Here is a 512,549-nt window from a genome sequence, read left to right on the forward strand (position 1 = left end):
GTGTGTGCAAGGCTATCCTTATCTATATTAACACGCTGTACCTGCGTGTCTGGATCAAGGCCAACACCAAGAATATTTAAAGACGTTAGCCAATGCATTGCACATCTTCAGCATGAGTATACTGAATTGAGCATATTAAAATGAGTATACATAGAATGAATACAGTAAGTATTATTTCCAATAAATATCATTATATCGTGTTTTACTGGTTCAGTTGAATAAAGGCACTCAGAATTTGTTTGGTTAGTATTATTCTTCCATCCACATCCCAGATATGATTTTAATCTATCATCTGGACACGTAATTACAGTTATCCCCATATTACATCCCGCTAAGCTTTCAACTTCTAGTTTTTGTATCCCATTTAGTAGTATCATGCTGTGTCCTCTGTGAATTTCATATAGTATGGAATGGTTCAGAACCTTGAAGTAGCTCCCCCACAAGCCTGTTTGCATACTGACACATTGACACTTAAACTTTATTGGTGAGTAAAAAAGTTACCAGGCCACTTTTGACCTACACCCCCTAACCCGAACCAAGTGTGTCATGACGATGAAAACAAACCAGTTGCTACCCTGTGAAAACTACTAGATTAGGAGCCAGTTTCAAAAAGTGCCTTCACTTTTTAGTTAGTTTCAGCCGTTGTCACTTAGATCAGGGGTTCCCAAACTTTTTTTTCATCTGAGGCCCACCTGTTCAGCATTAGGCACTGTGACCCACTATGGCCCACTATTAGCACTTCTTAAGAAAACTGACAAATAAAAAACATTTTTAACACTGTAAATAAACTTAATCTAAATGTTTTTTTTTCATTTTAATCTTATTTTTTTCTTCATTAGTACTGTATTGTTGCTTTTTGTTATTATATATATATATAAATGTGTATATATAGAGAGCTGACGTTAAGGCAAAAGTGGGGGAGGGGCGTTGACTCAAGAAAGGGGCAAAATAACAAGCAATATTACTATAATATTTTTAACATTATGACGATTACATTTTAAACAACATCAATATTAAAATGAAAGACAAACTATCGGATATAACTCAAATACAAGTTTTATTCAAGTACATCATATCAGATATCATAAATGTCGTATTTAAATGAACAATTAAACATAAAAGGGTTAAAGCACTACTTCAAAAAATGAAAAACTATAATAAAATAAACATTTCAAAAGAAACTACTGTGTCAACAGGTATATGTACATACAAAACTGTAAAAATGAAAGATGTTTTTAATTTAAAACGAAAGTAACATGTTTTCTCTTGCATACGTCACTCAGTGCAGCACAGAATCCAGGTTGAGCTGCTGCAGCCTGCTGCTTTGCAGTTTTTTGATCAAAATGTTTTTGCTGAAGCGCTGTGGCTAGCTTCAAGATGACATCTCTCCTACTGATATTTTCCCGAGTGCATTCCTTGTACAAAACGAAAGAATTGATGGCTGCCAGGTCCAGTAAAGATAACAACAGGCTTGTATATACAAATAAAATATAATAATGTAGGTTATATTCAAAATAAAAACATGTATTGTAAAAGGCAGTCAAAATTACTACTCTGGTGGTTCTAGGTAGAGGGGATTATAACTTTTTTCTTATTTTTGCGGTCCTTCCTTTCCATCAGGGTATTTAATATATGTATTTAGGAAAAGTCAAGAACAGACAACCGTGTATCTTTCACACACGCAGAGTAATTTAAATTTTAAAAATGAAAACTGTCCAAATGACTGCCGTGGCAGTTCTAGTTCAATTAAGGCACTACAACTACATTTCTGAGTTATTTTCATGCTTTGACCGCAATTGATGTGTTTAAGGCTATCCCATCATCGGATGTTTTGTTCTCCGAAATCCCTTCACTTGCAATTGTTCCTCACCCTGCCAATATCCAGTGCTACAGCTGAGGGAAGCTTCTCATGATGCTTCTTGATGAATTGAACATGACTAACATCGCTAAGGAGATTATTTCAGTTAACGACAGGCGCAGTCAGTATTTTGGTACAGTTAAGTGAATCTGTGAAAAACTTCATTTAAGCAATAGACGCGAAAGAAGTGGAAAAGTGATCCTCACTTCAGAAACCTATAAAAGAATAAAAGTACCTGTAACTTTTTATTTTTTTTAATTAGGAGTTGAGCGCACGTTCGTGTATTTGTGTAAATTTAAGTTACCATTAGGTGCTAAAATTTATTAACGAAAGTAAAAAAAAAAAGTAGTAAAAAAAGATCTGCTCGACTACATATTAGTGCTATTTGTTCAGTAAATTGTTCACATGTGCTCATAAAGTTTATTCAAAGTAATCAGTCTGCATCCAGTTGTTTGATTTCTACAACTTATCATTCAAGCTGGAGACTAATTGCTAATCCTGTGTTGATTACTGTATTGCCACTGGCATTGACAGACAACATTCAGAGTGTGTATAGAACAGAGTTGGGGGGGTGAAAACATATCTCCGTGAGCGCCCCCCTGCCCCCACGGTTCTGCCGCCTATGAGGCATAGTGGAGTTATCTCTGCCATTGGGCTGGGTTAATCTCAATTGGTATTCTAATGATCCTACTGTGAAGTTAATCATTTCCTCTGAGCAGTGTTTAATAGTCCACTAAAAAGGTGGTCTAAACATATCACCATCATTATAAAATGCAATGGATTATTGTTTAACTTTGATGCACAAATATAATTAATTAAATCCTTTAATTAGAGAAAGAACCTACATGACGATCCATGTCAACAATTATATGTCAGATTCAAAACAATATTTTATTAAACATTTTTTAATGAAATAGAACTAATCCAAATCTAAAAAATCGACTTTTTAATGTTTTTTTAATTGTGTTCATTCTGACCTAAATATAGCAGATCATAAAAAAATACAAAATAAATAAACACAATTTTTACAATTCAAATATACATCACTTTTATAAGATAGCATCTCAAATTTTATTGTCTAGCATTTTGTGCCTTTGTAAAAAAATATATAAATAATAATACTACTTCTTGCAAAAATGTAATCTGGAAGTGTTGTGGACTTTGACATCTGATTTCTTTTGCCACACAACTCCCCTGGTTCCCTTTCAAAACCCATCACCGCTTTGTCACTAACTTATTAAATTGCAGGTAACTATAGAACACCAGACAGCAGGGTTGGTTCCCTTCTGCTTTGTATGATACAATATGTTTTTCAAAATGATTGTATTAGTTATTTATAATGTTTACAAGGTCATATATAATCATTAACCAGGGACTGGCTTGTTTACTTGTTGAATATGTCACACACTATAAAATTAGATGTTTACACCATTGCTATTGGTACAATTTTCTTATTAAATTGTGATTGCCATTCACATACTGCATGCGTTACGCAGTTCTTAATTTAGAATTTGCATAACATGATTTTGGAAGAAATATATACAGGGAGTGTTATGGAAAACATTCTTGTAAAAAAGGTATGTGTTCATTGCTGTTAGGTGAATGTGCATTGTGTAATGCTTCTGCATGTGCTTCTGACATAATTCCAACAAGTCTTCCTCCAACAGTCTGCATGACTTAATTGCTTGAAACATGAATCTTGAATCCTTTATATATCTTATAACATGTTATTTATGACATTTAACAATGTCTTTGTAATGTAAGACTAAAACTAAATATTGTCATCTATATCTGCATGTATGTCTTACTGAATGCTTGAAGTGGACATGGAATACTAGATGATGTGCTCTGGTAACTTCATTCCACTGAACTGCCTGGATAATGGTTACACCAAGCTTAAAGAAATTAACAGAGAACAGATTTCTACGTAAACAATCACTATAGGTCACCTAGTGGAATTATTGGTCTGATTGAGATGTCATTCCTAATTTGTAACACTTATAATTATAATTTGCCCATTATACTTCATACAATTTTCAGCAGTGTTATATAGTGCCTTATGAGTGAACCAGATAACCTCAGTTTTCAGCTTCATTTATGTTCACGGAAGTATCATTTTAAAAAGGGCAGTTTCAATTTCAAGAGTATTTATAAAAGCTGACAATTTTAATTGAAAGATTCTAATTATATAAGCATAATTAAACCACATCTCAATTTCAGCATTTAGTTATCTGAATAATCACAGACTGAAATTTGTTCAAACATTACAATTAATTGCTTTGACACTGCACATTCCAAACAAGCCATAGATTTTCTGTGAATGCATTTGCCATTTTATATGTACATACGTGCGACAGGAAGATCTCTTATGGTTGTATGAGTGTTGTCTCATGCATTTTGCTTGTTACTCAACCTCTGATGGGGAGCAAAGTGGAGATGAATACTGTCTGCATTTAGAAAGTTTTTTTTTTTATATAAATACTGTGCAAAAGGTGCTTTGAACCACAATTGTTTTCAATGGAATCGGATTTATAATAAAAAATGTAATGTATTTTTCCATGTATCGCCTTAGTGTTAAGATGCCTCAAGTTTTCAGGATGCTATATAATACCAGGGGTTCAATTTATGAATCCTAACTTGTCCATAAGGTCTAAAAGTAAAAGCTGCTGAGCTCTGATTTGATGCAATTTCCTGTATTAACCCCCAGGTAGCACACTCAGACACTGCCAGTCAGCGTTAACATAGGGGTTATTAAGGTCTAGTCCAGGTTTACTTCTGTATTAACCCAGTCAAGCTGATCAGAGGAAAAAGTTGGTGTCACTGTATGCAAATTAATTGGGTCTACATACAATTTTATTTGAATTAGATTTAAATTAACTTTGTTGTGAAAGTGAAAGATGGAGCCCACTGAGTTGTTTTTTTTTTTAAAGAAATGTGTGAACACTTGTAAACACGAGTTTCTCATGAAAATGTTAATTAGCTCGTTCAAGTCCTTTCCTAAAGCCGCTATAAAGTCACATGGGAATACGTAAGTTGCCATGGTCCAAAGATGGCAGCAGGGAAATTAATGTTTTGTTTGCAGTATTTCCTTCATCAGATTGATGTTGCAGATAACCCACTTTTTTCTCTGTCTTCCCTAGAACTTTGCATAATGCTAATCATACACGGATCTAAATGTGTTTGTAAAGTATCATACAGATTGTATTTACCAAGTTTCTGTTTAAAACTATTACTAAAAATGTTTGATAAACTGCATCGTGGGCTTGTGAATTCAGGTGGTTACAGCTACTGTATAGTACTTCAGAATACACTTGCAAATAGCTTTCCAAACAACTGTCAAAACGTCTGTATTGTAAAGTACTACTACTATGTTTAAATGTGTATAACTATACTCCAATGCAATTTCTCCTAGTTACTTATGTCTGAGCAAAACCCGTGTCCATCCTCCACTTACGTCCGTTGGAGCGATGAAGAGGCTTGGGTGTTAATATCCATAAGGGAAGAGGATATGATGAGGCAGCTTGATACAATGCACAACACGATTATTGTTTAACCCACTCTCAAAATAAAATGTGGTGTGGAATTTTTGCGACTTATTTCTTGGGAATCAACAATACTACTCATTATTCCAATTACTTATTAAGCAGAAGCAGTCATACAAGTACAGCGCAAATGAGGATGTTATATTTGGTATAAATAGATACAGAACAAACTAATGAAACAAAGATGTGATACAAAATAAAAGTACGCTGTCGGGTTACAAAAATAAAGATAGCCGTGCATCTCTAATAGTAGGACCCTCTTCATATTGCTGTGTGGCAAAGTGATTAACAGTGTGCAGGTGCAGGTGATCAATAAACAGACAGACAATTATAATCCAGGTGCAATGTTGTTTAATGGTTGTATTTTGTAACCCAAATGCCTGATGACTAACAACAGTAAATAATAACAATGTCAATGAGAAGCAATACAGGGGCGTGTATTGCTTATCTGTAATCCGCGGGATGGCACTGAAATAATAACAGTACCATTTTAATACACCCACATGTAACACATACACAAACACAAACACCAGTCCACAGTGCGTGCTCGTGGTGAAAATACAGTACTTTAGTGCAAACAAAGTGAAGTGTTGCTCCTGGGTCGTGTTTAGCCATCTAAATAATTACAAACAGTATTATTCCGACACGACAATAAGCAAACAAAACACTCACGATTTTCTCCACCCAAAAGGTCCTTCCAGGTTGTTCTCTAACCAAAACGAAGAAACAGATTACGTTGCTTCGTCCCCTTTTTGTACTGTCATACATGACCCCTTGGTAAACAACTGTAGCTGCTCCTCCAGTCCGCGGCTGCCACATAGTTTCCCTTCCAGGTCGATGCATTAGGGCACGAAGCTCCGCCCCCTTTCTAATGACTGACTTCCTTTTAACCCGGGGAATAAATTGTCAGGCCAAACAGTCCAGGGTACTCTGTCCCCGTTACTTTACACCCTCACAGGTCGGGAGGGAGATTTACCACCAAGAACCATTGTCTTTCTGTCACACGCTGTTTTACAATTCTTGCTGGAGGCTGTGGTAGCTGTTCCTCTGCTTGCCTGAGCACCTCCTTACAGTCCTGGCACAGATTGTGCAGGATACAGCAGGCTGTAGTGATTTGGGGAACAAGCTCATGGTTCACTTCAGTACGCTTCAGTAGTATCCGCCCCCTCCCTTGCAATAGCCCAAACGCCTGTTCAATGACCACTCAGATTTGGCCCAGTTTATTATTAATAAAGATATAACAACCCCCATCAGCAAATCAGATCTTTAATAACCATTTACATCAAACACGATGACACATGGATTCTTTCTCGTGAAACTTTTCTCTTGTCATGTAAACAGCATGAGAATCTAAGTGGGCCGTCAGCATGGCTAATTTAAATCTGACCCTCACCCTTCCCCTCTCCTTCATTTGCATAGCGTTCGGGGAAAAGTAGGCGTTCCAAAGGGAAATAAGAGGCTTTACATGTAAACACAAAAAGGCACCGTGTCCACGTTTATTTCATGAGAAACAGATGTCTCACGAAAAGCACACTTTACACACTGCAATTAAAAGATACATTCATTTTATTATGTTTGTACTATCAGCGACATGCATCTGAACAAGACCCACGGAAATGCCTTTAGAAGGTGTTCTTTGGGATTATGGTCTGGACTTCTTGTTGGTCAGTCCATAACTTCTGTAGTCTCCCGCTCAAGATAATCCATGACAATCCTGGCAGTATGACAACAGGCATTACCTTGCATCAGAATAAACACAGGACCAATTGCACAAACAGATGTAGTTGGTCTTTTTGACCTCAAACCAGACAATTTGTTTCTCAGTTTGTTTGCTTATGGTGATTCCTACTGCCATATTGTATAAATATTGGCCATTTATTGGTGCATTTGACCTCCAGGCTTTTTATGGTTTGTTTACTTGTAGCATAACTTGGGAAGAAAACAACACATTTTTAAGCTTTAACATTCTAGTTCATATTTCATGTTTAATATCAGAGAATACAAGCTTTACAGCTGTAGAAGGAATAGAACATTCTGAAGGCACAGGGGGTCTATCTAATTCTTTCCCCTTACTGGAATATATGTTAACAGTTTTCAGACATAAATACACTAAAGAAACTCTCATGCACTATAAAATGTTCGATGGTACACAAGGGATGTATTTCCTTGGTAAGTGGGTTTATGTTAAAGTAAGTTGACTTTACCACATTTATAAGTCTTTTCATTTCATTGCTATAATCCGATCACATAGCTTTATTAACAAGATGGTTACACAATTATTTACAAAACTTGTAACGTGGGTCATCACTGAATAATAGACACAGATCATTGGATGGTGACACGCCGCACAGGCGTACAGATTTAATAACAACACAGGCCCTGACGCTAGGGCACCAACAATGGAACCTACTACTCTACGCAAACCCTCTCTATACTGTTTGAGATCAACATCCCCTAAACTAACCTACTTCTGGGCTCCTGGAGTTCCGGCATCCTCACGGCGATTCCGGCCTCTTCAAACGGCCTTTTAAACAGCCTCAGCTGGGCAATGCCTTTATGAGCACCATCTTGGAATGGAAGGGTTTTGTGTAGTACTCTCCATGGAATGGACGCTCTCCCTCTTGATGTCAACACAGCAAGCTTTTGCTCAGCGCCCATCTGTATGGCTATGGCCATGTAGTAACCTTGAACTGTGCCACACACACTTTTCGAGCTGCGCTCAGGATCCCTGGGCATGCCCCCCAGTCAATCAGGACCTCCCCATCAACTCAGCACCAGACGAGCCTACCGGCTCAATTAGTTGCCTAGCAATGCGTCTCCTGTTGCGTGTCCCTGCTGCTTCCATAAAGACACACATGTCACAGGGCTCTTTAACATAATTAAGTGAAGTAAATTTGCACCAATTGACGGTGTATAGTTACAGAGCCTATATAAAGGCAATGAAAACATGAGCTATATAGTACACCATCGCTATTACGAACCTGCTGGGGTCCAAGCCTTTTGGTACAGACCGGGATGTTGCAAGTGTGTGTTTATATTATCTTTTTTTTGTTTTATTTATTTGGGATCCAGGGGCCAGGTTCATTATAATGAAGGGTGATAAAGAGAGGGTGTACTGTACTAGCTTTTTATTTTTTGTTATTATTGACATTTCTTTTAAAAATAGCCTACCCAGGACACTTACCGCTTTCAAAGAAGTAGATTTTATTCCAGTAATTTAAAAAGATGATTTTAAGATAGGCTTCAACAGATCATTTGTGCGTTTTGAACCCTGAATGGAAGTTATGAATGAAAATCTCTACATTCTAAAATATTCATCATTCAGTCTGATTAGTCAGCATTCTTTCCCAAGTCAGTAAAGATAAAAGCTTTGATACTGTAATTTCTGTAGCTTCATTTTCTTGAATGGGGGACACTGCTGCTATACCCTTGAGCAAGGTCATTTACCTAGATTGCTCCAGTAAAAACACAACTGTATAAATGGGTTATTGTATGTAAAAATAATGTGATATCTTGTAACAATTGTAAGTCGCCCTGGATAAGGGCGTCTGCCAATAAATAAATAAATAAATAAATAAATAAATAAATAAATAAATAATATTCTTGTCATAACAGCAATTTTCAGTGCAGCAGCATCTCTGCCAAATGTAATCTCTATTTTTTCTGCCTAAATCATTTACTGGGCATGACACCTTTAATATATTGTGGTAGAGTACTAAAAAACTAGACATGTTTTTTAATGAAATCTGCATATGCAGCAGTGTGGAGTAGAGGTTAGGGCAGCAGTATGGAGTAGTGGTTAGGGCTCTGGACTCTTGACCGGAGGGTCGTGGGTTCAATCCCAAGTGGGAGACACTGCAGTTGTACCCTTGAGCAAGGTACTTTACCTAGATTGCTCCAGTAAAAACCCAACTGTATAAATGGGTAATTGTATGTAAAAATAATGTGATATCTTGTAACATTTGTAAGTCGCCCTGGATAAGGGAGTCTGCTAATAAATAATATGCAGTATAATACCAGAATGTTTAATAAATACATTATTAACATTGGTCTTTTCATTTTTCTGTAATACTTTAAAGTACTGTATGAGGGGTAGGGATAGAACTGCCTTGCTGCTCCCTTTAATGTGTCACAGTAAAATCTATCCTGCAGCAGAGCATACAATCTGTGATACAGTAGTTTTCTGTTTTTTGTTTAATAACAATTAATTCTTGTCACTAACAATGTAGCCTTTTCAAAATGTCCACAGAAGACAAAATAAATGGTATAATCTTCAGGCATTATGAATGGGTGTAGTATTTATTTATTTATTTATGTATGTATGTATTTATTTATTTATTAGACTGTTTTTAATTGTTCAATTTTTACAAACAGGATTTTTATCTTAGGTTGTTCTAATTTTACAATTAAACTGCATTTTCTTTATTCCAATTGTATTACATTTTTGTATTCGACTTTTTTTTAATTTTAATTGTTTTTAGGGATAAAGACTGGGATGCACTGAAACAGGTACAGAAATTTAGGAGGAGTGTTCATCTTTACAGAGTTAATGCAGCCAGCAAGTAAAAGGGGCAGGGCTGACCAACAGGTGTAATCCTGTTTTTTGTGTTCTATTAAGGGAGTGAAGTTAGACTATTTGGAAGGGGAGGTTGGTAAAGGGGTGGTGTTGACCTGAATTAATAGGGAAAAGTTCACTTTTGTAAAGATTCTGTTTATATCCTGAGAATTTACCAAACTACTCTAAGGTATTAAGGACATGAGGGAGGGAAGATATAGGATCTGTAATGAAGAAAAGGAAGTATTTTGCCTATACTGAGACCCTTTGCTCATGCCCTCCCTGTGTCACACCCTGTATGCCCTGGTTAGTGCACAGGGAAATAGAAAGGGCAAAATGAACGGGAAAGAGGGCAGCCCTGTCTAGTACCACGGTGTAGTGAAAAATATTTGGATTGTATATTATTGGTAAAGATGGGATCCAGTGGTGAAGAATATAGTAATTTAATCCATGAGATAAAATTGGGGCCAAAACCAAATTTATGAAGCACAGGGGAGAGGTAATCAGACTCAACACGATTAAAAGCTTTTTCTGCATCAAGCGAAATAAGGACCTCAGGGAGCAATGAAGTTGCTGGAGAGTATATAACATTATACAGACGTCGAAGATTGAAAAATGACTTCCTACCCTGAATGAACCCCAGCTGGTCTAAAGAGATAATAGAGGGAAGAATGGACTCAAGGCAGCGTACAAGGGCTTTTGCTAGAATCATGACGTCTGCATTGAGGAGGGAAATAGGTTGATATGAACCACAGTCAAGAGGATTCTTCTTTTTTCTTTTAATAAAAGAGATATAGATGCCTGGCAGAGGGTCAGAGGCAGAGAAAGTCTAAGAACACGGATCCCAACAGTGGGGAAAGTTGAGGTGAACATTTCTTAAAAAACTCTGTGAGGAATCCATCCGGGCCTGGGCAGTTGCTGCTCTGTATTAAGCTAATGGCGCGTGTGATTTCAGGTTGTGTTAGGGGCTCTTCCAAAGACGTTTTAGACTGGGGGTCAATTGTATAGATGGGAAGCTTTTCAAAAAAGGAGTTAAATAAGGAGTGGTCTTTAAGAGATTCAGATTTATAAAGCAACAAATAGAAGTTTTGGAATTCAATATTGTTCTCCCTCTGGTCAGGGGTTGTTGAACCTGATTTTGTGCGGACTCCAGTAATCAAGCGTGCTGCAGGACTGCCGGAGCTGATGGGGCAAGATGTTGGTTGCTTTGTAACCAAGGTCATATACAACAGGGCAGGACTTAGTCAAGAGATTTTTTCTGCATGATGAGTAGCTAGGAGGTCAAATTTTGTCTGTAAGTTAAGCTGTTTTTTGTAAAGATCAGGATTAGGCGATTTAGCATATTGTTGAACTACTTATAGAATAAGGATAGTCAGCTCCAAGAGGTGTCCAGCACACTGTTGATTTATTTTTGCTGTGTATGAAATGATTTGTCCACATAGATAAGCTTTAAGAGTCTCCCATAGGAGAGTAGAGGAAACTTCTTTGGTAGTATTGGTGACCAGAAAGAGGTCAATTTGAGAGGTGATGAATTCAATTCTTTATCAGAAAGCAACAGAGGGTTAAAACATCAGGAAGTGCATGCTCCAGTAACAAGGCTGCATGGTCAGATATAACGATGCTGTGATAAGAACAGGTTTGAACAGAGGACAGTAATTTGTTGTCGAAGAAGTAGTCAATACGAGGTAAAGAGTGATGTACAAGAGAGAAGAATGAGTACTGTGTAGCAGCAGGGAAGAGGAAACGCCAGGGGTCAGAGACCCCATACGAGTTAGCAGAACTAGATGGTGAAAGAGATTTTGGGGAAGAACAATCCAAACCTAGGTTCAGGACACAGTTGAAGTCCCCCCCTAGAATGAGATGGTGAGAGTGTAAGTCAGTTAAAGAGGACAGAAAATTATTAATAAAGCTGCTATTGTCCCAAATAGGTGCATATACATTTGCCAGAATTAAAGGGGTGTTGTAGAGTTTACCTGTTACTATAAGATATCGGCCATTTGGATCTACTGTAGTTTTTGGGAAGAAAATTGCTACAGCAATGGCCTTCCGTGGAGGTTTGAATGGAAGAGCTGCCCCACCCACCTCCTTCGCAGGCAAAAGTGGTCAGAAGTGTGAAAGGAAAGCTTTTCCCACTCCGAGCTGTTGGAGGAACCACTTCAGTGCCCTTAGGGCGTTCCTGGCACGTCCAACTCTTCAAGGTGCCCTAAAAAGCTAGTCTTTATTTTTCACCATTTAAAAAAGCTTGCCATGATTAGGACCCTTTCCTGCAACAAATGAACCATGGGATGAGGGCTGGAACATTTTCAAAATGCATGATGAAAAAGGCGTGACTAGAGCGCTCTGTTGTTGTAGTTTCTGTGGTGAGATGAGGATGAGTGGTTAAGACTGCTGTTCGTTGCTTAAGTTTAAAAAAGTCTATATATATTCATCAATACGGTATATCATTTTTTCTGCAATATGTATGATATATTCCCTGTATTTTATACTTTTGCGAGATTTGTCCTCAGAGTTTGTTTCTTTTTTCTTTCCTTTACATACAGTATCTGGATAAACCACACATTGAACTCATTCTTCTTTTTATTTATTTATTTATTTTACTCTTACCAAGTTTATTGCGCCTCATATTTGGCTGAACACATCAAGATACAAATTTTGATAATACGTAAAGCTATTTTAGAGAAATCATTTTGGGAAGCTTTTTTGAGTTGTTGTGAGGGAATTTATTGTGTGTTGGTACTTTTTTGCCAGTGTTTTACCTCAGTTTTTTTTTTTTTTTTTTTCGTTCTTGCTTATATATTTTGCTTTTGATGACCAGGTTTTATTGCACCTCACATTTAGCTGAACACATCGAGATTCAAGTAATACGTATAGCCTAGCTATATTTCTGAAATAATTTTGGGAAGCTCTTTTTGAAGTTACAGAAAAATAAATTGTTAACCTACAAACTTTATACATCTTTTATATTTATTATATCTTCCATACCTTTGTAATTTATATTTAGCTGTGAGTTGTTATACAGTAAAGTAGTGTATTTTGTACTAGAGTTAAAAAAAATGGCAAGGAGTTACAGGGCAGAGGAAGTCCTAGATTTACTGGACAGTGGAGATTCACAGCCTCAGATTTCTGCATGGGACAGCTCTGAATCTGAGTTTCAGCCCTCTGACATCCCAAATGAGACCAGCAGCAGTGAAAGTGGTGAGCCTGAGTCTGGATCCAGTTTGCAGTTGCCTGAGCAGCACCCTAAATTTGAACATGTACCATGTTACCACTGGTCCAGTCAAAAGCAGTACACACCCATCATTCCCCCTGTTACTGCAAACCCAGGACCCCAGGTAAATACAAGCAGCTTCAACACTATTGATTTTTTCCAGTTGTTTATCAGTTTATTTGAGCACATGGTCACTCAGACAAATCTTTACGCTGATCAGTTTTTAACACACTGGGCCCCCACTGATCTGTGTGAAATTAATAAATTCTGGGGGTCTTACTCTGACAATGGGTATAGTGAAAAAAACAACCATTAGTTCATAATGGTCCACTCACCCAGTGTATGCAACTCCCCTCTTTCCTGCAGTGATGAGTAGGAACCGTTATCACCTATTGCTCCGGTTTCTGTATTATGCTGATAATGAACCGGCTCTGCCAAGGGATCATCCACAACACGATCGCCTTCTCAAAATAAAGCCCCTAATTGAGCACCTCTCAAATACATTCTGAATATATCTGTGGATGAGTCCCTCTTATTATACAAGGTGAGGATTGTATTCAAGCAATATATTCCCCTGAAGCACGCCCGGTATGGGAGAGTTCCACTGGGTACACACAGTTCTTTACAATTTATGAAGGGAAAGACAGCAAACTTCATCCGCTTCCGGTTACTGCAGTTGGAAACCTTTTTTTTATTAGTAACCATTTATAATCTAATAGAAATCTTCCTTACCTATGTCATTTATTTGTAATTATCTGGAGGTAGTTAGGAGATTTATTGTATTTTAGTGTATCTTTTTTTTGTGACCTACTCTTGTTCGTGTGTATGTATTTTTACCCTTTTTTTAGCTTTCGGTTTGTTCGTTGTATATTGTGGTTACAGATGTCTTTTTTGTAAATTAGAAACCTATTGAAGCATGTTGAAATTCAACAATATATAGCTTTCAACATTGCCTTATGAAAAAAACAGGCACAATCTGGAACAAAACCGAGATGATAATGTATGAATTTCCCCCTTTTTTTCTACACTTATGGCTCAATATTTTGATCATCTTACCAAATATCCAATCAGGGTTTGCACATAGTTCAATGTGTGCGGAACAAAACGATATATAGGCTTGCTTGGATACACTAAAAGGCGGATATAGTAATCATGATAAAAGGAATATATTGCAAAATGTAGAATTCCTGTGGCCAGGGAGGTGGCAACTAGCCTTGGCAGCAAAGAGGTTAAAATACGCCCCTGTGTGTATTTTGTGTTATATGTGGTGTGTTATTGTTTATATGTATGTATGTATGTAGTGGTACACAGAGTGTGGATTATGTAGCACAGGTGATTTAAAATGCATATTTGTATTTGTGCAATCCCCGTGCCTAATCACTTCACGTGCAGAATAAAGTGTGTATTTGTATGAGGGCACAGGGATTGCACAAATTAGTTCACGTACAGATTGTGCCAGGATTCAAGTGAATGATTAATTAGCAAGCGAGCCCCGGCACAGCTGTAGATAAAAGGAGCATGAATCACTCCCTCAAGGTTGGCGTGTTCAGGGAGAAAGAACGGGAGACAGTCGGGAGAGAATGAAACAAAAAATAATAACAATTGCTACTCGTGCTGGAGGACCACCACGATACTTGTTGTGGGGTTAGTTCAGTGTTTTTTGTTTGTTTATTTATTTTGGCCCTCGTGCCGTTTTGTTTGTTCTCTGTTTTGTTTTGTGTTTAAATCTTTTATTTATTGATGTAACTTAAAAAAGAGGATGGTGAGTAAGTAGATTCAAGAAACTGCACAGAGTCCTTTTCTTCAGTCAGTTGTTAGGTTTATTGAAATATGCAGGGAGTCTGGTCCCAGGTACAGGACACAGAATACTCGTTCTTACAATTGTTGCATGACATTAAATACCCTTCTGCATAGGTGTCTCTCTCCTCCTCTTTCTCTGACACTTAACCAATAGAAAAGGTACAACTCATTATCCTGTTAACATATATTTCATTTAGTGTGAGTGTGTGTGTGTGTGTGTGTGTGTAGTCCAGTGTGACGACCTCTGAACTCAGTGCATTCCTCAAACCCCTGGTGCCCCAAAAAGGTCCATACATCTGGTTTTTGTCATCTTCCTTGTAACTATCTCTCCGTTTTGCCTTAGACCCTTTGAGTCCAGTGGCATTATCTCTTACTCTCCCTGTGAACCTTTGGGTCCAACGGCAGTCCCTGGGAGCCTTTTAGCCCCTTTATGCTTTGTATTCCTAAAAGTCTTAGAGCCTGGCCCCTCCCAGTCCATAGCACTGTTATCTTGTAAGCTTGCAGTCAATGTTGGACAAGAAGCTTGTAGAAACAAGGTCTCTTATCAATTGTTAGCAGTACATGCAATTTAAACCAAACAGTCTGCTATCTGCAATATTAGTTTCTTTTCAGAAAAGAACACCAGTATAGCTCTGCCAGTCCACATGCGTAGCAAACTGCTAATCAATTCTTGATCCATGTTTTCCAACATTTATAATAAATCTGCACAGCAGCACTTCACTCACCATACTGTGCCCTGTCTACTTCCGGGTCTGTGACGTCGCCACGTAAGCTATCCGTGACAGGCACCCTCCATTACAGTAAAAGGGAAAAAAACATATGTAGAGATATACAATCGGGATAGCCCATTGAATTTTGTAAAACCAGCCAACACAATAACTGGGTCAGACCTCGTCTGTGTACATAGCAGCCAGATACACCTAAAGAAAAAAGAAAAAGTGACCAAAGAAGACGAAGACCAGAGTGAAAGACAGAAAGGAAGTGTGAGTGCACAAAAATAAATGCATTCTTATTTCGGCCCTATAAGTTGCAGGCAGGAAAACAATCTTAATCATTCCTTTAGCCCTTAAAGAACACAGTTTAATAAAGAACAGGCTACATTTTTTTTCTTTTTTTAAAAGAACAGAATAAAAAAAAAATGTAAACAAAAAAGGAGAAAAAGGGGGTCTTACAAAGTCGTGCTTATGTTATATGGGAGACTGTGACAGAGATTGAATGATTCTTCGTGTTAGATCTCCCTCCCGACCTGTGAGGGCGCTGTGTAAAGGGAACAGAGTACCCTGGACTAAATGGCATGACAATTTATTCCTTGGGTTAGGTGGAAGTTGGCCCTCTAGAAAAGAGACGGAGCTACGGTACCTGAACTCAATGAACCGGACGGGAAACGACATGGCATCCGCGGATTGGATGAGCGGATGCACTTGTTAACCTAGCGGTCATGGGGGAGGGTATAAAGGGGTCGTAGTGTAAGTAATCTGTTCCTTTGTAAATGGTTAGATAGACCTAAAAGGAGACCCCTTTGATTACAGAAACCTTGAGTGTTTTGTTTGTCTGTGTTAGTAATTTGTTTGTCTGTTATTGTAGACTCCAACTAACACGCTCCGGAGCTGTAGTGTAAGCCGGCACGAACCCGGACATCAGCACTTTCACCCTTCGTTCACGGAGGACCGTCTTGCACCACTAGCACTAATTTTACTCACTAAAAACTGTGTTTGTATTTTGTGTTTAGTGTGGGTGTGTTAAAAGACTGGGGATTTACAAATACCGAGTGATACACGCCGCTGTATCACTTCATCATTTATCATTTACAGGTGTTCGCCATAAGGCTCTGGACATTGTAATCACCAATAAACACCCTTGCACCGGGATATCGTTGTCTGTCTATTTATTCCGCACTGCATTGCATTCACTTGTGTTCACTCACCACTCTGTCACAGAGACATTCCTCATTTAAAGGGCAGCAGTGTGGAGTAGTGGTTAGGGCTCTGGACTCTTGACCAGAGGGTCATGGGTTCAATCCCCAGTGGGGGACACTGCTGCTGTACCCTTGAGCAAGGTACTTTACCTAGATTGCTCCCAACTGTATAAATGGGTAATTGTATGTAAAATTAATGTGATATATTGTAACAATTGTAAGTCGCCCTGGATAAGGGTGTCTGCTAAAAAATAATAAAAAGATAAATTAATAAATAGATAAATCATAATAAATAGACACACATACCATGACACACAGGTCAAACCATGTCTCCCAATCCCAGCCCAGACGAACCACCAACAGCCCACGCCCCCGTTTCTTCCCAGTTCTTAAATTATGTAAAATGAATAAAATGATAATAACTTAAAGAAGCAAAAAGGCTGAGAACCCCTGCTGTAGACTATCATATTAAATAAAAAAATAATACAATTTTTTTTTTTAAGAAGTGTAGGAAAGGGAAATCTAGTTCCAGGGGACCATTAACCCAAAGTTCTCAGAAACAGGAGCCAATTAAATAATAATAAGAATAACAAACAAATGAATACACATAAATACATGCATTCATACACTTACATATACTCAGGGGCACCTAACTTTGTTTAATAGTGGGGGGGCAAAGGTAAAGAAGAACTGCCGAGCGAAGCGAGGGGAATTTATTTTTTTTGCTCTGGTAAACCTCATTTTTACTGTTCAATCTTTTTCAAGTTGCGGTTTTTGTAATAGTAAACCCACAAAATTGGACAGGTGTTTCAACATAAAATATAAAATATTTACTAACTGAGCATTTATTAAGTACAAACACAAGTAGCACCAAATGGCAGAACCAGTTCCAGTGGCATATCTGCACAATGTACCTATAATTCCAACATGCAGCTTATTAAAGGGAAGTGCTAAACAAACAAACAATAACATGTACAAAATGTTACAATATGGCTTGTTTATTGATAGGTATAGTCACATATGTATGTTAACAGTTAAACATTCCTTGCTCTGCTTTGTTTTAAATGTAGTGCTGGATGTTAGAGAATGTTTTTCACGTTTTGTCATCAGACAATGCTGAGCTCAATTATCACAGAGAAACCAGCTGCTACGAGACTTTCAGAAAGTAAACACTCTATTGCAGGACAATGCTTGGTGCTGATAGGTTGATACAATAAGCACCCGCCTTCACATTGCAATGCTTAGTGCTAACTGATTGAAACACCAAACACCAGCCCTCACACAGCCGATTCATGACACTATTACAGGCAGTACAGATCAACCATGCACTGCTCATATGTTAACAAGAGTACAGTTGTGTTCGGCCACACCGACAGCACTTCCACTTCCCGCATCCTAAGGCACCAAAATAAATAAATAAATAAAATTGATGCGAAAAGTATGTGAAATTGACCTGCCCCAGACCAATGGAGTCGATGATATACTGAAATCTAAGAGATTTTAGTAGGCCTATATCATGAGCACTGGCGTAGCCAGAACATTTTTGCCACTGGGCAAAAAAACAAATATCTCTAGAAACTTTCCATTTTTGCCAAGCGTTCCTGTTCTGATTCCGTTTTAAGTACAGCAATGGCAAAAGTTTTGCAGCACCTAGAATTTTAGAATTCAATCAATCAATCAATCAATCAATCAATCTTTATTTTATAGAGTGCCTTTCATAGTGGACCACCATCACAAAGCGCTTTACAAGATGCAGTAACAACAAGAAAATCCATACTACTTTAAATACAGAGAAATGCATAATACATGATATACAGTTTTAAAAAAAAATACAATGCATAATACATTAAATACAGTGGAAAGTGCATAATACATGATAGTAGCATAATACATGAAACAGCAACTCAGCAGCTAATAGCAGATTTCAGGCTTAAAAAATATGCAAAGCAAGAGAGAACAGGTGGGTCTTGAGAGTTGATTTAAAGCGAGCGACGGTGGGAGCATCAAGCACCAAAGCTGGGAGAGAGTTCCAGAGAGTCAGAGCAATGAAGCTAAACAAGTGTTCTCCAAGTGAAGTGCACATTTGCTTGGGGAGAACTAGCAGGCCAGAGTCAGAGGACCTCAGCTTGTGGGCAGGGACATAGCGGGTCAGCAGGTTGAGGAGGTACTCGTGTGATGAAGGGCATTGTAGGTGAGCAGGAGAGTTTTGAAAATAATCCAGAAATTTACAGGTAGCCAGTGCAGCTGGGCAAGATGGGGGGTTATGTGTTCACGTTTTTTACATCGGGTAAGGATCATGGTAGCGGCTTTCTGAACTAGCTGCAGTCGGTTTATGGTGCGTGCCGGGAGATCACCATATAAAGAGTTGCAGTAGTCGAGTTGAGAGGAGACAGATGCATGACAAAATATCCCCGCATCTGGGAGGGAAAGGTAGGGACGGACTTTGGAGATGTTTCGAAGATGGTAGAAGGAAGATTTGACTACGGAGGAGATGTGGGCATCAAAGGAGAGGTTGCTGTCAAGAAGTACACCAAGGCTTCGTACTGTGGGGGAAGGCAGCAGCAGACAGCTTCCAAGGTTCAGGGCAGCTTTATTGAGATTCTTAAGTTTTAGATCCTATCAGAAGGAGTTCAGACTTGCTAGTGTTCAGCTGAAGAAAATTGGCAGACATCCAGGCCTTGATGTCTTGAATACAAGCCGAGAGACGCACCATGGCAGAGGGGCTACCAGGGTCGAGTTTTAAGTAGAGCTGGGTGTCGTCAGCATAGGAGTGAAACATTAGGCTGTGTTGGCGGATGAGGTGACCCAAGGGAAGCATGTAGATATTGAAGAGAAGGGGCCCAAAAACAGATCCTTGGGGGAGACCACAAGTGACTGGGTTTGCGATACCACTGCATCCAGCATAGAAAACAAACTGCATGTGTCCGGATAGGTAAGACGACATCCAGGAGAGACAGGTTCCAGAGATCCCAGCATACTTCTGAAGACGGTCAAGAAGAATGCCATGATCTATGGTGTCAAAAGCAGCTGTTAGGTCAAGGAGGACAAGCACAGAGGGAGCACCAGCATCAGCACTGAACAAGAGATCATTCACAATCCGGAGCAGAGCAGTTTTAGTACTGTGGGTTACAGTCCCAAATAATAAATACATGTATCTCTCCCACAATGTACAAAACATGGTCACCAGTCCTGGGTGCGTGCTGTAGTGCTCGTGGAGGGTGATACAGTTTATTTCGTGACAGTAGTGAAGTGCTGTTCCGGGTTTGTGCTGGCCCAAGGCGACAGCTCTGGATACGTGTTAGCCGTCTAGTGATTCACAAACAAAAGACAATTACTAACAACGATAAACAAACAAAAACACTCACAAATGCTTTTTCTTTTAAGGTTTCTCCTGGTCCTTCCTGTTTCTCTCTTTTTTAAACCAAGCTTAAGGAGTAGATTGTGATTCTCCGTCCTGCACGACCCCTTTGTAAACGAGTGCAGCTGTCTCTACTATCTGCAGCTGCTATGTCATTTCCCTTCCGGGTCAATATTTTCCTGCAACGGAGTCTCGCCTTCTCCCAGACTGACCGACTTCCCGGCCCGGGAAAATAACTGTCAGGCCAGCCCGTACAAAGAACTCTACTTTCGCTGCTTAGCGCCCTCACAGGTCGGGAGGGAGATTTACAACCAAAATTCATTGTATTTCTGTCACAAGACAGTAGTGATTGAAAAAAACTGCATCTTGTCCCATCCTGCCCTGTTATTTCCAAAATGTACAATTTTTTAAAAACTATTAACTATTTTGAAAGCACACAATAAACAATACATTCAGTTCTATTACAGCGGCAGGCAAACATATAGTCACTGGGTAACAAGAAGCTAACATGGCATTTAGTCTTTAATTATAATTATTTTTTTTTTTTGTCAATGATGATCTAAAAATATGAAGCCCTAAAGACATGAAAAAGAAGACCACGATATCAAGCATCCAGTAAACAGCACTGCTGGCAAAGCAACACTGATAACGGGACCAGTTTGTCTTTCCTTGCGATGAACAGTAATTCTGAGTTATCTTAAAATAAGTTATAGGAACTCTAAAAAAAAATTCTAACCATGCATATTTAACCTCATCTATACTGTACTTTGTGTAAAAAAAATGTTTAAACTGTGTGGAGTCGGTGTTGAAAATAAATCCCACGTATATCCAGCCAATCTGATTAGCAGTCACTTACTAGGCAAGTGGGTGGAACTATTTTTAAGGAACTGTATTTTACAGTGTATGGTTTCCCTGGCTGAGACTATCCAGCCAATGGATACCAATTTCAGGAAATAAATACCAAAAGGACATAGTTTGCCTTTAACAGTTCTCCAAAATATGCAGCTATAGAGCTTGTAAATATTGTGGCAGTGTTTCTATGCAACGTATAGTATAATATATATCCCCTCTGAAAGGTACTTTATACACAACTTCTTTAAGGCTCTTTGGGGACTGTGTACCTTTATTTAATGTAGTCAGTGAATGCTGGAGCCCTGGCTGACACACTTTCAACCACCCTGGAAATCCGAAAGGATTTATACAGAACTCAGCACAAACGTGGCAAATTAACTTTAATGTCAACATATGTAAAGTGCTACATGCCAGTCACAAAAATGTAGGACCCAAATACCTAATGGTGGTATAGAACTAGAATAGGCCTACCAAGAGAAATACCTTGTTGTAGCAATGGAAGCAATGAAAAACATGAATGCTTAGGTATATAATCAATAGTGTGGAGTAGAAATCAAAAGAGGTTATGTTGCGGTTGTTCAGGGCACTGGCAAAATGCATAATTTTAAATTAAGTTTACAAATTATACACAAAATAGATATTCCCATTATTTTTTATTTCCATTGGCTGCTGCTCGCTGGTGGGAGAGCCGTCTCCCTGTACGCTAGTAGTTTCCATAACAGCGAACGTGTATTTTGATTAACAAGTTCCCTTATCTAGTCGTTGAGACAGGAAGTGATGTACGTAACCTGTGACAATTAATCTTTTGAACGAGAAATGCGTTCATTAACAACCTCATTGACTCAATTGCAAAGCATTAATGGATTGATTTAATTAACAGATTTTGTTTGAAAATCACTTGCTACTAATGCTCTCATTACTATTATTATTATTATTATTATTATTATTATTATTATTATTATTTATTTCTTAGCCGACACCCTTATCCAGGGCGACTTACAATTGTTACAAGATATCACATTATTTTTACATACAATTACCCATTTATACAGTGGGGTTTTTACTGGAGCAATCTAGGTAAAGTACCTTGCTCAAGGGTACAGCAGCAGTGTCCCCACTGGGGATTGAACCCACGACCCTCCGGTCAAGAGTCCAGAGCCCGAACCACTACTCCACACTGCTGCCCATAAGGGGTATGTACCCCTTTAAATGGCAAAGAAGTGAGGAATCATTGAGACACTGTCTGTAGCTGCATGCAGCCAAAAGGTGTCTGCATATCTAAGAATACATAATAACAAAGAGATCTTGTGATCTCAGGTGGATGTTTTTGCATTGTTTCCACTTAAAAAACAGATTTTTGAGCATAGGCTCTAACCACAATTAACCCAACTGAAACTGGTTGTAACCAAACTTCGGCTAAAGGTGTCATGGGGCGCCGGCTGGTGTGCCTCCAAGAAAGGGGGGCTAACTGGTGAAAATAGGAGATTGCCATTACCTGTGGGATGTAACCTGCCCTATTAGCCTGGACCACACCAAAAACAACAGTCTTGCACCCTCACGCCAGCACATTCACACAGCAGCTTTTCTCACTTTACTAGAGCAGCCCTTTTTGGAGTCAAACCTCTTTGCTTTTTTTCGTCTTTTAGCTATCCACACAATGTAGATTCTGCAACATTTATATCTTGTGAAACAGCTGCTTTAGTTTCACCTTTTCTTACTCTGTCCACTGCATTGAGTTTAATTTTAACAGAGAAATATTTTCATTTTTTGCTGTCTGCCATGCTTCGTACAGTATATCTGGAACGTTCACCCAAAGTTTGTGAATCAAATTGCATTATGGAATAGAGGTTGATTTGCAATTTGTGATTAGTTCCAGGGAGTGTGGTTATTTTTAATTTGAATAGAGGTTGATTTGCAATTGGATTGGTCTCCACACAGCCTCCTGTAGTGGTGTGATCCCTTTGAAGTATGTGAAAGTATTGTTTTTTTTTTTTTACTGTCTCTAGAGCAGTTAGCAGCTGTTGCCAGTTCCCTTGCAAACTGAGGTTGGAACCTATTTAAGAGTGAATCTACAGGTAACCGGGGTCTGAGGCAGATAGGTAAGTTTCTGCTTCAAGTAATTTTAAATTAACTACATTCAGTAACATTGTAAGGTGGTGTTTGAATTAGGTGAGGCAGTGTGTGATTAGTACCAGGTGAGTGTGGTTAAATTGAATAGAAGTTGATTTGCTATTTGATTGGTTTCCACACAGTTTAGTTTTTTCTTTTCCCACCCAGTTGTTATATTAATCAGGCAGGCTATTTCTGCGCCAGCACGAAGCGCCAGTCAACCAAAGAGCCTCACAACAAAAGAGCCGGGAGTCTAGCTGTGGGAGTCCAGCGAGGGGAGGCCTGCGCCGAGACGCTGTTGGAATAGATCCGAACCTAACAGCACTCTGGAAGATGCTATCTACTAGTCAGGTCTGTACCCTCCACCCCACCGCTCCCACTGTGCATATTTGTCTCGCTTGTCCTGCTATGACTGTCTCTCACATCCCTGTTCTATCCTCTCGCCCTCGCCCTCCGCTGCTGCTCCTCCAACCCCTCTAACCTCATTCCTCTGCCTCTCCCCCCCTCCCGCACAGTCTCTGGTGCACTCTGGAACTGTCACTCTTCTGCTAACAAAGCTGATTTCATCTCTGCCTTTGCCTTCCACCTCTCTCTCGATTTCCTTGCTCTCACTGAAACCTGGCTGTCCCCTGATAACACTGTAACTCCTGCTGCCCTGTCCTCTCTCTACGTCCTGTCCCATACCCTGCGTCTCACTGGACGGGGAGGTGGGACTGGTCTTCTCCTCTCTCCCTCCTTACTCTTTTCTGTCCCCTCTGACCTCTCCTCACTCTCTGTTAACACTTTTGAGTTTCATGCTGTCCAACTAACCTCTCCCTGTCAACTCCTGTTAATTCTACTGTACCGCCCCCCTGGACCCCTCGCTCACTTTGTCGATGAACTCGACTATCTACTCTCCTCCCTCCCTCCCCTCTCTGTCTACCCCAACTGTCCTGTTAGGTGACTTCAATATCCATCTCTCCAACCCCAGCCACTCTGCCGGATTCCTCCCTCTCCTTCACTCCTTTGACTTCTGTCTCTCTCCATCCCCCCCTACCCACAAAGCTGGCCGTCAAATGGACCTCACCTTCTCCAGGGCCTGCTGCCCCTCCACCCTCTCTGTCACCCCCCTGGACCGCTCTGATCACTATTTCATCTCTTTTTCTCTGTTTCTCCCCTCTCCCTGCTCCTCCTACCCCCACTGTCAACTCTCGCCGTAACCTCCGCTCTCTCTCCCCCTCTGTCCTTGCCTCCACTGCTCTCTCTCACCTCCCTCCTATCGACGCCTCACAAATCTCTGTAGACTCTGCTACCTCCACCCTCTTCTCCTCCCGCACCTCCTCCCTTGACTCCCTCTGTCCCCTCACCTCCCGACCTGCTCACCCCTCCCCTCCCCAACCCTGGCTCTCCTCTGCGCTCTGCTCAGCAAGAATCACACTGCGATCTGCTGAAAAGAAATGCAAGAGAACCAAACTCCCTGCTGCCCTAGACCTCTACTGCACTCTACTCTCTCCTCTGCTAAATGTACTGATTTCCAATCTGTAATCCAAGCCTCCACTAACAACCCACATAAACTATTCTCTACCTTCTCCTCCCTCCTAAACCCTCCCCCTCCTCCTCCCTCCTCTATCTCCTCTGATGACTTTGCTTCTTCTCTTCTAAAATCTCAGATATCCGCAAACTCTTTTATGCCTCTCCCTCCCCCGCACCTCCTCCTGCTCCAACCTCTACACCCACTGCATCCCCTAATAACTCACCCTCCGTCTCCACCTTCTCTCCCCTCTCAGACTCTGACCTCTCCTCCCTGCTCCAGAGTCACAAACCCACCACGTGTGCCCTGGACCCCCTCCCCACTCACCTCTTTCAAGCTGCTGCTCCTGCTCTACTTCCTTTATCTCCTCCCTTCTCAACACCTCTCTCCTTTCTGGTCTCTTTCCCTCTACCTTCAAACAAGCCTCTATCACTCCCCTCCTCAAAAAACCTACCCTCGACCCCACCTCCTTCCAGAGCTACCATCCTGTCTCCCTCCTACCCTTCCTCTCCAAAACCCACGAGCGGGCTGTACACCGCCAGCTCTCTGCTTTCCAACCACTCTCTGTTCGACCCTCTCCAATCTGGCTTCCGCTCTGCTCACTCCACTGAAACCGTCCTCCTGTCTGTCACCAACTCACTAAATTCTGCCCGAGCTGCCTCTCTCTCCTCTGTCCTAATTCTCCTCGACCTCTCTGCTGCCTTTGACAATGTCGATCACTCTATTCAACTATCCTCTCTCGCTGACCTGGGAATCTCTGGCACTGCTCTGCCTGGTTTTCCTCCTACCTCTCCAACCGCACTTACTAGGTAACCTGGTGTGGAGCAACCTCCACACCTCGCCCTCTCTCAACAGGAGTCCCCCAAGGGTCAGTCTTGGGTCCTTCCTGTTCTCTCTCTACACCCGCTCCCTGGGCCCCCTCATCGCATCCTATGGTTTCTCATACCATTTCTATGCTGATGATGCTCAGGTTTTCCTCTCCTTCCCCACCTCTGACTCCACCATCCCCTCCCATATCTCTACCTGTCTGTCTGCTATCTCCTCCTGGATGCACTCGCATCACCTCAAACTCAACCTCTCTGTTCATTCCATCCTCCCCCTCCTCTGATCTCTCTATCTCCGTTCCTCTGGAATCTACCACACTCTCTCCCTCCTCCTCAGCTAAGAACCTCGGAGTCACCCTGGACCCCTGCCTTTCTTATTCCCAGCACATCTCCACTCTGGCACGCACTTGCCGATTCTTCCTGAGCAACATCCGAAGAATCCGACCCTTCCTCACCAACTACGCCACCCAGCTCCTGGTCCAGGCCCTGGTACTCTCCCACCTAGACTACTGCAACTCCCTCCTGGCTGGCCTCTCTGCGTCCGCCACCCATCCGCTCCAGCTCATCCAGAACTCCGCTGCTCGCCTGGTGTTCTCTCTGCCTTGCTTCTCCCACGCAACTCCACTGCTCCGCTCACTCCACTGGCTCCCGATCACCGCTCGCATCCAGTTCAAGACTCTTGTACTAGCCTACAGATGCCTTGACCAGACTGCACCCAGCTACCTCCAGACCCTCATCTCTCCCTACACCCCCACTCGACCTCTCCGCTCCTCCTGCACTAGAAGACTGGCTCTACCTCCTCTACGCTCCCCTGCCTCCAGAGCCCGCTCCTTCTCCACCCTCGCCCCGCAGTGGTGGAATGACCTTCCTACAGATGTCAGGACTGCCCAGTCCTTGACCACCTTCCGGCGCCTCCTCAAGGCTCACCTCTTCAGACAGCACCTGTAGAACTCCTCTTTTTTCCCTCTGGACACTTATCACCCCTATTTTAGTGCATTCAATCCTGTACTTTAGAGTACTGTAATCTGTCAAGTGTTATTTAATCTGTAGTATTTTGTATTTAATTATATCCTGATGTAACTATCACTGACACTGTTATCTGCTCCGTAATTGAATCGTATTTTGTCATACTTGTACTTGCTAGAACCAAAGTCATTGTATTTATCTTGCTCTTAATTGTATTATTACTTGTACTGTGATTCTTGAAATGTATTTTTGTTTACGACTGTAAGTCGCCCTGGATAAGGGCGTCTGCTAAAAAAATAAATAATAATAATAATAATAATAAATGGGAGCCATGACCTTACCATGTTATAACCGATTCCACACTATAACAGGTTGCGTTATAACAGGGTAGCACTGTATATATGAAATAAGTCTAACATAAAGTTGGACAGGAAGACATTGTTTATCTTTATATTCACAGATTCCAAAATTCTTAATTAGTTGTGCTAATGTCCTGCTAATTTGTGCTAATTATGTGTGTAAGAATTTCCTTTTCAACTTTTATCAAAACTGTGTAAGTGGTTCTCTAGAAATATGTAAAAATGTAAGTGTGATACAGGCAGACTGCATTCATACTGTATACCCCCAGATTATTATTCACCCAATACCTAAGAAAGTTTCCACAAAATTGTAGTAGGGGTTCTCTGGTGCCTTGTGGAAATGCTAAAGTGAGTTCACTGGTAATAATACTGATAGAAATATAAAAACGCTGCTATCGAGTCTGTTTTTTCTTTGTAATTCTAAAAATGAAATGCAGCAAGGGACTTCACCTAAGGCCCTTGTTCTGCCAAGCTGCCAGTTTAATAATGTTAAAGTATTCAGGCATGATGCACTCTTTCACTCAACATTTTCTCTGTTTTCAAGCTGAGAAATGGTAATGTAGTCCTTTAGTAACCTAAAACATTCTGTACATACTGATACATATCAATTTAATAATCATCAAAAAAGCTTCTAGAATACTGTGGCAATGTGCCCCGCCCCTGTGTGCAATTGTGTGTTATGTGTTGTGTGTATGTTGCGTGTGTTAATGTTGGTGTATAGATTGGTACACGGGATATAAACGGGTCTGTGTTTCACGTGTATTTAAAAAGTGTAGATTTGTATTTAGGCACGAGGAGGGCACAAATCACTTCACGTGCTGGTTAAATGTAATATGTGAGCACGGGGTTGCACAGAATTAATTCACGTGCTGGGATTCAAGTGAATAATTAATTAGTAATTGAATCCCAGCACAAACAGTATATATAGACACATTTTCTGTCACTCGTGGTTGGGTGTTCGGAAGAGGAGAACGGGTGAGAGAGAGAGGAGTAATTAAGATCGTAAAAGTAAAGAGAAGTGTTTTGTTTGTACTCACCGTGTTTGTTTGTCTCCGTGCACCGTTTGTTTAGTGTTAGTCCGTTTTGTCTGTCTCTTTATTTTGGCTATAGTGCCGTGTCCCGTGTTTTTGTGCTGTTTAAACCTTTTATTTTGTTAATAAACGCTGAGTGCAGCCATTGCACTCAGCTCATCACCACCGTCTCTGTCTGTGTTTGAGTTCCTTTCTGGTCTGACGCAACCCACTCTGGCCGTCTTTGTGACACGTGGTGTCATCGTGGGATAGCCGCGCCTCCAAGCATCAGACCAGGAGGGGTTTTGTTTAAAAAAAAAAAAAAAAAAAAAAAAAAAAAAATATATAATGGCAGAAGACGCCATCAAACTGCGGGGCTGGTTCCTGGAGAATGCTGGGCTGGAGGCCCAGGCTCTACCCATAGTCGTCCGGGCCCTGTGGATGATGGACTGTGAGAGATGGGAGGCCTATCAGCAGGAACACACCCCAAACACCTTGCAGGAAGGTGTGGAGTTTGTCCTCAGCTACCTGGAGGCAACCATAAACGGAACAGCAGCCCAGGTAGCAGGACCACCAGCAGAGGAGTACCTGCTGTCCCCATCTCCACCAGCAGAGGGTGAGTACCTGCTGTCCCCATCTCCACCAGCAGAGGGTGAATGCCTGCTGGTTTTGCCTTCACAGCCCAAGCGGGAGGCAGAGACGGATAAAGAGGTGAAGGACAGGGAGGAGGAGTGCCGCCTAAGGGCCAGGCATCCACGGCGATGTAACAAGCCATCGCCGGGGTGCCTCCTCTGCGACCAGGATCACCTGTTCGCCCACTGTCCCTTCCGCAGTTATGGGGAGGAGCCTGAGCGTCCACAGCCCAAGCGGGAGGAGCCTGAGCGTCCACAGCCCAAGCGGGAGGAGCCTGAGCGTCCACAGCCCAAGCGGGAGGAGCCTGAGCGTCCACAGCCCAAATGGGAGGAGCCTGAGCGTCCACAGCCCAAATGGGAGGAGCCTGAGCGTCCACAGCCCAAATGGGAGGAGCCTGAGCGTCCACAGCCCAAATGGGAGGAGCCTGAGCGTCCACAGCCCAAATGGGAGGAGCCTGAGCGTCCTATGCCTGAGTGGAAGGAGCCCGAACATCCTACGCCTGAGTGGGAGGAGCCCGAACGTCCTACGCCTGAGTGGGGGGAGCCCGAACGTCCTACGCCTGAGTGGGAGGAGCCCGAACGTCCTACGCCTGAGTGGGGGGAGCCCGAACGTCCACAGCCCAAGAGGGGGGAGTCGGTGCGTCCACAGCCCAAAAGAGAGGAGTCGGTGCGTCCACAGCCCAAAAGGGAGGAGTCGGTGCGTCCACAGCCCAAAAGGGAGGAGTCGGTGCGTCCACAGCCCAAAGGGAGGCAAGTCGGGGCTTCCACAGCTCTGGGACCCAAGCCACCAGCAGAGGGAAAATGCCTGCTGGTTCAGCCCCAAGAGCCGGAAGGGGAGGAGTTACAGGCTCAACCCCCTGAAAATTTTTTGGGGGGAGAGGGGCAGGAGGCTGGTGTCCCCCAGCAGCCTCTATTCATGCTGCTGAAGGCAGCACGGGGCGCACCAGCCCAGCCGCCACAGCGGAGGGAGCCAGCGCCGCCAGGAGCAGAGGAGCTGCCTCTGCCTCCGCCACCTCCACCGGCAGGAACAGAGCAGCAGGAGCTGCCTCTGTCTCCGCCACCTCCACCGGCAGGAGCAGAGGAGCAGGAGCTGCCTCTGCCTCCGCCACCTCCACCGCTTCCTCCACTAGGAGCAGAGGAGCAGGAGCTGCCTCTGCCTCCACCACCGGAAGGAGCAGAGGAGCAGGAGCTGCCTCTGCCTCCACCACCGCCAGGAGCAGAGGAGCTGGAGCTGCCTCTGCCTCCACCACCGCCAGGAGCAGAGGAGCTGGAGCTGCCTCTGCCTCCACCACCGCCAGGAGCAGAGGAGCTGGAGCTGCCTCTGCTTCCGCCACCGCCCGGAGCAGAGGAGCAGGAGCTGCCTCTGCTGCCCGTACCTCCACAGGGAGTACGGTGGCCGGAGCCCCAGAAAGGGGAGCTGCCGGCCACGAAGAAGGGGGACGAGGTCTGGAGACCACTTTCCCCAGCTGCAGTTTCGCTGCAGGAGTTCTTGTGGCCGGAGCCCCACAGGAGGGAGCTGCCGGCTACGAAGAAGGGGGAGGTCGGGGGACCACCTGCCCCCGCAGCTTTTTCGCTGCAGGACGGGACCAGCAGGCTGTCAGCCGTGCCACTACCGGCAGGGGTGCTGACAGCATTGCCAGCCATGGGCCCACTGAAGCCTCCCTTCCCAGCCCGAGACTTTGTCCTGGACTGCTGGGTTTTTAAGGGGGGAGGTGGCCGTTGAGGCCATGTGTGCTTTGCACAGGGGGGGGTATATGTGGCAATGTGCCCCGCCCCTGTGTGCAATTGTGTGTTATGTGTTGTGTGTATGTTGCGTGTGTTAATGTTGGTGTATAGATTGGTACACGGGATATAAACGGGTCTGTGTTTCACGTGTATTTAAAAAGTGTAGATTTGTATTTAGGCACGAGGAGGGCACAAATCACTTCACGTGCTGGTTAAATGTAATATGTGAGCACGGGGTTGCACAGAATTAATTCACGTGCTGGGATTCAAGTGAATAATTAATTAGTAATTGAATCCCAGCACAAACAGTATATATAGACACATTTTCTGTCACTCGTGGTTGGGTGTTCGGAAGAGGAGAACGGGTGAGAGAGAGAGGAGTAATTAAGATCGTAAAAGTAAAGAGAAGTGTTTTGTTTGTACTCACCGTGTTTGTTTGTCTCCGTGCACCGTTTGTTTAGTGTTAGTCCGTTTTGTATGTCTGTTTATTTTGGCGCAAGTGCCGTGTCCTGTTTTGTATTCCGTTATTTAAACCTTTTATTTGTTAATAAACGCTGAGTGCAGCCATTGCGCTCAGCTCATCATCACTACCGTCTGTGTTTGAGTTCCTTTCTGGTCTGACGCAACCCACTCTGGCCGTCTTTGTGACAAATACATATAGTGAGTGTGATAAGATCATTTAAACTTACAAAACAAGGAAACAATGGGCTATTTCATATAGTGTCTGCTACAAAATAATGTTTCAAGAGAAAGCAAAGACTGTAATATATGAACACTGGGATAAATCTTGAATTCAAATGTCATCTAATCATAGTAGTGTCCATGTTGTCCCAAATAGTGTAATAAAGAAATGCATATGACCATTGGCTTTGCTAGTGTAGATTGATAATTGGGGAAAAAAAAGGTTTTGTAAATGTAGCCATAAAACTTAACCAAGTCAGTATTTTGAGTTTTTCTTTTGTATTTTTGTGTGTGTATTTTAATGTAGATTAACCTTTTTAAAACTTTTGGTAACAAGTTACCGTATTCCTTCGAATTTAAAATGCCTTCAGATTTAAGGTGCCATTTACAAAGATACAACCTCAATTACACTGTTGTATTGTTCAAAACTGACACGATGCTGATGTAGATTGACCACAGAGCTTGTTTTTTGTGCTGCATACTATAGTACTTAAAATGGCGTCTCTGTCGTACACACACCACTACTCACTTACGACATCACGCTTCCCGGCAACAACAAGCACGGCACAACACTCCACTACAGCAGACAACATGTAACCCAGTGTGATGGGGTGCCAGCTCGCCCCTATAATTTGTGTTTTGTTATTGTTGTTATTTTTACTGTTTTCATTATGTTTTTGTGATTCTTGGTTTGTTTTGGATTGACAGGGAGGGGGTTAAATTCCTCCCTGTAAAAATGCATGTGAGAATGTGGCTGGAGCCTTAAGTGTTTAATTGTTAATTATTAGTTAATTGGGCTCCAGCCACAGACTATAAAAGACAGCTGAAACCCTTTGTTAGGGAGAGGAGTTTTTGGGTGAGTTTTGTTTGTTGGTGTGCTGTTTAGTTTAGTAGTTTGAGAAAGAAACTGTAGTGAAGGCTAATGCCCAGCCTACATTTCTGTATTTTGTTTAAACCTTTTGTTTGGGCCCTTGTGCCTATTTATTTGATTATTTTTGTTTAATAAAGATCATTATTTTGCCCCTTCCACTGTCTCTGAGCCTCAAACCTCTGTCATCCTGCCACACCCAGCAACAGCACTGATCGCATTGCAAACACAACAGTCAGAACGGTATGCACAATACCAACAGAACATAACATATGCATGTGGAGATTACTTACATCTGTTTTTCTCCCAGTTTGTGAACTGTGGTATTGCTTAGCATGTCAAAAAATATGGGGGTCTTATCAACATTTCCGAACTGTCCAAGCTGGTACTGTTTTTTAGAAATGCTGAAATTGCAAAAGCTTCTTTGAATTCCTCAGGAAGCTAATGACGCTTCTTTGAAAATGGCTGCCTCTGTGTCATGGATGATTCGAAATCAGGCAGTAACGTTTTGGTTCATCTTTTCTCAGCAGTAAGTCACGTTGCTGTTTGTGTACTCGGGTAGTCACATCTTTTTAATACACGCATCACTATACTTTACTCGAATTTAAGATGCAGGCTATTTTTAGAGAGGGGGAGCCGCTGCCGTCGCCCAGAGAGGGGGAGCCGCTGCCGTCGCCCAGAGAGGGGGAGCCCGAACGTCCGCAGCCCGAGAGGGAGGAGCCCGAACGTCCGCAGCCCGAGAGGGAGGAGCCCGAACGTCCACAGCCTGAGGGGGAGGAGCCCGAACGTCCGCAGCCCGAGAGGGGGGAGCCCGAACGTCCGCAGCCCGAGAGGGAGGAGCCCGAACGTCCGCAGCCCGAGAGGGAGGAGCCCGAACGTCCGCAGCCCGAGAGGGAGGAGCCCGAACGTCCACAGCCCGAGAGGGAGGAGCCCGAACGTCCACAGCCCGAGCGGGAGGAGCCCGAGCGGGAGGAGTCGGTGCGTCCACGGCCCGAGCGGGAGGAGTCGGTGCGTCCACGGCCCGAGCGGGAGGAGTCGGTGCGTCCACGGCCCGAGCGGGAGGAGTCGGTGCGTCCACGGCCCGAGCGGGAGGAGCCGGAGCTGTCTCTCCCTCCACCGCCAGCAGAGGGGGAACATCCGGAGCTGTCTCTCCCTCCACCGCCAGCAGAGGGGGAACAGCCGGAGCTGTCTCTCCCTCCACCGCCAGCAGAGGGGGAACATCCGGAGCTGTCTCTCCCTCCACCGCCAGCAGAGGGGGAACAGCGGGCGCTGTCTCTCCCTCCACCGCCAGCAGAGGGGGAACAGCGGGCGCTGTCTCTCCCTCCACCGCCAGCAGAGGGGGAACAGCGGGCGCTGTCTCTCCCTCCACCGTCAGCAGAAGATGCTGGAGGTCCCTCCCAGCCTCTATACCGGCTGCTGAAAGGAGCGCGGGGACAAACTGCCCGGCGGCTAAGAGGCACAGCACCGCCCAAGGATGCCAGCCTGTCCGCATCGCCTGGGGTTGCCTGCCTGTTCGCATCGCCTGGGGTTGCCTCCCTGCCCGCATCGTCTAGAGAAACTCTCAGTGTGCTTTCTCCTAGGGATGCTGGTCTGCCGTCGCCTGGGGTGGAGCTACTGTCCCGAGTGCCAGAGGGGCCAGAGGGTCCCACGCCGCCAGGGGGTCCAGAGGGTCCCGCGCCGCCAGAGGGGCCAGGGGGTCCCGCGTCGCCAGAGGGTCCAGCGTCGCCGGAAGGACCAGCGTCACCGTTCCCGCCTCCGCCACCAGAGGGAGACAAGCTGCTGTTCCCGCCTCCGCCATCAGAGGGAGACGAGCTGCTGTTCCCGCGTCCGCCACCAGAGGAGCTGGAGTGGGCTCTACCTCCTGCTGCCAACAGAGAAGAGGAACTCTGGCCACTGCCACCCTGGCCGGAGGTTCCTGCAATGTTGGCCACGCCCAAGGATGCCTGCCTTTCATCGCCTGGGGTTGCCTGCTGCTCTGCTTTTGTTCCTCCTAGGGTCGCCGAAGGTCCTGCTTCGCCTGGGGTCGCCGAGGGTCCTGCTTCGCCTGGAGTCGCTGCCAGTCCTGAATGGCAGCAGGAAGTACTGTGGCCGGAGCCTCACAAAGGGGAGCTGCCGGCCACGAAGAAGGGGGGGGAGGTGAGGAGACCACCTCCACCACAGCCCCGACCACCACCCCTGTGCCACAGCCCGGCGCCTGGGGGTTGGATCCCTCGGCCTGGGCTCCCGGACACCCAGGCTCCATGTCTGGACCTTTGGTCGCTGGGCCTGACTCCCAGGTCGCAGCACCACCAGGCACAGGAGGTCGCCTGGTCTCCTGCTCCGCTCCCCCTGGTTGCCCAGACGTCGCTGCACTGTCGCCTGGGCTCGCACCTCTGCCTGGGGCTGCAGCTGGCTGGTCGCCTGCCTGTGCTCCCGACGCCCCATCCAATGCACCTGGGTCCCCTTTCGCCAGGTCTCGGTCCCGTCAAGAGGGCGCCGTGCTATGGACTGACCCATCCTCAGCAATGGGAGAAGGAAGACCTCCCACCATGGCCGCCCCCATGGGCCACTTGCTTCCCCTCGTCCGGGACTTTGGGACAAAGGGGGGAGGTGGCCGTTGGGGCCAAGTGTGCTGCGCACAAGGGGGGGGAAATGTGATGGGGTGCCAGCTCGCCCCTATAATTTGTGTTTTGTTATTGTTGTTATTTTCACTGTTTTCATTATGTTTTTGTGATTCTTGGTTTGTTTTGGATTGACAGGGAGGGGGTTAAATTCCTCCCTGTAAAAATGCATGTGAGAATGTGGCTGGAGCCTTAAGTGTTTAATTGTTAATTATTAGTTAATTGGGCTCCAGCCACAGACTATAAAAGACAGCTGAAACCCTTTGTTAGGGAGAGGAGTTTTTGGGTGAGTTTTGTTTGTTGGTGTGCTGTTTAGTTTAGTAGTTTGAGAAAGAAACTGTAGTGAAGGCTAATGCCCAGCCTACATTTCTGTATTTTGTTTAAACCTTTTGTTTGGGCCCTTGTGCCTATTTATTTGATTATTTTTGTTTAATAAAGATCATTATTTTGCCCCTTCCACTGTCTCTGAGCCTCAAACCTCTGTCATCCTGCCACACCCAGCAACAGCACTGATCGCATTGCAAACACAACAGTCAGAACGGTATGCACAATACCAACAGAACATAACATATGCATGTGGAGATTACTTACATCTGTTTTTCTCCCAGTTTGTGAACTGTGGTATTGCTTAGCATGTCAAAAAATATGGGGGTCTTATCAACATTTCCGAACTGTCCAAGCTGGTACTGTTTTTTAGAAATGCTGAAATTGCAAAAGCTTCTTTGAATTCCTCAGGAAGCTAATGACGCTTCTTTGAAAATGGCTGCCTCTGTGTCATGGATGATTCGAAATCAGGCAGTAACGTTTTGGTTCATCTTTTCTCAGCAGTAAGTCACGTTGCTGTTTGTGTACTCGGGTAGTCACATCTTTTTAATACACGCATCACTATACTTTACTCGAATTTAAGATGCAGGCTATTTTTAGAGAGGGGGAGCCGCTGCCGTCGCCCAGAGAGGGGGAGCCGCTGCCGTCGCCCAGAGAGGGGGAGCCCGAACGTCCGCAGCCCGAGAGGGAGGAGCCCGAACGTCCGCAGCCCGAGAGGGAGGAGCCCGAACGTCCACAGCCTGAGGGGGAGGAGCCCGAACGTCCGCAGCCCGAGAGGGGGGAGCCCGAACGTCCGCAGCCCGAGAGGGAGGAGCCCGAACGTCCGCAGCCCGAGAGGGAGGAGCCCGAACGTCCGCAGCCCGAGAGGGAGGAGCCCGAACGTCCACAGCCCGAGAGGGAGGAGCCCGAACGTCCACAGCCCGAGCGGGAGGAGCCCGAGCGGGAGGAGTCGGTGCGTCCACGGCCCGAGCGGGAGGAGTCGGTGCGTCCACGGCCCGAGCGGGAGGAGTCGGTGCGTCCACGGCCCGAGCGGGAGGAGTCGGTGCGTCCACGGCCCGAGCGGGAGGAGTCGGTGCGTCCACGGCCCGAGCGGGAGGAGCCGGAGCTGTCTCTCCCTCCACCGCCAGCAGAGGGGGAACATCCGGAGCTGTCTCTCCCTCCACCGCCAGCAGAGGGGGAACAGCCGGAGCTGTCTCTCCCTCCACCGCCAGCAGAGGGGGAACATCCGGAGCTGTCTCTCCCTCCACCGCCAGCAGAGGGGGAACAGCGGGCGCTGTCTCTCCCTCCACCGCCAGCAGAGGGGGAACAGCGGGCGCTGTCTCTCCCTCCACCGCCAGCAGAGGGGGAACAGCGGGCGCTGTCTCTCCCTCCACCGTCAGCAGAAGATGCTGGAGGTCCCTCCCAGCCTCTATACCGGCTGCTGAAAGGAGCGCGGGGACAAACTGCCCGGCGGCTAAGAGGCACAGCACCGCCCAAGGATGCCAGCCTGTCCGCATCGCCTGGGGTTGCCTGCCTGTTCGCATCGCCTGGGGTTGCCTCCCTGCCCGCATCGTCTAGAGAAACTCTCAGTGTGCTTTCTCCTAGGGATGCTGGTCTGCCGTCGCCTGGGGTGGAGCTACTGTCCCGAGTGCCAGAGGGGCCAGAGGGTCCCACGCCGCCAGGGGGTCCAGAGGGTCCCGCGCCGCCAGAGGGGCCAGGGGGTCCCGCGTCGCCAGAGGGTCCAGCGTCGCCGGAAGGACCAGCGTCACCGTTCCCGCCTCCGCCATCAGAGGGAGACGAGCTGCTGTTCCCGCGTCCGCCACCAGAGGAGCTGGAGTGGGCTCTACCTCCTGCTGCCAACAGAGAAGAGGAACTCTGGCCACTGCCACCCTGGCCGGAGGTTCCTGCAATGTTGGCCACGCCCAAGGATGCCTGCCTTTCATCGCCTGGGGTTGCCTGCTGCTCTGCTTTTGTTCCTCCTAGGGTCGCCGAAGGTCCTGCTTCGCCTGGGGTCGCCGAGGGTCCTGCTTCGCCTGGAGTCGCTGCCAGTCCTGAATGGCAGCAGGAAGTACTGTGGCCGGAGCCTCACAAAGGGGAGCTGCCGGCCACGAAGAAGGGGGGGGGAGGTGAGGAGACCACCTCCACCACAGCCCCGACCACCACCCCTGTGCCACAGCCCGGCGCCTGGGGGTTGGATCCCTCGGCCTGGGCTCCCGGACACCCAGGCTCCATGTCTGGACCTTTGGTCGCTGGGCCTGACTCCCAGGTCGCAGCACCACCAGGCACAGGAGGTCGCCTGGTCTCCTGCTCCGCTCCCCCTGGTTGCCCAGACGTCGCTGCACTGTCGCCTGGGCTCGCACCTCTGCCTGGGGCTGCAGCTGGCTGGTCGCCTGCCTGTGCTCCCGACGCCCCATCCAATGCACCTGGGTCCCCTTTCGCCAGGTCTCGGTCCCGTCAAGAGGGCGCCGTGCTATGGACTGACCCATCCTCAGCAATGGGAGAAGGAAGACCTCCCACCATGGCCGCCCCCATGGGCCACTTGCTTCCCCTCGTCCGGGACTTTGGGACAAAGGGGGGAGGTGGCCGTTGGGGCCAAGTGTGCTGCGCACAAGGGGGGGGAAATGTGATGGGGTGCCAGCTCGCCCCTATAATTTGTGTTTTGTTATTGTTGTTATTTTTACTGTTTTCATTATGTTTTTGTGATTCTTGGTTTGTTTTGGATTGACAGGGAGGGGGTTAAATTCCTCCCTGTAAAAATGCATGTGAGAATGTGGCTGGAGCCTTAAGTGTTTAATTGTTAATTATTAGTTAATTGGGCTCCAGCCACAGACTATAAAAGACAGCTGAAACCCTTTGTTAGGGAGAGGAGTTTTTGGGTGAGTTTTGTTTGTTGGTGTGCTGTTTAGTTTAGTAGTTTGAGAAAGAAACTGTAGTGAAGGCTAATGCCCAGCCTACATTTCTGTATTTTGTTTAAACCTTTTGTTTGGGCCCTTGTGCCTATTTATTTGATTATTTTTGTTTAATAAAGATCATTATTTTGCCCCTTCCACTGTCTCTGAGCCTCAAACCTCTGTCATCCTGCCACACCCAGCAACAGCACTGATCGCATTGCAAACACAACAGTCAGAACGGTATGCACAATACCAACAGAACATAACATATGCATGTGGAGATTACTTACATCTGTTTTTCTCCCAGTTTGTGAACTGTGGTATTGCTTAGCATGTCAAAAAATATGGGAGTCTTATCAACATTTCCGATCTGTCCAAGCTGGTACTGTTTTTTAGAAATGCTGAAATTGCAAAAGCTTCTTTGAATTCCTCAGGAAGCTAATGACGCTTCTTTGAAAATGGCTGCCTCTGTGTCATGGATGATTCGAAATCAGGCAGTAACATTTTGGTTCATCTTTTCTCAGCAGTAAGTCACGTTGCTGTTTGTGTACTCGGGTAGTCACATCTTTTTAATACACGCATCACTATACTTTACTCGAATTTAAGATGCAGGCTATTTTTAAGAAGCAAAAGATTGCAATTAAATTCGAAGGAATACTAAGCGTCTCTTACTGTGCTGTAATTAAACTGTAATTGTATGTGTAGTGCCATAGTCATAACATTGCAAAAAACCTAACCACATGTGTGAATGTAATGTGATTACCTACATGTTGCTATATTGTAACTACACAACAGCTTGATTTTCAGAAGGGCCAATGTGAAAAACAGGTCGCAAAAAACGTTTGCGACACCAGATACATGGCAAACTGTATTTTCAAAAGCCCTGTAAGTCAGTTGCACAATGGCATTTCAGGGTGTGTGCTTTATGAAAATGCACTCGCATTACAGCTTGTTAAGCAATTAAAGTCCTGTGATGGGGTACACCCTGCCTCTGTGTTTATTTGTATTTTGTGTTGTAGTATTATTATTTAAATGTATTGTTTGGTATTTAAATCAGTAAAAAAAAAAAAAAAAAAACTTTGTAGACTGACTGGTGCATTTACAGTATTTCACAGTAAATAAAGTTGGAACACAAAAGCGAGCCCAGGCATACCTATATATTTACAGTTTACAGGCATTAAATTACAAACAAAAATGCGCTTGCTAAATGTTTCAGATACTGCAAAGCATGGTCTATAGCAGGGGTCCCCAGCCTTTTTGAATGGAGGGCCATATTAAAAAACTGACTAAATAAGTGCGAGCAAACAGGGTGACATTTGGATATTCACAGTATTTGTCTTTGTGTTTTGTCTCATGGTACCTCCTAACATTGTTCGCTTTAAAAATGGCACTGCTCTCTTTCCAAATCAAACATAGGATCTTATTTACGAAAGGGCGCTAAACTTTATGTTGCGCGATAATTGCAATTACTGTGCATGTTCATGATTTCCATATTTACTATTGCAATTGTATTCATTATCGCATGAAATAGTGGGCATATTATGGCGCACACTAATATTATTGTCACACTATGGTAATCAGAATGAATATATGATTTGTATGGTAATACATGATGATGTATTTAAATGAGGCACCCCTAATGAGATTAGCTTCATTCACACCGTATTTACTAAAGGTCGATAATTGTAGTGTGCACATTAAAGTGAGCTATAGATAATTAGGCCGAGGTGTATTTGAATTAAATTGCACATTCTGACATTCCTTTAGCAATACTATGTTGGGATACGATGGCCTGTATTCACAGAGCGTTTTCCACAAATTCGCCATCACTTTTTCTAAAATGCATTTATAAAGTACCGTCAGTATGAATTTAATTCAAATACACTTCGGCCTAATTATATTTTCTGTCATTTTAGATTATTTTTTCTGAAGGCTATAAACGTCCACGTAAAATCTATGAAATAACTATCTCATACACAGTATCTATAAAAATAAACCATATCTACTGTGTTTATAACCTTCAGAAAAAAATTGTGGGAAGCACTTTGTGAATATAGGCCGACGTTCCAAAGCAGTTAACTTTATTTTTGGGAACAATGTGGAATCGCAAGAACAAAACTTATTGAAAAAAATCCTACTCTGAGATAAAAAAAAATACTGCTAGATCCGTCCTCATGTATCCCATCCTTCTCCTGGAGGTGAAAGGCTCATCACTTTGGAAACAAGGTTAAGCAAAACTAATGGAAACAAACGACATTGGGCAATTGCAATGTTCATGAAACGTGAATGACACAAGTATAACTGTTTAGCGACTACGCCTACTACGACTACTAATAATAAGGCCACCACGCCTTCTGTTGATCAAATACAATTTTTTCATGTTCCTCATCACTGTCCCTCATCTTGCTGGAAATAAAAGTAAGCATGTACTAAAAAGTTGATTGACAGTTGATGTACAATATATCAGAGACATTTTTCGTTCTGGTCTGACCGCTCCATAAACGATTTAAGCGATAATGCCTGTCAATGATGGCTCTACCGTGTGATAGTTGACTACGATGGGAGTTATGCATCACCAGCCGAAGGCGAGGGCGCTAACGAAAGTCAAGGTCAACTATCACATGGTAGAGCCATCATCGAGAGGGCACTATCGCCATTAGAAAATTATTTTTAGCATTGTTTTCTTTAAAAAAATACCTTAAAACCTAGATTTACCTTGAACTTGTACTGATTCGTCGGGAACCCTTCCGCTGAGTAAAGACGTTCTAAGAAAATAGTCCTGAACATTTTTTAAATAAAGAACAAGGATGATAGACATATAAAGAGAAAAACAATTCATTTTTATTTAGTAAATCAATTTTTATTAGGGTTTTAAACCCCTTTTATAATCAGGACATTGCCTTAGGAATGAACGGAGCAATTACTGAACAGTCCGTGTATGATGGAGTCTGAACTACCAATACAATCTCTCATTAAATACCACTCTAAAATGCCTCCTAACTCACCATGTTTCTACCTTCAGCCAAAGCCTTTCTCTCCTGAATCTACATATGAATGGATCAATATTACTGAACTGTCCTCGTCTCACATTGTTGTTGTTGAAAGATGCTGTGTCTGTGTTCCAGTCGAGCTGACTGTCGGTGATTGGCTCTCAGCAGTTGCAGGTACAGGATTGGTTGCTTTCGTCGATACAAAGTATTGATTGGCTGGTTTTGGTGGATAATAAAATTAATTTAGACCAATTGTGTCTTTGTTTAGTATTTACTGTCCAATAGATGTGAACTGCGCTTATAAATACAGCAAGTCAAAAAGAAAAAGCCAGCACTTGCACGGACTGATTTTAAATTTGATTCACAGTTGGTGCTGAGAAATTCCAGCGGGTATCTACCATCTATTAGAGCCCGCTAGAGCTGGAAGATGATTGGCTGACTGTACTGAATCATTTTCTAATTATGGTTATCATTATCATTATCATTCCAGGTGTGACCGGGGCTTAACGGTTTTGGTCAGCCTCCACTATGTTTTAGCTACTGATTTTAAATTTTACACAAAGTAAAATAAATAGTTTAAACAAGCCTTCGCTTCCATATCCTAATCAAAATTATGCTGTGCTGTTACACATGTGCATGAGGAAACAGATCCTGTGTGCTATTTGATTGACTATTTTACTACCTATGTGAGCTGTGATTGGCTTAATGTATATTTTCAAATATTAAGTGTAAACAAGCCTTGCGTCTCGGGTTTGTTTCGCTCTTTTAAATTACAGGGGGCTTGTCCTGGGCGACTGCAACGCAGGCCAGTGACCGGGAACAAGGAGCGACAGACACCAGTGGGTATCTCCGGACTGGCGTAGCGATGTCTGGGACCTCGGGGAACACAGTGGAAGGAAGGGGTAGCATACATCTGACGCCCACGGCGTGACGTCTCAGGTTCCAGGGGGAGCGGAGCAAGGGACTGTGTGCAGAATTGTGCCTGGCAGTGCTGCAGCCTGGGAGCAAGGTCAAGTGGAGGGAGGTCCGGGCATTCCGGCAAGGTGTTCATGATGCTGGGACTAGGGGCCACACTCTGCAGCGTCGGACTGGCTTGCAGGGGTGGTGGTCGGGGCCTCACCAACTCTTCTTCAGTCTCCGCCGATGGCTCTCCCTGCTTCCCCTCAGGCAACGGCTCCTTCCCCAGACACAGCTCTTGTTCTGTCACCAGCGGCGGCCCATCCTGCTCCTCAGCAGGCGACGGCTCCACCTGCTCTGACACTGTGGACAGCGAGACCTTTATGGGCTTCCAGTTCTGGAGCAGCAGGTCTAATTCGGTGGGCAGTGGTTTCGGAAGCTCCATCTCCTGCCTCCATCTCCTGGAGTCTTCCCAGTGCCATGCAGCATTCTTCTCCAGTCTTTTTATTAGTTCCTGTACGCTTTCCATTTATTTATTTATTTATTTTAACTTTGCGCTGGGTTTGTAGGGCTAGTACTGCTGCCACCATATGTAAACAAGCCTCTACAGCTCGGGTTTGTTTTGCCCTTTTACAGTATAGACCCAGACACAGAGATGGAGGTTTTGAAAGAGCTTACATTTTACAATTTTTAATAATACAAAATAAACAAAACAGAAAACAAAAACCTAGCTCTATACGAGCATTAACTACCACAGATAGAAACATACACTGATACGCCAGACAACTAAGCTGTTTACTGGACTAAACAAAGCAAAACAAAAACACAGTTTCACACAAAACACTCAAAAATGTTTTCACTACCTTTTCTGTCATGGCTGTACACAAGCGCACAGATGGGCTTCTATACACACCTCAGTCGCCCTGCACAAACTGGCTGCACGCTTTGTACATCCTGCACCTGGCACTAATTTACAAAAGTTACCAGGTGAGGGTGATAATTAACAAAAAAAACCTATAAATACACATTTACCCGTGTTTTTGGCAGGGAGGATTTTAACTCCCTCCCTGCCTGGTTACATAAGTCTTATTTGCTTACATTTTTATTATTTTGAGTGTCACTTTATTTATTTGTGCATGTATTGTTTCTTAACTTACCTTAGTTATCACTAATGAGTTTAATAGCACGTTTGGTTTGTTTATTAGATGAAGCTGTGTCATTTCCTCACCATTCTAAATTGTAATGGGAATTAAATGAATGACAGCTGTCCCTCATTGTGTTTTTCCTCTCTCCTCATTTCAGATTCAAGTGACACCCACATATAAGCTCACGCCTCCTCACCCACAGTGAGCAGAGAGAATCACAGTTCAGCACAAGGGAACACGGTGGCGATTACGTACTTTCTATTTTATCTCTGAGTTGGAGTCTATGCAACACTGTTGTGCATACTGTGTTTTGGAGGTATGAGTATCAAATTAGAGGATTGGTACTATACCAAAGTGGATTTTAAATCGCTGCATGCTGACGTTTCTTTGTGCTGTCTGTTTTTATTGTAAATCCTCTTGCTGCCATTGTGTGCCATTTTGAACTGCCTGGCCACTTTATTGTGTACATTTCTACCTTGTTAGATTTGGTGGGGTTGAGGCCTTTATTGGGCATATTCCCTTACATAACCCCCTTATTGACTAAATATCTTGACATCGTTAGATAGAGCAAAATATTTAAATTATATATTAATTATTATTAATAGGAAACATTTAAATCACAAGGCCATCTTATAAGGGCATATGTACCCCAAAATTTTCAAAAAAATTTCAAAGAATGTAGACGGATAAGGGGACTTAAATGCCATTAAATCCTATTCCCCTAGTCCAAGAAAATACTTGTGAAATACTGATTAATTAATTTATATTTAATAATAATTTAGTATAAAGCATTTTTTAAGAGTGTCATTACTGTAACAGTTCTGTCATCACTGAAACAAAATAAGTTATTACGGTAATGACAATTTTAAGCATTTTTATGAATTGATAAAAATCTGAGGCCTACACATTCTGACCTTACCTAACTTTGAACATATAAATCATGAACTAATTATAATCTATAATAATTTGTTTAGTAAAACATTTAATCATAGAATATAGTCACAACCAAGCCATCCGATCCACAGAAATGATGCAACCTCTTTTCATTATCACATGATCAAAGGTGTGGTCTACGGCATATTTTCCCTAGGGGGAAATACACTGTGTGTTACGGTAATGAAGACGTTACACACTATTGTTATGCTTATGTGTTTATAATGTGGATCTGCATCGGCCACGCGAAACTCACCTGTCTACAGATTAAAAGCGACAATTTGTTTTTATTGAAAGCACTTTGGAGATTATACACACAGCACAACCTAACTGTGTGATTTAAAAGTTTAACCAGCTTTCAATTGAAATGTGTCAGTTCAGTGAGACCTTAAAGGAAAATTATTCGGAACCGCTGTATTCATTCCATTCCTAATATATACATATATATACAGACGTGCTCAAATTTGTTGGTACCCCTCCACAAAAAATGAAGAATGCACAATTTTCTCTGAAATAACTTGAAACTGACAAAAGTAATTGGCATCCACCATTGTTTATTCCATATTTAATAGAAATCAGACTTTGCTTTTGATGTTTTATTCAACATAATATTGTAAATAATAAAACAAATGAAAATGGCATGGACAAAAATGATGGGACCGCTAACCTAATATTTTGTTGCACAACCTTTAGAGGCAATCACTGCAATCAAACGTTTTCTGTAGCTCTCAATGAGACTTCTGCACCTGTTAACAGGTAGTTTGGCCCACTCTTCCTGAGCAAACTGCTCCAGCTGTCTCAGGTTTGATGGGTGCCTTCTCCAGACTGCAAGTTTCAGCTCTTTCCATAGATGTTCGATAGGATTCAGATCAGGACTCATAGAAGGCCACTTCAGAATAGTCCAATGTTTTGTTCTTATCCATTCTTGGGTGCTTTTAGCTGTGTGTTTTGGGTCATTATCCTGTTGGAGGACCCATGACCTGCGACTGAGACAGAGCTTTATGACACTGGGCAGTACGTTTCGCTCCAGAATGCCTTGATAGTCTTGAGATTTCATTGTGCCCTGCACAGATTCAAGGCACCCTGTGCCAGGCGCAGCAAAGCAGCCCCAAAACATAACCAAGCCTCCTCCATGTTTCACTGTAGGTATGGTGTTCTTTTCTTTGAAAGCTTCATTTTTTCGTCTGTGAACATAGAGCTGATGTGACTTGCAAAAAAGCTCCAGTTTTGACTCATCTGTCCAAAGGACATTCTCCCAGAAGGATTGTGGCTTGTCAATATGCATTTTAGCAAATTCCAATCTGGCTTTTTTATGTTGGAGTCCTCCTGGGTCTTCTTCCATGGAGCCCACTTTCGCTCAAAAAAGCGACGGATGGTGCGATCAGAAACTGACGTACCTTCACCTTGGAGTTCAGCTTGTATCTCTTTGGCAGTTATCCTTGGTTCTTTTTCTACCATTCACACTATCCTTCTGTTCAATCTGGGGTCGATTTTCCTCTTGCGGCCGCGCCCAGGGAGGTTGGCTACAGTTCCATGGACCTTAAACTTCTTAATAATATTTGCAACTGTTGTCACAGGAACATCAAGCTGCTTGGAGATGGTCTTGTAGCCTTTACCTTTACCATACTTGTCTATTATTTTCTTTCTGATCTCCTCAGACAACTCTCTCCTTTGCTTTCTCTGGTCCATGTTCAGTGTGGTGCACACAATGATACCAAACAGCAGAGTGACTACTTTTCTCCATTTAAATAGGCTGAATGACTGATTACAAGATTGGTGACATGTGTGGTACTAATTAAAGAAACTAATTAGTTTGAAATATCACTATAATCCAATTATTTATTATCTTTTCTAAGGGTTACCAACAAATGTGTCCAGGCCATTTTAGAATATCTTTGTAGAATAAGCAATAATTCATCTCTTTTCGCAGCTTCTTTGCTTTATTCTATGACATACCAAAGGCATGCAAGTATACATGATAAAATAGCTTTTAATGTCATCACTTTTCAGAAGGAATGAAGCATTATTTCAATGAGCTGTAAGGGTACCAACAAATTTGAGCACGTCTGTATATATATATATATATATATATATATATATATAGAGAGAGAGAGAGAGAGAGAGAGAGAGAGAGAGAGAGAGAGCGAGAGAGATACCTCGTAGGGTGGATTTCAGCTTGTATTGTTCAGTACCACATCATTCTTACAACACCAATGGATTTCACAACTATAACTCATTTTTCAGTTGGAATGAGAAAATGTCACTGAAACTCAAGTTAACTGAAGCTAATGCTATGTCCATTACAAAATGTGTACGTTTACTTCTCTGCTTCTTAGTTGTTGGCTGACATTGCAAGATAGTGTCTTGGCTCAGAGCCATCTTTCACCTTGCAGAAATGCTGAGGTAGTTAGTGAATTTCAGCCTCAGTGATTCAGCAGCCAAAGTCCATCAGCCACATCCAATTTTCACAGAAAGATGGATGTGTTATGAGATGTGGTTCTGGTTCTCTGGCCACTATGTCTTCATATGTGATGTTTGATGCTTGCATTTAGCGTTAATGATTCTATAGAGAATGTGTGTCTAGTAGTTTATTAGTGAGACAAAATGGTGTGGTGTGCCTCCTTCAATAGTAGGGAAGGCTTCTTTCACTCTTAAACTCTAAAAAAAGAAAATGTGGCTGTAGTCAAGAAGAGTAACCACACTGTGCCCCAGGCTGCCTTTCAGCATTACATAAGCCATAACCGTTTTACCAGTGGTGGAATAGCCAACTGTGGCAAAGTGGTTTGCAGTGTGCAGGTGTGCAACCGTGTCTCCTCCAATCCGCGGTTGCCACATCGCTTCCCTTCTGAGGTGATGACTTGGTGTACCGTGGCACTGCCCCCTTTCTAGATGGCTGACTTCCACCTTTCCCTGGAATGAATTGTCAGACCATCCAGTCCGGGGGACTCTGTTCCCTTTACACAGCGCCCTCACAGGTCGAGAAATTTATAACCAAGATACATTCTTTCTCTGTCACACCATTAAATACAAATTGTCATCAAACCTGCCATAAGCACAGCTACCATAGGATGGCACGTGGTATTTAACCTGTTAAAATACAAACACACAATACAACACGGCACATTTACACAGAAAGATGCAACAGTGTTCAATATCTTGCATCCCCTTACAAGTTACCTTGTAATCCTACTGAGTCAGAACCTCAGAAAAATTCCAGGTCAAACAAGTTGGTTTTACAGGATCAGTGTTTCTAATCTGCTCTGGTTTACTTTTACCCACACTGGGATTTTTGCAGCAAAAGGTCAGTACAACAAAAGATTTAAAGAGGGAATTAGGAACCTCAAGGAAAGCTCATAAATAGGGAGTAATTCAAGACATATGGGAAAATTAAGTCAGTAAGATAAAACCATGTACTGATATATGAGCTAAAAGTACCAATCAATTAAAAAAAAAACTGTATTAGTGGACCTGAGGCCAGTGGCATGTTCTTAGAACTGGAAGAATGTCTTTCAAAAGATTAATGTATCACTTAAGGACATCTAAAGTCCACATGAGACAGCAGCAGTGGCAGGTGGTTTGAATTAAGGTGCAAAGAATTGCTGTATTAGATATGAGACATTGCTATCATTATCCACCTTATGGTGACTGACCTACACATGGTTATACAGCCTGCATGTATCAAATACATCCCCCTGCTGCATATACTGCGCTGTTATATCCCCTCAAGTGTAATACTATTCCATTAAATGAGTGGAACAAAGCTAAGAACAAAGTTTGTAAAGACTCGCTCATAGCCATGTCCAGTGCCTAACAATATGAATATAGTGCTTGGAAACCAGGCAGTCTGTGTTTAATCTGTCACACTATAGCTTATAGATCTATTAATAAGCATCTAAAACTAGATTGCTATTCAATCCTGATTACATCTTGTAGTACAAACAATAATTAATACTAAAACGAAATACATGGAATTGCAAACTCTTAGAAAAACTGAAAAAATGTAGTTTATTTCTCAGTGATTCACATTATAGATGTGTATTGTGTGCAATAAGGCAAATGCACAAGTATATTAAGCATTGGTCACTCTCAATCCATGTACAACTTCCATACTTTCTTGTAGTGCCTCCCAGTCACCAACAGATGGCAACACACAGTTCATAATAAAATGAAACGAAAAACACTGCATACCACACCCCCTGGAAATAACTGTAATCTCCAAAAGTTCAATCTTGGTATTTTGTTTATATAATCAAGTCAATTATAATAAATGATCTCAGTGGATGACCGCAATTACCCTACCAGTTCAACTACCAGGAAAAATACATATTTCTCTTGTAGTGACCATCCCACTACAAATAATAAGTTACTACCTTTTGAAACAGTATATAAGCAAATATATATATATATATATATATATATATATATATATATATATATATATATATATATATATATATATATATATATATACAAAATTAATAATCTTTTGGCAGCCAGTAACATGGATACTTCATTATTTATGCCTATTGAATTTGAATTTGAGAGCACAGTTTGCAGCATGGACTTCATTTTTATATGTTTTCTTCCATTGTTTTAATTTTTTTTTCCTAAGAAAGCTTGTGATTTGTGACTTGAAACAACTAGCTGAACTGATTTGCTAACGTGTATAGATGTTCATTGTGGCAGAGTAGTGGGAAGAGGAAAATGTAGTCCAGGAGTTAGTAAAAGACTACATCCCCCAGAATGCCACAGGGCTGGAGTTGAGCCAGAAGTGGAATCACTTGGCTCTAATTTAATAAGGGACACCGGCATGTGATTAAGCAGGCAGGTATAAAAGCAGGCCACAGATGTTTGTTAGGCTGTCTGTGTGATCAAACATAAAGAAAAAGGTACTGTGTGTAACAACTGGGTTTTGTTACCGGTAAACGGCTTAGCTGTTAGCTATAATAAAGGCCAACAAGATGCTTGGATATATTGTGAGAAGTGTTGAATTTAAATCAAGGGAAGTAATGTTAAAACTTTACAATGCATTAGTAAGACCTCACCTAGAATATTGTGTGCAGTTCTGGTCACCTTGCTACAAAAAGGATATTGCTGCTCTAGAAAGAGTGCAAAGAAGAGCAACCAGAATTATCCCGGGTTTAAAAGGCATGTCGTATGCAGATAGGCTAAAAGAATTGAATCTATTCAGTCTTGAACAAAGAAGACTACACGGTGATCTGATTCAAGCATTCAAAATCCTAAAAGGTATAGACAATGTCGACCCAGGGGACTTTTTTGACCTGAAAAAAGAAAAAAGGACCAGGGGTCACAAATGGAGATTAGATAAAGGGGCATTCAGAACAGAAAATAGGAGACACTTTTTTATACAGATAATTGTGAGGGTCTGGAACCAACTCCCCCATAATGTTGTTGAAACTGACACCCTGGGATCCTTCAAGAAGCTGCTTGATGAAATTCTGGGATTAATAAGCTACTAACAACCAAACGAGCAAGATGGGCTGAATGGCCTCCTCTTGTTTGTAAACTTTCTTATGTTCTTATGTTCTTATGTCTGGTTCTTTGAGTTTAGAACTTACAAAGTTTAGTTAGCACTCCTATGTGGAGTTAGGATTTTGTTTTTGTAAGTGTCTTGTTTAAACCTTTTGTTTATTGTAAAGAATAAAAGTGCACAAAAGTGCTAAACTTGCATTACTGTCTCTGGGTGAGTGTTATTTCTGCTATTCCCACTGGTTATTAACATATCTATGAGCATAATAGCTTGATTTGCCATGTTAGGCTAACACCCTTCAATAGAAGACTGACAGCGTATGCTAAATATTTTTCAATAATAATCACATCACTAAGAATTTAACAAATCTGTATGAGACAAAGCAAAGCTTTGATGGCATATTGCTGTTAGTAGCAACAAAAGTACCAGGATTGGCCTGTGGAAAAGTCAAATTGTGTGAAGCACAAAGGCTCAAAACTGAACCTCTTTCCTGATTTGTATCTTTCATTTTACAGCTTTAGAGTAGCTTTTGGGGCTGATTTATTACTGATACATTTATTATGAGCTTGTGTTGTATTTGAATTTTCCTCAAAATGTTGTGCAGGTTTAATTTAATCTGCGTCACAGAAGAATTCTTCTGTGTGAGTGCAGTATGTGACATCATTCATTTAGAGAGCTTTGTGTCTTAGGTAGGCAGGAGTTCTTTGACTGTAAATGGATTTCTCAGTGGTCATTTTTTAACTACCCTAGTCAGTTTTACTTATAGACATATATTAAAATGGATTATCTGTATTTTAAAAATGTAATTAATTGTATTCAAATCTACATTTGTTATGTGGCTGTAGAGGCATGAGTAGATATATTTTTTTTATCTGGATTTACGGTTCCAGCCACTTAAAAAAAAAAAAGAAAAAAAAGAAAAAGGAGATTAATTCTGCAGCCGTGTGTTTTGTATCAGGGTTGGGCCTGAACGTATGGTCTGGATGGATTCATGTATACAAGTTTACAGGTTTTATTTTATATTTCGTCAGACAGAATAATTTGCTGATGTAAGGATACGTGCAAAGTGATTTGCGGCTTCAAAATCTGCATTTTGCATGCTGTAACTGTGTTTAGCGGCTGTAAAGTGGGACTTTAGCGGCCACTAAAAATGCAGAGTATGTAAATAATAGTTTTCACCTGCCGTTCTGCGCCCGCTATGAAATTAGCACTTTGCAATCATTAATTCATTTAAATGATATTGAAATGTATTCAAATGAAGAAAAGAGCATGGAATTGGGCGGGGATCTGGAATACTAAGCAGACACAAACATTATATGTTATTGCACTTGGGCAATTGCTGACCCTCAAAAAACTTAGCACCTCCTCTTACAAGGTGCAAACCATTGTAGAAGCGAGTAATTACAAGCTGCTTAAAACAACACACCTGCAGAGACCTGTCACTGGCCTCAGGATGGCTGCTGTGGTAGACTTCTTGATGCACCGACGTTTGACTCTGTTGAGGACAAGCAGGAAAACCTTCAGAGAAGGGCAAGACGGAGAAGACCCCGCATATTCAAACCCAGGGTCACTTTGTTTGGAATGCCAGAGAATGCGGTGGTAAGGCGTTATTGTCTCACTCTGCACGTCATCCTAAACCTATTAGCTGAATTTCACCTTTTTATCACCTGGTTGACAGTCCTCCTGGTAACACCAACAGCATTGATTTTCTCCACTACAGAAAACCACATGGCCTCTTGGGTAGCATAACATATTGGCTGAGGCTTTTCCAAATAACTCAATGTCATGCGGAGTGACTTAAGCCTTAAGGACTCACCTCCTCAGAAAACTTTTATTTTCTCTTCTGTGCACCAAGAGGACTTTCTGCCCTCTGACATATTATTTTGGTTGGTTTGATTTTCGTGCTCCACATCTCATACAGCGCCTACTGCTCTCTGTACTCCTAACTCACCTCACCTCTGGGCTGTAAGTGTGGTCGCTAAATAGCCCGATGCACAAGCTGTGCTCATTGTGACCCTCATCATGTTTGCAGCTCATTATTTGTGCGTGTTGAATAATTTGCATTGCTCTTAAGATTACATAGGCCGCAGAGCAAAATAATTGACTGGCTGCAATGCAATTTGAGTTTTGCTGCCGCAATTGTTTGCACTACGCCTATCCTTACATCAGCCCCTAAGACTCTACCATTAGTAACACATTATTTTTATAGTAGGTCCCGGTAATGTTTGTTGCAGCGGTACACACCTTCATGCAGGGGCGCGGGAACTAGGGGTGCTGTGCACCTACTATTTCAATGATAAAGTCTGCTAGTTAGTGTACTGTGTCTTTTTTACATTGCTTTTGAACACAAACGATAATAGACCAATCAGTGCTGACTGTCACAACAGGGGCGGGATATTTTATAAATCGCACAGCTGCAATCTCACGAAAGTCGGTAAAAGTAGTTGGAATGCTTGTATACAATAGAACATCAGATTTTTTTGTAAATTCTGAGCAGCACCACATGCTCAAATCAGCTTGTCACAAATGCTGCTAACTGCTGCTGCTTTCTGGAGCAAAAACACAACAGTGACATTCTGGACGCGCTCGATGTCCATTCCCTTATGAACAAAATCATCAGCATGGCACCGGAGGGCAAGTTGACCTTTGGAGCCTTCTGACTGTCCTTGTCAGTGACTACAGTAAATAAAATAAAACTGTTCAACCTGTTTCTACAAGTAAACAAGACATTTCTAAATTGCAGTATTTAAGTGGATCATAACAGTATATGCTCCTTTTCGATTTGTTCGCTCTAAACGTTTTATGGTAAGCATGTTTTAAACATTATAGCAAGGACTGTGGTTAAATATTTTTTACTTGAATAAGATAAACAGGTGTTGGTGCTGCTTCGTTTATTAACATGTTCAACATAATAGCAACTGAATGCATGGCTTACAGGGGTTACAGTTTTGTTTAATGGCTCTCCACCCCCCTACAAATTGTTCCCGTGCCACTGCCTTCGTGATGCATCGTGTTTGTTCATCAGAAATCAAATTGTAGCCAAGGGAATTAAAGCTTTCCTCAGAAGAACCAACAAAAGAAAAAAGTTAGTCCTGGAGCTAAGAAGATTGGGTATACTTAGCTTATAGCCGTAGAGCTTACAAACAAAAAACTGAACTGTTAAGGCAAAGTGTGTTGCTTATCTAGAGAAACTTTATGTTTAGAATAGCTTATTTTAAAATATTTTGTGACGTTTTGTCAGGTTTTTATGAAGCACGACTCAGGGAGACCGTGTTGAATTCTCGGATTCACAGTTTGAGGTACTAAGCAGAGAATTCCTGCTCGTGGATAGAATTCATGCCCGACTCTCTCTGGTCTCTCTCCTCCCACAGACTCATGCACCTCCTTATATACCGTCTCCTCATTTCTAACTGCTGTCTGGCTCAACCAATCAAGCCCATGCTCTACAGCCCCCTTTTCCCGCCGCTAACTGGGAGAGATAAATCATGGGCTTAGCCAGTGCATCCACGGACAGCAGCCGCACGCATTCACTCACTCATTCACTCCCCCATCCCATGCTAACTAATGGCTTGACCCGTTCCCCTTACAATAAATGTAACATAAGACAGACAAGACAAACAAACTGGACAGACAACCAGTCCTGCAACGATGCAATTGTCCAGGTCGTTATAATATAAACAAGGGGACAAAGGTATAAATAGACCAGATAATTGCATGTTGCTATGACAACATCATACTTTATAAACTCAGGCGTTTCAGAATGAAAGGATGCAATATTCCTGGCTACCACTGGAGATGGATTGATCACCATCGTTATCAATGGAGCAAATCCAAGCACAGTGTCCCTGAACATCAAAAGTGCCTTCCAACAGTCCGAAATTCACTATCTCCGTCTATTTTAACCCGGCTGTTATCCCGAATGTTGTTCCCATCATAAAATGAAACACTTTTCTGCTGTTTTCCGACAGGTAGAATGGGTGCAATTTACATAAGTGGCTGAATAACTATTAAGTATTTAAATGAGAAACCTATATGTTAATGATGCAACGTCATTTCAGGGTTTTGACAGGTGGGAATGAAAGGCAGAGAAAAACAAAACAGGCGTGTGTTTCAGGAGATATGGAGAAAGAAGAGAAGATACATTTAACAGAACACAATAAGGGCTCCCAGGTGGCGGATCCAGTGGTGGATTGCAGGTTTGAATCCAGGCTATGTCATTGTCGACCGTGACTGGGGATTCCTAGGGTGTGGCGCACAATTGGCCGAGTGCCGCCTGGGTAGGGAGGGCTTAGGTCAGCAGGGCAATCTATGGTTCACTGCACACCAGCGACCCCTGTGGCTGAAAGGGAGCCTGAGGGTCTGTAGTGGAGCCATTCAGATCTGTGTTGTCCTCCAGCACTATAGGTCTGGTGGCTTCGCTGTGGATCCGCAGAGACACGTTTCGGAGGACGTGTGTTCCCGCCTCCGTTTCCCAGAGTCGCCGGGGGGTTGCAGCAGTGAACCGGGATAAAAATAATAATTGGACAATTTATGTATTTCTATATTTGTTTGTTTATTCATTTATGTATTTGTTTATTTATTTATTTTTCATTTTGGCATAGCAGCTACATTATCTGCTTATCTGCCTTTCATTCTCTAAAACTGCAGCAATCTCTAGCAGCACATTGGGCTCCACCGCCAATGTAGTCAGTCACTGCACCCAAATCAGACCCTTTTTTAGACGAAGCTCCCATCTCTATTAGGACTTTTTGAAACAGGTGGAACCACTTTTTGCACTGGGGTTATGTTAATTAGGTACCCACTTAATTTGCAGAAAATTCTTTTGGAATTGGGGTTATGTCACTGTTCTCATCCTGGCTTTTTCTGAGTTTTGCTCAGAACACAAAAAACAGTTTGAAAGTTAAAATTCCTCCACAAAGCCTTCTGGGAATGGTTTAGGAGAGATCAAGCCTCATTGTAAAATCTGAGAGAGAAAGGTCCCCTTAATTGTTATTAAAATAATGACGAATCACTTCAAACTAACAATTGACAGAGTTAATGATGTTCAAATGAGAGAAAACTTGTATTTTTTAGCAATTCTGAGTTCTGAAAACCTTCAGTATTTCTTCCTAAAAGACATGATAATGTAGTCGAAAAAGGGGAAGAAGTGTTTGTGTCATAAACATTTAGAAAACAGCTGTAAAATGTCCCATCATAAGAAATGTTGGGACCAACACATTGATGAATAGAGCCCACCATGAACTAATTCACCGTAAATCTGTGTGGGTATTGTCTAAACTAGTTTCAATTTCCTTACAGTCCTCACATTAATTGTACTAATACAGTAGTTCCATAACATTTCAGCCATGCACATCCTCTCATTATAGTCTTAAATGTGCAGTTTTGAAAGAAACACACTCATCTGGCTTACTGTGAATAACCAATCAGCTGCTTATCCTATTGATTGACATGCTTTCAGCCAGCAACATGTAAGATTTTTTTTTTTTTAAATATAGTAATGTAAATGCTGTATAAATATATGTGCTATGCTAGTAAACCAATGTTTGTACTGTATCTGTTCTTCTGGTCACAATACAATTGTAATGTGCTATACATTGATTCGGGCATGTTTTGTGCTTTCCTATTCATTTCATATTCATCATGTGCCATTGACCTGCATACATATATTTATGTACTTAATACAATTTTGAAATAACAATGAATTTCAAGGTAAGAAGACTCTGAGTAATGACAATCACACACTGGATCCCTTATGAAACCACTAGATAAAACACTATCTTAAGAATGACCCCTTCACCTATATGTCGGATGCCAGCCGGTATTGCTTGTCAGTGCATGAAGTATAGTATGTAGGATACATTTTAAACATGATGATTTTTGAATTGACATTGTGCCAGAGGTACATGCACCTCCAAAAGACACTAGCGCTTTTCTAGAAATGGCTATACAAATAAAAGCTGCTATTAACGCGATTATGTTCTATCTGCAATCTAGTCTTTTGAAACGGGTGTCAATAGCATTATTGTCTTTTATCACATTGGTGTCTAGAATGTCTGCCTGCTGACAACAACGGTGTCAATAGCATCTTCCATCTATAAAACCACCACATTTCACGAGCAATTAATACCTTTTCATTCATTGCCGTTTTTTTTGCGTTACAAAAAAAGCAGATATTATTCAATTAGCACATATAATATAATAATTCCTCTAAACAGTGTCGGTGTGATTGTTATGCACATATCTCAGTTTTAAAAACAAATACAGGGCAATTTCAAGGGGGAAAAACATCCTTGGTTTAGCGATTTGGTCTGCAATGATTGGTCAAAACAGCATCAGACTTAAATGTGTGTGTGTGTGTGTTTTGTATGTATATAGAACATAACAAATGCTGAGTGCATCTTGGGAATGTTACTCAAATTACCCGAACCGGTGGCAGCGGTGTCTACTACAGTCTTCCAGGAGCAAGAATCTGTGTCGGGTCTTGGTTGCATCTTATTTTGTTCTGTGTTTTTTCATATTTGAAGTCAGATTTAATGCTGCAGCATCACTGACTTTCAGGTGCAGGCAGTAGAGACTGCAATCGGTGCTCTCTCCTCGATAACAAGTCTTTTCCCCACATTGTAAATAGAGCAAGTCCAGGCATTAGAAAGCTGAGCTGAATAGGACTCGACCGGATCACTTTTTTTCAGGATTAACTGTGAATCCGTGCTGTTCGTATGCTGTTTTGGGTTACCAGATTGGCTTCTTGAGGTAAAACCACTTGTGTTATTAATCTTATTTGATTGTTCAGTTTTTCTTCAATGGTTGGATTTTGATTTTGTTTTGTTTGACCCTGGACCACGATAGTCAGACTGATGTACAGCGGTTTATGAATTGCTTTAGCTGGTTGTGTAGCCAAATTGTGTGCAACGAGATCCAGTGGTATGCTTTACTGTAAACTGTATTTCAACGTTACACTTGGCGTGGTGAATTAATGTTAGATATTATATGGTACACAAGCGGGAACAAATTACGCTGATACCAATATAATAAAGTATTTGTGAGTGGCTTTTCTTTCCCATTGCAATCATATGTCTAACTTGTGCCGTGCAGTGCGTTGAATTAAGAACAATGCAACGAACGCACTGTGCGAGACATAGAAATTGTGCTAATGGTTCTAGAATGAACAACGACCGATGTAACACTCCAGTACATATACTGAATGTCCCATGCAGTTTTAAATTTGTGTTTTACTTTGACTGCAATATCCTAATACAGTATACAAATACAAGTAACATAAATAACATTTAAAAAAAAAACAAAAAAAAAACGCAAAACGCGAACTATCTTTAATATATTCTAAATGTACAGGCATTACTTGTGTTAAATAAGTAGATTACGAAACTCTGTAACGTACAAATGATTTAATTTGAGTTGAAGCTGCAATTTAATCAACATGGCAGCTTTTTTTGCACAGTATTTTGGTTAACAGGAAATGCATGCGACCTTCCATCAAAAAGCTGTTTTTGTTTGTTTGTTTGTTTGTTTTTAAGGAATAAAGCTCAACCGCTCTTATCAAGAGAACGTGTCGAGACTGAGGCTGGAAATGGGACCTGTATTGATAGATTGATTTCAATTAATTTCTGTCTGCCTGCCTGATATTGAAATGAGCATGGAGTGATACAAGCGTTTTGTATGCAGAGCATAGAACAGGTGTGTGTATGTATGTGTTTTATGTATCTGCTTCCCACCTCCCCATCTCCGCTATTTAAATACCATAATATTTTCAGGGTGCAGTGTCCGAATGTAGATAGTGCATTCAGTTGCTTACAGGGCAGTTCTTTAAGCGAGAGGCTGATAGATGTTTGTGCACGTGTCCATTACGAACACGGGCTCATCTATCTAAAGCTTTATATATCAAGCCATTTTACTGCTTTGATTGTTATGCTACACAGATGCATACTTGTTTGTTTTTTCTTTGCAGATGTCACACTCAAAGTAATTTGGACCGTTTATTCAATGCGGTTTTTTTTTTCAATTATACAGCAGACGTCAAATCAAAGTTTACAGTTTGTCTTGGCGTCTAAATTAAAATACATTCTACTGTAGTTTGTACCTGATATTTCTGTTTTGTAGCTTGTAGGCTGTTGTTGCACGACTTATAACTAGAAATGTGTAGAGATAAATGGAGACTTACAGACCACATTTACTTTATGCGGATACTGAACGTCGAGAGGCATTTGCTTAAGAAGCTTACACAGTAAGTAAATGTGTTTATCAACAGAAATGCGACTACTGTTTTTACTCGTTATTTAAAGATAGCTCTAAACTAACAGGTGTTGCAAGATGCGCCGGTTAAATGTTTAAAAATATCCAAGTTTTTTTTTTTTTTAAATTCATTGCAAGCATTAAAATTGTGACAGTTACCGGAGTTACATTTAAAAAATCTGAGCTTTTGTGCAACGCATACCAAGCTGTACATTGGGGCTGAATAAGAGGTCTTGTATTGAAACAAAATAGCAGTTCTGAGTGCTGGTGTATTTGTTGCAGATTCTCGCTGTGATAAAAGTATGGTCTTGGTGTATCAGATAATCGGAAATTACCGAATTGAAAAATTAAACGTTCAATATTGGTTACAGCTAGGAATTATGTACGATATACACACTACACCTGACTATTGGGTAACACGTTATTTTTAAGTATAACGTATTAGGCATGTATTAGTAATTTATTTGACAACTTGCACTTAACAGATCATGGATAGCCACCGTATGGCTTTGTAAGGTACTTATTATGCTTATTTCCAAACATGCCTTATTAACAGGTCATTTTTCATTATTGAGGATTTGCATCATCTATACTAAAGTGAAGAGCATTGTTGTCCAAATAGGGGCTTACTGGCTGGTTTTTAATAATTAGTTAATTATAAATACCTTGGTAATAAAGCAGCAAAACAAAGTGGACCATGTATGTGTCACTTTTTTAGGCGTATATTTACTATGACTAACTGCATTTCCAAATTAAAGGACTTATTAGAAGGTTTTAGGTCTTTAATACAGTAAAGGGTAATAACAAGCTTATAAGAAGGTTGTAGCTCACTAATAAAGAGGTTTGCAGACCCTATTCTGAAGTGGACTACAAACACCCCGTAAAGATCTGACCTGTGTTAAGTAACTTAACAAAAAACGATGTTAGCCCCTGAAGTATAAAGAAATCAAGGCAGAAATCTTTTTAATGAACATGCTTTTATTTAGTTTTCTCGAACACTATTGCTACATATATTAAGCATTTTTCTGTTCAAAAATATAAGACAACTTCTCTTTAAATGTTTGATTTAAAAATTAAAAATGCTCCTGGAACGAAACTTATTAGTTAAAATAAATAAATAAATAAATAAATAAACGTTAACAGTATAATTGGTATGTCAAAGATCAATCATGGTCAGAAATGTTGGTCAGAAATGTATGTCTAATACATATTAAGAAACGGAACCTTAAAGTAAAATAAAAGCAATCCTAATTTGTTATCAAGTAACATACATGTCAACCCCTAAGTGTTCATACCAGTGAGACCCATGCTGAAAAACCTTGGGATTGATGAAAAACCTTGACCTAGACCACTATGTGTTTTTTTGGGGGGGGGTTGCTGGTGATGGATCAAGATTTTTACACATGGTTGGCAGCTATGCCACTGACCTAGACTTAAGGGCTATGCACCCCGGGCGCGAAGCAAACGACACGAATACAGCACGGGTATATCTGCTTTTGCTCCTTTTGTGGAGACGAAATAAAATAAATAAAACAAAGAAATAGTCTGGGTACACCACACACTAAAAAAATGACATTTAAGTTAACAGTGGTCTGGTTTAACATGTAAATCATTAAAGAATACATCTACACATTTCTTTGTAAATACTGAATTTTTCAGTTTTAATAACATCTTCAGTTAGTGTGTGAATGTGATTTAATATTATTGGTCAACATTATTAAAACAAATAAGCGTCATTTTACAGAAATACGAAACCAGTGTGTGGCACTCCCTGTCACTTTGACTAAAATTAAGATGAAATAAAGAGATAGACATACCATCAATTTCCAATTGTTTTGTTATTTCTTACCATATGGCGTCTTTCTTTGTATTGTCTTTATAACCATTGACACTGGCATCATAAAGAACATTATATGTTTTGAATTTAATAATTAAATTCTCATTGATGTCCAGTTCTCTTTTATTTCTGTGGTAATTTCTGCGTGAACGAGACGGTGACAGTCTGACAGCCTCTCTTTGATTCTGTCCAAGTAATGACGTATTGTGTACAGAAACTCGCGCAGACAAACCGTCAGTTTGAGACAACAAGGCAATGCTATCTTTGGAGTGAGGGCGGAGTTTGCGAAGCAGCTACAGCAGGGGTGTCAAACTCCAGTCCTCGAGGGCCGCAGGGTCTTCTGGTTTTCATTGCAACTTGAGCTCTCAATTAACATAATCGATCTAATTATTTGTTGAATTTGACATATTTAATATTTTTCAAGGTGTTTTATGGCTGATGCTTTTAAAAATGCACTTGATTCAAGGTACACTACTTATGAAACATTTTGAGGCCTGGAGAGAAGTGTTAAATGTGTCCAATTAATCAAATAATTAGACAGCTCGGGTGGAACGAAAGCCATAAGACACTGTGGCCCTCCAGGAACTGAGATTGACATCCCTAAGCTACAGGAATATAGACTGGTAATCTACACCTCTTCATGGTTACCCCCCCCCCCCCCCCCCAAAAAAAAAAAAAGAAATACGCTAGGACAGTTGTATTGGATTTACTGCTGTATCGTGTATAAAGGGTTTCGCAACCTCGCAAACAATAACAAACTTATGCACAAACGTGAGAATCCATTGCACGGCCGTGAGACTCTCAAAATTGTGAAAAAACACGAGTTTCACGGGTAAACCTTGGGACTTGACATCTATGAAGTAATAATGAGCAGAGCAAAACATTTTTGGTTGGGATGCTCAAAAATAGTTCATTTTTATTATGCAGTGGCAGCAAAAGGGTTCATTTTGTTGATTTTCTTTTGCTTGCTCATCAATGACACCCGAGCATCTTTTTGCAAATGCCAGAAATGTTCAGAAGAATTTAATTACATAGTTTTGTACTTGTGAAGCTGCCAATGCGAGCTTCACAATAGGGGCTGTGGCTGCAATGGTGTTTACCCTGGAAGGTTCTTAACACCTTTTTATGTCTTTCAACAACTTCCTCAGAGGCTTTGGCTGTGAAGAAATAGATGCATTGTTTAGTTTGATAACAGCATGGCCTATCATTTTAAAGAGAGTTTATTTGCTGTTAATAGTTATTATAGTCAGGGGTTCACATAACTGGTACACAGTTACGCTTGTGAACTAATAAAATAAAAAATGCAGACTTCCATATGTATTTTAAGACACAAAGGCACACCATCAGTACATTAACAGGAAAGCATTTTTCATAAAGGGTGGTCACGCTTGCAAGGTGACCCATACCTGCCTAACCTCTGGATTTTCTATTCAGTCTCATGGTCTCTGGGATCTTTCAATGATCTCTGGGTAACTGAGCTGATCAAATACCAGGCCCCATATTTCACTTAAGACCAGAGGGTTCCAATTTAACTACCGTCCATCCCTGCTAGCGCTATCATTGGCTGCTTCAAGTCTTTATTTAAAAATTGAGTGATAGGTGGAACCACTCTGGTTCATAACATCAATACCATTCTTTTAATGGTAACTTGAAGCAACCAATGATGACAGGGATCTCTAAGCCGTCCATTCAGAGAAGAGGGATGCATTTACATGGAGTGGCATTGTGGAAGCTCACGCTGACGCTTCGGTTCCCAAACTGAGCACAGATGAGAGTAGCGATGTTTCAATTCCAAAATTTTGGGGGTTGATTCCAGAATCAATTATTAATTTGAGAATCGACACAATCGATTCCAAAATCACGTACTCTCGATTCCGATTCTGAAAAATCTTTTTTTTTTTGTGATCAAATGTTTTTATTGGAAAAGAATACAACAATATACAAAGACAAGAAAACAAGAACCCCCATTCAAATTCCCAGAACCCTCCGTCCCCAGACCCCCACCCCTCCATGCCTCCCTCCCACCCCACATCCTCCCACACACCCCTCACCCCCCTCATTCCTCCCATCCTCCCCAAGTCCTCCAGTGGCTACCCCCCTCAATCCAAATACCCCCTACAAGAACCTCAGTAAGATTCTGAAAAATCTTTAAAAAAACAAACACAAAAAAAAGGTACAGATGACCTGTTACTTGTTATGGTACAGGAACATTGCCATGTTACGTTATGGTATAGGAACATTGCCATGTTACGTTATGGTATAGGAACATTGCCATGTTACGTTATGGTCCAAGACTAGACCGTTTTTTAGAAATTAGCTGGCCAGACTTTGAAAAAAACTCTCTTGCTGGGTACTGAAGTGGCAAGAGTACAGAGATATTTCTTGGCCATTTTCATGAAATGGCAGAACTTTGCCCCTAGTGACTTCCAAAAGTCCAGAGAGCATGTCTTCCGTGGGGAATTCGGCAGCCCCAGATTCATCTTGACTCCTGTTGTAATGTCAGAAGATGGATTTTGCTGTGTCGCCTGTAAAACAGGAAAAGGGACAGTGTGGATCTGAAGTTATGACAAACTGAACATTCTTCTTTTCAACCACTAATAATCTTTGTGTGCACCGTACCATACATTTCAGACCTAAGAACACCATTTTGTCAAGCCAACTAGTAAGTAAACAATGATTAAACATATAGAAAAGTTTTGTTTATGTGTAATGTACTTTTATTTTATGGTAACCTATAAAGCCTTTTAGATTATGGTCAACAACCAAGGGATGAGTGCTTTATCAGGAAATCTGATAATGAACTCATTAAACTAAACAGCATCACCAAAAAGCCATACCTCCGACGTGGAAACAAGGCCAAGCGACTCAACTATGCACGAAAACACAGGAACTGGGGTGCAGAAAAATGGCAGCAGGTATTCTGGACTGATGAGTCAAAATTTGAAATATTTGGCTGTAGCAGAAGGCAGTTTGTTCGCCGAAGGGCTGGAGAGCGGTACACAAATGAGTGTCTGCAGGCAACAGTGAAGCATGGTGGAGGTTCCTTGCAAGTTTGGGGCTGCATTTCTGCAAATGGAGTTGGGGATTTGGTCAGAATTAATGGTCTCCTCAATGCTGAGAAGTACAGGCAGATACTTATCCATCATGCAATACCATCAGGGAAGCATCTGATTGGCCCCAAATTTATTCTGCAGCATGACAACGACCCCAAACATACAGCGAAAGTCATTAAGAACTATCTTCAGCGTAAAGAAGAACAAGGAGTCCTGGAAGTGATGGTATGGCCCCCACAGAGCCCTGATCTCAACATCATCGAGTCTGTCTGGGATTATTGCTGCGGTCATCTGATTTGTTTACCCTGGAACGCTACAATATTGTCACTTCTTGGTGCGTTGTTGTCAAGTAAAAAAATTTTAAAAATCATTTTCTTAAAGAAAGACTTTAAATAACTATAAAAACTTTGCTATATGTGTTTCAATTCATTTTTCTGACTTTACATAACTTATCAAAACAAAACTTGCTTAGTTGTGTATCTGTGAAGTGCTGCCTTCCTGCATATTCTGCTTAAAGTCAGGTCCACATCTCAGCGATCAGTTGCGCAACCCAATTGAAATAAACAAAAGAAGAAAAAAAAGATTTTAAAACACCTGTACATCAGAAGTTGAATTCAGCTTCTAAAGTAAGCGTGGAAAAAACAGGCAGAAGCTATTTGTATATTTGAATAGCTCCCAATTATTGCTTATTATAGTTGTACTCTTAGTATGTTACTTAAAATGTACTAGAAAATGTGTTACAAACAGCACTGAAAGAAACATTTCTTTACAGCATGATATCAATTTGCTGAGGTGAGGTCGGGTCACAGGGAACCTTTTGTGTATCTTGAAGAATTTAGTGAACCTGTCAAGCTACAAGGCTAGATCCGCCCCTGTTAATCATTAATTGATTGATTGTGATCACTGTTAAATTAAACCAAAATCCTACAAGTTATATTCTGCTTTTTTTGTGTGTGTTTTCTGCGACGGGAGGGGGGAAATATTTTTAAATAGGACAAGTAGATTTTTAAGAAGGACAAGTTCATTTTTCTAGCATTTTGTTCCTTGTTCTACTCTTATTGAATAGGGCTTTTCAGAAAAAAATACTAGGAGCACTCTACTCACTTCTGGCAAATTGCCAGATAAGGGGTAACTGACGAGTTTTATTAGAATTTCAGCCTAACCCTTTAACCTGTAGGGGATGTGGGTCCTAAAATGTAAATATTGCTGTAAGAACCTTAGGAACCAGTCTTCCAAATTCTGTGAAATTTTTGGTTTCAAGTCCCACCACCCATTGAAATTTGAATTTTTGCTATTTGTACAAAGTTTAGGCCGTAATTGCGTTGGGGGGGGGGGGGGGACTCAAAAAATCAACCAAAGATATGTTTGGATAGATGTTGATGAGATCTACAAGCATCAAGCAAAATATGTTGGTATCCGGGGATTTGGGATTTTTGGCAGATTTTTGGAGTTGCATTTGTCATGCATTCGAGCATTGCTTTTGGCCACTTTGGTGAGGTTAAAGTACCACATAGTTCTATCCAAACTGGCTATTTCTTCAATTGTGCATTCTCTGAGGATTGATCTAGCTTGGAGCTGAGGGGTTATGAACTAGCATATGGGACTTGGGACTTTGTTGTTACGATGACACATTTGAAACTACCAAAACCTTACAAAATAATGGTTATCATTTCTGAACTCAGCATGTCAAAAAACCCCCAGATGAATTTTTGTAGGAAAATTTGAGACGGACAGGCAACGAAATGCCCCTTTTCTGGTTGAGTTGGCGTGGAATGATCCGAATGCAAGTGTTTTGAAGAAGTGGTCCAGAAGCATGGACACAGCAAGGAATATTCAAAGAGATTTAGAATTAGTATGAAGACTTATGAATAGAATCAATTTACTTAGCATATTACATACAGTGGTTTGCAGAAGTATTTACCCCCTACCAATGTCACATTTTATTGAATTACAAATAATGTATGCAGTTTTTCAAATTAACTTTGTTTTATTCAAAGCTGTAGTGGTTAAACTGAACACTGTTATATGAGGAGGTTAAATGTCAGCATAACTTGCAAAGAAAATGTACAAAATGAAATTTACTGGTCGCATAAGTATTCAGCCCCTTGTCAGCACTTGGTAGAAGCACCTTTTGCAGGAATTACTGCTATGAGTCTTTTTGGAAAGGTCTCTACTAGCTTTGAACAGTAGTTATGGTGACATTTTTGCCCATTCTTCATGGGAAAATTGCTCCAGTTCTGATAAGTTTGTTGATTGCAGTCAATGGACTGCAATCTTCAAGTCTCGCCATACATTTTCGATTGGATTCCAGTCAGGACTTTGACTGGGCCACTGAAGAACATTCATTCTCCTCTTGTTCAACCATTCTAGTGTGGCTTTTGGCTTTGTGCTTCAGGTCATTGTCCTGTTGAAATGTGAATTTCCTCCCCAGTTTCAGAGTCTTGGCTGACTCAAACAGGTTTTCCTCAAGGATTCGCCTGTACTTTGCACCATCCATTCTCCCCTCTATCCTGACAAGCTTCCCAGTCCCTGCTGAAGAGAAGCATCCCCATAACATGATGCTGCCACCACCATGCTTGACAGTTGGGATGGAGTTGACTGGGTGATGTGCAGTGTTGGGCTTGCGCCAGGCGTAACGCTCTGAATTTAGGCTGATAAGTTTAATTTTTGTCTCGTCTGACCACAAAAACTTTTTCCATGTCTGCAGTATCATCTACATGCTTTTTTGCAAACTCCATAAATGCTTTAAGATGAGGCTTTTTGAATAATGGTTTCTTTCTTGCCACCCGTCCATACAGGCCAGCTTTGTGTAGGGACCGGCTTATTGTTGATGTGTGAACAGTGACTCCCATCTCAGACACAGAACTTTGCAGATCTCTCAAGGTCATTGTTGGCTTCAGAGTGACATCCTGAACCAGTTTCCTGCTTGCCTGGCTGCTCAGTTTGGGAAGGTGACCTGATCTGGGTAGTGTCTGGTGTGGCAATGTGCCCCGCCCCTGTGTGCAATTGTGTGTTATGTGTTGTATGTTGCGTGTGTAAATGTTGGTGTATAGTCATTGTTACACGGGATATAAACGGGTCTGTGTTTCACGTGTATTTAAAAAGTGTAGATTTGTATTTAGGCACGAGGAGAGCACAAATCACTTCACGTGCTGGTTAAATGTAATATGTGAGCACGGGGTTGCACGTAATTAATTCACGTGCTGGGATTCAAGTGAATAATTAATTAGTAATTGAATCCCAGCACAATAGTATATATAGACGCACATTTCTTGCAGTCGGGGGTTAGGTGTTCGGTGAGTGGAGAACGGGAGAGAGAGGAGAAACTAAAAAGTGAAAGAAAGAAAGAACGTAAATATTGCTTTACTCACCGTGTTTGTTCGTCCCTGTTTGTTAGTGTGTGTTCGTTTTTGTTTGTCTCTTTATTTTGGCGCAAGTGCCGTGTCCAGTGTTTTTGTCTGTTCAAACCTTTTATTTTCTGTTTAATTATTAAATGCTGAGCGCAATCACGCGCTCAGCTTTACCAAAACCCCAAATCTCTGTCTGTTTACTCCCTGCTTCTGGTCTGACGCCACCCACTCCGGCCGTCTTTGTGACACGTGGTGTCCTGCGTGGGATCGACAGCGCCTCCAGGACTCAGGCCAGAGCAGGAACCGCAGTTTGGATTTAAAAAAGAAAAAAAAAAAAAAATGGCAGAAAACGCCATCAAAATGCGGGACTGGATGCTGGAAAATGCTGGGCTGGAGGCCCAGTCTATCCCAGTAGTCGTCCAGTTCCTGGAGTTTATGGATAGGGAACGATGGGAGGCTTATGCAAGGGAACAGACCGTAAGCACCTGGGAGGAAGGTGTGGGGTTGGTCCTCAGCTACCTGGAAGCAGTTATAAGTGGAATAGCAGCCCAGGTAGCAGGTCCACCAGCAGAGGAAGAATGCCTGCTGTCCCCGTCTCCACCAGCAGAGGAAGAATGCCTGCTGGTTTTGCCTCCACAGCCCAAGCGGGAGGAGCCTGAGCGTCCACAGCCCAAGCGGGAGGAGCCCGAACGTCCTACGCCTGAGTGGGAGGAGCCCGAACGTCCTACGCCTGAGTGGGAGGAGCCCGAACGTCCTACGCCTGAGTGGGAGGAGCCCGAACGTCCTACGCCTGAGTGGGGGGAGCCCGAACGTCCACAGCCCAACAGGGAGGAGTCGGTGCGTCCACAGCCCAACAGGGAGGAGTCGGTGCGTCCACAGCCCAACAGGGAGGAGTCGGTGCGTCCACAGCCCAACAGGGAGGAGTCGGGGCGTCCACAGCCCAAAAGGGAGGAGTCGGTGCGTCCACAGCCCGAAGAGAGGGAAGTCGGGGCTTCCACAGCCCTAGGACCCAAGCTGCCAGCAGAGGGTGAATACCTGCTGGTCCCACCTCCACCAGCAGAGGGTGAATGCCTGCTGGTTCCACCTCCACCGCAGTGGGAGGACTGCTTGCCCCTCCCACCTCCACCAGCAGAGGGTGAATACCTGCTGGTTCCACCTCCACCGCAGTGGGAGGACTGCTGGCCCCTCCCACCTCCACCAGCAGAGGGTGAATACCTGCTAGTTCCACCACCGCCAGGAGCAGAGGAGCTGGAGCTGCCTCTGCCTCCACCACCGCCAGGAGCAGAGGAGCTGGAGCTGCCTCTGCCTCCACCACCGCCAGGAGCAGAGGAGCTGGAGCTACCTCTGCCTCCACCACCGCCAGGAGCAGAGGAGCTGGAGCTACCTCTGCCTCCACCACCGCCAGGAGCAGAGGAGCTGGAGCTGCCTCTGCCTCCGCCACCGCCCTGAGCAGAGGAGCAGGAGCTGCCTCTGCTGCCCGTACCTCCGCAGGGAGTACGGTGGCCGGAGCCCCAGAAAGGGGAGCTGCCGGCCACGAAGAAGGGGGAGGAGGTCTGGAGACCACCAACCCCAGCAGCAGTTTCGCTGCCGGAGATCGTGGGGGAGGTCAGGAGACCTGCTCCCACTGCAGCAGTTTCGCTGCCGGAGATCGTGGGGGAGGTCCGGAGACCTGCTCCCACTGCAGCTTCTTCGCTGCCGGCAGTACTGTGGTCGGAGCCCCACCAAAGGGAGCTACCGGCTACAAAGAAGGGGGACGAGGTCTGGAGACCACTTTCCCCAGCAGCAGTTTCGCTGCAGGAGTTCTTGTGGCCGGAGCCCCACAGGAGGGAGCTGCCGGCTACGAAGAAGGGGGAGGTCGGGGGACCACCTGCCCCCGCAGCTTTTTCGCTGCAGGACGGGACCAACAGGCTGTCAGCCGTGCCACTACCGGCAGGGGTGCTGACAGCATGGCCAGCCATGGGCCCACTGAAGCCTCCCTTCCCAGCCCGAGACTTTGTCCTGGACTGCTGGGTTTTTAAGGGGGGAGGTGGCCGTTGAGGCCATGTGTGCTGCGCACAAGGGGGGGTATATGTGGCAATGTGCCCCGCCCCTGTGTGCAATTGTGTGTTATGTGTTGTATGTTGCGTGTGTAAATGTTGGTGTATAGTCATTGGTACACGGGATATAAACGGGTCTGTGTTTCACGTGTATTTAAAAAGTGTAGATTTGTATTTAGGCACGAGGAGAACACAAATCACTTCACGTGCTGGTTAAATGTAATATGTGAGCACGGGGTTGCACGTAATTAATTCACGTGCTGGGATTCAAGTGAATAATTAATTAGTAATTGAATCCCAGCACAATAGTATATATAGACGCACATTTCTTGCAGTCGGGGGTTAGGTGTTCGGTGAGTGGAGAACGGGAGAGAGAGGAGAAACTAAAAAGTGAAAGAAAGAAAGAACGTAAATATTGCTTTACTCACCGTGTTTGTTCGTCCCTGTTTGTTAGTGTGTGTTCGTTTTTGTTTGTCTCTTTATTTTGGCGCAAGTGCCGTGTCCAGTGTTTTTGTCTGTTCAAACCTTTTATTTTCTGTTTAATTATTAAATGCTGAGCGCAATCACGCGCTCAGCTTTACCAAAACCCCAAATCTCTGTCTGTTTACTCCCTGCTTCTGGTCTGACGCCACCCACTCCGGCCGTCTTTGTGACACTGGGTGGTATGATGCATCTCCCACTTCTTAATGATGGACTTCACTTTGCTGAGAGGGATAATCAGCGCCTTTTGAAATTTTCTTGTACCCTTCTCCTGCTCTGTGCCTCTCTACCACTTTATCTCTGGCTTGTTTCGAAAGCTCCTTGGTCTTCATGGTTGCTTTGTTGGATCACTATGTGAGTGGCAGCTTGAAAGTCTTTATATACCTGAGGGAAATTATCTACAAGTTAAACCACTTTGAGTACACACAGGCTGAAACCATTTCACTAATTGTGACCTTTCAAACAAATCATTTGCACCTGAGCTGATTTAGGGCTGCAGTAGCAAAGGGGTTGAATACTTATGCAACTGAGATTAATCTGTTTTTCTCTTTATATCTTATTTATATTCTATATGCATTTTTTAACTTTATCAATGTGGAGTAGTTTGCGTAGATTCTACATGTAATGTCTAATTTGAAAGCTTCGTGGAGTACGCTCAGGTGCCAACAAAATGTGAAAACTTTGCAGAGGGGTGAATACTTCTGCAAACCACTATTTTCTGCAGAATACAACAGTTCAATTTTCAAGTGTTTTTCTGCAACAGTATTGCTTATGAAAGCTGCTACTTCTACTTTGGGAACTGAAATAGCCACACATACAGTTTGAATCTATTGAAATGCAGTAAGAAATAACACACCTATACACAGATTTATATATTTACTGATTTTATTTACTTGGTTAATGTTCTTTCACACAGAAAATAATGAACTGCAAAATATGTAAAATAAACAAAATAGTGTTAATGTTTCTAAGTATTTTAACTGCCAACCATGTCAATAAACTGCTTAATCTTATTTCTTTATCAGTTGATGGATTATTCTGTTATCAAAACATTATCTTAATGTAATTGAGATATAATGAGGGAGAATGTACTCACCGTGTGCTTTCATAGGTCCCACATTGCTTATTAATTATTAATTATTTATTTCTTAGCAGACGCCCTTATCCAGGGCGACTTACAAGATATCACATTATTTTTACATACAATTACCCATTTATACAGTTGGGTTTTTACTGGAGCAATCTAGGTAAAGTACCTTGCTCAAGGGTACAGCAGCAGTGTCCCCACCGGGGATTGAACCCATGACCCTCCGGTCAAGAGTCCAGAGCCCTAACCACTACACCACACTGCTGCACTTGTTTAGCAAATCTGTTAAATCGTGGCTGATAGCTCCTTGCTGATACTGTTGAGCTATTGTAGCTTTGTGCCTGCAGATTTCTCACCAAAATTATCACTTTGGAAGCAGTGATATTTTTATCTGCTGACATTTCTTCTGTGACCGTGAAAAACGGCTTCAGAATCTGCATATAAAGTGTATAATCATCATTAAAATATATTGTAAATTAAGTTGCCTATGTTTATTATTGGTAACATATTATTTTAATATACCCCCCAGTTTGATGCTTTTGATGGCATCTGATATTTTGTCTTCTTTGTTCCAATCCATGTTAAATGCAAGATATGCAAAACCTAAACATGAAACTGCAAGTCTTATTGAAAGGCATTTACCTTAATTGCATCTTCTATTGCTGTCCAGTCTTGGGGAAATATGGGTGGAAGAGCTGCATCTAGAGTGGCCAGTGCTGCTGAGAGAGGTTCCTTCACTTTCACAAAATGCTCAAGCATGAGATATGTGTGTTTCCTTGATGAGCTTCAGCTCTTGTTGCTTCAGATCACGTTGCAAGTTTGTAAGCTTTTCTTTGGCAACTGTGCTTGAATGGGGAAAAAAACAACAATTCTTCTCACTTTATCCCTGATTTCTGTTAGCTCAGCCACTGCAGCTAAGCTACCTTTCACAATTAAATTTAATGTGTGAGCAAAACATGGCATGTGTCGTAAGTTGAGTTTTCTGAGAGCTGCCACCATGTTTGCTCTATGGTCAGTAACCACACACTGGATTTTACCATTTAACCCCCACTGTTGAATTCTGCTGTCCAGCAGATAGTATCAGCAGTGTGACGTTCGATAAATCTGAAAAGAGAGATCATTTTCTAATCATTTCATTCATTATCTTCACAATCATAAATTTTATCAGTTTTCCCAACAGTGTCATGCTTATTACCTTGCAAGTATTATTAGTAGGGGTCACCGCGAAATTCACCTCTTAGGGGCCAATGCATACAAACAAGTACAGAGAGGAATAAAAAAGAAACCTCGTTTAAATGAACTACTGCACAACACAAGCGACGCAAACTACATATCTTCATTCTGTAGATGGCCCTTTTTTATTCTTTCACCGCCCCTTGTACATTGTACTTACGAAAAAAACAAACAAACAAACGTCCACAAATAACATTTACAAAAACAAATTATCCAAAGCGGTTAACGTTCTTGTTTACTATTCAAATGACAACGTTTTAATCAGCCTATCAGTGCGTCTTTACTGCTTTTATGTGATCTGTACTGTGCAGGAGGGGGTGGGACAAAGTTGGTGCTGCATTGTTTTGATTTAGGTTGCTAAAATCTAGTTATCAGCATTGGAAGTAAAATAGTAGACATGGACGACAAAAAAAGCAAAGTATATTTCGGCTGATGATCGTTTCAAGATATTTCCCAAAGAAACTGTACATGCAGACTGAGGTAATTGTTTTGCATATATTAATGTGTCTTTGGAGAAGATCGCTATTTAGCTTCAGAATCACACATTAAACAAAAGGCTACTACAGAGGCTGCTGAACAGAACGTAAAATAAACAGCTTTCAGAAACCAAACTGGAAAGTCAGCCCAGACAATCAGTACTAAAACGATTCAGTACAGCCACCTCGTTTCAGCCTGCTACTTACTTTTTTCGCAGTTGGAATTTTAGACCCAAATAACCACGTTCTCTATGTTTTGACTGGGTACTAATAAAATAAATTATTGGATGGGACAAATAATATGACAACGAACGTGCTGCATACATTGCCTTTATTAAAGTAAATCAGTTTTTGGGCTGTTTCTAATCGATTTCCACATTTGTATAACTTGGCAAAGCTTTGCCTTAACTTCCAACCAATTCAGTGGATGCAGAACGTGCAGTCTCAATGTATGGGCAAGTCAACTGCAGGGGGATGCTGCATGCTTGCCTTTAACAAATGACAGCACTCTGTTTTAGTAAGGAAGCAAGTACCACTATTTTTAGGCTTTATTGTGTTCTGAAATGCTGTCTACTTCTGTTTATTTAATTTTTAAACAGGTCCGCGAAATGTCCGCGAAATACTAATTTTATTCTGCAACATACGTAAATTTACCGTGATTTATGTAGATCCCTAATTATTAGTAATTGAAAAACAGCTTTGAATCAACTTTAGCTACTTCAAATTTTGCTTGGTATCCCTGTAAGTACTGTGTGTTATGATTGTTGTAGTTGTCTAATGCCTTTATCAAGCCAATTTAATTTAATCAGTCAATCAATCAATCTTTATTTTATATATCGCCTTTCATAGTGGACCACATCACAAAGCGCTTTACAAGATGCAGTAACTACAAGAAAATCCATAATACTTAAAATACAGAGAAATGCATAATACATGATATACAGTAAAAAAAAAAAAAACCAAAAAACAATGCATAAAGCAATACAGTGAAAAATGCATAATACATTAAGTACAGTGGAAAGTGCATAATACATGATAGTAACATAATACATGGAATAGTAGCAGCAACACATCAGCTAATAGCGGATATCAGGCTTAAAGAGCATGGAAAGCAAGAGAGAACAGGTGGGTCTTGAGAGTTGATTTAAAGCGAGCGACGCTGGGAGCGTCAAGCACCAAAGCTGGAAGAGAGTTCCAGAGAGTCGGAGCCATGAAGCTAAATGAGTGTTCTACAATTGAGGTGCACTTTTGCTTGGGGATAACAAGCAGGCCAGAGTCGGAGGACATAGCGGGTCAACAGGTTGAGGAGGTACTCGCTACCTGTGTGATGAAGGGCATTGTAGGTGAACAGGAGAGTTTTGAAAATAATCCTGAACTTTACAGGTAGCCAGTGCAGCTGGGCAAGACGGGGAGTGATATCATGTTTTTTACATCTGGTAAGGATCCTGGCAGCGGCATTCTAGACCACTCCCTCAGTTATATCCTTATATAAATATTGTTGTGTCGTCAAGTTAATGTGTTCAACAACAAGTCACAAAGTGTTTGGGTTTTTGCTTTTGAATCCCCATAGCGGCAATATGGTGGTAGGATATTGAAATAAATAGAGAATGCGTGATGGTTTGTTAAACATTGTAATAACCAGCAATCCGGACTCCTACTTAAACATTCAGAAACTATTGTTGTGGTGTTTGACACGGCCATCCCACTTGTTTGAACTGTCGGAGGAGGAGGTGGAGCTAGACATTGACCTGGATGATGACCCCTAATTTTGGTGCATACCAAACCATTTCTTCTGGTACTCGTATGAGAATCTAATGAGGAAAGTAGTGTGAACCCCTGATTATAGTGATATAATGGTAAGGTAACATGCACATGTAAGCAAATCTGGGAATGTGGATTGTGAAGTGTAATGTTTTATAGGATTGTTGAAAATAATTAAATAATAAAAGTTATTTAAAATCTATATCTATCTATTGTATTTCTTAACACATTAGTCCCTTTTTGTGAAGCACCTACTTGGTCTTACTCCAATCCTTGAGGGCCCATAGTCTTCTGTTTTTCTTGTCAGCTCTTTTCTCAATTACTTCACTGAACGAATTACTACTTGCTTAATTAGTCATCATTTTCTGTAGGTTTAAAGCAATTGATAATTTAAATATACCTATAAATGTTTCAGAATTGCAGCGGGATCACATACCTTGAAGTTGCTCAACCCCAAAACTGTCTAAGAGAACACTACCTGAAAATATAGCTGACATATTCAACAACTTATCTACAGATTCTACATCTCTCTCTCTCTCTCTCTCTGTTTCTGTCTCTGTCTCTGTCTCTCTGTCTCTGTATGGTTTCATTGAAAATCAAGTGATGACCACAAAAATGATTTGGGGTTGTTGTAAGTAAACCTATCCATCATTTTAACCCAATTCCAAATACTGGTATTTGTCAGAACTCTGTATAGATTTTTCAAAGGGGCTATATTTAGCAAGGTTAGACCAGTGGAATTTGCAGTTATTTTTTGTGAAAGTGAAATCAAACTGTTATATTTAGTATATTTGATTTAGTCATAAAAATAGCATGAAATGTTTTCAAAATGTCACTTTATTTGAATCTTTGAATGTATATAGTTTCACTCATAGTCAGGATTCAGGCAATCACTGAAAATAAATAACCATTTTGCGATCTGAGCATTTACAAATTATCAAAGAGCGAAATGAAATGTTGTTTTGGTCTTTGAGCAAATTATTTTGATCAAATTGCGAAATGGAAAATGTCAAACAAGCAAAGAACGAAGCACAAAAGAAGACAGCTTCTTCGGTCTTTGAGTAAAGCGATATAATCAAATTGCGAAATGTGCTTTGAGCAAATGCACAGTTCCCGAACAGATTTTCTCCCGAATCTCAATCTGCGATTATCAAGTGAAATACAAACTTTAATACAATATTTTTTTTTATTGAATTAACATAAAATCAGTAAATTATATTTATAAGATACAAGTCATTGATTCATGATTTATGTATTTATATTTTATGCAGGGAGTTAACTAATTGAGATCGTGGCCTCATTTGCAAGGGGGTTGTGATCGCAAACATTAAACTTCAAGAGAGTTTGAAATAACTTTTGTAATGTTCTTGTCTTGTTATTTAGAAAATAGTTTTAGAGGAAAAAACCAACACAATTAAATATGTATTGTGTTATTTTATTATAAGACTGCTACATACACAGCATTTAAATGGGAAAATCAAATGTCAGTCAACGTTTGTCTGATCGTTGTTTTTTAAGCGAAAGAAAAGTTGCTTCTTAAATGTTTAATATTCTCATAAATCATAGAAAGAGGTGAATTACCACTTTTTAGAAAACAGGTTTTGCAGACACGATCAGCACCAGACAGTGGCGTGCCTGTGGAATAAAGACGGAGACTGCTTTTTGACATAAAGAAACCCCTCTTAAAGGTTTTTTTATTTGAGATGAAAACATTTTCAAAATAAACCATATTGAGAGCTCCACTGGGCTACTGAGTCTAATTTTAAAACACTGTTTTGATTGTTTAGATAATAAGTCAGGTAAAATTAAAGTAGTTCAATCAAATAAGATAAATATAAAGAAACCATAATGAGAGCTCATTTAAAAAAAAAAAAAATCACAATTTAGATTTAGAAACATACAAATCACTGTGTTTGTTTTTGCAAGGCTTGCTGCTGTGGCATTTAGAATTGCACTGAACTCCCTTACGCACACAAGTGCTTCTTTGTTTCACAAAAATGAAGCCCCAGAATCAGCTGCTGCTGCTGTATGAAGAGAGTTTGTTTTCTTTGGGTACTTCATCCAAATTAGGAATAAACTATCGGACAATTGAAATTCAATTAGACTGTAAAGGCACTACAGAGATCCTCCATCAGACCGAAGACTCAAGAAGCTGTCTCTTCTTTTGTGCTTCGTTCTCTGCTTGTTTGGTATTTTACATTTCACAATCTGATTATATCGCTTTACTCAAAGACCGAAGAATCTGTCTCTTTGTGTTTCGTTCTTTGCTTGTTTGTATTTTTTTACATTACATGTTTCAAGTACAGTTAATACTACAATTGCTGATGGATTATTATTTGGAGTTTTTTCACAGACTACATTTTAGGCCCTGTCCACACTATTCCTTTTAAGCCGTATTAGCTGCCTTTAAACCAGCTTAAAAATGCTAAATACGGTTAGCGTCTACACTACACAGCGTTTTAATACCGTACTCCAGAACCGTACTCGAAACCACCTCAGGAGGTAGTCTCGAGTCCATTTCTAAGTAGATTGCATCAGGTAGTGTGGTTTATCGGAAGTGTGGACGCTGGAATACCAAACTATATTTTTTGTGTATCCTCCAATATCCCAGAATGCTTTGTGATATGTTTGGCGAAATACGCAGAACAGTCCTGAAGGACTTGTTATCAGTGTACACTCTGCAATGAGTATTAATTTTTATGCTTAAAAATAAAATCTGTGAGGACATCTTTGTTGAACTAGTGGGGAAAATAACAAAAGCGCCTAATTTAAAATGTTAAATTAGGTGACTGCAAAAATAAAATGTGATTGTTTTGTAATTAACAGCTTTCTTAATTATGAACCAGAATCAGCTCTATTTGTTTAAAGTCACCTGATTTTTAAAAAAAAACAAAAACAAAAAAAAAACTGTTTGTAAGCTTGTCTACCGTGGTGTAATTGCTTCTCAGTTGTCTGCATCATTATCTGCTTTTTTTTTTTTTTTCTTCCTCAATCTGTAGTTTCAAAAAATCTTAATATAAGCAAGTTGTTTCCATGCTCCTCTTTGTAATCACAACATCAGATGCTTGAAAGGAGGAGGATTTGATGACACCCGAAGGGGCAGAACTTTCCAGAGGAAACGGCAAATGTTGTTTGTAGGCACTGCTTGTATACAAACAAATAAGCTGATTAGAAGAGTGTACAGCTTTAGAATTGTTTAAACCTTTTTTTTTTATGGCATCCTACGATAGTGTGCCTGGCTGCATGTCATTCTGTTCAGAAGAATGTTCTTAATGAATTCCATGTCTTGTTTTATTGTTTTGGCTCTATTGGCTTCTCCATAATTGTTTTTAACATAAATAACGGTAATGTTTTTCATATCTCAATAGTGGGTTTGTTCAACCCATTATTACAGGTATGTGAATTTTTGTGGTAATTATCGACTGTATTCATCTGCCGTTTGGGGCGATAATATTTTCTTTAAAGCCGATTTCTGGCACCATGCACGGTCAGGATGTCACCAAAATAACTTTTAAATACTTAATCTTTTAGGCAACTAGGATCATAAACTAGTTTACAATCAGTCTTGTAAATATGAAAATTTATGGGAACCAAATGAATTTAATTCAACAATACTTGTTGCTGGCCATTCTGTCATATCTGTTGAGACAGAGCCCAGGGCATTCGGACAGGTGAATCGGATTATCCCTTCCTGTAGTCACAAGCCGTCTTCACCTATTCCAAGGTTCCTGTCTGGCTGTCAGGCAAGGGAGGGTTTGGTATATCTGGAATGCAATAGTCTCTGCTTAATTGGATTCCTCGTGGCTCCTCATTAAAGTGCAAAATTGGTTTAAATAAAATAGGCTGTACACTTTAAGTAACTGGCTTTTGTCTATCACTTTTTGTGCCAAAGCCAGTGGCATATACTTGAGATGCTGCAGCTGTCAAAGGGATTTCAGCTCATCAAGCACTTTAAGAGGCAGAATATTACTTGTGGTTTCTGAAAGCAAAACAGAGGGTTAAGACAAGGTTTCTGTCTTGAAATACATTTCTGTAACAGACATTAGAGGAGCCATTTTGAGGGGGACTTCTGACTTATTTCTGTTGTTCCTGTGCTGAACCCTGTCTTCAGAAGCTTCGGTGTACTGTTGAAAAGAATAACTGTATTACCCATGGAAACATAGAAGACCTATTCAGATGAAAATGATAGGATTGCATGAAAGACTCCTGAAACTGAACCATTATGGTGTATTTAGTCTTTATTAAAGTAATTTTATTAAAAGTAGTGCCCTTCATGCCATGGCATCCCAGAGTACTGTACAAAACAAGGGAGCTCATATGTACAATACACTCCAAATACAACCAATTATATGAAAGCACATTCAGAAAAGTGTGTTTTTAATTTAGACCTAAAAGAATCTTACTGCTGGGATACTACCAGCCAAACGAGCAAGATGGGCCGAATGGCCTCCTCTCGTTTGTAAACTTTCTTATGTTCTTAATTGGTGATTAACAGGGGTGGATCTAGCCTTATAGGTTGATGGGTTCACTAAATTCTTCATATACACAAAAGGTTCCCTGTGACCCCACCACACCTCAACAAATTTATAACATACTTTAAGGAAATGTTCCTTTTCAATGCAGTTTGGAAAAATAAAAACATTAATTAATTAATACATAAACACATTGCCATTTAAATAATAATAATAATAAATATTGTACAGATAATCTCATTTATAAGCATTTCATTTCTATCATTATAAACATATTTCTCAATCTTCATGTTTTAATAGTTTCACAAATCGATGGATTGTGCATGTCCAATAAATAACTAATATCCCTTCTGATCAAATCTAGTTAAAAAAAAAAAAAAAAAATGTATTTTTTATATAGCGTTTATTCTAAAAAAAAACAAAACTGTGTAAATATGGTAAATACCAAACTAGGTTAGCAACACTAAAATCAAAATTAAAAAATCATTAAATTTTTTGCTGGGGAAAGTTGGTCTTGAAATGCTTCTAAACAGTAAACTTTTAGGTTGTTTTTTTTTAAACATCCCAACAAGTACATTGCCCACGAAGTGTTATAACTTATAAATTACAAAACGCGGTTTTTTCTAATCCGCTAATATCTTAGCAACTATGGTGATACGAATTGCACACCCCTGAATGTTACTTAGATTATCGCAAGGCACAACATGCGACAAGACAAAAGGCTGCAAAACAGAGCAATCTTCTTCTTTTTTTAATTTTCTTCCAATTTTGGATATTGTGACATATTTATCAGATTACCTGTTAGGCATCAGTCCTCTTGGTAGCAATAATCAGCATGCATCCTCCAGAAACAAAAATCTGTATTATCTGTAGGATCTGTGTATCCTAAGGCTTCTGATTGGAATAATGTTATGTGTTGGTAAGATTTGCTGTCTGTTGTATCCTCCGGGCTGTCAAGTGGCCTAATTTGCTTGGAGGAGCACTCTTCTCTCTTGGTGCCGTTATTCAGTCTTAGTTTAGGATGGGGAGCTATAAAATCCTGGTTTCATTTCCCAGTGCCGCAGCAGCAGAATTATTGTGTAGATGTTTTGGTGGGACCCTGGGGAGTTAATCTCAATTTATTTTTACCTCAGTATGCTGGGTTAAAGCAGGGCCCTCAGTCACTAAGGGTGAAATCTTACACCCCAGGTGACCTGTCTTGGCTAGATAGGACATTAAGGATAATAAGGACCTCAACTGGGGCAAAACCAATCTTTTGGTCGGGGGTCTGAGGGCCACCTAGGCCCCCCAGAAGAGCTGGGATTGTACATGCTCTCATATGTATTCTGAGCCATTTTGGACCACTTTCAGAGCAAATTTTAACTTGACTTTGTAGAAAAAGAAATTAAGAAATTACTTCACTTACAACTTTACCAGCTAGATCAACCTGATAAATCACACATCAGGCTAGTTAACAAACATAGTTTTTGAAAGGTTACTGATCAAACCTTTTACATGTGTGCCCAATTCACATACTATTAATTGTTTATTTTTTTATACCATTAAAATGGTCTTATTCCTCTAAGAAATTGTGTCTTTGCCTTTGTGCTTTCTTCTAGAACTGAAGTCATTGTATTTTATCTTGCTCTTAATTGTATTAATACTTGTACTGTGATTCTTGAAATGTATTTGTTTACGACTGTAAGTCACCCTGGATAAGGGCGTCTGCTAAAAAATAAATAATAATAATAATAATGAAAAATAATAATAATAATAATAATAATAATAATAATAATAATAATAATAATAATAAATATGGTTCTCAATGAACCATATTTATTATTATTATTATTATTATTATTATTATTATTATTATTATTATTATTTTTCATTATTATTATTATTATTTATTTTTTAGCAGACGCCCTTATCCAGGGTGACTTACAGTCGTAAACAAATACATTTCAAGAATCACAGTACAAGTATTAATACAATTAAGAGCAAGATAAAATACAATGACTTCAGTTCTAGAAGAAAGCACAAAGGCAAAGACACAATTTCTTAGAGGAATTTCTTTGGAGGGCAAAGTTTGCCCATAATAAAATAACTTCAAACAATAATGTAACTGCTGCTAGTCATTTCTTGCTAGTTTTAAAATATATAATTTTATATTTGTTACTTTAAATAGGGCAAGTTTTGCACTTGCTTCGGATCGGGTACAATATTTTATATCTTTAGAAGGGCTGACAGTGTGCAGAACGACGGGGAGAGTAATCTAAGCAAAAATATTTTGATTACCTTATGATTTCAGGTGCCTTTAAAGTAAGATGACACTGGCTGCAAAAGAAGGACTGTGACTCTATTGTGTTTTTTTACATTTTTTTATTTCGTCATCGCCAATTGTTTTTACCCCGGTTTTCTCACCAATTTGGAATGCCCAATTATTATTTTTATCCCAGTTCACCGCTGCAACCCACCGGCAACTCTAGGAACGGAGGCTGAAACACGCGTCCTCCAAAACGTGTTCCTGCAAATCCATCATTTTTTGCACTGCAGGTCCACAGCAAAGCCACCAGACCTATAGTGCCGGAGGACAACACAGATCTGAATGACTGCAGACTGCAGACACCCTATCAGCCACAGGAGTCGCTGGTGCGCGGTGAACTGTGGATTGCCCTGCCGACCTAAACCCTCCTTACCTGGGCGGCGCTCGGCTAATTGTGCGCCGCCCCTAGGAACCCCCGGTCACGGTCGGCAGTGACATAGCCTGGATTCGAACCTGCAATCTCCAGGGTATAGCGCGCATCCTGCACTCCACTAAAAGAATTTAATCTATTCAGTCTTGAACAAAGAAGTAGATCTGATTCAAATATTCAAAATACTAAAAGGTATAGACAATGTCGACCCAGGGGACATTTTTGACCTGAAAAAAGAAACAAGGACCAGGGGTCACAAATGGAGATTAGATAAAGGGGCATTCAGAACAGAAAATAGGAGACACTTTTTTACACAGAGAATTGTGAGGGTCTGTAACCAACTCCCCAGTAATGTTGTTGAAGCTGACACCCTGGGATCCTTCAAGAAGCTGCTTGATGAGATTCTGGGATCAATAAGCTACTAACTATCAAACGAGCAAGATGGGCTGAATGGCCACCTCTCGTTTGTAAACTTTCTTATGTGGAGCGCCTTTACTGGATGTGCCACTCAGGAGCTCTCTATTGTCGTTTTTTATACACAAATAAGCTTACTTGACTTGAAAAATGTCTTAAATAGTTTAAGCAAATTCCTGCTTGCTTTGATTGAATGAGTAGTGCACAACACGATTCAATATGAAAGCTGAAAATTAATTTAAATAAAGAACGACAAGTTTTTCATAATAAAAAAATCATTCTAGCATACTTGACTCAAGTAAAGGGGACTTCTGTTATTCTGAAATATCACTGCTTCAGATTATTACTAGTGCTTAATAACAGTAACAACATTTCCATAAACATGTTCATGGGCTCCGTAGCAACACAAACCTACTAACTTCCTTATTTAAAATAAATACATAAATAAATAACTGTCTGGTTCTCTATTACCTATTTGTCAGTGAATACAATTTAATAGATAATAAAAAGAAACTAAACTAACAACTACCTAGCCTATATTTAATTGATCATTTTTTGTAGTCTCCAAACTGCCCAGCATCTTCTGTCAGTCACACCGCTGCAATGTTGGCTGTGTAAATAGTGCAGTGCGGACTATGGGTCAAACCAATGTTTGTGTAGGGTGCATTTTTATTGTATATTTTTCCCCCCTCTTTTATCAGTGACTTCTGGCATCTTCTGAATGACTTTCCGTTTTTTTTATTTATTACATTTTAAACCATTTAAAGGCAAAACCATAACAAAACAAAATAGTCTTCCCTGTGCCCTAAGGGTTAGGCGCCTATGGTCTCAATCAAGTTACAGTTCAACAAGAGAAAAAATAAAAACTATAAAAGGTCACAAAAATCAAGTTTGTGCTGAAGTTACTTCTTGCATCTATCGAGACTGCTTGCTTCAGTATGATTACTGGCACTGAACTTTACCTGTATTTTACCCTCCAGAGTAAAATACTAATCTAGGCAGCTACCAATTAATGGAGCCCCCTGTATTTGCCCACAGCAGAATGGTGTATTGGCGGCCTCTTACTTCTACTTATTACAGCAAACAAGCACTGATGTTTTAGAAATAGATGTGGAGATGTCCTGCCACTGATTCAGCATACTGTTTTTTTTTTTTTTTTTTTTTCATTTGTGTTGAAATGGCCCCACTTGACAAATGCAGAACTGAAGAGGGCTTTTAATCAGATTCATTAATGCTGTGGATTTCCAGTGTTTCAAGAGAAAGGGAAAACATAGGAACGTACTGTTTTTAGATTGGAACAAAAAGCTATAAATAAATGTGCTTGCTATGCTATCCAATGTACCCTTTTTTGTTATAACATGATGAAGCCAGAAGGTGAAGTAATATCTCGGGCACTCCTTTTATACTGTTCTGTTCTTCGTAGAATACCTATGATCGAACATTGGTGTCTATCGAGCTACATTGGCACTTGTGTTATTTGTTTTTATGTTGTGAGATTTAAACATTTCTTAACACAAGCTTTTCAAAGCAATTACAGAATACCAGGAAGCGTATTTTGTCTCAGTAAGATGATTTTTTTTTATGTGTCCCTGTAACCCGACGTATTTTGAAGAATAGTACACGCATATCCAAAATCTAGAAACTATCTTTTGAGTTATTGGCCATATCAACGATACAGACCAAAGACTTTGACATAATGGTCTGGGTTTTCCATTCCCCTTATGACCTTGTGTTTAAAATGTCCCGTCATCTAAGTTAAATAACCCAGTCTAAAGGACATGTAATATGAAAATATATGCAATTTAAGAGTAAAATGGAAATCTGAAGCTGGTGTAATTACGAAATGTGTGCTAATAATGTGTGATTTGACCTTACTAATCTAGTCATTACAACACACAGGAAAATAGGGCCAGGGCCAGGCTCTCTCCCAACCACAGGGGGCCATAGTGGACCTGAGAAACCCTGATAAATTAATGTTTTACAAAACAAAAATAAGAATGTTTGTTTTATTTCCACAGAAACTGCATTACGGTATTGTTTTCATATTCTGGTTGCCAAGAAACACACTGAGCGGTTTCTATTTAATTGATTTCCAATTGCTTTCAAGTTTTTCTGACTTTTTTTTTTCAAATGATGTAATTAATATTAAAATATAGGATGGTATATTTAAATATCTCTATCAGTGTTGCAATTTGGCCTTGCATGACTATTTTATTAATATCGTGCAGCTTTCCTAAACTGGGTTTACAAGAAGTTGTTAGGTTGTGTTGAAGAACCGCAAGTGCTGTCTGCCTCATTTGGCCACCAAAAGATATAATAACCCCCCCCCCTGCCAGACATAACATTACAGAAATACAATTTGTCCTTGGCAGGTAACCATGATTAAATGCTACTTAAGGCAAGTGTACAATGAATTGCGTCTTATTGCTAAGGGACAGAAATGTCTAAGCTTAAAGCAACCAGCTACCTGCTTTGGCTTTAGTTACAGTAGAAAGTTGTGCAGATTACGTCACAAATGGGATCTTCACTGCTGAAGTCTCGTAAACCTATGGTATAGGTTTCTTGTTTGTGCAGCTTTTTATTTATTTATTTATTTATTTATTCATACTTTAACCAGGAAAAAAAAAAAAAAACACAAGCCCGAAGCCTTTTTTACAAGAGTGACCTGGCAAGATGACCAGAAACAGACAGCAGTAATTTCACATCCAAAAAACATCACTCTAAAAGACAATCTCACATACATTCAATCTGGGATCAAAAACATTTACACTTCGATAATTTCATATAGGGCAGCAGTGTGGAGTAATGGTTAGGGCTCTGGACTCTTGACCGGAGGGTTGTGGGTTCAATCCCCAGTGGGGGACACTGCTGCTGTACCCTTGAGCAAGGTACTTTACCTAGATTGCTCCAGTAAAAACCCAACTGTATAAATGGGTAATTGTATGTAAAAATAATGTGATATCTGTATAATGTGATATCTTGTAACAATTGTAAGTCGCCCTGGATAAGGGTGTCTGCTAAGAAATAAATAATAATATAAATAATGACTGTATACTATACAAAAAATATGTATTAAAATAAAAAGTCTTCTCCCAGTTATATTTAAAAATGTAAAACAAAAACACATATTAACTAAATTAAACTAACATTCACATGCACACACTGCTACTATGACAGCCATCTTGATTGTATAAGAAGGACAAAGAAAAATAAGGCTATGCAGAGAAATGGCAGATGAAAAACATTTAAAATACACAACTAACTAATAAAATAACACAACACCTAACACAGAAACATCCCATAACAGCCAGTGTCTGTTCCCAACATTCTTACATGATTGCCGCTCACACCGGCAGAGAAGATTAATCCATAGCAATCCTTAATTGAAGGCAGTAGAAACTGAGAAGGCGATTTACCCCCCTTTTTTAGTCGTACCCTGTTTTGGCCCCGCACTTGCTGTAATGTGAGGAATGTACGTGATATGTGCGTGCTACACCCCATTCTCACAGCAATGGAGAGAGACAATAATTGAACACAGTCTCTCCAGTGCATTGCACAACCTTATCATAACCATCTTTTGAGTTGTACTCTGCACTTTTTACTATATACCCAAGCATAACATATAACCCTAGTTGGTCGGTATATAAAACTTCAATACAGTGGCCACATTGTCCATGTTACACTAAGGATTTAACTCTGGGGTTTAAGAGTCTCCTGACTCCAGATACTACTGGACATTCTGTGGGTCTCACGTACACTATTTACACATTGATCTTAAAAGGATTACAATCATAGTACACGGAATACACTCACTCACTTTCGAGTGATGTGCATCTTTTGACTACAGCAAAATAGACAGTTTCTGTTTTATAAAACCTAAACACACACATCAGTATTGGATAAAAGACGTATTACTAATTCATCAAAGGAATTGAAAGATGGATAATTATCCTCCAAATAATTATTTTAAAAAAAAGTTGCAGATCACTGCCCTCGAGCATTTGAAAATATTAGCAAAACAGCACTGCATTGCAAGTGACTTCTGTTCATCTTCTCTACAATACCCAGCTAATCAGATTTAATTCCTTCATACTTGGCATCCCTGTTGTGCTGGTTAATGTATGTACAGTATATGATAAATGATTCAGATATGGTTCCATTCCCTGATCTTTTTTCTTATTTATAATTTACCAAGAACGTTCTTTTTGTGTACAAATCTAGTATACAGGTGCACCTTTAACTGTATTATGATGTAAACGAGTGGGTTTCTATTTCCCACTGTGTTAATACGCAAAATTAAAGGAGCAACATTTCATACTTAATTGAACCAAAACACTATTAACAACTAGAATAAAATATAAGTATTTCAAGGGAGCACTCTACACAGATTAACATATTAATTCAACGTATTGTCTGAACGAGACCCATGGAAATAAAAATGCCTGTAGACTTGGTGACTGGTGATCAGTTATTCATACAGTTTGAAAAAGGCCCATATGAATGTCTCGGCGCTGATGCAATCTCTAAATCGACAGGGCATGCTCTCTGCTGTCACATGGAGAGTTAACACTGATGAGTGCGATATCAATGGGCCCCAAAGGTGTTCTATTGGATTAAGGTCTGTACTTCTTGTGGGCTGGTCTAGAAGCTTTGTAGTCTCCTGCTCAGTATTCATCAATGAACAAAACAGGTGTCCAGTGACAAAGCTGCCAGTTCTCATGATCAAGGCAATAAGGGGTCTCTCCTATTTTGTGAGGTCAATTGAGAAGATGTAGTTGGTCGTCTTGACCTCAAACCAGACTCGTTTAATATGTTTCTCACAGTCACTTATGGCGACTCCAGTTTCTGTCCTGAAGTGGACATTGAGCCCATGTGCAATGGACTGGCGATTCCTCAGTGCTGTTTTGTGTAGAGGTCAGCCTCTGCGTGGTGTGGTTGACCTCCCACGACCTTGTCCAGGGCGTCTAGTTTACAAACCTGTGGTTTGATAATCTGTCCACAGTCTGGAAACAACAGAATGGGTCACACTGAATTGACCAGCTACACATCTTTGTGTATCCCCAGATTCACTGCCCCCATCTCAGAAATATAGTGTTGGGCCATGTGTCAGAGTTACCTTCCTGAATATGATTACGTTTTTGTCGGAACATATTTCCCAAAAGAGAGCAAATACAATTCATTAAGCTGTTAGATAAGAACAACCAGAATCCAAATCCTCTGTTAGATATTTCTTCACGTTTTATGTCTGTTAAAAACCTTAGATGTTGGAGTTGGTATACATGAAAACTGCCCGCCTACAGCAAAGCTCATATATTTAAATTTAGCCTTATTATGCTGTGTTTTTTGTTCATCCAACATTCATCAACCCATGCAATCAGTGACTAACAATAATGTGGCGAGCTATTAAGACTGCAGCAAATAAATATATTTAATTGCATGATACTGTGTGATACCAACAATGATGTCTTTTGAGAAGAGGAATTTATAATGATTTCTTCTTGGGTGAATCGGAGCATGAGGGATTGTAATGTCACTTCATATTATACAAGTTATGTTGTACTTCAGTTTTAGATTTCATCAAATCTATCCCCTTCAGGCCCTAGAGCCATAAATGTGGTTTCACTGCATGCAAAAAAAAAAAAAAACAGGCTTCAAGGGGCATTTTCTGTATCTATGCTGTTGCAGCACACAGTCGTAACATGCCCCGCAAAACACTATCAACCATCCGTGAATGTTCATATTTTTATATTATTTCAAGATAAACTATTTAAATATTATATGCCTACCATGTTAAGTGATGATGACTTGCAAGCCTGTAGCTCACAAGAAGCTTTTAATTCCCGTTTAAAATGTGTTATCGCCGTCATCATCACATTGATGTGGAGTAGTGGTTAGGGCACTGGACTCTTGACCGGAGGGTCGTGGGTTCAATCCCCGGTGGGGAACACTACTGCTGTACCCTTGAGCAAGGTACTTTACCTAGATTACTCCAGTAAAAACCCAACTGTATAAATGGGTAATTGTATGTAAAAATAATGTGATATCTTGTAACAATTGTAAGTCGCCCTGGATAAGGGTGTCTGCTAAGAAATAAATAATAATTGAAAATAGTACCAGACCAGCCTTTCTTGCTGTAGCCAGTAAATTGTTATACTGACTGCTGATGCTCGTCCTTGTCATCAAATTTCTTTTTCCCCTTTATTTTTCTTTCATTCCTTGTTATCTGACGTGCCCCTTCCCCGATCCATTTTTCCCACATACCTTTGCATTGAACTAAATAGGTCAAAAGGTAATCCTACAAACCGTCAGTGCCCAGCAACATCATCTTCATCCTCCTATAGTGGAGCAATATCGAACACCTCTGAAGAATTTACTGTAAGTACTGTACTATTCAAATTTGTAACTTTAATCTTTGTTTCACTTTTTAGGTGCTTAAAGTAAAATATCTTTATCAAAACTTATTCAGATTCTGCCCTGCTGCTATAAATAGTGTGTGAGTGTGTGTGTGTGTGTGTGTGTGTGTGTGTGTGTGGAAATGTAAGGTTGGCAGGGATGGGGTTAAATCTGTCCCTGCCAGCAATCACAGATGTGGCCACTCCCCAATTAGGTAATTGATAATAATTGGGGAGTTGCCACATGTATAAAAAGATCCAGAAATCCTTTGTTAGGTGGAGGAGCTTGGGAGCTTGGGAGCTTGGGAGCTTGGGAGCTTGGGAGCTTGGGAGCTTGGGAGCTTGGGAGCTTGGGAGCTTGGGAGCTTGGGAGCGATTTTTGTATTGTTTATCAATGTGTTAGTATGTGTATGGTGCCGTTTATTTAGCAAAATAACACAAAACACAGGAACCAAATAAACGCGGCACAAGGGCCAAAATAAAACGTTTAAACAAAAGAATAACTGTAGGCTGGTCATTAGCCTTCACTACCACATTGATAAACACTCACCCCCAAACTCCTCCATCAAACAAAGGATTTTTGGATCTTTTTATACATGTGGCCACTCCCCAATTAGCATGAATTACTTAACTGGGGAATGGCCACACCTGTGATTACTGGCAGGGGCAGATTTAAAAGATGGCAAGAGTGAAACGTAATAGTGGCTTAATGTTCAATTTACAACAATGTAATGCCCATACTGTTTTCTTATTGACCCTGTAACTCAATCCTAAGGATCTGCCATTACTGTAGAGAGGCACTTCCTAAATAATCTATATCATCCTTTGATCTGTCCATCTGTTTTCAAGGAGAATGTCAGAGAGTACCCATTATCTATAACCGCACACTAGGATTGGTGCGCTTTATGCTCAGTGAGTTGATGTTTTATCTTGAGCTTCATTTAACTACCTTTCTTCCTCTGACAGATGCCCATTGATATCTTATTTCATGCCATGCATATTCAGGGACTGCTGTTGTCTTAATTATACTGGGGAGCTGCAACAATTAATCCTACATTTTAGTAGTTGCTGAGAGAGAGTAGAAAACTGAAGATAGCTGGGTCTTAAAAATAGACTGGCTAGATGTTAACCAGTGTCAGCTTTGAATTTTACATTTCTTACAAAGTTCAAGCTAGAAAGAAAAGATAAATGTGAAACCATTTTTTTCTTGATGTGACAAAGAATGAATCTTGGTTATAAATCTCCCTCCCGACCTGTGAGAGTGAGGAGTAAAGGGAACAGGGTGCCTCGGACTGGATGGTCGGACAGTTCATTTCATGGGTTAGGTGGAAGTTGGCCATCTAGAAAGGGGGCGGGGCTACGGTACACCAAGTCATCGCCACCAAACCCGACCAACACTGCACAACTGTTCACAAATACATTGTATTTCACCACTTGTCAAGTGACTTGGGATTACAATTAAAACCATCATTCACCAGTAACTTTGTTGTTTGTCATTCTCTTGAATACTGCATCACCTCTACACCTGCGCACTACAAACCACTTTGCTACACTTTCCCATTAATTAGCCTCTTTCCGATTACCTTGCTGAGCTTTCACCACTAATTTAGTGGAATACTACCTGGAAGGTCAAAACTGCTGGAAAGGGGAACTAAACTATTCCAGTAGAAATAATTTAAAATATATTTCTTCTCTTGTTATCTGTCAGCCATAATTTAAAATGTCTTCTTACTACAAGAACTTAAATTAGCTCAACTGAAGTAGATGTGGGAGGACTACTGCATGTGAAAGCTAATGAAGCTTAAGCAGGCTGGTTATATGAATGAATTGTTTAATTTGTAGTACCACTGGATCTGTTTTATTTGTAGAAATATTTTTATTGTATTTCAAGGCTAGTTGCCAATATCTGCAGAACATTCAATTGAAGGTGTTGCCTAAATTACAACCGAGTATCCCAATCAAGTAACATTAATTCCTTAAGAAAAGCCTTAACCCTTCCCATCCCATATTTGTGTCAACCATCAATCGGTTGGTAGCTACCAATAATATTTAAAGACAAGTCAAGTCAAACCTACTGGTAAAAGCAATGAGTACCTCGAAAGTGATGCCAAAAGTCAAAACAAAGCAAGTCTGAAAGCCGTGCTACATGCTAATGTAAATATCTATTAGCTCCTTTGCTCTAGGTTCTTTGCAGAGTTGAAACTGTAAAAAAGCTTTTATTTCTAAATGCTGAGCTTCTTTCTGTTACAGCAGTTTGAAAGCAATGACTAATGCAGGGTGCGACTTGTCAGATTTCCAGTCCTGCACATGTAAATGGTGTTGGGTTGTGTAAAGAAATTTATATATTTTAAATTTGTTTGGCAGGGATGAGATTTTAACCCCATCCGTGCCAAATCCATGTGTGGAATGCAGCCAGGTGATTGATTAATTGCTTGTCAATTAACCATGGCCACATGGTGTATGATGAATTTGTGGAGAATCCTCACGGCTGCGTGTGTGAACCAGGATGAGCAAGGAGTTATAACTGTGTAGAGCGGGATCCTCAGCTAATGCATTATCCTTGCACTATTGCACTACTATTATGTCATTGTAGTCCAAAGTTGCTGCATCCTAGTTCATATTGTATTAGTAGTATTATTTGCACTTACTGTAAACTATACTGTGTTGTATATTAAGCTTGCATTGTAACACCTGTAAGTCACCTTGGATAAAGGTGTCTGTCAAATAAATAAATAAATAGTTATTATTATTATTATTATTATTAACTAGATCTGCCAGGCAGTTTTACAGCTGCCAAGTTCATTATCTCACGATGCTTTATAACTTTAAACACCACAGTAACAATGACCCTATCTACACGCTGTAAGGAGTTATAAGCTAACTTTAGATTTAACCTTAAGGAGAGGTCAAAGGTCACGATCAAGGTAATTTTTGAATAGCGCATATATTGGTTACTAAATGTGTTGTATAGTAACCATAACCCTATGTGCACTGTAAGGAGTTATAAGCTAGTTTTACATTTGACCTTAGAGAGGTCAAAGGTCACAGGCAAGGTCATTTTTGGATAGAGCACATATGGTTTCCTATATGTGTTCCATAGTAACCAATGGCTTATCTGCACTTTGGAAGGAGTATTATAAGCTAGTTTTACATTTGACTGAAGATTTTGAAAGGTGTTTAAAGAAATGCATCTGGTGGCCATATTGGTTTACGTACAAACACCATTTTTGAAAAAGTAAATTGTATTGACACAGGGATGATGCTTGTCAACTTTGGAGTTAATCAGCTAAACTGTGTTCAACTGAAGCGATTTTAAATTTAAGAATGAAACTTGGGTCTGGCCGCCATCTTGTTTTACAAAAGAACACCATTTTGCTATATTTGAATTCCACTGTCCCCAGGATGACGCCTACCAAGTTAGGAGTTAGTTGGTTAACCCCACTGCATGCGCTTGATTATTACGAGTACAACTTACAAACAAGATAAGCTATATGTTTTTATGTATGTAATGAACACTGACGAAATACAGACAAATCATTGTTACTGTAATTAATAAAACAAATAAATATGTTTTATTTTGTCATAGGGAAAGGTTTTGACTAAAAAATAACAGGTAGACAATAAACAACGCGGTGGAACAACCACAACAACATGTCCTAACAAAAAAAAAAAAAAAAAAGGCTGAACTAGAGGCAGAGAGCGAGCGAGAAAGAGACACGAATAAATCATATCCGGGTAAACAGATTGTGGGGGGCAGAGGAAGTGAGAGTGTCTTATGCTTCTGCGTATGATACTCCTTGAAGCATGGAGCAACGCACAAAGCTTGGCGCCACCCCTTTGCTGTCGCTTGATGTTGATGGTAAATATTGTTCACTTACATCTTCACTGACATCTGATTCAGTGGAAGAATTGTATGTATTTGAATTTAAATCAGAGTCTGAATTCAGTATTATCGCAATTTTCGCCAGTTTACAAACATTGCTATCATTTTTGTGATGGTTTATTGTATGTAATTCAGTCAATATCTAGCAGAGGGCGCAGGAGACCAATAAAAGGTGTTATAGTAACGTAGTGTTACAATATCTTGTTATCAGAAGTTTTGTAAGCTCAGTAATTCAAGTTTAAAGTTGCAGAACGTACCGGTACGTTTGTACTCCCTGGGGACCAGAGAGCAGTGAACGTACCGGTGCGTTCGTATTACTCAAAGGGTTAAACGGTTTGCAAACAGAAGCAGTTTGATATTTTGATGTGTTTTGGTGAATGCGATGGCAGCCATTTTGATAGTAAATTTAATCGCAGCAACTTCTGCTTTATATACTTTCGCTTCACAACCTGACAGTACTACAAAAGTGGAATAAACCCAGCGGCTCTACCCTGCCTTCCTGTTTGTGTTTAGTTTGTTGTTGTTGTTTACCCAGCTTCTTTCTTTTTTGTTCCATTTTTAATATAAAACTGTTCTATAACTGTTCTAGGGCAGCAGTGTGGAGTAGTGGTTAGGGCTGTGGACTCTTGACCGGAGGGTTGTGGGTTCAATCCCCAGTGGGGGACACTGCTGTTGTACCCTTGAGCAAGGTACTTTACCAAAATTGCTCCAGTAAAATCCCAACTGTATAAATGGGTAATTGTATGTAAAAATAATGTGATATCTGTATAATGTGAAATAATGTGATATCTTGTAACAATTGTAATTCGCCCTGGATAAGGGCGTCTGCTAAGAAATAAATAATAATAATAATATCCCAAGAGGGGTTTACTCTGACTCAAATGCGCCTCGTGCCCAGAAACGCCATATGTCGTGAGACTTATTAACCAAATGCCTGGACTCGGCCATATTTGTTGCATACTCAGCTCCATCACTCATGCACCTCCAACAATGTGCATTTTGCGATACTACAAAAAATAGCATTTATTTGGGTCTAACTGCATAGCAGCCCCTGCTGTATATTACTCAGTTCTGAATGTTGTAAAGTTGTTGAAACCAGTGGTGTGCGGCAAATGACAGGGCTGATTTAATCGTAAAGCTGCACCTTAGCACAGAGGGCTAATTAAAAGAAAAAGGCCATCAGAAACCATAAATGGTGTCCTGTTTATGGACAATTGCACTGTTTACTAGGACATTTTGAGCATGTACAGTAATGTATCCAGTTGCAGGAGAGTGGCGTTGCATTAAAGGGCAGTGCAGCCTATTTTCAGTACAGTACCAAAAGTTTCTTCTCTGTCCTGCTTTGCCTGTTCTGACACTCCTTTCAGAGCTTTCTGCTGGCTGTGATTTCCCCCAGCTTATGCACCGTGTTAAGTGCAGACAGTTATTAAATCCACTGGGAGTTTTACCACCTAAAACGGGTCAGACAGTCATTTAGGGTAATTGGACTGAGAGGAAGTTAGTACAACTAGAAAACTTGTGTGAAAGTAGCTTGCTATTTTAAGAAAACAGTGCTTTTACAGGGTAGGTCATAAAATAGAGGAAACATTAAGGATTATATTTATTGTCCTATTTAAGTTAATAAAGAAATTTAATTGAGCATCACAGTAAGAGATTACATGAGTTTGCAAACTCGATGCCGCACCTACCACTGTTAACATCTCTTGAACGATATACTGTAAGCAGGCAGCAACAGAGGGTCCCATGCTTGTCAAAGGCTGCACCTGATGAGTAGGGAGCCATGAAGTTGACTCATATTAACATCGCAGAGTAGAGAAATCTTGCTGTGCGAGACTGTCATCCAGAAACTTTTCAGCATTGTCTCCTTGCTGAGTTTATATCCCAGTCTAACTTTCCATGCTGGGTTTGAAAATCCCCCTCTTTGCAACATGGGCACATATTGGCTATGACATTGGTTGTGCACTAGAATAAAATCAGATTTTCCTTTTCCCCTGCAGAATTCAGAGCTGAGAGCAACTGCAGGCTGCTTTGATGGAATAAAGGGACAGCGGACAACACTTCTATAACATTTGTCAGATTTGAAAAATAACAACATTTATGTAGTATTCATACTCAAAAAAAAAAAAATATACCAATTTAAGGAGTGGCTATGCTAACATTTCAGATGTCAGGCATCGTAACTTGAATTGAATTAAACATGCATTACATTAAAAAGGGTGTTTACAATGAATTATATTTTACAATATTACAGAAACGTTCTGATTGTACTTACCTAATTGTGGCTCACTGGGGTTTCCAACAGATGTAACTGGATCATTCATCTTATCGTCCTTGCTTTTTTATATATCTCAGAGGATAGTTAAATGTAATTCTAGTACTTAACACAAGATTTACAACAGGATTACAGAATGTAAATTGTTTTGTAAACATTTGTTTATTTTAAAAACAAGTTCTTTAGGCGCACAAATCCAACAAACCAAGAGATAACAATACATGAATTACATTTTTGTCTCTGTAAGATGATGATTCTACATATTTTCCAGGATTTTGACACTTTTTGACCCGTAGATCTATGTTAATTGAACCAGCTTGGCATTGGCTTTCCCCCTCAAGTAGACCCCGGAGCCGCCACCACAGTCAGTCGTATTTGGTAAACGCCAAGCAAAGTCTTAAAGTATTGGAACCGCTGCAAGACTTTAAATATCCAACAGCTGTCAGACTTTTTAACTCCACAAACATTTTAACTGACCCTGACTGAATGCTGCTTCTTGAGACCGCCTCTTCGCAGCTTCTGCTAACATTGTATTGGTTAGCCTTTTGTTGTGCGTAGCTGTACCTCCACTTTGCTCCAGAAGACGATTTCCATGACAAAAACCATGGCTAGTCAGCAAAAAAATAATATATTTACTAGCATTTCCACTTTTACTGGGGAAGACTGTGCACTAATAGCAAGCATTTTTGTGGCACAGGACCTATCACACCACCATATATATTACATTTACTTTCTAGGTAAAAGATTTACTTTTTTGTTATTCAAAATGCATCTAGTTCACTAATTAATAGTGATTTATGATAGTATACGTGTTACGGTAAAAGTTGAAATGTGGTAAATCTTAAGTTTACCCGTAGCTCAACATTTACCAAGTAAGATGGTAAATATCTGGAATTATGAAGAAATATATTGCTTTTTGGGTCATTTAAAGGTTAATGATTTACTGAAGTTTATTGGTAAATGCAGGTTTTCCATCAAATAATTGATTTATCCCTGCATATAAATTGTCAGTTCACGGCACGGGAGCCAGGCTATCTGTAGTGATGTCACCTGACTTCTCGGAGTTAGGACCAAGCCCTCGGCAGGACGATGCCACAGATTGAGAGGGCTGCGTCGTGATGTGGCTAACTCCAAGGCTGGGCACCCGGCACCCTCAGAGACATAGAGTTAGTAAAGACTGAAAACATATAAGAGAGGGCCCCGCCATTGTGAGCCCCAACATATAGAAGGAGGGTCCCTGCCATTTGGGGGACTCGACACACAGGAGAGGTCCCCGCTGTTTGGGAAATCCGACATACGAAAGAGGGGTTTCCCTCGTTTGGGGTGCCCTGCACATAAATAGAGGCTTGAGAACCTGGGAGGAAGAAAGAAAGTGGATCTCTGGCTCGTTGAGAGCTGCTCTCGATGAGGTGAATTATAGACTTCCAAAGCTGGGGCAGAGATGCAACCCCAGAGAACCTGAAACAAGAAGATTGCCTTGTGTTACGAAGGAAGAGCTCCTTCTGCAAGGTTAGCTAGAATAAGCTTAGATCCTCGGATTGAGTGGGGAGCGATAGCGCATGAGATGCTAAAAGGTTGGGTTTGGCCTGGGGTCCCCTCTGACTCATGGAGAACCTCCCTCGGTAGGTAAAGGAAGCATAGCTTGCACAAAGGTTGGGGAAGTGCGACTCACTAACATAAGAACATAAGAAAGTTTACAAACGAGAGGAGGCCATCCGGCCCATCTTGCTCGTTTGGTTGTTAGTAGGTTATTGATCCCAGAATCTCATCAAGCAGCTTCTTGAAGGATCCCAGGGTGTCAGCTTCAACAACATTACTGGGGAGTTGGTTCCAGACCCTCACAATTCTCTGTGTAAAAAAGTGCCTCCTATTTTTTGTTCCGAATGCCCCTTTATCTAATCTCCATTTGTGACCCCTGGTCCTTGTTTCTTTTTTCAGGTCGAAAAAGTCCCCTGGGTCGACATTGTCGATACCTTTTAGAATGTTGAATGCTTGAATCAGATCACCGCGTAGTCTTCTTTGTTCAAGACTGAATAGATTCAATTCTTTTAGCCTGTCTGCATACGACATGCCTTTTAAACCCGGGATAATTCTGGTCGCTGTTCTTTGCACTCTTTCTAGAGCAGCAATATCTAGAACTGAACACAATATTCTAGATGAGGTCTTACTAATGCATTGTAAAGTTTTAACATTACTTCCCTTGATTTTAAATTCAACACTTTTCACAATATATCCTAGCATCTTGTTAGCCTTTTTTATAGCTTCCCCACATTGTCTAGATGAAGACATTTCTAAGTCAACATAAACTCCTAGGTCTTTTTCATAGATTCCTTCTTCAATTTCAGTATCTCCCATATGATATTTATAATGCACATTTTTATTGCCTGCATGCAGTACCTTACACTTTTCTCTACTAAATGTAATTTGCCATGTGTCTGCCCAATTTTGAATGCGGTCTAGATCATTTTGAATGACCTTTGCTAATGCATCAGTGTTTGCCACTCCTCCTATTTTTGTCGTCTGCAAATTTAACAAGTTTGCTTACTATACCAGAATCTAAATCATTAATGTAGATTAGGAATAGCAGAAGACCTAATACTGATCCCTGTGGTACTCCACTGGTTACCTCGCTCCATTTTGAGGTTTCTCCTCTAATCAGTACTTTCTGTTTTCTACATGTTAACTACTCCCTAATCCATGTGCATGCATTTCCTTGAATCCCTTGAGAATTAATCTTTTATGTGGGACTTTGTCAAAAGCTTTCTGGAAATCTAAATAAAACATTTTGAATGCTTTGCAATTATCCATTGTCGATGTTACATCATCAAAAAAATCAAGCAGGTTAGTTAGACATGATCCGCCTTTCCTAAAACCATGCTGACAGTCTTCCAGGATACTGTTACCATATAGGTAATTTTCAGTATTACAATCAATATAACAAGTAACTGTATTTGAATTAATAAAGATGAGTCGCTTCAGCATCTAAATGAAAAAGTAAGACTTACGATTTAAAAGCCCATTTAGTGGTTTCACAGAAGAAAAACAACGTAAATTAAACCAATTGTACTATTAATGCGTTTCTCAGTTGAGATACACAAATGAATTAACAGGTATGAATTGCATTGAAGGAGACATATAGTTTCTATTGTTAGGTCATCAAATGTAGAGAAGCAGGCTGGACAGTGGATTGCAATCAAATTGCCCAGAATAGAGATAGGCAGACAAGGAGAAGCGGTCGGAGCTCATAAGAGATTCCGCGCAGGAGGAAACTGACAACTGGTATTGATAGGAGAGTTGGGGAGGTAATGGACATCAATCCTGACAGATAACATTTGATTGTAGCTGGTGCAAGATGTAAAGAGCCATAATCCAGTCCTGGTTGAATGGGGTTGGATTAATCCTGCTTTGGGAGCAGAAAGTCAAATAGGTGGTCCATCTGGTGGAATAAGAGGATTTGGTGCTTGCGCTGCATTGTAGTCCACTGATAGTTGGGTTCAGTTGAAAATTAGCTGGTTGAACTGGGGTGTCACTGATGGAGTTGGCAGAGATGTAAGAACCAGACTGTGAAATCTGTAAATGAGAAAGAACATCAGCTGCATTATTATAAATGCCCGTTAGATGGAGGGCTTGGATTAGAACATTTTTTGAAACTGAAATCCATATTAACCGCCGCTGTAATTGCATAAAAGAGGTGAACTGGAACGGCCTTTATTGATAATATGAACTTTAGATTTGTTATTGCAAAAGAATAGTATTGATTTCTTTGACCAAAGATGACCCCATTGATGTTCTGCCATGACTATTGGGTACATTTCAAGAAGAGCTGTGGATTTTAGATGCGGTGATAGGTTTTCGATTTCTAGTGGCCATGCACTAGTGAACCACTGATTGTTTAAAAGACTGAATCCTGTAAATGAAGCGTCCGTAAATAAAGCCAGGTTGTGAGGTGCTGAAATGAACATGGACAGGCTGTTTCCGTACTGTATGAGAGCAGACCACATTTAATTTCTTTCCTAGCTTCTGATGAAATATTGATGTAGGAGTCCAAGTTTTTTGCTGTCGATGAAAGAGCAAATAATTGAGATGTAAATGCCCGTCCCTTGGGGATAATGCGAATTGCAAAATTGAAATGGCCCAGCAAAGAGAACAGTGCGTGTTTCCTGATCTGAAAGAACGAATATGGTCAAGTTTAGATACGGGAAGGCTGACATTTTCCTGACATTTTCCAAAAATGGAACATGATATGAATTGAGATGTATCCAGCATAAAGCTTTTGAAAGAGTATCATATACTTTTGGGTTGCTGCAGCAGCCAAAAGTTAACTGTGTAGAAATTTTTTTTTTTTCTTCCCAGCATATCCCAAACAGGTGATGAAGAGAAGGATGGATTGGCATTACTTTAAATGCGTCTGATATATCTGCTTTTGCTAACCAGGAACCACAACCTGCTCATTTAATTGAATGAATTGCGTCTGAGATGGTAATGCATTGTAGAGAAAATTCATCGTGAGGAATGAGCGAGTTGATGCTACTGGTGCTTGATCCCCCTGGTGTCTATGATGAGATGCTTTTTTCCTGACATTTTCCAATGCTGATAGGCTTAAACCTGTAGATTGGAAACAGGGGAGCTGAAAATGGGCCGACTATAAATCCTTTTTAAATCTCTTTTTGGATAAGAGACTGTGCTGTCTTGGGTTCTTGAAGAGCAGAATGGAGGTTTTTGCTTTGGAAGGAGGAGGGAGGGATTGGACTGAGTCCAGTTGAAAAAAACGTTCTCTGGTCCATCAATTAAGTAGTTGACAAAGACCTTGTCTGGATGATTCAGAAGTTTTTGTTTTAAAATGGAAATATTTATTGGAGTGGAGACTAAGTGTTGGAGAAAGTTACTTTGGAGCTACTGGGCACATGGCTTTAGAATGGGCGTCCCTGCAGAAATTGCACATATGGATGTTTTTTTGCACTGCCTGAATGAGCATATACCGGAGTTGAAATTATTGCAGATTTGCCTTCCTCCTGCATATCTGATTCTCCACAATTTGTCTTCCCTTGTGGATTGCTCCGGTGGGGCTGAAGAGTGGATGGAGTTGGAGATCGAGATTCTGTTGGAGAAACGGGGAGGAGTGATGCAGACTGCTGATCTGGAGGAGGTTGATGCTATGGCAGTTTCGGGCAGAGAGATGTTGAATGGCCGGTGGAACCTCAGACCCCCCGCATGCGTTAGCTCTGAGACCACCCGAAAATCATGTTGAACAGATCTGAATCAGGTTGTGACCAGTCGATGATACGGTTATCTGATGCCAAAATAGCTGCTGTTTTTGCTGAAAAGGATTTATGGTAGTCGAAAAACATGGTCCCTCCATACCTGACAGACAGCTCCACGATGTAGAATCCATAAGAATCCAGTTCTTGCCTGTGGTTCGGGTATACAGAACATAGCACATCTCTGTATATATAGCAAAGGCTAGGATGAATTCCCCAAGGGTTAGATTCTTCAGTAATCTGGGGTCTCTGGATTTCAGCGTGACTGGTAGATCTCCACAATCCACTACTCTGTTGTCCAGAAACTCAGATGTAGGCATTAACAGTTAAACTGGGTTAACGTCTTTACCTTCGATTATGCTTCACTGAATCTGAAGGGATATTGATTGACAACGAGCAGTGGTTGAGGTGGCGGAATCATATGCTGTGGCAGTTGCAAGGTTGTAGATTGAAGGCTTGACCGTAGGGACCGGGGTTGGTATAAAACTAGAATTGACGCTAGCGGCTGCGGTAGCTGAGTCTTGATGTCATGTACTGTGTTATGTATGTATGTATGTATGTGTGTGTGTGTGTGTGTGTGTGTGTGTGTGTGTGTCTATATATATATATATATATATATATATATATATATATATATATATATATATCCTACTTAATGTCTGACACTACTTTTATCTTTAATGTAGTTTATTTAACATCCTTTAAACCAACCTTTAAACCAATCAGATAAAAACACAAATCTCTTTATCACTTGGTTAATTGTCCATTGTCCTAACCCTAGCTTCCATGCATCTGGTTCAATCCAGTTTCTCTTTGAAGTAGCTAGTTTTTATAACCCTCCAGTCTGTAAATATGTTTAACAATGTGTTGGTACCTCTAACACAAAAACAATGATCCACCCTAAATGGCAAATGCCTTCCTTGTTAGAACTGGACATCAAAGGAGAAGCCAACACCTATTTCAGATTGTCTTGGAGCCTTGTCCTAGCACGGACAAAAGTGACCAGAAAGATCTTTATCAACTTACTGTCTAACTAGGAATTTAACCCGACCAAAAATTAATTTATATCTAAATAAAATGTTCCAACACTTAACAAAACAATTTACTTGTCAAGTGCTAATCCACACTCAAAAATAAGTAAAACAGTGGAGCACAATTTCTGCTAAAGTCTTATATGTAGCAAGTTACTTTACACTCAATTTATCTGACAAAAAGATATGTATGGCCCTTTGAGCCAATGAGAGTGCATTTTAAGAATGAATGTCTGGTGCAGCAGTCTTTAACTACTAGATCATTAACTGCTGCATTGATTTCCCAAGCTAAAGGCCATTTTTAAACCCTATGTACATGTGGTATAGTGACCACTCTTCTCATAATCGGATTGGCTAAAAAATCTGTAATCTGCTACCTTCAGCTAAAAAACAGTACTGAGTGACAGATTCTTGGATAAGATTATAACCCTTTTCTGAGAGATATAACCATTAGCTTAGTGTTTAGGATTGAACTAAATATGTGAAAAGGAAAATTGCACAGGTAACCGATTTTATCTTTTTCTGGTTACAGCTTGAGTTTACCAGTTTTTTTTTAACCCCTCCTTATTATTCTGTGATTTTTTTGTGATGGTGAGACGTTGATCAATAGATTTGATTGTCAGCATTGAACTGAGATGAAAGGCCATATGCTTTTTATGTCAAGTACCCCACCGAGATGACAGAATCCTTCCAGATAAAGGGCACATGTCAGCATTATTTTGTGAGCCCTTACAGTAATTACAACAAAACGATTCCATAAATATTATACATTTTGCACTTTCACATGGGTGAAAGTTTTCTGTCAGTGCAAACAAAATTGCCTCTCCCAGGTCCACTCATACGATTCGTACAGAAATGCAAAAAAAAAATGGTGGGGGGTTCTGGTATCCGACTCACAGCATGTGCAAAGTGCCGACATGAATCCTCCTACATTCGAAGCTCCATCCATCACTGATCTAAAAAACAACTATATTTTTAGATCAGCGAGCTCCATCTATCAAAATGCAGCCGGTTTACGACACAGGAGCGCTGCGATTTACCAGATCCCAGCCGCACTGTGAGGGAGAACAGGAGAGTAAGAGATCGAGTGACAGAGCGAGACAATGAGAGAAATGCGTACTGTATTTGTTTAGTTTGAAGTGTATACTTACCATTAAAGTGCAGTTCAGAAAGGAGACATCCACGAAAGATTTAAAATTAACAGTTCTTTATTGCATTTGACAAATGACCATGCCCATAATGAAATGTAATATAATTTGGCCCATGGCCTTGTCCATTGGAGCTCGATAGCCCCCCCTATATGCTGGCCTAACTATGATGTAAATTTTTATTGATTGAATGATAACTAATGCCAGCAGGTAGGACAAGTGGCACGATGTCACAGATTTCAAGGAAATTGTGTATTTGACTGCCTACCGTGAAATGCATTTTCTTTTCCTTACAGTATTTTACATTACTGTGCTTTTCACCTACCCTGTTAATTTCTATTTTTCAAGTAGAAGCAGCGCTACAGTAGCTGTGTACGGTCCGGCTCAATACCATACATTTGGTTACTATGGCAACGGGGTCAAACAAATACCGGCTTCATGATTTGGTGAATCCTGTATACTGTACAATGACATTTCTACATACTACTAATGTACAGTGTATATAAAGAAAAACACAAAAGCTTCGGTTTTGTCATTTCAGGTTTTGCAGTTAATGTTTCTCCCATGTTTAATACTTGTTTTGGGATTAGTGGCAGCAAAACAGGCTATGGGAATTACACGACCAATTTAATTGATGTCAACATAAGTTTTAAGGTTTACAAAACTCAATGTTGGTGAATTTGTCATTCAAGGTTGTTTTTAAAAAATCTATTTTGTCTGCTTGTTACTTTTTTTTATTTTTGCAGCCAACACAGACCATTTTAAACAACTTGTTTCCAGCAGAAGTTTGTTGCACTTTTAAAGATTATTTCAATAGCGAATCGAGTTACAATGTACATTTTAAAGAGTTGACTCAGTAGCTAGGCTAAACGTTAAACTGTTCCAGCCTTGGTTTTTGGGTGATGTTCTTGATGAACTATCAACTATAACACATTTTAGGCAACTTACATCAGTAGAACATAACATGTTTTTTTTTAGTAAAATGCCAGTTTTGTGACACTCTGTGAAATGCTTTGTTTTTTTATTGTCATTCGTAAATTTGTTTTAAAATACTGCTGCCATAATACTCTTTCCTATCGGCTGCTTTCTGACTTTTTCTTTGCGTCCAAATAAGATCAATTTGAAATCGGTCTTATTTGTGGACCCTTTTTAGGGCCAGCGCAACTGTTCTGCTGCTTCATAAATCTAATTTTAATATCACAGACTTCATTTACAAATGAGCCCCACTTACAATTCGCCCATGCATATAATTAAGGCTTTACACACCTTGAAATTCATGGCTAATGAGCGGCACAGCGGAGCGCATTTTGGCGGTGCTAACAAGGCCTTAACTTGCCAAAAGTGTCATGATACGGGGCAATTTTAAGGCCGGCGTAAACTCGGCGCTATGGCCTTATTGCTGTTGCAAACGTTTGATACATATCCCCCCTCTGTTTGTCAACTAGCTTCATGTGTGATTTGTCAGGTTGGTCCATCTGGTAAAATGACAAGTTGTAAGTGAAGCAATTTCTGAATTTCTTTTTCTACAAAGTAATGTACAACCCCAGAGCTCAGGAATCTTAGATTCTCTGTGCATTATCACCTCTGGTTCAGTATTTGGAGGTAATTATCAAGCAACAGTTATGAATATTCCAGAGAAAAATAAAATTAAAAGAAAAGGCCCCAGACCTCCAGCCAAAAGATTAGTTTTGCCTCAGAAGTGTCAGTCAAAATGATTATTGGCCACTTTAACCCATGCTTCCAATAGCTACGTAGGTCTGAGTTGTGCAGTTTTGAAAGAAAAACATGTTATAGCACACATGTGTTTACATTTTAAAACATGATATCTGGTACTACGTTAGGTTAAAGGAAGCTCTCACCTTCTGTGCCTTATTCTTGGGTTATCTGTTTTCACTTACAAAATAACTGTTTGCAATAACATGAGTTCCTTTCAAGGCTGCACATTTGAGACCTATATAATGAATGGACGTGTCTGGTGGAATAATTTTGCTAGCTACAATGACTTTAAGAGGTTGTTGGAGAATACCAATGGAACCTATGTTGGCTAACATTTTCTAATGTTGATTTTCTAATCTTCACCCCTAGATATACGACCATCCAGTCAAAAAAGTTGTTAAGCCATTCACAAGACAGACCTTTTACGTGTTATTCAATAAATTGTGACAGCGTTTGAGATACATTTTCCACCAGCTGCTCCCCCTTTAACGAAGGCACCCCCATTTAGACTTCAGATTTGATTATTAGTGAAGTGGCTGCTTAGGTGATAACATTGTTGGCAGGTGAAGATTTCCTTCATTGGGCACCTGTTTTGTTTACTGATGAATCAATATTTCATCTGGCCACTGAAGATCAACTGATTTTTAAAGATCAATTTCCTTATTTCAGTTTTGTTGAATATGACTGTTTTGGAGAGGACTAACTTATGGTGTGGGAAGCATCAGATTTGGAGGTCAAAATATGTAACAGAGGTTTATAAATGCAAGACATAAAGGTAAAGCTATTGAAGTGATTTTGTATGGCATTTGAGGGCAAGTGAGTAGCATCACATAGTGATTGACCATAAAACGCATATTCCCTGTAAATGTGACTTACAAGGCTTGCCTTCAATTGATTTTCTAGTTTGATCTTATAAATAACAAAGCAAGAGGGACGTGTGGCTGATGATGACGTAGCATATGTACCAGAATTTATAGATAGCCCTGCTGTAAATGACACAAGGCCCTAAAATTCTACCAGATTTAATTTCGTGCTCTGCAGAGCGCAGCTAGCGAGATGGAGGCACAAGTGACATTTACAGAGCTCCTGCTGCCAGCCACACCAAGCCTGTGGCAGTAGCTAAATCTGGAATAAAGAAGACAGCGAATGGCCAAAATAATGCGACGTGTAATTCTTTTTACAAGGGCTGAGCAAGATTAAGGTAACTCCTATTTGGTTGAAAGTAAAATCATTGAAAAACCATTTTCAAGATGGTAAGTAATTGCTGCTTTTATCTCAACATTGCTGCCTTAAATACCATGGTTCTTGGTTCCCAAAAGAAGTATGATTTGGCAGGGAATAGGCTGTACATCTGCATTTCAGCAAGCCCCTTATTTGCAGCTTCTAAAGATGAGCATATGCAGCTCCCAAATGAGTACTCAGAATATTAACCCTGTGTTTCTCCACTGTTTTATTGTGATATCCAGATCTGTGTGTAACTGCTGTTACTATGATAGAAACAACAGATTAAGCTTAATTTCCTTAAATGATGTCTAGCCAATAGCATGTTATATTTTATGCAGGTCCTTTAGGTATTACTGTTCAGGTGTGCTCAGGAATCTTAGATTCTCTGTGCGTAATCACCTCTGGTTCAGTATTTGGAGGTAATTATCAAGCAACAGTGTTTAGTGTCTCCTGTCGACACACATGCTCATTCACGTAGTGGGAAGAGCCTTGAAGTCATAAAAGTATTGATAACACAAGTTATCAATGGGAGTGTGAGGATCTCCATATTAACATGTGAACATGTCTGAGGTCTGCCCTGGTGGAACAACCCTCTTAGATGAGGGGAAAATTTAGACTTGATGCACATCTAATTATTGGCCTCCCTTTTTGCCTGCAAAGATACCCATTGCCAACCTGATTCAAGTCAAGGTCTTCAGAAAATTTTGTTCTGCAAATTGTATTTTCACAGAATGTGTGGTACTAATTAACATAAGTAAAACCTGTTAATTAAGCATCCCCTAATGCTAATAAATAATAAACTGTTTAAGAAGAGAGCTGCAAATGTTTAGTGTTGTAGAAACTCTGTGGGCAAACTTTAACCACACCTCGACCTGTGACCTGAGTAAGATGGCTATGATATCAGGGTCATGTGATTTATTTTTTAATTTTTATTGTTTGCGGATGAAAGATCTAACACTTGCCTTCATATTCTTCAATCTGTGATTATCTAGGTCAAGTCAATCGTGGTTGTCGTACGAGAAAAATGAACACTTTCCTAACACTTTTATTGCAAAGCCAGAGAAAGACAGAAAAAACAAACCCATGTAACTGAAACGCCATGTTTTTTTGTTCTGGGGGTGATCTTCCCAAATCTGACTTCCCAATCTTCTGACAAGTTATGAATGCGAGTAGATGTGCAGAACTAAATATAAATGTTCCTTGTTTTACAGCACATTTGATTTAATTGATTAAAGAGTAAGTAGTGGGGTCCCGAAAAATATAGTGTTACATGTCCCCACGTGTTGCTACAACTGTTTAAATAACAATGAAAAGAAAATGTACAGGTATGTTAACATCCTGACCACTTTTTACACTGACTTTAAAGTCTGTTTCAAAGCTCTTTTCAGAATGGCCACTCTCGTGCACTGATAGTGTAAGGAGTATTGCCCACATTGTCAAACAGGTAACACAGCAATAACGATCTATGATGTGGTACGGAAAAGAAAAGCCAGAGCTCTTGTTATGTTTTTTTTCAATCGCTCTTCCTGCAGTGATTTAGAGGACAGATCTCAAACCCTATGCACTACAGCAGACATTTTGAAAGAAGCTTTGAAACAGACTTTTAAAGTTATAAGTGTAAAAAGTTGTCAGGAAGTTAACAATGAAAATAAATTATAGGCACATTATTTAAACAGTTGTAGCAACACGTGGGGACGTGTAACACTATTTTTCAGAACCCCGCTACTTACTTTTTAAAGCCTAGAACAGCAGTATAAACTCACACATTGGTAGTGCATTCTCATAAATTGTGTCCTTCTAAAGTGGCTATAATACTAGTAATTGAAATTGAAGAAGGATTCTATGAAAAAAAAACCTAGGAGTTTATGTTGACTCAGAAATGTCTTCATCTGCTAAAACTTTACAATGCATTAGTAAGACCTCATCTAGAATATTGTGTTCAGTTCTGGTCACTTCGTTATAAAAAGGATATTACTGCTGTAGAAAGAGTGCAAAGAAGAGCAACCATAATTATCCCGGGTTTAAAAGGCATGTCGTATGCAGGCAGGCTAAAAGAATTTAATCTATTCAGTCTTGAACAAAGAAGACTACATGGTGATCTGATTCAAGCATTCAAAATTCTAAAAGGTATTGACAATGTCGACCCAGGGGACTTTTTTGACCTGAAAAAAGAAACAAGGACCAGGGGTCAGAAATGGAGATTAGATAAGGAGCATTCAGAACAGAAAATAGGAGGCACTTTTTTACACAGAGAATTGTGAGGGTCTGGAACCAACTCCCCAGTAATGTTGTTGAAGCTGACACCCTGGGATGAGATTCTGGAATCAATAAGTTACTAACAACCAAACGAGCAAGATGGGCCGGATGGCCTCCTCTCATTTGTAAACTTTCTTATGTTCTAGTACACATGCTGTACAAGTCCCTACATTGCTGCATAGGTGTTTTTCTTCAAAATAAAATCCTAACTAAATTGTTTGGGAGCATTTATGTGTTTTTACATATTAAATAAAAAGTAAATTGGGCCTGATGATTCTGCAAGGCAGGTTTCATTAAATGATAAAAACTGAATGCATGCTGGAGTAGAGATTTGTTGAAAATAGACGACTTCTATTTCCATTCGTCCATTCTATTGTGTGATGTATTTTGTAAACAACACAATCATTACATTTTATAGAGAAACTCCTTGGAGGACTCTTCAGAAGAGAGGTATGCCTCATTTCATTACATCACCCGGCTTCTTGACAAAACCAAAAGTCCAGCATGCTAACTGGAGTGGAGACGCTGGTAAATTGAAGCGTGTTTCTTTAAAAAGTACTTGTTTATTAACAGCAATGCTACATAACTGTACAGAAGGACGTTTTATTTTTGTTTACCTCCATTCTACAAATTTTGTAAATAAAAAAAATAAAAAAACTATGAGTACAACTAGCTGTCTATAGACAGTATCGAACAGTCGGAGTCCATGCAACATCTCATATTAATCTTGCATTTATATATTCAGGTCCCTGCCACTGACTTCGTCTGCACAACCTCACATTCAGCCTTCTTGCTCCAGAATGCTAGCAGGACCAGGTGTTCTGTCTTTGTCAGATGTCTGATACAGATCAAGACTGATGAGGGAAGTTAATTAAGTGCATTTGGAGATAAAAGGTTTGTGCCTATGGCATGTACTTCTGTGCCTGAAAAGCAACCAAGCCATTATCTGCGAGGTGTTTTTATTTGCTAGCTTTTTATCCTAACTTTTTAAATCCAACAAACAATAACATGTTTTGAAGGTTAGATTTGAGTTTGAATTGTTGATTGGGTATTTGTGTGGTAATGTGGACATTAATTTAAGATCAAGGAGCAATATTTAGCTAAGTAACTTGTGGCTAGATAATTAAAGCATCTTAATCTTAAAGTTGGTTAATGGATTGTAACAAACATTAAATTTGATTACGTTACCTACCCTGCACATACAGTGGAATTATTATATAAACTTTCTTAAATGATCTTAATGACCTGCCAGGTAGACTTGGACACTTTCAATGGTTTCTGAATGCCAACTTGGCATGGTTCTGTGCTGTCTGTCTGGGCTCCAACAGCTCTTTCCTGGCTGTCAATTCCTTCTATGCTTCTGCATCCTTTCAAAGGTCACAGCTGCATTGATAAAGAGGGTTAACAATGATATCAGTACCCCACTTAATCAGGAGCAGCTACAAAATATTAAAAGGGAGTTTTATGACATTGCTGGATTTCCCAGTAAGTACCATGCATATACATACATATGTGAACAGGAAGGGGTTCCATTCACTAAACATGCAGGTGATTTTTGATGCATCCTATAACATCTGGAACATATGTTTAAATGTTCCTGGCTCCTGTCGTGTTTAATCATTTTCAGAGACCCAATACACCAGATGGCATATTAGTAGGTAAGTATTATAAGACTACCTAGAAAAGTCAACATTTGTAGTTATGAAAATATTTTCTTTTCTATATGTGGTTATGAATTTGATTTATTCACTTGTTTGAACAATTTGTAAACTTACGGAACGTTTGTTGTATTGCTAAAATGATATACCGTTATTTGCACCCAGTGTAATATTACTGCCAAGAAATTATCAATGCAGCTGTAGCCTGGTCATCTGAACTATGGATATGTGCATTACATGACAACTGACATGAAAGGAAATATTTCAGTAAGATCTGTAATTTAATTCACATTGATTCAGCACAAATTCACCAAACAACAATAAAGATCACATGCCATCCATTTTTACAATCCCATTGAATTTGTTAATTGATGTTGAATCCATAATCAAATGGAAATCATTTTTCAATAAGACTTATTTGTACTTTTAGAGTTTTGGTGCAGGAAGACAAAAAGCCGTTGTAGCTAAACACCACCCCTCTTTAACTCCTTATTAATCCTGCTAATGGTTTTCCAGTAGGTGAGGTGTATTGACTCCCTTATTAACACCAATAAATTGAATACAAAATTCATTTGAATGATGCTGACAAAAGAGGTTTATAAATAGTATGATGTATGATCTGCTGCTGTGTAAATCATTTAAATACTGTACATTGCTGTCAACTACCACATGATACTGAAAAACAGCTACTATTAGCCAAGAATCTAGTTTAACAGCCAGTTTCACAGATCCTGATAAGCAGTAGGAGATTTTTATTTATAATAAAAAACATTTAAAAAATATCCTATAATAGGACAGCTTTTAAAGGATAGAAGTGTTAAATATAAATATGAAATATTGCACGAAGTACTTCCATGTTCAAAAATCACTGATCTTGCCATTGAACTGGAAGAGCTGTTCCTTTCTGAACAGGATTTACTAATAGAATGGATTTACTAATACAATATGACTACCCTGCTTGCCCTGTGGTTTTAATTATTCAGTGAAAATGAAAAGGGGGACAACTTAATCTTGTCATAGATTCAGTGTAAAGCAAACATATCACATACACGTTTTATAATGTACATATTTTCAGAGCAAAGAAAAAAAATAAAGGTGTTTCTTACTTGCTAAGTATTCCTCAGAGAACTTCCCCTGCATATCTTGACTTGTGTACATGTTTCAGCAGACCACTATTTATTATATTTAATTATGAAATGTTTATAAAAAATGAATGCATTACAGAGAGAGAAAAAAACAACAACATTTGAGCTGTTGCAATATAAGGTAGCAACATATTTGGTTGTAATCAGTCAGCAGGGGAGCTCATTAGCTTTGGCTGTGTCTATGGTGAGTGACACATGATTGAATACCTAATCAACTGACAGCTGGTACATCCACACCTCATGTATGCCGGCAGCACAAATCTGTGGTGGCATCCTGTGCAAGTCATTGATTTCCAGCTGTTAGTTGCATGAAATTGAATATCAGTGTCTGAAAATGATAATGTATTCATTTTACCAACTAATTGTTCTATCAAAATCATTCTAAACTTTATAGTAGTATTCGTTACACACGCGATTTTATGAATGTGTGAAGCATTGCATCTCACTATACAAAACTGCTGAGCTGAGCAAGTTTGCATGGTCATGGTGAGCTCAGTCATAAATAAATACTGAACAAAAACAGGCTTCATCAGTTAGACTTGAGGTTCACAACTCAGATATTAAACAGGTTATCTGCAACACAAGTCAAACATGTCATTCATGTGTATTAGTTACGTACTAAAGTGGAATATCAAAGAGAAGCTAATAACAAATAAGTCAACCAGCAAAATCTCACTTAGGTCTATATATTGCAAAACTTTACGTACAGTAGCAGTAACATTGTGGCCTTCTGTTTGGGAGGACAATCCCTTTCTGTCCATAGTTTTAATGTGGCAAATATTTTTGAAACAATTCCTTTGTTATTTTATTGATGTTTCTGTCTCCCAGTCGCACGAAGCGCCCATTTACAGTAACAATGCTTTTATACAGAGTTTTCTTTTATATTGGGATTTCTTCTTTGCATAATCACTTACATTATTATATTAATGTGGCTTTCCGGTCTCCCAGTAACTAACAAAAACACAGTTTAGTTATGGATGAGAGCAGCAAAAATCATGTCTCATTCTACATGTGATTTTTGGGTGAATAGGGTCGGATTTTTGGGTGCATAGGTTGTGCACAGAGCAGCTTTTTCAGCAGCACCCAGTTGTCTCAGCACCCAGCAAAACAGCTATTACTGAAACACAAATTAAACACTGCATAGAATAATACAACGAGGTGTACTGTATCTGAACACAATTTATAAATCAAAATCAAAAATGTATTTCAAGATGTATAAACATTGGGTCCTGCTTTAGAGATTAACAGCGTGTTGTATATGATACTATAAAACACTTCACTTAAAAAAAATATATATATTAGGAAGTACACTGTATGTAATACATTACATTATTGCTATTAGAAACAGTTTCATAAACAGCAAAACTGAGGATTTAAAATTATAACAAATGCATTACTAATAATAATTAAAAATGTCTACTCATTCATTTTGTTTATTTTTTGGAATCGATTTTTTTTTTCTGTATGACAGCAAGCAAATATTTGTATTAAAAAAAAAAAAAACACTCTGCAGTCTTTATAAGTGAAAATACATTTTAAAATCGTAATTCCCCCATTTAAACATAAAAATACTATTTTGTTTATACATTTGCCAGCTTTGCTTCTATTGTTAAAAAGCGAAAGATAATTACGCCGGTACTGCAGCAATACCCTGTTGGGATGACGGCTTTAAAATAAAAAGAGAATGCCAGCCTCCAGGGCACTTCACATGAGTTTAAAACTCAGAAGAACAGCTTGCTGTAGCTAATTTCATTGCTCAATGAACTTCCACATTTTTGAGACAGTAATCAACATTCCAGGGCAAGTTCTGAAGACTCCTGTTATGATTGTTTCGTTGCTTCTATTAAGTACTCTTTTACTGACTGCATTTACAATATTAATCCCAGCATACATTTCACCAAAGAAAGCTAATCATACATTGTCCCTGTATGGTACAATGCACTGAGCCCACACATATTCCCAAATCTCAGTTCATAAGTTGATTTTTAGTTTCCACTTTATTCAAACCTGAAGAGCTGCAGTGACATTGCAAGTGTAGTCCCACAGGGAAGTTGAACAGCTGGTAGGTTAATGTTGCCCATTAGAGCAAAAGCTTTGGGGAAAAGTCCCAGTTTTACAGAAGCAGCTGTAGACATTTTGTGGAATTGTAAGTAATTAAAAGTGCTGCATTAGAGGTTGAAAAGTCCTGTTTTCACTACAATGTTAATCCCCCAGTCTGTCCTACATCATTTAAATTATAAAAAACTGCATTAATAATCATTTTGCAGAGCTGGATTAAGCCAAATGACGACATGTCTGTTAATACAAGATTAGTCCATAAGCAATGTGGACTAATATGCCTTTTCCTCATGTTTTATAGCCAGATTTTTTTTTGTACATTATCACATCTGATAACTGAGGATGGCTGAATAATTATGCTGATAAAAACACTTAATTAGATGCATTTGGTCTACTTTACTGGGTTGTTCAAAGTTTTGATAAAATACCAACATTTCCTTAATGATAAATAACAAATACCTATAACAACCTACAGTGAAACTGATACAACGTACTGCCTTGGGACCGTAAAAACAGTATGTTATAACCAAGGTATGTAATAACCAGATACATGCACATACTCACGTAATTCTGTGTTGCCTTGGATAAAGATGGTCAGCTAACTGAATTATAAAAAATAACAAAACACATGTAATTAATGTATTGAATAATACTGTACTGTAATTAGTAAAATAAACAAATTAATACAAAAAATAGTCCTGTAATAAATTATAGAAATAATAAAACTGATAATAATAATTCAAATAACATACAAGTCAATAAACATCACCATACAAACTGTCAGTTCAGGTACAGTAATCATTGCCTGTACTCTATTTTAAGAAGTCTTTTAGGCACTGGCCACATTAGCGTTTTAGAACCGAGTTAAGGGTTCAAAACCTGTTTAACAGTGCTTACATCGATTTGCATCCACACTAAACACGGTTCATAACTGAGTTCAACAACCGAGATAACTGGGTTAGATAAACTGGTTTAACTGTAATCTGGACATGAACCGTGTTCGAGTCTGGTTACACAGTATCCTCAGATATCCCCTAGTGCTTTGCGGTAGTACGTTGCCATAATCCCCCTGGTTACATGAGACAAGAATAAAGAAAAGACGAGCCCAAATTAAAATACAGGAGGATTTATTCTTGTCATATTCCATTTGTACAGTCAGTCACAGTTATAAAATGAATGTTGAATAATATGTCTGTGTTATAAAGTGCCAGCGTTCAGTTCAGATACTGTTGCAAAAGGGAAAGATAGAAACAGAAGTTAGACACAGAAGTTGTTTACAGTTTGAACAACACCGGTACTGTATTTACTGTAGAAATATTGCATGAATCACTAATATAGGGATTTGGGGGACATGCTGTAGGTGCGTTATATCCGAGGCCCGTTATAACCGAGAGCCTTATAGCGAGGGAGCTATATATATATATATATATATATATATATATATATATATATATACACATATACAGTACTGTGCTAAAGTTTTAGGCAGGTGTGAAAAAATGCTGTAAAGTAAGAATGCTTTCAAAAATAGACATGTTAATAGATTATATTTATCAATTAACTAAATGCAAAGTGAGTGAACAGAAGAAAAATCTAAATCAAATCCATATTTGGTGTGACCACCCTTTGCCTTCAAAACAGCATCAATTCTTCTAGGTACACTTGCACAAAGTCAGGGATTTTGTAGGCATATAGTCAGGTGTATGATTAAACAATTATACCAAACAGGTGCTAATGATCATCAATTCAATATGTAGGTTGAAACACAATCATTAACTGAAACAGAAACAGCTGTGTAGGAGGAATAAAACTGGGTGAGGAACAGCCAAACTCAGCTAACAAGGTGAGGTTGCTGAAGACAGTTTACTGTCAAAAGTCATACACCATGGCAAGACTGAGCACAGCAACAAGACACAAGGTAGTTATACTGCATCAGCAAGGTCTCTCCCAGGCAGAAATTTCAAGGCAGACAGGGGTTTCCAGATGTGCTGTCCAAGCTCTTTTGAAGAAGCACAAAGAAACGGGCAACGTTGAGGACCGTAGACGCAGTGGTCGGCCAAGGAAACTTACTGCAGCAGATGAAAGACACATCGTGCTTACTTCCCTTCGCAATCGGAAGATGTCCAGCAGTGCCATCAGCTCAGAATTGGCAGAAAACAGTGGGACCCTGGTACACCCATCTACTGTCCGGAGAAGTCTGGTCAGAAGTGGCCTTCGTGGAAGACTTGCGGCCAAAAAGCCATACCTCCGACGTGGAAACAAGGCCAAGCGACTCAACTATGCACGAAACACAGGAACTGGGGTGCAGAAAAATGGCAGCAGGTGCTCTGGACTGATGAGTCAAAATTTGAAATATTTGGCTGTAGCAGAAGACAGTTTGTTCGACGAAGGGCTGGAGAGCGGTACACGAATGAGTGTCTGCAGGCAACAGTGAAGCATGGTGGAGGTTCCTTGCAAGTTTGGGGCTGCATTTCTGCAAATGGAGTTGGGGATTTGGTCAGAATTAATGGTCTCCTCAATGCTGAGAAGTACAGGCAGATACTTATCCATCATGCAATACCATCAGGGAGGCATCTGATTGGCCCCAAATTTATTCTGCAGCATGACAACGACCCCAAACATACAGCGAAAGTCATTAAGAACTATCTTCAGCGTAAAGAAGAACAAGGGGTCCTGGAAGTGATGGTATGGCCCCCACGGAGCCCTGATCTCAACATCGAGTCTGTCTGGGAGAGAGAGAAGCAACTGAGGCTGCCTAAATCCACAGAACTGTGGTTAGTTCTCCAAGATGTTTGGGCCAACCTACCTGCCGAGTTCCTTCAAAAACTGTGTGCAAGTGTACCTAGAAGAATTGATGCTGTTTTGAAGGCAAAGGGTGGTCACACCAAATATTGATTTGATGTAGATTTTTCTTCTGTTCACTCACTTTGCATTTTAATTGATAAATATAATCTATTGACATGTCTATTTTTGAAAGCATTCTTACTTTACAGCATTTTTTCACACCTGCCTAAAACTTTTGCACAATACTCTGTGTGTGTATGTATATATATATATATATATATATATATATATATATATATATATATATATATATTGTAACCGGTTGGTATTAGTTACGTATTATTCGTAGGATAGCCAGAAGGTGTATAACAGGGTGAACAGATGGACGCCACACAGGAAATGCAAAACTACAGTGATTTTTATTGTGCTGCTGCTCTTCCTGCGTTATCCACAACACAAACACAGAGTGTCCCTGTAGTTTTGAGGGAGTAAATCATACAAACGTTTTTGAGTCTGACCTTCAGTCAAGTTCTCAACAAGTACTATAGTTCAGGATTGGTCTCAGGGCCGTCGCTCACCATCCACTTAGACCTCCTGGCGTGGAACTGCAAGGCGAGTATGTTCAGCTTTCTAATGGGCACTCCCAACCCTTATAATCCACAGTTACTTTAATCCTGCTTTGCGTAGTCTTCCTCAAGTCCCCTCTAGAGGCAGTGTACAGACAGGCCACCCCCCCTCCAGTGAGTAAGTTAGTTTAGCTCTGCCTCTCCTGGTACTTGGTGGAAGTGTCCTTCATATGCTACAGGACTTAAAGTTAAAAAGTATACCGTCCAGGGATCAATCCTAGCAACTAATGAAACAGTACTTAAATAAAGCACACAGTGTTTTCCTTTCACTGTTCACCGTGTGCGCCAATATCTCTGCTCCTCTCAGCCTTTGTTCCCCGTAGCTCAGAGATTTAACACTCACTGACTTATATGCATTGTAAATCCACTCCGTTGAGTTAAAACTATTAAACATGCTGTTACTTTAAGTCCCACAGTCTGTATAGGAACAGACGCGCACTTTCTGCGTGCACAAACAGTGTGGTATTTTCCACCAGCGTCCTCACTGTTATTAGTGCACCGAAGGAAACTTAACAGTCAGTCCCACATAGAATGCAAGTTCCCTCTACCACATTAACACAGACCGACTGTTTGGTAACAGCGAATCAATAACAATGCAAACCTGGTTTACATACCCTTCCTTCAAGCAACTGTACTTCGTCCAGCTTGAAAGACGTTTCAATTGCTGGTTGTTTTTATAAATCCGACTTGCCTCTTCAGGTTAATAAAAGAAGGCTTACAGCTTTCCTTCTTCATAAACTGAACTGTGCTTCGTTGTTCAATTTAAATTTTCCACCGTACGCCGTCTCCAACTACTTCACTCCAATTTTAATACTGTAGACTTTCGCCGTCTCTACAATCAACACGAAACTCTCCACCGTTCCTACGACCCCCCCTCTCATTAGCTTCGCCAGTCAATTTAAACCTGCGTTCATTACCCAGTATGCATTGACTGGTCACGCTAATGATTATGGGTTCTGTAGTTCACTCTATTGCTTACTTCTCTACAACGGGATTTTTAAAGACAACCAGCAACACATTCATCTCAATACATCCATGTATTCAGCGCTTTCGTTTTGGTACAACCGTTCTTTTTACTTAATTTACTTTATTGTACCCTCTGTGTACCTCATTCCTTCTACAATATATATATATATATATAGTAGTGCAACAATTATTCGATGCATCGAGTATTGATCATCTGTCCTTACGTTTGTTTCGATTACATACTGACAAATCGATGCATCAAATTAGAACCCAGTTTGAAGTCTCCTTTTGCCGGTTTGCATTACAACATTGAGTGCGCTTCTTTTAGTGCTATTACGGTAGATAAACAACGTCTGTGTATTGCTAGGATAAACACTTTAAGCCTCTACATTTGCATTGGATATACCCCTTGTAAAATGAGTTGAGTTGCGTCACTGGTCAGTATGCAATTTTTTGCACTAAAAAAGTTACAAGAACACAGCATATACCTTTTATGTTATGTGTTCTTGTAACTTTTTAGTGCAGAAAAATGTATAGACTCACCAGTGAATATATTATATAAAAAGAATTTGAATTTAGTACGGTAGTTAAATTAGTCAGGATTTGTGAGATTAATTAAAATGTTTTGCTTTGCTTTGGACATAAAATGTTAACAGTAATGAACAACCATAGTAGATAGAAATGACTTCTGTTAAAATATAGTATTTGTATTATTACTACAACGTTAAAGGGACATCTGATGTGGATGCACGCATATTCTTTTCAGTTATTAAAAACTCAAGTCCTTTGTATTTCGTTTTTTACAATTGGAAGTGTTCTAATTTTAATGTAAGGTGTGATTTTTGTTTAACTATTATGCACAAGTGTTTTTAGTTATTGGATCTTCTGTTTAAAAAAAAATGTGTATTGAAAAATAAAACGTCAATTATCAATTATCGATTATCATTGATACTGTAAATGCCTATACAGTAATCGAATAAGAAATTAGGTCAATATGGGAAAAAAGTAAAGCACTATCTGAAGAACTTAGGCAGAAACTTATATATTGTCATAAAGCTAGAGATGGATACAATAATATTTTCAAGCATTTGAGTATCCCAATTTCATCTATTGTTTTTATTATCAAGAACTACATGACTCAAGGTACTGTCACAATGCTCCCTTGGTCTGGAAGAAAGAAGGTTCTTTCACCAAGAACAAGTAAAATTGTGAGCATGGTTAATAACAATCCGAGATTGACTGTCAAATATATTCAAAGTGGGTTACATGACATAACAGCGAGTCCAAAACCGCACCGATATCACGGCGACGAACATTACAGCGACTGCCCATAACAGTGCTATGACATCACCGCGCCGAACTACAATTCCCAGAAGACTCTGCAAAGTTCACAAAAGCGTCACTTACCAGGAACTCGGATACACGACGCAGTCAGATTTTCTGATTGCAGAAGACTAGTTTTTTTTTTTCTTCACTTTTCTCATACAGCTCCATCATAACTAGACTGGTAAATACGATAAGCAAAACCTCCATGCAAAAAAAAAGTGTTTCTACGAGCACTGTTTATGTATTTGGGCTGTATATCGATTTTTTTGTTTTTCTCTTGTTGCAGAATGATATTAAGCACATGTTTTGATATATATTGTAGCTCTAGTTAACCTATATCGCTTCAATATATTTGTAATATGATTACTCCTCCACAGGACATCTGGGATTGGGGACCGATACAAGGACATGACGTGTTTGGATTTTTTTTTTTTTAATGTATATTTTGTACAGATTTTTTTTAAATAAAGAGTTTAACTTTATATGGTTGTCCTTGCTTCTCTGCCCTGTCGTATCCGTACTGAACCCACTGTTTTATTTGTAGCATGACGTTTTTATCCAGAGTGAGTTTGCTTTTGTTGTTTGAAATGAAAATGTTGTCAGATAAGATAATTCCCCTTCATGTACTTGCTTGGCACATAGTTTTTATTATTATTATTATTTCTAGTACTACTGCTAATCGGTGTCTGTACACTATTTCTAATAAAAGGGTATATTAAAAGACCCTTACAAATACATCACAGAGGTATTTAGATCCACTAATATTTCTGAATTGTCAAAGGCGCAAGGTTGATCCAATTCTTCCAATGACAGGGTGAGACTTGCAGCTCTTCCACGTTCCCCTGTATCTGAGTTCCGAGCAGAAGCTTTTGTTGTTATTATTATTATTATTATTATTATTATTATTATTATTATTATTATTATATTTAATTGTGCATGCATATCTTTATTTGAGTGGGTCTTCCACCCTCAAGGGCTCCGCATATATTGCAATTGGCCAATATCTACAGTTGTTTGTCAAAGGTATCCCATTGTATGATTCTGTTGCACATATTAAATGGTGATTTTTTTAATTGTAGGGTGTTACACTTCCATAAATTAGGGTTTGTAATCTTTGGACGACCACTGCACACGCACACACACAGTATAAATCTATTCTCCAGCAGTTTACATTTTTAGGTGCCCTGCCAAACAGGCAAACGAACGTTTATACATATTGTGGAGGCGGGCGGACAAAAGAAACACACCAAAGGCAGTTTTGTGGCCAAAATAGCGGTAACAACAACCACTGTTTATTTCTTCCTTGAAAAATGGACGCTTTGAGAAATGGGATGGGGGGCTGGTAGTAAACAAAGAGAAAACATACGTACATCCAAAGTCTTTAAAGGTGCAACGTAGAAAGATTTTAAAGTTAAACAAACATAGTACCCGCACACTTATATAACATGCTCCAAAGTGTTTATATTTTTTATTATACCCAAGATCAACGTTTCAATCTGCAAGGGGAGTTCCTGGTAAGTCACGCATTTGTGAACTTTGCAGAGTCTTCTGGGAATTGAATTGTAGTTCGGCCTTGGTGATGTCGTAGCGCTGATGGGCAGTCGCTGTAATGGTCAGTGCTGTAATGTCCATCGCAGTAATGTCGTAGCGCTGATGGGCAGTCGCTGTAATGGTCAGTGCTGTAATGTCCATCGCAGTAATGTTGTAGCGCTGTTATGAGCAGTCACTGTAATGGTCAGTGCAGTAATGGCCCGCGCGGTCTTGGACTCACGGTGATGTTGTGATACGGTCAAAGTGAATTGGCTACAAGTGGGACTGGGGTTTTCATTTCAACCATAGGTCGAGTATTGCATGGTGAAGGTCTCAATGGTCACAGGCTAAGGAAAAAGCCACTCTTAGGAAAACGTCACAAGGACAATCGCTTAAAATTTGCAAAACGGCATTTGAATGATGGATATGAGTTCTGGTCAAAGGTTTTCTGGCGTGATAAAACAAAAATCGAACCATTTGGTTACGCTGATAGTAGTTATGTTTGGAAAGTCTGGTGAGATGTACAAAGAAAAGAACATCATACCTACTGTCAAGCTTGGAGGTGGTAATATCCTTCTATGGGGCTGTTTTTCATCTAATGGCACAGGAAATTTAGTTCCAATACATGGTAAAATTGATTCATTAGCTTACCAAAAGATATTGGGCAATCATCTGAAACCCTCCGTTACACAACTTGGTTTAAAGCAAAACTGGACGTTCCAATACGACAACGAACCAAAACACACATGAAAATCTGCTTCAGAATGGTTAACCCTCTGGCGCCGAGCCTTTCTGATTTCGATGACGCGCTCTCTCTTCCGAGATAAACATAAGCCGTGGGGGAAACAAATCAGTGTTTCTGAGCCTTGGCATTGAATAAGGCTAGGTACTATGAAAACAACTGTATTCTTAAGTGCAAATTTAGATGATACACGTCAACAAAGTGACGCACAGGAAATGCATCTACCACCGCATATTTTGAAGTTTTTATTGAGTCACACAACTCAGAATGTTCCAGAACTGTCAGCGGCCACAACAGAATAGACGCCTGATCTGTGGCTCTTTTTGAAGGCAATTGTCTCTGAAATTATAATTCAATACACATTTATATTCAATATCTAAAATAAGAACTTGAATAATATTTCAGTTTTTGTTTTCTTTTTCTTCAGACACTTGAAAAGGACGAGAAGAGGCTTGTGCTGTTGACGGTACGCACACATCTTTATTTATTTATTTGTTTGCTTGGTAAAAGCTGTTGCCACATTCATTGCATTGTTTACGTTTACTGCTTTATCACCATCTTGTTTGTTTTTCTATAGACTTTTTTTTCTGCTGCTGTTGACTTGTTGACTTCTTGTTTTGTACATAAATATTACATATGATTTCTCTTGCGTGTGTGTCACTTGTAGCACAGAATCCAGGTTGAGCTTCTGCAGCCTGCAGCCTTGCAGTTTTCTGATCGAAATGTTTCTGCTGAAGCGCTGTGGCTAGCTTCAAGGTGAAATCTCTCCTGCTGATATTTTCCCCGGTGCATTCCTTGTACAAAACAAAGGAATTGATGGCTGCCAGGTCCAGTAGAGATAACAACAGGCTTGTATATAAAAAAAATTGAATAATGTAGGTTATATTTAGTCTGCGTTTTCGTTTTTTATCTTTCTCAAAATTTTACATATATTAAAATAGGGTTAAAATCAGTAAAACATTGTTTTTAATTGAAACATCGGTAAAAATCGGGGGGAAAAAATCTCAGCATACACACTTTACATGTGGAATATGATGTGTAGCAGTTCTGGTTTCTGATTAGGTTTAATGTCCCTGGCATTTCTGATAAAAGCACAATCTGTGCAAGTCGAAGCCACATTTCCCAAGTTAACTGGTACTTTGCAAACATTTGGGCAAGTTTATTCGCCTTGAAATCATAAAAATAAAAGAAAATTGACATAACTGGGTAGTGCAAACCATTGGAAGACGTGTCAAAAATCATACTGGACATTTCCATCAATGCGTTCCATGTAAGTTTACCAACTAAAGCATCACCATTTTCTGTCAAATATTTACCATTAAGATTGTCGGCGTTAGACAGTGTTTTAGCTGATGGACAGACAGTACTGTTGCACAAAGTCACCGATACATACCTCTGCAATAAACAGTGTCTGTCCAGCATAGCACAGCACTCTGACAAACTCATTAACACAGTCATTCTGGGCTCTCTTTTATTAAAGCGTGTGTAAAAGCCACATAAATGGATTGCTTGTCTCTCAGTTCACTTTCTTGTTTTAGTTTTAATGTGCTGCTTATTTTTCAGTATGCTCTTTTACTGTCAGCGCGAACATGTACCTCAATGCAGCAGTATTTGCAGCGCTATGTATCCTCTGCCTCATCTGACCCACTTCTGCTATTTTTGCTTTTTGTACACTTAGAAACATTCATTTTCTTTTGAATATTCATAAACTGATTCCTCATCCACTAAAAATATATTTGAGTAAGTATTTCAATTTAGTTTTTGATAAAGCTAGTAGTTACTATGCCCAGCAATTACCACAATAATCAGACTTTGACTGGCCAACATAATCAGGTGATAGTGTGTTTGTGAAGTGACAGAGAACCACAGTTGAACGTTATCTGATCCTTTGATGTCTAAACATCTGCTGTATCCTAGGATACAGTGTAGGGCTGCTTATTGCAATATCGGAGTCAAAATAAAACTGCATTTTAATCAAATTATTGTGTATTTCCTAGGAAATAGTAGGGATAATATTGGATAATAGACAAAAATCGGGTTTAACCCTTTCCGGTCCAATGTCGGACCTTGTCTGACATCATCAAAAAGACACAGGTCTCTAGTAATTTTTTCTCTGGAAAAAGCAGAGAAAACCATTCAATGGCCGATTGAGACCGAGACGAGCCGAGAGAAGCTGAAAAAAAGGGGCGTATCTGAGCAATACACATAGCCCCAGCACCACAGAGATAACACGGACATAAACAAACAAGATGGCTGCTTCTGAATCCAGCACTCAAAGAATATTACAGACATTTGCAGAGCTTTTTGAGATGTTATAGTAATAAAATAATGACTTGGATCGCATTATTGAGGAGTTTGGTGATAAAACTAGTGATCAGGAGATGATTTATCGGTATGCACGACTATGAAGAGGTATGTGAAAAATACAGCGAACAGGGGGTGGGGCGGGGCTGGAGATGCAGTGCTGAGTGTCCTGTAGATATACAGTGCCTTTTAAACCTGTTTTACTGTGAAAAAAATACTTAAACAGTGTGTCTAAAATAAACTGCGCATGTGAAAATAAATTCGACCTGACGTGCCTGAGATGCGCTGAATAAATGGCCTGCAAAGGGTTAAATCAGTAAAAACCTGTAATTTTTCGGTAAAATTCGGAATAAACCAGAAACGCGGAACACCAGTTATATTCAAAATAAAAACATGTATTGTAAAAAGCGGTTCTAGTGTTAATGAAATGTAACTTTTAGATGTTCCACACACACACACACACACATTCTAAGTAGTATAACTACTTAGTAGAAATTATATTTTATATAATTGTGTGCATGTGTTGGAAAGGTAACAAGACAAATAAGTATCTAATGCGCAACGTAATTCAGAATGTGCTCGACAACACATGAATTAATTTCTCTTGTTAAATGTTTTTATCTTCATGGCAACGCATGAAGCTCTCCTCACGATATTCAGTCGTTCTTTTCTTACTTAGTAAGCAGACACGGACATTTTAAATATCCTCTCCCCTAAATGACTATGAATTGAGTAATCTGCATTGGTACGGCTGATTTTTTTTCCCTAAATCAGAACTGCATAGCAACGCATTTCCTGATAAGTACGACAAACACGTTGTGAGGAAAACTGTCATGACTTGTGCATGTAAATACCACCCATGATACCAAATTACTGAAAATCTGGTAATATACAGTGTGTGTATATATATATATATATATATATATATATATATATATATATATATATATATATATATATTTCTATATTTATTTATGTAAAAAATTTAGTTAGTGTCCTCATTTCATTTTTTTTTTTTTGCTTCTTTTGACTTGCTATACATGGTTGAATTCTATAACTCTTGTATAAAATATTATTTTCTCCATGATACCCAATTATTAATTTTTTAAAAAAAAACTACTTTTAATAACAACTTAATTTTCTCTTTTTTTTCTTCATACATTACCATGATAAAAAAAGGTTTTACATAAGATTTGGCAATGTACTTCGTGATATTTTGCTTAGTGTGGACTACTTTCATAAAAAAGCTGACAGCTGAAAATAGGGCAGTTTTTCGAGGGCTCAGAACCAGAGGGGTGGAAGTGATATTTCCATGATTTTACAGGAAAACAAAAATAAGATTTGTTTTGATAGATGGTGTTTATTTACTTTTCAGCATTGCATTCACAGTACCAATATTTTCTAATACAAAATCAATTTTACATTTTAATCATCATAAACTACAAACAACACCTAAAATTTAGCTTAAATGTCGCATTCGTCTTTTTGGCACTAACAGGAACTGCCACCAACATATGCATTTTTTGTAATGAGAGGCGTATGTGAATAACATGAACATGTTGTTTTCATATTTTAATCAGTACAAGCATTCACTTGCAGAAAATAACCACAAACTTATTCCAACTCACTATTTTTGTTATAATTGTAATTTTAATTTACAGTGCCTTGCGAAAGTATTCGGCCCCCTTGAACTTTGCGACCTTTTGCCACATTTCAGGCTTCAAACATAAAGATATGAAACTGTAATTTTTTGTGAAGAATCAACAACAAGTGGGACACAATCATGAAGTGGAACGAATTTTATTGGATATTTCAAACTTTTTTAACAAATAAAAAACTGAAAAATTGGGCGTGCAAAATTATTCAGCCCCCTTAAGTTAATACTTTGTAGCGCCACCTTTTGCTGCGATTACAGCTGTAAGTCGCTTGGGGTATGTCTCTATCAGTTTTGCACATCGAGAGACTGAAATTTTTGCCCATTCCTCCTTGCAAAACAGCTCGAGCTCAGTGAGGTTGGATGGAGAGCATTTGTGAACAGCAGTTTTCAGTTCTTTCCACAGATTCTCGATTGGATTCAGGTCTGGACTTTGACTTGGCCATTCTAACACCTGGATATGTTTATTTGTGAACCATTCCATTGTAGATTTTGCTTTATGTTTTGGATCATTGTCTTGTTGGAAGACAAATCTCCGTCCCAGTCTCAGGTCTTTTGCAGACTCCATCAGGTTTTCTTCCAGAATGGTCTTGTATTTGGCTCCATCCATCTTCCCATCAATTTTAACCATCTTCCCTGTCCCTGCTGAAGAAAAGCAGGCCCAAACCATGATGCTGCCACCACCATGTTTGACAGTGGGGATGGTGTGTTCAGGGTGATGAGCTGTGTTGCTTTTACGCCAAACATAACGTTTTGCATTGTTGCCAAAAAGTTCGATTTTGGTTTCATCTGACCAGAGCACCTTCTTCCACATGTTTGGTGTGTCTCCCAGGTGGCTTGTGGCAAACTGTAAACGACACTTTTTATGGATATCTTTAAGAAATGGCTTTCTTCTTGCCACTCTTCCATAAAGGCCAGATTTGTGCAGTATACAACTGATTGTTGTCCTATGGACAGAGTCTCCCACCTCAGCTGTAGATCTCTGCAGTTCATCCAGAGTGATCATGGGCCTCTTGGCTGCATCTCTGATCAGTCTTCTCCTTGTATGAGCTGAAAGTTTAGAGGGACGGCCAGGTCTTGGTAGATTTGCAGTGGTCTGATACTCCTTCCATTTCAATATTATCGCTTGCACAGTGCTCCTTGGGATGTTTAAAGCTTGGGAAATCTTTTTGTATCCAAATCCGGCTTTAAACTTCTCCACAACAGTATCTCGGACCTGCCTGGTGTGTTCCTTGTTCTTCATGATGCTCTCTGCGCTTTAAACGGACCTCTGAGACTATCACAGTGCAGGTGCATTTATACGGAGACTTGATTACACACAGGTGGATTCTATTTATCATCATTAGTCATTTAGGTCAACATTGGATCATTCAGAGATCCTCACTGAACTTCTGGAGAGAGTTTGCTGCACTGAAAGTAAAGGGGCTGAATAATTTTGCACGCCCAATTTTTCAGTTTTTTATTTGTTAAAAAAGTTTGAAATATCCAATAAATTTCGTTCCACTTCATGATTGTGTCCCACTTGTTGTTGATTCTTCACAAAAAATTACAGTTTCATATCTTTATGTTTGAAGCCTGAAATGTGGCAAAAGGTCGCAAAGTTCAAGGGGGCCGAATACTTTCGCAAGGCACTGTAATTTTGATTTAATTTTCAAGCGTCATTTTAGAAGCCAAACTTTCACCGTGGGAAATAAACACAGGCAAATCATCAGTGCTTTACTTGTCTCAAATCCATTCACACATCTACAGCTTCAGTGCAATTTAAAGACCTATAAAATTCATGGTAGGCTGGTGGTACACTTCCCAATGAGCAAAGTGTAAGCAAGTCCTTTTTCTTGAGTTGGGAAATTCCAGGAGAATTCTGGTACAGTTTAGCAATCAAACTAGTGTCTGTGGAAATGCAGGGTCATCTAAACTGTACTTGAAAAGAATTGTATCAGTGTGGCAATGTGCCCCGCCCCTGTGTGCAATTGTGTGTTATGTGTTGTATGTTGCGTGTGTAAATGTTGGTGTATAGTCATTGGTACACGGGATATAAACGGGTCTGTGTTTCACGTGTATTTAAAAAGTGTATATTTGTATTTAGGCACGGGATTGCACATCACGCACGTGCATTTAAAATATAATGTGTGGCACGGGGTTGCATGTAATGAATTCACGTGCTGGGATTCAAGTGAATAATTAATTAGTAATTGAATCCCAGCACAAACAGTATAAATAGACACACGTTTCTTGCAGTCGGGGTTAGGTGTTCGGTGAGTGGAGAACGAGTGTGGAGAAGGAGGTAAAAAGAATAATAATAATAATAATAATAATAATAATAATAATAAGGAAAGAACTGTCTCACTCACCGTGTTTCGTTTGTCTGTCTGTCTGTTTACTGTCTAGTCCGTTTTGTCTACCTGTTTATTTTGGCGTGTAGTGCCGTGTCCCGTGTTTTTGTGTTTAAAACCTTTTATTTTCTGTTTATTAAATGCTGAGCGCGATCACGCGCTCAGCGTAACCAAAACCCCAAATCTCTGTGTGTTACTTCCTGATTCTGGTCTGACGCCACCCACTCCGGCCGTCTTTGTGACACGTGGTGTCCTGCGTGGGATCGACAGCGCCTCCAGGACTCAGGCCAGAGCAGGAACCGCAGTTTTGGATTTAAAAAAAAATATATAAAATAAAAAAAAAAAATGGCAGAAGACGCCATCAAAGTGCGGGACTGGATGCTGGAAAATGCTGGGCTGGAGGCCCAGTCTATACCAGTAGTCGTCCAGTTCCTGCAGTTTATGGATAGGGAACGATGGGAGGCTTATGCAAGGGAGCAGACCGTAAGCACCTGGGAGGAAGGTGTGGGTTTGGTCCTCAGCTACCTGGAGGCAATTATAAGTGGAACAGCAGCCCAGGTAGCAGTCCCACCAGCAGAGGAAGAATGCCTGCTGTCCCGGTCTCCACCAGCAGAGGAAGAATGCCTGCTGGTTTTGCCTCCACAGCCCAAGCGGGAGGAGCCTGAGCGTCCACAGCCCAAGCGGGAGGAGCCTGAACGTCCTACGCCTGAGTGGGAGGAGCCCGAACGTCCTACGCCTGAGTGGGAGGAGCCCGAACGTCCTACGCCTGAGTGGGAGGAGCCCGAACGTCCTACGCCTGAGTGGGAGGAGCCCGAACGTCCTACGCCTGAGTGGGGGGAGCCCGAACGTCCACAGCCCAAAAGGGAGGAGTCGGTGCGTCCACAGCCCAACAGGGAGGAGTCGGTGCGTCCACAGCCCAACAGGGAGGAGTCGGTGCGTCCACAGCCCAACAGGGAGGAGTCGGGGCGTCCACAGCCCAAAAGGGAGGAGTCGGTGCGTCCACAGCCCGAAGAGAGGGAAGTCGGGGCTTCCACAGCCCTAGGACCCAAGCTGCCAGCCGAGGGTGAATACCTGCTGGTCCCACCTCCACCAGCAGAGGGTGAATGCCTGCTGGTTCCACCTCCACCGCAGTGGGAGGACTGCTTGCCCCTCCCACCTCCACCAGCAGAGGGTGAATACCTGCTGGTTCCACCTTCACCGCAGTGGGAGGACTGCTGGCCCCTCCCACCTCCACCAGCAGAGGGTGAATACCTGCTGGTTCCACCACCGCCAGGAGCAGAGGAGCTGGAGCTGCCTCTGCCTCCACCACCGCCAGGAGCAGAGGAGCTGGAGCTGCCTCTGCCTCCACCACCGCCAGGAGCAGAGGAGCTGGAGCTACCTCTGCCTCCACCACCGCCAGGAACAGAGGAGCTGGAGCTGCCTCTGCCTCCGCCACCGCCCGGAGCAGAGGAGCAGGAGCTGCCTCTGCTGCCCGTACCTCCGCAGGGAGTACGGTGGCCGGAGCCCCAGAAAGGGGAGCTGCCGGCCACGAAGAAGGGGGAGGAGGTCTGGAGACCACGAACCCCAGCAGCAGTTTCGCTGCCGGAGATCGTGGGGGAGGTCAGGAGACCTGCTCCCACTGCAGCAGTTTCGCTGCCGGAGATCGTGGGGGAGGTCCGGAGACCTGCTCCCACTGCAGCTTCTTCGCTGCCGGCAGTACTGTGGTCGGAGCCCCACCAAAGGGAGCTACCGGCTACAAAGAAGGGGGACGAGGTCTGGAGACCACTTTCCCCAGCAGCAGTTTCGCTGCAGGAGTTCTTGTGGCCGGAGCCCCACAGGAGGGAGCTGCCGGCTACGAAGAAGGGGGAGGTCGGGGGACCACCTGCCCCCGTAGCTTTTTCGCTGCAGGACGGGACCAACAGGCTGTCAGCCGTGCCACTACCGGCAGGGGTGCTAACAGCATGGCCAGCCATGGGCCCACTGAAGCCTCCCTTCCCAGCCCGAGACTTTGTCCTGGACTGCTGGGTTTTTAAGGGGGGAGGTGGCCGTTGAGGCCATGTGTGCTGCGCACAAGGGAGGGTATATGTGGCAATGTGCCCCGCCCCTGTGTGCAATTGTGTGTTATGTGTTGTATGTTGCGTGTGTAAATGTTGGTGTATAGTCATTGGTACACGGGATATAAACGGGTCTGTGTTTCACGTGTATTTAAAAAGTGTATATTTGTATTTAGGCACGGGATTGCACATCACGCACGTGCATTTAAAATATAATGTGTGGCACGGGGTTGCACGTAATGAATTCACGTGCTGGGATTCAAGTGAATAATTAATTAGTAATTGAATCCCAGCACAAACAGTATAAATAGACGCACGTTTCTTGCAGTCGGGGTTAGGTGTTCGGTGAGTGGAGAACGAGTGTGGAGAAGGAGGTAAAAAGAATAATAATAATAATAATAATAATAATAATAATAATAAGGAAAGAACTGTCTCACTCACCGTGTTTCGTTTGTCTGTCTGTCTGTTTACTGTCTAGTCCGTTTTGTCTACCTGTTTATTTTGGCGTGTAGTGCCGTGTCCCGTGTTTTTGTGTTTAAAACCTTTTATTTTCTGTTTATTAAATGCTGAGCGCGATCACGCGCTCAGCGTAACCAAAACCCCAAATCTCTGTGTGTTACTTCCTGATTCTGGTCTGACGCCACCCACTCCGGCCGTCTTTGTGACACGTGGTGTCCTGCGTGGGATCGACAGCGCCTCCAGGACTCAGGCCAGAGCAGGAACCGCAGTTTTGGATTTAAAAAAAAATATATAAAATAAAAAAAAAAAATGGCAGAAGACGCCATCAAAGTGCGGGACTGGATGCTGGAAAATGCTGGGCTGGAGGCCCAGTCTATACCAGTAGTCGTCCAGTTCCTGCAGTTTATGGATAGGGAACGATGGGAGGCTTATGCAAGGGAGCAGACCGTAAGCACCTGGGAGGAAGGTGTGGGTTTGGTCCTCAGCTACCTGGAGGCAATTATAAGTGGAACAGCAGCCCAGGTAGCAGTCCCACCAGCAGAGGAAGAATGCCTGCTGTCCCGGTCTCCACCAGCAGAGGAAGAATGCCTGCTGGTTTTGCCTCCACAGCCCAAGCGGGAGGAGCCTGAGCGTCCACAGCCCAAGCGGGAGGAGCCTGAACGTCCTACGCCTGAGTGGGAGGAGCCCGAACGTCCTACGCCTGAGTGGGAGGAGCCCGAACGTCCTACGCCTGAGTGGGAGGAGCCCGAACGTCCTACGCCTGAGTGGGAGGAGCCCGAACGTCCTACGCCTGAGTGGGGGGAGCCCGAACGTCCACAGCCCAAAAGGGAGGAGTCGGTGCGTCCACAGCCCAACAGGGAGGAGTCGGTGCGTCCACAGCCCAACAGGGAGGAGTCGGTGCGTCCACAGCCCAACAGGGAGGAGTCGGGGCGTCCACAGCCCAAAAGGGAGGAGTCGGTGCGTCCACAGCCCGAAGAGAGGGAAGTCGGGGCTTCCACAGCCCTAGGACCCAAGCTGCCAGCCGAGGGTGAATACCTGCTGGTCCCACCTCCACCAGCAGAGGGTGAATGCCTGCTGGTTCCACCTCCACCGCAGTGGGAGGACTGCTTGCCCCTCCCACCTCCACCAGCAGAGGGTGAATACCTGCTGGTTCCACCTTCACCGCAGTGGGAGGACTGCTGGCCCCTCCCACCTCCACCAGCAGAGGGTGAATACCTGCTGGTTCCACCACCGCCAGGAGCAGAGGAGCTGGAGCTGCCTCTGCCTCCACCACCGCCAGGAGCAGAGGAGCTGGAGCTGCCTCTGCCTCCACCACCGCCAGGAGCAGAGGAGCTGGAGCTACCTCTGCCTCCACCACCGCCAGGAACAGAGGAGCTGGAGCTGCCTCTGCCTCCGCCACCGCCCGGAGCAGAGGAGCAGGAGCTGCCTCTGCTGCCCGTACCTCCGCAGGGAGTACGGTGGCCGGAGCCCCAGAAAGGGGAGCTGCCGGCCACGAAGAAGGGGGAGGAGGTCTGGAGACCACGAACCCCAGCAGCAGTTTCGCTGCCGGAGATCGTGGGGGAGGTCAGGAGACCTGCTCCCACTGCAGCAGTTTCGCTGCCGGAGATCGTGGGGGAGGTCCGGAGACCTGCTCCCACTGCAGCTTCTTCGCTGCCGGCAGTACTGTGGTCGGAGCCCCACCAAAGGGAGCTACCGGCTACAAAGAAGGGGGACGAGGTCTGGAGACCACTTTCCCCAGCAGCAGTTTCGCTGCAGGAGTTCTTGTGGCCGGAGCCCCACAGGAGGGAGCTGCCGGCTACGAAGAAGGGGGAGGTCGGGGGACCACCTGCCCCCGTAGCTTTTTCGCTGCAGGACGGGACCAACAGGCTGTCAGCCGTGCCACTACCGGCAGGGGTGCTAACAGCATGGCCAGCCATGGGCCCACTGAAGCCTCCCTTCCCAGCCCGAGACTTTGTCCTGGACTGCTGGGTTTTTAAGGGGGGAGGTGGCCGTTGAGGCCATGTGTGCTGCGCACAAGGGAGGGTATATGTGGCAATGTGCCCCGCCCCTGTGTGCAATTGTGTGTTATGTGTTGTATGTTGCGTGTGTAAATGTTGGTGTATAGTCATTGGTACACGGGATATAAACGGGTCTGTGTTTCACGTGTATTTAAAAAGTGTATATTTGTATTTAGGCACGGGATTGCACATCACGCACGTGCATTTAAAATATAATGTGTGGCACGGGGTTGCACGTAATGAATTCACGTGCTGGGATTCAAGTGAATAATTAATTAGTAATTGAATCCCAGCACAAACAGTATAAATAGACGCACGTTTCTTGCAGTCGGGGTTAGGTGTTCGGTGAGTGGAGAACGAGTGTGGAGAAGGAGGTAAAAAGAATAATAATAATAAGAATAATAATAATAATAATAAGGAAAGAACTGTCTCACTCACCGTGTTTCGTTTGTCTGTCTGTCTGTGTACTGTCTAGTCCGTTTTGTCTACCTGTTTATTTTGGCGTGTAGTGCCGTGTCCCGTGTTTTTGTGTTTAAAACCTTTTATTTTCTGTTTATTAAATGCTGAGCGCGATCACGCACTCAGCGTAACCAAAACCCCAAATCTCTGTGTGTTACTTCCTGATTCTGGTCTGACGCCACCCACTCCGGCCGTCTTTGTGACAATCAGGTTCTTTTTTCTTATAACAAAGCCATTTCATTTTCTGCCATCTGACTGCCTGCCCATATTTATCCTTGTTTCTATTTTTTATCGTGCTGTTTGCTGAAGATTTAAAGTCTAAATAATCTGTGTGACCAAGCTCATGTACATGGTATGGATTATGTCTTCTAGGCACTCTCACAAGGGTATAGTATCCATCAGGAGAGTAAATGGGAGCTTTCTTCCTGGCTGTCTCCACAGTTGCATGGACACTATCACATTCCAGCTGACTATGACCAGATTCCATAAACTTATGGTCAATTACAGAAAGTTGCAGTTGCTGTGTTGCATTTAAACACATTGTACTAAAAGCAACATTCCTGTTTTGGCCACCACAAGTGTCAGAATAAAGAATAATATGCTTTACGTCTGAATTTAATGCAGACAAGTAGTTGAAAACGCAGGCGCTAATTTCAGAAGATCCACGCCCCCCTTCTGCTTCATGCCACATGAAACAATGAGCCTCTTTATTTGCTACTTCATAAACTGTTCGGTTGTAAGTGCTGAGCTTGCGAGAATAATAAAAACTGTTCTTCCATTCCTTTCACATTTTTCATTGTAAAGGTCATACATTCTTTTAACATTTGTTGTTGTTTCAAGGAACTGCCTGCTAGGATCTTTTCTACTGTAGTATGATTCCATTTTGGGAAATGAATTGATGTGTTCTCATATTTTGTTCTTTCTCTCTGTTTTGTTCCATGGAGAATGTTTACCTTGTGCATTGTGATTATTAATTCCTGTACGACTTGTACTGGTAAAAGCACACCTCGCAAACCTTTTAGAGATGTCAAAGGTCTTAAGAAAAAAGTCCTTGCAAACTCTAACCTTCTTACCCTACAGAGTGAGACAGTACTCTAGTGTGTTTTGCCTTTTGGAGTTTGCTTTCGTTGTGCATTTTTTTTCACTTTTGAAGACGTGGTTTAGCATGAAATCTTTTTGCCTACTTTTGTCAGCCATACCCCAAAAACGTTCAAAAATGATTTGCCTGTCTGCCCCCGAAAATTCAAATTGCACTTATATCTGCAGGTTGCGCAGTCTTTCTTTTTTACTTTTCTGGCTGGTACCCTGATATCCCTAGTATTTACATAGCTCTGGCTTGTACTTCGTATCTTTTTGCAACGATTCGTTTTCCAGTTTTCTGGGTTTCTCTGTCTCTTTCTTCCTCAAAGCTGATCTAATGGAATGGTACTATTTCCATGTGAGATGTCATCTCTATTATCCATACTACTTTCATGTGCCTCCTCCAAGGGATCCTGGTCTAAAGGTTCTTGCAAAGCAATCAACTCACAACTGCCTAATTGCTCACTTTCAGTTTCTTGGAGTCTCTGTACAATTGGCTGATCTTTTGCTGTTGTAGACTGGCCTGTCTGGTTTGGTGAATCTGTCTCAACTGATGTATACTCTGCTCTTGACCTCTCTTCACATAAAGACTGTTTCTCTAGGCTGAATCAGTGTTCAACAAACTCTGAAAAGACATCATTGATAAATAAGCATAGTTTAATTAAAAAAAATGTTTTAAACTAAATTAATCATCGAATAGCATTGATTCATGTGAATTATTTTGACTACAACTGTATATTTACTGTATTACTGTATCACAGTAACCTATACATTATAAAAATGGCTTAATTTAGCAAATCAATTTCTTATACATAAATAAATGTATTTTTAATTTCTATTCAGAATCAAATATATTAATACTAACTGTAATTCATATTTTGTATTATTATTTTATGACACTTAACTTTAAATTCATCATTAAAGTGCACAGGAAGATAGGTCCCAGTAGGAAGACAGGCCCCATGCAGCAATATGGTAATGAATTATACTTGGCATAATACTATGAAAAATACTAATGCATTACTTTTTCCTTTATTTCCAATGTCTGGTTCTGATTCTTCACTCGATAAAACTTCTGAATCCTCCATTAAACTAAGTAAGATATCCTCTGCTGTTGCATATTTTTTTTTACAGTGCATTTTCTTGTTTATCTTTTCAGCCATATTGTCTTATATGCTGGCAGGTGACTTAACCCACAATGCAGTGCTCTGTGACAAAAGGGCGCATGTGCACTTAGGTCTTTCTGGCACCAAAAAGTGATGTCCGGGCTGATGCTGGCTTTTGCTACAGCTCTGGATCGTGTTCTGTTTAGTCTAGTTTAAGAAAAACAGACATTTACCACAAACACTAACACACACAAGACAAAACTCACGTTTTTCAGCAAATAAACACAGGCTCCTTGTAGGTTGCATCTAACCATTTACCAAGGAACAGATCACTTACACTACGACCCCTTATATACCCTCCTCCAATCCGCGGATGCCACGCCGTTTTCTGTCCGGGTCATTGAGTTTGGGTACTGTAGCTCCGCCCCTTTTCTAAATTGTCATGCCATTTAGTTAAGGGTACTCTTTTCTTTTTACACAGCGCCCTCACAGATCGGGAGGAAGATCTAACACCAAGAATCATTCAATCTCTGTCGCACCTCGTTTTGGGAATTTTGGCATACAGGCCATGGCTCAGACAAAATCGTGTAGCTCCTCAATAGTAGAAGATATTTGAAATCTGATTTTTTTATTTGAAATCCTCATAAAAATTTTGCATCAGTCATATGCTGATAATGGTTGTATATCTAACTTGGAAAGGGGTTGAAATTGGCAGTTTTGAAAAATATTATTTATTATACATTTTCAATAATTTTTTGAGCGGTGCAGTTTATATAAAAAACATATAATACATTTCACAATAAAATACATTATATCATTGGAAAAAGCTACTAAAGGCCTTTCTGTAGATATATTGTGTTTTAATTGCTGATGTAAGGTTGCCAAACTACAAGCGCTAAACACAAAGTGGTCATATTCAAGCCCAAATATGGTCATTCTACCTAGGTGTCAAAGGTTTAAAGAAGACTAAAATCAAGGTTCTGGAATGGCCTAGTTAAAATCCGATTTGAGAATCTTTGGTATGAGTTGAAGAAGGCTGTGCACAAGAGAAGTCCTTTGAATTTGAATGAACTGGAATAATTTTGCGTTGAAGAATGTTCAAAAATCACGAAAGAATCATGCCAAAAGCTCATTGACAAATATCCTTATCTTTTAAAAGAGGTTTTCATTGCTGAAGGTGCCTCAACTAGCTATTAATTTCATTTTCCTTGTCAGGGTATGAATATTTTTGAATTAGCATTTTTGGAGTTTTGCAAAAAAATTGCTGAAATAAATAACTGTAGACATCTATTTCTTGTAACTTTTCCTCATCCACAAAAGCAAAACTTTCTAGAAATGATCAAGCCCTGGTAATGTGATGTATAGCCCTTTGCGGTCCTATGTCGGACGTGGTCCGACATCGCAATTTTCCCCTTCTGGTCCAATGTCGGACCCTGTCCGACATCATCAAAAAAACGCAAAAAACAGGTCTCTAGTCATTTTTTCTTCGGAAAAAGCTGAGAAAACCATTCAATGGCCGAGTTAGACTGATAGGAGCCGAGAGAAGCCGAAAAAAAGGGGCGTATCTCATGAATACTGATAGACCTGACACCACATAGATAACACAGATATAAACAAACAAGATAGCTGCTTCCACATCCAGCGCTCATAGAATATCACAGACATTTGCAGAGCTTTTTTAGATGTTATAGTAATAAAATAACAACTTGGATCGCATTATTTAGGAGTTTGGTGATAAAACGAGTGATCAAGAGATGATTTATCGGTATGTACTATTATTAAGAGTTATTTGAAAAATATAGTGAACGAGGGGTGAGGCGGTGCTGGAGATGCAGTACTGAGTGTCCTGTTGATATGCAGTGCCATTTAAATCTGTTTTACTGTGAAAAAAAAATACTTTTAAGCAGCGTGTCTAAAATAAACCGCGTGTGAAAATAAATTGGACCTGACGCGCCTGAGACACGCTGAATAAATGGACCACTAAGGGATAGACTACCCTGTCAGCAGTTTTGGCACCTATTACATTTTTAATTTTCTTTTTAACACTGCAATGTTTTATTTTTGTAAATGCTATCAAAGCAGGATGGCCATCATAGTATAATTGCCTTCTATTTCCTACTGAGTGCTTACTGCTGCCCCTCGTTACCGTAGATCTTGACAAAAAATTCAACTAGATGTTTACTTGAAGCCTGTGTACATGCACACGCTACCACTAATCAAATCAAAAGTAATCAATTCAAAAGTATGTTCTTGCTGCTAATAGTTTTAACATTATTTATGTGTCTATGCATTATGCATTTTATTAGGGATATAAACATATCCACTTGTCATTATGTGATTATTTATTTCATATGTTTTCATGCTGTACATGTAGAAAGCCCAATGGATTGACTTGTAATATGTAATGACTAGCTTAAATTTAGCTTAATTCCCATGTTCAAATTTTGTTTTATTTTAAGTGTAGGCGCATTATTATATTTAGTTCATATACTGATGCACAATGAAAATGCAACAGTCTTAAGTTTTACATCAATAGCTCATTGGGCACATACATAATGTTATTTACATTTCAAATAGTGAGCAGATAGGTTTACTGATTGTTTGAGTAGTATTGTTCCTTGGGATAACAAAATACTGAGCATGTGATTTCATAAAAACGCCAGGTGCTCAGTGTTTGGTATTTGCATTGAGTTAAAATTGCCCAAATGAGTTGATTAAGAACCTGTATAAATAGCCATTCGAAAAGACATGATTTTAATTAACGCAAGAACAGCAAAAGATACGACCATGCCCCGCTTGAGTAATGAAGATCGCTATCAGCATGATTGAAGGCTGCCTGTCTGTGAGAAGTTGCCCGGAGAATGAGATGTTCTGCTTTAACAATCAGCAGACTAGTCTAGAGAAACCAGGAAACCGGCTCTGTGAGGGACAGGCCACATCCTGGAAGGCAGAAGGTCACCACACCGTCACATCTGACTGATCCATCTGTGTTATCGTTTTCAGACTGCAGTGGCTACAGCACGAGAAATTCCTGGAAGAAATAACCTGCGCATCAGCAGTATGACTGTAGCTCGCCATCTGTATGAAAATGATTTGTATGCTCAGAGGCCATTCAGGGGTAACATGTTGATAGCTGAGAGAGGAAATCGACGTCTTCTGTGGACCAAAAAAATCTGAGGTGGCGGCAGAGAGTTGTGGTGTGTTTTATTCACCGATGAATGCTGTTTTGCCCTTGACAGACCTGATGGAAGACAACGTGTGTGGAGATGTCATGGTGAGCGTTATGCTGACTGTTGCATTGTTCAAGCCAACCAGTGGGGCAGTGGAAGTGTGATGCTATGGGGAGGAATCTCCTTTAACACAAGAACACCTTTGGTGCAGATTGGGGGCAATCTTACTGCTCAGCGATACATTGACGAAGTCCTTGAGGCAACAGTTTTTCCGTTCCTGCAAGCCAGTCCGGAAGTGTCGATTTTCCAGCAGGACAATGCAAGCCCACACAGTGCTAGGATTACTATTGGACGACTAAAAGAAAACAATGTCGAGGTCTTGCCGTGGCCAGCCTTATCTCCTGAGTCCAATAGAACATCTGTGTGACCCAATCGCCAGTGCCATCCACAGGAGACAACCACGACCACTGGTTGCAGCTGCACAGGAAGAGTGGCGGAACATCCCACAGCAGTCTATCCAGAGGCTGATCAGGTCTATGCGTCAATGCTGCCAGGATTGTGTTAATGCTCAGGGAGGTCATAACTGTTACTAACTTTTGTAATGTTTTCATTTTCACAGTGTGTCACGTTTCATACTGAAAATGTATCATGATTCTTTGATCTGTATTTTTGTTCACATTTTCTGTGATTTTGTTTGATATCTATGTTTAAAATATTGAATTAAACCCATTAGACCTGAGTGTTGTGTTTCTTTTGTGCATCAGTTTATTTGTTTTATAAATAAGCCGATGGTATGGGTCTATTCACAGATCTACAAATATTTTTGATTTGCATAATCAATTCACGGGGTGTCCGTTGGGGCTGTAAGGATAGAGCAGAGGAAGCAGAAACAAGCTGTTAGTAAGACAGTATTGACCGGAGGACGCTCGGACAAGGATAGAGTGATGAGCCCGAAGCTCGGAAATAGGTGCGGGCTTAGAGAGGTCCGGACTTGAAATTAGGATAGCAAAGAGATCCCGACCGATGAGCTCTCCTATTGCCGAGGACAGAGCTTGGTCGAAGGTCACATTCCTGAGGATCAGAAGACATATAAAAGGGCTTTGCTCGGCAGAGGTGCCTCTTGAGGCGATAGAAATAGTCCAACAGCTTAGGACTGAAAGGAGCGCTAGTAAAGGGCTCTGCGGAATCTGGTGATTCATGAAACCCCTGAATCCAAGAAATGAGGCGTCTGTGAAAAGGAAAGAGTCATTGGGGGCTAAGATGTAGTCTTTGTAGAATAGTGAAAGCCAGTTTTGAATTAATAATGCACAGATTTGTCCTTCCTGGACAACAACTCCGCCATTTCTTTTAGTACTGTTCTCTTTCAGAAAAATAAATTAAAATGAGCTGGAAAATAGCTTTGAGAATCTAGTCCTTAATGTAGCAAAAGTATTGAAAGTAGAAGCCATATGTGGTTGCTGGATTTGATTTCTAACTACAGGCGCGTACTATGGACCACTGAGGGAGCTGATGCCAGGTTGTAGGTGGGAACGTCAGTTGTTGGGACCGAGACGGTGGCATTGACTGGAGTGGCGAATACTGGGCCTGATTAGAGATTGCTGCAGCGTTGTAAGCGACCTGTTTGTCCATATTGTTGAGCTGTGTATTAATTGAAGCAATTGAGACGGTGAGGTGGTGAATGAGGGACTTCATTTCCTCGAAAATGTTGTTTATGAAGCTGAAGGGTGGGATTTGTTTCAGCTGCGTCTCCTGGTTACTGTGCTGGGACGAGACGAGTGACCATGACTAGAGAGGAGGGCGGTGTTGCCGCCTGTCCTGAAGCTCTGGGCGAGCGAGTTTGCGGAAGTACACTTGAGAAGCAGGCAGCATGGTGTAGCAGATATAAAAGGTACCATAAATATTGAACAACGCCATACTGTCGCTTTCAGCTGGGATGTTGATATTGTTATCGTGCAGGGTTTTTAAAAGTTAGGCGAGTGTCCAATCCTTATAAAATAGCTGCTCCAGAGGCTGAGTCTGCTGGCGGGGGCATTTTCATCTCCGACTTCCCATCAGAGAAATGAATGAGATATTGTCGAGGAGAATACGGCAGGGAGGTTTCCTGATCTGAATTAGTTGCTTCATGCTGAAAATTAATTTTAAATTAGTTTTAAATTTTGCGCAGAGAATAGGTCGCAGCGTATGCAAGAAAGCAAAACACTAGACAGAGAAGGAGTGTGAGATTGGGGTTTAAATAGGAGGTTAATGATGATCGGCGTTAATTAATTAAGCTGCCCAGCTACCACCCCCTGAATTTCGTACTCAGGCTAACATTAGTTTTAAAAAATGAAGATTTTCATTGAGTATTTCTGGTGGAAATTAAATTACCACTGGATGTATTGTAAATGGTTTAGTCTTAGTGATGCCCCCAGTACACAAACACCAAGGCTCACCGGGTAAGCCCAAATGAAAGCATTGAACATGTATCTCTGCTTAGTGATGTCAATTAAAAAATCCCTCAGTATGTGGGGCACAGAGAAGAAAAAGGCAGATGCAGCTGTGACTTTGGGGAGTACAGTCACCATCATAATAAATGGCTCAGTGGGAAGGATGGGAAAAATGTGGCTCTGAACAGCAACACATTAGCAGCAGTTTTGAGTGGAAACACCAAACAGCGATGATTCATTCAGCCGACAGTGAAATTCTCTGCGTCCTACAAAAAAGATTAGTTCTGAGCAAATGTTTTATCCAGCTGAGAATGGGCACATTATGAAGCCATTAATCTGATCAGTCACCCTCAGAATAGATGTAACTGCTCAATGTTGAATATATATATATATATATATATATATATATATATATATATATATATATATATATATATAAAACTTAAAATAAGACCATGCGGGACTGTGTGGTCTTCCACTGAGTAGCAAACAGTTTTTTTTTTTGTTTTTTTTTTTGTTTTTTTTTTACAAGTTCATAATTGCGGGGAGAACATTCCAAGATTTGCCTAATATTCTGCAATTACTTTTGCAAGGTAAGGTGATGGTATATGCACAATAAATGGATGACAAATAGATTGTTGTTAATACCTTTTCAGTAGGTGAGAACTGTAAACAACTGATTTTTGTATCCAATTGGCTGCTTTCACAGCCCCCAATTAGCACATGCTGGTAATGTTAGGCAGCCCAGGGTTAGTGCTAATCCGTGGTCATGGAACCAGAAGTGGATACGAACAGTATTCTTTAGGAGAATGTACTGTATTTTAAACTTAAACACGACATGAATTTCTAACATCATTGTTCAAATCAAAACTGACCTTTCCAAAAATAATGAGCAACCATAGTGTTCAGGTTCACTGAAATGAATTTGTGTAGCAAATTAGACTGTACAAGATAATTACAGTACACTCTGTAATGTATTGTTTGGTGGTACTGTGTTCATTCAGCAGGCGTCTATTTAATATAAATGGAAGTTGTAATGCATTGTTTATCAGTTGCAGTTATTTTTTGTAGATTAGCTTGCTTTCTGCATCCCAACCGTATTTTTTTTTTTTACTTGCCCCATAAGTTGGATCAGAAAACAATGTTTGGGGTAAATTATAATATACGTTTTATAAAACAAAAACTGTTTGTTGTCATATTGGGTTGGAGGGGTTTTAGCTAATAGAAAGCTTATAGCTTATTCAAAATAATTCCATAAATCTTACCTGTCACACACTTCCATTCATAGGTGCCCAGGTTATTGTATAAACAATAACTCAGATAGAGTCATTTTTAAAGTAAATAATAAGGTACACAGTAATGAAACTCAATTACCGTAAATAAAACATAAGATTGAATAAAATGAATAAATAACGCAAATATGCATATGACATTATAATGATTGACACTATACACAGCTGAAGTAAGACTTTCAGTCATGTTTTGTAACATGGAATATAAATCAAATTGCTTCCCACACTATAGCTATTTGAAAAAACATTTTATAAACACCATCATTTCATACCCTATTGTCATTGTGTATTTCGTATGGACAGCATACAACTGAACTTCTACACCAAAATAATTAAGCCAGCAAACCAGGAGAAAATGAAAAAAAAGTGGTGCATAATCAAGCATTTATACTAGTCAACTTAATTATGCATTCAAGTTTATAAAACATTTTGACGCTGTTCAGTTTGCAAAATGAAGACATTAGGAGATTTTCTTTACATTTTGACCACTTTTTTAAACTTTTAAATTGCATGCACTGCCTCAAGATGGCTTCCCATGTACCCGCATGGTCCTCTCAGAACTACATTTCCCATCATCCTCTTGCTCACTGGTAAATCTATCTCAGTTACATATGTGAGCAGGAGGATGATGGGAAATCTAGTTCTGCAGCAATTCCCTTTACGATTTACATAGAAGTGCCTATTCTGTGTTGGTTTGTGTACTTTAGTGCTACAGGCAAACAGTGTGCTCTCCGCATGTCTCCTTCCAGGTCAGCCTGAAGCAGTTGGCAGATGTCAGTGATTGTTTGTCTGTTGAGGCAAAATTGCTGCATACATTGTGTGTCAGACAGGCTCAGATTAACCGGACAAAACTATCAATGCGAGCGAAGTGATTTGGGGGGGGGGGGGGTCGTGGTTGTGTATCCTAGCAACACGCTAATCTACCATAATAGCTCTAAAAGAAGTGCACTGGGTTCTAATTTCATGCATCGATTCACCAATATGTAATCGAAGCTCTAGAAATTTAAGGACAGATGATCAATAATCGATTAATTGTTGCAACCCTAGTGCATGGGCTATATAACCTGGCACCTATGCTTCTTTCTATTTGCGGTTTAGATCTCATATGTTCATTTTTTAATAAAGAAAGTAATATAATGTATGTCATAATCAGGGCTTTATCACTGTTTATGGAATCATTTAATTTTGCTTTTACAGTTTTAAATAAATATACATAAATATAAGTATACTTTTTGTACCATTTTGCCAGAATCTGGAATTAAGAATGTTATTCACAGCCCACCCATAGCCCTCTACTCATAATATAGGGATTCATCCTTTGTGAAGTGCACAGGGAGCAATCTCAGCATGTGCTCAAAAGGCTTCCATTTCTTAAAGGTCACAGTAAGATTCAGTTTCCTTTTGTCCCTGGCACTGTTGGATCCTGTTAAGGTAGCATTCATTGTTGCTTTTAGCTTTACCTTTAATACTGTTATGCTGAACTCTTTAGGCTTAATTAAAAAAAAAAAAACAGTAGTTGTGGACAAAAAACAACTATATTTGTCACCTTTAGCATGCAGGTTAAAAAGGCGGGGGAGAGTATTTTACAAAGAGCCTAATTCACACAGCGAGGTATCTGAATTGTCATATGTGGCTCTGAACAATACTTAATTTGCTTAATTATACCAAAATCAGCCAAATGACACCACAGAGCCATTTATAAAACATCCTTGTTGGATCTTTTTTAGGTTATAAAGAGCCACAGTATTTTACAGAAATGTTTATTATTATTTTAATAAGTTACAGTAAAAGTTAGATATGTACAGGAATGTTACTTTTTCACATACAGTACTTTGTAAAATGATCCAATAATTTTGAACTTTTATTTGTGTTCTGTGCATTGTGTGGCATTTGCTAAATTTCATTAAGTGGATCATGGAAATGACGGCTTATTGAAATGGACATTTTCAGCCCCTTTTGGATACTAATTTGGTAGATGGTGTATGGGCATGTTTGCAGTGCAATTTCCAATTATTATTTATTTTCTTAGCAGACGCCCTTATCCAGTTGCCTTCTGTGTGTAACAAGGACAACAATCAAGGAGATACTTGAAATCTATTACAGTTCAGTTTATAATTGCCATTGTTTTAGTATGGCCAGTCATGATCTGAAGATTAGTATGCATTAGCATGTACTGTATTTCTTTTAACTGAAGCAGTAACTCAGAGGCAAGGGAGTGGGACCCAGAGTGTCCTTGGTAGTTCTGTCTAGCAGTGATTTATGTGCAAAGTCATCATCAGGCTTGCAGACAGATGGAACAACTGTGTCAGGCAGCAGGGGCAATATTAAAAAAGGCCAGTAGCAAATGATACAAAATATAAACTACAGTAGTATGGGATTCAAAATAATACCCCTGGCTACTAATAACAGTTCAGCCTTAATAGATGTATTTTATAAACCAAACAACATATTTTCTTTTAAAAAATGATTTGGTAATAATAGCAGTTTTATTAGTAATTTGTTTTTGTACGGAAACAAATAGTTTTAGTGATGCGGAGAAGGGAAAGTGATTTTGCTGCCATTACTAATATAAATGAATACTTACTATCAGTACTTCCAGTAATGCTTATCAGTTGTGGGAGACTACCTCAATGTCCTGGAGGCTGTTAGACATCACAATCCAAAACTACTGTGCCCATAGCAAACGTTAAAGACATACATTATGGCAAATAAAACGTATGACCTATGAACTGTCAGAGAGACCAAAGGATTAAGAGCAGAATACATGAGAGCACTCCCAAAGTTAGACTGCCATATTTAGGGTTAAAAAACATGAGTCAAAGAGAACACTGGCCATATTATTGTGTTTTCCATCAGAAACATATAGTACCCCATTACTCTCTCCTTTTAAAGATAGCAAGGTTCCTGTGTGCACACCAAAATGTGAAATCCAAGAGGGAAAAAAGAAAGGAGTGGCTGCTGAGAAATGCCAGTCAAATCAGAGAAGGTAGCAGCAGCAGCACTCCACAGTGTTACGTTCTTTTATGTGTCATAAAAAGGCTTTTAAGTCATTAATCAATGTTACATAACCTGGAACCTTAACAAATCAAAAGGTGCAAAGTGTGAAAAGTAATATTAACGACCAAGCTATATAGCTTGTGGTTTATTTTCATAATTTTGTTGGCGTAGTCTTTCTCTTGGGAAACCTGGAATCCTTTTACTCAGTCTTAATATAACAGAAAGAATTGCTGAGTGAAAAGGGTTTTTAAATTAAGAGGTACTGTCTGCGTCAAGGACTGGCGACAACATCCACTCAATACATAGGAACTTGCAACTGGCACTTCTCTCTAATAAATAATTGATCAATGAAAGAAGAGGTTTCACTGCTTCTTCACGTGTCTCCACAGAACAGTAGAAGAAGAGAAACAATATTACCTAACCTTATTGCCCCAAGGACCTGTAATTTATAAACTAGATTGGTACTTGTAGCGTTTTTTTTTTTTTAACTCAATCGAAAATAGTGTTAATCAGCGGCTATAGCAACTACTCTATGGTTTTATTCACAAGTTGTAAAACAAATGGATGCAGACTGACATTCAATAACTTTATTTAAACGGATCACCAGCAAGACAGACATGGTACCTGTTCTTTGACAGCACTTTGAATAAACTTTATTACCAATAACACATAAAGTAGCCTAACAGTAAATACTGATATTTAGCTGCTGCACAAATATGCACTCAAATCCTATTAAAAAAAAAAAAAAAATTCGATAACAAACACTTCACAAAACAGGGTACGAACAGCTGCGCTGCATGTAAGTAGAATATTTGAATTAAATACGGTACTGTATTAAATTGTTATTTACGCCGCAACTGGAAGTAGCCTACAGGGTCCACCGCTTTAAACCAAAGAGCCTGAACAGACTATGGATGTTTTTTGAGAAAACCGCATTACTCATCGAATACTGAGGTAAACGCTTAGCAACAAAAACTAGTTCTTCATAAATCAGTATAAAACTATTAGAAAAACATAATTTATTTAGTTTAACGTAAATGTAAATGCGTCCAAGAATCGGGTGACTAGACACTGTCCCTGTCACATCACATATCCATATGTGAAACAGCAATAATATTTTAAAAGATGAGAAGATTTGAACAGGGTCATTTGATACTCAAACATCCAAAAAGAGCAGAATACACACAAAGCTGCCTTATTGTATACACAAACTGGGGTCTATCAAAAAAATGTGGTGCTGCATATTTCATACAGGTGTAACTAATTAATACATACGAGAGCCGTAATGTTGCAGGAACAACATGTGAATATGGTCATGTGAGAGAGAGCGCCTTTGAAGATATATAATTCACTATGATCACATTCTGACAGGAAATTATTCTGTGATATGTGTTACCGTTTAATCTTTTAATAGTAAGTATGGTAGTTGGTCATTAGTTTTTCCATTAGCCATCAATTCTTTTAAGTATGAACAGTGTCATCATCAGAATGGTGCCATCGTGACTAGCATGATAACCAAAGCACCAGCCACTCTTAGCTGTATGCTGACTGAACATAAAGAGAAAGTATATTTTAATTACTGTTTACACTGGGGAGCTCCTTTTTTGAATTTCCCTAAAAGATTTACACGGTATATATCCTCTGGTTTACACTCTGCTGGTAGAAGAAAACATATCAAGTTGGATGCATTCACACAAGCACAAAATAAAATACTTTAAATGAAAATGTTGCTCTTAATGAAGAAAGAAATTTCATTAAGACAGACTTACTGAGATTAAAATGTCACAGAACATTGCATATTTTATAATAAACTAATTGATTTGTTTTCTTCCTTCTGTTTTTTTTTTTATTATTATTTATTAAAATATGTATCCACAATACACAACTGCACTTTCCCTATAGTGACAAAGCAATTCTTTATCAAATTATATATTTGCCTTGGTGAAATACAATACAATTTCATGTTTGTTTCTGGTGAACCTAAGAGCCTTTAATTTACATACTTCTAAGTATTTCAAACTATGGGCCAGTTTCATCAAAGTTTTTTTTATAACATACAATATTTAGATAAGCATGTAAGTATCACATTTGATCTTAAAGAATAAGTAGTGGGGTTCCTATAAATATAGCATTATACGCCCCCACATGTTGCTACAACTGTTTAAATAACGTACCTGTATTTTTTTCATTAACATCATGACAACTTTTTACACTTATATCTTTAAAGTCTGTTTCAAAGCTGTTTTCAAAATGTTCGCTCTAGTGCACTGGGGTTTGAGATCTATCCTCTAAATCACTGCAGGAAGAGCGATTAAAAGCGATTAAAAGCCCTGGCTTTTCTGTTCCATACCACATCATGGATCGTTATTGCTGTATTACCTGTTTGACAGTGTGAGCAATAATCCTCAGTGCACTAGAGCAGACATTTTGAAAAGAGCTTTGAAACAGACTTGAAAGTTATAAGTGTAAAAAGTTGCCAAGATGTTAACAATATAAAGGAAAATGACAGGTACGTTATTTAAACAGTTGTAGCAACACGTGGGGACGTGTAATGCTATATTTTAGTCTTTAAGAATGCATCTTCACCAGTATAAAATTACATGTTTCCTTTTTCTCCAAGCGTTTTCCTTGAGTACACTGACAGTTACACGACATACAGTGTAACTGTCAGTGTACGCAAGGAAAACGCTTGGAGAAAAAGGAAACATGTAATTTTAGTGCCCACCTATTATGTTTGCTGTGTCCTTTAAATGATTCATATTCTGATTTCGTTTTCTGAAACTTTCTTGAACTCATGTAACTGCACTGAGAGATAAAACTGCACAACAAAGCATTCTGTGAATACTGCACAATGTTCTGCAAAGCTTTTGCCAGAAGCAGCTAAACATTTCCAGACCTTTCAAACTGGCAAATCCATTTCAACTAGGGATGCAATTGATCTGATCTGTTTTCCTATTTTCAACTGACAACTCTGTGTGAGCGGGACGGACAATACGCACATTGTATGCACCTGAAAATGCTTTTGTAAGCACAAAATAATGCTTTCAACAAAGCTTTGACAAAAGGGATTACATAGAAAGTGTGTTACTGTGCTTCTGCAAACAGTGAGACAAGATCACATTGGCACAGGGGCAAGTAACATCCATGATGTCTGTAAAGAAAAGCAAAAATGAATGTGACTGCTTGAAAGATGTAGGTCACTATTTTAAAACTGACAGGCTGTAGTCTTTTAAGCTATTAAAATCGAGCCAGATTATTTTATTACATTACAACATATTCTGTTTTCCAGAAGTAGGTGACCTACAGTAGTTACTGGTTTTCTGCTGATTACCAATAAAAAACCAAACATCAAAATATTATGTAGATAATATTCTTATTTTATGAACCAGCAAGTTGCCTCATGAAATCAGCTGGAAACCAATAAAACTAGCACTGACTGACTAAAAATAAGTACTGTAAAATGCAAGAATTTGTAAGAGGGTTAACTGTAATGAAATATGGTGCTAATTAAATAGAATTTAATTGAATGGAATTACACAATCACTCCAGATTAGTCTGTAGCTGATTATTCACATTAGGGTTATGATTCCCTATGAATAATAAGTGTGGGATGGCATACCATGAATTGAGTACTCTTGAGTAATAGAGTGAAGATAAATCGTATCTGAGTTCATATTGTATGTAAGGTTGTTGATCATCACCTAAAAATTAGCACAGTAGTTATGATTATCATAAACCATGTTTTAACACACATTAATTGTGATGCTTCACTAACGATAAAAAAATGGGATGCAGTAATTAATGAAGAACAAACAAAATTGGGCCCTATTTAGCAACGTTCGCAAACCCTGAAGGCAATCGCAAAAAACAGACTTTGCCCACCTCTGTGATTTAGCAACTGTGTTTTAGTGCCCACCTGGCAAGTCAGCGTTAGTGCTGGACATGGGCTGAACTTTAGGGGACTGTCCTCATTTACATACAAATGTAGCGATTTAGCAAACCATCAACAGTGTTAGCGTTTGTGTTTCAGTTGACATGTGAAAACCAGGTCTAAACTGTGTGCAATACATGGTCGACTGTAAATACTGCTGAAACTACCAGGGAAGCAGGTAAAGAAAAGACAGAGATAAAAAAAGAGAAATAAAAGATTTCTACGTGACCAGACAGAGAGAGAAAAGGAGGAGACGTCCTCAAATATTTAGAAGTCATCTGTCTTTTCTGAGCCTGTCTGACACACAATGTATGCAGCAATTTTGCCTCAACAGACAAACAATCACTGACATCTGCCAACTGCTTCAGGCTGACCTGGAAGGAGACATGCGGAGAGCACACTGTGCCTGTAGCACTAAGGGTACCCGCTGCACTAACATTTTATGCCACTGGCTTGTTCCAACATATTGTGGGTTACTGTAAATCCATAAATATTTGCGACCAAAATATTTGCAACCAAAATATTTGGCGAATCACACTCATAAAACCTATTGTTGGCTACCTGTTACAATATACGAAGTATGTATTGTTAGTGGAATTTGATTTTGTGCCAGAAATGTTTGCGTTTTTTTCATACGCGAAAAATGCATAATAAGAGGCTCGCAAATATTCATGGCTTTACAGTATACTACAGACATGAGCCAGTCAGCTGTGTATTGCGAGATGTACCTGCAGCTTTAGTAAAGCGGGCAGGAGAATTCATCCATTTCCCTGTCTCTCACGAGCTGCAACAAAATATAAAGCAGCGTTTTGGGAGGTATGGGTTTCCTGGTGTCCTGAGAGTTATCGATTGCACATGTGCAGCTACGCGCACCAACACAGAATAGGCACCTCTACATAAATTGTAAGGGGACCTATTCTGTCAACGTGCAAGAAGTTGTGATGCCAACAACTACATCACATGTGTATGCATTTCAGTGGGATGAAGTCTAAGAGGCTGGTTGATAGGGGACAATGGGTATCCACTGAAGCAGTGGCTACTGACTGCTGCTCATCCCCACGACCCCTGTCGAACAGAGGTATAACCGTACCTTTAAAAGTGCTTGTACTGTAATTGAGCGAACATTTGGAATCCTCATAATGCAATTCCAATGTTTGGATGTCTCTGGGGGAACACTACAGTACACTCCTCAAAAGGTTAGCAATATCTTCTTAGCTTGTTGTGTTTTACATAAGTAGCTCTCCATAATGGATGTTGAACTTACAGAGGACAGATTACAGGGTTTGAGGGAAGCAGATGTTGAACTTGAAGCCTCAGTGGCAGAGGTTGCAGATGCTGCAAGTGCCAGGCATGTCAGACAAAGCCTATAGAAAGTCTACACCCCCTTTCAAAATGTTCACCTTTTGTTGCCTTATAGCCTGAAATTAAAATGCAATAAAATATTTATTTTTTTTCATTTATCTACACATCCTATCCCACAACTTCCAAGTGAAAAAAAATATTCTAGAAATTTGTAGAAAATTAATTAAAAATAACAACTGAAATAGCTTGGTTGGATAAGTGTCCACCCCCCTTGTAATAGCAATCCTAAATGAGCTCAAGTGTAACCAATCACCTTCAAAATCACACACCAAGTTAAGTGGCCTCCACCTGTATTAAATTGTAGTGATTCACATGATTTCAGGATAAATTCAGCAGTCCCTGTAGGTTCCCTCTGCTGGGTAGTGCATTTCAAAGCAAAGACTCAACCATGAGCACCAAGGCGCTTTCAAAAGAACTCTGGGACAAAGTTACAAGGCACAGATCAGGGGATGGGTATAAAAAAATATCAAAGATCTTGAATATCCCTTGGAGCATGGTCAAGACTATTATTAAGAAGTGGAAGGTGTATGGCACCACCAAGACCCTGTCTAAATCAGGCCGTCCCTCCAAACTGGATGACTGAGCAAGAAGGAGACTGATCTGAGAGGCTACCAAGAGGCCAATGGCAACTTTGCAAGAGCTACAGGCTTTTATGGCCAAGACTGGTCAAAGTGTGCATGTGACAACAATATCCCAAGCACTCCACAAATCTGGCCTGTATGGTAGGGTGGCAAGAAGGAAGCCATTACTCAAGAAAGCCCACCTTGAATCCCGTTTTGAAGTATGCAAAAAAACACGCAGGAGATTCTGTAGCCATGTGGCAAAATGTTTTGTGGTCTGACGAAACTAAAATGGAACTTTTTGGCCTAAATGCAAAGCGTTATGTTTGGCGCAAACCCAACACACATCACCCAAAGAACACCATCCCTACTGTGAAGCATGGTGGTGGCAGCATCATGTCATGGGGATGTTTCTTAACGGCAGGGACTGGGGCACTTGTCAGGATAGAAGGGAAAATGAATGGAGCAAAGTACAGAGAAGTCCTTGAGGAAAACCTGCTGCCCTCTGCAAGAAAGCTGAAACTGGGACGGAAGTTCAACTTTCAGCATGACAACGACCCAAAGCACACAGCCAAAACTACACTGGAGTGGCTAAGGAACAAAAAGGTAAATGTCCTTGAGTTGCCCAGTCAGATCCCCGACCTAAATCCAGTTGAAAATTTGTGGCATGACTTGAAGATTGCTGTCCATCAACGCTCCCCAAGGAACTTGACAGAGCTCGAACAGTTTTGTAAAGAAGAATGGTAAATTGCCAAATCTTGGTGTGCAAAGTTGGTGGAGATCTATCCCAACAGACTCACAGCTGTAATTGCTGCCAAAGGTGCTTCCACCAAGTATTAACTCAGGGGGGTGGAGAATTATCCAATTATGATCTTTCCGTTTTGTATTTTTAATATAGAATTTTTTTCTCAATAAAAACTTTTTCCCCTTAACAGTGTGGAGTGTGGTGTATAGATAAGTAGAAAAAAATGCATGAAACTCTGAGGCACTGACACAACAAAATGTGAAAAAAGTTCAAGGGGGTGTAGACTTTCTATAGGCACTGTATATTACCTTTTTATTTTCAAGTATTCACTCTCCACCTCTATGCTGTGTGAGATGGCAGGGAGGGGGTTAAAACCTCTCTACAGGAAAAACATGTGCGGAAGGCACACTTTTGTTTTGTTTAATTGTTTAATTGTTTTTGTTTAATTGTTTTATTGTTTAATCAGTACCTGCACCTGGCTATTATTGAAAATTAGAGCCAGGTGCAGGGTTTAAAAGGAGAGCAGTCAGTCTGCTCTGGGCGGCTGCTGAAGAGGGCAGAAGCCCGACTGTGCTGGTGTGTGGGTACAGCCGTAATTTAAAAAGAAAAAGGTAGAGTGAAGCCTTTTTTGTTTTATGTGTGCTGTTTTGTTTGTTTTTTGTACAGGTAAACAGCTTAGCTGTCCTGTTTTCAGTTTAGGTTCCTGTTTTGTTTTAGTTATTGCTCAAGGAAGAGCTAGGTGTTTGTTTTGTTTATTTTTGTTTCTGTGTTTCATTAAAAATAGCGCAACCGCGCTTTAAAAATCCATTTCTGTGTGTTGGGTCAGTGTTTCTTTTACATATGGTGGCAGCGAGTGTGGGCGCCCCTGGAGACCCAAAAATGGATTTTAAAGATTTGATTGAGAGGTTTAATAATAACACCGCTGCTCAGGAGGAGCAGACAAGGAAGATGGAGAGGCAGAGACAGGAGCTGGGCGTGGCCCCGTTGATAATACCAGAGCGGGAGCCAACCGAACTGGAGCTGCTATTACAAAGGTGGGAGCTGCCGTCCCGAGAGCCAGAGGGGGTGGAGCTGCCGTCCCGAGAGCCAGAGGGGGTGGAGCTGCCGTCCCGAGAGCCAGAGGGGGTGGAGCTGCCGTCCCGAGAGCCAGAGGGGGTGGAGCTGCTCTTACCAGAGCCCAGAGAGGAGGAGTCGCCTCTTCCAGAACCATCATCCATGCAAGGGAGTCCGGCGTTGCCGAGGGAGGTCCCCAGTCCCGTCATCGTGGACACCTGGCCGGAATGCCCAGACCTCCCTGCGCTGGACCTTGCTCCCAGGTCGCAGCACTGCCAGGCACAGTCGCTTACCTGGTCCCTTACTCCACTCCCCCTGGAATCCCAGACGTCGCTGCACAAGAGGCAGACGTCGCTACGCAAGGGGCAGTGGTCACTAGCGTTCCCCCTGCTGATTGCTCCGCTCCCCTTGCATCGTGCTGCGCTCCACCTGGAATTCCAGAGGTCGCTGCGCAGGTCCACAGGCGCACGCCTCTGCCTGTCAGTCCTGGCTCCCGGTCACCGGTCCGCGCTATGGTCGCCCTGGACAAGCCGTCTGGGTCCCTCCTCGCCGGTCCTGGGTCCCTCCCTGGAAACACCGGAGGGACCAACCCACCCTCAAGCCCGCCCGTGGAAGAGGGCGAAAATTGACATTTGTGGACTTGAGGGTGGGTGGTCTTTTAAGGGTGGAGGGAGGTGGCCGTTGTATGGCCGGTGTCTTGAAAAGACATGGGGGGGGGGGGATGTGTGAGATGGCAGGGAGGGGGTTAAAACCTCTCTACATGAAAAACATGTGCGGAAGGCACACTTTTGTTTTGTTTAATTGTTTACTTGTTTTTGTTTAATTGTTTTATTGTTTAATCAGTACCTGCACCTGGCTATTATTGAAAATTAGAGCCAGGTGCAGGGTTTAAAAGGAGAGCAGTCAGTCTGCTCTGGGCGGCTGCTGAAGAGGGCAGAGGCCCGACTGTGCTGGTGTGTGGGTACAGCCGTAATTAAAAGAAAAGGTAGAGTGAAGCCTTTGTTTTTGTGTGTGTTGTTTTGTTTTTTGTACAGGTAAACAGCTTAGCTGTCCTGTGTTTAGTTTAGGTTCCTGTTTTGTTTTAGTTAGTGCTCAAAGAGAGCTAGGTGTTTGTTTTGTTTATTTTTGTTTTTGTGTTTCATTAAAAATAGCGCAACCGCGCATTCAAAAATCCATTTGCGTGTGTTGGGTCAGTGCTTTTAAAGGGGCAACGAACGTGAGAGGTGTGAGTCTATCACAGCTGCTAAAAACAAAATCATAGCCTTGCTTGAGGGGCTTGGTGATCTTCCTTCACTTGGGCTGCTGGACATTTTACGTTTTTTTGCGCTTGTGTCTCCTTTCTTCTTTTGTTGGGTTACAAAATGCCATCCGTTCACTATCGCAGACGCACAGGTGCTCTTAAAGGGAAAGTTGAATCCTTATTGGTTGTAGCCTTACTCTCCCTCTGTGCTTTGATTGGCTGGGCGCATGATTCGCTATTTGATATGCGTTAGCCCACGCATGAGACCCGACTTATAAATCACGCTTTCGTGCACTATCAAGGTGGTTCGCTAATGCTGTCATTTTTGCCGTAGCGAAAACGGCTGCGCACATATTTGCTAAGTAGGGCCCATTGTCTTTTATAGCACGCTAATCGATTATTGTTTCATACCTAATTGTAAGGGTATTTCTACCACTTAACATGTAACATTGTTTAGAGGTTAACAGAACAGAGTAATCCTATCAAGAAATTATTATCAAGAACACTCATAAATCTGTTACAAGAGTTTGGTCAAAACTGGCATATGGGACTGCCTGTCTGTATTTGAATAATAAGTCAGGATGGTACTGATTCAATGACTGTAGAGTATATAAATTGTTCTGGAAGCATATGTGATGATTCTTCAATGAATACCAGCTCTTATTTCTTCAGGAAGTCCAGGGGGGAATCTGCAGCAAGGTGTGTTCCATGAGTTGTGTAGTGAATTAGGTAAATTTATTTAAATATAAATTAGTCTCTAGGCGCCCTGTTTAAGAACATCCAAATGTTAATAACTGAGACATACCATAATAGCTTGGTGGGATCATGTAGAACTCGGATTACTTTGACAATCACCGACATTCACACAACGTGTCAGAAATATATATTTAATATTAGTTATGTTGAATCAATTTCCATATAACGAAGTCAATCTGTGTTGATGAACACTGCAGCTCTTTGGATCTGAAGTCCCAATGAAAGATGGTACTTTGCTTGAAGTACACATTGTTGCGTAGGCTTGCAATAAACAAATAATTATTTTCAAATGGAGATCAGCTTGTTGCAGCATTATCATTGTCGTTGGCAGTTTTCCAACTGAACTGAAATAGTTCCGTTGATCAGATGTAACTCAGTTCAGATAATGCCTTGCAATTGGAAAGTTATGTAGTTCATAGAAGTGTTCTCGTTGCAATTCTTCTGTACGACTAGTACGTGACTTTAGGTCCAGCTGCTGACTATGCTTCCGTTTACTGTTTCAGTCTCTTGTAGGGCAAAGAGCTATGGCTCTCTTCAAAGCTGATTTTAGCCTTTCTTCAGAACATTGGTTCTTCCTTGCCTTCCATGAATTCGAGCACTTATGCTCCCATGATTTAGAAACTTTCTTCAGAGCAGTTTAGCTTCCATTTCGTTCCTCCGAACTCCAAGCCACTTCTAGCGGGTGGAGCTCACTTCTTTCTCTTGCCTGGAGCGCTGTTCCTTCTGTGGGGCACACTTATAGTGTTGGGAGCTCATGGGAAGCTCTCTCATGGGGCAAACTCCAGCATGGGCAAACTCTAGCTCTCTCATGGGCAAACTCCTTCATGGGCAAACTCAAGCTCTCTCATGGGCAAACTCCTTCATGGGCAAACTCAAGCTCTCTCATGGGCAAATTCCTTCATGGGCAAACTCAAGCTCTCTCAAGGGCAAACTCCTTCATGGACAAACTCCAGCTCTCTCATGGGCAAACTCCTTCACGGGAAAACTCCAGCCTTTCTGAAAGTCTTGCGGCTCGTTTTGTTGTCCTGACTTCCACCCTGTGATTGGTTAGTTTGGTTATTTTGGGCTGTGCCCGAGTCTACGTGGGGTGTTTCTCATTGGTTGTTCTCGTTCAGAGACAGCCCATTGTTCTCAATTGGTCCGTATCTTCACCCCGTCGGCTGTATTTACGAGGGGTACTGCTTTTTGTCAGAGGTGTCAATGAATACTCAAAACTATCTGGCGTGCCTTCTGCAAGATACTGCTGGTGCCTAAATGATTCATTCAATGAGAGTAAAAGAGAACACTTGCCCAGCAGTTAGTTTATGACTCTTTCTAAGAGCATTCTTTGTCAGTGGGGGAGTTTGTGACCAGAAACCAAGAAGACACAGAGAATGACTTAAGATTCCCCTCTGTATATTTTAATTCTACTTTCATACACAGAATGATATTATGACCCCGTCTGACGCTACAGTTGCTTATGTTGTCGAGAGAGCTGCTGTGATCCTCTCAATGGATAAGACAAGTAAACAGACCGCACGGTTCCGCTGTGTGAAAATGACTGAAAATAATTTTCTTCAGAGCACAGGGTTACAGCTTGGAAGAGTATTAAGTCACATTTACTACATGCACACACACTACAATACAATATTCTCCATCATAGTTTACTAATACAAAGTGTCAAAAGCGTATCAGACAATCTTACAAAACATTTTTTTTTTTGTTATATAGAAACATCACAATTTTGGATAGAAGACAATGGGGGGGAATTCATACAGCCATAGCTAGGTCAGTTCAGATGGGACCATGAGGATGGTTTGATTAGACTTCCATATGTCCTCTCAGTTTCTCAACTTCCATTCAATACACTAACTTGTTTTAAGTATTTTATAAACTGCATTAAATCTCACTTTTTCACTGCTTTTTTTAAATTTTACTTTATTCTTTTAACATCCTAATAGTTAATAGTTCAGAACATTTTGTACTGGGATAGATTACTGGTTGTTGCTCCTTGATTAAGGTTTTATCTGTCTATCTCTCAAAGAAATATATGTGGTACTATATGAAAATACTAAACAGTAATATTCATCCTAGACTGGTCATCCATGACTGTAACATTCTAACAGTTAGATAATGAAATGTTAAAAAGAAACCAAAACGAAATATTTAAATAGGAAGTTATTATCAAGGTCTTGATCTATTGTTCATTGTAGGTATTACTAGTTTATAGGAAACTGTGCACAGTAAAATCCTTGAATTTTCTAAATGAACTGCTTCTTCAGCACCATCAGTTTTAATTTGTGATGAAGTAAAGGCGTGAGACTTCCTGGGTTTTAATGTAAACCGCTTTTTGTGCGCAGTTCTTTTCGACTTTTGGATTTGGTTTATGCAACTCAATTTTCAAATGCATGCGCTCTGTTTTTAAATCCCTGTCCATTGTTGCCCTAGGTTGTCTAAAGCATCTTTAGATTCCTAGCAGGTGTATTTTCCCCTTTTTTCAGTATACTGTCTGATTAGTAGTTGTAGCATTAAGTCAAGTTTAATTGCTAACAATTACATTAAAATAAGCTTTACAGGGTTGGTGACAAGGATGAAGTTGTTTCAACATGACAGTGCATAATGGAAATACCAAAAAATGAACAGCCTTGTATTACATTTCACCTTGACAGTATGTCAACACAGGATTTACATTTGCACTAGAACTGTCACAGAACATAATTGTCCTGGAATAGATTATTTTTCAAGCCCATCATACATTTTTAACACAGATAAATTTTTGTTATTTTCCATTTGTTTGATCTATTTGCTGTTAGCAGGAACATAGGGCTGTATCTGATCATAATATTTCAGTTTTTAAGGACTAACTGCGGGTCTTGCTTTTTTTAATCATTGCCATTTATGTGGTAGTCTGAAGTAGTACTTGCGCTTATCCAGTTGCGATAAAAGTTGATTAGGACGTTATTATTTAGCAAGTTATTGAGATTATCAGAATCTGAGGATATAACAAGATGTTTGTCCTTCTGTCTTACCATTCGTATGCAGGTCGCTTCATATTGGACAAGGCTGTGATGCTGCAGCATTATCAGACACTGTGGTCATTACCTTACATGTTCACTGCAATATTCCAAAACATATGTTTAAAGTTTAGAAGAAATTTAGAACTAGTGGTGTGCAGAGATTCCATTACTCGTACTAGAAATTGTATTCGTAAACCTGTACTCGTACAAATACTCCTTTTTCCATCCAGCCTTGTGACTTATAACGCACCTGGGGCGTGTGGATATTAGAGTATATCCCACACCCTGTCGTGCCTTATTGCTTACGAATGCCATAGCGTTATAGTGACTGAACTAAGTCTGACCTTCTTCATTGTTCATACAAAATCCAGTTAAAGCAGGTTTTAAGACAACCTCTGCTTTTTGCCAATTTTAAGGTTGATTAATATGAAACACTATCATAAGCATTTTCCTATACTCATTTTTTCAAACCAATATCTAACTTAACGTATTAACACATCCTACGCTTTCCATTCCCATCTCTTCCTGTCAGGTTATAATTAATTTATGTTATAGATAGAAAATTATTATTGTAAGATAAACTCCTATCTTCTGTTATCCGAAAGGTATTTTGTTTGTTAATATTAATGAGATCGCTCATTATAGAGAGGATCTTGGCTTTTAAATCGCTGACCATCAAAAAATCCCAGCTAGATTGGCCAACACCAATGACTCATCTTCAACACAGCTTTTACTACAGGCAGGTAAGGACGAGGTTACAAATCGGGTCACTGTATATGTAAAGTTACAGTTTATACTTTAAATTATTTTGTAACATGTAGTTCGAATTCAGATGTGTCAATATAGCAATCTCTTATAAACTGCAATTCTATTTTACTTCATTGATATACACAGAAGGCAAGAGGCTATTTTTTAATTAGGCATCTGCTTAGCAGCAAATGCAACCTTGAATATTAAAACTTAGGACTGCTCATACATTTACTTAATGTTATTATATTAGGTTTCTTATTTATTTAAATACTTTAGTTTTTTCTTACGATAATCAAACCTAATTCACTGTGCTCCATAGATTCTACCATTCTGCTCTCGCTGGATCAGAATGTTTTGCAACTGAGTCTAATTAAAAAATATGCTTTTGCCTGATAAGGGAGGTTTGGCACTTTCAGCAGGCCAGTCTGACCTTCAGTGCAATGAACTCCTTCTCACAGGCCTTGCACAGATCTGCTAATAATATTTTCTAATGTTTGTATAGTCTTTAAAACACATTACAGTCATTACAATATTTGTTGCAGTTTCACAAATGTTCAGTTTGTTTCCCAAAGATCAGCCTGCTTTCAGTAGCTGTGACAGTCTTGGGTCAGTTTCTGCTCTCAGTGAGTCAGTTTCTGCTCACAGGTGTGCGTGACAGTCTTTAAAAGCCTGATACCTGCAAAAACTTAAATCTTCTTAGCTGGGCTCCCATCTCTACATTCTCATTCCCATCATCAGTGGCAAACACACTTTAACTGAATATGGGTCCTTCAAAGAACCGCACACCTTTGCAACCAAGGCCTTCCATGCAAAAGGATCTAATCTAATCACACAATGGATTGGTAGGAGGGGGGAGTGTGGTGAAGAGAGTGGTAGGCAAGAACAAGGGTCTTGAATTGAATGCAAGCAGAAATAGGTAGCCAATAGAGGGTGCGAAGCAGAGGGGTAGTGAGGTTGGAAGAATACAAGACGAACAGCAGAACTTTGAATGAGTTAAAGAAGGGAAGATAGCAGAGTCAGGGAGACCAGGAAGAAGAGAGTTACAAGTAGTCCTTGTCTGGAGAGTACAAGAGCTTGGTGGAAATGGCAGTGATTGGGTAGATGTTGCTAAGAAAGAAGCGGCAAGTGCTTGTCATGGAAGAGATGTGTTGAGAGAAGGAGAGGGAGGGGTCAAGAATAACACCTAGGTTTTTAGCAGAAGGAGATGGAGAGAGTGTGGTAGACTCAAGAAATCTTAATTTCACAGGTTTGTTTTCTATTGAGCTTTGGGATTTAAAATAAATAAATATTTTACTGATATGTTTCCTTTAAAATATAATTTCTGCGATTTTGTATTAACTGCACCTTTGATTAGTATGCATTTTAAGCCAAGAGTAGAAACATTTATTTTAACACCAGTTACTACGACCTTATTCAAATACATTGTTATGTATGTATTTTCAGTAAGTCTGTTTAGACTGTTGTTAATTGTATTTGGAAGCATATATGACAAAAATCTAGCTGCTATCCCTTTCAGGTACTGTGTGATTGAGGACGCTCTGAAAATACCTGCACCGGTTTTAAATGTTTTGATAATTATGTTAAGAGTGCCATGCTTTAAATGTGAAAACTGTATTAGTAAAAATTTGCTTTGTTTTTCATTTCTGAGGAGCAACAGTTGTGATTATAAAACAAGGCATTGCCATGGCACCTACACAAAATTAATATTCCTTTGATTTAAGTAATATTCATTGCCTCAGGTTGCAATGTGGCATCAAAGCCATTGACGTTTATCATTAGATCTAATCTTTGATGACAATCTCAACAAAGCCAAACTTTCTTCCGATTACTGTTGAAAAAAAGTATACGACAGGAATGGTTCATCTATAAAAAATGAAATTATTCACACACAAAAAATGAGGTTGCTTAAGTTTTAATACAATTTTGAAAAAAAATATTTGAACCAAACCTGTACTAGCTTCACTAGGCATTGTTTTTAAAATGAGTATTTTCTCCCAAAGCAAGGCTTTAAAAAACATTATTGCTGTGAAGCAACACCTGCAGGGGGCTGAGGAAACCGAAGCAGCTGTGTTCACACAGCACTCACTGCTGTTAATGCTTGCCGCTGGATTTCTTAAATTGCGATTTTCAGAACTTCAGGGCACAGTGCAGTTAAGAATCTAACAAAAGTAGAATCAGGACTGTAGGTTCTGTGACTGGGTGAAAAAAGAAGGTCACTACCCTTTCACAAGAGCTAGCTTTGAGCCCTGCCTGGGTCACAAGTGTAGCCATCAGTGCAAATAACAAAAAAGACAGAGTTGCAGTTTCTGAGGTAATGTGATTGTAGCACAAGTTAATCAGCTAGACTTCATAAATCCTGCACTACTTGGAGGGATTTGATGCCAAACTGCAAGATTACATTGTAGTGTATTAGGACTGATGGTTTCAATTGACAGGTTTGGTGTTTTCAGTAGACAATATTTATGATAATTAATATCATAAAACCACTGCATTATTTAGTACAGTACCACTGACACCGGGGTTCAAAGACTGAATGGACAAGGAGACTGAACAACTCCTTATAGGGCAAGCTTGAGGAATGTATTCTAGACCATGTGGGGAAGCTGATGGTGATGCTCTCCTGTCATGAGCACCAAGTCAGGCTAATCGGAGGCCTCAATGATGTGTTCCATTGTATGTCTTTTTTTTCTGTCATCAAATAGTGTGTAATGATTTGGCATTTCAGCCCATTGTATTGAATAGAAAGGCTGGGGCCTGGACGCAAATCGCAAACCACGAGGTTCAAAGACGAAGCATGTGTCTTATTATGATGTCAATTGTATTAAGTTATCAGTCACTAGAAATATTTCCATTACAAGTGCATATGGAGCGCTGCAACGGAAGCATAAACCTGAAACCTCATAACACTTGCATTCCAAGTGCCATAAATGGGATTAATACAATTTACATAACGGTAGAAGCTTTCAAAGAAATGTGATATGATTTGTATTGCTCCCTTATAGAATCATTCAGCACATTTAAATGTATTGACGTAATAAAAAAATAAAAGCTAATATCACTGTGTGGTTGGGTGCCCCGCCCCTTTGTATATATTTGTGTGCACTGATTATTATTATTATTATTACTGTGTTGTATTTGTAGATGTATGACTGGTGAAAAGCCACATTGCTATTGTCTGCAGGGCGAGCATAATGCCATCCGCCCTGATTTATTATTGTGTTGCATGTGTGTGTGTGTGCTCTTGTGAGAATGCATGACTGTCGGCTGGTGAATTATTAAATTGGCAGACAGTCACACAATCTAATTTAAACTCGTGTGGAATGTGGCTAGGGGTTGATCATTTAATTGTATTATTAACTCCTAGCCACAGGACATATAAAGTCGAGATCTACCCATGTCAGCAGAGCGTAGGTGAGAGCCTGAGAGTTGGAGTTACTTTGGCCCTTGCACCGTTTTATTTTTTTACTGTGGAAAGTCTGTTTATAGTTTTGTCACTTTATTAAATAAACGCAGTAGCGCCGTTTTGCCCCCACCTACCTTTGTGTTGACTACTGCTTCCTGAGCCTGATGTCACCCACACACCACAACCCGAGCCATCTTTGTGACATATGGTGTCAACATGGGATACAGCTCCTCCGGCGGAATCAGGTCAGGAGCAGTAGTGTGGGAAAACGTGTTTTTTGTATTCTTGTGGAAGAGTGTGGTTTTCTAAATTAAAAAAAAAAATAAATAAATAATAAAATAAAATAGGAAATTCCCTGCGTCCCAGGGAATTCGGGGCAAAGACCTGGATGTGTTTTTGGAGGCTTGTGCGAGCCAGGGGGATGGTGCCCCCTGTGCAAACGCTATGGACACGGAGTGGCTGACTGCCCTCTCCCAGATACAGAAGAAGTGCAGTTTCCACGCCAGCTTCCGGAGCCAGAGTGTCCAGTGCCCGGGGGGGGGGGGCTCATGGGAAACAGGAGATTTGCCGGCCCGAGTGAAAGAGAGGGAGGAGTTGCTGGATCGAGAAGGAAGAATTTCCGAACTGTGGGATCAAGAGGGAGGACTTGTCGACCCAAAAGGAAGAGGGGGAGGAACTGCCGTCCCATATAGAAGGTGAGGAACTGCCGTCCGAAATGGAAGAAGGGAATTAACTGCTGTCACCAGCTCAAGCACCAGTTCCCAGCGACCGAGGGAGAACCGCACCAGTTCCCAGTGACAGAGGAAGAACCACAACTGTCTCTAGAATTAGAGGGGAGACAATCTACTGCTCCCGCCTCCACCACTAGGGGAATATTCGCTGCTTCTGCCTTCATTGCCAGGAGACTATCCGCTGCTCCCGCCTTCGCCGCCAGGAGACTACCTGCTGCTCCCGCCTTCGCCGCCAGGAAACTACCTGCTGCTCCCACCTGCGCCAGCAGGAGACTGCCTGCCGCTCTCACCTCCACCACCAGAGTGGCCAACCCCAGCATCACGACTGGTCATCACTTGGGGGAGAAGTGGAGCTCCCACTGCTGCCTTCTTGGCCCCTTCTGCCATCACCTCCATAGGGTCCACTGCTGCTGTCGCCTCCTGAGGGTCCGCACTTGCTCGTGTCCTGTGCTGCACCGCCTGGGGCTGCCGAGCCTGCACCACCTGGGGCTGCCGAGGAGTTGTGTTATAAAACAAGGCATTGCCATCGCCTGGGGATGCCAGTTCGCCATCGGCTGGGGATGCTGATGCCACGTCTCTTCCGCTCAGGGCTGCCTGCTGCCCTGCATCACCTAGGGTTGCTGCCTGCTGCCCTGCCTCGCCTGCAGTTGCTGCCTATTGTCCTGTCTCACCTGGAGCTGCTGTCTTGGGTAGCCTGCTCGCCGTCGCCCAGGATTGTCCATTCGCCTCCGCACCCGGGAGGCCAAGTGTCACTGTCCAGGTTGCCATTTGTGAGCCACTGGAAGCCTCCGTTCACACCCCAGAATGTGGACCTGAACTTTTGGAACGCCTGCTGCACACAAGGAGGGGGGGGGGGGGGCATATGTGGCAGGGTGCCCCGCCACTTTGTATATATTTTGTGAACCTTTTACTTGGCCATTGCGCCATTTTATTTTCTGTTTGTTATTTTGAAAAGTCTGTTTATATTTTTGTTACTTTATTAAATAAATATTGCCCGCACCTACCTTAGAGTTGACTACTGCTTCCTGAACCTGACGTCACCCACACACACCACCCGAGCCATGTTTGTGACACACTGTCATCATCATTGTTCTGTTTATTGTTTATGTTTGTTTTGCAGTGGAGTTTTGTGGTAATGCCATCTGAAAAACGTGTCTGCAGCTTTTTTGTCTTCCTGCCTAGTTTCCGTCAATACTTTGTTCATATGTACACTGTACAGCTTGCAGCCGTCTGAAACAGCAGCCATCCCCCCACAGGCAAATTACACAGTTCAGGAAAATGAGCCAGAATCATGGTGTTAGACGCATCCTGTAACCTGTCTTGATAAATGAGTGGCCTCTTCCCAGCAAGTAAAAAAGCGTATGGATACAGCTTTAATTGAATGTGCCCTCGAAGGTTTTGTCAACCAGATAGAAGGCTGATTCATGCCAAATACAATTAATATACTCCATTAAAAATAATAAATTATATATTTTTTGCTATTCCTTTTTATCCTCTGGCCCGATTAATTATACAGACCACATTTGACACGGGAGGCTGGATGTATAAAGGTTGTTTGTGTAACAGTCTTTGGTGATGAAATTGTAACCCTTTTATTTCATATGTAACTTACTACTGATGTATACACCTGTCAGGTGTCATCTGTTGTCATAATGAGTTGCATAAGAAATTAAGAATTATGGTACAACAGGTTGTTGTGATGTGCTGAAATATCACAAATGCTGTGGGCGTTATGAGGCACAACATCATAGATGGAGTGCCACTGACCCAACACTGTTGTGACATTTTACCACATCATAACATCCTGGAGCACCATAATTTGATTATAAAACAGCTTTAATCATAGTTACTTACTAACATACTAATTAGGCACTTGAAGAGTAAGTAGTTCTGAAAAATATAGGGTTATACATCCCCCGTGTTGATACAACTGTTTCAATAATGTACATGGAATTTCTTTTATTTTCATTGTAAACACCCTGACAACTTTTTACACTTATAACTTTAAACTATGTTTCAACGCTATTTTCAAAATGGCCACTGTAGTGCACTGGGGTTTGAGATCTGTCCCTAAATCAGTGGTTCTCAATCAGATGATCCGTGTGAAAAGGTTACATAATTCCAGAAAGAAAGTGGCAGCATAGTTTATTGAACCCATTGCAAACCCAAAATTTGACACCTTAAAAACTCAGCTACAAAAGCAGGAAGAAAATGCATACATGGAGAATATCTTCAAGTTAAAGAAAGGTCTAAACTCTCCGTCCATATATAGTTTTGGAGTGTCTAAAATGTATTCTTTACTGGAGTTTTGGTGTATTGCGCTCACGTGCACTCAACACAGCAGCTTGTAAAGTAAGGGATAACACAAGACAAGGCATACATTGTGTTTCATTAACATACTGCTGTAGTTGGGTTGGAGGCATGAAGCGAAGCAACGCACAAGCCCCGGAGTGTTATCCCACTTATAAAAAGGATACAATAAAAAATAACAAATAAAAAGTGTTTTTGTTATTATATATCCTTCCGCTTTGGAAACAAAATAGTCAAACATCAAACAAGGTTGTATATGTTATAAACATTAAACTGAAGGTTTTCAACATTTCCATTTATTGTAATTAATTAAAATGAATAAATCCTCCGCGCTGACATAGCCTGCAATGTTTGCCTTGTTAGTGACCAAGCATTTAAAAATGCCAATCATGTATTTTTGTTGATAATGAAAAGATACAGAAAAGGAGGCAAAGACAAAGTTCACTATCCACGTATTACAAAAATACATTATTGGCATTTTAAATGCTTACACTAACAGGCTACCATTGTGGTTTATGTGAGCACTGTTTATGGAGTGATTGAGACCAGCACTGAGGCGAACATAACACAAGGGTACTCTTGATCAGCCAAATTACGCACTGAAACAAACATTATCGTAACAGACCGTTTTGATTTTCAAGACAAATACTTTTTAAGTCAATTGCCATTTCTTTATATTTCATCAGCTCAATAAAAACAACAGCTGCCCAAGAAATTTTGTTTTTTTCGATTTCATTAAATTGTTGACTTGTTAAATCTTTGTGTCTCTTGCTTTTTATTTTTTCTTGTAATTCTAGCCACTTGTCGACTGTCATGCCTCTGAAAAGATCCAATGCGACGAAAGGAATGTCACTCATTTTTAAAAACTTTAAAAGACCCCTCACAACAATGTGGATATTTATTGTGAGTTTAATATGTCGTGTATTCATAATTTATTAATTGAACTGTGCTTCGTCAAAAATAAGTTCCGTCGTGCATTATACAGTAATAACTGCACGGTAAAAAAAAAAAAAATCCGCAACCGCCAATCAGCGTGCAGCATCCAAACATTCCGTATAAATAAAGATTATAGCTGGAGATTCGTAGCTCCGACTGTGCTGGGACCTCATGTGTGTATTGTAACGTTTTTCCCCTCCTCTGTAAATTTGTATTAATGAAAAGTAAACTAGAGCCATTCTTTAAAATAACTTTGCTCACAGAAACAGGCACACCCATCGCATTAAAACAAAGAAAGGTAATACGTCTACGGTTATTATTATAGTGATTTTTCTTTTAATATGCTTATTTTTCAGTCAGCTATACTGTTTATTGTGTGGTCTGCTAAGATAAAAAAAAAAAAAAATCAGGTGGTCCGCAAACAAAAAAGTTTGAGAACCACTGCTTTAAATCACTGCAGGAAGAGCAATAATAATAATAATAATAATAATAATAATAATAATAATAATAATAATAATAAACCATAACAACAAGTGCTCTGGCTTTGCTTTTCTATACCACATATCATGGCTCATTATTGCTGTGTTACCTGTTTGACAATGTGGGCAATAATCCTTACACTAGTCCTTGGACTAGTAGCTTTGGTGAGAATATGAACAGCAGTAGATTGTATTGAGTGGTTTGCTCAGCTTCAATGTCATTAATAGAGTCAATGTAATTTAAACCCATTTGCTCCAGGTCGGTTTTCAATATTGTATTTTTGTAGTGAAAGCGCAGGTTAGATTGGATTAATAAAGTCCTCATACATCAATCTACAATTTCTTGTTTGTTTGTTTCAGTGTGGGAGTTGTGTTTTTTTTTTGTTCGTTGAATGTTAGGTATTGCATATATTCTCCCTGGCCCAACTGTTTTTTATTGAAAATGCTTTAATATAAGGGAAGGGTTCATGGAGTCCCCATTTTCTTCAATTTCCTGATATGTTCTATTCCAGGATTCTCTCATTAATGTTCCATTCCAGGGGTTGTTCAGTGAACATTATCAATTTCAGTGCCAGGTTATTTTAACCTTCTTAATCATACAGACGATTTACTTTCAGGCAGTGTCCTAACAAGCTGTATTTCCCAACTAGGCAGTGCAATACCAGTATGAGTGTTGCAATTTATAGAGATTTGTATTCAAATAAAAGGAGGGTGTGAAGGTTTTCATAATGAGCTACGTTCCCTCTAAGACTTTCATTTAGTTAGCCACTGTGGCTAAAGAAACTTAACATAAACTTAAAGGGTACATGAGGACCTTTTTATTTTATTGTGTTACATGTTCCCATGTGTTGCTACAACTGTTTATGTAAGGTGTGTGTATTGTTTTAATTTTAATTTTTTTTTTAACATTTTGACTACTTTTTAATTGCATTCCCTGCCTCAAGATGGCTTCCGATGTACCCGCATGGACTGCTCAGAACTACATTTCCCATCATCCTCCTGCGCACTGGTAAATTCATCTCTGTTACATAGTTACCTTATGTACCCTTTAAGCCACTTAACAATATTGTAAATAAGTTAAACATACTGTTTCACAAGGCAAAAGACTTGTATTTTATTTGAAAATACATAGATATTTAAATGCCTGACCCTATTACAATACACAAACAGTATATTTAAAGTGCACTATAACTCTGATTCCCATTTAATAAATGTCAAACGTAGTCCTACATGAAAAAACGTCACTACAGATTTCCTAAATTCTGAATAGGTTTGCAGAGATATTCCTGTACTGCATAATCCTTTACATTATTTTGACTGTGACGCATTTTCTTTCCACTGCAGGACAGTGCTATTAGGGTATATTAATATTAATGCCTACCTGACCAACCGCAGCTCTAGTTACACAATGTAAGTACTAATGTGATCAATGATATCAGTAGGATTGTACAGCCATGACTGTGTTTTATTTTATTATTTTTTTTTTTAACCGTGTTCTTTCACCTGGGACTACTGACAGTAATATTGCACCGATTCGACATTAAAACTCAGTATATCACAGTGAGACGAATACTTCTTTTTAAAATAATAAATGTGTTTATTTTTTTATTAAATTGTTCATCTTTCAAATCCACTCTGTTACTATTTCCAAAATATATTTCAACGCATTTTAAAGAGATGGCAAACTATGAAAAAAAAAAACAACTTAGCTGTGATCTTTTGAAGCTGCGTGTTTCTGGCTTGCCGTCTATGAAAATGTTCTTTTGGGACCAGAGGGTTTGAAACCATGACTGTTTCACCTCCCTGTGACTATCAAGTCATATTTTAGTTGTGTGTACATGGTTGATATTCACATCTTTCTGAACATGATTCTGATAATTTTTTCTGTACAATTTTTTTTTAAAAAACATGTCAAGAATTTTTCCATTTGGATGCCATGTTTTTTTTTAAAAAAAAAAGTTTTACAAGCAGCGCCGTCTGCTGACTTTCTAATTAGAACCTCTGTCCTCCCGCCAAACACAACGTTTGTGGCATACATTTTACGTGAATAAGCTAAAGGGCTTTCATTGACCGAAATGAAATCAAACTAAACAGTCTGTATTGATTCATCTACCAGCACACTCTGAAAGTAATCGTGCTGGCAGTCTTAAACAAGTACATTTTTCAAAACCTTCGCCACCGTGGCGAACTTGGTGAAAAATAGTTGAGCCACAAGGGAAAACGTTTCACTTGTGGTCACGTGGCGAGCGGCTAACGGGAATGTAGAATGAGCTATTTTCACCTGGATACATACCATACAAGAGACACTCTCTGCTTTGCTACAGTATGAGTCACAGTTTTATGTAAGTGGCTGTGTAAAGCTACAAATTATAATTATGTTGCTTTAGTGTTGAAAGACTAAAAACTTCAGCTGTGGCCTTATAGCATGCTGCCCTTAGGCACCATCAGCTGCTCTTTACATAGACAGCAAATTAGTCTGTTTGTAACTACTATGATGGTAAATGTGGTGGCTCTGCAATGCTAAGTGCTTTGTTCCTGAAATTGTATCTATAAATGTTGTCACTCTTATGTAGTTTACTCATTAAGCTTAAAAGCACTTTGAAATGCATATACAGTACTGCTTGAGTGCAAAATAAGTTTAGTGAAATGATTATATTAGAATTTCAGATAGAGATTTTAATTGCCTTTAAATTACTTTAACGGACAATAATTTTAGTGCAGTGCTTATTTATATAGGTTATGGACATTTTATTTTTCTTTCTGCTGTACATGAGCCTGTGTAAATTATACAGCAATGTTTTTTTAGCTGTGGTATACAGTAGTGCGCTTATTGATGATTCCTTAACACAAAACCTAACCTCAATGACAATAACCTAGATTGGTTTTACTTCTTCCTCTTCTACCTAACCATTGACAATTTACTTTGTCAGCTATGCATTTAAGTTTAGGAAACAGGTGGGGTTTTTTTTTTAACTCAACCTTGTATTTTTCTATTTCTCTCTTTACCTTCATACCCTTACTATTCTTCTCATACAAATGTGGTTTCCTACACCGAATGAGTTCATTCATCTACAATCTTTCCTTTATTGTGTTAGTGAATGGATTTATGCATCGTCAGTGTTTTAAAGCGGGAAACCTCTTGGTAACCATGGGTGAGTGTTTTTCCTTTTGAAGGTGCTTGTGTCCAATACTCGTCATAATAACTCAAGCGATGGCATCATCTTACCCGTGCACCATGACTCAACTCCACCTGATCCAGCCTCACACCAAGCTGATGCACTACCTTACCTCTTCAGACTCCTCAGTGCAAATGGACAATCACCGCCCTTCCATTGCCAGCTCTAAATACAGCCCAAATCACAGCCCACAACTCCAAGTAAACACACACTCCCCCGCTACTTCTACTTCCCACGAAATAGTCCGCTCCTGTTCAGTAGAGGCCCATCACCACACGCCTCCATTTACCTCCTGGTGCAGCTCAAGGCTCGTCTTGCAAAAGCAACCAAAAAGGTTGTACTTATGCAATTCCTTGTCAATGTATTTTGTTTATCCTGAAGTTCTACAAAAATGCAACCATATCTGTCATCTAAGTATTTGATATGCCATCAGTACCGTTAACCAAGTTATGTTTCATCGGTGCAAATGAAGTGGTACGAAATTATGTCTTCCGTTGTTGACTGAGATTTCGGTAACTAACAAATCATACACACCTATAAAGACGATTTAAAAAAAAAAAGAAAGTAACGTGTGCCACAATATCGTTGAATCCTGCATTGTATGACCTTATAAATATAAGGTGACAACTACAACTGAGCTGTTTTGAAAATGAAAGCTAATTCCAGCATGGTACCCCTACATTTAAAAGATTCAATGCAACATGCTATACTAACTGGTTTGTTCATAAATATGTATGCTTGCACCCTGCCTTTTCACTACATTTATAAATGCTGTACAATTTTGAAGAAATTAACTAAGAAGTAATAACAGAATAAGGGATATCAACCAAGGTTTAAAAAAAGAAAATACGCTGGGTTTGTTTTATTAAACAGTGACATTAGTTAGCCATGTGTGTATATATACATATATAACATTGTGTGTTAAAGCACACGTTTCACTAGTTAAACAGGAGAAGTACGCAAGGTAGTGATATTTAATTATAAAAATTTAACAGATAGATAAATTAATGCACCTCAAGATTGTATTTCTCCAAATTCTAAATAGGAAAAACCTGCTCCAAAATAGCCGTTTTATCTTTATTTGGCCCTCAGGCTAATACCCTAAGGCCAAGCTTTCATATCAATCTCTCCAGTTGTGTTAGAAAACTGCACCATTGCCTAAACATATCCAGCTAAGCATGTGCAGACTTTAGAATGTGGATCCTATTCCACAAAAATTGGAATGGCAATTACATGTAACTTCTTGTTCAAAGCAGCTCACATTCCAGGGATTGAAAACACGATTTCTGACTCTCTCCCATTTTCAGTTTCAGCAATTCCACTAAATATTTGCATCAGCCAACCCTCAGAATCTCCCAGTTCCTTCATTTAGGAAAAACCTTCATGATTCACCTTCAGACAGAAAAAGGGAAGGTACAGGGATAGGTATCAAAATGCCAGGTATCAAAATGCAGGAATATATTGCGTTGCTTCATGTTAAAATTGAGATCAGTGCGATATGCAGTTTAGTTAACCTGTCCTGCATCTTCTGCACGCTAGAGGACGATATCTGACTGAAAACAGAGTTGTCACAGATTATTGCTGAAATATAATGTTTCACCAGCAGGTGTCACATGCAAAAGATCAGGTCACTATAAAAGGCCACTATGTGTTATAATTTGATCATACTTGAAATGAAGCTAAATACAACAAAATACAGTACAGTAAATGTGGACCCATGCACAGAAAGTTCTGTGTCAATATACTGATACAACGTACTGCCTTGGGACCGTAAAAACAGCATGTTATAACCGAGGTATGTAATAACCAGATACATGCACATACCTGCCTAATCAGCACAAAAATCAAAACCTAGTACAGTACTAATTGATTCATGTACAAATACAATGTATGTAGTATAAAGGTGTATTACAGAAGAAACAATATCAAACAATGTAACAAGTAGCTAGTACTGTACATTACTATGCAGAGTGTAAAATTCTGTATTTTAATTATTTAATACAGGAATTCTATGTTGCCTTGGATAAAGATGGTCAGCTAAATGAATTATAAAAAATAACAAAAAAACATGTAATTAAGATAGCGTACAGGCAATGTATGTTATTTGTAGTATTATTATTATTATTATTATTATTATTATTATTATTATTATTATTATTATTATTATTATTATCAGTTTTATTATGTCTATTATTACTGTACTGTATTTATTTGTTTATTTTACTAATTACAGTATAGTATTATTCAGTACATTAAGAAGTATTTTAGGTCCTGGCTACATTAGCGTTTTAGAACCAAGTTAAGGGTTCAAAACCTGTTTAACAGTGCTTAAATCGATTTGCATCCACACTAAACACGGTTCATAACTGAGTTCAACAACCGAGTTTGAATCCTACTCAGGAGGTCGTCTCGAACTCGATTGCCGGCATAACTGGGTTAGATAAACTGGTTTATCTGTAATCTGGACGGGAACTGTGTTCGAGTCTGGTTACACAGTATCCTCCGATATCCCCTAGTGCTTTGCGGTAGTACATTGCCATAATCCCCTTGGTTACATGAGACAAGAATATAGAAAAGACAAGCCCGAATTAAAATACAGGAGGATTTATTCTTGTTATATTCCATTTGTACAGTCAGATATGCTAATGTACTGTAGTACACAAAACTTAAAATGTGTCCAAAACACTTTTTAAATTATCTTAGATCACATCACATATTAGCAAGTTAAGGGTTTTTATTTTGACTTTTAATTGAATTAAAGAACATCTTATCCGCCCCAGATTTTCCCTTTGTGCAAATGCACATCTAATTTGTCTACTATGATATGGGCATTTTTTCCCTCATATGAATTCTTCCCTTTTGATTACTTAGGCACTTTCTCATAGCTCCTCCGTTCTGCTCCCGTGTTGAATAATGAATAATGTGTATAGATTACAGTGGTTTCTGGGATACAGTCATCCAGTGAAATGTTTTTCAACAACAGCTGGGTTAAACTAACCCGGTTTCATTACGGCAATCTGGATGCTCTAACACTGTTGGTCTAGGGTTCAGGTAAATCGGTTTTGAACTCGGTTGTCGATTTTTTTGCTCTGATGTTGTGGACAAGGCCTCAGCGAAATTGATGATCGTTTAGCGCTGGCCATGACAATACTGCATAAATTACAGTAATATAGAGCAAGGTCAAATTCAAACAGCAGTAGGCCTACGAGTATGCAATATGTGCAGCACAGACCACTGCGTGCCATCGCAGTGTGTGCATAATAACAGGAAGTATGCAAAGGAGAACAGTATTTAATACGATTTTGTTTGGTTTCGTGATACTGGTTCTTTATATCAGTGTGTACATTATATCCCAGGTATGTTTTAAATGGGTTTGACTAATATATATATTGCGAAAGTATTCGGCCCCCTTGAACTTTGCGACCTTTTGCCACATTTCAGGCTTCAAACATAAAGATATGAAACTGTAATTTTTTGTGAAGAATCAACAACAAGTGGGACACAATCATGAAGTGGAACGAAATTTATTGGATATTTCAAACTTTTTTAACAAATAAAAAACTGAAAAATTGGGCGTGCAAAATTATTCAGCCCCCTTAAGTTAATACTTTGTAGCACCACCTTTTGCTGCGATTACAGCTGTAAGTCGCTTGGGGTATGTCTCTATCAGTTTTGCACATCGAGAGACTGAAATTTTTGCCCATTCCTCCTTGCAAAACAGCTCGAGCTCAGTGAGGTTGGATGGAGAGCATTTGTTAACAGCAGTTTTCAGTTCTTTCCACAGATTCTCGATTGGATTCAGGTCTGGACTTTGACTTGGCCATTCTAACACCTGGATATGTTTATTTGTGAACCATTCCATTGTAGATTTTGCTTTATGTTTTGGATCATTGTCTTGTTGGAAGACAAATCTCCGTCCCAGTCTCAGGTCTTTTGCAGACTCCATCAGGTTTTCTTCCAGAATGGTCCTGTATTTGGCTCCATCCATCTTCCCATCAATTTTAACCATCTTCCCTGTCCCTGCTGAAGAAAAGCAGGCCCAAACCATGATGCTGCCACCACCATGTTTGACAGTGGGGATGGTGTGTTCAGGATGATGAGCTGTGTTGCTTTTACGCCAAACATAACGTTTTGCATTGTTGCCAAAAAGTTCGATTTTGGTTTCATCTGACCAGAGCACCTTCTTCCACATGTTTGGTGTGTCTCCCAGGTGGCTTGTGGCGAACTGTAAATGACACTTTTTATGGATATCTTTAAGAAATGGCTTTCTTCTTGCCACTCTTCCATAAAGGCCAGATTTGTGCAGTATACGACTGATTGTTGTCCTATGGACAGAGTCTCCCACCTCAGCTGTAGATCTCTGCAGTTCATCCAGAGTGATCATGGGCCTCTTGGCTGCATCTCTGATCAGTCTTCTCCTTGTATGAGCTGAAAGTTTAGAGGGACGGCCAGGTCTTGGTAGATTTGCAGTGGTCTGATACTCCTTCCATTTCAATATTATCGCTTGCACAGTGCTCCTTGGGATGTTTAAAGCTTGGGAAATCTTTTTATATCCAAATCCGGCTTTAAACTTCTCCACAACAGTATCTCGGACCTGCCTGGTGTGTTCCTTGTTCTTCATGATGCTCTCTGCGCTTTAAACGGACCTCTGAGACTATCACAGTGCAGGTGCATTTATACGGAGACTTGATTACACACAGGTGGATTCTATTTATCATCATTAGTCATTTAGGTCAACATTGGATCATTCAGAGATCCTCACTGAACTTCTGGAGAGAGTTTGCTGCACTGAAAGTAAAGGGGCTGAATAATTTTGCACGCCCAATTTTTCAGTTTTTTATTTGTTAAAAAAGTTTGAAATATCCAATAAATTTCGTTCCACTTCATGATTGTGTCCCACTTGTTGTTGATTCTTCACAAAAAATTACAGTTTCATATCTTTATGTTTGAAGCCTGAAATGTGGCAAAAGGTCGCAAAGTTCAAGGGGGCCGAATACTTTCGCAAGGCACTGTATATGCACTTCTGTTGCATTGTAATACATGGGGATGGGACTATTTGCTAAAACTGTATTTGTAGGTCTTTATTATTTAATTTGTATTATTATTGTTAGTAGTAGTATTAGTATTATTAATATTATTACTAAATGTAGGCTAAGATACATTTTACAGTGAGCCCTTAAAGGCATTTCAGTCCAGATGCCATGAACAGTTTCAAATACTGTTTGTTTGATATACATTTGTTTTTTAAAAAGTTTACAAACTGACTTTCTGACAGATAAGGGTCAATTGCAGTGTACCAAATGTACTCCACTTGATGCGGCCAACGGGGATTAAGTGAGTTTGATACATTTGCTTCGACTAACGTATACCGCTCAAATGCTCTACAAATACAAGACAGCCTTTTTCAAGCAGGCTAGTACAAATGATTACATGTACTCAGATACCACATATGCTTTGTGTAGATCGATGGACTCCTTATCTTTTATAAGAAGAAGAAGAAATCCTGTGGATGTTCAAAATGAACACAGGGAAAAACTATGCGACATTGTCAATAATCACTATAAACTGGGGGGAAATAATGTGGTCTAATTATATTTGCACTGCAACGCACAGAAAATGTTTCTAAATTGTGGTTTGTAGTTTCTATTTACTGGTCTATGTGTTAGTTACAATGATCAGTCTAACTTGGTCAACTTGATCAGATCAACTAAAGTAGTTAACTGGATCTTCTCATTGGTATGTTGTAATTGGCACATTTGTTTCGAGTCCTGAGGATTGTCTAGTCCCAAAGTTAAAATAAATGAACAGAGAACAAACAAATAAATAAATGTGTTTGGAAATTGTGTCTAGGTTTGATAATTACAGGTAATGCATTATATATATATAGAGAAGCTTTGCCTAATGCGTGCATCTGTTTTTAAAACAGTCAGGATGAAAGGTTGTTCATCACTTAGTTTAAAGGTATTAAAGACAGAAATTCCAACCTTTGCTACGTTTTAGTGTTATCGAATTACAACAGTCTCACAACAGATGAATAGCTGACCATGGCTGCCACTGTAATTACATCTAGCTACATAAAACCAACTTACCCTTAGGGCCAGCGACTGCCATCTCAAAATACATCTCAGTGCAACAACCTTCCCTCAGAATTGGAGCAGGGACAGACAGTGTCAGAGTTTCACCTTAACTGAGGGCAGTCCCGTCAGGAAAGAAGGTGAGATTCTCGACCACATAAATTGTACCCACTTTTACCTTAGAATAGAAGCTTAATTCTGCAGCAACTCTTTGCGGTACGAAATACAAAAAGTCAAAACTGCATAAATCACTCCCCCAGTCCAAACTGTCAAACATTCACACATTCAGTCCACAATACCTATGTGAGTGTTGCTTTGCCTTTCAGTCTTTTGATAAATATATAATGTGTATACTGCTAAAAGGGCGTGGCCAGAAATTAGACACAAAGATAAAAACTTTTTCATGACCCCATACCAATTTGTGGGATGTAAAGTAGGCTTTATAAGTTAATCTGTGTAATATATAAATGGTCTTTCTATCAAAGGAAACCATTAGGCTTAGTAATATTCTGCAGTTGATCATTACAAGTAATAGATGATGATACTGTTACGCTAAACCTTTTTTTGTATAAACGAATTTAGGACACTTGAAAGTCAAGCATTTGTAAATGCTTGTGGACTGTTGTTTTCGTGTATTGTTTGATCATGTGAGCTAATTAAAATAAATCTTTCATTGTTTTGTATAATACATTCCAACCAAGTGTGAAATTACAATTTCTCCCTACAGCAGTTGGGATTAGTTTGGCACTTTTGTATTTAATCATAAACCGACATTCTGTACTATACCCCTGCTGATGTTTCAGACATGCAGAAACTATAGGTTATAACGTTCCTACAGCTGGACTTTTGAAATGTGCTTAATACAATATGTGTAATTCTTTAATATTTACAAAGCAAAAATAAATATACTGGGCTGTGGTTGTGTCATTAATTCCAAACATATAAGTGTCTCTCATCTCAGTGTATTTGTTTGTCCTGCTGTTAGCTTTGTTTTAATATCAACATCGTCTGCAGGCAGGGGGCAACTTGATGTACAGTAATATATGCACAAAAATGTAAAATAATTTTTATAATTAAGAAGGTGGCAGATATGTCAATTCAGATGTACTGTATATACACAGTTACAGAGCTAAAGATCTGTGGATAAATAATTAAAATTGGAGCATGTGTGCAATTTTAATTATTTATCTAGCTAGTGTATTTCTGTTTAATAAACACATGAGGGCCCTATTTTAATGATTTAAATGAAGGTGGTGTTTAGATCTGCCACCATTTAAATCTATTGACTAGAACCAAGTATAATTTAGTTTTTGTGTTTAAACATTATTTCATCTGTATTGGGGACTCCTTTATAATAGTTTCTTTGAAAAACAAAAACCTGCCTGCTGTTATATTGCACCGTAGCACAGAGACAGACATTTTAAAACAAACCCTTCCTACATTCTGACTATGAGTCCACTGTGAGTCATTGCAGTTGTTCAAATGGATATTTCTTTAAGCGTACTGTAACAGAGATGGATGATGTGGTGACATCAGGCCAGATGCAGGAACAAAAACAAACACAATACTGCAGTGCAAAAGCCGCTGCGGCGCAGTTTATTGTTAAACACAAAAATAAATAAAATATTTTAACAAAAACACTGCTCACAGAGCAAAATAAATATTCAAACAAAAACAAATCTCGAACAAATAAAACACAACAAAACTCAGGTCAGGCTGGGCAATCGCTTTCACTGATCCTGTATTTTTAAACACACTCTGCTTGCTCTCGTTCTCTCCTCTGAACACCCACACCGAGTGCAGAGAGCTGCAGGCTATTATGCATGTGACCATCTCCCGATTAGCAACAAATGAATCCCTTAATCAGTTCGGGAGATGGCCACCTTCTACACAAGGTTTTTAAATACTACTGGCAGAGGACGAGCTTCCAACCTCGCCACTGCCAGAACACATTTAAATGAAACTAACAAAAACATACGGCTTTGCCGTCACATTCATGAATAAATAAATAATAATAATAATAATAATAATAATAATAATAATAATAATAATAATAATAATAATAATAATAATACAAAACAAATATAAAATAATAAATTGCACAGGGGCGGAGGGGTACCCTGTTCTAAAATAAATAAACAATCATGTACAGGGCTCCTCGCCCTGTTATAGGGACTCACGACTGTCTATGCTTGAAAGTATATTATTGTACCCCTTTGTCATATAAAATAAATAGTATGTAGGTCAATGTATCAGTACAAGCTTTTTAGAATTAAAGTTCTTAAAAGGTTTATACCCATGACTATGCTAAATTATTCATGAGTAAATGCATCCCTCAAGCATACGTTTCAGCCTAATTTCAAATGTCCAATGCTATTTTAATATATCCCCACTTTCTGTGAGTTTGGTTGCGCTAATATTGAGATTATTCTCTATTGCTGGCTTGCGTGCTGGCTGGCCTGTGTTGGTTTGCTTCCTGTTTTTTCATGTAATATTGTGGTCTTTCAACTATGTTGACTCCACCTGTTTCTATACCATACCTTATCTATTATTTTTCTTTTCTTTTGTTATTTTCAGATCACCATTCCTGGGGAAAAGAACTACTCAGAGGGATTTGACTGCCCTGGACCAAATATGCTTACATTAGAAAACTAAAGTGGGTGAGTAAAAGAGAATAGTTCAGTCAATTGTTTAAGTAAACTCTGAACCATGTCAGGAAAATAATGCTATTTCCTTTTACCAGTCCAAGCCATATAAAAGGTGCAGCAGTTTTTAAACATTAAGGTTTGACATCCTCAGGCCCCCATAGTCTTTTATAAAAATGGACTATATACCAATTAGGTTTAAGCCATACCCTGCAGTGAAAACACTAGAGTGGAGCTGTTCATTTCAAGGCTTTTGAGCAATATATGTCTTGTTGAGCTCCACAATAGGCCTCTTTTGAAGTATCACATTTAACTGTTTTAGTTTGAAAAGGCTTAAAGGGAAATCTATAGTCTTAGGTAGATGCAAGTACAGTCAAAATTCAGCATATTGAGGTTGTGTTTAAACATGGAACTTGTTTAATGCGGAAAAAACTACTGAAGCGTTGTCTTACTTGAGGGGCGTCCAAAATGATCAGCATTTTCTGAAAACGTACGAAGCGGGAGTCGTGGGCAGTGAATGTTTTTTTAATCTAAAATGATGACACTTTCATAGAGTCTGAAATATTCACATGCCTTCCAGAAATAGTACTACAGCCACCAGAGAGATCACACCATAATATGTTACTTTTGTTTGAGAAAAAAGATCCTGTTAGCAGACGTTTCATTCACACAGGGCACTGGGGAGTAAAGCATTTAAAAGGCAATGAAAAGTCAACAAGCTCCGATTTATTTTTCTCAGTGTATCTGTTTCAAACTTTTCTTGGGCCTATCAAGTTCCTTTCTGATGAAATGTGTCTATCAGTAAAACATAATAGTGTATATCATGTGTGATCATTTGAATGGCAAATGGTATTCAGTAAACCATTAAATGGAAATACGAATTATTGTTCAATGGCGGAAAATGGTGTTTTTATTTATTATACTGTATTCCTCCTGTATGCAAATACATGCACAATTCATTCAAATAAATACAATAATAATACAGTATGTCTAAAAATCTGTCTGAGATACTGTACAAATATCAGTGGAACCTTTTAAGTCAACTAAGTTCAGTTAGTAAAGAAAGGCGTTAACACTGGAATGTTGTTGAAGCTGACACCCTGGGATCCTTCAAGAAGCTGCTTGATGAGATTCTGGGATCAATAAGCTACTACCAGCCAAATGAGCAAGATGGACCGAATGGCCTCCTCTTGTTTGTAAACTTTCTTATGTTCTTATGTGTAACAAATTATTATTAGGTTATGAGATTATTATTATTATTATTTTTTATTATGAATTTGGGAATTTATTTAGTCGTGTTCTCATCTCCGACAGAAGAGCTAGAGCATCTAAAGAAAAAAATAAAAGACCAATAAAAGTGTTAAAGTGGAAATAATGAGTATTGAAAATATGTTCCATTATAATTTCATTAGTATCAGTATTACCCATACCGTTTCTGCAAGTATATTCTTGGCTACAGAAGACAAGCATAACTCTTCCCCTGGCAGTCGTGCTACGATTATATGTGATGCTAGAAGTGTTATACATTCATAAAGTTGATAGATGTAGTTCTGTTCTCTGGGGAGATGCTGAGTCAGCCCTGTCTGCTTGTGGAACTCCTGTATGTAATTTTATTCTGTGCCAGTAGCAACAGTGTTATATGGTTCAAAACATTTTATAATATTTTGCCTATAACAGATGTTGTGCTCTTGATTTGTTGAGTTACTAAGGAAATGTTCATCTGCAGGTAATACTAAACTTTAACCAGCATCAGCAAAACCACTTACTGCACTCTGAAAATAAATGGTTAGATGTTAAGGCTGTAGACAACATGTCCTCCTAGTTGTGTTTCCTCCAGTCATGAGCATGTGCCAAAGCATTAAAAGACCATTTTGAAAGCAAGCTGATGTCCTTCATAACGAAAACAACTAAACAATGATGTGTACTAAAGCATTTCCTTTAGAAGAAATATAATATGTATGTATATGGAAGAAGCTCATCAATGGTTCTTTAGATACCTGGCTCTAACAAAACCTGATTGATCCAGAAAAACAATGGCTAGGCCATATTGTCTGTCAATAAAATCACCATCAGTTTCTAAGGACACAGTTAATTACACACATTATTGTAGTATGGAGGTATCTAACAGTGCCAAGAAATTTAATTTAGATTGGGTGTCTTATTTCAGTGGCAGGCCATGTTTTCTCTACATCGATCAATAAAGCAATTTTTGTTTTGCCCATTTCTCATGAGGGTTGCAATTTGGACCGCTCAAGGAGCTTATTAATCAGTATATGACCTCAGTATGATACACAGCATCCTGGAAAAAGTGTTGGACCACCGCTGTTGTTTTGTGGTGCTTGGGGGTTGGACATTTGTTGCCCATTTTACCCTGCTTGCTTATTCTATCTTGGTATTCCTGCTAATCATCCCATCCTGAAAAACAGGCAAAAGTTTTTAATAAGAAAAATGCAGTGGCACCTGTAAAGGGTGCTATTTGTTTTAATTTAGTCGTTGCCAATGTTTTTTTACCCCGGTTTTCCCCCCAATTTGGAATGCCCAATTATTATTTGTATCCCGGTTCACCGCTGCAACCCCCTGGCCACTCTGGAAACGGAGGCTGGAACACGTGTCCTCCGAAATGTGTTCCTGCCAATCCGTCATTTTTCGCACTTGAGATCCACAGCGAGGCCACCAGACCTATAGTGCTGGAGGACAACACAGATCTGATGGCTCCACTGCAGAACCGCAGGCACCCTGTCGGCCACAGGGGTTGCTGGTGCACGGTGAACTGTGGATTCCCCTGCCGACCTAAGCCCTCCCTGCCCGAGCGCCAATTGTGTGCCGCTCCCTAGGAACCCCCGGTCATGGTCGGCAGTGACATAGCCTGGATTAGAACCTGCAATCTCCAGGCTATGGGGCGCATCCCTTAAGGGTGCTTTTTAATCATCTCATAAGTCATATTAAGGCTTGAGATGAAGAATGCAAACTGATGGCAGTAGAAACTTAGGATGAAGTAATATAGGTAAGTAATACAAAACATCAATTTTAAATCCGTTCAGACTTTACAATATGAATCATACATTACAGCTAAGAGGATAAAATCATCCCATAATCATGTTGATATAGTGACTCAACAGCAAAACTGTACGTAGGTAAGTCATTAAGAAATCATAGGATGATAGCTTGAATATGTGGGTATCTCTGGCAGCGGTGATTTCAAAATGCAAAGTAATGCCTTGAATCCTACATGATATCATAGGCATAAATGTTGTTTGAGTGTTGATTGAATAATGATTCCCTACAGTAATTTAAATGGATTATCCATGCACATTTTTAAGAGTATCATTTACAAGTGAGACTAATTACAAGAGGTCAGAGTGAAATATGCAGACAGAGTTATACATATCTGAAATCACAATCCTTGGGAATTCTCGAAAGCTGTAAACTATTCAGTCTATGAGTCAGGATTGTAGGAATACTAATACATCTTAGAGATCAAGTTAGATTAGGAGGCTAACCATATCCTAGAAGACAAACCTTCATAACATAAACAGAGCATTTGAAGAATAGGATTTAGAAGATAAACAGAAACATAACAGACACCATTTGGCAGTAAAACTAGTTCTGGAGATTCAAAAGCAGGAGGGATTAGCAGTTTCTACAGATCAGGACTGCAAACAATTGAAAACTATAGCAAGCAGGATTTCCAATACGAAAACTCATGCATAAAATAAAACTGGCAATGCTGAACAAATTGCAGATCTGATAAAAACAGATAAAGTGTGTGGTGTCTGGGAAGTGGGCAATGTAGCAAATCCTCGAAATTGAAACTAAACTGAAGATTGAGGGCTGAAGGAAGTGAGACACATTTTAGGGCCCAAGTTGCAAAGCTTCAACTCATGAGTTATTTAAAGTTTTTCAAAGTCTATGGTCCTCATTTTGAAGAACATTGGGTGTGGCTTTGGATTTAAAGGCACTAGTTTCTGGTGCCTAGTTTGATTCTAGTGCATAAAAGAGAGGTTTAGTTGCTGTTTTGGCAAAATGTGTGTATTTTCTCAGCTTGTTCAGAAGAGATTGTTTATTCCTGCAAACACACTAAATAATAGTAAACAGCAAGTACTCAATGAAAAGACTAGAGAAGGGACTTGTAAGTCCTTTTAAGAAGAGTAATTGGTTTGATGTGGCAGAAAGAAGTTGCAGTGCTGCTGTGGTTCGTGCTATACATAAAATTATATATGTCTTCCTTCATCAACCCTTGTAGAAACAACACCAAGCATCCTAATAATGTGACATCTTTGACACTTGTTCAAGGATTGAGTGTGGATTTTGTGATTAAAATGCATGGGATGATGCTAGCACTGGCCACATAGATGGCACAAGGAGAATAGTAAGTACAGTGCATTATATATAGACTCCAAAGCAGTGTGAGTAATTGTAATGTGGAAGCAAGAGCTGTGGAAATGAATGGGATGAACATGAAGCTTGTTGTAATTTTTGGCAGGTTGTGGCAAGGGGATTTCTTATGAGGGGGAGATATAACTGCCATATATCAGGTCAAAAATGTAATAGTATACTACAATAGGGTGTGTTTTTGCTATTACTGTAGAATACTTTAGAGTTTTTAAGCATCCCTAAGAGTGCATCCTGTATGTTTTGCCAACAGGCTGCAGCTGCCACTAATTCAACTGCTATTATCTCATAAACTGTTTCATATGCTGGCTTTGCTTATTCAGTGTTATGAAAACTCTTCTGGGGAAATCTACCTGTACTCTTCACTTTTCCTGTTCGAATGCTGCCATAGTCCATTCATGTTTTAGTTTCTGGATGACAGAGACCTAACGCTTCAAGATACTGGCTTCATACTCAGGACACAACTTTTTCTTTGTTTCTCTAGGTCAACATTATTATTATTATTATTATTATTATTATTATTATTATTATTATTATTATTATTATTATTTTGTTTATTTAGCAGACACCTTTATCCAAGGCGACTTACAGAGACTAGGGTGTGTGAACTATGCATCAGCTGCAGAGTCACTTACATTTACATCTCACCCGAAAGACGGAGCACAAGGAGGTTAAGTGACTTGCTCAGGGTCACACAATGAGTCAGTGGCTGAGGTGGGATTTGAACCGGGGACCTTCTGGTTACAAGCCCCTTTCTTTAACTACTGGACCACAACATTGGCCAAGTGCTGGCATATTGAGGTCATGTAACAGCTTTATATAACAGTAGAGTTTCAGTTTTTATCTTAATATTTGGCACCCAGCTGTATTCTATGATTTTCTCAGTTAAGTTCTATTACTACTGAGAATTCACTTTTCCATAGCCACATTGTTTTGTCTTTAAACATAACATATATTGTGTGATATTTGATAACATTTACTGTGGGGTCCACACAAAAAGTTACCACTGCCTGATGTACTGGCTGAGTGGTAAAACTATTGTGTAATATACAGTAGTGTGTATAGGTTAAAGACATGATATATTATATGTCGTTCTAAAGACTAGGAGGTGGGATGAAGAGAGATGTTTCTCTTGCTAAGTAGATAAAATGGCAGATTATTGGAATGCAGGGGTAATAATAGCTTGAAGTCTTAGAAGCAGGAAAAAAGATAAACAGCATTGCTTTATAATTGAATCTTTGAGATTCTGTGCAGCAGAGTGATACAAGCAGTTCCTGCAGATCCTATTATCAGAGTACTTCAGTCCTCAGCAGATGCAGAGTTGTCGACAGCTTTGGGGATTCAGATACCGGAGTTGAAAGTATTGTTAATGATTATGATGCAGGGATCACAAAGCAGAGATTGATTTGAAAAAAAAAAAACAGGGACCCAGGATTCAAGCTTACTATCTATTGGATTCCTTCTGCAGAGTGAAGTCAGATTTGGGATTAGAAATATGATATAGATGTCAAAGCATAAGAGGCAAAAAGGACAGAGGATGAATGCAGAGCTGTGGGGTCTGCTCTACATCTCTGATCATGCAAGGACAAAAGCATCTCTGTAGTAAAGAGACATTGCTGTAAGGAGATAGAATCCTTCCCTCGCCACCTGTAGGCAGAGGATGACGTGAAACTGTAGAGATCAGGGTACTGAGTTAGAATTCAATTTCAGCAGGATTGAATAAAAAAAGCTAGAGAAATAAGGATAACATTGAGAGGGAAGCTGAGACGTCTGCAGGGAGTGATAAAACCTACTGCAATTTAATCAAATAATGGTATTGACAAATGATGCTTACACTGTCTGCTCACAGGTAAGATATTAGATCACAGTTACAATTAGAGGGAAGATGAGGGAGAATGTAATAATAAGAGTGACCTGGAAATCATGCAACAGCAAAGGCTTATGATAAACAAGCATAATATATACAGTTACACGTAGGGTTGAAATTATTACCAAGATATGATTAGGGATATTTTTTAAAGAAACTTTGGTGTTAAAAATAGAGTAAAAAATATATTGTACAGGTCAGGCCAAATGTCAGTGAGATATTTTTAATTGGAATATATGCAGTCTTCATTATAGAAATATAGATGCCTGAGCTATATTCAAAGTCACAGTAGGGCACCAATTTATTGTCATATTATAAAATTCAAGTATTACAGAATTTACATTTTTTGACTGTGTGATGCCTGGTTATATACAGTACAAATTAATGGTTATATCCTGGGTACCACTACAGTAGTACTAGCTGGTTACATGAGAAGCAGCTCCCTTTATAGTTCTGACCCTACATTTCTCCTTTGTTAGTTAAAAGGATGAGGTGGGATACAACTGAGCTGTATTAAATTTATACAACCCACACTAGACACTTCACCTCATTTGAACCAATCGATGTAGTGTATTTGCAGTGTGAAACCAATCAATAATCGTAGTTTTTTGTGGGACAGGAAATACTGTCCCACAATATCAAATAAAAAAGTGAACAAATCAGAAACAAAATTGCATCATGAAATAAGGAATAATGCCAGACTAGATAGGAGCACATAAATACAGTAACACAGCGTATATAAAGTACTGTAATCAAAACACAAGGAAACATTTAACACCCTGTATCTCGAACAATGAAATATTCCTTGCATGAATATAGACCTTTCTACCATATTTCCCCTAACCTGTCATTCTTGCTACCCCAGAATATAACACATAAAAATAAACAGATGGCAAAACTATATTAAAGTTTATTAAACTTTTTACAATATTTTAATGAAAAAAACGAAACCAATCTCTTCAGAACACTTTGTTCCTCCACCATAATAAAATACCGTATACATTCGCTGTCTACCTAAGAAAATAAATAATTGCTTAATATAGTGTATCAACAATATATTAAGGTACATTATATCATTACATAGTGCAATTGTCAATTTTATTAAGGATAGTTCTGTGATTCTGCGAGCAAACCTTACTGAACCAAATACTTCAAAGGGTTCAGACTGAGGTTCAAAAGGCTTCACTTTTCACGTTACTAGTTTTCAGACATCATTTCAGAGAATAATGGCACTGTCTTCGTGTTAAAATGTGCTGTACGAATGTAGGACGAGCAAGCGTACTAAGTTAGTCCACCTGAAGAGGATCATCTCAGATCCGATTTGGAACGCTGCAATCAGGATCTTGTTTAGTCTGATTTAGCAGATGATCCACCTGTGGTGATTATCTTCTGGTACGCTGCAACCGGGATTAACAAGTGTACTAACTTTAGTCTAAGCAAGTGGACTAAACCTGCTTAATCCGCTAGTTAGACGCATCAAGTGGACTAACTTTGGTATGCTGCAATCGACCCTTAGTGTATTAGTAAATGTGAATATACAGAACATATTTACAGAATTATAACAGTCAGACCCCCATCTGTATGTAAACTTCCTGTTGACAATTTCTACAATAAGTTATTCCACATACTTCACTATGACCAGTTTTTTTTTAGGTATCAGTATTGTGAAAAGGTAGGTCGCCTCAAAAAGATCATCCAGTAATTGTATGGTAAGCTATTCCCTGATAGTTATGTAACACCTCAAGGGTACAGATGAAAAATGATAGTTTGTATAAAAACCTCGGGAATATGTCTTTAAATATCTTTGAAAACAGCTCCTACAAAAATAATAAAAAAAACAGGATTCAAAGCCCACGCTATTTGCAGGGTATGTTGAATCATACATGCATGTGGGCAGTGACACACAGAGTCTCTGTAACATTCTTCAATCCTGGCAAGAAAAAATTAGCTTACAGCCCTCCAGTAGCATTTATAACCTGCATTTTGTTTTGTTTTTTAATTCATTTAAATAAATGTGTGAATTGGTATGAATTCAGGCAGTAGGTAATCTAAAGGTTTTAGCAAAATGTATAACACTGATGATATGCAGAAACACAATGCATACATATAGTGTTATCCATACATAAAAATAGAGGGCAATTCCCATAATTTAATAAAGGGACAATGGCATTGCTGTTGTGTGTTACAAGGTAATAATGAAAGTCCCAAGTTTACATAGAGATTTGCCCACTTCCTAAGTGAAACAGTGACTTAGAACAAGTCATAGAGGACGCTTAACAATTTAATGTAAAATGGATAGAAAATAGAAAATAGAAAGCAAAGACCGAAACAATGCAAAAACGTATGTCATCGATAGCATATCACGTTCAATTGCTTTTCAGATTGTAATGGTAAAGTGATTTCATAGGTCTAAAGTGCATTGTATTACTTGGGCAACTGCATGTTTAACTAACTGCAACCTGCAAAGAGACCTGTTAGGGAGGCTAGCAAAATGGGATTTATAGTGGTCACTCGGGTTATGAGAAAAGCGTGAATTAATACCGCAAGGTCCAACCATGTGTACATTTACCAGAATTGTTTTGTATTTTAATAGGGGTACTGCATAATTATTAAGCTGGTTTTGGAGCAATGGTATTGTCTTAGATATTGTTCTAAATGTGGTGACATGAATTTAATATTTTTACCACAAAATAAGCCTCTGACGTTGCATAAAAAGTTTCAGGCTTTTAAAGGATATTCTCCAGTGCCATATTATATAATCTGTGGTCTCACAGATGTGTATTCCAGTGTGACAACCAAACACAGGCTAAAGCAATACTTTTTTTGAATAACCAACAAAACCTGTGAAGTTTAGCTACTTGTGGCCTCTGTATCCTTCCTAAACACCCCAGTGAGCACCTCAAAAACAGTTTTCCTCAATGTATTGCAGAGGGACATCCTCACAGAGCAAAAGCCTCTTTCATTCTTTCCCTAAGTGACTGCACGTAGGAGGCTTCATAAACCTCAAGTACCAAGGAAATTGCCATTTATCAAATTGACAGTACTTTAACACCTGTGCTGTAAATAAATTCACATTAAGATTGTTTGATTAAATGTATTCATTTTTGAATGTTAATTTAGCTCTCCCATTGTTTTGCGTTACTCAGTAATGCAACTGCAAATTATTTATTTGTTTATTTACAATTGTATTCACTGAAAAAGCTATATGAGCTACAATAAGCTTATTACAGTCACGTGCAAGCATATACTTATTAACGGGTAGAACCGTTACTAACAGAGATGAATAGTTGAGATAAAAATATTCTAACAGTTTGACTTTTCACCACTTTAAAAAATATATTAATAAATCATTTGGTAATTTTTGTTTGTGCACCATATTTTAAAAGTGCTTGGAACTATTTGAGTGTAGTAAAATATAATGTTTATGTTGATGGATTGCAACCGGAACTATGCTTCTGTCCATCTGAAACCACATGCTTCACAATTATTAACCTCAGAAACTTCCAATTAATGACACCTGTTGCCATGGACCCTCAATTCGTAGTCTTTCAGTAAACTACAATGAATAATTCAGCCAAAACAAAGGTAAATAAATCAATTATACCTTAAGTCATATTAAACAAATATGTGGATGACCATTAATGAGGTATGAGGTTTATATTCAGAGCTATAATTGATATACAGTCATTGAGGTGCTTTAATATCTCAGATTGACTGCTTAGCCTTGTCAGTGTGACTTTAGTGTAAGTCATATTTGCACTTGAGGAAAGATGCTCTCAGTGACCAGAAGACAAGAAAATAGTTCAGGCTCCAAGTTAATCCAAAGGATAGAAACTTCCATCAAATATGGGCATTCATTGTCTTCTGCAATGCTGACATGTGTCCACTAAGAACTGGAGCTAACAGCAGGGGCTGCTATTTCTTACATGGTATCCTGTAGGGATGCGTGGAGATAAGAATACAAATACAAAGTAATCTAATATATTATGCTTTTGTTCAGTGGTGTATGATTTCACAACATGCATAGAATCCTAAACAGTGGTGTGACTTCAAGAAATGCCACTGAATACAAATATATAGATACAACACCAACAATGGTTTTTATACATTCCATGATGGTTTTGGGCTTAGATGATTTGGGTGAATCATGTTTTTCTTAGCTACTTGCTAATCAAATATAATTTAATCTTATATTCACTGCACATATTTATAAGGGTTTGTATTTCTTTACACAGGTATGCATGCCTCTGCTGATCAGAAATCAGTGGAATCAGATAAGGTACATATCTCCCTACAACCCATTTGTTTTTTAATTTATTGCTTTCACTCACCTTAACTTGAAAGCTACTTGTTAGAACTTACTCTCCTGAGCCTTTCTGAAGTCAAAATACAGTTGCGCTGTACTGATGAGCCCCAAAAAGGGCGAAACATGTATGCAGCTACTGTATTTTGACTTTTAAAACGCTGTGAATGTAGAAGCCATTAGGCAACTTTCACGAGATTTGTAATGCTTAACTCGAAAGCTACTATATATATATATATATATATATATATATATATATATATATATATATATATATATATATATATATATATATATATATATATTGTGATGGAGTATACATTCAAAACACAAAGTTGGAGACATTAGGACCCTGGGGTTGAGGAATCTATACTCCATCTTGGTGAAGGAGCTGGTGGAACTGGCAGCCATATTGCTAAAGGCCTTACAAAATTGGTTAATTGCTTAATTGTTTGGGTAATGAAGGGCACCTGTGATACATAGATAAAACAAGCACATGGGAGAACCATAGGGGTGGGGAGAACAAAGGAAAGAGACCAAATGCTGAGGTAACAAAGCTGAATGGATAGTTTGTTTTAGGGTAAGCAGAATTAGCCTGCCTCTATTTAGTTTGGAGGAAAAAAAGTGTTTAGTTTAGGACCCAAGAAAAGGTTAGGCTTTGTTTGTTTATTTGATTTTGTTTTCAAAAATAAATACAACCCACAGAGGGTAACTATACTACTGTTGTCAGTGTTTGTTATTTAAACATACCTGGTAGTGGGTGGAAGACTATACAATACAGTCATAGAGTGCAACCAGAAGCAAGAATTCATCACAATATATATACACATGTATTAAATACCATCAGCTCTGTGCCCATCATGACTGGGGATTATTGGACATCAAACATATGAAGTAGAATGTGGAGGCTGAGTCATGAAATCACTATATCAATATAGGCTAGCCACCTTTTAAACGATGTGGAATTCTTAACAGTGCCGTGCTTTTACTGAAGGTTTTTTTAGACACTGAACTGAACCTGTAAAAATACAATGTTGTAAAAGATGAATATAAAGCTGTATGAGGTTTTTTGAGGCAGGAAATCTACAGTATCATTAATGTAGTTCCTAGTACACAGTGCATTTATTCATTGGTCTACAAGCCAGTTACCAGCAAGTTCCCATCAACCTGTTAGGCAGGGTTAGAAACTCAAGCTCGCCTGTTCGCCCGAGGAAAATTAAATCTGATGTGGACTAGTTGATGTCTGTGTCTCAGTAGTCCTCTGGGCAAGTACTTAAAACAAAAGTACACGTATACCCTCATGTTCAGTCTTGCATTAAAATAAAATGCAGGGAAGTCAATTTTCTGAAAGGGTGTAGCAATGGTGAATAAGCATTCACAAATAATGCTTAGAAAACTGTCACTCGGAACTGAAACCTCCCTTCATCTCCCCTGCAATGCCAACCCCACTTAATGTGGTTTTACGTTTGTGTTCTCTCTTTATCATTTGAATTTACTGAAACGTGTTGCATCTTTTGAAGTAAGTGTAAAGTCATTTTACAAAAATGTGTTGATTTATACTTGGTTACGACCCTGACTGAAGATGTCATTAGCAAAGGGGGCCAGTTGTACTAACGAGGTCAAACAATAGGTCACGTTTTACTAAACATTTAAAAACTAATAAACAAACAATTACCATAATGAACATTATCATAGCATGTTGCTTAAAACATAATAACACAATATATTCATACTAAGTTGAGTTCTTATCTATAAACAGTAACATGTTTAAAGCTTGGGACTCGCTGTCTGTAGATTGGTGTTGTTTACATTATCATCAGCATATTTTAAGTGATTGGAAGCTGAAATTACTTTTTTTAAACACACTTGTCTTATACCAATACAGTACTGGTGAGCGGTAATCAGTTTGTTTGAAAACCAGGCTTTAATCACTGAGGTGCACAGGCAGTGAATCCGTGAGTGATCCAGGGCTCAGGCACCAATGGGGGAAAATAAGGTCCTGCATAGTGCAAATAAATCACCTGTTCTGTCAATATATAGTGTGGATGCTTGTGACAGGATTGAAAGGAGTCCCTGTCGTAATTCGCCCTCCCGACCACCGGCAGCGCTGTGTAGGGTTGACTATGATTGGGTCAGGAGGCTGAACTCTGACCATACAGGAAGTTCCGGGTCAGGCGGCCATCTTGGCCCAAGGTGGAACCATGCGGCCGTCAGGTCCCATCATTGCAATCAGGACTTGGCAGAATTTAAGCAATATGGTTTTGCCATTTGGCTTCCTGTCCTGAACTGAAAACACGTGTTGTGCTTTGTTTTTTTTTTATCAAACTGCTGTAATTCACAGAAACTTGAAACTGTGATGGATTACCGCAGTGAGGAAAACCCAGGACAAGCCAGTAATCCATGGAAGGGAGCCAAGAGGTGGTGAGAGGAAACCCACTGCAGTAGCACGGAGAAACCCAGTGCTTCCTTTGTTGTTGTTTTTGTAACCAAGACGTTTTTGTTCACTCTTTTTTTATTTGAAACCTGAGTTTACCATTGCTGGTATTCCAGGTGGTTTTCTTGTATATTTTCTGCAATGCTGGACTGTTCTATTTTTTGTTTGTTAAAATAAAATCCTGCCCGTTACCATTGATGGTACAGGGCTCCAAGGACTAAATGTCACTTCTGGCTCCTGTGTGCTGTCATTTCTGGTCCTTCCCTAAAGCTCCACCCACTACCCTTTCACAATGCTTCACAAGCAGAACTGTTATTGCAGCATTTAAAAATATAAAATCCATTTATACAAAGTCTCCCAGCTTTCTAGAAAAGATCTGCGTTTCCTTCATTTTTCTTTTGTATTTGTTATGCTCTCATTAGTATCTATGGTAGATTCAGCATCCGTCACTCAGTTCTGACAGATTCTACTGTACTTGCTGAAGTGTTTTTCTCCCACTGCTAATTAAAAAAAAAAAGCGGATACTTTGCCAAACCCCTGCACTAGTGTCACCAGATTTCGACAGGGAATTCATCCTCCAGACAGACGCCTCGGATGTCGGTCTGGGGACAGTCTTGTCCCAGGAGATCGATGGGGTACAACACCCCGTGCTATACATTAGCAGGAAAATGGCTCAGAGGGAGCGCAACTACTCAGATATTGAGAAGGAGTGCATGGCCATTAAATGGGCCACGAACTCTCTTCGATATTATCTCCTGGGGGGGTCCTTCACTCTTGTCACAGATCACGCTCCTCTTAAGTGGCTAAACACGATGAGGGACAACAATTTCATCCTGAGGGCTACAGTGAAATGTACTGTCTTTAAATTGGGACTTTAGTGAAGACTGCATGTGTGCGTGAGTACATTAATTATTGTAGATAGTAATTCATAGCCAGCCAGCATTTTTGTAAATAGCAACACATGTAATGTTCAATAAAATAAACATTGTATTTGTGTCATTGGTGTCAATTTCAGGCAGAGCTTCATGGTCAGCAAGGTGACACAGCTGAGAGAATTTTTTTGTATTGTAATAAAGGTGGTTATTTAACACAAGATTGTCCTGACTGAAATATATGATAATGCAGAACCTAATTCTAGAAAAGTCTAGAAAATGTTGGATTGTAGGTGAGCAGTCTTAGAGAGTATGAAAGGGTTAGTCATAGGATGATTGCTGTCATTACCAATAAGTCAATATGGGAAAAAGTAAAGAGCTATCTGAAGACCTTAGGCAGAAAAGTATGTATTGTCATAAAGCTGGAGAAGGATACAAGAAGATTTCCAAGCATTTGAGTATCCCAATTTCAACTATTGTTTCTATTATCAAGAAGTACAAGACTCATGGTACTGTCACAATGCTCCCTCGGTCTGGAAGAAAGAAGGTTCTTTCACCAAGAACAGGTAGAAGAATTGTGAGGAAGGTTAATAACTATCCGAGATTGACTGCCAAAGGTATTCAAAGTGAATTGGCTGCAAGTGGGACTGGGGTTTCCATTTCAACCTTAGGTCGAATATTCCATGGTGAAGGTCTCAATGGTCACAGGTCAAAGAAAAAGCCACTGTTAAGAAAATGTCATAAGGACAGTCACTTAAAGTTTGCAAAACGGCATTTGAATTGTGGATATGAGTTCTCGTCAAAGGTTTTGTGGAGTGATGAAACAAAAATCGAGCTATTTGGTCACGCTGATAGTCGTTACATTTGGAGAAAGTCTGGTGAGGTGTACAAACCATACCTACTGTCAAGCGTAATATCCTTCTATGGGGCTGTTTTTCCTCTAATGGCACAGGAAATTTAAGTACCAATACATGGTAAAATGGATTCCATAGCATACCAAAAGATATTGACCAATCATCTGAAACCCTCCGCTATAAAACTTGGTTTAAAGCGCAACTGGACGTTCCAACACAACAACGATCCAAAGCACACATCAAAATCTACTTCAGAATGGTTAAAGAAGAATAAAATCAAGGTTCTGGAATGGCCTAGTCAAAGTCCCGATCTAAATCCGATTGAGAATCTTTGGTATGAGTTGAAGAAGGCTGTGCACAAGAGAAGTCCTCGGAATTTGAATGAACTGGAACAATTTTGCGTTGAAGAATGGTCAAAAATAACTAAAGAATCATGCCAAAAGCTCATTGACATATCCTAACTGTTTAAAAGAGGTTATTATTGCTAAAGGTGCCTCAACTAGCTATTAATTTCATTTTCCTTGTCAGGGTATGGATACTTTTGAATTGGCATTTTTGGAGTTTTGCAAAAAAAATTGCTGAAATAAATAAATGTAGATATCTATTTCTTGTAACTTCTTTTCTTCATCCACAAAAGCAAAACTTTTGCTACAAAAGATTTTTCCTATAATTTATTTTCGAGAAATTTCTAGAAATTCTAAATTTCCATTGGGGTATGTCAACTTTTGACTACAACTGTATGTGTATGTATATATGTATATATGTATGTATGTATGTATATATGTATGTGTGTATATGTGTATATATATATATATATATATATATATATATATATATATATATATATATTGGTGGCAAAGTGGTTAACAGTGTGCAAGTGCAGGTGATCAATAATCAGACAGACAACGATAATCCCGGTGCAATGACAATTTAATGTTTATATCCAATGGCCTGATGGCAAACAACAGTAAATAATAACACTGTTAATGAAGCAATACAGCCAGCATGTATTGCTTATTTGTAATCCGCGGCTTGGCCCCGAAATAATAACAGTCCTGTTTCAGTTCACCCACACGTAACACATACACAAACACCAGTCCACAGTGCATGCTGTAGTGCTCATAGTGAATACAGTTCTTTAGTGCAAACAAAGTGCTGTGATGTTGATCCGGGTTTAGTGCTGGCCTTTGGCGACAACTCTGGATCGTGTTAGCTGTCTCAATAACAACAAACAGTATTATTAATAACGACAGACAAACAAACGAGCGCACCCGCTCCTCCAATCCGCAGATGCCACACCGTTAACCTTCTGGGTCAATGATTTAGTGTACCGTAGCTCAGTGCCCTTTCTAGATAGCCAACTTCCGCCTAGCCCTGGTAATGAACTGTCGGGCCATCTAGTCCACGGTAGTCTGTTCCCTTTACTCAGCACCCTCGCAGGTCGGGAAGGAGATCTAACACAAGAATCATTCGATATATATATTGTTTTTCTACTTTACAGTTTAAAATGTATATGGTTTGATATTATTACTGTATATGGTATTGTAACGGGGGGGATCTGTGCTGCCTGTCTGGTGCATGCGTGGTTCTGCAGGAAGAGGGCAGCAGCCTCGTAAGATCCGTCTGTCAGTCATGGCGATGACAAGGAGAGGTAGGGAAGAGGGTGTGTTGGTTTTCCCTCTCTCTGAGTGGCTGAGAGGCGGGCCTTGGGGGATTGCTCGGCCCATAAGTACTGCGCTTGGTTATGCATTCAGGTGGCCGTGATTGGGAATACACAGAGATGCTGGCTGAGAAGGCCAGTGTAAACAAAGATCAGGCAGGAACGCCAGTGGTTGGAGAGAGCGACCAAAATAGGCAAGCACTGCTGAGGAAGACAGCCAGCCTAGAGAAAGAAAATAATACAGAAAATAAATTGTTATGTATCCGAGGGAACACGTATGAATAGAAGTGTATAGTGCATAACAGCGTAGGACGGCGACCCGAGCTAACCAGCTTAGCGGCAGTGGGGGCACTGCATAAGCAGCACCTTTATTTTGTAGTTTTATTACTGTGTTTTATTTTCCTTTTCCTTTCGCCTTTTGTTATTTATTATTTCAGAGCACCTGTGAGTGTGCCAGTATTAACTGTTTATCAGTATTGGTATTTCTGTGGTCCTGTCTACGGTTGTCGGTATTCAGGCCACGGACAACAGCGCCCTCTGCGGGCTAAAAGAATATATATGTAATAAGAAAACTGGGCACCAGTGCAGTGTTTTCAAGTAAACCTTCTGTCTCCCGTGTGTGTCAGTGAATTGCCCACCACCCTTCCACACATGGTGTGAGAAGTGGGATTCACTGGCACTGCCCAACCAAAGCAGTGCAAGAGCAGAGTGAGGCAGAATGGATCCGCAGCAATTCGCCGCTATGATGGACCTACTGCACCAAACCCTAACAGAGGTGGTGCAGGGGGGTGGCCGACCTGCGGGACTGGACCCAGGATTACTACGGTCGATGAAAATGACGGCAGAGGTTAGACCCGAAGCCTATCTTGAGATCTTCGAGGCTATGGCGATCTCTGCTGGGTGGGCCCAGGCACAGTGGGCTAGCTACATCCTAACCCAGCTGTGACTCCGGAGGGCTACCACCGCAAATTCCGGGAGGAGAGCTTCTCTGTGGAGGAACACCCCAGGGCCATCGCGCACCGCTTGCAGGATTATGCCCGGGGATGGTTGAACCCGGGAACAACTACCACTGCCAGGCTGGTGGAGGTAGTCATAGTCGAGCGGTTCCTGCAGTGCTTGACTCCGGGGCCCCGCTTGTGGGTGCAACGGCAGGCACCCACCACCCTGGATTGGGCGATCCAACTGGCAGAGCAGTACCAGGCAGTAGAATCAATGCCCGCTAATCTGTCTGGAAACAGTGCTACTCCAGCATAATCCCCTCTTACTGGCCCCAGGGAGGGCGAAGGGACTGGGATGGAGGGGTAGCCAGGTCTTTGGATGGAGTGGGGTCACCCACGGGCTGCTGCGGTGTTGGACCGGGGTCTCGCCCACCCTACCGTCGAGCCCCTTTGATGGCTCCTGTGTCTCAAACTCCTGCTGAAGCTTCCTGGCGAGAAACCAGTTCACTGATGTGTGGAACAAGCTGGGAGGCGAGCAACATTGACCGGGATTCCCCCGCTATGGGGTGTGACCTCATCAGACCAGGTATGACTGTTCCATTCCATCAGTCACTCCAGTAGATGGGTTTTGTGATTCCTGTGTCAGTGGATGATACACAAACCCAGGCTCTCTTAGATTCAGGTTGTAGTCAGTCCCTAATACAAGAGAGCTTAATCTCACTGGGGCATAAGCAAATAACGGGACAGGTGAATGTTAAATGTATTATGGGGATGTGCGCACTTATCCCAAAATGTACAGTATGTGAATTTGAAAATTGGCCAGCAGGCGACGCAAGTACAATTGGGTTTGTGTCCTCGATTGCCAGTGCCTGTAGCTCTGGGACGGGGGACGGGACTGTAAGCAGTTTAAAGATTGTTTGGCTGCTGTTACGGGCCTGTCCTCCCTTTTGGATAAGAAAGAGGAAGTAATTGGAGAGATCTTCCCCTTTCGTGACCTGGCATGGTACTGCCATAGATTTAGACCCAGCAAAACTAAACGGGAACAACGGGCCGCTAAGAATGAGGGCTGGCAATGGAGGGAGTCCGAGAAGTTTCAGGTGGAGGTGATTGGTGAAGAGTCTGGGGGGGGAGGCCGCAGAGCCACGGGGGTCTGGCTCGGCTGCCTCTGCTCAGGACCGACCTGATCCCGAGCTAGAAGCCATGGGAGCGGACGCCGACCCGAGCTGATCGGCTTAGCGGCAGTGGGGACACTTCATAAGCAGCACCTTTATTTTGTAGTTTTATTACTATGTTTTATTTTCCTTTTCCTTTCGCCCCTTTGTTATTTATTATTTCAGAGCACCTGTGAGTGCGCCAGTATTAACTGTTTACCAGTATTGGTATTTCTGTGGTCCTGTTTACTGTGCTGTGTTTTCAAGTAAACCTTCTGTCTCCCGTGTGTGTCAGTGAATTGCCCACCACCCTTCCACACATGGTGTGAGAAGTGGGATTCACTGGCACTGCCCAACCAAAGTAGTGCAAGAGCAGAGGGAGGCAGAATGGATCTGCAGCAATTCGCAGCTATGATGGACCTACTGCACCAAACCCTAACGGAGCTAGTGCAGGGGGTGGCCGACCTGCGGGACCGGACCCAGGATTACAACGGTCGATGAAAATGACGGCAGAGGATCGACCCGAAGCCTATCTTGAGATCTTCGAGGCTATGGCGATCTCTGCTGGGTGGGCCCAGGCACAGTGGGCTAGCTACCTCCTGACCCAGCTGATGGGGGAGGCGTAGGCGGCAGCAATTATTTTCAGGATGTTTCGGGCAAAAGCCCTTCTTCAGCTGTTTAAAAAGAAGAAAAAAGTGTTCACTGTGTTTACTTTTCATTTTAAAAAATGTCCTGAAAATAAAATATTTTTTAATCTTTTAAACCTTTTGTGTACATTTTTTTAAAAACCTTTTCTTATATATATATATATATATATATATATATATATATATATATATATGTGTGTGTGTGTGTGTGTGTGTGTGTGTGTGACAGAGAACGAATGAATCTTGGTTATAAATCTCCCTCCCAACTTGTGAGAGCACTGTGTAAAGGGAACAGTGTGCCCCAGACTGGATGGTTCGACAGTTCATTCCAAGGTCAGTCGGAAGTCGGCCATCCAGGAAGGGGGCGGAAAGCGATGTGACAATTGCAGATTGGAGGAAAAAACAATTGCACTCGCTAACCAAGGGGTCGTGGCTGAAGGTACTAAAGGGGAAGTAGCCAAGCAAACTACTCCTTTTGTTATGGTTACGGACGAACCGCTGAAGTACTGTGATATATCGTGTTTAGTGTTTGTTTGTTTTGTCGTACTAATTGTAAATGTTTGATATTGTTAGGCGGCTAACACATACCAAGTGACTTTGGATTATAAATAAATTGCACCGTGAACGTTGTTGTTTGTCATTACTCGAGCACCGCATCACCTCTACACCAGTGCACTGCAACCCACTTTGCCACAATATATCAATGGCGGGCAGTGGGTTTCCCAGTAGGTCATGCAGCTAGACTATATGAATGTAACATTAGATAGTGGTCGGCACTGGTACCCCTAAACTAGGTACCCATCGGGTTTTAAGTTACCCGACACTATCCGGGTCCAATTTTACTACCCAGGTATCGATTTATTAATTTGAGAAAATATGCCATTGATTATTTATTTATTTTTCTTAGTAATGTATTCATATACCACAAGCTAGCACTTTGGGTGGTACTAGGACCCAGTGAAAAGGCTAGCCTGCCTGCCTTGGTTGGTGTGCAATGCATCATGGGACGCTCTAAAGGTGCAAACAAAATTAAATCAGTATGAGCTAACGACAGTGCGCAGTCGCAGACTCATGCTACTTGAATACAGCATCACTACGCGCATGTGGCTGCGACATCATTCAGAGAGCCTGGTACTGTTTTAAGTGCCAGACTGGTCATGCAGAGCTAACGCAGCGTGACTCGAACATAGCACAAGGAATGGAGCGGTCCACGCAATGAACACGCAGAAAAAAAAGATTATATAAAGACAGAAAGACACATTTTATATTCTAGTATTATCGCAACATTCTTAGTTTTCCGATTGGTCATGCAGTGCATGACTGAGAAAAGTAAGATAAAAAACAAAACACTATAAATACAGTTTCTTGCTGCAGGGTTTTATCACGCTCTGTTAGGCTGCTTGACAATGATGTTCTCAGACAAGCCAGCGAGGAAAAGCAAAGCAAAAAAAGCAAAGAGGCCTAGTTAAGTGGATTTAAAAATAATAACATATATATATATATATATATATATATATATATATATATATATATATATAGAATAAGTGTCTCAGCACACTTTTTTTTATTTAAATATTTTTAAATGTAATTATTGACAAATAATCCCAGATGTTTCCTTAATGGAACAGCTTACCTTCTTCCTTCCTTTAAAAATTCACCCTTTTTGCTCTCACACTGCCTGGAAGCTACAGTTGGAAAATGTACAGTGGGAAGCATACAGTAAATAATGAACATTTATATTTAATTTGCTGTAACATTTTCAGAAACACCTGCACTTTTTACTTACTCAGCACTACCCCTGTTTTAAACTTAGAGAATGGAACATGTTCCACTTAACACTATACCACTGGCTACCAAATGTATACATATTTAAGTGTAGAGAATTCATGGTTGGTATGTTCATATTGCTAGATCCTATTAAACAAACATGGGCTCACTGCACTTTGGAAAAATAGTAGTACAGTAGTTCGTATACTGTATTGCAATATACAGGGTGTGTCAACTTTATATTTGGAAAAAAATATGCTTTTAAGATCTAGCTTCACAATGGGTGCCTACGGTTCATTCCAGTTTATTGCATTGTGCATTTAAACATTTCATTTATTGCAAGCCCTGTGTTACGCTCCATATAATAAATAACATTGTTCAAAGAGACAACAGAAAAGGTATATATGATCAAACTTTTAGTCAAATTGGAACAGAAGTTGAAAATAGAATTACGGATTAAGGATTGACAATTGGTTTGGTTACATGGTGCAAGTTTTAATCTGTCCTACACTTACCTACGCAGTTTTGTTCCAATAGTCTACACACCTTAATTAAGGTACTGGTGGAAATTCAAACTGACTGTAGATTAAAGGAATACAATATCTTGGCATGTGGATAAAAAAGAGAACCGTTGTATAAACCACCTGTTTCCATGGTGATAGTGATATCCCTCTAGTAGAGCACTTACAAATAATTATACAGTATATGTGGCGTATTCTTACCTTCTCCTCCCACACAAAATGTACTTGACTTTATGAGGCTTCCCATGTCCTGCATTGTTTGCAGACAAGGCTTATATGAAACTATTTATTTTCATATGATTACACTGAAAGCTTACATCTATTAATATGAGCCATTTAATGTAAGATAGGATGGCCTTAGCTTTGCTACCCTAACAGTGACATGTCTGTGGGAGGGGTGTAGGCTATATGCGCATGTATACAGATTTCCTGTTGGTGCATTCTGGTTGTTACTGAGACACACTGGCAAAAGCAATTACTGCAGCAACACAAAGACATGTGCATCTGGCAAAAAAAAAACCTGCATTCTTTTAATAGCTTTCACTGGATCAAAGCCATCCGTATTTCATCATCTTATTTCATGGGCTGATGAGAGCTTCACTACATTAATAAGCATAAAAATTGATTTGGAATGTACTGATGTGAGAAGAAAGGGAATGGACTAAAGAGAAATCTTCTTTTGGTGCATAGTCTTCCATAATTTGATGAAAGAACACATTTTGGTTAAATTGTCAGTAATAGTGACAAAGTGACCTCCCTTTTTTTTTTTATACTGAAATTGGACATCTTGTCACAGCCTGTGAGGTAAGAGACAAATACTGGAGACAAAATACAGTTGAATTGGTAAATCTGATCAATTTAGGAACATGTGCAACATTTCTGATCAGTCTAGTGTATTTGTTGACCTCAGTGTGGTAAAGGCAACCGTTCCTGACCAAGTGCAAAACTCAGATAGGAGCCTTTGATGGAGTATACATCCGTAACTATACAAGACAGGCATTAGGACCATGGTAGACTTGGAGTAGTCTGCTGCTCACACGTAAAATTGTGTTTTTGGCATAATTGTTGAGGGCAGAGGGCTTGATTATTATTATATATTTCTTAGCAGACGCCCTTATGGCTTGGAATGTTTCCTTAACAAGCTTGTTAAGCACAGCCAAACATAGCCTTTCTGTCCTCAACAGGTTGTATATAAGCATGTTGATTAGCTTCAACCAGCAGGCAAGCAAGGACTCCATGGGTCAATTGCAATGAACATTCAGAGATAGTACGCATCAAGCATACTACACTGCGGACTAGCTAGTATGGTACTTTCCTGAGGATCATCCCCAGCTGCAGATTAAGTTAGTCCCAATTGCAACGAAGTTGGGAAGCATTTTTTTCTGCAAAAAATAAATAAATAACAATAAAAAACATATATATGTAAAAGATAATACATTTTAATCAGCCTAATACAGGGGTTCTCAAACTGGGGGTTGTGGGGATGTCTGAAGGGGGTTGCAAAGGATTTGATAGATTAAACTTGTTTTGAGTTATTGCATGAGATAGTTTCTTTCATTTATTACAGTTGGTGGTTATGTTTAATTTCCGATATAGAAATACTGCACTCACATGTTACTATGAAAAGTGGTGATTTATTAAACTCCTTCGAAATGCCTGTCCTTCCCTTTCTTCTGGTCGAGATCCAATCATAATGGTGTCAGTTATCAGGGTTTGATTGGTATCTCCCTGGGTAAGGCATGGAGGGTCATCCCAGTCGATTGACACATTGTGAAGTACAATAACCACACATGCAACGATTATTTGGCTTGCTCTGCTGGGCGTGGTATGCAAACCAACAAAACACAAGCAAAACGATGTTTTAATATTCCAAGTGTTCTCTCAATACACGCTCTTGCCTTCTTATGACTCCTACTGTATTTCAGCTCGGCAGGCGATGTGAGATTTGGCACTGGTGTGAGAAAATACCTCCTTGAAGGACAGCCTTTGTCATCCAAGAGGGTACCATGATAAAAGCCTTCTTGGAGTTGTAGTTTTAATCAGCTGTTCTCAAAAATCTGTGCATCGTGTGTGCTGCTTGCCCATCGTGCTACCACGTTGCATATTCGGAGATGATGGTCACACACCATCTGGTAATTGATTGAAGTGTAGCTATGCCTGTTGATGAAGCTCGGATCCTTATATTGCCTGTGAAAACGAATACGGATGTGTGTGCAGTCTATGGCCCCAATAACTCCAGGTATTCCAGATGTAGAGTAAAATGCGGTGCAGCTATCTTGTTGCTCCTCTTCATTGGGCATGACAACGTAGCGTTCGTAAAGTTCCACTATGAGCTTCGAGATCCTGTGAACAACACGGCAAGTGGTGCTTTCATGGATGTTAATCAGATCCCCCCCAACACGCAAGAAGGATCCCGTGGCATAAAACCGCAGAGGTATTAAAACCTGAAGTACAGGGTCAATAGGATGCCCTCTTCTTCCTCTAGTTTGCAGCCGTGGTTCCAGCAACCCTACCAGTCTACTGACTGCCACCTTGGATAAACTGTATCGCTTTTTAAACTCCTGTTCATTGTATGTAGCAAATGGATCTTGTAAACAGCGATAATATCTGGATGTCATTTGGCCAAACCATACTTCGAGCATACAAAACGTAACCGCAGTAGCCTTTGTCTTTGCACCTATTGAATTACAGGAACAATTGACACATAGGCTAAAGACAATATCTACTGCCATGATTTCAATTTAGCGACCTTGGAGTGAATAAAAGCGTATCATTATCGGATTTTATTTAATTATATTTCATGCCTTATTAAAAATTAAAAGCACTGCTAAGAAAAATTATTCTGTAGTCTAGGCCTATATATTTGATATCGGTTTTATTAATGGTTTCATTTCAGAAAACGTGGCTTTAATGAGGTTTCTCATTTTAACGAGTTAGTATGGTAACTCTTCTACTTAGTCTAAAGAGTTTGATGGTTTAATTTAGTACCGTATATCAGGAACATTTAGGGGGCAGCAGTCATCACCTGGAGTTCGTTGCAATTGGGAACATTTTTAATACACACCTGGGGGCTATCTGGAAGTTCTTGGTTCGTTGCAATTGGTGCTAACTAGAGTACTAGTTTAGTGTAGTCCTGAAGTACTAACCACGGGATCATCCGCAGCATTTTGTTTGTTGCAATTGACCCCATGTGTGGTGAGAGCACTGTTTGCATTGTATAAATATTGCATTTAGGTTTTATTTTGTTTATTTTCTAAAAGGGCCAGTGGCCTATCTTTGTGAATGCTAATAAAAGTGAGCCACACTTGTTTTTCAGCCCTACAAAAAGACTTTGGACTCCATTATTTTTACCAGCACTGCTGTTGACCCAGAACTTCTGGTGTGCTGTGCCTGTGCAGCAGGGAGTGCTACATAAGAGCCATAGTAGTAATAATAATATGTTTTTATTTTTAATTTTTTTATTTAAATATTATTATGGCTTGTACTTATTGCTCTGCTGCAGTTCAGTGCAGGTTAGATTCTGATTAATTGTAATTTCTCATGCTTCTTTAAACGTGTTCATAAATCAAGCAGTGTACAGTATAAAGATGTTTTAAGTGTTATTGAAAATCTATGCATGGTCGGTCCATGAATTTGAATCATTAATTTAAATGAACTAAGCGCCAATATTTTTAGAACTTGTTAAATTATGTATCATTATTTGCTTTCAGATCGCATTAGAGTTGTACTTGATGATTAAATGAATATGACCAGAACAATTCAAATGACTTGTTTTATTATTTTAAGCAAGTGAAGATTTATGGTTTGCACAATTTCAGTATTACCCTATGTTTGAATAGGTTTGAATTGGTACGGAAAGCTTAGCACATACCACAGTTAACAGACAGGGCGTCTGTTTTTTGACCATTTTAATAGTTTGGTTATGGTTTTTAAGTTTAGTTAAATATGAGCAATATTATTCTTATTATTATGAACTGCAGTTTAACAGTCTTGTTTTCTTTCACTAGATTCCTCATTGATAATAAGATTCCACCTGCCCTCTGAAGTTAATAAGGCTGCACACTTTTTGTTGTTGGACATCAGCTTCTTAAAAAAATTTCAGCTACACAACAAAGGAATGTTGTCTTTAATGTCACAGTAAACAACACAGAAAAATAACAAATAAAACAAACTAAATCTTGCATGCTCATGATTTATAGGTCACCAGATACCCTCGGCCTTATTATGTATAAATGTTAACTTGTGAAAATTCGGGGGGCGTGAACCAGGGCTTCGCTATTTCCTAATTTCACCTGCCTATCATCATTGACTAATTTCACCTGTCTGTCATTACTGACTCCCTATTTAATCACAGTCACAGCTCAGCTCTTTCTCTTGCGTTTTGCTTTTTTTGCATACGCTGCGACCCGTTCTCCCTCCCTGCCGGATCTCCTCAAAATATTGCATTAATCTCATCATTTCTCCGATGGAAGCTCAGTACCATCTACTTCTAATGCAGACCTCTACCCAGCAACCAGACCTGCTGCCCCGACATTACGGAGATTAAAGCGCCCCTGCCAGCAGGCTCAAACTCCGGAGCAGCTATTTTATAAGGATTGGTCACTCGCCAAACTCTTAAAAACCCTGCACGACAACAATATCAACATCCCAGCTAGAAGCGAGCATACGTTGCTTCCGCAAACAAACTCGCTCGCCAGAGTCCCTCCTCTCCAGTCAGGTCGTCCCCTTCTCCCCTGCGCAGTGTAGCCGTACAGATCCCATCCTTAAACTTCATAACAACATTTTCGAGGACATGAAGTGAAGTCCCTCATTCACCCCATCGTTGTCTCAATTCCTTCAATTAATACACGGTTCAATGATATCTCTATTACTTAAAGCCAGTATTCGCCACTTCAATCATGGCCGCCTTTGGGTTCAGCACTTCCGGTCCCCACAGCTGATGCCCCACGTACAGCCGGACATCAGCCGCCCTCAATGGTCCACAGCAAGAGCCGGTAGTAAGAAATCAAGTCCAGCGAACACATATGGTTTCTTCTTTTGATATTTGTGCAACATTAAAGGGTTATTTTCCAAGCTCATTTCATTTTATTTTTTCTGAAAAGGAACATTTTCAAGTACAATTCTGATTTAGACTGCTTGCAAGTACTAAGAAATGGCTGAGTTGTTGTTTCTGTCAAGTCTAATTTTGGAAACAGGCTTCACATTGCTATTATACTGGACTTTCCCATCCTGTACACTTCCAGTTTTCACTGCTACTGAACTAAAGATATTTTCATACTTTCAATTTGTCAGCAATAAACACTCGTTTAGATGGCTTTGACAATTGCTCCAGCACCACTGCAGCCTCTCGTGCCAATCTCCGCCCCCTCCTTCATTTCATCTTCTGCTGCAGCGGCTCCATTGCTCACCCCAGCCCAGGCAGTTCCTGCACCACCCCCATCTATCAGCATTCCAGAGTACAACCTGGTTACAGCATCTGCTTCAGGCTCAGCAGCCGCTATCTGACGTCATGCCTCTCCCTGTTAATCCATAGGCAAGTAAAAGAAGATAGCCAAGAAAATCTGTCTTGATTATGAGTTAAGGAGTTCCACTATTAGGATAATGACTGGAGTTGTGAAACCCAAATCTCTGAATGTGAGTTCACCTTTTCTATTCCAAGCAGACTTGATAGCTGCAAACCGCTGATCAATCCTGTATTAAGTAACACTTAGGATGGTCAGCATCTCATCTCTCTAGACATCAGAATGTGATACACCTTGCTGCAACACTGGAACAATCAACAAATGAAGTTCCAGCAGCTCATATTTAACTGTTTGGATAGCAGTTTCCCACAATTTCATCATCCAAGCTAACATCTTCCAAGCATCTACAATAATGTAGTTATCCCAGCATAAACCCAACCCTCTCCAACCTTCATCTGTTAGCAAGAACCTATATGTTAGCAGCCCTCTCTCCATCCACCCGCTCCTCTTATGCAACAGACTGGGCAACCTTCTTTACTTTCTGCGCTCAGAACAAGATATCCCCCACACCCTTTAACAAAAACTGGATCGTAGCTTTCATCGTTCACGCTCAAGACCATCACATTTATCTCCAACCTCTATAAAAACCTACATTTCAGGAATTCAATTCCACTTCCGCAGCATGTTCATCCCCTCACTGACCCTTCTCTCCATCCCAGCAGTATGCCTGACACTCCGAGGAATCACAGAGAGCCTCCCTCCTGCATCTCCTTCCAGACTTCCAATAACCACTGATATCTTCAATGCCCTGACATCAATTCTCAGATCAGGATGTTTCAGTCCATTCAACGACATTGTCATGGAAGCAATGTGCCTAACCGCTGCCTTTAGATTTTTGAGAAGTTCAGAATTCACAGTCACCTCATCATCTAGTTTCCCAGCCATAGGCATCCGCTACTGTGACCTCTCTCTAGTTCCAGATCTATATTACATCCTGTTCCTGAGATTATCCGAGACAGACCAATTCCACCAAACTCAATTCATATAAATATCATAGATATATTCCACTCTCTGTCCTTTCTCCTCTATTACTGTTCATATCTATTAAAATACCTTTCAGTTCCTTAGACCCCCTCTTCATTAATAGCTCCAAAAGCATCATTACCAGACACTGGTTGTTTTCCCACCTCTCTGCTCACATCACCAGAGCAGATCTTTCTCCCCTATTCTACACCACACACTCCTTCAGGATTGGCACAGCCTCTTCAGCAGCCAGAGCCCGCGTTGGTTCTCTTCAGCAGTCAATTCCTACATCAGATCACTGCCATCCGATATTACTGCAGCCCACCAGTCTATAGTTAGTATGCCCGGAGTAGGGGCGACCTCTCTGCCAGGACTACCAGAGATTTTCCCCTAATAGAAGGTTTTTTTTCCTCTCCGCCGAGCGGATGGCCGACACATAGCTTGTTCCACTAACCATCTATTTTAGTTATTTTGTTTGTCTTTGTTTGTCTATTTTTATGTTATACATTGGCATGTAGTCTTTGTTTGTCTTCACAGGTGCGGGTTCAGCGGGGAGCCGGTGGTCCATCTTTTGGGGGGATAGTGAGTCTCACTTCCCCGACCTGGAGTTCTAGTAACTCTGCAGGTTCTTCGTGTGGTCAGAGGGGACCACCGGCCACACTATTCTTTCGCAGCTCATGCGCTATATCTTGACTCACGAAAGAAGGCTCTGTCTTACTTCCTCCTTTACTCTCCTGGGACATGGCCCTTTTACTCTTAGTGCTTGAGTCCCATAACTAACAATTATTTGTGTTCTTTTAGATTCTTTCTTCCTTACGTCAAGGCTTCGTATGCTGAGGGTCAACCCTGGTCGCTAACTGGGATCCAGTCGCGAGGCCGAGCCTATAACGTCTCTGAGAAGTCAGAGGACGCTGTCTTTTCAGGGGCCCGGAGGCCATTAGGGCAAATCTCGACTCCATAGGGAAGGCTCTCTCGGTTGGAGTCCGCCCCGTCCTTCTCTCTCTCTCTCCCCTGCTCTAGAGGCTGAGCCTCGAATCCCAAGTTGCAAAACACTCCCTTCCTCTCGTAGCCCTGGTTCCCGCCCCGTGAATTAGGTGTATAATTTTCCTTATAAATCCGCTGGTATAATGTCCTTCCAATGCAATGTTCCGAGGCACCCCGCTCTGAATATTGAGATGAGCTTCATTCACACCATATTTATGAAAGGGCGATAGTTGTAGTGTGTACATTAAAGTGAGCGATAATTAGTTAGTTTGGAAACCAGGCTTTATAATTAGTTAGTTTGGAAACCAGGCTTTAACCACTGATAGGCGTGCTATTTAAACCTCTTTTTCTGGCCTGAAAACTAGTGATGTGCAGTTTGATTCTATTTACTGACTTGATGCGTTTGATTCATTTAGCTTAGTGAATCAATTCAACAGATTTGTGTGCTTGATTCACTAATGCAAAATAAATACATCTTGCTGAATTACTTGGTTATGAAAATTAGTTTGAACAGAAAAAGTCTAGAAATGATAATTGGTTGTCTAAGTCAGGGGTGTCAAACTCAACTGGCAGGAAGGGCCATTTAAATTAAAACTGTTCACTAGGTGGGCCGCACTGTAAAAAAAAAAAAAAAAAAAAAAAAAAAGTGCATCGTAATGTACCTGAAAATGTCTATAGAAATTGTATGTAGGCCAATATACTCAATTATACTACTTTACACAAAACACATTGCCCCCACTGCACAATTCCTAGTCATCAATAAGTATCCAAGCATGGTTTCAATCAATTAATCAACATATTACTGAATGTATTTTATAGTACAAAAATAGGCAGATATAACTAGAAGCAGCTTTCCTAGAACACTGACAAAAATAACAAATATATCACAAATATAATATAATGGAGGAAATAGAGTATTTTACTTTCAGTGGACATCTCAAACAGTAAAATAAAAGATGTCAGAGTCTCAATATTTAACTTATATTCCAAAATATAACATTTTGAACAGCACTGGAAAAAAATTATACTGGCAAGCTGTGAAAATGTGAAATAGTAAACGGTATGAATGTACCTTTTCATGACTTCTGTCTGGACACTTGGCACTTCTTTTCTCGCACACTTGGTAACAATGTTCATTACATGTTCTAATTCTGCAACTTTACCACATAATGCCTGTTGATGCAGAATGCAGTGTAAGAAAATTGGCACTTCTGCATTTCTTTCTTAAATTTCTCCAACACTGCTAGCCAGTAGAGAGTGACACAGGAATGAAACGTCAGTCCTGTCCCATCCAGTCCTGTCAAAAATGTTCCTGTCCCATCCCATCCCATGAAAGAGTAATCATTTCCAATCCCATCCCGTAACTTTTTTTTTTTAATTCCTGTCCCATTCTGTCCTGTCAAAAACATTCCTGTCCCATCCCATCCCGTGATAAACAGAGATCAACTATTATTTGGAGATACAGGTATTTTCGTATTCATGTATAAAATGAGGGTTATAGGGTTTTGCATTAAACACTACCGGTATACTACTAGTAATTTGTTTTTAGTTTGTGTTTCTTCAGAAAAAAATACAGTGCAAGCACAGGGTCTTTATAAGCACAATGTGCAGTATAATGTTGTAATATGTACATGTGGTAATATAAAAACAACTGTTTAGAGTTTTGTGCAGCAGTTTCAGTTTCTAAATCGGTTACTAAGCAACCCGGCTCAGAGATTTTAGTATGTCAATGCCACAATAAACTGTCAGTGAAATACAGTATTACGAAACATGGTATTGAAATAATATTTCATAAACGTTCAGGGAGTATCTATCATGTATTTATTTATTTAAAATTGTAGTATTATACATACCCCTTCAACGTAGCGCCGAAGCAGTACCTCCAAAAAATAGTAGCTGCTACGGCCAAATCGTAGCCTTTGACATCTCTGCATTATGATTTGCACATCCTTAATATACTGTACATATGTATATAGAGAGAGATATGTTAAATACATGCCAGTACCAATCCACAGGGTTCAGTTATTCTGCTAGTATCAATAATTCATGTATCAATATTGTTAACTAAAGGACTGACATAACTATACAATTATGGGTAATATGAGATATTTTAAGTATCAATCTATGTTAAACATAAGGGTTTTTATTAACCATTCCGTGTTGCCAAGACGCTGATTCTCCAAGGGTCTGCTGTCCCACTGGTCCGTCCGCGTTGGTCTCTCTCCAAGTTTGAACCTTGTGATTCGGGGGCATACAACTTGAATTTATACGGGAGACAATCCCTGTTTTCTCTCTCTACATCAGATCCATCACTACATAATTCACATTCATAAGAGGTATCTGAAACTGATCAAATTAGGCTACTTTCACTGTCGCTGTCCATACTGGCAGATACACTGAGCCTGAGGCCCCACACCAGAAAATGGAGATTGCCCTCTGTGTATTTCCGGGTATTATTTGATTCATTGTAGCGCGATTAAACATAATTTGGTAAAATTAATGTGATTATATGTTCAAGTGAGACCTGTTAATTTTAGTTTGTATGTTTATAGTAACAGACATGTTCCATGTCATAGGCAGAGTAGTCCCGTTCCTTCCCATTCCCGGAAGCTTAAATCCCATTCTTGCCCCTCCTGAGAGGTTTATTTTTTTATTTCCCGGTCCCGCCCGTTCCTGTACCATCCCGTTCTGCAAAATTTAACACAATTTTTTTCCCGTACCACGGGAATCCCGTGGGTCCCGCGGGAGTCCCGACTTCATGTCACGCTCTATTAGCCAGTCCACGCTTTTGTCCAGTCATAAATGATGCACCAACTGTTGTAATCCCAGTTAGTTTCTTGAAGTTAAAAAAGACATTTCCTGTGGTGGTGTTGTTCATGCTTAAACTTAAAAGCTCTTCAATAACATTAAAGTTAATATTACCTGCCATTTCGGAAATACACTCAGCAACTGTGTTACGAGACAGTCTGACGTTAGAAAAAAAATCTATGTTTTCAGGGCATACTACATGAGCTGTTTTAAGCATGCACCTTTTAACAAATTCACCATCTGAAAAGGGTTTGGCAGCACATGCAATTTCTTTGCTAACAATAAAACTGGCATCCACAGCACTTTCATTTTTTCTTCTAATTTTCAGAAAAAAACCTTTAGTTGAGACTCCATAGCTTCTTTCATTTCCAGTTAACTCAAAATATGTTGCTTTGTGCAGCATGTCATAGTGACGTTTTATGTTATAATCTTTCATAAAAATGTGTCCATGGGCTGTATGTTCGACAAGAAACCATTTCAAAATTGTCAACCTCTAATAACTATGTCAGCACGACCAGTACTGCTGATGGTTATTTGCTTGTTCCTCTTTTGTTTCTATTTAGTTTTCGTTTTAAATTATTATTTGGTTTTAGTTTCAGTTACAGTAACTACATTCAGAAATATATATATAAGACTTTTTTAGGTTTTCACAATTACAGTTCTCTTTTTTGACAGTGCAAACACATTCATCCAGTGCCACAGTTATTGCAAGTGAATTGTCTACAGAGACTTCCAAAGATTGTGATTCAGTTTTAAAAAGACCCTGGTTTCAAGTGTAGGTGTAGGTGTAGGGCAGCAGTGTGGCGTAGTGGTTAGGGCTCTGGACTCTTGACCGGAGGGTTGTGGGTTCAATCCCTGGTATGGGACACTGCTGCTGTACCCTTGAGCAAGGTACTTTACCTAAATTGCTCCAGTAAAAACCCAACTGTATAAATGGGTAATTCTATGTAAAAATAATGTGATATCTTGTAACAATTGTAAGTCGCCCTGGATAAGGGCGTCTGCTAAGAAATAAATAATAATAATAATAATAGATCCTGCTGTTTCTCTTTCTTGCAGTCAAATTCCCAAAAAACTGAAAAATGCGCTCCACATATGCCTGAGAGGCAGGTGCTATAAACAAGTCTTGGCCTAACTTGGTAAAAAGTTTATCGATCCAGCCAAAATGTGACAGCATTGATCTCAAAGTAGTTTCTTTCCTTGCACTCAAGACTATACTTCTCTAATTCACTTTCACAACTTTCTGCTGTAGGCTTTGGCAGCATTCAGTAGTGCTTCCATTTTAGGATTAAAAAGTAAGGGTGCGACTGATGGGTCCATCAGACAGGCTACAGCTGGTAGAACTTCAAATCCAACACAACTAGGCTGCAGTACTGGTTCAAATCTGTTGTGTAAAGAGTGCAGCAAACTCTTGAGCAAGTGTGGTGTTGTGGCTGGTGTCCTCTAAATCCAGTATTGCTGGCAGTACATAAGAAATAGCAAAACAATCATTTTGTAGGTGGTTAGTATGCTCTGAAAAAGGCTGTGGTAGGTGACTTATGTCTTCAAGTCTGGACCACTCACTAGCCAGCAAAGAATCCCAGCCCAGTTGATTTAGAGTTTCATTCAATGCAGTCTTGACCTCCAGCAGCCTCTGAATCAGGAACAATGAACTGTTCTTGTCAGCAACCAAGGTTTTTCCAGATGCTTCAATAAGCTTATGTGTAGAAATTGAAGACATCTTTCACAAGCTGCTTTGCCTTGCCCAACATATTTATGTAACTTGAACGCTTCTCATGTTCTTGGAGGACAAGCTGCAAAGTGTAGGTAGGGAAATCGGTGAAATTATAGAACCTCTCCTGGCACTTCAGAAATGGTATCCTATGGGCTCCCGAGTGGCGCATTCAGTAAAAGCACTCGCGTAGTGTGCAGGATGCGCCCTATAGTCTGGACGTCACCGGTTCGAGTCCAGGCTATTCCTTTGCTGACCAAGGATGGGAGCTCCCAGGGGGCGGCGTACAATTGGCCACTTAGGTCAGGTTAGGTCGGTCAGGGTGTCCTCGACTCACCGCGCACTAGCGGACCCCTGTGGTCTGGCCGGGCGCCTGCGGGCTAGCCTGTAACCCAGTACGGGTACAAGTGGAGCATCATACAGTGGTGTCTGCCTCGTGGATTCAACCCCACGACTTGTCCCATCAGTAATACTGCAGTTTTTGCAGGACCTGTTTGATAGGGGGAAATCCCACGCTACATTAAAAGTCTATCTGGTAGCCATTCAGTTTGCAATGTCAAAATTGACCCGGTCTCCCCAGGAGCTTAGCTTCCTGGCAGGGCAATTTTTTTAAAGGGGTTTGGCGGCTTCAGCCTCCTATGAAGGAGGCTTGCTTGCACCTTCGCAAAGTGGGTCAGCGAGATGCAGGCTTTCTCCTCGGCGAGAACCTGCTTAATTTTTATAGAGGCCAGGACATGGGTTAAGGTCCGTACCAAACCTGCCTTTTGACGAACACTATCTCGGAATTCCATGTCAACCAGTCTGTGGAATTGGAGGCTTCCTTCCACTTCCTTCCAGTCTGACAGGGGGCTGCAGCTCCATATGGTCTGCCCAGTGCGGGCCCTGGCATACTATGTTGAACTTGACAGGATGAAAAGTTGGAGGCAGTCCGAACAATGTTTTGTCTGCTCTGGGACGAAGTCCCATGGTCAAGCCCAGTCTAAGCAGAGGCTGTCCAAATGGATAGCAGACACAGGCAGGGCTGCCTATGAGCTGGCCAACTTCCCCAACTTTGTGGGCTTTATTCCAGGATGCATCTGCCAAGGACATTTTGTAATGCAGCAATGTGGGCTACTCCCCATACTTTTACTAGGTTCTACAGACTTAGGTTGGGAATCCTCGAAACCCTGGTTTTGGAACTAGTGATAAGGGCAGCTTCTGAGTCGACCCATACAACGCAGGCATAGAGACAATTTTTAAGCCCTAGCTACTTGTACTGGGGTTCCGAATGGTAACGCACAAGGCAGCCTCAGCTTAGCTTTGTAGCATTCTGGTCGTGTGGCAATCTTGCCCTTGCGACAGCTTAGGTATACTGACCAATTCGGTAATGGTTACATTTCATACTTTAATATTACTATTATTATTATTAGTAGTAGTAGTAGTAGTATTAGTATTAGTAGTATCATTATTATTATTAGTAGTAGTAGTAGTCGTAGTAGTAGTATTAGTATTATTATTATTATTATTTAGCAGACACTTTTATCCAAAGCGACTTACAGAGACTAGGAGGTGAACTAAGAATCAACAATAACTGCTGCAGAGTCACTTCAATAGGACTTTGGTTTTAAATCTCATCCGAAGGATGGAGCACAAGGAGATTAAGTGACTTGCTCAGGGTCACACACAGTTAGTCAGTGGCTGAGTGGGGACTGGGGACCTCCTGGTATCAAGCCCTTTTAGTTAACCACTGGTTCACCAAGGAAAGGGAATGTTAGGTTATTATCATAACCCTGGTTCCCTGAAATAGAAATGTAACCATTAACCTTCAAGATCATTGCGTCCATGATTGCAGCAGTACATTTGACGGTGAGATCTGTCTGTGCAGTTCATTTATGTCCTCGGGAGCGGGACATGACTGCGTCACAGGCTCTGCAAGCAGCTTTGATATATTTATTCAGGTTTCGGGTCTTAAAGAAGTTAATACCCATTGGGAAATGGTTGCATTTCTATTTCAGCAAAATAGATTATCATGGCATATTCTGTCATTTTCTGGGCATTCACCATAGATCATTCTTGTTAAGTGTTTTTTTTATGTTTTAAATGTTTTACCATACTTCTGTGCTTTTTTCAAATTTGAACTTTGTAGAAAAAGAAATTAATTCAGAAATTACTTCACTTACAATTTGTCATTTTACCAGATGGATCAACCTGATAAATCACACATGAAATGCTGCTCATCAAACCTTTTTCATGTATGCCTGTGACCGGGTCTTACGTCACTTGCGTGGATAGCCGCTGTCTTTAGCAAAACAGAGAGACAACTGGGGGTGGATTTGAAACGCCGACACAGGCGCGCAGGTTTTATTCACAAACAAGCAGAAATGAAAGTAAAGGTGGTCATGTGACGTTACCAGCGATGGTAACGCACAGAGGACACATACAGCAAGCTGTACAAAAGGCAAAATAAAACACAGTACAAAAATTACAAATAAAAGGTGCCCCAGAGGGCGAGCGCTAGCCTTAAAACGAGGCGTCCCGCTCCAGGAACCGGCTACACTACATAACCCTCGCTATACATCACATGGGATCACAATCCCCTAACTAACCTACTCATGAGCCGGTATTCATACAACGACTCCTGCTGCTTCATACGGCCTTGGCTGGGCATTGCCTTCACAAGCACCGCTTGCAGTCTCAGGGTTGCGTAGCTGTCGTTCCTGCAGCGCGGACGCTCTCCTCCCGAGTATACGCCGCTCCCCTCTGGCATGGCGTTACAGTCGCCTCGAACCATCTCCCACGGATGCTTTTGAACTGACGGACACTCAATCAAGACCCGCCCACCTGCTGATTGAGGTCCAGCACAGCCAATCACTTGCTGCCCTTCCCCTCAACCAAGCCTAGCAGGCAGCAAGTCTCAATCGAACGCCCATCTGTAAAACAATAATTCAATTAAACAAATCAACTCCAAAATGACACACAATAAACCCATTTCCCCATACAAATGATACCAACACTAAATACACACGTGCAGGGCAATCGCCCTGCTACAATGCCCAATTCACATAATATTCATTTTATAAAACCTCAGCTGCAAAAATCATATACCATCTATGCTTAACTCAATCAGATGTTGTAAATACAAGGTTCATACACTTTTTCTGATACAAATTTCAAGAACTTTTCAAGGACCTTCAAGGACCATTTTGACCAAGACCTAATTTAAGGAGTTTGACACAATTTAGATAACCAATAATCAACTGTAAAAATAAAGCTTTTGCATTAACAGTTTAATAACACTTATCTAAATTATTCTCACTTTTCGAGTATAGATAAGCTCTTGACCAGTAAACTTTCTTATTCAGTATACAGCACCACATGACTGTTTCGGTACCTATAGGTGAGTGTTTCATTCTGAAAGCAATACAACAATTCAGTGTTTTAATCAATGTCAGAAGCAATAGTCCAAGAATGTTGTGGCTCAATCATAGGTGCCTAACTTTGTTAAAAAATGGGGGGTAAACAGAAGGCATAGAGAGGCAAATTAATTATGTATTTTTTGTATTTTTAGAATTAAGAAGCAAGTTACGGTTTTAGTAATTGAAAACCGACACAATGGGGCAGGTGTTTCAGTGTAACATGTTCGATATGTACTTACTGAGCATGCATTAATTACAAATACCGGTATGTGGAAGTAGCACCAAGTGGCACAACCATTACCAATTGCATCTATGCACATTGCAACACCTAGAATTCCCACATGTAGTTTATTAAACTGTGTTTAACAAACAAAGAAAAGCAAGTTCTGTTCTTTTGAAGGTAAGTAAGGCAGTTCAAAACACTTGGCATGTCAGAAGCACTGTTTTACTATATTTAAAAAAATATATACTGAATTCTGAAGCAAATGCAAAGACTTTTTTTTTGCTGAATAAAACAGTTACAACAGTATTTATTTAACAGTATAAACTTAGTTGCAGGAAGGACCAGTCAAGAGTTGAAAATACCATTAAAACTGTATTTTCCTCTAATAAATGGTGTCTTTGACTTTATGTTTGCTTCTAAATAAATAAAATAATAAAATAACATAAAACAATAATGTAACCAAGTCATTTCTTGCAAGTTTGAAATGTTTAGATTTTTTACTTTAAATATTGGGGCAAGTTTTGCACTTGCTTCAGATATCTTTAACAAAGGCTGACAGTGCAGAATGATGGGAAGAGTAATATAAGCAAAAATGTTTTAATTACCTTATGATTTCAGGTATGTGCCTTTTAAAGTAAAATGACACTGGCTAAGAAAGAAGGACTGTGGCTATATTGTCATTTTTCATACACAAATAAGCTTAAGCTTAATTGAAAAACGTCTTAAATAATGCAAGCAAATTCCTACTTGCTTTGATTGAATGAGTAGTGCACAACAAGCTTCAATATGAAAGCTGAAAATGTATTTAAATAAAGAATTTTCTAGCCTACTTCACTAAAATAAAAACGGGCTTCTGTTGTTTTGAAATACCACTGCTTCAGATTATTACTAGTGCTTAACAACATTTTATTTAGAGTTGTTGTTGAACTTAAACCTGTTGATGGCCCTGCAGCAACATGAACCTACTAACTTCCTTATTTAAAAAAAATTTAAAAAAATAACCGACAAGGTGGAATATCAGACATATGGCTGTAATTAGAGGAGAGCTGTTCCTTGTGCATTATAAAAAAAACACTTATTTTTGCCTTCCTTGTATAAATTGCATGGCTGTGTCAGATAGTATGGATATAATGGGCTGTGTGCAACCAAAAAACTATTAAAATAATAAATAATTTGTTACAATTTTAATTACATTTATCTTTACCTGGTTTATATTAACAACACAGTTCCTTACTGTCAAAACTAATACAGAATATGGGATCATGATTTAAAATAATCCCAGCAATACAGGCGAATAGTCTCACCTGGTTTTGTTCCCCGCGCACCTCTCAAAATGGGACAAAAAAAGGCGACTGAGGTGCATCGTCCTGTCACATTTGGTGGTATGTCTCTATTGGTTTCCAATTGACCACCCCAGAACCCCAACTAAGAAATCAAATAAATAAAAAAGATACTCAATTAGATGTCCTCCAGTTGTAGGAAATGATCGGATCGTCTGAATATTGTAAGTCACTCTCTGTGTACACCTCAACTTTCGTTTGTGCACATAACATTACACAGTATGCACTGCATTTGAAGTGACAAACCTTTTTTTTTTAATTCTGCATGGCATCTCAATGTAACTGGTTTTAAAGCAGTTAACCAGCTGTACTTCTGGTGTGTAATCATGTTGCATTATTTGTTACACAGAGCAATCATACTACAAGTAGCCTGGCAGTGCTAGGGACCCACCAAACTAAAAGCAGATGTTGGTGATTATGGAGCTCTTTCATATCAAGTCCAATTTTAAGAGCCTTTCAATCAAGAAAGCGCTTTGCAAATTTCCTGTTTTGTAAGCTTGGTGAAACTTCTGGTCGAAGAAATTCATGAATTTGGTCCCTATCTTCACTCATAATTACACTGAGCGAAATTTGATTATTGACTCCTCACAGCTTACACAAAGATCTGTGATTGCCTTTGGTAACAAAATATCTCATTGTGTAAAAAAAAAAGTTTTAAATTAAATATTTAGTTAATCCAAACACAATAGTGATATTTGACATCCAGACAGTGTGGGGAAGCAATTCAAAATTCTTGGGTATGTAGTCAAAAGTGTAGAGTACAAATCAAATGGAGTTATGATGAGGTGGGAGGTGGGACAATGCATTGGTGAGACCACACTTTGAATACTGTGTTCAATTCTGGTCCCAACATTACCAAAAGGACATTGTGGCCCTCGAGAGAGTCCAACAAAGATCAACCAGACTAACCCCAAGGTTAAAGGAATGAGCTAAGAAGATGCGTTTAATTAACGGAATTTACTTAGCCTAGAACAAAGATGAATTAGGAGCAGATTGTTTGAAGTCTTTAAAATCTTAAAAGGACTTGACAGAGTTAAACCTAACAAGTGTAAGAATTTAAATGGAAAAGTCTGGAAAATGTCTGATTATTACTTTGTTAACCTTCATCATGCAGGTGTAGTACTATGTGAGGAGATTTTCAAGTTAATGACACATGACAAATAAGTGTATGTTGCCTGCACACCTCAGAAACTATTAAAGATATGTATAATTTAAATGTTTTGTTTCTGTTACAATCCAGAGATTGGATTTATTCTTAACAATGCCACATTTTCTAAGGTGTTACACTCCCACCAGCAATACAGAATAAACATATGTTACAACAGTTACATAGTGTAACTTTAGAGTTGATTAAACTACAAATTACATCATAGCATGTTTGGGGCAAACAACTGTCTAAGTAATTACTCAGCCCTGGTGTTATGATGTCACTGCTGGCCCTGCATTCTATTTTGTACTGCTAAAGAAAATGTGAGGCTGCTACAGGCAAAACCAACAACGTTTACTGGATGACAAAAAACATTCCCATCCTTTGAAGCACCAGTACATCTAACAAAAATGTATTTATGAAAGATAATAGTATTGTCTATAATTTCCTTTCATATTTTATGCACGACTCTGCAGTGTTTCATAATGTTCCATTATGCTCTACTTACATGTGAACCTTTTTCTTAGCCACAGTGACTAATAATGAACATTAATACATTATTCATAGATTACTGCATAGACGTTTTAAATAAATCCCTATTAGCTTTAAGGGTGTGTGGCAAAGTGGTAATTAGTGCGCAGGTGTAGATCAGGTGCAGTGCAGGTGCAGTAATCCAATAATGAAACAGACAACAAAGTATGGGTGAAATGGTTTCTGTTTATTTGTAATCCAAGGGTCTGATGACCAAAACAGTAAACAATAGGAGGGCTGGCAATACACAGCGATGTGTATTGCTCAGTGATTTAAACTATGGGTTGCAGTCCAGTAAATAATAAACAATAATCCAGTACATACTCAAAACACAAACACGGTCACAAGTCCAGAGTGAGTGCTGCAGTGATTGTGGTGAAAGCACAATTTATTATTGAACAGTAATGCAGTGTTATCCGGTTTTAGTGCTGGCCGTAATCGACAGCTCCAGATCGTGTTAGTCGTCTAATCTATAGAACAAACAAACAGTGGCTTTAGACGGACAGACAAAACAAACAAAACACTCACGGTTCTTTTCAATATTCAGGTCCTTTCGGTTTAGCGTAACCATAATAAGGAACAGATCACCTCGCTACGTCCCCTTATATACCGTCAACCATGACCCCTTGGTTAACGAGTGCAACCCCTCCTCCAGTCCGCGGATGCCACATCGTTTCCCTTCCAGGTCAATGATTTAGTGTACCATAGCTCTGTCCTCTATCTAGATGGCAGACTTCCGCCTAACCCTGGGAATGAATTGTAAGGCCATCCAGTCCAGGGTACTCTTTAATAGCTTCTTTTCATGAGTAGAAGAAATAAGATACAAAAAAAAGAAAACGCTATGAAATACAGTTTTTGTTAAGTGTAATTAGCGGGTTGTCAAAGTTTTGATTTGGTCCTGGTCTTAGTCTAAATGAGTTTTTAACTGATTCAGTTTGGTTGCAAATGAAAGTGCAGCGATTTCAGTCTGAATTTTAGTTAGTGTGCTTTAGAGTTCAGGGGCCCGTTTCATAAAGAATTGCGATTGCGATGTGCTGAAAAACAGCAACGCCAGTGGACCTGTACAAATCCCTACAGCTTCACACCCTTCCAGTCAATGTTCATCGCCGTGTACAGTACAATTGGCAAAGCAAAGAAGAGTAACAGATAACAAGTTATTACGCATTGAAGAAGCTCAGCTTGAAGTCGAAAAAAAAAACATCTAGCTGTGGAAAGAGAGCGCCTGGATGTGGAAAGAAGCCGACTTGAATTGGAAGAAAGAAAGTTTATCTTCATGAGGGAGATTTATGCAAATCGGAACCAAGCCGAAATGCAGGTGAATCCTAATGAAAAAGTGCTTGTTTTTATGTAAATATTCGATCAAGTCTCTTTTAAGTTATTGGTTATTGTGGGGTATAGCCTACTGTTGAAATGTAAAATTCTTGTCAAATTATTTTTTTGTTGTTAAATCTATTCCCAAAATTGTATAATTTGTTATTAAGTTTGAAAGACTATCTTGATACTTGTAAGAGTTTTTATTGTAAAAAGTTCCATTGTATTTTTTTCTGATTTTATAATGATTGGTTTTAGTCTATTGTATTTTTGCTATTTATTATTTGGTTATAATTAATTGTAACTCAAACGCCAAGAGTATTTGATTGTTTATTTAAACATTTTGATATTTACACAATACACAACATAACAACCTCAGTCTTGTCTTATGTCTTTTTTTCTTTTTCTAAACAATAGCATACTATTCTTCTTATTGTTGGCATTTTAAATTGCGCTGTGAAGAATAACTAAACATTTGCACACTTTACTGATTTCTCAGGTAAAATACTGTTAATGGCCTAATTACAGTTCCTCAGTGACGAACAGTAGCCTAATTATCAACAGTAAAGTTAAATACAATTTAACTTTCAGTCAATTCCAAACCTCTGTTGAATTAGTCTTGATCTGACACTTAACTCCGTTGGTGTGTCATTTTCAGTTACACCTTCACGGCTGTCAGGATCATCTTCATCATCTTCATTTTCTGTCATCAGGCAAGGGCACATCATTTTCCAGACAGATGTTATGCAAAAGCAAACATACGGCTATTATGAGCACACATCTTCCAGGCTTGTACAAAAGACATCCTCCGGATTTGTCAAGGCATCGGAACCTCATTTTTAAGATGCCAAATCATTTTTCCACGACACATCTCCCTCTTTTGTGTGCCGAGTTGTACAGCTCCTCTGCTCTATAAGAAGGTCGCAAAACAGGTGTGAGAAGCCATGGTTGTAATGGATAGCTGAAACGAACCAAAATATTTCTTAGCACTGTATTATGCTATGATTTGTATTACTATTACCATTAGCATATTATTATTAACTTACCCACTGTCTCCCAGAAGCCACCTGTCAGCAATGTCTCCACTGGCAAATTGCCCGGCGATATTACAGTTCGCCCAAATGAAGCTGTCATGCGTACTCCCAGGGTATTGAATCACAGCATCTAACACTGACATTTTGGCATCTGAGATTACTTGGATATTGATGGAATGGAAACCTTTCCTGCATACATACATTCATACGTGCTCATTCTCAGCAGGGGACAGGATTGGTATTTGTGATCCATCTACGACTCCAAGTACTCTTGGCAGACCACATGAACGGCAGAAGTCAGTCACTATGTTCTTTCTGTTAGTTTGTTCAGGAAAGCATATGTATTCACCAATGTGATTACACAAAGTTTTAGAGACTTTAAATACACATCTAGAAACAGTAGCCTTACTTAAACCATGACAGTCGCCAATTACTTTTATTATAATTATTATTTGTTTATTTAGCAGACGCCTTTATCCAAGGCGACTTACAGAGACTAGGATGTGTGAACTATGCATCAGCTGCAGAGTCACTTACAACTACGTCTCACCCGAAAGACGGAGCACAAGGAGGTTAAGTGACTTGCTCAGGGTCACACAATGAGTCAGTGGCTGAGGTGGGATTTGAACCAGGGACTTTCTGGTTATAAGCCCTTTTCTTTAACCACTGGACCACACCGCTTGCATATAATCTTAGAACAGTCAAGACTTGCAGTGATACAGGTAGTAACATATTTCTATGTGTTTGGTTTCTTAGTTTATTGTCCAATTAACAGCAGCAGTGTGGAGTAGTGGTTAGGGCTCTGGGCTCTTGACTGGAGGGTTGTGGGTTCAATCCCCAGTGGGGGACACTGCTGTTGTACCCTTGAGCAAGGTACTTTACCTAGATTGCGCCAGTAAAAACCCAATTGTATAAATGGGTAATTGTAGGTGAAAATAATGTGATATCTGTATAATAATGTATAATGTGATATCTTGTAACAATTGTAAGTCGCCCTGGATAAGGGTGTCTGCTAAGAAATAAATAATAATAATAATAATAATAATAATAATAATAATAATAATAATAATAACAGCATATATTCATGTGGCAAAGTGGCTGCTGATTAAGACCGGATGCAGAGGTGATGCAGTGCAGAAACAATCACACGTGAAAACTGTAATCCAATTTGGAAATGTTATTTTTATTTTAACAGAAATCCTGGTCTGACGACCAAACAATAATCCTCCGGCAATACACCCCTGGAAAATAATAACGATTTGTAAACACAAACAAATAATAACACGTTATCCGCTCCCTCAATACTACTAACACAAATCACCAGTCCGGGTGCGTGCAGTAGTGCTCAAGATGGGTGATAACAAATAACAGTGACTGTGGTGGTGTTGTTCCGGGTAGTGCTGGCCCAAGGCGACAGCTCCGGAGACGTGTTAGCCGTCTAGTGAATTCACAAACAAAAGACAATTACTAACAGTGCTACAAACAAACAAAACACTCACGAATATTTATTATTTATTTTTGGGAACTCTCCCGGTCCTTCCAGTTCCGTGCGTCTCTGAAACCAAGCGAAGGAACCGATTACAAGTCTCTGTCCCCTTTTTATGCTGTCACGCGTGACCCCTTGGTAAACTAATGCAGCTGCCTTACAATCAGCGACTGCGACATTGTTTACCTTCCGGGTCAATACGTTCTTGCAACAGAAACTCACCTTCTTCCAGACTGGCCAACTCCCCGAACCGGGAAAGAACTGTCAGTCCAGCCCATCAAAAGAACTCTGTCCTCGCTGCTTAGCGCCCTCACAGGTCGGGAGGGAGATTTACAACCAGAACTCATTATATTTTTGTCACAATTCATTATTTCCGCTCTTGGCAATCGATACTTGGATATTAATTCTACACCAGTACATGCATCAGGAGGATTTGCCCGGTCCCTAAATACACTTTCCCTTCATATTTCTCTGCCATAGTGACGGTGAGCTAGTAGTATGAGGGCCATCTTGTCTACTAAAACTATTTGCAATGAAAAGTAGTACTTGTGGCTGCCCGCTAGCACTCGCAGGTTTCAGGGGAAAACTTGCTACGTCACAGCCCTGCGAAAGTTTTATGAAACACATTCTGAGCGATGTGTCTGTTACTGCAATTCCTCGCAAATCGCTTTTATGAAACAGGCCCCAGTTTACAGGAATATTTCCTACAACACATATACAACTACGACCATACTCACATTAGGACTGGATGGCTGTATCACAGTTTACCTCTGCCGACTGGTTGAAAGCACTGTATTTTCGGAAAGAACCAGTCATACAAACATGGACAGTTTTGTTACATTTCTTCACACTTCTAAACAAATTATATTGTAATGATATTCAGGGGGAGGAAAATTAATGATAATGAAGACATTCTCAAAATAAACCCCCCAAAAAACCAACAACATCGCACAATTGCATGACTTTCCAGATTGTTTATGTGTGAAATGAAGAATACAGCACCACATGACATAAATGAACTGAAAAAGGTCTTGTTTCAAAATGTCAAGATTTAACTTTTCAAATGATCTCTCAAAATGCAGCTATGTGTATTAAATTGATGATTCATGCTTATGGAGAGAAAGGTATATTCCAATCACAGGTTTTGTATTTGTGAGCTGCAATGCGAAATGTAATACCGTGGAAGGTCAGTGACAGAGAGATGAATGGTGGAGTCTGGTGCTCAATTAAAGACTTGTGTGAGCCATTGATCATTGCAGATTTGGCAAGGCTTATTGAGCCAGTTGAAGAGAACCAAGATCTTTAGGTCAAAAAATAGGTGCAAAGAAATACAATTACACCCTGCCTTCAGGTTTTATAGGTAATGGATAGGGAGTCACAAAGTGTCATATTTTTAACTGTGTGGAGCTAATGAGGTTGGTTCTTATGGCCTTTGTGGAGCTAAACCAATGAGATGTACTCATTTTGCCGTGCTACACTGACTGCAGCCTTCCCCAGCTCACCCATCAAAAGTCTTGATAGCTTCTGTTAAAAGCACTCTCTCACTGTGTCTGCTGTGGGTGACATCATCAGTTAGTGACTCCAGTACTAAAACCCACAGTATGTGTATATAACCAAAGTACTGGTCAGAAGCTATTTAAACTCTCCATGTATTCTCCTTAGTGTTTTCTTTATTGCTTCTCCTCCCTGCCACCTTTGCATTAGGCTTATTCGTTGTAATGGACAGTACTTATATAGGAGTCCAGGGCCCAAAGATGCTATTCTAATTTGTAATTGTGATCGTACTGCAAATAATTGTTCCAATGTAGACAACGTTTAATAATACTCTCAGTAAATATATTTGCCCATGTAATATTTTGTGCTGGTTGAAGTCTCTGTTATTTTTATATTTTTAGAATATTACAGCTGATCCTTTTATTTTTTTATGTGTCTTGTTATAGAAGGTTGGGTTGTAAAATGTTGGAAGGTTCTTGATTAACAGTGTGAATTTTATCACAGAGCATGGATCACAAAATGTGATTATTTGACACTTAGCCGCTTTGAGAATTGTTTGAGTTCTTTGTGACGTGGACAGCTGTCTGAAAAGGCCTTAGTGGAGATCAAAACCCAGAAATTGTATTGAAAGGCAATTACAAGTAATATATGTATATCTTTTTTTAATATTCCACACTTTTCTACTTTTTAAATGTGAATCATTTAGTGTCATTTTGTTAAGGAGAATATCCAAATTTTGATCCTGGATACTGACCTTTAGCATAGTCACAAAGAAGTTAAAACAGTGTTCAATTACTGTGCCATATGTGACTTATCTAGGCATTGTTCCCTGCTGCTCCTCTTAGTAAAATTTGATGTTAGTACAGTAGTCATGGAAAGACTTTGATGTCTTTGTTGTCTAATATTTTGTAATTCTATTTAACATGCTGCTTCTTTCAAGCCCTGTGGAGCTTTTCTGAAACTTCAGCTACATCTATGAATAACTTTCACTCAATGAACACAGAATTCTTCCAGGGAGCAGAGGTGTTTTATTTAGATCTGAGTATACTGGCGTTCTTTGACTGACTTCCCTGAAGCATTCAATTGCAAAAAGAAAAAGAAAAAAAAAGAAAAATATAGTCCAAACTCTATCATATTATTTGTTTATTTATTTGTCTCCATATATACATATATATGCACAGCAAACTGTGGATGCAGGTCGTCGATGTTTCTGATTTGCTCAACACACTGATGTTGCGGACACCTTGCTTTTGTGGTTTAAAAATTCATGTGATCAGAATGGGACATGCAGGTTTCAAGTGCCGTTTATTTCCAATGTATACGTTTTAAAAGTTCACTTACAGATGTATTTTCAATAAAATGCACAGTACTTTTAAATTTATAAAACTTTTCCTTGTTCTGGAATTGAAATTTGATTTCAGTGTTACTGTAACTTCAACAAAGGAGTTGGTGAGTTAGCAGTTTGTTACTGCGGGTCTGTATATTTTTCTGTATTTTTGGTTTAATAAAGTTCAGTGAAGGCTCTGAACAGTTTTGTTTTTGTTTAAACCCTTGTTTTGGCCCATGTGCCTTTTTGTTTGCACTTTGTGTTATTTTGTTTATTAAAACGCGCAGCCGCGCTTAAACTGCAGCTTCCTTGTTTCTGAATCTCTGTCCCTGCCGATACCATCTGGGCCCGCAACGCTACCCTGTCACAAGGCCCCAACAGAATTTTTATTTTATATACACTACCGGTCAAAAGTTTTAGAACACCTCAATTTTTCCAGTTTTTATTGAAATTTACGCAGTTTAATGTCTCAATGTACTCTGAAATTAAAGCATAGAACAAATAAACAATTGGAGATCAAAAAGAAATCATGGAATCGTTTTGTTTAACAAAATTTAATCTAAATTTTTGACTCATCAAAGTAGCCACCTTTTGCAGATATAACAGCCGAACACACTCGTGGCATTCTTTCTACAATGGAAATCAAATATTGTTCAGAAAGTTCTTCCCAACACTGTTGCAGAAGTTCCTACAAAGGTGTTGCAATTGTAGGTTGCTTTGCTTTCACCCTTCTGTCCAGTTCATCCCAAACCAGCTCGATGGGGTTTAAGTCTGGAGACTGTGCTGGCCATTCCATGATTTGAAGCCTACCGTCTTGTTCTTTTCTTCTAAGGTAGTTCTGACATAGCCTGGAGGTATGTTTTGGGTCATTATCTTGCTGTAGGATGAACCCCTGACCAACTAGGCGTATACCAGAGGGTATTGCATGGTGCTGCAAAATGCTGTGGTAGCAGTTTTGGTTCAGGGTGCCACTCACTCTGTGCAAGTCGCTGACTCTGGATCCAGCAAAAGAGCCCCAGACCATCACGCTTCCTCCTCCATGTTTGACAGTTGGTGTCACACACCGAGGAACCTTCCTTTCGTCTACTCGATGACGTACAAAAACCCTGCGTGATGAACCGAAGATTTCAATTTTTGATTCATCGGTCCATAAGACCTTCTTCCAATCTTCAGTAGTCCACTGGCGGTGCTTCGTGGCCCAGGCAAGCCTCTTTTTCTTATTTTGCCATCTTAGCAATGGCTTTCTTACTGCCACTCGACCTGTCAAACCTGCAGCTCGAAGTCTTCTCTTCACAGTTGAAACTGAGACTTGCTTACTTCGACCAGTGTTAAGCTGTGCTTGAAGCTGTTGTCCTGTGAGCCGCCTATCACGCAAGCTGTTGACTCTCAGAAACTTGTCTTCTGATTCTGTTGTGGCTTTGGGTCTGCCAGACCTCTTCCTGTCAGAGTTTCCTCCAGTTTCCAAGTGCCTTTTGATGGTGTAGGAAACTGTACTCACTGACACCTTGGCTTTCTTTGCAATTTCTCTAAAGGAAAGACCTACACTTTTACGGGTTATAATGGTCGGTCAGTCTTTCTTTGTTAATTGCCTTTTTCTTGCCATTATGAGAGCAATATACTACTTCCTGCAGTACAATACTGTCCAAATAATGCTTAAGAGGGTGTAGTAACACAGTCTGTTCCAACACTGCTTTTATACAGACAGAGGGTTTGTAAGTAATCAACAAAAGTTGGGACACCTGTAGGAATTGTTAGCATCAACTTTCAAGGCTTAATTTACTACCATTGCTGCAGAACAGCTGTAAGTTGTTAACCCATGACTTGTTCCCTGAAAAAGGCCTTTTTGTATAACTCTGAAATGTACATTATTTTTCAGTTTTTGGTAACCTAAACTTTTTTTCTTAACCTCTGGCAGTTTACTGCTTACCTTTGTACCATTTCAGGTTATTCACTGGACTTGAACTGCTTAAATTTCAATAAAAACTGGAAAAATGGGGGTGTTCTAAAACTTTTGACCGGTAGTGTATATTGTGACGGAGTGCCCGTCCCGTATTAATTTATATTTTTGTACTGTTATGATTTATTACTGTTTTATGTATATATGTATTTGTTCCTTTTATTATTAATATGAGTTTGTGTTTGTGTGTTTTGGATCGGCAGGGAGGGGATTAAATTCCTCCCTGCCAAAATACATGTGAGAATGTGGCTGGAGTCTTAATTCACTAATTGTTAATTATTGATTAATTGGGCTCCAGCCACAAACTATAAAAGTCAGGAGAGATCCTTTGTCAGGTAAGAGAGCTAAGAGGAGGAAGGTGAAACAATAGTGTGAGTACAAGAAAGACGATTGCTACCAACTGTGAGACCTTGTAGGTACTCGTTCTAGAAGATTACTTGTTTTGTTCTGTTTTCTTTGGCCCCTGTGCCATTTGTTTTTTTTAGTGTTTTGTTTTGCTTAAACTGTTTGTTTTGTTTAATAAAAGCTGAGCGCTGTAGTATTTCATTTTGCCCCGCCATTACTTATTTTGAGTCTGTGTTTCTGGTCTGATGTCACCCTCTGCAAAGCCACATGTTCACATATACAGACGTGCTCAAATTTGTTGGTACCCCTCCACAAAAAACGAAGAATGCACAATTTTCTCTGAAATAACTTGAAACTGACAAAAGTAATTGGCATCCACCATTGTTTATTCCATATTTAATAGAAATCAGACTTTGCTTTTGATTTTTTATTCAACATAATATTGTAAATAAGAAAACAAATGAAAATGGCATGGACAAAAATGATGGGACTGCTAACCTAATATTTTGTTGCACAACCTTTAGAGGCAATCACTGCAATCAAACGTTTTCTGTAGATCTCAATGAGACTTCTGCACCTGTTAACAGGTAGTTTGGCCCACTCTTCCTGAGCAAACTGTTCCAGCTGTCTCAGGTTTGATGGGTGCCTTCTCCAGACTGCAAGTTTCAGCTCTTTCCATAGATGTTCAATAGGATTCAGATCAGGACTCATAGAAGGCCACTTCAGAATAGTCCAATGTTTTGTTCTTATCCATTCTTGGGTGCTTTTAGCTGTATGTTTTGGGTCATTAGCCTGTTGGAGGACTGAGACAGAGCTTTCTGACACTGGGCAGTACGTTTCGCTCCAGAATGCCTTGATAGTTTTGAGATTTCATTGTGCCCTGCACAGATTCAAGGCACCCTGTGCCAGGCGCAGCAAAGCAGCCCCAAACATAACCGAGCCTCCTTCATGTTTCACTGTAGGTATGGTGTTCTTTTCTTTGAAAGCTTCATTTTTTCGTCTGTGAACATAGAGCTGATGTGACTTGCCAAAAAGCTCCAGTTTTAACTCATCTGTCCAAAGGACATTCTCCCTGAAGGATTGTAGCTTGTCAATATGCATTTTTGCAAATTCCAGTCTGGCTTTTTTATGTTTTTCTTTCAAAAGTGGAGTCCTCCTGGGTCTTCTTCCATGGAGCCCACTTTCGCTCAAAAAGCGACGGGTGGTGCGATCAGAAACTGACGTACCTTCACCTTGGAGTTCAGCTTGTATCTCTTTGGCAGTTATCCTTGGTTCTTTTTCTACCATTCGCACTATCCTTCTGTTCATTCTGGGGTCAATTTTCCTCTTGCGGCCGCGCCCAGGGAGGTTGGCTACAGTTCCATGGACCTTAAACTTCTTAATAATATTTGCAACTGTTGTCACAGGAACATCAAGCTGCTTGGAGATGGTCTTGTAGCCTTTACCTTTACCATGCATGTCTATTATTTTCTTTCTGATCTCCTCAGACAACTCTCTCCTTTGCTTTCTCTGGTCCATGTTCAGTGTGGTGCACACAATGATACCAAACAGCACAGTGACTACTTTTCTCCATTTAAATAGGCTGAATGACTGATTACAAGATTGGAGACATGTGTGATACTAATTAAAGAAACTAATTAGTTTGAAATATCACTATAATCCAATTATTTATTATCTTTTCTAAGGGGTACCAACAAATGTGTCCAGGCCATTTTAAAATATCTTTGTAGAATAAGCAATAATTCATCTCTTTTCACAGCTTCTTTGCTTTATTCTATGACATACCAAAGGCATGCAAGTATACATGATAAAATAGCTTTTAATTTCATCACTTTTCAGGAGGAATGAAGCATTATTTCAATGAGCTGTAAGGGTACCAACAAATTTGAGCACGTCTGTATATATATATATATATAAACAGGGCTCCCCCTTTATAGCGCTGTAGTCGGGAACCATAATCATACCACATTATAACCTGTTCCGCAGTATAAAGGGCAATATATATAATGTTGATTTTTTTTTTCATAAATTCTGAACCTAAGAGGTTCACTGCATAATTCATGCACTATGTAAATCCAATCTTTATGATGCTTATGAAGCAAACTAAGGAGATGAATAACATATGACTTGAATCGACACGACATGCACAAGGTAGAATGTTAGCTGTCTGTACTTAGAGTACATTCTGCATGTAAAGGATCTGTTTCCCAAACTAAATATTTGTATAATCCTTTATATTTATTTACAAGACTCATCATTTATATTCCTTTGCCTTTTTATCCAGCAGCTGACATTGGCTGTTTTGATAAATAGAAATGGTTTAGGGTAGCCTCACTTGAGAGACAGCACTCATTTTTCTGGGGTCCTGCTTCCGCTGAAGCTAGGATGATGGAGGTGCGAGAAGATTATAAAATGTGGCTAGGGTCACACAGTAACAGACTGAAATTCCAAACCAGGTCATCATGGATCTTATAACTTTACTTTAGCCAACGTGCCAGGCTTCTGAGGCTTTATGGAACTATGAACAAGTAGTCACATCACGATTTAATGTTATGCAAAGGAGATGTTTAATAAGCTTCCATGACTCACCTTTCACTATGCTTTTTATACCCCATTTGCACTGCTCATCCAAGCCGTGTCAGGAGTCAGCAGGGCTGTCCTGGTACAGCACTAGAGAATACAGGTATAGTTTCCACTGTAGGGCCACGGTCTTTAACAAACTGATGTCAATGTATTTTAAATTGAGGAACAGCAAATGCAACGCAAAAGAAAAGTAGGGCATATTATTAATTTATAAAAATTGGTACTATATCAACAGACCACTGACCTGTGAAGTAATGTCATTGCCTTGACATTGCTTCTTTTTTCTTCTTGATAAAAAAGCATTGGTACGTCCTGCTGTTTTACCTCAAGTTTCACTGACGCAAATTGTATTTAGCTTGCATTCTGTTTTACTTTAAAACATTTTACCAAGTTCAGCAAATATACTGGTCAAATAATGTCTAGTAAAAGAAAGACTGCAAGCTTTTTTACAGCACCAGTGCCTTGTGTTGCCATATTATTACTTTTACTTTAATGAAAGCACTGTTGTGATCTGGGATTCATTCTTGTTTGTTGGGGAGACTTGCAGATTTGTTTATTATTTAAACTACTGTAAAATAACGGGTTATATTGTAACAGTCCTCAATTTTGTATAATAATATTCCGTTGCAGAACCTGCAAAAGTAAACTAAATAGGCTGCCCGGTATATATTCTGTGAGCTGGATATTTCTTTAAACAATTGCAGCTGTATACAGTAGTTATTGGACAGTTACCATGACAGAATTCCACCACACATTTGGGAATCCTGTGATTATGAATGTAGGACAATGGTTTATTTTAACTGCAGTAAGTAATTGTATATTTTATTCTAATAACCGCTGACATATACTAGTTGATTCGTATGTTTCTCTTCAGTTCTTACCGGGTGTTAAGATTGACAAATGGACAAGTGGCTTCTGATTGTAGTACCAAGGTACTTTGCCTTTTTGGAGCCATTTCTGTGAAATCAAAATGCATTTATGGAGGGATTTGTCAGTAACTGACAAAAATAGCCATTTCACGATTTGAACATGGACAAATTATAAGAATGAAATGTTAGGTTATTTTGGTCTTTGAGCAAATTATTTTGATCAAATTGTGAAATGGAAAATACAAAACAAGCAAAGAACAGAAACACAAAAGAAGAGACATCTTCTTGGGTCTTCGGTCTGCTGGAGGATCTCTAGGAGGCTGTGTGGTCCAGTGGTTAAACAAAAGGGCTTGTAACCAGGAGGTTCCCGGTTCAAATCCCATCTCAGCCACTGACTCACTGTGTGACCCTGAGCAAGTCACTTAACCTCCTTGTGCTCCGTCTTTCGGGTGAGACGTAATTGTAAGTGACTCTGCAGCTGATGCATAGTTCACACGCCCTAGTCTCTGTAAGTCGCTAAAAGTCGATAAAGGCGTCTGCTAAATATACAAATAACTTTACAGTCTAATTGAATTTCAATTGTCCAATAGTTAATTCCTACCCAAAACAAACTTTCTCTTCGTACAGCAGCAGCTGATTCTGGGGCTATGCAAGTGCTGCTGTGTGCGTAAGGGAGTTCAGTGCAATTCTAAATGCCACAGCAGCAAGCCTTGCAAAAACAAACACAGTGATTTGTATGTTAAAAAATAAAAACATTTAGGGCTGCTTTTTTTTTGTTGTCAAAAAGCAGTCTCCGTCTTTATTCTACAGGCGCAGCACTGTCTGATTCAGATCGGGTCTGCAAAACCTGTTTTCTAAAAAGTGGTCGTTGGATTTGTGAGTATTATAAACGCTTAATAATCATACTTTTTTCTTTCTTTCACTTAAAAATCTGTGATTAAACTAACGTGGATTCACATTTGATTTTGCGCTTTAAATACTGTGTATACAGCAGTCTTATAATATGAATAAAACAATAAATTTTTTATTGTGTTTTTTTTTCCTCTAGAAGTGTATTTTCTAAGTAATAAGTCGAGAACAGTGCGCATGTTATTTCAAACTCGCTTTGAAGTTTAATGTTTGGGGTCACTTAAATTGCTTAACGACCCCCTTGCAAATGAGGCCATGGTCTCAATGGGTTAACTTCCTACATAAATAATAAATACATAAATAATGAATCAATGACATGTATCTTATAAATATAAATTCCTGATTTTTATGTTCATTCAATAAAAAAAAATATTGTATTAAAACATTTGTATTTCACTTGATGCCCATTTTTAACACCCTGCAATTAATTGCTAATCGCAGATTGAGTAGCATCTTTAAAATCTGTTCAGGAACTGTGAATTTGCTCGAAGCACATTTCGCAATTTGATTATATTGCTTTACTCAAAAACCGAAGCTGTCTCTTCTTTTGCGTTTTGCTCTTTGCTTGTTTGATACTTTCCATTTCGCAATTTGAGCAAAAATAATATATAAATATTCGCTGTTTGTTTTTTTTAAATCTTTTTTGTCCCATATGAACAAACACTTGATTTCCAATAGATAAGGTGACACAAAACCACTGAGGGCTAATTAAATTCACTAGCTCTCATGTCTTTCAGGTCTGTATGCCTGAGTCTGAATCTGACGCCAGTTAAGTTTGGTGGTGTGAGGGTCACAGTGAATATTAAACCACATGAATGAGACCAAGGACTGATTGGCAGGGGTTGAAATCCACTATCAGAGCTGTGACAGGAATATATTTGCGATCCCATTTCTGTTCATGACAACATGAGGAATTCACAGGGTATTTGTTGAAGCTGTAAGGATAGGATAGAATAGAGTAAACAGAAACAAGCTTGTTTGTGGGACAGAGGCGGACAAAGAGAGCCTGGACTTAGGATAGAAGGTGAGCCGATGGCCCGGACAGAGGCAGGCTTGGAGGAGTTGAAGTTAGGATAGGAAGAGATCCCCGACCGATGAGCCGCCTTTACGTAGGACCGGGCTTAGTTGAAGGCCTCGAGAATCTGAAAACACATAAAAGGACTCTTAACTCGGCAGAGGCACCACTCAGGGCGAAGGAAAGTCAGATGAATCAGGACCTGAAAGGAGAGCTAGAAAAGGGTTCCCTGACTGATCTGGTGCTGCCCTCGGATGAGGTGAGGCACAAGCCTCTGATGCCGGGAGCAGAGAGGCATCCTGGAGGGAACCTGCAACAAAGAGAGATGGGTTAGTCTGGGACTCGGCACCGAGAGTGTAAAACGGGCCATGAGGGAAATAGAACAGAACCTCGGGTGACGAGGTAAGATTAGCGCATGAGCAGCGACAGGATAGTGTGGCCGGGGGTCCCCTCTAACTCACAGCGGTGAGAACCCCCCAGAGCGAGGACGAGGTTGCTGAAGCAGACCTGAGGTTGGGGAAGTGAGACTCACTTACCCCCCAAAGAATGGACCCCCGCAGAAATCCCACCGTGAGACAAACAAAAGGAGACGCATCAGTTTATAACATAAAAGAAATATCTGGAAAAGACAGGAAAGGAAAGGACATACAAGACAAACTGGAGAGGTTAAAATAGTGTTAGTGTGGTATGGTTATGTGATTACCTTTGCTAGAAGGGGAAAACCTCTGGTGGCCCCGGCAGTCAGGTAGCCCCCACTTTGGGCATGCTAACTAGGCTTTGATGGGCTATTGGTATACATCGGTATGGGATGAACAGATGTATAAATTGATTACTGGAGAGAACCGGCGACCCATGTTTTTTGGTTAGACAGAGATTGATGTTGGCTTTGAAAGTAGCTGCTCTGATCCGAACTGAATGAGGGGGTATAAAGTTGGGGAAAAAGGCTGGTTTTGGAGATGAGTGGTGAGAGATGTGTTAGTTAATACGGGATCGATCAGTAGTTTGCTACTATCATGTCTGCTTGGAATGGAGAAGAGAACTCACATTCAGAGATTTGGATTTCGTAACTCCAGTCATTCTCCTAATAGTAGAACTCCTTAACTCATAATCAAGACAGATTCAGTCTTGTACCATGTCTCTCACCATGTATTAAAATGTGTAATATTTGAAAGGATGAGCGGACATATGACTAGATTGCTGAGGAAGTCAAGCGAAATGGCTGCCACTATCTGAGTATTGGAGGCAAGCTGGAGCGTTGGGAGCTCTGGAGGAGGGCAGTTGCAGATTTAAATGGTAAACTAAAGCAACTTTTGCGTGCTGCAACAGTAAGCAGATCTGAAGAGGGAGCCGAGATCTGCTGTAGTGAGGAGTGATTAAGAGCAGAGAGTGGGATCTGCTGAACAGTGCAGAGATCTAAGAAAGTAAACAATGGAGTGCTGTCAATAGTGTGCAGAAGCTCAGCTGTAGAGAGCAGAGATCTGCTGAAGCGAATGGTGGACTGCCATTGGTAGTGATATTGGTCTTTTGAGTGTTAAGGCGGTTTAGATTGAGCTGAAGATGGGGCTGTCTTTGGGCAGAGATAAAGAATGCATAGATCTGAGGCCGGTGTAGAACCTGAGAGGATAAAGAATACATTGCTCTGAGGCTGCTACGAAACCTATTGATTTGATCAGGAGCAGTCTATGAGTGTATTGTCCATTGCTGGGTAGGAGGGCGCCTTGACTGAAACGTTGATAACACCGTGTAACAATTTTTTTTTTTTTTTGTTCCTGGGTAGTAAGTGTTATTTCCTAATTGCTTATGCCTCAAAAGTATAGAAAATGGCTATTATTTCCCACAAACTTTGCTTTTGTGACCAGGACAGTGATATTTTGAAATTTACCTATTTTCCAGAACATTCCAGATAGATTCAGTGCTGAGTAAACTTGGAGTAACTTCTAGAACTTTCTAGAACTTTCCAGTAATATAAATAGTAGTATAAATACAGGGGCCTTAAGCCCACCAGTTCAGTTTAGTTCCAGCTGCCTAAGTGGATACATATCTGCATTTTTCTGAGATGGCATCAAGAGGCTGCAAGCATCCGGCAGACGCATTTTGCTATGTCTGCGGCCAATTTATCAAGACAAGAGCAAAAAAGTACTCCATGGAAGCATCTGCTAAGATGTGTGAGGCCTACAAGGCATATTTCGGCATGAGTGTCGGGGATCAAGACAAACCCTGGGCACCTCATTTCACCTGCGAGCACTGCAAAAAAACTCTGGAAGGTAAGATGGACAATTGTTGCTTGGAATTTTGTTATAAAATTTGTTAAAATTGTTAAAATTGTAAAAGTTTTTAATTTTAAAATGTTTTACAATTTTCAATGTTATTGAAAAAATATATCATATATGAAAAATGTTGCGAGAATCTCTTACACATTAGTCATGGGTGAAATAAATGTATTTTTGTAGGATGGTACAGAGGGGAAAAGAGAGCCATGAAGTTCGCTATCCCAAGAATTTGGCGGGAACCCACTGACCACTCAAGCAACTGCTACTTCTGCATGGTGGACCCTTCCAAACGTCGGACTGGTAAGAATGCACCTGCTATCACGTATCCGGACCTTCCTTCATCCATCGCCCCGGTGCCACACTTCCATGAGCTCCCCGTACCCACTCCTCCGGAGAGAGAGCAGCCGTCTTTAGAAGAGAGCAGCAAGTCAGAGAGCGAGGAAGACGTTGTAGATCCAGATGACAATTTCAGAGGTGGAGCTGAGGAGAGAAACCCATACTACCCCAACCAAAAAGACCTCAACGACTTGATTAGAGATCTTGGTCTCACCAAGACCAATGCCGAGCTTTTGACGTCTAGGCTCAAGCAGTGGAACTGTTGGATGAAAGTGTGCAAGTCGCAGATCAGAGGAAGCGTCACCAACCTTTTTCCAGCTTCTTCACCCGTCAAGATGGGCTCTGCTTCTGCCACAATGTGACCAGTCTGTTCGAGGCAATCGGAATCGCCTGTAACCAGAATGAGTGGCGCCTCTTCATTGACAGCTCATCCAGGAGCTTCAAAGCCGTGCTGCTCCATAATGGTAACAAGTACCCGTCTCTTCCCCTGGCTCACTCGGTGCACCTCAAAGAGGATTACAACAGCATCAAGACCTTGCTTGAAGTATGATGAGTACGGCTGGGAGGTCATAGGAGACTTCAAAATGGTGGCATTCCTGATGGGTCTCCAAGGCGGTTTTACCAAGTTTCCCTGCTATCTTTGCCTTTGGGACAGCAGGGACACCAAGGCGCACTACCACAGGCGGGACTGGCCACAGCGGACCGAGTTCTCTGTGGGGAGGAACAATGTCAAGTGGGAGCCACTGGTGGACCCCCGGAAGGTGCTGATGCCACCACTGCACATCAAATTGGGCCTTTTGAAACAATTTGTCAGAGCTCTAGATAAGGAGTCGGCAACCTTCAAGTACCTTCAAGACTTCTTCCTTAAGCTGTCTGAGGCAAAGGTCAAAGCCGGTGTCTTCATCGGACCACAGATAAAGAAGATCCTGGAGTGCAATGAATTCCCCAAGAAGCTCACTAGTAAGGAGAAAGCGGCTTGGAACAGCTTTGTTGCAGTGGTTCGGGGCTTCCTGGGCAATCACAAGGCCGAAATCTATGTGGAGCTGGTTGAGACTCTGGTGAAGAACTACGGCACAATGGGCTGTAGGATGTCCCTCAAAGTCCATATCCTTGATGCTCATCTTGATAAATTCAAGGAGAACATGTACTCAGAGGAGCAAGGCGAGCGCTTCCACCAGGATATACTGGACTTTGAACGCCGCTACCAAGGACAGTATAACGAGAACATGATGGGAGACTACATTTGGGGGCTGATTCGTGAAAGTGATTTACAGTATAATCGTAAATCTCGAAAAACTACTCACTTCTAAATCTTTTGTAGTCATTTTTGTATTACTTTAATATAAATACATGTTAATTTGGATTCATATGTTGTTTTTTTCTGACTTTATGTGAACGAAAAGACACAAATTCGCCCGTTTTCTCATTGGAAATAGGTAAATTTCAAAATATCACTGTCCTGGTCACAAAAGCAAAGTTTGTGGGGAATAATAGCCATTTTCTATACTTTTGAGGCATAAGCAATTAGGAAATAACACTTACTACCCAGGAACAAAAATTGTGTTACATAGTGTAATCGTAGGACATGGTTTCTGTATCCGACACGTGTCTCGCATCGAATGAGATCTTAACTTCTGAAGTAAATTGGTCCTGATTTGAAAATATATGACTTATGCAGTGAAAGAGGACCCGCTAAAATATATAGAACTTAAGGTGTTATACTGCCATCTAGAGGTTATGATTAGAATAAAATGTTGACTTAGAAAGTGATGCAGGGTAGAATATTTGATTATTGTGATTAATAACTCTCGCAATAGGAATGTTTATACTAAATGCTCTGATGGTGTATCTGATTTTATTTGGCAGAGGAAGGTAGAATGGGCTGTGAATGCACAGAGTCCACAGGCTTAGCTTGCGGACCGCTGAAAATGAGGTTAAGAGGGCTGACTCAGGGAAGACTGATCGGTAAAATGCTTATCTGCTGCTGAGATGGCAGTGGTTTTAGCAGAGAATGTTTATGGCACTCATAGAACATAATACCCCCGTATCTAAGAGAGCTTGGTAATGTAAAATAAATATTGATCCGGCTCCTGACGGCGGTGTGGAACTCGATGTTGCGTGAAACACTGACATCTGTACTGTTAATTATTTATTTGGTTAAAGACCTGAATGTTGTTATTTAAACTGTGTTTCCAGTTGGTGGAAGCAGATATCTCCTGTTATCTGCTTTCAGATGTTTGGAGAGAGTGTGGTGCCTAATGGTAGAGGCTGAATGAGAACCGGATGCCATTGCTGATGCTAAATTGTACTCGGGCTATGCTTGATGATTCTTTGCAGTGTGAGACAGACTGTTGGGATAGACAGCGATATAGGGGAAATAAACGATAGTGATACTGGATCCCACTAATGTATGATTTAATTGTGCCTAGAGCCAGATGGAGAGAATCTGTTGCGTGTGCAATGAAAGCAAGGATCCAGTCTTGATTGAACGGAAAGGAAGAATCCAGTTTTGAGCCCAGAAGACTGATAGCAGTTACAGCTTGAGGTGCAGGACAACCTTGTGGATAGAAAGCCTGCAATGGGACTGGAGCTGGAATTGCAGAATCTGGTGATTTCATGAAACCCCTGAATCCCAGAAATGAGTCTGAAAAGGGGCGAGTTGTGGGGGGGGGGGGGGGGGGCTGAGATCTAGTCTTCGTAGAATAGTGAGAGCCCGTTCCAGTTTTGAATAATAAATGCACCTTTGATGACCTTCCTGGATTGTGCAAATCATTTCTCTCTGCTTCATGACTTGATGCTGTGGAAAAAGAGCGAGATGCGAAAATGAAGGTTCTATCCTGGGGGATGATGCGAATTGCGTAATTGAAATGGCCCAGTAAGGATAGCAGGTCCCAGGTTTTTAAAAAAAATATAAATTAAGGATCCAAGGTTGCTGAGTGTAAGTTATTGCGAATGTGCGATGATACATTATGAAAACATCTTTCGTTCAGTAGCAGTGAAAACTGGAAGTGTACAGGATGGAAAAGTCCGGTACAAATAGCAGTGTGAAGCCTGTTTCCAAAAATAAACTTGACAAAACAACAACTCGGCCATTTCTATTAGTACTTGCAAGCAATCTTAAATTAGAACTGTACTTGAAAACATTGTCTTTCAGAAAATAAATTAAAATGAGCTTGAAAATAGCTTTGAGAATCTAGCCCTTAATGTTCCAAAAGTATTGAAAGTAGAAGCCATATGTGGTCGCTGAACTTGATTTTTAACTACAGGCATGTGCTATGGACCACTGAGGGAGCTGATGCCAGGTTGTAAGTGGGCCCAGAAGTGCTGAGCCAAGACGGCAGCCATGACTGGAGTAGCGAATACTGGGATTGATAGAGATTGCTGCAGTGTTGGGAGCGACCTCTTTGTCCATATCGTTGAGCCGTGTATTAATTGAAGCGATTGAGACGACGATGGGGTGAATGAGGGGCTTCATGTCTTTGAAAATGTTGTTTATGAAACTGAAGGGTGGGACCTGTTTTGCTGGAGAGTAGGGCGGTGCTGCTGGCCTGTCCTGAAGCTCTGAGCGAGAGAGTTTGCGGAAGCACGCTTGAGGAACAGGCAGATATACAGGTACAATAAAATATTGAAGAACGCCATACTATCGCTTCCAGCCGGGATGGTGATATTGTTGTCGTGCAGGGTTTTTAAAAGTGAGGTGAATGGCCAATCGTTATAAAATAGCTGCTCCTGAGGCTGAGCCTGCTGGCGGTGAAGTTTTGATCTCTGTAATGCCGGGGCAGCAGCCTGGTTGCTGAGAGATGTCTGCATTAGGAGTAGACGGTACTGATTGCAGGCGAGGAGTAAAAAGAGATTCAGCAGACAAAGCTTTGTGGTAGATTTAAATAGAGCTGAGGCAAGGCAGTCACTGACGAGGGAATGTCGATGTCTTGTCGGTGGAGTTTTGAAAGTTTTACTGGAGGGCCAGTTTTTTCTAATGAAGATGCAGAGAAAGTTGAGTAATGGAGCTGTGCTTTGAATGGCATTGTTGCTGTGCTGGAGACTGGATGGAGCAGGAAAGGCTAACGCTGGAGCTCCTTCAGCCAAGTAGAGAAGCTGAATGATGAGAAGAATCACCAGAGCAGGTAGGTATTATAATTGATAATATCTTGGCAGTGCTGTGTATAGAAGTGACCTGCAGTGAAATGAGTGAGGGAATGTTTAGATATAGAGACGTTAAGCTGAAGCACGAATATCGGCACCTGAGCATTTGCTACAAAGCGAAAACACTAGACCGGGGAAGTACATAAGATTGTGCCTTAAATTAGTTAATAATGATAGACATTAATTAAGCAGCCCCTGAATCTCACACAAATGCTAACATTTCATGGAAACAGGTTTAAGGTAATATGATAACAGTGTAATATACAGGTAGTGGACAAAAAAATGGAAACACCAATGTAAAGTCACTTATTAGGGCGATTGGCCACTATGGTATCCCACTTTGTGGAGTTCTCGGCGGACCGTTTTTGATGAAACTGGCTGCTTTGCCCCAGGTTGAAATTTGCTGTCAATTGATCTGCAGTTGCTCGCCTGTTTTGCCTTGCACTTTGAATTAATGCACGGATATCACGATCCTGGAGTATGCGCTTCCGCCCACTGTTGCCCTTTGCTGATGATGTCTTTCCCTCAGAGTTCCATGCCGGCATCACCTTAGACACCGTTGCTCGTGAAACATCAGCAAGTTGAGCTGTCTTGGTCACTGAAGCTCCTGCCAAACACGCCCCAACAATCACCCCTCTTTCAAAGTCACTGAGGTCTCCTCTTGCAGCCATGCTAGCCATAATTATAGGCAACCATGCCTGTCCAGCATTTTTATACATGACCCTAAGCATGCTGGGATGTTATTTGCTTAATTAACGCATGAGCCACACCTGTGTGGAAGCCCTTGCTTTCAATATACTTGGTGTCCCTCATTTACCCAGGTTTTCGGGGGGGGGTTTGTCCACTACCTGTATCATTCATAATTGTTCACGCTATACAATACAAGAGTAACTACATAATCCCAAAGTTAATAATGGAATTTACAACAAAAGTGTAATCTCAAAACCATTAGATCGTACAGGCGTACAAGTCCAAAGCCTTCACTTGGTATTCGGCATTTTTATTCAGTAATGGGCAGCTCCATAGATCTTGCACTACTTGGGGAAGATGCACCATCTTTCAGCACAATAGAGTGCTGCAGTATAACTATTGTTTTTGGTGTTCAAATTAATGACATTTGACACATCAAAAATGTGTGCCGTGGGTGGTATGAGAAAAATGAATAGGGTTTTCTAATTGTTCTACATGGCTGTCAATCTGTGGGCAGAGGGAAATCAGGTGCCCAGGTTCAAGTAAAGTAATCTGTGACATACTGTACACAACTGTGTAGTTATGCTCTCTTAAAGGCATGACATGCATCATTTTAACCTTCTATTTTATAATGTCATCTGTCTCATGGTTGCAGCTACATAGATAATCCCACCTGAGACATGCAACCCTTCCCAGACTCCAAATGTATGGAATTATATTAAAGCAATCTGTGTAAACTTCTAGTCCCATTGGTAAGAAACCTAAACCAGCTAAAAAGCAATTACAGCACTTACACTCTGTCACATGCTGATAATGCTTGAACCTCATTATTAGAAACCCTTTTGTCTCACCTAGAAACAAACACCAATCCATTTTTATTCCTATGGTTAGTGTATGAGATGTGCAGGTACTTGACGATTTCACAGTGCTGTGGCTTTAAACACCTTTGAAAAGTAAATTCATTTAAATACAGCTCCAGATTGATTTAGATTTTTTCAGAGAACCAAAAAAAGGTTTAAATCTGCATTTCAAAAGAGTAACGCATACTGCTCTTCACAACATTGTGTTCTCTGTCACAATGGGTGATGTAAAAGCCCACTAGCTGCCATTATAAATGCTACTTTGTTATATAATTAGAAATTACGCTGTATTATATTCCACAAGAAAGTGTCTCTTTTCATATTCTCAAATGATCAGTTAACTGTCTTGTATGCATGTTGGTTTCAGTGTTTTGCATAGGAAAGCATACTTTACCTTTATAATACGGAGACATGATTAATTACTGGTAAAACCACAGTACAGCCCAAGCATGAAATGTTGTGAGAATATAATATGACATCAACACAATTATGTCAAGTGGTAGCACAATGTAGGTCACATTCTACTCTGCAACTTCATAAGATTGTTCTTTTGGTCAAGATGACATGATTGAAGTGTCAGGTGGGGTCGGGCCATTTGACTGGTAGATATTTTTGTATTGTTATTAGGCATAAGTTGACCTTAATAATTTTTTATTTTATTTATTAACTCGGGGCGGGGGGCAGTGTGGGGAATATAGAGTTAACGTTAGGCATTTCTCATCTCCTCCCATACTGTAAAATGAAATGTGAAATAATGTATAATGTGATGTCTTGTAACAATTGTAAGTCGCCCTGGATAAGGGCGTCTGCTAAGAAATAAATAATAATAATAATAATAATAATATACGTAACTGTCTATAAAAAGCACCCCCTACCCCCCCACACACACTAAGTATGTGTATATTCATTTAAAAAACACACACACACACACACACACACACAAAACTCTAGGTAGCGTGCTTGTTTGATTAATTACTAACAGCAAGGACATTCTCATCCGGTATGTCGCTCATTTTATGCTTATCACCATAAAGTACAATGTGAGCAGTAAATGAGAAACAATGTGTTGCAGCATACAGACTGAAGCACTGTTCATATAGCACTTTTATTGCTTGCACTGTGCATTTCTGATGCCATTGCAAGAAACAACAATTAAGACAGGAACACTTCAACTGCTTGCTGGAGTTCTTCTTCACAAAAATTAAAATACATTTCAAGCAAAGCACAGTGTGCTGGGTTATTTTTAGTTTACTGGTAGAGTCCAGGTCTCAAGTTTCTGTGGCACTGGATCAAGCTTGAAGGGAATTTTATATGCAGAGGTGGCAGAAAGCATTGCATGTATTTTATGTAATCAACACATGATTACATTTCAGATTTTCAAGGGGGTCCCCAACATGAAAGCAAAAAAAAAAAGGAGCTTGAAATACTTATGTAATAGATAAATCAAATAGCATGAGTACATGAAAAATTACAGGTATAGGAAATACATAGATGATCAATACTGTTTAATAAGTAGGAATACTTTTAACATTGACAGGTAAGATATTTTAAATGTGTGATATTCTTTTTTTCATTTATTAAAATTTGCAGTGTTTGTGAATTTAGTGTTCATGAATGGTCAACATCAAATGTAGCAGAGTTTACTTAATGCTAGTATGTTGCTTTTTTATATATTTATAGATTTACCAATGCTTTTATTTTCGTGATTTTTTTTGTCTCTGACACCTAAAACTCTACCCAGTGTGTATTAGTATTAGTAAACCATAGAACTAGAGCAGAAAGCGATGTGTTCTACCTGAGTTAAACAAACCAATGTGCAGTTTCCATCTATTAATCTTTCTTTTACTGTTTCCCCCCTAAGGCGTGCTTAACACCTATCAAAACATCATCTGCAACAGTTAAATGACTTTGGTTCACCATCAGCATCAACAATGAAAGGGTTATCAAGTAGCAGAAGCCACCATCATATGGTCACATGTGACCCTTCCTATGACTCTCTGATACATCATCCAGACCGGAAGCCATATTTGTTAACCCAAGTGGATGCACACCCAGCCGACCACCCCTACTATGCCCAAAGGAACTCTTTTCAAACAGAATCCATGATGCCCTACAATGACCAGCTAGCTAGCAGCACCTTCCCCAGGAGGCACTACAGCTCCAATCATGAACTCAAGAACGAGTGTGCCATGGTACCCCATGGAGTACCCAACAAGGTTAACCGCATTCCTGCCAACCTTTTGGAGCAGATTGAACGGCAGATTCCCATTAACCGTGATGGCTACCACACTCTCCAGTACAAGAGGACTGCGGTGGAGCATCGTAGTGATAGCCCGGGGAGGATACGGCACTTGGTTCATTCTGTTCAAAAGCTCTTCACAAAGTCTCACTCCCTCGAGGGGCCTTCCAAAGGGAGCATAAACGGCAACAAGGCAAGCCCAGAAGAGCCCCCCACTACTAAACATGGGAAGCGCAGTAAGAGCAAGGACAGGAGTAAGATAGAGGTGAAGCCCAGGTCAAATATCTCCAGCTGGTGGAGTTCTGATGACAATTTGGACAGCAATGTATGTCTTTATCATGGTCCTGCTGGCCTCATGACCATGGGTAGATGTCCAGACCGGTCTACCTCCCAGTACTTTATGGAAGCCTACAACAATATCAGTGAACACACCCTTAAAACGTCCAGGAGCAATAATGATGTAAAATGTACTACCTGCGCAAGTATCCCCATTAACATCGATGCACAACTCATGAAGAAAAGCTCATGGTCATCAACTCTTACGGTGAGCAGAGCACGTGAAGTCTACCAGAAGGCCTCTGTAAATGTAGATAAAACTGTAATGAAATCTGAGACTTGTCAGCAGGAGCGGTCATGCCAGTACTTGCAGGTATGCATCATTTTACATTTTTTAACAAAATCATATTTTTAGAGGCCATCAAGTTTCATTTGAACACAGAGAGAAGTAAGTGAAGCACAATGAATGGTATCCTTATTTTCTTTATATAGATCTTATACTGTATGTATTCAAATTTAAATCATAATTGGCTTCTATTTTACCCTGTATCTGAGATATTTCAGAATATGCAACGCTGTTTTTAACTGGGCCTCATAAATATGAATAAATGAGGCAGGGCCATCATCTTTCAGAGGGGTTTTCATATTTCCTGACATTTATTATGTTGGCGTACAACTGTTCTGCAAAGGGTAGAAGACAGTGCACAGCTGTGGGGTAACCTTGTCCTACTTTTAGGAACAGTTTGGTTTGTCATACTTGTGAATACCAAAAGGGCATCAATAGATTTGTTTTGTCCTTAAGTTACTTTTATCAGTTTTGATAAAAATAACCTCAAACAAAATAAACCTTATCCAAGCATAGCAGGCCTAAGTTCAGACGTCAAAGGACCTTAAAAGAAAACGTTCAGACATCAAAAGGCCTGCTAATAAAAATACATTTTTATGACCTGCAACACCCTTGAATTGGTAGTCTCCCTTTCTGGGCATGTACAGAGATACTTGTACCCAGCTATAAGAGGGAAGACAATCATTTTTAGAAAACCAATCTCTATAGTTTGCACAAAAAGATGGTTGAAAAAAAAGTTACATGTTACCCCAACTGCATCTTGGCAGAATTCTTCTGTGTGATTTACAGTAAATTAATGATCATTTTAGTACATCATCATAATAATAATAATAATAATAATAATAATAATAATAATAATAATAATAATAATAATAATTTATTATTATTATTGTTATTATTATTATTATTATTATTATAAATAAAAAACATAATTTGAAAAAGTTGTATTTGACCAAAGAAGATGTGTATGGACTAATAAACCAACGGTCCTGAATGGTCTAAAAACTATAGATCTTGAAAAAGGGACGTTGGACTTCATACAGGTAAATTCAGGAACTATATTTATTTAAACATTAGATATTACATGGAATTGAAATGCAGTATGTATTTAATAAGAATGGGTTTGTTGCTGGAGCTAAACACCAGAATACTAATTGTCCATCCATTGTGAAGATCATGTTATATCAGCAAGTAGTGGGACAGGCTTCCCAGTATAAATCAGTGGTTATTATTAATCCTGTTCAAACAACTTGATTTTATTTCATTATCAGGTTCTGTTTTATTATCTATGGAGGATATAATTGCAAAATAAACCGAGGCAAGTGTGTTGTCAAGGAACACTACCCAATTAGTACCATTTATAGTGTAGTGAATGGTGAAAGTAGGTCAAGGAAATGCTGCTGGAAAACATTTACAAATTATTCTTAAAGTACTGTATTCAGAAACATCACTGGATATGTGAAAACCGGTATTGTTATGTTTACATGATGTAATTTTAGGCAGTCTTTACAAATTGATTTTCAATTTCCTCAGTTATTGTGGCCCATGATCGATAAGCATACAATAGCCTGTTTCATACTGAAGGGGTCATGCTCAGACATCAGGAAAGTCAGAAATATGCTGTGCTTATCACCCCTACTTAAATGGGTTAGATTTTAAAGAAATTCTTAAGGGATGGTTATCTAATTAAATTAGTAATAATAACTCTAATCATGAGTGACATAATGTGATTATCAGTACAACTCAGAGCATATGTTCATGAGACTTCAGCAGTGAAGATTCTGTTTGTGACATAACATCACACAATTTCCTAATATAACTAGTGGCTGTACCAACTGATTAACAACTGAGATCTGCTGAAAGTTGCCCTGGCAAGATTCTTTGACCACATTGCAATAATAATAATAATAATAATAATAATAATAATAATAATAATAATAATAATAATAATATGAGGTGTTTAGAAATACTCACTATGTTTTTAGTATGTGATTTATTCAATGTTTCAAATTGCCATTTGCAGGTGACTCCTAAAATGTTAGTGCTTTTATAATGTAGATGTTTTATAAGCAAAGTTATAAAAAAAAAAATATTGAAGCTACTACAACATAGCCCTTTGCATAATAAGAATAAGAATCAGATAGCTGATTCCTTTAAGCTTAGACTTGTCAGTCCCTTAGCAGTAAGATAAGATGCAATTCATGTTGCACTAGTCTTAAGTGCAGGTATCATGGGTACCTACTAAGCACAAAATAAAATGTGCACATTTGTACCACATTAAATTAGCATAACTGGGAATTGGAGGCAATGGTCTCCTATAATGCAAAGGGGCTGCAGACCTCGGCACCAGGCTTTAGTGACCATGTATAGAGTTCAAGTAAAATCTCTTAAAGCTAATTTGTATTGTTTCACATAAAAAAATAAAATTAAAAAAAACATTAAAAAAACTGTTGGTTATCCAATTTGTTCAAAAAGACAAATATGGGGCTTAATATTAGCTTGCTGCAAGACATAGAACGAATGTTAACATCTACTGAGGAATTTGTCAAACTTGTATGGGCTACCCATATACTGAATCCAAAATAACAAAAATATAACAACATTCTACTGGTGAAAACCTTGCACCGTCCCTGTGGAATGGGGATTCAGGTATACATTATTATTATTATTATTATTATTATTATTATTATTATTATTATTATTATTATTATAATAAGAACATTATATATTGTGAATAGGGTAACCTACCAGTATTTTGAAAATGTACTCCACTAGACTGGATATATATATATATATATATATATATATATATATATATATATATATCATTATCGTAAAGTGCTGGATTTTAGCTCTGCTCGTAGACTACCGTAAGGATCAGAATTGCCGAAGCTACCCTTCTGTAGGAAACCTGGTATATACTATATATGTACATGTATAAGATGGATATGGTTATATCTGCAGTCAAAAAATGTTTAGGAAATAATGCATGGATAGTGCAAAGTGCTGTCTTATGGAATGCTGATTTTCTTTGGAGGTATCTGTGTGATGATGTGTCTAGATTTTTGTTTTGTTTCCTTTCCTTTGCTTTTTTTTTTCTTTTTGTTGGCCAAATGAGGCAGGCTGCACTTGAGGTTCTTCTACACAACCTAAAAAACCTAGTCATGCAAGGCGAATTGGAACGCTGACAGACATTTAAATACACCCTCCCATATTTTATTATTAATAGGGTAGTTTGCATTTGGAAGAATTTCTCACCCCAAAAGAAAACTACATGTAAACCCAAATTGCCAGAAAGGTACTACCAAAATTGCGTGCCAAAAAGGTGAGATTATTTTAATTTTTGCATGTAAACCACGCCATAGTTTCATCACTCTGTTTTGCAGATTTACCTTTAACTCCCCTAAAATCTCAGTTTTACAGAAAATGTAGCACTATATGATTAGCTTATGCAGTTTTATTTACATTTATATAGCGCCTTTCATCGCAAGGACCTCAATATTTTACAATATTATACAAAATATAAAAGGCAAAGATAATTCCTATAAAATAGCTAAAAAGACTAAAACGATACACAGTCAGTGCTAAAATTATGGTAAAATAGCCATTTTATAAAAATGGGTTTTCAATGCTGTTTTAAAAGTAGAAAGATTCCCTGCTTTTTGGTAGAGCATTCCACAACATTGGGGCTTTACAAGAGAAGGCCTTCCCTTCTGCATCATCTTTATTCACTCTCGGAACAACCAACAGCCCCACATCCTGCGATCTTAGAGTACGACTTGATTGTAAGGGGTCTGGAAATAACTTGGTGCCAATCCATTTAGGGCTTTATAAGTTAAAAGCAAAATCTTATAATCAATTCTAAAATGCACAGGAAGCCAGTGCAAAGAAGCTAAGTCGGGTAATATGCTCATTTTCTTTGGTTTTAGTTCGAATTCTGGCGGCAGTGTTTTGAACTAGCTATAAACGAGACACCACACGTTTAGGAATACCAGTAAACAGAGCATTACAATAATCTATTCTGGATGAAACAAAGTTGAAATTGTAGAATCTACCCATGGCATTAGAAGCTGCAGAGCTGTGTCTGTTTCAAAGATGCACTTGAAGGTGTACCATTGGTCTTTTATTAGAGCTTTTGTTAAGCTGCATTTCAAATCTGTCCATTCCCTCATGCCACTTCAACCAAGCAACACAAAGAGGGCAGGTGCAAGTCTATGAAGTTAATCTGACATATTGATATGTCTGTAACAACCCCAATGTTCCACTCATAGTTCCAGATGCACAATTAGAAGTCAATGAGGATCTTTGCATTCCTAGCTGTCAGTGTTATATGCAATAAAGTTTGTAACCCTGTTTATAAAGTGGGTGATATATTGCTAGATACATTTTAATTATTCCTCCTTGTATTTGTTTTTTTTTATGATTGAACATTTTAAAACTGTCACACTTTAATCAATAGATGTAAACTGTTTCAGTTGCTCATTCTGAATGTAATCATTGAAGGCTTTGATGTTTGTTTGTTTGTTTTATTCTGTACAGTGTCTTATTGTTTTGTATACTGCTGTATTGTTTTTCTCATTGTCTCAATGTGGTTATTAAGCCACCTGTTGCACAAAACCTCCCTGGTTAATAACATAGCATTCTTTTTAGAACCAAGAAACCAAAGGACTGCCTTTAACATTCCTCCCAACACTCCCACATTCAAGGAAATTGTTTTACATTCCCAAGCTCTCTGGCCCATTCCCCTTTGGGAATTACTCTCATTCAGCGCACTTGAAGTTATCTACCATGGTAATTGAATGACATTCTCCATGGTTTGCCCAACCTAACTTATAAGTTCTAAAGTTATTTTATCTATTAAATACACTAGCTGTTATTCGCCAAACACTTAGGTGGTGGAAAAGATTTAGGGAATTTTCAGAAATCTGTCTCTGAAAGAGGATTTAGATAGTGGGTGCTAGATTCTCAAAAAAATTTTACAAGTCTTTGTTAGCATGATCTTTTAGAAAGAAATAAATCTACCCAATAAAGTTATCAAACAAGAACTACAAAAACCACACATTTAATGTATGGATTTGGAAGTGATTGCATATTATTATTATTATTATTATTATTATTATTATTATTATTATTATTATTATTATTATTATTATTATTATTTTTATTATTATACTTGTTGTTTCTTACACTTTAAGAAAAAAATTGTGCTAAGTAGTTAAAATCCTTGAGAAATTGTGCTTTAATATTTTTTTTTCCCTGAAAGTATCTCATAGCAATTTGGTATCAGGGAACTTTTGTCTTCGCTCAGATAACCTGAAAGTTTGAAAGAGCTTCATCCAGTGAAGAGATTATGCTCTGCAGAAGTGGAGGAGTTGGCCTGCACATCCTCTGCCAGAATTACAAATTGAGAAAAAATGTTCTGCAGTTCACCAGCCCTTATTCTCTCTCCATCATCAAAAAAGAGATAAAAAACCAAGGCATCTCACAGAGAAACGTTGAAAGGATAGGAGAGTTTTCTCACAATTTTAATGGGAGGTGAATGTGCCCCTCTCTTTAAATTCCACGAGGGGGGGGGGGGGGGGGAAGGGGGAAGAGAAAAGGAAAGTAAAAAAGGGGCTTTTGTTGAAAGCTTCCAGGCTTCCAGTTGAATCTTAATAAGGCAAGCTAATGGAACTCCTGACATTTGACACTGAGGCCTTATTAAAATTATTTTCACTTTTATAATTGGGATCCTAAGGTTTCATATAAAAATACTTTCCCAATTTGTAATTGAGTTTACTATAAAGTTTGGGAGTGCTTCTTTCAAAATGTGTAATTGAGTTTACTATAAAGATTGGCAGTGTTAACAAAATCATTCCTTAAATTTGTATTTTAAAACATAATATCTGGTACTACTATAGGTTAAAGTAATTGTAACAAGCAAAATAGTTCCATAATGTAGCAAGCTGGTATATCACTAACTGTCAGACTGTCTTGTCTTACGGGGTTATTTATAGTGAAATTGTCCCCACCCCTTTACTGGCTTCTGTCCTGTCAATAAACCCCTTTTTGACTGACATGCTTTCAGCCAGTAACATGCTTTGACCCAGAAAACATTGGCTTGTTTTGAAAGCATCTTGTGGTTAAATATTGTCTTTGGTGGTTTGGCTATTTCATACTTGCCAACATTTGGAAACTGTTCAGCGGGACTCAACTGTTTGTAAATATCGGGACTTTCTTCCGATGCACCAGGACGTGGGACATTTGCTAGAAATTGGGACTGTCCCGACCATATCTCCCCGAAGACTGGCCATACGGAAGTCATTGTGATTGATAACATGTTCAGTAACTGCATTATCTTTGCTGTCGAAATGTGCTTTAACCAACAACAGATTTCCATGTACTCAGAAATGTGTAATTCATGTTGAGGTATGTAGTGATGAGTATTCGATGTTTGGAAAGGAGTACCTGAAAATGGATGGGACATGCAATATGTGAAACCCTACATGTAAGATAACACTCTCCATTAAATTTCACTCAGAAGGCACCAGTGAAATAGAAAAGGAATGTTCTGTTGTACTGTATGGTATACTGCTGCTCCATGTATACTGTGGTACACAAAGCAGTGTTTTATGTTTCTTTGAAGCATAAAATCCACACATTACAATCCACTTCTGCTTTATGTACTTAATTGAACTGCAGAAATGTGCAATTTTACCTAAACATTTCAATGTCATAATTGGCTTCCAGCCATAAGATTATGTTAGCAAGAATTCTTACTGAACTGTAAAGTTTGAAAGAAGAATGGGTAACAGTCCAAAAATAAAATGAATAATAATACTGTAGAAAATGCAGTGACTCCTTTTGCCATGTGAAACAGTGTAGTTCATACAAGAAAGCCAATATTGTGGATTCCAGTATTAGAGTTTGGAGAAATATGGCTTGTGGAAGGTCCCAACTAATGAATTAGCTCTACTGTATTCTGAGTTAATTGGTTTTATTTAGAACACTAGAGTGAAATATTGAGCTTGACAGAAAAGATTGTGGGAATGCAGTTACTGAACATGTTACCAATCAGAATGACTTCCGTATGGCCAGTCTTCGGGGAGAAGACTGGCCATACTTTGTCATGTGCTTAGTGATGTCATATGTGATGTCAAGTGTGACAGGAAACATACACATAAGGGTGCAGAGTTAAGGTTGCGTGGCTACCTTAACTTGCAATTTCCTAACCTTTTGGACATTTGCAAACAAACCTTAATGTTACTTTAACAAAGTTTTTGCCATTGAATTTCCATGGCTGAGAGGTGGTGACAGCAAGGACTGTAACTGAGGCTGGAGAGGTGGGGACAGCAATGGCTGCCTTGGAGGCTGAAGAGGTGGAAGCAGCTACAGCTGTACCTGAGGCTGGAGAGGTGGGGACAGCAACGGCTGTACCTGAGGCTAGAGATGTGGCGACAGCAACGGCTGTACCTGAAGATGGAGAGGTGGGGACAGCAACGGCTGCCTTGGAGGCTGGAGAGGTGGGGACAGTAACATCTGTACCTGAGGCTGCAGATGTGGCAACAGCAATGGCTGTACCTGAGGCTGGAGAGGTGGGGACAGCAATGGCTGCCTTGGAGGCTGAAGAGGTGGAAGCAGCAACGGCTGTACGTGAAGCTGGAGAGGTGGGGATAGCAACGGCTGTACCTGAGGTTGGAGATGTCAGGACAGCAACGGCTGCCAGAGAGGCTGCAGATATGGCGACAGCAAGGACTGTACCTGAGGTTGGAGAGGTGGGGACAGCAATGGCTCTATCTGAGGCTGGAAAGGTGGGGAAAGGAAGGGCTGTACCTGAGGCTGAAAAGCTGGTGACATTATTTGAACAGTACTGCCGGGGAGCAGTTATTCTTCATGTTGTGTGGCTCTGTCCACTCTCTCTAGAAAGATCATGTAAGAATCCTGCAGGTTTTTAGGCAGAAGGATGCACTGTGTGCAATTTAAGGTCTTGATGCCATATTGGATTTGCCGTTTCTTCTCTTTTCTATCTGTCAGGCCCATCTTTCAAGTCTTGTCAGTTCTTACCTGAATTAGATAGGAGATATTTGGACCAACCACCAAAGGAAAAAAAGGTTTCTGAAATGTAATAAATAGAATTCTGTATAGTGATTTGGATATCTGAAAATGTATATAATAATTTGTGAAATACTAAGAGTATTTATTAAAAATGAAACAATAACAATAACAGGTTACATGCATTTCTAAATTGAATTGCCCAAAAGTTTATTTGAAATGTAATAAATGGAATTCTGTATAGTTGTACTTTACTGTACTGTCTTGACGAGTTTTACACATAAACAATTGCAATACGAATATTACTACAGTTGTATTGTCACTATTAATAATATACTGTATTGTAATGTTTTTTTTTTGTTTGTTTTTTGTTTTTTTTACCGGCTTTAGACTACTCGCTGCGAGTCGTATTAATTTATTTACGTCTCAATTCATGCCGATTGATTATCGTCATCAGTCATGTCTTATACTTTCTAAACAATATATTGTAGTGATCCGTGTATTGTGTTTGTGTACTGTATTCCCTCTTGTTTCTACTGTCTGTTACTGCCGCTGTATTGTGTTCCTCTCCCCCCCGTCTGTATTACCTGTAGCTGCGGGTTCGCTCTGTCTCTGGCTGTGCGAGCTGTCCCTGTCATAGGCTGTTTCTTGTGTGTGCCCATTGGTCCTGGTGTGCGGCTGGGGACCAATGGGATAGCTGTTCGCTCTGGCACCCGATTAACATAAAGGGGCGGGGCTTAGCTATAAAACGGGGCGTTGCACGCTCATTGTGGTCGGTGTAGAGCAAGTGGCTAGAGCAGTGGGCTCTGAAAGAGGTTCATAAATAAAGCGTTGAACTTGAAAATGGCGGGTTGTGTTTTTCTATCCTGCGCACTGCGTGGAAACGCTACACTGGTGTCAGAAGCAGGATCAATACAACGAGTAATCCAGTGTTGAGCAGGAGCAGGAGAAGACAAAGATGGACCAATGGCTGTGGTACGACTCCAAGCCGTCACAGAACCGGTGGGACGGTGGACTGGAGGATCTCCTTGGTGACTTGGAGGAGCGAGGCTGGTGCCTTGCCTGCGGGGAGTTCGGGCACCAGGTGACGTGCTGCCCCTTCCAGGAGGAAGGGGACCTACTGCCTGCCCGAAACCAAAGGGGGAGGAGGGATGGTCGTTCGAGGAGGCTAGCGAAGGAGTCTGGATCATCTCCAGCGTGTGAGATGGGGGGCCTACCGCTACCGCTGCCGCCACCCGAGAGAGCGCCGCTGTCGCCGCCGCCTGAGAGAGCACCGCTGTTGCCGCCGCCCGAGAGAGTGCCGCTGCCGCCGCCGCCGCCCGAGAGAGCGCCGGCGCCGCCGCCCGAGAGAGCACCGCCGCCGCCGCCCGAGAGAGCGCCGCTGCCGCCGCCGCCGCCCGAGAGAGCGCCGCTGCCGCCGCCGCCGCCCGAGAGAGCGCCGCTGCCGCCGCCCGAGAGAGCGCAGCTGCCGCCGCCCGAGAGAGCGCCGCTGCCGCCGCCGCCGCCCGAGAGAGCGCCGCTGCCGCCCGAGAGAGTGCCGCTGCCGCCGCCCGAGAGAGTGCCGCCGCCGCCGCCCGAGAGAGCGCCGCTGCCGCCGCCCGAGAGAGCGCCGCTGTCGCCGCCACCCGAGAGAGGACCGCCGCCGCCGCCGCCGCCTGAGAGAGAGCCGCCGCCGTCGCCTGAGAGGGGGCCGCCGCCTGAGAGAGAGCCAGGGCCGCCGCCGCCGCCTGAGAGAGAGCCAGGGCCGCCGCCGCCGCCTGAGAGAGAGCCAGGGCCGCCGCCGCCGCCTGAGAGAGAGCCAGGGCCGCCGCCGCCGCCTGAGAGAGAGCCAGGGCCGCCGCCGCCGCCTGAGAGAGAGCCAGGGCCGCCGCCGCCTGAGAGAGAGCCAGGGCCGCCGCCGCCTGAGAGAGAGCCAGGGCCGCCGCCGCCTGAGAGAGAGCCAGGGCCGCCGCCGCCTGAGAGAGAGCCGTCGCCGCCTGAGAGAGAGCCAGGGCCGCCGCCGCCTGAGAAAGCACTACTGCTACCTGCCTTATTAAGAGAGCTACCGCTGAAAGCGCCAGTCCTTTTAAGGGCTCCTGCAAAGGGCGCGACCAAGGGACAGGAGCAAAGAGAACCGCTGCCGCCTGAGGGAGAACACTTGTGGCATGAGAGCGAGCTCCTGATACTGGGGTACCGAGAGTCACTCAGCTCAGCAGAGAATAGCAGATTGCCTTCCGCACAGCACGGCCCGTCGGCTCACCCACCAAAGGCCCTGGAAGGAAAACCGGACATGCGGGGAGGGGGTCTGTGTTTCAGGGGTGGAGGTTGCCGATCCCAGTCATATGCTGCATGGAGCCTTGTGAACTTTTTGGGGGCAAAAAGGCTAAGGTGGGGGTAGTGTAGCGATCCGTGTATTGTGTTTGTGTACTGTATTCCCTCTTGTTTCTACTGTCTGTTACTGCCGCTGTATTGTGTTCCTCTCCCCCCCGTCTGTATTACCTGTAGCTGCGGGTTCGCTCTGTCTCTGGCTGTGCGAGCTGCCCCTGTCATAGGCTGTTTCTTGTGTGTGCCCATTGGTCCTGGTGTGCGGCTGGGGACCAATGGGATAGCTGTTCGCTCTGGCACCCGATTAACATAAAGGGGCGGGGCTTAGCTATAAAACGGGGCGTTGCACGCTCATTGTGGTCGGTGTAGAGCAAGTGGCTAGAGCAGTGGGCTCTGAAAGAGATTCATAAATAAAGCGTTGAACTTGAAAACGGCGGGTTGTGTTTTTCTATCCTGCGCACTGCGTGGAAACGCTACAATATTGTTATTGACCCATTTCATTAACAAAAGTTAAATGACTTTTTATTTTACTTGTGGATGTTCTACTGCTGTCTGATACATCCTTATTTCAGGGGTTTCTTAAATGAACACAAATGATTAATAATAGCTTTTACCCACCTGTCAGTAAATTACTTTGCGTTATGAAGAAGGTATCAAACATTCTGTAGCAGCTGAAGAACAACTTCATGGACCAGCGTAATAGTAGAAAGTGTTTAATGTATGTGCTTAAATATGGAATATATAACACGCATACATATAATAGTATGCATTTGTATTTTATTCTATTTGGCAAAACATTATTTCTCACTTTTTTTTTTTTTTTTTTTAGAACCTACGCTATACAAGATCATAACCATGTCAGTATTGCATTTACAAGTATTGACAGACTTCTTTCTTTTTTCATATCCAGCAGGCAGTATGTATTTATTTAATGTGAATCAATGTGTTCCTCGACGAACAAGAGTTTTGTTCAAGCCGGGCCATGTAAAGCTGTCAGTCAGATCATTAGTTTAACAAAGCAAATTACAACTTTGATAGAAACAAATAATCACAAACCCAGTAACAACGATCTTCAATAAACAAAAAAGCATTGGAGTTTAAAATAGGAGGCGTCATAGCAAATACATTGTAGTCTTTATTATTTTTTATCCATTTGGTAGACGCCTTTATCCGAGGCTTACATTTTATTATTTAACAAGTGCTTAATTTGTGCCAGGGCTCTCCAGGGCTGAGCCACGGCACCTCTTTCCCCCTTTAGTTATGAAAGTTTTTTTTTTTTTTTTTTCACAGGTGAGCAACAATACAACCCAGCTAACAGGGTAATGCTGTAAAGTGCCACTGCATTCTCTGTTTCACGTGTTCCTTTCTCTGACCGCTGACGCTATGTGTGTATGTGTGGAATGGAACACGGAGAGTTTCGATGAACTCCCGACTGTATCATAAAGTGAGGGGGGAGGAGAAAAACGTATTTCCTAAATGAACAAATTATTATTAGTTTCCCCAGTACTGAAGGCACAAACACTAATTATTATCAATGATTACCAGTTTTATCCAGACAGAACACAGATCTGACCCCTGTGTGCTGATCTATAGGCTATTCAATGTCTACCTATTCAGTGAAATGGAACGGTCGAAAGCAACGCTGCCAGGCACTGACGTCAGACAGAAGTGACGTCAGACCGTTATCATTTTTGGTTCAATTTTGGTAAAACCAGGACCCCCCCTGAAAATATAAATACCCCGTTGCACCTCTACGCTCCCGGGACTATGTGTATGCCAAGTGTGGTTCCTTAATTAGCAGTACATTTTGAGATACAGGTGTATATAAAAGCGTCTTAATTTTTCTTTTTTTTTTAAAAAAAAAAACAGCTGTTTTTATCGCCACACTGTATCTCAAAAAGTATTTCACCAAATGCTACCACACACACCAATTTTCATGCATATCAATGGGGATTTACACCCATTTTGAGCTGGTTGTAAAATCGACTTTAAACAGAACCTTCGTTCATGTCTTAAATGTAAGTTTTGGTTTAAAAAACACAATTTGGCTGGTTACTTCCAAAATTTTGTGGGGCGTAAAACAAAATCTGCCAGCATTGCTGCTGAGGTGAAATGCCCCAAGGAGTGCAAATTGAATTATTTTGTTAGCTACAATTAGTTTAAAGGAAGCTCTCAGTTTCTATGCCTTATTATTGGTTTGCACTTGCTCTTCCTGGGTTATTTCACATCAGCAGTGTTTTTTGGGGACAAAGCATGTTACTGGCTGACTACCATGTCAGTCAATAGGGGAAGCATTGTTTTTTGACAGGAAAGAAGCCAGTGAAGAGGTGGGGACAATGTAACTTTCCAGACAAAATAACATAGGAAGTGCAAGACAGTCTATAAGCATGGCTTGCAAACAGAGTTTTCTTTAACCTAATGTGGTACCAGATATCATGATTTGAAATGTAAATAAGTTTTTGCTGTAACAATGTGTTTTTTTCAAAACTGCACCTTTTAGACCTATATAATGAATGGATGAGCGTAGTGGAGAATCTACAATTACTTTATAGGGTTTACCATTTCCATGTTATTGCCACTGGCACAACTTGAATTCAGCTTGAAGGAGGTACGGCTGTACCTCATTCAGGAAACAACTGAACAAGTAAACAAGCATCATATACCATCAAGCCTACCAAACAAATTGCCTGTTTTTACATCTGTAAAGTACAGGTGTTTTCTTATTTTCCTTCTGAAAATGAATGCAAAGTATTTGCTTTGTATGGTTATGGATATTTAATAATTGTTACAATTTCAAAATGTATGAGAGCTAAATAAAACAGCAGGTAGAGCATGTAATATGTGATATTTTAAACAAAGCCCTGATTTTTGCTTTACCTCAAACACTGAACATACTGTGTGAGCTTCTTGTGTACTGTTATGATATTCCAATTGTCTGTAGCTTCTCCCTGTTTCTGTGTGATTTCTATTCTAATGTTAACCCATGTTTGTTTCCTTGGTTACCAAGGATCTTGTCGTATTGCATCATCATTCAGTGCCTTTTTTATTTACTTAATTCTAATATTGGATGGCTTTCGCCAAGATAAAGTGACATTATAGTTGTGGGCACCAACCAAGGCATATCTTTGCTGTAATATATCAGCCTTCATATATTTTTCTCTGCCAGGTAACATGGATTTCCTATTGGCCTGATGTTTATGGCTGAAGTGTAATGCTGACTCAAGGGATCCCTGGCGCATCAGCAAACACAACGGCTGCGATGCAGGCTCCAGGGATCAAAGTGTGGCCGTCCAAGTGCCTCAGTATGGCAACTGTCTGGAATGGGCTGGGTGGGGCACTTCACAGGGGTCAAGTGGGCACCTCCCATCTTCTGTGTTGCATTGAATACCCCAAACACCTCGGGAAGGCTTGACAGTGAAGTTAGCATCCCGGCACCACAACCCGCCCAGCCTAGCCCAGTTTACTTGCCTTAGCCAACCATTTCTTTCCAGTGATGTTAACTTCCTCCATCATCTCTCTTTTGAGGTCTCTAATCGGCCTCTTTCCTCCTCAACTAGAGACAAATACTACTTCTCTCTGCCTCCTGGATAAAACCTTCAATATACACCGCAACTCCTATCCACTGAAGCCAGTATCTCTGAGAAGCCGGGTCATGGAGCGCACTACAAATCCCTGACAACACACCTCCACCGGATAAACCTGGACTCTCCACCCCCGCTGTTCCACTTCAGCGGCTTCCTCTCATATGCCTCATCCACGTAATCCTTCCATGGCACTGTTAGCTCCACCAGAAGAACAAGTCGAAGGGCAGTTGTAGGAATCTCGGGTGGGAAAATAAGGCGCTGACCAGCATATGCCTGCATTCTATAATCTCTAGCAACCTCTAATTGTCCTAAATCTTTAATAGCCTTACCTGTTAGTTGCTCGTTCTCTGTCATTCTCTGTGTGCCAGCTTTTGCTGATATTGGCGAAGGGCTGTTGATCTTATTATGCTGTTCTTCCAGTGCTAGTGCCAAGCATCGCAGCACCTGGTCATGATGCCAAGTGAAGTGACCCTGGCTCAGAGCCACCTTACATCCTGTAAAAATGTGCTTCAGGATAGCCAGTGATGAACACAAAGGTCATGCAGGGTTCCCCCCTGCCCACACATTCAGGTTCTGCAGTGATGGAATAACATCATATGTGATTTCCATTACATGAGAGTAGATGTTAAAACTTCATGCTGATTTGAACTCGGCTCTCGCCAAGAGAAGTACCAACTGAGACATAGCTTTACAGTAAACTAATGTAATCCATCTGTGTCTCCATCCATTTGTGTTTCCTTCCATGTGATGATGTAGATATCCTTCTGCCTGGTGTTGATGGCTGAAGTGAAATGCTGGCTCCAGGTATCATCTTATTTTGCCTCCCTAGCGCATCAGCACACACAATGGCTGTGATGCTGGCTCCAGGGATCAACCACAGTGCGGTCTCCCCAGCGCATCAGCATGACAACCGTCTGGATTGAGCTAAGTAGGGTACATCTCTGGGGTCTTCAAGTGGGCACCTTCCATCCTCAGTGTTTCGTCGACTAGCCCACGATACCTCAAGAGGGCTTGACGGTGATTCTGGCGTCCCAGCATCACCCCCCTCCATCCCCCACTCAACTCAGCCCAGCTTACTTACCCGTACATCAGCGTTTCTTTCTTTCTATTGTGATTGAGCAGACCAGAATCTTTTCCATCTCAACCACAGCCAGTTGCTGCTCTTCTCTGCTGCTTCAGATAAGTTCTTCACTGTGCGACGAAACTCCTGGCCACTGAATCTGACGTCTCTGAGAAACCGGGTTGTAGTGTGCCACAAATCCTCGACAACCCACCTCCACTGGGTAAACCCGGACTCTCCATCCTCGCTGTTCCGCTTCAGCGGCTAGTTGACCATACCACAGTTTCTTCCTCTCATGCGCCTCATCTACAGCATCCTCCCATGGCACTGTTAACTCTACCAGGTGAACAAGGTGTGCTGATCCAGACCACAAGACAATATCTGGTCGAAGGTTAGTGGTGGCAATCTCAGGTGGAGAAATAAGCCGTTGACCAACATCTGCCAGCATTTTCCAGTCTCTAGCAGCTTCCAGTTGTCCTGGGCGAGGATTGGTTTTAACACCTTTTCTTGGTGGTTGCTCTCCTGGGTGGAGGAATGTTGTCTTTTCTGTGTAATGTTTTGATGGAACTGGTGGCAAACTATTGGTCATGTTACGCTTGTCTTCCAATGCTAAGGCCAAACATCGCAGCACCTGGTCATAGCGCCAAGTATACTGTCCTTGGCTAAGAGCCACCTTACATCCTGTCAAAATGTGCCTTAATGTTGCAGGTGATGAACACAAAGGACATGAGGGATCCTCTCCTACCCAGAGGTGTAGGTTCTGTGGTGATGGGATAACATCATATGTTGACCTGATGAGGACACTGATCCTGCTCTGTTCCATTGTCCATAGGTCTTGCCAGCCGATCTTGTGTTGTTCCACACTCTCCCATCTCATCCATTCATACACTCAAATGCTGCCCAAAGACGATTATGTGGCACTGAACCATATGCATTAGCCAAATCCAGGAATGTCACATGGAGCTCCTTCTCCTCTCCTTTTTAGCTGATTGAATTTGTTGCCAGATCACATTGATGAGTTCTAAGCATCCTGGGATACCTGGAATGCCTGCTTTTTGTACTGAAGTGTCAATGAAGCAGTTTTAATAGGTAAATTGAGAATCTCTGAGCAATAATGCTGAAGAAAATCTTGCCTTCTACGTTTAATAATGAAATAGGGAGTAACTGACTGATGCTTGTAGAATCTTTTCTTTAGGTATAAAGACTCCACCTGCTCGGCGCCATGCTCTTGGTACAACCTGTTTTTTCCATGCCACCTTCATCAATTTCCACAGGATTCGTAGAACTCCTGAAACACTCTTGTACACTGTATAGAACTCGATTAGGCCCTGGAGATGATGACGCCCTTGCTTTTTTCACAGCTTGCTCTACTTCTTTCCACTTAGGTGCACAGTCCTCCATTTGGTATTCTGGTGGATTGATAGGTGGGATGTCTGAAGGAATTGACATAGGCTCCAAATATCTCTCCAGCTCAAACTTAGATGCTTTTATTGTGCCATTCTTCTCACTGCTGAATAACTTCTTTACAAATTTGAATGGGTCTTTATAATAGTTAGTTCTCGCACTCTCCTTCTTTTTGTAGCGGTTCTGTAGGCTCTCAGCTCTGCGCAATGTTGCAAGCTTGTCTTTTATGACCCTTTGTAACAGATTGAATCCCTCCTTCTGACTTTGTTCTGCTCTTCTCCATTGCTTCCTCAGCTGTCTCCTTTCTCTAACTAAGCGTTCAATCTCCTGCTGCCATCTAGACTTTCCAGGAATAGTTTGTACTTTTTCCTTCCTTTTTTCAACTCCAAACCTCTCGCTTTCATATACGTAGATGATGTCCCCAAATTTATCCAGCTTCTTTTCAACTGTTCCACTTAACCTTTCCAACGCAAAGCAGAGATCTGTGTTTACTGTGTCCCACACAGTTTTCTCACAAGTTCTTGGCCATTTAACTCCAGGCTTGTGCCCATTGAGGTTATTTTCTCTCTTATGCTGGTTTGTCTGATCGGGTTCACAAGGATAATTAGGTTCATCACTAGCTGTATCCATGCAAGTCCTCCTCATGTCTATGACAGGGGTGCTGATATCCTGCGAACTGTGGTTTGCTTCCTGTTGCTGGATTTCATTCGACTGACTTGACTGACTTTGTAAGAAGTACTGATCAATGTGAGGCCCTTGTCCCTTCTCCCTCAAGCATTTCATTCTCCCCTGATGAATCTTCAAACCCCTGACCATTGTCGCCTTGCTCCAGCCGCAGACACAAACCTGGAGTTCCATGTCTTTGCTAACTGCAGATCTTGAACTAGACTTTTGTGAAGTACTCTCCATACTCAAGTCGTTAACCGTGTTGTCCAACGTTGAGTCATCTTCCGCCCCCGCTCTCGCAGACTCTAGAGGTATTTTTCTCTTTAATTTCTTAGAAGCCTTGGGCGGGTGTCTCCAGCATCCTGTAAACACAGAGGTCTTTCCCTTGTTGCCAGCTGTACTATTAATAGCAGTCACTGGATGTATCAAGATCTACATGAGAGTAGATGTTAAAACTTCATGCTGATTTGAACCTAATTCGGAAGCTGATCCTCCTCTGCTCCATTGTCCACAGGTTTCACCAGCTGTTCCACATTCTTCCATCTCATCCATTCTCCCTGCTTAGCCTGAGACATGGCCTTGATACACCTCATCCTGTACTCCTGCTTTTGCACTTCACTGACTACTAACTTCCTCCTTTCAGCTGGAGCTGCTTTATGCCATCTCGGGAGAGCCAAACTGAGACCAAGGCCTCCTCCTCCCTGCCCCATGATATTGCTGATACAAAGGGCCGCTTTTGCATCTTCCCCCACATCCTTTGCTGCCCACTCGCTACGGGTGCTACCTCCCTTACATACTTGCCACATGATTCATCAGTGTCCTTTCCAGCCGAACCTTGAATTCCTTGTTAGAATTCCTCAGTTAGAGCTGAGACTGGTAGCTGTAGTCTCCCTTTACCATAGCGTGCTACCCTGCTAAGGCAGCATGGAACGCCCAGCCATTTCCTAATGTATGAACTAATCAAGGCTTCCAGTCTCTACTGTTGATAGGGAAACCTCATACACATTAAATGGCCACAGCAGCCTTGGAAGAAGACCAAACTGAAAGCACCAGACTTTAAGCTTGCTCGGGAGAGCACTACTATCGATCCTCTTCAACCCTTGATGATGGAGATGCTTCTCAACTTGGTGGGCATAACCTGCATACATGCCCATCTGATGTTACCTGCTAGTTTGCCAAGTAACCAATTGGTGCAGACTACTGTTGTAGTCATGGTGGTCGTGTTGTCCATGTGTGCTCAAAGTGGTGACAGCTGCATGCCAAAAGCCAGCTGTTCTCCTCCCACTACCCATTTTGAGGCCCTAATAATGATTTCCATTGGCATGGTGAAGGTAACTTCTCCAACAAAAAGCAGAGATCTGTGTCAACCATGTGCCAAGCCATTACTTAATTTCTTTATTAGTTTGATCAGAATAAAATAATTGAATATACCATTTAATAGAAAAATGTTACACCCAGAAGGCACCAGAAATAACTTACCAGACTAATAAATACATATTATTAACCTCATAGCACACACAGTTTTAATAAGAATCAAACCGTTTTACTGCACACCAAAGAAAGTCAAATGTGATTAAGTGCTATATTGGGCATTACGAACCATGAAATAGGATCTTTTTTTTATACAGCTGGTGTAATGCTTCTCAGATTCTGCATTTTTTAAAGTTGTTATTTTTGCATTCTTGATACCTCCTGAGAAAGTAATAGTTTATAAGGACTACAGAATGTTCTGTTTGATATGTATCCTTGAGCATTCTGAAACGAGCAATATACATTCATTTATATTGTCTTTCAGTTTATAGAATTATATAGGAGGCTGTGTGGTCCAGTGGTTAAAGAAAAGGGCTTGTACCCAGGAGGTCCTCGGTTCAAATCTCACCTCAGCCACTGACTCATTGTGTGACCCTGAGCAAGTCACTTAACCTCCTTGTGCTCTGTTTTTTGGGTGAGATGTAATTGTAAATGACTCTGCAGCTGATGCATAGTTCACACACCCTAGTCTCTGTATGTCGCCTTGGATAAAGGCGACTGCTAAATAAACAAATAATAATATCAGATGTGGATATTGGGCGCATTTATAATCACAGAAACCTTGGATTTTGCAAAAGAAAACCCAACCCTTTTGCATGTATTCCCTGAAAATGTTTGAAACGTAACTTTGGAGTAAATTCCTTTGTATGGTAATGACATCTGATATTAACTTTACTGTACAGTTTTAGAAACATTATTAAAACTTGTATTTACTCTTAATAGTAAAACTCAGAATAAAAGTATATCTCAAATGCCCCTCAAACAGCAGCTGTCTGTCTTCAGGAGCTACAAATATTCAGTCATCTTGGTTTCACTTTGTATTGAATTATTATAGAGCAAAAACATATATAACCAAATGAATAGAAATGTGCCATTGCCAGCTCATCTGGTGCATTAGTAATAAGATCTGTGGATTTATTTTTTTATTATTATTATAAAGTGAGTGAAGTAATAAAAGGGATTAAGGTAAAAAAATAAAAAATCAATGGAATCTGTTGCAATAAGAATAAAAAAGGCAGAGGTATCATAAACCTCAAACGGAAAGTCATCTCCTTTTTTCTCCTGATGTTTTTGCAGTGAGTGTGTATTATTACATTACTCTTTTCCAGTTAGCTTTTCCATGGTTGCTCTTATAGAAGTATCCATAAACCTCTATGTTTTTATGGTCCCACAAAAATAAAAATAGATTACAAAAGAAACAAAACATAATATATGGGCCTTGCAAACTAACATGATTTTAAAATTAAAACAAACGTGTCATAGTGCCCTTCAAAGTTATATTCCTCTTTATCACTGACCAGAATAATGACATATTTATTAGCAAACTATAGTGCTGTTTTTATAAGATTGCCATGGCTATGTTTCTGGGCTGACCTTATTGAGGAAGCCGTGCCTTAAGGGATCTCTCTTTGAACAGATGCCCAAGTTGCTAAAAAGGTGTATTGGTGCAATCATGTAAAACCATCTAATTGCTTTGCTCTGAAAAAGGATGCAGTAAATAAGGAGAATGTAACACGTCACAAGCTGCTGAATCCACAGCAAAGTCTTTAAACAGAATAACAATACAAATTTCCGAAATGTGTAAAGATGTTTTTTATCCTTATCCGACAGGTTCCTCAAGATGAATGGACCGGCTTTACTTCCCTCAGCAAAGATGATGAAATTCCATTTCGCCGGATGCGCAGCGGCAGTTACATAAAAGCCATGGCAGATGATGACAGTGGGGACTCTGACACCAGCCCAAAGCCCTCTCCCAAGATTCAAGCACGGAGGGCAAGCTATCTGAAGGCCACCCAGCCATCCTTGACAGAAATGACTACTCTCCAGTAAGACTTCAGCACTATTTTGAAAACATTTTGCATAGTTCTTATGATGTGTTTACATGAGATAAAACATTAATAGAACTAGAGCCTTACTTATTGTCCCCATGCAGGAGATGAAATCGTATGTACGCAGTATGTTGCACTATTTCTCCATATATATATGGGCTGTCACTCACAGTCATTCATTGTTTGTAAAGATAAAAAATTAAATCACAGATAGAGAAAATAAATATTCAGTCTTAAGAAACCCATCATGCAAAACTAGCAACTTTGTTTATGGTATATTTATAAGAGAGTACAGAATCACCTATCAAACATAAGGAATAAAAAAGTTTTACAAAAAAGGAACATAACATGAATGACCTGCATTTAATCACGTGCATTTAAAGTATATAATAATATGTGAGCACGGGGTTGCGCAGATTTAGTTCACGTGCTGGGATTCAAGTGAATAATTAATTAGTAATTGAATCCCGGCACAACAGTATATATAGATGCACGTTTTAGTCACTCGGGGTTGTGTGTTCGGTGAGTGGAGAACGGGTGTGGAGAAGGAGAAAAAGTAAAGAAAAAGTAAAGTTTCTTTGACTCACCATGTTTGTTTGTCTGTTCGTGCGCTGTCTGTTTACTGTTTTGTCGTTTTGTTTGTCTGTTTATTTTGGCCTCAAGTGCCGTGTGCTGTTTTTGTTTAAAACCTTTTATTAATTGTTCATTATTAAACCGTGCAACAGCGCAACTCACATTTCACCTCGCAGTACTGTGTGTTTCTTCCGGATCTGACGTCACCACTACAGCCTGCTTGTCACACATGGTCATCAAGTTTTTCATCATAGCTCGAATTTTGAATTTACAACCATGGCGGGGGATGCATGTTACTGACATATTTGTTGTTCTTAAGCTCTCTGTAAAGTTTGGAAAGTAATGCAAAATTAATATTTAGGGTTTCTTAATTTGTCTTGAAAAACACTGAAGTCCAGAATGCTTTCATGAGCGAGGAATTACATAATTGAATATATTTCTTACTAGTTTTTTAACTGTACTATTTTTAAATATCCTCTCAATCACATATTATATTATGCTGGTTAATGGGTTACAGATTTTTTGCTGAATGATATGCTCCTTCATTCTTTTATGTATCTGTGTCTTTGAGCTATACTTTCTCAAGCAATAGATATAGAAGTAGTTAGGTCATTACATCATTTGATGTATAAATAGTCATTCCGAATTTTCATTTTGTGACCATTCTTGTCTGAAGCACCTAATTATTTGTACCAGTTATGTCAATTGCATTACTTAAAACGTTAATGAAGTCAAGTCAATCAAAAGCAATCTAACTTTTGTTTATTTTTAGCTTAAATAATGTGTAAGTAAAAAGGTAAAGCAAAGGTATATTCAAATGGAGATATTTAGCTTTGAGAGTTTTGTGGTGCTACACTGCTACACATCTAAAAGAAGTAATTGTTTTCATGTAGCACTCACGCCCGCCAGCTCTGCTGCAGCTAACTGTTCCGAGGTGAAATCCGGCAAGGCACTGTAGTACCAGATATCTGTTTTAAAATTAAAATGAATGCTGGCTATGACACGTTTCTTTCAAATCTGCACATTTGAGACCTATGTTATTAATGAAAGTGCAAATTGGCAAAGATTTATGGAATTATTTTGTTAACTGCAATTACTTTAAAAAAAGGTGTTATATTTTTACAGACAGAAATACATGAGCACATGTAGCAGTTATGTTAAAAACACTGTGACTTTTATTTGGGTTTTTAAAAAATGTTTAAGGTCCAAAGACTTTGTTCTGTGGATATAATTTAATATCTCATCAGAAACTGTCCTTCATTATCCCTGAAAGAACCAAGAGTGTTTTTAATTAACTTATAGTGCCGTATTGGAAGGTGTGGTTAATTAAATAATAGGCCTAGGGACTTTTTTAAACTACTGTAATTACATTTCAAAATATATTTTAATTTCATGTATGCTTGGGGGTGAAAGAGTGTAACTGCTATCTGAAGCATCTCTTAATATGCAATATTCTTCCTAAGGGGTTTGGAATGATTTCTGGTTACAAATGAGCATTCATATAGTGTCAGGAATATAAATAAGTAAGGATATTTTTTGCTTGGGTAGGTTTTATTTGGAGGACCTTTTTAACCCCTGCGACTTGACAGGTAAACAGATGGATTCAATTTTTGAATATACTACTTAGCTTTTTCTAGGGATCAAGATTTTCCACAAAGAGGAGTTTCATAGGTTACTTTACAACCAGTTCTGGCACCCAGAATGGAACGTTCTTTTTCTAGATTCATGATGTTATCATACCATCATACTATAGTTTTGGAAATGCACGTTCCAAGCGTGTGATGCCTGGAGGGGGTAGGCCAGTGCCAGTTTGGTACGATTAACATTGTTCCATGGGTCAAAATGCATAAAATTCAAGGGACAAATTGAATAATCGTCATCTTACTGAGACTGAATTACACTGCCTTATTTCTTGTAATCCTTTTGCAAATCTTGTATTAAGAAATGCATATCACACTACATCAAAACAAATAATGCAGATCCAATGAAACTTGATGCAAAAAAGCCAACCAGTGACAGGGCACAGAGCTATATCAGCACTTCCCAATGATTTTTTTTATGTTAGATTTCGAATTTCCATTTTTGTCAGTTTTTCATTAAGTATATGGAAAATTACAAAGCGGTATGTAATTCAATATGTTAACGTAACATTATTCAGCAGGCTTCATTCGAATTTATGAAACAAAATTAGTTAATTCTGTAGGGTAATGCAAACTTTTGGCCATAGCTGTAGCATTGAATCCCACTGTAGATTGTTTGTTAATACAAAATAATTATCTTATAATAATTACAGTAGTTATAGCCTTTCTTTGAAAAATTCATTGATTTGAAGTTCATTTTACAGTGTAGCGATTCTGATAGTCACAAAGCTGAGTAACCAGAAAAACGAAGCACATAAAAAAATAAACTTCAGTTAAATTAGCAGTAGCCATACCATGTCAGCACAATTTTAGCATGGCACATTAAGGAATCCCTTTTGTGCTATGAGGCAGTCTTAATAGAAACATTTAACAAATAATTGCATTTAACTATCCTTGGAGATATAAAAAAAAAAACAGAGATGACCAGTAGAGCACTCCAGTTACATCTGTTATAAACGTGGACGGCCATGATTAGTACATTTAATTTCTATAATATCATTCTAAAATCTTACAAAGTCATTGTAAACACCCTTTTTAATGCAATGGGTGTTTCATTATTGATACGTTCTTATGATGCATGCTATATGAAATATTGGCATAGCTTCTCCGTGATTACCATAAAATGACACCCACTGGCGTGGCACTCAGAAGTTTGTTGTAAACCCTTGTCAAAATAAAAAGGCCAGGATCAAGGGATTTTTTTCAGGGATAATTGCACAACAATCATAGCGTGCTACTTCTGTTTTCATTGGAAATGTAGCCATATGGTTCCGCTGATTGTATTTATTACCACGTGGAAGATGAGGCATAACAAAAAGAAGGTTCATAAAGCAACACTGCAAAAAGTTTTATGAAAAGTCATAAACACATTTTTTAAAGAGTCACTCCCTGTGTTTGCACATGATCAGTAACGTGTATGTCTGGCATGAGACTCAATGACACTTTGACAATGCTTTTACATCACACTAATCATATGCTGTGCACATCGTTGTGAAAGCTGGGCCCAATTTTGGATAAGGATGTCCTGCAGAGTCCTGGGTAGCACTGAGTGGGCTGCTATTACCCAAGCCTGCTCAGTAGGGTTCAGGTCAGGAGATCTTGCTGGCTAATTCATTCTCTCAGTTGCTTCCTGCTCAAGATAAGAAGCGATGATTGTTTTGATTGATGATGGGTTTTGCCCGACTACATCAACATAAGTTTGCACTATCAGATGGAGGATTTCATCTCAATACTTTACAGCAGTCAGGGTGCCTTTCTGGGTAGCATGGAGGTCCCTCCTTCTCTGTATGCTGATTTCAACCCACACCACGACAGATCCTACTCCATATCTATCATATTCTACAAAATGCTGCAGCAACAAACGTTCATGACGTTGTCTCCAGATCCTGGAATACCAGTTAATAAAGATAGAATCTGGATTCATCAGTGTCAGAGGTGCACACTATTAAGCCTATTCTGGACCAGCCTCATAAAGCTTGTCTGTGAACCAGCTGTGCAGAAATTCTAACACCTGTTAAATTATGGTAATTTCTCAATTGGGTAGCGTTTGCAAAAGGTTGGAATAAGGGAATCGTCCCGAGATGTTGTGACTAACTGAGCGTCAACATCAGTCACAGATAGGCATTTAATTTAAGCTCATAGCTAACCAAATAATTCCACTATGTCTTATCTAATGAACTTCCAACATGCCGTAGTTTACAGGTTTTCCTATTTTGAAAGACACACACATTCATGGTATTATTTTTGGTGCAATTATTGAGCTGCATTCGGTTTCGAGTTCAGCATTTAAACCTTTGGGGTCCTATGTCGGACATTACAATTTTTCCTTTCCAGTCGGAAAAGCCGATTTGAGCAAAATACATAATCCCTTCACCACAGACATAACATGGACATAAACAAACAATATAGCGGCTTCCGCATCATGTGCTCAAAGAAAATCGTAGACATTTGCCAAGCTTTCTGAGATGTTATAGTAATAAAATAATGACTTGGATAGCGTTATTTGAGTGATCAGGAGATGATTTATCAGTATGCACTACTATGAAGAGATATGTGATAAATACAGCAAACAAAGAGTGGGGCAGGGCTGGAGTGTCCTTTTGATATGCAGTGCCTTTTAAACCTGTTTTACTGTGAATAAAATTACTTTTAAACAGCACATGTAAAATAAGCAGCTTGTGTCAAAATAAATTAGACCTGACACACCTGACAGGACTGCAAAGGGTCAAAGACATCCATAGGAACACAAATGAATTGAAAATATGCGAGTCATAGGAAATATCTGTGATTAGTTCCTGAGAAAGAGAGCCAAAGAGTGAAAGAGTTTGCTTCTGAAAATTGGTGTTAAATTAAGCCTGGTCAATAAAAATTATACAAAACAATGCATTCAAGCCAGAAATTAAGGACTGATGTCAGCAGCGTGTGATAAGTAATGCCCTGTGTAAATCGCGATTTCATGGGCTGCGCGGAAATCGTGAAATTTTTCGCAATTTTTACAATGTTCTTAAGAAATTAAAAATAAATTATTTCATAATTATTTGTATTTCAATTAACAAAACTGTACAGCTCTGCTGTGTGCCTGCATGTACTATTCGCCATATGCAGTGATTATGTCATATGACTATATGCGATCAAGGTGGGAAATTAAAATACTACACACTATAAACAAGATAATGGATGTCTCTAAAAAGGCTAAAAATGTGTCTGCAGCAGTTTACGTAAAGCAGTATCCAGCAGAAGTTTTACACAGAGATGGAGGTAAGCTCTTCTGTACGTCCTACAACATTACTGTAGATCACTACCGAAAATCGTCTGTTGACAAGCATTTAGATTCAAGTATTCACCGAAAGAGAAATGCGGACATCTCCAGAGCAGTACTGCAACTGCTTTACTTGCAAAGAAACAAAAAAGTGACTTCCATGTTCCAAAAGCTCGAGGCTACTCCACGGCGATAACCATACAGACAGGCGCTGAACGAATGCTTGCTGTATTAACATCGAGGAGAAGAGTGTCCGCTCCATGGAGAGAACTACTACACAAAACCTTCCACTCCAAGACTGTGCTCGTAAAGGCATTGCCCAGCATAGGCTGCTTGAAAATGCTGTTTGAAGAGGCCCAGAAGTAGGTCATGTCTGGACATCCCAATAGTTTCTGGCTTCACTTAAACGGTCCTGGTGAAATCCCTTATAAAGGTTTCCCATAGTAAAAGCATAACAAAGTGTATTAAAGCATAGTGAAAGCATGGTAAAGCAAAGAAAAGCATTGTAAAGCACAGTTAGGTATGGTAAAACATACTGGGGCAAACTTGATAAGCCTACAGTTTATATTTGACCTCACTACCTCTAAATCCTGGCTACAGTGTCTGGACCAGGTTGACAAGGATTGCCAAAACAGGTTGTGATAGAAATCCAGATCTAAAAAACTAACCTCTTGTGGGGATTTTTTTGGAGCTGCAACCTGCTACGGCCACAATTTTTTTAAAGCTAATACTTTTTTTATCTGCCACCTCTTGCATGTGAGATAATAAATACAATGTTTCAGTTTCAGTTTCAGTTTTACTCACACACAGATTATTTTGCACTCTGATGTATTGGGAATTTATTTTGACACACCACGACTGTATATTTTAAGCATTGTACTGGTGGTTGTGCTGTCCTGAGCTATTGGTGATCCAGCTGAGAAAATAGTAGTTATAATGTTAACTTTACTCAGTCTTTGTTCTTTGGACAAGTCCCAGAAGACTACTTACAGGTCCGGTTTTATTGGAGTTTGACCTCAAAAGTTAAATCTAAGCAATGATTTTTTTTTTTCTTTTGCACCAAAGTTTTAATCTTTTAATCCTGCCCATATGACCTTTAGCTGTATTCATTCAGGATTGATTTTTCTAGAGGGACCGAAAGTGTCAGGCACATTAGCATTTTACTAAGTGCAGTTAACTCTTCCTCACTTAGATATTTCTGTAGTTAGAGATTTCCTTTCATGCTGAAGTGCCTTTGAGTCTGCAGAGTTTTATTTTAACTTGAATTTGAATCTCCATTCCATGTAACATCCTTCATGTAAAAAGACTAAAAGCAAAGTAAAAGAGAACATTATATTCACGTGAACTTTCCGGAAGATATCCAATATGAAAAAAAGACAATGTGGCTCATTTACGAATGTTGTGAGCCAGAAATCTAAATGAAGAACACATTTATCATCCAGCATCCTAGATTATAATCACCCATCTATAAAAAGCAAATATCATCTATAACTATAAAACACTGAATATGTAGCAATGCTAAAATAAACTTTGAAAATTAAATGACACACATTTCTACTTAACAGTAAGTCTTTCCCATATTGCAGTACACATTCAAGCGAATTAAAATAATGTATAGAGACTACAATGTTATAAAACAAATGTCCTACTTGTAATAGCTTACCCATGTGTGTGTGTGTGTGTGTGTGATATATATATATATATACACACATTGTAAGAGAGCAGGGAGAGTGTCAGATTTTTCCCTGCTAAAAACATGTGCAAATGCACGTTTGTGGAGGTTAATTGGGGAATTATCACCCGCACCTGGGCATGATTGTAAATTAGAACCAGGTGCAGGGTTTAAAAAGAAAGCAGTCAGTCTGCTCAAGGCTGTGGTGTGAAGAGCCAGGTTGTGAGTGTGTCCAACCGTAAAAAGGTATTGTGTAAAACAATCTGTTGTGGTTTGTGGACGGGGAAACAGCTTAGCTGTCCTGTGTTAGTCAGGGAAGATCCTGTGTTTAGTTAGTGCTCCGAATGGGAGCTAGGTGTTTGTTTTGTTTGTTTTTTGTGTAAATACTAAAAATAGCACGTCAGCGCTTATAAAATTCCATTTCGGTGTCCTGGGTCTATTTTTAAAGGGGAAAAGAACCCGAGTGGTGCAAGCTCATTTACAATATATATATATATATATATATATATATATATATATATATATATATATATATATATATACATACATATATAATTATTCAGTATCATCAGCCAATCAGCTTAGAGCTCTAGCGGGCTTCTAGTAGACAGTAGATGCCCAGTGGAACGTCACCACATCCACTGTGAATCAAGCTTAAAATCAAAAATCAATCCGCACAAATGCTGGGTTTTTCATTTTGACTTGCTGTAATGAAAGCTCAGTTCACATCTATTGGACAGCAAGTACTAAACAAAGACACGGTTGGTCCAAATTGTATTTAATTATCCACCACAACCAACCAATCAATACTTTGCACCGACAAAAGCAACCAGTCCTGTACCCGCAATCACAGCCTGTCAGCTCAACGAGCTCAGCGTCTTTCAAAAACAACCAGACACAGACAATTCAGTAATATTTCTCCATTCATGTATCTGCCAATGTCCAAATAAGATATAAGCAACTCTGACTAGTAAACAGTTACATTTTTCATACATTTTTCATACATTTATTAGTTTTTTTCTCTGTGTATGTTCCTTTTTTTAGGGACTATTTTCCGAAAACTTTTCTAAGCAGAAGGGTACCCAAGTTCAAGGTAAATCTAGTTATTAAAGTGTTGTTTTAAAGAAAATAATGAGAAAAATTGTTCCAGTCACAGTCAACTACCACACAGTACAGCCCTCACTATCACCTAAATATAGATAAATACAGTCATTTTACCACTAAAATAGAATAATATAATATTTATTTTGGTACATTCAGTGAAAATAAACTTACTAGTACCTATTGAGTAAACACTGCCTGTAGTAGTTCTACAAAACATTGTGTTGTGTATATTAAGTGGCTTAAAATTGAATTTTAATTGCTTCTTTATATTTCCCTTAATATGTTATGTTGTCTGAAGTCATTCTAAGTGGTTCTGAGTTCTGTTGCTTCAATATTGAGGTACAGTCGCCACCACGGAGATTGAAGTTGATCCGCCCCGCAGGTGAACAGGATTTATTTACATATTGTAGTGCTGAGCTGCGGGGTTTCCAGGATATAATGAGACAGACATTTGTGAGCTGACAGGCTGTGACTGTCAGTTGCGGGTACAGGAGTAGAAGCAGTAGGAAACGGCTGTATTTATTATATTTTTAGCTTTTATTAATATTATTATTATTATTATTTATTTCTTAGCAGACGCCCTTATCCAGGGCGACTTACAATCGTAAGCAAATACATTTCAAGTGTTACAATACAAGTAATACAATAAGAGCAAGAAATACAATAACTTTTGTTCAAGTGTGACAAACCACAATAATACAGCAGATAATAGTGATAGTTACAGCTTTTAGTGAACAATGGCTCTTATTCCTCTCCTGTCATGCACAAACTCAACCTGTCAACTCTCAATTCTCCCACCGCCAGATCCCGCTTCTCTTTCAAACTGTCATCTCCACGCACACACCCAAGTCCCTCCCCCTTCCTCACTCATCCAACACTCCCTATCTCTGACGTCGTGTCAGACCTGCTCCCACCCCCCTCAGTGATGCACTCACACACAGGCACATAAGTAAGGCCCTGTGTAAATCGCGATTTCACGGGCTGCGCGGTAATCGTGAAACTAGCCCAATACCGTGATTTTTACAATATTCTTAAGTAATAAAAATAAATTATTTTATAATTATTGTTTGTATTTCATACAAAAAAAATCACATTAACAAAACTGTACAGCTCTGCTGTGTGCCTGTGTGTACTAGTGCTGTGCCGTGATTATGTCATGTGACGATATGCAATCTAGGCGGGAAATTAAAATACTACACACTGTAAACAAAGAAAATTTATGTCTCTAAAAGCAGTGTCCGGCAGGTTAACACAGTGATGGAGGTAAGCTCTTCTGTACGTCCTACAATGTTGCTGTAGATCAGTACCAAGAATCAGTTGTTGACAGGCATTTAGATTCAAGTATTCACCGAAAGAGAAAGGCGGAAATCCAGAGCAGTACTGTGACTGCTTTACTTGCAAAGAAACAAAAAACGGTGACTTCCATGTTCCAAAAGTCCACTGAAAACCGTGAAGCACGAAACACATTAAATTTTGACCTGACAGAGGTGTTTGTTTGTGCAAATAGCCCTCTTGAAAAATTGGACAACCAAAAGTTAAGTAAATTCTTCAGACTGAGTGTAGCAAATGGTGGAGTGATTCCTTCATCAGCCCAGCTGAGACGTGAATACTTACCTAAAGTTGCCGAGTATCACAAGCAGGAGATTATGGAATTGGTAAAACAGTCTGGTTGCTTGTCAGTGGTCACTGATGAGTAGACTGATGCCCAAGATCAGTATGAGTTACACGTTGTATTTGTTTTGCAAGACCTAAATAGTGAACATGCATCTTACGCACTAGAACTGAAAGCTGTCCTTGCAGATACACTTTACCTACAGGCTGTTAATTACAACACCGTTTCACAAGCTATTGTAAAGTGCTTGAATAACTTTAACTTTGATTTTGAAGTCAGTGCATTTATCTCTATGTTTGATGTTTTAAAAAATACATTACAAATACATTCCGCGAAATATGATACTTTACCTGTGACACTGCCATGAATTTTCACAAGGCCTTACACAAGCACCAAAACACACAAAGAACACTAACAGATCTGAGCAAGAATAACCCAGTTTACAAACAGACATTATTTACAGAGTACTTCCATCCCCTTCCCCAGTCCATAATTAGGTCCATTCCCACATTGTCCCCAGCTTTTTGAAGCAACGTTGCATTGTTTAGCAAGCACGCAGCATCTAACAGAGACATTTTATTTACACTGAATTTTAGTGCTGATGCTCATTGCTTTTCTCTTTCCAGTCATGCTTTCATGCTGTTGCAGTCAGTGCTGTTTTTGCAAACTTTAAATAAACTCGACACTGCATACGCTATTTATCTGATATAAACGACTGCCCGAAATAACCCTGTACGGTGTAAGTGGTGGCGACTGTATAACCATTTTTCTTTAGACCTGTTTTTGAGCCTGTCTGAAGGATCCTAAGAGTTGAAACAAACAGTCTTCCTCATTATATTCAAATCAAATGACAATGTAACCTTTGAACCCCACTTACAGCACTCTGTGTGTGTGTGTATATATATTATTATTATTATTATTATTATTATTATTATTATTATTATTTATTTCTTAGCAGACGCCCTTATCCAGGGTGACTTACAATTGTTACAAGATATCACATTATTTTTACATACAATTACCCATTTATACAGTTGGGTTTTTACTGGAGCAATCTAGGTAAAGTACCTTGCTCAAGGATACAACAGCAGTGTCCCCCACCTGGGATTGAACCCACGACCCTCCGGTCAAGAGTCCAGAGCCCTGACCACTACTCCACACTGCTGCCCATATACAGTACTGTGCAAAAGTTTTAGGCAGGTGTGAAAAAATGCTGTAAAGTAAGAATGCTTTCAAAAATAGACATGTTAATAGTTTATCTGCTGACAACTGTGCAAAGAAACTTTACAATTTTACAACAAGACCCATCTACAGCGCCTATTTTCAAGACACCCCCCTTGATGTCATATAGAAGAGACAAGAATATAAGAGAATATGTGGTACACAGTGCTATTCGTCCTTCTGGGGAACCTTTGAAACCACGATGTAATACCTGTAAATACATTCATTCTGAAACAGATATCAGAGGCATAAAATCTTCATTCAACATTCATTAACATTTTACATGTACCTCTAAAGGAATAGTCTACTGCATTATCTGCAAGAAATGCAACACATTGTATATTGGGGAAACTAAAAAGCGTTTAGCAGACCGGTTTGTAGAACACTTAAGAAGCATTTGCATTAACACCACTGCATTTCCAGTAGCCCGTCACTTCAACCGTGATGATCACAGTGCTGAAGACATCACAGTCTGTGTGATCAATCAGTGCTATGGAGCAAATGTTGCTCGGAAACAAAAGGAACGAGAGTTTATCTTCAAAGTGGGAACTTTGGAACCTCTGGGAATGAACATTCTATTAATAATCATGACACCATCCACAGAATTTTTGTATAATTACAATTCTTGAATAACAACAAGTTTACTTTTCTTTTTTAACAGCTGAATAAGGGGTTTTGCCCAAAATGTACTGAAAAGAAAAGATGTTTTAATCTTTTACACTTTTTGTGTACATTTTTTAAAAACCTTTTCTTTCATATATATATACAGTACTGTGCAAAAGTTTTAGGCAGGTGTGAAAAAATGCTGTAAAGTAAGAATGCTTTCAAAAATAACTAAATGCAAAGTGAGTGAACAGAAGAAAAATCTAAATCAAATCCATATTTGGTGTGACCACCCTTTGCCTTCAAAACAGCATCAATTCTTCTAGTTACACTTGCACAAAGCCAGGGATTTTGTAGGCATATAGTCAGGTGTATGATTAAACAATTATACCAAACAGGTGCTAATGATCATCAATTCAATATGTAGGTTGAAACACAATCATTAACTGAAACAGAAACAGCTGTGTAGGAGGAATAAAACTGGGTGAGGAACAGCCAAACTCAGCTAACAAGGTGAGGTTGCTGAAGACAATTTACTGTCAAAAGTCATACACCATGGCAAGACTGAGCACAGCAACAAGACACAAGGTAGTTATACTGCATCAGCAAGGTCTCTCCCATGCAGAAATATCAAGGCAGACAGGGGTTTCCAGATGTGCTGTCCAAGCTCTTTTGAAGAAGCACAAAGAAACAGGCAACGTTGAGGACCGTAGACGCAGTGGTCGGCCAAGGAAACTTACTGCAGCAGATGAAAGACACATCATGCTTAGTTCCCTTCGCAATCAGAAGATGTCCAGCAGTGCCATCAGCTCAGAATTGGCAGAAAACAGTGGGACCCTGGTACACCCATCTACTGTCCGGAGAAGTCTGGTCAGAAGTGGCCTTCATGGAAGACTTGCGGCCAAAAAGCCATACCTCTGACGTGGAAACAAGGCCAAGCGACTCAACTATGCACGAAAACACAGGAACTGGGGTGCAGAAAAATGGCAGCAGGTACTCTGGACTGATGAGTCAAAATTTGAAATATTTGGCTGTAGCAGAAGGCAGTTTGTTCGCCACAGGCTGGAGAGCGGTACACGAATGAGTGTCTGCAGGCAACAGTGAAGCATGGTGGAGGTTCCTTGCAAGTTTGGGGCTGCATTTCTGCAAATGGAGTTGGAGATTTGGTCAGAATTAATGGTCTCCTCAATGCTGAGAAGTAGAGGCAGATACTTATCCTTCATGCAATACCATCAGGGAGGCATCTGATTGGCTCCAAATTTATTCTGCAGCATGACAACGACCCTAAACATACAGCGAAAGTCATTAAGAACTATCTTCAGTGTAAAGAAGAAGAAGGAGTCCTGGAAGTGATGGTATGGCCCCCACAGAGCCCTGATCTCAACATCATCGAGTCTGTCTGGGATTACATGAAGAGAGAGAAGCAACTGAGGCTGCCTAAATCCACAGAAGAACTGTGGTTAGTTCTCCAAGATGTTTGGGCCAACCTACCTGCCGAGTTCCTTCAAAAACTGTGTGCAAGTGTACCTAGAAGAATTGATGCTGTTTTGAAGGCAAAGGGTGGTCACACCAAATATTGATTTGATGTAGATTTTTCTTCTGTTCACTCACTTTGCATTTTGTTAATTGATAAATATAAACTATTAACATGTCTATTTTTGAAAGCATTCTTACTTTACAGCATTTTTTCACACCTGCCTAAAACTTTTGCACAGTACTGTATATGGGCAGCAGTGTGGAGTAGTGGTTAGGGCTCTGGACTCTTGACCAGAGGGCCGTGGGTTCAATCCCAGGTGGGGGGACACTGCTGCTGTACCCTTTAGCAAGGTACATTACCTAGATTGCTCCAGTAAAAACCCAACTGTATAAATGGGTAATTGTATGTAAAAATAATGTGATATCTTGTAACAATTGTAAGTCACCCTGGATAAGGGCGTCTGGTAAGAAATAAATAATTATAATAATAATCTTTCTGTTGGTAGGGTGGTAAGTGAGGACCAGAGGGATTCTATCATCTGTGTGTTGTATATTGTTATTATATAAAGCATTTTTTTCTATTTATATTTGAAATGAGGGATTTCGCTTTAGTGATGATCTTGTCCAGAAAGACACAATTTCCTCGCTTTTGGCGAAGAAATCTTGATCGTCGCTGCAAATATGTCTTAACAGTTGTGAATAGGGAATCGAGTCACGGCAAGCCTTAGGGTGTGAGGAGTCATACTGCAGATATGAATGAGAATCAGTTGGTTTGTAGTACACAGTGGTGTTAATGGTGGAATTCAAAACAGTGATGGAAATGTCTAAGAAAGATATACTATTGCCAGTTTCTGATATGTTCCATGTGAAATCTAGGGCTGGGTGGAAATTTGTTACTGACTGAATGAACTGTTTTAAATCCTCATTGGAGTTGGTGGAAGTTCCAAAGATGTCATCAATGTACCTTAGATATAGTTTAGGTGTGTTTCTATTGTATTGTTGTAAAAATTTGTTTTCAACCGATCCCACAAAAAGGCAAGTATATGATGGTCCCATTTTAGTTCCCATGCTAACACCCCTTACTTGAATGTAAAAATGACCATCAAAGAAAAATGTGATGAAATGTGAAAAATTCAATGTGAGCACAAGTTCAGCCAGTCTCAGAAGGATATCTGTTGGAGGTTCTTTCACTATCCGTTCATCAAGAAAGTGCTTTATTGCAATTAACCCATCATTATTTGGTATAACAGTGTACAGGGTTTTAATGTCCATTGTAAAAGGAATAATATTATCACAAGGGTGCTGTTCTTTGAAATTATCCAATTGTTTTAGAAAATGTGTAGAATCTTTAACATAGGAAGGCAGTGATTCAACAAGGGGTTTAAAGATTTCATCAAGAAATTTGGAGATCAGTTCTGTTGGACAGAAACAGGCTGATACAGTTGGGCAGCCTGGATTGTTTGGCTTGTTTATTTTCGGAAGTAAGTAAAAACGACTGCAATGGGGGTTTTCCACTATTAGATTTCGTGAAGATGTGGGTAACACATTGTCTGAGATAGCATCATTAATAGTGAAAATGACAGTTACCTGTAAACAGTCAGTGAGATCTTTGCAGTTCTTAGTGTAGAGATTAGTGTCGGAAAGTTTACTCCAGATAACTACTGCTCCTCCTTTGTCAGCAGGTTTTATTACAATGTCATCTCGGTTTTGTATGTTCCGCAGTGGGGGAGCCGCGGGACACATAACAACACACATCTGACTAAAATACAAAATAAAATAACACCCTCTCTATAATGCACATATAGTGAAGCAAAAGTGTAACTTTCCGTGAATTAACCATGCACAAAGCACCATGTAATGCTCTATATTTTTCACAAATAAAAAAGGTAACATTCCCACTCATGGATCATTTTAATTAGCAGTTTTTAAATGATAAATAGCCTGGCTAAACGGCGGTCAGGAGTTCAGTTTGAAGCGACAGACAAGCAAACCAAATGCGAGAAGGAGAACGGGACTTGCTGTTTTATTGTGGTCCATTGTGTTTAACATTTCATTCCATATGCAGTACATAAACTAGATTCTGAGGCTCTAATATCAAGAACTGCAATGTCTTTTCACTTTCACAGAATACTTTTCAGCTAGTTTGTCTCCCTCGTTAGAGTGCTTTCCCCAGATGTGCTGTATGTCTTTAATGCTTACTTACTAAGGCTCATCTACAATCTCTCTTCTTTTAACAAGGATATCAACTGCGCATTCTCCAAAACTCCAGATCCGGAGTCACAGCTACCTGAGGGCGGTGAGTGAAGTTTCAATCAATAGGAGTTTGGACAGACTGGACCCAGCAGGGCTGCTCACCTCTCCCAAATTCCGATCAAGAAATGAGAGCTACATGAGAGCCATGAGCACCATCAGTCAGGTGGGTCACCAGAATGTTAAGCATTAAGATGTAGAAGGCATTCTCTAACTACCTGTTATGCCAGGAGGCTGTGAAAAATAAACCAAAAAAGATGCTAATTAAGTTTACTTTTTTCAGCCATCGTTTCTCAGGCTTAATGACTGAAGTCCAGTTCACAAGACTAATTAGCTGAAAAGAAAGCTGCCATCTCCGGTTTGTGAAGAGGGCATGTGTGCTAAAGAGCAAAGGTGAAATTCTCACTAAAATAGTGCAAGTACTCATATGCTGTGACGAGGCTGCACTCCAATGGAACTGAGTAAGAGTGGATGAAATGCATGCGCGTTGGACGAAAAGCAGAAAAAGTGCTTAAGAGAAATACCCTAATGAAATGTCTTCACACACAATATAAATGTACCCAAATGCAAATAAATCTTACAATGGCTATTGTTTGGAGATATTCACAATTGTAAGTATTTCAGTGCATATTACTGCAAATTATACAGCTATGGGAGAAGGTTTTGCATCACCCTATAAAATTAACTCATTTTGCTTCATAAAGTCGAATGAAACCTGCTGAATAATGTTACATTAACATATTGAATTACATAATGTTTTGTAGTTTTTCATATACTGACAAAAATGGAAAAATGGGACATTTCAAAATCTACCATGAAATACTGTATTACTATTATGGCTTCTGGTAGACTTTTGCGATATCATTTTGTAGTTTATTTGATTACATGACATTAAATAAAAGATCTAAATTATATTAATGTAGTTTTTTTTTTATTATGTCTCAATCCTAAAATTATAGGTGATGCAAAACTTTTGGCCATATGTGTAGATACAGATACTTAAAAATTAAGGAAATTGTTAATTTGTGTTTCAAAAATAAATGTTTTGTTGGAATGTATCCTTCCACTGGTAGAGTATTCTGTGTAGCTGAATGTTAAACTTTGTAAGAGAGTTGCAGTATGTTGATCACCAGTACTTTTTTCGTGGCTAGACTTAACTTCAGGGGAAAAATGATATCAGTAACATAAGGCCTGGAGTTAAACCTTGGCCATTAGATTTCAAGAACCGAAAACAAATCTCAAGAGATCTAACTTCAAAGAAATACATAGCAGAGGTTGTGTTTTAGGAAATCTTGTGACAATTTCTTTTAAGAAGCGACGCTTGGTTTAACCCCGCACAACATGGTGTTAGAGCTTTTAATTTCTTATGCTTTCGTGTCTGCTGCTCTCTTCACCATCCCCAGGTGAGTGAGGTGGAGGTGAACGGCCAGTTCGAGTCAGTCTGCGAATCCGTGTTCAGTGAGATGGAGTCTCAGGCGGTGGATGCTTTGGATCTTCCAATGCCGGGCTGCTTTCGCATGCGAAGCCACAGCTACGTGAGGGCCATTGAGAAGGGCTGCTCTCAGGATGACGAGTGTGTGTCACTCCGGACCGCCTCCCCACCGCGCACAACCACCACAGTGAGGACCATTCAGAGCAGCACTGGTGAGTCCCTGAGAGCTTTCCTGCTTCTGTCCTTGGAGTCTCACTGAAACACAAGCAAAGGTGTCACTTCTGCGTTTATCAATGCACAACCTTTTAAAAGCTGACATAGTAAAAGCATAGCAAAGTGTAATAAAGTATAGTGAAAGCATGGTACAGCATCGCTAAGCATTGTAAAGACCAGTGAGATATGGTAAAGTATATCTATAAATATAAAGTATATCTAAAAATATGGCAAACCATGGTAAACTAAGCTTATTGCATAACAGAACCTGCACAAATACAGTGGTAAACTTTTATAAGGGATGTCCTTCTGTGTTCTCCAGTGTACGTCTGAAGGGGACATTTCCTCTTATTTATTGAAGGGATTGATCTGTGCAGTACATACCCAGTGCTAGTAAATGTGGCATTTTCTTTGTTGATACTTGTTGACACAATCAATCTTATGATTGCATTCGTTTACTTTATGGGTAAAATCTTTATTTAATTTTGGGAGGGGGGTTGTTGGTTCTTCACTTTCACAGTATTCTAATCCAACATGTCAAGTTACCCAGTTGCTTATGACTGAGGTTCATTTATTAGGCCTTGTTTTTTTTTTCTTTTAAATTGAATCTTCACTACTGATTATCTTATTGATTTGTATATCAGTAGCTTTTCATTGTGTCCTTGTTCCATGATTTTTCAGTTACTTTGTCTTTTATAGATTTTATTTTCACAGATACTGGTCTTTATTTCCAGTGGTTCAGAATAGTTTGTATGTCTGACACTGCAAGGTTGATCTAATGATGGTAAAGTTGTTCTCACTATTTGGTTCCAGTTAGCATCAAACAATTTAATCCAAACTACAGTATCCAAGCTTTTCTAATGCAAACATACATTCTCTGAAGAGGTTATTTGAATAGCGTGTAGTATCCCTTGTGGCATGGCAACTAGCCAGCGCAAGGAAAATGTGTGTTTGTGGCAGGGAGAGAGTTAAAATTTCCCTGCCAAACTAATTTGTTAATTGTTTGATTTAGTAATGATCCCCTGCACCTGGCTATCATTGTAAATTAGAGCCAAGTGCAGGGTATTTAAAGAAAGCAGCCAGTCTGTTTGGGGCTGTGTAGAGAGCCTGCTTGTTAGTGTGCGCAAGCGTACGAAGATGAAGGTACTGTGTGGAAGCCTTTTTTGTGATTTGTGTTCTTTGTTTAAAAGCTGTGTGTTTTGTTTTTGTTTGACTTTTGTTTTGGCAGGTAAACAGCTTAGCTGTCATGTTTTATAGTTTAGTTTGTTCCAGTGTGTTTTAGTTAGTGCTCATGAGAGCTAGGTGTTTATTTGTGTTTGTGTTTATTATGAAAGTGTGCAGCTGCGCTAAAACTGAAAGTTCCTGTATCCTGGGTCTATTTTTAAAGTAGAGTAGAAGCAGCTCGGTTAAACCCTCTAATGAAGCAATGGTTATATTTGGTTAATTAAGACAATTTCAACTGAGACTCTTGTATACTTGCTTTGCGTAGCAGTGTACAGTCAAGCCTGAAGTAATTACTTGTTTATCATACTTGACTGGTTCAGAAAAGAATACATCTCATTAATGGGATTTTGTGACTCAAAGGCTATGTTTTTCTTGTTGTGTTGTATACTGAGGATTCAGTGTCAGAAGTGGGTTTAAGCATATTTATGATGCTATGACTAGTTCATTGAAATATGGAATGAGAAATGCTCTTTTCTATGAGAAGTAGTATTATACCAGTACCGTAACAATGCCCTGTCTTGGATTCAAGGCCAGGACCCATGAGGCCAGGAGACACATGGCCAGGCCGAGACCAAGGCCAGGAGCCTTTTAGGTCGAGGCAGGGAGCCTTTAAGGTCAAGGTCAATGAAAATAATTTTAAAAGACAAGGCCACAATCAAACATGCAGTTTTATTTATTAATTGGGATAAGTTTTATATAATTGTAAAAAAAACTTCCAATAAGGCTTGTATCTTGTACAGAATATACTCTACTAGACATGGAGGCTGTGTGGTCCAGTGGTTAAAGAAAAGGGCTTGTAATCAGGAGGTCCCCGGTTCAAATCCCACCTCAGCCACTGACTCATTGTGTGACCCTGAGCAAGTCACTTAACCTCCTTGTGCTCAGTCTTTCGGGTGAGACGTAATTGTAAGTGACTCTGCAGCTGATGCATAGTTCACACATCCTAGTCTCTGTAAGTCGCCTTGGATAAAGGCGTCTGCTAAATAAACAAATAACAATAATGGTACTCAAAAAGACTAAAACCATTTCAGTTTGTGTTACTGGCAACAAAAAATATATATGATTTACAAAACAGTTTTTCAATTGTGTCCCCAGTGGTCAGTCCCTGAAAATGTGCCTTGAGTTTAGGAACTGATGTCATCCAAGTAATATTGCACAATGTGTCGTGTTAATGTAGGTGAAGCAGTCCCCACAGTCTGTCGTCTTTGCTCGTTATTATTATTATTATTATTTATAATAATAATACCTATAAAATAAGTTCAATTTTCAAACATATTGTAGCGAAATAGGTCAACGCAGGTAGGCGCATCACTCAGGGCAAGGCAATCCACACACAGGCGGAGGGCGGGCGCGAACCCGTGACCTCTCGCATTAAAGCATAGTGCCGATACCGCTGTACAAAAGAGCCGGCTCCCTTGCAAGGAGCGTATATCGGGCTCATGTCTTTGTGTGATTCTCGCCTACCAGCACTGCTGCTGCCTCCCCCCCGTGCACGCTACAATTATTTTGAACATATATATATATATATATATATATATATATATATATATATATATATTCATATTCAGTATATTACTTTTTGTGTAATAATCCTTTATTTAACTTTACTGTTAATCTGATCTATGCTTATGAATATTAAATGTCTCTGAGCACATCCCTTGTCATATCAGAATTACCACATGGGAATCGTTTTTCAAAATACCTTATCAATATTGCCATCCTTCCGAAGGTTAATGTGAGGATGTCTTTTCTTTTTTTTTTTTTTTTTCCCCATGTTTAGTTGTTTCATGATTATCATTTATATGAAGGGAGATTAAACAAAATACTTACTTATTAAATCCAAATCCAGATGTAGTCCCTTTGGTCTCAACAGTCTCCTCCTGCATTTTACACATGTTGCACTCCATTTGTTTGCTTCAATGGAGATTATTTTTAATACGCAAATTTAACAATTTTGGTTTCAGTGAACACTATCAAAAAATAAATAATAAAATTGACTGTGACACTTTGTACCACAGGCGTCCATGAGTCCAGTGTGGCATCTCCATAGCAGGAATATAAATATGTATACATTAATATAGTAGCATATATTTTTCTGCCACAAATTCAAGATGTAAGTTAATTGCTTATGCCCAGTGTCAATCGCTGTTTTTTCTAAATACCGTGCGCTGATTAGCTACAGAGAGCAAAGCTTGTGCGTGTTGCAGTAAACTGCCAAACAGTTTGAAACAAAACTGATAAATGAAATCTAATTCACCCCTCACAAATTAATTATGGAAAAACGATTTATTAACTAGTAAAATTAGCAATCGGTTAGCATTATGAGAAATTACATGTGACCAGTATAAAATACCCAAGTCCCTGGACCGAGGCCACACCCCCAAGGTCATGGTCAAGGACGAGACCTGAAAAAATGTCCTCGAGACAGGCTCAAAGACCCAAGACTGAGTAGAGTCCTGATCCCCAGAAACAGTTTTATTTCACCTGCTGTAGCTCATATCTTCATTTACTTCATAAATATCTATTTGGTGTTTTATTTAATTGGTTAATTCATTAGTTATTCATTTATTCATTATGTAAGTAATGCATTTATTCGTGGACATAGTTTAAGGATTAGGAAGACAATTATGATTTCCGTTTCTTTCCTGTTTATGTGTGTAACATTCTGTAATAGTCAGGATTAAATTAAACATTTCATATTGTACTGAGAATTACACAATTAATATTGCCTGATTTGATAAATACATTTGTGTAGCACTGCATTAGGTTAAATCAACAGGCCCAAGTAAAAAAGCGTTGCATTGCCTGAAATGCAATTCAGTTTTCTCTGCAAATGGAAAAGATAACAGATCAAGCAGATAAAAGTGCAGTACAAATAATATGGTGATAACATAATCCTATTCAGGTGTTTTGCTTTGGTTAATTGAATTCCTGTCTTTATAGTCCCACTGACTGGCATGTGCCTGTGTCTGCCATGAACTAGTGATTCACAAGAAATTGGAGCTGGATGATTATTCACAAGTAACCTCTGTGAATAATTTATCTCCTCACTGAAACAAAATGTTTGTAAGAATTACAATGTATATAAGTGTGTAAAACCAGATGCTGGACATTTGTCGTTAATGTTGTAATATTCAATATTTTTAAACACTTGTTTCTCTCAAAAAAATTATGAAAACGATATTTGAGTTGCCTACAGTACACACCATGTCTGTTTACTGTACATACAAAATTTAGTAGTGTGAAGTAGTAGTTAGGGCTCTGGACTCTTGAGCGGAGGGTCGTGGGTTCAATCCCAGGTGGGGGACACTGCTGCTGTGCCCTTGAGCAAGGTACTTTACCTAGATTGCTCCAGTAAAAACCCAACTGTAAATGGGTAATTGTGTATAAAAAACAATGTGATAACTTGTAACAATTGTAAGTCACCCTGGATAAGGGTGTCTGCTAAGAAATAAATAATAATAATAGTATTGTATGCATGGAATTTTTGGAATACTACAATATGTTTATTCGTCAATATGTCTCGCATAGTTGAATGCACTCTAACTACAGTGTTGTCTAACTGTTGACTGTTGACAGTACTGTGTGAATACACTGGCCCCCTAAAACTGTATCTTGACATATTACAGTTTTTAAGCTCTGGAGTCCCAAGAAACCAACTGTATTTTGGATATGAAAATGTTGCCATGTGTTTCGAATCGGGTCCTGGCAGGCCGATTTTATTGGAGTAGGTCATAATCGAAAAATCAACCAACTCACTGCTTATAATACCAGCACAATCTTTTCTTTCAGTTTATACAGCACCCTCTCATTATTAGCTGTCATTGACGTACAGTACATAATAAGTAATTAAACAGAAGTTGAAATCCCAGAGGACAAAAGACATTAGTTTTGAAGCTTCTCCTCTGTCAATCTTTGTGATTTTGTAAACAGCAGGGGAGTCGCTGCATTTGGTTCTTGTTCTTTGCAGTTGTACAGTTTCTGAAGAAGGTGGTACCCAAATAGAACGTGTCTGTCATGAAAGTTGCATATTAGACTTTACATTCCCAGGTAAATGCCTTTATTTTTGCGCTGTCATATCAACTGCCTTTAGCTAATGAAGTGACATGGTCAGGACCCCGAGAGCATTCACATTCACATCCCTGTACTGAGAGAAAGAACATGAAATCATTTTACCATTCTCAATATTTTATGATGGTCTTCTGTTGAAATGCATTTGTGCTCCCTAAGCCATCTCTCTGCGTATTATCTCACTGTTCCACTGAGTAAACCTTGGTAAAATGTATCTGATTGTTTTGAAAGGATTGTTTCTTCAGGGTATAATTATAATGAAGATTGTGACTTATCTACATGGGATTACTAGTATTTGCACTATCAACAAAAGCATAATACACTTTAACACATTACAAAAACATGACAGTAATAAGTACTTGTAACAGTTTACAATTGCTATGACAATATTATTACATTTACATAAGTAAAAACATAGTGTCAGTAAATGCAGTTAAGTGGAAGTGTGGGGGCTCAGCTTTTGCTGGGGTGTATATGGTGGGGCACTATTAGCGCACATAACTGCAAAATGATTATAATGGAAGATCTTTTTTATGATGGTGGTACCCACCTGTTTGCGAGCCAGGTCTTCAATTAAGTATTAAAGACCTGGGGGTAGATTCAATCTAAAGCTAAGGCAGATGTGCGTTCTGAGAAGCTACAAAAATTGTGCGGCTTTGAAGTTTGCAGTTTCTCTTACGCAGCATCAAATTAAACATGTGTTGAAATTTAAGGCACCGCACAATGGGGAAGAAACTGAAGTTACAATTTTTATGAATCAGACCAACTTTTACTAAAATAACAGAAGGGGCTGAAACTGCACAAATAAGTAATTATGTATTTGACTGCATATGTACCACACCTACGGGGGAAAGAACATGTGCGTATTTACGATTTATGGTTATGAACTTTGAATTGATGACAGACTGCACTGTCAGATTTCCATTGGCGTTAGACAGACAAGACTTAAATATCATGCCATAATAGGTTCCGGACTGCAGAGGGTATCGCACCATTAATTTCAATAGGGATTTGGTCAGGACAGAATGCCGGTATGCCTGGGGCAGGATGACAGGTTTTAGCATGTAATTGGTTACTGTCTCTTTTAAATAATTAAAATACAATTAAACTTACCAAAAAGTATTTGGTCATTTACACTTGTATAGTCTATAGTTGTTTGGTGTACTTTGGTATGACACAGTGCCCATTTTATATTAATTTATATGTTGTGTTATTTTTTTTTAAAAATATGAATCTTCAAGTTTGCTGTGTAAGAGGAACTTCGAAGCTGTCATTAAAAAAGGACCTGTGTTACCTAATGCAAGCTCTAAAATGAATGTGTTTTTATCTTTTTTCAAAATGACACACCTATTTCCGGTTTAATACCAAGCAATTGTAACATATATATGGCAATAAATCATACATACCAGGCTCATCCAGTTCCTTCGAAATGGACTCCCATATATTGTCTTTCAAATCTGTATCTTTATAATTGTGATGACCTTTGTCATAAAGCTCTGGGTATTTTTTCAACGGCAAGTATTACGTCATTCTGGATACTGCTTCACCTTGCTGGACCACGTGCATTGAAGCTGTTCTCTGATTGGTTAATTCCCTAGTTGTCGCATGACAAATCTCAAAAAATAGGATTCAATCCTATTTATTTCGCATCGCCCTGGTGTCATTCCCACGTCGTCTGTCTATCGTCTGTGTTGTGAAAAATACTTATCAAAAGTATTGGTTCCATTCATTCTGTTGCACCGCAGCACAGTTTCGCTTGTCGCATCACCTCTAGTGGGTAGCAGCCTTAAGGCGGTGCACAAAATTTAGATTTCCTCTCTCCCCTGGTGGGAACAAGATGCTGCATGGGAATGTTCTGAAATCAAAAACAAAATACAAGCTATATACTTCTCTGACTAAAATACAAGCTATATACTTCTCTGACTAAAATACAAGCTATATACTTCTCTGACTAAAATACAAGCTATATACTTTTCCAACTAAAATACATTTGGAATATATTTTTGTAACAGACAGCTGGGCACTATCCTTCCTTGCCCTTTTTCAAATCTGATTTATTGTCAGTTTTAATCTGTCTGCTCCTTCGTAGACTTAGGCCCTGTCCACACTATGCCTTTAAAACGTATTCGTTGCATTTAAGCTGGCTTAAAAGTGCTAAATACGGTTTGCATCCACACTACGCAGCATTTAATACCGTACTCGAGAACCAGACTCGAGACCACCTCAGGAGGTAGTCTCGAGTCCGGTTCTAAATTAGATCGCATCAGGTAGTGCAGTTTATCAGAAGTGTGGACGCTGTAATACCAAACTACATTTTTTTGTGTATCCTCCAATATCCCAAAATGCTTTGTGGTATGTTTGGCGAAATAGAGCAGGCGCCTGAAGGACTTGCTATCAGTGTACACTCTGCACAAGGTATTCATTTTTATGCTTCAAAAAATCTGTCAGCACATCTATGTTAAACTAGTGGGGAAAATAACAAAAACACAACGTTAAATTAGGCGACTGCAAAAATGAAATGAGAGTTAAAAGTAGGATCGGGATGAACAAATGACGTAATTTGTCAGCTCTGTTTGAAATTAAATTAAGAGGACCAGAATTAGGCTCAGGCAAGATATGAAGGTAAAAACAAAGACTGTTTTGTAATTAACAGCTTTTTCTGAGTTTAATTATAAAGCAGAACCAGATCAATTTGTTTAAAGGGACTTCACCTGATTAAAAATAAAACCTGAAAACTTCAAGCCCTACGTGTGTGTGTTCGGATTTACTTTTTCCACAATACTTGTTATATTTTTAGCAATATGGACCTCTGTTAATATGGGGCATAACACATTTTAAAATAAAATACAGTGCATGGTGGGATACTATCGTATTCATTTCCACTGTTCATTGCGCTGCTGGGAATTGTAACTGAACTATTCTAATGGTGTGTGGATGCATTAAGCCTGACTAAACATGAAACGGTACTTCAGTGTGGACGCTTTGAGCTGGATTAATTAGAACGGTTACGAGTACGGTTCTCGAGATCGGTTATGTAGTGTGGACAGGGCCTTAATGATGCTCATTAGTAGAGTTTCATGGTGCTGCTGGGAAAACAACCATTCATTTATTTCTGTGAAGCCTTGATGATAATTAGCTTTAAAAATAAAACTGCTTTAAATTCACTCCTCTGGAGAAGGTGAACTTTAATTAAAACAATCATGGTAAGAAATAAATCCAGAAAATCAAATTTTCTACATGGTGTTTAGTTACAATTATAATCCTTTAAATTGTTCAGAAGAGATTTGGAGATTCAGTTCATTACCGGTATTTCCCCACTAAGGGTTTTTTTTTTTTTTGTGTTTGTTTGTTTTTTAGTAGTACAGTAGCCTTAATGAGGCCAAACAAAATATTTTTTAACAGTTCAATGCATAGGCAGGACTTTGGGGTGAATTTATAATAAATACAATTTAAAAATTAATTGTTTTTTTTGGTGATCTCTACATGTTTCTGTTGCTTTTTTTTCCAATTTCTTTGGGAGACTTTGTTTCTTCCACATTACAGCGACATCACTTTCAAAAGTGATACTAATACATTTTATAAAATAATAATTGAAAATATGTATACCTTTCAGCCATTTTTTGTATACAATGCTATCTATTAGGCATACATGTAGATTAGTATAATGAATATTACAGTTATATTGATTACAATTATATTGCAACTTTGCCTTTGTAAAAAGTTTGAAGGAAAATGGGTATGTTTTTCTTTGAAGAAAGAAGATACAGTATAATGTTTATATCCAGGGGCATCAGTTGCTATGGGCCAGAGGGCGGTAGTCATCCCTGTCCCCCCCAGACTTTTCATATGTCTATATGCTCCATATGTCTTCCCCCCCCCCCCCCCTCCCCACATTGCAGGGTATAATATATTAAAGAAATAGGGACACGCTGGAAAAAGCATGTTCAGCAATGTTCTGTATTCACAGGGTGCTAAAGGCTCAAATAAATGTTCAAAATTAAATAATCAAACGCCAAGCACTCACCAAATGTCAAGCTTGTATCTTTATTAACATTTTTATTTATTTTTTTATAGAAACTGTAGAACAAGAGAATTCATGTTCATCCTGATGTGTTGTGGCAACTGGCCTTCGTCAGTGCAGTACAAACATTTCAAATATTTCAGAAAACACACACACCGGATAGACATTTAAGTGCCTTAGACACTATCCAATTAACTTTCAATTATACAATAACATCCATCAATTAATTATAACAAGCAATTTCAGTATCTTAAGAGGTTACTCTCATGGGTAAAGAAATTACAAAAACAGTATGAACAACAGTTCCTCATTCATACCACCACGTGATTCAGTTTGTAAAGTGTGTATCCAGAAGGCTTCCCTTTGCAATAAAAGTTTATTTTGATCTCCACCCCGACGTGGGGTATTAACAAGCCCAATCCCCATAAATCTAAGAGTGCAAACACTATGTTGTTGTTCATTAAAAGGTCTAGGATTCATTGTGCATACTTTTTCTGGATAATTGTGATGGATTTACTATAAAGGAGAACCTTGAAAGCCTATCAATACGTGTTGAACGTTTAAAGAAAAAAGATAAGACTAATGCTACATGGATCTACCTTGTCACAATACTGAAGCAACAAAATAATTCCTAGAGGACTATTCAAAAGGAACCTACCATTGGCAGACAGAATGATATGTTCTGCAAAAAATGATGTGAAATTATGAACAAACATTCTCTGGATTTGATTCTATTGATTGTTGAACAAGTTAACAATGATTTAATTAGCACTAGAGAGGAAATCACCAACCTACAACGTGAAAGGTCTACCAGGTTTGATTCAAGTCAACTCCAAGAGATGGGAGATAAATGTAATGCTTTGCTTACTACATATACATCGGAGATACAGCAAGGCAAAATTAAGAAATATTAACGTGAGACAATGAATTATAAAGATGACCGTATTTATTTCTGGATTTACAAACCAACAGGACGTGGTTTTCAGCGTCACAGAAATTATAATTCTTCATCTAGTGATTGCACTTACTTGAGTGATTCAAACATGGAGAACCCCCCAAGAGTGGTTTGTTTTTTGGGAAGAGGCACTCCTATAAACTAGTCACTTCTAACCAGGACTCGCACAGATGTGGAAAGAAAAGGTCAGAAAGAAGAGGAAAGGGTTGACAAACAAGATGGGAAGAAACCACCAAAAAGGATGACTTAACTTCTGTGATTAACATTTCAGGTAAAGAACTAACGGAAAGCCAATTGACTGTTATCCAGGGGGGTTATCTTTTGTTCCATGTAAACCTGCTAATTCATTTACTACAAGAATTGAACTGTTTAAATTATTTAGCGCAACAAAATTGAAGTTGTATTTTACACAAGCCCCACAATTAAGAAATTGTAATACTGAACAAGTCTTTACTGAGATACAAGAAAGAAAGATATTTAAACCTAAGAGCATGTTTATGCCTGACACTTTAAATCATTCTGTTCAGACTATTTGCAGATTGGTTGAACATGAGACACTTACTTTTTTCTGCCTAAAGAAAAGGTACCATAGATCTGAAAAAGAGATTTAGGATCATGTGGCTGTGCTGTGAGTTTTCAGATTTCAATTTATTTTGACCCTATTTTGATTTTAGATTCTTGTATTTATTTAAATTCCGGTTTTCGTTGGAAAAAGAAAACAAAAACATAAGTATAATTTATTGTAAGAATAAAAATGGCGTTGACTAAACGCAGCACGCAGTCTCGTTGTAAACAGGCCCAATTACTGCCTAGTTTTCCTCATTCATGATGCTATTTTAAACAGAGAATGTTCAACACAACTTTGCTCCCCTACAGAATTACAAGCGCACTGGTATTCCATTATATCCCTCAAATAGCTTGAAGACTGCTGAAGATTCAAGCTTCATTTGAACTCCCAGTTCTCCCTTTTGCCACAAGATGGCATGTATAGTCTTGACCTACTGCAGAGTGTAAATATTTGTAACATCAGTGCTGCAGAAACATGCAGGACTTACACTATCAAATAAAGTTGTATTTGTTTAAATAAAAAGGACAATTTTAGAAGCTGCTTAAATATTGAGATCTGGATTTAAAATTGATTCTATGCAGAATTGCTTACTTGTGAAGACAGACAATACTTAACACCCACAAGTGTGTTCCCTACATCACTTTGGATGACTGTGTACCAAATGCCAGATGTCAGAATCTCTTAACACCTCACAGAACCCTCGTAAAAGGTGAAAGCCATGCAGTGCTGATCAGTCGTACAGCCGGTGTAAGAATCTTAATCGTTAAATCCAATATATATATATATATATATATATATATACAGTGCCTTGCGAAAGTATTCGGCCCCCTTGAACTTTGCGACCTTTTGCCACATTTCAGGCTTCAAACAAAGATATGAAACTGTAATTTTTTGTGAAGAATCAACAACAAGTGGGACACAATCATGAAGTGGAACGAAATTTATTGGATATTTCAAACTTTTTTAACAAATAAAAAACTGAAAAATTGGGCGTGCAAAATTATTCAGCCCCCTTAAGTTAATACTTTGTAGCGCCACCTTTTGCTGCGATTACAGCTGTAAGTCGCTTGGGGTATGTCTCTATCAGTTTTGCACATCGAGAGACTGAAATTTTTGCCCATTCCTCCTTGCAAAACAGCTCGAGCTCAGTGAGGTTGGATGGAGAGCATTTGTGAACAGCAGTTTTCAGTTCTTTCCACAGATTCTCGATTGGATTCAGGTCTGGACTTTGACTTGGCCATTCTAACACCTGGATATGTTTATTTGTGAACCATTCCATTGTAGATTTTGCTTTATGTTTTGGATCATTGTCTTGTTGGAAGACAAATCTCCGTCCCAGTCTCGGGTCTTTTGCAGACTCCATCAGGTTTTCTTCCAGAATGGTCCTGTATTTGGCTCCATCCATCTTCCCATCAATTTTAACCATCTTCCCTGTCCCTGCTGAAGAAAAGCAGGCCCAAACCATGATGCTGCCACCACCATGTTTGACAGTGGGGATGGTGTGTTCAGGGTGATGAGCTGTGTTGCTTTTACGCCAAACATAACGTTTTGCATTGTTGCCAAAAAGTTTGATTTTGGTTTCATCTGACCAGAGCACCTTCTTCCACATGTTTGGTGTGTCTCCCAAGTGGCTTGTGGCAAACTGTAAACGACACTTTTTATGGATATCTTTAAGAAATGGCTTTCTTCTTGCCACTCTTCCATAAAGGCCAGATTTGTGCAGTATACGACTGATTGTTGTCCTATGGACAGAGTCTCCCACCTCAGCTGTAGATCTCTGCAGTTCATCCAGAGTGATCATGGGCCTCTTGGCTGCATCTCTGATCAGTCTTCTCCTTGTATGAGCTGAAAGTTTAGAGGGACGGCCAGGTCTTGGTAGATTTGCAGTGGTCTGATACTCCTTCCATTTCAATATTATCGCTTGCACAGTGCTCCTTGGGATGTTTAAAGCTTGGGAAATCTTTTTGTATCCAAATCCGGCTTTAAACTTCTCCACAACAGTATCTCGGACCTGCCTGGTGTGTTCCTTGTTCTTCATGATGCTCTCTGCGCTTTAAACGGACCTCTGAGACTATCACAGTGCAGGTGCATTTATACGGAGACTTGATTACACACAGGTGGATTCTATTTATCATCATTAGTCATTTAGGTCAACATTGGATCATTCAGAGATCCTCACTGAACTTCTGGAGAGAGTTTGCTGCACTGAAAGTAAAGGGGCTGAATAATTTTGCACGCCCAATTTTTCAGTTTTTTATTTGTTAAAGTTTGAAATATCCAATAAATTTCGTTCCACTTCATGATTGTGTCCCACTTGTTGTTGATTCTTCACAAAAAATTACAGTTTCATATCTTTATGTTTGAAGCCTGAAATGTGGCAAAAGGTCGCAAAGTTCAAGGGGGCCGAATACTTTCGCAAGGCACTGTATATATATATACATATATATATATATATGGGATTGTCTGTCAATTGGTACATTTATTAATCTGTATGTCAAACTTACATGTTTGCATATATCTGTAAAACCGCTTATTAAATTGTGGTGAAACTTGCTATTACATTATTTTGCATTTATTTATTTATTTATTTCTATATACCTGCCCAGGGACCCCCAATGAAAATTAGCTCAGAGCTAAATCTGGGTGTACGCTTATGACATGTAGTTGTCCCTGTCAAAAACATGAATAAAAAATAAATAAAAATATTATTAAATATTAAGTTTCAGATTGTGAGGATATATACCGGTGTCCCCTTGTCTGTACATCCATCCGTCTGTATGTCACAATCAGTCTTATGGGACCTCTTTGGTGTTGTTGTTTACCCAAACTGACCTGTGTCATGTTACCACAGGATTTAGAACGCCAATGAATATTAATGGCAGAAATATTCCACTTGTCATATAATACAGTACAAATATGTATTTAATGTAAACAACAGTGCTTTCAACACAGCTCTGATTTATTTTGCGCAAAAATAATACATTTCTGGTCAATACTGTATTTGACATCAAACGGGAGCTAAAGTTTAAAACTTTTTTGACATCTGTTAATTCAGATCAAGTTCTGTTGTGCTTTGCTTCATTGTGATGCTCTCTGTGTTGCTCTGTTAACAGCTTGTCTAAATCCAAGCAGCACATTAATGTGTTTTCTGTAGGGTCACCCTGATTTGGTTTTGTGCAGAGCAGCGGCTGTGATAGTGAAACTGAATCTGTACCAAAAGCAGAAATCTATATTTTAGTGAAAACTGAATCTTGGTTTAGATGTCGGCTTCATTTGTCTCAGACTCTGGTACTGTAGTAACTTAGTTTTTCCTTGTAAAGTGAAATAGAGTATTGAAATTTGGGTCCATACGTTCATATCTGACTAAACTGACTTAAGTTATCCTTAGGCATGTGTAATCGGGACTAGTATAACCCTCAATTGTGCTTGGTCTAAATGCCTACATCTCAGAATCGCCTACATTTTGTTGGTTCTGTAGGTGTTTGTGCAGGGGCGCTGAAACTAAGGGTGCTCGGGATGCGGCAGCACCCCCTGGATTGAAGTGCTGTACACCTGCTTCCACCATATCCAGGGGTTACAGTTTTGTTCAATGACTTTCAGCACCCCCACTATAAAAATGGTTCCCACGCCACTGTGTTTGTATGTCATTTGGGTTTCTGTGTGTGTAGGGAGAAATGGCTGCAAACTTAGTTATACAGGAGTTGATTTTGGGGTTCTGAGGAAATATTTAATTTTAGATCATTTTTATAAACTCCTTGATTGGCAGGGATATAGTGGAGGTGTTTGCTTGTACGCATCTATGCCACATGGGTGTGATGAAACTTGGTATAACACTAGGGCTCGATTTTCCACTGTGGGCAAATTGCCCATGTAATTATTTTACTATGGAGGGCTAATAACTAAGCTACAGAGTTATTTTTTTTCTGCTCACTCGGATTACAGATGAAATCTGATCAGTAGCACCTTCTCGGGAGGAGTGAAATGGAGCATACCATTAAGGTGGTTCTGTCACGAGCTGCTCTGAGTGGCTTAAGCCCCTTTCACAGTGGCACTCCTACCTGGCTAACCAGCTCACAATCCTGCATAATGTGAAACCATGTACCTGGGTCAGACCCGGGTTAACCCGAGTCCCAGCGACCCACCTCAGGATGTGGGTTGACACACTTTGACCCGGGTTGAGCGAGACAAAATGAAGGTTTCACTTCCGCAAAGAACATTTCTGTTTATTCTGTTTGCCCTATTTTTGTTGATTGAGACACACCATGAACCAGATTGCAGCAGGGATGAAGTAACGTTTGCTCTAATCAACATTTGGGCCAACGGTTCAATCCAGATTGAATAATGTTTTTCGGACCTAAATTTAAAAGTTTGAAACAAGACTTAAACCTTTATTCATTGACTGGCGAGCCTCTTGAGGTGGTGATTGTCCCAGCAGCAGCAGCCCGTTACTTATTTCTGTGTCCAGGTCATGCCCCCGGTCCACCAGCCAATTGTTGCAACTTTGTACCACTCGCACGACATGCCGAGTCCCTGATTGGTGGCGATTCTCCCGTCACGTCCCCGAACCCCTGCTACATTGAACTGTTTACCCTGGGTCACATAACCTTCCCCCCCCAGAAGGTTACAACGCTGCATCGCCCTGCACAACGCCGCTATTACAGCCACTGCCAGCCAGGGGAGCCCAACAGGATAGCCAGGTGAGGAGGGGGGACTTCTGCTACATCCCGGTCCGAATAAAGGGGGTTCCATGCACAGCCTTAGTCGAAACGGGATCAAGCGGTGACACTGGTGTGACCCGATGTGATCCAGAGGCGGGTCCAGCTCGAGAAAACGACGGTGCAGCTCCGCACACTCATCGGGGAGCTGTTGCCCATGCAGGGAAGAGGGACCATGGTGATCCAGGTGGGCGGCCAGATGGTGAACCATACCGTGTGGGTAGCTGCAGTACAGGACCCCTGCATCCTCGTCCTGGACTTTTTGAGAAGCACCAGCAGCCAGCTGGATCTCTGGTCAGGGACCCTACACTTACAGGAGGGCCCGGCCATCGCTGACGACTGTAACTGAGTCAAGCTCCTGTGGGGGACTGGCTTGGGTCACCAATACAACCCTGAGGACGGACCCGCAGGGGCCAGCAGGCTCTGCCAAACAACCACCGGTACCAATTCACAGATTCTGAGACAGCACTGCCCAGGCCCCACCCAAGGCCGAAGACAGCCAAGACCGGGACCCAGCCAGTCCAGCCAACACGCCAGAACCAGAAATCACCACCCCCTTCCACCAGGGTTTCATCAGCCCAGCCCAGGCCGAGCAGACCACCACCAGCCAGCCCAGTCGACGCCAACCCCAGAGAGGACGCTACACCCTAGAGAGGCAGTAGCCCTGGCAGTTACGCATGATGCTGTTCGGGCTTTACAATGCCCCAGCGACCATCGAACGAAAGATTCTGGTCGGCGTCCCCTTCCAAGAATGTCTCGTCTTCCCTAGACGACCTGCTGGCACACAGAGTATCCCTACAGGCTGCCCTCAACATCTGGCAGAGACGCCTGGCAGAGCTACGGTGAGTGACCGCGGCTGGAAAAGTGCTGCTTTATGAGGAGGGCTACACCTGAAGAGAGAAGGTGACTACTGTTCAGGAGTGGCCCATCCCCATCGACCAATGGCAACTCCAAGGATTCCTGGGCCTGGCATATTACTATCACCGCTTTATCTGAGTGCAGGCAGTGTGTAACAGTTAAGTGGATGCCAGTTAAATACCCGTAGCCATCTAAAGCGTTCTGTTTAATAAACTTCTAATCGGTAGTTTGTAGTAAAGCGATGACCAATTCACTAAATGGTGGACTGTGTGGCTGTAGGACTATATCACAGGTATGCAGACAAAGTGTGAAAAACTGCATGCCCTAATTATAACCTACACCCACACCACGTAAAATAGCATCTCAAAACAAAATGGTAATGCTTACCATTTATCAAAACCAAACAAGCTGTTTTAAAGGTACATGTAGCTGTCACTAGTCAGTATAGATGTCCTCACAACCGTGTGAACATTCTATGTATTGTATTTGTTGATTGATTATGTATACTTATTAGAACTGAATGCCAGCGGCACATGGAAGGTACAGTGCCATGAAAAAGTATTTGCCTCCTGTCTGATTTTCTGCATTTTTGCATATTTTTGACACAGAATGTTACCAGATCTTCAACCAAAACCTAATATTAGATAAAAGGGACCCTGAGTGAACAAATAACACAAAAATTTGATACATATTTCATTTATTTATTAAACAAAGTTTTGCAACACCCAATGCCCCCGTGTGAAAAAGTAATCATCCCCTTAGACTCAATAACTGGTTACGCCACCTTTAGCAGCAATAACTGCAACCAAACGCTTCCTGTAGTTATTGATTAGTCTCTCACAGCGCCGTGGAGGAATTTTGGCCCACTCCTCCATGCAGAACTGCTTCAACTCAGTGACATTTGTGGGTTTTCGAGCATGAACTGCTCGTTTCAGGTCCTGCCACAACATCTCAATGGGGTTTAGGTCTGAACTTTGACCAGGCCATTCCAAAACTTTAAATTTCTTGTTCTTCAACCATTCTGATGTAGACTTACTTGTGTGTTTCGGATCATTGTCTTGCAGCATGACCCAGCTGCACTTCAGCTTCAGCTCACGGACAGATGGCCTGACATTCTCCTGTCGAATTCTCTGATACAGAGCAGAATTCATGGTTCCTTCAATGATGGCAAGGTGTCCAGGTCCTGATGCAGCAAAGCATCCCCAAATCATGACACTACCACCACCATGCTTAACCGTTGGTATGAGGTTCTTACTGTTGAATGCAGTGTTTGGTTTTTGCCAGACATAACGGGGCCCATGTCGGCCAAAAAGTTCCACTTTTGACTCGTCTGTCCATAGAACATTGTTCCAGAACTCTTGAGGATCATCCAGGTGCTTTTTGGCAAACTAGAGACGAGCATTCATGTTCTTTTTAGTGAGCAATGGTTTCTGCCTTGCTACTCTGCCATGAATCCCATTTTTAGCCCAGTGTCTTTCTGATGGTGGAGTCATGAACACTGACCTTAGCCGAGGCGAAGGTGGAGCCCCAGAGCCTTAGAAATGGCTTTGTAACCCTTTTCCAGACTGAAAGGCATCAACTTTTTTCTGGAGGTCTTCAGGAATTTCTTTTGTTCGTGGCATGATGTGCCTGTAGAACCTGTCTGCTGACAACTTAACTCTGATGGTAAGGGCCAAAGTTAGTCAGATTTATATTGGGCAGGGCTGGCCCAAATCAGGCATGGTTGTTAACCAAAGTACTCAAACAGCTGACCCTAATTATCCCTTTAATTGGGCTGAGTTAAAAAAAATCTGACCAAATACAATGTGAAAAATGTGCAAAAATGCAGAAAATCAGACGGGGGGCAAATACTTTTTCACGGCACTGTATATACTATACTGCAACCCTATTAAACCTTATAAAACTCTTAAAAACTCCTATTACTCCACAAAGAATGGTGTTAGTGAATGACTTTCATAAGGTGGACGCCACAGTCTTCAGGCCACTTTTTTGAGTGCTGTAGCTACCTGAATTTATTTTTGACCTAGGTAGCTAGCTACAAAATCAATATATAGATAAATAACTAAATAAATACCAGTAAATAAATAAATAATGTCTCAAAAAAAGTGAGCTCATTTGAAAACAGCACCCTCTTTTGTTGTAATCCTTTTTTTTTTATTCCCTCTCCCCTACATAGGGAAGGAAGTTCCAGTAAATGTCTTGGAGTCTGTGCTCGCTCCGGGTCAAGGACTGCTGTAGCAAATCAGTCTTTCAAGGCAGTGAGGTTTGATGGGAGCTGTCCCACTTGGCAGCAGTAGAGAGTCATTGAAGGGGAGAATAGAGATGGATTAGAGGGAGCAGCAGTATTTTGACATCCTGTAATGAGACCAAATGTACGTCTTATGACTGAGCGAGCAGTGGCAAACACAGTGACCACTAACAGCAGCAGCAACAGCCATAGCAGTACAAGCCAAAACTCTGATTTTTTTTTTTTTTTTTTTCCTCCAGTAAATCATAGGGTATGTGTGACAGCTGGATACGATTTTGTAAGTAATGTTCATTCTCTTTACATCTCCTTGTTCTGTAAGCTAGTGCTTTGTCTGCAGGGTTTTTTTTTTTTTGTGTGATTTTATTGATCTTGCCTGGGAAGTGGCCTCCAGACCATGCCTGCTATTCTGCTTACTCATGCCTGATGTAATTAGGGTGCTTTGAATGGAAAGGGAATGGCAAAGAGTCGTAGCACAGTCCGCTGTCATATGTTTAAAATGTACTGATAGGTATCTAGCACTTTATTATAAACAGAGCATTCCAATTATTTTTTATAATGGGGTGTTTGTTTCTTTTTGTGAAGACTACAATAGAATGCTATACATTTTGTATACTGTTAGCACTATTCATTTCCCTGAGCGAAGGTAAAGAAGCTTCTATCTTGCTTTATACTTTGATGTAAAATGACACAGTGCCCTTACAGTATATCTACACTGCGTCTTCCCACTTGAAAGTGGAGGGTAACATCAGCCTACTGCTGTGCATTAAATGAACTGCAAGCAGTTTCGTATCTGGTTTAAGCCTATAAATGTTACTCACACTTTCGACATTGCTAGATTTCAAAGTTTCCTTTCTGTGTGTTTCAATAATTACTATAATTTCTTCTCCAGTCGAAAAATTGTAATTCTCTCAGTAGCAGATAGAAACTGGTAAATCCTTTCTACAGTATAATTGCAACAGCTGTCGTTTGACTAGCTCATTCCATGTGTGTGTGTTTATTTTTTACTATCACTAGATGAGCCGTTCTGAACTTCCTACAACCCGGCGTCTATTTTAATCGCTGATTTTTGATGAGTTGAAGCAGGTGTCAAACCCACAGCTCGAAATGTATGGTAACATAATTCCTTATTTCTGTGACTTTTATAAATGTATTTTATTTGACCGTTTTGTTTGCTGAATTCATTTTTTTTAACCCTTAAATTAAATATATGAAACGGTCAAAGTGGAACTTGTGGTTATGGGTGCAACTTAAAACTCTAAAAACAGGAAGAGAAGACTTGATCCTCGCAGAGCATTGTGGGATATAATGACAGGAGCAGCTGCCAGCAGAGCCAGCATGACAGTTGGATGGGGTGTCAGACTGGCTGACTCCCCACTAATGCTTCCTGAAAGCCACACACTCCAATCAGTGGAATTCCTGCCAGTATCTTTGGAACATCCTAGTTCTGTGACACAATACACCAAAACCATTTATTTATACCACTATACATTTAGGCACCACATATTAGTGTTTCACAATGTGGCTTTAGAAATGACCACTCAGGTATGCAACTATAATTTATGCCCCCCCACCCCCCTCCTCCCCCCACACACACACACACACACAGAAGAGAATAGGATATTAAATGAGTAAGAATTACATATTATAATAATTTAGATGATATAAAATAACCCTTTAACAGCGGTTAACATACATTCTTCAAGGGTAGGAAAACAAACACCGGTGGGATAGTCGGAAGGCATGGTAACTATATTGATTTTGCACTCAAATATTATAGAATAAAAAAAATGTTACCACTTGTAAGTCTGAAATGGAATAAAGCTGTCTTTATACAGTACTCTTAAAATGTATTGACCACAGTTTGGAAATTGTTTACCATCTGCCTTTATACTGTATACCTGGGTTACACAGTCATATTTTGTTAGTTTTATCTGATAAAACTGTGTCCTCTCCTCTTCAAAGGTAGGTTTTATGAACCTTAATAGCATTCACTGGTTGCTTCTGTCCCCCATTGCAAATAAATACATTATTTATACCTTGGCTTAGGTAAGTGCTTGGGTAAAACTTCACAATGGCAACATATCCTCTGACCCACTGTTGTGGGACACTGGTGAAGTTGATGGAGCACCGTAATGATTTCCTAAATCTGTTATCATGGAGTTAGGGGAGAGAGAAAGGGGCATTCCAAAGTATCAGGCTTATCCATTAGGTCCTTCTTGAGGGGAGATTTGGTGCATTGGAAATACTGAGGCCAGAAACAAAGCTGAGACAATTTGCTGGTATTTGTTAGCTGCAGCACTTTGATGGATTAGGTGTCATGGAAACCTGGGTGAAGCTATCAGTCTGGGATAGGGAAGTTATGTCTCATGGCTATAAGATATATTGACTTAGTGGTGCCTGTCAGGGTGGTCGAGGTATCTGGGCCTTAAACAAACGAGCGAGTCGGAAAAACATAATGTCATTTTTTTATTTCTTGATTTTTGTCTTTGGAGACGATTTTAGGGCTGATAATAATAGACTAGCAGTGCAAGCAAGTGATACTGAAAATCCATAGAGATTGTGTCATGTGCATTGAGAAATAGTTTTTCTGGAATCAGTTTTTTTTTTTTTTTTTTTACCTGTCTGTCAAAGCTAGAGATTTAGGTTTGAGATGCTTGGTGGTGTCTTGTTTAACTACCATGACTTAACCCACATCTTTGTAGCTATTTTACTTGTCAGAGCTGATTATAGTTTATCTGCACAGTGCCAGATATCTGAATGGAGCGATATTACTGAATTGTCCGTGTCTTGGTTTGTTGTTGTTGAAAGATGCTGAGCTTCAGTCGAACTGACAGGCTCTGATTGGCTGACTTGGCAGTTGCGGGTACAGGACTGGTTGCTTTCGTCTGTGAAAAGTTTTGACTGGCTGGTTTGGATGGATAATAAAATAAATGTGGACCAATTGTGTCTTTGTTTAGAACTTGCTGTCCAATAGATGATAGATAATAGATGCGAACTGAGCTTTCATTACGACAAGTCAAAATGAAAAAGACGACACTTGCGTCGATTGATTGAGTTTGATTTATAGCTCATGCTGTGACATTCCAGCAGACATCTACCGTCTGATATAAGCCCGCTAGAGCTGGAAGCTGATTGGCTGATGTTCCCCAATGGTATTCTAGTCTTACAAAAAACATTTGACAAATATTTCTTGTTGAAACATCTGTATGATTTCATAACTGTAATTCTGAAGTCGCACAAAATAACTGGAGCCAAAATAGTGTTGACATGCTACTGAAGAACAGATTAAAGATGTTGGGGAGAAAAGTCATGTACCCAGTAAAATAATTATCGCCAAAAAATTGGCACTGTGCTGCATCCATGAACAGCTTTAGTAATACATTTACAGGAGTGATAATCCATCCAATTAACTACTAGTGTACACATGATCATATTTAATATTTAATATTAATACACTTTTCTTTCTTTTGGGTCATTTACCCTGATTTTTATAGTCATCTCTATCAATGGAGGCTGCTGTAGAAGTCTTAATTTAGCAATCCACTGCCAGATGGTAAATCCATAAATCTTCAAGTTCAGATGGTAATAATAATTTGTTCTACATTTGGCAGTTAGTGGAGTCATTAGTTCTAATCCAGGAACTACTGCCAAGTGTTTAAAATATAGTTTTCTACTGAAAAGAATAACAAGGGTCTATAAACCTGAAGAAAACCATCATGACCCTGTTAGAACTAAAATATATAGCTATGTCAAGAAAACAATGTGAAACATTATCAAAAACAAAAATAATAGTATAGCTGATATGTTGTGGACAGAAGAGTGCTCCATTGGGTCATATACGTAAACATTTAAGAGAAAATATAAACCTGACAAACATCAGGAGACCATTTGAACTGGTACATAATGAGCCACATGGATACATTAGAAGAAAATGTAATGGAACTGGTTAATAGTCTTTACCATTTCAGATATAACCATCTCCTTATACAGTATTTCATATAGTCTCTGGCTGTATGTAGAGAGACAGATGTAGAGAATACACAAAACATCACGAATCAGTAGAACTCGCAATAAATTAAACAAATTATCAGCTTAAATATATATTTTTATTAGAGGTGTTTATAATTGGGATTTTAAAATGTTAAACATTAACCAATTTTGCCCACTGTTTACAATTTTGCCCAAATGTTTAACTGCTGTACACATACAGTCTTATTCACTGATACAAAAAAAACCCCTAAACGAGTGAGTTCTGACATGTCTGCAATATGATTAGGTTTAAACGTTTAAACATGTTTAATCCTAAAGTTTCAATGTTTACAGAAACTAACAGCCCTAATTTATATAAAACCATGTTTTCTTCCATAGTTGGAAATAGGACAGTTAAGTTCTCTGCAGGCAGCTGCTGGTGATGACTCACAGAGATATGCAGAGGTTAGAGAGGGTCTGTGTTGTTGGTGCTGCACACTGCTCAGCCCTGTCATTTTCAGCAGGAAGGGATTTTCTTCTTCACGATGCACTGTTATTGAGAAGGTGTGTTTTGATTTTACTTCATATTACTTACAGTTGATTTCCTGTTCACGCTGAGTATCATGTTTTGCAGCCTCTCATGGTAGTGCAGGTCAGGACCCTATTTCTTCAATTTAATCTTTTTTTTGCCTCAGGAAGTTTAACTGACAGTGTTCAGATGTGTTAGATTAAGCTGCCATGCACTTTATTGTCTGATTCCGTTTAAGTTTTAGAAGGGAATAAAAAAGTGGAGAAAAGACAAATGCGATGAATGTAGAGCAATATTTATTTCCATCCCATTAACACATTACAGATGGTTTGTTGAATTTAAAAAATGTAAACAAATGATGATGCAAATTCCCCATTAATATAATAATTTCATTAGACCTCAAAACATTAGCTATTTGTTTTTGGCCTTCTAATGAGAATGCAGGCAGTCTGGGGCAAATAGGAGCTTTGAACTTTTCTGCCTTAACCAGGTTAAGGGACTTATATCCCTGAAAAACTGTACATCAGATCTGCATTTAAATTGATTTTTTTTCCTTTGATTTACACAACCTACACAACACTTTCAATGTGTGGAAAAAATGGGGGGGGTGAAAAAACAAATCAATAAAAATAAAAACCTGAAAAGTCTTCATTAGATAAGTATTCACCCCCTTTGCTATGACACTCCTAAATAAGCTCAGGTGCAACCAATTGCCTTCAGAATTCACACAATAAGTCAAATGGAGTCCATCTGTGTGCAATAAAAGTGGTTCACATTATTTCAGATTAAATACACCTGTCTCTGTAAGATCCCACAGTTGGGTATTGCATTCAAAACAAAGATACCACCATGAAGACTAAGGAGCTTTCAAAAGAAGGGCATTGGTCAGAGAAACCACCAAGAGGCCAATGACAACTCTGAAAGACCTACAACGTTCCATGGCTGAGATGGAAGAAACTGTCCATGTGTCAACAATAGCTCAGGTTCTTGCAAATTTGCAAAAAGGCATGTGGGAGACTGTGGCAATGTGCCCCGCCCCTGTGTGCATGTGTGTGTTGTATGTTGCGTGTGGTGTGTTAAATGTTGGTGTATCGTAGTTGGTACACAGGATATAAATGGGTGTGTGCAGCACGAGTATTTAAATTGTATAATTATATTTAGGCACGGGATTGCACTTCACGTGCATTTAAAGTATAGTACAATTATAGTAATACAATTAATTAGTAATTGAATCCCAGCACAACAGTGTATATATAGATGCACATTTCTTTCACTCGGGGTTGGGTGTTCGAGAGTGGAGAACGGGTGAGAGAGAAGGAGAACGTAAAATTAAGGAAAATAATAATAAGTGTTTTGTACTCACCGTGTTTGTTTGTCTCCGTGCACCGTTTGTTAAGTGTTAGTTTGTTTTGTTTGTCTGTTTATTTTGGCTACAAGTGCCCTGTTTTGTGTTCTGTTTAAACCTTTTACTTTGTTAATAAACGCTGGGTGCTACCATTTGCACTCAGCTTCTCATCACCACCGTCTCTGTGTGTTTCTCTCTCTGGTCTGAGTTCCTTGTTGCAGCCAGCCTGTCACACGTGGTGTCAGAACCGGGACGACAGAGGCTCCAGACTCAGGCCAGAAAGGGTACTTATCAAAAAAAAAAAAAAAAAAAAGGATAGCTGGAGAGACGGCTGCAGTGAGCTGGAGGATCTCCTCGGGGGCCTGGAGGACCAAGGCTGGTGCCTTGCTTGTGGAGTATACGGGCACACAGTGGTTGTCTGCCCTTTCCAAGAGGAGGAGAAACCAGCTCAAGGGAGGAAGGTAGGGAGAAGGAAAAGAACGGAGAAAGGAAAGCTGCAACAGCAACCACAACACCAGCCGGAGGAACAGCAGCCCGGGTGTTACTGCTGCGCTGAGCCTGGGCATTCCAGCACCAACTGCCCCTGGTACCCCCTCGGACAGCTACCCCAACTATGCCCCATCTGCGGAGGTGGGCACTACGTGGCCCGCTGCCCTGTCCATCAGGAGAGGGAGGAGCAGGGTTCGCTTCAGTCTCCACCACCAGCAGGGGGAGGTAGACTGCTTCTCCCACCGCCCCAACCACAACTGCAACAGCGGCCAGAGGAGCCAGAGAACCTGTTCCCCTGGTGCACCTGCTGCGGAAAGGTGGATCACCGCTGGATGGACTGCTCCGAGGTGCCACGAGCTGGTGCGGGCGATGTGAGGAAGGGGGACACGACTGGTCGGGATGCCCCTATGCCAGCTCGCCAGTACCTGAGTAGGAGGAGCCGGAGCGTCCACAGCTCGCGCGTGGGGGGGAGCCGGAGCGTCCACAGCCCGCGGGGGGGGGGGGGGGGGGGAAGCAGAGCGTCCACAGCCCAAAGAGAGGGAAGTCGGGGCTTCCACAACCCCAGGACCCAAGCTGCCAGCAGAGGGAGAATGCCTGCTGTCCCCATGTCAACCAGCAGAGGGAGAATGCCTGCTGGTTTCCCCTTCAGAGGCAGAACCGCACCAGTCCCCTGCAAGAGAGGCAGAGCCGCACCAGTCCCCTGCAAGAGAAGCAGAGCCGCACCAGTCCCCTGCAAGAGAGGTAGAGCAGCACCAGTCCCCTGCAAAAGGGGGAGACTACACGCGGCTCCCACCTCCATCGCCAGGAGACTACACGCTGCTCCCACCTTCATTGCCAGGAGACTACACGCTGCTCCCACCTTCACCAGCAGGAGCAGAGCAGCCGGAGCTGCCTCTGCCTCCATCACCATCAGGGGGAGAGCAGCAGGGGCTGCCTCTACCCCCGCCACCTTCACCGGCACTGAACTGCCCGGCTGCAGAGGCCGAGAAGAGGGCCAACACCCGCACCCCAGCTTGTCCTGACTCCCTGCCTCGCTTCGCCCAAGGGTGCCTGCCTAGCTTCGCCCAAGGATGCCTGCCTCGCTTCGCCCAAGGATGCCTGCCACACTTCGCCCAAGGATGCTTGACACGCTTTGCCCAAGGATGCCTGGGGCTGCCTGTTGCTCCACATCGCAGCAGGAAGTACTGTGGCCGGAACCCCACCAAGAGGAGCCGCCAGCCACGAAGAAGGTGTGGGAGGTCAGGAGACCTGCTCCCACTGCAGCAGTTTCGCTGCCGGAGATCGTGGGGGAGGTCCGGAGACCTGCTCCCACTGCAGCTTCTTCGCTGCCGGAAGTACTGTGGTTGGGGCCCCACCAAGGGGAGCTACTGGCTATGAAGAAAGCGGGAGAGGTCAGGAGACCAGCATCCCCCGCAGCAATTTCGCTGCAGGAGTGGACCAGCATGCTGTCAGCCGTGCCACTACCGGCAGGGGTGCTGACAGCATTGCCAGCCATGGGCCCACTGAAGCCTCCCTTTGTCCTGGACTGCTGGGTTTTTAAGGGGGGAGGTGGCCGTTGAGGCCATGTGTGCTGCGCACAAGGGGGGATACATGTGGCAATGTGCCCCGCCCCTGTGTGCATGTGTGTGTTATATGTTGTATGTTGTGTATGGTGTGTTAAATGTTGGTGTATTGTAATTGGTACATGGGATATAAATGGGTGTGTGCAGCACGAGTATTTAAATTGTATAATTATATTTAGGCACGGGATTGCACTATCACTTCACGTGCATTTAAAGTATAGTATGTGAGCACGGGGTTGCACAGAATTAATTCACGTGCTGGGATTCAAATGAATAATTAATTAGTAATTGAATCTCAGCGCAACAGTATATATAGATGCACATTTCTTTCACTCGGGGTTGGGTGTTCGAGAGTGGAGAACGGGTGAGAGAGAAGGAGAACGTAAAATTAAGGAAAATAATAATACGTGTTTTGTACTCACCGTGTTTGTTTGTCTCCGTGCACCGTTTGTTAAGTGTTGGTTTGTTTTGTTTGTCTGTTTATTTTGGCTACAAGTGCCGTGTCCTGTTTTGTGTTCTGTTTAAACCTTTTACTTTATTAATAAACGCTGAGTGCTACCATTTGCACTCCGCTTCTCATCACCACCGTCTGTCTGTGTATTCCTTTCTAGTCTGACGCCACCCACTCAGGCCGTCTTTGTGACAGAGACTCATGCAAAGATGGGGCAAAAGATTATGTGGTCCGATGAAACAAAAATTGAACTATTTGGCCTAAATGCAAAGCGTTATGTCTGGCGCAAACCCAACACAGCACATCACCCAGATAACACCATCCCTACTGTCAAGCATGGTGGTAGCAGCATCATGCTATGGGGATGCTTTTCATCGGCAGGGACTGGGAAGCTTGTCAGGGTAGAGGGCAAAATGGATGGAGCTAAATACAGCCAAATCCTTGAGGAAAACCTGCTTCAGTCTGCAAAAAAACCTAAGACTGGGACGGAGATTCACCTTTCAGCAGGACAATGACCCCAAGCACACAGCCAAAGCGACACTGGAGTGGCTTAAAAACAAGAAAGTGAATGTCCTAGAGTGGCCCAGTCAAAGCCCGGACTTGAATCCAATTGAGTATCTGTGGCAAGACTTGAAGATTGCTGTCTACCAACGATCCCCATCCAACTTAACAAAGCTTGAACAATTTTGCTCAGAGAAAAAGGTTTTTTTATTAATAAGTAATAATACTTTTGCAAGGCACTGTATATATATTCTCTCAATCAATGCTTGGCCTGTGATTGGTTAAGACCAATGGACCAATAAGTAGATTTAACTATTGTCCACACATCCTTACAGTCTGTCTGTCATGTGATTGGTTTACATCATTGTCAGTCCAGCCCCTTTTCAAAGGAACACCCTCCATCTCCGCTGCTAAGCAACAAGATAAAATGGCTGAATGAAAAACTGCTGAACGACGATTCTGTGACTTAACAGAAACTGAATTACAAAACATACTACAAATGAAAGAAAAAAAACCTGTGGTGTGAACGTCAAAAACATTTCCACCCATAAAACCTTTTGTGCTCCAGAAATGTTGGCAGCCTGTTGCACTGGTAGTAGTATATTACTTCGTTATATGTGCAGCATTAAGATATTTGTGCCGAAAATGTTTAATTTTTTTTTTCATACGCAGAAAACGCATAATAAAAGGCTTGCAAATATTTATGGCTTTATAGTATATAAAGTCATATATACTATCCAACAAGGCCTCTTATTATTTTGACTAACTCATATATTAAATATGTACTGCAGACTCTGCTCATAGTGGAATATTAAATGCCCCTTGGGAAGAGTATTGTTACCTGCGGATTCGGGCATTATAGCCCCCTTTAGGTAACAATAGTCTTCCCTCGGGTCAATAATTTCCACTATAGCTCTCCTCTCCAGTCCATATTATATGTGTGTGTGTGTGTGTGTGTATATATATATATATATATATATATATATATATATATATATATATATATATATATATATATATATATGTCACCTCCAAAACTATTGGCACCCTTGATAAAGATGAGCAGAAAAGGCTGTATAAAATAAACAACATAGGTAATGAGCTATATTTTATGCTCAAATATATGGAAAAACCATATTCTTTTATTCTAATACAATTGCTCAGAGAGTTTTTTTATTAATAAGTAATAAAACATTTTCTCAAAAAGATAGGTGTCAGAATTATTGGCACCCCTAAAGATTCTTATAAATAAAATCAAACAAAATTCTACTTCTTTAAGTTCATCTCAGTCTTAAGGAACTATATTGTGGCCTTCCATGGCTTCCTGTTTCACTGGGGTATAAAAATGAGGTAACATGCATAGTGTGTGTGTGTGTGTGTGTGTGTGTGTATATGTATATATATATATATATATATATATAATATATATTAATGGCAAAAAAACTACGTTAATGCATCAGTTAGGGTTGAACTCATCGCCACAAAAGCAAGGGAATGTGGCGTTAGGGTTTTTAACCCTAACTCGCCATTCCCACACCCACACAAGCAGCCAAAGGAACCAGACAACACAAGCACCCGCAGACTGCCATCATCAGGTAAGACATAGAACATGCACTCTTTCCAGATGACACAAGAGACATCCATCATCATGGTCCACCGGTGCTGTAGCAATGGATATACATGTACACTTCAACACATACACACCCACTTCAAAAGCTTTAAGGTTTTGGCCTCTAAATAACTGAGAAAGCATTGAAAAGAGAGCATATTCATTTTTACAGAAGCTATGCGGCTTGCTAATGAAAGAGGCAGTGGCCCCAGTGCTCTATATCTTCACGGATCTTACTTATGATTGTGAGGAGGTTAACAGCATACAGTCCCTCATAGTTTGGGGTCATGTTAATACCCAGGGAATGAATATTTGAAGAGGTCCAGTGAAATGAAAAATGAAAACAAATATTGATGTGCATTCCTCATAGGGTCATATAAGTAAATATTTTCCGAATATTAGTAGGTACTGATCCAAAAGGCGGAGTCCGGAGCATGTTGTTTGCATGCCTATATGCTTGGTAAATCTTTTATGGTTTATTATTTAGTTCTGCAGAAGGTGCATCTCACTGTTAAAACCATAGATATTCTTTATTATAGCAAAACCTGCACAGTGTCTACTATATCATTGTATAGTTTTGGAATACAGCCCAGTATGAAAGCAGGGTTTTACTTTTGGATTTTGGATAAGCTTTATTATATTTATAGAATGAAGAAGCAGATTAAATGGATCCTCTTGGGGTATATAGCATTAGGCTCACTTACAGTGTGATCAAGATGTGAGATTTAGCTATTGACAAGGAACATTCATACAGTGATCATCTTGTGTCTGTGCCATGCCCTGCTTCCAAAGTAACAAACTGGTTTTTTTTTTCAGAAACTACAGGAGCTTTAGCAGCTTAGTGTCATCATTTTGCTTTAATCCAATTTTCCCTAATGCCTATTTTGGCAGCGTTTTTGTGTGGAATACCAGCTTAAGCATTATGTATGGGTTTAAAGGCAAATGGGCTATTGAATATCACTGTAGACACTACTTTTAAAGCAGTGACTGCTGATAGGCTGTCCCAATGATGGCTCTATTTTAGGAAGTTATTTACATTTTATGTTTTGATCATCATTCAGAAAATGATGAAATAACTCATTGACCATGAAAAGTCATTTTCTCTGAAAATCATAGCATTCAAATTATGTAAACACATTTTTAACACCACAATCTGAATCGACTCCTACATCTGTTTTTTTTTTCATCTTTTTAATTGTATTTGGATCAGTTATACAGTACAATGATTCATGTGCTTTGAAGGTGAGAAAACACAAAGGTGATGGTGAACATGAATGCAGAGTACATTATTTGGCAGTGTTTAATCAAAGGCAGTATTAGAAATTAACACTAGAGGGAGTTGTAGTTGTTCAAATTACAATTTAGTTTTTTGCCTGTGCAGTACAAATCTGCAGGTAATACATGTGAACTAAATAATGTTATACATATTAAACAAATACCATAAAATGTATTACAAGGATACCATCATCCTTTTTAGATACTGACATTAATTACATTATTGAAAATGTGTCAATCACAGTCGATTCATATAGGTTGGAGGGACTGGAGTGCTCAGTTGCTTTTGACTTTTATTATATGACTCTTGGCATAAAAATGCACCAATTTATATTTGGATTAGATATGTGAGCAGCAGTGTGGAGTAGTGGTTAGAGCTCTGGACTCTTGACCGGAGGGTCGTGGGTTCAATCCCAGGTGTACAGTGGCTCTCAAAAGTATTCACCCCCCTTGGACTTTTCCACATTTTATTGTGTTACAACATGGAATCAAAATGGATTTAATTTTTGCCACTGATCAACACAAAAAAAGTCCATATGTCAAAGTGAAAAATAAAATCTACAAATTGTTCTAAATTAATTACAAATACAAAACAGAAAATAATTGTTTGCATAAGTATTCACCCCCTTGAGTCAATATTTGGTAGAGGCACCTTTGGCAGCAATTACAGCCATGAGTCTATTTGGATAAGTCTCTACCAGCTTTGCACATTTTTGCCCATTCTTCTTTGCAAAATTGCGCAAGCTCCGTCAAGTTGGATGGGGACCTTTGGTGAACAGCAATTTTCAACTCTTTCTACATATTCTCAATTGGATTGAGGTTCAGGCTTTGACTGGGTCACTCCAGGACATTGACCTTTTTGTTTTTAAGCCACTCCAGTGTGGCTTTGGCTGTATGTTTGGGGTCATTGTCCTGCTGGAAGGTGAATCTTCTCCCAAGTCCCAGGTCTCTTGCAGACTTCAGCAGGTTTTCCTCCAGGATTTCTCTGTACTTTGCTGCATCCATTTTGCCCTCTATCTTCACCAGCTTTCCAGGCCCTGACGCAGAGAAGCATCCCCATAGCATGATGCTGCCACCACCATGCTTCACGGTAGGGATGGTGTTCTGAGGATGATGTGCGGTGATAGGCTTGCGCCAAACATAGCGCTTAGCGTTGAGGCCAAAAAGCTCTATTTTGGTCTCATCAGACCATATAATCTTCTTCCACTTGGTCTCAGAGTCTCCCACATGCCTTCTGGCAAACTCTAGCCAAGATTTGATGTGAGGTTTTTTTTCAACAGTGGCTTTCTTTTTGCCAGTCTCCCATAAAGGCCAGTTTTGTGAAGCACCCGGGCTATTGTTGCCGTATGCACAGTGTCTCCCAGCTCAGCCGTGGAAGACTGTAACTCCTTTAGAGTTGCCATAGGCCTCTTGGTGGCCTCCCTGACTAGTGCCTTTCTTGCCTGGATACTCAGTTTTTGAGGACAGCCTGTTCTAGACAGATTCACAGTTGTGCCATATTCTCTCCATTTCTTAATAATGGACTTTACTGTGCTCCGGCGGATATTCAATGCCTTGGAAATGTTCTTATATCCTACCCCTGATTGGTGCTTTTGAAGAACCTTATTCCGGATTTGCTTTGAATGTTCCTTCGTCTTCATGATGTAGTTTTTGTTAGGAAATGTACTAACCAACTGTGGGACCTCCCAGAGACAGGTGTATTTAACCTGAAATCATGTGAAACACATTAATTGCACACAGGTGGACTCCATTCAACTAATTATGTGACTTCTAAAGACAGTTGGTTGCACCAGAGCTTATTTAGGTGTGTCATAGCAAAGGGGGTGAATACTTATGCAATCAATTATTTTCTGTTTTATATTTGTAATTAATTTAGAACAATTTGTAGATTTTATTTTTCACTTTAACATTATGGACTTTTTTGTGTTGATCAGTGGCAAGAACTCCTAATTAAATCAATTCTGATTCCATGTTGTAACATAATAAAATGTGGAAAAGTCCAAGGGAGGTGAATACTTTTGAGAGCCACTGTACCCTTGGGCAAGGTATTTTACCTAGATTGCTCCAGTAAAAACCGTATAAATGTATAAAAGGGTAATTGAATAAAAATAATGTGTAAAAAATAATGTAATTGTATGTAAAAAAAATAATGTGATATCTTGTAACAATTGTAAGTTGCCCTGGATAAGGGCGTCTGCTAAGAAATAAATAATAATATTCTACTCCTATTCAGTAGTGTGTAGGCACTGTAATTATGTTAAGTATAAGCAAAGATCAAGTCATACAACTCATGCTTCATATTCACATTAAGACAATATGATCAGATACTTTTTAAAGCGTATTTTCTAGAAGGCTGGCAAAACACTTACTGTTCCAAATCAAGATGTATTTTTTTAAAGCTATTACCATAGCAGTGAATGCAACAAAAAAGAAGATAAATGTGGAATGTGAAAAAAAATATGATCTGAAAGTGATCCTTACCAGTTATCTCAAAGGTCAAGTTTACCGGCCCTCCCCAACAGCCCAGAGTATGACACCCAAGCAGACTGCATCTCATTACAAGCTACGGCCTCTGTTGGCACTTGGAATGCACTGCATTACAGTGTAGACAGCCAGTGAGCTTCAGCGCCGGACACAAACATACCAGCCATGACTGTGTTTGCTGATTTGTAGCCTTTACCACACCACATTCTAAAGATATCTAATATTAATCAAAGTGAAGCCATTTTGAAAAAGAAAGCATAGAGAAACCTGTAATTATCTGCTTTTTATATTGTAGATACTGTTACTACATTATGTTTTAGTGTATGCTGCACTGCCTAAGGTTAGACTAAAGTGTGTTTCAACTAACATAACTAATTATTTGAAACCCAGCCGTCGGCTTTTGCAGCTTCAGTTTGTATTTCTTTAAGTAGGAGCTATGTGGAAAAAAGCACTAATGAGAGCTGTGGCCCTTGCAGCTGCACCTTGTCTGGACACAGACGTGTTCGAACACACTGCTGCTGGCAGGATCCGGCACTTTGAACACAAATAAATTGTTTTATGAGCTCTGATGTGGTTTGCCTGGAAGTACAAACGATGCTCTGGCAGAAATAGCATCAATTGATTCATTTTTTTAATTTTTACTGTAACTTTGAAGGAGCAGTGATGGAATAGCCTAGTTTACAGTATTTATTGCTGAGGGCGTCATTCTGTTTCAGTTGTTACAAATTGAGGCGTTGTTGGCCCATGTGATCATTTTGAGATTTCATGTGCTTTGGCTTCCTTGGAACAGCTATGCATAGCTTCAAGGCAAACACTTATTAACAATAACATTTTATTGTTATTGGGCAGGTAAGCAAGTGTGAACTTGTACAGCCATTAAAAAAGTCATTAGGTAAACAAGCACTCCAACCAAACTGTATTAAAGAAAACAGGTTGTTGAATTTGTTTATATAGACGTGCTCAAATTTGTTGGTACCCCTCCACAAAAAACGAAGAATGCACAATTTTCTCTGAAATAACTTGAAACTGACAAAAGTAATTGTCATCCACCATTGTTTATTCCATATTTAATAGAAATCCAGACTTTGCTTTTGATTTTTTATTCAACATACTATTGTAAATAATAAAACAAATGAAAATGGCATGGACAAAAATGATGGGACCGCTACCCTAATATTGTGTTGCACAACCTTTAGAGGCAATCACTGCAATCAAACGTTTTCTGTAGCTCTCAATGAGACTTCTGCACCTGTTAACAGGTAATTTGGCCCACTCTTCCTGAGCAAACTGCTCCAGCTGTCTCAGGTTTGATGGGTGCCTTCTCCAGACTGCAAGTTTCAGCTCTTTCCATAGATGTTCGATAGGATTCAGATCAGGACTCATAGAAGGCCACTTCAGAATAGTCCAATGTTTTGTTCTTATCCATTCTTGGGTGCTTTTAGCTGTGTGTTTTGGGTCATTATCCTGTTGGAGGACCCATGACCTGCGACTGAGACAGAGCTTTCTGACACTGGGCAGTACGTTTCGCTCCAGAATGCCTTGATAGTCTTGAGATATCATTGTGCCCTGCACAGATTCAAGGCACCCTGTGCCAGGCGCAGCAAAGCAGCCCCAAAACATAATCAAGCCTCCTCCATGTTTCACTGTAGGTATGGTGTTCTTTTCTTTGAAAGCTTCATTTTTTCATCTGTGAACATAGAGCTGATGTGACTTGCCAAAAAGCTCCAGTTTTGACTCATTTGTCCAAAGGACATTCTCCCAGAAGGATTGTGGCTTGTCAATATGCATTTTAGCAAATTCCAGTCTGGCTTTTTTATGTTTTTCTTTCAAAAGTGGAGTCCTCCTGGGTCTTCTTCCATGGAGCCCACTTTCACTCAAAAAGCGACGGATGGTGTGATCAGAAACTGACGTACCTTCACCTTGGAGTTCAGCTTGTATCTCTTTAGCAGTTATCCTTGGCTCTTTTTCTACCATTCGCACTATCCTTCTGTTCAATCTGGGGTCAATTTTCCTCTTGCGGCCGCGCCCAGGGAGGTTGGCTACAGTTCCATGGACCTTAAACTTCTTAATAATATTTGCAACTGTTGTCACAGAAACATCAAGCTGCTTGGAGATGGTCTTGTAGCCTTTACCTTTCCTATGCTTGTCTCTTATTATCTTTCTGATCTCCTCAGACAACTCTCTCCTTTGCTTTCTCTGGTCCATGTTCAGTGTGGTGCACACAATGATACCAAACAGCACAGTGACTACTTTTCTCCATTTAAATAGGCTGAATGACTGATTACAAGATTGGAGACATGTGTGATATTAATTAAATAAACTAATTAGTTTGAAATATCACTATAATCCAATTATTTATTATCGTTTCTAAGGGGTACCAACAAATGTGTCCAGGCCATTTTAGAATATCTTTGTAGAATAAGCAATAATTCATCTCTTTTCACAGCTTCTTTGCTTTATTCTATGACATACAAAAGGCATGCAAGTATACATGATAAAATAGCTTTTAATTTCATCACTTTTCAGGAGGAATGAAGCATTATTTCAATGAGCTGTAAGGGTACCAACAAATTTGAGCATGTCTGTATAAACTTTAGATAAAACGTTTTTGTTTATATTCCTCTGTGTGTCACTAAATATAAGATCTGAATTCTGTCTTGAAATCTCTGTACAAAACACGAAATCAAGTCTAAGGTATGGCTGTACTGCTTTATATTATTAAAGTTTGTCAAACCACTTGAAATAGTGTTACAGATTAATGTATACCCCTCTCCATAACATATTGTAATTGCCTTGGTTTACTGGAACCTATTAACCCCCCAGCTGTGATCTTGCCTTTGTAACATTCACAAGCAGATTGTAGATGTCACGGTGGCGTTTCAAGTATGTTACCACATCAGACAACATAGCGGGGTAGATGTAAGGTGCAAAACCCCCATAATGCGGTGTATGTAAAGAATGGTGTTCACCTGGCGTTCTGCACCCACTATCAAATTTGCACTTGCCATCAATAATCCATTAAAATGATATTGAAATGCATTCAAATGAAGAAAAAAGCATGGAATTGGATGGGATCTGGATACTAAGTGGGTGCAAACATTATAATGTGATGTAAGGATTTTGCCTTGCACTGAGGCAATTGCTGACCCTACAAAAATGAGTAATTAAGAGCTGTATAAAAACACATACCTGCAGAGAACTGTCATTGGCTTCAGGATGGCTGCTGTGGTACACTTCTTGATGCAGAGACACTTGGCTCTTGTTGAGGAGAGGTCATTCGCCACAGGTCATCCTAGACCTAATAGCTGAATTAAGGGATGAGCTAGACCCAGCGTTAATCCAGGGACCACTATCCACTGCACATGTGAAAGTGCTGTGTTCTTTGCACTACTCTGGTTCCTTTCAGACCACAGTTGGAATGTCTGGTGGGATAGCCCAATCCCCCTTTTCCAGAGTGCTAGGCACATTTCTGGATGTCATGCTGAAAAGGGCAGGCCAATACATACCATTTCCTAAGGATACTAGCATAATTTATGTTGGCTGAGGCTTTTCCAAGCAACTCTGTTTCATGCTGAGTAACCTCAGCCGTAAGAACTCTCAGCTCCTTCTAAGAAAAAGTTTATTTTCTTTTCCGTGTGCCAAGAGGACTTTGCTGCCCTTCCTCCTGACTTTTTCTTTTTTTGGTTTGTATTTTCGTGCTCCACAAATACTACTACTGCTCTCTGTACTCCTAAGTCACCTTTGGGCTGCAAGTGTGGCCGCTAAATAGACCGATGTGCTCATTGAGACCTTCATTATCGTAATTACGGATCATTTGTGCATGTTGAGTAATTTGCATTGCTCTTAAGCTTACATAGGGTGCAGTGCAAAATAATTGCTAATGCAATTAGAATTTTGCATCCGCAATTATTTGCACTGCGCCTATACTTACATCTACCCCAGTATGTCACACGAGGGTTGGAATAATAATATATTTTACGTTAAATGTATAATACTGAAATGTTCTACATGAATACCACAACTGTTTTAGCCCAGAGGACTGCCTTTTGGTCACAGTACTGGAACAGCTGTGAGTTCTGCTATATAACTGGGAGAATTCAATGTATTTACTGATCCTTTGCATTAATTTTTTAGGGTTGTACTTCATATGGTTATACAGTAATGTATTAATGTTATACAAATGTATTAAATTATAAAATAATCTTGTATGCGTGCAATTGTTAAATCACTTGTGTTTTGCAACTACCTTCAAATCACATTTTGTGTTTCTTTTACTTTCTGGTATAGTGCTTCCCTCAACCAAACTGTCTTTATAGTACAAGAGCCAGCACCATCTAGTGTACATCTACTGTGGATCAAGTTTAGTCCATGGCTGGAGAAAAGAACTGAAAACTTCAGGTCAAAGCACCTTAACACAGATTATACCAAAAAAAAAAATCAGTATTTGCTTAACTGCAATTAGAACAGACCAGAATAAACATCACAAAAAGTTAAGGGAACAGTAAGCTGTTTACTCAATTTACTTAACAACTGTGTGTTGGGGAGTACTATATTTGTAAAGTTTTGAGAATGTGTTGAAACACAAGAATGAAAATGGAATACCTTTTAGAAACAGGAGGTGTTAATTTGGAGTTCATTGCTAACTGCTATTGATACAGTACAGTATACCTTTCTGCTCCCATACTACCTGACAGCTGACAACTAGCATTAACTGTTGTAATGACTGTTTACCACTTGGGGGCATATCACTCAGTTGTAGATCCATTTCATCTTTACAATGCATTTCATTGTCAGGCAGAAACTACTGTGCTGTATTATATTTTAGAGGATGAATACCTATTTTGTAAAAACGATACACAGTATAAATAACAAAAGTGACAAATCTCTATAAGTTTGTTGTGCTAGAACGGACGTCTTTTTGGATCACATATGATTTTAATGCAGAGGTACAACGTAATTGCCTCTTTGTTTCTTTTGGAATGCTTTGATTGTGCCATGTGGGAAGGAAGTAAGCAGTAATTTCAGGGTCACTTGATCATCTTACATTGTATTGACAGGATGTGCAAGTAACTTAACAGAAAAATATGAACCTTCCAAAGAAAAGAGTCACTGGAAACTAAAAATGTGCATTGTGGTTCTGTTTCAGCAGGGAGTTACTGTATGTTAGCTTATGTCCTGGGCCATATAATAATTGATTGCATATTTTAGAAACAGTATGATTATGGCATTATTAAAGTGACTTTTTGTCAATAATACAGTTGTTTTGCCTGTGGTCTTCCTCTGTATATTAAGATGTGTGTCATGTGATGCAGAGCATAATCGCATAAACACACACATGTATGAAATAACAGCTTTGGCACAGTGGAAAGCTTTGATTTACACAGAGACACATGTTTTTTTTTTAAAATGTACTTTACCATGCTTCTCCATGATTTCACTATGCTCTACTACACTTTGATGTGCTTTTACCATGGCATACAGTGTTAAATTTGTATTGGTGTAGTGCAGGGATTGTCTGTTTTCATTGTAGGTGTACAGATAAAGATCCCAGTCTGAACCCCTCCAAGGGGACCTCACATTCAGAGCAAAATTAGAATTTCTCTAGATTTTCAGCTGTATTGCTTTGTAGGATTTTCTGCTTGAGGTATTTATTGCTCTTGATATTAAGACCCTCCATGCAATGGTCTGGCAATTTATTCTGGGCAAGAGGCGAGAAAAGTTGAATGGCCAAAGAATGTGAGAAACAAATAGATGGCTCAGCAGGAGAGATGGAATGTGTGAAGTAGTGCGTTGTGTCAGGAATTCTGATGGGATGTAAACAGCAGCCTGGGTGCAGGCCCTGATTAGTGCCACCACCTTTTGTCTGCCTTCTAACAGGATGTTATGTCAGAGGTTAAAGCCAGAACACTTGAAAATGAGCGAGATGTCTTCGGCAGTCTCTTGGGGACATAATAGTACGAAAATCCCCTGTCGCTGTTCTGTTATTAGTATGTGATTGGAACTGAGCCATAACATTCCCCGGCAACACTGCAGTTATTACTGACAACAGCAAAGAAAATTTGAAATACTCTGAAATGTTCTTCTACATAAAGCACCATTGTGGCAATATAAGAACATGATTATGTAACTGAAAATAAAAAATAATCATTTTAAAAGTGAAACTACCTCCAGTCTGAAGGAAAACTCCTACAGTTCTTGTTTTTATCAGCATCTTGAGTAGTATTCTTCCATTAACGGAGCATCCAGTTACACCCGCAATGCTTTATCAGTCATTTTAATAGGGGTACCTTCTAATGACAGATCTCACAGAAAATGGGAATGAGATAATGTACAGGGTCATGTTACTGCAGGAGTGAAATCTCCAGTGGTTTTACAAGATGACATTTTGTAATTTAGTTTTAACCCTTTATCAGCCATACCTCTCTTAATGACAACATACAAAACATTTTCTAAAAAAAGTACATTTTCAAACCCACTGATTTATTTATAGCTTAGAATTTTGATTAATTTCCCCTGCTTTCTTTTTCTATTATGGTTGTAAAAAGAATTGAAAGTTGACTGAACAAAACATTAGGATTCAATTTCCTGAAGGGCTTCTGCAGTACATAGCCTGTCAATACTTCAGAAAGCTGCCACACCAAAGAGAGGCCATCTAATTGAAAAACTGGAGCTCATTCCAATATTTCCAGATGCCTTGGGGAAAAAAAAGCACAATGTGGGAAAACACTGAATTCTGAGCCAAACAAATCATAATCATAAAGGAATTATGGTGGACTATATATTGCCAATACATTGAATGTCATACCTTGTAGAAAGAATATGCAAGAGAAATAGAGAGATACTGGATCTCTCCCTTTCTACAACTTCCTTGAAATAAATAGTTTCATTATTATTATTTCTTAGCAGACACCCTTATCCAGGGCGACCTACAATTGTTACAAGATATCACATTATTTTTACATACAATTACCCATTTATACAGTTGGGTTTTTACTGGAGTAATCTAGGGAAAGTACCTTGCTCAAGGGTACAGCAGCAGTGTCCCCCACCTGGGATTGAACCCACGACCCTCCGGTCAAGAGTCCAGAGCCCTAACCACTACTCCACACCGCCGCCATTACCAACAGCGCCTTAAACCTGAGGTTCTTAGAGCAGTAATATCTTGCATGTGTCAAAGGAATTCCCAGATATACAGTAGATTAACTGTTCTGCTTTCTCTTTTGTATCAGGATTGAATTTGAATCTAGCCTTAGCCAAGGACTTGTTCTGCAGCTTTTACCTAATGTTCTCAGTCCCTCCCAGCAGTACAACTGTGTTAATAGGCAATGACCCCTACTGGTAATGAGACGTTGTGTCACATGAGTAAATGAAAACAAACCACCAAAACAAAAGCTAACCTGTAATGCAAGTACCAATACAGTATGTGCTGGAGCACAGAAAGGGCTTCTCTGTACAGCATGAGTGTACATGCTGTAAAGAGTATGAATTGATCTGTAACACCAATGTCAGAAATAAAAGAAATAAATACATCTGAAATGCATTTTTGTTCTCATACTGTAGCTTGCAGCAGTGCTGCTGAAGAAATCACTGGGGGAAGTGTACAATGTATTGAGATTGCTACTGGTGTTACCAAAACCAGAGGCACTCGGTAGCTTGTATTCTTGTCTCAGTACTGTCTGATTAAATGATGGCTTGTTGCTGGATTTAAGTCTTGCTGGTATATTTTTAGTTACTAGACAGAGGCTAAGTGAGCTAAATTGTCTACTTAGAGCCGCTCTGTATGGGTACAGCTTTGCAAGTCATGTATGACATCTGGTCAGGAATGTAATACAAACTGCCTGCTGAGTGAAGTCACTAACATAATGTCTAACAATGACCACATTCCCAATCTTACCAGTCGAGAAAGAGTGATTTCACAAGACAGAATTTAGGTACCATTTCTACATTTACTTGGTCAATAAAGCTTATTTTTTGTAATATTCATTCTGTAGTATATTTTTTTTCAGAAGCAACCGTACATTTTCATGGGCCAAAAATCTAAAGTTTTTATGTTTTTTGTGTTGCAGAAACAGAACAGGTCAGTGAAAATAGAATAAGAAAGAAAGTTGTTCCTGTCTGCTTATTATTTTAAAAATGACTGAGATATAATGTGCTATATACTAAAGAACCATTTATCTAACACATTGTTGTCTGAAAGGATAGGCAGTGATGTTTTAGTGTCTAGGCAGGGGAGGAACCAAGACAGAGAAATTCCTGAGTGGAGTCATTTCAATAACATTTTTCATTTTGCTGCAGTTTTGACATGATGTGACATGCTCCCGCAACACAGTTTCTGATTTTTTCTTCAGCAACTATTCCCCTCCTACTTTCCTGCTGTTCCTTTTAAAGCAAGACTGAATACCAAGACATGAATGAGCAATAGGTGATTAGAGTGTCTGTCTTATGCGTGTGGGTGTGTTTGCATGAAAAGGTAAGATAGAAATTCAATGCTGCCTAATCAGATGCAAACTGTGTCTGAAGTTACTGTTCATTCAGCAAGGTCCATTGCTCCCTGCACCCTCCTCCCCTCCTGTCATGCAGCCTCTGGTGCTGTTAATTGTATTCGTTTCCCTGAAACAATTCAGTGATAGATTTCGGCTCTTGGTTAAAGATTACCACACTGCAGAGGACAATGGATAGTTCTGAACTTCTGACATATTTAATTAGTGTTTCCTGTGCCCCAAGGGACTGTTAATGAGATCTCATTTGCACTTATTTTTCAAAATCAGATATATTTATTTAACCAGGATAGAACCCTTCATTTTCAAGGGGGTACTGACAAGAGAAAGAAGAAAAAAATAACAGTATAAAACCAATGGCAAAAAGACAAATCCTTCAAAAACAGTTCAAACAGTCATAAAAACAGTAATACAAAATAAAAGCATACAAAGTAATTTACATGACCCTGGTCATAGTCAGTATTTACAGGATTTGCAACCCTGGTCAGATGTAAAATAAATATTTATGAGTGATTTTAAATGGTATTTGAAGAGGATGTTTTTATGTTTGAAGGCAATTCATTCCAAAGATGAGATGCCTGATACACGCTGGCCCATATTAGATCTCAATTTAGGGATTTCGGGCGCGTAGCGTCCATTGAGCCAGCCGAGGCGGCCGCCTCGGTAAAAATCGGCTTAATTCTTAATTGTGAAGACGAAAACAAAAAGTTAAAAAACCAAAAGGTACCCACTTTACTTTTTAAGAGTGTAAAATTAAGATATATAAAATATTATTTTTAATTTCTTCACATTTACTGTGATCTCGGGCTGTACAGACACATGGGGTATGTCAAATTTGCGCCACAAAGACGTTTCTCATTACTCAGTTTCCCAAGTTACTCTGTACTCTGGTTTACAGTGCAGCACTAACATGAAACGGAGAAAAAAACAACCAATTACACATTTCTTTGTAAAGAAGCCAACTCTTGGTAAGAATCAATGTTAAGTGAATTTATCATTAATATTTGTTTTTTTTCCCCTGCGCAATGTGATGTTTAGCAGCAATACGTTTTGATAAATCTTTTTTTTTTTTTTTTTTTGTAGAATGTTTTAACGCCAGCAAAGCAAAAATCCAAGAACCTGTTTTTATGATGACATTAAATGTGTAGCTAAACCGGGATAGCTGGCTGTATGTTTGTTTTTGTTTTTTTCTCATCACTTTAACTGGACAGTCAGCTTGTCCAAGTATCACCCTACCTGCTATAGCATAGCATTTTATTATAGCATAGTGGCTGTGTATTTGCATCTATAGTGACCCGGCCTGTGCGCTAGGCAGCACTGGGACCCCTGCGACTGGTTTCCCCTGCCTGAAGTACTGTACTACTTCCTGTCGTCGATTTATATTGACAAAAGAATATTAGAATTGATTGAGAAACTGTGTAAACGTTCAAAGGAGATCTAGCGTTCAGAGGTGGGAACATCACATTATTATTATTATTATTATTATTATTATTATTATTATTATTATGATTATTATTATTATTATTATTATTATTATTATTATTATTATTATTTTTGGTGAATACCTTGTCAAAGTACTATAGTCATAAAAATATTGCACACAAACAGCACCAGTCCCAGCAGTGTCAGCACCAGTCACAGTGTCAGCACCAGTCCCAGCAGTGTCAGCACCAGTCACAGTGTCAGCACCAGTCTTACCGGTCAGCAGCAGTGTAAGGCAACTTAAGTAGCAGTGAACCAAATGCAAGTCAATAAAGGTATGAACCCATCTAAAAACCATTGCCTGTGTGTATAGAAAGTTTAACACTGCATCTGCGTACCAGATATTCAATATGGCATTCAAAATCTTGCACTGAATCAAGCTGTAAACCAAGGTATTAATATTATATTGCAGTTTACAGACTCGTGCCATCATTTGATACAAGTGCAAGATTACTTTTAACATTGCACAATTTAGGTGCAGATCCAAATAGCATGGTTTTAGTCTTTGGTGCTTTGATAGTTACAGGAACATTTCAAGTTTAATTCTAAAGTGTTTTTTTTTTTTTTTTACAAACTTGTATGCATACACAGATAAATTATCTTCAACGTGTTTTTTTATGAAACTATTTCTACAGTAAGCTGAATTGTGACAGCTTTAATGCATATGATACACCAGAATGAAAAATAAATAAATAATGTGAACGCATTTAAAGTTACATTTAAAATGGGAAACTGTGCATGTCATAAATAAGACTATAATTACGGATAGAGCAGTCATTTATTCTCATACATTGGCAAGGCTGGCTTTCTGGGTGCCGCAAGGTCCTTTTACAAGTTGGCTCATTTGTACAGTGTAATAATGGAGTGCACAACAATTACCAAGAGCCATAATTTACCATTTAAAAAGCCCTACAAATTAGTTAGCTTCTCAGGCATCCCCAAACCTACATAAGAAGGTATGGTTTGTTTATTCCCAAATAGGGTGCTCAGACAAACCAACTAACATCAAGCTTCAGTGAAATGGGGTATTCTTGAAATCTGCTTCCTGAATTGCCCTGTGTGATTGGGATTTACCTTACCTGCTGTCAGCTGAGACAGAGGACCAACTCCTCCCTCGTTTGAGGCTATTTGTTCTTTTTTTTCTGTGATAGGCAAATGAACTGCAGTTGACAAGCATTGCCCTATTTCTTCTGAATACCAGGCAAGCTTATCAGTGACTGTGGCAATGCGCCCCGCCCCTGTGTGCATTTATGTGTTGTATGTTACGTGCGTGTGTAAATGTTGGTGTATAGATTGGTACACGGGATATAAACGGGTCTGTGTTTCACGTGTATTTAGAAAGTGTAGATTTGTATTTAGGCACGAGGAGAGCACAAATCACTTCACGTGCTGGTTAAATGTAATATGTGAGCACGGGGTTGCACAGAATTAATTCACGTGCTGGGATTCAAGTGAATAATTAATTAGTAATTGAATCCCAGCACAATAGTATATATAGACGCACATTTCTTGCACTCAGGGTTAGGTGTTCGGGAGTGGAGAACGGGTGAGAGAGAGAGGAGTAATTGAAAGTAAGATCGTGAATATAATAGTTGTTTGTACTCACCGTGTTCGTCTGTCTGTCCTGCACCGTCTGTTTAGTGTTTAGTCTGTTTTGTTTATATGTTTCTTTTGGCTACAAGTGCCGTGTCCCGTGTTTTTGTCTGTTCAAACCTTTTATTTTCTGTGCTGTTTTATTAAATGCTGAGCGAAACCATTCGCTCAGCTCCACCAAAACCCCAAGTCTCTGTTTATTTACTTCCTGCTTCTGGTCTGACGCCACCCACTCCGGCCGTCTTTGTGACACGTGGTGTCCTGCGTGGGATCGACAGCGCCTCCAGGACTCAGGCCAGAGCAGGAACCGCAGTTTGGATTTAAAAAAAAGAAAAAAAAAAATGGCAGAAGACGCCATCAAAGTGCGGGACTGGATGCTGGAGAATGCTGGGCTGGAGGCCCAGTCTCTGCCCATAGTCGTCCAGGCCCTGTGGATGATGGACAGTGAGAGATGGGAGGCCTATCAGGAGGAACACACCCCAAACACCTTGGAGGAAGGTGTGGAGTTTGTCCTCAGCTACCTGGAGGCAACCATAAATGGAACAGCAGCCCAGGTAGCAGGACCACCAGCAGAGGAGTACCTGCTGTCCCCATCTCCACCAGCAGAGGGTGAGTACCTGCTGTCCCCATCTCCACCAGCAGAGGGTGAGTACCTGCAGTCCCCATCTCCACCAGCAGAGGGTGAGTACCTGCTGTCCCCATCTCCACCAGCAGAGGGTGAGTACCTGCTGTCCCCATCTACACCAGCAGAGGGTGAGTACCTGCTGTCCCCATCTCCACCAGCAGAGGGTGAATGCCTGCTGGTTTTGCCTCCACAGCCCAAATGGGAGGAGCCTGAGCATCCACAGCCCAAATGGGAGGAGCCCAAGCGGAAGGAGCCCGAACGTCCTACGCCTGAGTGGGAGGAGCCCGAACGTCCTACGCCTGAGTGGGAGGAGCTCGAACGTCCTACGCCTGAGTGGGAGGAGCTCGAACGTCCTACGCCTGAGTGGGAGGAGCCCGAACGTCCTACGCCTGAGTGGGAGGAGCCCGAACGTCCTACGCCTGAGTGGGGGGAGCCCGAACGTCCTACGCCTGAGTGGGGGGAGCCCGAACGTCCACAGCCCAACAGGGAGGAGTCGGGGCGTCCACAGCCCAACAGGGAGGAGTCGGGGCGTCCACAGCCCAACAGGGAGGAGTCGGGGCGTCCACAGCCCAACAGGGAGGAGTCGGGGCGTCCACAGCCCAAAGGGAGGCAAGTCGGGGCTTCCACAGCCCTGGGACCCAAGCCATCAGCAGAGTGAAAATGCCTGCTGGTTCAGCCCCAGGAGCCAGAAGGGGAGGAGTTACAGGCTCAACCCCCTGAAAATTTTTGGGGGGGAGAAGGGCAGGATGCTGGTGTCCCCCAGCAGCCTCTCGCTATGCTGCTGAAGGCAGCACGGCGTGCACATGCCCAGCCGCCACAGCAGAGGGAGCCAGCACCGCCAGGAGCAGAGGAGCTGGAGCTGCCTCTACCTCCGCCACCTCCAGGAGCAGAGGAGCAGGAGCTGCCTCTGCCTCCGCCACCTCCAGGAGCAGAGGAGCAGGAGCTGCCTCTGCCTCCACCACCTCCAGGAGCAGAGGAGCAGGAGCTGCCTCTGCCTCCGCCACCACCACCGCAAGGAGCAGAGGAGCAGGAGCTGCCTCTGCCTCTGCCTCCACCACCGCAAGGAGCAGAGGAGCAGGAGCTGCCTCTGCCTCCACCACCGCCAGGAGCAGAGGAGCTGGAGCTGCCTCTGCCTCCACCACCACCAGGAGCAGAGGAGCTGGAGCTGCCTCTGCCTCCACCACCACCAGGAGCAGAGGAGCTGGAGCTGCCTCTGCCTCCGCCACCGCCCGGAGCAGAGGAGCAGGAGCTGCCTCTGCTGCCCGTACCTCCGCAGGGAGTACGGTGGCCGGAGCCCCAGAAAGGGGAGCTGTCGGCCACAAAGAAGGGGGAGGAGGTCTGGAGACCACCAACCCCAGCAGCAGTTTCGCTGCCGGAGATCGTGGGGGAGGTCCGGAGACCTGCTCCCACTGCAGCAGTTTCGCTGCCGGAGATCGTGGGGGAGGTCCGGAGACCTGCTCCCACTGCAGCAGTTTCGCTGCCGGAGATCGTGGGGGAGGTCCGGAGACCTGCTCCCACTGCAGCTTCTTCGCTGCCGGCAGTACTGTGGTCGGAGCCCCACCAAAGGGAGCTACCGGCTACAAAGAAGGGGGACGAGGTCTGGAGACCGCTTTCCCCAGCAGCAGTTTCGCTGCAGGAGTTCTTGTGGCCGGAGCCCCACAGGAGGGAGCTGCCGGCTACGAAGAAGGGGGAGGTCGGGGGACCACCTGCCCCCGCAGCTTTTTCGCTGTAGGACGGGACCAACAGGCTGTCAGCCGTGCCACTACCGGCAGGGGTGCTGACAGCATGGCCAGCCATGGGCCCACTGAAGCCTCCCTTCCCAGCCCGAGACTTTGTCCTGGACTGCTGGATTTTTAAGGGGGGAGGTGGCCGTTGAGGCCATGTGTGCTGCGCACAAGGGGGGGTATATGTGGCAATGCGCCCCGCCCCTGTGTGCATTTATGTGTTGTATGTTACGTGCGTGTGTAAATGTTGGTGTATAGATTGGTACACGGGATATAAACGGGTCTGTGTTTTTAACGTGCTGGTTAAATGTAATATGTGAGCACGGGGTTGCACAGAATTAATTCACGTGCTGGGATTCAAGTGAATAATTAATTAGTAATTGAATCCCAGCACAATAGTATATATAGACGCACATTTCTTGCACTCAGGGTTAGGTGTTCGGGAGTGGAGAACGGGTGAGAGAGAGAGGAGTAATTGAAAGTAAGATCGTGAATATAATAGTTGTTTGTACTCACCGTGTTCGTCTGTCTGTCCTGCACCGTCTGTTTAGTGTTTAGTCCGTTTTGTTTATATGTTTCTTTTGGCTACAAGTGCCGTGTCCCGTGTTTTTGTCTGTTCAAACCTTTTATTTTCTGTGCTGTTTTATTAAATGCTGAGCGAAACCATTCGCTCAGCTCCACCAAAACCCCAAGTCTCTGTTTATTTACTTCCTGCTTCTGGTCTGACGCCACCCACTCCGGCCGTCTTTGTGACAGTGACTCAGTACATCTTTTGAGTTGCTCCCTTTCCTGAGTGCCCTCAGGCCCTGGTTTGTGTACAGCTTATATCAGAGTCATCTCCTCTTGTTTCTTGTTTCTGAGTCTGGCTGACTGAACATTGCTGCAAGGAATAGTCAGATTTAATTTCAGTTTCTCATGGGAAGCTGCTCATACCAGGATTTTCTGGTCTTCGTAATGTTTAATCAGGTAGGGGAAAATGACAAACAACTGACCCAATCAAAAAACAGTGCACTGATAGAGCTCTGTACTTACATTGGTACAACCTTTTGCATCATATACATTTCATTGGCTGAAATACAGCTTCTTCCTCTTTTATATTTATCTAAATGTATGAATGTATCATAATGATCTCAATAAAATATCAATGCAGCAGGCAGTATTGCTCTTTCGGATGAAAATATATGAGTGTTGAAGTAACTGCAATGCCCTGTTAAGTGGGACAGTCTTATTATCTGAAACCACACATCCCAGTTAAAATGCCCCAGGATGCTTCAATATGTTTTGGATTTTATTTCTGATAACTTCCTTGTATCCAAATGGGATATAGGCACAGGAAGTTAAAGTGTAAGTGGCAGGGTTCTGAAAAATATAGCGTTACACATCCCCACATGTTGCTAAATTTTTTTAAATAATGTACCTATAATTTTTCTTTTCTTTGTTAACATCTTGACAACTTTTTACATTTATAACATTAAATTCTGTTTCAAAGCTCTTTTCAAAATGTCCACTCTAGTGCACTGGGGGATTGAAATCTGTTGTCTAAATTACTGCAGGAACAGCAATAAAAAAAACTAAAAACATAACAAAATGTGCTCTGGCTTTTCTGTTCCGTACCACATCATGGATCATTATTGCTGTTTGACAGTGTGAGCAATGATTCTTACACTGTCAGTGCACTAGACCAGACATTTTGAAAAGAGCTTTGAAACAGAAAATTATAAGTGTAAGAAGTTGTCAGGATGTTAACAATGAAAAGAAAAATGACAGGTACGTTATTTAAACAGTTGTACAACACGTTGGGAATGTATAACGCTATATTTCTCGGAACCCAGCTACTTGCTGTTTAAAAAGAGCAAGTTGCCAAAATGAAAATGAGTTCTCATCTCCAATCCCTGAACCCAAAAGACTTTCCTTTTTAGAAGAACAAGTTCACTGCTTTAATGTATTCATATTGTACTTTGCTGAGAATGCCAAACTGTTGACATTTATGTGACTCACCTGAATGGATTGCAAAGTCTTCTGGTTTTTCTTTCCCCCAGACAGATAATAGGTCAAAGGTCTGAGAGAGCCCCCTGTGCAGATGCCCTTTTGACTAAAAAACAATTGTATGTACACAAAGGATTTACTGTGGCTTATGAAAAGCCACTATTTGGAGGGTTTAGTTAGCCTACACTTCAAATGGAACCAGTGGTTTCAGATTCCAATTAGGGTCAACACTAAAAAAAAAAAAAAAAAATACTACAGCTTAGTCATTTCTGCAGGCGGTTTATAGAAGGGATATGAAAGGAGAACCACAATTGTTCAGGACTGAAAAAGAAAATAAAGAAAAAAAAAGTTCTTCACAAAGTTTGGAGAAACAAAAGTGCCAGCCATTGTAAACCTTTATACAAAACTAAATGAATCACTGTGTCAGGGTTTCCTCACACTTTCAGGACATAAATCCTAAACAACAATATCTTATAAATTGTTTCAGTACAAGAAGAAAGGGATTTCGATTTTGATTTAGAATAGCTAGATGCAGACTATAGAAAAAAATATCATATTCTATAGTATTGTCAAAAATATAATTTAAAACGAATGAATACTTTTTGGCATATATATCTTCATTGCTTTGTTTAAATTGACAAGGTTTTGTTTTAGTTTTAGGGTTCTAGATAAGTTTAGTTTTATTGAGGTTTGTGACGGTGGCTGGGCGGTGACGTCAGGTCAGATGCAGGAAGGTAAACACACTGACACCAAATACTGCAGTTGAAAACAAAAGACACGGTGGCGCCGTTTTATTTAAATAATACAAAAATAAAATAAAAGGTTTTAAGAAAAAGAAACTTGCTCACAGAGCAAAATAAAAAAGGTAAACAAAACAAATCTCGAACACAAAAATAACATAGGTCAGGCCGGGCAATAGCCTTCATTGTTCCTGTATGTTTTTCTTTTAGTTTCGTTTTCTCTCGCTCCTCGCTCGCTCTCTCCGCTCTAACACCCACCCCGAGTGCAGCGAGCTCCAGGCTTTTATGCAGGTGACCATCTCCCGATTTAGCAACAAATTAAATCACTTAATTAATTCGGGAGATGGCCACCTTTTGCACGAGGTTTTCTAATTATTCCTGGCAGAGGACGAGTACCCACTCTCGCCTCTGCCAGAACACATTTTAAAATAAAAACAAATAACAAACACACGGCGCTCGCCATCATTTACACAACGATAATATACAAAAATCATACACCAAAAAGACACGGCTTTCGCCGTCATTTAAATACAATAACTAAATCATAATACAAAACAAATATAAAATAACACACTACACAGGGGCAGAGGGGGAAACCCTGTTCTAAAAATAAATAAACACATTTAATCAGCAGGGCTTACTACCGCCCTGCTACAAGGTTCTACAACTTTTATCAGAATTGGTGGAAAGGGGTTAATGTTCCTTTTTTAATGCATATTGATGCATATTTGCGCTCCCCATAAAATGCAAATGTTGCAGTTCACTTGCGTCACAGGTTGTAACCCCTTATGATCCTGAATATCAGTCACCAACAGCAGGTTGCATCGGAAGAGCCAATTCCCTGTGCCATTTGGATCAAAGCAGCAGCAGAAGAAAGTAAACAGACTACCACAAGCCATCCGTACAGTAAATAAATGAAATGTTCACTGCAGAGGATAGGTATTAATGGTGCAGGCGTTGCCATGGTGACAGTATAATCAGGCAGTTTAAATGAACTGCCTGCAAACAGACACATCGAGGAGGGTGTTGTTGCTGAGCCCGAATCCCCATGCAGTTTCCCTCACCTGTCATCACTCTGCTGAAGCACAGCCAGATTCATCTGTCACCCTGTCAGCCAGCCTACAGTCAACCAAGCTCACTTTGAAATAAGAAACATCTGCAGCAGTTTTAGGTGTACACCCACTGGTGTTATGCCTCTGCGTACTGAAGCAACATGCAGAGCTCTTTGTGGAATTGATTGTGGTTGCTTTGTAAGCTGTCTGAAGTGACAAGAGACTTAGTTAGCTTCAGCCTAACTATGACCTTCAGCGGGAGCGTCCTTTATACTGCATTCTAATTCGCGGACATTTGAACTGAATGAGTACTGCGGAAGTGATAAACAGCATTTTTTCTTTTACTATAAAGCTTAACAGTGTTGCACTACATGAATTTTCTAAAGATCTTTGATATGTAGTACTTCTTGGTGATCCAAGTTTGTGCTCATCACAGACTAATGCCGGCATACATTTTTAAGGTTTTGAAGGCATGTTTGGAATGGTCTCTTGGGAGAGGACTTTCTTGACCAAATTCAGTTCATTTGGATTGCCATAAATTGATACTAAATTTATACTGAAAAAGTTACTATTTAAATTAAATCAACAGAAAACACTCCAATATCCTCCAACTGCAATATAATGTTTTTTGACATTAAAAAAAAGAAAAAAACATATAATTACAGCATTTACACAGTTGATCGAAATAGAAATATATTTGGAATGAAAGTGCTAAAAATAAAAAAAAATCCCAGGATTTTGAATTAAACAGATACACTATAAGCACCAAATGATATAATCGACACGGTGAGAGAGAGAAGGCGGTGGGACATGAAAACAGCAGGAGCCAAGTCTTTGAAGGTAACAAGAGGAGCATAATTAATTACTGATGGACTACAGAACATGGAAAAAGACATGTTTAGCAAGTAGTAAAACATTAGACTTTAAGAATGAACTCGGAAAGATTGAATGCAAATGCAAAACAAAACACAATAACCGCATTAAGCTGGAGATAATAAAAGTGCTTAGAACAAACCCTTTAAAATCCTATACATCCACAGTAGTGGCTAGCTTGGAATGCATCACAAAAGGTTTCGAATGACTATTATAATAACCCATGAGAACATTGTTAGAATAGATTATTGTCATCTGAAACCCTCAGATTGAATTTTACATACTAGATAAAGTATAATCCTTTACAATATGCAGGCCGGCATGTTTCTGAAAAAATTGATTATTGAAAAAATACATTATTATTAAAATCAAAGTTTGCTGACTGGATGTAACGATATATTCTAGCTTTCAGTATTATCAGTGCATTGTAGTCTACTGCGATTTTGCAAATAGAGCTATATCAACTTGAAATGCAACCTGTGGCCAATTGCATAAGATACGCATTTGTTTTTTCAAATTAGATTTTTTGTAACAAAAGGCCACTTGATAGAATTATTACTTTTTAGGCTGTCCACAGTTGATGATTTAACCCAGTTATGAGTATTACTTATTAAAAGCTTGTGGATGTTAATACACATTTACCTTGTCAAACTAGTCAGATGACTTTTTTTTTTAAATGTGTCTATTGATTTGCAGTGTGGGGCCTTCCATTTCGTATAAGCTTGCTAAAGAGATAATAGTATCATTAATGTGGTTCAGTAGTTTTAAAGCGCCTTTTGGCTACCAGTCCACAGATAGCAATGAAATAGAAAGTAATAGGTTGTGATGGGTTTGTGTGTCCTGGTAGTATTCCACCTCCAGGCTACACATGGGAACAGGTTTATATCAAACAGGAAACACCTGCACATGCTCCACCAGATATTACTTCAGCATGGCTGCAGAATCCCTGGGCTTCAGAGCTATGATTCGGTGTGGACTCCCTGCTCTTTACTTTGATCAGGAAATTAAAACTTTATTTGCAAATTTGTGAGAGTAGCAGGTATTCCTCTCTTGTATTCGTGTCTGTTCTTTGCTCGTCTGCTCTTTTTATTGTTTTGTCTTGTGTATTTGTTTGCAGTCTCTGTTTTGGATACTGTATTGGACACATTTCAGGGAATTTTGGCCTTTTTGTCAACCAGCATAAAAGCTACTGTATATAAACTGATTAATTTCGTATACTTGCTTGTGGTTAACCAAATTGGAATTTCCTGGTTGGTAATTTTATGTATTATTTATGTTACAAATCACCGCAGCACAAAGTGCCACAGCAGTCAGGAGTTAGTAAGTTGTCTTGCTGTATGATTTAGTCAAACTGAGATGTTTATTACGAGTATTTTATATTTCCAGCAAACTATAGCAAAATGTTTTCTGCTTTCAAGTCTTTGGTTTGGTTTGTTTTTTTAGATTTAATGCTGTACTTAGAAACAATCTTCAAACTAAATGGCTTGTCCTTATTAATATTGAAGAAAAAAATATGTAAAGACTGGCTTTCAATTTCAATCTTACAATTAATGTAGGTGTGGCTTCTGTTTCTTTTACAGACCCACAGTTTTCAGTTGACACAAATAATTAATCAAGAGGAGATCAAAGGATTACATCATATTTGTAAATAAAAGAGTCATTGAGTCAGGGCATCAGGAATGTGCCCCAGGTCTAACTGTTTAGCTTTAAACAGTTCTAGCAGGAGCTCAGAGTTTCTATTCAAATACATCAAGGCTCTGCAAAGCTGTAGCTCATTGCAATGAGCATCTGGAGTTTATATTCATGGAGTGGACTATTTCATGATTACAGGAATGAAATCAAAGCAGTAGCATTGTTTTTGCTCCCTTGCCAGAGCTGTGCTGCTGTGTAATCTGAGACGGGAGTGGCAGGCAGCCTGAATCATTTCCAGAAATAAAGAAACTCAAGGGTTGGTTTACATGGCAGCCTATAGTCTTTTTTTAGTCTGTCTGTTTGTGCCAGTGTGTGTACTTAGCTGTCAGAAGATTAAACATGCCCCTGTGAGTGCAGGTACATGTGATAACCTGCTGGAGCAGCCGTGTGTCTGCACTTTTGGACCAGGAAATGAATGAGAAATGTATACAGCTCTGCTAGAGTCATTCTTTGTTTTGGCTGCTGTGGCAGTTGAATACTTATTAACTAGATTATTTTAAGGCTACTTACCAGCTCTCAGACAGAATGCCTACTGTAATACACACTGATAACCTTGAATATTGCATCAGGCTACATTTTTACTATCAGAATGTTTTAACTGTTTGCTTTCTAAAATATATTAAATTAAGAATAGCAGGGAAATACAAATGGATTGTGATTCACATTAAACTCCATCTAACAGATAGCTCTGAACACTGCCTGGCACTGCTTTTGTCATAGGTATCCTACATTACTTTATAATGCAATTCCCAAATCAAAGTCTCCACGGCTTTTCTATAGGGGTCTGTTTTAATAATACAAATGTTGGTGGATTTTAATACTGCTACTCTTTAACCATTTTATTATTGCTGGGGTTTCTCATCAGTAGTGATTTATTGACCCACTTATTAGCATTACTACTTAAATAACAAATACCGTGAAATAAGGTCCAAGAAAAAATCTGGTTTATACATTTTATTATAACAGTATTTAGATCTTTCAGAGTTTAGATACAGTAAATGAAAGTGACCCCTTTATCTATTTTACAATATGTATGTTTTTTAACAGTTGAATCATATTTATATGATAAAATATGTGGATATTATGTCCCCTTTTACTCAAATAAACTGTTTTGACATTTTTAACAAACAGTACCAGTACTCCATTACTCCTTACTTTCTGTTGCTGTGTGCCATGTTAGCGCATTCTCAGGACATTGTTGTGATCTTTTTAATTGTCAGACCTTTTCCATACAAGGGTTACCGCTGGGAAATTTCAGGCTTCTTCCAAATCTCATCCTAGCTAATGACTTCACACTTTGTCCCCTGAAGCAAATTACTTCATCTCCCTCGAAAAGCCCACACTAAGTAAGGTTGGGTATTCTTAAGGAAACTTTTCTCTCCACTGCTGTTTATTCTTAAATTGTAAAACCCTCTGGTAAGAGTACAGACAGTCTTTAAATGATGTGTGAATTGGACGTTTTTTGTATAGATGATCCTAGTGTGGACTGCTCTGGACTGTTCCTGTTTCTATTAAAGCTGGAACAACGTGCCCTTTGTAAAGCTTAGACTGAAAACTTTAAACCTTCTAAATGGGCCTTTTGGTTTTAGTTTTCCACAAATAGGTGCATTCCAGAATGTATTACAATATTTCTCCCTAAATACAACCTCCACTGCTGTTTGTGTATTACTGGTGTCATGGTGCTGTGATTGTGATAGATGTAGATTCTTTACACCTCATCAAATGTTAATTCAGTTTGAATTACTGCTACTAAGGGGCAATTGAAAACTACTGCAGGTACACAAAAATGACAGCACCAAAATAATTAATAATTAAGTCACAGTAAATGTGCTTACTAAACCATTAAATTCAGTGAGGTGTATTTCTCAAATATCTGATTATCAAATAAAATTTTTAAAAAAAAACCCATCTACTGTCAAATTAGAAATTGGCATAAATTGTATCAATGTAGCAGTGCTGTAATTGGTTATTCTTAACCTGTTCATATTTGTGTTTCCCCAGTGTCATCATGTATTACCACGTACAAGAAGACGCCTCCCCCAGTCCCCCCGAGGACGACGACCAAGCCCTTCATCTCGATCACGGCCCAGAGCAGCACCGAGTCGGCCCAGGATGCCTACATGGATGGGCAGGGGCAGCGAGGGGACATCAGCCAGTCTGGCCTCAGTAACTCCACAGAGAGCATAGATAGTATGAAAGCCTTGACTGCTGCCATCGAGGCTGCCAACGCCCAGATCCACGGCCCTGCCAGCCAGCACATGAGCATCAGCACCGTTACAGTCACGTCCACCTCCGCCACTGCCAGCGAGAAAACTGCACACCCCTCAGAGGAGAGCAAGAAAGAAGTGCTGAGGAAAAGCCAGTGCTTATCCATCGGAATACAGGTATCAATGATCACTTTTACAGAACTATAGAAGAGGTATCACCAAGAAGTCAATAAAGGCAATACTTTGTGACTACTGAATGCTCAAAAACTTTCCCTTACAAACTAAAAAGGCTATTTTTTGAATTTTGTATTGAAAAATAACTTCAGTCTTAAATGTAAATATGTTGATAAAACAAAACTATGGTTTGAAGGAAACAACAAGGTACTGCCAGCCTACACGTGATACCAGACTACATTGTGCTGACAGACAACTATAATTTGTTTCTCCTAAACAATTTCTACATTGCATGTAATTAATAGAATTAGGAAGAGAATGTAATATTCAAATCAGTATTAGACCTGATTTACCGTGATGAAAAGCACAGTCCCTGGTATTTTAGCTAAACCTGACATGGAGATTATTGTTGCTGCAGTGGCCAATAAATCAGTTGTAATCTCAGAGAAAGTTTGAGCACAGAGCAATTGTTAGTGCTCATTCAAGCATTTTGTGATAACTAGCTCAGGCGGTTACACTTCCCTACACTAGACACAAGTAGAACAATGCAATCTTGTTCCTTAGAGCTTAGCTAAACGTACAGTGCAGCAGCTATGTATATTACAGCAGGGATAATGTATATTAAATGGGGTTTAACTTTATTCCTTAACATATGCATTTTTCAATGGATTATGTGTTTATTGTTTAAATCCTTGTTTTCTTTACATGTGTTCAGACTTGCTGGAGACAGGTGAAAGCTAACAAGACCTGATAAAGATTATACAAAGTTTGATCTCTGCTGGGTTTTGTTTCTCATTTTTGTCTGCTCTCAGGTTGATGGACCTGACGATTCACCTGATGTGGAAGAAAACTCAGATTTTTCAAATAAGTTTCAGTCGGTGGGGATCCAAGTTGAGGAGGAGAGGTGGTGAGTGAGAAATATTTTTCAGTAAGCAGATTTAGGCCCTACATGAACTGTGGTTTTACATTCGATTCTCTGTATTCAAAAGCCACCATTACGTTTGTTAACCAGCTACAAATCTCAAAGTAGTAATTGTGGTGGATCTTCAAATCGGTCTTATAAAATGGCTGTTTGTTGCTTTGCAGCTTAAAGTGACTGTTGCTAACAAAATAATTTCATATGTTAGACATTTTGCACTTCCATCAGTTAGGTATGTCTCAGATGTGCAGTTTTAAAAACACACACATGTATTTTAATTTTAAAACATGATATCTGGTACTAATTTAGGTTAAATTAAACTCTAATTTCTGTGCCTTTTTCTTGGGTTGTCTGTTTGCACTTGTACTCCCTGGGTCATTTTAACAGTGGCTTTTGGTTCAAAGTATGTTTCTGGTTGAAAGCATGTCAGTCAATTCCTTAACCTAGTTTAGTACCAGATACTATGTTTTGAAACTAAAATACATTTTTGCTATAATGTGTTTTTTTGTTTGTTTGTCTCTTTTTCAAAACTGTACATTTGAGACCTATATAATGCAATAGAACTATTTTGTTAGCTACAATTACTTTAAAATAGGTGGTGATATTCTTAAGATAGTCAAGGAGGTTTAGGATATGTAGACAAATGTAATAAAGTAATATCATTAAAATTCTCCAGTCAGAAGTTTTAATAGGTGACCAAACCAAATAAAACAAAACAAACTAAATCAAAGACTTGAAAGACCAGAAAACGTTTTGCTATAGTTTGCTGGGAATATATTACACATCATGACTGCTATTATGGATATTTATGGATATTGTTTTTTTTTTGTTGTTGTTAGTTTTTATCAATGAGGAGTGGACAATTGCATTAGACAGTCGGAAAACAGAACTATGTTAATTTTACTATTATGTTTTACAAAATTATCCACATCAAAATTTTCCATGAATTATCTTGGATCAGAACTTTCTTTACATTCAATGCCAGCTTTAATCACTAATACAGCATCACTCTTTTTAAAGTGGCGGCTAAAATCTACACAATTTAAAGATAAAAACCCACATTGCTCGTAGGTGAGTTGTGATTAAATAAAAATTTAGAATCAATATTTTAATTATCTAAAAAAGATTAGGTACAGTTTCTGAGAAAAATGTAATCAAATGTAATTAATCAATATTCAGTTCAAATGTTTTCTGCAATCTGGTTCTAAAATGCCAGACCACCGGCTGCCTGCCCAGCTGGATGAAGTTGGAAACGCAGTCATTGATAGCTTGGAGTGAGGGTTTATATACAAGCTTGTGAAGACAAGTCAGCTGACTTACAGCTGCTACAAACAGTGACTGATAAAGCTACAGACAACAATTGGTCCAGGAAGCTTGTTACTGGTTGCCTGGCATTACCATCTGCCAAAAATAACCAGTGGAAGAGAGCAGATTACAGCAGCACAGAGAGTAATAAGATGTAGTGGGAAAGCTATAACAGCAATACAAGCCTGATAATGAACAACACTTTCTTTGTCCTGTTCCCTGTGCCAGTAAGCCTGAACAGAACAGCATCATACCTAGACAGTTGCTAAAAAGTAAGTTCAGCAATATTTCCTGCAAACAATACAGTGGTGTTTTGTGAAGAAGCATACTGGGTAAACGCATCCTATTCTGTACAGTTTGTAGTGATTCTCCTTTCTGCCTTATAGTCTGTGTCCATTTGCTTCACAGACCTAGCTAGCACTGCTTACAGGCCAATCTTAATCCAAACTACATTTTTTTGTTATTGGGTTTCTATAAAAGCTATTATAATTTGTTTATGTTTAAAAAAAAGCTGTTTGTCTTATTTTACAACAGTACTATGTTTGTGGAAGCTGCTGTTTTTAGTCTGGGGCCCAAGTCAAGATTTTAACTTTCCTTTGCCCCCCTGAGAGGAATAACATTTTTCCTGTGTCAGCCTGATAGAGGGACTCCTGGAGTTCATAATGAGGCAGGGTGTCAGTGGCAGGGCTGGGCTAGGACCCTTTTTAGAGAAGCAGGTACTTCCTACATTTTTCCCAAATTCCACTCCTTTTCTGTTTTAAAAATGAGCTGTGTAAAAAGAAAAATATTTTTAAAAAGGGGGTCAGTTTTTAATGTTACCATTCTATCAGTTTTATTGAATAGATTTCAGGGCTGATGTGAATTTACATCAGTTATTGATCAGAGTTGGACTCTTGCTCTTCATCAGATTCAGAGTCATAAACAACTTTGTAAGGATTTTGGCAGCAATTTCTACAACCAACAGAGTGAGTAAACAGAATAGACGTGTCATGGGTTTTATGTGTGCTAGTACAAATAAAGTGTATCTTTGGTGCACAATGTGATTTTTTGTTTTATCTGGTAAAGCTGTCATACTCTCATTCTTCCTTGCTCATCTGGTCTGTAGTAATTGGCAATTAAAATATAACTAATACATTTACTGGCTGCACTTTCTGAATCAAAATACCTATTCAAATTTCATGTGAAATGCATACATTCAATGTAAATGGACATGCATATTCCAGTGCTTTTTAGAGGATAGAAATCAAACATACTTCCAATTTGAAAGACGACAAAGGCCTATGCTAGCTGTTAGGGATCTGCAGCTCACCAATCAGGTAAAATAATATCTCATTTAAAGTTTCTAGTAGGTATATTAGAAAATTAAAATGGAATGTGGTGGGTCCCATTAGCCTTTCCTTTCCATTAGCCTTTCCTAAGAGTTTCACGCAACAAGATTTTTTGGTGGAGTTCTCTAAAGCAGACAGGATACCTTTTTGTGTCTTTTTCAGGGTTAGGAAGGGCAAGGTATCGGCCAAAAGTTTTGCATCACCTCGAATTTTGGGATTGAGACATAATTTTTTTAAAAAATAACTATATGAACATAGTTTAGATATCTTATTTAACATCATGTAATCAAAGAAACTACAAAATGATATTGCAAAAGTTTACCAGAAGCCATAAAATAGTAGTACAGTATTTCATGTTAGATTTTGAAATGTCACATTTTTTAATTTGTGTCAGTTTGTTGTGCAGAGATTAAGTGTTTTGTTTGAAGGAATGAGCTGTAAATACCCCAGCAACTGTCATGGTTTGCATTAGGTAATGCTGCGAGCAGGCTAGCAGACAGATTAGAACACTCTTGTAAGTAAATAAATAAGTATAGGTTTGTTTTAATTGTAAAGTGAGTTATTGCTAGTTTGATGCTGTAACATCAGTGACCTGTGTTGAATGAACAATTTGCCAAATTGCAGCAGGGCGCGGCTGACTCGATTTAAAGTAATTTGCAAGCCATTGTATGAGGCACACAGCTCTTGACCTCCAGTCATTATATAGCACTGATGCCAATCTAGCGCGCCAGCACTCAGCACCAGCTCACCAAAGGGCCAACGTGGTCCGGCTGAAAAATGTTCATCCAAGCATCTAATGTGAAGGCTCTGACTCCAGACCAGGTTTGATAATATTTCTTTCTTTTCTTTTTATTAATGAATGCTCTTGCTCCACCTGTACCTCCCATAGCCATTTCTACTTCCTTTCCTCTTCTGCTCCCTACCATGACTAACTTTAATATCTCCGTAATCCTCTCATCTCCTTCCTGTCCTCTGGCTTCTCCCTGCCACTAAAAATCGAACTCCTCTAACCTGATCTCCCTGCCTCTCCCCCTTTCCTCTGCTCCCCCGCACTCTCTTTGGTGTCCTCTGGAATTGTCACTCAGCTTCCAACAAAGCTGACTTTATCTCTGCCTTTGCCTCTCGTCTCTCTCATGACTTTCCAGCTCACTGAAACCTGGATCTCCCTCACTGCTCTTTTCTGTCCCCCCTGCTCTCTCCTGTCTCTCTGTTCGCATCTTTGAGTTTGAAATTACCTCTCTTGTCGCCTCCTCCTCATTGTTCTCTACGCCCTGGACCCCTTACTCACTTTCTTGATGAGCTTGACTTCCTCCTGTCCTCCCTCTCCTCTCTCTCAACCCTGTTGTTCTATTAGGTGACTTCAACATCCACCTCTCCAACCCTAACCACTCTGCTGGATTTCTTCCCCTTCTTCACTCCTTCACCTTCTGTCTCTCCCAGTCCCATCCCCCACTCACACAATAAGCCATCAACTGGACCTCGTCTTCACCAGGGACTGCTTTCCCCCCCCCACTCTCTTGGTCACTCCTCTCTATCTCTGATCACTACTTTATCTCCTTTTCTCTGTTGCTCCCATCCCTTCCTACTCCACAGACCCCCTCTGTCACCTTCTGTCGAAATCTCCGTTCCCTCTCCCCATCTTCTCCTCTGCTGCTCTCTTGTACCTCCCCTCAATTGACTCCCTCTCCCCAACTCTTTGTAGACTCGACTACCTTCACCCTCTTCTTCTCCCTCACCTCCTGCCTCGACTCCCTTTGCCCCCTCACCTCTCAACCTGCCTGCCCCTCCTCGCCCCAGCCCTGGCTCTCCTCTGTGCTCCGCTCAGCTTGTACCGAACTGCACTTTACTGAAAAGAAATGGAAGAAAACCAATCTCGCTGCTGCCTTGGTTCTCTATCGCTCGTTCCTCGCTTCCTTCTCTTCTACACTCACCTCTGCTAAACGCTCCTACTTCCACTCTATCATTCAGTCTTCTACTAACAATCCCTGTAAACTTTTGTCTACCTTCTCCTCCCCATTCTGATCTTTGCCCCCTGCTCCAGAGCCATAAACTCACCACGTGTGCTGTGGACCCCCTCCCCACTCACTTCTTCCAGACTGCCCCAGCTCTACTCCCTTTCATTTCCTGTCTTCCCAACACCTCTCTACTCTCTGGCTGTTTCCCCTCTGCCTTCAAACAGGCCTGCATCACCCCTCATCCCTCTGGAACTACCATCCTGTCACCCTTCTCCCTTTCCTCTCTAAAGCCCTCGAGCAAGCAGTACATCATCAGCGCTCTGCTTTCCTGTCAACACATTCTCTGCTTGACCCCCTCCAATCTGGTTTTCGCCCAGCACACTCACCCGAAATTGCTCTTGTCTCTGTCACTAACTCTCTACTCTCTGCCCGTGCCACCTCCCTCTCCTCTGTCCTAATTCTCCTCAACCTTTCTGCTGCCTTTGGCACAGTCGATCACTCTATTCTCCTGTCCTTCCTAGCTGACCTGGGACTCTCCGGCACTGCTCTTACCTGGTTCTCCTCCTACCTCTCCGATCACACATACTGGGTGTCCTGGCGTGGCTCACCCTCTGCCTCTTGCTCTCTTTCGACAGGTGTCCTCCAAGGCTCAGTCCTGGGACCCCGTCTGTTTTCTCTCTACATCTGCTCCCTGGGTCCCCTCTTCTCCTGTCATGGCTTTTCGTATCATTTCTGTGGTGATGATGCCAAGATTTTCTTCTCCTTGACCCCCTCTGACTTCGACATTTCCTCTCGTATCTACCTGCCTCTCAGCCACCTCCTCCTGGATGCACTCACATCATCTTAAACTAAATCTCTCCATTCAGACCTCATTTTCTCCCCCCTCTTCCTCCCCACCACTGATTTCTCTATCTTTAGTCCTCTTGAATCCACCACCCTCTCTCTCACCTCATCCACCAAGAACCTCTGTGTCACCCTCGACCCCTCCTTCTGCCACTCTCAGCACATCTCTACTCTGGCACGCTCCTGTCACTTCTTCAGCAACATACACAGAATTCGCCCCTTCCTCCACACAGCTTCTAGATCAGGCCCGGTACTGTCCCACCTTGACTACTGCAACTCCCTCCTGTCCATCCGCTGCAACTCATCCAAAAGTCTGCTGCCTGCCTTGTCTTTTCCCTTACTCGTTTCTCTCACAATACACCACTGCTCCACTCTTTCCACTGGCTCCCTGTCTCTGCTCGCATCCAATTCAAAACTCTTGTACTCTACTCACTATACTGGACTATATGGCACCCAATTGTACCAGTACTTGCATTAGCTTGCACCTGCACTGAACTGCTCCATACCTTGCCGTATTCTACCACTGCTCTTAATTATAACTACTTCCTGTATCTTGTACTTGATTTTACTCTTAAAGATATCTGTATTCACGTTTTTTGTAATTCCTCTTATTTGAAATTGTTCTTATCCATTTATCGTACTTACAACATGCTCTTAATGGACTTGTATATGCCAATATGTTTACTGTAAGTTTAACTGCTCTTAGTCGAACTTGCTCTTAAATGTAATTATTTACTGTATTCTTTATTTTGCTCATTTGAATTTTATCTTATTTTCTACTGATTTTACTGTACTTTATAACTGCTTATCTGTAATGTGATATTCTGTACTGTGATATTTTGTAACAACTGTAAGTCTTCCTGGATAAGGGCGTCTGCTAAGAAATAAATAAAGACATTATTAATAATAATAATAATAATAATAATAATAATAATTCAATATGTTAACATAACATTATTCAGCAGGTTTCATTCGACTTATGAAGCAAATATTTTAATTCTATAGGGTGATGCAAAACTTTTGGCCATAGCTGTATGTGCATGTGTAAGTATTTTTTATTTGACCTGCTGCATCTGACCCACACCTTGACATCCTCTACTCTTTTATGTCAGTAATACAAGATACATAAGATCCTTACAGTGCATATTTTTAATAAGCTCAAAGCAACAGAGGAGTCTAAGTTATATAACCCTGTCCAAGAAATATGCAAAGTAGCTGCAAAAAAAAAAAGCTGATCCCAAGATTGAGATGCCGGTAGTTGTCTTGATAGGAGATCTCAATCCCAACGCAAGACCAAGCTATACCTTGAATGTGTGAGATAGTTAAGAATAATTACTCTACATGCTTGTCCTTGAGCTGATGATGAAATTCAACAACCAAATAAGCATCTGCAACATGAACATGGCTCATTTAATTTAACAACAAAAGAGAAGAAAAGCTGTATATATACTCCATCAAGTCTAGTCCTTTCCTAACAAACTGTGAGCCTCAAACTGTTTCTTGAACAATACCACTGTTTTAGTTTTTAAAAAGTCACCTTCTCTACACTTTTACTGTAATCTGTTAGCAATGCTTGCTGTCCTGAATTTACCTTGATTAGCGTCCATTTACACCCCCTTAGTTAATATGTTGTGCACTAAGGATTAACCTTACTAATATAATTTCGGATGATATAAACAAAAATCTAATCTTTTTTTCTATATTGAATAGATTGTATTCTTTAACCTGTCCTCAGAGCTCATACTATTTAACATGGGATTAGCCTAGTTGCCTTTCCCTAATTCACTGAAACCTTAAAATGGGTGCAGGGCAGTCCTGGAAGCAAGATGGTACATTTCAGTGGATTCATTCTGTATAAATAGGTTTAACATTATTGACAGAGGGGCACATAACAAAAAAATAAATATATTAATGCTTTAAAAAATCCAGACATGCTTGAATACCAGCACTAATGCTTAACAAGTTGGTTGTTCATTAATAAGACTGCTGTTCTGTTGATAGATTGCAGCTGTTCTACTCTGTGATTCGCTCAACAATAAGAGACAGGTCAATGAAATAAAATCTCATGCCAGGTTGCTTACTTTTACTCTGTTTCAAGGAAGGACGCTAAGTGTAAACAAGTTAGGCATTAACTGTGTGTGCACTGCTCTCCAAACCCTTTCTGTTTATTCAGGGAGCTTTTGAGCTTGTCTTTTGGTGGGCAGGCCTGTAGTCCTGGGAGGTCTTAATGCGTTTCCCAGAGGTTTGAAACAGTGAGAATGCTGAGATCCGCTTGTGCTCCTGACAGCAAATTGGACTATAATTCAACTCCAGACATCACGTAATCATTTAGCTTACTTAACAGCACTGGAAGTGGGACATCAGTAAACAATCATTTCTACTTCTTCAAATGCCTGTTTTAAAAAATATATAACTTTTAAAATGGGTTAAGGAATGGTATATGTTAAACACACTTTTTGCTGTAATTTTGTTTTGTTTTTGTCAGGTTTGCAAATGCTTTGTCATAGACACTTATTTAGGTTAACCCAAAGCAGTTTCTGTTTCTGGAAAACAACAAATAGCAAGTTGAATGGGTTACGTCAGGAGAATGGCAAACTGCCAAAAGCTTTCTAGCTTATCATTTCTGTAATTACACTTCCGCTCAAAACAAACCAATGTAAATAATGGTATGCTCTATGCTTCCTGCTATTAATGTATTTTCACTTGTTTTATTTAAGGGTATAGGGTATATTGTGTAGCACATGTCAATATATCATTCTTTCCAAAAAGGTATTGGTAAAGGCAAGGAATATCATATGAAAGAAAGGAAGCCATCTTACTTCCCAGGCTTCCCGTAAGAGCATCAAGACACTTAAATGAATTTTACTTGAGACAAATCCTCACTGAGATTATAGGCAGTCATCACAAAGCCTAATTGTCTATTTTCCCTGGAGATACTGCCATCACACATGGAATTATGATATATGCAGATCAAATAGTAAACTCAGCAATAATTAATTACAGTATCTCTGTTTATTGCATTTATTTAGGTAGTGAGCATGTTTAGCCTGTTGTAATCTTTTTTTATATTTTTATTTTTTTAACTTGTGGTGGTTCAACAATCCAGTTATTCAAAATGTAGGACCCACACTTTAAATGATGGCAAAACCAAGCTTTGTTCACACCTGTGACTAGGTACAGAAAAGAGACAGGTGTGAACCACATTCTGAGCCAGCCACCCCCAACTGTGTTAGTAATCTTTGTGGCTTATGATCCATTTTGATTGGCTCCACCGAGATTTATGTCGTCGATCACAGGTTATATTAAAACTCTCTGAAACCTGTTTTGTTCAGTTATAGCACTGTGTGACCTTGGCACACACATCCCATCCAGGAAGTTATAAAAGAGGAAGATAAAAGCGCTGGCTAAATGCATTACAGAAAAGCTACCTTGCTCAACACCTGCTATGACAAGTTATTCTTTAACTTGCAGAGCAGACTGTTTGATCATGAGGGAGTAAAACATACCCTTTTCTTTATAAGAGGAAACATAAAAAAGTGGGATGAGTGTTAACCTGTGGGCCCTGTTTGGAACAGACAGGGCATTGTTTCCTGTACTGGTTTATCCAGCCGGTGGTTTCTTTATTTTTTTCTGAATCTTTTGGTTGTGTGGTGTTAAATCTCTTTAGAAGCAGGTGTAATGTTAATTACAATAATCAGGTGTAACCCAAGAAGAATAAGAAGGGGAATCTCTTCAGACACGGCTATTTGACATACTGTGCTATTAAACACAGAGGAGAGTCAGGACAAAAGCAGTTTTTTTAAAGATTATCTATGTCCTGAAAGCCAAAGTCATTGGCACCAAGTAAAAATTGCTAACAGCTAAAGAATAACTGGTGCACAGTGAACATTAAATGAGATGCCTAGAGCTTGCATAATCATGGAAAGCAGCTAGCAATGTTTTGACAGTTGAGGAGGGAGAGAGAGAGAGAGAGAGAGAGAGAGAGAGAGAAGAGAGAGAGAGAGAGAGAGAGAGAGAGAGAGAGAGAGAGAGAGAGAGAGAGAGAGGAGAGAGAGAGAGAGAGAGAGAGAGAGAGAGAGAGAGAGAGAGAGAGAGAGAGAGAGAGAGAGAGAGAGAGAGAGAGAGAGAGGACCTGCTTGTAAATAAAGTGTTGGGGGGGGGGGGGTGTTCTGGTGGTGGTTAAGAACTAATATGTTTTAAAGTACCCAACGCTACCCAGGTATCGATTTATTAACTTGAGAGTTTAAAGAAAATATGACAATACAGTTGTAAGCACGGGTCTCTGGACGGTGTAATAAAGGCAACATTAAAACCAGCTTTAGATCAAGCCTTTTCTTAACTGACAGGATATCAATGTTTTACAGAAAACAATAACACACAGCGAGCGGCAAGTACACCTCAATAATAATAACCTTGGCAACTATTCTTCTGAGGTACTAAATCGGAAAGAAAACAACATAACATCCTGTTGGTCTTATGTCAGTGATAACTCTGTGAGCCATTAATAATAATAACCGTGTGCTTTATCTACAGTTATTGCACAAATATAGTTTCTTACCAAAAATATTAAATAAGTAGCCTTTATTTAAAAATAAATAATGTGGAGCACATTAAATAAGTGTGCTCCACATTATCCTTGATGAAATGAAATATTTCCTTGGCAGGAGGAAATATTTTTTGCAAATTCCGTTTTCTCCTTCTTGGTAAAGAAAATCCGCCCAGTGCTATGCTTGGATGCCATTGTTATGTATTCACAAGACAGAATTTAGTGATCAGGAACGGCACTTTATTGTTACAACCAAACAGACGCACATGTCATACTAACTCTTTTATGACTGCTGTCAAAACCCAGCTGGCTCAATTTACGGTAGCTATTGCGACAGTCCATAACGTAATAGAGGTGCTGTACTACTGCATTAGTTTTAAAACTGAACATAACAGCCATGTTAACAACAACAACAACTGACTTTACCTGGAAATTACTACCTCACTGGCTTGCAGTAATTCATTAAAACAGCTACAGTCCCTTCCCAAAATTACAGGGTACGGTAACCTAGGCAACGCCCCAACCTTAACTTTAAACTCCTGGGACCCTACTTTAACTGTTACAGGGTATGTTTTAACATCCCATGAATGCAGAGGATCCCAACTTCAGACGTATCTGATATTTTGTGCGGACACAAAATTTTGCCCACATCCTGGGCTATAGTACTCTTCCCCACTACCTCTATGGGTATTACATAGTCCACCCTCTTGGACTCCAAGGTAAACAGATTGTTTATTGTGGTTACCAAGTGACACTCCATGAATTCAGGTTTTGTTAGGACAGTTTCGTTCTATATGTCCCCAACCATAGCAATCCTATCACTGTACCCCTCTAGGATCAAACCCATTTTCTTTAGTTCGGAGGCAAGTTCTGCAAAAATGTATCCATCACCAGTAATTCAACGGTATGTGTCGGTCCATTGGTCTCCGGTAGTAGCCACCTCATGGGCAAGTGTATGAGCTCAAACATCTGTGACCAGGCGGTTTTCCCTTCCTTGTAGCTCCAGGCATGGAATCTTTGTGCCCGTACTGCCGTGGTGATGCCAGCTCTAGACAGAATCTCTGCTTTCAGCAACTGGTAGTCGGCAGCTGCAGCAGGCTTGAGATCAGAATAAGCCTTCTGTGCTTCCCCCGTGCCAGAATGCCTGCTCATTGCAATAGTGGCCAGGATTCACTTTCAGCTGTTCTTTCAAAGGACAGCAGGTATGCCTCGAGGTCATCAGCGGAGGTCATTTTCTGTAAGAAACGGCTTGCCTGTATGGACTGTGGGCCCTCGCCTGCAGAGCTGAGCCTTCCAAAGAGACTTCACCACTTGAGGTGATCCCGTTCTGCTTGTTCCATCAGTGCTCTGTTAGTCTCCTGCTGGACAGTGATGGCTTGCTGCTGGGCAGCAGTGGCTTGCAACAGTGATTTTACTATTTCATTCATGGTTCGTCAGTGGTTAAATAACACCCCACTTCTGGTACCATATGTAATGAAGCCGTCCCTTATTCCTTGGGATTATCAAGGTAGCAGTTTTCACCAACAATGTAATCATCGGTAAATAATAAATGAACACCATGTATAAATGAAAACGCTCTTTTGTTCTCTTGTTCTCTCCTCACATAAGCTCTCTCTCCAACCCCACATCACAGAACAACTCAACTGTGGTCTTTTTTATTACACGCCCAGAGTCTGCATTTATCCATTATGATCAATTTACCAATAAATTATACAATTTAGCAGGCCTTTACCAATATGGCCTCCTGATAACCTTCAGCTTTACCAAGATGGAGTGTACCTGTCCTAACCCCAGGGTCCTAAAGCCTGCCAATTCCAGTTAGGAACATACACTACTACATCACAATATATTTATTAGATTTTGGGTTTTCACTAAGACCAGTTTATGCCATAGTTTATTTTTGTATTTAAGCAGCATAACTAAATACTGCTTCCCTTTAAGGTCAGCATACACAAGACCATATGGTAACAGAATTAATTACAGTATATGCAAGTGTACAAAAACAACACAGTACAAACACATTCAGTTTTTACATTTCTAAATTATGATTATTTTGGAAGGACCCTAAAAGGAGACCTTACATGTAGCTAAAAATGTCACTGCTAGTCTGTCAGCAGGTGGAATAGCCTGCTGCATGCTGGTGTTTTTATATGTGATATGAGGTGCTACCAAAGACAACGATCCCTTAAACTTTTCCTTATGCATTTTCACAGAATTGTGTAAGCCTTGAGGATCTTCTAAACAGTAGCATGCTGTATTATGGGAAGTTGTAAATCTGTCTGTGTTTGGCATAGCACCAGGAGGCCATAATGTATACTACAAAGTGATGAATATAGTCAGTGCTACAGATAAGGTTTTGGGTCATTGAGTAGTTTACTCTCCAATTTAGTATGTGAGTAAAATGCAACATTACCTTGAAGTCAGTACTGTGAATAAATATTGTACATACTTTAATGCTAACTTATGAGGTATGCATTAACTACAACCTTACATTTTAACTTGGTCTAACAATAGAAACAAAATTATTCTTATTTGCTTTATTGACCACAAACAATATGGCTGTGAAGCAAATAAACACTATATCAATGTAATAGTGGCTCTTTAATAGTCCTGGTGTTTTCCCCTCAGGACTGTTTTATTGACACCCTTCACTGAACTCTGGACCAAATTTATAAAGGGAAAAAACCGACAGCAAAAAAACACGTAGTGTGCGTGTTCAATATGGCCGCACTTAGCGTCAAAATAACCACCTATTTTATAAGACTAATTAGGTGAAGCAGGCGATTCCGCAATCAACCAATTTAAATACCCCTCACCGCAATTAGCGGTGGAGAATTACACACCTCTCACAATAAATAGCGGGTTTGGGTCAACCCTGTGTGTGTAGGCTACACATTCCAGAAGAAAATGAATGGCACACAAAGACCTCAGCCTGGTACTAGCCATGGTGATGAGGATGCTCGGAAGCGAAAACTGAAATTTACCAATATGTAATTGGAGATTTTGATACAGGAAGTACTTGTAACATGAATATGTGTTGCATCACCAGGACAAATGAATAAAATATGGAATGTGTGGTGGCTTCTTAATAAACAAATTTACCATTTCAGAGTTTGTAGTCTAGGTTGCTTATACATTACGAAGCATCATCCATTTACTGTGCTTCACATATTAGTTGAACTTCTTATTTCGTATAGAATAATTCCAGACGCACAAACTTTTCAAACTTCAGAAACAATACGTTTAACTACATCTTATCTTCTTAAATCCTTATGCAGTTACAACTCTCCTATTTCTTATGTATGTCTGTATTTCTGATTCTATGTATGATTTTAAAGCATATCTGTATGGTCTATATGGTCGTAAAACTGTATTTGCTCTAGCTACAAACTAACTGCATCATCTGTCCCTCTATCCTTTTTTCACTGTTTTCTTTCAAACTCGAATTTAACAGTACTGCCTGAACCAGTATTGTTAAATACCAGAATGTCATATTACAAAAAATAAATTCTGTAGGCATTAGTAAAAGAATGGTGGAGGATGAGCCGTCATTGTATTATATGAGACTTTTTCTTTATGCTCTTCAGAATATCATTCCATCTTTTATTAATCCCCTCCACCGTTCTTTTAATAATGCCTACACTCTAAGAAGTAAAGGCTCTCGTAAGAACCTTGCTTTGCCACTGTGGGGAGACCTTTTTAGGTGCTTCTAAGAACCTTTTTTTACATGGGTTCTATATTCTCTATTGCAGACTTTTGTTTTTGTCATGTAAGCTATGAAACATGTATGGAAAATTGGAGTTTGCAAAACAATACGGTACTATAAACCACAATTTACAAACTGATTGATCAGAAGGGATAAAAAATTAGTTATTTGCAAAATGTTATTAAATGTTTCTTTGTCCTTGAAAACAATGTCTCCTTCTTGCTGCAGACAAGTCTCCCACATCACCTTGCCTTTTGTATAGCCTACTGTCTCAAATTAACGCCTGCTTTTCAGAGTTCTTAAAATAATCAAGCAAATACGAGGCCCGCAATTACCGGCAGCTTTAATAAATTAGACAGAATTTTAGCGGTTTCGTTCAGAAATGCCCCAGAATTACATATGCATATACAGAATTACATATGCATCAAGAACTAAAGCACACAGAGACGTTGCCCCCACAAATCACGTGTTAATTGCGTGTTTATGCCATTGTGTATGTGTTTTATAAATCCCATCCAAGACTTCAGAACCCTCAGCGGCCATTTTACGGTCGTAAAACATGCACAATCCTTTTATAAATCTGGGCCTCTGAGACATAAGCCTCTTTTCTACTGTACAACCGAGTCTTGCCGGGGCCGTACCGAGCCCTCACGGTGCGGTTAAGGAGAGCCTGGGTTGTTTTTCCACTGCAGAGCCATGCTACTGACGTCACCCGCAATGAAAGACGGTTGTTATTAATGAACTCAGTTTGCCAAAAGATGCGCAAACAAATGGTGTTAAACAATTAATAGAATTTCTTTATAATCCACACAATTTACTGAATATATCAACTTAATAAAGCTCAATTAGTTCAATTAGTTCTGTTGAAGGGGAAAAAAGAAGATTTAAAAAACATGATTTGCCAAAGATATCCTGTTTAAGAGTTGTTTTTTGTTCAGGTGCTTAAAAAAAAAAGAAGCTGTGCGAGCACAGCAAGAGCCGTAGTTGTATGTATGGTACAGCTGTACAGTATTTTGTATGTATTATAATGGTACAGCTGTATTTTGTTTTTCTATACTGTTGTAAATAAGTTTAGAATTGTTTTATTTTCCGCATTTTTTTCCCTCTATATTAATAAAGGTCAAGGATAAGGAATTTGGTAGAATTTTGTGTTTTTGAGTGTGTGAGTTAAGTGTACCGTACCCGCGGTTTATGTCCATTTGCTTCAAATCGTCAGAAATTTGGGCATAAACTTTCTCATTTCTGATGCACGATTCCAGATCCTCGTGAGCATTTCTATCTGCCACAGAGGAACTAGAGCCAGCACTTCCTCAGCATCCCAAGGCTGTACTTTTCTCTCATCACACTCGCTGCCCGGCATGTTGTTTGTTGTTTGTCTTTCTGGAATGTACTGACTGACGCAACGTAATGTCCCTGGCTCGGCTCGGCTTGCAGCCGGATTCAGATGTCTTGTGAGGCTGGAGTTTCCCGGTTTGGTTCTCACTCGGCTCGACAAATAGCCAGTAGAGAACCACCCGTACCCGTACTGTACCGAGCCCTCACGGGTCAGATGTGCCAGTGGAGAAGGGGTAATAGGAAGCTGCAATTTAGCACTAATGCATGCTTTAATTCACAAATATAGGACAGACAAAAACCCAACAAAACACATTAACACAAAACAAACAGTACATAGGCCAAAACTACAAAACTCATGCACATTAACACAACACAGCAGCACAGCACAAACCTCCACCTCACCAACATTAATTCTCATATTAACACCCGTGGCCTGTGGCCAGCCACATTCCCACGTGTTCTGACAGAGAGGAATTTAACCCCCTCCCTGCCAACTCAATATTTCGCACACACACACAGATATCCTACTGGCAGGGTTTACACCCTGCCACAGAGTATTATTAAAGCTTTGTAAGTAATAATAGTTTATATTATTATCCTGGTGTTTCATTTAACAATGTAAACATACCTGTATTGTGATTCTCAAGCTGGCAGTGTGTTGTTCACTGTGCTTTTAGAAACGTTCCAGCAATCAGCCCAATACTTAAATACCTTTTATATATATATATTATTTTAATAAAGGCCAAACATAAGACATGTTTTTTATGAACAGTCCTATTATACTCGGTCAGTAGGTTTAAAAGAGAGAAGGATAACTGTTTTAATTATCTATTTCCAATAATGATGTAATAGGAATGAGCTGGGACAAGATGAAGTTGATTTCAACAGGGTAATGGTTTCTAAAAAAATATTCCTAGTGTGTGGAGACAAAAACCTTATGTATATTTGACCTTAATTGCTATCATGTGTTATGGTTGCTGCAGCTGAACTGTATTCTTTAGTCTAAACATTTGATGGAGCCGATACAGTATATCATTGAATGTTTATCCAAAGGGAATACCTAGATAACAAAGTAAAGAGCCCCTATTGTAGACTGATAAGGTTTTCAAACTGCTGACTATGTCTTGTCAAGCAACAGTCCCCCTCAACACTCACACACACACTGTTGAAACTATGACCAGTACTGGCACTCCTGAGTCCTGAAGTCCTTATCAGCTTACATACAATACTATAGGGGCGAATGATAAGACGTGCTGTTAGCCGGATGCAATTATTGACACCTGATACTTCAAATGAAATTTTTCATGAAACACACAAAAGAGTGGTTATAAGTAAATCACCCCACCTACCACTTTGAAAAATGCTATGATCTTTTTGACATTATTATACAGTAACCTGTATGCAACTTTAGCACTCATCTCTACATAGTGTAACCTACTCAGCTCTGGTTATCCTTAGTTTGATAGAATGTTAAGAAATACTAAAAGAAGCTTAATAAATTCAATGATATACATTACAGCTAAGCCTTTATTGATGTCTTCAAGAGAAAGACTTCTTGTTTGTTATTGCATTTTTTACATTTCAGTTTCTCTTGACATTTATTTTTTTAAGTTTAAACCTTTTAGTGCTGTAGCAGCAGTAGCATGCCTATTTGGAGCATAACAGCCATCCTTATGTGTTGATTTGCAGAACCACCACAGATTACAACTGCAGACTGAGTCATAGGTTTATCCAAGTGTCATCATTATAGGTTTTTTGCTTAAGTCAGTCCATTTAATTCCCAGCTCTCGCAGGTTCACTCGATCTAATAGCGTGACAACAGCGGTCCAGGCAGATCTTGGAGAGATCTTGGATAGCCTGGTGGAATCTCTGGAGACAGAACCCCCCTCCTCTGGCTCAGTGTCCAGGCAGTTTTCCCGGGATGCCAGCACCTCCACCGTCAGCATCCAGGGTTCAGGGAACCACTACCACGCCTGCGCTGTGGAAAACGACTTAGACACTGGTTTCGACCCCTCCATCCTGCCGCCCCCGGACCCCTGGATCGACACCGTCACCGAGGACCCTATGGAGGTGGTCCAGAAGTCTGTGTGCCACAGGGACGGTGGCTGGTTTCTGAAGCTGCTACAGGCAGAGACAGATCGAATGGAAGGCTGGTGCCAGCAAATGGAGAAAGATGAGCGTGAGAATGACCTGCCTGATGAAAGTAAGTATGGAATCCCCTGCTAGGAGATACAGTGGAGACGGTCTATTTTTTCATCATACTGATAGCTCCACTGTTTCTATACAGTAATGGTGGAAAGTATGGGAGAAGTAGGGGAGTTTTATGATGAGGTATAAAACAAAAGAAAAGTAACCCTCCTCTTTATATTATCTAACAGAGTGCTTATTAGCACATGAACAGAAGTCCAGCACAAAAACAGAAGTCTAAGCGAAAATGAAATGAGCCACAGAAGACATTCAGTTGGTGACCAGCGGATTGTATGAATATTATGAGTGTTTCATTTATGAATGGTAATGTTACAAACATGTTACAAACATTTAAAGTAACGTGTAAAGACAAGGACTTGGAACCATGTCAGATCACTTGTGAGCCAATTACAAATATCTACTGGTAGAAGCAGAAAACATCAATCTCACAGACTAAAGTAGGTTATATTAGTATGTAACGTCATACCACACACAACCTCCCGTTCCATGAGCAAACATACTCCAAAATATATCATTTATACTACAATTCTTTGTTGTTATCTCCATTCAGTAGTCCGGCAGACATACCAATGATTTTTGTCATCAGGGAGTAGAAGATATTAACATCTGTCTTCATGATAATCATCTCCTGAGCAAACTGACTGCCGTTCTTCATCATGAAACTCGTATTAATGAGCTTTCTAAAATCACTGCTTCTAAATGTAGCAAGCTTTAAAATGAGCAAATGAGCAAAGAGAATTATATATAATATATATAAATTACATTTAATTCCCACCTCAGCCTCTTTTCTGTTTTCCTTTGAGATCTGAGACAGTCAGCTTTGCAGGTCTTGTCTGAATCAGCTGTCATTGTGCATATGTATTACCTAACTGTGCATCAAATATTTAGAAACTGTTTTTCTGGGAACAAGGTGAACCTTGCATAATCTGAATTCAGCATCATGTCTACATGGCGATACAGCTTTTGTATTGTGATTGTCATTACCCCATGACACAGCTTATTTAGCTGTCACAACTGTACAGTAAAAGAAGTACCGGTATACTGTCCACATCCTCTTTTTTAATTCATACGTATGAGTTAGTCCTGTTTTTTATTTATTTGTTTATTTATTTAGATATGCCATATTACTTAGCTGAACCTGAAACCTGTATTATGTTTTGGTGCCAAGGATAGAATGAGAAGCTCTACAGTATATACAGTATATATACTGCAAGTCATATGTCGTATACTATACATCAATTTATACATGTATACCTCATGTAAAGAGTAGTTTAAAACAGTGCATGGTGGGAACACAGGAGCTACAATGTAACAAAAAAATATTCAGTATTTGACCTATTATCTAACTCTCATCCTTTATAATATATCAGAACACATTCCTATTACTGTTTTCACTTGCTTAAGCAGATGTGATAAATTGGGTTCATATTAGTTGAAGAATGTGCTGGAAATAATATTTAACTTGTTATTGTTCTTATGATTTACATAATTTTTGTTTGTTTCGATTGACTGTTTTTAATAAGACTACTTCAACTTTTTATTAATAAGAGAAAAATTATAATTCAGTTGGTTAATAATTTAGCAGGATTCAATATGTTTCAGAATGTCGTCACGTTCTTCGCACAATGGGATTCTGAGTGTACCCATTACCTCCGGTAAAGTGGTTTTGTTAGTGAGTATATTGCAGTGATTTTGTTAGATTGAAAGAAAAACAGTTCTGCGCTTCTCAGCAGTGTTGCATTACTGTGTGAAATCTTGCATGAAGCAGTTTCAACAAAAAACATGAACTGATGGGCGGGTTTGTGGGTTGCATTTATGTATGCAGCATGAACAAACAGTCTGGTAACCTTTTCATTATTTTTGAGCTGTTTATAGGTTAAATAAATCCACAAACAACTGTTTTTCTTAGGAGACAGCAATGACGTGCATTTATGTGTTCTCTCACCCAGGTTAAAAATAGTTTAAGATCAGATCTCAGCAGCTGTGGGATTACTCTGCTAAATCACAAGTATCCTGCCTACACTTGGCAATTTGCTTGTTTTCTGAGAAGCAGTAACCCAACCTGTTGTAATCAGGGTGGTTGGGCTATTTACATATGCTTTCTTCCTGAATCTTTCTTCCTGAGTTCATCCAAGTTTATCATTAATGTGTCATAGCTATTTTAATAATTATCGGATCCTGTTATAAATTGTATACCAAATTATGTTCCCATCAATTGTTTGAATCTTTAATAGTATTTATATTTAATGGAAGATTACTGTCCACAGACTTTCTAAGTGTGTCTCAATTGCTACCATGCTTAATATGCATGCCCATCTGCATTATCTTAATTATTATTGATATAAGATCCAACACCATTCTTGGTACTTTTCAGTACAATAGTAATGCATTGGGTTTGATGGTCTCAGCTGAGCCCCCAATGGATATTAGTCTACCTTTCAAAACCATCACTCAGTTCAGCACAATTTACAGTTTGTGCATCAGAGAGAGGCTCAGGACTGAATAGAAGGCAGCATTCAGGTCAGTGTTGATGTGCACTCAGGGGCCTGTGAGTGGGAAGCTCTCATGGCATATGCTGGCACTATGCCTGATAGAGCGTGGGCCTTTTATGAGCACTACTGTAAATCAAATGCACTGTAATACATTTTGTTATTTTTTTATGTAAAATATATTTGCAAAAAGTTGACCACTTGGGCACACTTGAAAGCAAAAATGTACCTTTTCAAACAAATACTTTGAATTAAAAATAATAATAATAATAATAATAATAATAATAATAATAATAATAATAATAATAATAATAAATCTGATGCCTGAAAATAAATAAATGCATGACATTTGTGTAAATATTTAAGCTTCATGGATGTATGACAATGTTTTGAGTCATCCAGAATACAGACTATTGTAGCTTTACAACATGAGTATAAAGACTTATGTCTGAAACCTTGTTGATGTCTGTAAAACTTTGCATTAGCTACCAGTAAAGCTGAGATTTGGTTTGAATACCATACTCATGTACAACAATCTAAAGAGACTAGGGCCTGGCTACCCACACCGCCAACACACAGACTCATTTTTGTTTTCTTAAAGGCTTAGTAATAATACTAGGTGAAAAATGTGTACGAATTTCAAGTAATGACTATTTTCTATGTATATGTACACACCATTCTGCTGAATTGTGTAAGTTGGTTTTCACATAATGATTAAGAACACAACTACCTGAATGACCAATTCTTATTTCTTGGAATCAGTTTTAGGAAAGATCCGGAGTGCAGTGGGCAGTGCCCAGCTGTTAATCTCCCAGAAATTCCAGCAGTTCAGGGAGCTGTGTGAAGAGAACTTGGTATGTTGATACTGCTGTTACCATGATAACTTGTTTCATTAGAACAGCTTAGCAGCTGTGGATTTGAGGACCTTTGAAACATCTAGTTCACATTTGAAATAAATACTGTATATAAAGTTTCAAGTTTCCACTTTGTTAATGTGTGTGTGAATAAGCTGAGGGGACTTAAATTCAATGAGGTGTAAACCTCTTTTCTTATGTTAAGGTAGGGCTTTGCAATTGCTTGCAAACTAGGCAAAGTGTCAATCCCCAAACAAAGATGCTCACACAGTAATACTGAAATATTTTCTATGCCTAAAGTTGCATGCTGAATGTTTAGTGAAATCTTACATTTTACTTTGTTATTTTTTGTTGCGTGAACAATGTGTGAACATAGAGCACAACATACACATTTTATCTTGATTGCCAACAGAACCTAAATACTAATTATTAAAAAAATAAAAAAAATCCATTACATGCTTTTCAGAGTAAAAAAAAAATATATATATATATACATTTAAACCTCTTTTATACATGTATTGTTTTGTACAGAACCCCAATGCACATCCTCGGCCTACATCTCAGGATTTAGCAGGCTTCTGGGACATGCTGCAGCTGTCAATAGAAAACATTAGTTTGAAATTCGATGAACTTCACCAGCTCAAAGCAAACAACTGGAAGCCATTAGAGGTTCCTGAAAAGAAGGTAAAAAACAGCTTACAATATCAAAGCGTGTAGAGTGTTGCATGGGCATCATTGGGCCCTCACCCCACCACCTTGCTTTTTGATCATAGGGTGTCCTTGAACATGGACATGTCTCCTCATGCTTTGAATTGGAAACACTAAACTTGGAGACCTTGTTCTCTGTGAGAATCAGTGGCTTCTCTGATTTTCATTGCTTGTTTTTTACAGTCTTACAGTAGCACATGCTTGGATTGAAACTAGTTCCAAGACCATGTTATCCCTTCCACCCGTCTGATACCATCATTTTCCCACTGATTTCCCTTGTCAGTGCCCATCGCTAAAGTACCTCTGAATGGACCCATTTCAGTGGCTGGTATGCTGCAGAACCCCAATCTAAAACTGAATGGGTACATAAAGAGAGCTTTAGAATGGACCACATGACTGTTTTAAGACAGTGTTTCTTGATTATTGTACAATGCAATGTACAAATATACTCGTATTAAAATATTCTGGCTACCTGTATGTTTATATTGAGTTTAAATAAACACACTTGTAACCTATATCCACATGTACTAGAATAGAAATCTTCATACCTGGAATATGCAATACAGTTTGTTTATTACTTGTATTTTATCTCTTGACATTGTTTTAATTTTATTTTTGTTGACAGTGAGCTGATTTAAAAGAGACATTCCGTGTGACAATCATCGTCAACCTGAGCCCCTGGCAGTCTTGTCAAATAAATGTTGCAGCAGATATCCTCAGTGAAAGAGTTCAAATGCAGTTGCTGGTGGTGTCTGAAAATATGGTCTTCCTGAGATATCGACGGCTAATACTGTTTGTTGTCTCTGTTCAGGAGAGAAGGATGCCTCCTCCTGTGCCAAAAAAACCCCTGAAATGTTACCCTCCCCTGGCAAGGGACAGGTCCCTGGAAAGCACTGAGAAGCAGCGGCAGGAGGCAAGGAAAAGATTGATGGCTGCCAAGAGAGCCGCATCCGTGCGACAGAATTCAGCCACCGAGAGTGCAGACAGCATTGAGATCTACATCCCTGAGGCCCAGACCCGTCTGTGAACCCCACACTCATACACGCACACACACACACACACACACACACACACACACACAAAGAGACAAGAACTGGGTGCTTGTAATATACTCACTATTCCAGGTCCTTCTACAAAAAATAATTAAGTTTAGTATTCCTTTTACCTTTTACCATTCTTTCTCTGATCATTCGCACAAGGATCAGGTTTATTTCCACCTATGTGATGTAGTTGTTGACTTCTCCCCTCCCCAGAAGGTGTTGCGTGACTCTGCTTCTTAAAGAGTAAGTAGTGTTACACATCCCGCGTGTTGCTACAACTGTTTTAAATAACGTACCTGTCATTTTTCATTTAATTGTTAATATTTTGACAACTTTTTACACTTATACACTGTTTCAAAGCTCTTTTCAAAATGTTCGCTCTAGTGCACAGGGGTTTGAGATCTGTCCTCTAAATCACTGCAGGAAAAGCGATATAAAAAAAAAAGAAAACATAACAGTGCTCTGGCTTTTCTGTTCCATACTACATCATGGATCGTTATTGCTGTGTTACCTGTTTGACAATGTGGGCAATAATCCTTACACTACCAGTGGACTAGAGCGTACATTTTGAAAACAGAGCTTTGAAACAGTTATATTGTCGGAATGTTAACAATGAAAAGAAAAATTACAAGTATGTTATTTAAACAGTTGTAGAAACACATGGGGGTGTGAAACACTATTTTATTCAGAACCCTACGACCTACACTTTAAGGTTTGCCAATTTAAACGTTATAGTGTAGCCACATAACTATTTTACCATAGCTGCCATGCGTAATGTAAAGCATTGTTCTTTATTCATTTATTTATTTTTTGCTCTTTCTGTAAAAAACAAAACAGGACAACAAATTACCCTTGTACATAAACCTATCTCATAAACACCATGACCTTAGACTTCCTAAAACCTAGCAAGCTAAGTGGTTCCTTTGCATACAACAATAGGAAACAACCGGGTAACTTGCCGTCAGGTAAGGCTGCAAGGTCTTGCGAGCCTCTGCAGTCAAGCTTATGAAAGCTGGTTGTAAGAAGAACTTACTCATTCCTCAGAGCAAATGGGAGTACCTGAATCAGCAAGAGTTTGAAATGCAAAAGTTGCAATCACAACCTCAGACACAGAATGGGGAAAAGAGCAAAAGAAGGAGCCTTTTAAACATCATAGGGAGTATGAAAGCTGCAAGATCCTTGTACATTAATCCTTGTACCTTGTACAGGCACGGGCTGTCTCAAAGCATATCGAACTTGTATGGTTCTTGTTTAGTTTTTTTGTCACAAAGATTGCCATCCTAGTGGAAGGAGGATATTGTGCTTACATTGCATTTAATCACCTGAAATAAATACAAAAACAAAACACTTCATATGGGATTAAGGGTTCCATATAAATTATCAATGATATGCATTAGTAGAATACTTTCACTTGTCTGTAGTTATTTCTATGTTGGCTGATCACGCATAAGCGTGTTATTGTAAATGCTTATAACTTAAATATAAAGAAGAGGAAGGATCTCTTTGCACTAACACTGTTGTCATCTGTGAAATGTCTATAAACCTAATTATTATAAAATGCATAACTGAAAACCTTACTAACACTTTGTTAAACAGGGAGTATAGTAAGCGGTTTGTATCTAGTTTATTGATTATCTATATGGGACTCTAAAGAGTTACCAAAAAGGAAGTCTTTCCAGTAGCTAGTGCAGTGGCTCAGCACATTAGTCAACTCATTCATTGACCTTCTACAAGAGAAGGCTGTTGTGAGAAATTACCCATCTCTGCCTGGGTGATACAGGTGGAAAGTGTTGCCTGTTCTTTCCCGCCTATTGTTGGGCTGCTAATCATGAGTAGATGCATCTGTGCAGGCTCTCTCAGTAAGTCAAGGAGAAGTAAATGAAGCAAAGCCAGAATCTCCCAAAAGAAAGAGTGAAATACTTGTGTGTATGTATTTAGGTGTGTACGTGTGAATGTGTGAGTGAGTGCATGTCTTTCAAGTGCTTCCTAATTTGTAGGTTTCTATTGACCTACCTTTCTGATGTAATGGATTAGCCTCATGGGACATACTGTATTATAAGAAATAAGACCTACATATACAATACATATTTATTTTAAGTTATTATGTTCCCTTTCAAGTACGAAATGTAACCATTACTGCATGGGTATTTACCTCCTAAAGACCCCGAAACCTGAATAAGATATATCAAAGCTGCTTGGCGAGCCTGTGATGCAGTCATGCCCCGCCCCCGAGGGTACAAGAGGACTGCGCTCACTGATCTCAGTGTCATTTTTCCTTTCAAGACTGACCTGACCAGAGAGCCTTGTTCAGTAAGTACTTGTTACCTCTATCTGCTATATAATTGTGTTTTTACACAAAATGTATGTGATATTAAAATAATCGCTGTAATAATTTTCACTAATTACACGTAGTTTGTGCACTACAGCCTGTTCCTTGTTACATCCCATTGCGGCCTGGTGCCCCTTATGAAGCCAGCAGCTTTAGTCGCTCCATCTCAGGGATCCAGCAACGTAGGTTCTCCCTCCAGGCTGCATAGCTCTGGCTGGAGTTAGTATTTCTCATTTTTAATACGGGGCATTTTATTCTCGTTTTAGTACAAGACATTATTATACTGTAATATTTATTACTGTTTTGTAGAGAAGTTTTCTCTTGTGTTTTCTGTTTCTTTTACAGAGACTGTGCAAGCTGGTCTGCAATTTGGTGCTTTGCACACGAACAGTGAGAGCAGCTGCTGGGCTCAGCAGCACTGTACAGGACACAAGATACACGCTTCGGGTGTTGATTGCTTGCAATCCCATCCACAGTATCTTGATGTCGTTTTGGTGACTGCTTTTAGCATCACCATTATGAAAGCTGTTAGTACCATCAAACAAGCAGGCTTCCCTCAGTCTCGTGTGTGTACTGACCGAATGGTTTTGCCTTTGTACAGGTGGGCATCCCTGTACAATGCTACCTGCGGTGACTGCAAACCGGTGGACACGTACTGTACAGTACCAAGGTCACCGACCCGACCCGGTACTGAACCAGGACCGAGGTTACCAACCCGGTACTGTGCCTGTACCGTCTCAGTACCGTACTGACCTGATGCTAAAGTCACCGAATTGACCCGGTACTGATCCTGTTTCTACCCAGTCAGCAACCAACTGGTGCTCACACCCCCAGTCCAGTACCAAACCAGTCTTGTTCGGGTCTTGACCCGCCTGGTTGCTATCTATAAGCAGATTGAGGCAGCACCTGTACATCTGTAAACTGTACACTGCATTGCTTGCTTCTTGCATCATGCCTGGGTTTTATCCCTGCAAGACATTCAAGGTCAGTCTGGCTATTGAGGATGTATGGCAGATTCTTTTCCTGTCTGGGGCACGCCAAGGAGGCACTAGTGAACCGCAGTTTCTGTGACTTTTGCGCACATTTCTCTACGCACACTGGAGAAACATCTCTCCCGCAGCTCTACAGAGTGCGCTCTTCCCCATCACTCGCTGTTAGTGAGATGGCTGCATCCTCACCCCATCAGTGGACTGAGAGCAGATGGAAAAGCTCTGGGCAGCTGTTTCCCACCAAGGAATGGTTATAGCAGAATTACTGCATAAGCGTTCATTGCTGCTGGCCCCAACTGTCCTCTTGGGGCCTCAGGGGGCTATGGGTGCAGATTGGCCACAGGAGGACATACTGTCCATCACCGCCTCTGATTAGGTGGGCGAACAAGAGCTGGTGTTCCCGTCTGAGGACGTGGAGTGGCTACAGCTCCTGCTGTTTCACGGTCGATGGACGCCTTATACAGGGTGCATGATGTGGAGAAGTTGGGCCTGGCCCATTTTCCACCAGTGGAGGCTTAAATTGCCGCCTTGCTGCAGGCGCCTAATTTAGCACTCCTGCACCCCTGCCCAACAAGCAGTGCTGGGTCTCGGAGGTGATCCTCAAGCCTGCCTATTCAGCCAGTGCGTTCGCCACACAGCTAGGCAATTACAATAGTATTCTGGTAGTCTACCAGTCCTGTTTGCTTAGGTCCCTTTCTGACAGTCTCAGTCACCACAACAGCTGGATGAGCTGCGCCTGGTTAAGAAGAACCTGTGCCATGTGTCAAAGCTCAACATGCAGGCTGTTGGCAGGAACATAGCACATAGGCAGCTCTGGCTTTCCCAGGCAGACTGTTGGATGCTCCTATTACACCAAGGCATAAGTTTAGTCTCGCACTCTCACCACGCGTGGAAATCCACAAAGGAGCTGGCTCATTTGCTTCTCTCACTTGGTAGATCTTTTTGCCTCACAGGAATCAACCCACTGTCCCCTCTGGTTCTTCATAATAGGAGGCGGGCTGCTGGCGGGGACCCGCTGCTCAGTCAGTCATGGGAGACTTTACGGCATCCTGACCCATCAAGCCTGCAGCTCTGGGTCTGGCCCCTGAACGCGTTCCCAGTACGGGTACAAGTGGGGCGTCTTTCATACGTGGTGCCTGCCTCATGGGTTTGACCCACTACCTGTGCCATGGCAGTTATACTGCAGTTTTTGCAGGACCTTTTTTGACGAGGAGATATCCCCCTCCACGTTAAAGGTCTATCTTACAGCTATTTCAGCTTACCATGTCAAAATTGACTCGGTCTCCCCAGGAGCTCACTTCCTGGCAGGGCAATTTTTGAAAGGGGCTCAGCAGTTTGGCTGCCTATGAAGGACATTGTTCCTCACTGGAGGTTAAACGTGGTGCTTATTGCACTCCATTTGAGCCTATGCTTTCAGCTGAGGTGAAATCTTTATCACTCAAAGCGGCTTTCTTGCTTGCTATCACCTCCACAAAGCGGGTGAGTGAGATGCAGGCATTCTCCATAGCAAAAGCCTGCTTAAACTTTACAGAGGCCAGGACAAAGGTTACGCTCCGTACCAATCCTTCCCTTTCGCCAAAGACGATCTCTCCATGGTTGCAGCAGGCTTGAAGGTAACATGATGCTGAGATCTATGAGTGCAGTACTTTTGTGCCCTTGGGGGTGGGTCATGACTGTGTCACAGATTCTGCGAGCAGCTTTGATATATCTTATTCAGGTTCCGGGGTCATTAGGAGGTAAATACCTACACGGTAATGGTTACATTTCTATTTCAGGGAACCAGGGTTATGATAATAACCTAATATTCTCTGTATTTGTGACCATTGAACAAAAAACAAAACAAAAAAAAAACAACAGTAAAACCCCATACTACCCACAGCATGCTGTCACAAGGTATCAACATGAAAGTAAGCCTAGAATTTTTTGTAATGTTTTTGTGTACTAATATATCATGCTGCTTTACGTTATAATTGTGAGTACTTCTCTGTAAGGACAGACAAAATAAATTGTTAATTCTTCCGCCACACCACTGGTTCCTGTTTCATAGGCACCTGGAGTGGGGTTATAAATAGAAAACGTATTTGCGGATCCCAGTGCAAAAATATACAGATGTACCATGCATTTTTAATGGTTTTCTCAGAAGAACTTTGATTTCATTTTGTGTGGCCATTAATTTTAACATATCAGTACTTTCATTGTGATACGAATGAACCTCATATAGTGTCACATGTGTCACTTGAAATCTGGTGTTGCTGCAGTGTTGTGACATCAGCTGCAACCAGGGTTGGGGAAGTTTTCTGAAGCTATAGGCCCTCAACATCATAAAAAAATGTTTGAGCAGTTTTACTTGCAGTCCAAGTTTGCACAAAATCATATTTATTGAGTTACATCTCCAGATTCTGCATTTAGCCTAGTTTAACAGAGAACAAAGGGAGGTAGTATGCCATTAATTGTAACAGTTTATTCATAAATCATTATTATAAGTTCTTGCATTTAGCTTTACAAGACCAATGTGTGGTAAATTTATCTGAAAAGTGTGAAAGGAAAAAGTAAAAGTATCAGCATCTGATCTATTGCTTGCCTGAGTCCAAGTTTAGAACCAAAATCAAAATCTAAGGCTCAGAGACATACATGATGTATTACTGTAATACAAGATAAATAAATACTGCTACAGCAACATGAAATAATAGAAGGAAAAATGATTTTCTGTAACACAGCAAATTAAAGAAAGACTGGTGCACATACATAAGTATGGAACTTTTCCTTATGTTGCATACATGCCTCATCCAAGCCTGTTTAGTATATCACCAGAGTGGGTGGAGGTCACCTTAGCTGTTTCTTGCATGCAACACACAAGCAATCCTTGATCTTCTAATAAATTCAGAATCAGCCATGTAATTAAACTACTTCTATCAGCATGGCATATACAGTTTTATTTCGGCAAACAACATTCATAACAAAATGATCCCTCTTTAAGCAACGAGGGATCATTGCAGTTTTGTAAAATTCTATACTCATCCATTTTCAATGCTTAGCATTGGGTAAGGTAGTCCTAATCAAAGTCTGTAAAATACCACAGATTTATCTAAAAATCATATTCTAATGATGGTTCTTTATTACGTGATCCATATTGATTACTAGTAACAAAAGCGCTCCTTAGATTTAAGTTATTGTGGGATATTAGCTATAGTCCTTGCCACTGAATACATTTGACCAATTTTGTATTTTTGTAACAATGATATAATGTGACCTTATTGCTGATATTTCCATGCTTGCCAATTTACCAGATTCCATGTAAACGCAAACTTGTTTTCTATTGGTGACTAATAAATATCATAGCATTCGTTTTTCACAATGAACTCTGTTTAAATGATGTGAAAATCCTGTGAAACAGAACTTACGGCGCACTTTCCTCTGTAAAGAGCACGAACACAAATCTTCAAATAACACCTTTTGTAAACCAATTAAATTGTTAAAAAATATATATGAGGATTGCAATACTTTATTGCCAATAATTCCTCAGCGCAGTATGGTAAACTTTGATTTAAGTATGTTTAATATAATTTAATATAAAGTTTTAATTTATATGTATTTGTTGTTTTCTTTTGAGTTTTTTATTAAATTTATATCTACACTCTTTGAATGTAAGTGGTTTACTTATCAGTACGCCCTGATCAATTTCATTTTGTTTTGTAAAGAGTGACAGATATAAAGAATATGAATTAGTGAGTTGCCAAAACAAGGATTTTGCTGCAAAAAGGAGATTTTCAGAAGAAATTAAAAGTAGTTTGTGTGTGGGCAGACTTAACCATTACGGAATATCTGTAAATACATTAATGTTTCCCAGTGTAAAAAAAATAAAATATGAATCAATTATACATTTTGTATTATTATTGTTATTGCATGACTATGAAAACTGTACAGCATTAAAGATGTACTTTAATGCAATCATATATGTTGTAAGGGAGTTTAATTATTTTGGTTCTGTCTTCAGTCTTCTTTTGAATCTTTTGCAGGGCCGTAACTCAAAATTCCTGCCAAGACAGCCTTTGAAGATGTACCTTATCCTAATTACATAATCTGCTCAACATTTTCATTACATCTTCAAATGAGACAACAGTATATGGCAATGTAAAATCGTATTAGCAGTATGAAGATAGGCATAGCTAGATAAGACATGAGAACTGGAGCAGAACACACAAGTATGTAGCCTTTCTGAGCATAAAAATAATTATCTTTGACCCAGGACAGTTGAATTGTGTCAGAACACAACAATTCTCTGGCAACAATTGACAATGGGAGGAAGGGAAGAGTGAAGATTGTTGGAGATCTGATTGACTGCCTGACTACAATAGGGTAATTACAACTGCAGCAGAAAAATGTGTTTGCGTAAGTCATATATCTAAGTGCCAAAATAGCTGTACAAAATGAAACTTTATTTAGACAACATGTGGGCAACCTCTGCCACAACCATTGCACAGTATGAAAGTAAGAAATCACACAATTGGGCATCTTCTCACATTAGCTATACATAGGGTTATTTATTTCAGTCCTTTTTTTCAACAATTTATTCAGTGTTGTTTAAAGTAAAAAATAAAACAAATAAAACTAAAATGAAGAAAAAAAAAACACTTTACGCACCGACACTTTCATCCATGCTATCTATTATTTTAGTGTTGTTTCTCTAGAACATTCCTAACATACAATGCAGCCCAGATCTACCCTGTGAAAAGCAACTTCAACGCAATCCCTCCCATTAAGATTGGTAACCCCCACTTCCAACACTACAAAGGAAGGCTCAGTCAATATGAAAATTGCTACATGTTCTATTCTAAGCCCTGCCTGATTCATGTATTTCTTCTGTGAGAAACACAAATAGAATAAATAAGTGAAAAAGATAAGCTCTCACATTGCAAAACAATAGGTAAAAAAAAGACAGCTAAGCTATTTTTAATATGATCTACAGTAGTGATTAAGGTCAACAAAAAAATAAACTACATTAAGACATGTATGTGACCTTATTTGGGCCCTCATGTGCAAATAAACAAGGCAAAGTAATAGCAAATCGGTACCAAAAAATGAGGAAAAAACAGAAAAAGAAGAACACCATTTAAACTCTAGTTAGTAAGAAACAAAGTACATCTGCATCTGCAGTAGCCAATACATTTCTCAATATTAAGAAAAGGAAAGTTCATTAAGACAAAGTTCATTAAGACAAAGTTCAAGGTGGTCTTTGGTCCTCCTTTGTGCAAAAAAAAAAAAAAAAAAACACAATACATGGTAGTCCTCATCATCAACAGCTATATTATATATATAGTGTGTCTGTGTGTGTGTGGTCAGTAAATTCAGTCTATTTTTGCATTCCAGTTGAGATTTTAAGACACAAGTTGCTTTGCCTGCAGTTCCATCTCTGCTGCTCGTTTCAGTGCAACATCCACCAAGAGCTGGAAGCCGCTAAAGTCCTGGGTGAGATCAGGAGGAGTTGGGGGAGGAGTGTTGAAAAGCCCACTCTGAGGGCTTGAGTTACCTTCTGTTTCTGCTTCTTCATGACATTTGAAGAGACCGTATACTTTTGTGGAATGTAAGTCTTGGGCTTTGTCTATGATTGTTTGGCAGTAATGCAGGGGCCTTTCTTGCAGTGCAGTGATGGTGGTATGGCATATAACTGATGGTCTGGGAAGCACTGGACCTGGAGAAGGGCTCTTTGGTGAAAGGAGTTTCCTGGATAGGCTTGGTCCTAAGTTAGAAGGGTGGAACGACCTCTCGTCCAAGCTCCCAGAAAGCAAAGGTTTGGGGGACATAGAGTTTTCCATGAAGTTTGACTCTGAAATTTTACTCCCTCTTCGTGAAATGGTAAACTGGTGAGGATCTTTGCCGTCTTTTCGCAGCATGTCTGGCAGAAGCCTCCGACGAGCATTGATGAACCAATTACAGACCTACAAGTATAAAGTATAAAACTATTAGTTTTCAAATTTCTATTGTGATCTTGCAAATCATTTGTTGCAAAAAAATATCAGACTTTCTACTCCAAATATTAATATACAAAAAATAGGCCAGATATCACAGGCTGTCAATCCAGTTGTTTATTTGAACAGCCCTTTGTTTTAGTCCATGGTGCTATGTTCAGTTTAATCTAAAATGTTTAGGTTATAGCATCTGGAAAACTGATGATGCATTTGGAATAAAACAACAACATACTTGAATAAAAAAAACACCATTCTTTACAGCATGAGTAGCCACTTCATGAACATTTGCTTTAAAGTGTTCATTAGGTTATCTTGATCCAGGCTCCACTGCTTCACATGCAAAATGCACTTAATATGCAAATGTATTAGACTATTGTTCCCAGGTAGTGGGTAATAAACAACACCAGTGAAATTCCTGTGTGAACACTCTAGTACCTCCCACTGAAAGTGAGGAATTTTCCTTGCTCAACTGACTGTGTAATCTTCAAAAACAGACATTACCTCAAGTAAGTTAGAATTTATCACTTAATATATGAAAAAAACTGGCTTGCCCAATAGGCACTTTTTATTTATTACACGCAGGTGAAAAAAAGAAACACAACTTTGATGCTGTGCCAGAGGAATAGCTAGTGCAGTCAGTGCAACTACACAGGGGGGAAGTTTGGAGAAAAATATTTAACAGTGACAATATCCTTCACATTTATATTTGCAGATAATCTTCATATTTGTATCATTGTAGCAAACAGTGCAAGTAATTAAGTTTGTATCTGCCCTCTATTCAGCAGGTACCACTATTTTCTTAATCATGTTTATTTTATTTTTTTATGTTGAATTAAAATGAGCATCCTCTTTTTTTTCTTTCCCTGCAACTGTATTTGCATGGAGGCTGGTACTTGGCATTGTTTTATGTTTCGACTGTGTCTCTTTTTCAAACTCCACAAATGTGCAAATGTGCAGTAAAAAATAAATTATAAAAAAAATGTGAAAGTAAAAAAAAAAAAGACATAAAACAATTAAAACTATACTTAAACATACTATATGAAAGTGGGTCAGTGAAGGCATTGCCTCCTTCAAATTTCAAAGTGAACATTAAAAAAAAAAAAAGACCTTAAAAAAATTAACTAAAACCCTAGACTCAGCATTCCTATATTAACAGCAGTTCTGGCTCTTCAGAGAAAGCAAGTCTCCGTTATAAACTCCTATCTGCTCTTAAGCACAGAACTAGCAGTAGCAGATCACATGATCTGAGCACAGGTTTTAATTGGAGGAGCCCAGAGTTATTTTTTATTAAAGGAGACAAACTTCTGTTACAAACTCCTATCTACTATAACAACACACAGTACAGTACTAACAACGGCAGATGACGTAGTCTGATCCCTGGTTTTAATTGGAGGAGCAACTCAAACCCTCACGTCCCCTACTGAAGCAATGCTGTAGGCCTGCTATGCGCAACTATAAGTGAATTGTTGAATAATGGAAATTGCATCATTCGGTTTTGAAATTTTAAGAAGTGACCATGAAAAAAAAGAAATCCATCATAACGGTATGAAAACACTATATGTATGTCTAAAAACATACAGAATGTCCTGGTTTCATCCGTTTCCTTTACTGTGCTAGAAGAAATCAATAAAAAAAATTAAAGCAGCTCTTTTTTTTGCATGGCAGATTGATTAGATGAAACAACGGGTTTGTAATTGTGCCTCTTGTGACTTTGAAGTCGTCAGTCACCACTCAGTACAGAATGGTCATTAGTTATTTTGTTGATCATTTATTTACATTTAATAAATTAAGTCGAAAGAATGTGCTTGACATTTGTCTGTCTTTCTCCTGCCTTAATTTAATTTAGAAAATATTTTTTGGCAAAATATGTTAGCAGGGTACGATTTGACGGGGGCTTCCCCAGCATGGAAGATAAATGTTGTACTGACTATGCCTTTCTGCTGGAAAATTTGATTTATACAGATGACACTGAAACATTTAGCATATAGTATGGTGATTCTGTGTATATACGTACAGTACAATGTCACTCAGTTTAAGTGTTTGTAGCATTATAAGCATACGTTGTTATTGCCTTTTAGTTATCGATAATAATAATAATAATAATAATAATAATAATAATAATAATAATAATAATAATAATAACGTAAATTTGACAAATCACACCCTGTGACGTGGTCTTAAAATCTAAATGCTATATTCATGTTGTATAGTGCATGTTTAAACATACGCTGGCAGTGTGTAACAGTTTGGTTTATTACAATAAACTGTGATGGGCTGCTGTTTTATTTTCTTTGCTGGCTAGTGGACAAAAAGTGTTTAACAGCCAAATTGGGATAAAATGTTAAGAAGATATAAAAAGTGTTGTCAGTCACAATACAATAATAAGATTTTACCGCTGCTGCCCCCTGCCTTTTTTTTTTTTTTTGGCCACCAGCCCCATTGAGTGGGTGTGCATATAGATGATTGTTACCTGTAGTGTAGAAAGATGAGTCTGTTTGGAGAGAAGTGCTTTCTCCTGTTCGGAGGGGTATGCATTATACCGATGTTCATAAAGCCAGTCTCTCAGAGTTTCCACAGACTCTTTGGGCAGATTCCCACGTCTTTTCCTCTTCCCATTGCCTGAAGAGGACAGGTCAAGCGGGACACCCATGCTGTCATCATCCTCGGTTTCACTACCAGATAGCGTTAGCATACCTATACAAAAGAAAAATCTGTTAATCCCAGCAACTTCAAAAAAGAGTTAGAAAAAGGGCAGGTCGGTGACCCATGAGAACATAGGTCAAGTTACTGTGCTGTAAAACATTCCAAACACATGATCAACTTCCTGCCTTCATAGCTCATTAGCATAATATGACAGAATGTGTACCTTCAACTGCACTTGTCCAGACAGAAGCAGCATCACACTACTTCGTTTTTGGCTGTTTGTGCCAATATATAATGCATGAAAAGTGTTTTAAATTATGTTTTGTAGGATGAACCTAATGTTATTGCTAGTACATCTTCTTTTAAAAATACAAATTAGCAGTTTTCCAAATGGCAACCTAACTAGTTAGTTGTTGTTTTGTTTTTTTTACTATAAGATTAAGCATTTCTGAGTGCAGTACACGTATAACTATTTGCATTGTCATAAAACACTACAGAAAGATACTCCGGAAGTGGCGCACAATGCTCCTAGGCGATACGAAAAAATAAAACAAACGTGTGGGGTCTATTCATCCTGTCAACCAATTTAGCACGCACGTACAAAAGTAACACTCCCACGCCTACATATTTATATGTACTAGGCTAATTTTATGCGTAAGAACTGCTCCATTTAAAAAATGGTCTCTGAAGCTTGGACAATGTGCATCAAGAAATAAAGTACTTTAAATAACGAACCATTATTTTCTTTTAACCTTTGGCCAAATAGATCCATTCAGCCACAACCAGATGACAAGACTCAAAAATAAATATTTTCAGAAGCCTACCATTTGAAATCCCAACCAGTTTTAGACACACGTGGCATATTTAAACACAACAATGTTCGACAAACTCATGAGACACGGTTGATTGGTTGAACTACTCTGCATTCTGAGGCCTGCAGTAATTGCTAAAATAAGGCTAACAATTCCTCAAAACTCAAAATATGCACACTTAGTTTTACTGCAACAATGTTAATAATTGACATCGTTGCTGTAACTGAGAACATTAATAGAGCATGAAGTTACCATGGTTTGGAAGGAGCTTTTTCATGGCTACATTTTTTTTATTTATTTTTTTTTGGCAAAAGCAATATTATTTTTTTTGGGACTCTTATTAAATAGTTTAAATCAAATATGTACTTAACCTACAAACTAAGGTAACATGGTGAATTAAACATTATCTTGGAATTTTTCTGACCCCCTCCCCCTCAGTTAGTTTGAAAAAGTCCCCCATGCTGCTGCTAATGCTAGAGACCTGTTGAGGACGGTAACTCGCTAGACAAAACAAAATAATCACTGTCGTTCAAGTCAACATGTGCCACTTCACACTTGTATAAATCACAAACACATTTTTTAAAACAAGATTTAAAAAAAAAAAATCAGTCATATTTCGTGGTGTAGAAAGAACGATGAAAATCGTATAAAACGTATCCTTTTGTGTTCTCTGGAACACGAGGTTGAAGAATGTAAGTGAAGCCTGAGGCAGAATGACAAACACATTAACTTCACAAAGGAGGTCAGCTTTTACGTTATGCGTGTCTAGATAGCCAGACATGAGTTGTCTTATTTCCAAATAAATAGGTTATACAATAGCACTGTAAGTTGGGATAATCAAAACAATTTTAAGCAACTTTGGCTTGCTGCGTAAAGCTTACTAGGCTTTGACGCAACGAAAGCAAAACTGTTGATCTGCTGGCTTAAAAAAAACACATTTATTTCAAAGCGATTGAAAAATTCAAAGAACTAAACAAACATTTTTTGGTCAGCATTTGTGTGTTCTGATGTAAGTGCTTGGGCTTTAAACCAAGGCGCACTTTTCATTCCTTGCTTCGTGAACAAAATAAATTAAAAATTAAACCGATTGTAACTGCGTTTGCATTAAACTCTTGATAATTTATTTACGGAAAACAAGGACACTGAACACAATGTTGACAACGCGCCAGCACATGGGGGAAAAACATGTTTTGTCTGGAGCAAAAAATGGCAAGGCAGAGTTAAGTTAGCTGCTATCTGAAACTCGACGCTAAACTTTGAAAGCACCAATTTAATAAGTAAATGCTTTGATTTGAGATAAATAAGTACTTGTTAACAACAGTCACACCTACCTTTCTTCGCTTTCATCTTGGTCCAAAATACAGTTTAATCAAACGAATGTGTTTTCTTTATATTCCAAAGTCGGGCAAATGTATTCCAACCACACGACAAATTAAATCCAAATTGTATCCGTGGTGTTTTCACTGCTTTTTGTGTTTGAAATCGCTCTCCGGCGTGTCCACTCGCTTGAAACAAAACACACTGTCGAGGTACCTGAGATCTCCAGTTTCCCTTCTCTTTGCTTCTTGCTCAGTGTGTTTGATCATTAAACTGGGTGACAGCTCTCTTTGACAGATGCGTGACTCAACCCTCTAAGATCCTCCCACTAGTTACTAAAAAGAAAGAAAAAATCTCTGACATCAGCATGCCAAACCCGTTTAATGAAAACTTTTATTTTCACCAACAAAGCAGGCATGCAGCTGTAACCCAATCATGTAGTTGAGAAGCAACGAAAATGAGCCCATATTGTGCGGATTGTTTTCTCTTTATGATCATTCCATTAAAGTACCCAGTGACTGAATAAACATGACACATGTTTGTTTTGATACCGTTGAAACCACTTTTGGGGATTGTTTTCACATTCCTGTATTCACATTAAACAATTTTTTTCACGAGGTTTTTGTTTTGTAAAGGTACTGGTGGTTAATAGGATATAGTTTAATTTATAAACCTGGGCTTGATTGCACCAGCTATGCGTAAATTAATTCCTAAATTAGAACGTTAAGCCTCTACTAAGTCCTTAGTTGTTACTAGTTAGTTTATAACTAAACGTTCTCTTACTTCAGTTGCACCACATGTATTTGTGACAATACTGTGTTAGTTTATCACAAAGAGCGGTTCATGCTAAATCAGTGACGTCTTTGCTGCTGGGTAGCCAATTAGAAGTAATGATATTTCAGAGGGCTTGGTCAGGTAGATCGAAACTCCCACTGAAGAAAGAAACACTTATGGACAGAACCTTTAAACTACCGAAAATAAACATATATTTTCATGTTAATGTTAAGAATGTTTAGTTTTAGTGATTAATTGATGAAAATTAAGTCGGCGCTTTTTTATGAATCGGGATGCTGGGAGGGCAAACTTTTTTGTTCGTACTTCATATCTTAAACGTTCACACTTCCCTGTGTTATTTATAAATATGATTAAGGTTACGATTAAAAAAAAAAAAAAAAACATTCACGCGCTCCTCCTCGTGTTGTCTCCCTGTCTCTTCTAACAGACAATGCTGACAAGACAGCCGTGACAGACAGATGACAGTTATTTCAAGAATATGTTGTACTGGGAATTGCAGGTATGTTGTTATATTCATACATATATATATGGTATAAAATATTCAAATTGAAAACTTTTGTTAAGTTTATAAATTATTAATCAATATAACTTTAATAACGTAAATTAATTATCTATGACGGCGTTTACATGGACAAGTCATGACAGTTTTTTCACGATGTTTTTGTCGTACTTTTCTGGAAATGCGTTGCTATGCTGTTCTGATGAGGTATGACACAGGCCCGGTTTTTGGGATGCAACCGCATAACAGTCTCGCGTTTTGATTGGTCCATGTCTGTCACATGAATATGTCGTCACACGAGTGGGAAAGCGTGCAGGCATTTTTAACCCCTTCAGATCCTGCGTCCATTACAATGGACGTCACATGGCAGCTTGTATTTTTTGCTTTTTGTAACAGTTAACATCACTTGAACTGTCAAGTCCATTTGATTGGATGTTTAACAACCAATCAAATGGCAGTATAGCGCTGCTTGTTGTCTTTTGAAAAAAATCCACCACATTGAAGAGAGGCATGGCAGGACTTTACCCCACACGCCGAAGTATGGAACATTTTCAACAGTTTTATTCACATTTATAAATATTTGTGCCAAGATTTCATAGATTTGATATACTATTGAAAGATGGAACGTATTAATTAAAGTTTAATATCAAACATCGCAGCACCTGGTCATGGCGCCAAGTAAACCGTCCTTGGCTAAGAGCCACCTTACATCCTGTCAAAATGTGCCTTAATGTTGCAGGTGATGAACACAAAGGACATGAGGGATCCTCTCCTACCCAGAGGTGTAGGTTCTGTGGTGATGGGAGAACATCATATGTTGACCTGATGAGGAAACTGATCCTGTTCTGTTCCATTGACCATAGGTCTTGCCAGCCAATCTTGTGTTGTTCCACACTCTCCCATCTCATCCATTCTCCCTGCTTGGCCTGGGAAATGGCCTTTATACACCTCATCCTCTCCTCCTGCTTTTGCACCTCGTTGACTACCATCTTCCTCCGTTGAGCTGGGGCTGCCTTGTGCCATGGAGGAGGAGCTGAACTGAGACCAAGACCCCCTCTTCCATGCTGAACTTGCCCCATGATATCACCAATTCGAAGGACAGCCTTTGCATCCTCCACAGCTTTCTTTGCCACCCACTTTCTTCCAGTTTTCAGCACAGGTGCTGCCTCCCTTACGCATTTGTCGCGTGACTGTACTAATGTCATTTCCAGTCTTACCTTGGCGCACTTAAACTCCTCGGTTGGAGTGGATGCTGGTAGCTGCAGTATTCCTTTACCATAAAGTCCCACTCTACTGAGGCAGCGTGGAACTCCCAACCATTTCCTGATGTATGAACTGATTAAGGCTTCCAACTTCTTTACTGTTGTCAAAGAAACCTCATACACAGTCAGTGGCCACAGCAACCTCGGCAGTAGACCAAACTGAAAGCACCAGAGTTTTAGTTTGCCTGGTAAAGCGCTGCTGTCTATGCTCTTCAACCCTTCCACTGCTTGTTGTCTAACTTCTCCCACACGAACTGTGTCCTTTAGATCCCAGTCGTACCATCTCCCAAGACTCTTCACTGGCTTCTCAGACACTGTTGGTATTGCCTAACCGTTAATGAAGAACGTTTTATCTACTACTTTACCTTTAATTATAGAGATGCTCCTTGATTTAGTGGGCTTGAATTGCATTAGTGCCCATGCAATGTTATTGGTTAATTTGCCCAATAACCGATTAGTGCAGGCTACTGTTGTAGTCATGGTTGTCATGTCATCCATGTATGCTCGAATTAGTGGTAGTCGCATTCCAGAAGCCAAGCGCGCTCCTCCCACTACCCATTTTGATGCCCTAATGATTACTTCCATTGCCATGGTAAAAGCCAGTGGAGAAATGGTGCATCCTGCCATTATTCCAACTTCTAGGCATTGCCATGTAGTGCTGAATTCTGAAGTTGAAAAACTAAATTGCAAATCTCCAAAGTAGGCTTTCACTAAATTTGTTATTGTCATCGGTACACTGAAAAAATTAAATGCTGCCCAAAGAAGTTCATGTGGCACTGAACCATATGCATTAGCCAAATCCAGGAATGTCACATGGAGCTCCTTCCTCTCCTTTTTAGCTGATTAAATTTGTTACCAGATCACATTGATGTGTTCTAAGCATCCTGGGAAACCTGGAATGCCTGCTTTTTGTATTGAAGTGTCAATGAAGCAGTTCTTTAATAGGTAAGTTGACAATCTCTGAGCAATAATGCTGCAGAAAATCTTTCTACGTTTAATAGGGAAATAGGGCGAAACTGACTGATGCTTGTAGAATCTTTTTCTTTAGGTATAAAGACTCCTCCTGCTCGGCGCCATGCACTTGGTACAACCTGTTTTTCCCATGCCACTTTCATCAATTTCCACAGGATTCGTAGAACTCCTGAAGCACTCTTGTACACTCTGTACGGAACTCCATTAGGCCCTGGAGATGATGAAGCCCTTGCTTTTTTCACACTTAGGTGCACAGTCCTCCATTTGGTATTCTGGTGGATTGATAGGTGGGATGTCTGAAGGAATTTACATAGGCTCCTGCCTTTTTGAATCTGTATGTGTTTCCTCCAAATATCTCTCCAGCTCAAACTTAGATGCTTTTAGTGTGCCATTCTTCTCACTGGTGAATAACTTCTTTACAAATTTTAATGGGTCTTTATAAAAGTTAGTTCTCGCACACTCCTTCTTTTTGTAGCGTTTCTGTAGGCGCTCCGCTCTGCGCAATGTTGCAAGCTTATCTTTTATGACCCTTTGTAAAAGATTGAGTCCCTCCTTCTGACTTTGTTCTGCTCTTCTCCATTGCTTCCTCAGCTGTCTCATTTTTCTAACTAAGCATTCAATCTCCTGCTGACGTCTAGACTTTCCAGGAATAGTTTGTACTATCCTGCGAACTGTGGTTTGCTTCCTGTCGCTGAATTTCATTCGACTGACTTGACTGACTTCGTAAGAAGTACTGATCAATGATAGGCCCTTGTCCCTTCTCCCTCAAGCATTTCATTCTCCCTTGATGAGTCTTCAAACCCCTGACCGTTGTCGCCTTGCTCCAGCCGCAGACACAAACCTGGAGTTCCATGTCTTTGCTAACTGCAGATCTTGAACTAGCCTTTTGTAAAGTACTCTCCGTACTCGTATCCGTTTCCGTTCCTAAGTCGTTAACCGTGTTGTCCAACGTTGAGTCATCTTCCGCCCCTGCTCTCGCAGACTCTAGGGGTATTTTTTTCTTTAATTTCTTAGAAGCCTTGGGCGGGTGTCTCCAGCATCCTGTAAACACAGAGCTGGATATTGCCGACAAGGGTAGCTAACCCTTGCCAGCCCCAATGGGGTCTCTTTCCTCCTGTCAGCTGTCTCTCCAGACTGTCACAAGGTCTTTCCCTTGTTGCCAGCTGCACTATTGACAGCAGTCATTGGACGTATTCAGATCTTCATGATTTCCATTACACAAGAGTAGATGTTAAAACTTCATGCTGATTTGAACTCGGCTTTCGCCAAGATAAGCACCAACTAAGACGTAGCTTTACAGTAAACTAATGTGATCCATAGGTGTCTCCATCCATTTGCACTTCCTTCCATATGATGATATAGATATCCTTCTGTCAGGTGTTGATGGATGAAGTTTAATGCTGGCTCAAGGGATCAGCTTATTTTGCCTCCCTAGCGCATCAGCACACACAACGGCTGCGATGCTGGCTCCGGGGATCAACCACAGTGCGGTCTCCCCAGCGCATCAGCATGACAACCGTCTGGATTGAGCTAAGTAGAGTACATCTCTGGGGTCTTCAAGTGGGCACCTTCCATCCTCAGTGTTTCGTCGACTAGCCCACAACACCTCAAGAGGGCTCGACGGTGATTCTGGCGTCCCAGAATCAGCCCCCTCCGTCCCCCACTCAACTCAGCCCAGCTTACTTACCTGTACATCAGCGTTTCTTTCTTTCTATTGTGCTTGAGATCCCCAGCCAGAATCTTTCCGTCTTTTCCGTCTCAACCACAGCCAGTTGCTGCTCCTCTCTGCTGTTTCAGATACCGCTTGCAGCTCCAGCATGTTTATGTGCAGGGATGGCCAATCGTCCGGCCAGGTTCCGCGTACTCCTCTGCCTTCCCAGACCGCTCCCCAACCCAAGTTGGAGGCGTCTGTCATCACCACCTGGCGGTTTAACACTACTCCCATTCGCAGACCTTCATGCAGTAGAGAGTTGTCCTCCACCAGCTTAGGGCTGCCGAGCACGCATGAAACACAATCAGCCGACGATGTCTGTCGCATTTGGCATTGAGGTGGAACGCATTGAGCCACGCTTGTAGCAGGCATATGCGAAGCAGACCTAGCTGAATTGCCGATATGGCTGCGGCCATCAGACCCAATAGTTTCTGGCACAATAGGAGGGTGACCTATTGTGAGGCGGGTTAGTTTGGGGTGGCTGTTTAGGGTGCTGGCCCTGAAAACGCCTCCTGTTATGCTGGTGTGTGGACTGGCCACGTCCTTCGTTCCCTCTGCCTTCTGGTTGTTTGTTGCTTATGTGCCCTGTAGACGATGCCTTAGGTCACCCAGCGGAGCCCTGGGGACTGGAACTGTTCTAGTGACAGTCCGCGTCTGAGGAGCTCGCCAGCGGCTCGACCTGCACCAGGTGGAGGTGCGGGGAGGGAGCAACGTGGCCACCTGCCGGGATGCCTCACATTCCCGGTGGGCTCTCTGTAGGATCTCCTCCATGGGTGGCCCAAAGGTATGTCCTGGGGATATAGGCTCGTCAAGCAGCGCAGCCTTAGCCACATCAGGAAGTCTCGCTTGTGACAGCCTGTGACCGTGCTGTCGTTGAGTGGAGTGTGTGTGGTGACGTCACGGACCAGAAACAGAAACCAAAACAGATAATGGCAGGCATCCTTGGGCGGTGCGAGGCAGGCATCCTTGGGCGGAGCGAGGCAGGCATCCTTGGGTGGAGTGAGACAGGCAACCTTGGGCGGAGCGAGGCAGGCATCCTTGGACGGAGTGAGGCAAGCATCCTTGGGTGGAGCGAGGCAAGCATCCTTGGGCAGAGCGAGGCAGGGCAGGAGCAGTCCTTCCCACGGTGGTGGAGACGGAACCAGCAGGTATTCACCCTCTGCTGGTGGAGGTGGGAGTGTTAAGCCATCCTCCCACGTTGATGGATGCGGAACCAGCAAGTATTCACCCTCTGCTAGTGGAAGCGGTGGAGGAGACAGATGCAGCTCCCGCTGCTCTGCTCCTTCTGGTGGAAGCAGTGGAGGAGGCAGATGCACGGGCTCCCCCCGTCTGGGCGCTAGTTCCCCCTCTTCATATTGCGTGGGGCATATGGCCAACATGTGCCCAAATGCCCCACAGCCAGGACATAACTCCACCTCGAGGTTCGTTAAGAAAACCTCCCAACCGTCATCCCCGACCTCCTTCTGCTGTTGCTACGGTTGCTGTTGCAGTTTACCTCTCCCCCTTCTCTTCCTGCTCCTTCTCCCTACCTTCCTCTCCTGGGCCGGTTCCTCCTCCTCGTCCTGGAAGGAGGAGATCACCAACTTGTGCCCGTATACCCTGCAAGCAAGGCACCAGCCTTGGTCTTCCAGACCACCGAGGAGGTCCTCCAGTTCCCCGCATCCGTCTCTCCAGCTCCAGCCTTCCATTATTTTTTTTTTATTATTATTTTTTTTCCAAACACAAATACGAAAAAAAAGAACAAAAAAAATGCCCTTTGCTGTTCCTGGTCCAGCTCCTGGAGGCATTATTTGTCCTACGCAGGACACCATATGTGACCGAGTTATCCTTGAGTGGAGTGTGTGTGGTGACGTCACGGACAAGAAACAGAAACCAAAACAGATAATGGCGGTGGTGAAACTGAGCGCTACGACGCTCAGCTATTTTATTAAATAAACAAAACAAAAGGTTTAAACAAAACAAACATCAAAACACTAAACAAAAGGGCACGTTGGCCAAACAAACAATAACGAAACAAGTATATTTACATATAGCAATTGTTTTTCTATCCACAAAAGCATGTCTCACCTCTGACACCCTCCCCTTTAGCGCGGACAGCTGGAGGCTTTTATATTCTGGCCGAGGGGTTAGTAAGGTCTGCACGAGTTTAGTAAGGATGCGTGACTGGCAGCTAGTTAAATAATCAGTAGCTGATCAGTCACGCATCCTCACAAGGTTTTTAAAATGCAAAACAATAACAAATAACAATTGGCTTTCGGCGTAATATAAAACATAAATCATAATATAAATAAATAACAAACAAAGGGGCGGGACACACCGCCACACAGCCACAGCTGTCTACGCGCCACGATCAAGCTAGCCAGGCTCCGGCCAAGAGCCTGTGCTTGGAGACCGGAGATCTGCAGCAGTGTGCTGGACGGGAGACGTAACTCCGTGGCCACCGGCTTGGGGAGCGGGGCCTCGTGCAGTACACCATCCAAGTAAGCACACTCACTGTTTTAGACAGACAAGTTGTCTGCGCCCTTGCTGCATACGCCCGCTTGAGATGCGTTTCCGTTACTTTAGATTGAGAGTTCTGACAGGCCGCGTCTCTAGCCAATCCACCCACCGGCGGGGCCTTTACTAGGGCCGCGATGTTGGAGTTTACCGGGGGGAACCCCGCTAGGCCAAGCTTATCCGCGCCTTCTAAGGAGGCAAGTGGTGCAGCATGCTTTAGCATGCTAGGACCCGAGGCCGGACGATCCCAGGAGAAGTGTACCTCGTCCATGAAGTCTGGGAAGGCCAGGAACTTTTGAGGGCGAGGAGTCATCGCCTGCGTCCGTAACACGGACTGGCGTGGTTCAGCCGCTGGTGTCCAGGGGACCTGCAAGAAGGCTGCAGCATGTTCCATAAGTGCCAAAACTGAGCTGGACAACGGGGGTGCACTGGCTTCCGAGGCTACCTCGAAGCCAGGTTCTTCCTCAGCAGGGGTCTCGCCCACCTGCATGTCAGAGGAGAAGGAGGCCCCCTCCCCAGTGGCTGCTATGGAGAGTGTGTCCTCTTGCAGCAGCTGAGACGCCTCTTCCCGTCCACCCTGAACTCCCCTGGGGGAGAGGGGTATGGCAGTTGGGGCTGCAACGGGGCCTGGGCCGCCGGCGCCTGTTTAGCCAGCAGCTCTAGTATTTGGGCCATCTGTGCCTTGAGGTCCATAATGTCCCTTGTCTGCTTGGAACGCTTCACCCTTCTCGTTGCGGCGATGGGGAGTGACTGCGGGCAGCCTGCGCATCTGGGATGCCTAACAGGGGGTCCTGGGACAGCTCATGGAGGAGAGGCTCTGAGGCTCCAAGAGCCGCCGACGGTCCGGCCATAGAGGACGCAGAGCTCGCCCTCGTGGCCCTCTCCAAGCGAGCTTCTTTCACCCGGGGGCTGGAAAGCCTCACAGATGCTACAGGCCACGTCCCTCTCGAGGGCCAAGGTGGCATGTTGAACACCCAAGCACCGCGCACAGAGGGTATGCTTGTCCTCTTGCGGGATATATGCTTTGCAGGCTGTGCAGGCGTGGAACCCCGACTAGCGTTGTAACAGAGGGTACCTAACACCGCGCACCACACACTGAGTACCGTGAGCACCTTGTGCACTGCGTACCGTGCAGCACCGTATGCCTGTGCAGTAGCGTAGTACCAAGCACCATGTGCACCGTGCACCGTGCGTGCTGAGCCCCGTGCGCACCGAGTACCATGGCACTGTGCACCGAGTACCGTGCAGCACCATGAGCTGTTGCGCTAGGTCTGAGGCAGTGGCCAAGCACCGTGTTCACTGCGTGCACTGGGCGTCCTGAGCGCTGTGCGCACCGAGTACCATGCACTATGTGTACCGCATACCATGTAGCACCGTGTGTTCCTGCACTAGCGTTGTAGCAGTGGGTACCAAGCACTGTGTGCACCGTGCGTACCAAGCACCGCATGCACGAGTACCGAGAGCACTATGTGCACCGTGTACCGTGCAGCACTATGACTGTGCACTGATGCGAAGGTGCTGGGCACCGTGTGCCGTATGCACTGAGCACTTGCGCACTGAGATACCTAAGTATCAAGGGCTATGTGTGTGCCGTGGTACCGAAGCACCAGGGGCTACGCAAATGTGCAGTCACACACACCTGGTTAGCACGTAGTGTGTGCCAAGGGGAGACAAGGCCGAAGCCGCGGTGGGCGAGTTGAAGCAGACAGCAAAACACGGTAGAAAGATAGTATAGGGGAGAGCACAATGTTTGTTTACAAGGCCCGACTCACAGAGGTGGGCAGGCCTACACAGCCTGCAGGGTCAACTTGACAGCAGGGATGTGGCAAGGCCTGGCCCCGTGGAGGAGAGTGCGGCTGGAAGAGTCAATCAACGGCAGGCATACGGCAAAGCCTAGCCCCGTGGAGGAACTGTGTACTCTTAGAAAGAATAGACAACCACTTGTGGATGACTGCACAGGCAGTCGCTCACACACGACAGACAGATACAAAGAGCTGCCTACCACGCAAGCGAGGAGGCCGCTGAAAGATAGAAAGGCAAAAAGGCCTTTTTCAAAGTCGTTGATTCCAGGAAAGCGGTGAGCCAGCTTTCAGCACGAATGCATGGGAAATACAATCGACTCGATTAGACTCGAGAAGCTCTGTTCTATCAACACACTAAGCTCAGTGTTATCTAAAAACCAGAGCGTCCCAGAAATTGGGACGTTATCAGAGCGGCCCAGAATTTGGGGCGTTATCTGAAAACTATAGTGGCCCAGAATTTGGGATGTTATCTAAAAACCAAAGCTGCCCAGAATTTGGGACGTTATCTGCAACCAAATCGGCCCAGAATTTGGAACATTATCTGAAAAGCAAAGTGGCCCAGAATTTAGGACGTAAATGAAAACAGGGGCAGTCTATATGTAAAACTGTGATTAAATTAGAGTTAAACTGATGTATCCTGTAACAAAACTGTAATAGTGTGGAAGATGAAAGAACTGAAAACTGCTGTTCACAAATGCTCTCCATCCAACCTCACTGAGCTCGAGCTGTTTTGCAAGGAGGAATGGGCAAAAATTTCAGTCTCTCGATGTGCAAAACTGATAGAGACATACCCCAAGCGACTTACAGCTGTAATCGCAGCAAAAGGTGGCGCTACAAAGTATTAACTTAAGGGGGCTGAATAATTTTGCACGCCCAATTTTTCAGTTTTTTATTTGTTAAAAAAGTTTGAAATATCCAATAAATTTCGTTCCACTTCATGATTGTGTCCCACTTGTTGTTGATTCTTCACAAAAAATTACAGTTTCATATCTTTATGTTTGAAGCCTGAAATGTGGCAAAAGGTCTCAAAGTTCAAGGGGGCCGAATACTTTCGCAAGGCACTGTATATTTGATATTAAAATATGTCGCACAAACGATTATAGATATATGCTATTTGAAAGAAAAAAGTACATCACTACAGAAAGCCAATTCTTATATTCGTGCATAACATGATAATTCATATAAAGTAATAACCCATAGTTTGTTATATATTAGTACAGCAAAATAACACATTATATTTTAATTAAAAGGTTGTGGAAAGCAGATCTCTCGCTCTCTGATCGGTTTGTTAAAAATGTCTGCAATCTTTCCCACTGATGTAACGACATACTCATATTTATGAAAAAGACCTAGGAGTTTATGTTGACTCAGAAATGTCTTCATCTAGACAATGTGGGGAAGCTATAAAAAAGGCCAACAAGATGCTTGGATATATTGCGAGAAGTGTTGAATTTAAATCAAGGGAAGTAATGTTAAAACTTTACAATGCATTAGTAAGACCTCACCTAGAATATTGTGTTCAGTTCTGGTCACCTCGTTACAAAAAGGATATTGCTGCTCTAGAAAGAGTGCAAAGAAGAGCAACCAGAATTATCCCGGGTTTAAAAGGCATGTTGTATGCAGACAGGCTAAAATAATTGAATCTATTCAGTCTTGAACAAAGAAGACTATGCAGCGATCTGATTCAAACATTCAAAATCCTAAAAGGTATAGACAATGTCGACCCAGGGGACTTCTTTGACCTGAAAAAAGAAACAAGGACCAGGGGTCACAAATGGAGATTAGATAAAGGGGCATTCAGAACAGAAAATAGGAGGCACTTTTTTACACAGAGAATTGTGAGGGTCTGGAACCAACTCCCCAGTAATGTTGTTGAAACAGACACCCTGAGATCCTTCAAGAAGCTGCTTCATGAGATTCTGGGATCAATAAGCTACTAACAACCAAACGAGCAAGATGGGCTGAATGGCCTCCTCTCGTTTGTAAACTTTCTTATGTTCTTATGTGACAGACATGGACCAATCAAAATGCGAGACTGTTATGGAGTTCCATCCCAAAAACCGGGCCTGTGTCATACCTCATTCTGATTTAGGAAAAAAACTCGGCCGTACCAATGCAGATTACTCGATTCATAGTTATTTAGGGGAGGGGATGTTTAAATGTCCGTGTCTGCATAGTAATTATGAAAAGAACGACTGAATATTGTGGAGAGCTGCATGTGTTGCCATGAAGACAAAAAAAAATTAACAAGAGAAAATAATTAACTTCTTGTCGCGCACATTCTGAATTATCACACTTTACCTGTTTGTGTCTCGTTACCTTTCCAACACACACATACACACACACACAAAAGTATATAAAATAAAACTCCTAAGAGTACAAGTTTTATTATTTAAAAAATAGATATGCGAACATCTAAAAGTTTTATTTAATCAAAGTATAAATGTGGAAAATGTGGGAACACGTGGGGGGGGGGGGGTTATGCTACAATACAATAAAAAAAAAACGGTATGATCCTTAGGCCTATATGAATATAAGATTGAGAACGGGGAGATGTAAAAATACATAAAATACGAGGTTCCTGAGCAGCTTCATGTACTGACAGTTATATAGGCAGAGCACCAGGTTGAGCATCCTAATGATCCTGTACACATCTGCCCTGTGGCGCAGGAACACTTTTTAAAATGGGGGTGCTGAAAGCCATTGAACAAAACTGTAACCCCTGTATATGATGGAAGCCGTGCAAAGCCAGGGGGTGCTACCGCACCCCCAGCTCCCCTAGTTCCAGCGCCCCTGCATCTGCTGGTCCCTATACCCTGCCTCTGCTCTGAGAAGCCAGTGACTGCTGGTCTGCAGCTGCAGTAGAAGTGCAAGGCGCAGAATCCGCTTAACACACACACCTTGTAATGAAACGTGGATGTCTTGTAATATTATAAACATTCAAACAAAAGTATTTATTTAAAGTGATACGGTACATTTGTGTTGTTTGTTAACTATATCCATTACTTATTGCACAGTATGCCAATTGATGCTAACAATTCATTCCAGTTCTGTGCAGTGGAAGAAGAGATGTTGTTCCTGGTACATCTTAAAAGCATTATAGAAAGAAAATACTACTACTACTACAACTACTACTACTACTACTAATAATAATAATAATAATAATAATAATAATAATAATAATAATAATAATAATAATATGAGGCTAAAAGTTCGGTTAACAACATGCATTTATACAAACATTAATAATAGGCTATACAAGAGGTTTACATTTGCAGCATCTTTTGAGTTCTTTCTTGTCTGCGTGTGTGGTTTGGTTTGTTACGGCTTTGCTGAGGAATAACGTGAGAATCCGCCAGTTAAACAGGATCTTGACTGCTGAAATCTCGTGACACACAAGTACAATTCCTGCTCTGGTTTACATGGGTTTTTACAGCTATTTTTATTGTGAGAAAGCGATTGACCCTGCCCATAAAGTCGCGCTGACCAAAGGACGTTCTTTTGCTGTTTCATGATGTATTCACATGACTTGCTCTTAATTGTATTATTACTTCTACTGTGATTTGCTTACGATTGTAAGTCGCCCTGGATAAGGGCGTCTGCTCAGAAATAAATAATAATAATAATAACAACGTCACACAGTCATGACTAGAGTCGATTTTCACGTGCATGTAAACCCAGCCTATGTCTCGGATACATTTTCTATTCATAAAAACCTAAACTGTTTCAAATACTGTGTACCTTGTACGGATAATACATATACATATTTAATTATACATTAAAATATAACCCTGGTGAAAAAAACATATAGGAAATCATATAGGAATCATTCAGAAATTGAAATAATTCCTATAGGATCATATAGGAACTTAAAAATTATTCCTATAAGATTATTTTTTTATCCTATTAAGTCCTATAAGAAACTTTAGAATCTCATAGGATTTAAAAGGATGTCCTATATTATCAAGAGGATGCAGTAAAGACTAAGGTAAAGACACTGGGCTGGGTTGCACCAGCTATGCGTAACTTTGTCCGTAAGTTAACACGTAAAGCCTTCACTAAGTGTGTAGTAATTACTGGTTAGTTGATATCTAAGCATTGTCCTATTTTCGGTTGCACCACACATACTTAAGGCAGAACTTAGCTAGTTTGTTACTAAGAGCGGAGACTCCAAGTCGATCACGTGTTCCCTTTACAGTAACCAGTCAGCACTGAGGATGTTGGAGTGCGGATGCTGCTGATCAAAACAACTCCAACATAATAAACTTGAACGTACAACAGACTAGTCATAGTGCCTGGCTTGAACAGGTATAGGCCTATAGGCCAGGGCTGGGTTGCACCAGCTATGTGTAAGTTCTTAGCTTAGTTATAGCTTAGTTAAAGACTTAGCTTAAGTCTTTACTAACTTTGGTTTAACACATTACTAAATTTACACGGGTTGCAACAGGTAAGATAGTTATAACTAGGGGGTTACTTAAATCGCAGTAAATTTACGTATTTTTTGTGGGTAGGTTATGGAATAAAAGTAGGATTTCGTGGATATTTCGCCGATCTGTTTAAACATTAAAGAAACCTAAGTAGACAATATTTCAGAGCACTATAAAAGCCTAAACATCGTGGTACTTGCTTCCTTACTAAAACAGAGTGCTGTCATTTGTTAAAGGCAAGCATGCATTTAACTTGGCTACAACCGACAGGAATACTTTTTGTCTGCGCTGACTTTCAAGTTTGTTTTCTGAAAGCTGTTTATTTTACGTTCCATTCAGCAGTCTCTGTAGTAGCTTTTTGTTTAATGTGTGATTCTGAAGCTAAATAGTGATGGATCATATTTTTTCCAAAGACATATTACAAGATGTGCAAAACAATTACCTCCATCTGCATGTACAGTTTCTTTGGGAAATATCTTGACACGATCATCAGCCGAAATATACTTTGCTTTTTTTGCTTTGTTACCATTTTTGGTATTTTACCTCCAATGCTGAAAACTAGATTTTAGCAACCTAAATCAAAACAATGCAGCACTGTGTCCCACCCCGTACTGTACAGTACAGTACAGGTCACAGAAAAGCCAGTACAGACGCACTGATAGGCTGACATTTGAACAGTAAACAAGAACGTTAGCCGCTTTAGGAGTATTTTTTGTAAATGTTATTTGTCTAAGGACGTTTTTTTTTTTTTGCCTAAGTGCAATGCACACAGGACGGCGAAGGAATAAAAAAAAAGCCTATCTACAGAAGGAAGATGCGTAGTCTGCGTAGCTTGTGTTGTGCAGTACAGTAGTTCATTTTAACAAGGTTTCTTTTTATTTCTCTCCATACTTGTCCGGTATGCATTGGCCCCTAAAAGAGGTGAATTTCGTGGTGATCCCTCAATTTCCCGATTTTCTGTGAAATCGTGATTTAGGTAGACCCCTAGTTATAGCGTAAGGCTTAGTTGTTACTTAAATTTGATGCATGCCTTCGGGTAGATGTAAACTGTTTGTAGAATCACATTCCAAGATGGCACGGCAACTGTTGCTATGTGAACTTCTGTTTGAAGAGGATTGTGTTCAAAGTTTTCGGCATCAGTGTGTTTTGCAAGACTGCATACATCCTCTTGACAATTACAATGATATTGACCTTTATGCCCGTTTTAAATCTAGACGTGAGCATATTTTGAAGATCACTGATGAACTCAAAAGTAACATAAAACATCTTCCAGAAATGGAGCACTTCTTCCATCTCTCCAGGTTTGCCTCACTTTTCAAAACCCGGTAGGCGACTTAATACAGGTGCATAAATGTCACAGTCCGTTTCTTTGCACTCTCTCTGTGTAAACTGTTGCAGAAGTATGTAGACTTCCCCACTGATACTAAAATATTGGATGAAACTCGTCAGCAGTTTTTTCAGATTGCTGGTTTTCCTGATGTTGTTGGCGGCATAGATGGGACGCATATACAAATCAAAACACCTTCCGTGCATGAAGCAGAATACATAAATAGAAAGGGTTTCCACTCTTTGAATATATACATTGTTTGCGATGCAGATTTGTTAATCACGAATTGTGTTATAAAGTGGCCCGGATCCATACATGACAGCTTTATTCTGAAGCAATCTAATCTGTGGGATGAATTTGAAGTATTTCTATTTAAAAGGAAATTACTTGGAGATTCAGGTTATCCATTAAGAATGTGGTTAATGGTCCCTTTTCTCAACAAACACCACATAAACAATATCTGCAAGTAACAACACAGACTCAGACCGGTATTACTGTAAGCTTTGTATAATAGGTGTAATGCGGATGCAATTTTATTTACTGAAATGTACAACTTGTTACAAACACTTCTATATATTATGATGTAGGTATCGGTATATTCATTAGCCTTAGATTAGGCAGTATTTTAAACATTTCCATTGAAAATTGAATGTGACCTGTACTGTACAGTAGGGAGTGGGACAAAGTCAGTGCTGCGTTGTTTTGATTTAGGTTGCTAAAATCTAGTTTTCAGCATTGGAGGTAAAATAGTAGAAATGGATGACAAGAAAAGCAAAGTATATTTCGGTGATTGAGCGTGTCAAGATATTTCCCAAAGAAACTGTACATGCAGATGGAGGTAATTGTTTTGTATATCTTAATGTGTCTTTGGAGAAAATATTATCGATCGCTATTTAGCTTCAGAATCACACATTAAACAAAAGGCTACCATAGAAGCAGCTGAACAGAACGTAAAACAACTTTCAGAAACCAAACTGGAAAGTCAGAAAGACAAGAAGTATCTGTCTGCAAGTTAAATCAGTACTAAAACGATCCAGCACAGCCACCTCGCTTCAACCTGCTGCTTACTTTTTTGCAGTTGGAATTTTAGACCCGAATAGCCACGTTTTCTTTGTTTTGACTCGGTACTAATAAAATAAATTATTGGATGGGACAAATAACGTGACAGTGAACGTGCTGCATATATTGCCTTTATTAAAGTATGCCAGATGCCTTTGGGTAAATGAGTTTTGGGGCTGTTTCTAATCGATTTCCACATCTGTATAACTTGGCAAAGTTCAGTGGATGCAGACGTGCAGTGGGCAAGTCAACTGCTGGGGTATGCTGCATGCTTGCCTTTAACAAATGACAGCACTCTGTTTTAGTAAGGAAGCAAGTACCATTATTTTTAGGCTTTATAGTGTTCTGAAATACTGTCTACTTAGGTTTATTTAATGTTTAAGCAGGTCTGCGAAATACTAATTTTATTGTGCAACCTACCTGTGAAAAATACGTAAATTTACCGCAATTTAAGTAGACCCCTACATATAGGTTAATGTTTGGTATTTCAGGTGTCATTCATGTAAATGTGCACATTATGATGGTTTTAGAACAAAAAGTGACACAAAAAACACCATCAGAATTTGGAAGTAGGCTAAATGTGGAGTGAGCAGAGCGGAAGCCAGATTGGAGAGGGTCAAGCTAGAGAGTGGTTGGACAGGAAAGCAGAGAGCTGGCGGTGTACAGTCCGCTCGAGGGTTTTGGAGAGGAAGGGTAGGAGGGAGACAGGACAGTAGCTCTGGAGGGAGGTGGGGTCGAGGGTAGGTTTTTTGAGGAGGGGAGTGATAGAGGCTTTTTTGAAGGCAGAGGGAAAGATACTACAAAGTAGAGAGGTGTTGAGGAGGGAGGAGATGAAGGGGAGTAGAGCAGGAGCAGCAGCTTGAAAGAGGTGAGTGGGGAGGGGGTCCAAGGCACACGTGGTGGGTTTGTGACCCTGGAGCAGGGAGGAGAGGTCAGAGTCTGAGAGGGGCAAGAAGGTGGAGAAGGAGGGCGAGTTAGTTGGGGATGTAGTGGGTGTAGGGGTTGGAGCAGGAGGGGGTGCGGGGGAGGGAGAGGTGTTAAAGAGTTTGCGGATATCTGAGATTTTAGAAGAGAAGAAGGAGGCAAAGTCGTCAGGGGAGATAGAGGAGGGAGGAGGAGGGGGGAGGGTTTAGGAGGGAGGAGAAGGTAGAGAATAGTTTACGTGGGTTGTTAGTGGAGGCTTCGATTACAGATTGGAAATAAGCACATTTAGCAGAGGAGAGAGTAGAGGAGAAGGAGGTTGCATGTGCACCAAAGGTGACCAATTAACCTGCTAATACCATCGTTGGTAGAAGCAATACCACAGTGCCACCTTGTGGTAAAGAATAAATCGGGCACCCAAGTGGTGTTAAGAACTTCACCTTTCTGTCTCTGTGTCAGTGAATTGCCCACCACCCTTTCACACACATATAAAGCACAATAAACATTTCAAAATAAACTAGTGTGTAAACAGGTTTATGTACATACAAAACTGTAAAAACAAAAGTAGTTTTTAATCTAAAACAAAAGTAACATATGATTTCTCTTGTGTGAGTGTAACTTGTAGCACAGAATCCAGGTTGAGCTGCTGCAGCCTGCAGCTTTGCAGTTTTCTGATCGAAATGTTTCTGCTGAAGCACTGTAGCTAGCTTCAAGGTGAAATCTTTATTCAAATTAAAAACATTTATTGTAAAGCCTGTTCTAGTGTTAATGAAATGTAACTTTTAGATGTTCCACAAACACACACAATTCTAAGTAGTAAAACTTGTAGAAATTATATTTTATATAATTTTGTGTGTGTGTGTGTTGGAAAGGTAACCAGACAAAAAGTATCTAATGCGCAGTGTAATTCAGAATGTGTGCGACAACACGTGAATTCATTTCTCTTGTTAAATGTTTTTATCTTCATGTCAACGCATGAAGCTCTCCTCACGATATTCCCCTAAATTACTATGAATTGAGTAATCTGCATTAGTACGGCCGATTTTTTCCCCTAAATTAGAACTGCATAGCAACGCATTTACTGAAAACACGTTGTGAGGAAAACTGTCATGACTTGTGCATCTAAACGCCGCCAGTGTTGCAGCATTCATGCAGAAAACGGCAATAGTTCTGTTCAGATCTAGTCCAATAGAAGGCTTGGTCTGTCCCGGCTGGCCAATCAGGGTGCTTCCATAAAAAAATTAATTATTTAACCATATGAGTTGCACACGGAAAAACAGAAGAAACCCTGGGTACCCGGAATAAAAATAAAGCATTGAAGAAGGAACTGGAACTTCAGAGATGGATTAGAAATACACACAAGGACAGAGTTTGTTTTAAAAGTGTGTTTATTATTGAATGGACTGTTTATTGAATACTTTTGTTATATACTTCAACCGGGTCCTAAAAACCAGTGCAACTGGCAGCTTTGGAACAAGCCAGGGAGCCTGACCTGGAAGACAGAAAATCATTGGGATTACAATCATACAATAACATTGGACCTTGTTTCAATTTAAAGATCTAAGGATACTTACCTCTGCAACGACTGAAGAAGACCACAAGAGGGCGACCGGATAACCACCTCTTGCATCATCCATCGACCACCTAGAGGGGCACCACCGCACCAAAGCTACAGTTCTCCGACTGTCCAGCAGAGGACAGTATACCTACCTTGTTACCAGCACCCTCTAGTGGATAACCTCAATGAAACTTGGGAAAAGTTCAGAGAAAGGATTTAAACTGAAGGGCATTCAATAAACAGTGACTAATCCAAGTGTGCACTGATACTTACCATTTGGGCCCCAAAAGTAGAACGGGTGAGATTTACAGTTTCAAGAACCAACCTGGGACTGTGTATTACTGAGAGGATATTAAACAGTAAAACTATTATTTTAGGAATTGATATTTGTGTGTTAAGCAAAGACCATGTATTAAGCTGCGGACCCTTTTGTAGGACCCTTCACGAATGTATGTTTAAGTGGAGCTTTAATTTATTGATTAATAAAGAACGCCTCACTTCTCCGAGCTCTGGTTTCCCGTCTGCATCCTCTCCCAACCACCTGCACCACTTGGTTACCACACAAGCCAGACACAGATGGACAATTAGCCTTGGATTGCGCATATTATTGGGTTTCAACTCTAAATCAGCCAATGGCCGTAGTCGGCCGTAGTTGACCGTAGCTGCACCCAGCTACCTCCAGACCCTCATCTCTCCCTACACCCCCACTCGACCTCTCCGCTCCGCCTGCACTAGAAGACTAGCTCTACCTCCGCTACGCTCCCCTGCCTCCAGAGCCCGCTCCTTCTCCACCCTTGCTCCGCAGTGGTGGAATGACCTTCTTACAGATGTCAGGACTGCCCAGTCCCTGACCACATTCCGGTGCCTCCTTAAGACTCACCTCTTCAAACAGCACCTGTAGAACTCCTCTGTTTGTATCCTGGGACACTATCACCCTTCATGTAAATGTGCTTTATTTTGCTCTTATCTGCCCCCTATTTTACTGCATTTAATCCTGTACTTCAGAATACTGTAATCTGCCAAGTGTTTAACCTGTAGTACTTTGTATTTAATCATATCCTGATGTAACTATCACTATTTAATCATATCCTGATGTAACTATCACTATTATCTGCTGTATTATTGAATTGTGGTTTGTCACACTTGTACTTTGCTTGAACAAAGGTTATTGTATTTCTTGCTCTTATTGCATTACTTGTATTGTAACACTTGAAATGTATTTGCTTACGATTGTAAGTCGCCCTGGTTAAGAGCGTCTGCTAAGAAATAAATAATAATAATAATAATATTGAGCTTCACTTAAAGACACTATAAAGACTGAACTGTATTATAACTATTATTGTTTAGACATTTTGATGGCTTATAAGCAGGGAATTAAAAAGTCAGATAAAAAAATGTTTCTAGCTGCCACACTTGTTGACTATTCATTAGAAAAACACTGTCAATTAAATTTGCCGGCAGCTTGTTTGAGACAGGCTTACTGAGGAACAAACGTCTCTGACGGTTACCTTTGTAGCTCTTCCCCCGACATAGTCCAGTAGGTTGCTCTATTGTCAACCATGACAATGGGCTCTATGTGACACTGTGAAACTAAGGAGGGACCCCAGTTTCACACTTCTTTCTAGGTCACTGTGAAATGTACTGTTACACCCTGCTTGTCTTTTGTACTGTAAATTAGGTCAAATAGTTCAAAACCCCATACAAGAGAGATCTCAGCACTGCAATGACAAAAGTCATGTGTTGACTAAAACCACCCACCCTCAGTCAGTATTAATGTACCAACCTGATAGTACATTCTTGTGAGAAACAACAGGGGTCCTGCAGCTACACCCAGGTAGCATTTAACTTTTTTTGTGGACTAGAATACTTTTAGAAATAAATGGAAACATAGGAAACATGCATTTTGGTCAGGTGGTTCTTGTGTCATTTTCAATATTTGAAATTAAACTGGGAATCACTTACCTAATAAAATAAATTCAAGTTGTTTACAGTATGTCGATTGCTAAGCTAACCCAACACTAATAACTAATACTGTCTTTTCCTCCCATATTTGTGATTACTCATAAAATCCCAGCTAAAACGAGTGGTATAAAACTTGCATTCATTAGTGAGTCAATTCATTTATTTCAATTTCTTTATGCAGTTGGTGGAGCTGCGATGTAACACTTTTACTATTTTCTTTAATATTTATTTGACTGATTATTGTACTTAACTACTATTGAGCTGTGTTTTGTGATGCATTGGCACATTTTGGTTTTGATATTTATGTCAGTCGTTAAGAGATAATCATTAATACATCTAATTGGGACCTTTCTGTGATGCAAGTGCAAAGGCAGATGCTCAGAGGAATACAATAACTTGTAGATATAAAACTAGCAAGAACTAACTTAGAACAATAGCTGATCCTTCCTGCAGAATAATAGCTGCTCTTTCCTGCAAGTACAGTAAGTTGTTTCTGGCTCATTACTTTGCACTTATTTCACTATAGGGTTTATTGTAGGGTTCATTGTGTGCTGCTTTTGCAAATGTTTATTATCATTCTAGATTTTTCCAATGAAACATATTTAAGAGCAGGCATCAAAATCTGAGTTTTCTATGGTGCAGTTATTGTATCTTGCAGTTTTAGTAGATAGGGATTTTCTCTTTTCATCCCATTTCCAACTGCATCTCATTTTCAACTTAAGCCCCTTTTACACTGGCACTCCTACCCGCGTCAGAATCCCGCGTAGTGTGAAACCACTTACCTGGGTCGTACCCGGGTTAACCTGGATCCCAGCGACCCACTTCAGGATGTGGGTAGACACACTTTGACCCAGGTTGAGTAAGACAAAATGCTTGACGGCCATTCATGAGCCGGCACAATAACAAACAGACATGTCTGCATGAAGGTTTCGCTTCCGCAAGGAACATTTCTGTTTATTCTGTTTAGCCATATTTTTGTTGATTGAGACACATCATGAGCCAGATTTCAGCAGGGATGTAGAAACATTTGCTGCAATCAACATTTGGGCTGACGGTTCAATCCAGAGAAGCTGGGATAGGAGTGTCTGTAACAAGCTGCTTCCGGGGCATTGATACGCTCATTGTGCACTTGCGTCTGTCACCCAGGTCAACCCTGCTTTATCAAAAGCAGTGTGAAATCGCGTACCCGACCCGCATGACACAGAGTCCTAACCCAGGTAGGTCCTGACTCAGGCAGAGCATGCCAATGTGAAAGGGGCTTTAGTCAACAGCATTGTAATACAGTTGTGATCTGACATAAAACAGTGAATCTTATTTAGTATATGGTTCTGTCCTATGTTAGTGGTTTTAAGCAATATTGGTATTTATATTCACTGCTGTTTAGTTCAGTTGAATAGCCCCCCCAACATTTGTTATTACTAATTCAGATGGCAAAGGCTGAAAACCTGAAAAACCAGCCTGATTATATATTCTGTGTAGACAGTAAGTAGCAGGTACCATACAACTGAGGACATGTTGGCTACAGATTTGCAGTAGCAACAGGATGGGTAAGAATACATTTGTTTGTGGGATGTAACTACCTGTTACTACAAACAGTCACAACTCTTTGATTATTGGAGTTCTTTGCTGTTTAATCACCTCGTTGTCATTACATCTTTTAATGTCGTATACAGATTGTACATATAGTTCTGAGAGACAGTTGGTGATTCATAAGAACATTAGAAAGTTTACAAATGAGAGGAGGCCATTCAGCCCATCTTGCTTGTTTGGTTGTTAGTAGCTTATTGATCCCAGAATCTCATCAAGCAGCTTCTTGAAGGATCCCAGGGTGTCAGCTTCAACAACATTACTGGGGAGTTGGTTCCAGACCCTCACAATTCTCTGTGTAAAAAAGTGCCTCCTATTTTCTGTTCTGAATGCCCCTTTATCTAATCTCCATTTGTGACCCCTGGTCCTTTTTTCTTTTTTCAAGTCAAAGAAGTCCCCCGGGTTGACATTGTCTATACCTTTTAGGATTTTGAATGTTTGAATCAGATCGCCGCGTAGTCTTCTTTGTTCAAGACTGAATAGATTCAATTCTTTTAGCCTGTCTGCATACGACATGCCTTTTAAACCCGGGATAATTCTGGTCGCTCTTCTTTGCACTCTTTCTAGAGCAGCAATATCCTTTTTGTAACGAGGTGACCAGAACTGAACACAATATTCTAGGTGAGGTCTTACTAATGCATTGTAGAGTTTTAACATTACTTCCCTTGATTTAAATTCAACACTTCTCACAATATATCCAAGCATCTTGTTGGCCTTTTTTATAGCTTCCCCACATTGTCTAGATGAAGACATTTCTGAGTCAACATAAACTCCTAGGTCTTTTTCATAGTTCCCTTCTTCAATTTCAGTATCTCCCATATGATATTTATAATGCACATTTTTATTGCCCGCATGCAATACTTTACACTTTTCTCTATTAAATTTCATTTGCCATGTGTCTGCCCAATTTTGAATGCTGTCTAGATCATTTTGAATGACCTTTGCTGCTTCAACAGTGTCTGCCACTCCTCCTATTTTTGTGTCGTCTGCAAATTTAACGAGTTTGCTTACTATATCAGAGTCTAAATCATTAATGTAGATTAGGAATAGCAGAGGACCTAATACTGATCCCTGTGGTACACCACTGGTTACCTCACTCCATTTCGAGGTTTCTCCTCTAATCAGTACTTTCTGTTTTCTACCTGTTAACCACTCCCTAATCCATGTGCATGCATTTCCTTGAATCCCTACTGCGTTCAGTTTGAGAATTAATCTTTTATGCGGGACTTTGTCAAAAGCTTTCTGGAAATCTAAATAAACCATGTTGTATGCTTTGCAGTTATCCATTTTCAATGTTGCATCCTCAAAAAAGTCAAGCAGGTTAGTTAGACATGATCTCCCTTTCCTAAAACCATGCTGGCTGTCTCCCAGGATATTGTTACCATATAGGTAATTTTCCATTTTGGATCTTACTATAGTTTCCATAAGTTTACATATAATAGAAGTCAGGCTTATTGGTCTGTAGTTACCTGGTTCGGTTTTGTCTCCCTTTTTGTGGATTGGTATTACGTTTGCTATTTTCCAGTCTGTTGGTACAACCCCTGTGTCAAGAGACTGTTGCATGATCTTGGTTAGCGGTTTGTAAATAACTTCTTTCATTTCTTTGAGTACTATTGGGAGGATCTCATCTGGCCCAGGGGATTTGTTTATTTTAAGAGCTCCTAGTCCCTTTAACACTTCTATCTCTGTTATGCTAAAGTTATTTAAAATTGGATAGGAACAGGTCGACATGTGGGGCATGTTGTCCGTGTCCTTGTAAAAACCTGTGAAAAGTAATCATTTAATATATTTGCTATTTTTTTTTCTTCATCTATGATTTTGCCATTTGTGTCTCTTAGACATTTAACCTCCTCTTTGAATGTTCTCTTGCTGTTATAATATTGGAAAAACATTTTGGAATTGTTTTTAGCCCCCTTAGCAATATTGATTTCTATCTCTCTCTTGGCCTTTCTAACTTCCTTTTGACTTGTGTTTGCAGTTCCAAGTACTCTTTCTGTGTGCTTTGTTTTTGGTCCCTTTTAAACGCTCTGTAAAGTGCCTTTTTTCGCTGAATATTTTTTTTCATTGATCTATTAAACCATTTTGGCCATGTTGGTTATAAAAAAGGTCAGCCACATAGGTAATTGCAAAACTGCGTGTTCTTTCAGTGCTGTATGTTTGTACAATAAATATATTACTGGCATATCAAACATTCTAAAATTAAACTTTTAGAAAAAGATCTCCCTGTTTTAATAAGCAACTGTTAGAAAATCATATTATTAATTGACATTTTTTGCGCATCAAAACAGGTGCTACAATTGTCAGATTTAAAGTTCACCTTTTTATATATTCACATTACTTGAATAAGTAAGTTAACATGACTGTCACTGGAAAGGCACACATGGTTCCCTTTATAGGATCAGAGTTGATGCAATTGCTTTTTGAGTGGTTGTTAAACCTTCTAAAATGTTATACAGAATGATTTAGTTCAGGGCTATTTAGAGTATTTATAAAACCATTAACAAAAGGGTTAACTGTAAAAAAATATTTACATTTCTGTACTCCTCTGTAGTAATAAATGTATATACATATTTATTAAATATGTTTTAGAATATTGTACTAGATACTGTACAATCCAGATTGATGTGGTGCCTTTATAAATGACTGGTAAACTGGTATAGCTTTATAAAATGGCAAGCATAGAGGAAGCAATCTCATTGGCTAACAAGTGTTCCAACTTGTGCAAATAAGCCACAACATCAACACAGCTTGGAACTTTTAGAACACATTTTAGAAGCACAGTAACACACTCGAGGTTGTTCAGATATGGTCCACTTGGCATCACCTAGGCATGTGGATATTGGACCATATTTGAACACACTGTGAGTTTGCAGAACACCAAAGCTCAGCCTCAGGATTTTTAAATTTCAGGTTGGTTGTATGTGCACACATGTATGTGGAACCAAAAATGTAAAAAGGTTTTGTGTGCAAAAAGATTAATTTCTAAGCAATCAACTTCTTATCCCAACAAAGCTTCTGCCACTGATTTTCATAGAATTACTGTATTCCACAGTACACTAGCAACTGTACAAGCTGACAAACAGATTTAAAGTCAGGGATGGTATCAATCAGCCCTATTCCAAACTTTTTTTAGAATTATAAACACTTCCATGAATGAAAAAAATAAATAAATAAACATGTGCTCATATTTGTACAAAGATCCACCAAAAATCTCTCAAGATCCACATATTGACCCCCACTGGGCTAAATTTATCCAATGCAACTGATTCTGCTGTAGTATATCAAACAACACAATCGAGTTTGATGAATATGAGAAAACCTAAAGCAGATTGCTTGTGTTTCTTGTATTAATCACTTTATTCAATTCAGCCAACTAGGGGGAAAGCAGCTTGCCTGTCCACTTCTAGTTCCGAATATCCTGTCATTTTAACCCCATATAATCATGGTGACAACCTTGTTCCCAGAAAAAAAAAACTGCCCTCCTCACAAATGATTGCTTATATAGATCAAGCAACAAAGCGAAAAGAACAAGGTTAGCAGTATCACCTTTTTACCACTGGTCATTGTAACAGGATCATCTTAGAAAAATGAAGAAAACATATGTTTAACAGTTCAGCTTCATTATAACAAACTGTATGAAGAATGATGTTCCTCCTCCCTCAGTCTAAGCTTAGTCTCGTAGCCCAGCAGTGCTTTTACGTGTACATTCACTCATTTTTAAGGAAAGTGAATTTCATCCATTTCTAGATGAAACTAACAATTCTTTTTACATAATTAAATATGTCTCAGTAATGATCCCATTTACATGACTGTGAACAGATTATATTTGTGATTTTATATTACTGGTAAACGAGGAAGAAAAACTAGCTTAAATAAAAACTTTTTTTTGGTTTATCTGTGGTTTTATGTATTTATTTATGTAGTTATTATTATTATTATTTAGCATTCTGCTATTCTTCTATTGCTACTAAAGTAGAACCACTAGTTGAAATTCATCAGGGAGAAAATGCTAACAGGATCTTTTTTCTGCCATAGACAGTAGTGAGTTGGCTGCCAATGTCTGGACTGTAAGTATGCATTATGTAAAATATCCCAAATTCTCATGTTAATGTTTTGAAAGGATGGCTCCATGTTTCTCTGTCTAGTTATGAAATATTATTTTAACAGATTAGGTCACACTTCATGCTACAGTGTTCTGAAAATAAACGCAGCTGGATGTAAGGACAGACTAACACAGTTGATTGAAGTTGAAGTATATTGCACATTTGAACATTGGATGCTCTTTCAATCATTTAGCTATTTTAAAATCATGAAAACAATGTTCCAAACAGATTATATTTTGAACAGACACAAAATAAGTTTTTAATATTCTACAAATCATTCAAATCCCCCCAGAAATTTGGAGCAAAAAGCACTCTGTTATCAGTGCAAACAGCTCACAAAGCAATCCATTCAATGGAAATTTACCTCAGGACCGCTGTGCACAAACTGCTAGTTTCAATGGAGGATTCATGGCATCCATTTGTAAGGGTTAGCCATGTCTATTTACACCACTGTTGTGTGCAGATAGTAATAAGATTTCATTACATTACCCTACTTGCCCTAAACCTAACCTTAACTTTCATTATTCAAAGTTATCACTGGGAACCGAGGAACCTTAACCTGATTATTATTAACAGTTATTACAGGCAAAACAATTATGTATTATAAGTAGGGCTTCTGATTTTCGGTTTTAACCAATAAAACCCGATAAAACACCCCCGATACAAAAAAAATGAAATCGGTGGATAGCCAATAAACACCGGAAAAACTGTGGAAATGGTTAATTAATTCACGTTGACTTTACCCTATCCCCATTAAAAAATAAAACCTACTACAAAAATAATAATAAATACATTTCCCAGTGCTGCTGGGCAATGTCCCGCCTTCCTGACTTGCATCTATCATTGATTCGTTTTCAATACTTTAAACCCGCCCCAACTACTGAATGGCAGCATAATTCCTACATTTCTTTTGGAGACTCTGCTTGCGAGATTTAAAACGAGATTACAATCAGGAATGAACGCTTGTTAGCAGGATTTAAAGCTGTATTACAGTTAAGATACAGAGGATTTGAAACAGAATTGTGGCGAAATGTACAAAAATGCCTACACACAAAAACTCTGGAAGAATGCATAGGGATTTTGTTGTGGAAGACAGCAAAGGAAAGAAGGTACAACTTATGTGCAAGTACTATCGAGTTACTACTATACATATTTTGACAGAAAAAAAATGCTCAAGCATTTTGGAAAGAAACCGGAAACACTAATTTCATACAGTATGTCAAAAACAAAAGCCCCGAAAAAAAACAATTTACATAAAACTCGAAAATAGCTAAAAATAAGCACTGAAAAATACAATTAATAAAAACTGAAAAACAGAAGCCCTAATTATAAGTAAGGCTTCAACCATCTTTAATTAGTAATTTTCTCTTTAGTAGGATTCAGAAACAGCTTAACAGCTTCTAATTAACATTTAAATTGAGGTAGATATTTGAAAAGCCCAAATTATAAGCTTCCTTATTAAAATTGCATATATTGGAAGTAGAAAGTAATGTTTTGAGTGATATATTGATGTCCCCCATTTTACATCTAAAATTATGTTAGGGACGGGGAGAAGAACATGGATACCTGAGGGCCACCGTGGTGCATTCTCAGAATTTTTGAAATTACAGTTCTGTTTCTTTTTGTTGTCACTAACACCTGCAGTGGTGTAAGTAGCGTTTTCTACGATTGGCGTTCATGATGGGCTGAAGGTATGGGCTGAAGGTATGGGCTGGAGGAATACTGTTCTGTGTTTTGATGTGGCTGAGAAGGTCCAGTCAAGCCACTACTCAGATTGTGTGTTTTGCCAAACATTAATGGTGATGATGACCTTAACCTGGCGTGTTTCCTAATTTCATCTTGCCATCTTTCTGGAGGTCTAATTCTTGGTCTCTCTATATATCTCTTGGGAATATTTACAGTATATATATCATGGGTGACAAATTTAGATTATTTATGCCAGATTTATTGTTGTTATTAGTATTTGTATTGTTTATTATTATGATTTGTATTATTCCTACTTATCATTTGGTTATTTTAATTCACTGAGATTTATTATTAGATGTTTTGTTTTGATTGCTGCTGCAGTCTCCTCTACCTGGCTAAAGTGAAGTGTTTACTTTGGTTGCTGCTGTTTCTTATTGCTATCCCCATGTACATATTGGCTATACCATTTCTGACTGGGGCTGCTTTTTTATAGTAACTGTTGACATGTTGGATTTTTATCGCTTTTATTCTGTTTAGTAGTTCTATTTTATATATTTTTTCCACTGTATAATTAACTTACATAGGAATTCTGAACATATTTTGTGTGGTTTTCCATGCAAGTAATTAAGCTATATTGCTAACCAATTCTGATTCTTTGTATGGATAATAGCATGTAGATCCGATTAGTATTGAAGCAAAGAGAAGGATTTAGTGTTTGGTAACTAAATACACTGTTTCTTTCTTTCTTTGAGGAAGACTGTTATTTTGAATATTTAATCTACACTCCGAGACGTCGAGCACGCTTTATCCAGTAGAAGTGGTTTTCGCTTGACCCCTACTAGACACTGTTGTGAGAACCAATGCCACGCTAAAGGAGAGCAACCAGCTGACTTTAAGGACGCATAAGGGCGAGAATACGGAACACTTCGAGTGTCTAGCCTCTAGGCTTGGGCTCGGTGGTGGAGTGGCGCCCCCTGCTGTGGGCAGGTTAGACTGGTGATACCAAATTGGGGGGCAGGAGAACTGGAGCCATATCCCCCACTGACGATCCAGCCAGGGCAAGCAAAGATATCCTTAACGGTACCATTCTGGGGGGTTTAATTATTAGTTTAAGGTCTATTGTTTTACCTGTCTTACCTATCTTGTCTGAAATTGTCCTAATACTTACTGTGGTGTTGTCTTGGTGTGGTGTGGTTTGGTGCTGTTCCTCTCTGTGGATTCCTGGAACCTGTGTGTTAAAACAAAGACAAAACCATTATAAAATTGTTCTTTGCTTATAGCCCAGAACTGGCGTAGTCGGGACTATTAATTTTGTGCCGTATATATAGCAGTGCCACTATAGTTAGGGTTGAGTTGGGTCAATGTTAAACCTCTAACTTTGCACTTTAATAACCTTGGCCGGGTTTGTCACAAATTTGCATATTCCATTGACTTGCAATGTTGTGAAAATGTGGACAGTTTCATGACACCACCTTGTGTGGTTAACACACTCTAGCTTCCTGTGTTTTTGTAAAAGTTCCCTTTTTTCCCCTGTATGTAACATGTTTTTTTGTTGTTGCATTTTTTGGTCTCATGTACAGGCTACACGGTACTTAATTTCAGCACCAAACCAACTAAGATACAAGTGGTCTGTGCTGAGGTAGGGCCACTTAAAGGTTTGGTGAAAAAATAGTAAACTGCTATAATAATATAAAAGATTATTATTATTTATTTCTTAGCAGAAAAAGATAACAGTCCAGCATCCGGGACTTTAACTATGAAATTCTTTCAGCAAGGAATACCGCCCTTGAAGTCATGTGCTTGTTACACGAGCCAAGGCAGCAATAAATAACTTTGTGAAACTTTAACCCCTTGCTATTGGATTTTTTGTCCACTTATCTACACACCATACTCCACACTGTTAAGGGGAAAAATGAGGGGGGGTGTGAGTGCAATTTTTCATTACAATTTTTTTTTAACAAAAGTCAATGAATAAAATATCAAATACTATATGAAGTGCACTCCCCACCATAAATAACTTCAAATTGCATCGATTTTCCTTGCTGACTTTTGTACGAGTCTTGACAAAGTGAACACGCACCCCCTCACACACACACCAGTAAGAAATAGAACAGTCCATTTTTTTTTTTTTTTATCTTCGTCAACAACCGTAAAACCGCCATTATGTATTTTATGAAAGTTAGAATATTTAACTGTTACGACCATTAATATACGATGAAGAGGAGGAGAATAGAAGATTTCTTTGTTCCTGTCGGTAAGACGAGCAGTGTTAGATTGGGGTGTGGACGCGGTCCACTTACTTTTTTGGAAGGGTGGACTCAGTACACCCACTGTTTTTGGTGAAACAGCATTTTTCACACTCTCGTCATTGTTATATATCTTGAATAGTAGCCTATTTTATTTTTACCCAATACTTCATCCTTAAATGTTCCCGATGCAGCATTTCCTTGTTGCGTGTGCGTCTGCTCTCTGGAGGCACCGTGAACTGAAATTGACATGACAACTGTTTTGGGTGAAATACATTTTTTTTTTTTTTTGTAAAGAATGTTATCACTTGATAATAACGTGCTGAGCCAGTTAAGACATTTCTAAAGTAAACTAAGTGAAAATTAGCATAACAGCTGACCTTTTTTTTCTTCCAAAACTGCCTCCATCATCGATCCTGCGTTCAAGATCTCTTGATTTGTTGAAAATAATTGTGAAAGCTTAGTGAAAGTTATTTAATATCATATCAGTGTTTAATAAGACACTGCACACCCGTTTGTGCTAGGCTATAATATAATGCCTTCTGTTCTTTATTATATTGTATACATTGTGTCATGTTATTTTTTTATTTGTGATCTGCTATTTTGTCCGATTTGTAATTTTTTTTTTTTTTAATTATGCATTCTGTTTGCTTGTTTCTTATTTCAGTGATCTGTGATACTATATTGCATGTAAAAAGGGCACAGGTGTTTGGCTATTGTTAGTTTTTATTTGCAATCTGCAGTTGCATGGTCTTTTTTTTACGGCTTTTTCTTCGTAAGAGCTTTAAAATTCTTATAATGAAAGACGCTAACATAAAGATTATGATGACAGTTGTTATTATTATTATTATTATTATCAGGAAGGATGTTCTTCCTTATAGTGAATTTGTGACATCAAGACCTTGTCTCTTTTTGTGGATGATATATCTTTGTTCTCTGGTTTTAAATAATCATTGTGTAATCCTAACATTTTTTTTAAACATTGTCAGACATTTTATTGTAACTGTTTAAACACTTTTCTTTGGGACCAGTTAGGAGATGTGAATAGTCAGATTGTTTTCCAAATTATTTCATGATGTGGGCAAACAGGCATTAACATTTTTGAAAGTCCAGTATTGGACCGAATATAGCCTTGCAGCTGAAAAAATATTTCTCAAGAAGAGGCAAGGATGGCCCTCCTGGTTTAGAGAGTGAGAGTCTCCTTTTCTTTATTCTGGGCTGGGAATTTTCCATAGACAATCTACCCAACAGTGAGATTGCAGCATTTTCCAGTTTAGCATGTGCTACCATTAGTTCTAATTATTATACAGATTATTGGTAGCCTAAAATAGTCTTCACATAATATAATTCTTTACATTCGCATTTAGATTTCCCCATCCAACTAACAGTGTGATTTTTCATGGACCCAGGCTCCCCAATAATTAATATTGTCATTGTGGCAGGATAGCGGCAGAGGGAAGACTCAGAGACAGAAAGTGCAGTGAAACCAAAATATTTTAATTAACAAAACACAAATAACACAAAATAAGCTGCACCCCATCACACACCTCCCCTCCTTGTGTGCAGCACAACATGGCCTAAATGGCCACCTCCCCCCTCAGTCTCAAAGTCCCGGAAGAGGGGGAAGCACAGTGTCCATGGGGGTGGCCATGGTGGTAGGTCCGGCACCCCCCAATTCTTCGTGGCCGGCAGCTCCCTCTTCCGGGGCTCCCGCCACACACTATCCTGCCGCAAACGTGCGGCTGGGGGAGCTGGTCTCCTGACCTCCCCCCCTTCTTCATTTCCCCTCTGTGGGGCTCCGACCACACGATCTCCGGCAGCGAAACTGCTGCGAGGGGAACTGGTCTCCTGATCTCCCCCCCTTTCTTCATGGCCGGCAGCTCCCCTCCGTGGGGCTCCGGCCACAGTGTAGCGACCCCAGGCGAAGCAGGACCCTCAACGACCCCAGGCGAAGCAGGATCCCTGGCGACCCCAGGCGAAGCAGGATCCCTGGCGACCCCAGGCGAAGCAGGATCCCTGGCGACCCCAGGCGACGGCAGCAGCAGCGGACCCTCGGAAGGCAACGGCAGCAGCAGCGGACCCTCGAGAGGCGACGGCAGCAGCAGCGGACCCTCGGGAGGCGACGGCAGCAGCAGCGGACCCTCGGGAGGCGACGGCAGCAGCAGCGGACCCTCGGGAGGCGACGGCAGCAGCAGCGGACCCTCGGGAGGCGACGGCAGCAGCAGCGGACCCTCGGGAGGCGACGGCAGCTCCTGCTCCTCTCCCTCGGGTGGTGGAGGCAGAGGCAGAGGCAGCTCCTGCCCCTCTCCCTCGGGTGGTGGTGGAGGCAGAGGCAGCTCCTGCCCCTCTCCCTCGGGTGGTGGTGGTGGAGGCAGAGGCAGCTCCTGCTCCTCTCCCTCGGGTGGTGGTGGTGGGAACAGCAGCTCGTCTCCGACAGCGGGGGTAGGGCTGGTGGCGCTGCCGGCTCCTCCGACAGCAGGGGTAGGACTGGTGGTGCTGCCGGCTCCTCCGACAGCGGGGGTAGGGCTGGTGGCGCTGCCAGCTCCTCCGACAGCGGGGGTAGGGATGGTGGCGGGCGTCTCCGCTGGGCTCCTTTCAGCAGCAAAAACAGCGGCTGCTGTGGAGCCTGAGCTTCACGCCCTCGTCCCTCCCAAAATAAAATAGGGGTTTGGGCCTTCAGCTTCTCCCCTCCGGACACAGGACGCACTGGCTCCTCCCCTCCGGACACAGGACGCATTGGCTCCTCCCCTCCGGACACAGGACGCACTGGCTCCTCCCCTCCAGACACGGGACACACTGGCTCCTCCCCTCCGGACACGGGACACACTGGCTCCTCCCTTCCAGACACGGGACACACTGGCTCCTCCTCTTCCGGCTCTTGCAGCAGCAGCTCCTCCTCCTCATACTGGGTGGGGCAGATGCCCACTGTGTGTCCATATGCCCCACAGCCGGGGCACAACTCTGCCGCGAGCCCTTTTAAAAATAGCTCCCAGCTGTCATATGCCTCCTCCTGGGCCAGCTCCATTTTCTTTTTTTTTTTTTTTCCAAAAACAAAACATAAAACTGCACTTCCGCTCTGAGTCTCCAGGGGGCGCTATCCCACTTCTGACACCAACCTGTGGCAGGATAGCGGCAGAGGGAAGACTCAGAGACAGAAAGTGCAGTGAAACCAAAATATTTTAATTAACAAAACACAAATAAAAAGGCACGATGGCCAACCAAAAAGACAAACACAAAACAGGCTTTAAACAAACCCACTCACTCTCTCTCTAACACATGTCTTCTCTCTGTTACAAACACTCACCTACTAACATACCCAACCACTCCCTTTTATACAGGTGCCTGGGCTAATTGGGCAAATCACACCTCATTAGCCCAGGCACATTCCACACATACTGAACCACACCCCAAACTCACTCACATCCACTCTAAACAATACAAAAAACACAGAACCACCACAAAATAGGCTGCACCCCATCACAGTCATCTTTTTAGGTGTAAAATTGACTGCACTGGAAATGCACCTGGACCCTGCTGGGGGCCTATAGGTCAGGGCTCTGACTGGGCCCCTCAAAGACATTTACCTTTTTGTTCCTTAGCCACTCCAGTGTAGATTTGGCTGTGTGCTTTGGGTCATTGTCACACTGAAAGGTGAACTTCCGTTCCAGTTTCAGCTTTCTTGCAGAGGGCAGCAGGTTTTCCTCAAGGACTTCTCTGTACTTTGCTCCATTCATTTTCCCTTCTATCCTGACAAGTGCCCCAGTCTCTGCCGATGAGAAACATCCCCATGACATGATGCTGCCACCACCATGTTTCACAGTAGGGATGATGTTCTTTGGGTGAAACATAACGCTTTGAATTTAGGCCAAAAAGTTCCATTTTAGTTTTGTCAGACCACAAAACTTTTTGCCACATGACTACAGAATCTCCTGAGTATTTTTTTGCATACTTCAAACTGGATTCAAGGTGGGCTTTCTTGAGTAATGGCTTATATATATATATATATATATATATATATATATATATATATATATATATATATATATATATATATTTCAATGAATGCTGGATTGCCGTTATTTTGCTTGGTATTGCTCATGGAGAAGCTCTTACTGATAATATCGAGTCAGCAGCGCTCCAGATAAGGTTTTGGGTCTGGGAGTAACTTGCCCTCTAATTTTAACACTGAGAGAGTAAAATGTATTTTCAGGAGGTAAAATGCAACATTACCTTGAAGTCATGAGTAATCTCGATAAATACTGTACAATATTTAATGGTAATGGGGTGGGCATTAAAAAAGAGCCTTCCGTTTTAACTGCAATGTTACTTTGCTATACACCGACGCGTGTGTTCTAAGGTTCTTTATCGACTCAGCGCATTTTTTTTGAGGTATCACACTGACTCTGCAAATTAATTACATTACTTATATTTTAACATTCAATTCTTAAACTCAGTGAACATGTTAAAACTTCAATATCAAGCCAAACAGATTTTTTCTTATTCTTACTGCGATTGGCTGCAAAGACAACAAGGCTAGCCAGAGACTGGATAATGTTTGCTCGGTTGTTTTTTCTTGTGTACAGTATCCTAGTAACTGAAGACATTGTATGCTGGGGATGTAGTTGTTAGTGGAAGTTTTAGGGGAGGCAGACAAGTTGTTCAACAAAATTGCTATGCATATTTTTACATATTAAATTTAAATTTAGTGCGTATTTCGTTTTTTTTTAAATGCGTAAAAACGTCACACATGCAGCTTTTCTGGACTGCTGGGTGTCAGTATTTCCAATTTCATTATGTTACACGGATAAAATTTCTTCGATATGATGTGACACAGTTTTTAACCAGTTTTTAGCCTGCTTGAGTGCTAACACTCTGATACACCCAGTGAATTTAAAACAATTTGTGTGAACCTTTCGTTTCTGTTCAATGAGGATCTATAATTAGGAGCTTTATTACTATGAGAGGTGAAAGTAACAAAAAGTAAATAATATAATGCAAACTCAACTATTAACAAAAAATGTATTTATTAACAACAAACAACAACATTCAATTTACTCAAGGACAAAAAACAGCATACCTTAAATTGAAATTCAATTTACCCTAGGTGCAGAAGTTCTTTATTTGAGCTGTGTACAAAAAAGCAGCTTCTCTCTAATTGAAATTCAGTTTACGCTAGGGAGCGCAAGATCTTTATTTGAGCTGTGTACTTTTGCTCCACAGTTTATTTAAATACATTTTATCTGAACTGTGGAAGCACAAAGTGTCAGTCATTCCCCTCAGCCTCGCCCACTTCCATCGAGGAAATCGGGGCTTGCTCTTGCTGTCTGCCGACACTTTCAGCCAATCACAGCTAACTTTAGTTGGAACCCAAAACTGACACTCAACAAACAAGTTCTGGATGGAGGCTCCGAGCTTTACAGAAGGAACTGGCTGAAGTTAGTTACTTATTCCGGATTCGAGGGCTGAAGTTAGTTACTTATTCGCACAGTTACATATTGAATGTTGCCTCACATTCTAAAGGGGAAATCACATAGTCTGGATGTGCCACCTCAAGTAGGGTATCATTTTAAAGCTTGAGCATTTCTCTTCAACATATAGTAGACTGCAGAGTGGCACAAGCAGGCATTCACAGGCTGTGCTGTGAAATATACACACACACCCTTCTTTTCCTGCATATTAGCGCACATTGTGAGGGCTTTGCCAATTCAAGCTGGGTGATGTTGAAGATAAAGCAATTGTTTTGCGACTAGAGTATGCTGCATAGTGGCAATATAAAGCCATTTAAACAGCATATTCCGACTATGAAGCCTAACCCACAACAGACATGTGCAATAACAAATACTCACAGCAGTAAACATGACGGCACGTGCGAGAAAACGCAGCTAATTTTGGTCTGATGAGGAGACATCACTTCTATTACGGATTTTAAAGTTGTAAAACAGCTTGATGGCAAGAAACAGAGATGTGCAGAAGTGTTTAAAAGGATAGCAGAAAAAAATCATGAAGGGGGATGTGAGAGAACTGGATCAAGTTTGTCATCGATGTAAAGTTTTAAAAGCATAGTACTATAAAGCAGAAAGCAAAAAAAAAAAAACATAAGTGAGGCGAATCTATCAACTTTTCCTTACTTCAACCTTATGAGTGACGCACTGGGTAATCGCCCTTTGTCTTCACAGACCCGGTGTAGCATGTGAAAGTGCATCCTGTGAGAGAGTGCACCCCTTCAGCACAGCAGTGTGCCTTTAACATGTTGTAACACTTGGGTTTTTCACTCCATTGAACTGCATGGAATGGGACGCGAACCTGCGACCATGCAGTTAAAAGACGAGCGCCTTACCAGTCAACTAAAGAGCAAGCTCTCTAGACAAGAGGAAAGTACGTGTCTTATGCTGATGGTAGCATTATAAACCCAGCCACTAGGCGGGGCATCATTACAATGTGCACATCATGCGATGTGAGGGGAGACTATGGAAAAAACCTTGAGTTTAACATTTTAAAACTAGAAGAAACAAGCACAAATACATTTTCCTGTTTGCAAGCTTTTCCCACATCTGTACTTTTGCTGTAGGTGGGTTTTATTGTATTTATTATAGAAAGTTACCCTGACCAGCTGACTGACGAGACTGAAGGAAAATAATCCTATCACATTATAATATGTTAGCCACCACATACATACATATCTATTTTATTTATTTATTTATTTATTTATTTATTTATTTATTTGTTTGTTTGTTTTTCAAAAGTTCTACTCACCAGTAGGTATCGGAGCACTGTATAGATACAGTATAAAATGCTCTTACAATTTGAGTACAAATATACAGAAAACAAATATCAGTACATGCTAGATCTGCAAATATACATCTAAATTTAAAAACAACATTTATATACAATTATAGCTCTCTATCAGAAATTCAATCAAATGCTCTTTGAAAAATCAACTATGCATGTGATGACAATCTGTATCCTTGTTATATTAATAAAGACATAAGCGTGCATGTCTGCATGAACACATTGCACTGAATTAAGACCCACAAGCATCTACACTATTTCAAAATATCAGATTACATTTCTGAAAAAAACAAATAACAGAAATACGTCCACACCACCAGCTCTTTACAATAAACAATAAACTATTAGGCCTATATTGCAATCGGCACTCTTTTGGATTGCAGTGGGAAGCAAGGTACGCATGCGTTAATGGCTTAAAAGGAATATCCCATTTACAATTCCGATGCATGTAAACAGAGTATTCAGAATATATATTCCAACTTCTAATATTCTGAAAACTTAAAATTCTGAATACTTGTGCCATGTAAACGTAGTGATTGAAACTGCAGTTTTACACTAGATTGTAATAATCATTGTAACTGCAGTTTAACACCACAATGTAATACAATTCCATTGCACTCCCACTGCAGTGCAGTCCAATTGTTCCTGCAGTTTAACAATAAACTGCAGGAACAATAATACACATTGGAACTGCAGTGTAACACCACACTGCAGTAAAATCACACTGTAACTGCAGTTTAACATTACATTTAATAGAATCACTTAAAAGAAGTTTAACTTCAGTGAAGAATGACCAATGTGTTAAATCCTTGCTCTTTGAATGTAAAAATAATTATTTACATTTATGTTTAATGTTATTGTTAATGAAGATTGCATTATACATTTTTCATTAATAGATGATAATAATTATCCAAAAGAGTTTTTTTATGGACAAAACATGAGGCATTTTGAGACCTTGTGAAATGAACCTTTTGTTTTGTCTTGTCCATTAAAACCTGTTTAAACTGACATAAAATGCTACTACATTACATTAAGTCACTTCTGCTGTCTCGTGTGAACCCACCATAAGAGACACTTCATTTCTTACCTTGCAGTTATGCATCATAGATTTCAAAAACGATGTAGATACAAAAGATCAACATTGTTTTACTATTTTGGTAGAATTACTGCGTTTGCACTCTTTGTATTAACATGTCTAATAAAATGTGGTAACATGCAGCAGTCATGCATGGAACACCTCCACAGAAGTGGTGTAGTTTATAATGGAAATAAAAACAGTCTCATCAAAAATCAAGGAAATTCATTGCAAAAAACTATGTTAATGCAGCAGTTAGGGTTGAACTCATTGTCACAAAAGCAAGGAAATGTGGCATTTGGGTTTTTAACCCTAACTAGCCATTCCCACCCCCACACAAGGTGCTTCTATCAAGTACTGACTTAAGGGGCTGAATATTATTTATTTCTTAGCAGACGCCCTTATCCAGGGCGACTTACAATCGTAAGCAAATACATTAAGTGTTACAATACAAGTAATACAATAAGAGCAAGAAATACAATAACTTTTGTTCAAGCAAAGTACAAGTGTGACAAACCACAATTCAATAATACAGCAGATAATAGTGATAGTTACATCAGGATATGATTAAATACAAAATACTACAGGTTAAACACTTGGCAGATTACAGTATTCTGAAGTACAGGATTAAATGCAGTAAAATAGGGGGCAGATAAGAGCAAAATAAAGCACATTTAAATGAAGGGTGATAGTGTCCCAGGATACAAACAGAGGAGTTCTACAGGTGCTGTTTGAAGAGGTGAGTCTTAAGGAGGCACCGGAATGTGGTCAGGGACTGGGCAGTCCTGACATCTGTGGGAAGGTCATTCCACCACTGCGGAGCAATGGTGGAGAAGGAGCGGGCTCTGGAGGCAGGGGAGCGTAGCAGAGGTAGAGCCAGTCTTCTAGTGCAGGCGGAGCGGAGAGGTCGAGTGGGGGTGTAGGGAGAGATGAGGGTCTGGAGGTAGCTGGGTGCAGTCTGGTCAAGGCATCTGTAGGCTAGTACAAGAGTCTTGAACTGGATGCGAGTGGTGATCGGGAGCCAGTGGAGTAGCGTGGGTGAAGCGAGGCAGAGAGAACACCAGGCGGGCAGCAGAGTTCTGGATGAGCTGGAGCGGACGGGTGGCGGACGCGGGGAGGCCAGCCAGGAGGGAGTTGCAGTAGTCTAGGCGGGAGAGTACCAGGGCCTGGACCAGGAGCTGGATAGCGTAGTTGGTGAGGAAGGGTCGGATTCTTCAGATGTTGCTCAGGAAGAATCGGCAAGTGCGTGCCAGAGTGGAGATGTGCTGGGAATAAGAGGCAGGGGTCTAGGGTGACTCCGAGGTTCTTAGCGGAGGAAGAGGGAGAGAGTGTGGTAGATTCCAGAGGAACAGAGATAGAGAGATCAGAGGAGGGGGAGGAGGAGGGAAAGAAAAGGAGGTCAGATTTAGAGAGGTTGAGTTTGAGGTGATGCGAGTGCATCCAAGAGGAAATAGCAGACAGACAGGTAGAGATACGGGAGGAGATGGTGGGGAAGGAGAGGAAAATCTGAGCATCATCAGCATAGAAATGGTATGAGAAACCATAGGATGTGATGAGGGGGCCCAGGGAGCGGGTGTAGAGAGAGAATAGGAGAGGACCCAAGACTGACCCTTGGGGGACTCCAGTTAAGAGAGGGTGAGGTGTGGAGGTTGCTCCACGCCAGGTTACCTGGAAAGTGCGGTTGGAGAGGTAGGAGGAGAACCAGGCCAGAGCAGTGCCAGAGATCCCCAGGTCAGCGAGAGATGATAGTAGAATAGAGTGATCAACAGTGTCAAAGGCAGCAGAGGTCGAGGAGAATTAGGACAGAGGAGAGAGAGGCAGCTCGGGCACACTTTAGTGAGTTGGTGACAGACAGGAGGGCGGTTTCAGTGGAGTGAGCAGAGCGGAAGCCAGATTGGAGAGGGTCAAGCAGAGAGTGGTTGGACAGGAAAGCAGAGAGCTGGCGGTGTACAGTCCGCTCGAGGGTTTTGGAGAGGAAGGGTAGGAGGGAGACAGGACGGTAGCTCTGGAGGTGGGGTCGAGGGTAGGTTTTTTGAGGAGGGGAGTGATGGAGGCTTTTTTGAAGGCAGAGGGAAAGATACCAGAAAGTAGAGAGGTGTTGAGGAGGGAGGAGATGAAGGGGAGTAGAGCAGGAGCAGCAGCTTGAAAGAGGTGAGTGGGGAGGGGGTCCAAGGCACACGTGGTGGGTTTGTGACCCTGGAGCAGGGAGGAGAGGTCAGAGTCTGAGAGGGGGCAAGAAGGTGGAGAAGGAGGGCGAGTTAGTAGGGGATGTAGTGGGTGTAGGGGTTGGAGCAGGAGGGGGTGCGGGGGAGGGAGAGGTGTTAAAGAGTTTGAATACTTATGCAACCAGTAAATTTCATTTTGTACATTTTCTTTGCAAGTTTTGCTGACATTTAACCTCTTCCTCATATAACAGTGTTCAGTTTAACCACTACAGCTTTGAATAAAAAAAAAGTTTGTTTGAAAAACTGTGCATACATTATTTGTAATTCAACAAAATGTGAAAGCTTTGCAGGGGGATGAATACTTCTGCAAACCACTGTATATAAAGAAAGAAACACAAACTAAAACCATGCTTAAGTTATACCATTTTAACATTTTTTTTTTTTTTTAATAGAAGGCAGACCTGATGAGAGAAAAACGCAGTAAAACCTCATGAGACCTGGTCTAAGTTAAAACTGTAAAAGGGGCTAAATTAAGCCAATGCTGCTACATTGGACTTTTGACACCTTGTTGTTGTAATTATTAGGTAAAAACTGAGCCAATAAAGCAGTGCTTCATAAGACTCATCAGGTTTAAACCTCAGTTACACCAGTCCAAGTGGAAAGTTGCAACTGACCACTCCAGTCACAGGACCTAAACCACAGTGAGCCTTGTTCTATATATACTTCATTGCAAATATCATGTAAATAAGATCCATTGATCCCTGTCTAGCCTGCACAATTAGCCAAAAAGCTGGTCTAAAATTATATGTATTTCTAAACTCACCAATGAAATTCCTATCGGAATATTTGGTATAGTGATTGAGAAATAAAGATTAAAGCCAGTTTTTGATTAATCAGAAAAATACAGTTCTTCCAGAAATACTTTCAATTTACCTGACGCCACATAGGAGCAAGTTAGGCAATGAATGTGCTAGCCAAACACAAGGGACATATTTATCATACCTATAGGTTTAATGTAGTTAATGCACCACCCAGTGGCAACAAGTTGTATTGGTTAAAAATGCTTGTTCAAGTTCGATACAGTAATAACAATAGTTCTATCCTGGCATTTTTCATTTAACATGCTGATATTCAAAAGTAAATACTGTAATGCATTAGAGAAAACACCTCTTTACAACAATTTTCCAAATATATTTTACCCTTTCGGTTAATAAATACTAGCAGTATTATTAAGTAAATGAAGCTCTATCATTTGCCCTTGGGGAACTTAAAACAAGTAACACTTTTTTTTTTTAAATTAATGCCATAACAAAGTGAACTTGTCCTATCTTTATCTGGCAACATTATTGTAAAAGAAATATACAAGTTGTCATATGGCCACATACCTTGTTTTACTTGTACACCACTATGCATTTCAAAATCCTCAGTATCTAATTACTGTATGTATTGCGACAGTTTCCTTAGTAGTGCACTTCCCACTACTTGGTGACCTTCTCACACAAGCTCTGATCCATTTTAAAGTGTCGCCTTCTTTGTTGTATTGACAGCAAGTAATACATGCAGTCTGTAGTCGTTGAAGACCAGTAGAACTTATTGTTCCCCACACAGTGCTTACATTCAACCTGCAGCTGGTCAGATTTAAATCCTGTTATCTTTCCAGGATACACATCTCCATCCTATTCCACTACACATAACTTCCCAACGAGATCTGATGAGACTTCTTCCACTGGTTGTAGACTTTCAGCATACCTTGTCTTTACCTTGTTTAGCATCATCTGACAGGCATGCAGGCACTGGTGAAATGTTGTGGTCTCTGACAACTCCTAAGCAGCTGCAGAGGTTTGGCTTCTTGCAATAGCAGGATAGTGGTCGACAGTTTATTACACCTGCGCATCAACAATATGTATGTCTTCCTTAGTCACCATCATAGGGAGTATGTTGATTTGATCTTGTAGTTTCTGGATCATCATTTTAGCATTGTTTGCACATTTGTTTACTGTTCCTTATGGGCAGCATCAGAGAAGCTTTGAAACCGTGCAGGAAACCAAAGGTGCTCACCAGGTAGAAACTTCCTTTGCTTTGGTATTGGCTGTTAGGACCATCACTGCTGAAATGTAGTGTTGTGACACAAGGGTCAATTTTTCAGCCACCTAACTGGGATCAGGCGGCCCCAAACTGCTGCTTTATCATGTCTCAAGCTGTGTGAAAGTGTGCATATACACTTTTTGGAAATGGTCTGATCTTGTCTTGCATAAATCACCACTGCGTGGCATGTGCATGATTAACACGAAGCCCCAAAATCGGCACACTGCACTTGTAGTTCTCAGAGAAGTCAACTAATATTAGTGCTTCATCCACTCCCAAGTTTTGTTTCAGGTTCGTTAGGGTGGTAAATAGGTAGATTATGTTATAGACATTTTGCGCATCTTTGTTCACTTCTGCCACAAGCTTTTTGTTGTCCACTCTTTCCACTGGACGTGTTTGGTAGGATCATGTACAGCCACATTTATTTTCTTCACTGCACACTCAGAACATTCTCTGTACATGCAAGATTTATTGGCAGGTGAACAAACAAGTCACCTCTTCAAGTCATTCTTTGTAATAACCTTGTATCGAAAGAGTGTGTTTATTTTAAACTGGAGTTTTCATGTCTTAATGCACTTGCAGGTGTCTCTGTCTTGCAATATGGGAGGCAGAATCCAGAAGGGTCTGTACCTCCAAAACTTGCTAAATTTAGTCATTGTGTTTTCTTGCTTGAACTTTAAGAAGAGCTTTGTCATTGGTACACAAAGGAGCCTCTTGCTAGTCTCAAATTTCCTCAGTGTGATTGTCTTTCTTTCTGGGAAATACTCTTCTGTTGTTATCTCTAGATAAAAATGTGATGACCATTTGCCTATTGATTTGTTTTCACTCTCCCTTTCTGCTTTGTTAGTTCTTTATTCAAGGTTCTTGCGTCTCTGTGAATGTTTTAGTGAGCAAAATATACCAGTCTGTACTTCTTCAGAGTAAGTAATCTGAAATAGGGATTTTTTTTATCTTCCACCACTAGGTTGTGCAAGAGCAGTTGTTTCCTTACTTTGATTGTTAATTTGACAGTCCTTCAAAAATCTCTTTGTTCTTCCAGGTGTTCTTCCGGCCAAATTTTGAATTCTCTTTCATTTTTCAACATCCCTTTTTACATTTCTAGATTGTTCCTCCAGTATATTCACCATCTGTGCTTTTTCCATGTCGTAGCACTGTTATAGACAGTCGCTGTAATGGCCGGCACGGTGATGTCGTAGCGCTGTGGGCAGTCGCTGTAATGTCCGTCGCGGTAATGGTCCTTGCGGTGATGTCGGCACAGTCTTGGACTCGCGGTGATGTCGTGATACGACAAGATGGATCAAAATTATGGTAAATGTCGATAAGGACATTTTAGTCCTAAAATCAAGGGACAGCATAAAAAATGCTACTAATAACTTTCAAAATGAAGAAAAGATTAATAAAGAATAATATTTTATACTTGTTTTGTTCTGTGAAGTATGGTTTTGTTATCATAATTTTTTTTTTGAAAAGTATATAGCATCACACTTTGAAATGTTATTTGTAGCGCAAGAGATGCATGTCAGTGAGGACATGGGGTTGTAACAGTGGTGGGGGGGATCTGGACTGACTATCTGACACATGCGTGGGACTGCAGGTAGAGGGCAGCAGTCTCGTAGGATCCGTCTGTCGGTCATGGCGATGACACAGAGAGGTGGGGAAGAGGCTGTGTGTGCTTTCCCTCTCTGAGCGGCTGAGAGGTGGGCCTTGGGAGACTTTAGGTCTTTTAACATAATGTAATGAAAGACACAAGATAAAAAGCAAAAAGACTGAGGCATTATACTTAATTATTACATTTTTACCAGTATGAACAAAAAAGGCAAAGTACTGGTACCCTGGTTTCCTCACATTAGCACAACAGTATTTTCACAAGTCATTATTACTGTTTTGCTTCTATCTTTGTTTTTCAGACGAAGACATTTTGTGTTCTGAGTTCACTTTGTGTATAGCGAGTTAGGGCTGTCGCTAAGCTTTACACTGGAATTCTGTTCTGCTTATGAATCTATGGAGCACATACGTGTTGACTGCAAAAGAGAAAACTGCATGCATGTCACAAAATGAGAAACAATGTCATAAATAAAACCTCAAGTTCATTTTAGTAAACACTATGGTTCCTATGACAACACCGGAAGTAAATGGATAGAGGAAACCAAGTTTTGTTTCAGTAGTCAAAAGTGAAAAGTACTATTGAAAGTGCACAAACAATCATGGCTTCTCTTTCAATGCCTCCAACCTGCAAATAAACTCTAGACTTGGATTCAATGCCACTGGAATGGAGAAGCTACAGGTTTCTAGACCTTACATAGTCAATTACGTTATATTCAAAAGAATACTTATGAGTCCCAAAAGACCAATTTTCAAATATTTGCCTCAATAAATCTGCACAATCTATTGTGAGGTGTCAGATTCGCACATACTCTTTATATATATATATATATATATATATATATATATATATATATATATATATATATATATATATAGTACTGTGCAAAAGTTTTAGGCAGGTGTGAAAAAATGCTGTAAAGTAAGAATGCTTTCAAAAATAGACATGTTAATAGTTTATATTTATCAATTAACAAAATGCAAAGTGAGTGAACAGAAGAAAAATCTACATCAAATCAATATTTGGTGTGACCACCCTTTGCCTTCAAAACAGCATCAATTCTTCTAGGTACACTTGCACACAGTTTTTGAAGGAACTCGGCAGGTAGGTTGGCCCAAACATCTTGGAGAACTAACCACAGTTCTTCTGTGGATTTAGGCAGCCTCAGTTGCTTCTCTCTCTTCATGTAATCCCAGACAGACTCGATGATGTTGAGATCAGGGCTCTGTGGGGGCCATACCATCACTTCCAGGACTCCTTGTTCTTCTTTACGCTGAAGATAGTTCTTAATGACTTTCGCTGTATGTTTGGGGTCGTTGTCATGCTGCAGAATAAATTTGGGGCCAATCGGATGCCTCCCTGATGGTATTGCATGAAGGATAAGTATCTACCTGTACTTCTCAGCATTGAGGAGACCATTAATTCTGACCAAATCCCCAACTCCATTTGCAGAAATGCAGCCCCAAACTTGCAAGGAACCTCCACCATGCTTCACTGTTGCCTGCAGACACTCATTAGTGTACCGCTCTCCAGCCCTTTGGCGAACAAACTGCCTTCTGCTACAGCCAAATATTTCAAATTTTGACTCATCAGTCCAGAGCACCTGCTGCCATTTTTCTGCACCCCAGTTCCTGTGTTTTCGTGCATAGTTGAGTCGCTTGGCCTTGTTTCCACGTCAGAGGTATGGCTTTTTGGTCGCAAGTCTTCCATGAAGGCCACTTCTGACCAGACTTCTCCGGACAGTAGATGGGTGTACCAGGGTCCCACTGTTTTTTGCCAATTCTGAGCTGATGGCACTGACTGCTGGACATCTTCCGATTGCGAAGGGAAGCAAGCATGATGTGTCTTTCATCTGCTGCAGTAAGTTTCCTTGGCCGACCACTGCGTCTACGGTCCTCAACGTTGCCCGTTTCTTTGTGCTTCTTCAAAAGAGCTTGGACAGCACATCTGGAAACCCCTGTCTGCCTTGAAATTTCTGCCTGGGAGAGACCTTGCTGATGCAGTATAACTACCTTGTGTCTTGTTGCTGTGCTCAGTCTTGCCATGGTGTATGACTTTTGACAGTAAACTGTCTTCAGCAACCTCAACCTGTTAGCTGAGTTTGGCTGTTCCTCACCCAGTTTTATTCCTCCTATACAGCTGTTTCTGTTTCAGTTAATGATTGTGTTTCAACCTACATATTGAATTGATGATCATTATCACCTGTTTGATATAATTGTTTAATCATACACCTGACTATATGCCTACAAAATCCCTGACTTTGTGCAAGTGTACCTAGAAGAATTGATGCTGTTTTGAAGGCAAAGGGTGGTCACACCAAATATGGATTTGATTTAGATTTTTCTTCTGTTCACTCACTTTGCATTTAGTTAATTGATCAATATAATCTATTAACATGTCTATTTTTGAAAGCATTCTTACTTTACAGCATTTTTTCACACCTGCCTAAAACTTTTGCACAGTACTGTGTATATATATATATATATATATATATATATATATATATATATATATATATATATATATATATATATATACTCTAAGCACACTCTTAAACTCAGGGGAGATGTTCAGGAGGACATAAAGATGTTTCGGACTCCTGTAAGTGGATTGTTCGATTATTAAAAGATGACTTTTAATAATCAAGAAACTCACACAGACTCATTCTATTTGACGTTTTAACGAATCTGAGTAGTATTAGTACCCCTTTGGTTTATTAAATGCTTAAAAATCGATTGAGTAGTTACAGACTACGTCGAATCCTAACTGACAGGCAGTCTGGGAAATCCAATGCCTTAACAGGTATAATAGCATTAATACTTCAATACGTTTATGGTTATAACACTTTTTATGTCAAAAGTCATAATTAAATCTTATACATTAATATGCCTTGACAGCTCATGTCCTTCAAGCAAATAACATTTTCAAAACACCTGGTAACTCCTTCTATAAGTTTAATTTGCCATCATCCCCTAGTTCACCTCTCCTACATCTCCAAAATATGTAAGGTGAACTTTTTTTTTTATTATTATTATTATTTATTTATTTATTTTTTTTAATTTAGTCGTTGCCAATTCGTTTTTATTATTTTCTCCCCAATTTGAAATGCCCAATTTATTTTTTTAGGCTCAGCTCACCGCTACCACCACTGCGCTGACTCGGGAGGGGCGAAGATGAACACATGCTGTCCTCTGAAGCGTGTGCCGTCAGCCGCCCGCTTCTTTACACACTGCAAACTCACCGTGCAGCCGCCTCAGAGCTACAGCATTGGAGGACAACGCAGCTCTCGGCAGTTTACAGGCAAGCCCGCAGGTGCCCGGCCAGACTACAGGGGTCGCTGGTGCGCGGTGAGCTGAGGACACCCTGGCCGACCTAACCCTCCCTCCCCCCGGGCGACGCTCGGCCAATTGAACGCCGCCCCCTGGAAGCTCCCGTCCACGGTTGGCTGTGGAATAGCCTGGACTCGAACTCGCGACGTCCAGGCTATAGAGCGCATCCTGCACTGTAGCGAGTGCTTTTACTGGATGCGCCACTCGGGAGCCTGTAAGGTGAACTTTTGAACTGATGTTATTCTTTTTTGGTACCACAGAGTTCCTGAACACAGCATGCATGTGAATACAATGCAAGTATATGAAGAATACATATAAAGATGTGTTTAATACATAACACCTACTTTGGTTTAATTATGCCAATCCTGGGTTAAAATATATATTTCCCTTTTGACATCAAAAGACATCCTTCTTAGTAGGTTGGCTGTATTACATGTATAGATGTAGGTTAACAATTAACTAAAACATATTGGATAGGGGCTGGTAGAAGGCTCATAGCAAATTATATATCCAATTATTCTCACTTAAATCCAGTCTATAAAGAACATAGTCAAAATATAACGGTCTCAATTTAGCTATTCAATGCTTTAAACTAAACTTGACCTCTCTGTTTTTACAGAAATCTTGTTCAGGCAAGTTCCGAACCACCTGCTTCTCTGTCGAGGTCATCCATCATTAATAGAAGAGTCTTCTGTAAGCATTTTCTCAGATGGCATAACATGGTCCTATGCTATGGCTCCCCCTCACTTGTTATTACCAGGTCTTCATTAATTTCTATGATTTAATGAAGCCATATATAGTTCACCACTGACTCCCCTTTCCTGTACCAGGAGGTATTTCTTATATGTAAAAGATCACTTATTATAGAAGCCTTAGATTTCAAACCCCGCAAACATTAAAACTCGCATTAGTTGCCAAAAAGTTATTTCCTTCAATTACCCACGCGCCTGGTACTGCAAGCAAGCAAAGGTTACCTAGATTAATCACCTTCTCTTTGGTAAGCCTGCTATATGCTTGACACAGACTGGTATTGTTATGTTTTGACTGAAGTTTTTACTTTAAGTTAATTTCTGCGCTATATTCTCTTATTTTCAAACTTAACAGTTCTTCTGTTAAAATAAAACATTCACACTTATAGTCTGTTTGAATTATTCCAGAATGCCTGTGTTTACCTAAAAGACTACTTTCACATCAAGCTTTAAATAAGAGACTTGACTGTGAACATTTGAGTTAATTAAATGAGATTCTCGTTTCTGCTTTTCTTCTTAAGGTTATAAAACTTGGCACCAGTAGCTCAGACAAAGACAAGCTTAGCTCATTTCACAGGTGTTTTTTGGTCAGCGTGACCCCAACCTAGCTCCTTTTTTACTTAGACTTAAAAAGATCCAATAATATGTTTTACTGTTATAACAGAATTAACAGGAATATAGAATGCTCTCACATAACTATATGTTAATACAGAGCATATTATAACTTCTTGTATGAACAGAGTGTTTTAATAATTTGTTTAGTATTTCTGCTGGCTTTATATTCTTTAAAACACAGTACAGTTATTATAACATTTTAACACACATGCAGTTTCACAAATGTTCAATTTGTATCCCAAAGATCAGCCTGCTTCCAGTAGCTGTCACAGTCTTGGGTCAGTTTCTGCTCTCAGTGAGTCTGTCAAAGTATTTAATAACAGAGCTGGGGTGAATATAAAGTAACATGTTTCAGTCCAAGACAGTGGCAGCAGACTGAGTGGCAATGACTTGTACGGTTGATGGGTGATGTTGTGTGGATGACACGAAGATCTATTTTCTGGCATTTGAGATAAAATAGTTTTCAATTACAACAAATGTTTTCATCTTTTCATAATTATATTAAATATATAAGAAGAACACAATCAATTTATGTATGTGTATATTAAAATTTACCATATAAGGAATACCTGTGAAATTGGCATTTTTCACGAGGGAGCTGAAACAGTTCAGCAATATTATATTTGTACAGCTTTCTCTGGAATTTATTACTCATGAAAAGGAATGCTGAAATTCAGTAAGATTCTAGATTTAATGTAGAGATCAATACACAGTACTGCAAAGCAAAAAAAAAAAAAAGTGTATATGTTACCCCTAATACAGTATTCGTGGTCATCATAGAACTCATTTAGTATGTAAATTAAAACTTCCATTTATTACTAATCTTAACATTAAAAAGTTATTCCCCAGGGGGTCTCCCGAGTGGCACATCCAGTAAAGGTGCTCCCAGGGGGCGGCGCTCAATTGGCCGCCCAGGGGGAGGAAGGGTTAGGTCGGCCAGGGTGTCCTCGGCTCACCACGCACCAGCAACCCCTGTGGTCTGGCCGGGCGCCTGCGGGTTTGCCTGTAACCTGCCCAGAGCTGCATTGTCCTCCGACGCTGTAGCTCTGAGGTGGCTGCACGGTGAGTCTGCAGTGTGTAAAGAAGCGGACGGCTGACGGCACATGCTTCGGAGGACAGTGTGTGTTCGTCTTCGCCGCTCCGCGAGTCAGCACGGGGGTGGTTGCAGTGGGCTGAGCCTAAAAATAATTGAACATTACTAAATTGGGGGGGGGAAACAAAAAAAATAATTGGCTACTACTAAATTAAAAAAAAAAAAAAAGTTATACCCCAACTACACAATTAAAAATAACTTGCATCACGCGGTTTCAGTTTGTGGCCTGATTTGACACTGTTCTATCATTTCTGCGTAACATTTGTGATAACCTATAGGTCTATTTTGGGGGATGAGATCCAGGGCTCCACCCTGCTTTCCCTGTCAATCTTTTCCTATTTAAGTCTGAATCTCACGCATCTTGCTGTCTAGCGTTTTCAGTTCATTTTCTCATATTGTGTTTTCGCTTTCTAGCAATCGCTCAGACTCCATCAAACGTGCTTAAACTTTCTCTTTACTAATGTCTAAACTTCATCTTCTCCTTCTCTCGTCTGACTCAGATGATTTAGAGCAATTTTCCTACCTGCTCCGAAGATTTTTCTCGTCCTTCAGCTTCTTTCCTTCTCGCTGCAGCAGCTGCATCTGTAACAAGTGCAAAATTAATATGTACTTCCTTTAAATTTGTTAATGTGTTAGTAAATTGGGGATTTAATATTTTTTCTTTTTATTTATGTGGTATTGTTGTTAAATTGTTAACTGTATGTCATGGTAATTTCTAAAATTAATAATAATTGTTAAATTTATTAAAAAAAAACAAAAAAACATTTTATGACGTAAAGGTCAAGGTCAATTGTTCATCTGCACGGGAGAAAGTCACTCATGGGCTTGCTATTCCCAGGTGAGGTTGTATTTCTTAGTTGCTCCGTAAAAATGCAGCATGTATTTTGTTTAACAACTGATAATTCATTTGAAATGTCAAAGAAATATCTACAACATGTATTATATTTAACTTGTGTAATCATTGTTTTAAATTGTGCAAGTAATTGAACATACTGAAATGTGGCTGCCATGTGTTGTGGTTGAATGCAATGAATATAGATATTTTTTTTTGTTTTATTTTGACTCTGGGCTTGCTCTTTCCAGATCCTGAAGCTGACTTTTTCAGAGCAATAAAACAAGACCTGAAGTGAGAAATCAGTCTCCAGTCTGCTTTGTGCGAGAAAAGGGTCACATACATGCAGTTAGAAAACGAAAGAAGTACTAAAAAGGAAGGGTTACACATCGCCAGTTAAGTCTGCAACTGTCTAATCTCCAGCCACACCGTTCACAGCGACGCTCATTATTCAACCTCCGCTGCATCTCCATTATAAAGATCAGCCCTCCACCAAACTTTTTAAAGCTCTGTTCGACAAAGGCATCAACATTCCTGTCTGCAGCAATCGCCTTGCCCTTAACATCTATTACGAAGCTTTGTATTATTTTATTATTATTTATTTCTTAGCAGACGCCCTTATCCAGGGTGACTTACAATTGTTATAAGATATCACATTGTTATTATTTATTTATTTATTTTTTACATACAATTACCCAGTTGGGGTTTTACTGGAGCAATCTAGGTAAAGTACCTTGCTCAAGGGTACAGCAGCAGTGTCCCCAACCAGGGATTGAACCCACAACCCTCCATTCAAGAGTCCAGAGCCCTAACCACTACTCCACACTGCTGCTTTGTAGAACCTGTCTTTTCATACGCCTGTAAACAATTACAAGCAGGCATCCCTCTCCCGACGACTTTAAAGATTCGTATATCAACAAGATTCTGAAGGCTATTTTCTTAAGGTATTTTCTCCTCTGTAGCAGTTCAGTGTTAAAGCAACAGTATTCTCCCTCCCCACCTGGTCATTCGATAACAGAATCGCACAATTCTGTTACACTCTATCTCCTTGCAGACGCCATTGCAGCCTCTGCTCCCTCAACGCCCACCTCCACTAGATCTGTCAATCATCTCACTTGCAGCAGTCCCCCACGTGGGTTCCTGGTTTAGCAATTCACAGCTACTTACATTCAGCAACCAACACAAAAAAATCATAATGGGTAAGGACATTAATTTTGTTTCAATTCCCAGTTCAATGCGGGAACCCCAACTTTGTTCTCGTTCTAGTTTTGTGCTTTGTAACATATTACGTGAAGCCTACTCGCATAACATCACTTTCAAAACAAACCATTGCCAAAAAAACCCATAAACTCCAACGACACTGCTGGGCTGCAACTTTCCACTGGTGCCTACCAGCCATGGTTACCAGTGTTAAGTTGCCATAGTAACCAGGCAGTTTCATGAGGCCCTGTGAGCTCTGTGCCTCAGTACTGCAATCTTTCAGCTTCCTTCCGCTGCGTTTTCACAACTGGAGAGAGTAAGTTCAACTCGCCGAATTCATGACATTTAAATCAACTGCTGGCGCGTCTCGTTGACCTATGTTAACTTACTTATATACATGCTTAACTGTCCTAAAATATGTATTCAATATATTTAATTAATAATAAATACATAAAGAATATGCAAAATGTCTTCATAGACAGTCAATTAGATGACGCTCAGCAGACTATGCCTCACTTGCCTGTACTGACGAGCAGCCTGTGATTTCAACAGCCCCTTCTATAAGGCATCACTGTCTCCTAACATCAGAAAATAAATAATTAAAGGTAAAGATATCAACGTTACACTTAAGTCATGAGACATTAACTTCCACACCGCCATCAAGAGCTGGAGCAATACATTTTTTCTACATAGTGTAGCTCTCAGATAAGGGGGTACTATGTTCTACGAGTAACGTAAAGCATTCTCCGCTAAAGCCGCCACCATCTTATCAGCAGATAACCATTTTGTCGATCGGTTTTACCCTGATTTTAGACCTCTTTCAACCGCGTTTTCAGCGCGAGAAATCTGCAAGAAATGGCATGTCTGCTTCCCTAGCTCCAGCAACAAGATAATCCTACTATACAGGCTGGTCGTCTTTCTCTTCCTGCGCAAAAAAAATCAAAAAAACAAATTCAGCCAGGTCCATTTAATCAAGACTGTATCCTAGCCTTTATCTACACACGAGACATTCTACACCTCTCCGCTTCCACAATCAAATCTTATCAAATCTCCAGAATTCAGTTCCATTACCGTCTCATGTCAGTGCCCTCTCCGATTCCAGCAGTCCACCTGATGCTCTGTGGCATAGCTAAGAGCTCCCCATCTCGACTTCCTATATCTTTGGATATTCTACAGTTTCTCATATCAATCTTGCGAAAAGGCTGTTTCAACCCCTTAGACGATCTCATGGAAGTCGTGCTTAACATTGTGTGACCCTGAGCAAAGACTGTTTCAACCCCTTAGACGATCTCATGGAAGTCATGTGCTTAACATTGTGTGACCCTGAGCAAAGACTGTTTCAACCCCTTAGACGATCTCATGGAAGTCATGTGCTTAACATTGACACTGAGCAAGTCACTTAACCTCCTTGTGCTCCGTCTTTCGGGTGAGACGTAATTGTAAGTGACTCTGCAGCTGATGCGTAGTTCACACACCCTAGTCTCTGTAAGTCGCCTTGGATAAAGGCATCTGCTAAATAAACAAACAATAACTGCTTTTTTTGGATTCCTCAGATGCTCCAAATATACAATCTAGATACATCTACAGCAAGAAGCAGCAGTGTGGAGTAGTGGTTAGGGCTCTGGACTCTTGACCAGAGAGTTGTGGGTTCAATCCCCGATGGGGGACACTCCTGCTGTACCCTTGAGCAAGGTACTTTACCTAGATTGCTCCAGTAAAAACCCAACTGTATAAATGGGTAATTGTATGTAAAAAAATAATGTGATATCTGTATAATGTGAAATAATGTGATATCTTGTAACAATTGTAAGTCGCCCTGGATAAGGGCGTCTGCTAAGAAATAAATAATAATAATAATAATAAAAGAAGCCTTTCCTCATGATGGATTCACTGTTCACCAGCTCCTCCCTTGCAGTAGTTACAAGATATTGGTTCTCAACTCACCTTGCCTCTCTCATCTCCAAAGTAGGCCTTTCTCCTCAGTTCTACACTCCTCACTCCTTTAGAATCGGAGCAGCCACCTCCACATTAAAAGCCAACATCAATCAGCATCTATTATTATTATTTGTTTATTTTAGCAGACGCCTTTATTCAAGGCGACTTACAGAGACTAGGGTGTGTGAACTATGCATCAGCTGCAGAGTCACTTACAACTACGTCTCACTCAAAAGACGGAACACAAGGAGGTTAAGTGACTTGCTCAGGGTCACACAATAAGTCAGTGGCTGAGGTGGGATTTGAACCGGGGACCTCCTGGTTACAATCCCTTTTCGTTAACCACTGGACCACACAGCCTCCTTGTAGTCTAATAAGAGCCTAGGGTGCTTGTCCTCCTCAGTAGTAGAATCATACATAAGCACATTTGTTTCCGATATACTGTAGCTGCAGCTCACCAAAAAATTGTTAGCATGCGTGTAGTGGGGGCTGCCTGATCCGCCGGGTCCATCAGATGTTTTCCTCGCTAATATTGGGGGGGGGGGGGGTCCACTCCACGGTGTGGCAGGTAAACACATAATTTCACTCTACCCGTTCTTTTGTCCAACAAGTAATACATCTTGTTTATCTAGTAGTCTTTTTTTCTCCTTTCATAAATGTTATGCATTTGCATGTGAACTATTGTTTGTCCCATGGGTGTGAGGTTATGCGGGGAGCCGGGATTCCAACCTTTGGGGGTAAATGAGGCTCACTTCCCCGCCCTCTATGGCCGCCCATGCTATTCCCATGACACTGCAGTGAAGATGAAGCAACTGGCAAGAGATGAGCACTTAAAGACATACATAATGTAGGCATAGTTGGATGCGAATGCTATATGTTAGTTTACATGGATTGTGAACTTTTGTTAAAATGCAAGTAAGATGTTGATTTAACTGATTTAACACTTTGCGTAACAATATTCAAGAATGTCCTTCATGGTGTCCTGGTCTCATTTAAAAAAAAAAAAAAAAAACAACACACTACTATAAACTTATTCAATCTCTGGATGAAAAAATTATTTGACTTGAATTGTGCTGCAACATACTTGCTAGAAAGACTCAGCTGCAAAATACAAAACTCTTAAAAGCCCCTTAACATGTACAGCACCTGTGATTGTGACAGATTAAACTGTGTGTTTCTGTAAGTCTTGAAATTCTTCCTTTAAAAGGTCATTCTGTGCCTCTGAAAGAACTACAATTCAAGAATCAACATTTTAAAATGTTTTAATCCGATGCTTGTGTAATTGTTACTTTGCTGTTGCAGAGAGGGCAATGTCGTGTACACTTTGGATCTAAAGACAGGCACTTCAAATATTTTCCAAAACCTCTAACTCGGAGTCCATACTTCCCACTCTTGCCCGTAATGTATTTTGCATTGCCTCTATCAGATGGAAAAATTAAAACCACATGAGTTGATAGCGATCTTTATTTCAAAAGTTTATTACAAAATGTAAAAATCCAGCTAAACCAGGAGTAAGATTGACAAAGGCTTTTTTTTTCCCCCCCAGGCCAATTTTCACATTATTTATTTTTTTATTTGTTAGCAGAATGTTCACCCCATCATCATCATCATAAATGTACTTCCAACCTTTAATTACACATGTGCAAATTTGCCAGAATGACTTGGAGTAGTTTCATAAATATGGTGAAAAGCAAGTTTTTTTTTTTGTTATTATTATTTTGTTTTAAAGCCAAGGCATGCATGCAAAACAAATAGGATATATAATAATATGAACGAGAAGACAATGCATATTTTTGCAATCCATGCTTAATCGTCTTTGTCCTTTGCGCCATGTTTCAGGATGCGTGTAAACTCAACATAGCTGAAGTTGCCCTTTTTGTCAATCGGTGCCTCTCTGAATAGCTCATCAACCTCCTCATCTGTAAACCGGTCTCCCATTGTGGTCAAGAGCTCTCTCAAGTAGTCTTCTTGGATAGCACCTGATTAAAAAAGGATAATGGATTAGACTCATAGATTAATCGATTATTATACTTTACTTCAATGCATCCTGGATTTAAAGACACAATAGATGTATTTAATACCCAGGAACAACGTTTTAAAATCATGATAACTTTGTATTTTAACTTTGTAACCATATTTATTCCAATATGGGTTACAACTATGCTACATAGGAACATTAATACCAATGAGTTTTCACCTTCAGCCTTATGTCCTAATTTATTATTAATTATGTTAAATCAAACTGTAATCCAAAATGTATACTGAAGTGATCTCTTTTGCATGATACACTTTTTTTAGTTATTTAGTTATAATGTTTTTTAAAGATGGCAATATTATTATTTATTATTAATTTATTTCTTAGCAGACGCCCTTATCCAGGGCAACTTACTATTGTTATAAAATAAAGTATTGCATTATAAAATACCACATTGAAGAATCATATAGTTATAAAAGTACAATAAGATTAAATTTAAGAGCAAAATAAAGAATACAGTAAGGTATAAGTAAGAGCAAGTTTCACTAAGAGCAGTTATAACTTATAGTAAATATTTGCTTATATTAGTAAAGTCCAGTAAGAACATGTATGAGAATGATTTCCCAATAAGAGCAAATACCTATAGGAGTAAGTATGGTTACCAATAGAACATGCAATTTTATTATGGAACAGCAAGAGGATAGACAGCCTACCCACATGGAAGCAAAAAGTTCGGAGTAATTTCATCTTACCTGTGCCTTCTTCATCAAAGCAGGCAAATGCATTTCTAATAACATCCTCAGGATCTGTTCCATTCAACTTTTCACCAAACATGGTCAGAAACATTGTGAAGTTAATGGGACCAGGGGCCTCGTTCATCATAGCTTCCAGGTATTCCTCTGTTGGGTTCTTTCCTGTTTGCAGATAAAAGGTGTATTCGTAGCACAAAATTAGGCTACTGGTACCACGAAAAGTTATCCATGACCTCAATCCACAGCTTGTAGAATAGCAGTTACAACCTACACTCATAGCCTTCATTAACAATATGTAACAAATGTCAAAGCAAAATACATGTAAACAGTTAAATAGGCCATTATATTCTAGATTCTGTCATGTGCCATAACAATTAGTAACATTACTTCAAAGTGAATCCATACAATGTACAATTCTGTCATGTGACCTTAGAATTCAGGATGTATAGAGGCAGAAAACATTTTGTTAATTGGTTTGAGTTAAATTTTTTTAAATGTTGTGGTCATATTATGGCTGTATAGAAAAAGCAAGGCAAATGGAACATGAATTAAAAACTCAATACTTCCAACCTAAACGTATAGCTGCGAATGTCACACAATCACGAGACATGAACGAAATGGAGATTTTCAAAATGCAGAGACAGACACATCAGTTAAAACCAAGCATGTTTAGTGATCTGCAGATATGTGCAATACTACTCAGTCAGTTTTAAAATTGCATCAGTCAGCAGGCAAGGATGCAATGTTTCCACACAAAAGCAAATTAATGTGCACTTAAACTGGCCATGGCCCAATGTTCTAAAGCCAGTTTTGGCAGAATACAGTATTATAAATATATCTTAATAAACTGTGTACGGGGGGTAAGAGTGTAAATGTAATACTTGTGCTTTCCAGCCCTCCTCCTGCCAAGATTCTGTTTCATGACATAACTCAGAATTTCTCTTCAGCACTTACCAAGTGATGCAAGCATGTCGTGCAAGTCCTCTTTGTCGATGAAACCATCACGATTCTGATCAATCATGTTAAAAGCCTCTTTAAACTCCTGAATCTGGGACTGATCAAACATGGCGAAGACATTGGAAGTTGCGCGCTGTGGGCGCTTTTTGGTGGTCTTTCCCTTAGCCCTTTTGCTCGACATTTTGGCTTTGTATTGACCTGAGGAGATACAAATGATAATTCATATAAGCAAGTTGGCTTACATACCAAATATAGTATCCTCTATATCTCAATCCATACATTTATTATTATTATTATTATTATTATTATTATTATTATTATTATTATTATTATTTATTTATTAGCAGACACCCTTATCCAGGGTGACTTACAATTGTTACAACATATCACATTATACATTATACAGACATCACATTATTTTTACATACAATTACCCATTTATACAGTTGGGTTTTTACTGGAGCAATTGAGGTAAATTACCTTGCTCAAGGGTACAACGTTTGTTGTATTCCATTTACAAAGTTCAGTTTACTGTGTTTTCACATCAACATAACAATTTACTCAAAATCAAAAGTTGTCAGATTGGTCTATTTTGAATTTAAAAGGCAGGGCTGGGAATGAAAAGAGAAGACAAATAACATCTACATACTTTCTGCTCTCCTGCATCATCAATGTGAGTGTGAAGGTACATATACACTTTCAGACCCCAGACTATCCAGAAGGATCCAAATCAACAGCTGACTGACTCATATCCCCCCCCCCCCCCCCAAATCAACCTCATACTAGAAACTACTTTAGACTACAGTCCAGGCAACTCTGTCCCATATTAGAATCAAACCAAACACCACTACCTGCTTAACTGTGTTAAGTCTAAGAACGTAGAACTATCTATACTTCAGACCTAATTAAACTTGGCAAGTGCCAATCTAATGCTTTGTCGATATAGTAATTTTGCAAGCAGTTCCTAAAATTATAAAAAGGCAATGTCAATCCTCAACAACTTGTTCTAGTTCATTCGGTTTATGTAGGAAGGTGTTCTATTATAACTGCTGGTGCAGTCCAGTAGTACCACATAAGCACTATAAAATGCTAACACGTCATACAATTAAAAGTAGTTGTCAATCTTCCACATTGGAAATCTAGTTGCACAATTCTCTTAATTTCCTTTCAAGGCTCATACAGCTATTAGTCTTAAGTTTATGTTCGCTCATGAGTAAAGAAAGAGTATGTAGTATTCTTGCCTATGAAGTGTATATTTTGCAACAAGATGGAGATAACAATCCCTTCACCAAAGACAGTAATGGGGTTACATATCATCGTCTGGCACAATGAGGCAAATCCATGGGGCATACTAAAACAGAATATGGATTTATACATTTCTTAAAACAGTCAGAACGTTTTCAGCTATTTCCACATATACTGTAGGAAATGACTCCCAAGATAAAAGGCTTAATACCCATCCAAACACATAGCCCTTCAGGTAACGTGTTCGCTTTTACTCAACTTGTATGCATTTCAATCAGTACCTGGACCTGTGCTTATTCATACTCTCAACTTACTCTAAAAAGAAATACATATACATGTATGACAGTTCATTTCAAAACTGGGCATTGTAAAAGTGCAGTGAAACTTCAAAATAATACAGCCTGCATCCACTGAATGTAATTACTATCCAATATTACGTCCTAATAACAGTTTCCCTGTAATTTTCATATTAAAGTAAAAAGACAAAATAACAATAATATGAATCCACAATAGACATTTCCCTTACGGACAAGTTCATCAACGTAATTACCACCACACCCAAATACTTACCGATCCCATTATATTCTGACCTGGGCCTACCTGTCATCGGACTTTTTTTTATTTTTATATTTTAATTTTTACTACAGCAAACAGCTTTGTGTTGGATAACAAAGACTGTATAGGACAACAACCCATGCCGGCCAGTTACCACTAACATTGTATTTGTAATAACATACAATGTTAAACACTACTAGAAGCGCTATCAATTCATCAGAATGTGGTTCTCTTAACTTCACCCTGCTTCCCTGTTCTATTGCTTCTTCCGCTGGGCCTCACTGCACAATTTTTAATAGTCACCTCGTAAATGTATTATGCTTTTCTCCAAAGTTGCGCAGTGAGCAAAATCCATATAGCAAACGCCATCTGTACGGGTCTGTATAAATCTATGAGGAAAAAGTTTCTATAAAAGCAATACATTACCTGAAACCCGGTTAGATAATAAACACAAAATCGAAGCCCAACCTCACAGCTGCACCACCGCCTGAAACTTCCTGATAATGGTCAGAGTGTTCCAGGCAGGAAGCACAGAAGGTACCATCTGTGATGTGTGGGGGGGAGTGTATCTCGTCACACAATTTTACAATCAACACCTTCAGACATTTTACCTTTTATTATTGCATAATAAAATGGTAGTAAAAAGTAAAATAAATTTAATAAAGTAAAATCATATCCAAAATCTTTGTTAAGTGTTGTTAACTGGTTTATTATGCGAGATTCCCCACAGAAATGCTTTTGTTATAGCCCACGCATTCCTCTCTGTCTACGTGCGCACGCTGAGAAAGATGCCCAAATAAGGAAAAGGCAGTAAGACATCCTGTCTGTCAGTTTTGCACAAGGTAGTGTTGACACACTAGTTCTTCGTTGACTTTGGTGCAGTTAAATGGTTGAAAACACGGAAAAAGTATTCTTCAATCGACAACAAAAATAAGTGCGTCACAAATGTCAGTTGCCAATTTGCCAACCCAATTTATGTCTCATCACCACTACATTACTGATACGTAACTGAGGGGACGTTGTCATATCATTTTTCAGTAAAGAAAAAAAAAAACAATGAGTCTTTTAGCTGCTGTTTCTATGGAATAGAAGTTTGAAACAATTGATTTTTTAAATCTCCTTTCCTGCCTCAATAAAAAAAATAATTCACTGACTGAAAGATATTATTACAGTTCCTTGCCTAAACCATTCGGTTAATTATTTGTTTCACCTTATCGTGCCGACTGTACGGTACCGCTATTAAAATATTGCAATCTATCTGTGTGTGATAAAAATGGAAATGTTGAAAACAAAACAGTGGCAGAAATAACAAAGCCGGCTACATTCTCTGTTTGGCACTGCCTGGTTGTTTCAGACGCGTTCCAGAAAGCATCAAGCACCAACTTGTTTGAAGGTTGAAGTGTGGAATTTGACCTGCTCTATCAAAATGAAGTTAACTATACTGTTTTATAGTTTGAGACTGATAGTAAGTTAGGCGACTGGATGCCTTCATACAGACCCTGTAGCATCGTGAAAGTTTGATGTGTAATGGTACCTCATAAAAAGTACAGGAAAGGGTTGAACCCCAAAAAACAGTCAAATCTGCGTTATTATCACAATGATATTGAACATTCTGACCAATAATACATTACAGGCTCCATAGCATCACTTTGACCCAAGCTCTATATATTTTGATGCAGTACAGTACCTTATCCCCTGTGTTTAAAATGCTTACTGAAGTTTATAATAGCAATCCTTATTTTTGTAGTAGGAGACAAATTCCCCCCAAAATATTGAGAATTCCTATTGGTTTGCTTAGTTCTATGTAAAGCTTTTGGACAGTGACACACTTATGTTTCTAAATTCGTCCAGTTCCCTCTGTGCATTAGATCATGTACTACTTTCTTTTTATCTTAAATAAACACAAGATAAGTTCTTCTTCAAAGAATAGCAGGGATGGAGGTAAGACTCCTATTTCATAGCAGATCACCCATTCCAGGTTTTACTATGAGCTTAATTAGCCACAGTTAATAGGTAACAAGCTCAGGTGTGTCTTATTAACTAATAGTAAAACCAGGAATGGATCAAACTGCAGTACAATGGGAGTCTTATTTCCATCCCTGCAATAGAGGCCAGAATGTTTAATTTAAAAAAAAAAAAAAAACATGAGGGGTTTTCAGAAGGCGACCCCTATATTCAGATCCTGACAGCAGTTGGTAACTTCACTGCAGAATTCACATGGGGGGATTCTCTACCATAAGATAATAACTGGAGGTGTGGAAGACATGACTCATCAGACGAAAATGGGCTGTGACGATACCTGCACATTTGCTTAGTGACTGTGTTGTGTCCAAAATAAACAGATTCGGATTGGGGTTGTATTCAATTGAAGAACTTACATGGCAACTTGGGTGTGTTTTAAGCAGGTCATTCAAATTAAGAGACAGCAATAATTGGTTATGTTGGTTAAAAACTTATTATTTTTTTTAAATCTGACCAACTCTTTTATGGGTAAACTAAAAAGGCACAGTAATCCTTTACAGACTGTAGTCTTGAGGTAGGTATCTACGAAATGATCTTTCCCAGTGAGCATAAATAAGCACTTGACTTACCTGTTAAACAAGATTTTGCAACCCAGACCATATAACTTCTGTACATAGAAACAACATACATACAATATTATTAAATAGATTGAAAGTCGATGAGAAATTAAATACAATATCAGGAAAAAAAACATTTTATAGGGTGTATGAAAACACTTTTATCTCGTGGAATATAATATAGAGAGGTTTCATAAGAACATAAGAAAGTTTACAAACGAGAGGAGGCCATTCAGCCCATCTTGCTCGTTTGGTTGTTAGTAGCTTATTGATCCCAGAATCTCATCAAGCAGCTTCTTGAAGGATCCCAGGGTGTCAGCTTCAACAACATTAATGGGGAGTTGGTTCCAGACCCTCACAATTCGCTGTGTAAAAAAGTGCCTCCTATTTTCAGTTCTGAATGCCCCTTTATCTAATCTCCATTTGTGACCCCTGGTCCTTGTTTCTTTTTTCACCTCAAAAAAGTCCCCTGGGTCCACATTGTCTATACCTTTTAGGATTTTGAATGTTTGAATCAGATCGCCACGTAGTCTTCTTTGTTCAAGACTGAATAGATTCAATTATTTTAGCCTGTCTGCATACGACATGGCTTTTAAACCCGGGATAATTCTGGTTGCTATTCTTTGCACTCTTTCTAGAGCAGCAATATCCTTTTTGTAACGAGGTGACCAGAACTGCACACAATATTCTAGGTGAGGTTTTACTAATGCATTGTAAAGTTTTAACATTACTTCCTTGATTTAAATTCAACACTTCTCACAATATATCCGAGCATCTCGTTGGCCTTTTTTATAGCTTCACCACATTGTCTAGGTCAGGGGTGGGCAATTCCGGTCCTGGAGGGTCGGTGTCGCTCCTGGCTTTTGTTCCAGCTTTGCCCTAAATTACTTCATTAGACCAATTATTACCAATTATTGGTCTAATTAAGTAATTTAGAGCACAGTTGGAACAAAAACCAGGAGGGACACCGGCCCTCCAGGACCGGAATTGCCCACCCCTGGTCTAGATGAAGACATTTCTGAGTCAGCATAAACTCCTAGGTCTTTTTCATAGTTCCCATCTTCAGTATCTCCCATATAATATTTATAATGCACATTTTTATTGCCTGCATGCAATACTTTACACTTTTCTCTATTAGATGTCATTTGCCATGTGTCTGCCCAGTTTAGGCATGTAGTAGGTTCATGGAGGGGGACGTTTCTTTTAGTAAGGCTAGCGCTCGCCTTGTGTGGCAAACTTATTTTTAGCTTTGTTTTGTTTTCTTTATTAAATCTGGCCTGTGCTGCATGTCAACACCCACTGCTCTGTGTCGGTCTCATGATTATTCTGTGATGACCCACGTGTGTACCATCACCCTGTTACATTTGGGTAAAAATACAAAGTAAAACAAACACTGCTGTTAGTCAGTGTTCAGTGATGCAGTATAAAGATTGTAGCAAAGCAATAAAACAAGGAGAGTGAAGCAGGTTTGCAATTCAAAACAGCAACTTTGTTATTAAACAGCACAGTCAGGATCAGGCAGTGGCTTCAGCACAGCAACAGAGCAGACAGAACTAGCAGTAACACTAACACTAACACTGCCAGCACACAGGCTGCCCCCCTTAATACCCCTCCACCCTTACAACAGTGTAATTACCTTTAGTTACCAGTTCTGCAAACAGCATAGTCCTGTTGCAAGCACAGACTCACACACAGCCACAGTTCCAATGGCTAGCAAAGCGTCAAGAATGGGAAAAGGCTGCACAGTCCGCAGTGTGGCAGCGAGCACACCTGCTGGCCCATTACACTGCACTAGTCCAAGGTACAGTCTAGTATCAGGCAGCGGTCACACTGGCTCAGTCTCGGGGGTGCGGGCGCTGAGTTTGTCCTGAGCCACAAGTCTGGGGCTCCCTGATAGCAGCCCTGTCTGGCTGGGCGTGCAAGGGTTTGACTCCTCATTCCCTGTAGGGGAGTTCAAGTCCATCCTGGCAAGGTAGGGGGCCAAACAGTCGCTTCACTCGGTATACCACCCCCGACAAACGCTCCAACACCTCACAAGGTCCACCCAGTGACTGGCCAGCTTGGGTAGTCCTTTCTGGTGCCAGGAACAGTAGACCTAGACTTGCTCCCCTGGCTGGAAATCCGACTCCCGATTCTGCCACTGGCTAGCCAAGACCGGTGCCTTGGCGAGATCATCCCGCAGCTCTCCAAAGGCAGCGCCGCAAGTAGTGACACTATAATTGGTTATGTTGGTGTAATTGGTTATGCAGGTGGCTGGATACTAATTGATTGGTAATTACTCCCACCTGACACAATAAACCTGGGCAGGGAGGAGAATTTAACCCCATCCCTGCCAATATTTCCAAGTGCAGAGCCCTGCTCTGCCACAGTTGGTTAAAAACTTTTTTTTTTTTTTTTTTTTAAATCTGACCAACTCTTTCATGGGTATACTAAAAAGGCACAGTAACCCTTTTCAGTCTGTATGTGTGCAAAGCTCTTCACAAAGCGTCTGTAATAGGATGCCAAGCCTTAGAAAATACGTACCTTGGACACAGTCTTAGGGATTGGCCATTCCTTCACCACAGCTACCTTGGCCAGATCCATGGCCAGCGCCACTTGGAACGCAGTGGCATGCACCATTAGATTGTCCAGGTAGATGAAGCATGCTGCCAGGTTAACTGAGGCAAGCGCATGCTCCAGCAGTTGCTCAAACTGCCTCAGTCCTTGGCGGATGGAGAATGCTGTCTTGGGGTGAGTCTCAGGAGCCAGCTGTACCTGCCAGTACCGGCTGCGTAAGTCCAAGGAGCTGAACCAACATGACCTAGCGATAGTCCAGGGCCTCATCGATGCTGGGGAGGGGGTATGAGTCCTTTTTCTTTACCAACACAACCGTGGCAGCCCAGGGGCTATTTGAGGGCTCGAGTAACCCTGCTGCCATCATCTCCGCAATCATGACCAACCATCCCAGTCTGACACCAATGTAGCAAAGCATTAAAATGAGGAGTGTAAAGCAGGTTTGGAATTCAAAACAGCAACTCTTAAACAGCTCAATCAGGATCGGACAGTTGTACAGCAGCTTCAGCACAGCAACACAATAACAACATAGGCAAATCAGCGACACAACTAACACTAACACTGCCAGCACGCAGGCTGCCCCCCTTTATACCCCACCAGCCTTACAACATTGCAACAGTGTAATTATCTTTGCACCAATCAGTGCTTGCTGTCTGTCCCAGTCCACTGAATCCCATTAATTCCCTGCCGCACCTGGTAGGGGCTGGGGCCGGGGCCAGCGCTGGTGCAAAGTTGCACCCAGTATCCAGCACAGGGAACCAGTATATGCCACAAAGTTGGCGCTCCTGCGCGCAAAAGCACTTTGGTAGACCGTATAGCCAGTTCTGCAAACAGCATAGTCCGATTGCACAGACTCACTCGCAATCAGAGTTCCAGTGGCTGTCAAAGCAACAAGCAGGGGAAAAGGTTGCACGGTCTACATCGCGTCATTGAGTGCATCCGCCGGCCCATTACACGATACATCTTTGTTTGAATGTTCATTTTTAACAATAGAGTGCTATTATTTTTATGTTTCAGGATATGATCAGTTGTATTTAATTCCAGCTCCCACAGTGGACAATCATGGTTCAAACCTTTAACCTTTTATCTTTGTAGCTCACTTTATAATGCCCTGTTCCATCTTAATTTTGACAACACCATGATAAAAAAATTCTCAGAACAATCAATATTCAATTGAAATTCTATACTGGATACTTCAGATTTCCAGAAATGTCAAAATGCCAGAAAACGGGAACTGAAATGTCATGTGGGATTGCTAATCGGTGCCTTTTTCTGCGTCTCTTTTCTCTGCGTCTCTTTTCTCTGCGTCTCTTTTCTCTGCGTCTCTTTTCTCTGCGTCTCTTTTCTTTTCTCTGTTCAGTCTGGGCAAAGTGCCTTCACTGAACCATCTCCTAAAAACAAACATTTATTTGTTCTCTTTCATAGGGTGTGGCCAGTGGTCAATTGACATCAATAATTAAATTCTTACTTGGCTACATTTCACACTTTTCTCATTAACTATTAGTTAACATGTGGCTGTGTAAAGCAGCCATCTTGGCTCAGGCAGTTCCTCTATGCCTGAGCCATGATGGCTGCCAGCCACAAAACACATTTCTCAGTGTACAGAGCCTCTGTTCTGTCACAGGGCCATATTCTGCTAATGTATTTTAAAACTTAGTACTCTTTCTAGAAGGTCAAATAGCTGGCATAGTCAGCATAGGCATAATGATACAAAACCAGGATTAGAATAATGTTCAAGGCCAGATGCCAAGGAAGTTTCATACAATGCAAGGAACGGTTCAACAGTTTGACCTATATTAACAGGTTTTGTTGATGCATCTTGATGAAAAATGCGTCAACAGTTTATTTATTTCCTGACAGTGCACACAGACTGGGTGGTGCAATAAAAATAAAGTCTATATTTTGGGCTGAGATGTGCAATTAACTCTAAGAGAGAAAGAAAAACCCCATACGCTTTAAAAAGCGCTGCCATTCTCTACAGCTCTTTCTTGAACCAATGTCATTATATTAGTATTCACACTGTGTTATAAAAGGGGAGGGTGGGAGCCTTTCACATACAACCTTTCAAAAGATGAAAAGACTGTCATTATATGCAACAGTATATATTTTGTTTTACATCCAGCAGGTGAGCTACAGAAACCTGTTGCTCTGTTGTTAATTATGAGTTACTCCAGTATTTAAAGTCTTATTTTAGTCATGTATAAGTTTAATATTCATTAAACTATCCAAGACTGTTGTTAAAGTTTACCAGTCTTTTCCCATAATTCTATTATGCATTTACCATAGTTTAGCCTGGTTTGCTACATGAATATGTTTATCATCTCTCTTGGCTTTGCATTGCTTACCTGCACTTTACCAGGCTTTTACTAAGCTTTATTACACTTTGCTGTGCTTTTACTATGATACACTTTTATAAGGACTGTTTTTGAAATGTTGGTCTTTTCCCTTTGTCACTACACAATATTGGCCCAAATTGTCACCTAAAAATGATTTGCACCATACATTTAGTTTTTGTTATAAACACTGAGGGGTTTTAATCAATAAAATAATACTGAACTATACAGTAGATAATACAATGATGAGAAGAACATAAAATAAATCAAGCAGTAGGGGGAGCAAAGACACTGGGATAATAGTTGAGTGGAGCATGTTTTTTTTCTTTACTGACTTTATTGTTATTTTTACTGTACATTAGATATTTACTTAAGCTGGTGACTAGAATGGATTGAGCCGAGTCACAAGAAGAGCTGCATTTTTATTTTTCTCATACAAGCCTTCTTAAGTTCTACCTGACTACAACATCACACTTACAAAGTGGTATTCATGTATTCATGGCTTCTCCAAGCACTTGGGAGAAATAAAAACTATAAAAAAACATGCGTGCTCTAATGGCTGCAAATGATTCCAGGTTATTTACTTATAATAATAATAATAATAATAATAATAATAATCTGTCTCTCTGTTGGAGAACACCTGTGCAGGCAAGCAAACTCAAGCTCATTGAACTAATGTGTGTGGGACTGTGCAGAATCTGCTCTTTGCTCTTTTAAACAGAGAACATTGTAACAAAGGTAACACTAGGGGCAAAGAAAATCACTGGTGCCATTTTTCTTGACTTCTCTAAAGCTTTTGACCTAGTTGACCTTACACCATGTCTTAATAAGTTAAGTAATCTTGGAGTTACGGGTATTACATTGTTGTGGTTTAAATCATATTTATCAGAGCGTTCTCAAGCTGTTGTCCATGCCCATATCCCTAGGTGTCCCGCAAGGGTCAATTCTTGGACCTCTTTTATTTTCTATTTTTATTAATGACTAACATTTGCATGAAAATCTCTGTATATATGTATGCGGATGATTCTGTGGTTTACTATAGTTCTAATAATATCCATGACTTAACTAAGATACTACAGAGATTTTCTGGAACTTCAAAAATGGTTTGATGAAAATGGTCTGATCTTAAATGAAAAAAAAGACAAATATCATGCTATTTGGTTCGGAGAAAATTATAAAAAATACTAGTTCAAATTTTACTAGTGTTACTTGTAATACTACACCATTGGAGAGAGTTGACAATTAAATATCTATGGGTTTATATTGACACATCTCTTAAATTTGAAAAACATATTAAAGATGTATGTAGTAAAATTGGTAGGAAGCTTGGAGTACTGTATGGTCAGCGACAATGTTTAAATTTTACAGCACGGTTTAAATTAGCTCAACAACTTTTATTCCCTATTCTAGACTACAACGATGTGATCTATAGGAATGCTAGTAAGGAGTCACTGAAGAAGATCAATACAATGTATAACTGGATCTGTAGATTTGTTCTTCAGTGCACTCCCCTAGAACATCTTATGAACTGTTAACTTTAACAGTAAATAACAAATGACCTGTTCTTATTGTAATTATATATTGACTGCCTAAGCCAAACATTTACTGAATTTAGTGAGTTTTTATCACTATTGTCTGTCAACTACAATAGGATTCTTCTATTGGGTGATTTTAATATCCATATCGATATTAAATCTGATTCTAAATGTTCGGAATTCTTGGGGTTACTGGATTCCTTTGATTTTTCCACCATGTTCAGGGTCAGGGTCACTCATAAACGTGGCCATACTTTATATTTAGTAATTTCTCATGGCCTGGTTGTTCAAAATATTATAACTACTGATCTGACTATTTTTGATCATCTTGCAATTCTTTTTGAGGTTTTATTACCTTACGCTACAAAGAGCCAGGATCGAATAATCAAAAGTTGTTTAGTTAATTCATCAACAGCTGTAAAGTTCTGTAAAGCATTACATTAATCGCCAGTTACTCAGTCTGTATCAGTAGATGAGTTGGTTGACACCTACACAACTACACAATCTTTTGATTCCCGGGGGTCCAACACACACACTTTGGCAGGAGATTAGAAAACTGGTTACTTTCAAACTGGAAAATGGCAGATTAGAGAAAATACACCGTTTCTAACAACCAAAAGATTATTGCTTCCCGGTCTCTCCTTTACAGACCAGCAACGTTCCTCTTCAAAAAACCCTGCTCCTTCCTCCAAAACTCTACATCCACAACCCCCCCCCCCCCCCCAGGAAGTAATAGCCATATTTAAATAGCACTCAATTAAGATACTTAAAGACATAATGATAAATCAAGCTCAATAAGCCCTTTGCCAAGGCAATTAGCAAAACACCTGAATCTAATTAGAATTAAAAAGATCATTCAGTTAAAACCACGAGAGAGACCAGTGCAGAGATAAACCCCTTACCAAAAACTGACAGTAAATTGATATAGCCTCACCTAATTTTACCTTATGAATCTGAAAGGCCTACTTTAGAAACAAGGAAAAAATTACTTATTTAACAATTGAATAGAGAATTAACTTAACCTGGCCAGGTATTCTGATACTCAATTAAGAGCAGCAGGCAGCAAATTACTTATGCTGCATTCATGTAGCTAGTGCTACAATTTATCACGTTCATTCCCAGGATCCCCTTATCTGAGCTCATGTTACTGTCTTCTATGATGACGACTCCCCAATTTGGAACTTCCACTCTTCCTATAACAAAATCCAAAACTGCATACCCTATAAGGTATTGTGGAAGGGTGGTGGGTAATTCACTGACACAGGACACAGAGAGATGAGTCTGAAAACACCGCACAGGTGCCCAGTTTTATTAGAAGCTGATTTTTGGTTCAGCCCGCAGAGGGCGCTGTTGTCTGTGGCTTGCCGTACCAGCTATGGTAGCGACAGAGCCACAACTATACCAGAGCGGTACAGGGTACAGAAGTTAAAACAAAACAAAACACTAATCAAAAGGCGAAAGGAACAGGGAAAACAAAACACAGTAAACAAAACTACAAAATAAAGAGTGCTGCGCTCGGCAGCTTCACCCCGACCGTCGCTACCCGCACGGTCCGGGTCTCCGTCCTACTCTAGCAGCTCCCTCAGCCTGCTATACACTTTATCGGGGTCTGCCCAAGAGTTCTCCCCGCTACCGCTAGTGCTTTGGTTTCTGTCTTTTATTATTTCTTTTTCTTGCTGGGATTTTTCCTCCCGGCTAATTGTCCTCCAGCGCTTCCGCACGCCGGTTACATCTCCGTGGGCAGACCTGAGGGAACAGCAGAATAAAACTTATAGGGTCAGCAATTCTCCCAAGACCCGCCTCCCAGCCACTCGGAGAGAAGGAAAGTTCGCACACCCACTCTCCCCCCTCTCCGTGTCACCGCCATGCCTGACAGGCGGATATTGACGAGCTGCTGCCCTCTCCCTGCAGCACTATGAACACGCCAGACGAGTCAGCACAGATCTCCCCTGTTACAGGTATATATAGTCCATTTGCAGCACATAACTTCAACCACGAGATATCAGTAATCTCCTTCATTGATTCCCGACCCAGCCATTTCTGGAAGAAAGTTTTACTAAACAGAGTAACCTGTGAACCTGTATCCACAAACACGGTATCTTCACCCCACGAATCTGTACTTCGACCCCCGGACATTCCCCAAGTAATGGGCCCTTCTATTGAGCTCCCTACCTGGTCAGTCCTCCAGTCCACTTGCCCTATTGTGGCCGGGAGTCTTAGTTTAAAGGGCTGGTATGACGTTGCTGCAAGCAGTTCCGTCTAATGTGGCCACTCTTACCACAGTGTGCACAGATGGGCCGTACCTGATCGTTCCAATGTAGGCTGGACCGCAAACGGTACTGTCAGTCTTCGACTCTTCCCCTAGGGTCACTAGAGGACACAGGAACAACATCTACAGTTTGGGGGTTAGGTTGCCCATGGATCTCCTCCTGGAGGGACTTACCCACCTCTCGCATTTGCTGCTGAAGTTCCTTCATCAGCTCTACTCGTATACTATTCTTCCAGCCCTCCATATCCAACGGTGGCTGTTCCAGAGGCCCAGGCAAAGTCACGGGGCAGGCAATTACTTCGGACTCTACTTCCTCCTCCCTTTCCAGGATCTTGGCCACTCGAATTCTCTGCAAACGTTATTCGAGGATTTCGACGTACCTATTGCTGCAATTCTTGTCGAATGGATCCTGGCAGCAGCCTGAAGACAAATTGGTCCCACAGTACCTCCTCTCTTTGTGCCGTGCCTCAGGTTCCCGTTGTCGCCACCTGGAAAACAGCTCACACAACCGGAGTGTGAAAGCCCCCATAGTTTCACCCCTATGCTGACAATCTTTGAAAAATTCTACCCTCAAATTTCACCACAAAGGCTTTATCGCCAAATAGTTTGTTCAATACCTTCCATTAATGCACAGGTAGCCCGTTCTTCATCCTCAAGCACAAGCACTTCCTGTTTCGCTGTCCCCTTTAATGCACCACAGAGAAAGTCTATTTGCTGAGCCTCTTAGTCCATACGACCACAGCATTGCCTGCACTTGTGCCCGCAAATCCCAATAGTTCCCTTCCATATTAAACTTAGGCACCCATGCTAACCCCATGAACCAAGGCATTACCATAGTATTCACCACAGGGGCAACCCCAAGTTCCTGAGCATCCATCGTGTGTGGAAAAACCGGGTATCCTGCTGACTACGCCAAAAATTTGCCTGTGTCACGGGTGGAGTGACCAGGGGTAACCACAAGCAAATAAATGATTTGAATAGTACCAACTACGCCACCTTGAGTTTGAAAAGGACAAGGACCTTTATGACCAAGTAGTAATAACCTTCCCAGAACAGGTTCTTTTGATCCCTGGGGGTCCAACACACACTCTAAGGGAAAACCAGGTAGGTTAAAACTGATTGTATTGTTTCTCAACAGGATAAAAATGCTCTTTAAAAACCACACAAACTCACAACAAATAGAAACAGTTAAAAATGAAGGAGTACCTGAAAATACAAACTGAGGTAATCCCCTCCTTTTGGTAAAAGTCTTAAATATCTATTATATATCTATATATCTATATAATGTTTAGCTGACACATAAAGTCCAGTAAATGTATTGGAAGTCTGATTAAAGTTGGTTCCCAAACTGCTCAGCTGCCCACTCTTCCACTATCCCACGTATCAAACCATCAATGGACCTCACTGCAACAATACGCCGAGCCACTGAAGAAAGCGAAAATGGAGATCACAGGAAACCTGAGGGGGAAAGGGGGGGGGGGGGGGGGGGGGGCGGGGGCACGACCAAAAAAAAAAAATAATAAAAAGATGAATGCAGCTCCAAAAATCACCTTTCTACAAAAAAAGCAGTCACAAATATGTTGGTGCAGTACATAAACTAAATAAGATAATCGAGAAAAGAATAAACAGAAAAATTGTAGCACAGTCCTGAAACAACAAAAAATCACAAAACAACAAAACAAAAGGATCCAAATCCGTTAATTACCCTACAGCCAGAATCCTTGTTTCAGGGTAGCCAAGACCCTTTTTTTTTCTTCTCTTCCATCTGTTTAACAATTCCAGCAATCAGTTTTCCTTCAGCAGCCACAAGCAGACTGCTTCCCTACACCACTTCCTTCCTCCTTCCTGTCCTTCACTCTTTTATATCCCCCTGGATACTCTAATTCGCTGAACTGGGTGTGGGGTGGGACTTCCTACTAATGTGCGGAAAGTGCTCATGCAGATGGTAAAATAGTGTGCACACAAAAATAAACAGTGATTTAAACATGCAGATTCCAAAGTGTAACAAAAAGAAAATACAAAAGAAAAACAAATCGGGTAAAGGACCATCGTAAATGGGAAACACAATAATAAATCATTTCAGTGCACAAAATAATAATAATTAATAAAACATCACTTGTGACAGGTGCCTCACATCTCCATTCTTAAATTAAGTATAAGTGTCTGTGTTGGGCTAAAATCCTCTCCAAGGGTTTTGTGGAACTTCCTAAAGACCAAAGGATGATATGAGAAATTGATATTTAAATTCCTACACAGGGCTGTCATGTTTTGTATGATGAGGGAGGAACAGATGGAAAAAATAATCTTTGAACAAGCTCACATTAATCCCAGCCAGGCTTTCTTCTGTAGTGACAGTCAATGACAGCCAATTATTATGCATTGTAAACTTATAAAGAGAAAGTCCAAAAATATGATCTGCCTATCTCCTTCCATACCAATCAGCAGAGTGAAAGGCTTATCAGAATTCTGAATAGTTATTTTAGAAAGATTTGTATAGCATGGTGTGGCGGAGTGTCCCGCCCCTATATATTTATTTATTATTATTTGTATTTTTGTTTGCGGCGCAGTTCAAAGCGCTGCGTATTTGTTATTGTTTTTATATTTTAAAAACCTCATGAGGATGCATGGCTGATCAGCTACTGATTATTTAACTAGCTGACAGTCACGCATCCTTACTAAACGAGTGCAGACTGTGGCCAAGGGGTAATAAGATAATTAACAGCTAGTTAACCCCTCGGCCAGAGTATAAGAACCTGCAGCTGTCCGTGCTGCGAGGAGAGTGTACAGAGGAGAGTACTGGGAGCAGAGAGAGCGAGGAGAGAGAAAACAGTTAAGAACAATTGCTATATTTAAGTATACTTGTTTCTGTTTATTTGTTTTGCCAACGCACCTTTTTGTTTTGTGTTTTGTTATTTGTTTAAATCTTTTGTTTTGTATTATTATTTATTAAATACACTGACCGCAGTAGCGTTCAGTTTCACCCGCCCATCCACTGTTTTGGTTCAGTTACTTCCTGGTCCGTGACGTCACCACACCTCACCACCTCACGACTCCAAGCCATCCTGCAAGATCTACTGGAAGGATCTTTTCCTTTTATTTAGTTCTAATTAATTGGACATGTTAGTGCATTTATTCCTGCCTTGCCTGTAAATAGAAAATTAGAACCATCAGCAACATGAAAAAGTGGATTGCCATTAAATGTAAGTTTGACATACAGACAAATGGATAGATGCATCCATACACATCCATATTTTTATATTTTCATGCTTTATATTTTCATTTGTGCTAAAGGATGTCCAAACCAAGTTTAATCACAGTTGAGTAAACATCCAGCAGGTGGGCTACAGAAACAAAAAAAAATGTGTGACAGACAAACTGGCAGGAGGACAGACCGACTCAGTATCGTGTGTTAAAGAAGGTCTTTAGTAAGAAGCATTACAATTGGACAAGCGTCTGTCTAGATAAATACACATGGATGTTAAATAATGCTCCTAGATCATGTATTTAAATTTGGGACAGTGAATGCGCAAATTGAATTTATTTAAATAGCGAATGATTCTCATTGTTTTACAAATAGAGAAAAAAAAACTTGAATATGACATTGAAAACTATCCACATATCGGTACTCACTCTGTGTTATATCTGAGGAGTGTGTCAGACTTAAAGGCAAGGCTAAGAATGCCTGCTTGGAAAGTTAACTTCTAATGTGACCAATCCCTTTGTATGCACATCTAAGGTACTGTATATTTCCCAGATTAAAGCAATACATTTTTTTTTTAAAAAACTGTTAATAAATAATTGATCCCTTGAGTGATCATAAAAAGCTGGTTTGAAAGCCCCAGCACACTGTATTTACTTAATTAGCCAGGAGGATATACAATTGCCAGGTGTCTTTTATTTCAAATGATCCACGTACGTTTGACATCCTTTAGCAACTGCCTGGCTCAGTGGGAGTTTCCAATTACAAATGTCCACATGACATAAATGTTCAACACAAAATGCTGTTTTTCTGTGAGTGTGATAGTGACCATACATCAGTACCAGTACACAGTAAAGAAAGAATGCAGAACTATTAGACAGGTTGCGGGTAAATGTCAGCTTGACATCAGCTATTACGTGGTTATATTACATGGTTATTCATCTGCCCTTTAAAGGTCATTCTTTTGTGTAACACGCCCAAAACCTTTTGGTTCTGGAACTATCACATTTTCACTGTAGGTTGAATTAGTCTAACTTCAAGTACAATGTTATGCATAAATACTTCCAGTAGTTTTTGGAAAACATAGTTTCAATTTCAAAAGCCACATAGTAGCCACCGTTTCAGAAAATAGGTCTCAATATTGTTATGGGATTAACTGGTCCAAAACAGAAAAGTGCAATTTTCAGAAAACTAAAATTCATGTTCACACGCTGAATGATATGCAATGTTTTGTAAGTAATGGACAAACTAGTAACCAAATCATATAAAATTTTGAAAGGAAACTTTACATCAATTTTTAAAAAATATTGTTATTTTACAAAACTGAACACTGTTTTAAAAAGAAAACAAAAACTAATTTGCACTGGTGTTATTTAAAGGGCACAGAAGAATGGCAGACCACCAGGCAGAGAGACACGATGAGACTTCAAAGAGAAGGAATGGCAGCAATTGTTTGGATTAAAATAGAAGCCAATGACCTTTAACTGTCTCTCTTTAATTTAGTTCAGATTTTAATGGGATGAAGTCCTTTAAGTCACCATGTTATCTCATTCCCTTCCTGTCCCTGATAGGATGTCACACTGTAATAAAGGTGTTGCTCACCACCTTTCTAGAAAATAAATATTCAAACAAGCAAGCAGCGAACAACAGGTTATTATGCAATTAGAGATTAATTTAGTATAGTTCCAGTTATTATAATTAAGACCTTTTAAATTAGACTGCTTTACTTATAGTTTCTTTGGTCTACAAAATGTATTATGTGTTGCAAATGTGTTGTCTGTAATTCATTAAGGAGTGGTTGTGGTAAGTGGAGCTGGTTACATGACTAAGAGCCAGGAGATCTTGGTCCAGGACATTCACTTCACCTCAAATTTGCCCACAGTGGAAAATGTAGCCCACTCCCTGTATGTCCTTGACATGCCAGTGTCCCATTTGGAATCAAAGTGATACCCCAATGTCAACATCGTGGGTGATAGTTTAGAGTACTGTAATGGAGTTTTCAAATTTTAAGCAAAGGGGCCAGTGTTCTAAGCTACAGCCTTCTGGTTACAATCACCCTTGAAAGAGTGCATTTGTTTAATATTAAATATTTTAAAAATGTTAAGAATTGAAGACTTACTGTAAACATCCATTTGAATTGACACTGTAATGGATAGACAGAGTCACAATTGTTATGAGTTGTACTGTTAATATAATCATTGGCAACATATCAACAATAAAACGTTTCTTGAATTGAAATTTTGCCTATTGCTATTATTGGTATATAAGTTCATTGTTTTTTTTTTTTTAATTTTCACTTTTATGCCATGTATACAAATGCACATAAACATTTGTTCCACGTGCAATAATCATACCTCTGACCTGTTCTATGTTTAAAATATCAACTTTTATTTTTTACTGCATTGTGTGAAATGATTACCATTTGAACATTGCAAATATAGGCCTGTATAGGGTTACCTCTTTGAAGCTGACATTTGTTTGAAATGTCTACTAAAAGAGAGTAACTGTAAATTATGTCACATAAGTATCATTTATGTTCTTTGGTTTCTAATTTATTTGTTTAGTTTTCCATTACATCCTTGAAATTTTTAAAATGTTGGAGCTCAGCGTGGTTCATATTTTTCTCTGCCAGACCATTAAACATTCCTTTAGCTAGTTAATTAATGTGACACTAAAGATAACAGAAAGAATAATTTGACAATTAGTCTCACCTTCATCAAGCTTATATGTAATGAATAATCAAATTTATATCATTTAACGTTAGTCTCACATTGATGACACTATTGTCTCAATGTCTTACCTTTGATCTCACTTGAAGGATATAATGGTAAATGGAAACAATATAAGAATTGAAATCCAAATAAAATGACTGATACATAGGTAAGAACTTTTTTTTCAATTTTGTACACCATATATATTATATTCTACCTTTAAGTCCAGATTTATTGTTTAATATATTATATTGTTTAATATCTTTGTAATAAATATTGATAAATATTGTTTTAAAATGTTTTAACCCTTCAGTTGCTACTATAGGCTTATACACGTTGATACAAGTGAACTTTTCAGAGTGCTCTATCTAAACTTACACGTATGTTTCCCGCATGTTTTGATTACACCTCCTTTTTGAGCAGCTGTCACTGACAGTGGAACAGTCGTGTTATAAACTAAGAACACGTTGGCAGATGGGGAGTTGACACTGTTCTCAAATACTTTGCTTTAATACTGGTATCAACCTTGTTATATACTATTACCGGCAGAAAAACAAACATCTTTATAATATGAATCATTTTTGCTTAATCTTTTATCAAATAGATTTTCTATTAAAACATAGAACTAATGTGACTATTATTATTATTATTATTATTATTATTATTATTATTATTATTATTATTATTATTATTATTATTATTATTATTGATTTAAGAATAATAGTTAAGTAGCTGAAACTTTTAATAGGATAGAATATAATTTGAATATAAGTGCAGTGTTGGAAAAAAAAAAAAAGACGTAATAGCACTTCAATGCTGAATTACACCTCATTAAGCCAAAACACAATCAACCAATGCCTTTGTCTTGAGATTTTGTATAACTTCGTGTGCAATGCTTGTGCCTGTTCTGTTCATTAAAGTAGGCGATCCAAGATAGCCTATTGCTCCCTTGCATCTATATTTATCAACACTTCCTGGCCATAAAAGGTCGGGACTGGCTCAGACATTCCATTGCCAGCAAGCATTATTTCTGTTCTGGACCCTGGAGTCCAGTCCACAGCCCGTTCCTATCCACCGCTTTGCTTTGATTCATCGTTACTCACTGGGATTTTCATTTCACACGTTTTCAGCATTTGTTTACATTTTAGCTTTGGTAAGTGTTACTATTATTTTTCTTTTCTATCTTCTGTAGTCTTTGGCTGTGACAAAGCTGTGACAGCATTTTAACCGACCAATCTTCACTGACAATCCAATGTTGACTAGGCATTTTGCTAATGCATGGTTTATGGGATGAACCTCTAGTTTGTCAAATTTAGTTTTATTTTTATTTTATAAGAGATATTGTTTAAAGTAGTGCATTACTATACTATTAATACACTAACCTTACACTGTACTAGCATTGGCAGTAAGAATGGATCACTGTCAGCATCTGGATTTTTATTGCACATGATCACCGATCAGAAAATAAAATCCTGCTTCATGACACATTTCTGAAAAGGGCTTCTGATGAAAATGTTTCCATGTAACTCATTATCATTCATAAATTTGAGAATAAATACAATAAGACGTGTTTACAACATGCACATTGATAAAGTTTCTCCCTCCTGACGTTAGAATAGTGGTTTGCACGAAAGTCAATACCGCTACAGAAGAATCGGACTAAAGATCACTGACTGGAGCCGATCAGGATGTCCTTACCTCTCTACCAGAAACAGCACAAGCACTATGACCGCGGGTACCGCAGCACGGAGGTGCAGTCTGCGCTCAGCCAATACCACCTGGAGGAAAAAAGCAGCACTGAATCCCACAGCAAAGGGTAAGGGAACAATCTTTTGGATAAGTTGAGGTGTAATCAGTCAGGACTATTGTCCGAAGATGACTGCGTATATATTTGAATTTGACGCAGTTTTATTTTTATATTTTTATGTGTCTTTATATGAACGGCAATTGAAAATATATAGCTCGGTTCATTGAACATTTCTGCAGAAGATTTCTATACTATCCCTTGACCGTAGTAAAAACATAGCAAATTATAAGCATTGTAAATTATGGGTAAGCGTTTTAAAGCCTAGAGGGATATGGTAAAGCATGGCAAAGTAAGGTAAATGTATAGTTTAAACACCGGAAAGAATGGAACACTGCTAAACTACAGTGGTACACTTTTATAAGGGGTGTATTCTGGTTCACTGGGTGAAAATGTTTTTGTTACATAGTTCTTTAAAATGTTGAGGCGATTTTGACACTGATGAGACTTCTTGAATGGATATTGCTTCCATTGAAGTTATACATTATATATTTGTTATACATTATTGCTTTGATGGGGCTTTTTTGTTAACCAGTTTGCTCATCCTTCATAGTAGGTGCAGTTTTCTACTCCCCAGAGTTGTGATTTTCTCTTTAGCAAGGCATAGAAATTTTGGCTTCTCATTTGAAGCTTTGGAAATGAAATGAGCCTTACTGTTGTTCAAGCAGCATGGTGTCCTGGCTGTTTATTTGTATTTAAACTATATATCTCTATTCAGGTGTAATAGAGTTTTTCTTGACAGGTGCACACCTTCATGCTGGTGAAATTCTATCCTAATCAGATGTGACTGTGTTGTTTAGTGTACAGGCTGTGTTCAGTCTGTGAGAGACACAACAATTACAATATATGAAAAGCTACATAAACAATGAATGTTTATAATATTTACATACTCGTTATTTACATTTACATTCTTAAATGGCCTATAAATGCTTTTGCAATTACCCAGGGAAATGCTGCATATTGTAACGTGAAGGTGAAAAACGATTCAGGACACAGGTATGCAGCAAAACAGCAGGGTCTTTCTTTGCAGTACAGACAGCAAACAGGTTCAGATGGTTGTCAGCTTGCAGGCTCTATTTAAACAGCCCCGCAGACATACACAGTTGAAACATTGTATATTCTCTACCCAATCAGAAGCCCAGCCCGGTTACCTCCCCCCTGTCTCTGACAGGTGCACCCCTCAGTCTCTTGTCCACCTTTCCCGGGCTGGTGAGAGGTCACCGCTGGTGTAAGGTTGCATCATTAGTTTAGGTAGGGCAAGCTCTTTTGCAAAGTCCTCTACATTGCCCTCTCGTGTAAGTCTTGTGTGCCAGCAATTAATTACTAGCACCAAACAGTTGCAAGCAAGTCTCTGCAAATTGCATGGTCCGACATGCATAAACAGTCCTGAACAACAATCCGGCCACAGACACACGGTTCCACCCATGCTCGTTGTTACAAAATGTGCAGGCTTCTGAATGGTAGTCCGGGTCCTTCTTCTGTCCATTTTTTCATACCCTTTATACCATGAAGGTGCTTCCATTAATAATAATAATAATAATAATAATAATAATAATAATAATAATAAAGTAATAAAAACAGTCATAATCCAGAAAAGTGTTTAAAACAGCAAAAATAGCTATTCATTTACACAGCATTTTGAAAAAAACCTTGGATGTGTGAGGTGTTGTTTTCGGAATGTTAGGTTTCCTATGGCTAGTTCTTCCGTTCCTTTTCAATGTATTTATTTATTTTTAACTGTAGTAGGTTCTATTTCTAATTAATATATATATATATATATATATATATATATATATATATATATATATATATATATATATTTTTTTTTTTAGAACATTCCAGTTTTTTGATGATCCTGTTGGGGCCAAGACAGATTTAGTTGCTGTTAACCATATCTGGCAATAAGGATCAGATATTTTAATATTTTCATTTGCTTCATAAAAGGAAAGGCCCCCGGAAAGTCTAATTTAAGATTCAAATCAAGACAAATTAACAAATCAGTTATTATTTCCTTTCAAGACTTTCTTGCCTTAAAGGTGGTTTTCTTTGTTGGTTCATTTAAATTTTCTAGTTTTAATATATATAGATATTATAGGAGGCAGTGTGGTCCAGTGGGTAAAGTCCCGGGCTTGTAACCAGAAGGTCACCGGTTCAAATCCCACCTCTGTGTTAATAATAATAATAATAAATAGTAGTAGTAGTAGTAGTACAGTGACCTGTGTTGGATGATTACTGGCAGCAATTAGAAGGAGGTAGTCAACATAAACTAAAACTTTAAAAATAAACAATTGCTTATAAAGCAGAATTACTTTTAGGATTCTCAGTTCAGAGTGGGAAATTAGAGCAATAATAAACACAGTGTGCTTAACCTTCTCCTGGTGAACTTGTTTTTGTAATAACACCGTGTAACAATTTTTTTTTTTTTTTTGGTTCCTGGGTAGTAAGTGTTATTTCCTAATTGCTTATGCCTCAAAAGTATAGAAAATGGCTATTATTCCCCACAAACTTTGCTTTTGTGACCAGGACAGTGATATTTTGAAATGTACCTATTTTCCAGAACATTCCAGATAGATTCAGTGCTGAGTAAACTTGGAGTAACTTCTAGAACTTTCTAGAACTTTCTAGTAATATAAATAGTAGTATAAATACAGGGGCCTTAAGCCCACCAGTTTAGTTTAGTTCCAGCTGCCTAAGTGGATACATATCTGCATTTTTCTGAGATGGCATCAAGGTCATAGGAGACTTCAAAATGGTGGCATTCCTGATGGGTCTCCAAGGCGGTTTTACCAAGTTTCCCTGCTATCTTTGCCTTTGGGACAGCAGGGACACCAAGGCGCACTACCACAGGCGGGACCGGCCACAGCGGACCGAGTTCTCTGTGTGGAGGAACAACGTCAAGTGGGAGCCACTGGTGGACTCCCGGAAGGTGCTGATGCCACCACTGCACATCAAATTGGGCCTTATGAAACAATTTGTCAGAGCTCTAGATAAGGAGTCAGCAGCCTTCAAGAACCTTCAAGACTTCTTCCCTAACCTGTCTGAGGCAAAGGTCAAAACCGGTGTCTTCGTCAGACCACAGATAAAGAAGATCCTGGAGTGCAATGAATTCCCCAAGAAGCTCACTAGTAAGGAGAAAGCGGCTTAGAACAGCTTTGTCGCAGTGGTTCGGGGCTTCCTGGGCAATCACAAGGCCGAAAACTATGTGGAGCTGGTTGAGACTCTGGTGAAGAACTACGGCACAATGGGCTGTAGGATGTCCCTCAAAGTCCATATCCTTGATGCTCATCTTGATAAATTCTAGGAGAACATGGGAGCGTACTCGGAGGAGCAAGGAGAGCGCTTCCACCAGGATATACTGGACTTTGAACGCCGCTACCAAGGACAGTATAACGAGAACATGATGGGAGACTACATTTGGGGGCTGATTCGTGAAAGTGATTTATAGTATAATCGTAAATCTCGAAAAACTACTCACTTCTAACTCTTTTGTAGTCATTTTTGTATTACTTTAGTATAAATACATGTTAATTTGGATTCATATGTTGTTTTTTTCTGACTTTATGTGAACGAAAAGACACAAATTCACCCGTTTTCTCATTGGAAATAGGTAAATTTCAAAATATCACTGCCCTGGTCACAAAAGCAAAGTTTGTGGGGAATAATAGCCATGTTCTATACTTTTGAGGCATAAGCAATTAGGAAATAACACTTACTACCCAGGAACAAAAATTGTGTTACATAGTGTTAATTATAACACAAGGAAATGTATTTAAATCCTTCAGCAGCCTTATGTTTGTGGAACTTGAGGGTGATAGACTTATATTCAATAATTGGAATCAGTAAATGTTACAGTTTTCTGTAGATGAAAATTACAAATTAGGATTTTTTTTACTGGTAAAAGAAACCTCAAAGCCTGCAGCCGGTAGATTTTCAACCGGTTGTAGTTAATCAGTTTTCTTAAAACAAAGGCCATCATAATCAATTCACATGTAACCACATTGAAATTTACCTGATAGGGTACCAATGATACCATGTTATATCAAATGTATATTTTCATTTTAAAACAGACTTCTGGTGCTACACTAAGTTCACAGATAGCTTGTCTTGCCTTTAATTCCTTGGTCATTTCACCCCAGCAGTGTCTTCTTGGTAAAAGCATGTCAGTGAATAGGGAAAGCAGCTAATTGGTTATTGACAGGGAAGTACCCAGTGAAGGTGAAATGACCCAGGAAGTGCAAAACCATCTAAAAGCATAGCTTGCAAACATATATGTCTTTAAGATAGTGAAGTACCAGATATCATGTTTAAAAATAAAAATACATTGTTGCAACAAAAAAAGAGTTTCTTTCAAAAAAGCACATTTGAGAATGGATGTACTTGGTAGAGAAAATGTGTTAGCTACAATTACTTTAAGAAACCCTCACACCCCACACGTAAGACTCCGCCTTGGCAGACTTGTGGTTCATGTGGTTCTACCACATGAAATATTTGATGAGTGCCAAGAGATCACATGAGCAAATCTTACTCTCAAGCAGTTCAACAAAAGGGCAAGAGTGTTGTAGGTCAAATACCTTCATTCCCAGTAGCTGGCTGGTATCCAGTGGGTTGGTAGCAGCAGTGTTGTTGCATTCTATATGAAAAAATAATGTACTGAGAAATCTAGAGCTACATTTTGAGCTTTCCAATTGTTATAGCCATTATTAAAAAAAGGTAATTGGTATATAGTTGACTAATCCTCTGCAATCCTTGGTCACCTTTTCATTGAAAAAAAAGAGTTAAAGTTAAGTTAAAATTACTTGTGTACAATATTTCTTGGAAGCCAACTTCAATAACTGATGTCTACCTCCAGGTTTGCAAGTTTTAAAAATGTAATGAGTCAAATCTTCGTCAGGTTTATTGTTTTCTAGTCAGAGGTGAGAATCGTGATGACATTTGCATGGTTCTGAACACATTGGTTGGACTAATGAAGGATTTGTCTTCTGAAGTGATTTCCCAAATGTTATGAAACATATGCAGTTTCTGGTTATCCACTTTTGAGTGGTACTGACACCTGTAATTGTTTTTTGATATACTTGACTGGGAATACATATGTCATTGACATACATTAATTCTTTCAGTTCCAGGGTACTGAGTTTGTTTCTTAGATGGCAAATAGTCATCCAACGAAGTAAATGGGAACTGATATTTTTTAAAGAAAGTAAACACAACTTTGATTCCTGTAGTTGTCGGTAATTAGGAATTTGAAATAACAAGTTTCAATCTGCCACTGAGGTTGAAATGAATGACCAAAATAATTCTCTCCATTATAATGACTGAATTTACTTAAATAATTACTTACATGTGGAAATATTGGATGTTGGTAAATTACAGTAGTATTCTGTAATGACCATTGTACAAAAAACATGATACATGTAAGCAATCTTTTACATTATTTAACGTCCAATTACAAATGTGTATCGTCGAGTTTTAAACCGTAGGCTGCTGATGGAACCAATGGCAGCCTGAGTTTAATATTAGAAAGAGATGAGATTGAGTTTTTGTCTCATGGCATTTTTGTAAATTATTTAGTGTAGTTTACTCTACAATAGTTCTAGAAAAAAAATCCAGAACAATGGATTGCAGTAAGGTGAAGTGTAGCAAAAAAGCAAGATGCTGCCAGCAGTTAACCATGGGCCATGTTGCTTTCATTGCAGATCGAGAGCTGCCCTCTATTCAGATGAGGTGCTGGTGGAGAGCTCCTCCAAACTGAGCCCACGACCCAAGAGACCAAGACCGACCTACACTGCTCTGGATCATGAGATCATCGGCTATGTGGTGCCAGTGTTCAGAGGCCGGTATGTAATCTGTGGCGTGGGTTATCTGAAAATTTTAGAGCTTCTCTGAGGTAATATCTGAAATGGGCTTTGAGGTCTATATATCAATGACATTATAATCGCCTTGGGAAGTGTCATTGATGGTTTAAAGGCTTTAACTTTTAAGAGACTTTTTTTTTAAGAAGGCAGGTATATCACCGTATTCCATAGTTAAGGGGGACATGTGTGAGATATAAATCATGTGCCTGTTCCCAGCCACTATATACTGTACATTAATCCATAGAAGCTACAGGTAGTGGACAAAAAAATTGAAACACCAATGTAAAGTCACTTAATAGGACGTCGGGCCACTATGGTATCCTGCTCTGTGGAGTTCTCGGCGGACCGTTTTTGATGAAACTGGCTGCTCGCGCCCCAGGTTGAAATTTGCAGTCAATTGATCTGCAGTTGCTCGCTTGTTTTGCCTTGCACTTCGATTTAACGCACGGATATCACGATCCTGGAGTATGCGCTTCCGCCCACTGTTGCCCTTTGCTGATGATGTCTTTCCCTCGGAGTTCCATGCCAACATCACCTTAGACACCGTTGCTCGTGAAACATCAGCAAGTTGAGCTGTCTTGGTCACTGAAGCTCCTGCCAAACTCGCCCCAACAATCACCCCTCTTTCAAAGTCACTGAGGTCTCCTCTTGCAGCCATGCTAGCCATAATCATAGGAAACCAGGCCTGTCCAGCATTTTTATACATGACCCTAAGCATGCTGGGATATTATTTGCTTAATTAACGCATAAGCCACACCTGTGTGGAAGCCCATGCTTTCAATATACTTGGTGTCCCTCATTTACCCAGGTGTTTCCATTTTTTTGTCCACTACCTGTATATAAGCACAACCTATATTTGCCAGTTGTTATGTGTTTATGCCCTTAGTGAAACACACACTTGTTGTAGCCCTTCTCTGCCCTATTCTGATTTGTTTCAAGCAGGGTCCTTTATTTTTATTTATTTATTTATTTATTTATTTATTTATTTATTTATTTATTTTTTACTACAGTGCTGGCCCTGATATATTTTTTAATGATTGTCATCCCCCTGGAGATGCCTATACTAGAAGACAAGAATATAGTGGTGATAAGTGCTTTCCGAATCTGATAATTTGTAGGCCCTTTTTGATCTTGTTTAGAGAAATATCAAAATGGTAAAAATGGAGAAATATGTCTGTCCCTCACACTTACATTGATCTTCTTTTTCATGATTCTGAAGGCAATGGTGGGAATGAATGTTTATAATATTTTTCTAAAAAGAATGCAAATGGGTTGATATTAAACATAAATAAACACAATCCTGTGCACATATTTCCACGTTAGGGTCAATAACAGAAATCAGCTGGCCAGCTGCATTAAGTTTTCAGGAAAACATTACCCTTCATAATATGTCCATTATTACATTATGCCTGTCTGGTGAGCACATATTTTCCTATGCAGAAACTAGCTGTTTAATTACCTGAATGCATTTTTCTCTTCAGTCGAGAATATGTTAGTGGAATAACAGATACAGAAGAGGAGAGGATCAAAGAGACGGCAGGATACCTGGCTAGAAGGAACCTTTTCTCTTCCGGTGAAGGTGTCACGGCTATCAGCAGATCCACGGAGGACACTGTACGGGAAGAGATGTTTGAGAAGAAGTCTAGAAAGACTGCAATGCGAGAATCAGCCGAGCGCATTAACTTAAACAAGAAGGTAAGGGGCTTGAACCGTAAGGACACATTTACAATTAATGAATTGTGAATGAGCACATCTGTGCAGTGCAGTGTGGGCAACTGTGGTCATGGAGGGACATTCTGCTTGAAGTTTAACAGGTAGAATGAAATAATTAGCTGCTATGACATGGTATGTGTTTTAATTGGTCCAATTAAACAGTTAATGACATGGTCTGCATAGGCCAGAGCTCTCCATCCCTGGTGTAGTGTAACACCATAGGGGATTTGTGGTGTGGTGCAATCGTCTTAACCACATGAACAGTTGTAGAGCCTGTAACTTAGACTCACCCACTGTACATGGGTCAAAGTTCACACTGGCAGTATATCATGATACACTGCCTGTTACATCAAATAGTCTACAGAATCAAAGTCTAGGAAGAGAAAGCTACAGTTGTGTTCAATACAAGACCACATAGTTTTACTCTAACATCAAGACTGTAATAGTGAATAGTCAAGAGCCACACCATTTTTCTCTGCCAGCACCATAAAAGTCTAACTGTCTAGATAGAAAATGGCTGATGCTTCCAAAAATTTATTTCTAGTAAAAATGAATGAACCTAGCCAACCCAGTAGCTTCTTAATATGATTTAGTTATGTTTTATAACAGTGCATTACTATAACATGTTATTATTGTAAATATCTAATGTTTAGAACATCTTTTGTAAAACATAAAACAAACAAAAAAATGATTAGCATTCCATAATATTGTTATGGCCACCATTATAGAATCCAATAATAAGTAAGGTTCTATCCCAGTAACTCCACCCTAAGGAAATCAAATCATGACTCTCAATTGATTTAACTGTGGGATCTTAATACCGCCACCATTGAAATCATCATAAAAAAGGGAGTTATTATTATTTTTTTCATTGATTTGAATAGTATTAAAATCTGCCGTTGTTTAGATGAGTTATATAGACCCTGTTATGTTGATTTACTTTTCAGATCCATGAGACCGTGGAATTTCATAGGAAGCAGAATGAGGACAGTCTATTGCATGCTCCTGAGTTTGTCATTAAGCCCCGGTCCCACACTGTCTGGGAGAAACAGAACGTCAAACTGCACTGCACCGTCACTGGCTGGCCTGAGCCCCGCGTAACCTGGTGAGCACACAGGCCCCAAACTCTAGACTGTTTTGAACTATCTGCCAAAGTGTACTGTATAATTGGTGAGGCTTCCTATACTGAAAGAGGACCAATTGGACTGGTTTTCTTGGTGAAATGACAATAAACTGGTATTGTTACAAAAGTGATCAAAAGTAATTCAGAAAGTTTATTTAAAAATGATCAAAAGTGTGTCAAAGTAGGGGGCTCCCAAGTGGCGCATCCGGTAAAGGCGCTCCACGTGGAGTGCAGGATGTGCTGTATAGCCTGGACATCGCCGGTTCGAGTCCAGGCTATTCCACAGCCGACCGTGGATGGGAACTTCCAGGGGGTGGCACACAATTGGCCGAGCGTCGCCTGGGGGGAGGGAGGGTTAGGTCGGCCAGGGTGTCCTCGGCTCACCACACACCAGCGACCTCTGTAGTCTGGCCAGGCGCCTGCGGGCTGTAAGCTGCCCGAGAGCTGCTTTGTCCTCCGAGTCTCTGAGTCTGCAGTGTGAAAAAAAAGCGGTCGGCTGACAGTACACACTTCAGAGGACAGTGTGTGTTCGTCTTCGCCCTCCCGAGTCAGCGCAGTGGTGGTAGCGGTGAGCTGAGCTTTAGAAATAATTGGCCATTCTAAATTGGGAGAAAATAATAAAGATAATTGGCAACGACCAAATTTATAAAAAAAAAAAAAAAAAGTAATTCAGAAAGTTTATTTAAAAATGATCAAAAGTGTGTCAAGTTATTTGTTATTAGTTTTGTAACATTAACAGTTTACACATGGTTAAAATCTCATTTTGGCCCAGTATCATTTTACATCTGTAGAAAGTTAATGTTGTAGGCTATTGTCATTGCAACCTATGAAAAGAGTAAATATAGCCAGAAAGATATTCCAAAGATTTTGTGTATGCCTGCACCCCTTATACGTTTCCATTCTAATGGAGGAGTTATTTAAATCCTGATAGTGTGACAGGGATACCGGAGGAGGAGTTCACAGCTGACCTTGTCATTAGGGAACTTGCTGTCTAACTTTACCACCTGACTTTGCCTGATTGGAATGCGGCTTCGCAGAAATAACAAATGTTTCTAAGAGGTATATCTCTTAACACCCGTCTGTAAACGACGGCTCTGTCTTGAAGCTAGGTACTCTGGGTAAAATTGAAATTGTGGCCTCAACTTGTCGTGTGGGTGGGAAGTTTTCATATGGGTTTGAGAATGTATAAACTCCAAACCTTCTATATAAACAGTTGAATACAAATATCGAACATATTAATAACTAGTGGTTCAAGTTTTGTGAAATAAGACTCATTAATTCAGAATCAGTGAGAAGCTCCAAATTATATTTTCATGTTTTTACTGTCCATTTTTAAGATGTTTGCATCATTCTGAGTGGTTCTTTGTGCTTATTTTTAAGGTGTTAAAGTGTCTTGCCCTGAGTAAGTAGCAGTAATATCTAGTGAACAGCCAAGTTTCCATTTACATTGCTGACAATTAGGGATGTGCAGATGCTCACATTTTCCCAGTAATTCCATGTAAGTTTTAAGTTGTTAGGTGTTATTTCAAATGATATAAAAACATGGAAATTTCACAACACAAAACAAAGCTTTCCCTGGCTTTTCTACATATGTATTGACCACCAATCACTAACAATCTGACAGTGTGATTTAATACAGAACCTGTCGTATCAAACAAACTAAAACCATTCATATTTTTATTTAATCCTAGTGATTTCGCTTCCTGATTTTTCACTTTGCTTGTTTCCATAGAAATGCATCATCCCTGTAGTACATTTTGGGATTGTAGTCCTGGACAAGAGTTAATCTCTGATTAAATCTGACAAACGAATATATCTTCCAGTATACAAGACCGATAGATAATTTAGTCCGAGTAATTAGGTGATCAGTGGCTGGCAATGAGAACGGAATAGCATCTTCTGAACTAAAAAAATGTATAATAATTACCACTCAAAATAATTGCAAACATCATAAAGGGTAAGGGGGCTATACTTTAAAATGTATTTTGAAGCTACTTACTCTTATATTAACCATGTACACTTAATCAAGGTCTTTATGCCTCTCAGAGCTTTCCCTAGGCTCTTTAAACCTTCACCTATGTTTCCAATTTCTTAGTCTTTTACTTTCCAATTTCTTATTCTTCTCTCAAACATTCTTGAAATTATCTGCACAACTGTTCTGTCTTATTTCTCCTTTTCTCTGTCCCATTGCTTTTTGTCACACTCTCAGGTACAAAAACAATGTCCCTATTGATGTCCATGCTTACCCTGGCAAGTATAAAATAGAGAGCAAGTACAGCGTGCATTCACTGGAGATCAACAGGTACAGAGGCTATTTCACGCTTGTTTTATTAATGCACATGCAGTGTTTTCTTTTAATTACTACAGTGGTTTGTTATTCACGCTGTAAAAATCTGAACATTATACCGTAGTGTTCTAGAACACTGTTTCATTTGTACAACGCAATTATTATCTATGCTTTGCAGCATTCTACCTTTCATGTATTAATGCATTTTCCTTTAAACCATCACATGTCCCAGGATATTGATCTACTAGGGTTTTGCTCCCAAACTCCTTCCATTGATTACCACCCTAGTGGGTGCATGTATTGAGACTAAATTAGGTATAGGGAGAGGTTAACAGCAATGTTGCAGCACCCTGATAGAACAGTTGTTGAGATACTATTATAATACCAGTAAATTACCTAAAGAAACACAAAGCAGGACCACTAGTAATGGCAACACAATAGATTTGGAAGATATGTTGCAGAGTTGCTCTTAGAAAGTAACACACTGGCACAAATACGGTACTAATAATAATTACCATTTTTTGTACCATTAGTATGTCAAAATACCAAAATATATGTTAGAATATGTGCTATTGAATCAATTGAAATGATGTGAGATCATGCATTAAAGGTAAATACTTTCCAATAGAGACAAGCAGCGTCGAGCAAGCTAAACAAGCTTTTTAAAGGAGTTCTAATTTTAGCGTGGTGATAAATGCTTGGGCCCCAGCTCTACTGTCTTTACAATGACATTCTGACGGTAAACAGGACAGCTGTCTCTGATTGTTCACTTGACCAAAGTGTTATGTGATCCAAGCTGTTTTTCCTCTGGTGATTACAGGTTGTCTAAATATATCGGAGAGCTCTGCAAAATTAATCCACTTAAGATAAATGAAAGATACCTATATTTTGTGCTCTATTTTTGACACTGTTGTGGAGTGTCAATATTTTGATCCGAGGCTAAAGATATGGTACTGTAGTCACAAAAGCTTAACCAATTTGGACTGTTGTCTTGTGTGGCAGTCTATTTATTCAGAACAAAAAAAAATATTATTTTATTCAGTGTTCAGTAAAGCTAAATGTATCAGTGGAATCAAGACATAAACTATACAAATGTTACAGCCATTAATTAATGAGTTGTTGTTGCTGGTAAAGGATTATGTGTGTCTCTAAATGAATATACACCAGGAGAAAGCTGCCCACCAGCTGTTTTTCAAGTTTAAACAACAGGGACAGACAAAGGCTTCCATAAAATTGTAGCAGCACAGTAATAACCAATGTTACTATGTACGGTATAAGACCACCTGGCACTTGCCTCTAAGATTTGGACTTCTGACTGAAATGAGCAACTGTCTGATTTATTCAATGCTTTTCCACTGCTTTTCAGTAGTTTTTCTGTAGTTTTCAGTGTTTTTTCCTCTGCATGGAAACCTTTTAATTGAGGTCAGTAGTGCCATTCAGGTATGGGCTATTTAATAACACATCTATTTAAATCCATGTCACAAAAAACAAAACAAAAAAAAAACACATGAAAAAGGAGTATAAATGTATAGAGCCAATGCAGATACAATATGGGGAGTCTGATGCAATGTATAATGCAGGTGGTATGGAAATGGATATGTAAGATTTGCACATACTCTTTCTATTTATATATATATATATATATATATATATATATATATATATATATATATATATATATATACTCTAAGCACACTCTTAAACTCAGGGGAGACGTTCGGGAGGACATAAAGATGTTTCGGACGCCTGTAAGTGGAATGTTCATGCACTGGGCTTGCAACATGTCCAGATGACTTTTAATAATCAAGAAATTCACACAGACTCATTCAATTTGAAGTATTAACAAACCAGAGTAGTATCAGTACCCCTTTGGTTTACTAAATGCTTAGAAATGGATTGAGTCCAATTGAGAATATGTGGAAAGAGTTGAAAATTGCTGTTCACCAAAGGTCCCCATCCAACTTGACGGAGCTTGAGCAATTTTGCAAAGAAGAATGGGCAAAAATTGTAGTGTCCAGATCTGCAAAGCTGGTAGAGACTTATCCAAATAGACTCATGGCTGTAATTGCTGCCAAAGGTGCCTCTACCAAATATTGACTCAAGGGGGTGAACACTTTGACATTATGGACTTTTTTGTGTTGATCAGTGGCAAAAACTCCTAATTAAATCCATTTTGTTTCCATGTTGTAACACAAGAAAATGTGGAAAAGTCCAAGGGGGGTGAATACTTTTGAGAGCCACTGTACCTCCTTTGTCTCGAGGGTAGATCATTGTACATCTGTGTATGTACACCTGTAGTACATCTGTCCATTGGTTTTCCAGTTATTTGTATTGAAACTTTGCAAACTTGTTGTGACTATTTTTGCACTGAAACTTTAAAAATCTGTATTGGTTTAAAGTGTTTCCAGCATCTGTTTAATGACCTAAACCATAAAGGGAAAACTTAAAAAGATGATTTTCTCCTAATGTTTTATTGTTTCAGATGTGACTTTGAAGACACAGCGCAGTATCGTGCTTCTGCCATGAACATCAAAGGGGAACTCTCGGCCCTTTCCTCAGTTGTGGTGAAGAGTAGGTTTGCAAGATATTCAGTTTACTTATTTACATTCCTGTGGAAAACTTGAGTATCTGTGTATTTGTGGGCTTTGTTTTCCATTTTGATAGCATTTGGCAAACTGCTGAATGACAACCACAGAAATGGATGATTAGAAGCAGAGCTCAAGATGTAAGGCAGCAGCTCAGTGTCCTTTTATTGGCCATTTCCTAGTAGGAATATTGTACCCCAAGGACTATACTATCACCACTGGATTAGGAGATGCCATCTTCTGTATGTGCATATTTTCTGTTGACTTGTGTTATTTCATGGCACATATGTGATCATAGCAAGTTTATTTATTTATTAGGCTCATTAAATGCTAATTTATAAAGCAGATTTATAAAGCGGTCATTCTAGTCTGTAAATATTTTTTTTTATTTGAAAGGAGAACAACACCTATACATTTTATAAATTATTAAATGTATTGCTCTCAGATTGTTAGTATTGTAATATTAACATCTCCTTTCATATAAAATAGGAGAAAATAGGGCATGTGATTCATGTTAGACATGTGAGACCATGTTAACCTTTACAAACATTAATTAATTCTGACTAGTCATCTACTGTATAATGTTTCTACCACTTTATCCACGGTAACTTTTGCAATGTGCTATTTTATATCTTGTTACTATTACTTTGCATAGTAAATTTAAAAGTATATATGTTTTAACATAAATGTGTTTCCTTTTTATAGGGTATAAAGGGGAGATTGATACTTCTTCTTTTAGCACTGTTTCAGAGCCTTTATCATGTAAGTAAAGTGTTTGTTTATTTAGGGTTTGTTCAGGGTCTGTCTGTTTTGGCCATTGTGCCGTTTTGTTTTCGTGAAAGTCATTTGTGGTGAGATCTGTAACAGTGGTGAGATCTGTGCTGACTGTCTGGCACATGCATGTTACTACAGGAAGGGGGCAGCAGCCTCGTAGATCCGCTTGTCAGTCATGGCAGTGACACGGAGAGGTGGGGAAGAGGGTGTGTTGGCTTTCCCTCTCTCTGAGTAGCTGAGAGGCGGGCCTTGGGGGATTGCTGACCCTATAAGATAACGCTCTGTTGTTCCCTCGGCCTGCCCATCGAAGACGAAACCAGCCATTTGGCGGAAGCTCTGCTGCCGGACCGAGCACGGCCGGAGAAGAACGATCACAACAACAAATTAATTAAAAAGAAAAAGAAAATGAATTTTTAGGAGCAGGGAAGAACTTGGGCAGAACCCCGAATAGTACGAGCAGGTTGAGGGAACGGGTGAGCATAGGACGGAGACCCGGGCCATACAGATAGCGACAGTCGGGGTAATGCTGCTGAGTGCAGCACCTTTATTTTGTAGTTTTATTACTGTGTTTTATTTTCCCTTTTTCTTTTGCCATTTGTTTTCATGATTATTTTTGAGCACTTGTATGTGCACTGGACTGTATACCAGTATTGGTAACCTTGTGGTCCTGTTTACTGTTGCCAGTATTCAGGCCATGGACAACAGTGCCCTCTGCAGGTAAAAATACATCAGTGCGCCTGAGCGGTGTTACAAATAAGGTTTTGTCTCTATGTCAGTGAATTGCCCACCACCCTTCCATACCGTGCATCAGCGATTCATACCTCACAGTATTGTTGTCTGTCTCTTCCTGGTCTGACATCATCCCTGCCTCAACAACAAAAAGCAAAATATGTAATTTCAAATAATTTAACAAATAAACTTATTTAATTTAAAGTATTCGTTCATGACAAAAGTATTGGCACCCCTGCTTTAGTATTTTGCGTGTCATTCTTTTGCTTTTATTACACCTTTCAGAGGTTTATGATCATTCTTAACCAGTATGAAACATCTTGTTGGTGAAATCTGTGCCCATTCTGTCTTGCATATTTTCTTCAGCTGAGACAGATTGGATACACAATGCTTGGCTTTTTCAGATCAGTCGAAAGCATTTCTATTGCATTGAAATCTGGCGATTGCGAAGGCCATTCCAGAATTATGATCTTCTTTGTCTTCAGAATTACAGTTGACTTAGCTTTATGTTTTGGGTCTTTGTCGTGTTCGAAGATAAACTGTCTGCCAATTGGCCTAAAACAGATGGTATCAATGTACGTTGTAGAATGTTTTGATACATGGCTTTATTCATTCGATCTTCAAATCACATAAATGTCTCCAGTCACTGAACTGCTAAAACACCCCCGAGTCACAATCAAACCACCTCCATGCTTAACTGCAGTTCTTAAACTCATTGTCAAAGTTCCATAACACAGATATAAAAATTAAAACACTTGAAAAAATGTACTTGAAGTACATTACAATGTGAGGGAACAGTAGAAAAATATATTTTGAAGCTACTTACACTGTAAAAGTTTCCTCTACTGACTCCCATGGATTCCATGGGAGTTCAAGAACCTCTGTACTAGTGGATGTAACATTTAATATATTCTGCAATGTACATTAGTATCACATAAGTACATGTCCGGCAATACTAAAAATTATAAAGTGTTACGTTTTTGTCATCTCATCTTACCTTTTTCTAAAATAATCTTTTTTTCAGATGGCCTTTCAACCAGTGATTATGGCACAAAGTTTGATATCCACATTGTCGAGAAATTTGCTGTGTCATTTGGTAGAGAGGGGGAGACCATGAGCTTGGGCTGCACTGTGATTGTCTACCCCAATATGAAACGCATACAGCCGGAGATCCAGTGGTACAGAGATGGTAGGTGGAAAAATGTTAACACCATAAATGTACTGTGTTGATCCATACTGATGTAACAGTTAGATCCTCCCTTTCCTCTTTAACATAACTATATCTATTAAACTCATTTTAAAAGGTATATGCTTTATTTTTCTACACTTGTGAGTTTTAATATCATGTTCACTAGTTTCTTGGTATCTGCAGTTGCATTGCACTGCAGGTATGAGAGCCTTGTTTAGAGTTCAGGGTATGGTTGTAGTCTTCCACCAGCATATAGCAGAGTTCTGCTATTGCTACTGTAGACATTCTTTATAGAACTTGTGGAGACCTTTGTATGTATGCTCGTCACACTTCTGAATTCTAAATAACTGCTTATCTTATTATGATACATCTTGTATACAATATTCTTTACCACACATTATGGAAAATCTGTGGGGATACGATGGAACCTGCCCACTTTATGTCACGCTTACATTGGGGTAGCAGTGTAGTAGTGTGGAGTAGTGGTTAGGGCTCTGGACTCCTGACCGGAGGGTCGTGGGTTCAATCCCAGGTGGAGGACACTGCTGCTGTACCCTTGAGCAAGGTACTTTACCTAGATTGCTCCAGTAAAAACCCAACTGTATAAATGGGTAATTGTATGTAAAAATAATGTGATATCTTGTAACAATTGTGGGCGTCTGCTAAGAAATAAATAATAATAATAATGTGGTTCATGGTTATCGACTTTTTCACAAAGCTCTAATTTTGTATTTACAGCTGTGGCAGGGGGTTATAATATCAACATACCAGTTGGAGCTTTCTTATGCAAACAAATCTGATTTTGTCCCCAGGTGTTCTTCTCCAGCCTTCTAAATGGATGCAGATGCACTGGAGTGGGGAGCGTGCCACACTGACCCTTACTCACCTCAACAAGGAGGACGAGGGCCTCTATACCATGCGCGTGGTCACCAAATCAGGCTATGAAACCTACAGCGCTTACGTGTTTGTTAGAGGTAAGATGGCACAGAACTGCCATTTTAAACAAGACATCTTGGAAGCCAAGGCTGATTAATTTCCTAAGACCCTAAATTAATGTAACTTCAGAGATTGGTCCCCATTTATCAAAGCAGGGTGTCATTGCTAGGATGGAATCTGATACTTCAGTCCTTAAATTAAAGTTATATAATGTAAGTCTTAATGTAGCCATTGTAAGGATGGGTTAGTGTAGTCGAATACACGAAAAAAAAAAAATCGAATAGCATATTACATATTCAAGTACACGAAAAAAGCCTTATACATAAGCTTAAGGTGACCATATGGCTCTGTTTTCAGCAGGACAGTTTGGGATAGTTCAGGCTTTTCAACTCGCAACCCAATGCATTCTGGTATGTTTTACCTGTCTCAGGTACCATTCTTACCTTTAAGAGAAGCAGGACTACGCTTACCAGAATGCATTGGGTTGTGAGTTGATAAGCCTGAACTGTCCCAAACAGTCCCACTGAACACGGAGCCATATGGTCATCTTACATAAGCTACAAGTGTTAAAAGTCAGATGTTGTTATTTGCATATTAAATGTAAGGATGCTAATTAATCATGCAATGCTTGTAACAGCAAAATTCTACAGTAAACATATTTTGTTTTAAATTGTTGCACATTTTGTTGCCTTGTTTTCAGCTAATGTAAACAGATCCCTGCTTGAGTTCCCCTGTAATGGCTGCACTCAGCAGCTTCTGTGCTGTTGCTAGGCAGCACAGCACCACTACCGGTAGCATGGCACCGGTGAACTATAAATGTGTAAACTGAAATAAAAGAAATGTATATAGCAAGTGCTAAAAGAAGAAAGACAAACATGGGTAACATTGAAATTAGAAAGCTAATTTAACTTTATGATCAACATAAAGACATACTAAATGCTAAGCAGAACAACGCAATGACTTGTAAGAAAATGCAAGATACTTGGAAAGGAGTTTTTCAATGCTGGACTGCAGTTCAATGTAAAACATATACTGTTGACTTTCTCAGTTCAATGTAAAACATATACTGTTGACTTTCTATGAATGGATGGAGTAACGTCAACATTTGCACTGACTATTAAAAGTACAACAAGGTATGTGCCTTGTTTTGAATTATTTACAGGTTATTGAATAAACAAAGTAACTTGACTTAGATTAATCTGAGGTCAGTACTTAATGGCTAGTTGTAGTTGGTAGTAATGGTAAACTATTGTAGCGTTAGAATGTATTTTCTATTGTATTAGCCAGGTTACTGTTGTGTATTTAACTTGTTTTACACAAACTATAACTTAGGTACGACACATACACATCATTAACTGTAAGTATGGTCTTTACAACACAACTGAGTGCTTCACATTAACAAGGCATATTTAGTATCAATGCACCACCAACTACACATGATAACTGGGGAGCCTTGCACTTGAAAGTAGTGCCTAACTAATGGGACAGGGTATATACGTTACAGTTACAATTCAGATGCACTATTCAGATTCTTTTATGAATGTTATTATTTGTTAGAATAAAACAGATGTAGAATGTTTAGGTTGCTATATGATAAGTGTTATTGTATTCTGAATACAGCAAAAAGGTTTATTTGGTTTTGTACTGCGCAGCATTATGCTACTGTAGCTTTAATTTACAAGCGATAAATTAGTAAGTTTTATTGAGCTCTGTATTTTAATTCAGTAAACAAAAGGAAAAAACTTTGCCTAAGGAAATAAATAGTATTGAATGAAGAAATCTCATCTTGGACATTGTTTGTACTCTTCGTAACTTTTACCGGCTTACAGTGTTATGCTGTCCTCAGCCGTTGAGATTTTTTGTTCTCAGGTGTGACCCATTAAATGCACTAAATAAAACACATAGGATAGGCTAAATATTGCATATTCTCTGACAGGCACCTACACACATAGCTAGGAAAGGTCTCCTACACAAAGAGTTAGGACAATTCCGGTATTATGGTACGACGGGGTGCTGTGACATGCTAAAATTTCACAATGGCATCATTGTGATTTTACAATTCAATTATAAAATGGCATTTATCATTGTTACTAAATTACAAATTAGACACTTACCCTCTTGATAATGACTTTCATTGGTGTGTCCTCTTTTAAAAACAGAATGGTCAGGTGAGCAGCGCTGTGTGTGAGGTACAATATTTATTACTTCACTAAAAGTAATAATAACTATTGATCCCATGTGTATTTATTTTACCGGGGAATACTGGATTGATAATTAAAAACAGTTGCTAAACATGTGATTGCTTTAATGTTACTGAAAGAGGATGTTGCAGATATTTGTTCAGAGGGAGGAGTTAGCCCTTTTTTTTGCTCTGGGTCATTTCCAGTGTGGACGAGGAACCGTTTGAATTTGGATGGTTCGCTGCCACTGCCAGCAAGATGTAGCCATGTACAGTATTTGTTTCTTCATGGCTTGCTTACCAGTAGCTTCTGATGTATAGTCCCGCTGCTTTGCTTAGCTTCAACATCATTGAACTAATGTAATTTATACCCATTGGTTGCAGTGAGTAGATGATTTTCTGGGAGGCGTATGAAATTTTCAATGGGTGGAACATATGATTGACCAATCAGAGAGCAGTATCTCTGCCTGCTGTTTTAAGGACAGTTTTATCCTTATTTCACAGGTACTGTTTCTTTAAGAGGCACCTTTCCTATCAGTTTTCATTGGGATGAGTCATGAATCTATTTCTGTCCCAGTTGCTGAAGGCAGCTTAAGTTTGTAATACTAACCTAGAGACCAGTGGGGTTCTTGACTTGCTGAACATGCTGAGAACCGTGTCACTTTGCACAATTCAGCAGAACCATGGAACAAACTTTTGAAATGCAACAACAAAAAACAACATTGGAACTGGATTACTTTGTACAACAGGATTTATTTAAAAAGTTGGAATTTTGTAGCAGAATGAATTTGTACCATCATTTAGGTGGAATTGAAACCTTAAAAAACACAGTTATCTGTCTTTTAAGTGTCCTAGTCTAAAATGTATATTTCAACTCTAATGACTAATATTGGGTTTTAATTTAATTTGACATTTTTTTTAACAAAATAATTTTGAAAGCTGACCTCAATACATTAAGAACAATAAGAAAATAAGATATTTTGCATTTAGATTTTGCACATTAATGGTACTTTCTTCTTTCTTATGCTTATTTTCACATTACATGTTACCCAGCTGTTTTTTTTAAAAAACACGTAGTTAATTGCCTGTTAGGTAGACAGTAAAAACTGAAAAATATTACTACAGGAAAACTGTTTAGTAGAATCACTGTATCATCAGATCAGCAGCATATTGTGTAAAAATTGTCTTCCCTTCGCATTCGCCAAAATATAACATCTACCACTTTACATGATCAGAATTAGGGAATGGAAACATTATTTAATGTTTGCATTCCCTAATTTGTGTTGTTTCTGTTTAAAAATGGATCAGCCTTTTTTTCTTTTTCCAGTAAAAAGTTAAACAATTCAAAAGGCTTTCTGTTGTGCTCATCCTTAAACTATAGCATGACTAGTGGAACAGACACATCCCCTGGGAAGTATGTATTTACTTTCCACAGATTTTATACTGGAGTAAACCTTCTAATTCATGTTGCTGAGTTAACTAGCACAGTCTAACCTGGCAGAGCACAGTGCATTTATTGAGCCCTGTTAATCAAGAAGTGTATTTTCACTGCCCTGTGCCACTGCCCCTAAATACTAAGCAGTAACTTTAGGGCTTTCTTCTGAACGTTATGGCCACATGCACTCTGCTGAATTTAAAACGCACGCACACACACACAAGCATACACATTTAAAAATAATCCCAGTCCCAAATTCTGAAAATCCTTTGGATGTATAGAATATTTTATAGATCCAGCATCCAAGGCCAGCGTGCTGTTCTATTAATACAGCGCTGGCTTTGCTCATGTTTCAGATGCTGAGGCCGAGGTTGCTGGGGCTCCTGCTGCTCCCCTGGATGTAGAGTGCCTGGATGCCAACAAGGACTATGTCATTGTCACCTGGAAACAGCCTGCTGTAAATGGAGGCAGCCCCATCCTAGGATACTTTGTGGACAGGTCAATATGGAGTTAATTTGTTCAGTGCTTTCAGAATGCTTGGCTTTTTTAATGACAGTATGCAAATCTTTTTAACTATTGCAAACATTCTCTGAAATTTGCTTCTGAGGGATAGGAAAGCAGAGGAATGTTTTTGTGATAGTTAAAAGTAATGACCTTTGTCTCCAATCTAGGTAATAAATCACCCCTGGGGGAAAACACCAGAGAAAATCATATACACAATCACACATACATTTTGTTTTTAAAAAAGGAATATGTACTGATGCACAAAAGAAACACAACACTCAGGTCTAATGGATTTAATCAAATATTTTAAACAGAGATATCAAACAAAATTACAGAAAACATTACATCACAGAACATTACAAAGTTATGACCTCCCTGAGCATTAACACAATCCTGGCAACGTTGACGCATAGACCTGAACAGCCTCTGGATAGACTGCTGTGGGATGTTCTGCCACTCTTCCTGTGCAGCTGCAGCCAGCTGATGAAGGTTGGCTGATCATGGTTGTCTCCTGTGGATGGCACTGGTGATTTGGTCCCACAGATGTTCTATTGGACTCAGGTCAGGAGAAAAAGCTGGCCACGGCAAGACCTCGACATTGTTTTCTTGAAGTCATGCAATTGTAATCCTAGCACTGTGTGGTCTTGCATTGTTCTGCTGGAAAACCGACACTTCCGGATTGGCTTGCAAGAAACTGTTGCCTCAAGGACTTTGTCAATGTATCGCTGAGCAGTAAGGTTGCCCTCAATCTGCACCAGAGATGTTCTTGTGTTAAAAGAGATTCTTCCCCACATCATAACACTTCCACCACCTCACTGGCTGACTTGAACAATGCAACAGTCAGCATAATGGTCCTGGGCTGGTGTGGTGACCCTCTGCCTCCCAGGACGCGGCCTGTCCCTCACAGAGCAGGTTTCCTGGTTTCTCTGGACTAGTCTGCTGAGTGTTGATTCAGAACATCTCATTCTCCAGGCAACTTCTCTCACAGACAGGCAGCCTTCAATCATGCTGATAGCAATCTTCATTACTGAAGCGGGGCAAGGTTGTATCTTTCACTGGTCTTGCTTTAATTAAAATCATGTCTTTTCGAATGGCTATTTATACAGATTCTTAATCAACTCATTTTGGCAATTTTAACTCAACTCAAATACCAAACACTGAGCACCTGGTGTTTTTATGAAATCATATGACTTGCTCAGTATTTTGTTATCCCAAAGAACAATACTACTCAAACAGTCGACAAACCTATCTGCTTACTATTTTAAATGTAAATAACATTATGTATGTGCCCAATGAGCTATTGATGCAAAAATACTATGTTTTACAATATGTTGGCATACTGTGTTTTTTCATATGCTATATTTGGTTCTCCATAATTTATTGCAATACAGAGTCCATATACTGTAATATATTTTCATTATATTACAATACTTTTAGCTTCTGTATGGGAAGAGAGTAGCATCATTAAACTCTTTCTGATTTCATCAGGTGTGAGGTGGGCACCACTCACTGGAGCCAGTGCAATGACACCCCAGTCAAGTTTGCTCGTTTCCCTGTCACCGGCCTGGTGGAGGGCCGCTCCTATATCTTCCGTGTCCGGGCTGTAAATAAAAATGGAATAAGCAGACCATCCAGAGTATCCAATCCCATCGCTGCAATGGACCCTGCTGACAAGGCAAGAATGAAAGGTGAACACATTTACTTTGCCATCTGATACAGGGACTCAGCACCTGACAAGGAGGAAAATAAGTGATTCTAGATGTGGCACAGGTGGCGGTATGGCTGTCTCACAGCTCCCAGTCTTATGATTTATATTTCCACAAGAATACTGGTTTTAAGTATCATATACTTTGTCTTTTGCCCAACGGATACAATTAGCAAAAACTATAAGCAAAGAAGCTACCCACACCTTTCTAATAAATTACATATATACATACATTGTAAGTATAATACAAATTACACAATACTAACTGGCTTATAAAATACATTATTTACTCAGTACTTTTATTCCATTGATCATTTCCATCTGGCTGTTACTTGTATTGGTGCTTTTTTGCTGGTACCTGAAACACATGGATTGTCTTACAAGTTATATTGCACTGCTGCTATCTATTTTAAAATATGATCTATAGCTTGAATCTCTCAATCATATAAAGTCAGGTTTCAGCTTTCTGCCTTTTCAGGTATAGCCTAGACATTTATATAATGGATTAAGATGTTTGTTTAGTTTTATGCAGATTATAACAATATTCTACTTTAAACACATCTGTGTGTCACACAAGCCTCCTTAATTGTTTTATTTCTTAGGTCATCCATCTGCCCCATGGACAGGGCAGATTATTGTAACTGAGGAGGAGCCTGCAGGTAACATTAATTCATTTTTTGTTATTTTTATAGTTATTTTTATTTCATTATTCTCTCAAGATCTAACAGTTTAAAGACATTACATAAACATATGGTTGCATAGAACCTAATTAGCATGAAGCTTGGACTCTCTAAGGTTACCTTGGGTAATGTAGTCTAAAATGAATGCTAATTGGGGGTCTGTAAAACCAGCTGTATAAAGCTAGTAACAAAGTAGTTTATGACTAGCTGTATAATGTTAAATGATTGTTTCCACTGCGCTTTTCTTTTGCCTTTGCTTCAAAATAGGCAATCAGATAAGTTTTCCAGATGCCCATAAGAGGCCTGATTTTCCACTATCTCCCTGTAGTACTCCTTCAGTGTGTACTGTATGAGATTGATCTCCTCCGTTCCTCATTGAATTTCTGTTTTATTCAGCAAAACAAGCCATGTTGTTGTTTGTGCCTGTACAGAGGGAGTGGTGCCTGGGAAACCCTGTCAACTGGCAGTTACTGAAGCCACCAAGAGCTATGTTGTCCTGAGCTGGAAACCCCCTGGCCAGAGAGGCCATGAGGGCATCATGTACTACGTGGAAAAGGTGAGCTGCAGTGACTTGAAACAACACAGAATATCTCACATCGGATACAATTAGGAATAATTATAAGCAAAGAAGCTACCCACTCCTTTCTAATAAATTACATTTATACATACATTGTAAGTATAATACAAATTACACAATACTAACTGGCTTATAAAATACATTATTTACTCAGTACTTTTATTCCATTGATCATTTCCATCTGGCTGTTACTTGTATTGGCGCTTGTTTGCTTCTGTTTTATTAGAAAACTCCAGTGTAATAAGCTGTTAAATTCTTAAAGGCTGAGAAGAAGATGAATCTGATAGTGGTTTATATATAGTTTTGTAAAGACAACAGAAATGTATATTTCTTTACTTTTTTTTTGTTTAAAAACCACGCTGGGCCAATAACATGAAAGTGATTGTTTAGGTTGATAGTTTTTGATTTTTTTTCAATATATAGTATTTATAAAGTGCATGTTAATGTATGGGTAAATGCTCTGAACGTTATGATTAACGTAGTTTATGAATAACACTATGTAACTTCTAAAATTTGCAAACTTTAAAGCTATATCAACCTTACTTTTATATGTATGCATGTTCAAACTGTACCTTGCCATCATTATTATAGTCTAGTATAAAAGTCAATGTAACAATACGAAACACTGGAGACGACTAGGGTCCAGATTTATTTTGGGAGAAAGTCTGAACAATTTGTAACTAAACACACCCCAAAAAATAAAGAAACACCATTAGTCTTCTAGTATCCCACAAACCACTGTATAACAAAGGGTTGTGATCTAAAGAAATTTCTTTGACTGACCACCTAGGAAACTGGGTCAATGCGCTCAGCAAAGTGCTTAAATTCTGTATTTTTTTTCCTGAACAGAGTTAATTCTAGAAATGGCCAGTATGTTTCACTGCTAAATATTTATTAACTATTGCAATGCAAGTATATTTTTATAACGTGTAATATTTTATACAAGTCTTACATTGTTTTGTTATATTATGCATTGTTTTACAGCTAACTTACCACTATATACAAATTCTATACTGTGAAATATATTTTAGTCAGTGCATTTTAATTGAGTATATCTTATCTAATTGTTAAATACTGCAAACCATGTCTTCCTAGTGTGACTACTCTAATGCACAGGGCATCAGTTGTAAATAATATGATACTAGTAGCAAAAATAAAACATTGCACAAAAAATATTTGTTTATTCATGTCATCAGTTGCAAAAATTCTTATATGGTCTCATTGATTAAATACTGTGTTCCACTAGCAGCTCTCTCACAGTCTTCAGGAAGTCTGTATATTTCAATATTATTAAAGTTTTAGTGTGTCTTTCCCCCACTTTCATCTCGGCTATGCTCTGCAACATACACGTGGGCCAGAACCATGCATGTGACATTTGCATGCCCTCCCATGTTTGTTGTGCATTCACAGAACACGTGCCAAATTTTAAAAACAAGTCAAAGATACCATGCTTTGATGCATTCTGCGCACCCCTCTTCATCATCCTCAATAAAATGCAAACTACAAACCACTACAAACCACAAAGACTACAGTATACACTGGCTAATTAGGCTCATTGTAAAATCCAAAATAGGTGATAATGCTATGCAATAGGATTGCTATTTCTATTCCTGCTTTAATTCCTAATGATTTCCATTACACGAGAGTAGATGTTAAAACTTCATGCTGATTTGAACTTGGCTCTCGCCAAGATAAGCACCAACTAAGACGTAGCTTTACAGTAAACTAATGTGATCCATATGCGTCTCCATCCATTTGCGTTTCCTTCCATATGATGATGTAGATATCCTTCTGTCTGGTGTTAATGGCTGAAGTGTAATGCTGGCTCCAGGGATCAGCTTATTTTGCCTCCCTGGCGCATCAGCACACACAACGGCTGCGATGCTGGCTCCGGGGATCAACCAAAGTGCGGCCTCCCCAGCGCATCAGCATGACAACCGTCTGGATTGAGCTAAGTAGGGTACATCTCTGGGGTTTTCAAGTGGGCACCTTCCATCCTCAGTGTTTCGTCGACTAGCCCACGACACCTCAAGAGGGCTCGACGGTGATTCTGGCGTCCCAGCATCACCCCCCTCCGTCCCCCACTCAACTCAGCCCAGCTTACTTACCTGTCCCCAGCCAGAATCTTTCCGTCTCAACCACAGCCAGTTGCTGCTCCTCTCTGCTGCTTCAGATAAGTTCTTCACTGTGCGACGCAACTCTTGGCCACTGAATCCGACGTCTCTGAGAAACCGGGTTGTAGAGTGTGCCACAAATCCTCGACAACCCACTTCCACTGGGTAAACCCGAACTCTCCATCCTCGCTGTTCCGCTTCAGTGGCTAGTTGAGCATACCGCAGTTTCTTCCTCTCATGCGCCTCATCTACAGCGTCCTCCCATGGCACTGTTAACTCTACCAGGTGAACAAGGCGTGCTGATCCAGACCACAAGACAATATCTGGTCGAAGGTTAGTGGTGGCAATCTCAGGTGGAAAAATAAGCCGTTGACCAACATCTGCTAGCATATTCCAGTCTCTAGCAGCTTCCAGTTGTCCTGGGCGAGGATTGGTTTTAACACCTTTTCTTGGTGGTTGCTCTCCTGGGCGGAGGAATGTTGTCTTTTGTGTGTAATGTTTTGATGGAACAGGTGGCAACTTATTGGTCATGTTACGCTTGTCTTCCAATGCTAAGGCCAAACATCGCAGCACCTGGTCATGGCGCCAAGTAAACCGTCCTTGGCTAAGAGCCACCTTACATCCTGTCAAAATGTGCCTTAATGTTGCAGGTGATGAACACAAAGGACATGAGGGATCCTCTTCTACCCAGAGGTTTAGGTTCTGTGGTGATGGGAGAACATCATATGTTGACCTGATGAGGAAACTGATCCTGCTCTGTTCCATTGACCATAGGTCTTGCCAGCCAATCTTGCGTTGTTCCACACTCTCCCATCTCATCCATTCTCCCTGTTTGGCCTGGGAAATGGCCTTTATACACCTCATCCTCTCCTCCTGCTTTTGCACCTCGTTGACTACCAGCTTCCTTCTTTGAGCTGGGGCCGCCTTGTGCCATGTAGGAGGAGTTGAACTGAAACCAAGACCCCCTCTTCCATGCTGAACTTGCCCCATGATATCACCAATTCGAAGGGCAGCCTTTGCATCTTCCACAGCTTTCTTTGCCGCCCACTTTCTTCCAGTTTTCAACACAGGTGCTGCCTCCCTTACGCATTTATCGCGTGACTCTACTAATGTCATTTCCAGTCTGACCTTGGCGCACTTAAACTCCTCGGTTAGAGCAGAGACTGGTAGCTGCAGTATTCCTTTACCATAAAGTCCCACTCTGCTGAGGCAGCGTGGAACTCCCAACCATTTCCTGATGTATGAACTGATTAAAGCTTCCAGCTTCTCTACTGTTGTCAAAGAAACCTCGTACACAGTCAGTGGCCACAGCAACCTCGGCAGTAGACCAAACTGAAAGCACCAGAGTTTTAGTTTACCTGGTAGAGCGCAGCTGTCTATGCTCTTCAACCCTTCCACTGCTTGTTGTCTAACTTCTCCCACACGAACTGTGTCCTTTAGATCCCTGTCGTACCATCTCCCAAGACTCTTCACTGGCTTCTCAGACACTGTTGGTATTGCCTCACCATTAATGAAGAATGTTTTATCTACTACTTTGCCTTTAATTATAGAGATGCTCCTTGATTTAGTGGGCTTGAATTGCATTCGTGCCCATTCAATGTTATTGGTTAATTTGCCCAATAATCGATTAGTGCAGGCTACTGTTGTAGTCATGGTTGTCATGTCATCCATGTATGCTCGAATTGGTGGTAGTCGCATTCCAGAAGCCAAGCGCTCTCCTCCTACTACCCATTTTGATGCCCTAATGATTACTTCCATTGCCATGGTAAAAGCCAGTGGAGAAATGGTGCATCCTGCCATTATTCCAACCTCTAGGCATTGCCATGTAGTGCTGAATTCTGAAGTTGAAAAACTGAATTGCAAATCTCCAAAATAGGCTTTCACTAAATTTGTTATTGTCATCGGTACACTGAAAAAATCAAATGCTGCCCAAAGTAGTTCATGTGGCACTGAACCATATGCATTAGCCAAATCCAGGAATGTCACATGGAGCTCCTTCCTCTCCTTTTTAGCTGATTGAATTTGTTGCCAGATCACATTGATGTGTTCTAAGCAACCTGGGAAACCTGGAATGCCCGCTTTTTGTATTGAAGTGTCAATGAAGCAGTTCTTTAATAGGTAAGCTGACAATCTCTGAGCAATAATGCTGAAGAAAATCTTGCCTTCTACGTTTAATAGGGAAATGGGACGAAACTGACTGATGCTTGTAGAATCTTTTTCTTTAGGTATAAAGACTCCACCTGCTCGGCGCCATGCTCTTGGTACAACCTGTTTTTCCCATGCCACTTTCATCAATTTCCACAGAATTCGTAGAACTCCTGAAGCACTCTTGTACACTCTGTACGGAACTCCATTAGGCCCTGGAGATGATGAAGCCCTTGCTTTTTTCACAGCTTGCTCTATTTCTTTCCACTTAGGTGCACAGTCCTCCATTTGGTATTCTGGTGGATTGATAGTTGGGATGTCTGACGGAATTGACATGGGCTCCTGCCTTTTTGAATCTGTATGTGTTTCCTCCAAATATCTCTCCAGCTCAACCTTAGATGCTTTTAGTGTGCCATTCTTCTCACTGGTGAATAACTTCTTTACAAATTTGAATGGGTCTTTATAAAAGTTCGCTCTCGCACGCTCCTTCTTTTTGTAGCGTTTCCGTAGGCGCTCAGCTCTGCGCAATGTTGCAAGCTTATCTTTTATGACCCTTTGTAAGAGATTGAGTCCCTCCTTCTGACTTTGTTCTGCTCTTCTCCATTGGTTCCTCAGCTGTCTCCTTTCTCTAACTAAGCGTTCAATCTCCTGCTGCCGTCTAGACTTTCCAGGAATAGTTTGTACTTTTTCCTTCCTTTTTTCAACTCCAAACCTCTCACTTCCATATGCGTAGATGATGTCCCCAAATTTATCCAGCTTCTTTTCAATTGTTCCACTTAATCTTTCCAATGCAACGCAGAGATCTGTGTTTACTGTGTCCCATGCAGTTTTCTCACAAGCTCTTGGCCATTTAACTCCAGGCTTGTGCCCGTTGAGGTTCTTTTCTCTCTTATGCTGGTTTGTCTGACCGGGTTCACAAGGATCATTAGGTTCATCACTAACTGTGTCCATGCAAGTCCTCCTCACATCTATGACAGGGGTGCTGATATCCTGCGAACTGTGGTTTGCTTCCTGTCGCTGGATTTCATTTGACTGACTTGACTGACTTCGTAAGAAGTACTGATCAATGCGAGGCCCTTGTCCCTTCTCCCTCAAGCATTTCATTCTCCCTTGATGAATCTTCAAACCCCTGACCGTTGTCGCCTTGCTCCAGCCGCAGACACAAACCTGGAGTTTATAGCTACATTAATTGCTCTGTGGTTACTAAAATATACATTGCAATAACTGTAATAAGTTGTTTCTCTCTGTGTACTTTACTTGTTGCTTTTCGCAGTGTGTCGCAGGCACTGATAGCTGGCAGAGAGTGAACACAGAGATCCCAGTGAAGTCTCCCCGCTTTGCTCTCTTTGACCTGGCGGAGGGCAAGTCCTACTGCTTCCGCGTGCGCTGCTGTAACTCTGCCGGAGTGGGAGAGCCATCTGAGCCAACCGAGGCTACCGTCGTGGGAGACAAACTCGGTAAGGGTGCTGAGCACAAAACAATGTTTCAGTGACTCAGTCTGGGACCAAATCAAAACTTTGACAACCCGCTAATCGCACTTAACAAAACTGTATTTAATAGCGTTTTCTTTTTTTTGTAAGTATCTTATTTCGTCTACTCATAAAAAGAAAATGCTATTAAATACAGTTTTGTTAAGTGCGATTAGCGGGTTGTAAAAGTTTTGATTTGGTCCCAGCCTCAGTCTTAGAAAAATAGAGCAAACTTATCATTAAAATAAGGAAGAAGAGCAAAACTAACCCAGCCTCATCCTAACCTTTATTAATTAAACAAACAATGCAGTGTTGAACATTAAGACACAGCAGTTTAAGAGATACCATTCCAAGTCAAGACCTTGTAATTACTTAACTGAACACCTTGGATACATTTAACAGTTAAAGACCTGGTTTGAACTAGGCATTGTGCTGCTTAATTAAGTAATTAATGTATTGAAATAGGTACCACTGGGCTTGACCAGCCAGCTAGTTAAGAAAAAAAAAAATGGAAATCCATTTATTCCAAAGTATCATTAGCACACTTTGTATTTAATAAAATAAATCAATAATTCAAGGCTCCCAGGTATTCTTAGTTGTTTATTTCTACTTTTGTAACATTAAAGGGCATGTTTGTCTTTTCATTAAACGGTTAATGACATGTTGCAGTAAAAGGCCTATACTTATGTCCCAAGAAGCAAACAAGCAAGCATATTTATTCATATTGGTTTTTTTTTGTTTGTTTTTAACCATGTCTGTACAGATATCCCCAAGCCACCCGGCCATGTTTTGCCAACTAGGAACACTGATACATGTGTGGTCCTGACCTGGGCGGAATCCAAGGATGCAAAGGATCTGGTTGGGTACTACATCGAAGCTACCGTTGTGGGCTCGGGAGTCTGGGAGCCCTGCAACAACAAGCCAGTAAAGGGCACCAGGTACTGCAGACTATATCTGTGTATTTGATTTTGTAAATGTTGTTGAAATAAGGTATACATAGTTATAACAGACAAATAGAACTAAGAGTTTTTTTTCAATTGACTGTTTGCTTCCAGGAAGCATTCGTAACATCACATACATGTGTTGAATTGCGGGTATGCTATTTAATGCCCTCTAGTGGCAATGATGTATTATAACAGTAGCAACTCCTCTACACAGCACTTGCTGGTTGAAACATACTGTAGGTATGAGGTAATGTTTTATTTTATTTTGCTTTTGTGTACAGGTTTTTCTGCCATGGACTTTCAACTGGTCAGACGTACGTCTTCAGAGTCAGTGCTGTGAACGCAGCTGGGCTCAGTGAATTTTCACAGGAATCTGAGGCTATTGAGGTCAAGGCAGCAATTGGTAAGCAAGCAGCCATATAAACTGTTTATAAATCATAAGGTCATTTTTTAATGTTTTGAACTTCTGTATGAAATATATTGTTTTATTGTTCCCACTAAATGAAATTTATAATTAAAGTTCGGGAGGAGGGTCAGACACCAATCTCCGCATCACCAAATTGAATCATTCAATTTACACATTAGCTAATTTAAATTGTTAGCACTTTAAATACCCTCTTCACTTATTGCGTTGCGTTTTGATTTCATCGTAACCCACCACCTCCCCATCTCCACCTTTCTTAATAACAGTTTTTATGTTTTATCAAATGGGGGTCTTAGCCTTGTCCAGTTGGCCAGGCAGCGAACCCTCAAACCAAGTTAGGTTTGATGCCAAATTAATGTGTATATACAGCATACTTTTCTGTTAAATCGCATACTCCGCATTCTCTACAATAAATATTTGTACTAAAACATTTTGAGATTGGTGTTTGTCCCGAACTACTGAAGTTGTTATTGCACTGTACCATAAGCATTTATTTTCCCACCAGCAATCTCTAACTGTCCACATTATACCTCACTGTAGTAACAGAATACAGTCATTCTGTCCACCCCCCATTTCATATAACAGTAGTAGACTTCCTGTGGTTTGGCCCATTACTATCCAACATGGAAGGTTCCAAACCAGCCTACCAACTGCACAATCACGTTCCCTCTGGACATTGACAGCCAGTCCCTGGTGTGTAAGGTATCACTTCCTTCAACCCCACCGTGTGTTGTATCTGTTTCCATTAATCTCGCTTAACTTCCTTCCATACCTGGGATTACTAACACTGGTCTGTATCCATAAGCTTTCAACAGTGCACAGTAAATGAAACACCAGCTAACCAACTGCTCATTTTTGTTGTTGTTTGGTAACAAGCAGCATGATTCCTTTTGAAAATACCCCTTGGGAAATGTGCCATTGTAATTTAATTCACATGCACCCCATGAAAAACAGTGTTTGTAACCCAGTCCCACAGATGCTGCTGAAGCTCTGCATAGCTAGTGTATAGACAGAGAATCACTATCTTTTGGGCCTAAATTCCAATGGTTTCATTTCCATGATGTGCTTATTTTCAAAAAAGGTTTGGTTCAAAGCCCAGTATATGTGAGTGTGTGTGTTTCTTATTAGACCATTGTGTCTAATTTGCTAATGCATTTAATATTTCTTCTTTTGATTGTTTTGCTTGCGTACTGTATGTGCCTGAATAAAGTACTCTCCTGTTCTCTGCTAACTCTAGGGGGAGGTGTTCCTCATGGTGTGTGTCCTGAAACAAGTGGTAAAACTGGTGAACTAACTGAGCGCTCGTCACGCTGGGAAGGCAAGCATGAGGCCTCTCAGCCTGCTCCCGACACTTTGCTAAAGCGTGATGCTCAGGTTAACAGGGACATGCCGCCCATTAGCTCTGAGTCTTTAGCTCCAAGTCCCAAAGTAAGTAAGGACAACGAGGCAATCAAGGGCAGTCTGCCAGCTGCACCCATTGCCTCAAAGAAAGTAGATGTTGAGCAGACAAGTAAGTCTGAGCTAGAAGGTTCGTCCAAGAAGGAAAAAATGAAGCAGTGGAAAGATTCAGGTGAGATAAAAAAAAAAAAAAATACTTTTCATGTATGTTCGAATTTATTATTTATTTCTAAATTATCATTCTAATCCATAATTTCTTGAGTTTTATGCTACGTTTCTATGGACACACTTTCACAGACCAATATCCCACTTACATAACTGCCTGCCCGGTCAAAGAGTAGCACATCCATGCATTTTACAAAGCAGAGTGTGTAGAGGAAGTCCAGCAATACATTTAGTCCTGTTATTTCCAGTGGTAGTTCCATATTATTAGACCTTGCAGTACCGAGTTGCTGTTTACATCTCAGTATAGGAAAGTGTTTGGGATGCTAATGTAAAGTATTCAGCTCCTGTTGCTGAACATGACCCTTTCTTTATATATGGAATTACTTTACAATTAGTTTTCATCCTTTTAGATCATTAGGTTATTTTTGGTTAGATATATTTGTATCGTTGAGGCATTAAAATGTGTGCCTCTTAACCTTATGTGATTATTCAATGTAGTTTTATTTGAATTAACTAGGAAAAGTCCATAGAGATCCAGGTTCTCGTGCACAGAGACAAACAGGCAAGTCAGCAGCATCATTCACTTCAGTTTATAACAAATCTATGACATTGAGTTCACAATGTTCGGTATAGAAAGGGTCCATTGAAAGAGATGGGATTTTCTGTATCTCTGCGTAAAACTGTGCCCATGGGAATATAGTATTAGTCCTGTCCTATGTTATTATGGTCATTAAAGAGCAACTTGGTATGCGTATGAAATATTACAGTTCTCTTAATTCATTTAGTTTTCTTCTTGCTTAGGTTTACTCTTCTGTTTATGTAATCACATGCTGATTTTTTAAACTCAGTTAAAAGCACTCATTGCCTCAATAGAGCTCTCATATCTCCTCACAATATACCATTAACCGGTCCCCCGATACACTCTTCTCCTAGTGGACATAAGCAGTATATTAGTAACGAATGCCACATAGAACAGTGGTTTACAAACACCTTTTGTTGGTGGCCTCGAATGTGTGGCTGCACTGCTAATTGTTTCTAAATCATACAAAAAGTAAAGAAAATTTAGACATATGCGCTTCTACATTTTTCACTTATGTCTATAATAAAGCCAGGGTTTCTCATTTAAAAAAATAGAGCAGTCCCTCTCAACTCCGTACTGAATCTTAATTCCCAGGCCCTTCTAATAATAATGGAGACAAAAATCTGGTATTTTGCTAGATTGTTTTTTTTTTATTGGTCTGACAACAGGTCAAACTTAATAGATTAATAGATCATATGTATTTATATAAATTAACACAGTACCTAAGCTAAAGTACATTAATGTACTGAAGTTAATAATAAATACAAAAACTACTTTCACTTTCCTGTTCCAAACACATGTTGCACAATTAAACCTAACAAAATTATAACAATTTGTAATGCTGCTGTATCATAAAATTATATGTAAAACTGTAATATTCCAGAATAATTGGTTGTGAAGGCCTTACTTTGCCCCACTGAATTAACTATATAAAGTAGAGGATGTCACACAGTAGTTAATGCTATACATTTCTCGTGTGCATTTCAAGCAGAAACACTACAAAAGTAGACTTTTTTTTTTTTAAATCCCTGCCATTGTAGCTTCTTCACAATAAAGTGGCAAAAGACCCATTTTCATAAAGTAATAGCATTACTGAGGTTTACTTATGACTTTTTTTAGCTGTAACACAAGGGAAAATTGCCAAATTTAAGTGAACTCCGCAAAAAATGAATGTGGAAAAGGGGGCGTTGTACTATTTTTGTTTATTACCATTCCCATAACAGAAAATAGACACAGAAACAGAATGAGAAATTAGAATGAAAGCAGCATGAACTGTCCTGAATGAAAGCTGGACAGCGGCACCGATTTTAAGATAAAGGTTAATTAGGAGAGTTGCTGGGGGGCTGCTGTGGCTGCACAAAATCCTGTGGCCACAGTGGCCGCATTTGAGAAACGCTGACAGAACACAAATCTGGTATTTCTTATGTCCACTTTCGGGGTACAGGTCAATGGTTACTCTCAGCGGTACTAAATGAGAGAAGACATGTGAGATCTCTATAGAGGCAATAAGGGGGATTTTAACTTCTGGATTTTAAAAAGTCACCAGGAAAATTAAGCACAAAGTGAATTTAAACAGGAAGAATGCATTAGTTAAGAAAACTGACTTCTTTCATAGCGGTCCCAGGTTGCTCTTTATTGTGTGGTAGGACAGTGCTAGGTGCTGCAGCAGGAAGGCTGATCTCAAAGCCGCATATAACATATGGGCAGCAATAGAGCATAGCTCCCCCAGTGCGCCTAAACCATAAACACGTTCAACTACCCTCCACCTCATTCACCTCCACTCACTCACGCTCCATGGCCTTTGTAAACCCAAATTATGACAAGGTCTCATGAATTTCTCTGACTTATCCTGAGCATAGGGCTCCTGAGTGGCGCATCCAGTAAAGGCGCTCCGTGTGGAGTGCAGGATGTGCCCTATAGTCTGGACGTTGCGAGTTCGAGTCCAGGCTATTCCTTTGCCGACCGAGGACTGGAGCTTCCAGGGGGCGGCGCTCAATTGGCCGCCCAGAGGGAGGGAGGGTTAGGTCGGCCAGGGTGTCCTCGGCTCACCGCGCACCAGCGACCCCCGTAGTCTGGCCGGGTGCCTGCGGCTTGCCTGTAAGCTGCCTGAGAGCTGCATTGTCCTCTGACGTTGTAGCTCTTGGGTGGCTGCATGGTGAGTCCGAAGTGTGAAAAAAAGCAGTCGGCCAACGGTACACGCTTCGGAGGACAGCGTGTGTTCGTCTTTGCCCTCCCGAGTCAGCGCAGCGGTGGTAGCGGTGAGCTGAGCCTAAAAATAATTGGCCATTCCAAATTGGGAGAAAATAATAAAAATAATTGGCAACAACTAAATTAAGAAAAAAAAAAAAAGCTTATCCTGAGCATCATAAAATGCCTACCCACAGCTGAGACTACCAGACAGTTTTTAAGCTGGTTGGAAATGTCAGTAGATGGACATTTCAAGTTCCTACCACCCGCTTATCACTTTAATTCCGACATTAATTTGTTCTGGTTATTGTAATGCTATTTCTCATCAGCCAGCAGTGTTATCAGAGGCTTTAATGACAAAAGAAAATACAGCATTGCCACAATCCCCAAACTATAGTAATTGTTGTCTGTGTATTGAGACCATAACAAATACTCAATGTGATACTTTTAGTAATGAATGTAATCTCTAACAATAGAACTGTGCATGCAAGTTTGTTCACTGTTAATATTAAACATCTAAAGATGACAGCTCTTTAACTGAATTTCAATAAGCAGCTGCAATGTAAGTTCTGTATATGGTGCATGGAAAACACTCAGTTGGAAAGACCATGTGTTTCAGCATGTAGAAGAGGCTGCATTGCAGGTTGTAGGTGTGGTGCTCTTTGGTCGCTGGTCTGCATGTGGTAAATATTAAAACAGGATTCCAGGTGGGAAAGCAGTAAACTGAGTATTGCTTCCAGGCAATAAAGTAAGTGTAAGTTGTTGAGACATAGGAAAGTTTCTTTGTGAAAGGTAAGTGTTGATATTGGACAGCATGATAAATAGAGGGTGCAATGGCAGGCAGCATCCGCATGCTGCTCAGTCCTTTAAAACTTATTATATACATCTTTTTTCTTCATGTTAGACATTTTTTATAATATACAGTGACGTATCTGCCACCATTTTGTTTTTGGCTTATCGATTCATTAAACAAAGATTTGAATTTTACAATTTAAATTTGCAGCAGTTTCTTTAAAGGGGTCACTGGTTAAAAAGTCTGTGAATTTCCAATTTAAAAAAAAAACAAAAAAACATTGCACCTCTATATTAAATACTAGAGCCTTGCTCTGGTTCCAGGGCAGGTTATTAAAGTGTACTGCAGTATTAACTCACTGTGACACATGCACAGCCTATGCTGGGCACTTCCTCGCACTGGTTATTAAGCACATCCACAGAGTCGATATGAGATTTTAAACACTTAACAGAAATGCTGTTGTTTTTTTATGTATAATGTTTAGTTATTGTAATTTATGTGCTGTATAATGTTTGTATATTTCAAAAAACCCTGTGCTTTACACCCAGACCTCTAAAATGTGAGAAGTGCTCTGGGATCATTCACTTAGTAACACTATCTGCCAATTGAAACAGCTTCCCCTGCCCCACCCTATGGAATCAGTGTTCTTGAAACCGTTCGCAACTCCATGGTGCTTGGATGGAAACAGCCCAAATTCATTGGCGGGGCTGAGATTACTGGGTACTTTGTGGACTACCGTGAAGTGATCGACGGCGTGGTGGGGAAGTGGCACGAGGCCCACATAAAGCCAGTCAGCGAAAGGGCATACAGGGTAGGTTGTCTATTTCCTTCCTGCGTTCTAAAAACAAGTTTAAGTCATTTGAAACATCGTGGGTGGGGGCTTACTTTCCTAATAACCTAACATATTTGCTCTTTCTGTCTATGTTGTCGTTTTATTAAAAGGATGTGTATAGAAGGCATTATTATGGTCTTCAGCCTGTGAAAGGGTACAGCAAAATGAATGGATGAATTGATATATTACTGCTGCAGCTGTAACATCTGTAGCCTGGGGATGAAATGGTTGTGAAAGTTGTGTTTTTTTTCTGCAGGTAAATGACCTGAAGGAGAATATGACCTACCAGTTCCAGGTGCGTGCTGCTAACATAGCTGGAGTTGGAATACCATCCCTTCCAAGCACATCCTTCAAGTGTGAGGAATGGACCATTGCAGTGCCAGGTGAGAGTCAAGCATACAACATTGTAGCTGTTTTATCCTGTTACACGAGGAGTGAATTAAGTTATGAGTTGTTACAGTAACATAATGTATATGTAGGGCTCTTCATTTTCGGTTTTTATTTTTGGTCATGTGATGCCCCTTTAAAGTTATATTGAGCCGACTACATTTCTTAATTACACTCTTGGAAAAGCTTTGATTGTGAAACAAGTTCACTTTAGTTTTTTCTCCTGTAACTTGAATGAGGCTATGATTCTCTTTCATTGATAATGTAAAAAAAAAAAAAAAGCAACTTCTTAACGAACCGAACACAAAAAGCGAATTTGGTTAAGTTACTTTTATTTAAAATCGTAATGACTCGTTGCAAAAAAAAAAAACTGTTTTGCAAATGAATTATGATTTCATTAAATCAATCAAATTTTACATTATCAATGAAACATAATCATAGTTAATGAAGTTACGGAAGAAAAAACTAAAACTAAAGTGAACTTGTTTCATACTTTTCCAAGAGTTTAATTGAACAGAGTTGTCTCGAAAAAAGGGACATTTCTATCCAGCTTAAAAACCGAACGAAAATAGTAATGGCACAAATCCATAATGAATTCCAAATTTATGAATAACCTTCACAAAAACAATTAACATATACAGAGGTGTGGCCAAGTGTTCCAGTGGCTATTTTAAATAAAGGCTTAACCATTGCTGTCTTTGCACAGGACCTCCTTATGACCTCAGGTGCACTGAAGTGAGGAAAGACTCTCTGGTGCTGCTCTGGAATCCCCCTGTATATTCCGGCCGCAGCGAGGTCAATGGGTTCTACCTAGACATCAAAGAGGCAGAGGCGGATGAAAGTCAATGGAGGTCTGTCAATGAGAAGGCAACACAAAAGAAATACATGAAGGTGAGGGAAACAAAACATTTATTGTATGGGAATTCATATTCAACAGCATTGCTTGAAATGGAACATAAAATAAAAGTTGCATTTTTTTATTGAAACTTTTATTTCAATCAACTCTTGGATGCCCAAGCACAACATTCCCCTTTGTCTGTAATCCTGCTGTCCTTTTCTTTGTCTCTATTTTGTCACAGTTACACAGTAATTACATGTGCAATTACATGACTGTTAATACCATTAAAAGTGTTACCTTCTAAATCCTTTTTTTGTGAACAGATTAAACACCTGAAGGAAGGCAATACCTATGTCTTCCGTGTGCGAGCACAGAACAAAGCAGGTGTTGGAAAACCCTCAGATGAGACAGAGCCTGTCCTTGCTGAGACTCGCCCAGGTGTGTAACTTAGTCCAGGTTAACTGCTCTTGAAACTCGTTATATACAAGGTATACAGTATTCTGCATATACAGGGAGAAAATGCTGAATATAAAGAATGCTCTTTGGACCTTCTACACTTGTGAAGCTCATTCCTTATTTTGCTTCTTGTGTTTTGTTTTTATTTGTGCTATTACATACAAACCTACTATCTCCCCGTGTACCCTCTCTATTTTTTTTAGCTTTCTCTTAATTTAGGTGGTATACAATACACTATTTAAAAATGCCATTACATTGTAAATGCACTGTAAGCCTGCCTACATGTGTAATTACAATGTGATTAATACTACCTGAAATAATGTTAGGCTTTTTTAAGATGGTATAATTTAATATACTCACTGTAATCAATAATAGCCTCACCTGTACCACAGTTACATAATCTCACTAGTTTACCGAATTCAGATTTCAGAGCTTCAATACGTCATAAGAGTCATAAATGTCCAGCCCTGGATTGATTCATCTTGTTAATTACATTGCCTGTTTAGGCTGCAGAGAGAAGGTGATGAAGTGGTCAAGTTACAGGAGATATAAATATGAGCAACTTGGGTAGATAGTCGAACAGGGGCTAGCGGGACACCGCAATGTCGAGAGCGACTCAGAGAAACTGAGTATGTAGAACAATGCTAAGCCCCCATACAGGGATGTAAAGTGTAGCTCTAGATCTATAGTATTATAGTGAAATGAACCTCAGGATGTTAAAAACCCTTACGTTTTTCTTCAGGAACCAAGGAGGTGGTTGTGGATGTTGATGATGATGGTGTGATTTCATTGATCTATGAGTGCTCTGAGATGACTGCAGATTCTAAATTTGTCTGGTCCAAGAATTATGAAGAAGTCTCAGATTCGTCCCGTCTTGCTATGGAGACCAAAGGTGGCAGGTAAATCATACCTCTTCAGTTCATTTGTAGTCAACAAGGAACTGTTGCTCTTGTCTTTGAACTGTAGATATAAGTAAGTAAGCAATGCAAATACGATTTAAGAAAATGAAAGTAAAGGACTGTATTTGTATCTTCACCCTTGTTTCCTTAGGTCAAGAGCTGTCTTCAAAGACCCAGCAATTGAAGATGTGGGCATTTACTCATGTGTTGTCACAGAAACAGATGGGGTATCTGCTAGCTATACCTTAGATGAAGACGGTAAGTGATTTGCGGTAACAAAACTGGTTATATTTTATGGGTCATTTTAGTTTTGAAAGGATTTTCATGTTTATTAGGACTTGCCAAACTGTCTCTTATAGCTGAATAACATATAAATATGTATAACATGTTAACATGTTATAAATACTATTTATTTTCATTCAGACGATGAATCTAGAACTGACTAGAAGCATTAGAAAGCCAATGAAAGGGGAGGACAACTTCCAAACTCACTTCTCTTGCTTGTGTGTGGCATACTTTGGCTCATTATGAGAGACCATCACCACCAGGGAAACAGGAGCACCACCAGCATCTAAGATGGAGCTCATTCTATGTTTTGATAGTCATGAGTTTCAAAGCAATGTTTATTTTGAACCTTGCATATATTTAATGTAGTTTCACAAGAATATAAGTTAGTAAACAAATCAAAGTTGAACATAATGACTAACTGGTGTCTTGTCTCTTCACACAGAGCTGAAACGTCTGCTAGAAATGAGCCACGATCATAAATTCCCCAGTAAGTAAAAAAAAACAAAAAAACAAAAGAAGAGGTTTTTTTTTAGTTTTTTTTTTTATTTTATGGCCAAAACTACTGTATTTGGGATACAAAAAGTGTTGCAATAGACATTTGCTTTCACAATATTGTAGATATATTGGAATACGTTTGAACTTTTAAAACAGTTGCTAAAATGAAAGTGGCATTTTGTCATGGTAGTCAGCCAACGAGATCTGGCACAGGTTTATCCATACATATTGTTCGTATGTCTGAGTGAGATATTTTACACCAATATGTTCTTTGGTGTTCAACTACTGTACGCAAGTGGACTAGCAACACACGGCAATCTGGCAAACAAAAAGGGAATTTATTTCGAATATGTCTCCCCACAATACCGTGCCCCTATTGTGTAAGCAGTGTTTTGACTTGTGCAAACAACCAAAAAATATATACCTAACCAAAACTGGTAAATATCACTAAGCCATTTACTTTCCTTTTTTTTCTAGCTGTCCCTCTCAAATCAGATCTGGCTGTTGAACTTCTGGAGAAGGGACGCGTTCGCTTTTGGCTGCAAGCAGAAAAGCTCTCTGCCAATGCTAAAAGTAACTTTGTCTTCAATGATACAGATGTGATCCATGGAGAGGTAGGTGTTTTTTAAATTATTTACCCAACTTATTTTATAGTTCTACAGACTGTTTCACAGCTTTAGCATTAGTTCAAAGGTATTAAATTTGCACTGTAATATAATCTTGGCATAATCTTAAACTTGTGGTTATTTCACTCATCAGGATAACTGTAAACAACCCTTCTGAGTTATTCAGCCATCCTTATCAGCAGAACATTTATGGTGTATCCTCTATATGCCATATATAGCAAGACTGGTTGTTGTGAGTAGTAAAAAGTGGTGTTGATTTTGTTTTACAGAAGTATAAAATGAGTGTTGACAAAAACACTGGTATTATTGAAATGATAATGGAAAAATTGGAAGATGAAGATGAAGGCACTTTCACCTTCCAGCTAAAGGATGGGAAAGCAGCCAATCAGTCCAGCTTGGTTCTGATTGGGGATGGTAAGGCATTGGAATAAAAGATCTGGCACCTTCAAGACAATCATACTAACAACAGTTGTTTTAATAGATGCTTTTATAAAGGTACAGTTAGTGGTCACACACAGAGAAGTACAGTTGTAATGTATTTATGTCAAAGCAATTTCGTTAAAAAGAAGAAAACTTTTGTTGTTGCATATTCTAAGCATATTTGCCAAAAAATGTTCCTGTGTCAATATTAATTGTAGTGGAGATGTTATTATGCGCTTCTCAGCTTACATACAGTAATATGATTCAATGCAGTTGTCAGGAGAAACTCATTTTCTTCTATTTGCAGTGTTCAAGAAGCTACAGAAGGAATCAGAATTCCAGAGGCAGGAATGGTTCAGAAAACAAGGTAACCACGAACAATGTGCTATGCAGACAGCTTGGCAAATTCCAGCAATCTGAGTTGTTAGCAGCATTGCATACATGAATCATTGTTTTAGAGTGAACATACGAGGTCACCAGTTTCTTGTACTTTAATTAAATTTGTCTTGCATTTTTGTAATTTTATATGTGTTAACGCACTGCAGATAATCATATCTGTGTGACACTATCAACAAGTACATTTATTTTGCCTTTGTTATGATATATGGGTTGTGTTCCACCATTAGGCATTACTCATTATATCAAAAATACCACACATTTCAACAATATTTGTAGTCTCTTCTTGAGGATTGAGGTGTGTGAGGGGCTATAAGGCATTTAACATGGTGTCTCTTAGCACCATTGCTATGTTTCTCCCTATGGGCAAATTGGAGGCAAATGGCCCCTTCCATAGTATTATGTATTATTATTATTTGTTTATTTAGCAGACATGTCATTATATATTGTTATAAAATATTGAAAAATAGGAAAATAAGTGTTTCATTCAATTATTAATATTTTGTTTAATTCAATTGTTATACAGGTCCTCACTTTGTGGAGTATCTTGGCTGGGAAGTTACTCCAAAATGCGATGTTTTGCTGAAATGCAAGGCAAGAAAATAAATCATTTATTATAGACAGTTTAAGGTGGTGGTGTTCTCACTTTAATTGAATGTTTGTCACTGAATATTATAATTGCTAAACAGAATTTTAAGAGAATGCTAATTTGTTTTGTTTTTTTTTAAATGTTCGTAATGTTATATATTTGGCTTTCATATACTAAGAAATATTGTATTCTGTCACCTATAAACAACATTGCGTAGGGCAAAGGTCCACTCTGGTTGTGCTTCTAAATAGCAGCCTAATACAAACCATAGAGGCTGCATTAAATGATGGTTTTAAAAATAAACCTACAGTAAGATTATTCTGTTTTGTTGTGTAATCAACTGGTCCACTGCCTTTATTTGTACACTATATTAGACAGTATATTTATGGATTAGCACAATTTCTTCCCTTCAAAATGGCAGTTAAAATCTCGATTAGTAGATTTGCCAGAGCCTGTTTAACATTAACAGGCTCTCAGTAGACTGGAATGGTATCAGGTGGCTCAGAGTCCCAAGACTAAGGAATGTCACTACATTGCCAGTTCAGATTCCTCTTGGAACAACAGGGCAAATGACTCATAGGGTTGACACTCTGGAACCCTCGTGATTAAGATTCTCTTCTTCCCTCAGGTGGCTAATATTCTGAAGGAGACCACAATTATCTGGTACAAGGATGAGAGAGAGATAATGTTTGATGACAAGCACGACTTCAAGGAGGGAGTGTGCACTCTGCTGATTTCACAGGTAAACCAGCTGATATAGGGGACCTAGTGGAGATGGTCTTACATATTGTATGTACATATTTACGTATGTAGGTATGCCACACTGCCTAGAAAAATTCTTCTACAATTGTGATGAAACTCAGTATTAACATTATTTAGCTAACGTTATTTTGAGTATTGTATTCTGGGGATACAGAGGGGAGTCTGTCTGTCCATACATTTGTCAGTCTGTATGTCACTGTAACAGGGATAGCTGAGTGGTGACGTCAGGCTAGAGAGACACAAAAACAAAGTACCACAGGGCAAAAGGCGCGGCGTGCGCCGTTTATTTGAACAATAACAAAAATAAAAGGTTTAACAAAAATAAACACTGCTCAAAGAGCAAAATAAAAAGATAAACAAAAACAAATCAGGAACACAAAGCACACAGGTCAGGCTAATTTTGAACTTTTCTTTTTTCCTTTCTCCTCTCGCTGTCCCATACTCTCCTCTGTACACCCACCCTGAACTGAGACCGTGGCCTAGGGGTTTAACTAGCTAGTAATTATTCTATTACCCCTCAGCCACAATCTGCACAAGTTTATGAATTACGTGTGACTGCCAGTTAGTTTAACAACGCACTAGCCGACAGCCAGACATTACCACAAGGATTTTAATGTAGATGGGGCTTCCCATCCACGCTGCAAAACAATACAAAATATACGGCGCTTGGCTGTTACATTTATAGATACATAAATCACAACAATAATAATAATAATAATAATAATAATAATAATAATAATAATAATACAACAACAACAACAACCCAAATACAAAATAATAAATTGCACAGGGCCGGAGGGGTACCCTGTTCTAAAATAAACAAATACAAAAACCCCACATTTTGTTGCAGGGCTTTGCCCCGCCCCCTTTTCATGTACAGGGCTCCTGGCCTTGTTACAGTCACTCTTACATTTTTGGATGCATTTTGAGAACACAAGAAGTTATCCCACATAAATCAAACATGTTACTAATATACCATGATACTAACACCCCATTTGCTTACCCAATGGCATCTAGGTCTTAAGTACTTATTAGCAGTCTATGGTATTCTGTACATACTGTTGATTTATGTCATGGTTGTCAAATTTTTCGTTACATTCAGCTCTTTTTGAATTTACCACCATAGCAGGGCATGTATGTTACTAACATAGTTGTTTTTGATTTTTTTTTTCACACCAAACGTGGACCACAAAAGGTCTTCCCTGCAGTGAGAAGCTGAGTTTATGTGGTAGACTGTGACATTTTGATTCATGATTAAGGATATGGATCAAACTGTTTCCTCTTCAAGGGTCTTTCTCTCAAAGACCCTTCACACTGTCAGATGATTTAGAACAAAAGTACATTGCAGAAATTATAACAGTGGACGCATTTAATCAATCATGGGATACATTTAAACGATAAGGTAAAGTACTTTCAAGCATAAATTGGGTAGATTAAAATGTACTATCCTACCAAGTTCAAAAATCATTCACTCCATTAATCTTGTTTTTATTTTATATTTTATTCAAGATTTCGAAGAAAGATGCTGGTATTTATGAAGTTATACTGAGGGATGACAGGGGAAAGGATAAGAGTTTATTGAAATTGGTTGACCAAGGTAAGGACTTTTGAGATGAAATGAGATTCTGACATTTACCTTTTCTGCCTGATTAATATAAACTAAAAACATTGCTTGAATGGCTTCAATGTTATACTATATCTCTATCCGCTAGTTTCTCAGACCCCAGTTACCTCATTTTATTTTATATAAGTTAGTACATGATATTCAGGGTCTAATAATTTGAAATAATTTAGAGAATAATATTTATAGTGCAGCAACAATGTAACACAAGTTGTATGTATTGAAATTATTATACAGTAGTCTCTGGCTAAGAGAACACCCCTCGGGAAGCAAGCAAAGTGTTCTTATAGCCGAAGTGTTCTCTAAGACGGAGTGAGCCACCAGACACAATATGAATCAATCTATAAATAAATCTATAAATAAATGCATACGTGCATCAACGTATGAAATGGACTGAATAAGTAAAAGCAAAACAATAGGCAAGTGTATGTTAATAAACTACAATAATAAAGTAACAGACAAACTAACGTTAATAAAAACTAAAGCAAAACAACACAGTCAAAAAGCTTAAATCGCTATGTACTGTGAAATTAGCTGGTGGGTTATTTCGGTCTATCACAACGGCAGAGGCAAAAATAATGGCCGTTAGCATTAATAAACTCTCAGACTAAATTAACACAGACCCCTACACATGTTACAGCAGCAATATACAAGACACGCACATTATTTAACAGAATGGTGAAGCAACTCACCAGAACGAGACACACCAAGTTGCTTGGCGACTAGTGTCTGATTCAGGTGTTTTTCAAGGGCTCAAACAATTCCCAACTTTGTGTAGCAAGAGAAACAGCGGCACATTGCTGTTTGTTTACATGCCATTTTGTAGCGATGAGGTGCACTCATGGAAGTCAGAATACAAAATAATTCAATGATATGATGGCGATTCTGGAAAGATTTAATAAACTAATCAATCAGTGTCCCTCAAGACACTCTCACAATGACAAGTCACTTTTTTACAAAACAGTACTGTATCCGTTGTGAACGACTCACTATTGGTGCCAAGAAGGTGTTCTTTTAAACAAAGTTCCTGTTCCTGTTCCACCCTGTAAACACTACATTTAAGGTGTTTTGAGTACCTCTGTCTCTAATGGCAAAACCATGATAACAGCTTGTATGGTATGAAAAAAAAAATATTGACTGTTTTCCAGGTTTCACTGATGTAATGAACGGCGTATTCAAAGTCATTGGTAAGTAGCAATGCCTGTGCTACAAGTGCATGATGGAATTCATTTTTCCAGATTCTGATAAACAAAACAAAACAAAATCTTCAGTCGTCAATGTTTGTTCATTACAGCTGAGTCTGCCACAGAGTTGAAGATCCAGAGCACAGAAGAAGGAATCAGACTGTATTCCTTTGTCACTTATTACAATGAGGAACTCCGAGTCAGCTGGCATCATAAGTACGGAGTTTACTTGAAATGGTATAGAAGGTGGTGTAAGAGCTAGTAAAGAGATGCATCAACATTGCAGAGGCCTAAAAGTAGAAAGAGGGAATAGATTAAAAGCTCTTTCAGATCACGTGGTTCCCAGGAGGAAGTTCACATTTAAGATAATTAAGGGTAATTACTCCCATCTAGAATGTACAATTTGTAGACTAACTTTATAAAGATGTCAATTAAATATTAGTAACTTAAAAAAAAGTAAAGTGTAAACATATTTTCATGTGAAAAAAGAAGGAAGAAGAATGATGGCATTGTGTTTGCAATATATCTATTGTTTTTTTTCTGCAGAGAATCAAAGATTTCTTACACAGAGAGAGTTAAGTGTGGTGTCACTGGCGAGCAGCTATGGTTACAGATTAATGAGCCCACTGAGAAAGATAAGGGCAAATACGCAATGGAAATCTTTGATGGTAAAGGTGGACTCCAGAAAGCAGTGGATGTGTCTGGACAAGGTGAGAATACGTATGACCACCCCCTCCTGCTGTTTAAAGTTCATGTTAAATTGTCAGAAAATGTCAGAAAATCTTAAAATATTTCAGTGAGTTTTCAAAATCTGAATACACCTCGCATCTATATAGTTATGGTAGTTGTAAAGGTTTCAAATGTAAAACTTTTTTTTTTCTTGTAATGTTTCAATCTTTATAATAAAGACAAATATTTATCAATTTTATTGCAGCATTTGAAGACGCTTATGCAGAATTCCAGAGGCTTAAGTAAGTGTGCAATCATTTTTAAACTATTTTGGCCATTTCTCATGTTTTAAACAATACATTTGGTTTCCAAGTCCACCCACCAAAATGTAATGCAAAATGTAACACTCACCCTTCACTTTGACCTGGTTGGTGTTTTTGGGGAACGCTTTTTTATAACAATCTGCAATTGTGTTTGTTATGAAGGTGAATACAAATTTTAAAAGTCATTCACAAGTTATAAGGCACCAATTTTCATAAAATCAAGTAACCACCCAAACAAGAAGACATATGGAAACAGTTAATGCATTGCTCATGCATATCATAAAGTTGTATATTTAAAAAGGGTCCCAAGTGGCCTTCTCCAGGAAATGTCTCTGGAGAGTAGAGTAGTTACTTGACACTTTGATATATGACTTGTTTCCTGAAAAAGGTTTATTGGTTGAAAGGTCACATTTCTCTAAAACAATGCTGGTGTGTTGTTTACAGCATTGGAAAGCTCCCTTAAGTTCTGAAGATTTCAAACTCTTAGACTTTTTTAAAGCAGAATTCCAAAGTTATAACCTCAGAGTAATCTATAACTAACTAATCTGTAAAAAAAAAAAAAAAAAAAAATTCGAAGAAAGCCATTTTTTGTAAGCTTATAATCGTACATACATGTTGTATGCTATAAGACATTTCTGTAGCTGGTTATAACTTTGACCTTTTCCTTTCCCCCTCAGGCAAGCTGCAATTGCGGAAAGAAGTAAGTACATCTGTTAAATATTTTCTGTATGAGTAGTTAATGCATTTAGAGTAATGTACCAACACACTGCATAAGTCACATACATTTAACTTAAAACATGCATGCTTTCATTATACAGCCACTCATTCACAATCCATAGCTGATAGGGCCTTGTTTTACACAGCAAATTATATTTCCTGAGTAGATTATTTATTGTGCCTTTTTTTTCAGACCGTGCTCGAGTGGTTGGTGGTCTGCCTGATGTGGTCACAATCCAGGAGGGCAAGGTAAACTATAAATGTCACAAACCAGTCTATTTCTTCTTCCTTACAGGAGATTTGGGAACAGCAGAAGTTGGCATGACTAATATATATAATTCTGCATAATTCTTAATCAGTTACTCTGTAACTATAGTAGCTAATCTTGACAGTTCTAGGTCTTGTATACACTATCAAGACAAGAAAACACTCACACAGAGGTCTTATCATCTTCCCTAGAGAAACCTGCAGCATAAAATGAGGTGCATTATTGTTCCAAACAATTAGCTTCACCCATGATGTAATTTAAAAAGGGCCTGCAAATATCATTGTCATGTCATGCAATCTACTTCATCTTGACAATAATATCTTAATACACAGGGATTGTGATGACACACAGTCATCCTGAAACAGGCCACAGTACAAAGGATGGTGACATAATTTGAACTGACAAAATAAATCCTATGTGGCTTGGGCATGTCTTCTTTTTCTCCAGCAAGGAGTTTGTGGTTTTAAAACTAGTTTGGGTTGTATCAATTAAACTGTACTGATGCATTAACAATAGAAAATTAATTGATTTGATCTCTTGAACAGGACAGTATACTAGGTACTAAATTATTCAAACTACTCAGTTGGGAAACACTCTACTCCCATAATGTGTTGTTTGCACTGAGGTTGCATTAAATATACTTGCACATCTGGTTTCACAGACCCAGATTAGCACTAATCTTGGAGTACCAGTAGTAAGTGTCTGTGAAACCCATATAACAAAATACTACAGTAAAAATGAACTGGGAGTATTATTATTATTATTATTTATTTCTTAGCAGACGCCCTTATCCAGGACAACTTGCAATTGTTACAAGATATCACATTATTTTTACATACAATTATATTATCTTTTTACATACAATTACCCATTTATACAGTTGGGTTTTTACTGGAGCAATCTAGGTAAAGTACCTTGCTCAAGGGTACAACAGCAGTGTCCCCCCACCAGGGATTGAACCCATGACCCTCTGGTCAGGAGTCCAGAGCCCTAACCACTACTCCACACTGCTGAACTACCCAAAGTAGTTCAAAAACACTATTTTCTTATAACATACATGATATTTGTTATGATAATTGAGGCGCACATGGTTTTGTTTGGTTATTATATCTATATCACAGTTTTAAGGTTTAAAGGTAATGTTTCTGTAAATGAAATCATAGTTACATGGATAAACAGAAAGTCTGTTTGTGCTGCATCGTTAACATCATCTTACTTATTTTTTAAAGTCCCTTAACCTTACCTGCAACGTCTGGGGTGATCCTGTTCCTGAGGTCACATGGCTGAAGAATGAGCGGGAGATGGTGGGAGATGACCACTGCATCCTGAAATTTGCATCGGGAAAATTCGCCAGCTTCACTATTACCTCTGTCAGCTCGGTAGACTCCGGAAAATACAGCATTCTGGTGAAAAACAAGTATGGAACTGAGACCGGTGACTTCACTGTAAGTGTGTTCACACCAGATGGTGAAGAGGAGAAAGCTGCTCCCGAGGCTAAGAAGGAAGCAAGAAAAAAATAAGTCTAGAGAAAGAGTAGCGAGTAGTCAAGTATAATACAAAACATAATTGTGTGTACCTTTTCTTTTTTCTTTTTTGCCTCTGCAGGCTAAGAATCAGTGTTATCTAATGCTTTCACTCACCAGGGGCTGTATTTATAAAGCAAAAGCATGTTGGTAGATGTATTGGACTAGCGTGCAATGCACTTGCCTTCTTGCTAATGCTTTAGAAAAACTGCTCAATCATGTCCCTGCAATCTCAGGTGGTCTGAGAATGACAACTCGTTCTTTAATCCGAATCCCATAGCTTAAATAGGTAAAATTGTGCTTTTGGTTAAAAATGGCAATTCATGTCATCTCATTGCTAAATGTTATTTCAACACCTGAAATCTGTTTTAATATTCAGTGGATTCACGGGCCTGATCATAAACATGTTGTGGGTTGTTAGGCCCGGCAATGCTTAGCTTGGTGTGACTAAAACACTGCCACTAGTGAAGGCAAGGAATTATTATGCCTGCCGGTATTCAGTTGAAGGTGAGTGAAAGTTTGAACGATTTCAAGGTGGAAGACAAGCTATGTTTTGTGCTGTAGTTTTACATTTTATCAGACTCTGTTAAGTTAAACATGTATTGAGTGAATTAGAAATTTACAATGTAGGCAATTTGAGTTCATGTAGAGTTGGTGTTAACCAGTCATTATGTTGTATGTGCTCCAGTTAATTTACAATCACCTCAACACCGAAAAACATAATAATAATAACATTGCCATTGTATTAGGAGCCACCTTTAAATTGACTAATAAATGGTGCACATGTCCTTCATCGCTACCACCATTTTGTTTCCCTGTGTCTTTCTTCACTTTTATCACGGCATGACACCTTTAACCTTCACAGTACATTCCACTTGGTTTTAGCAACTACAGATTCACCAAATGTTTTCCAGATTCGACTGAATGTCAAACCATTACAATCTCTCCCACTCTGATCCAAGTTATTCCCCCTCCAATAGACGCATCTTTAGTTTTAAAATGACTCCATGGATTATATTACCTGCAGCCAAGAGCTTCTTTAAAACTGTGCACACTGGGAACACATTGACAAGCACACTAGCTCTTTAAAGAAATGCCAATCAATGTGTTCATAATCAATGGCATTCAAAAGGTACTGGGATACATCAAAAGATTGTTATTCTGATTCAAGGACTGTCCGTGCTCGCACCATGTGGCTTTTGATTTAGGGGCTACTCTAAATAGGGAATGAAAGCAATGTTCACATTCACATCTCTCTGAACAGCTTTAAAGCATTTAAAGGGATGGTCTCATGTTCAAAGTTGTGTTGCCCCAAATGGAAAAGTATAATTATATCACAGTGGTCTAGTGTCAGCCAGTTAGAGGAAAGGTCATTGGCTGTTGTACGTTGGGGAATGTAAAGCAGCAGAACAGATTATTTTCTGACGTCTTGTGACATCTTTTGTGGATAGTGTCGGATCAGTTTATAGTACTTTACTAGGATCCACCCTGAAAAATGCTGTATGCATGTGTGAAGACTGCATTCAACATGTCTGACTTAGGTCTGATCATAATTACTTAGGTTTTCACATTTATTAGTATCTTTTAAAAGCTTAATCCATATTAACAACCTGATGTTAAAACAGAAATACAAGGCCTTGCTGCAGTCAAACATTTAAAATTCAGGAGCTGTTTAATTCTGTGCAAATCTCCTTACATTAATTGCTTTGACCTATTTGACACCTTGGTGTGTGGAGTGTTTATTTTCTAATTACTTGCAACCCTTTTAAAACAGCACCAGCTGGAAACAGTTGGCTTCCTACTTCTCTCAATAAAAATAAAAACATAATTCACAAGGGATAGATTTATTTTTTACTTCTTCCATTCAGGAATCCAGTAATGACCTGTTTTTAAAAATCACATTCACAATGTTTACTATAGACCCTTAAGATAACCCATTTAGTCTTCAGGGTTACTCCAGAAGGCAGCTAGAATACCCCTACTCGGACTACTGTGCTTAAATGAGGTGTAACCAACACATGTTGAAAATGTGATTGTCATTGATGATTCATAATCACAATATGAAAATGTGTTGATTGTGTATTATTTAGGTAGATTGGCTATTAGTCGCAAATGGGTTAATAATGTGACTACACTAAGCTCAGTTGTAGAACTTTTACAATCTAAATCAAACAGCATGGTGATTTCTACTCTCTTTTTTACATTTCTCTCCACTCATAAACTGCAATGTATTTCATCATGATACAGTATGTTTTCCGGAAAGTTTAAAGATTATCCGTTTTACACTTGCTTAAAAAAAATGAGAGATGGTATAATAGATAAAGATAGGACACCATCCTACATTCCCAAATCAATATTCAATAAAACACCTTCTGCAAGCCTTCCCACTAACTTCACATATCTGATTAAAAATGTATTTTGTCATCTATAAACTAACAAGTCACTGCCCTATATCTAGTACAAATCTTCATCTTTCAGTTCACAAAGCACTGATAACTTTGAGGTTATAAACCCAAAAGGTAGGTTTAATGGGTCTATTATCTAAATAATATATATATATATATATATATATATATATATATATATATATATATATATATATATATTATTTCAACCATCTTCATGCTTTACCTATACCCACACCAACAGACAATTGTTTCCTAAAGAGTTTTCCAGTAACATGCCATTTCTGTAAAAGTCATACATTACTGTACATTAACATTATCATATTATCATAAAGATCGGGTGATTCATCAGCCAAGCATTAAAGTCATGTTTACATGTTTTATGTAAATTTGCCCTCCACCTACAGACCTTTTAAGAGATAAAACCTGCATTTTAACCTCTGTGTTATATCCTTATTAATCCTTATTAAACTTGACACACTGTTCTGCATTATTCACTGCATTGCCACTTCAACACCACCTCTTTGCTGATGCCTTGCTAAAGCAGTTCAGTTCACAACATTGTGTGAGTGGTAACGTATGTATTAATGTTTATCGAAATACCTACGTCTGTCTCTCTGTTTATATGTGCATAAGTTGCATGGGTGCAAATGTATTCAGATAATGGGGTATTTTGCCAGTGCATGGTGGTGTTTTGAACATTTTTTTTTAATAGTATTTTTTCTATTTATATAATCTATAATGTGCATGTAGTGAAGTGTTAACCCTATTGTTTACCCTTCAGTATCCCTAATGCATCTGCTGCAGTATATTCTGTACTTTTCAAAAGTTGCATAATGGAATGTTCTGCATTGTTCTAATTTGCATGTACTCTTGTAATACCAATCATAAACACCTTACAGGAAGTTGGATGGCTGGATATGGTAGTCTTGTTTTGTTATGTTGCATTTTGCTTGGAGCATGGCTGCTTTCAAGTAGAAGACATACATGAACAAATGTAAAATAATACATGCTTCAAGTTTCTATTAGCCATGAAATAAAATAGCATTGACCCGCATGTCCATATTAGAACTGTTTCCACCAGGAACAAAATAAGTTGCCTCTATCGTAGTTTAATTTCAGCCTCCTTTGAAGTCTACTTTAATATTTTCCTATGATTTCTTTGTTATTTATTTTTATTTTTTTAGTCATTATTTCCCCCAGGAACATTAATACACAATCCTTGATTTAAACCATAGTATTTAATTATTTTTAAACAGGTATTTACAAGGTTTATACAAGATTGATAGACATTAGATACTTTATAATTATTTTAACATTCTGGTACCTTTTTTGCTTTCCATTCTTCATATTTCACTTTAAGAAAAAAACTTGTTTTACTCCTGGCATTTCAATATAATCACACAAAACACAGCATAGCATAAGACATATTATAAAACAAGTTAGACAAAAGACAAAAATAAAAAGTGAAACGGTCCATATTTATTGTTATGTTATTTAAGGAACATGAAAGCTGTCATAGTCAAAAAGTGCTTGATGTGTTTCTCTATTATTTAGCCTGTTCATAACTTGCTGTGATGTTTCTGCTTTGCTAGCTGATAGTTACCCAGGCTACTGGAGAAATGTGCATGGCAATGTATGTAGCTGATGCTGCTGGCAATGTTCTGGAAACTATTTCTACCGATGGCAAGAGCAAACCTGCCACTCCAGCCAGCTCTAAAAAAGGGAACAAATATAAAGGTAAGTTTCCTCTTCACTGTTTTAGATTTGAGTGTCCACCACACAAATGTTAAAATCCTTCATACTGGGATTTATTTATTTCATAGAAACCATAGTAAACCATTATATTACCACTATTCAAATCAATAAAAAGCTACTCCCTGAAGTTGTATATGTTGTTACAGAAATACACTACAAACTTGATGGAAGCTTCTAGTGTTGGAGGTGTTACTTTCAGTGGTGGCTTTGTTAAGATCCAACTCTATTTAGATCAATTAAATACTCCTCACTGTATTATTGATATTTTCATATCAGGTTGCTAAATGTTAACATGCAGCCGAAACATCAGTGTTGAATACTTTATATACTTGTTTCTGAACTTATATACAAGGGGAGATCGGGGACAGATTTTGCGTCATAACTCCGTGATCATTTGAGTTGGTTTTCCCATTTTTTGATACGAACAACTTACACCTGTCTGTTACCAATTCCCACCATTTTCATGTTTGTAGAGGTAATGTAAAGACCACAGTATTGCTTCAAATGCAAGGAGTCCGATGTTACAATTGACCCCATGGCCGGGGGCAGTTGTAACAGTGGTCAGGGTCAGATGTAACATTTTATGTATTTTATTTAATAACAAATAAACAACAACATGTTGTATTTCATTTAAAAACGGGATATCTTTATTAAATATATATACTGTGTGTGTATATATATATATATATATATATATATATATATATATATATATATATATATATATATATATTTAATACTCAAACAATGTTCAACATTGTAACAAGAACAATTGTCATACATTCTAATTGAATTACTCAAACTTTACTGAAATATTGTCAATGTTTTTCTTTTGTAACAAGAACCATTTTTAAACAAGTATTTTGTATCTACATTGAATCACTTATAATATGTAGTGCTTTGTACGAGTTGAAAGCAGACCTACTTTCAAAACAATACTTTGAAAACTAGGGCTTTTCAAAATAACTATTTCACTCTGACTCACAATTGTGACATATATATAACTTACCTCCTTCAGTGCAAGCTTCGTGGGCCCAAAACTTGCAGGACCAGCACTGAACCCATACTTCCTTGGGTCAGGATGAAGCATAATCTTCAAGGCACACTATACAAATGTTCTCTTCTTCATCCGAAAGATCGAACTCTTCCTTTCTCTGGTGTTTTGTCTTTGCCGTTTTCTTTCCAGTTTTCTTTTTTTTATCTGCCAAATCAATTTTCCTTTTTGCCTTCTGACCCACAGATTTCTTTTTTTCAGCTTCCATGGCTAATTTTACAGGTGTGTCAGTGAGAATTGCAGTTACTTTCCTTTTTCTCCCTTTGTTTTGACTTGCTTTGGGGAACAGACGGACAGTGACTGGAGAGAAAGCTTCCTCTTGTGTCTCCTTTTGGAGAGCTTGATTATAGCCTGATGTACTTGCCTCTGGAGAGGTGACCTGAGGTGTGGTTGGGGAGGTGACCTGACGTGTAGTTGGAGAGGTGACCTGAGGTGTAGTTGGAGAGGTGACCTGTGTTAGGAGAGGTGACTCCGATGCATTTGTTTTTTTCTTCTGAAAGTGAAGCAGGTGGAAGTGGACGATCAGTGACAAAAGATGGTGCAAAAGGCCAGATTCCTGTACACTTGAAGCCTGCCTGAATATTTCTGGGTGTACCAGCTAAGGGAAGAGCAGTCTCCACAATTCCTGGAATATCGTAGATTGTCATTGTTTTTCCTGGATTTGTCTTCATCCAGTTGTCAATGCATGAGCTGACCATCTTCTTGAATGGCCCATAAACACTGCGATCGAGAGGCTGCAATTTATGGGAACAGTGTGGGGAAAATGACAGGAGAACAATGCCATTGTTCTTACAGAAATCAATGCCCTGGATTGACAGGCTAGTTTTGTATGGGGTCAGTTGTAACACGTGTTACAACTGGCCCAACCCCTGGGAGCCATGATTAAACTGCATGTCCTGGCAAGAAACAGCAAAACTAACAACAAACAACGGTGTAAATTATAAGTACACAGATTAGCTATAAAAAATATATAGGTTTAAATTAATTAACTGGAAAACTCAGGGATATATCACAAAAATAAATTTGCTGAAAAAAGTTACTTACCTACCTCAGAAATTGTTTTTTGTGGATAAAATCTTAACCTTTTATCACAGACAGTTTATTTTCTGCAGGCAGGGAACCTAACTGAGCATATACAGAGTGAGTTGCATCACTCTAGCTTGTCTCTGATTGGAGAAATTCAAGGTGTTACAACTGACCCTTGTTACAACTGACCCCGGTCTCCCCTATATATATTCCAAAAAAAAAAAGCATCTGTGCACTCCAATGTTTAACCTCCACGAGGTGCTGATAAGATACAAAATCACAGTGGTCCTGTCCTATTTTTTGAGAGTGCGACCTGTCTTGGTGGACTTCACTTAAAAACTGGAAGAAGCAATTGTGAGTCCACATAAATGTCTTTCTTTTCTAATATATGGCTATCAGTTTAATCTACTGCTGTACGAAGTCAGGTTAGGACCGAAACTGGAAATTAATTATGAATTTCCTATAAAATAAAAAAATTAAATGGCCTAGCTCATATTATAAAGCATGTCTTCTTGTCATCAACAGTTCATAATATTCAACATTATAAAGACCTGTTTTTGTAGTAAGTTTTTTTTTTTTTCCTAGCACAGGCTGTCCTAATTTTAACTAAATAATGTTTGCTTTTGACAGTTTATTTGTAGTACAGAGTGTTTAATCAAGCTTAACCTTGAGAACTAAAGGCCCCAGTGTCCTCAATGAACCCTATACTTCTAGATTATATACTTATTTTTCGTACTTGTATTGTACAATGTGGAAATCTATAAGGGAATGTCTTGTGCAACTCAGCCATTTATATGAAGTGTCTCCTACAGCCACAGAGCATGTCAGGCCTTGTGTGGAAGAGATTGCAGCTACAGAAGAGACACCAAATGAGGAGTCGCCTGTCACGGAGGAGAAGGGAGACATGCCACCGCAGATTACAGCTCAGAAGAGGGCTTCTGTGCCAGATGTCAGCCACACTAAACATACATCTGCAGCAGGAGTAGAAGCGTCACAAAACGAGCCCAAGGGAGATGCAGCAACAAAATGAATCACGGGAAAGTTTATTCATGTCCAGTTATTCGATTCTGTAGTAACACATTGTTCTACTAAATTGCTTTTAGTTCAGCTGTGCTGGTCTTTTGAATACACAGACTCAAAGCATAGCAAGATTTAATTTACTGAACCTGCATTCAGTTTAAAACTGAGGTTTACTGAATATTAAAGACCATTCATTCATCTATACCATTGCATGATTACATAGAATCAAACACAGGAGGATAACTTGTATTTTAATTCCGCTTCACTGTATTTTAAAATAATGAATTGCAAAGTTTGTCATACATGTGATGTGGTCTTTACACTGATTATAATTGAATATTTTACTGTGAAAAATGCTTAATAACTGGTTAATTTAATCAACCACATATTATAATCAAAAACTGTATTCCCTTTACTCTTTACCAATACAAAACTTTATGTGATTGAAATGGAAAAGTGAAAGGGCTTTTAAATGCAAATCACCATGCTATATTTATTATGAACTACATACAATATTCTGTATTTTAGCACTGTGACATCATGGTTTTATTTTGAATTATCCCAAGGTTCTAGTATGCTTATATGTTTCTGAAAGGAGCATGATACAGAAATAAATGTAGAAACTGAAATAATTTACAAAACACAATTTTGTTAAGTTTGCTTGTTTACCACCAACACTGACTTGAATAAGTATTGTTGCAATTCCTGGCAGACGAGAAGAATTTGCAGCCCCATTTTTAAACAACTGTTTTAATCAAAATAGTTTTAATGCATGGTTTGATTATTGAAAAGAAAATTACTTTAACACAGACTACAATATCATTGTAAAAGGTTTGTAACAAAGTCCTGCAATTTGGAACTGAAGGCAGACATATAAATAAAAAAGAGAATTTTATGAAACATTCCCTGCTGCCATCATTAATAAGATTCTCATTTGAAAATCTACACCTACTGCACTGCTCTGTTGAAGAAGCACATAATGTCCGAAATGTCTTGAACTTTGATAATAAATGTACATTTTAAACTTTGCTTCTCTTTTTTTATTTATTTCAGCTTTGTGTACAAAACTTTGTTACAGAACACAGCCACATGACTTTGAAACCAAAAGACTTAACTTGAAACTTCCCTTTAAAATGTTAAAAAGTTAGCTTCAACGATGTCTGGGTAATTCCTGAATTCCCCAGGCATGGAAAAAGAACAATATATTTAACAGCATCAGCTGTTTTATTGACTTTTTAAAAATGTTTGTCAAAATTCACCATAGGTTGAATAATTAAGAGGTTTTGTGTGTTCAATTAAATTATTAATGAGACCTGGACTTGAAGGACCAAGGCTTCATAACCCTGCACCAAAAGAATTGTTACAGAATTGCATGTACTTTTAACAAAGTAGTCAAGCTTGGCCTTCCAGTTCAGGTCTTTGTTACAACCATGTTCTTAAACCTCTAAGCAAGTCCTAAAGTATTATGGAACCAAGTCTGGAATTACCTACCTCTGCCAATAATAGTAACTGCATGTAGAAAATCACCAGTCATCAAACCATACATCATACTGAACAAAGACCTCAGTGAATATATTCATTATTTAACAGAGTTCCAACTCCTAAGTGAAGTAACTGATGATTTGAATGTCTATTAGTCACACTACTTTATCTTCAAGGAATCTGAAATTTCCATTGGCTGACAAGATATAGGAATTGAATTATAAAATGGCAGGAGAAATCTCATTGGCTAACAAGTGTTTAACCTGTGAAGATATGTCACCATACCAGCACAGCTTGGAACTTTTAGAACCATTCTGCTAGATTAATTTGACAATCAATTCACTTTGGGATTTTTTAAGTGCAATTACACTGTGGAAGGGCCGTCGGGTGGTCAAGGCTAGCTTGTGGCAGGAATAGCACATCCTGGAGACAGCAGTTTAAAACTTACTTTTATTATTTATGACTCAAAATAAACAATGAAACACGTATGCAATACAAATGACACACCCATGCTTTGCTATCACAGCGCTTTCTCACAAGCCAGCACATACCCTGCTGCTCTAACATACAATCCCTACAAGGGCCCCAGAACAGAGGGGCTGGCTCCTCTTTTATACATTTGGTCTGACTCAATTGTCAATCAATTACCCAGTTTGAGCCTGACCACATTCTGCACATGGTTTTTGCTATAACCCACACAAATAACACACAATACATGTTTACATGCATAGGTCCTTGGCTCTGTCACAAACACTCTAGTCATGTAGAAGTTGGCTTTGCCTCGTGTCGAACAGCACCCCAAGGCATGCATATTTTGGATCATATTTTACCATTCATTTCTATTCTATGTCATGTTTGGCAATGCTTTCTCTTTGCTTTATTACCCTTTATTATACATTTATCACCACAGCAAACTGAATGAGGACTGGGCTAAGTGAATCTTTATTTTATTATTATTATTATTATTATTATTTATTTCTTAGCAGACGCCCTTATCCAGGGCGACTTACAATCGCAAGCAAATACATTCAAGTGTTACAATACAAGTAATACAATAAGAGCAAGAAATACAATAATTTTTGTTCAAGTGTGACAAACCACAATTCAATAATACAGCAGATAATAGTGATAGTTACATCAGGATATGATTAAATAGTGATAGTTACATCAGGATATGATTAAGTACAAAATACTACAGGTTAAACACTTGGCAGATTACAATATTCTGAAGTACAGGATTAAATGCAGTAAAATAGGGGGCAGATAAGAGCAAAATAAAGTACATTTAAATGAAGGGTGATAGTGTCCCAGGATACAACAGAGGAGTTCTACAGGTGCTGTTTGAAGAGGTGAGTCTTAAGGAGGCGCCGGAATGTGGTCAGGGACTGGGCAGTCCTGACATCTGTAGGAAGGTCGTTCCACCACTGCGGAGCAAGGGTGGAGAAGGAGTGGGCTCGGGAGGCAGGGGAGCGTAGCGGAGGTAGAGCCAGTCTTCTAGTGCAGGCGGAGCGGAGAGGTCGAGTGGGGGTGTAGGGAGAGATGAGGGTCTGGAGGTAGCTGGGTGCAGTCTGGTCAAGGCATCTGTAGGCTAGTACAAGAGTCTTGAACTGGATGCGAGCGGTGATTGGGAGCCAGTGGAGCGAGCGGAGTAGTGGAGTAGCGTGGGCGAAGTGAGGCAGAGAGAACACCAGGCGGGCAGCAGAGTTCTGGATGAGCTGGAGCGGACGGGTGGCGGACGCAGGGAGGCCAGCCAAGAGGGAGTTGCAGTAGTCTAGGCGGGAGAGTACCAGGGCCTGGACCAGGAGCTGGGTAGCATAGTTGGTGAGGAAGGGTCGGATTCTTCGGATGTTGCTCAGGAAGAATCGGCAAGTGCGTGCCAGAGTGGAGATGTGCTGGGAATAAGAGAGGCAGGGGTCCAGGGTGACTCCAAGGTTCTTAGCGGAGGAAGAGGGAGAGAGTGTGGTAGATTCCAGAGGAACGGAGATAGAGAGATCAGAGGAGGGGGAGGAGGAGGGAAAGAAAAGGAGGTCAGATTTAGAGAGGTGAGTTTGAGGTGATGCGAGTGCATCCAGGAGGAAATAGCAGACAGACAGGTAGAGATACGGGAGGAGATGGTGGAGTCAGAGGTGGGGAAGGAGAGGAAAATCTGAGCATCATCAGCATAGAAATGGTATGAGAAACCATAGGATGCGATGAGGGGGCCCAGGGAGCGGGTGTAGAGAGAGAACAGGAGAGGACCCAAGACTGACCCTTGGGGGACTCCAGTTAAGAGTGGGCGAGATGTGGAGGTTGCTCCACGCCAGGTTACCTGGTAAGTGCGGTTGGAGAGGTAGGAGGAGAACCAGGCCAGAGCAGTGCCAGAGATCCCCAGGTCAGCAAGAGATGATAGTAGAATAGAGTGATCAACAGTGTCAAAGGCAGCAGAGAGGTCGAGGAGAATTAGGACAGAGGAGAGTTACGGCGAGAGGTGACAGTGGGGGTAGGAGGAGCAGGGAGAGGGGGGAGAGACAGAGAAAAAGAGATGAAATAGTGATCAGAGAGGTCCAGGGGGGTGACAGAGAGGGTGGAGGGGCAGCAGGCCCTGGAGAAGGTGAGGTCCAGTTGACGGCCAGCTTTGTGGGTAGGAGGGGACGGAGAGAGACAGAAGTCGAAGGAGTGAAGGAGAGGGAGGAATCCAGCAGAGTGGCTGGGGTTGGAGAGATGGATGTTGAAGTCACCCAACAGGACAGTCGGGGTAGACAGAGAGGGGAGGGAGGAGAGTAGATAGTCGAGTTCATCCAGAAAGTGAGTGAGAGGCCCAGGGGGGCGGTACAGAACAATGAGCAGGAGTTGACAGGGAGAGGTTAGTTGGACTGCATGAAATTCAAAGGTACTGACAGCGAGGGAGGTGAGATTAAATGTTACACCTGCTTGGCAAAAGAACCAACTAAATTGTGTGGAAACCAATCAAATAGCAAAATCAACTGCTAATCAATTTAGCCACTCACCTGGTACTAATCACACACTAACTCAGCCAATTCAAACACCACCTTACAATGTCACCAAATGTAGTTAGTTACAATTACTAAAAGCACTCATGTGGCTTAATTTCCTTCCATTAGTTATTTTTATGTTACACCATGACATACAGTATTTATGTCCTGGGCGGACACAGTGATTACAAATAACCCTTTGGGCGTTTGTTATCCTTACACCACACATTGTATGTTATGGTTCTTCATGATATATCCTCAGTTTAAAACACCAGACAAATTACTTGGGTAAACTCTCTTTAGCTTTTCTTGTTTGATTTCTCCTAAATCTAAAACTGATTTTAGACAGGAACCCATCGCGAAATGAAATGCAGCAGCTCCGACTATCTTTGTTAAAATAAATCTAAAATTCATCTGAAAGCAGAAACTCTATCAGTAGCTGACAAGTGTTGGGAGACAAAACAGACTATATTTCTCACTTGTTTAGGAGCTTCACTAAATGAATGCTTTCTGTAATGGATTGGAAAGTGACCAAGGCATGTACACAGTTGTACATTGAAATCAGGAGGGTTTTCAAGATTTGCACCTCACTGTATCCAAATGTAAACTCTCCATGTCACAACTCTGCACAAACAATAATTGAATAGGATGGGTCAATCCATTTGTAAGGAATCTGTTCCAAAAGCAAATGCAAATGGCATTTTATAGTCATACCAGGACGTATGCCAACAATTGAATGGAGTCAGTATACGGTAGCACAACAGGGCACGCGTTGTGTGGCATATCTCCACGCCTCGTGCGTTGTGAGTCTGAGAAGTAGCGCTATCCGACAATGACATACACCCTGGGGTGCCATATTTTCATGCATCAGAATTGTTTTTACATCAATAAAGGGAGAATTTTACTTTTACATAGCATTCCTGGCAACTGTAGTGAAAAAAAAACAGTGCTATATTTAAGATCATTGCCTCACGTTGTGCATTTTTGCCAGGATATGGTTTTCTTCTACTGTCAAGCATTTGCCAGGCTTTCTTTTTATACTTGATGTTGCTCAAGTGATGTGGTCAGATATCAATAACCTTTGTCATCCATTACAGACATTTACATAATAGTTTGAAATTGATTTTAATACATATTTATGATAAGTCCAGCATTTTGTTATACATAAACTGTCCCTTGTTACACTGAGTTTATTTGCAAAATATGAATATTTAAAAAAAAAAAAAAAATTCTAATGATTAAGCCATAGGATTAAATTTTGCACATCAAAGCACTCACATTTTTAAAGAAAAGTTATAAATGCCAGGAGAATTACACCCCAATTTTCAGGTTGGATCATTGCTCTCTACTTTATTAACAAATACAAACAAGTACATGTGTTATTATTTGTCAAATCCTACAGTTTCAATAAAATCTTTACAAGTAACAGGGTTGACAACAGTAACAGGGTTGACAGGGACAAAATAGGTTAGTTTAATCACTCTTATAGTTTGGTTCTAATTTAATATTTTCAACTTTTTATAGGCAGGAACCTAAGAAAACAGACACAAGGAGGACAAGAGATCAAGTGAAAAAATAACAGATTTTATTAAAAACATTGCTTAAACATAAAACACCAAAGGCATAATATTCATAAGGTCTAAGTTCTAAAACTCCTTAAAAACTTTAAACTGTTACTTAATTCATAAAAATCATTAAACTATTTAACAACTTCAAACTGTATATATATATATATATATATATATATATATATATATATATATATATATATATATTGTAGCACAGCGGGGAGGGGGTTGAAATCCTCCCCGCAGTAAAATGTGTAGTTTTGTTAATTGGGGAAGGGTTTTGTTAATTGTTTTATTATTAATTATCCCCTGCACCTGGTAGCCATTGTTAAATTAGAACCAGGTGCAGGGTATTTAAGAGAGGCAGTCAGTTTGCTCAGGGCTGCTGTGTGGAGAGCCCGCTTGGTTGTGTGTACAAGTGTAGGAAGAAGAAAGGTAGAGTAAACATGTGTGGTTTGTTTTGTATCGGTAAGCAGCTTAGCTGTCCGATGGTCAGTCAGGGACTGTATTCTGTTTAGTTAGTACTCCTTTGAGGAGTTAGGATTTTGTTTGTTTGTTTGGGGTGCTTATGAATAAATATACAGGCCCTGTCCTGTTTAAATAACATCTGTGGTCCAGTAAAAGTTTATTTTTCAAACAAGAAGGTCCCGAATTGTAGCAAGGCAACCCCACTTTGTTACAATATATATATATATATATATATATATATATATATATATATATA

At 39.8% G+C, this 512,549-nt stretch overlaps 4 protein-coding genes across 8 annotated transcripts; 2 read left to right on the forward strand and 2 right to left on the reverse strand.

The window, feature by feature from the left end:
• The first annotated feature begins 55,473 nt into the window (after nt 1-55,473).
• Nucleotides 55,474-361,553, forward strand: LOC117399689 (disks large-associated protein 1-like). Of its 2 annotated transcripts, none has more exons than XM_059022523.1 (13): nt 55,474-55,772; nt 118,586-118,624; nt 174,548-174,630; nt 239,136-240,057; nt 260,326-260,540; nt 275,942-276,119; nt 277,357-277,597; nt 332,739-333,121; nt 333,931-334,025; nt 350,840-351,258; nt 354,515-354,606; nt 355,138-355,290; nt 356,126-361,553. In XM_059022523.1, exons 4-13 carry the CDS (start codon nt 239,206-239,208, stop codon nt 356,339-356,341), a joined length of 2,844 nt encoding a protein of 947 aa, XP_058878506.1. In that variant the 5' UTR covers nt 55,474-55,772; nt 118,586-118,624; nt 174,548-174,630; nt 239,136-239,205; the 3' UTR covers nt 356,342-361,553. The 2 variants fall into 2 exon arrangements, with proteins under 2 accessions (XP_058878506.1, XP_033854916.3); XM_033999025.3 differs by having other exon boundaries at nt 55,475-55,772; nt 239,136-240,162.
• A 2,534-nt stretch (nt 361,554-364,087) lies between these two features.
• LOC117400598 (homeobox protein AKR-like) lies at nt 364,088-370,872 on the reverse strand. The gene is made up of 3 exons (XM_034000787.3): nt 370,425-370,872; nt 368,109-368,332; nt 364,088-365,608 (listed from the first exon to the last, which is right to left on the reverse strand). Exons 1-3 carry the CDS (start codon nt 370,438-370,440, stop codon nt 365,048-365,050), a joined length of 801 nt encoding a protein of 266 aa, XP_033856678.1. The 5' UTR covers nt 370,441-370,872; the 3' UTR covers nt 364,088-365,047.
• Nucleotides 370,873-425,739: 54,867 nt separating this feature from the next.
• Nucleotides 425,740-430,347, reverse strand: LOC117399231 (myosin regulatory light polypeptide 9). Its single transcript, XM_033998281.3, has 4 exons — nt 430,204-430,347; nt 427,975-428,175; nt 427,021-427,182; nt 425,740-426,272 (listed from the first exon to the last, which is right to left on the reverse strand). The coding sequence occupies exons 2-4, from the start codon at nt 428,156-428,158 to the stop codon at nt 426,100-426,102; spliced, it is 519 nt and encodes a 172-aa protein (XP_033854172.1). The 5' UTR covers nt 428,159-428,175; nt 430,204-430,347; the 3' UTR covers nt 425,740-426,099.
• A 17,613-nt stretch (nt 430,348-447,960) lies between these two features.
• LOC117400281 (myomesin-1-like) lies at nt 447,961-499,345 on the forward strand. Of its 4 annotated transcripts, none has more exons than XM_059022524.1 (38): nt 447,961-448,109; nt 448,571-448,772; nt 454,454-454,594; nt 456,094-456,307; nt 457,273-457,430; nt 459,658-459,750; nt 462,218-462,306; nt 463,026-463,082; nt 464,848-465,012; nt 465,825-465,986; nt 469,919-470,060; nt 471,555-471,754; nt 472,374-472,430; nt 472,883-473,007; nt 478,561-478,744; nt 479,520-479,694; nt 479,982-480,103; nt 481,362-481,694; nt 485,862-486,058; nt 486,336-486,462; nt 487,173-487,357; nt 487,628-487,742; nt 488,503-488,659; nt 488,811-488,917; nt 489,390-489,434; nt 489,920-490,056; nt 490,338-490,482; nt 490,796-490,855; nt 491,411-491,478; nt 492,102-492,215; nt 493,745-493,832; nt 495,005-495,043; nt 495,151-495,256; nt 495,587-495,750; nt 495,975-496,011; nt 496,710-496,732; nt 496,943-496,998; nt 498,247-499,345. In XM_059022524.1, the coding sequence occupies exons 2-38, from the start codon at nt 448,645-448,647 to the stop codon at nt 498,535-498,537; spliced, it is 4,806 nt and encodes a 1,601-aa protein (XP_058878507.1). In that variant the 5' UTR covers nt 447,961-448,109; nt 448,571-448,644; the 3' UTR covers nt 498,538-499,345. The 4 variants fall into 4 exon arrangements, with proteins under 4 accessions (XP_058878507.1, XP_033855886.3, XP_058878508.1 ...); XM_059022525.1 differs by having other exon boundaries at nt 447,962-448,109; nt 448,576-448,772; XM_033999995.3 differs by lacking the exon at nt 481,362-481,694.
• Nucleotides 499,346-512,549: the final 13,204 nt, after the last annotated feature.

This window comes from Acipenser ruthenus, chromosome 4, assembly GCF_902713425.1.
Source record: "Acipenser ruthenus chromosome 4, fAciRut3.2 maternal haplotype, whole genome shotgun sequence".
In the NCBI taxonomy this organism is placed as follows: Eukaryota; Metazoa; Chordata; class Actinopteri; order Acipenseriformes; family Acipenseridae; genus Acipenser; species Acipenser ruthenus.

Coding starts and splice junctions, on each gene's coding strand:
- LOC117399231 (XM_033998281.3), bottom strand. CDS start 428,158: ATGTCGAGCAAAAGGGCTAAGGGAAAGACCACCAAAAAGCGCCCACAG. Junction 427,183..427,974: donor CGACATGCTTGCATCACTTG/GTAAGTGCTGAA, acceptor ATCTGCAAACAG/GAAAGAACCCAACAGAGGAA. Junction 426,273..427,020: donor CTTTGATGAAGAAGGCACAG/GTAAGATGAAAT, acceptor TTTTTTAATCAG/GTGCTATCCAAGAAGACTAC.
- LOC117400281 (XM_059022524.1), top strand. CDS start 448,645: ATGTCCTTACCTCTCTACCAGAAACAGCACAAGCACTATGACCGCGGG. Junction 454,595..456,093: donor GTGCCAGTGTTCAGAGGCCG/GTATGTAATCTG, acceptor TTTTCTCTTCAG/TCGAGAATATGTTAGTGGAA. Junction 473,008..478,560: donor TCATGTACTACGTGGAAAAG/GTGAGCTGCAGT, acceptor TGCTTTTCGCAG/TGTGTCGCAGGCACTGATAG.
- LOC117400598 (XM_034000787.3), bottom strand. Junction 365,609..368,108: donor CTCATCTTTCTACACTACAG/GTAACAATCATC, acceptor TTATACTTGTAG/GTCTGTAATTGGTTCATCAA.
- LOC117399689 (XM_033999025.3), top strand. CDS start 239,206: ATGAAAGGGTTATCAAGTAGCAGAAGCCACCATCATATGGTCACATGT. Junction 333,122..333,930: donor GCTTATCCATCGGAATACAG/GTATCAATGATC, acceptor GTCTGCTCTCAG/GTTGATGGACCTGACGATTC. Junction 351,259..354,514: donor GAATGACCTGCCTGATGAAA/GTAAGTATGGAA, acceptor TCTTGGAATCAG/TTTTAGGAAAGATCCGGAGT.